Genomic DNA, 446,746 nt, shown 5'->3' on the forward strand with positions numbered 1-446,746 from the left:
GGGGGTGGGGGCAGGAAGGTCAAAGTCCAGGAAGGCCAATAAGTCTCATCCGTGGCTTGGTATAATAAAGGTGTCTATTGTTCTGTGTTTAAAAAGTAAAAAGCACTTAGCAGAGGAAAAACTCAGACATCTTTAACAATTACAAATATTCTCATAGTTTTTTTCCATAAATTATGGAAAAATAAGTGAGCCTCTTATGGAAATGTTTAAAATTAGAGTAATAGGTATGGCCAGAAGATGCTAAGTCCATGGATATGAAGTAACTTGAGGCAGGGATAATCAAAAGCTCTAAGATTTGGGACTGGAGAGATGGCTCCTCTGTTAAGAACATTTGTTCTTGCAGAGGACCCAGGTTCAGTTCCCAGCTCCCTCCTAGTAACTCACAATGACCCAAAACTCCAGTTCCTGGAGGTCCAACACCCTCTTCCGACCTCCATAGGCTCAAAGTGCACATGGTACATGACACTTGCAGGCAAAACACTCATCACATAAAATAAACCTAACTTTAAAAAGTTATAAAATGCCATTGCAAAGCCAAGGGTAGGACAATTTAAAAAATATAAAAGTGCTGGGCAGTGGTGGCACACTCCTTTAATCCCAGCACTAAGGAAGCAAAGGCGGGTTAATCTCTGTGAGTTCGAGGCCAACCTGCTCTACAGAGCGAGTTCTAGGGCAGCTAAAACTCTCTCTCTCTCTCTCTCTCTCTCTCTCTCTCTCTCTCTCACACACACACACACACACACACACACATACACACACAGAGAGAGAGAGAGAGACACAGACACACACAAGAATTCAAGAGCAGCCAGGGTTACATAGTGGAACCCTGAGACCACCATCCAAAAAAGCCACCTAAATCATTGGCATGTGCTGGGTAAATTTACTACATCATTGGACTATACTTTACAGAGGTGTTTTATGGTATGTAAATTATACTTCCTTAAAGTTGTCTTAATTAGGAATGCTTTTTCTATGCATGTGTACTAACTATATTTTTGAGATATTGTAAAAATGGCATCATATTGTATTGATACCATATCTCCATGTTTGTATTATTTATAACCAAAGTTTGGCTTTCCTGAACTTTAATTTGGGGTGTGTGTGTGTGTGTGTGTGTGTGTGTATGCCGCATATGTGTGGGTGCCCACAGAGACCAGAACCGGGTTCTCTGGAAGAAGCGCTAATGTTCCTAACCACTGAGCCATCCCCCCAGCCCCTTTCCTGAATTTTTAGAACTTTAAAAGTCAGTTTTAACTAGTGACATGTATTCACTCAATACATGGTGGGGCCCTATTTACACAAAAGGCAGCTTCATCAAAGACACACATGTGGTGCTCCCTTCACAGCTTCCCTAGCACCTCCCTCTAATAAGAGCAGCTAAAAATAGATGCTTAGGACAGGAAAAATGTGGCAGTCAAATGACTCGTGGTGACGGTCTGCTGTACTCAGATCTCATGCAGCCATCACCAGAGACGCTTCCTCCTGCAGCAGATGGGAACACAAACAGGGACTCACACTCAGACGTTCTGCAGAGAATGACACCTTGGAGCACTCAGCCCTAAAGGTGATGCCTCCATTGAATCCCTCAGGTAACCCAGTGGAAGAGGAGTCAGAAGAGTGTTAAGAGCTGGAGAGGGGCTGAAGGACACCAAGGAGTCAAGGCCTTCTAGACAGTGGGAATGGCACACACGAACTCGCAGAGACTGAGCCTCGCGTACAGAGCCTCCAGGGGCTGCGCCAGCTGGGGTCCTAGAGCTGAGAGGAGAAGTAGACACAGCCCCCATCTCTAAACCAGAAGCACTCTCCAGTTGACAACCACATGCAAATGAAAATGTAGTTTCTTCCAAAGGAGTCTGACTGGGGACAAACTACCCTTAGGGGTAGGCTGCATGCCCAGCAGTAGGTGGCCAAGAGAAATTGACCCCAAGGGAATCTTTGAAGGTTCCCTATCCCATAATGTGGGTTGGTGCTCTGTTTTTTGTTTTGTTTTGGAGGTTATTTTATCTTATTCCTTTCAATTTCTTTTATTTTATTTGTATTTTTTCCTCCTCTCTTTTTACCCTACAGGACCTGTGTGCACCTATGATGCCTTCCGGTTTAGTGTTTTTGTGGGATTCCTGAGTGTGCGGATGACTGAGTCTCTGTTACTTGTGCCTTCTTGCACTCTTTTTCTTCTGTTTGTTTTGTCCAATTCTGGTGTGTTAGTTTCTGTCTTGTCTTATTATATCTTATTATTATCTCATAGAAGGCTGTTTATTTTCAAATGAGAAACAGAGAGGGAAATTAATTCAGACGGGAGGGTAGCATGGAGGAACTGGAAAGAATAGGGGAAGAAAAAGAAAATCACAATCATAATATATTTTGTGAGAAAAAAATATTTTCAATAAAAATAAAAAATAAAAATAAATTTTAAAATAAGCGTAGCATATTGTGAGCGCTCACTGCACAGCAGGCCCTAAGAAGTTTGTGACATCATTTTTGAATGATGGCATTAGTCAGTCTCTCTAACCCTTTTCAGCAGCTGGCTAGAGTCCCACTGTGTACTTAGGTCCTAATGGACTGGAGCACTTCTTTGTTGCAAGCATTCAGGTGGTTTCCAGTGTTTTGTCATGAACGCTACCACAGTAAGTATGCAGATAAAAGTATCTTTGTGTGATTGTCTAATTGTGTTCCCTTAAGGTACAAGCCAAGAAGTAGATTTGATAAGACAAACTGTATTAAAAGTTTTTGCCTATGCTGTCAAACTAGCTTCAAAAAGTATGACCTATTCCACTTCATATTCTAGCAACAATCTATGAGCGGGCCAACTGCACTACACCCTCCACAGTACACCAAGGTCCCAGGCATCCTTCCTTTGATCTTTGCCAGGCTGACAGCCCCAAAATAGCCTCTTATTTAATTCACAATTCTCAGATCATTGATGAGATTATACCTTTTCAGTTGCATTTTGGCCATTTTTATTTCCAGTTTTAGAAATGATCTCTTATGAATGAAGAATACCAAATGACTTTGTTAGAATTCCATTAATGAGATTATAAAGTTTGGCATACTTTATATGTGGTATGTTCCTAGAGTTAACTAATAGTTCATACATTTCCACCTTGAAGTTGTGAGACGTCATTTAAAGTGATTTAGATTTTCTATTACTAACTATTCTAGCTACATGTTTGTGTTATTTATAATCAAAGTTTGACTTTCCTGAAATTTTGGAAATTTAAAAGTAAATTTAGCCAAAGAGCATGTATTCATCTAATATACAATTTTTGGCTCCGTTCTAACCTCACTGGAGAGCTTAGTAATTTACTGGTGGCTCTCTCTCTCTCTCTCTCTCTTTTTCTCTCTCTCTCTCTCTCTGATAATAGGGATATCATTAAGAACAGATACTTAGCATACAGTGCTTACTACACAGCTGGCAATTGCTAAGTGGTTTGTGGATGTCACCTCATTTTCACCTCCTACCAAAGCTGAGAGATGCTGTGATAATCCCAGCATGAAGGACAGGAAAACTGAAGCAGAGAGCTCGGTTCCTTGCTTATGGCCTCATGGATAAGAATGGCAATCCACATTCAAATAGAGATCTTTGCAAACCTAATTATCTAATACTTAACAACTCCACAAAGATATGCCCTTTGACCTCACTAAGCTTTTATAGTAACTTTCTCTGGTTATTCTTATAGCTTGCTCTCTCCTCCCTTTCTTAACTTATAAAAACATGCTCCACTCACTACCTACCTCCACGTTATCAGCACCCAAGCATGGAAGCTTGTGAGTGTGTATATACATAGTTACTTATGTTTTATGTGCTTACATGCACATACGTATATGTAAAAGTGCCTATGTTTATTGATATGTGTGTGGATGTATTGTATGAGCATGTGTTTATGTGTGAATACAGCTGTGCATGTGTGTGTGCACAGGAGCTTTGTGTGTCTGTGCACACATGTGAGGGTATACATATGTTTGTGTTCAGGCTGGAAGTGCTTTGAGAGTAGGGACCAGGTCGCCACTCTCATCCTGGTACTCCTAAATCTAGCCCAGTGTCTTCCTACTCCGTAAACTTTTGTTCATTGAATATATTAAAGTGAAAAATATATACCTATATAGTAAAAGAAAGTACACATGTGTTCCTTTCTGTGTCCACGATTCTAGTTTAGACAGTAAGCTTCCTAATTGGTTCTCTAGCTGCTGCTGTGTACATTAGGTAGAAGTAGCGAATTCTTTTGATGGACTTGGTAGTATAAATACATTTTTCTATCTTTGGGTATTGTATTTTTAGAAAGGAATTTTACACGTATTTTAAGAAAGATACCTGCAGTTGTGGCAATTATTCTCCTGAAATAGTGTGTGTGTCACTTGGAATATTCCAGGTGGGAAATCTGGTCGTGTTCCCCATTTCACAAGTGAAAGAAAAGTAAACAATCACCTGCTTTCAGCTCCCTTTTGTTTTAAAAAAGGATTCTAAAAATATCCTCAGTTCCGATTCATCTCCCTGCGTCACAGGGAATTGTTACACTCCCACCCACTTCTCATTCCTAGTTACTTCTGCTAGAATGAATCATGAACATTTGGCAGTGTAACGAGAGGCTTACCATATTAAAACCTCGGGAAAATAGAAAAGGAAAGCAATATGGACCAGAGTGCTTTATAAGTAACTTTCAAATTATGTTAAAAAACCTAGATCCACTGTCTTAGCTAGGGTTTCTATTGCTGCACTATGACCAAAAAGCGAGTTGGAGAGGAAAGGATTTATTTGGCTTACCCTTCAGCATTGCTATTCATCACTGAAGAAGTCAGGACAGTGCTCCAATGTAGGTCTCCGTCTCTATCTCCATCCATCGTCGGATGAAGGCCCCCTCTGATTTTGCTTTCCTTGCTAATGATCTCCCTCCCTCTGCTTCTCATTTGGACCTTGGGAGTTAAGTCCAGTGTTTCAACATGTGTCTCTGTCTCTATCTCCATCCATCGCCATATGAAGGTTCTGTGGTGATATGCAAAATATTCGTCAGTATGGTTATGGGCCAAGGCCAGTTCAGGCACCCTCTCCTCTGCTGCCCATAGTACAATCTGGGGACCTCTCCTTGGGCCTGGGAACCCCTCCAGAATCAAGTCTCTTGCAAACCCTAAAATGGCGATGGATGGAGATAGAGACGGAGACCCACATTGGAGCACTGGAGGTCAGGACCGCGAAGGGTGCGTTCACCCACTGATACAAGGGGACTGATTGAATGGGAGCTCACCAAGGCCAGCTGTACTGGGACTGAATGAGCATTTGATCGGACCGGATTCTCTGAACGTGGCTGACATGGGGGCTGACTGAGCCCCCGAGGTCCAAGTGAGGACTGAGAAGCCACTGACAATGGCACTGGGTCTTGTTTCGTCTGCATGGACTGGCTTTTTGGGATCCTGGCCTGTTTGGATGCTCACCTTCCTGGACCCGGAGGGAGAGGGGAGGAACTTGGATTCCCCACAGGACAGGAAACCCTGACTGCTCTTGGGAATGGTGAGGGAGGAGGAGAGGGAGTGGGGGGAGCGGGAGGGTACTGGGAGGAGGGGAGGAAGTGGAAAGAGTGTTTTCGGATACTTGAATAAACAAACAAAAAACAAAAAACAAAAACAAAAAAAAAAGTAAAAGAAACCCAGATTGCTTGAGGAGAAAGGATGGCTTGGTCTTATTACTGCCCCAGGCAAGTTCACTGCCTTGTGGGATTCTGTACCTTTTCCACTCACACCAGAGGGATGTGGTTGGAACTGAGGCAGCTTTCCTGCCTAATGCTCTGAGTTCACTGTGGTTGCATTATCAGTAATTTCAAAATACATTCCAATTCTAGAACACCTGTATATGGGAATGAGAAAGACTAGGGAGTACTTGGGGGTGTTGAAGAGAGGAAAGGGGGTATGATGTAATCCATTTCAATGAAAAATAAAAATACACTGCTGTGTACAAAAAAAAAAAACAAGTGGCAAGAAAACCAGCCCACAAATCACAATCCCAGAGAACTTAGACAGCAATAAAAAATAAATAAATAAATAAATAAAGAAAGAAAGAAAGAAAGAAAGAAAGAAAGAAAGGAAGAAAGAAAGAAAGAAGTCAGGACAGGAACTCAAACAGGGCAGGATCCCAGAGGCAGGACTGATGAAGGGGAGCTGCTTACTGGTACACCCACCCCATCCTGAACAACTTCTGAACTTAAATATGGATATTCAATATTGAGTTTTCTTTATTCTGACACAGGCTACGTGGGAGTAACCCAGGAGCAGAAACACGAGCAACCAGTTCTTACAGGGCTGACAAACGTGGCTGTGAAGCTGGGTGTGTGACTCAGTGGCAGAGCACTTGCCTGGTACAGTGAGGTTCAGGATCAACTTAACATGCACAAAAGGAGAAGGAGGGAGGAAGGAGGAAAGGGAGGGTGCTCGTGTCAGTTCTCCCTTCAGACTTATTTATTTTATTTTAGGTGTGCAGTTGTTTTACCTGCACACATATGTGTGCACCACATGTGTTCCGTGTCTGGCCTCTGCAGAGGTCAGAAGAGGGCATCTGGTGTGGGAGAATTGTCTGTATTCTGTCAATCATATTTTAATAAAACACTGATTGCCCAGGCAGGCAGTATAGGCAGGAAAGCCAGACAGGAAGTAGGGGTGGAACAAAGAGACTGGGAGTTTTCTGGGACACAGGAAGCTCTCTCGCCACTCCTGCACAAACCACCGAAGAGGCAGCATGTAACTTGTCCAGCTGAGAAAGGTACAGAGCCATGTGGCTAATGTAGATAAGGATAATGGGGTAACATAAGTTATAAGAGTTAACAAGAAGCCTGACCTAATGGGCCAATCAGTTTTATAATCTTATGGAGTCCTGTGTGTGATTTTTCCTTGGGAATTGCCGGCTGTGGGGTGCTGGGCAGGACAGAAACCCCAACAAGCTGGCCCCTCGTGTTACAGGCATCTGATGCCCTGGAGCTGGAGTTGTGGATGGTTGTGAGCCATCTTAAGTGGTCACATATACAGATAAGACCACCTCCTAGGGCTTGCTGCCCCAAAAGTCATTGGCTAAATGAATCCAAGTCCCATAACACTAGGGCTACACAGTAAGGACCTGCCTCCAAAATACATTTTAAAATTAATTCTTTGAGCATTTCATACAATGTATTTTGATCATTTTTATATCAAACCTCCCCCAATTCCTCCTAGGCTCACTCCTTCCTCTTTATCTTTGAGGACAAATAATTTTGAAATGATGATTGAACAGTCACATCTAAGATACAGCTTACAGAACACAGAACAAATATACTACATACAAATGAGAGTGACATGGGCTGGAGAGGTGGCTGAGCAGTTAAGAGCACTTGTTGCTCTTCCAGAAGAACTGGGTTCAGATACCGGCACCCATGTGAGGCACAAACCCATGACCTAAGATTTAGAGTCTTCTAGTCTACTGAGAAAAGGGGAAATGATGTGGGATGTCCTTTTGTATGCTGAGAATATGTGTTATTTTTATCGATAGATGAATAAAGCTCATTTAGCTTATGGCAGGGCAGAATATAGCTAGCTGGAAAGCCAAACTGAAGACAGGGCGAAAGAAGGCAGAGTTGAGAGAGATGCCAGCAGCCACCAGGGAAGCAAGATGTGAGGTAACAAGCCATGAGCCTTGTTGTAAAATATAGACTAATAGGAATGGGTTAATTTAAATGTAAAAGATAAGCCTGAGCCATAGGCCAAACAATTATAATTAATATTAAGCTTCTGGGTGGTTACTCAGGAACTGACAGGTTGTGGTGAAACATCCGGTTATACCCTGGCTAGCCTGAAACTCACTATAGACCAGGCAGGCCTCAAACTCATAGAGATACTCCTGCCTCTGCCTCCCAAGTCCAGAGATTAAAGGAACACATCAAAACAAAGCAAATGTAATGGCATACACCACCATGGCTGCCTAACAAAAACAGTTTTTATAGTACTTGTCCTGTCACTAAGCAAAGTTGGGCCCCTCCTCCCTCAAGGCTTGCACATTTAGCTCGCATGGCTTCAAGGAGCTGAAACAATGACAGAACAGGATCGCTTTTAAGGTCAGATCTTTGCAGCAGACACCACATTAAATGACCACATGATCTCCAAGGGCTTTTGCGGTTATACAATTCTATTTACATCTTGCCCCGATGTTTGATTGCTTTGTGCATTAGGAAGGCAATCGTGTCCGTTTTCCTGACAGACTTATAGCTGGTCAGTGAATAAAAACGTGTGACTTTCAAAAGGGACAGCTGTCAAAACTTACAGAGTATCCCATCCCCCACCCAGAAAAGTATTTGGGGGTAACCATTAATAAATTTGCATAGTGAAATGTCCAAACCTGTTTTGGACACTGGGGAAAGAGGAGATTTTTCAAAGAAATATCAGTGGTTATCTTCTAAAAGGGGAGCTTTGAATTTCTACAGGTTGTATAAGTCTCCTCCTGGCTTGAAACAGTCCATCCTTCCAGGAAGCTCCTTAAGCAAAAAGGCAAATAGCTCAAAATAGCTTTAGGAAGTCCCTAAAACTGACTAGATTCAGTAGAACCTCCTCACCAGAGTAAACAATAAAAGCAGAGATACTCCCTCAGACAGTGAAGTTGAGGTAGAAAGAAGACTCCAAGCCAGGCGATGGGGGCACAGGCCTTTAATCCCAGTACTTGGGAGGGAGAGGCAGGTGAATCTCTGTGAGTTCGAGGCCAGCTTGGTCTACAAAGTGAGTTCCAGGACAGTCAGAACTGTGGACTGTTACACAGAGAAACCCTGTCTCTAAAAATCCCCCCCCACCCAAAAAAAAAAAAAGATGAAAAAGACTCTGAGGTAAGACTAGCTGGCTGGTAGAGGTTTAGACAAACTGGGGCACCTGGAAAGGACACTCTCCAACCTGTTGAGCTGCCCGCAGGCCTGACAGTGTGCTCCAGGTCCCCAGCTTTGTGAGCTGTCACCCATGCTGGGGTGGGCTTTGGTGAGGCCGCTGTCACCCATACTGGAGTGGACTTTGGTGAGGCCGCTGTCTTTCAGTCATTTCTGACCCTATAAGGAATCCCTCACCCAAATTTCTGTAAATGATGCCAGTAAAACTCATGGGGTTCACCAAGTTAGCTTTGGTGATGTCTTGTACTGTGGTCTGTGGGATCCCTATCTGGGCTGAGGAGTCATGGGTTGTGTCTTCCTGGGAAGAGCTTTGTCACACAGCACCGTTGTCGAGAAAGAGCTTCCTAAATCTTTCCTGCCACAGCCCTCTTCCCCTCCCCTCCTCTGGCCTAGGATCCAGCACCTTCTATACAGTCCTGTTTTACTAACTGCCACGGCAGAGTCGAGCCGCAGTTTGAGCCGGGTAGCACTAGGTGATCAGCAGTCACGAGACAGTGGCTTTGTGTGGGGGAAATCACAATCTTCTCTGTCTCCACCACACATATTCCATGTTGCTACATGAAAAGATGACTTCCTGTCAGAGGCAAATGTATTTTACGTCAATGCGAACTCCATAAAATGGACATCGCTAATTATAACGAGTCAAATGGTTTGAGATTAAGGATGCGGATGACAAAAAACTACAGATTTGAGTTGGCTATTTCAAATTGCTACCAATTTATTCATTCATTCATCAGACAGGTAGTCATCAACTTTTCATGGTATGCCAGTGTCCTAGGAGTCATTCAAAATCAAAAAATAGACAAAAAAAAAAAAGTTCTTACATTCACATGAAACACATCCCGGCTGATTACGTGGGGTTTTACCGAGCTCGTCCGGGCGGGGGTGATTTCACTCGCTTTCCTCAGCCCTTGAACATCTGGTAATTTCCGGAGACAGTTTTGTTGTCACAGCTGGGAGGCAGGGCACTAGTGGCATCTGCCAGGTACAGGCCAAGGACACTGCTAACCCTTCTACAAGTGTAGAAAGGAATTCTTTCAGAAGAATTCCTTGTAATAGAGTTTGAAGATGACAGTTACCCCTGAGGGAGCAGGGCCTGGAGGAGGTCCTAGGAGAGTGCCTGGGTGCCAACAGAAGGTGTGAGTTTAATATACAAAAACTTGCTAAACTCTGCACTTTGTTGTCTATGTGTTTTAGTGTATAGTCACCTCATTCTTTAAGAGTCCTCCCAGCAAAAAGAAGGATCTATGTGCCCTCCTCTTGCGTCTGGGAACTAGACTATTTAACCAACAGAACGCAGCAGCAGCAATGTTGTGCCGGTTTCCAGAGTCAGGAGTTAAGCAACTAGCAGTTCTGAGCCAGTAAACTGGCCCAGGGGTTAAAGAGGTTTGCTGCCAAGCCTGACAACCTGATTTCAATCCCTTGAACCCACAAGGTGGGAGAAGAGGACTGACTCCCACGAATTATCATCCGACCTCCACACTCACGCTGAGGCACGCACATGAATGAACACACTCACAGTCACAGACAGTAAATAAATGCTTTCTTTAAAAAAAAAATTAGCTGTCCCCACTCCTGGTACCTAAGTGGGACACTCACTTTTGAAACCCACCAGCATGTCTGGTGAACCTTAAACAGCCCTTAGGGAAATCCACAGAGGACTGTGTCCATAGTTACAACCGAACCTCCAACAGACAGCTCTCTTTACCGTGCCAGCCGGGTGGATGAGCAATTCTGAAAAGGATCTTCTAACTCCTAGTCAAACTTCCCCTGTTGATCCCCTGTGCAGAAAAGACAAGTCCCTGCTGAGCCTTGCCCAGACTACAGGTTGAAGAGCTGCAGAGACTTCTGCTGCGAAGTAAAGCTACTAGATTTCAGGAAGTTAGGCAGGCGGCAGTCTATAATTGGAATCATGTTGAGTTAAAAACATTTCTAAAAGGAATCCTAGGTGCTAGAGAAAGGGCTCATCAGTTAAAAGCACTTGCTGCTCTTCTAGATGACCTGAGTTCAGTTCCCAGAACCCACATCAGGTGGCTCATGACTCCCTGAATACATATTAATGCAGGGTGCTCTCTTTTTCTGGGTTAGATCCCCAGACCTGGGGTGCTGGGAAAAGGGTACACACACACACACACACACACACACACACACACACACATATACATACACACACATATATATATACATATATATATATATATGTATCCCTGCTCAAAGAACTTTTGAAACTTCCACCCATCTTTAACGAATGAATGATCCCTTCTTCAGACTCATAACTCTAGATTACCTTCACAATGATCACAGATTCCTTCAACAGATTACTTATCAAATCCTCTTCATTAAAAACTCAGCGAAAGGGAGCTGAAGAGGTGGCTCAGTTGGTAAAAGTTCTTCAGTAGACCGCTTGCCATGCAAGCGTGAGGGCCTGACTCTGGATTTCCGTCCTCATCTGAAAAGCTGGGTAGGGAGGCCCATACATGTAACCCCAGAGCTGGGGAAGCAGTGATGGATGCTGTTTGGTAGACAACTCGTGTAGCTGAATTGGTGAACTCAGGTTCCATTGGAGATCTTGTCTTAAAGAAATGGCAGAGGGTGATTGACCAAGACACCTGAAGTCCCCCTGGCTTCCACATTCCTGTGTGCACACGCACACACACAAAACAAAAAGTCAACAAAAGGAAACATGTGAGTACTATAGTATCAGAGTTATTTTAGGCTGTCTATTCTTGTTATTATCCAAAATCAGTTGAAAGATTGGTTTCACTTTTCCTGCCAAAGGCTAATGCCCAGCCCCTTACATACCTCCAGTCCAGTTCCCTTATATTTCCCTTCAAATACATCCATTTCCCCATTTCTATGAGGATATGGACAGCACAAATAGGAATCGGTGAATTCTAAAAGAACTTGAAGTTGGGAGAAGATGGAGTAGAGGTAAAGGCAGGTCTGGGAGGAGTTAGAGGAAAGAGCAGGAGGTGACTATAACCAGCAGACACTATATGAACTATGAAATTCTCAAAAAAAACCAAAGTATTATATTTAAAAGACATGTTCATTCAGCATGGCAGGGTTTTCAGATGGAACCCGCAAGGTTCAAGCACAGCTTTGTGAAGGCTGAGGCACAGTGTCACCCCCGGGTGCCTCCTTATCAATGCGTGTCAGACTCTCAGACCGTCTTGCTAGAACCTCCCTTCAAAATGTCCCTCTCCGTTCAATTCTCCTTTTGCTTTGTTTTCCTTCTGAGATGGTTTCAAGTAACACAGATTGGCCTCAAACTTGCTTTGTAGCCAAGGAGGACCTGGAACTCCCATCCTCCTTTTAGCTCTGGAGAACGAGGATTCTAGATTAACCACACTCCCCTCTCACTTGGTCTCCTCTCCTCCACTTTTCCCTGGGGCCTTCTAGGCCCTGACTACCCCCGGGCGACTCCTCGGTGACCTGTGCCTCATAACTGGGTGAGGCCCTCTGTTCTCTTTGAACCTTTGTGTCCAAAGTATGCTGATTCTAATCTCCCTCCCCAACCAGCTAGGTTAGGAATTCTGGTTTCTAGCGTTCTCTCCAGCTCGTGGAATAAGCCTTTGTTTGGCTTCCGTGTGCCTTGCAAAAACACACAGTGAAGGGGGCCCACACGGATTGAAATCCTGCCTAGACTTCATATGTCAACACTGAAAGCCTGTGAGTCTGCTTTGACTCTGAGTGTCACCTTTTTCTGACTTTCACAGCGTTGTATTAGTCCTGGCCGAGACTTCACAGACCATCTAGCATGTTCCATTCCCGTCGTATCTGTTCACAAGGTGCTGTCCTGCTCCATGACTTTTCAGATGGTCCTTAATTAAGGGCTGTTTGACTGAGTGCCTTGCAAGTCCCTTCTCCATTCTCAAGCTTGAATTGATGTGTTATTCTTACCTCCCTTTTTCTTAGGGACCTGGTGCTTATCCTGTGACTTCAAAGCCAATCATCACCTCACCTGCTGTGGTGGAAGTCTCATTTCATTCTGTCCCACGTGGACATGATAACCTTTTGCTAGCAGTCAGTTAGATATGCCCAAACACCAAACTGAATTTTAAACCCTGTTGCTCTCTAGTACAACTTTTAAATTATTTTTTAAAAATATATGGATGCTTTTGTTGTTACTCTTTTCTGAAAGACAGATTAGCCTGAGAACTTGCTCTGTGTCCAAGTACGACACTGAATTCTGACCCTCCTGCCTCCACCCCTCAAGTGCTGCATGCTGTAGTGATATTTTGTTTGTAATCTAACAACTAATCTAAGGTTGCCTGAAGATCAGAGTGCAGAGCTAAGCCACTAGTTAGCCATAGAGGCCAGGCAGTGGTGGCACACACCTTTAATCCCAGGACTCGGAAGACAGAGGAAGATGGATCTGTTAGTACAAAGCCACCCTGGGCTACATGAAATTGACCCAGTCTATAAGAGAAACAGAGCTCACACAAAGGTGATCCCACCACTTAGGATCACAGGCAAGTGAATCTCTGAGTTCAAGGTCAACCTGGTCTACAGAGTAAGCGAGTTGTAGCACATCCAGGGCTACATAGTGAGACTCTGTCTTGAAACCCCTTCCCCCCCAAAAAAAGAAAAAAGAAAGGAAATCATGGTGTGCTCATAAGAAGGAACCGTGCACAACAATGCAAAGGAACGAGCTACAGATACATACAATGGTATAGATGAACCACGAAAGAATTATAGTGAATGGAAAAGGACAGACCCTTCTCCCTGAGAGTCAAGTGCGTTTCTACAGTGAATAGAGACTAAAAGCGGAGACTGGGTGGACTAGAGGAGAGTGTGGGAAGAGCGAGAGATTGTACTGAGGAGCCTGGGAACCCCGGTGATAAGTCTGTTTGATGGCTGTGGTGACAGAGCCACAGGTGTCACGACGTTAAACAGCGCATCTTAACTCTGGAGTGACTTTCCATCTCAATTATACCCCAATGAAACCGAAAAGCACTTTCTAACACCGTGTCTCATCAGCCAATAAATGTAACCATTATAATCTTCTATCTGGTCGATAGGCAACTGACAGGTTTGACCTGAATAGTTGCTACCACCCTGGCATCACCAGCAACCACCACCAGTCTTTTTGTTGCTGGGGGCATTTTGTTTGTTTGTTTGTTTGTTTGTTTCGAGACAGCATCTGTCTTTGTAGTTCAAGCTGGCCTTGAATTCATAATACTCCTATCTCAACTTCCTGAATTCTGGGCTTACAGTTATGAACGCACCACCATACTCAGCTTGGCAATCACTATTCTCTGAAATGGACAAATAAAAGCGATGTGTTTTCCTTGGTATGAGATAAAACACTGTGAAACAGCTTAAAGAGAAGACTCCTGCTTCCGGGTCTGACAGACGCAGCCCCCCCCCCGCTCCCCCCACCTCCCCATCCCCCCCACCCCGTCCACCAGGCCTTCCTCCTACTGTGATTCTTCCTATACAATATGAATGCCACTTCGTTAGTTATGATAACTTTCATTAACATTGACATTTCACTGATTCGTGGACATTTCACTTCGGATCAGAATTCACCAACTTTCACAAAACGCGAGTTAATGAGTCTCTTATTTGAGCATTCCTGCTTTACTCAAGGGACCATCCTAATTCTAACCTTCATATGTGCGTTTCAAATGCTTGCTGGCTCACATAACAACAGGGATTAGAGAATTATTAGGGGATAAAGACTGCTTTGAAACCAAGTATTACTGCCACCTAGCACCAGAACCAATCCTGCAAAACCAACAACCTTGGAAGCCCTTATTCCCTTTCCTTTGCCTTCCTCTCAAGCTGTGTGATTTGGTTTCCCCGAGGGAGACTGTGTTCCATTCTGTTTTGATAGTATCCAGATCCCCCAGATAAACTCATTTACAATGTGGGACGCTCCTGCAAAGCCACCCAGCTGTGTTATTTTCAAATCACGCACCCCTTTATTGAGCTGGCAAAGCAAGCTATCTCAATTATTAATATCAAAGCACTATAAGATGGCATGCTCGTTTCAGTTAGACAGCAGTTTTTATTAAAGACTGAGGGTTTCTGTGAGGAATCATTCAATACCCCCTTAATTCCCAAGAGCTTGAGGTAAATTAACCCCATTATCAAGAATTTTTAACGATAAATGGAAGCAGGGTTTAAAAACAGAACACACACACACACACACACACACACACACACACAATAATGGGAACAAAACAAAACACAATGAAGCTTCTGATATAGGTGGCATTGTTGTCTTTTAAAATTGTTTTAACACAAATTAAGCTCACGAAAAGACCTACAGATTGTTGTGTTGGAGTGGTAGTCTTCTGTTGGTACAAGGGATTGAACCCAGGACCTCACCCATGCCAGGAAAGTGCTCTCCTACTGAGCTACACTTCCTAACTCAAGGACAGCAATTCAATAACGTTGATCAATACTTTAGTATGGACAGCCAAGGCCAAGCAAGGGCAAGGCCCAAACCCAGTGCTGTTTTTATTTATTTATTTATTCATTTTAATGTATATTAGTGTTTTTGCCTTGGGTTTCAGGTTCCCTGGAGCTGGAGTTATAGGCAGTTGTGAGGTGCCATGTGGAAATTGAACCCAGGTCCTCTGAAAGAGCAGCCAGCACTCTTAACCACTGAGCCATCTTTCCAGTCCCAACCCATCGCTGTTCTTAGCTGTTTTCAGTGGTTCTGTGATGTATGCTGTGAATATGAATATGGTTTTTTTGTGAATATGTTTTATTACCATTGGTTATTAAAGAAGCTGTTTCTGGCCAATGGCTTAGTAGAGTAAAGCCAGGCAAGAAATGCGAACAGAGATATCTAGAGAAAGTAGGCGGAGTCAAAGAGATGCCTTGTAGCTACTAAAGGAGGAAGATGCCAGCTGCCAGTTAGAACCTTACTGGTAGGCCACAGCCTCGTGGTGATCACAGATTAATAGATATGGGTTCATTTAAGATGCAAGAGTTAGCTAGATATATGCATAAGCTATTGGTTGAACAGTGTTGTAATTAATATAGTTTTTGTGTGATTATTCGTCTGGGCAGCCGGGGAAACAAACGAACAGTCCCTGCTTACAGTTCTGAAAGCTGCAAGAAGGTTTATGACAAATTAAAGTTGTCACTGACCAAAACAAATAAACAAACAAAAACCAGACTTGTTATAAAAGTGGGTTTTATGTGCTATGCCTCTCCCACTTCAGAACTCTTCAGAATGATCCCAAATGAGAATTCTCTTTCCAGGCTACACCTACTTCCTCACCCGTTGGCTGAATGATGTCTATCAAGGGCCTCTTAACTTGAAACAGCTCCCAAGGGCCCTCCTAGATCTGGAGATCTCAGTGGGGTTTGCTGAGGCCTGCCTGTGTTAAGACTATTATTCCACAGTCCCTGCCCAATCCTGCTCTCTCCTTCCCCTTTGACACACTATTTCACCCTGTAGCACTCCTAACGCCCTATAGCCCATTCCTGTCCCAGAGCTGTCCTCCCCACACTTTTAGTGAGTGGTCAGAATCCTGCTCCCCTGGGACTGTTTCCCAGAGGAAATCATTGCTTACGGTGCCTGAATTATCTTCCAGAAACAGCCTATAAATCTGCATCTACAGAAACAGTTACACATTTCTTCTTTTCTCCCTTCCCACTGTGAGCTTCCTCTCTGCCTATGTATTACTTTGTATGTTTGTTTGTTTGTTTTTCCAGACAGGGTTTCTCTGTGTAGCCCTGGCTGTCCTGGAACTCACTCTGTAGACCTGGCTGGCCTTGAACTCAGAGATCCGCCTGCCTCTGCCTCCCAAGTGCTGGGATGAAAGGCATGCACCCCACATCCGGAGCATTACTTTTTTTTTATAAGCAAGAGTTGTATTACTTTATCGCTGTGACCAAATACCTTACATGAGCTGGCTTGAGGGAGGAAGGGTTCTTGTCACTTGTGATTTGAGGAGAGATGATCATCAGCTTATGCAAGGCATGGCCATATGAGTTCCCTCGCTCCAGTCTCAGCAGATCAGGAAGTGTAAGTGGGAGGAGCCGGCACTTATTTCACTTTCTCCTTTCTCCTTGCTGTTCAGTCCAAGACAGCCTATGGGATGATACCTCCCACATTCAAGGTAGTGGTGTCCCCATTCCCAATGGAAACACCTTCATTGATGCCCTAAGAGTTTTTTTAACCCAATCAACTTGATCCAAATTAACTATTATAAGAGCATTAATAGATAAGTTGCCCTACTATTGGATTGGTTTCATCTGAATATATTCTATATATGTAGTTTTTGCTGTTAGTATATGCAGATACTCCATGCAACTGCAAATCATTCCACTTTACCATAATTACACTATAATTTTAACCAATATTTTCTACATGAATGCATCAGTAGTATTTTAATTTTCCCCTTTCATAAATACAAATTTCAGAGAACTAGAGAGTCCAAAATGGCATCATTCACATATCTGGTAGCTGGAGGTGGATGTCCATGGCGTTTATGCTATCTCTAATGTAAATTAGCCTTCCCCACTGCATGAAGCATCTCGGAGTTGTAAGACAGTGAACACTTTAGCTGCAAGGGTCTTTTAAAGTCCACATAGCGTTCATGCCTGCCTTGTGAGTCAAAGATTGTCTCCTGGACAGCCCAGAGCCAACAGATGGGAAATCAGATGAGATTTATTCACATCAGAACAGCTAGGTCACATTGCAAAGGACTAGAGAGATGGGATGCATTAGGGACTCTGTCCATTTCATTAATACTGTTCCTCCTGCTTATACCTTCTGCAGTCCAGTAAGTGTGAACTGACTACAGTGTTAAAGGAGACAAATGTATCGTCTTATAAAGGGAAGAAAATGTAGAAATACTGTCAAAGCAAAGGGGAAAAAGTAGCACTCACCATAAATCCCAGCCCCTGCATATGACCAGTGTGGGCTAGGTGCGTATCCATCCAGTCCTGGTTCTAAAATATTGATAGCAGTGTGTGTCTACAAGACTATGCACCCTTTCTTACCAGGCACTGGGTTGCATACTTTACATAGATTATCTCATTCAGTATCGTAATGCTATGATATATATGTATCATTATATTTTTATATTACTTTCCACTTACTGAAGGTGAAGTTGAAGCTTAGAGACCTTAACGAACCTGTTTAGAGTTCAGTATGAATGCACCTCTCCTCAACAGTTTTGAAACGCCCTTGTCTTGTATAGTCTTATATCACACACATTTCTTTATTTGATTGCTTCTGAGCAGGCTGAATCAATACAGAAAGTCAACAATGACTTTACAGTATTTGGGATTATGGTTCCTGGCTGTGTTTGCCTCTTAGGCCTGTCAGGTGATGCAGATAAGAACAAAATAATGATGTATGCCCTTCACTGCAAAGTACTGGCTTTGACATTTTAATCTTTTACAAGAGCCTCAAAGCTTGATTTTGGCAAAGCTAGTCAGTGGAGAATATAGCATCTGATTTTTTTTTTCTTGCTGTAACACATTTCCTAAAAGCTTAGCAGCGTGAGTGCAGAGCTGGAATGTATCCACCTCCCAGGATCCAGAGCGGGAATGTGTCCACCTCCTAGGATCCAGAGCGGGGATGACAGGCATCTGTCCCCAGAAAGACCGAGAGTCTTTTGGATAGGAGATGTTTGTGGCTTGCTGCACAATTCTAAGTTTTCTTGATCACCTGGTTTTCAAAAAAGGAACATGTCCTTGCAGTGACACAGGGCTTGCCTTTCTATCTTTAATCTCTGAGTTGTGTATTCTAGGGCAAGAATTGGCGGAGGTTTGTGCCAAGTCGGGGGGAGGGAGGGGAGTGGCAGCCTGAAGTGTTTGGAAAGACACGCATCAAAGTGCGTCTGTGCGTGGAATTATAGGCTGATAGCATGGAAAGATGTGAAAATGGCATGTATAATGTGAAAAGCAACATGATGTCCCAAATCGCACGGTGTGGTCTTTTTTCCCTGTTGCTTCATGGATCCAGCGCTCATTTCTTCTTATTTGTGCCTCACCTCCACGTCTAGATTTCAGAAATACAGGGCTCAGCAGACTTCCCTGGGAGAAGTTTTGGAAATAAAGCCCTTTAATCCACTTACTGAAATCAGGCTAGCGTTCTCATTTCCAGCCAGTCACATAGTAAGAAAGACACACTCCTGAACAATGCACTTTACTAAGAGAGAAAAGGCATTTGTGTAGGCCTGGTTCTGCTTTTTACTTAGATATCAGTCTTTTCAACTTACAAAGGACAAGCCATTAGATTGAGCTGCACTGTGGCTATCCTGGGTGCATTTACCTTCGGAAGAATGAAACCCTTGATTCCTAAATTTCTGTCTCATAACAATGCCATGTGCCAAAGCACCTAGAGATTAAATGCTATGAAATTTTAACCAAGCCTACAGTAACTTAGTGAATAAGTCATTGTTTCTATGCTAATTGCAATAGATTGAAAACAGTTGCCTAGAACACGTACAGGAAATGGATTCTGAGCTTGACAACGGAACCGCAGAAACAGAGTTCTGAGACAATACAGCAACTTTTGCAGTGCCTGTTAGTGAACAGGCAATGCAGGGAATATCCTTATGCATACCTTAGTGTCGTTATCACTGTTAGGATATGAGAAAATATTACACTACATGAAATATTCTTTAATATTAATTATTTCTTAATGACCATCTAGTATTTATTTGTTGCACACCACTGTCTTCCAGAAAATATGGTAGGTTCTGGGAGCACAACAGTAAACAAACGCACAAACATGCATGCCCACGTGTCAGCTAACATTTGAATCAAGTAAGATCTTTCCTGCATGGCATCTCATTTAAACTTCATAACAGTCTAACAAAGGAAATGAAATGGGTGCCAGTATCTGCGTATTACAGATGAGGACCTGAATATTCTTTCTTTGCTTAAATACAGCTATTAACAACCTAGAATAAAATTAAGTAGCCTAAAACCATTGAGCAGGAAATATACTTAAAAACATTTTTCAAGTCAAGAATAAGATTCACCACTTTTGCTGGACAGTGGTGGCACACACCTTTAATCCCAGCCCTCAGGAAGCAGAGGCAGGTGGATCTCTGTGAGTTCGAAACCAGCCTGATCTACAGAGTGAGTTCCAGGACAGGCTCCAAAACTACACAGAAGAACCCTTTCTCGAAAAATAAAAATTCCCCACTTTCATGCAGTATATAGAATGGATAGAAGGAGCAAAAATTTAAAAAGGAAACTCCAAATATTGCTTGCTTTTACTTAGGGTACAGATGATCTACAAATCCGAAGAGTTTCATAGACATAATCAATAAGGGTATAACCATATTTCTAGACACAAAATCAATACTCATGAACATCACTGATATGAACATGTAATAGCAATAAACATTCATTCACGACTGCGATAACAAGAGATGCAAATGCAAATCAATTGTCTGTGGAACTTAGCAAGTCCAACATCAAGTGGAAGTACAGAGAAAGTCAGTGTTGATAAATGTTAAGACTTACAGACATGCTAAGACTTACAGACATGCTAAGACTTACAGACATGCTAAGACTTACAGACATGCTAAGACTTACAGACGTGCTAAGACTTACAGACGTGCTAAGACTTACAGACATGCTAAGACTTACAGCAGCTGGACCACCATGGCGCACACCTTTAATCCCAGCACTCTGGAAGCAGAAGCAGGCAGACCTCTGTGAGTTCAAGGCCAGCTTGGCCTACAGAGTTTAGTTTCAGGATAATCAGTGTTATGCAAAGAAATCCAGTCTTGAAAAATAAAATAAAATTAAAAAAACACTTAGAGCAAATAAGGCAGGTGGGGCAGGCAACTAACCCAATGAAACATATGAGAGATTGTAGAGAAATGGTTCTCTACTTATGGGTTGAGATTCCTTTGGGGCCAAACAACCCTTTCACAAGGATCATATATCAGATATCCTGCATATTAGATATTTACGTTACAATTTCTAACAGGAGCAAAATTATGGCTATTAAGTAGCAAAAAATTAATTTTGGGTTTGGGGACTAACCACAACATAAGGAACTGTGTTAAAGGTCACAGCACCGGGAGGTTGAGAGCCCTTCTGTAAAGCTCCACATGAAGGGAACAAAGGACCGAGTAACAATTTTCTCTAGTTCATGGGGGGAATCTTACCCACCCCCAGGCTAGGTGAAGTAAAAACTTCAAAACATGCAAAAGGAAATACAAGAGAATACCTTTATGACCTGGACATGTAGAATTCTTACACAGAAGATGACACAAAGTTGGTCAGCTTAAACTTCTGCTAAACAAAGACAATTTAAACTAAGTGGAAACATAAACCACTACTTGAAGAAAGTATCTACAGCTTTTGGTTTCCAAAGAACCCCCAAGACCCCTCAAAACACCAGGCTAAGGCTGGGAGTGAAGCTCAGTGGTCGAATGCATGCTTAGCAAGCTTCACTGTCTTCCTTCTTTTGGGGGTGAGGGAGCATGACTGAAACAAGGCCTCGTGCTGCCCAGGCTAACCTTGAATTTGCTTATCTATGTAGCTGAAGGTGGACTTGAACTCACCTCCCCGACTCTAACTCCCAAGTCCTGAAATTACAGATGCGTGCCACTGTGCCTGACTCCTCATTGTCTTTATGTGTTGACAGTGTAATAACAAGCAATAAAATTGAAAATAAAACCTGGGGTAACAAATTCTTACCGAGACCTCCACGGGCAGTGGACACAAACAAGCTGTGCTGGTCACAACTTTCCACATCTGTGGCAAAAGACTCGAGAGGAACAATTTTCTGAAATAAACTGTTTTGTACTGAGTAAGTCACAAATGAGAACATCACACAGCTGGTTTATGAAAGCCATTCAAACCCTCGCCCAGTCCCAGCTTGCACGTCTCAGTGAATGTCTATCCAGGGTGGCCGAACTGAAGCAAGGGAGCTTCATTTAGGGTTTTATATTTCCACAACCAGTTATATCTTTATCTACTTTACCCACCAGGAGAAAAGAGCAGTTGAAACTAGAAGAAACAAGCTTTCTGCCCTTGTATGATCATGAGTCCATTACCTGCATTCCATCCTTCGTTATTTAATCCTACCTCCCTTGACCTCGCTCGTAAGTCTTGTGTTATACACACGCTCACAGCTGCTTACATACATACATACAGGCTAGTGCCCGCATATGGAGGAGAATAGGAGAGTTTGTTCTGGGCTTGGGTTGCCTTGCTTAACATCATACTTTCCCCGTTTATTTATTTTCCTGTCAATTTCATTATTTTCTTTTTATTTATGGCTGACTAGTATTCCCTTGGGGACACGTACCAAATTCTATTCCTCTATTGGTTGGGGAACCTTTGCTGATTCCATTTCCTTGCTGTGATAAATAGCACAGCAGCAATGACCGTGCAAATAAACAGTTCTGCGCTAGGATATGGAGTTTAGGGGTCTATGCCCAGGAGTGGAATCGCTAGATTATATGCTGGTTCTATTTTTAACTGTTTGAGGACTCTTCAAACCGATTTCCATGATAACGGCATTAAATTTCACTCCCACCAGCAATGAATGAGGGCTTTGCTGTCCCAGGTTTGTGTCAGATTTCTTAATGATTGCCTCAGATGGCTAGATGATGTCTCAGGGTAGTTTTAATTTGCATTTCCCTGGTAACTAGGAATGTTGAACAATTTTCCAAACAGCTATTGGCCATTTGTGTTCTTTTTGAGACTTGTCTGTTCACATCAGCAATTTTAGAGGATAAAGTAGTCTAGAGGTTCAGTCCGAACTCTCTGGCTCCATTGATTTCGAACCTAATGAGGCAAAGGCAAAATACCGTGGCAGGGAATGCATGGTGGGAGGCAGCTGCTCTCTTCACAGCGGACGGGAAGAAGCCACACATGGGGCATCCACTTTTATAGAGCAGCTCCTCCAAGAAAAACCAAAAAGCTCCGAATATTTGAATGGATCTGTCCGTTCACTAGGCCAGAGCCCTCCAGATCCATCACCTCCCAAAGGCCCACTTCTGAACACTGCTGTAAGTCGTCAACACAGGAGTTCGGGGGCACGTTTCAGACTAAACCATAGCACGGGCACTTACTAGGGTGAAGAACACAAATCACAGACAAGCATTTGAAAAGATCCCAGAAGGCCAACTGCATCGAAGCTAAAACAGTGGTTTACACACCACCGTTCTCAGCAAGGCCTGTTAAAAGAAGGCAAAACTCAAAGCACAGCAAGGGAAATCCCCAAACAATGAGCCATACAACCATCAGGCACTCAAGGATACAGAAGCTAATAGGGGCTCCAGGGTCTTTGGGCTTTGCTATTTCAAAATATGGTTTCCAAGATCTATGCAGCAGGGAAGGGTAATAAGAATAACTCAGCCATCTTAACCCTGTAAAGAAGATACCACGCTGTTTATGGCCTATTGGTGGAACTTGTGCCATGGTGCCAATCTCACCAAAAAGAGGCTGAAAAGTTCAGGTTTTTAGTGTGCCCAGAAAAGGAAAAGATAATAGGATTTTCTGACATACTTAACAAAATATCAAATTAACAGAAAGCTAGGTGGAAGATAAGTGCTGATTCTATTAATCTTTATATTAGCCGGAATGTTTAAATTTCTCATATTTTTTTGAGACAGTATCCTTTGTAGCTAAGGAAAGCCTTGAATTGACCCTGTAACTGAGAATGGCCTTGAACTCTTGATCTTCGGGTTTCCATCTGCCAAGTCTTAAAATGCCTGGATTCCTTATGCTTTTCCAAAAGGCAAGGAAATGAAAAGAGATTAAATCCCTAGCCTAAGTTATGATCTAATTGAGAAACCGAGCTGTCCCTGTGAACTGTTCCTGGAAGAGTTAAACCCACAGCAAAGGGGCTCCATTGGGGAAAAAAATCCTTTTGTGGAAAACCCTTCACTTAAGTCGCTAGTCCTGGTAACATACAATCTTGGTTTCCACTGTCAAAACATGATTATTCTTGAGACTAAAGGATTCTTTTTTGTTTCATTTTTGTTTCTCCAGATAGGATTCTTGTGTGCCCTGTGTCCTGGAGCTCGCTCAGTAGCCCAGGCTAGCCTCGGACTCAGAGATACGAACTCAGAGATCCGCCTGTTTTTGCCTCAGGAGTGCTTGGATTAAAGGCTTGCACCACCATCACCCAGTGAGACTAAAGGATTTCTCAAAGGGATCTCGCCTGTTTCTGAATGGGAAGCTATTTGTTTTCCTTGGAACTTTTGCAGAATATGTACATGTGGTGGTTTGAATCAGAAACATCCCTGTTATACTCGAGTATTTGAATTCTTGGTCCCCAGTTGGTGACACCATCTGGGAGGTCATGGAAGTTTTAGGATGGCGAGCCTTGCTAGAGAAGGTCCATCACAGGGGACAGGTTATGAGAGCTGATGGCCTCAGCCCACATCCACGTAGGTCTCTCTTCCTCCTGTGTGTGGATGGAGATGAGACCTCTCAGCTTCCAGCTCCTGTTGCTCATGGCCTTGCCTCCCGCCATGATGGACTCTTATCCCCCTGGGACTGTAAGTCAAAATAAACTCTTCTGTCTCTATGTTGCTTTGTTCATGGTATTTTATCACAGCAGTAGAAAAGTACGTAGCACAAATGGGGAAAAATAAAATTTATTTTGAAATTTAAAGAGGAAACAGGCAGGTCAAAATGTCTCAGTGAATAAAAGTGCTTGCCACCAAACCTGGTGACCTCTGTCTTCACTACCTGGAACCTTACATGGCAGGAGAGGAAATTGTTCTCTCACCTACATACACACATGCACACACACACACACACACACACACACATACACACACATACACATGCATACATACACACATACACATATGCATACACACACATGCACACACATACACATGCATGCACACACACATAAATATTTTTAAAAAGAAACAGTCGAACCCAGGTACTGGATCCAGGTCATCTCAGATATATCAACTGATTTTATGTTATATTCCTGCCAATGAGGAGGGACAGATGAGTAGTAAAATAGACATGTAAGTAAATTATTCTAATACTGTGGAACATGAATCAAACCGTGTACAGAATGCGCCTGTAAAACCAGGTAACATAAATCACTGAACATTTCTGCTTGGGGGGTTATGGTTCTCAGAAAGCTGCAAAATGCACACTAGGACCCTGCCTACAGCATCACTGTCAGCTTCCGTTGTGAGAGCTGAACTTCTGTGGAATTATTTCAGGAAATGCCTGAAGTTAAACTTTGCCGTGAACTCCACCTGGGTCAGGCTCAGCCTGTGCAGGCTTGCTCCAGGGAGGAGCATCTAAAATAATAGTCTTTGACCTCATGGCTTTAAATAGGCGCTCTTTCCTTCTACAGCAAGAGAGAGCCAAGTTCCCTATGGAGAAGAGAACTGGTCAGCTTGTGTCTCGTCAACAGAGCATGCAGGCTGACGATTCTCAACACGTCAAATTTATGAATACAGTAGCCAAAAACAAACAACAACAAACACCAAAAAACTACCATATTTTCTAGACTCTTTGGCCAAGAACACAATTGTTTCTAATAGTTTCTCTACTCATAATCCCATCAGTATAAATGTGTAAATACCACTATATACACATCTATGTTTCATCAATGAGCCCCATAATTTTATTCATTCAATCACTCAACAAAAAAATTCTGAGGTGAAGATACAGTGATCCTATAACAGACTTATTCTCTGCCCCCATGAGCTAATAGTCCCGTTTGGGAAGCAAGCGTTAATCAAAAAAGAATATCAGTGAATATCTGGCATATGGATAGTCATCATGAAGAAAGACAAAATGGGCCATGAAAGCAAATAGAAGCTATTACAGACTCTACCTTAGAGCTGGAGGGACTAGAGAATGCCAATCTGGTGGTGAGAGCAGAGCTCAGGGAAGAGGGAGAAGGAAGACTGTCTATTGGTGGCTAAGTTCGGAGGACTTGGGATGGGAAAGAGGCTCAGTGATAGAGGATTTGCCTAGCAAGACGCTGGGTTTGGTCCCCAGCACTAGGATAAAAAGAAGAGAAAAGGAAGAAAAGGAAGAGGATGAGAAGGAAGGGGAGTGAGAGAGGGGAGGAAAGGGGAGGAAAGGAAGTGGGAAGAGTGACATGAAGAACAAAAAGAAAAAGGAAAGTATGCACACAGGTTAGTATACATACATACATACCGACATGCATGCATACATGCATGCATGAATCATGTATTTCTTAGCCCTGTCCATCAAGGGTCCCAGAAGTAGCAAAATCCCAGTAGCAGCCAACACATCTGTGCCCAGATCTTGAATTCCGTGTCTGTTTTTCCAATGAAAGGAACCAGGAGTTCCCAAGAACCTGGCTAACAAACCTGAGATTTCTTGCAGTGCCAGAAGGTAAGGAAAGGTACAAAGATGAAGACAACAGAGTATAACAGAGGGACGCCAGGAACCAAGTGAGAAGACTTTCAATGAAGGAACAGGAGTATAACTCTGGGCCTGGGTTCTCTAGCCAGCAGCACCTACACACAGCTTCCAGTGGTCAGATCTGAAAAGACTAGAAATATCCATGAGTTTGTGCAGATATAAATAACAATTAAGTAAATGAGTTAGTGGCAATGAGAGATGAACTCCCCATACAGAACTCATGAAGCTCTTCTGTAGTTGGGTGTGATGGACCCAGGAGAGGTCAGCCTGTACACTGACATGGCATGTGTGACCTGAAATTTTCAGTCATGTAGAGCAGAGACCCAACAATTGTCTTATCAAGCCCCCCCACAGACTTTCTTAAATTGTGTACCTTGGGAGCTTATCAGTGTTATTGCTGATATAGTGAGCTGATTCTGGTGATGTTTTATCCCGTTTCCAAGAGCTATCCTGGCAGTGTGGTGGCACCATCTCCTGGGATCCTTGACAAGCTGAATGCTTATAGCTTGGAAGAATGTTCTCTGTCACTAAATTATTACTTAGTCAATTTTATATTCTGCGTCCTTCGGTGTGCATTTTTAATATCCATATTTACAAATGCTTCTCGATTCACCATGGGGTTACTCCAGATAAACCCATCTGTAGTAGTCTAAATGAAAATGACCCCCATCGGCTCATAGGAAGCAGCCCTATTAGGAGGTGTGTCCTTATAGGAGTAGATGTGACTTTGTTGGAGAAAGTGGGTCACTGGGGGTAAGCTTTGACGTTTCAAATGTTCAAGTCAAGCCCAGTGTCACTCTCTCTTCCTGCTGCCTGTGGATCCAGATGTGGAACTCACAACTACCTCTCTGGCACCATGTTTACCTGCCTGCCACCATGCTTCCCACTGTTATTCCTTATGTTCTCTCTGGTCCCTTTAAGGGCTAACCACTCCCACTTCCAGCCACTTCTGACCTTGTCGCCGTCTCTTGCCGTGTGCACATGTGTTTCTGTCTCTCTCTCTGTTTGTCTCCATGTCTTTATGTCTCCCTTTCTTTAAGTAATAAATGTTTACCTTTATATCTAGTCTTATGTCTGTTTACTATTTTCCGCCGCATCTGCCTGCCTGACTCTCCCCTGCTGCCTGACAGGACCAGCTCTGCCGCTGCCGGTAACCTGTACTGCTCTGGCGGCAGTTTCTGCCTGGATTGCAGGCCGCTCGGGGCATCCCAACATATATTCTTTTTAAAGGACAATACCCACCACACTGATAATGGACTAAACCTCTGAACTGTAAGCCAGCCTCAAATAAATGTTTTCCTTTATAAGAGTTGCCATGGCCATGGGATCTCTTCACAGCGATAAATATCCTAAAACACCATAGTCGATTGAACTATCCTAAGTTGAAAAGCATTTACTGCTCCTAACCTAGCCAGAACCACAGCCTAGCAGCACAGAACACTGTAGCATTGTTCATTGTAACAACTGCATGGCTACCTAGGGGCTTCAGCTCCTTGAAGCTGCTGCCCCATCTGAAGCACCAACATGCCACATGTCACTAGCCTGGAAAAAAAGATCAAAATTCAAAGTAGAAGCCAGAAATGGTGGCAAACTTCTGTGATCCTAGCTGTTGGGAGGTAGAGTCAGGGGGACGGGAGATCGAGGCCAGCCTCAACCACAAAAAAGAAAAATTCTACTTTTGCACCATCATAAAGTTTAAAGACGCCATTAAATCACGTCTTCCTAAGTCAAGGACCACATTCCCCCTTCCAGCGTCTACTAGCACAAGTTGTCTCGGCCCTGTAGCTTCCTTTTCCCTTTGGTGAGTCCTTGCATTTCAAGGCAAAAGTCTCCATCTGTCTACTCCGAAAGTAAAGAGCACCGACCTTGAGTACGCTGGAGGAAGAGGCCCCTTCTGTAGGCTGGGAGGGACTGGAGGAAGTCTGGGGAGTCTAGGTTCAGAAGGTATCAGTGCCTGCGTCCTTGTCTTGGATCTCAGGATTGCACTCCTTCCCTTAGAACTGTGGGTAAGGTTTCCGTTCCCCCTGCCCTTTGGTGCTTTGTTATCTCAGATCTGGATCTCATCTTCAGAAATCTGAACTTTGGCTGAGAAGTGGCCAAAGGGATCTTTGGCTTCTCTCCTCAGCCTTAAATTTTGGTGATTCACCACCATGAATCCTTTCGGTCTCTTGGTCTCTCTCCTAAGCATTGCTTGCTCAGTGACTGCTGTTCCATTTCACTGTCCTTAAAGGTGACATATCCAAGGTATTGCCCTCATCCCATCACATTCCCTTCCTCCAACGCTTATCTTGTCTACCAGCTTTAGGGCGGGTTCCTTTGGATTCTCCGACACTGAGATTGGCCCAGAAGGAAACGGGGGTATGTTTTCAAGAACCCCCACTGCACGGGAGTGGAGGAAGCACAAAGAGGCAAAAGGAGAAGCTAAACTGAGGAGCCGCTGAAACACGGGCAGAGAGCAGGGCACTGGCCACCCTGGGAATGTCACAGACTGGGACGACAGTACCTGGTTACTGCCATCAAACACAGGGTATAGCTACAGGTGAAGCAATTCCCCAGAGGAGGTCTCAAACACTAGCTATGGAAATCGGTGTTTTGGCTCTGAACGGATAACATGTCATGGCATCTGCCACAATGTACTGGGTGGTTTCCTGTGTCAACTTAACACAGCTGGAGTCATCAGAGGAAGGAGCCTCAGCTGAGGAAATGCCTCCTTGACATCTAGCCGTAAGGCATTTTCTCATTTAGTGATCAGTGTGATAGGGCCCAGCCCATGGTGGGTGGCGCCATCTCTGGCCTGCTGGTCCTGAGTTCTATAAGAGAGCAGGCTGAGCAAACCACCGGAAACAAGCCAGTAAGCAGTTCCCCTCCTCTGTGCTTCCCTGCCCCTCTGCTCCCTTCCCCTTCCCTCCCCTCCACTCCCCTCCATAAGCTCCTGCTTCCAGGATCTTGCCCTGCTTGAGTTCCTGTCCTGACTTCCTTCAGTGATGTAAGCCTAATAAACCCTTTCCTCCCCAACTTGATCTTTGATCATGGTGTTTCGTTGTAGCAAGAGAAACCCTAACTAAGAGACACAGCTAAGGTGGTTAGGGGCATCCAGGACTGAGACCTAGCTTTGGACACGAAAATACCAAGCCAACAATGAAACTGTCCTCAGTACAATGGGCTGTTCAGCCACTCTGGAAATCAAACCTTAAAATATTGATGTGTGCTACAAGTTTCCCAATGAAGTTCCTGGTGACAGTGAATACGTATCAGTAGATGCTGTGTGAGTGGTGATGATTCTGGGACATCGGGTGAACAGTGAGATGTAGTGTCACTACAAAAGGCTATTAGGATATCTGTGACTTTATCTGACATGTCATCGTCAATGAGTCACCCGACAGAAATAGCCACACCTCTTAAGTCAGGTCCCCGGCATAAGAAGAGTAGAAACTGCCCAAATAAGTCAAGTTATGAGCAGTTAAAAGACCAAATTAAGCAAACTAGAAACAAGCTGGGTGGTGGCGCATGCCTTTAATTCCAGATCTCGGGAGGCAGAGGTAGGCAGATCTCTGTGAGTTCGAGGCCAGCCTGGTCTACAGAGGGAGTTCCAAGACAGCCTAAGGCTACACAGTAAAACCTTGTCTCAAGGAGGAAGGAGAGAAGGAAGGAGAGAAGGAAGAAAGGAAACAGGAGAAAAATATTTATCTCCCAATGATGTCATGGCTATCTTAGTTTATGTACTGATAGTTGTGACCTTTATATGGAAGAAGCATAAAATACACAATGCATTTCTCATTATATATCCTTTTTGCTGTTAAGCAATGACTGTAAGACTGTTACAAAGTATATAAGTAAATTAAATAGGTATTAACATTATAAGTATTAACACTATGAGCATAATAAAACACATGTAAATTATGAAAGAGATTTTTGTTGGTAGTGGTTAGAATCTTAAGTTGAACTGAGCATTCTGCATTTTTAATATTTTATTTTCATGTGTATGGGTGTTTTGCCTGCATGTATGTCTGTGCGCAACATGTGTGCAGCACCTAAGAAAGACAGAAGAGAGCCTTGTATGCCATACCAGGTTCCCTGGAACTGGAGTTACACCACTGTGACCCACTGCTGGGGACTAGGAATCAAGCCTGTGTCCTCTGGAAGAGCAGTCAGTGCTCTTAACTGGCCAAGCCCTCACTTTAGCTGCTCATCCCGAATTTTTTTTCTTAGCCTGGCTATCCTGCAGTCAAGGGAATTTTCAAAACATTGAAAAGAAGAAAGGACACTAGAATAGATCTTCACATAATTACACTGCTCTTTGGACAGCTTATTAAAAAATATTTATTAACTTATGTGTATTATGTGCCTCCATGCGTCCATGTGCACCTGTGTGTGCAAGTGCTTATGGAGGCCAGAATGCATTGGATCCTCTGGAACTGGAGTTACAAGTGGTTGTCAGCCTCCTGATGTGGGTACTGGGAACCAAACCTGGGTCCTTTACAAGAGCAGTGAGCTCTCTTAACCACTGAGCCATCTCTCCAGCCCCGAACAATGATTTTTTTAAAAAAATATTTATTTATTTATTTTTTATGTATACAATATTCTGTCTGTGTGTCTGCCTGCAGGCCAGAAGAGGGCATCAGATCTCATTTCAGATGGTTGTGAGCCACCATGTGGTTGCTGGGAATTGAACTCAGGACCTCTGGAAGAGCAGGCAATGCTCTTAACCGCTGAGCCATCTCACCAGTCCTGATTTTTTTTTAAAAAATTAATATTTGTTCTATTATCCCTCATGCTGTTAGAATATAGAACAAAAATTATGTCTTTACATAACTTGTCATGGAGTTCGGGGGACCAGATCCACATCTGTAGCGTAAGTACACAGAGAGTGAGCACTGAGCGTGAGATGTTGTCAGCAGAGATACTATGGGAAGAGGTATCACCCAGCATCAGCTGGAAAGGTCTAACTGGGAGCCAGGCTTGGTTTGGGCTTGGGAAAAAAAAATCTATACATGAAAAGAAATACAGAGAAGATGAGTGCAGTCTCTAGGTTGGGGGCAAGCTAATTAGTTGTCTTCCCTTTGGTTCTGCAAGGTCTCCTGCTTTTGACGGCACTCCCCGCCCCACCCCTTCCTAGTTTAATCACCAGGGCCAGAGCAGCTGTTCTCCATCAGTCTAATATAACACTAAACGCTACCACAAATACTATCACTCCAACTAATCTGCTCTTAAAGGAGTCAGCGTAATAGCAGTTCAATCTTTGCTGAGTGCGTTGTTAATTAGGCTCTGGAATGTGTTGTCTTTAACACCATTTGGGAATCATTTTTTTTTTTCTTTGACTGAAAGCAGTCCTTGGGAGAATTATAAAGTGATAAAAATACAAAATTCTATTCAGTTGTCCAGTGGGATGCTGAGGTGTACGGCGTCAACAACTGTCCGAGCCCACGGCACCTGTCAAACAGTAAAGGTAAGTATTGCACAGAGCTATGTCTCTTCTCTTGGATTATTGCCGTGAAAACAATATACTCTGCTAAGTGACAGTAACACAAAACGTCGGTCTTACACATGTAATACGTTCACTTTTTATTTTCTCTCATCTTAAAATGCAACTTCAGGGCCTAGAGAGATGGTTCAGCAGTCAAGAACCAGGACTATTCCAGAGGACCAGAGTTCAAGTCCCAGCACCCACATCTGGTGGCTAACAACCTCCCAGGTCCAAGGGGATCCTAGGCTTCTGACCTCCCTGTGAACTGTACTCAGGTGCGCATCCGTACACAAAGGCAAACACATATATACATCATGAAAATAACAAAGATAAATTAAAAATTCAACTTCAAATACTAAGAATGTAAGTTGAAAAATATTTTTTTTTGAAATGAAATACATTGCTAGGCTTAGCAGGGAAAGGCTGTTGCTGTTAAGCCTGGCCACCTAAGTTAAGTCTCTAGACCTGCATGGTAAAGGAGACCACTGACTCCTGTAGGTTACACCTGTGCAGAATTTCTTTGGCCAAAATCGCAAGCCTTTTGTCATTGCCTTGCCTGAAAAGTTAAGTTCTGATTTCTTTTTTGACGTTTTCCTTTATCTCTTTATTCTGGCTCGTCATCATGATTATTTATCCAATGTTTTCAAAGCCTAGTGTTTACCCAGCTCCAAATGCTTTCTAATATGTGTGGCGACATAGTAAGATAAATATAAGAAGAATCAGGTGACTCCTGACTGGTGAATTCACTATAGCTGGTAACCTTTAGGGCAGTGGTAGTGTTGCCAGCCCTGGCACAGGAGCCCTCTTTGACTTTACCAGGAGAGGGGGTGTTCGTGGAACCCACTCACAAACTGCCAGTAACAATGGGATCCTTTTACCCTTGGCGAAATGCAGTGGAGCCTCAATGGATCAGGCATAATGTAGAACACAGGTGATCATCAGGTAAGTTCACACATGTCTTAGTGTGGGTTTCTATTGCTTTGAAGAGACCTCATAACCACGGCAACTCTTATAAAAGAAACATTTAATTGGGGAGGCTTGCTTACAGTTTCAGGGGCTCAGTCCATTATCATGATGGGGAGCATGGTGGCATGCAGGCAGACATGGTGCTGGACCCGAGAGTCCTACATCTTGCAAGCGACAGGAAGTCAACTGACTGTCACACTGAGAGAAGCTTGAGAAATAGGCTTCAAAGCCCACCCCCACAGTGACACACTTTCTCCAACAAGGCTACACCTCCTAATAGTAACGTTCCCTTTGGGGGGTCATTTTTTTCAAACTACCACAACCCACCAACAAGCCATGTTCAGCATTGTCCTGGGATGTACTGCTTAAAAATCTCTTCTTGGCTGGGCAGTGGTGGTGCACACCTTTAATCCCATCACTCAGGAGGCAGAGGCAGGTATTATCTATGAGTTAGAGGCCAGCCTCAGCTACAGAGCAAGTTCTAGGACAGGCTCCAAAGTTACACAGAGAAACCCTATCTTGAAAAACAAAAAGCAACAACAACAAAACTCTGTTTTTGTTAAAAAAAAAAAAACTGCCCAGGTTATTAGTCCTCAGCTTAGAAATGTCACTGCAGATGAAGTCATCGCCTGCCTCAGGTCCCTCCACCCTGGGCCTTTGCGGTCATCCCACTCACCACCCACCAACCCCGCCTTCTTTATCCTGGTCTTGCCTCTTTGCAGTGTTTTCTAAACTCTTTCTCTTTTTATAGAACCATGTCTTGCAAGTCTGTGTTTGGGCTTATTTTTCTTGGCATAATTCAAGAAAGCCTAAACCCTGCCAAAGCCGATTATCTCGCCACAACCAACGTGGGTTCTGAATCCACACACAGAGATGACACCTGGTATTTCGGTTGGTCTCTTCCAGAGTCCTGTCCTATGGACTGTTGATGCCCCAGGTTGAAGGACAGCAGTAACTACGTCTTTCCTCTGAAGTCGGCATCAGGTTGCTGGTCTAGACAATCACCACAGCATTCATGATGAAGGTGAATCCTCAAACAGCCAAGGAGGAAAAAACAAACAAACAAACAAAAAATTCCTGTTTTTTTTTTTTATCCTTGATGTTCTTTCCAACGTGTAAAACTGTGGAAAACCATGCAGAAGATAAAATGTTACAGGCACATGCATTTTTATGGGTGCCAGGGATTCAAACTCGGGTCCTCACACTTGTACATCTAGCAGTCTTACCCTCTAAAGGCCATCTCTCTATCCCCCAAAATGAACTTGAGGATAAGTCATCTCATTAGAGACAAAGTGGGGGAGCATTTCATACTGCTAAGGGTTAATATATCAAGAAGATAGGATGGGTTTATGCGCAGAACAGCTAAGCTCAAACTATGGGAGGAGAAAATGAGGCACACTTTGGTGACAGGCCAGGTGAAGAAGCGAGGGCAGAGTTACTGATCCTATAATCCAGGTCTCCATCCCGTGCTGCCAAGATACACTTCATTCGACGCACAGTGATCAGGTGTTCATGAGCTTGGCTCAGCAGAGCCTTTCTACGCTTGCTATATGCCAAGCATATAACAGGTTTGGCTTTACCCCCTGTATCCCCTGTACATGTAGAACAGTTATTTTTAGAACTCATATGTGATTGACATCTCAGACGGAAGGGGAGGGGCAAAAGGCAGCTTGATCTATTCCAGAAAGTGTATGTTCCAAATGCCTTCAGTGTGTTTCCCCAGTTTAACCCAGTGGCACTCAAACTCTACCCACTCTGCTCCTCTCTCAGATGTTCCCAGTGGGCGCTGAGTTTGGAGTCCACTCCTCAGACCAGCATGTGGAGATGCTAGCTGCAGTGTGGCATAGCCATGGGGCTCTGTGGGAGACGGGTCTAGAGAAGGACGTCCTGATCAGGCTGGGAGAGACTGGCATGAAATGCGGACAATGAGAAACGTCGGCCATCCACATAAAGCCACTGAGAGATTTTAGACAAGGAACTAACCTCGTCTAACCTGCATTTTATGAAGAGCATCTGTGGTATAACACAGACAATGGAAGGGAGGCAGGAAAGGCTGGAGGTACAGGAGCTAGTCCGATGGGGATGCCAGCATTCATATGATCACTGAACAGAAGAGAGCTAAGGTGGAGAGCATGCAAGCAGAATTGATAGGTCTGTGATGAATTGCATCTCAGAGTGACAGAGGGTGAGGTGCCTGCCCTTGAAGTCTTCCTGGTTTCTTACTTACCAAATTGGCAGATGAGGCTGGCATTCACCTTGGTAGGAAGGATAGAAACAGAGTGGGGTAGGAAGCAGTTGCAGGGCAAGGCTGGGGTTGAGGTACCAGGAGAGTTCACTGAAGTCGACATGACACGCCAGGAAGAGCTGGGTGTAAGGGCAGAGTCACTGGAGTACCGGCGACACCGTCGAGTTCTAGATCTGAATGAGGCGTCTCAGTGTGCACAGCATGCTGCAAAGATCAACAGGCGAGCAGCATGCTGCAAAGATCAACAGAAGACGAGAATAAAGCAAAGCGACAAGGAGATCCAAGGGAAATCAGAAAAGGACGCACCCAGGAAGTCAAAGGGTTAGGAGAGAATTCAACATCCAATGCTAGAAAAAAAAACAAAAAACCACAGCTACAATGGGAATGATGAGAGGACCCTTTGCATTTGAGAATTTGAATAAGTTGCTAACCTTCTTCTTTTGTTTGTTTGTTTTTTATGATTGCTAACCTTAGGAGAGCAGTTTCAGTGCAGTGGTGGGCTGGACCAGGTCTGTTTGAGCTTAGTGAGCCAGATCATTGTGGGTTGGAATAGACAGCCACCATCAGGAAGTGCTATAGGGAGTGCCCAGAATTCCTTCAAGGAGCTTAGCTCTGAATGAAGGCTGTGAGTCACAGGGAAGAAATTAAAGGGGTGAAGGTCTTCAGAGAAGCCTTTTCTCAAAGTGGATATAAGCTAGAAAGGGAGGGTGGAGGGAGAGAGGGGTGGTGAGAGAAGGAAGAAAAGAGAGGGGGAAGAGTGAGAAAAGAGAGGGGGAAGAGGGAGAAAAGAGAGGAGGAGGGAGGGAGAGAAAAAGAGAAAGGGGAGAGAGAAGGAAAGAGAGGGGAAGAGAAGGGGGAGAGGGATAAGGAGGGAGGGAAGGAGAGAGGGAGAGAGGAAGAAGGAAGGTATAACATGAGGGGGTGCTGGGCAGGGACAGAAAACCCCACAAACAAGCCAGCCCCCCATGAGTGACAGAATACAGACAATTCTCCCGCACCAGGAAGGGAAGGGAAGGAGAGAGGGAGGTACAGAGGAAGAGGAGGAGAAAGGGAAAGAGAAAGAAGGAGAGGGGGAGGGAGAGGGAAAGCTCAGAACTCACAGGGCAAAATGATATGGGGGGGGGGTAGAATAGGTGATGTAGATGAGACCACTGAAATAGGCCCCAGTATCTTAGTTTAGCTCCTTCACCATCAATTGGTGGGTAGCCCTAAGATACAAATGTCAGGATTAATTCAGTGCATTGGGTAAAGAACACTTGGTACATACATATTTTTGTAGTGTGCTGAATGTGGCAGGTGGTCCTAATGTTTTTGTTTTGTTTTACATTTATTTATTTAGGAGAGGGTGGGGTATGTGTGCGTGTGAGTCAAATGTCAGCTTCTGGCTGGGTCCTGGAGATTGAACTCAAGTTGTCAGGCAAGCACCCTTACCTGCTGAGCTCTCAATGGCCCTGGTATTTTAACTTGTTAGGTCATCCCCCTAATCAAAAGCAACATCATTGAATCATTTACAGGAAGTAAAGCTAGAAGTTTATCCAAGCTTCCAGAACCTGGCTCTACCCTTGGCCTCCCTGCCCTCTCCAGCCAGCCCCGCTGTTATGTCAATTGCCCACAAACCTGCATTGCCCCCGAGCTACCCACCAGCTCCTCTGGACCCTGCTTTCTGCCTGCCTCCAATGGAGCAGCTGCCACACTCCCTCACTCTTGCCTGTTCATAGAACAAGGAAGTCCTTTGCAGCCCTGCCCCTCCCTGACTAAGGCCCCTGAAAGCTCTTAGTACTTGATACTACTGACCCCTTATCCTGCAGGTCCTGGCCCCAGACCCCAGTCATCTTATCTGATGCAAATAGACTGTATACGTGAGGCACAAACACAGCACTTCTATGTCCTCCTAAGCAGTGACCACCGTACTTACTTTATTCATATTCCTTTGCCCATTGTCTTTTCTCTGTTCTCTTCTGAAACAGAAGCTCCACAAGGGCTTGTCTTATTCCCCCCCACCCTGTCTCCTTCCTTCCCTGTGTCTAGTAGTTGATAGACCCTTTAGAAATAGGTTTCATAAATAAAGCAACAAACAGCTACTCCATTTTAAAAAGCCCGGTTTGCATGCTGCCTCCACCGTGAACACAAATAACGGTTTGTATGCTTTGTGCTTGCTTTCTTCTGTCACTATACCGCATTGTCTCATTGAATGAACCTCCTCCACTAGCCTCCCAAGACTCATAGAGCAGTTATAACCCAGGCCACACACTCCGCGAAGCCACAGGTTGACTTCTTGTTTGTTTTTCTTGTTGTTTGGGGGGGGGTTGTTTTTGTCTTCCGGTGCTGCCGACTGAACCCAGGACGTTGGGCATGCTAGAGGAACGTGCTACCACTGGGTACACCCCAGCCCTTGCTTTAGTTACTCTCTCATGCATCACTCCGTTTGCTCCAGTGACATGCTTGCTTAGTATTCCTCCACATCCAGCACCAAAGCATCCAGAGAGAGATCCAGGGATGCTGAGAAACTGAAGACGCCCTCAGGGTAAGTCATCTTTATTGTAGCAAAGATAAACATGGTGTGACATTAGTGCAAACAGTGAAAGCAGAATGTATTCAGTAACCACTGACAGGAAGAAAAAGTGGGGTTCATTCAGACCTGTGTGTGTGTGCTGTTGTTGTTTTGTTTAGAGAACATGAGGGAGTAGGGACTGAGGAAAGGAACCCAGGCTTCAGCAGTGAAATTTTAACCAAGTGTGAAGTGTGAAGGGAGTGTAGCCCACATGAAACTAATCAGAACTGTTGCCTGTGGTATTCAGGCTCCTGCCCTCCCACAGAGGCTGGGAGATGGCTCCCTGGAGTTGTGTCAGCTAGAACAAACAATTCTTCTGCAGTCTGGATTTTCTCAGGCATTTTAAGGGGAACTGGGCACTAGAATGCCGCCTTGGGGTGTTGTGAATCTTGCTAGCATCTGTTCAGATCTTTATAGGCCAAGGTTGAGGCCTAGCTGAGAGGAGTCTGATTAGGGTTTGATCAAGAAGAAAAATCTTGATCCACTATGAACTTCAAAGAGAAATTACGGGCAAGCAGGAAACCCTGCTCTACTTGAGAATCACAGTTAAAACAGGCTAGTGTGATCTTTCAGGCTTTTGACACAGACAGTTCAAACTCACTATTTTCAAGAATCTGCTAGAATCTTCTTCACTTTCAGGAGAGAATGAAATGATCTTTCAAAACAATGTCTATAAAACTCAAGTTATTTCACACCAAGAAGTCAAAAGAAAGGGTCCCTAGCACTGACTTTTTAAATGTCTGCTTTGAGTGTTGTGGGGTGCTGGGGCCTGCAAGGCTGATGATTCCCGGTGCACCCATTGATGATTTCTGGTAGCCTGGGATCTTTACAAAGCTTCCCTAAATCCCTCACTGTGGTTCTGCAATGGGAAATCCCACTTCACATCCCACCGTCAGCTTCTTTACCACTCAGTACTCTGAAGGTTTGGGGCTCAGATCAGGAGGTGCACTCCCCTCCAAAGAGTTCTTCCATCTCTGTAAAAGATGACAGCAGGGGAATCTGCTTCTATTTCTACCACTGGGTGTGGCCCTCCCTGAGGTTGGCAGTAAACCCAGTCCCCAACAGCTCTTACCCAGCACTCTGTCCCTGAGAGCCCTAAGAGTCATTCCTGAAAACACCTCGGGTTCTGAGCACATCTAAGAGCCCTTTTCTTCTCGGGTCCCACCCTAGAGCAGACATGTGCTGTCTGGAGAATGTCACCCAACCTGTCTGTCTCTACCTGACAGGTAAAACAGAGTCTTAGTCCTACCGACTGTGTTTCCTTGGGGGAGAGCCTCTTCTAATAGAGAGGGTTTTGACTCAAATAGATTTTAAACTTCACAGACCCAGCTATTTAGTGCCATAGACTCTGGGAGCTGCTGTGTTTTCCAACTCCTTCTGTGGCCAGGGTGGTAACTGGATGCTGTGGCTCTAATGTCACACAGTTTCCATTCCAACCCATGAAGTTCTTTCTCTGAGAGTTTAGCAATGATCTCTTTGGCCACCTGCCTCTTTTGCCATTGGAGTGAGTGACCTGCCCTCCCCCTGCCGTGTCAGAGTCCCCAGGAGTTAGGAAGAACTCTCACCATTTCCTGCGTTGTGGTGACACAGCTTCTTTATTTATAGGAGCAAAACCGCTGTGGACAGGGCTCCATCAAGGTGGTCACGGTTTGCAAAAACGCCAGGCTCTCAAGAGTTCTTAAATGTACAACATCCCGGATTGTACCTTAAGGAAGTGGAAAGGAGACAAACCCTAATTCTGTCTTGTAGGAATGGTTTCCGTTAGAGACAAGCCCTCACATCCACTCTGGTCTCAAGTTTAAATCCTAACATCTGCAAGCGAGGACACCCAACGGCGTGTCAGTGGATCATTTACCAGCTATGAAAAAACAAGTAAAATGCTCCATTGCTTCATTTTGTTGTTTGTTGGCTTAATAAGTCAGGGCAACCCCCGCTCTAATTAAAAAAATAATAATAATAAGGTTTGATCCCGTCCCAATTCCTAGGAACTGTCATAGGAAATCGGAGTGACAAATGTTGACATGAAAGGCGGGATTTGAGTTGCAGGAATTCCTGGGCTGTCTCCAGAATCTCCCGGATTAGTCAGTCCTGAAGCCAGCGCCAAGGCCCCAAGGGAGCCTGGGCTGGGCTCCGACCTGAAAGACTGGGTGGGCGGAGCCTATGCGCAGTGGTGGGCGTGGTCGCTCAGCAGACGTCGGGGGCGTGGCCTCAGCGGAGGGGCTGGCGGTGGCTCGGCGCCGGTGGCGGGAAGGAAATGCGCCGGCTGCTCTGTGCTACGTCCGCCCTTCGTTCCTTTTCGTAACCGGAACTGTGGCGACAATCTTGTCCAACTGCTCCTACTCCGGGAAGGGCTACAAACTGCTCGGATTTTGTTACCTTTTCATTTCGTCCGCTCTTCCCGGAAGGTGAAAGGTCGAAGCGTAAATAGACCCACCTCCAGGACCCCAAATCCCCGGCCACACGGGCGCCATTACTCTCCGGACTCATTTGTTAAAGCTCTTTTTGGGGTACGCCTGTGTGGATGATTATCCCCGAAGTGAAGAGTGAGTGTTTAGCTTCTGGGGTTGTAGCTCGCTTGTAGAGGGCACTTGCCTAGCGTGCACTAAACCCTGCGTTCAATCCCCAGCACTGCAGAAAGCAGGCGAGTCTGTGCACGCCTGTACTCCCAGTACTGGAGGAGGAAGCCAGAGGATCAGTAGTTCAAGGTTATCCTCAACTACACAGCTAGATTAAGGCCAGCCTGGGCTAGCCGAGGCTTTCGATGAAAAGAACTTTGGTGTTTGACTGGTTCTGAGTTGGTATTTCGTGGGAATGAGCCTCACACAAGGTCTCTTTTTTCACCCGCAAGGCATAGAGCTTGACGGGGTGCCAAAGCCCTGTTTTACCTTCCTAAAACTTTTGGATAATCCTCACCCACGTTGAACACCCTGAAAACTTATTTTTATGTCTCTTATAGAGCCTTGGCTCTGAAGCGTGCTTCTCAGGGTTTGGGGATGCCGCAACCCAGCCTCTTGATGCAGTGTGAATCCAGTTCACGGGAAGAGGAGATCCCGTCCCTCTTTTGGGGTTTGGATCCTGTGTTTCTAGCCTTTGCAAAACTCTACATCAGAGATATCCTGGAGATGAAGGAATCCCAGCAAGTGCCAGGTATGTGGCCGTTCAGACTAACGGATGCCTTGTGCTGCCCCCACCAGCTCAACTTCCCCAAAGATACAGAAAACTGGGGCCTTAAGGCATCTGGAAGAGCCTTGCTCAGGTTTGAAAGATATCAAGACTCAACCTTGAAGGAGTTCATTTCTGTGCTTTTTCTGCAAATTAAAGAACAATCTAAATTTTTTAAGTTAAATAAAAGTTTGGGGTCTCAACCTTTGCACTGAGGTCCCTCTGTTTCAAGCCCGATGTGAGTAATTCCAACACTTGGTAGGTGGAAGTAGCTCTGATCAGGGGTTCAAATCCAACACAGGTTACATAAGATCTTTTCTCAATAAAAAATAAAGTATTCCATACTTTAAAATACTTAGGCTCTTTTCTTTGGACCTGCTCTTGAGTGGACAGATGACTGAACTAGTCAGGCGTAGCTTGCTACAGTTCTTACCTCTCTGGGGATGTGACCCACTTTCTGCAGAGCTTGGGTGTCCATAGAATGTGGGGGTTGGTTTTGGCTTGAGTTCATCTCAGTCAGTATAATGGAAACTCCTGGGCAGAAGGACATCATCTGGCTTGTCCAAGTGCAGCAACAGCGTCTGCCTGCAGTAGGTAGGCCCTTGCGAACACCAGCGAAAGGAGTAAAGCATTGTGTGTGCAAATGTGTGCTGTGTGTGTAAACACATGTTCATGGAAGCCACCTGGGTGTGCCTCCAGGTGTCTGCCTGGATTTTTTTACTTTTTTATTTTTATTTATTTTTTATTGAGCTATACATTCTTTCCTCACTTACCTTCCTTCCTCCCCTCTCCCCTTCTACCTTACCTACCCCTCATGATCCCAATTTACTCAGGAGATCTTGTCTTTTTCTCCTTCCTAGGTGGATCCATGTATGTCTCTCTTAGGGTCCTCTTTGTTGTCCATGTTCTCTGGGGTTGTGGACTGTAGGCTGTCCATCTTTTGTTTTATGTCTAATATCTACTTATGAGAGAGTATGTAGTGATAGTTCTTCAGTATTTTAATAAATAAAGCTTGCCTGAAGATCAGAACACAAAACGGCCATACTAGTCAGTCATACAGGCCAGGCGATGGTGGTTCCTGCCTTTAATCCCAGCAGCCACACTAGTTAGCCACAGAGGCCAGGAGGTGGTGGTGCACTCCTTTAATCCCAGCACTAGAGTAGAATATAAGGTAGGATAAAACAGGAATTCGCTCTCTTTCAGTCTGAAGATTTCATAGAGGTAAGGGCTCTCTAGTGGCTTGGCTGCTTTTCTTTTCTGATCTTCAGGCATATTATATTTGTCTTTCTGGGTCTCAATTATCTCACTGTGATTTTTTTCTAGTTCTGTCCATTTGCCTGCAAATTTCAAGATGTTATTTTTTTTTTTACCACTGAGTAGTACTCCATTACGTAAATGTGCCACATTTTCTTTATCCATTCTTCAATTGAGGAGCATCTAGGTTGTTTCCAGATTTTTACTATTATGAATAATACTGCTATGAACATAGTTGAGCAAATGTCCTTGTGGTATAGTTGAGCATCCTTTTGGTATATTCCCAAAAGTGGTATTGCTGGATCTTGAGGTAAATTGATTTCTAACTTTCTGAGAAATCGCCATACTGATATCCAAAGGGGCTGTACAAGTTTGCATTCCCACCAGCAATGCAGGAGTGTTCCCCTTACTCCGTATCCTCTCCAGCATAAGCTGTCATCAATATTTTTGATCTTGGCCATTATGACAGGTATAAGATGGTATCTCAGAGTTGTTTTGATTTGCATTTCTCTGATGGCTAAGGAACTTGAACATTCCCTTAAGTGTCTTTCAGCTATTTGAGATTTCTCTGTTGAGAGTTCTCTGCTTAGGTCTGTACTCCATTTTTTTATTCAATTATTTGTTCTTTTGATGTCTAGTTTCTTGAGTTTTTTTGTATAATTTGGATATCAGTCTTCTGTGTGGTTGGTGAAGATCTTTTCCCATTCTGTAGGCTGCCATTTTGTCTTGTTGACCATGTCCTTGCTTTATAGAATTTTCTCAGTTTTAGGAGTTCCATTTATTAATTGTTGTTCTCAGTGTCTGCTACTGGGGTTATATTTAAGAAGTGGTCTCCTGTGCCAATGCATTCATGTGTACTTCCCACTTTCTCTTCTGTGAGGTTCAGTGTGGCTGGCTTTATGTTGAGGTCTTTGATCCATTTGGGCTTGAGTTTTATGCATGGCAACAGATATAGATCTATTTTCATTCTTCTACATGTCGTCATCCAGTTATGCCAACACTATTTGTTGAATATACTTTCTTTTCTTCATTTTATAATTTTAACTTCTTTGTCAAAAATCAGGTGTTTGTAGGTGTGTGAATTGCTATCCAGGTCTTCGATTCTATTCCATTGGTCCCCCTGTCTTTTTTTTTTTTTTTTAAGATTTATTTATTTATACGGTATCCTGCCTGTAGGCCAGAAGAGGGCACCAGATCTCATTATAGGTGGTTGTGAGCCACCATTTGGTTGCTGGGAATTGAACTCAGGACCTCTGGAAGAGCAGTCAGTGCTCTTAACCACTGAGCCATCTCTCCAGCCCCTCCTGTCTGTTTTTATGCCAATACCAAGCTATTTTCATAACTGTAGCTCCATAGTAGAATTTGAAGTCAGGGATGGTGATGCCTCCAGAAATTCCTTTATTGCACAGGATTGTTTTGGTTATCCTGGATTTTTTGTTTTTCCATATGAAATTGAGTATTGTCCTTTTGAGGTCTGTGAAGAATTTTGCTGGGATTTTGATGGGTATTGCATTGAATCTATAGATTGTTTTAAGTAAGATTGTAATTTTTACTATGTTAATCCTACCTATGTAAGAGCATGGGAGATCTTTCCATTTTCTAATGTTTTCTTCTTGTCATACAGGTTTTTCACTTGTTTAGTTAGAGTTACCCCAAGATATTTCATAATATTTGTGGCTATTGTAAAGGGTGATGTGTTGACTGAGGTTTCTGTCCCACCTGGCCCTGCAGCCATTCAGTCCTAAATAAACACACAAGAGGCCTACATTAATTATAAACTGGTTGGTCTATTAGCTCAGGCTTTTTATTAACTAATTCTTACATCTTACATTAACCCATTATTCTTGTCTATGTTAGCCACGTGGCTTGGTATCTTTGTCAGCAAGGGATTCTCATCTTGGTTCTTCTGTGACTGGGTCACAACTGCAGACTGACTCTTTCCTCTTCTCAGAATTCTCCTGTTCTCGACACCCAGCCTCTACTTCCTGCCTAGTTGCCCCGCCTATACTTCCTGCCTGGCTACTGGCCAATCAGCATTTATTAAAATACAAGTAACAAATCTTTACAAAGTACAAGACCATTGTTCCACAACAGTGATGTTTCTCTGATTTCTTTCTCAGCCCATTTATCATCTGTATGTAGGAGGGCTACAGATTATTTTTTTTTAGTTAATTATTATTGAAGGTGTTTATCAGTTGTAGGAGTTCCCTGGTTGAATTTTTGGGGTTACTTATATATACTATCATATCATCAGCAAATAGTGAAAGTTTAACTTATCTTCTTTCCCAGTTTGTATCCTCTTGATCTTCTTTTGTGATCTTTTTGGTCTAGCTAGAACTCCAAGTACTATATTGAATAGATCTAGAGAGAGTGGACATCTTGTTCCTGATTTCAATGAGATTGTTTTGTGTTTCTCTCCATTTAGTTTGATGTTGGCTATTGGCTTGCTGTATATTGTCTATTTTATGTTTAGATAAGTTCCTTGTATCCCTGTTTTCTCCAAGGTCTTTATCATGAAGGGATGTTGTATTTTGTCACAGGTCTTTTCAGCATCTGATGAGATGATCATGTGTTTTTTTTTTTTTCTTTCAGTTTGCTTATATGGTGGATTACATTGACAGATTTTCATGTATTGAACTATCCCTGCATCTCTGGGATGAAGCTTACTTGATCATGGTGGATGATTTTTCTGCTGTGTTCTTGGATTCGGTTTGCCAGTATTTTATTGAGTATTTTGCATCAATGTTCTTGAGGGTAATTCTCTTTCTTAATTGCATCTTCGTTTGGTTTGAGTATCAGTTCAGCAATATTCTTTCTGTTTCTATTATTTGGAACAATTTGAGAAGTATCAGTATTCTTTGAAATTCTGGTAGAATTCTGCACTGAAACCACCTGGCCCTGGACTTTTTGGTTGGGAGACTTTTGATGACTGTTTCTATTTCCTTGGCAGTTATAGGTTTATTTAATTAGCTTATCTGGTCTTGATTTAATTTTGGTATGTGGTACTTATTCAGAAAATTGTCCATTTCTTTTACATTTTCCAATAAAATGGAGTGCAGATTTTTTAAAGTATGACCTGATGATTCCCTAAATTTCTTCAGTGTTCCCCTTTTCATTTCTGATTTTGTTAATTTGGATGTTCTCTCTCTCTGCCTTTTGGTTAGTTTGGATAAAGATTTGTCTATCTTGTTGATTTTTCTCAAAGAACCAATTCTTTGTCTCATTGATTCTTTGGATTGTCCTCATTGTCCTCTTTGTTTCTATTTTATTGATTTCATCCCTCAATTTGATTATTTCCAGCCATCTATTCCTCCTGGGTGAGTTTGCTTCTTTTTGTTCTAGGGCTTTCAAGTGTTCTGTTAACTCGCTAGTGTGGGATTTCTCCAGCTTCTTTCTGTGGGCACTTAGCGCTATGAACTTTCCCCTGAACACTGCTTTCATAGTGTCCCATAGGTTTGGGCATGTTGTGCGGTCATTTTCATTGAATTTTAGGACATCTTTAATTTCCTTCTTTCTTTCTTTCTTGACCTAGTGGTGATTCAGTTGAACATTGTTCAGTTTCCATGAGTTTGTGGGTTTTCTGCAATTAGTGGTATTGAATTCTAATTTTAAGCCATGGTGATCTGTTAAGATACAGGGTTAGGGGATGTTGAGGTTTGCTTTGTTACCAAGTATCTGATCAACTTTTTAGAGAAGGTTCCATGAGGTAATGAGAAGAAGGTGTATTCTTTTGTGTTTGGGTGGCATGTTCTATAGATATCTATTAAGCCCATTTGAGTCATAACATCTGTTAGTGCCTTTATTTCCCTGTTAAGTTTCTGTCTGGCAGACCTGTCCAGTGGTGAAAGCGGGTGTTAAAGTCTCCCACTATTAGTGGTTGGGCTTGAAGTGTGATTTAAGCTTAAGTAATGTTTCTTTTACAAATGTGGATGCCCTTGTATTTGGGGCATAGATGTTCAGAATTGAGACTTCATCTTAATGGATTTTTCCTGCAACAAATATGAGCTGTCCTCCATTTCTTTTGATTTCTTTTAGTTTAAAGTTTATTTTGTTAGATATTAGGATAGCTGCACCAGCTTGTTTCTTAGATTGGAAAACCTTTTCCCAACCCTCTACACTAAGGTAATATGTCTTTGGAGTTGAGGTGTGTTTTTTGTATGCAGTAGAAGGTCAAATTCTTTTTTCGTATCCATTCTGTTAGCCTGTCTTTTTATAGGTGAATTGAGTCAGTTGATATTAAGGGATATTAATGATCAATGATGCTAGTTCCTGTTAACTCAAAGATCTGCCTGCCTCTGCCTCCCAAAGTGCTGGAATTAAAGGTGTGCAGCATCATTGCCTGGCCACCTTTATTTTTGAAGACAGAGACTTTTGCTGAACCTGGAACATATCAATTAAGGTAGGCTGGCTGACCAATAAACCTGAAAGATCATTTTGAATCTCTGCTTGGTCCCCTACAGGGTTACAAGTATATGCAGACAAGCCTGGCTTCTCTGTGGGTGCCGGTGGTCAGAATTCAGACCATTGCACCGGGTGGCAGGCACTTTGCTACCGTACCATCTCCCCAGCCACAGCTTTTAAAATTAGAGTACTGGTTCCTAGAGAGATAATTGTCATACCTAAACTTTTAACAAACACATAGATTAAAATAATTTAAGTGGCTGTGGGTAGTTTCGGGAGTTTACAACTGTGCTGGCTGAGGAGTTTGGTTAAACTTGCTATTTTGTAACACTTTCCAGTCAAGGATCTTCTGAATGACAAGGTTTGAGTTTAAAAAAAAAAAAGTCAAGATTCATATTCACAGTTTGAATGAGATGAGTAGTTTTATGCGGTTTGTTCTGTGTGCATGGCCTTCTAAAGCCTTTTGTACAAAGTTTTTTTCCACCACATCTTCACTTCCTACTTTTTGTTGAACTTGCTCTGTGGATTTTCCCCCACTTGGAAGGCAGCCAGCCTCCTCCAGAGTTTTCCAGAATTATCCGGTGTTCTTTATAGCTCATCCTCTTGGGAAGAAATTAATTCACACCAAATGCCAGCCTTGCTTAAAAGATCTGTGAGTGAGCAAGCATGTGGCAGGGCATCCCAGGGGGTTAACTCTTGCTGTGGGCAGAGGGTATGTTGTGGGTTAAAGGAAACCCAGGGAGTGCCAGCCTTAGGACTCCACCCTCTCTGGTGAGACTGCTTCAGATGTCCATTTGTAAGAGGGAATCTCATGGATGAAGCAGGCATCATGGTTTTAGAATGGTTTTCATTAGATTATGCTGTTGTTGGATAATCTTTTTGATCACTCTGATTGGTTTAGTAAAAAGCTGAACAGCCAATAACTAGGCAGGATTTCCAGGCACAGATGATGCCTGGAGGAAGGGTGGAGTCTCTTCATGACCCCGCCCTTCTTCCTTCAGAGGAACTTTCACAGGTAGGAGATGAGACAGCCACATGGTAGCATGTAAGTTAATAGAAATGGGTTAATTTAAGTTATGAAAGCTAGTTAGAAACAAGCCTAAGCTGTCGGCCAAGATTTCATAATTAAAAATAAGTCTCCATGTCATGATTTGGGAGCTGGCTGGAGGGATAGAGAAAATCTAACTACGCTATGCTGTTGGTTTCCACAAGAGTAGGAAACCCCACACCACTCTAGGTCTGGACTTGACTTGGTTTATCGTAAAGAGAATACTGTGAGCCAGGTGTGACACACAGTTGTAATTCCGGCCCTCAGGAGGTGGAGGCAGGAAGATCAAGAGTTCAGGGCCATCACTTCTCAACTATGTTCAAAGCTAGTTTGGTCTACTACAGAAGACACTGGTTCTAAAACCAGGACAAGAGGGGTGTGGTGATGTATGCCTCTATCCCAGCACTTGAGAGGTTGCAGAGGCAGGCAGATCAATGTGGGTTCAAGGCCAAAAAATAAAAATAAATATTTAAAACAAGCAAACAAAACGCCTGTGACTCCATAAAATTTAGAAATATTTGATGACAAAGAATATCTGCAACAAAATAGCGAAGGTTAACAACAGCAATAACAAAAACAAAACGGGAAACAAAAGTGTTCTGTATTAATGAATTTGCTTGCCCTTTGTCTTTGGTCCTGGCACAGAACCTCAGTCTTTGGAATTTCCTGTGTGTAGGAGTGTCTTTGTTATTGGAGGTGGGGGCCACACCTTAGTTTATTCCGATGAAAGTGTTATCTTGGGCTGCTAGCTGAACCTATCATCTGTTCCCAACCTTCTGAATGGAGGGTTGGAAATCAAAGAAGTAAGACCCTATCAGCCTGACCCCCAGGAGGTTGAGGTCATTCCATTCATGTGACCAGTGAATCAATCGTACCCAGACAATGAAAACCCACTATAACCTGATGTTTAGACTTGAATGAGCGTCCCTGGTTAGTTAAGTATACTGTGTCAGAGGGTGATGTGTCCTGGGAGTCTCTGAACCCTCCACACCTTCCTCTGTTCTCTCTTTATTTGGCTGTCTCTGATTTGTGGCCTTTGCTATAAAATTGTGATCATGAAGTATGACACCCTCCTGAGTTTTAGCTAATTATCAAAGCTGAAGGAGTCACAGAAGCAGCTTTGTAACAAGCCAGACAGATTCCCACAAATCTTGAGGCTAGGAGAGAGTGCCCTAAACTGGTGAAACCAAACTGGTACTGTTGGTTTGCCTTGTAAGATACCATCTCCATAAATCTGAGCTTCGGGTTTGGCTGGTGGAACTGTGTTATTTAGGTGGGTGGTTTATTTGTTTGCTCGTTTGTTCTATGCATTAAAAACTTTGCTTGTGCCAGGTGGTAGTGATGCACGCCTTTAATTCCAGCACTCGGGAGGCAGAGGCAGGCAGATCTCTGTGAGTTTGAGGCCAGCCTGGTCTGCAGAGCGAGTTCCAGGACAGACTCTAAAACTACACAGACAAACCCTGTCTCAAAACCACAAACAAGCAAACAAAACCCTCTTTGCTTGGGTGTGCAGGATACCCTCCCTGTAAGATAGGATTTCACTATGTAATCCTGCCTGAGCTGGTTGATACTCATCATGTAGACCAGCCTGGCTTTGAACATTTCTGATTTTGTTTCTTGAGTACTTTTGGGGGAGGGGTGGAGACAGGGTTTCTCTGTGTAGCTTTAGAGTCTGTCCTGGACTCACTCTATAAACCAGGCTGGCCTTGAAACTCATAGACCCACCTGCTTCTACCTCCCAAGTGCTGGAATTAAAGGCGTGGGCCACCACCAACTGACTTATGAAAATACTTTTTAAAGAGAGAAAACTGGCAATATCTTCCTGGGGTTGTGGATGTTTGTGGACAGTGGCTTAAAATCTAAGCCAAATTTGCCAGTGACCTTGGCACTCTAAACCCTCACAGTTTGGCTTCCTCTTCTTGAGAATCCGAGCATACAGACGCTCTTGGATGTAGCACAGATACCTGGATCGCCTAGGCCTCTGGGCTACGTGAAAAGGCTGGAACGTGAGGTTGGGGTAAGCCAGCGCATCTCTGTTTGATCATTTTCTTCGCTTAGTTCATTGGGTTTTTGTTGCTTTCTTCCTCAGTGGACAGCGCAGCCGCCTAGAGCCCATTAGCTGCAGAAGAGAGCTCACTGGTGGAAGGAAGTGGGTCTCTCCTCCTTTCTCATGTCGTAAGCCATCTTGTAGAGGTCTGACGTCTTACTCTGTGGCTCATGTCTTAATATGCTTTGAGAAGTTTCTTCTGTTTTTAAGCAGTGTGTTTCGTCCTTGGCGAGTTTCCTCACCCGCAATGCAAACCATCTGTACTTTGTTTGTTTTTGGAGTCCTCTATTGTTCTGTCGTGCTTTCAAGAGTTCTTCTGAGTCCTTTGGGACTAGAAGGGTTTTTTCAGCCTCAAGTGACTGCTCTTGAAAGTGAGCCATTGTTAGTCCCCAAGGTAGACGGTTATGAGGTCCATATTTATCCTTTTTCAAGGAGGTGTAGTGTATTCTCAAGTGAAAACCTGTTTAGATTTTTACTGTTGCCAGATGTCGTTTGTCGCATGAGGGTTGGCGACCTGGGGACACTGCTTGTGCACTAGTCTAGGCTTCTTACTGCCTTGGAAACAGAGACTTCTGTCCAGCCTCTCTCCCCATCAGAATATTCCAGGTGTTGACGTAGATCCATGTTATGCCCGTCAGCCCAGGCGTTTTTTTGAATAGGAGCAGCTCTCTTTCAGGGGTGACGCTGTCACCTGGGCTCCTTCCTTCATGGGGTCTTGCCAACATCAGCTTCTGCCCTTCTAGGTTTTCCTAAGGATAGATTCCCATTCACCAATTCCTCTTTACAAGTACACCCCCCCCCCCCCACGAAAAAAAGAGGTGCCAGCTCTGGGTTGAGTTTGCTGTGCTTCTCTCTCTAAGCCACACCCACTTTCCTAGTGATCCTCTGGCAGACAGGCTCAAGAGTGGCTGGTCCAGTCAGCCCATTCCCATGAGCCTGTCTTCAAGGGAATCCAGAGAACCGCTCGTCAGTAGTGGTCAGTGAAAAGGTCAAGCCATAGTCTCCTAACATATTGAAATCCAGAGGTTCTGACCTGCTGTGATGGGAAGAAGGAGTGGTCAGACTGTGAACTCCTCACTTTTAGAAGCTAGGTCCTACCCCTCAAAGCTGGAGAGTAGACCCCACCCTACAGGGAAAAAAACCCTAGATCAAGCCACAGAATCCCACCAGTCCCTCCTGAGCTTGCCCAAGATCAGGCCACCCTGGAAAGCTCCACCCTCTCCCCCCCCCCCCCATTAGTTCTCTGCTGCTTCTCATCAGAGCAGAGGCAGCTACCCTCCTGGTTTTTCCCTCCCAATGCATCTTTTGTGTGAGGTTTGCTGTGCAGTGTGACTTTGTAGTATTCCTTGGCTCCCAGCTCTGGAGCCTTTCTCCTCTTAGCTGTAACACACAAATACTTGAAGCAATCGTGTCTTCTTTGTTTACAACCCATATATTTATTTACAAAGGAAAGGCCATTTGAAAACGCAGATGTGGAGTGTAGAGAGGTGGGCTGGTGTTTAAGAGTTCTTGCTGCTCTTTCAGAGAATTCAGATTTGGTCCCTAGCACCCAGTTGCTCACTGCCTCTAACTTCACCTCCGAGGAATGTGACACCCTCTTCTATGGGGACCCTCATCTGCATCTACACATATAAATAACAACAACAATAATAATTCTTTAAAAATAATGTTTTACCTTCAAAAATGGAATAAATAAAAATGAGCATGTATATGTCGTTTGCATCTGAAAGTGAAGAATGCAGGCACTATGGGAGGTTGAAAGCAGAGGGGCTACTACTTGGGAGCCAGCACGTGTGACAGGTTTGTGCCGAGCTCCACACAGGAAGCGTGAGTAGGTTATGGAGGCTTTGAAGTGGCCAGGAAGCCCTGGCAATGAAAGCTGGAATTAGGAGCTTGTGACTTCTAAAAGGCCCCAGGTCTGTGTTTCTAGGCCTGGGGAGAAAAGCTGCTGGGTGTCGGTGGCATTTCCCCTCTCAGGTCTCTGCCCTGGCGGAAGCTTGCCTCCCCGCATCTGGATAGCCTGGGTTTTGCAAACAGTGTTTTAAGAAGTTCCCGAGCTGTGGTCAGCTAGCCCCAGTGCTTGTATCTTCTTCTTACTGGTTCATAGAAGCGATGACTCGTTTCTTAGAAAAGTTCTGGTTAAAACCATGGGGCTGGAGAGGGGCCTCAGAGGTTAAAAGCCATTCCTCTTGCAGAGATCCCTGGTTTGAGTCCCAGCACCCACATAGTGGCTTACAACCATCCATACCCCAGTCCCTGGGGATCCAACAGTGTACTACATACATGCAGGCAAAACATTCATACATGTAAAGTAAAATAAATAAATCTAAAAAACTTTTTTGAAAAAAAACCATAGCTTCCTTTGTAGTCACTCAGATGTAGTGGTGTGCTGATGCTGTCGGGTGATAGCTGTGCTCCGGCCCTGTGAGCCTTAGTCAGCGAGGCACAATTCCTATTCACAGTGGAAAGGGAATTAACCAGCAGGTGACCCTGCGTTTCTCTGTTGCTCTAGTTCAGGCTCTCAAGAGCCTAGTGTTCTGCTTCTGCTCCTTGGAAAGACCACTTAACTTCTTGGAGCCTGTCATGTGCCCAGGACTGACTCTTCAGGCTGGAATTAGGACACACAGCTCGCCACTGACTTGTGACACTCCATGCCCAAGAGACATTTACTGCAAAGAAATGTGATTGTGTTATCTGAACTGCTTACTCTTGACTTTTAGGTATATATATTTACAACGGCCATCCAATAAGACGGGTGGATATCATGGGAACTGTCGTTGGCGTGAGAGAAAGGGATGCTTTCTACAGCTATGCAGGTAAGAGCAATCGCCTCTGACACTGAGTTTATAGTTAGTCCCCACTCAGCTGAAGGTTGAAGTTTGAGCAGTCCTCACGTTTGCAAGCAGCCGGGGGCCTCACAAAACCGGGCGCTCTGTTGAGAGGCTCTTAGAGTCCCTGTCTGGGCGAAGTAAATGAGGCCACTGGTAAGAAGGATACTGGTAAAGCTGCCAGGTGGCCGCTGCTGGGGAGAGAGGAGGCGGAAGAGTTGAATGCAGCAGTGTAGGGTCACTGATGGTCGGAGAAGACACCTGACACCTGGAACACAGCTGTGCAGAGCCAAGGGCAGGACTGCGTTTAGAGCAAGTGATCCCTTTGAAATGAGGCCCAGTAAATGTAAAAATACACCTATTTAGAAGAGGATAAAAATCATTTTTAAAAGATTTATATTCAGAACAGTCAGGGAAGTTAGAAAAAAAAAATCCTGTTTTTCGCTCAAGGTGTGATTATCTGTTCTCAGACTTGACCTGTTTCTCATGATGAAAGCTAAAACAGGGGCTCTGGATTTTGGACACCAAAGAATTGCTAGCACCTGCTTTAGTGTAGTGTGTCTTACAGCGGGGGTGGGGGGCACAAAAGTGTTAATGTAAATACCTTTTTCTAAAAGATTTTATTTTTAATTATTTGTATATGTGTGTGAGTGTGTGTGTGTGGTTGTGTACATGTGAGTCCAGGTGCCTGAGGAGGGAAGAAGAGGGTGTCAGATTTCTGCCCCCAACAATAAGTTGGGGTTAGAAACTGTGAGCCACCCAGTGTGGGTGCTGGGAGCAGGGACCCAGTTCTGCTCCCCTGGAGAGCAGGAAGGTCTTGGAACTCCTGAGCCATCTCTTCAACTCCAATGCAAGCATCACATTCGCTGAGCAACTCAAACATGCTCAGACCTAAGAGACCGTGGTAGATGTTTGGAGGGAAGCGTGATTTGATTTGCAGACCTTTGCTCTGATTAACACCATTACCTTTTGTGGCATTGCCTGTGGATTGTTTTCTTGCTGTACATGTTGAACTTTGTGTCCAAGAATGTTTGATTGACATTGTCAGTATCTTTGCACCTCTCCAACATCTACCTATCTCCAACACTCACAAGGTCCTTGTGCTTATAAAAGAACATGTTTGAGATGAAATCTCTCTCTCTCTCTCTCTCTCTCTCTCTCTCTCTCTCTCTCTCTCTCTGTGTGTGTGTGTGTGTGTGTGTGTGTGTGTGTGTGTTTTAAATCTTGCTAGGCATCCGTCTCCTGACTCTCTCCAAGACCACTCACAAGCAGGTGCTACTACGCTCCTGCAGTATACCCAGCTGTGGGCAAGCGCGTTGTGCGTTGTCGGTAGTACAATACAGTACTTCTCTCCAAGTCCCAGGGATGACATCATCACATCTTTCCGTTACAAAGCACTTTTTACATTCATCATTTCTTATTATTCTCCCGGTTTTGTTTAGAAATAGGAAGAACAAATATTCCCATTTTGTGGCTGAGAAAGCCATGACTCACTTAACTCTCTTAGGTTCTGTTTGGAGAGGCTCGTGAGCCCTTTCGACGGCTAACTGGCCCCAGTGTGCACTGTTGTCTGTGTAGAGCTCACATAGCTTTTCTCGCCCACATTGCCGCATTTCTCCAGGCTCCCCTGACCCCAGTCATCTGGGGTTGATATTTTCAGATCGGATATAGGAAACTGGTGGGGATTTCAGTTCTGACTTGAGAACTGGGTCTGCTTTAGGCTCGTGACATAAAGGGATTCACTTAACCCCTGCACCACAGAGACATGTAAGGTGCTAGGTTTGGCTCTTGGCTCTTCCCTAGGCAGCCTTTCCCTCAAGTGGGTGTTGTGAGAGTGTGACACATCTGTGGGCTGCAGGAAAACAGCAATGTGGAAGTAATTAAGAGCAGAAGGCCTTGGCGCTTCAGTTCTTGGGTGGCCAGTGGAAGCCGAGAGCCGCTTTTCTCCCTGCTGTCCCCAGGCCCAGCATGGCTCTCCTTGTGCGCTCTGACTCGCTGCAGACATGTCCTGTGGTGTCTCTACCCACACTGACTCATCCTGCAGCTGGGGAAGGATGTGGTGTAGCTTTGCAAAGCTTCTCCTTTTCTAGGTCACTCAGCAGCAGGCCTCAGGAGCCATGCTACATGAGAAGTTACAAGCCAGAGAAGTCGGGGTTTGGTGGCAGTACCCGTAGAACACAGAGCCCCTGGCAGCAATTTAAGCTCTGATGTGGCTCTCGAGAGGCTCAGGGTAGGCCAGTATAACCTCACATCCTCTAGAACAAATGTTCACTCACTTGTTATTGGTCTTGCTTCCAATATAAATAAACATTTTCAGCCAGCTGCCGTGGTTCCTGCCTGTAATCCCGGCACTCATGCAGCTGAGGCAAAGGATTGCTGTAAATCTGAGACCAGCTGGGGCTATGTAGCAAGTCCAAGCCAGCTACAGAGTAAAATCCTGCCTCTTTTTGTTTTTGAAATTTATCTAACAGTTAATGTGGGAAGGAGGCCATTAGTTGGTTCCTGTCTACTTAGCCCGGAAATAATCACACAGAAACTATGTTATTTAAAGCACTGCTTGGTCCTTTAGCTCTAACTTCTTATTGGCTAACTCTTACATCTGAATTTAACCCATCTCCATTAATCTGTGTATCGTCACATAGCTGTGGTTTACCAGCAAAATTTCAGCATGTCTGTCTCCAGCAGAGGCTCCGTGGCTTCTCTCTGACTCTGCCTCCTTTCTCCCAGCATTCAGTTTTCCCCACCTACCTCTGTTCTGCCCTGCTCTGCTATAGGCTCAAAGCAGTTTTTTATTAACCAATGGTATTCACAGCATACAGAGGGGAATCCCACATCAAGTTAATGTTCACACTGATTATAGGTGTCTTTCTCCATACTTCAAAAGATTCTGCTACTTACATTTAATATCTTAAAATTATTTCTCTTGAAATATACTGTTTAATTTATATATATATATATATATAATATGTAAAAGATTTATAAGGTATATAAAAGGCTTTGTGTTTTACAGTGAAGCATGTGTATCTTTCAACAGTGAGGACCTAGGTCTTCATTAGTCTCACATGCTATGTTGTTGCAGTTTATTTAGCCGACTACACATTTGTAAATATTATGTTGCTCCTATTTCCAATGCTACAAGCACTGCTTTAGTGAGCAATGCCATTCAAGATGTAGATACCTGTGCACCTGTTCTTTCTCTGCAGAATAATTTACCAGAAGTCATTGCCAAGTCAAAGGGTGTGTGCTCTTAAGAATCTGATGCATGTTTCCAGTCTTGCTGTTTCAAAATGGGCTGCTGATTTATAACCTCACTCACAGCCCATGAGGGTACTGGTATTTTCTTATTTGTGTTTGTATTGGGGATTGAACCCAGGGCCTCATGCAAACGAGGTACGTGATATATGACTGAGCCATATCCTTACCCTGGTTATCAGTGTTTTTAACTGTCAATCTAGCAGTTGAGAAATTATTTAAACATGATTTTTCCATGGCAGTTATGGATTTAGCATATTGGCATTTGTTTATTTGCCTTGCACATTTCCCATGCATTGCACATCCCTTTTTTTTTTTGGTTCTACTACTCTTATGGTCTTGGTAGTTTTCTCACTAGCTGGTAGGAAATCTAGATATTAAATCAGTAACCATATATTGGAAAAGTTGCTATCTGTTATTGGTTTTAGGTCAGCAAATATATCAAGCTTTGTTTAATGAGTTACAATTTTCAGATTTTGCTTTAGAAAGTCTTTTTTCTCCAGTTCTAAATCCAGGGCGTAAAGACAGTCCCCATATCCACTTCTCACACCGCTCACCTATTTTATGTTAGCAGAACGAACTTATTCACTGTATGGATAGCCTAATCTTCTTTCTACATTGATTTAAGCCGACAAGAAGGCATTTCCCCCTCCTATTCTATGTTGTGTAGGCCTGTACAACCATCTGCTTTTTTCTGTTTGCTTTGATTATGAGGCCCACTTCTCTGTGCTTAGCAACCTATGTTTGGAGTTTGTCAGAATTCAGGCATGGAGAAGATCCTGCCTTCCCTCAGCAAAGATCTCCAAGTTCCTTTGCAGTCACAAATCCAAGTCTCATGGAAATTGTTTGATTCTTTTTTTCCTTTTGGCATTATAAATAAAATAAACCAGACCAGTTCTATTTTTATGGCCAGGGTATAATTATTTTCTGTTATAAAAATAAAGTTGGGTCCTTCTGGGACGAGCTTGATAATCCTCATACCCCTGTAGAGGTCAGGGCCGGGCAGAAGCCGTTCCACAGAGAAGCCTCTGGACCAGATAATGTGAACCACTTTACCTGGGCCATGAGCAAGCTAGTAAAAGCAGAGGTGACAGAAGGCTGAGCCAGAGTGCCGGTGCCTCCGACCACAGAGCACCGGTACTTTTTAGAAGAAAGGCAGTTATGGATGTGGGCACTTGCTAACTTCCTGAGAATGCACCTCTACCAGACTAGATAAGATTCAGCACTGCCAATGAGGTAGGCTGAGGGAAACGCAGACACAGGGAAGCAGTTCAGACTAGTGTGCAGTGAAAGATTGCTCCTGAGGACAGAGGGAGAGTTTTTGCTTTGTTTTTTTTTATTATTATTAATTACATTTTTTCAGTTCCCTTCCCTCCCCTCCTTCCATTTGTCCCTCTCCACTCCCCCCCACCTCTCTCCTCCCCTCCATCCACTCAGAGGCAGAGTTCTTTAAGAGAGTTGCTCTTCAGCTATTGCAGCTGTCATCCTTTAGGACATGTGGATCGACCAGCAGGCCCAAGCCTCTCAACTACCGCTGATGCTTCTCTTTCAGTGGATGACGCCACTGGAGTTATAAACTGCACCTGCTGGAAAAGGTTGAGCAATACCGAGTCTTCATCAGGTAATTACACTCACCACATTCCTTTGGTTGTCCGATAAACAAACGATTTTGCTCAAGGGAACTCATCAAACAACTGCCAGTGTTTTCACACTAAGTCTCTGATGGGTTATTGGTGGCCCTGAGGTACTGTCCCTAGAGCTCTGACTGGTGGTTATGATGGTGGCCCTGACACTCTGTCCCCAGAGCTTGGCTGGTGGTTGTGATGGTGGCCCTGGCACACTGTCCCCAGAGCTTGGCTGGTGGTTGTGATGGTGGCCCTGGCACACTGTCCCCAGAGTGTTGGCTGTGGTTATGATGGTGGCCCTGACACACGGTCCCCAGAGTGTTGGCTGTGGTTATGATGGTGGCCCCGACACACTGTCCCCAGAGCTTGGCTGGTGGTTGTGATGGTGGCCCTGGCACACTGTCCCCAGAGTGTTGGCTGTGGTTGCGATGGTGGCCCTGAGGCATGGTCCCCAGAGCTCTGGCTGGTGGTTACATTGGTGGCCCTGACACACTGTCCCCAGAACTCTGCTTCTCTGGAACCTGGTGCTATAGAGGGAAAGGGCAATTGCTTCTCTCCTACCTGTTTGGCCATAACTTTCTCCTAAGCATAGAGACAGGATCCCTGGAATTTCTACAATACAGTTCTTACCTCAATGAATAATTTGCAAGTCAAGATATTATAGTCTAATGACCCATCAGTTCAAAATTCTTGACCAAAGATTTTGAAGAGTGCTTCTCCAACATGGTTGCCATGACACACATTTTCTGAAAACTCTATCATGTTCAAACAAGCAGGAATCCAAAGCTTGTGAGGATGAGGATGAGGATAGGATTTCTTTGCAAGTTAATATAAATCTTAAAATTGTATTTTGAACACATTGACTAACCAGAGCATTTGGAATTAGATGAATATATTTTTATGATGCTTGGTGTGTGTGTGTGTGTGTGTGTGTGTTTCCAGGGTTAAAATCTAGGGCCTTTAAACATGCTGGGCAAATATTCTTGCCATGAATTTCTAGACCTGAGCCCTCTTGGGTAATTTTTTTAGGTTTATTTATCTTATGTGTATGGGTGTTTTACCTGTGTATATCTCTGTAGCACATACATGCAGTGCCTACAGAGGCCAGAAGAGGGTGTTGTGTCCTCTGGAACTAGAGTTACAAAGGACTGTGAGCCACCATGTTGGTGCTTGGAACTCAACCTGGGTCCTCTGCAAGAGCAGAAAGTTCTCTTAACCACTGAGCCATCTCTCCGGCCCCTTAAGTAACTTTTAAAGTTCTCCTTCAGAGAACTCATGTTCAGCTCCCAGCACCCATGTGCTGACTCGCAGCCATTCATAACTCCAGTTCCAGGGGATCCAAAGCCCTCTTCTGTTCTCTCCAGGCACCAGGCATGTATGTAATACATACAGTTTCATTCAGGCATTCGTACACATAAGAAAATTAATTTTTTTTTATATTAGGTTTTTCGAGGCAAGGCCTGTATCGCCCTGGCTGTCCTGGAACTCATTATGCAGACCAGGCTGGCCTTGATCCTGGAGATCCGCCTGCCTCTGTCTCCCAGGTGCTGGGATTAAAGGTATGCACCACCACCTAGCATAAGATTAATTTTTAAAAAATTAAGTTCATAATAATTGAAAGGGCTTTAGGCAATGTTAGCAGTCATTTTAGTCTCTGAGGAGTTGCAGGTACTGGCAGTCTTTGTTCTGTTTTGTAACGTACAGGAATAGTGGTGTTCATGTGGGTTTGTCAAGTTTCACACTCCAGTATCTAATCTCCCGTGTCTGTTGATCCGTGCTGTATGTTGCAGGACTGTCCAAGCTTATGAGGTTTCCTCTTTGCTTTTGCTGTCCTCTGTCCGAATCCCAGCATGCCTTCGACTGTGCTGGCCAATGGCTTGCTCGTTTGTTTAGTTTCCCAGTGTATATTTAGGAATGAACTGGTTTTGTATGACTTTAGCATTCCTCCCTCTCCTGGTCTGGGAACATCTAAGTCCGTGGCTCTGCTTTGCTTGGGAGACATTATAGGTAGACTTAAGGCAAGAGATAAACCTGTAAGACAATCAGATACTGGGCTTCTTGAACAGTTTAGATGACTTATCTTAGTCTGTGGTTATGCCATCTACTTTTCTAACTGCAGTGACTACGTGCCTGACAAGGGGAACATCTGGGGATGGCATGTTCTCACTATGTAGCCCTGGCTGGCCTGAACTCACTGTATAGGCTGGCTTTAAACTCATGGAGATCCTCTTGCCTCTGCCTTCTCATTGTTAGGATTAAATGCAAGTGCCACCACGCACAGTCTAAAGGAACTGTTGTGTTTCAGCACAGTTTGTCAGGGAAGGCGGGGAGGTGGGTGAATGATGTCCACAGTAGTATTGACCTGTCCACACTGGCCTTCTGCTCCGAATAGCCCCCATTCAGTCCCACCCCTGACAATATTGTACTGTTGCTGTGGTCTGAATGAGTGTCTCTCAAAGGTCCATGGAAACGCTTAGTCCCCAGGGGTGGCAAAAATGGACAATAGTGTAGACATATAAGAGATGGGAACTAATGTGAGGTCCTAGGTTATTAGGGACATGGCATCAAAAAGCATTATGGTGCCCCGCCCCAGTCTCTTCTTGCTTCCTGGCTCAGTGTGTGACTTTCACTGTGACCCACTCTCCTGCCATGACATGCTGCTCTCATCACAAACCATGGAGATGACCCAGCGTTTGAACACCTACAACTATGAGCCAAATACAGCTCTTTATTCCGTCAGTGGTCTGAACCAGTGTCTCATTACCATGATGGAATGCTGACCAGTACAGTTTGGGACGTAGTTTCTGGCACCGGAGACTCTAGGGTAGCAAACCATTCAAACCGCTAGAGCGTTAGCAGTCATTTGCACGTTTACAGCTCTGCTCGCAGTCTTTAATCAGAAGTTGAATTATCCAGCCACACCTGAGCCTCACGGAGCACCTGAGCAGACATGCCGTAAAGGGGCAGATGGTAACTATTTCCTGTTTTGTAGGTATGATCTGCCTCAGCTACTCGACACTGCCATTTTAGCACAAAGTGGCCATGGATGATACATGGGCAATCAGGCATGGCTCTGTCCCAGTAAAACCCTAAACAGGCTATAGATTGATTTGGTTTGTACTTTAGATATTGTTTTTGTTTTCTAAATTAACTTTTGGGGGGGGTGGATAGGGTCTCACTATGTAGCTGGCCTTAAACTCTCACTGAACCCTTTGCCTCCCCAGTGCTGGGATCAAAGGTGTATGCTACCACATCCAGGTTAATTGACTCTTTTTAAAGAAGTGACGTAATCAGGAACACCATGTAAGTCCTACACTTAATAATAGTGATGTTTTGGATCAACAGAGTGGCTGTTAGTACTGAACACACAAGAGGAGGATGCTTTAAAGTTGGGAAGCAGATGAACCAATGAGCAATTCCAGAATCATCTTCATTCAAAAGCAAGCATAAAGAAAATGATACCTGGGCGGTGGTGGCACATGCCTTTAATCCCAGCATTTGGGAGACAGAAGCAGGCGGGTCTCTGTGAGTCTGTGAGTTCAAGGTCAGCCTGGTCTATAGAGCGAGTTCTAGGACAGTCAGGGTAAGCATGTCAGGTAGGAGGTAGCCTAGAAAGGGTTCATGTCATGCCATACGTAAAGTAGTATTTTTAAATTGCTCCCAACTCACTCATTCTCTCCTTTCATTTAATTGCCCCAAGTTTAAAAGCTTTCCATTGGAAGGTAGCCAAAAAAGACAATTTTTAAAAACAAAATTTATTTGAGTCAAAATTATGTTTCAGTCAATTAATAAAGACTATAACGTGAGCTTCTGTGGATGTTACATTGAATGTACCGTTTGCACTTAACTTATGAGCAAAGTAAGAAAGCTTGGTCCTCACTATTAGAAAGTTATCTTCAGGATGGAATAGATTACTAAATGAAGTTCTGTCAGACTCCAGCCGTCTCATTACAGTCATTAAATTACACGCTGGAGCCTTCTTCTTTCATCAGTTTGACTCACTCTCTAAATGAAAGCTGGGCCTCTCAGATCAACCGTCAGCCTGATAATGTCAGTGGTGCCGCATGGGCTCCTTATAATCCCGGGTGATGTCTGCATAGTGGCAGTGAGGTTTATACATACCCTTAAACGTCAGGGTGAGTAGAAAAGGGCCTGGGGATAGGAACATGGCAAGAGCAGCCTTTTAAAAAAGCGATTCTTGTTTATTTTCAGAAGAAACCCAGTGAGCTAAGCAGCCACATTGCTTTGCCTCTAGTTTCCGAGGTATCGGTTGCCGCATGCGCACAGGTCTTTGTGCTCGCTGTGATGCTATGGGCCTTGGTCCAGCAAGTGTGTTCTAGGGCTGCTACACATTACAGAACCATCACTGCCGAAGCTGTAGTTGGTCAGAAAGCAGAAAATTCCATCAAAAGATCGAATGAGAGATCGCTGCTCTATTGAAACCTTACCAAGACAAACCAGAGCGCGGGAATGAACCAGCATTTAACAGATATCTTTTCAGGTAGGGAGTAATATCTGGAAAGAGTTGGCCATGATTCCCATCCTGCAGCTCACACAGAGGAACCTGAAGAAGACATATTGTATTTTTATACCAATGAACATGCTATGTTCTCGTAAGTCCCAGCTGCTGGGTCTCTGGAAACAGTCGGCAGCAACAAGAGGAGTGGATTCAAAAATCAAGATTTTTTAAACTCTTACGCAACAGAATGAACTCAAATAAATGTTTGAATCCATGGACAGTATGTGTGATGGGCATCATGCACACAGTCTACTTCAAGTTTAATGAAACCAACAGCACAGGCTTATCAGCAACAAAACATACACGAAGTCTATCATCTCATATAAAAACAGCCAGCTCAGTGTCTGGGACAAACCAGTAACCCCAGCATTTGGGAGACAGAGGCAGGAGGATCAGAAGTTCAAACTCACCCTTGCCATGTATTGAGTTCCAGACAAGGGTACATAAGACCCCAATAAAGAAAATATCAAAAACGGTACATGGTTTCCTTTGCTGTTTGTTTTAATTTACTTCTTAGTGGTTTTGTTTTGTTTTGTTTTTAGACAGGGTCTCTTGAAATCCAGCTAGTCTTGAATTCACAGCATAGCTGAGCCTGGCCTTGAACTCCTGATCCTCCGCAGCCTGCAGCCTCCGAAGTGCTGGGATCACATGAGACACCACCACTCCCAGTTCTTGACAGAATTGGGCTTCGCTTGGGCTTTCCAAGTTGCTATGGCAGGTTCCCAAGGGAGCTGAGAGCACACGTGCTTTGCCAATGACATGTGTGAATGCAGGGTGAGGTTGTTCTGGCAAACACTGTAAAAAGTGACAGGTTGCAAACTCAGTGGAAGTCCCCAAAGAAAATAATTGTCTAGAGAGCTCAGTCATCTGTTGTCACAAATAGCACAGGCGTCACTTCCTCTGTCCATGGTATGCAAAGTTGAGCCATGCACGACAGCCGTGTGTGTGTGTGTGTGTGTGTGTGTGTGTGTGTGTGTGTGTGTGTGTGCGCGCATGCTCATGCAGGCGAGCACATATGTGGATGCGTGTGTGCAGCAGTAGACTGCCATTACCCTCATTTTTTGATTGATTTCGTGAGGAGAGGGGACATCAGAGGGGAGAAGCAGCCTGCCCAGGGAGGAGTCACAGCAGCTAAGAGCCCAGCGGAGATACAAGTCAGGCTTCTCTGCCGACAGTGCTGCCCTCCATGCTGTGCCTGCCCCAGGCAGATGATACAAATCAAAGTGAAAAGCCTCCAAAAGGGAAGAAACATGCAGCTATATAATGCCAGATCATGGCGGGGCTTCTATTGTATGGAAGACTGAGTAATTCTCTGCACTAAAGCTGGGGTAGAGGGTTCAAGACCATCCGGGGTTGCATAGCAAGGCCATATTTCAAGAACCAAAGCTACAACAAAATGCTGAGTTGGGTAGCTTCTGTGGACACATGGCTGTATTTGGAATTACAGTAGACAAAACAGAACACTGGGTCTCTACTTAGCCAGCTCTATTACCCTCTGAGGCAGGCAGCAGGCTATATATAGTGTGACCACAGTCTCCACAGCCACACACTGCAGCTCAACCTGCAGCCTTCCCTGTTAGCTGACTGTTTATTTCAGACAAGTTGCTTGATGTCTCTGTGGCACAAGTTTCTCGTCTCTGAAATGGAGCTAGCAGAAGGGAGCAGGTGTACAACTTGGATGTGCTGGTGTATTGTACAGTCTGTAGAAGAGAACCTGTACACCCTCACGTTCAGGTGTGCTGGTGTATTGTACAGTCTGTAGAAGAACACCTATACATCTTCACGTTCAGGTGTGCTGGTGTATTGTACAGTCTGTAAAGAACATCTGTACACCCTCATGTTCAGGTGTGCTGGTGTACTATACAGTCTGTAGAAGAGAACCTGTACACCCTCACGTTCAGGTGTGCTGGTGTATTGTACAGTCCGTAGAAGATTACAGCACCTCACCAGGAAACTAAACATACTGAGATGCTGTGTCCGCAGCATGGAGGGACACTTGCTAACACCTTTCTTCTCTTTTCCTGGCCCCGACAGACCCAGCTGCTCCAAGCACTGCAAGAGAGCTAAGCATGACCTCACAGCTTAAGAAACTGCAGGAGACCATCAAGCAGAAAACCAAGATCGAAATCGGGGACGTTATCCATGTCAGAGGTTCTGTGCGCATGTTCAGAGAACAGCGAGAAATCAGTGCCACCCTTTACTGTAAGCACGGGGAGTTTCTGCCAAGTGAGCTGCTCTTCTGGGTGTGTGCTCAGTTAGTGCTTGCTTAGTTCCAAGTCAGACTTGCAAAAGATTTAAGTCTAGTGGGGAAGTTGTGTTTAGCTTGCTGTTTTTAGGAAAGCAGCCTTTTTAAATTTTATTTTAAAGAATGTTAATTAGAAGTAAATTGGGAAAGAATGAATTATGGACTCTATAGAGATGGCAAGTTTGTCTGGACAGCACCGCCGTTTCTGAAGTACTTTGAAATTCTAAATGTCAGTCCATTAGGGCAGAGTGTTCCAGTTCTTCAAAAGGATGGAAATGTCTTGAACACCATTAAGCCCATTAACTTTAATGAAAATAGCTAATTAGAAATAGTCCCGAATCACCCCCTTTGCACTGTGCTGGCTGGTTTTCAGCGGGAAAATCTCAAAAGCAGTCAGGCATGAGCGACACACACCTTTAACTCCAGCACCCAGGAGACAGAGGCAGGCGGATCTCCATGCATTTGAGGCCAGCCTAGTCTACATAATGAGTTACAGACTAGCCAGCGCTACATACGACTATAGCCGTATGTAAATATAATATAATTTCAAGGACTGGCCATGTAGTACATCAGCATAACACACAACTCGCTGATGACAGTCCTGTCTCCACCCCAGATGTGCCTGTCACACCGTAGGCACTGCCTTCTCTCTCCAGGGATGGCTGGGTCCTGTCCTGCGACTCCAGACTACTGTCCTATGGGTGATTTGGACGTGAAAGGAAGTGCTCTCAGTGTTCCTTCTGTGGCATCTTGTTCTTGGGTTGGTAGATAAGGTGGACGATCCAGTGTGGAATATTCAAACTGCGAGAATGCTCGAGCTGCCAGTGCTCTACAGGAGAGTGTACGACCAGCCCTTCCGCAGCCCAGCCCTAACGGAGGAAGAGCCACCTGAGTAAGTCCCCCTGTCCCCGCTTGAGAACATGACGGCTGCAGGGAAGTCTAGCAGTAGGAGCCAGAGACTGGGGTGACGGCAGATACCCACCCGAGTACGGGGTGGGGGGCTCCAGTCCTCTCTGCTCCAGCTTCCTCTCCTGCAAACTAGAGCAACTATAGCATAGAGGCTGTAGGGTGTGAAGGGCACAAGTGTGTTATAATTAGACTTACTATAGGAATGGGGGGGCATGGATGAATCCTGCATGGCAGCTGGAACTTCTCCAAATCAGAGGAAAGCTCTAAACTCACAGATCCAAGAAGCTTAGCAAACCCTGAGGTGAGAACCATGGAGCAAACTGCACCAAGGCTTTTCACAGTCAAAATACTGTGCCACGGGGACCACGACCCTGGTCCTGCAGCTCCCACCATAAAACAACAACATGCCACGGAAAATCCCTTCTCAGTGGCCTCCCAGCACCTTCAGCTGGGAGGAGAGAATGAGGAGGTGTCTTACTTAGGGTTACTTTTCTCTGATGAAACACCATGAGGAAAGTACTTGGGGAGGAAAGGGTTTATTTAGCTCACACTTCCACATCACTGTTCCTCATCAGAGGGAGTCAGGACAGGAACTCTAGGAACAGGTCAGGAACCTGGAGGCAGAAACTGATGCAGAGGCCGTGGAGGAGTGCTGCTTACTGGCTTGCTCTCCATAGCTTGCTCATTCTCCTTTCTTATAGAGCCCAGGATCACCATCCCAGGAGTGGCCCCACCCACAGTGAGTGGGCCCTCCTCCATCAGTCACTAATTAAGAAAATACTCTACAGGGTTGTCTGCGGCACTCTTCTGGAGGCATTTTCTCAATTGAAGTGTTCTCCTTAAATGGCTACAGCTTGTGTCAAGTTGATGTAAAACTAGCCAGCACAGGAAGATACTTTTTGTTGGGTTGGGGGCAGAGGCGCTAGAGAAGCAGCTCAGTGGGTAAATTGTGTGAGGACTTGAGCTCAGATCTCAGCCCTATATTAAAATCTGGGCAGGCTGGTGCGCAGACCTGTAACCCCAGCAGTGTAGGCGGTGGAGACAGGAGGATCACTGGGACTTGCTGCCCATTTCTTTACCTCTAAATCTGAGATCTACCTCTAGATCTGCTCTCAAGGGAGTAATAAAGCAGGGCACCCGATGTCTTCCTATGACCTCTGCATGCACACACACACACACACACACACACACCACACACGCATGCACCCACACGTCCATCACACACATTCTTTTTTTGCCATGCTAGAGAATGAACCAGGACCAAACTCATGCTAAGCTGTACCCCCTGCCCTCCCTTTAATTTTTTAAACATATAAATATATTACTTCTTCAGTAAGCCGTACTTTCAAACAACACAAATAGTAGATGTTTATCACACAGAAAGTGGGAGTTGCCTCCAAGCACGACTACCCAGAGGTCACCAGTGTTCCTAGGTTGCCATGGTTCCCTTATGTGCCTTTATTCCATGCTCCACAACATGAACATCACTTAGATATTTAGTGGGATTTCTTTTCCCTCTCACAAAAATGGTCGCCCCTCCGTGCTCTTCTTGACCTGTCTTTATAATGTGTCGTGAATGTCTGTCAATGCACACAGTTCCATCGTAGCCGCCTGATGGCCACTGTAAGACTTTCCCTTTTTGTAAACAAGCAAACAGATACCCCCCCCCCCAAAACAACAACAACGAAAGATAAGTACCAGTGTAGAATGGGGTCTCCTACTAGCTTCTGGTTTTATACACACCAAAAGGAGCCTGAGGTGATGATGGTTTCTACAAGGCATTTTAAATTTTGCCCCCGCAGCAAGACAGGCACTTTGGATCTCGCCGGCCTCACGTCTTTGTTGAGTGAGAAAATCAAAGAATTTCTCCAGGAGAAGAAAGTGCACACCTTCTACCAGCAGGACGTGGAAATGGTGGAGTCCCTGCAGTCCCTGGCCAGCCAGCCCGTGGCCAGCCAGCCCGTGGCTCACGGCACCTGCTCGGACAAAGTAAGTGCAGCGTGCTCATGAGGTCCTCAGTCCCCACGCCTGCAGCTGAAGGTGAGCGCATGCGTGACTGGTGGAAGACTCGCGGGGTGGGCTTCCAGAGCAGATGTCACGGTTCTAGCATGTGCCTTTCTATTCTAGAAAGGTCACTGAGCACTAGGAATTCACGTTGCCCTGGATGTCTGAGTAGAGAATAATGGCAGGCTTGGGCCACGGCACCTAGTGGCCAGTGCTCGCTGAGATGGGCGTTTAATCTCTGAGCAAGTACATGAGGGTAACGAGGTAAGAGGAGAGAATCACCCTCCCTCCAAGGTGACGATTGGCCAGCAAGATGGTACCCGAATCACGGTTTTTAATGGCGTGGTCTTTTCCATGAAAAGGTCAATCTGTCCTGTTGTAGGAAATCAGATAAAGGCCAAGCTGTAGTCACGTTTACAACTGAAAAGTTCAAAGAATTTTCCTGTTGCTCTTGGTGAAGCCTCCGTCCAGTCTTGTGTTCCTTGTATTCCAGGCTGGTTTGTTGTTCGGTTTTCTATGTTCTATGAAATCAAGACTTACTAGGAATTGCAGGTTTAGGCTTTTCCTTGCCCTACTGTTCTTGGGTTTGATGCTGTCGTGCTCTCTGGCTGCCACGCGCCCCTCTCTGCCTTCACGGAGCTGTCTGATCCTTGCCCTACTGTTCTTGGGTTTGATGCTGTCGTGCTCTCTGGCTGCCACACGCCCCTCTCTGCCTTCACGGAGCTGTCTGATCCTTGCCCTACTGTTCTTGGGTTTGATGCTGTCGTGCTCTCTGGCTGCCACACGCCCCTCTCTGCCTTCACGGAGCTGTCTGATCCTTGCCCTACTGTTCTTGGGTTTGATACTGTCGTGCTCTCTGGCTGCCACGCGCCCCTCTCTGTCTTCACTTGTTCTTCAGTGTTCTGGCCCCGTTGTGTGTGGTGTCGCTGGTACTCGTCCTCCCTGCCCTCCATCAGGTCCATTATGTCTGTGATGTCACTGACCCATAGTGTTTGCCCCCGTTTGTCTACCAGAATGTAAGGCCTGTGAGAGCAGAGGTCGTCTGTCTTATATTTGCTGTCTACACGACCCCCAACAGGATGGAGAGGGCAGACTCTAGTTAGGGGATGGTGGTTATTTTAAATCCAGATGGTCCCAGAAAGCGACAAGTGTGTTTCCCTCCCATCCTCTCTCCTGCCCTGTTCCTGGCCCCCAGGACAAGCACTGTCTTAGTCTCCTGAGCATGTCCCTGGCCTTATGATGAGCTTATATTGACAGTGGTGATTGCGTCCCTTCTTTTTACCCAAATGGGAACACACTTTGGTCTTCTTCAGGAGACCGAGGTTTCAGTGATCAATGCATCTTTCTGTACTTTCCTGGTAGGACATAGACTTTGCCACCGTCTGAAAGCTCTCATTACCTGTACCCAAGTATGAGTTCACACACGTACCCTCTATTCTGCAACTGTCCTGACATTTTCCAGGCCTCCCCCATCACCAGCCAGGCTGCTCTGAGTGTCCTAACTTAGTCTGCATGCTGCCGGTGGAGCAGGTACCCTCCCAGCTCCTTCCTGACCCTTGCTTCTTGGATTTGTTTACACACCTAATTACCTCTTCCTGGCAACAGTCTGTGTGCCCAGTGACCCAGGATTTCATACAGAGACATGAGGGGTAGTGTTTCAGAAAGCACTCAGGTGGAGAAGGTCATGGCTGGAGCTTTGTTCTTGGCCAGGGTTGCCCCAGCTCTCCAGCTGTCCACTCTCCGTTGGCCGTCTTTCCATTTCATCGTTTGGAAGACCCTCCTAGGGCTTCTGGTGGCTCTCTGTATTTGCCAGTAGTTCTCTCTGTCCCTGTCTTCTCTCCCCTTTTCCTTTTAAAACATCTTTTGGGGGGCTGGAGAGGAGACTCAGAGGCTAAGAGCACTGGCTGCTCTTCCAGAGGTCCCAAGTTCAATTCCCAGCAACCACATGGTGGCCCACAACCTCCTTGCCAGCAGTTCATTGTATGCTTAATAAATAAATCTTTTTAAAAAATCTTTAAATTGTGTGTGTGTGTGTGTGTGTGTGTGTGTGTGTGTGTGTGTCTGCACTTGTGCACATGCCACAGTGAGAGTGTGGAGGCCTGAGGACAGCCTGCAAGACTCCATTCTGTCCTCTGCCCTTTGGGGCTCAAGGATCGAGCTCCTCACAGCAGGTGCTTTCACCTTTTCCAGCTCAGCACCTCATAGGCCCTCCGTTTTCTTTTGTTCTGTAGTCTAGGCTGACCTGGAACGTGCTGTGTAACTCAGGCTAGCCTCAAATTCATGGTCCTTCTGCGTGAGCCTCTTATGTGCTAGGACCATGTGTGTGCTCCCATGCCCACTCTGAGGAAGCATGAGGAAGCAGTGAAGTCCACCCTCGTGTGGAGCGACAGTGGCCACAGTGAACTAGAACAGCCTGCGGACTCCCCCACTCGGAATGTTTTATGGGGAAATCTTGGTGTAGCATCTTTTTGAAGAAGCTCAGAGAAGAAATTTGTACCGGCCCAATGCTGTATATGTAAAAAGAAACGAACACGGTGCTGTATTTGTTTTTCTCTGCAAACGATTTCTTCCATCAATAATGAATCAGTCGGTCAGATTGCACTGCTTGGGAGGTCAGTGTCACTCAGCTGAATTCCATCTAATAGCTCCCTGGGAGACTGCGGGTGCTCACAGTGCTGCAGAAACCCGAGAGCCTTGGGCACTCTCGTTATCACTCACCAAAGCTCAATTCCCTTTCTTTCTCTTTCTTTCTTCTGATGTTTTTTTTTTCTAACATCGCCCTTCTTAGCAAATCCAGAAACATGATAAGCAGATCTTACAAAGCCATTGTGTCTCCGACAGCTGGATGGATGCAGAGTTTGTTTGGGAGCGCAGACTATATATATTTCAGGAAGCCGCCCGGTTCCTGCAGGGCAGGGCAGCCCCAACTCACTGCTTCAGTCTGTGAGCAATTTTGGTTTCCTGAGTCATGGCTGTCTGTCATTGTTCTTTTTAAAATGACAAGCAAAACGCAGACCTCAATCCAGGAAGCTGCTGGCGTTTCAGAGGAGACCCCCCACTCCCCCTATCCCCCTCACCTTCCCACCCCACCCACCCCAGGCCCTGCTCTCAGGACTGTGGTCTTTAAGCACATCCTGAGGTCACGTGAGGCAAATGTCTTGGAAAGGATGTTTCCCATATTGTTTGCAGTGACTGAAGCCGAGTCTGCTCCGTCCTCCCTGTCAGAGCTGCGACTGCCTTTGCTCTCCCAGGCCCGGGTGCCCTCTCCCCCTCACCTAGCCTTCCAGAGGAGGGAGCTGGTGCACATGGGAAAGATTGCCCAGCAGTGTGCAGACAAAGCTATGACTAAGTCAAAGCCAAAACACAGAACAGTTCTCAAGTGGGCCCCTCCAGAATAGACTTCCGGCTGTGCCTAAACGCGGGCCTGCTCAGCTGAAACAGGCCTCGAGTGTGCTGACTCAGCACAAGACAAGCCTGTTGGGTGAATTCATAAACCAGTCAGTCTGGGGAGTTAGTCGTAGGTGATGAAAGATGAAACTTATTTCTCTTTCTTCCCTGTGCAGGTGGAGTCAAAGACCAGCACCACTTCCGGTACAGTCCACAGTGTGTTTAAGAATGCTATACAGATGCTGTGGGACAAGGGATTCGTGTTCCAGAGAGATGGTGGCTCTCATAAGCCATACTACGTAAGAGACTTGCAGCCTATGTCCCCTCTGTAGCTTGCATTATGAACACTTGTTTCTAAAATAATCTTCAGGAGTGTGTCAGTCAGAAGCACAGGTTAGCTCTTACCTTCTCGCAATCTAACTCTTCTCATCACTGGTTTTGTGAAACAGGCTTGCTCTGTAGCCCAGGCTGGCCCAGGTTGGCCTTGAACTAATAGCGTTCTACCTCTACTTCTCCAGTGCTGAGATAGTAGGCATGTGCCACTACACCTGATCCATGCAGCCTCTTGAAACCTAATACTCTTCTAAGTATTCATTTGTATATTGACAGGTTATAATTTATAAGTATGTTCCTATGGCTTTTTTTTTTTTAAATAGCAATCTTCTTCCATGTCAGAAATCCTCATCCTCAGCGTCACTGGACCAGATGAGAGTCAGGGACTCTCCTGCGCAATGTAGACTGCTTGCCAGCATCCCTGGCCTCACCCACTGAGCACCACAGCATCTCCCGTGTTGGGACAAAGGCATTACAAATCTCCCACTGCTGGAAATAACACTCTGTGCTTTTGGGACCCATGCTCCGTCCCCATCACCTTTGCTTGTCAGGACCTGTGAGTCTGTCTCACTCTTCCTGACTGTTCTATGAGTATTTACCAGAACTTTCTAGTCATTCTTTTGTGTCAAACACTACGGTGTCGTGTGACTTTTGTGGTCACAAATAGGGTTACCCGCTCTATCTACATGGCTATCTCTGTGGATTCATGTCAGTATTTCCAAGACCTACACAGGAAGGAGTGTTTTGGGAGTAAAGAACATTTAGTCAAGCTTTCGGGTGGCCCTGCCAGTCAGCCCCCTGCAGGCCTTGCCACTCCCCACAGAATACTGGTGTGGTCGCTGTTGGCCTCGTTCTTTTCAAGTTAAAAGTCTGCCTCTTGCTGCCTGTCTCTGATATTGGAGGCATGAGCTGAGATGAGGCCTCCTGAAGCCACCCGTGTCCCCTGCAGAGGTGGCTGAAGGGGACCGTGAATCTCCTGGAGACAGGCTGGTGGTGGGCCTCACGACTTTCAGACTCACCAGTGGGTTCCTCAGTGGGACATTTCCTCTTTGGAGAGGTTTTCCACGGTGTTGAGTAACTTGTGGGAGAGACACGCGGGCTGTCCACCCGTCCAGGGATGGGAGAGCACAGTAAGACATGACAGCCATTGTCAAGCCAAGCTGGGCCACCCAGCTGGAGTCCTCCTGGACACTTGTTCCTCCCCACTCTCTGGGTTGGCCTCCCCAAGGGTCTGTAGGCTTAACCGTCCATGTGAAGCAGCGACAGCCGCTGCAGTCAGCTGCCCAGGGCGAGGTGTGGCAGGGCCGGGCAGTTCCTCCTCTGACTCACCGTGAGCTGGAAGGGGTAGTCAAACAAGAATACATGCCATGCCCCCTTCTGTGGCTAACCCCTCCCCTTCCACTCACTCCTGATTTGTGGGTTTCCTTTCTCCTGAGGCCCTGCTGGACATAGTTATCATAGCAATACCAACCCTTCTGTTTGCATTGTAAGTTAAAAGTCATCGAGTGCCCTGCTCTGGAAGTCAGGTCTCAGGCGTTTGTGGGCTGTCTCTACTGCCCAGTTCTTCAGTGATTACAGGCTTAGACTCTTCCTTCTTCCTCTCCCTTTTATCTGCTTTGTTTCTTTCCTTCCTTTCCGCTCCCCGTTATTTCTCCTTTCCCTCCCCTCTCTCTTTCCCTTCCCTTTTTTTCTTGTCCTTTTCCTCCCCTTCTTTCTCTGTCCTCCCCCTCTCTCCCCCTTTTTTCCTGTGTCCCATCCTCCCTCCCTCCTCTCTTCCCCTCTTTCCTTTCTTCCCTACTGTCCTCCTCTTTCCTCCCCTGGCTCTGCTGTTACTGTATTTATTGCTGGACCTGAGCAAGGCACCTGCTGCTCGTTGAGAAGGAAGCATCTTGTGTCTGCCTGTGAGGGCGGAGGGTATTTCAGTAGATAAACTAGGTTCTCTACCTTGCTAGCTTTCCCATGCCCATTTCTTCTTTAAGTCTTCCTTGTGCTAAACTAAAGAAATACAAGACAGGCGTGGGGGTGGAGAGGAAGGAGTGGGAGGATGAAGGCCAGAGGCTTGGAGCACTTGGGCACCTTCAGGCATACGAGAGCGAAAAGAGAAATGTTGTGAGTGGGTTCAAGTGTGGAAGAAGCAAACCACCCCTTCAAGGCACAGAGCGCTAGTTTGCCTTCTGGCCCCGGTGAAGCAGCTCCTGGGAGTGAACCAGATGCTTAGGGACAGAGCTGAACCACCCAGGTCCAACATCCGAGTCATACCCCTGGGGAAGGGCAGGTGGTTTCCATGGAATCTACAGAACTGCCCCACGTGCTGGTTTGAATTCGGAGGGACATACTGCTGTGTTCTCAAACCGCATTTTCTCTCTGGACTCTAGGTAACCAGCAAGGACAAAGACCTGCACCAAAGGATCTACCAGATCATTAAGGAAGAGTGCCGGAAACCAAATCGTAAGTGGCACGAGGTCCAGGTGATGATGAGATGCATCCGGGGTTCCCTCCCCAGAACAGGACCGGATCAGGAAGTTCCCATTCCTGACTCAGGAAGGAGACAGCCAGGGTTCCTGTCCTCTCTGAGCTCAGTTGCCTCTTCTTTAACACACACGCTCTAATAGTTCCTTGGACTTTGGTTGGATGGAGAAGTCAGCATTGGAGCTCCCACCATTAAACACCCCTGGGGCTCCTGGTCCTGTAGGGGACAAGCTGGAGGCTGATAGATGAGCCCCCCGCCCCAGGATTTCCGACACACTGAAGTGCACCACCATGCTCAGCTCTGAGATGCACTCCTAGTCCCCTTCTTCAGTTGCACTGTTTGGGACCCGTGCTTACCACTGCCTTTGAATGTAAACATGACATTTCCCCTCATTTCAATATCAAGGCCTTCTAGTGTAAGGTAGACTGGTTCTAGACGTCCTGCCTCATGAATAATGAAATTCAGTCGTCTTGGAAACTGACGAGTTGTAATTGAACCGGGTTGGAAAGTGGTCTGCTTTTGTGGGGTAAGGTCAGCCTCTAGTGGCCAGACACTCACACTGCAGTTACTGTGGCAACACAGGTTCCATTTCAGGCTAGTTACAAAGAAAACTTCTGTCTGCACTTGTCAGTCTTCAAGGTGACCTTTCAGAGCCTACCCTGCAAACGTGTGCCAATAACAAATACTTCTGTCCACAGGATCCTGAAGCAGGAAGGGCTATTAGCCCAAGGTCGCCCGTCACTCCCTTCAGGCCCAGACAGGTTGAGTCACCAGGTAGAGTGGGGCCAGGTCATCCGCCCTGCTGTTTAGGACCCAGTGAGATCAGAACCCAGTGTGGTGTGACAACCAGTCTTTAAAAAAAAAAACAAACAAACAGGAAAAGTGGTGCTGGAGAGAAGTCTCAGCTTGTAAGAACACTGGCTGCTCTTCCAGAGGTCCCAGGTTCAATTCCCGCACGGCAGCTCACAACTGTGTAACTCCAGTTCCAGGGGACCTGACTCACACAGACATATATGCATGCAGGCAAAACATCAATGCACTTAAAATATAAATATTTAAAACAACAACAAAAAAAAGCTCAACACAACCTCTTATTTTAGTAAATGAATGTAGTTTGGTTTATTCAGAATAATAATAAAAGCGCTTTAAGCAGGCATGATAATATGGACCTGTAACCCCAGCACTGAGAAGGCTGAGGCAGGAGGATAAGTGCTTGAGGTCAGCTATGGATAATATGGAGACACACATTCTCTCCTTTCCCTCTCCTTCTTCCTCCCTCCCCCTTCTGTGTGTGTGTGTGTGCATGCATGTGTGTTTGCATGGAAGCCAAGGAAAGACGTTAGGTGCCCCCACTCTCCCCACACACACAGTGCTGGGTTATGGTCTCCTGTCCCCATCCCCACTCTCCGTGCACACACAGTGCTGGATTTACAGGCTCACGTGCAGCCGCACATGGCTGATCTACCCGGTGTTGGAGAGTTGAAAACATAGGTCCTTGTGCTTCCCAAGCAAGCTATCTCTCCAGCCCACTGGAGAAAGGATTTAAGGAGATGCTGTGGTCCCAAGATGTCATTCCTTTACTCTGAATCGAGGCCCCTCAGCCTTAGGTTGATGTGCATTGGGACTGAAGAGTTTATAGCTTGGCACCCGTAAAGCAAATTAGAGAACCTGTAGCCTGGGGAGCAGAGGTGCAGTAAGAACAACAAGTTTGCCTGGAAAGACAGCTCAGTGGGTAGAAGTGCTCACTGCGGAAGCCTGACAGCCAGAGTTCAGATCCTGGAACCTATAAAATTCCCTGATTTTTGAGTGGAAAAACAAATTTTGTCTTTCTCATTGGATAGGCAATCCTGCATACTTAACATTTCTGGTTTTCCTGGAGATCTGTGACCTCAAGGACATTCATGATATGCTCCCAGCACACGAGGGCCTCTAAGAGCCGTGGGCCAGTCACCTAGCTCAGATAAGTCCCAGGTACTGGATTTAGGTTACAAAGTACTGGTGCAAGACCTCACAGGAACTCTCTTAGCTTGGGCTGTGACCACTTGTCTTCCTGTTGTCATAACCTATGACACTAAAGAGGATTGTTCCTAAATAGTAATGTATACAGAGTCTAGAAATCCAAACAGTGCAAAACTGCACAGAGAAGTCAGATACCATACCTTCTCCTCACCAGGCCAGCACTGGTCCAGGGATGCTCCATACACTTGTATCAAGCAGCATCCGTCCAGGGATGCTCCATACACTTGCAAACACAAAGTCCATCTTTTTAGAAACTCAAGGTTAGCCTGTAAACTATATTGTCTCCACCTTGCATTTTCTGCCCAGCATTGACTTCTCGAGATCATTGTCAATAGCACTGTACATCGAAAAGGGCCTCAACTTCTGAATAGCTGTGTGGTGTTCCACAGTTGTCCAGAGAGATTAGTTGGCCATTTATTTCACCATTCCTACTGGACCTTTAGTTCATCTCTTACCTGTCATATAAAATAAGCACTGGGCTGGTGTTTAGAAGAACTGGAGCTCCTTGTTCATTTCTGGTGTCTGAACAAAGGCTGGGAACACAGCAAGGAAAGTGTCTACACTAAGCCTGTTTTAGGTCCCCCTGAGAGGGCTTGTCTGAAAAGTGGGCGGCATGTGGCGTCAGGAAAAGCCTGGCTACAGAACAGGTGACAGTGGTGTTCACAAAGCTGTTGAGAGAGTCCTCATTTAACATAGAAAGGGGTGAAAAGGTGAGGTTCCCTTTGCCCACGGGACAGGGACTGATGGCCTTGCCTCTAGAATGGTCCTGAAGGCTCATTCTGGCTCTCTGCCCCTCAGCTGAATATTGAAATGGGAACTAGCAATTTCAAATTGAATCTTTTTGTGGATTTTTCTCTATTATAGGTGGCTTATAGGTCAAAATTCCTGGATTTCAGCTTTATGTATGGTGTAACAATGGTAAATTATCCTAAAAAGAGTTCTGCTTTGGAAATGTCTTTTTACTCTGAGAGTGTTCTCACGAGTAGAAGAGCTAAGCACAAAGCATGCACGTGAGGGTCTCATCTAGACTCACCGGCAGTCTTCAGCCCTCAGGACAGGGACACCCTTGGACACACCACGTCGGTTAGTGCAGCTGCTGGTCAATCTAAAACGACCGCACTTTGAGAGTAATGAGTGGGCACGGCCACTAGAGGTCGCAATCTAGTTTATGTTAGCCCAGCCTTAGACCATGGGAGAACCACAGATTGTCCCTGTCCCACAGCCTTTAACTTGCAAAAGAACTGATTCTTGTGGGGTGCTGTGACTTGCTCGAGGCTGTGAAGCACATGAGGGTCAAAATGCTTCGCCAAGTGCCACCCTGGGACCTGAAGCCTTTGTTACCGTGTGAATGCCCTTTAGCTGTTTCGTGCCAGGGTTGGGCTCCAAGGGGAGGCTTTCCTTCAGAGATGAGTCTCTACTTTGACTCAGGATAATGTCAGAAGATGTCTATATGAAGTAAATTGACAAAACATACTGTTATATATTCTAATTTTTTGTTCTAGTCTATTTTACTCTGCTTGGTAGAAAGAATTAAAAAAAAAGAATGCTGACCATGAACATAGAATTAATGGTCCCTATGGCTACAGCCCTCAGGAGGAAACCTGAGGAAGGGGGATTTTTAGTCCTCAATTCTCATCACTGGGTACCTAGTGGTCTTAGTTTTGGGTCAAAGGTAAAAGTTTACTAAACTACAGTTGTCACGGATATGACCCAATGGAAGCTAGGGGAGGAAGCATGGGGCAGGCTGAAGGTAGGAATCCCTTAGCCATGGGACTCTGTCAAGTAGGACATCTAAGAAAGGCCAGCTGTGCTGTGCATGTCCAGAGGTGTCCTCCTGAGCAGTCAGGGGGTCAGTGCTGTGTACCAGAGGAAAGGGTTTGTCAACAGTGTACAGCCATTAGGTCATGGATGTGTAGTTACTGACTGGAGTTCTGTACAGTCGTTAGGTCATGGATGTGCAGTTACTGACTGGAATACTATACAGCCATTAGGTCATGGATGTGCAGTTACTGACTGGAATATTGTACAGCCATTAGGTCATAGATGTGCAGTTACTGATTGGAATACTGCACAGCCATTAGGTCATGGATGTGCAGTTTCTGACGGGAGTCCTTGAATGTTGAAGATCAGAGCGTTGAGAAGTGGACTGTGTCACTATAGAGACATGCATGTGGAGCCCAGACCTGGTTTTGGCTGTGTGATTATACTGATTGGTGCGCCTCAGATCTTGATGCGAGAAGAATCATCCTGGATCTCGCCGTGACGCCATTGTTGGCTCAGGAGGCCTGGAGAGGGATAGCGGAGGGCCTGGCCGTCACAATCATGCTGTGTCTTCCCTTACCCGTAGACGTGGAGAAGGGCTGCCATCTGATGCATGTCCTGAACTGTGTGCGCCTGAACCTGCGCTGGGACCTGAGCAAGGCTGTGCTGCAGCAGGTGCTGGAGCTCCTGGAGGACCAGAGTGACATCGTGAGCACAGGCGCTCACTACTATACGGCCTTCTGAGCAGAGCTGCGGAGCAACGATGGTGGCCTTACCCCAGGCTCTCTCACAGGCATTGTACAGGGTTTACATATATTTACTCTCATAATAAATTCCAATATAGTCACTAGAAAAATGGGATTTGACTTCCTTCTGCTTGCTGTGTCCCTGAGATAGATGGCATTGGTATCAGCCACGACACACACAAACCATCCTTGTCACTTCCTGGCTGGACTGAGTGTCACTCAGAACAGAATGGGAGTAAACAGTGCTGCTGGCTCACTCACTGTGTCTGAACTCAGGGACCCTATCTTGCTGGAGGGACGTCCAGGGTAGAGGCTCCTGCACACTTGGAACTGGAGAGGCAATGGCCAGACAGCATTGTTGGAAAGATTTTTCAGGCTCCAGGCTACCAGATACATTTCCACCTGGATCTTCTGGTGTGTTAAAAGCGGACATAGGGGGCATAGTCTCCTGGAGTGATTGACACTTGCCTCTGGTTCCCAAGGTTCCACACTGGCAGTGAGGCCTAAGACCTGGGCTGCTGAGGTTTTCAGATCTGCCTTGAACAGGAAAAGCATCTGGGGCATGGCGTGGCCTTTTAATTCTTTCCCTTATGACTTGAAAGTTGTCTCAGAACATTTGCCTGCACCCTAAGAGATGCACAGCTAAATGTGTGGTCCCTTGGTGCCCCTGAAGATGGCAGAGGCTGTCAGCTAGCTGTCTGGCTGGTGGTGTTATTTTCAGGATTGCCGCTGAGTGTGCAGGACTTGCCATGCAGATGGAGGCTCAGGATGTGCCCAGACAGGTGACGGAGTCGTGCTTAGGCTCAGAATGACAAGGTGGAGAAAACATCTGAGTTATGTAGTAGGCTTGTTCTAACAGCAAATGGTAGATCCAGCCAGCAGAAATAAAGGATGGGGAAAGAGTTGGAGTTAATTACAGTCATTTCGCAGAGGGCACATCTGCCCGAGTCTGCTGTGTTGGCTTTTGACGTAACAACGTCAGGATGGCTCAGCTGGAAACCCTTCAGGCCCAGGAGCTGCTCCACCCGCTGTGGGTGAGTGGTTCTACATCCACAAGCCCGAGTTCACACTGGAGATGCTTTCCTGTCCTGGACCCTTCTGCCCTCTGTGACTCCTTCTTCTCGGGGATGGCATAGACAGCTACTGTGTTCCCTATGCATGGAAGGGTCTCAGCTACATAGGATCTGCGTGGAGCTCTTCCTCCCAGTCAGCAGCTGTTTCATGCTCAATTCATCTTGATTAGTGGCCTTTCTCAGGCGGGAACCCAGAACTGGGAAGTAAAAGGGGTACGGGCCGGATCGAGCAATCCCATGAGAATTCCTCTCCAGGGAAGAGGCACGCCAAGTATGAAAGAAAGCAAGATGCCCATCACTGCCTACAATAATTTATATGTGGAGAAGTTAAGTATGGACACGTGATGAAATACTACATAGCCACTCCAATGATGGCGCAGATGGCTGCCGTTGCTATGGCGCAGGGAAGAAAATCAAATCACAGGGCTGTTTGTGTGGTACAATGCCATTGATACAGAATTCCTTGTGCCTTCACGGAATCACTAAATGTGTATAGCGCAGATCTACGCAGACACAGCTCATCAATTCCTCCTTCTAGAACAGTGACTCTCAACCTGTGGGCCCGACCCCTCTGGCAAACCTGTCTCCAAAAATTTTTACATTATGATTCATAGCAGTAGCAAAATTACAGTTATGAAGTAGCAACTAAAATAATTTATGGTTGGGGGTCACCACAACATGAGGAACTGTAGTAAAGGCTGACAGCATTAGGAAGGGTGAGACCCACTGCTCTAGAAGCATTTGCTGCATTTGCCTTCCAGGACACCAAAGGTCCCGACTGCACCTTCTCCTTCCCTTAGTTATCCATCTCCCCAGTTCCCGAGACTCAGCCGCAGACCTCAGTTCTAGCTGTCTTGCTCTCCAGGAATCCTAACCTCATGGGCTATGCCATTTGCATACTGCCAGACTTCCCAGTTGGCATGGGGTTGGGCCTGTCTGCCATCCTCACCCCTGTATCTAGCCTCATACTGGCATCTGCTTAGGTGTCCTGGAGACCTCACTAACTTCATGTGTTCAGAGCCAGTCCCTGGATCACACAGCCCCTGTCCTGCTCCTCAGAGCCCCTGACGCAGCAGAAGCCAGCTCTACTCCCAAACGCTCAGGCCGAGCCATCAACATCTTTCTCACAGCCCACACCCAAGCTGTACAGTCACAAATTGTTTTGACTCCTCCAAAGTGTTTCTAGAATATACTTCTCACACCCCCTTTCCTCCTTCCTGAGGTATTGCTGTCACCTCCTCTCTGGCCTCTGTCACCGGCTTCATCACCTTCTCGGCACGGCAGCCACAGGGATCCTGGGCTGCTTCCACTCTCCATGGCTTCAGATCTCATTAGACAGGAGCTTGAGGCATCCCGATGGCCAGCAAGGCTCTGCCATGCCACACCTCACTGCACCACGCTCAGCCATTATTAGTCTTGCTGGGCCCCACGCACCAGGTGTGTCCTTGCCTGGGGACAGGCCTCTGCTCTTCTTCAGGTCTTTGTCTGACTCACCTCAGTGAGGCCTGCCCCAGCCCTCTTGGCTGATTGTAACCAATTTCTGTTCCCCAGCTTTGTTCTGCCCATAGTACTAGTGAATGCCTAACACACTCCAGATGTTTGCCTTCTTTCCCTGTTTATCATCTGTCTCCCCGGCAGAATGCTTTCGGAGACTAGAATTCTCTCGTTTCCTGTGTCCCCGTACCCAGGGCAGTGCCTGGTGCATCTTTACTAAATCCCACTTTTGTTCGTGGCTGGCTGGTTTCCAGCTCCTCGTACCAGACTCTCCTGAGGGTTTCCCAGTGTTCGGAAATCTCCTCAGCTGGGAGCACTTGGCATTAACATCCCCCAGAAACAAACTCCGCCAGGGCACCTGGGGTTTGAGACTCAGGCTCCCTGGTCCTTCTGAGGAGATGTGGCAGTGGCGTGTGCTGTCAGAGTGTCTTTACACAATGCCACCCACCCCTCCCAGCTGCCAGCTTGATATCTACCAGCATCCCTTGCTCCTCTTCTCCCCTCCTCATCCCTGTTCTCCGCATCCCCCATGTGAAAGTTTTTGCTTTCTTGAAGTCTTTGCTTCGGCTTCAGCTTCAGCTTCTGGACAATCCGTATTAATATCACGCTCCTGAGCCCTTGTAAAAGTGGGAGGAGAGACCTACCTTACAGAGTTGTCCTCCATGTGTGAAGGGTGGAGTGCACAACTCTGGGCACGCATACACACACACAATAATAATACACTGAACGTAAGCTGGAGAAATGGCTCAGTGTGTAAGAGCGTATACTGCTATCCCAGAGTTCCATTTCCTGCAACTGCGTAAGGAAGTTCACAACTACCTGCTAACCAGTTCCAGAGGACCCAACACCCCTCATCCTCCTGTGTGTTCATGCCCCCCACACACAAATTAAAAATACTGTTATTTCCCATCCCCACCCACCAGAAGCACAAGTAGACAAGACTGAGAGTCCTTTCCCCGTACGGATTAAAGTCCTCAGCTCTGGGGTATGCTTGTTTAGAGAAGTGTGGGCACACACGTAGCTTATGGAGGCGAGAAGACAAGTGGTACTACTGTCTGGTCGTGGGTTTGTTTGAAGGGCCATGATTGTCCCCATCTGGTCAACTACCAATGCTCCTCGTTCCTCTAAGACACTTCTTTGTAATTATTTTCCTCTCTGATGGTGTGCCAGGACACTGGCCAAAAAAACCAAGTGGGATAAAGTCCATTCAACTGTGAGGGACTCAAGACTCAGTGCCAATGATTGAAACCAAGCGAACTTCTAATTTTCCATTGGCAAAGCATCTACACTTTCTCATTCATGTGGTTTCTCTTCCACAGGCGGCTTCTACCAGGCTACCCAAAAACATCTCTTTGTTCCCTTCCTCAGTCCATGTGAAACCTATGGGAAACTCCAGCAGCGGCTCTGGGAGAAGGGTGTGCATGACCATCCTGAAGGGTGCTGTTGCAGGACAAAGCTTTGTGGCTGAGCCTTGGATGCCTGCTGTTCTCCTGGCAGAGGGCTAAATGTGAGCCTATGTTCGATCAGTGGGATTTCATGTAATGCTGAATTTTATCAGTCTATTTCTATTGAAATTTGACAACCTGTCTATTGCTTGCTAACCTTGACTGTAGTTATTAAGACAAAACGGGCAAATCCAGGAATAACACCAGGTTCTACTCACAAGAATTCCAAATCAAACCCTAAAGTTCCGTTATGTCAAAGTAAAATGCTGTGTTTTCACTTGGAATCAGGAAGGAAATGCAAAGGTGACCTGATGGCTTTGGTTTGCGGGGTTTTGTTTTGTTTTGTTTGTTTTTTTGCATCTATTGTGTGTGTATATACACCTGGGCACACATGTATCAGAGGACACCTTATGTGAGTTGGTTCTCTCCTTCCACCTTGCATTCAGGACATCAGACTTGATGTAGAGTGTCTTTACCTACTGAGCTGTCTCACGGGCAGGCAAAGTAACACAGATTTACAGAGTTAAACAAATGCAACTTAAAAGGATGCAACACATCTTTGCATCATTAAACAAATGTTCCTAGGCATAAACAAATGTAACACTTCTTAAACTAATATTATATAGCATGTCTCCTTTTTTGTCTAAATAAAAGGAAAGGCTTTAACTTCACCATAGTAAAACTATGTGCAACAGCAACAGTTATCAAGTAAGAATTACATTTACAATATTCAGTCCATTTGTATTAACAAATTCAGAGAAAATACTCCATTACCTGTCTTATCTTAGTGATTCCAAAGTTTTATACCTAATTTACTTTCTATCATAACTAAGGAAAACTACAACTCTATTTAGTCTTTAACTCCATCCAAGACCTCAGAAAGATGTAATATTACCTAACAACAGAGACATCTAGCTACCTGGAAGTCACCTAAAGTTCCTCTGCAACATTGGGACATCCATCTTCAGCCTACAGGCCTAGAACATCTAGTAGACTTTTCAGTGAAGCAGGAATTTGAAGGACTGTCCCACCTTGTATTGGCAAAGTTCAACAGTCTTTTTCTTTGTGTTCTTATTGTCCAGTCTATATAATATACTGTCAGCAGTCAAAGCAAGAGCAGTTTCTTGCCCAAATGGCTAGCCTTGCCACATTGAAATCAAATTCCATATGGAGTTTCTTCAGTGACCATCATCCTTGTTTGAAGTAAATTGGTGGTGCCAGAAGCAGATGTGTCTCATCATCCCAGAAAGTCCTATAACAAAACATTTTAAATGCCATATTCTGTAGCTGTTTGAAGTGTTGAAAATCATCTCATCTATCTGTCTAAAATATACTCGTTTGACCTTGAAAACACTTAAATATACCAAAATTTATGCCAATGCAAAGTATCTGAGATTAATAGTTGTCTTTTTAATCTTATTTTCCTGTATTTCCCTAAATGATAGCAAACACCCATGACCCACCAAATAACCAAAAACCATCCACACACCATCTCTTGGGAATTGGGCATTTATTTCTCTAGACGTTGTCCTGTTTTCTGTGAATTAAGGCATCTTTAGGGGTTCCTGGGAAAATTGAGAGAATGGCCAAGTCCTGGGAAGACTAGCTGTGTGTAACTTTTGCTGGTATGGTGCGGGAGAATTATCTGTATTCTGTCAATCATATTTTAATAAAACGCTGATTGGCCAGGCAGGCAGTATAGGCGGGAAAGCCAGACAGGAAGTAGGGGTGGAGCAAAGAGACTGGGAGTATTCTGGAAGCAGAAGCTCTCTCTCAGCCACTCCTGCACAGACCACCGAAGAGGCAACATGTAAGCTGTCACACTGAGAAAGGTACTGAGCCCATGTGGCTAAAATAGATAAGGATAATGGGGTAATATATGTTATAAGAGCTAATAAGTAGCCTGACCAAATGGGCCAATCAGTTTATAACCTTATGGAGTCCTGTGTGTAATTTCTCTTTGGGATTTGCCGGCTGTTGGGGTACCGGGCGGGACGGAAACCCCAACAAGCCGGCCCTCATGTTACATATGGCGCCCAGACGTGGATAAATGAATCCACAGAAAGCCTGAGAAAGTTTGGGAAAGAATAGAGTAAAGTATGTTTTCTTGGTAGCAGCAATTTTTCGGTTCTGCTCTGCTTGCTAGAGGCAAGCAAATGCTCTCATCTAGGAGAGGCTTCTTGACTCAGCCTTAGCTGCAAAACCTTGCAGCTCATTAAGAGGTCCTGCCACGAAACACTTAAATGCTGTTGGTGAAAAGCTGAACGCATGCTTTTCGGTTTTCAGTCGTAGCAGGAAAAAAGCTGTGCTGTTTTAAAATGCCGGCTTTCTGGGCTGTCCTGCCAGGACAAACTCTGACTCTTGCAGGCAGGCAGTCCGACTGAGTGTGGTCTGTGAGCAGAATGCTGCAGCTTGCTTGCTGGCAAGGACCTTGAAATGCCATAGAGTTGTGGCAGTGAACACAGCTCTGGCTGGTACCTCAGCCTTGAGGCTGAAAAGCTAAGGAATGAGCTGGATCTAGCCGTCAAAGCCACGGCTCTCCATATATAATGGCTCATGTGGTCAGAAAAAGAAAAATATACAGTAAAGAGAGATTCAAAGAGGAAGAAAACCTCTAAATGGTTTACAGTGTGTATATGCAGGCTAAAAGTTAAAGTTCTTAAAGTTAAAAGGAAAGAAAGAGAGTAGTTGGGTGTGGTGGTACACACCTTTAATCCCAATGCCTGGGAGGCAGAGGCATATTGACCTCTGTGACTTCAAGGGGTAGAGGTAGATTGACCTCTGTGACCTCAAGGTGTGGTAGTACACGCCTTTAATCCCAATGCCTGGGAGGCAGAGACAGATCTCTGTGAGTTCAAGGTGTGGTAGCATACACCTTTAATCCCAGCACTGAGGAGGCAGAGACAGGAGGATCTCTGTGAGTTCAAAGACAGCCTGGTCTACAGTGTTATTCCAGGACAAAGATATACAAAGATCCTGTCTCAAAAAGTAAAAGTAAAAATAAAAGAAATAGAGGTTAAAATAAAGCCACATAAAGATGGAAAATGCACAGAGAATCTTCATACTGTATGCTTTTATGCTCTCTTTAAATTGTTTGAATGCTGAGGAAGGAGCAACAGCTGCTAAAAGACTTTTGTTTATAAATGCTGCTGAATTAATCCAAGATAGGTATTTTGAAAATACCTTGGCTTCAAAACTGAAGTCAAAAGGTATGCTACTTTGGAGAAGAGATTTTGCTTTTGTTTCCACAGAAAACGAGAGGCTCTGGATTTATTCAGAGTTAAGAAAAATCACCTTTGACCAAGGGAGGCCACCTGAAAAATCTCCGACAGGAATAGATGGCCCAGATGTCTGAGTTCTTCATCCAGAACAGGTTCAAGACTGCTGCCTGAGATGATCAAAACTCACAGGATACTCCAGTCAGGACTTGATGATAATTCTAAATTTTCTTTAGGTCCCCTTAAGACTATCAGCACCCCCAACCAGCAGGAAGTAGCCTGAAATACTACGCCCACATTCCCAACAAATGGATTATGGGTATTTTCCTTTGTTTTAAAAAAAAAATAGGGAAATGGTGCGGGAGAATTATCTGTATTCTGTCAATCATATTTTAATAAAACGCTGATTGGCCAGGCAGGCAGTATAGGCGGGAAAGCCAGACAGGAAGTAGGGGTGGAGCAAAGAGACTGGGAGTATTCTGGAAGCAGAAGCTCTCTCTCAGCCACTCCTGCACAGACCACCGAAGAGGCAACATGTAAGCTGTCACACTGAGAAAGGTACTGAACCCATGTGGCTAAAATAGATAAGGATAATGGGGTAATATATGTTATAAGAGCTAATAAGTAGCCTGACCAAATGGGCCAATCAGTTTATAACCTTATGGAGTCCTGTGTGTAATTTCTCTTTGGGATTTGCCGGCTGTTGGGGTACCGGGCGGGACGGAAACCCCAACAAGCCGGCCCTCATGTTACACTGGTATATATCACCTGTCAAGATTCTGGAGATCTTTCCTGATCAAACCTGGTCTGTATTAATCCTGAAGGAATCCACAGCCTCTCATTTCCTGTGGAAACAAAAACAAAACCTCTTCTCCAATGCAACATATTTTTTACTTCTTCTTTTTTAAAGTTAAGATAGCCCTAGAATTCCACTTAGCAGTCTTGTTCACAATCCCATGTCTGTTAGCAGATGTTGATGCTTATCAGCAATCAAAAAATTCAAAATCAACACAATACTGTATAGGATCCAGACTCCCTGTGTATTTCCCATCACTACGTAGCTTTTTCTTTTTGTATTACTTTTACTCTATTTAAAAATTCCCATTCTTTTAAAAAAAACTATTTCTATGACTGTCTATACCCTTTCTCTTTCCTTTCTTAAACTTGTGCACATTCTAAAACACACTGAAACCTGTTCAGAGGTATTTTTTCTGTCTAAAGCTATTTTACTGTGTATTTCTACCCTTTTCTGACCTCATGAACCTTTACACTGCTAAGCAATATGTCTAGAACCTCCTCCAAGGCTTTGGTGACTGATTCGCCAAACTACAGCTTGCAGCGTGGAAGGAGGTAGATGACCAAGAACTGTACTCAGCCCCCAGGTCTGGAATGCCAGTGCCCTGCACTGTGGCAGGCATTTGTTACTTAGTTCTTTGTTTCTCTTACTGTGAAAAAGGCCCCTTAAGTGCTCTGCTGTGCTGCAGAACTTCTTCAAGGAGCCCTGTCTGGGTTTGTTTGTTTGTTTGTTTGTTTATGCTTTCTCATGCCCTATGGAAATTCAAGTCTCATGTTGAAATGTCAAAATGTAGTTTGTTTGTTTGTTTTTTAACTCTTTGGGGGGTCCACCACCCAGCTCCCTAATAAATACACAGAGTCTTATTTTTACTTATGAATGCCCAGCCTTTGCTTGGCTTGTTTCTAGCCAGCTGCTTACTGGCTTACTCCTCATAGCTTGCCCACCCTGCTTTCTTATAGAGCCTAGGACTACCAGGCCAGGGATGGCCCCACCCACCATGGGCTGGGTCCTCCCCCATCCATCATTAATTAAGAAAATGCCCTACAGACAGACCTGTGTATAGCTACTTTTATGGAGACAATCTCTCCTTTGGGGTTCCCTCCTCTTCTCTGACTCTAGCTAGTGTCAAGCTGGTGCAAAAACTAGCAGCACCATATGTTACTAATAACCTAAAGTGGAAACAGCCCGATGTCCATCCACTCATGAACAGAGCAGTCTTCTTGAAGATTTCAGACCAGGTGCAAGAACCCAGGTGTAAAAGAAAAAACCACGTAGAGCAGTGGTTCTCAAGCGGTGGGTTTTGACCCCTTTGGGGTCGCATGTATGGTATCCTGAATATTAGATATTAGCATTACAATTCATAATAGTAGCAGAATTACAGTTATGAAGTAACAACGGAATGATTTTATGGTTGGGATCACCACAACATGAGGAACTGTATTAAAGGGTTGCAGCATTAGGAAGGGTGAGAAATACTGAAAAACATATAAATTCTTTTTATATGAAAAAGCCATAGAACAAGCAGGTCTTTAATGATACAAAACAGAGGAATGGTTGCCAGGCATAAGGAAAGGAGGTCATGTGGCTCAGAGTTCGTTTGGGGACATTGGGGTTTCTGGAAGTATGTCGTTGTGATAGGCTGTGGGCTAGGTTGGGTGTCCCATGTTCTCCATGTCCCCATGGCTAGGTTTCCTGGGCAGGCACCCTGAGAAAGCGTGAGTCAGGTGGAGGCTTCGTGACCATTTGTCCACAGCTCAGAATGCACAGTCTCGTTTTCACACATTGTAATTGCTGAGACTGTCAAAAGGTACACCCCTACCTCAAGAGAAGGGGTGAATGTGAACACTACCTCCTGATGGTGAGGACCGAGGTTCCAGGACACACAGGACTGTTACTGGACTACTCTGGGAAATTGTCTGTAGCCAGCATCTTTCTACTTATAAATGCAGACATGCTCATTCTGTTAAAAGATGGGGGAGAGGAAAGGGTGCTGAGATGGGATCTCACTTTGTAGCTCAGACTCACCTAGAGCTTGCTATATAGACAATATTGATCTTGCAATTACAGCAATCCTCCTGTCTCAGTCCCATAGATGTGGTAATAAAAGTACAACCCACTACATTCTGCTAAAAGGTGGTTTTGCCCTGAAGAGTCCCATAGTGAAGAAATGTGCAACTTACTGAATATTGCATACTTTAAGGTTATATACATATCAGGGGCCGGGGAGATGGTTCAGTTGTTAAAGCCCTCGCCATGCGGGTGTGAGGACTGGAGTTTGGGGTCCTAGAACCTATGTAAAATCCATGCAGACATGAGGGCTGTAATCCCAGCACCTGAGGCAGATGCTGCAGGGCACACTGATTAGCCAGATTAGCGAGCACTGGTGAGCCCTTGTCGCAAGGCATGAAGGGAAGAGTGAGTAAGGAAGACACTGACATCAACTTTGTGCCCCGTGTGTGCCACACTTATGTCCCAAATGATTATGTGCATACTGGAAAGCAATCATGTTGATATTTCGTGTATCCTTCCACAGTTAAAAAGAATTTTATTTGGGAGGAAGGGGTGGGAAGAGGGGGTTGGTGGCAGGGTCTCACTTCTGTACCCTGATCTGGCTTTGAAGTCACAAGCCTCCTGCCTTATCCCCCCGGTGGTGGGACTACCGGTGTAACAGTGTCTGGCTATATGTCAGTGTTTTAGATGCACCTTGTTTTTTAATTTTGTAAAGATTTATTTATCATTATTTTATGTATATGTTTTGCCTGCATGTGTGTCTGTGCGCCATGTGTGTGCTAGAGGTTAGAAGACGGCATTGGATCATCTGCAACTAGAGTGTCCAGGTGGATGGGGGGAGTGGAACTGGGGTCTTCTGCAAGAGCAAGTGCTCCTAACTGCTGAACCATTTCTGCAGCAGCCCTCCACCGAACCCCACTGCCCCCCCACGTGCACACACACACACACACACACACAAACACGTATGTGTGCACACACGCACGCACACACACACACATGCACACACACACCTTGCTTTTTCATTTACCATTCGTCTTGGGAGTCTTCTCTCTTTTCTGTGGGAACTAGCCATATTCTTCTAAATGGTGACATAGTTCCATTGTGTGCCTGGGTTCCAAACTCAGCCTCCTGTTGAGTACCACTTAGTTGGTTTCTAGTTTATAACGGTTGCAGTCAAGGCTGCATGGACACCGTCATAGGTTCAACTGTTGCAACCAAGGCTGCAGGGACATCATTATAGGTTCAACTGTTGCAGCCAAGGCTGCAGGGACACTGTCATAGATTTTTCCAGGAGAAAAGTACATGACCATCTGAACTGATCCTGATCTGGTACCAGGCATTGGTCATCCCAGAACACAGAAAGTTGAGGCTGACTGTGAGTTCAAGGCCACCCTAAGCCCTGTAGAGAGACTAAAAACATATACTAAAAACAAATAAGTGAACAGACATTGACAAATGATCAACTGCAAAGGCTGATTTGCTGTTAGCTGCCATCAGTGATGGACAAGTCTGCTGCCCGGAGCTCCCCAACACTGATGAGCCTGTAGCTTTCATCACCGTCCTTCTGACAGGGACGAATAATTGCTGGGATTTTGTTTGCATTTGTTTCATGAATTACCGTCTAGATGCTCATCATGGACACCTTAGACAAGGTGCTGTTCTGGACAGCGGCCATCTCTTCCAGCGGGAGCTGAGACTGGCCAGTCACCATTCACAACAACAGCAGCCTCAAAACTAGCCCAGAACCCAGTCAGTAAGGGTGGGGTTGGCGCACAGCTGGAATAAACATCCCGCTTACAAAGTCCCAACTTGCTTCCTCAAGTACTCAGTCATGTGCCCACCGCAACATTAATACATTGAAACAGTGGGGTGTGTGTGTGTGTTTATTCATGTGTGTGAACATGGGTGTATTGCATGCCATGCATGCATGTGGAGGTCATAGGACAGTCCTAAGCATCAAACCTAACCTTTCACCTTCTCTGAGACAGGATCTCTTTCACTCTTTTTTAAAAAATATTTATTTATTTATTATGTATACAATATTCTGTCTACATGTGTGCCTGCAGGCCAGAAGAGGGCACCAGACCCCATTACAGATGGTTGTGAACCACCATGTGGTTGCTGGGAATTGAACTCAGGACCTTTGGAAGAGCAAGCAATACTCTTAACCACTGAGCCATCTCTCCAGCCCCATCTCTTTCACCCTTGTTTATGCCAGGGTAGCTGGCCTTCCAGGGAGTCTCCTGTCACCCCCATTTTGCCGCAGATGCACTGGGATTGCAGAAGTACACGATCGTGCCCATCTTTGTGTGAGTTAAGTGTAGCAAATGCAGGTTCTCACGCTTACATGGCAAGTGCTTTCCCCACTAAACCATCTCCCTAGCCTGACTGATATTTCTTTAAAGATGGGCTCTCACTGTGTAGCTCAAGCCAGCATTGAATTCCCGATCCTCCTGCGTCAGCCTCCCAAGTGAGGGATTACAGCTGTGCACCACCATGCCTGGGTTTGGTGATCTCTTTAAAAACCAGTCGCGGCACTACCAACCCAGACCTCTCGTAGACAAGACACCTGTCAGACACCTTCATCGGTGTGATACATGTGGAAAACCCAGGATGTCGGTGGAAAATAGCTAGCAGAGTGGAGACGGTGGCTTTAGTTCTAATGGAGGCAGACTTCCCAGAGCTGCCGTCCGTATCACGGAGCCCAAGCATCCAAACAGTCTGGGGTTTTCATTTTCTTTATTTAACCGGATTGGTGCAGCTAACTGGGGCATTGGGCAGTGCCCGTTTTGATTGTCTCTGCTAGAAACTGTACCGTTGGGGCTGAGGGTCTTTGTTTTCCGTTTTGAAGACAAGGCATGAGTAAGGACACGAGGGAGGGGAAGGGGAGAACAGAGCATGCTCACATTGCGTTTTTAGCTCCGCTTTTCAGAACAGTGACAGACAATGGTAGAAGAATGAGCTCCGTGACAGCTGCTGGCTTTTGTGCCACACTGAAGTCAGTGGACAATGGATTTACTACAAGATGAATACCACGCCACCATACTGAGCTGCTAGCGAAGCTATTGTTTCCCATACTCCTTTGAAAGTAGCAAGCAAACTTTTCCTCAGGGAAGTTTTATGTGGAGCTGAACTGGGGAGTCGCTTGTGTAGACAGCTTACGGGATGTTTTCTGGGAAGCCTGGAGCCTGGGGAGGATTTCCAGATGAATAGAACCCAGGTACTGCAGACTGGAAAGTCCTTTCTGATAGTTCCATGGCAGAGGCCAGGATGGCAGAGGCCAGGATGGCAGAGGTCAGGATGGCCGAGGTCAGGATGGCAGAGGCCAGGATGGCAGAGGCCAGGATGGCAGAGGCCAGGATGGCAGAGGTCAGGATGGCCGAGGTCAGGATGGCAGACTTCTGTGCAGAGGCTCACTCTGTGGTGTCTCTGAGAAGGGTGGGGTCTCAGCCTGAATCCTAGCTGCAGCTGAAATTCCAGGCCTAACTTTGCAAAGGAAGGACCCACAAACCCTCTGTTCTGAAGGGACGTTCAGGTGGGAACCCTGGCTATCAGCATAGGCTTTGGTCTCAGGAGGAGCACAGCCCTGTGCTATTTCCCAGCTATGGAATTCTGGCTTCCCATCAATCTCTAGGGCAGGGTGAACTTGCCTTGCTCACCCTCCCACTACCAGGATGGTTTGCCTGCCAGCCTAGAGGGTAAAGGCTCACCCAAGATGACTTGAAAGGAAAGAACAGGAAAGTGACAAGTTTCGCCCACTTGAGTTTTGAAAGTTCCATAGTAGGCCAGTTGGGAGAAACTGAAGATGAATCTCAGAACGAGGTCCTTCCTGCCCGCTTGGATTTCAGAATGCTGTTTTGAGTGAAAAGCAAAGAGATAATGTCATGGTGTGGTCCTGGAGACATTGCTTGTTATTCTCCCAAGGAAAAGACACCTGTCCTGTGTCACTGCAGAGAACAACTGGAAACCATTCTTTAGAGACAGTGGAAGAGAGACCGCCAAGATGGCTCAGCAGGTAAAGGCAGTGGCCACCAGGTCTGATGACTTGGGCTCAGTCTCCAGAACCTACATGGTGAAAGGAAAAACCTAATCCCTGAAAACTGTCCTCTGACCTCTGTCCAAGTGTCATGGTGTGTGTGTGTGTGTGTGTGTGTGTGTGTGTGTGTGTGTACAGCTTCCCCACAGGGTCCATCTTTTCATGATCTGCCCTGTCCCACAGCCCTTGTACATGCCAACCCGTAAGGAAAGCGACCCATGAATATGAATGACCCTGTTTGCACCTGGCTGGGCAGGAACAGGAGTATGCAGAGGAGTGAGCCACCCAGTCCAAACTCAGAAGATCCCAAAAGCCCCTGAGTCATGAGTCTTCTCTCAACGTGAAGAAGCACGAAGGCTTACACATCGCAGAAGCAGCAGCTAGCAGCCCAGCCCAGCCCAGCCCAGCCCAGCCCAGCCCAGCCCAGGCCTAGCCCAGCCCAGTTCAAAAGCTTCAGTGGTGTCAGCAAGCTCTGTGTGCCTGTGGGGTCTGCTTGTGCCTGGGCTTGCTTGCCCTTGCTGAAGGACAAGACAGGGAAACTGCTCTCTGGGAGCTGACAGCTGGCTTGGGAACGCTGGTCTCAGCACTCCACCGGGGACTGGGCCACCAGCACAGGCAGACTGAGGATTTTCTTTCCTTCAAGTGGGTCACAAGGCACATGATTTAGTACTTTCGGTGCAAAAGAATTTTGTTTGATCCCAGACTTTTAAAGTTTTAACAGTAACATTTAAAAATTGGTTACCATCTGTATATTAAAAAAAAGTGTGTGTGTGTGTGTGTGTGTGTGTGTGTGTGTGTGTGTGTGTGTGTGTGTGTGTGTCTGGCAGTAGAACTCAGAAACAATGAAGGAAAGCAAGCCCAGGCAGGGGCAGGTAGACAGGAGAGCTCATGTCTACTGCCGTCGTCCAGAGGAGCCAGCACCATGGCAGAGAGATGGAGATCAGACATTAACAGAACAGAACCTGAGGTAGGGAGACAAGAGTAAGTTAACTTGGAGGTCCTGCCGGGTAGACCACAGCAAATGCCTGGGGACTGTCAGACTGAGGGTAGGAGGCTCAGGTGTGCTCTGGAGACCTGAATTGGTGACAGAAGAAACGCCAGAAGAGGTTCCATGTGGAAAATGGACGCCGAAGGCTGGAGAGATGGCTCCACCATTAGGAGCACTTCCTGCTACCAACACAAGAAACACAACTGTTACCCCAAAGGGGATCAGAAATAATTTATTTTGAAGCCAAATATGAGTGACCATGGCCTGGCAATACAGATTTAGGTTACTTCAAATTCTCCATTCCAGTGTGGAAGGAGTTTCATGAAGTTTTTATGGGAACAGAACAAAGAAAGTCATAAATCAAGACACTTACAAATACCTTGGTGGGTACATTGGGTGGTCAGGTTATAGCACACTGGGGAGAACCTGTCCCTGTCTAGGCCTTAGATGCTGAGAGCATGCTGACTCCTTAGTGGGTGAAACAAGGGTTTGCTAATACATTCCAAGGTTCTTATCTACCAGTCACAGGATCTTGAGTTTGACTTTGTCTGTTAGTCATGGGATATTAGGTCTGACACAGAGGTGGACAAAGAATGACAATTTAAGGGGCTAAGCATAGCCCAAATTCATTGTAATTAGGCTATGGATCTGTAGCATCCCAATCTCTTTACCTTTCTGAAGTTCTAACCAGCCAGTTGGCCTTTGTAGACAGAGTTCCTTTCCAGGAGTTCTCGTCCACACTGCTCTTCCACAGGACCTAAGTTTCATTCCCAGTACCTATGTTGGGGGGCTCACAACCACCTGTAGCTTCTTCTAGGCACAGACCTTTAATCCTAGTACCCAGGAGGTAGATGCAGGCAGATTTTGGTGAGTTCAGGGCAAGCCTGATCTAACTACATAGAGTTCCAGGCCAGCCAGGCTGTGAGACCTCTGTCTCAAAAACAAAGACGACAAAAACTACACAAACTACTTCTTAAACTGGTTTACAGTTCACCTGAAAGTGCATGTGAAGAGACACATGGGGACACATGGACACACACACACACACACGTTGTAAATGGAGGTTTCTCTCCTGTCAACCAGTTTCCGAGAAACCATTCAGAGGCTTATATTAATTATGAATGTTTGGCCAGTGTCTCAGGCTTATTACTAGATAGCTCTGACATTAAAATTAACCCATATTTCTTATCTATGCTTTGCAAAGTGGTTTGTGGCCTGTTACCTCATTTTCTACATGTCTTGCTTCCTCTGCAGCTGGCTGGAGTCTCCCAGACTCTAACCTTCTTCTCCTGTATCACTGCTTGGATTTTCCACCTGGCTCTATCCTGTTTTGTCATAGGCCAAAGCAGCTTTATTTATCAACCAACACATATGCACAGTGTTCAGAGAGACATCCCATAGCACAAAGTAACAATAGTAAAAGGTTTCTGAACAAAGAGTAACCAAAAACTAACTCAAAATCAGACATAATGAAGTTTTTAAAAAATCAGATGTGACGAATCAGAGGCATTCATGGCAGCGTTTGACCGTGTTGCATGGTGGGTTTCACTGTTCTGAATACACTGTGTCACACTGCTATTTAGCACAGACACCAGTGGACACCGAAGAATCTCAGCACAGATTTGACACATTGTTCTCTTAAGAATTGCAGTGCTTTTTTTTGTACAAAGACCTTTCTTATAAAAGCATAATGGCTTAATTATAGAAAGCAAAGACTGCATTTTCCTACTATTGTTCTTCCATGTGTAAGTATCAAATAGGTAGATTTTTAATTATATTGTGTCCAAATGCTTGATTTTTTTTACATTTATTTGTCTCTCTCCCACCCCTCCCTACCCTGTGTGTGTGTGTGTGTGTGTGTGTGTGTGTGTGTGTGTGTGTGTATGCACCAATGTGGTCAGAAGGTAACTTACAGGTACTGACTTTTCTCTCGCTGTGTGAGTTCTGGGGTTTAAACTCAGGTTGTCAGTCCTGATGGCAAAGATCTTTACTCAATGAACAATCTCAGCAGCCCAAGAGTGATTATAATAACTTCTGTTTGAGTGGCTGACTTGGGTTTCATAAGAAAGCCATTAAATATTTCAGTTTTGGATTAGGACAGAATTCTCAAGAATTTCTGAAATGACTCAAAATATATTCCTACCATTATGTACTCTGTATTGATGCAAGACAGCCTTCTGAGCATGCGTGCCTTCTTTGTGAGTTTGTGTGGGAGTCTGAGGCTATCTATGTCTGTGCGCCACATGCATTCAGGAGCCTGAGGAGGCCAGCAGAGGGCACCAGGTCTCCTGAGCCACCATGTGGGTGCTGGGAACTGATCCCAGGGTCTTTGCAGTGATCTTAAATGCTGAGCCATCACTCTAACCCTCAGCGTTGATAATCATAAAACCAAAAAATAATATGTCAAATCTGAGAAATGTTGGAGAAGCTCTAGATCCTGCCATATCAAACATTCAGCCAAGTTTTATTTTGATATGTAAAAGTATTATTGGATTAGTATAGAAATTTCCCTTTATCTTTATTAAATAGTAAAATTACATAAATATTAAAAATTGTCTTAAAATAAATCTTTTTTTATTTTTTGAAATAGGGACTTATATAACTCTGGCTAGTCTCAAACTCACAATGTAGCTGAAGCTAGATTTGAACTCCTGACCCTCCTGCCTCTACTTCCCAAATGCTAGGATTACAGGTTGGTGTCACCACATCTGGCTTAAAATAAATTTATTTTTGATTTATTATTAGTAAACCTTTCTTTTGTATACCTATATAACCAGGCATAGAATTTTCTCAGTTAAAAAGGGGATATGAATGAAGAGAATGTAGGAAGTGTTAGTTTAAAAAACAAAGTAAGGCTGAGGTTGTAGCTCAGTTGTTAGAGTTCTTGTCTAGCATGTACAAAACCCTGGGTTCGGTCCCTGACACTACAGGAATTTGGCAGAGGGATCACACCTGTGACGACCCTCAGTGGGAGGGGCAACAGGACAGGAAGTTCAAGGTCATCCTTGACTACTAGTAAGTTCTTGGATGCCAGTCGAGGATATATGGTACTTTGTCTCAAAAATATGTATTTTTTAAATTTAAAAGACAAAGAAAGACCTTCCGAAAAGCAGTTGAAATCCCGTGCCCTTGGGGAGTGTGTTTTCTGGAATCTGTGCTCCTCCTTTTTACAGCTTTGTTAAGTCATGGTTAAAACCACCGGCCACCAGGGGGCGCTGCTCCCAGGCAGTTACCTGACGCATCTCATACCACATGGCAACTCTTGTCAACAAACTGGCTGCCTGGTAACCCGGGGCCAAAGGGAAAAGTAGGGGCCTAGACCCAGGGTCTCCTTCCCCAGCTGCTGCCTGTCTCCCTTCCTAGGTTTGACCCAGCGCTTGCAGGTCTTTCTAAAGCCAGAAGTAGACCGTTCCTTGCAGGTTGGAAGCTAATTTCAAATGTCTCAGCAGGTTTGTATTTGGGTTTTGTTTGTTGGTTGGTTTTTTGAGACAGGATTTCTCTGCAGCCTTGACTGTCCTGGAACTCGCTCTGTAGACCAGGCTAGCCTTGAATTCAGATCTACCTCCCTCTGTCTCCTGGGTGTTGGGATTAAAGATTTACGCCACCATGGCCGGCTATGTCTCAACTCTTTTGACATTTAATCACCTTGGCTACTTAAATCAGAGTTGAAAATATTTTCTTCTGGAGGCTTACAGGTCAGATATTAATGTGACCACCCTCATTGTTGTCTCAGATTTAATCCATCATGTAAAAAAGATATTCTAAGTAAAATCAATTAGTAAAAACTGCTTGGTCATAACCAATGGTTATTGGAGCTGTGCTTCAGCCCCGCAGCATACCCAAGTCTTCAGGTAGCCCAGATAGGTTAACTATGATCACTCCTGTTTGCCAGACCAGAAAACTAGAGACCAATCTGCCTCACTATTCAGTGAATTTAGCTACAAGAATATACTGCTTTCAGGTCCAGAAAGAGAACCTGTTCCCCAGCGATCCTGAACCGTAGAGCCAGCATAATGTCTCAAATTAGGGACGACACATCAACTTCCCTAGACTGCCGCTGAGTTGCACCACGAAGGCCGCGTGGGGTGCTGGACTGAACAGGGAAGGTGACCTCGGGACACACCCGTGCCACAGAGGGAGCAGGTGTTTACTGAAGATGACAGCAATGCATCTCCCCAAACAGCGTCACAGTCAAGAGGGAGCCAAGAGCTTGGCTCAGTGGCCTCCCAGGGGTGGGGTGGGTTCATGTCTTCACAGGTATTTCTAAATTTAATATTACAATGTTTAAGGTGGGTGTGGTTGCACACGCCTTTAACCCCAACACTTGGGAGGCAGAGGTAGGTAGATCTCTGTGAATTAAAGGACAGCCAAGGCAATTACACAGAGAAACTCTAAAAAAAAACAAACAAACAACAAAAGAAAACCAAAAATAAACAAAACAAGATTACAATGTTTAACATGATGTATTTCCAAACATAGAGACATTAACGAAGGGGCCACCTCAATCCCATGAGAGTGGATCAGCTGTTGACACCCCCAGCCGCCCCCATCCCCCACTTTTCCCCCATGTGCTCCACCTTACACTTTTGTTTCATTTGTTTTTATTTACTTATTTTAATTATATCTATTTGGGGACGTGCACCCGTGCCTCAGCATGTGTAAGGAGTCAGAGAACAGCTTCCAGGAGACACTTCTCCCCTTCAGCTTGATTGAGGCAGGGTCCCTCGGTGTGATGCGGCGCTTTCCAGACTAGCTGGCCTGCGAGCTTCTAGACAATTCTGTTTCTGTCGCCTTTCTTGCTGCAGGGGTGATGAGATTACAGACGTGGGCCCCAACAGCCAGTGTTTTTATGTGGGTTCCAGGCATAGGGTCAAACTCAGGCCATCAGTCCTGAGTGCCTGGTGCCTTTACCCACTGAGCTGTCTACCCAGCCTATCTGGTTTTTGAGGCATGGTCTTATTATGTGGCCATCTGGCCTCAAATTCACAGTTCTCCTGTCTCGGCTTGCTGAATGCTGGGAGTCTGTGTGCCTCTATGCTCCATTCACTCTCTACCTCTCTAGGAAGGCAAATATTAGAAACAAAGATAAGGTCCACCTATCCCTTCCCTGCCTTGTCCCCAAAGTCAAGAATGCCCATGTTTCATACCTAGGCAGATGTTTGGGTATTTTGATTTTTTTAATTGGCATGATGTGAAAGACATTAATTGTACAAATCTTAATCATATGGACTGATGAATTTTTACATAAATAAAAATTTGTATATGTTTATACATATATATCTCCAAAATAAAATACATAACATGTCTAGCCCATTCAAGGGCTCCTTTGTCTCACAACTTTTTAAAAATAAGCAGATGAAGTTGCCAATGTTTTGAAGGTTTTAAAAAATCTAAGCTTTAGTGTAAACATCCAACTTTCTGATTTATTGTGAAGTTTTAGGAAATACGGCCACATGGTCTGTTGCGCTCCACTCCTGCCGTCTCCCTATGGTCTGGAGAGCCCGCTCCTCTCGGCTGTGGAAGCTGAGGGATGCTACCGTACTTCAATCCTTAGAAAGCACGACAGATATGAAAAGATAGTCTGAGAAAAAATGTCCTCTTTCCAGCCAGCTAGGTGGCTTAGAACTGCTGGCCAGGCCACACCGTGACCACATTCTCCAGGTCCCTGACGTTCAGTCCCTGACATTCAGTGTGCTGTGCCCACACCAGCAGCATCAGCAGCCTCCACAGCCTGTTAGGAACGCAGTTCAGCCCCTCCCGGTCTCTCTACAGCCTTGAAGTCTTAGACTCTGGGAATCTCACAAGTCCAGAAACGGAGAGTCCCCTCTGAGGCTTTTCCTTGAGAGCACGCCACTCAGGTTATAAATAGCTAGCCTCTTTCCGACCTTCTCATGTGATCATCCTTCCTCTGAATCTCTCTCTCCCCACTTTTTTCCCTTTCATTTAAGAAACATTTATAAATTTTTTGAAGGACTCATGGACATGTCCCATGTGTACGTGGAGGTCAGAGGAGAACTTGTGGACGTCGGTCCTCTCCTTCCACACCGTGGGTCTTGGGTGTCGAACTCAGGTGGGCCTTACCCACTGAGCAGCTGCTTCACTGGCCTGCTTTTTCTTTTCTTTTTATTATTACTTTATAGATCTATTTTTGTATGCTGTTTTGCCTGGATGTATGTCTGTATGAGGGCCCCAGATTCCCAGGAACTGGAGTTACAGGCAGTTGTGAGCTGTCATGTGGATGCTGGGAATTGAACCCAGGTCCCCTGGGAGAGCAGTCAGTGCTCCTAATTGCTGAGCCATCTCACCAGCCTCTCTTTTTATTATTTTTTTAAAGGGGATGTCTGGGTAATAACCGTGATGTTCTATAGGTATAGACAGCTATACCAAGTTCCCAGTCCTCTTAAAAGGATACAAACCTTATTGGATTAGATCCATGCACATATGACCCCTTTTAACCTTAATTGCTGCTTTACAGACCCTGATTCAGGCTGGAGGTGTAGCTTAGTTGGTAGAGTGCTTACCTAGCATGAAAGAAGCTATGTGTTTGATTCCTAAGCAGGGTGGCAAATGCCGTCCTAGCACTCTGGAGATGGAGATAGGAGGATCCGGGGTTCAGGGACTTCTTCAGTTATATGGTGAGTTTGAAACTAGCCTAGGATACAAAAGGCACACGCGCGCGCGCGCACACACACACACACACACACACACACACACACACACACACAAAGAAAATGACTATATTTCCAAACTAGTCACATTCTGAGGTACTGGAGGCTAGATTTTTTGACTTCTGAATTTTGGTGAAATCCGGTTTGGCCAATGACACCTACTAAATTAGGATTTAACTCTAACGAAATCACCAAAGCACTTTTGTGTACATTAATGTTGGGAAGTGAGGACTGGACAGACCTTCTCCATGTGGTAGACTGGCTTCCTTTGGGGGAGGTTGGAAAGAAAAATAAGGCAGTGATTATTCTATATGTTTTCTCCCTGCCTGAAGTGGATCTGGTAGAGTGGAATGCTATGGAACCGAGGTCAGTGTCCTTTAAAGGGGAGTCCCTGGCCAGGTGCCCTTGAAGGTGAGTCCTTGGCTCTTACTGAGGAGCAGGGTCACTGCACTTTGGGGAGTGTTAGCATTGGCAGGGATGGAGAACAAGCTGATTGTAAGCATCTGGTCCCTCTTCTGAAGATGAGCTGGCCCTGGGGTGTGGTTGCTCTTAGCAACCAGGTCCTTATACCTGCTCACTGCCTGCAGGCTGTCTCTAGACAGATGCAAGGTAAGGTTCTGGGGATTCCTAGAAGAGAGACCAGGAAGACACCACACTGCATACTCTCTCTGTACAATCTCATTAAGCACCTCTGATATGGTGATGGTTGCCATAGAGATACACCTATGCATGGATGAAGCCAATCCCCAAACTATGGCATACCCGTCATATGGCTTAAACTACTTAGTCGTCGTCCCTTCCCTTCCCTTCCCTTCCCTTCCCTTCCCTTCCCTTCCCTTCCCTTCCCTTCCCTTCCCTGCCCTTCCCTGCCCTTCCCTGCCCTTCCCTGCCCTTCCCTGCCCTTCCCTGCCCTTTCCTTTCCTATTTCCAAGATAGGGTCTGAAACAACTCAACCCAAGTGAGCCTTGAACTTGCTGCATAGTCATGGATGACTTTGAACTTCTGATTCTCTTGACTCTACCTCTCCAGTGCTGGCATTACAAGCACATCCCACATCTGGTTTATGTTGTGGTGGATATGGAACACAGGGCTCAGCCTCCTTTAAAAGCAATGGCTACTCTTAGAGAGGACCCAGGTTCAATTCTGAACACCCACATAGTGGTTCACAACTATTTGTGACTCCAGTTCCAGGGGATCCAGCACCCTCTTCTGGGCTCCTCAGGTACCAGGAACACATGTGGTACATACATATATTTATGTAAGCAAACACTTAGACACATAAAAATAAAAATAAATCTTTTTTTTAAAGTGAATTCTGGTCTTACAGGGCACAGTGATTTACAGGTTAATTCTTCCCACAAATAATAATTGTGGAATCTGAGGAGGCCAGACACATCGGCTTGATGCCAGAGATGCTTCCAGGAAAGGAAGGTGTCCTATTTAGGGTTTCTATTGCTGTGAAGAGACACCTTGAGCATAGCAACTCTTCTAAAGGAAAACATTTAATGGGATAGCTTGCTTACAGTTCCGAGGTTCAGTCTATTGTCCATCATGGTGGGACATGGCAGACATGTGCAGGCAGACATGCTGCTGGAGCTAAAAATTCTACATCTTGATTGGCAGGCAACAGGAAGTGAACTAAAACACTGGGTGTGGCTTGAGCATATATGAGACCTCAAAGCCCCCCTCTACAGGGACGCACTTCCTCCAATTAGGCTACATCTACTCCAATAAAGCCACACCTCCTAATAGTGCCACTCACTTTGGGGACCATTTTCTTTCAAATCACAACATTCCACTCCCTGGGCTCCAAAGGCTTGTAGCCATATCATAATAAAAAATGTATCCAGTCCAACTTCAAAAGTTCCCATAGTCGATCACAGTCTCAATAATGTTTAAAAGTACAATGTTCAAAGTCTCTTCTGAGATTCATGCAATCTCTTAACTATAATCCCCTATAAAATCAAAAAGCATATCACATACTTCCAACATATAATGGCATAGCATATACATTATTCTGTTCCAGAATATAAGGAAGGGAGCATAGTGAGGAAATACTGGACCAAAGCAAGACCAAAAACCAGCTAGGCAGACTCCAGGCTCTGCATCTCTGCATCTCTGTCTCTGATGTTAAAATGCTCTTCGGCTCGCCAGGTCCTTTCAGCTCTGTTGACTACAACACTCTTCTTTCTCTTGGGCTGGTTCCACTCCCTATTGGCATCTCTCTTTGGCGGGTATCCCACAACTCTGGCATCTCTAACATCTTTGGGTTACCAAGGCAATCCAGGCCTCTCCTTCATAACTTCACACAGTGGCCTCAATGGGCCTCCATTCAGGGACACCCCTGACACGTGCCTGGCCTCAGAGGCTTTTCTTAGTTGCTGAGGAATTTTCCATAGCCCATTTCTCCTATCCTTAAAGCCAGAACCACTTGGCTGAAGCTGTCAAGTTTTGTGGCTTGCTGGGGCTGGATAATGGTCCCTTGTTTAATTACATCTCCATCAGCTTTCTGTTTCCATGGTTTCCTTCACTGGAATTTTCTCTGTAGACCAGGTTGGCCTCAAACTCAGAGATCCACCAGCCTCTGCCTTCCAAGTGTTGTGTTAAAAGCCATGCACCACCACATACAGTTGTGCTTCTTTAATTCCTTTTTCACAAGTTGGAGATTTAGCTGGGTGTGATCCTGCCCTGAGCACCACTCCCTTTATTCCATTTCCTAAACTGTCTGTCTCCTTGAACACAGAATTGAGCTCCATTCCACTTCCTGGTGCTCCTTTTCTCCTCAAATTTTACATTTTAGAATTTATCCTGCTCACCTTGCTCCTTTTCGTTATATATTTTCATTAGAGTTACCACTAAAACCACATGACAGAGTCTATCCTAGGCAGTTTCGAGATTTCCCCTGCCAATGGAATTAATCCAAAACTCTTCACTTTTGCCTCAGGCAGATTCTTTGGACAAGGGAAAAAGACTGCCAATTTCTTTACCAAAATATCACAAGAACAATCCCTGGAGGCAACATACTCAAGTTCTTCTCCTCTGAAACCTCTTGAGCCAGCCTCCCACATACACCACTGTCTTCCATGCTCCTACTGGTATGGCCCATTAATCAGTGCTTAATGCATTCCACTGCTTTCCTAACCCAAAGTACCAAAGTCCAGATTCCTCCAAACAAAAACATGGTCAGGCCTATCACACCAATACCCCAGTCCCTGGTACCAACTTCTATCTTAGTTAGGGTTTCTGTTAATGTGAAGAGACCATGATAACTCTTATAAAGGAAACATTTAATTGAGGGCTTGCTTAGTTTCAGATCTGGGTTTACATGCACAAAACTCAAGTCCAAATGAATCAAAGTCTTCAACATAAAGCCAGCCACACTGAACCTCACAGAAGAGAAAGTGGGAAGTACACTTGAGCACATTGGCACAGGGAACCACTTCCTAAATATAACCCCAGCAGCATAGACACTGAGAGAAGCAATTAATAAATGGCACCTCCTGAAACTGAAAAGCTTCTGTAAAGCAAAGGACACGGTCAATAAGATAAAATGACGGCCTACAGAATAGGAAAAGATCTTCACCAACCCCACATCAGACAGAGGTCTGATCTCCAAAATATACAAAGAACTCAAGAAATTGGTCATCAAAAGAACAAATAATCCAATAAAAAAAAATGGAGGGGCTGGAGAGATGGCTCAGAGGTTAAAAGCACTGACTGCTCTTCCAGAGGTCCTGAGTTCAATTCCCAGAAACCACATGGTGGTTCACAACCATCTATAATGAGATCTGGTGCCCTCTTCTGGCATACAGGCAGACATGGAAGGAATGTTGTATACATAATAAATAAATAAATCTTAAAAAAAAAAAAGAAAAAAGAAAAAAAAATGGAGTACAGACCTAAACAGAGAACTCTCAACAGAGGAATCTAAAATGGCTGACAGACACTTAGGAAATGTTCAACATCCTTAGTCATCAGAGAAATGCAAATCAAAACAACTCTGAGATTCCATCTTATACCTGCAAGAATGGCCAAGATCAAAAACATTGATGACAGTTTATGCTGGAAAGGATGTGGGGAAAAGGGAACACTTCTGCATTGCTGGTGGGAATGCAAGCTGGTACAACCGCTTGCATTGGATGTCAGTGTGGCGATTTCTCAGAAAATTAGAAAACAACCTTCCTCAAGACCCAGTAATACCACTTTTGGGTATATATCTAAAGGATGCTCAATCATGCCACAAGGACATGTGCTCAACTATGTTCACAGCAGCATTGTTTGTCATAGCCAGAACCTGGAAACAATCTAAATGCCCTTCATCTGAAGAATGGATAAAGAAAATGTGGTCTAGTTACACAATGGAGTACTACATAGCAGAAAAAATAATGACATCATGAATTTTGCAGGCAAATGGATGGAGCTAGACCACATCAATTTGAGTGAGGTAACCCAGAGCCAGAAAGACAATTATCACATATACTCACTCATAAGTGGTTTTTAAACATAAAGCAAAGAAAACCAGCCCACAAATCACAATCCCAGAGAACTTAGACAACAATGAGGACACCAAGAGAGATATACATAGATATAATCTACATGGGAAGTAGAAAAAGACAAGATCTCCTGAGTAAATTGGGAACTTGGGGACCTTGGGAGAGGGTTAAGGGGGGGAGGGGAGAGGCAGGGAGGGGAGCAGAGAAAAATGTAGAGCTCAATAAAAATCAATTAAAAAAAAGATTTAAAAGCTAGCTAGAAATATACACAAGCTAATAGGCCAAGCAGCATTTTAAAATACAGTTTCTGTGTGGTTATTTGATGACAGAAGTTACAAAATAATCCCACACTAGTTCAGAATTACGTATAACTATTTATTTGGGGAAGACTTGCAGATCACTGTCCTAGATCACAGTCCTCTGCATGAACGGGGAACAGGAACTGAGTCTAGGAGCTGGAAGCGAGAGTCGGAAGCAAGAGACGGAGCGCACGATTTATAGTATAAGAGACCACGCACAGTGGCCTGGTATCTTAAAGGCTACTGGCCAAAGGAGCTCCCACAGCAATTATTTCGGGTCTGGGTGGCCAGAAATGAGCAAGCAGCCTCCTTCAACAAACTGTCTCACTGGGTATATTTTGAAACTTCAAAGCCCAGCTCCACAGTGACACACTTCCTCCATCAAGGCCACACCTACTTCAACAAAGCCACACCTCCTAATGGAGCCACTCCCTTTGGAGACCATTTTCTTTCAAATGGCAGAAGGTTCATGCTTGTGTGCCTTTTCTTCTAAGGAACTCATCCTGAAATTTGAATATGCTAGACTTTGGGGGAGCTTGTGCAAACACAGATTTTGGGTAAGGAAGATGGCTCAGCAGGTAAAGATGCTTGTCACCAAGCCTGATGACCCGAGTTTCATACCCAGAGCCCGCATGATAAAAAGAGATAATGGTCCCCTCTGCATTGTCATCTGCCCCCCCCCCCCACACACACACAAATAAGGAAAGAAAACCATAGACTTAGTGGTTCCACCACAAGCTCTGTTTTAGACAGGTTGGGCCGCGGTGCTGCTGGTGCTGCTGGTCTAAGACCACACTTAGAGAGCCTTGGCCCAGCTTGCACGGGAGAGCGGCTCCCAGGGACTCACGCAGCGCAGAGAGCATCTGCAACAGCTACAAATGAAGGGGAAATGTCAAGGAGGGTGAAAGTCCCCAGGCTGGAAACCCCCAAATATGTGTATAAATTCTCCTCAAATCCTTGACCAACCCTGAACAATACATTTGTGAGATTCACAGAAGTCTAACCAAAAACCAAGACAAAAAAATCAGAATAAGCAGAAATTTCAGTGTTGACTACTACAGGGAAGAGAAGTTGGAAGTTGGAGGTCTTACCAAGGACTTTTTGCTGGAAACAGGCAAGGACTACCCTTTAAGAGAAAAGACAACCAGGACTGGAGAGGTGGCTTAGTGGTTAAGAGCCTTAACAGTTCTTCCTAAGGAGCCAGGTTTAATTCCCAGCATCCACATAGCAGCTCACAACCATCTGTAACTCTAGTCTTGTCTGGGGAGACAAGTTAGCTGTGTCTGCCCGTTTTGTTTCCGCCCGTCAGGCCCCAGCTCCTAAAGTTCCCACCTGTTTTCTATAACTCATTCAAATACAAAGAAACCAGAGTTGGTGAGATAGGGAGCCATGATCCAATTTTTCCCCAGAGACCCCCTCACACTGCTGCATCCAGGACCAAGTCTTCAACATTTGAGTTTTTGGGGGCGCGTGATGTTTCAAGGCAGCATTTCTCTGTGTAACCCTGGCTGTCCTGCAACTCGCTCTGTAGACCAGGCTGGCCTCGAACTCAGAGATCTGCCTGTCTCTGCCTCCCGAGTGCTGGGATTAAAGATGTGCGCCACTGCCGCCTGGCAGGACGACTTGGAAAAGATTGTAGTGGTGATGGTCAAATGGCGAGGATTACATGATGCCTGGTTCTTGCAGGGCTGTGCTGACTTGTGACCACATAGCAAGTGTCAGCCCCCGACTCAGCTGTGGGGTCAGCACATCAGAGTTGAGGTCCAGTCTTCACACTGCAGTTTCCAGTTCTAGGACTATCGTCAGACTCTGAGCACTGAGATCCAGAATTAGTGTCCAGCTCTTCGGGCCAACGGAAATCCTGCTCCGACCATTTCACCAGAGAAAAGAAATGCTGCAAGAAGGTATTCTCAGCCTTAGTGTTTCTTTTCCTTAAGTGAATTCAATGTAAAATTGAATGTTTCCACTATTTTTGTTGTTGTTGTTTTTTGTTTTTTGAGACAGGGTTTCTCTGTAGTTTTGGAGCCTGCCCTGAACCTCAATTTGAAGACCAGGCTGGCCTCGAATTCACAGAGATCCACCTGCCTCTGCCTCCCAAGTACTGCTGGGATTAAAGGCGTGCACCACCACCACCTGGCTCCACTAAAATTTTTGTAAACCTGAACAGGCTGAAATCATACTTCAGAACTGACATTCAGTTATAATAACTTAATTTACTAAAGCTCTGGAACAAAATCCAGACCTAAGTCTGGACTCTCTGTAATAAAGTAGTGATTGGACCCGGTTGTGGTGGTACATTACTTTTAATCCCAGCACTCAGAAGGCAGAGGCAGGTGGGTCTCTGTTTGTTGCCAACCTGTTGACATAGCAAGTTCTTGGACATTCAGGGTTACATCGAATCAAAAACACTAAACAAACGTAAATAAATAAATAATAATTAGGGCTCAGAAGATGTCTGAGTAGGTAGAAGAGCTTGCCACCCTAGTTAAACCCCCAGAACTCATAAAGCAAGAGGAGGACTGACTCCTGTCAGCTATCCTCTGACCGCCACGCATCCTCATATTCGCATAGACATGATACATAAATAAAAATTGAAATTATACTAAAATTCAAATGCATAATATATGATACATTAAGACTAAAATGTCTGGGATTTAACTCAGTGGTAGATCACTTGCATAGCATATGCAAGACTCCTAACCACACTCGTGTGCACATGTGTACACACTCACATGCGTGCTCATTTGCACATACACAGAGACAGACTTCCTGTTTTGTTTTCTTGTTGTTTGTTTTCTTTCTTTGAGGTCCCAGCCTGATCTCAAACTCTTTGATCCTCCTGCCTCAGCCCCAAAATGAGGGTGGGATTATAGGCTTGCAACACCACACCTGGAAGAGACCTGAGTCTTTCTCTCAAATGGCATCATAGAATATCTCATAAGGCTCTAAGGTGTCTGAGGCTGTACTTTGCTAGACAAAGGAAGTCAGTGAGGCCAAGAAGCCCTTCCCTGACCTCACACAGTGGAACAGACTTAGAAGGGGGGTAGTTGCTAGATACAACTTCAGGGAGAAAAGTCTGCTTTTTCAAACTTCTGGGAAAGTTTCATTGCCAAGTTTCAGAGGACTGCAAAGCAATTCACTCGTAGATTTATTTGCAAGGACTTTGTGGCAAGCAAGTTGTGAGATGTGGGACACTTGGAGAAAAATATGCTGATGGATTACAGACAGTGATGTGAGCAGAACTGCCCTCTGCAGCCACCAGCTCTGGTTTCTGTGCTCATTAAGGCTCACTCATTGGCCCCCACTGGCTTTCTGTTTCCACTTATGATAAATGATTTAAAACCATGAATATTTCAAACACTTCACAGTACAAAGAACAGTACAGGAGAGTAACCCTGTAATGCATGCATGCATACATACATGCAAAAAACTTAAAACCCAGTTTTAACAGATGTTAGCAGTTTATCTCATTCAATTATTATTTTCTCTTTTTGAAACAAAATATTGCTATGTATCCCAGGCTAGCCCTGAAGACCTAAATTCACTACATAGCTCTGGTAGCCATGAACTTGCAGTCATCCTTCTGCCTCAGCCTCACAAGTGCTGCAGTTACAATTATGTGCACCACCCCCAATTTCAATGACTTTTGGAAAGGCATATAATACTACAATTACAGAATCTTGGCAGGTAGTTCAGTTGGAGGGTGCATGTCTCACATGCATGAAACCCTGGTACCCCACAGACCGCATGACATGGCATGGTGTATAGGCCTGTAATCCTACTCATGAAGTAGAGACAGGAGGCGCAGAGGTCCATGGTCATCTTGACTATAGAGAGAGTTTGACACCAGCCTGGAATGCATGAGACCTTCTCTCAAAATACAAAAATGAACAAAACAGAAGTCCTACAATTACAGAATTCCCGTGTTCTTGTTCTCATGAAGAATAATCACTAATTTTGTATATGGTTGGGTGTGCCAGTGCACACTTGTGATCCTAGTACTGGATGGCTGAGGAGAAAGGTCACAAATTTAAGGCCATCCTGAAGTCAGAATCCAAAAAGGTTTTATTGTAGATGTACAGAGCTCTAAACAAATGTATATCACATGTAGTATTGTTTTTATATTTAACATCTGCATAAAGTGTAAACTATATTTCTTTTTCTACTTCAGCTTTTATTGCTTTTTAATGTGTGTGTGTGCGTGCATGCACACTCTCAGAGGCCAGAGGACACTGGCTGTCCAGTTCTGTCGATTTCTTTCTTTCTTTCTCTCTTTCTTTCTTTCTTTCTTTCTTTCTTTCTTTCTTTCTTTCTTTCTTCCTTCCTTCCTTCCTTCCTTCCTTCCTTCCTTCCTTCCTTTCTTTCTTTCTTTCTTTTTTTGGTTTTTCAAGGCAGGGTTGCCTTGTGTAGCCCTAGCTGTCCTGTAAACCACTTTGTAGACCAGTCTGGCCTTGAACTCACTGAGATCTGCCTGTCTCTGCCTCCCAAGTGCTGGGATTAAAGGCGTGTGTGCACCATCACTGCTAGGCAACTCTTTGAGCAGACTTTCCCACTGATCCTGCAGCCAGGCTGGCAGCCAGGAAGCCCCAGAGATCCTCCTGTTTCCACTCTCCACAGCTCTGGGGTTACAGGTTACATGCATAGCCACATGCCAGCCTGGGATGTGGGTGTTGGAACCCAATCTCAGGTCCTCGTGCTAGGGCAGCAAGCTCTCTTACCCGCTGAGCCATGTCTTCAGCCTCTTCATACACTGCCTTTACTTAATAGAATCTCACAGGGCCTCATCCAGGCTGATTTAGTCTCTTTTTGCTGAGGTGGGCTAGAGAGATGCCTCCGCGATTAAGGACATTGCCTGCTCTTTCAAAAGTCTTGAGTTCAATTCCCAGCAACCCCGTGGTGGCTCACAACCATCTGTAATGAGATCTGGCGCCCTCTTGAGGAAAAGACCTGGTCAGCCGTCCTCATCAATTTAGACCATGAAACCCAATATGGACAAGATCAACAGAAGTGCTATATATGGGCTGCCCGTGCATGCTTCAGCATTGCCAGGACATACATTTCATTCATTCAAGGTCTACACATTCAACCCACAGCTCTGGTAAACAGCTCGGGAGCCCCTGCAGAGCGAGAGTAAGAATGGTGGGAATGCTCCCTGTCACCCAGTCCCCTCCCCGTGCATCCTCTCAGAGGTGACCTCTGGTGCCATAAATCAATTTTCTCTATTTTAAACTTAGTGTTTACTTATTTAGAGACAGGATCTTAAGTATCTTCAGTTGCATCAAACTTCTGATCTTCCTGCTTCCACCTCCAGAGGGCCAGGGCAGTTAACCACTGTCATGGTGCAGTTTAACCGGTGCTGGAAAAGGAACCTAGGGCTTCCTGCATGCTAAGCAAGCACTCTACCACTGAGCTATATCCTCAGCCCATTTCCCCCTCGGTATCCTAGCTGTGAGTTTCATCTGTGTCACGAAAGCTGTGGATCTTCCTTTAAGGATGATATACAGTCCTCTGTTGGATCACTGCAACATTAGTTACTAATGTCCTCAGCACTGATGGATAGTAGCACATTTTCAGTTTGGGCTTATTATGAGTAATGCTGACATAAGCCCACGCCCCGCCTGAGCATCCATGAGCACCGGAAAACTATACCCAGAAGCCAGCTGAGACGTTTAATGAGAACATATTAAGAACCATATCTAGCGACCACTCAGGGCCGCTGTGCGGGAATCTTATACCCAAATTAATGGCATGGAGCCTGCCAGCAGCTGGCTAGAGCCATTGGAGACCTGAGCTCCACGAATCAGGCGCCAACTGTAGAAGCTAACTCGATTTGGGAAATAACCAAGCTAGCTTAAAGATAAACAATTGCACTTTTATTTATTATAAGGGGAAAACTCATGAAACCAGAATGAGAAGTCCATGTTCAGCTGTGCAGGGACGGAACCACAGAGAGGAGAGAGAGAGAGACAGAGAGAGAGAGAGAGAGAGAGAGAGAGAGAGAGAGAGAGACCACCTGGGAATGTGCCCATTTTTTTCTCTGGGTTCCAGAAAGCCACACCCTAACTTGGTCCCACCTCTTAAAGATAATTGGTTACCAAGGCTTCCCCATCACACCTGCATGCTCTTGGGTCTATCCCTAGGTGTGAACTTGTTGCTAGTTAGTTCCTGGCTGCTTAGCCCTGAAATAATCACACAGAAACTGTGTTGATTAAAACACTGCTTGGCTCATTAGCTCTAGCTTCTTATTGGCTAGCTCTTACATATTAATTTAACTCATTTCTATTTATCTGTGTATCACCACGAAGTCATGGCCTACCAGCAAAGTTTCAGCGCATCTATCTCCAGCAGCGGATCATGGCGTCTCCTGACTCCACCCTTCTTCTTCCCAGCATTCAGTCCAGTCCTCCCCGCCTACCTAAGTTCTGCCCTATCAACAGGCCAAGACAGTTTCTTTATTTTAATGGTAACCACAGCACACAGAGGGGACTCCCACATCATGGAACTTACTGGTCCTCCATGGCAGAGGCATATGATGGGGAAAGAGTGCACTTCCACAAAGCCCAGGACGAGGCCCACGCTTTTCCTCGTGTCTCCCACCTCTTCCACGTTACCCTCCCTCCGCAGTTCACAGACGCTCTAGTGAACTTCTCTCTGCCTCTCTCAAGCCTGTTCTCCGTGTCCTAGTTCCTCTGCCAGCCCTCATTTGACCCGCCCTCTTTCCAGAAGTCTGTCCCTGTTCCTCCTCCACACTACTGCTCAAGTGGTCACTAGGCAGTTCTCCCGTCCTTTGACTACGGTGGACCCTTTCATTTTCTCTGGGGTAGAATTCGTCAGAGCTGAACAAAGCTAGGTCAGCTGCAAGAGTGAACTGGAAGGACAGGAGCAGGTGGCCCGGCTCTCCACACGTGCACCTGTATGTCACAGGGGACATGTGTTTCCGGCTCTCCACATATGCACCTGTATGTCACAGGGGACATGTGTTTCTGGCTCTGTTGGGAGCCACCTGGAGGCACAGGTGGTCCTGCAGTTTGGAGGTAGCCATGTGGGGCTGAGCACCCTTGCCTGCACCCTTGCCTGCACATGCTCAGACCAGCAGAATGGCATTAACCAATCAGGACAGCGTTCTAGCCTCTCCACCGCTTAAAAGCAGCTGCCTCGGGGCCCAACGCTCTCTCTCTAAGCTTTCTCTCGTCCCTGCTCTATCTTCCCTTCCCCCAATTTTCCTCAAGGGAATGCTCCAAATAAAGATGTGACCAGGGAAGGAATTCTCGTTTTTGGTGGCGTTCATTCCTGCTGGTCAGGATGGCCCCCCGCATGGCTCTCCACATGTGCACCTGTATGTCACAGGGGACATGTGTTTCAAATGCACCTGTATGTCACAGGGGACATGTGTTTCTGGCTCTCCACATGTGCACCTGTATGTCACAGGGGACATGTGTTTCAAATGCACCTGTATGTCACAGGGGACATGTGTTTCCGGCTCTCCACATATACACCTGTATGTCACAGGGGACATGTGTTTCCGGCTCTCCACATGTGCACCTGTATGTCACAAGGCACATGTGTTTCTGGCTCTCCACGTATGCAATGCATGTCACAAGGCACATGTGTTTCCGGCTCTCCACATATGCACCTGTATGTCACAGGGGACATGTGTTTCCGGCTCTCCACATGTGCACCTGTATGTCATGTCACAAGGGACATGTGTTTCTGGCTCTCCACATGTGCACCTGTATGTCACAAGGCACATGTGTTTCCGGCTCTCCACATATGGACCTGTATGTCACAGGGGACATGTGTTTCCAGCTCTCCACATATGCACCTGTATGTCACAGGGGACATGTGTTTCCTTCCAGCACAGCAAAGCTACTCATTGACTCTTTAATAAGCCAGAGAGAAAATCGGAACCCTGGAAGCTAGATTCCAATTGACAAAGTTTTCTTCAACTACTTATAAGATATTCTCCTTAAGAGTCACTCAGTCATGGGACAAATGTTTAGTTCAGACTGGCTGTGTGTCAGCCATTAGTCTCAGCTCTGGTGCTGTTTGCGCCGGAAGCAAACCAGGCCATCTCCCGGGCACTTAGAAAGTTTGCACTCCGGTGTTTTGGCAACATCACTACTTCTTTTGTTGTGATGGTGATGGCGGTAGTTTTGTTTTTTTCCGGACAGGGTTTCTCTGCGTAACAAAGTGAGTTCCAGAACTTACTTTGTTGTCCAGGTTGGCCTCGAACTCACAGAGATCTGTCTGCCTCTACCTCCTGAGTGCTGGGATTGAAGGTGTGGGCCACCACACCTGGCTTAATATCACTACTTCTTATTCAGAGATGTCTACAAGATTTCTTGGATGTCCATGGCGAAAATTTTCCATTTTGCTTCTAAACAGGTCGCTTCAGTTGTACTAGACAAAACAGACAAATGGCCAAGAGTCTTGGCCTAAAAGAATGGAGCTTTCCAAGGACCTGTGGGTGTTAAGTGGTCCAGTTCTCACCACAATAAACAACATCCTCAAGTGGGTGGAAAGAAGGAGGCGCACACTTAACAGAAAACTGATTTCATTAAATAAATACTGAACAGATATTAAGAGTAGCAAGTTGAAAATCAAATGTAACGGTTTTCCATTGCTTAATTTATTTATTGCCTGCTAGACAGAGCTCCACAAAGCCCTGGGCCTCTGTTTGTGAGACAAAAGACACAAGTATAGCACTTTCCTGTTACAATTGGGACTTAGCAAGCAGCAAGGATGCCCCTCTCACCACCCCACATCTTCAGGGAGCATGGCTGAGTGCACACGCAGGTTGCTGGGTACTTGCACAATGTGCTAGGCTAAAAGCCCTGGCCCTGCCCACACCTGCCCTATAGTCAGCAGCATCGCCCTGGCTACAAGGACAGTGTGCAGAAGAGCTCAACCTGGTGCTGCCTTTCTGGAAAGACTAATTTATTTAAAGAACCTTCACAGATTGATATGCCTCCCAAGAAGTTAATGGACCAAAAACTGATTACTCTCAGAGACAGATACATGCAGAGAGACAGAGTTCCAAAAATGTAGGAAACGTCTGATTTCTAGAAAAGTAAAAATAACAAACTGGAAACTAAAGTAAGAATAAAACACCTTAAAATATGTTTTCCAAAGCTGGGTGGTGATGGCGCACGCCTTTAATCCCAGCCCTTGGGAAGCAGAGGCAGGCAGATCTCTGTGAGTTTGAGGCCAGCCTGGTCTATAGGGCAAGTTTCAGGACAGGCACCAAAGCTACATAGAGAACCCCTGTCTTGAAAAAACAGAAAACAAACCAAAAAAACCATGTTTTCAGGACTTTTCATATGAGTTTTGGAGCCACGAAATGCAGGCTGACTCAGAACTTACAGTTTACACTAAATGCTTCTTTACTCCACCTGCAGAGAATAAGACATCTTCCTTTCTGCCCTCACCAGATAAATGCTGGTCAATATTTAAAGAAACAGGATTTGAAAGGGTCCAAAGTTTGTAGTTTTGCCACATATAATTGTCAAGTAGACTAAGTTCTACAGTCTGATTTGTGACTAAATTCCTGGTTATGGAATAGAGGGGTGTGCGTGCGTGCGTGCGTGTGTGTGTGTGTGTTGCTCAGCACAGTTCTTGGAACACAATACTATATGAGCTTAATAAAGAATTGTGAGTATTGTTACTCTTCTTCCCATTTTTGCTAAAACCAGAAGGACTATTGAGATGGACTAGATGAGCCACCTAACTTCACAGAAAAGGAAATTAGAAAATCGAATAGCTTCGCATCCCTCCATGATGCAGATAGAGAGCTACAGCTGTCCTATCACCGGGACCCGGCAGTCCCACCAAACAGAGGCCACTCTGCAGCTCCAGGTCCCTGCAGTCCCTCAAGTCCACCTTCAAAGCCCAAGCTGGGTCAGCTACAAAACCTGAGGCTCCGCCCCTTGCCCGACCCCTGTGCAGAACAGTCAAATCCATCTGTCTGTCACGTCTACAAAGGTTCAAGTGCATCATGGAATTTGTTGAGGTGGGGTTTATTGTACATTTTTCTTTTAAGTTTTGGACTTTGATCTTAGACATTCTTTTTAAAATTTATTTATTATGTATGCAATATTCTGTCTGTGTGTATGTCTGCAGGCCAGAAGAGGGCACCAGACCTCATTACAGATGGTTGTGAGCCACCATGTGGTTGCTGGGAATTGAACTCAGGACCTTTGGAAGAGCAGGCAATGCTCTTAATCACTGAGCCATCTCTCCAGCCCCTATTGTACATTTTTAAATCTTTAAGATGTAAACTTTTCCATTCTCACCCTTAGAATTTATACTTTGAGATATGTTTGCCCCACTTAAATAACATTCACTGCTATTATAAGTTTATATTTATTTTTTATGGCTGTTTAATGTTTATATGAATGTCTTGCTTTCATTGGTTCTCATAGATGCTAGAAAAGGGCTTTGGGATCCCCTGGGACTGGAGATGGATGTGAGCCACCATATGGGTGCTGGGAATTGAACTGGGGTTCTCGGGAGAGTAGCCTGTGTTCTTAACCACAGAGTCATCTCTCCAGTTTCCTTCTTATGACTTTTAAAACCATGCTTATCTTTAAAAAAAAGCTATACAATTCTTAAATGGTAATTTTTCTTCTACTGTTGCCCCAGTTCTTCATTGAGTGGGACTCTTATGTTGGTAACTTTACAAAATTTTTAATGAATAAATAAATTCCCAGGCTGGTGAGATGGCTCAGTAAATAAAGGTGCTTAACGCTCACTGCTCTGACTCCTATCCCAAGACCTACATAGTGGGAGAGAACTGACTCCCTGTAGTTGTGTCCTGACCTCCACACACTCATCCCCAATAAATAAATGTTAAAAAAAATTACTTGATTAATGAAGTCCTCTAAAAAGCAAACAAAAAAATTTAGTAGCTGTATTTGGGATATATAACTTACTGTACCAGCCCTCTTTCCTAGAATTCCCTTATTAGTTTGCTTATGATCATGTTTCTTCTACAGAACTACACCAGATGATTCTTGCTCTTGGCCGGATGGACACATGACCAACCTGAGCCAATCAGATTCTTTCTTTCTAGCAAACTTGGAGCTGAACTCCAGAGGCAAGCAACGCGCCTCAGATGTATCTGAATTGAGAGGTTGGTGGACCCTTGTGTAAAGGAGACTTTCTACCCACGAGTAAAGAAGCAGGGGGGGGGGGGAACTTCAATCAGAAGGTAAAACAAAAAGTCTGGTGTAATGGCGCAGTTTCTAATGTTAGCACTCGGGAGGCAGAACCAGGTTTACATACGCACATGCACACGAAAGAAAAGGAGAAGTAACACAGCCACACTAACACAGTACTAAGCAGAGAGAAGAAATATGGAAAATCAACGCTTCCATTCTCAAAGATTTGTTACTTCCTGATTCTACTCATTCAGGATGTCCAGACGTCTGTGACTCCACGAGAAACTGCTGCTATGAGTTGTAATTGAGCCCCGCCCCATCCCCTTTCAGACAGCTCCGTCAGTGCCTAGGACTTATAAACCTGAGTCCTAAGGAAGACAAGTGCTCTGCAGTTTCGGAAAGGAAGATGAACCGGGACTGCTCACCCTTGGCAGATTATTTACCCACGGCAGCCCCGCTCTGTGGTAGCTCAGGTCAACAGTCTGGGTGCCAAGGCTTTTTCTGCCTTTATTACTGATTGGCTAAGAAACGAGCCAGATGTGGGGACGTTCCCCTTTATAAGGGGTAAGGCTTGTGCTGAAACCGCGCTTGACCTTGAGTCCTCAAGTGCCTCAGATCATAGAAAATGAATAAACTTCTAGGTTCAAACAGGACACAAAACAGTGATTTCAAAGATATTTCTGAATAGAGAAATGAAAGAAAATGGAAGGGGTGGAGTCAAACGGAGCCTTTAAGAAAATTGTGGCCTCTGGCTATATATATATATATATATATATATATATATATATATATATATATATATATATATATAAAAGGGAAAAGGAAAAACTTGCTTTTGAATTCCCCAACGGATTTTTCTCTCCCTCCTCTTCTATTTGTCATTCAGTGGCCACGTCAGAGTTTTCTGGCTTCTGGAAAATCTAGGGGAATTTGAAAAAGAAAATCTAGGACTGTTTGTGGTTAAAACTGAAGCATACAGAGTGATCTTTTATACCAGGAGGATGCTGGGAATTCACCTGTGTTAGTTAGGGTCACTGTTGCTGTGGTGAACACCGTGACCAAAAGCAGATTGGGGAAGAAAGGGTTTATTTGGCTCACACGTCCACGTCATAAGTTATAGTCACATTCTTCTTTGGGCTGCCAGCTCACTCCCAAATAATGACACCGAGATTTCTTATTAATTATGAAAGCGCGGGCTATTGCTTAGACTTGTTCCTAACTAGCTCTTATATTAATCCATGTCCTAGCACATGGCATTACCTCTCTTTTATCTTGTGTCTCGTGTTTTCTCTCGGTGTCTCCCACACATCTAGATTCCTCCTCATCTTCCTTTTCCTCCCCGGAAACCCACCCTATGCTTCCCGCCTAGCTATGGACCATTCAGCTTATTATTAAACCAATCACAGCAATATATCTTCAGACAGTGCACAAATGTCTCACAACAGTAGTCCGTCACTGAAGGAAGTCAGTGTGGGACCCTAAAATGAGCAGGAACCTGGAGGCAGGAGCTGATGCAGAGGCCATGGACGGGTGCTGCTTAGTTCTGGCTGTTACTCACGGCTCGCTTTCTTATAGAACCTAGGATCATCAGCCCAGGAATGAACTGAGCCCTCCTCCATCAATCACCAGTAGAGAAAACACCCTACAGCCAGATCTCATGAAGGCATTTTCCCAATTGAGGGTCCTTCCCTTCAGACAACTCTGTGTCGAGTTGGCATAAAACTCACCAGCACACACCTGTTGAGTAGCTGCAATCAGACTGTGTGAAACCTTCCACATCTTCATTTCAGAAGGCCTTAAGACACAATATGCTAGTCTGGGGACCAGATGTCTGGCAGGACTCGGGATGCTGCCTAGAGTCAAAGAATAAAACTTCTCCCCACTATGAATCTAATTGTGTCCTTGTCTTCTTTGGTTGTTCAAACTACCAGATTTCCTTCTGGAATTCTGTGGGCCTGGTCATTTTCTAAGACTAGAATTCTAGGTGGTTCTATAAAAAAAAATCCGCACAATAACTTTTACCAGCATGCAGCAGGAGGCCAAGACCCTACCTCCACGGCCCCGTAGGGGAAGCAGGCAGACACCTGCCCGATGAGAACCCTAGGTGGGCACAGGGAGGGGTGGCTTTCACCAGCTGATGGCTTGGCAAGGAGCCACACCTTGTTATTATGACTGCAATTAGCAGGGGGCTGTGTAGACAGGGCAGCCCTGGTGCCCATCCGCCCACACGTCCTGCAACCAAGAGAGAAGGCACCTGCGAAAGGCAGCCTATACACTGCTGGTGGAATGCCAATAGTGCCACCACTCTGGAAGTCAGCACGGAGGCTCTTCAAAAACCTAAAAGTAGGCTGCAACTTGCAACTTGGCTATCTCATATTCCTGGGTTTTCACCCAGACGATGCCAATTCAGCCTTCCAGACAAACAGATCAGCGCTTGCTGTAGCACTTTTCACAACAGCTAACTTATTGAAGCAGCCTACATGTCCAGAATCAGAGGAATGAGTCAAAAAGCATGTTGCATACGTAGTGGATTCATCCAGAAAGAAGACTATGCAATTTGTAGGAAGATGGACGCAACTGCAGATCTTTTTGTTAGATGAATTGAGCCAGTTTCAGGAAGACAAGTATTATCTGCTTTCTCTCATATGAGACTCCTAGAATTTTTAAAGGATTTATTTATTTATTACATACACAGCATTCTGCCTGCGTGTATGCCACTTGCCAGAAGAGAGCACCAGATCTCATTATGAATGACTGTGAGCTACCATGTGGTTGCTGGGAATTGAACTCAGGACCTCTGGAAGAGCAGCCAGTGCTCTTAACCTCTGAGCCATCTCTCCATCCTGAGATTCCTAGATTTTAATAGATATGTAAAATCACATATATATGCATGTTTATATGACATGTGAGCAGAAGTAAAACTGTCAGCAATTCTCAACCTGTGAATCACGACCCCATAGGGGTTGCATGTCAGACCCTGCTTATCAGATATTGTATTACAGTACAATCCCCCCCTTTTTTTTGGCAGTACAGTCCCCCCCCTTTTTTTTGGTATTTTGAGATAGGGTTTCTCTGTAGCTTTGGAGCCTGTCCTGGAACTAGCTCTTGTTGACCAGTGAACTCACAGAGATTCACCTGCCTCTGCCTTCTATGTCCTGGGATTAAAGGCGTGCGCCACCATTGCCTGGCTACATTGCAATTCCTAAAAGTGGCAAAATTACAGTTATGAAGTTGCAATGAAAATAATTTTATGGTTGGGGTTCACTACAACATGAGGTATTAAAGGGTGCATCATCAGGAAGGCTGAGAACCACTAGTCTAGGGAACAAAGGTTATGGGGGAACACATTCAACGTCTAATACATATTTGCATGAGAATGTCCTTATGTAACACAGGACCATGTACAATGAAAAATTTATAATTAAAAATTGTGTTTGTGCATACATACATACATGTGTGTGGTGGTTTGAGAGAAAATGACCCCCAAAGGGAGTGGCACTATTAGTAGTGTGTTCTTATTGGAGTAGGTGTGGTCTTGGAGAAAGTATGTCACTGCGGAGGTGGGCTTTGAAGTCTTATATATGCTCAAGTCACACCCAGTGTCTCAGACCACTTCCTGTTTCCTGTGGGTCAAGATATGGAAGAGCTCTCACCTCCTTCTCCAGCACCATGTCTGCCTGCATACTGCCTTGATTCCCGCCATTATGATAATGAATTAAACCTCTGAACTCTAAGAAAGTCACTCCAGTTAAACCCTTTCCTTTATAAGAGTTGTCATGGTCATGGTGCCTCTTTACAGCAATAGAAACCCTAGCTAAGACTGTGTGTGTGTGTGTGTGTGTGTGTGTGTGTGTGTGTGTGTCTCACATAGCTCAGACTGGCCTTGAACTCTTGACCTTCCTGTCTCCACCTCTCAAGTGCTAGTAAGTACGGCACCATTACACTAGCCAGGTATGGTAGTGCACACCTTTAATTCCATCATGGGATCACGGGGAGGCTGGGGTAGGTGGATCTCTGTGAATTTGAGGTCAGTCTGGTCTATAAGGTGAGTTCTAGGAGAGCCAGGGCTGCATAGTGAGACCCTGTCTTAAAAAAGAAAGAAAGAAAGAAAGAAAGAAGGAAGGAAGGAAGGAAGGAAGGAAGGAAGGAAGGAAGGAAAGAAGGAAAAGATTAAAAGCTAGCAAATGACTTTCCTGGGAAGTTGATCTTACTTTCTACTCCAAACCCGAAAGTGGGGTCAGGGGCATCCTAAACACAAGTTAATAGTTAGGACCAGGCTAAAAGGAACTTGTAGGAAGATGAGGAGAAGAAACTGAGCAAGAAGTATGACCCTGGTTCCTTTTTCTTGCCAGGCCTCGCATGTCCCTGCCAGAGGTCAGCCAGGGTCTGATCACTATCACCTTGGCCAGGAGGGAGCCCCAAATTTCACTCGATTTTCCACATCTCTAGGCACATCTCACTCTCTGGTGAGACCTTATTCTATAGAACGGTTATCCATCATCTAGCATATCTAGAAGGTGACTGATGAGAAAGATCCCCAGAGTGCTCTAAGGGCACAAGGCTGGCTTGTGGTGAAGATGGGACGGGAGCCCAGGTTGTATAAGAACTTCTCCGATACCATTCTCCAATGCCTCTACATAGCACTTAGCAGCAGCCATGTCTACAACTGTCTACTGTGACCTCATATTCAAAAAGACAACCATTTGGCGGAATGCCCAGCGCATACACAGCCCTGCTCTGGGTGGAGTGCAGGGCAGGTGGCAGGAGGTAGAAATGCTTCAGTTGAGGGTAAGGAGAAAATGGGTGGGGTCAAAGTCCATGTTTGTTTGTTTTCAGACCAGGTTTCTCTGTGTAGTCTTGCCTGTCCCGGAACTCATTCTGTAAACCAGGCTGGCCTTGAACCTGGAGATCTGTCTGCCTCTGCTTTCTGAGTGCTGGGATTAAAGGTGTACACCATCACTACCAGGCTTGTTCGTTTTTAAGGGCTTTGTGGACTTCATATCAGATTAGTTGGGCCAACCTAAGCCCAGGAACAAGATGTAAATGAGGTTCTGTATAGTAAAGACTGAGTAAGCAGGATACAAGACACGGTTAGAGACGGGTAATTTGAATGTAATTGGCCTCCATAATCTCATAGGGAGTGGCACTAGGAGAAGGTGTGGCGTTGCTGGAGTGGGTATGGCCTTGTTGGAGGAAGTGTGTCCCTCTGGGGGTGGGCTTTGAGCTTTCCTATGCACAAGATACTGCCCAGTGTCTCAGTCAACTTCCTGTTGCCTGCAGGATGTAGGACTCTCAGTACTCTAGCGCCACATCTGCCTGCGTGCTGCCATGCTCCCTGGCCATGATGATAATGGACTGAACCTCTGAACTGTAAGGGAGCCACCCCAGTTACATGTTTTCATTTATAAGAGCTGCCGTGGTCATGGTGTGTCTTCACAGCAACAGAAGCCCATAGACAGATCAAGAGTGACATTAGGAACTACCGTGACATTCCTAAGTGTGAAGAAGGGATAATACTGTGCCTTTACTTAGGGCTTAAAAGTTTTCTGCGCTTTCCTGGATGTTGTCTCTTTTTAGGCAGCCTGAAGAGCCTCCTGCGGGGAGGAGGTGGGGTGGACCTTGCACGGAGGATCACGCAGCACGCACAGTCTGTCACTATCCAGTCTTCACTGGGGAGTCCAGGCAAGTTTTGGTGCTCATATGCGTGGATAATCTGAACTAAAGGACTCTCTAGGTGTTAGGGCGAGTGCCAGTGTGCTCTGCAGACAGGCTCACCCTGCCTGTGTGCTCTGCAGACAGACTCACCCTGCCTGTGACTAGGCACCTGGAGCAGGGAGACAGCTGGCCTAGGGATAACTAGATCTTAGCATTAGGGGACTTTCTTAGTTTCTCTTGACCTCAGTTTGCCTCTCTGAAATTAGATGAATGATCCCTTCCAGGTAGAAAATTCTTTGATTATAAGCATTAGAACCAAATCATATAATTTTCTGTTTTTGAAAAATCAGATTTTGAGATACCAGTTTACTTCTTTATTTTGGGCATTATTTATCCTCAACATTTTTTTATTTTCATTTTTACATCTGTAGTTTCTCATTTGATCTCACACAGTATTCTTGGGTTAGGCTCACATCTACTAGTTTATAAGCAGAGGTGACAAAATTGGGGTTTATCTCACCTGCGGCGCTGCCTTTGAGCTGACATTTCCAACACTGGCCACCCTGTGTACCTGCCCTGTCACAAGTTGATTTCTGCCAAATTTTATTCTTTTAGAGCAGTGTCAGTTATTCAGGAGGCACTGAATCAACCCTAGGTCAGCAGAAAGGAATTCTGGAAATACTGGCGGAAAGAAGTAGGAAGTACAGCCGGTCCTACTTCATACTTAAAGATCTTTTCTCCTGCGGGTGTAAATAGCCTCCGTCTGTCTTGACGTCATTATGGTGGCAATGAGAGGTGGTGTACAGGTTTTTTTCCTAGTTTGTTTCTCGAGATAATTCAGAAACAAAAAGAGAAACCTAGCATATGCCTAAGTTGTTCTTAAATACCCCAGTTTGAGAGATGTCAGGTTGTTTGGAGCTTCTTAGGCAGGCTGCCGACAGGCAGGTGAGCACCAAGTTGCTATGACCGTGGCCGCATTGAGCCATCTCTCCCAGGACTTCTTGTGGTTGGTGTTCTCTTCAGTGCAGTTGAGGCCCAGGAACAGCAGTCTGGGAACAAACTGGTGCTGTTTTGGTGAACTAACCGCTCTGATTCTCAAGGGGGCCCACAGCAAACTGAGCCTGCTCCCCCATTTCCCCTTCCCCCACCAGGGGCTTATCAGGATTAATTAGCACACCCAGAGGCTTGGCCAGCCACAGAGGAGGAGCGCTGAGTGCTTCTGTGGAGCAGCTTCTCCTGAAGGGTTGGCTGCTGAAAGAGGACTTGGGGAGGGGCGGGCATCCTCCCACTTTCCACAGCTCAGGGCTGAGCATGTGTTCTGGTTGAAGTTATTCAAGAAGACAGACTCAGCTTTGACGTTCCCCACTAACCATTCTCCCGGTTGAGGGAGCGCCTTCTTCTAGCCTTCCCACCAGTGTCGCTGAGACAGAGAAGTCTGTGCCTGGTGTCTGTGTCTCCTACAGCCGCCATGTGTTCTGTAAGTGTATGTATAGTCTGTATACCCTTACATGGGTGTGCCTGTGTGCAACACACTCATAGGCCAGAGGAAGATGACTGATACCCACTTTCCTCCTTATTCTCTTGAGACAGGATCCTCTCACGGAACCTGAAGCTTACTGTTTCTGTGGCCAGGCTGGCTGGCCAGCAAGGCCCTGCAATCCTTTCTCTGTCCTGACCCTAGCGCGTGTGCCAGGCTCTCAGGTCATGCCCGCTCCGGCTTTTACCTTAGCACTGCGGCTCTGAGCTCTGGGAGTCCTGCTCGCTCAGCCAGCACTCTTTTAGAATTTTTTTTTAAGTTTTTTATTAAAGTTTTTATATGTGTAAGTGTTTTGCCTGCATGTATGTATGTGTACCACGTTGGGTGCCGGAGGAGGTCAGAAGAGGGCGCTTGATCCCCTGGAACCAGAGTTATAGATGGTTGTGAGCCATTGAGTGGATGCTGGGAACGAAACCAAGGTCCTCCATAAATGCAACAAGTGTTCTTACCAATGAATCACCTTCCCGGCTCCGTCCTGAATCTGTAGTCAGGTCTTTTATGTGCACTGGCTCAGTTTCTTTATGTCCCTTCTCAGGCTAGATTATGAGGGATATTTTGTGCCAAGCAAATGCAGAAGAAAGTCTCAGAATGGCCCAGGGCTTCTGACAAGGCAAATTTAAAAAAAAGTCACAAAATCCTTCGCCCTCATTTCGGATGCTTCCCATTGGTCTCCAGACACAAAACATTACTGTATTGTGACACAATTGGATTCGTTATGAAAACACCTACTCCTTTAAATATTTGAAAGTAGAATGAAAAAAAAATGATGAAACCGATGTTGGGAGGGATATGTTGAATTAAGTAAAATTGTGCCCAAAGACCAGAGATGGGCAAGCGACTTGGGAAGCGGCTTTCTGGTACAGAGCGAGGGATAGTGGGGAAGCCAGAGCCTGGAGCTAATGAAGATCTGGCCCCCAACACAGTGGATTTTTCCCACCATTGTGTGCGCCCTTCCCGGTTGCCAGCCCTGGGAGAGTCCCAGGAGAGTCCGGGCTTAAGGCTAAAGTGGTGTTTGTAACCTTGTCATTGGGAAATGATGTCGCAGGTTAGTTACACAGGCCCTGATCGATGATGGAGGCAGCAGCAGATCAATAGATTCCATTTCCGGGGAGAATTCACCCGTGGTGACCTGCAGGGGGGCAGGTGGTCCATCAAAAGAAAGCTGACTTGAAAGATTTAATGCCGGTTTCTTCTACCTCCCGGTCTCCTCTTGGAACTGTAGACTGTAACAGGCTAGTAATAAACTACTTTTCCTTAAAGAGATCTAGAGAGATGGCAGTAGTACGAGGGACAGAAAGGTGACCACAGATCCTCTAGGAGACGGAAAGCCAGGATTGGGGCGCACTGGGCTTACTCGCTCCGAGCCGTCTCCTTCCAAAGCTACCTTGAGTTTGGGTGCTGAGCACAGTAGCCCTTCCAGGCCTCGCAGGACTGCAGCCCCTCGCCGTCCGCCCGAGCCCCTCCCCCGGCCGGGAGCCCCTCCCCTCGCTTCCCCTTGCCGCGCTCCCCTCCCTTCCTCTCCCTCCCCTTCCCTGCCCGCCCCGCCTCCGCCTTCTGCGCCCACAGCCTCCGCCAGCGCCGAGCCCCCAAGAGCCCGAGCGCGGCCCAGGGGCGCCACCGGCCCCTCCCCGGCGCGCTGACAGCAGGCCCGGCCCCCGCCCCGTGCCCTCGCCGGCGGGGCACACCCCCAGCCCTCCTCTGCGCCGCCAGTTCCCGCCGGCCCCACCGGGCGGCAGAGAGATCGAGCAGGCGAGTGGAGCAGCGAGCGCGGCGGCGCGGGAGGGAAGGGGCGCGCGGCAGGCCCACGGGAGCCGCCTGGGGCGCACGGAGCCCTCGTGCCCTCCAGGACAGTCGCATGCCCGGGAGCCGCAGCTGTGGGCGCCGGGAGCCGGGGCGGCGAACGGCGCGTGGGCCAGGGGTGGCGCGGAGCCGCGGGGACCCGGGCAACCAGAGAAGAAACTGGAACCCGGCCGGGATGAGAAGGTGACGCCGCCGGGGGGCGCCACTCGCTTTGTGGGGAAGATGCTCTCCTACTGCGTGCAAGATGCCACCGTGGTGGACGTGGAGAAGCGGCGGAGCCCCTCCAAGCACTATGTGAGTACTGCTCCCACCAACCCCGGTGTGGGGCTAGCCAGATCAGGGGATGGCCCCTCGCCTCTTCTTACTGTTAAGTCCCAGAGAGTTGTGACCCCAGGGGCTGCCCTTGGCGCCAGTGTCTGTTCGCAGGGCTGCGATCTCTAGGGAAACCTTTTCTGTCCTTCCTCCACTCCTGTGTCCCGGGTTTCTTTTTTTGGCATTGCAATTGGCAAGTGGCTGCCCTTGTCTGTTACAACGGTGAAGTCATGTGTCCGCCCGTAGCTTGGATGGATGGCAGGGGAAGCTTTCGTCAGCCTCTTACGGAGCAGTTCCTTTGGGAAAGAGCGTTTTCGCCGCGCTCCCTAGGGGCGCGGGACGCTCACGCTCACTCGGCCCGGGATGCTTTTAGTTGCTTTGACCGGAGACCCATGCTTCGCTTTCTGCCTTCCACGTTTGTTGGTCTGCCTGCACCGGCTGGGGTCTGGGGACAGAGGAAGCGCTTTGCCCCCTGCCCCCTCCACTCTTCGCTTCGAGCTTTGATTTCCTTCTTAAAGCCATTGTATCCCGCGGTGTTAGGAGAACTATGGCTTTTCCTTTTATCCCTCCTCTGGACGTGACCCTTCGCCGGGGTCATTTCCTCGTAAGTGATGCTCTGTCTCCAGACACGAGTAGGCAAATGTGGTCTGTGGTCTTCGAGGCACGGTTGACTGCCCTGCCGCCCCTCCCCCTCCCTCACCCAAACTTAATGAGAAGAGGCTACGGTTGACCTGCTGGGTTTCAGGGTGTGTGACAGTCCCCTTTCATCTCAGCCGATCCTGTCTTCCAATCCTTCACACCTTTGGAAGTAAATATTGTGTCCTTGCTGCCTGAGGATGGCTTGCTGAGTTCTGCTCCTGCACTTGAGATAGAAGAGACTCACAGTACAGTACCCAGGGCACAGAAGATGTGGGGACAGTAGGACAGCCTCCTATTTGCAAATTAGGCATTTAAAGGAGCATTTAGAACGCTCAAAGCATTCATTTTAACAATTAAAACAGGCTGTCGGTTGCTGCCCTAGATTGCACGTTGGCTTCTGAAGTGCCTTTTATTTCCTTTTTGGAAGGAGGCTGGGTTTGTGGTGCATTTTACTAGCCCGTGGCTACTCTTTCTGCCTGGATCACAGCAGACCTGAAGACAGGGTTCTCTGTAATTGACTAGTAGGGCTGGACTCGGATCCTTTCCAATCTTGTCATCTGGTGTTGAAAGCTTCTATTGCCATTACAAAAACCAAACCAAACCAAAAGTTCCTTTAAGGGCTGAGGAGGTTGCTCAGTATGAGAGCCCTTGACTCGCAAGTTTGAGGCACTTCTACCTACAAAAAAAGAAAACTTTGGATTTTCAGGGTTAAGAATAGTGTCAACCTCATTTTGGGGGGCACTGTATGCTGTTTTAAGGGTTCTTTTTTCCAGCTCTCAGTTGAGGTCCTCGCTGCTCTCAGCAACAGCAGTCTGCTCTGAGACCCCAACAGGTGTTTTCCCAGCTTTGGATTTTACACTAAACAATTAGATTTTAGCTCTAAGCAACTCTGCCTGAGATTACAACATAAGACACACTGACAAACTAGCAGCTAACAGGACCAAGACCTGCTATTGGCAGTATTGAAAGGCAGTCCAGGCTACTGTTTGGTCTCTTTAGAGGACTGGCTTACCCATTAGCTAGCTTGCAGCATTGTGCCCATTCTTTAAAACTCCATGCACCTTAGTTTCCCTGTTTGGAAAAAAAATTTTAATTATTTCATATATATGAGTGTTTTGTTTGCACGCATGTTGGCGCAGCCCTTGCATGAAGTACCTGCAGAAAGCCAGGATCCCTGGATCTGGAGTTCAGACAGTTGTGAGCTGCCATGTGGGGGCTGGAAGTTGAATCTGGGTCCCCTGGAAGACCTGCCAGCGCTTGTAACTGCCGCGCCATCTCTCCGGCCCTAATTTCCTCACTTTTAAAGTGAGGATAATAATAGTATTACTTCATAGGGGAGAATTAAATGACATCATCCTTGTGAAGTACTTAGCTCAGTTCTGGGAGTAAGCCCTCGTCAGAGAGCAGCTAACTGTTGATGAGAGTCTGCCTAAGAAAGTTTGAAAAATAGCTATTAATGGTCTGACTGAGAGGAAGGGGCCTTGGCGCTTTAAGATTGATAATAAAGCGTACTGTGTGGAAAATACAAAAGAAGTCCTGTCCACTTCCCCTGAAATGGTCATTCCCTCCCTTTCTACAGACAGAGTGTTTCCGGGGTCATCTCCACTTCCGTGGAAGAACGGATGATGTGATTCTTGGGGCAGAGAGTGATGTCACCTGCAGATGGGATCACACAGAGTTCTAGAAAACAATGAGAGGAGTGTGTTGGATGGCGGGGCATTGTGGAGCTGGCTGGGTCAGACAGCTCATCCGGCAACCCTTTCCTTACAGATGAGGGACAGGGAGTCAGGTGGGTCACTTACAAGGTCGCTAGTCACAGCACTGCGGATCACTGGCCCCAAGCTGGTGATGTGAACTGTTCCCTGAACATACCCAGAGTCTGGTTGAGGCTGACAAGGAAGACAGAGACATCACTACCCATTTGGGGCACAGATGCCTGACGCAAGGATGCCCAGTAATAGAAGGAGTTCAGTAGGGCGCTGTGGCGATCACTTCCCTTTTTGACCCCTGTATAGTAGATACCCCACACTGGAAGGACAGATGTTCTGGGTAAGGCTGCTCTGGCGTGGTTAGCTGACAGGATAATCTGCACTCAAGTCACGTATGTCCTGGTAAATTCTACACTGGAGAAGCATGTCCTCTTCCAGCCTCCCTCCACCTAGAGTGAGTGCTCAGCCTGTGCTTTGGTGAATGGCAGCGCCGAGGTTTTATGGGTGAACTAGTTAGCCAGAGCTTGAGGATGAGGGAGGCTTGGGGCTGGTGCAGGAGGAGCGGCTCTGGCTCCAAGACACTGGGAACACATGCAAAGGTTCCTTCAGGACACCCAGCAGAGGGTGTGCACATCTCCACAAGGAGGGGGAGCTACAGAGGTGGGGGGTCTGGTGCTTTAGGTCTGTTTATGAAAGGCAGACAAGTAGCCTCCATCTTCCGTCGTGTGCATAGTGAAGCCAGCCTTGGCTTCCTTCCTCTCTGCCAGCCCCTGCCTGGGGTGGGGCTGGGAAGGGTGAGCAGCTTCTGCTGATGTCAGCCTCCCTGTCTGGTAGCTGGGCTCCTGTCATGCCCTTCATGAGCTCCTCCTCAGGAGACCTTAGGGAAACTGGCTTTGGCCTCAGACCCTGTCTTTAAGATGGCCCTGCAGATGTCAGATGCAAGGCGCAGCCGCCTCCCCCCCCCCCCAGGGTCTTCTGACAGGGAGGCGTGTTCAGAAGCACGGAACTCTTTGCACTGACAGGTGTGTATAGGTGTGTGTAGGGCCATATGGTGGTGGAGAGAGACTTGTTTATCCAAAGCAAAGGAGGCATTATGTCTGTTTAGGTTTGGGAGGTGTCCTGCTTCCACAGTTGTTTCCTTTCCTGAGTGTTTATTTCAGACAAATACCAGTCGTGAACGCCCTGATCCTCCACAGGACTCCAGGGAATGCAAATACAGCCAGTGTCAGCAGCTACCTTCCATGGTGCCCAGCGCTAGCAGGCCTGCTCCCCTGGGAGCCTGATGGTTCATTTACTGTACCGTGTGTGTGTGTGTGTGTGTGTGTGTGTGTGTCTTTGATCCTTATTACACAGATGGATCGTGGTGAAATTAGCTAGCTGCTTGGAATTCCCACTTAGCTTCAGTCAGATCTAGGTTAGTTACCTCCCAAAGGAGAAGCCCTGGCTCTTCTAGTCGGAGGCTGTTAGTGAGTTCAGGCTCAGGCCCAGATGGTACTGAGAGAGTGACACCGGGGGGCATTGAGGCCGCCTTTCTAGGAAGCTTGGTCATCATGAAACTGGGTTTGACTGGTCGCGGAGGGAGAGCTTCCTGGGAGAACAGTGCCCGTCTCCACTGACTCCTGGAAAGCTGGATGAGAGGTGAGCCTATGAAAATAGTACATTCTCCCTGCATTTAGATCATCAGAGAGTTTGGTTTTGGTCCCGGAGTTGTGTTTTTAGGAACTGGCACCAAACTCATTCATTTCTCTGCTCTTCATTTTTATTCTCGAAGCTCTGAGATTATGGCTTCAGCCCCACAGGAGCAAGAAGTGCAAGAGCCCCTTTTTAGGGCCTTGCATTATGAAAGACGCAATACGGGACAGATTGGGGTTCAAATACGGCCTCCGGTACTTCCTAACTGTCCAACCCGTGTCTCTGGGCTCAGTGTCCTCACCTGTAACCTCACAGAAGCTTCTCATCGCCAGAGCACTCAAGGACATCTAGGACCCATGGGTGACGCTGAGGGAAAAGGCAAGACTGGACCGAAAGGAAGGCCCAGCTGTTCAGACTCTATTGGGCTGCTTGCCCCATGGAAAGCACCCAGCGTACACGACACCCAGTAAACAGGGAGCAGCTGTTCGGACCTGGAGGGGATCCTGGCTGAGCACTGGGGCCTAGTGGCAGAGTCCTAATAAGTGGAGAGGAAAAGAATGTGGATTGGGAGAGAAGAGGTTGCTCCAGGTAAAGATAGGACAAGAAGGATCCTAGCCAGATGAGCCCCAGAGGTCAGCGCTGCCCATTCCCCATCTTCCTGATTCTGGGAGTGTGAGTGTACACACACACACACACACACACACACACACACACACACACGTACGTACGTATAAATGGGAACCATTTCTTCTCTGTAGAGGGAAGTGACCTAGGGGTGAATCACAGGGCTGATGAGACTCCCTGTTCATGGAACAACCAACCACATCCTTCAAGACCGTTGGAGAGGGAGCAGAGCCAGTTTCTCATGACTTTGTCCAGAGTTGAGCATGAGGGATTTTTGAGGGGGGCAAACCAGGATTGGAGTCACTGTGTGTGGTGGCAGGCAGAGGGGAAGGGCAGGGAAGGGAAAAATAAACCTATTTGATGTCAAGTGAGCCTGGGTCCAGCTTCAGAAATATGAGCACCAGCTATTGCTTTTTCCAAAGAGCTATTCTGGGGCCAGCTGAGTTAATGGGCTGTGGGGGCTGCGAATTAGCCGAGTGCTGGGGGAACTTCTGACTTAGGATTTGCCTAGCCATCCCTGGAAATTGCCTTCTGATTTCCTCGGCCTGAGTCACTGACCAGTTTCTTGGCCAGAAAAGTCTAATGGGCAATGCTGTCCTCTTTTTGCCTCCTAATTAAAGAAAATAAAGCAAAGAATAGAGTTATGCATACGGTAGTCACACTTATTCATCTTGACTGCTGAGAATTCAGGAAAGGTATAATGGCTTGGGGCAGAAGCCTCGGGGACAGGAAGGACAAGGGGTGTGTCTGGGAAATGAGGTGGGGATTCTGGCTTTGGAAGTAGGTTCTGAGTGAGGGCCAATGATGTTCTCTGCCCTGACAATTGCCAAAAATAATGGAAGCTTCCAACTGAGTGGTCAGTGTTTGGACAGGCTGATCCCCAGAGTGCAAGCTGCCTCCTGCCTGGTCCGGCTGCTGTTGTCTGCAGGGACTGGAGCTGTAGGCAGGCAGATGAATGGAGAGGGTCGGGGCCTGGGCTAGTGGGCAGGCCACTGAGAGGCCTCAGATAACCTCAGGCAAGTTGCCATAGTAGCATCAGGGTCTAAGCCCTGCTATATACACAGGGATGACCAGAGTCCAGCCAGGACCTTGGGAAGCACAGTAAGCAGGGTGGGAGCTGACCTGAGGAGCCGTTAGGGCGAGGTATGGCAGCAATGGCGTGGCTGAGGGCATCTTGTCCGGGCGTTACACCAGTGTGGGGCAGGGGGTGGTTTTGTTCCTATTTTATAGATGTGGAAATGGAAGTTATATCCTCTTAGGACTTTTACTCAGACTATTCTGTATCACAGCTGTGATTCTCATCTTGCCCCCTAACAAGTTGGTCGGTTGCCTCTCGATTCCCCGTCAAAGCTGAGTCAGGGAGAAATGACAAGCAAATCCAGGCAGACTGTCCTGAGGGATAAGAGACACTCAAGTGCTGGGACACCCAGACCTACCGCCAGGCACGGCCACACCATATGGAACAGGTTACTAGTGTCCCTGTGCCTCAGTTTCCACATCTGCTAATAATGAGACAGCGTAGGTGGAGTTTCCAAGGGAGCCAGGTGAGTGGAGGAGGTGGGACTCGGGAGTGATGAGGATTGGTTGGGAAAGACAGGGCCAGAGATGGAGCTGCTGGGAAGACACTCCAGGGAGCGGGGAAAGTGATGCCTTGTGGGTGGAAGATGCAGGGGAGATTTGTACAGAGCCTCAGATACTTGTGGTGAGGAGAGAAGAGTGTGTGATGAAGGTCAGGGCCAAGTGCCAGGGTCCTCAGTTGGCAGCCGAGGGGATTCAGAAATCAACAGGCAGACACTTCTCCCAAGGGATGGGGACAGAGTAAGCAGATGGTCGTGGGGGTGGAGGTGGAGGTGGGGGCTCAGGACTGGTTGCAGGGGATCAGGGAGATAGTCAGGAAAGTGTAAGCACCAAGACCTGAGTTCAACCCCCAGAACCAACATGTTTAAAAAAATAGTAGGATGCACCAAGTGCTGGGGAGGTGGAGACACAGGGTCCTTGGGGTTTGCTAGTCAACTAGTCTAGCCAACTTGGGGATTACTTTGAGGACAATGATAAACTCTGTCGTAGGCAGGTGGGCTCAGCTGGTCAAGATGCCTGTTGCAAACTCTGATAGCCTAATTTTGATCTCTGGGACCCACATGGTGGAAGGAAAAAAACTGATTTTCTACCAGTTGTCTCTGACTTATTGATTATACCTGAGTGTGGGTGCGCGCGCGCACACACACACACAGATGTGTATAAACACACACACGTTAAATGTAATGATTTAAAAAGTTGATGGATATCTAAGAAACAACACTGGAGGCTGACCCGCCTTCCACATTCAAGTGTGTGAACATGTCTGTACAAGCACATGTGAAGAAAGAGAGAGGGAGGGAGGGGAAGAGAAGGCCAACTGGCTGTAGGGTTGCTCCTGCTGGGTACATGGTCAGCACTAAATCCCTTTTCTAGGTCTTCTTTGGAGATTTTGAGTTTGTTGGACCCTAGCCCCTCTTGTTTATAGCCTTTACTCCTAGTGATCAGACCCCCATAAAAGTTTATTATACCCATGCTCTTGGGGAAACGGAGGGGGGGCATGCAGGAGTGAGGCTGTCAGGTCTCTACAGTTGGGGTGACAGGTCAGAGACAGCAGCATTTCAGAGTAAGAATCTCCCCCCACATTGTCGGTGGCAAGAAGAAGGCAAGGCCTGCCTTCTACTTGTCTGGGGCCCAATTGTGAAGAACTCATGGGGAACCCAGATGGATTGTCTCTGGAGTCCCAGTGTCGTGTGGGTCAGAACTGTCCACCCTTGGGAACTCAAAGTTTCATAGACAGCGTTTTATATGACCTCGTCGTTTGTTTGATCCCCTGCCGTAAACCTATGCATTCCTGCAGCCTGACCCCTTGGGGGCGGATCGTCCTAATAGAAATAACAGCTAATGATCAGAAAGACTTGCTTTTTAAAAGACATTTCAAATGGCTTCTTTGGCAGCTTCATACATGTAGACTGTACTAGGATCAATCCCCTTCCTTTCTCCGTCCTCCCCACTCCCTGTCCATGTGCCCCTCTTTTGTGTCCCCCCCCTTGTTTCCTCCATAACTCATTGAGTCTAATTAGTCCTGCTCACTAGCGTGTGGATGTGGCACCGCCCACTGGTGCTTGGGCAACCTACCAAGGGCCACACCTGTGAAAACTGACTCGGCTTCCCCAGCAGGTGTTGGTAGTCAATAGCATCTCAGCTGGGGGTGAGATCTCAGGAGCCCCCTCCCCATCCGTGTTGGAATGCTCACTGGTTTGATATTGATCAGGCCGCCCCAACAGCGTTTCCCAGCACACCTCATCTCTTGGTGACATTCTTTCTGCCCTGTCTTTCTTGTTTCCTGAACCTTGGTAGTGATGGTGGTGTTTCTAATACTTCTGTGTGCTAAGGGACAGTCTCCAAACAGTCTCACGGTGGAAAGCTGCTGCCAGCGGCCACACTGTCTAGGTGAGGGGCGATGTGCAGACTCAGGGAGTCCGCAGGAATCCCTGGACACCACAGAGAACATAAACTGCCCAGCTGAAGCACTGAGCTAGGTCTCAGGGCTCCAAAACCTACCTCGCCCCATGGAGATTGCCTAGTCTCCAGATGATGACGTTTCACCCCCAGAAAGGCTGGATGGCCCCAAGGACATTCACCCTGAGGCCTGGCCACTTGCCTCTCCAGCTGTGAGACTTTGCCTGCCTCATGGTCTTCCCCTTCCAAAAGTCCATTTGCCTCTCTAAAAATGGCTGCCACCTTTTGGGCCTGCCTCGCAGAGGGTAGGGGCAGGTATGAGAGATGAGCTCCTCAGAATGTGTGAGGGGCACCCTGATTCTCCACGCTGTATCTTAATAATTTGGCACAGTCAATAAGATGACCAAAAGCTCTTCTGGATGCCTGGGGACTTCCTCAGCAAGGCTCACCTGACTGACCAGCTCTTTCCGGAGAAGATTCATACCAGAACTGTCCTGGGGACACTTTGGGTCCTCAGAGAAGATGTCTTCTAGGCCACAACCTGTGGGACTGCTTTCTTCTCTGCACTCCTGCTGTTACCTGAGGGAGGAAGTGACACCTAGGTGGCTGAGTTAGCAAAGAGGAAACAGCTGTGCTTTCTGCCCCTCCACTGGGCTTTCTTTGGCCTTTTGCTGTCACTTCCCTTTGTCCAGTAAGGAAACCACCCTCCCCAAGCCTGGGCGGAGGTGCACATGGGATGAGGCCCCGGCCTTTCCTCTGTGTGCGTTGCAGGCTGCGTGCACTAGGCAAGTGAGGGCATCTGATCCGTGGCTGGGATCCCTAAAACACGGGTGACCTTCAGCCCTGGCGGAAATTGATCGCTCTTATCAGATCTGACCACAGCTCCTGGGAGGAAGGGGTGGTGGCAGTGAACTTGTATCCTAGATGGGGTAGGGAGCAGAGGGGCTGGGCTGTGGAGTGGTTTGAACCTTTGTCCTCATTGTACGGTGCCCAGTAGAGCACCGTCCACTCTCCAGTGGTCTGCTCCCTCAGTCGAAGCAGATTTGGACTTGTGCTGTGCTGCCGCCGTTCCCTGTATAGCTACCACGTCTTTTGTGCTAGGCACCTCTAGGCCTCTGGTTTATAATCGGTGCCTCAGGTCAGCCCTCAGAGTTGCCTTTCTGATGCCATTGGCCTTAGGACTGCCGTTTAGAGAGTGCTGTTGCGTAGTTTGTCCCTTTTCCCAGTGCCTGGTCCCACATGGTCACCGTGTTTCACACACTTGGACCCTCTCCAGGGCTGCTACAGAGGTCATCGGGACTTACGCTGGCCAACATGTGGTCCTTCAATGGGCCGTGCCCCTTGTTGGGAGCCCTGCCTCACAGTTTTGCCTACCTAGGGGTTCTGTGTGAATAGGGGTTGTCCTGTCCTTTGAAGTAGCTCCTTTGTAAACTTTCAGGGTAGGCCCAATCCTGATCCAGCTTTATTCTGTTTCCTGGTGGCTGAAACCCAAAAAGCTATTTTAAGGGACTCGCCTGTGTGGGAGAATTTCTCTGTGTGACAGCAAAGGAGGAGGCCTAACTGCCTGGCACAGGCTGGCTGTGAGGCGCAGCGAGGGAGCTCTCCTGAGTTCCACCTCCCAGCAGGGCTCCTGATGTGTCTTCAACACCCAGACTGGCTCTTGCTGCTGAGGCTAGGGCATGCCGAGATGGCTGCCCCGAGGTTTCTGCTAGTTTGACCTCAGTGGGTTGGCCTACCCGTCCTTCTCACACACAGTTAAAGCCTACTCTAGAACCGAGTCTGAGCTTTGCTTCCAAGCCGGGATTAATTATTTACGTTAGTCATCTCATTGGCAACCGTGCAAACAAGCTTCACTTCCCACTGTGGTGTTTGAGGGTGGTAGCTCCCAGGCCTGGGAAGTGGGTGCACCCAGTCAAGAGAAAACGTCCAGGGGAACCAACCCCTACCAAGTGCAGCCGGCGAACTAGGAGACCCTGGCTGTTGTTGCGACATTGGGCATCTTGCTTCTTTCTGTCCCTGCTAGTTACGTGGTGGCAATCCAGGTTTAAACCCAGATCTCTGCAGTGATAGAGAAGGGACCTTTCTGCTGTGCCCCCAGAGAGCTGGCGGAGTGCCCTGGACAATGGGTCGCTATGGAGCGTGTGTCAGCCCCTCCCTCTCACCCCCCAGGTCCCCGCCACTAGGCTGGAAGCATCTACAGCATGGTCAGAACCAGCAGTGTGTGGCCTTCCTCGTCTCTCTGCGCTCTCTCTGTTCTGGTCCTTATGGCTGTTCCTGGGATGTTCCCAAGGGCATCTCCTCCCTACTGTGTGGCCCTGGTGGGTCCAGAACAGAGGTGTCCTGGTCTCATAAAGAGAGGAGTGACGAGAAAGGAATGTCCTGCTGTGGGTGTCCCGTGGCTTTGAAGATCCCCCATCTGGTAGCTTCCTAGGATGCCGGAGCCGGAGTAACTCATCACATGGGTCCCAGACAGAATTTTTGGGGTCATGGTGACACTGCAGCTCACCTGCCCCCTCCGACCACCTCCGAGCCCCTCCACTAACCCAGTGTGGTTGCAGCTGGTAGTTGAGATAAACTTTAAAAACAGTTCAGGTCCTGTTTATTGTCCAGAGCCACTTGTGAGTCCAGCTGCCAGGGCCTCTTTGTCCTCTCCTGAGAGATGACAGCTATCATGGCGTTGCAGTTGGGATCAGGGAACGTTGGGTAGTTTGCTTGCTCAGGTAGATCCAGGCACTTTGCTTGCTCAGGTAGATCAAGGCTGTGGGAATAGAGTAACCTCCAGAGTCTGGGGTGGCAGTGGGGAGAAGGGGAAGGCAAGGGAACGAGTGCAGGTGGGGCCATGGTAACCTCTGCCTCGTGGGCTCGGGCTCGGCCTCGGAAATATGAGCGGTGGGACTGGACTTCCGCTTGTCTCACTTGGTTGCCTTTCTTCACCTCCATGGGTCTCAGTTTCTGTCAAAAATTATAAAAATCATCATACCTACTTCATACGGTTGTGACTGTATATGTCAGGCTCTCCACCTTCCTAATGCCGTACGTAACCTTTTGCTACAGTTCCTCAGGTTGTGCTGACCCCCAACCATAACATTATTTTTGTTGCTGCTTCATAACTGTAATTTTGCTCCTGTTATGAATCATAATGTAAATATCTGGCATGCAGGACATCTTATATGTGACCAATATGAAAGGTCCTTTGTCCTCATGGGGTAGTGACCCACAGGTTGAGAAGCACTGGTCGGGGTGGTGCTCAGATGTCCAATAACTGTGCTGTTGTTATTTCCATCATTAGCATCCCTCATGATTTTCTTCAGTTTTTGTTACTTCTGGAAGCTTCCCTGACCTCACGTCTTAAAATATTTCCTGTGAGGTTTTAGTTTTTTTGAATTACTTTAGGTTGTTTGGCTTTGAGCAAGCAGCTCACTTACTCAGTCACTCATTCTCTTGGTCAGAATTTGGATATTTCCTTTACTACACTGTGGGCACAGCAGGGTGAGTCAGAAGCCTTGCCCTGAGGCTGGAGAGATGACCCAGGGCTTAAGAGCACTGACTGTCCTTTCAGAGGACCCAGGTTCAAGTCCCAGGGCCCACTTGGCAGCTCACAACTGTCTGTAATTCCAGTTCCAGGGTACCAGACACCCTCATACAGACAATGCATGCAGGCAAAACACCAATGCACATTTAAAAAAAAAAAAAAAGAAGAAGAAGCCTTGCCCTGTGCATTGATGTTCTGATGGGAGAAGGCAAACAGTATACAAATGAAGTAGGTAAAAATATGTTATACGGTAGGTGGGAATAAATACTGCAGAAAAAACTAGAGCAGGGTGAGACATGGAGGTGAGTCGGGCATTGGGGAGGTCGCTGTGGGATGGTCCTCTGTGGGGGTGACCTTAGGGAAGGGGGCAGGGATGGCCCTCTGTGAGGGTGACCTTAGGGAGGGGGCATGGATGGCCCTCTGTGGGGGTGACCTTAGGGAGGGGGCAGGGATGGCCCTCTGTGGGGGTGACCTTAGGGAGGGGGCAGGGATGGCCCTCTGTGGGGGTGACCTTAGGGAGGGGGACATGGATAACCCTCTTTGGGGGTGACCTTAGGGAAGGGGGCAGGGATGGCCCTCTGTGGGGGTGACCTTAGGGAGGGGGACATGGATAACCCTCTTTGGGGGTGACCTTAGGGAAGGGGGCAGGGATGGCCCTCTGTGGGGGTGACCTTAGGGGAGGGGGCAAGGAAGGCCCTCTGTGGGGGTGACCTTAGGGGAGGGGGACATGGATAACCCTCTATGGGAGTGACCTTAGAGAAGGGGGCAAGGATGACCCTCTGTGAGGGTGGTCTTAGGGAAGGGGGCAGGGATGGCCCTTTATGAGGGTGGCCTTAGGGAAGGGGGCAAGGATGGCCCTCTGTGAGGGTGGTCTTAGGGAAGGGGGCAGGGATGGCCCTCTGTGGGGATGACTTTACCCGTGGAGACATGGATGGCCCTCTGTGGAGGTGACCTTAGGGAGGGGGGCAGGGGTGGCCCTAAGGAGAGGTGATTTTTGAAGACTTGAAAGTTGCAGCAATGAGTCTTGTGGATACTTGAGAGAGAGTAGTTGAGGGGGAGGGACCAGCAAGTGCTACAGCCCTGAGGTAGAACTGTAGCTGCCCTTTCCAAAGAAGAGAAGGTTGGGGTGTTCAGAGTGGGGTGTCTGAGAGAACACGATGGAGCCTCAGCCCCTCCCATCTTGAGGGTGGCGGGCTCTGCTCTGCGGTGGGGGCTTTCTGATGGCTTGCTGAGGACTCAATCTGACGAAACACTGGTTGGGGTTTGATCCTGACCCCCTAGAAAGACCCTCTGGGCAGACACAGTCTCCCTCAGCAGTGATGCGGATAGGGCCCCAGAAGCTTTGCACTCCCTAGGAGAGATTTATCTGCTGAGAGTTGATCTTAAACTTCCTGTGTGTGAGGTGCTGTAATGAAGGCTGGAGCAGGGGGTTTGTTGAGCTCTGTGACCACAGCAGTCTGGCGACTTTCACACTCCTCTCAACCCGGTGGAGACTCAGGTCACGATGGGCCCCGGATCAGTGTGGTGAACCTATGGACGAAGGCTTCACCCTCTGGAACCCGTTCCTCTCACCCCTCTTATTTTACCACAGTTGTGGAAGCTGCTTATTTGGATGCAAAACACACAGCCCTCCCAGTGTAGTTGTGATGTGACGGTGAACCCAGAGAACATCCGTTCTCCTCAGAGCAGATAGAATTATCACCCGAGAACCATGTCTCTCTGTTAACCCCACCATGGACTTACCTGAGAACCCACATACTACTGTGATGACCAGGGAAACTGTCTTCCGGTAATAACTGTCAAGTAATAAACATGACAATGCTGACGACGGTTGTTTGGTGTGCCGCCATTTTCCTATTGAGTTCTTTTCACAGACCTGTGAGAAAGACCAGCTTGGTCCTTGCTGTGCTGCCAAGGGACCAGAGGCAGGGACCGGTTGATGAGTGGGCACTAAAGCCGGGCAGAGACACCGGAGTCCTCTGGGGGACCCTTGCTCCCTAGCTTCCCAGAGACTCTTCCCGGTCAGCGGTGCCATGCTGCAACCTCAGTCCCAGTCAGCTGCTGTGTAGATCTCTACTGGAAAGAGGGGCCTCCCAAGCTTCAGGAGAAGAGGACAAAAGCCACAGGAGGCCAGCCCCTCCTTCCCGAGACAGGAAAGACCATTTGTTATGGGAACTCCACACTGCAGGGGGTGGCTTTGTTGTGTGAGGTTGGTGGAGGCCCATTTAGGGTGTCTAGCAAGACACTTTTGACACCAAGGCCTAAGGAGGAAGGCCAGCAGGTGGCTGGGGCAGTGCTCTCCTGAGCAGCTGACGTCCTACCCTGCTCAGTTTATCTTTGGAACTAAGCAGGTCTTAACTAGTCCCTGGGCCCCAAAATAAACAGCAGCTGTTGGCCCCGCCAGTGCTACTGCCAATCTGTCAACAGCCTAGGCTCTTGCCTCGCCTTTCCTTTGGGCTCAGTAGTGTTGGGCTCAGAACAGTTAGCCTTGCCTACAAAGCCTGCTTCTCTGGTGTGCACTGACTGGCCTGCCCTCTCCCAGGCCAGACCACCACTCACTGGCACCACCGCTTTCTGTCCTAGGACGAGGCCGGTGCCCATAGGGTCCAGAGTCCAATGTCGGTTCAGCTCTTGTCTTTGCCACTTACTTACCTGGGGACCTTGAGCAGGTAGTGTAATTCTGAACCTCAGCTTCCTTTGTAAAAGCAGCTAATGAAATCTCTGCCGCAGGATATTATGTTATAGTGCATGGGTTGTGCGCGGACACACACACACACACACACACACACACACACACACACCAGCTTTTGTCAGGTTTTGCTCTAGAAGAGAAGGCGGCACCCACGCTTGCTGCTCCATGCTAGGCAGGGGGACAGAATTGTGCTGTGTTCCAGAGAGAAATGGAGCCTAGGCGTTTATGGCTTTGGACCCAGACTGCCAGTTTATAGTTCAGCTCGGTCATTTCTGCTGTGTGTTCTTGGGGAGTTCCTTTGTCACTCCGTGCTTCCCTTTCCTCTTCCGAAGGGGACAGGACAGAGCCCTGGCACGGCACTGTTGGGAAGATGAGATAAGAATAGGAAGAAAATGTGACGTGTGGTCCCACCATCTCTGAGGAGGTGCAGCAGGTTTGGAAGTTGGGGCCCCCTGGTCCTGATGGGGATATTCTTAGAACACTTGAGGGTCACATGGTGTCTGTGACAAAGGCATCTTGGATGGGACCTGTGGCATGTTCTGCTGAGAGGGTTACCTGCAGGTGAGGAAATGCCAGCCCTTTTTTTCTAGCTGGCTGTCTGTCAGTCAGTGCTCTACCCTGTCCGCTCTGTTTCCTCAGATAAATGATGGCCCTGGCCTTCCCTGTAGGGATGCTCTGAGAATCACCGACCGCGTGAAAGCATGCCGGAGGTTCTTTGTGATAGCCAGTAGCCAGCTGTGAGGCATGTGGAGGGCTCTACCTGGACCAGGGAAGCTTACTCTGAACCTGGGAATGGCCATCCCTGTGGGGTATACTTGTAGGTGATAGGGAAGGGGAGTTAGCAGGCCTTTGAGTCTGTGGCCCAACTAAGGCAGCAAACGTCTCCTATTGCAAGCGGTGGAGCTCGGACTGAAAACCTTTGAGCCTCAGGCCAGACTGTCTTGTATGGAGTCTGGCCTTCTAGCTTGTCCCCGAGGGGAAGAACATGATTTATGCAGGTCTTTTGCTGTAAGGGAAGGCAGCTTCTGGTGTGAGGCAGAACGCACTACGTGGACAAGATTCGGTGCAGCATTTCCAGGGGCTCATCAGGGATGGGTGTAGCCAAGGCAGGCAGGAGCGGTAGACGTGGGGCCTCCGAAATGAGGCACTCTGGTTGTCTACAGACTCACTCCAGGAAAGACATCACCACCACCACCACCAACAACCAGAATGCCCACGGAGACGGTAGATGTCCAGTCTGTGCACTATAGTCGGGCTGGGAGGCACAGTGGAAGAAAGGCAGTGATGGTCCTGGCTGCAGCCCTCCTTGCCCATGAGGGGACATACATGAGGGATACACTGTGTGTTGGTTGTGAAATTCCTGTCTGCAAAAGCAGGGAGTAAGTTAGATGTCATGAACATTAAAGCTTCCTGGGATAGTGTTTGACCTGATAGGGCAAACGTGTTCTTAAGATGGCAAAAGTGTCTTTGAGAAAATAAAAAAAGGAGTATGTACGTGTGTGTGTGTGTGTGTGTGTGTGTGTGTGTGCGCACATGTGCGTGCGTGTGTTTGTGTGTGTGCATGCATAGTTTGAGTGTAAAGTGGTGTGTATGTGTGCTGGGTGTGTATCCATGTTTATGTCCATGTGTGTAGATGTGTGATTGAAAGCCCTTGGGTCACACTGTCTACAGGAACTCCCTGTAGTAGGGCTAAGGGTCCAACAGTCCCTTCTCTACAGCTCCTCTTCGTGCAAGGCAGAGTAACACGGACCTCTCTTAACTGCTCTGTGCAGGTCAGAAAGCAGAGGATCGGGATGCTAACGTCAGTCATCGAGGTAACGCAATTAGTAGGTAGAAGAGGGGGACTGGACCAGCCTTCACTCCTGCGTGCTCCCTTGCCCAGAAGAGGGTCCCTCTTCTTCTGCCCAAGGCACCAGACCTGGAAGCATGTTTTCTAGCTGAATCAGGGAAGCAGTATGACCCGAGACCTGTGAGGAAGTGAGTAGAGGAGCCTGTGAAACCCTGGTTAGTAAGGAACTTTATGCAGTAGGCCCTGGGAGTAAGTATCACCTCCTTCCTGCTGTTTGTCACCTACTGTGTGGTGGACAGAGGCACAGCCTGTATCAGTAGGGATTCTTGGAGGGACTGGAAGATGATATTTGGTTAGTGTGAGTTCTGGGCAGGCGGTAGTGGGGCCTCTGAGGTGGCCTCACTGTTCTCCCTGTGAGAGCTCTTGATGGAGTAGCCAAGAAGCCCACGAAAGCCAGGGTGAGACTCAGCCAGGGCATTCTGGCCTTTAGTCCGTGCTTAGGTGTCTGTCTGACGACTCCAGACGACTCCTTGGAAGAAGCAGACAGTCCATGCTTGTCCCCAAGACTTCTCAAAGGTTACTTCTGTTCTCCTTTACCCCACTATGCATTCAGCATGAGCCAAGGCTAGCCCTAGAAAGCAGGGGACTAACCCATGACAGTGCACATTTTCAAAAAGTCAACCTGTGATAACAGACCAGTCTGGGTACTATGAGAGTATGTGACGAGACCTGTTGGGCCTTGTGTTGAGTCAGTTTAGATTGGGACATGGTGACATAGTGCCCTGGTCCTGAGTAGCAGGACTTCTGAGGTGAGAGATCGTAATCAGCCATGGGATTTAGGACAGATCGTTTAACACCCACCGCCCCTGAATCTCAGTTTCTTCCTCCATAAAATGGGGCTAAAATCACAGGTCCCATCAGGCAGAGGTGGCGCACACCTTTAATCCCAGCTCTCAGGAGGAGAGGCAGGCAGATCCCTGAGTTCGAGGCCAACCTGGTCTACAGAGTGAGTTCCAGGACAGTCAGTGCTACACAGAGAAACCCTGTCTTGAAAAACCAAAACAAGAACAACAACCACCACAGGCCTATAAGATGGAGTTGGCAGGTGGCCTCGAAATATATCAGTGGCACCTTGGTGGGTATGAAGGTACATGGCACATGCCTGTGATCTCAGTACCTGGGTGGCAGAGCAAACAGGATCAGGAGTTCACGGCCAGCTTTAGCTGCCTGTAGCATGTGAGACTTTGTACTTGTTATTGTAGTTGTCAACTTGACACAGCAACAGCCACCGGGAAGAGGGACTCTCAATTGGAAAAGTACTTCCTCCCTCAGATTGGCCTGTAGGCAAGTCTGTGGGAGCGTTTTCTTGATTAATGTTTGATGTGGAAGGGCCCAGCCCTCTATGGGTGGTTCTAATCCTGGGCAGGTAGTTCCAAATTGTCTAAAGCAAGTTAGCCACGGCGGGTGCTGCTCGCTTTTAATCCCAGCACTTGGGAGGCAGAGACCACCTTGGTCTACAGAGCAAGTTCCAGTACAGCCAGGGCAACACAGAGAAACCCTGCCTCAAAAAAACCAAACAAACAAATAAAATAAATTAAAACTATAAAAGCAAGTTGAAGAAGCCATGGGGAGCAAGCCAGTAAGCAGTGGTCCTCCATGGCCTCTGCCTCGGTTTCTGCATTTAGGGTCTTACGTTAAATTAAGTGCAAAAGCCTTCCCTTCGTGATGGGCAGGAAGCTGTAAGATGAAATAAGCCTTTTCCTCCCCACTTTGTTTTTGATCATGGTGTTTATCAGAGCGATAGAAAGCCAACTCATATACCCTGTCTCTAAAACATGAGGGAAGGAGGGAGAAAGGGATGGTGAGCGGGGAGAGATGGGGAAAGGAAGGAGAGAACGAAGGGAAGGAGGGAGAAAGGGAGGGTGAGCGGGGAGAGATGGGGAAAGGAAGGAGAGAACAATCAATGGCCGAACACAGTAGACAGCAGGTGCCCGTGTCCTCTCTGAGCTGTGAGCCATGACGAAGGCGAGCCCATGTCAGTGTTAGCCATCCCCAGCCTAGCCCAGCTTTGAGACTAGCTTGCTTGAGATATAATTGCTCTAATGCACAACCGGCCCATGAAGTCTGTACAGCTCAGTAATTTATAATAGTCTCAGTGTCACATAACTGCACTGTGATAATCAGTTGCAGAATATGTCATGATATCCACCCCGCCCCCCATCGGTCCCCAGCCTCCGGCAACTGTTAACACACTTTCTGTCTTTGGACGGGTGTCTTCTAGACATCACATATACACACAGCCATCTGTCACATAGTCTTTTATGGCTGGCTTTCATTAGGAGATACTTTCATCCCTGTCACCTCATTGGATGGCTTGCTGGGGGTGCCTGATCCGTTCCTTGGGGGCACAGATCATAGTGGTGACTCTAACCGGCCCAGTCCTTGGTTAGAGCGCAGGCCACCCCAGAGCTAGCGCTTCCTACCCTGCAAAGCATTGCCCCTTCCTCAGCCACTGAAGCCACACCAAAGCTAGCTTGGGTCCTTCCTGACGTTCAGGGCCTGCTTTGCAGCTATTTTATTCCCAGTACTTCCTCTGGCCTAGTCAGAGTTGGTGGAGGATGGGGGGGATGGTGAGGGTGGAGGGAAGAACCGCACACAAAGCCTCCACTGATCTGTTCCCCCCAGGGACCTTCTTTCCGGTAGGGTGTGGGGAAAGAGACAGAAACGCATCTTTATTTGTTTTTAATATTGCCCAGCTCTCCAGACCCCTTTGCTAAGCTCTGGTCAAAATCCCCATGTTTTCTCTTCCCTTGAGACGCAGTTATGGGACATGGGACTTCTCTCTTGGGGCAGCTGACGGGGAAATCCACAAGTGCTTTGGATTTCTCCAGTGTGAAGTTGGGCTGTTTGTTTTCCCTCTAGCTGGAGCGGGGCCAGCACAGAGCTGGCCTACCCTTTAGGAGGCATTCAGCTGCACGTAACAGAGCCCTGTCAGGACCCCCTTCAGCATATGGAAGCGCGTCATCACGCCTGCCTCGCAGTTCATAAGTGGTCCCCGGATCTCTGTGGGGAGCTGGGAAGAAGTATTGCATTGGGGCTTGTCTGCGCCAACCCTGGGCCAGCTTAGCGCCTGGCTTGGGAGTAGAACCTAGCGTTGAAGTTCTGATCACGGTTGCCAGGAGACTGTGCCCCGCCTTCTACACCCTAAACTCTCTGCTCCCATTTCATACCCTTCTCCCCTCTTTTCAGGTGATGTGGCGGCCTAGTTTCTTCAGGACATGCCTGCAGATCAGAGCAAGCAATTTCAATTATATACCCCATCCCCCCCCCCCCCGCCCCGTCCCCATCGCCAGCCTGCACTTCCCTTTAAGACACCATTTGACCGTCTCTTCCAGAGTCCTCTGAGGTATGCGGGCTTGCTTCCTCCACAGTGTGAGGCCTTTGTCCTGGGCACCATATAAAGAAAGGACGGACAGGGTCCTACACTTAAGTCCCGGCTAATGACACAAAGTTCTTCTAGGACAAGGGCTTTGCTAACCCTTGAGCAGAACATTTGTCAATATTTGCTGACCCTGCCTGACTCGTGGCCCTGCCTGATGTGTTTGTTGGTCACATGCTGGGTTTCCCAACTTCAGGTGCAGCTAGATAAATTAATCTTGTTTTACAGGGTTTTTTTCCTGCATATTATGGTCATTACAGAACCCTCATCCTTTATATTATTTCTTTTAACTTGGCCCTTCCTCCTCCCTCCTTCCTCTTCAGTGTCTACACTAATTTGTTTAATCTAAACCCGTGTATCCCTAGAAAACAGGCTGTGTGGTTTCTGTAGATGGTATTGTGGGGTGGATTCTGTTTGGTCACTTCCTTTTTTAGCTGATGCGCTATCCGTAAGATCTTTTTTTGCAGTTTCTTGCAGCTGCTTCGTCGCTTTTGACGGCTTCATTGCATCCTGCACCCGTATGCACCACGTTTCACGTGCTCTCCTCTTGATGGACACTTGGGTTGCCTCCAAGGCTCGCACACTGTGCAAGCTGCCCAGATTTCTCCAGAATGTAGACCTGGGGTAAGATTGCTGCCAAATGAGTGAGTGTAACACTGCTGTGGTTCCTTATGGATGGCGGCCCCAGGTGTGTGGAAGGCTTCCCTCCTTCCTGTATGCTCACCCTTCTTAGTAACCGCCCAAAGGCCCAGCAGATGGTTGGCGGTCCTCCCCGCAAACCAACCCACCCTCTGGATGAGATAGTAAACCCTCATCTCTTCCTCTCATTCCTTCCCAGCCCATCTCCCTTGGCTGCAATGAAAGTCCTTTTTATAATTTTCCACCCAGGTCTCACTAATGGGACCAGAAACCTAAAACCTTCCATTATCGGAAGAACACAGCCAGCTTTTCAAAACTAAACCTCCTTTGTTTTCTCCCTTAATCTGAACTAAGCCCTTCTTATCTCCCTTTCTCCGCTGCCATGGCTGGGGGCCTCTCTGGCTGTTTCTTCTGACTGTCCCAGGAAAGGGTCTGAGAGGTGCTGCTCCACCTGTCTTTGCAGTGGTAAGCGTGGGACTCCAGCCCTCCCTGAGAGCACCATCGCCTCAGGAGCCGGGTTTGGCATTTAACCCTGTTTGAATTGTGACCTTGCTTAGGTGGAAATCAACTGGGTTTACTTGCTGGGGTAATTACGGGAAAAAGAATGCTACTGATGAATGCAGCTTCTGGCCTGAACCAGATTCTCAGTCTTAACTGTTCTGTGTGACATCTGATGTCATTCAAATTGACTATTATTGGTCTTGGTTTTTGTGTCCTTGCTTTTATTTTTTTAAATTATTTTAAATAATAAAATAAATTTAAATTAAATTTAAAACATGAGTATTCTGCCTGCATATATGTTTGTGTACTGTGTGCATGCCTGTTGACCCAGAAGAGCAGAAGAAGGTATCGGATCCTCTGGAACTGGGATTAGAGATGGCTGTGAGCCACCCATGTGGGTGCTGGAACCGAATCTGGGTCCTCTGCTACAAAAGCAGCAAGCAGCCTTACCCCCTGAGCCATCTCCCCAGCCCTTTGATGGACTGACATTATATGTGTGTGTCTGTGTGAATGTGTGCTGCGTATTTTGAGGCGAGGACGGAGAGGGCATTGTATCTTCTAGGGCTGGAGTTACAGGTGGTTGTGAGCCAAGGACATGGGTGCTGGGTACCTTGCTCGGGTCCTCTGGAAGAGCAGCAAGTGTTCTTAACCACTGGGCCACCTCTCTGGCTCCTGTCCTCGGTTTTATTTTGCTGTGTTTCAACAAGGCTTAAACATGGTGTTAGTGCTGGTGTTATGTGCCTATTATGTGTTTGTCTGAGTTCTCCAATTACGCCGCGAGCTGTGGACAGGCAGCATTAGAGCCTCCTCCCGGCTTGCCCCCATCTACCCCCCACCCCCACCTTGCTCCACAGAACTTTTCACTTAGCAGACGCTCAGTAAATACTTGCTGGGTGGTTGACACAGATTACATGTTATCCATCATCTTCAAAGGCTAGAACCAGACCGTTAAAAAAAAAATAAACAAAATCTTTCTTTTAAAAAGAGGCATTACCTCCTGCCCTTCTCTTACAAGTGTTCGTTTTAGTCTCATTTATTGCTTTTTGGGGTAGGGAGTCTTAGGAGAGTGACTCAGAAAGCCCTTTAGTTTAAGAGAGACGTCATAAATCACACCCATTAAGAGGGGATCAGATGCCTGCGTGTGTCCTGTAAGTGGGTTAGGAGCACACTGGAGATGGCTCGTCTGTTTGTCCCCCACCCATCTGCAGGGCTGGCCTTCTCTGGCAGTGTGTGGTATCTTACTGATCGCCTCTCAATAAACAGTCCCTTGAAAACCTACATGAAAAAAAAAAGTGCTGTCTATGTATTGTATCAGGAAAACTAAATATTATGGCAAAGGCCAAATATTTCCACCGTGTTAAGAAAATAAGAGTCGGGCTGCATGGAACTTTCTTCTCAGTGGGCAAGAGACCCATGGAGACTTCAAAGAGGGAAAAGCTGTTAGGACTGCCCGGGCAGTGGCTCCATTGAAGAAGAGGTGTGTGTGTGTGTGTGTGGGTGTGTGTGTGTGTGTGTGTGTGCGTGCGCGCGCACGCCTGCGTTCATGCATCCCACATGTGACTGCAGAAGCTGCGACGTTATTTCTCACCTGCAAAATTCTACATCTCAACTTGCTCATGCAGTGGTCTGCTTGTGACTCAGACTGTCTTTAGGAGGAGGGGACAGGAAGCCCAGAACAGAAGTGATCTTTTTCTGCCAACACCCAGAAGGCAGATTAACATACAGAAGAGTCCCATATCTCCCTCTGAGAGGAAGATGGACCCTTGCTGGAGCTGATGGCTCTAGAAGAACCCTAACATGTGGGGTGGAAGGGCCCTGCCGTTGAAGTGGACTGTCTGAGAGGTCCCTCTGCCCTTCCAACCACCTCATCATTGTATTGGAGGTGACCTGCCTTTCACTGGAGAGAGACCTAAAATCATTTTGCTTTTACTAAAAACTCAGGCTGGGTTGTCTGAGGGCCATCTCCGGGGAAGGGATGCTTCAGAGTTCTGGGCTGCTGGCCTGCCTGTTTTAATGGGCTGGGGGAAGCTGTTTGAGGAGCAGCCGTAAAATCGCTCACCAGACCTGAAATGTGAGACCATTGTCCTGAGTCCTAGAGAAGAGCTCCCAGGTAGAGAGAATAGGCACTTGTTCTGCAGGGCGGTTGAGGGCCTGGCACTTGCTTGCTAGTTTTCTCCTAAGCAAGATCATTCCCTCCTGCCAGCCCTGGCTAGGTGTGCATCAGCTCCTCTACCCAGAATGCACAAGTGAAGGACCATTGCATTGCATCGCATTACTTCTCATTACAAGGACTTCCCTCATCCTCACTCCCAGAGGATGTGCCAGTGCCCTGTGATGCCCTGTGATGCCAGCCCTATAGGAATGACGGCCATGGTCTTCATCTCTGAGCAAATGGACACCTATACCTTTACGGAGCCTCCCATGAGCCGTGACTGTTACTGCCCGTAGGGATAGTCCCCATAGTCAGATAGATGAGAAGCGGCCGAGCAAGAATTCAGGCCTAGGTCCTGTGATATTTTAGCATTCTGTGCAAGATCCAGTCAGCCATCCTGCCCTGCCTTCGGCACCATCTCCCGCACCTCCTCTGCTTCTTCTCCCTCCTCTTTATGAAAATATATACTTATTTTTATTTTATGTGCATGGGTGTTTGGCTGGCATGTATATCTGTGCATAACATGCATACAGTGTCCAAATGGGCCAGAAGAGGGCATAAGAACCCCTGGAACTGATGTTATAGATGGTTGTGAGTTGTCATGTAGGTGCTGGGAATCAAACCTGGGTCCTCTGATGAGCAGCCTGTGCTCTTAACTCCTGAACCATCTCTCCAGCACTGCCTTCTTATACCCCAGTCTTAGCTCTAAAGAGAAGACCACCTTCCAGGGACAGATAATTTACTGGGCCCAGGAGAACTAAGTTCTGGAGAGGGCCGGCGTAAGTGGGCGTGCACCGAGCATGCCGTGCACCCACTGTCCAGCTGTAAGCGTTATGCCTTGGGTGTGTCACCCGCTCATTCTCTCAGCGCTCCATGAGATTTGTTTTATAAATACAGGACCAAGACTACGAGGTTATGTCATTTTCTCAGCCCTATACAGCTCAGGGGCGGTGGAGCTGGGCCTTCCCAGTGCCAAAACGCATTCTCTTGGTGTGAGACCATGACAGATTATCTTACCAGAGTGGTCAGGGAGGGAAGGCCCTGAGGAGTGGTGGGAAGGGAGATTAGAAGGAGCCAGCCTTTCCGGCTGGGGGAAGAAGTGAGGGTCCAGGGAAGAGCAGGAACTCTGTCAGAATGGGATCAGCCTGTCGCTATCCCAGACACAGGGCCTTGGTGCCACAACTGATGACTTGGATGAAGTTTTCTTGGCTCCGAGGAGGTGACATCACCCGCCTGCTCAGCCCCATGCTGACTCCTTGGCTAACTAATTAGCTGTGGTCATGGTGATGGGTATGACCCTGTCAGGATGACACATTAACCACAGGATATCCTGCCGTGGACGGCTAGATTTACCCCTTGACCGTCTATCCCTCTGTTCTCTGCGTCTTTCTGCTCGTACTGAACATGCTCTTTTACAGGCCCATAGGCCCCTCTAGGCGGTGCTTCGTCTCCCCTCGCGGACCTTGTAGAGGCACGCCACCTGCAGTATCACATCTGAGCTCCTTTCAGTCATTGGCAAGCATTTGGGAAGCATCTGCCGTGTGCCAGTAGATGCTGTAGACACACGGGGAACTGGAGCAGTCATTTTTCAGAGAAGAGGGAGCCCACAGACTGACTGGTCGGACCAGCTTGAGCCAGAGCATGTCAGAAGGGGAGCTGTGTCCTAAGCAGAGCAAGAATTAGCCAGAAGGAAGGACGTGATCTCTAAACAGGCAGAGGCAGCTCTGCACACTTGTAATGCTGAAGTAGGCAGATGTTCAGGGTGAGGGGACATCTGGCAAAGGCCAGTGGTGAGAGAGAGAAGGGGGAGAGGTGGCCCAGTTTCCCATTACTGTTGCCATAATTTTGTACATAGTTAGGGTAAAGTATAGAATGTTCTCTGCTCCTGAATATAGGCAGGGCTTGCTTTGCTGCTAGTCCAGTACAGAAGGAGGTCTGGGCTGTTAGGTCCCGAAGAGTGCTCAGGTGACCTGAAGGAATTGGGCTAGGGAGCTGGCTCTGCTCACATCCCTAACTATCTTGCAGGTCCATCATGGTCTTCATGGTCTCTTGGATTGCAGATAAGAATTGGGGAGCATGCTTGAGCCCTGGGTTGGGAGTCTTGGCTCAGATGAGGCTGTAAAACAGCTGGAACCTTCTTTTAAGGATGCTGAGAGGCAGCCTGGCCTGGTGGGAAGGACAGGGTTGGAGTCCACAGACCAGGCTGTGTACCCAACTCTGTGTCTGTGTCTGGGACCTTAGGCAAGCAGTGGAGCTTCTCTTAGTGAAAGTAGTTTCGCTTGCAAAGTGATTCAGGGGCATATCTTGGGCTCGAAATGCCCTGCAGGAAGCCCTGCCTATGGCTGGCTGCCTTGAGCAAATGTGGGCACCCTCATAATCCGAATTTATAAATATAAAAGTCTAGGTGTGCAAAGCAAGTCCGTGAGGGATTTGTTACGCTTCCAAGAGCTCCCCTTCTCTCCTGATTCTTTTATATAGGAATTTCGTTTATGGGTTGGAAAGATAGTTTGTTATATGCACCTGTGTTTTACCCAAGAACAGCCTGCTCTCGGCTCCATTGAGAACTAGGTGAAGTGTATCCCTGTGAACTAAAGGATAGTCTCTAGGTGTGTGCCCTGCGCCTGTGCGCTCTGCCTCTGCCTCCAAGTGTTTGACAGTGATTGACATGGGCTTCCATGTTATCCTGTTCACATTCATAAGTGACACAGGGAGTCTCCACAGAGCCCAGGTCTTATGTTCGAGTGGCCAATGCTGCCTGTTTGTGGTTGGCACTTGAAAGGTCTGGTCCTTGGATCCCTCCAAAGAGTCCAGTATGTGCACAGCAGTGTGACTGGGTCTAGACTCAAGGACGGCGTGGACAATTGTCCTCCGTGTTTACCAGCCTGCTCTTAGGCTTGCCCAGGATTTGTTTACCATGTGTCCACAGTCTCAGACCTTGGGATGGAGTTGGTGGTGAACCTTAATCTCTGACTCCAAGCTGTCTTCTCTCATTCGCTTGTCCCAGCCTCTGAGTTGGGGTGAGTTGCCTGGAACAGAGGCTCTGGCCTATTATAACTTCCTGTAAGAGTCCTTCCCCCACATACAGAAAATCTCAAAGAGCAGAGGACGTTAGGAGCTGGGGACACCCTGATAGTCACTTCCCAGCTCTGCTCTCATTTTAAGTGGAGCCCCAAAGCCATGGACAGAACAGACTCCATTCCTGAGGTCCTTTCCGACTGGCTGCTTCTCCATCTTCTGGAGGATTCTCTGGAAACAAGGCAGCTGGTTGTGAAGCGTCAGAAGGAAAGAAGTCATCAGGGAGTGCCCTGTAGGGCACACGCCATCATCAGGGAGTGCCGTTGTAGGGCACATGTCATCGGGCATCAAGCGTCCAGAATAGCTCTGCAAACCCATTTGCTTCCTTCTGGAGGAAGGGAGTGGCCACCAGCTGGTGGGGCCCAGCCTGAGGGAGTACTCTGGGGTGGGGCTTGGGGTGTGGATCCCAAGGTGACTGGCTTGGCGTGGCGGAGATGTGGCCCTGCCCACTGCCTGTCCTTTCCCTCAGCTCAGCACACCTGTCATTGCTCCTTCCCCCACTTTGGGATACCACCAAGTTCCCACAATGGCTCCTGTAAGGTTTTACTACAAAGTGGAGAAGGACAGTTTCATTAGGGCTGTAATCCAAGCTGGGCGGTTTCAATCCTGTGACCTTAGCAAAGCTTCGAACGGTGTTTGGAAGGTCGGTAAGCATCCATGGAGATCTGTGTATGGTACAGGAGCTTAGTGGCTCAGGGGAGCCCCCCACAGAGAGCCAGGGACAAGGAGCTGCTTGGGTGGTTTCTAGTCCTTCCTCAAGCGTCACAGAATGCTCCATGACTGAATACCCTTAACTGTGTAAGACAGCACTTAGGGCCAGACCTCGTAAAGGTCATTTTATGGTTGAAGGTTTGTCCAGATCCCTCAGCTGTGTACAAACTGTGGTTGGAAAGGTGAAGACCAAACCTCCCTTAGCACCGCCTCAGGCACAGCAGAGAACTCCGGGGAAATAATGGGAAGGACCCCACAGTGTGTTTCTTATGGACTAGGCATAAAATAGATGCTTTGTGGGCATTTTCTCATTTAATCTTCACTTACGAATCTTCAAGCAGATAAAGGTGCTTGCTAAGTAAGCCTAATGACTTGCGTGTGAGCCCCATAGAGGCAGGAGAGACCCAACTCCAGAGTTGTCCTCTGACCTCTGCGCGCATACTGTGGCACACGCACAGATGCACAGACACACACGTGGTAACTTCATGCAATATAATATGTTCTCTAGAAATAGATTTGCAGCCAGGTGGTGGAGGTGCACCTTTAATCCTAGCACTCAGGAGGCAGAGGCAGGTGGATCTCTGTGAGTTCCAGGACAGCCTGGCCTACAGAGCGGGTTCCAGGACAGCCACAGCTACACAGAAAATGCTGTCTTGGAAAACCAATACATATACATATTTGTAATCCTCAAACCATTCAAGTTATATCCTCTCGCTATTCTGGTTTTATAGGTGTGGAAGGCTCAGAGGAATTGGATACTTCATCCAGGACCCTATACTGATTAAGAGACAAAGCTGGGTTCAGCCTGTGTAATTTGTATTGCCCATTGGGTATTCCCATCTTTTCTCCCCTGCCCTGACCCCTGTGATAATGCTGGAGAGAGGTTGCATTTAGCAGTTTATATTTTGGCTGAGTGCTTCGTCCCCAGTGCCCATTGCAGCCCAGCTGGCATCTCTACAGCGAGGACTGGAAAAAGGGATTTCTTCTCTGGGACCTTAACTGCAGCCTGGGAGGGCTAAAGTGTATAGTTCAGGCCTTTGCCGGCAAGAGCCTGGGAGTGAGTGAGGGGGTGGGCTCTGGCCAAGTGAAGCAGGCTGAGGTCAGAGGGAGGGACCCACCTTCGCCCACCCTTGCCCACCCTCCCCCAGGGAAGGCTTGCACGACGTGGCTTTGTGTAGCGCTGGTGGAAGAAAGCTGGCCACGCGCCCTCTTACCTCCAGCCTCTGTCTGACGAGGAACTAGGATCCAGGGGGGAGGCCTAACCAGATGCAACGCCTGGCAGACTGCCCTGGCCCCAGCACAGGGCTCTCCTCCAGCTAACTTGGCAGCCTTCTACCCCAGGGGGACCTGGGAGCAAATGACGTCCTAGCCCTAAAGTTGGCAGGGACAGCCAAGTAGGTCCCTCGTGGGTGCAGGTTAGGAAGGGACAGAGAGGTGAAGGTTGGGGGCTACAAAGATGTGTCCCAGCATTATTTTGTTCTGTTACTCTGTATTTTAAGACAAGTTCTCCTCTCTCTCTCTCTCTCTCTCTCTCTCTCTCTCTCTCTCTCTCTCTGTGTGTGTGTGTGTGTGTGTGTGTGTGTGAGAGAGAGAGAGAGAGAGAGAGACCGACCGACCGACCGACCGACTGACTTATATGACTTAGACTTTCCTAAACGCTTATGCCTGGGAGTTAACTAAACATAAGACAAAAAACATTGGCTTTTAACGTTTTGTTCCCTTCGCTGTTTAACGCTGCTCTGCTCTCTACATCAAATGCCCCAAGGTCCTAGCCAGTGACTGTCCCCAAATAAGTGTTTGAGGTTCCCGTGCACTGCCAGGATGGAGTTCCTCAATCCCGTTTCAACCCGGGCTTCTTTGAGTCAGCCGACGGCAACCCAGGTGGTCCGGAGTCTCCGGAGCCTTTGGTGTGGAGTTTCTCCACCTTCAAACAGCCCTTTCCAGCTTCCATATCTCCTTTCGTTTCTAGGGACCCTCTCCAACATTTTGCTTCCCCAATTTTCTTCCTACTAGGCCCAGCTAGCTTGGAGTTCCCTCACTTCCTTGTTTCTTACCGCATCTGTTTCTGCGTCCATCTTCAGGGCTCCCGACCCCTGACCTTTCCTCCTTCCCACTCCCAAACCATGGCATGTTCTCTACCTAAGAAATCCCAGCTGGCTCTTGGCCTCTCTGACTCTGTGGACTGCCCTGTTCTCTTTTGTCTCCATCTTTCCCTCATCCTCACAACTGGGACCTGGCATTCTCTTCCTTGCTTCCTTGGGCCTCCTGCCATCCAGCTCAGCCTGTTTCACGGCACCCTAGCTTTAGTCTCGTCTCTTAGGTTGCTGCTCTGCTTGGGTGTCGTCTTGCTACTGTAACCCTCTCCTCCCCTCCAGTGTCATGACTTCTGGAAAGCCTCTTATGATGTAAGTATAACTTGCTCCCCCAGAAACTCATTTTAAAAGCTGGTGCCACTTTGGTGGCATTGAGGCCCGGGGCCCCTTGAAGGCGATGAGGTCGTAAAGGGGTATTAACACCTGTCTCATGGGAGCAGGTTGGTTGCCAGATGACGGGTTGTCCTAAAGTAAGGCAGTCCTCATCTGCGCATGGCACTTCCCCACTACAGAAGTACTCACCAGAAGCTGGGGTTGTGCCGTCAGGCTTCCCAGCCCCCAGAATCTGGAACCAAAATAAACTTCATTTATTTGTTGATTTATTTTTATTCTTTGAGACAGGGTCTCACGTTGTCCAGGCTGAATTGATTCTCTTGCCTTTACCGCTCCTGTGCTGGGATGCCAGGCGTATGCCACCATGCCTGGCAGCTTCTTTTCTTTATAACTTACCCAGTCTCAGGGATTCTCTTAGAGAGCAGAAAATGGACCAAACTCCTCCCCAGCTCAGCACTTTTCCTCGAGTCCCCCAAATCTGTGCGGAGCTCTCTGTCGGGTCTCCTAGCAGTCTGCCATTTGGAGTATTATTTCTCTTCGTTCTGGAGATCCCAGGGACCAGAGCTGCACACTGTCTTGTTTGGCTATGTCTGACTAAGTGTCCAAGGAAGAGCCTAGCACACAGTAGGTGCTATGTGCTTCCTTTCTGGATGGAACTGATGAGCAACATAGCTTTCCTGAAACCCTACCACGTTCCCGATGTCACTCAAGATTACAGACTAACGAGGGATGTTGGGGAGTGGATGTTCATAGAGAGCGGATCAGGAAGTGGGTTGGGGGACTGACTGAACATCTCTGAAGTTGGCACTAAAGCTCTCAGGGCTGTGGTAGGAGCTGTGCTTCTCGGCACCTTGAGTGGTTGGGAAAGGGACGGTAGGTTCAAGTGAAAGGAGGCTGGGCCATGCTTCAGAGGTAGAGACCGACAGTTTCCCCCCAGGGCAGCTGTGCAGTGTGGGAACAGGCTGTGGATTCTCAGTGCGGTTTGCCTGTGCTGGACACACAGGAGCTGACGGCCTTCCCTGCCGCTGTAGCTGATGACTTTTCTTATGCACCAGGGTGTGCTGAGGCCAGCAAACGGTCTGGGCAGAGAGTGGAGTATTATGGACAGTGGCTCCTTCCTGCCTTGGTGTTGAAGCACCTGGATTCCTCTTTACCCAACCTGGGAAAGCAGGTGCATCTCCTCCTAGAGCCGGGTTCCTCCTTGCTCTGATGGCCACACCTGCTGTGAGCTAGTGCTGATTAGGCCTCACATGGGTTTTCTCCAAGCTTGGTGTGTATCATGTGGTCCCTGATCACGCCAAATGAGGGACAGGGGGACCATCTGGGACTAGCTCAGGGAGGTTTCTGGGACACAGTGGATCTTGCTTGGAATTTGGAAGAATTAGCCTGAGAGGATGTTGTAATGGGGCTAGGGAGATGGCTCAGTGGGCAAAGTGCCTGCTGTGCAAGCATGGGGACCGGGGTTTAAAAAGCCGGTGTGGTGGCGTGTGCCTGCAATTCCCGTACTATAGGGCAGAGATAGGCAGATCCTTAGGGCTTAGTGGACAGCCAGTCTAACCAAAACTGTAGGCGCTAAGTTCAGTGAGAGACCTTGTCTAAAACACAAGGTGAAGAATGTGGGAGGAAGATACCCCAAATCTGTCTCTGGCCTGCATATACACTCAGGTGAGCACACCTGTACACATACAGATGCATCACACACGCGCACACACACTCATACAAAGTGCTGTTTCTCCTCTTCTACTGTTGAATAATTGCTTTATTGAGATATGAATCTTATACCATTCATGGTCTGAGTAGATTCACAGGGTTATGAGCTACTACCACAGTGAATTTTTAGGACATATAATCATCTTTTAAAAATAATTTGTTTAAGTTTATTTTATGTGCATTGGTGTGAAGGTATCAGGTCCCCTGGAACTGGAGTTACAGGCACTTGTGAACTGCCATGTGGATGCTGGGAATTGAACGCAGGTCCCCAGGAAGCGCAAGCAGTCAGTGCTCTTAGCTGCTGAGTTATCTTTCCAGCCCGACATATCATTTTCTAGGGAAACAAAAACCCGCAGGGGCCACCCCTACCCCCTCAGTTGTAAGCCAGCTGTTGTGCACTTTCTGACTCGTAGATTGCTTAATGCTTGTGACGGTTTCATGCACAGGCAGTGCATGGGTTTCATGCATAGCTGGGGGTCAGTTTCTCTTATTTGACTGTGCAGGGACCCAAACACACATCACAGTTTCAAAGGTCATTTGTTCTGGGTACGAGTCCTTTAGCAGACACGTCGCTGTTATAATTTTCTCCCGCACCATGGGCTGTCTTTCTCGCTGGTACTCATTGGAGCATTATGATTTGGTTGAATTCTGCTTTGTCTGTTTTCCTCTCATGCCTGTCCTTTTGGTGCCCTACCTTTGATTACCGTCTGAAGTCACGAGGACCTTCTTGCCGTTTCGCATACGGTGGGAGGCATCTTTTCCACTTTTGAATCGGATCTCACTGACCGTCCCCTGTGTCCCTGCTTGGTGTCTCAGGTCAGACACCCCCGTCCCAGGCAGGTGTTCCCTGACCTTCAGTCCAGCATGGTGTCTCCCCTGTGGTCGTTTGTGTCTGCACTCAGTCTCAGGGACTCAGCGTGATCCCGTGTGTTTTCTGTTGACACTCCTAACAACTGTGTCTGGCTCACTGCCTGGACTTCGACCTAGCTCAGTGCCTGGCCTCCGCGGGACCCAGGCTGGATCTGGTGAAAGCAGGACATTTCTTTTTGTTAGGAAGCTGCTTTCCCGAGGACTTTGATTAAAAACTCTGAGTGATTCTGGCCTCAGGGTGTTGGAAGTTGCGCGAGAAGGTGTCATCAAGCAACATTGCATTTGGGGGATTTCTTGTCCCCCCCCCCACTAGCAATCCCGCTACTTCGCATGGCATCTGTTTCCATCTTTGGTTGGCTCTGGTGATTGACAGTAGACAGAGACCTGCTTTCCTGCAATTACGCTCATTACATACTGCCTGCTGGACCAGACCTGCGCACTGTGAGAGTCCTCTGAGCATTTGAAAACGCGTATCACTGCAGTCTCTTCCCTGGGCAGGCACCGCTGGTTCTTTCAGCCTTTGCTCCTGAGCCATGAAGACTGATCCTGACCCCTCGGTCACCTATGGGGGCCCAGGGCTGGTGGGTGGCACAGGCTGCCAAAGGAAGCCTGGGCACAGTCACAGCCCAGAGTAGAGGGATCTGATTCTGGTTTCCCCTTCTCCATTAGAGCTGATGAGTCGCAAGCCTGAGTCCAGACTCCCTGTTGTAGACATCATGAAGGCAAAGCTAAACTCTGTAGGATAAATTCTTCCATAAGAAGGCTCTCCTGTTAAAGAGATGGCTCAGCTAGTTAGTGAGTGGTCTTTGAGGGTTTGGTTGGCTTTAACATGAACCCACCTGGGAGCTCTTAAACCCCCAAACCATTCCCATTTTCCAAGGCTCTGGTGTAACTGGTGTGCGGGGCCCAGGTGGAGTGGTTTAAAGGACCCCCCTGGTGACTGTGTAGCCATGGTTGCGAACTTTAGCTTCAGGACCTCAGCGTTGAACCTGAAACTCTCCTCTGTCCCACAGGAACGAGCAAAGGCTGCTGTCAACGCAGCATTCAGGAGCTAGAGCCGGGGACAGGTTAAGGGGACACAAGTGTTTTCCAAGATAGGAATCTCATGTTAAATTATGTAACCGTATACTGTCAAACAAGAGGATATAAATACAGAAATGTACGAAGTAGAAAGTGAAACTGTTCCTGTCTCTCTCCTTGGATCTCTTTTTCCAAATATCCATTTACAGCTGTCATTTCTTTCTTTTTAACGCATGTATACACGAAGGAGCACAACCCCATGCATGCATACACCCCCAATAAATGTGGCTCCGTGGTGTAGATACAGCTTTGTAATCTTGGCTTTCTTCTTTCTCAGCATGTTGTAAAGGAGGCTGTCTTACCATCAACAGGCAGATGAGCCATAATTATATAACTTTTAAAGTCAGTGAACATTCAGTAGTCTTTGTTTTTTGCCGCAGAGAGTCTTTTTTGCATACACATTTACCCCCCAAACAGCTTGTTCCAGGCCACGCCAGACACTAGTCTCCTAATGACAGCTACTGGCCTTGTGTCACCAGTGAGGTTTTGCTGAGCTCAGCAGAGAGGAAGGTGCGAGCGTGTCAGCTGGGGAGGAAGTGGAGAGGTCACTTCCCTGAAGGCTGTGTGTGAAGGAGCAGCTCACTGTTGGCTTTCCCTGTCTGCAGCATTGCCCAGGAAGCGGAACCAAGCTGTGTGTGCTAACCTTTGCCTGGCTCTGCTGTGTGACAAAGGCACAGGCATGTTGGCAGGATGTGTATGTTGAGGGCCGTGCGCCAGGTCGGGCGTTGATTAGGGAGTGTGTGGAGCCGGAAGTCCCCTTCCTAACCCCCCCCCCCCCCCCCCCCCCCGCTAGAGCTGCGGAGTGGTGGCCAAGCCCATTGGGACCCAGGCACAAATGCTTTGATGTTTCCGGAGCTCCGGCTCGTCCACGTCACAGTGCATCTAGCAGACGTGTCCGACGTGATAGCTATGAACGTGGCCCAATACAAAATTTCATTGTTACTTTATTTGTGCATTTATTGTAAGCTTGTTTAAAACAAGATTTGTATGTGTGTGTTCGTGTGTTTTATGACTAGATTGCATGGATCTTGTGTGTGGTTTTTGTTGATGACAGTCATGTTTTAATGTCAAAGGTCAGATGCACCAAATAAAGTTTTTTCACCTCATACCCATCATAAAGTGAGCCTTGTCCTCCCAACTGGGCACAATGTCAGTCACTCTCTGCGGATGCCTGGACACTACCCACTGACCATTTCTGGGTTCTTCCTTGGGCAGCTGCTGGTTGAGAGCAGCTCCAGTGCTGTGCTTTGCCAGGCTGCTTTGGCTGAGCAGTGGTAGGGTTGGTGGAAGGGCGCACAAAGGCCAACCACGTACTCCCAGGTGCTCTGGAAGCGTCCTGTGGGAGTCCCGCTCAGAGCAAGTCCAAAGTGGGTCCTTTCCAGGAGCTGCGCCTTTGGGTGCCCTTAGGATGTTCTAGAGGAAGAGAAAAAAAAATTCTTCAGAGTTCAAAAGACTGTGTCAGGCAGTTTATATCAAAGCATGGAAAGGAAGTCATAAAAGTGAGAGTTCACTGTGTCCCTCACACTGAGTTCTTCAGACTCCCCACGGTCTTCACAGCAGGGCCGGAGTTAGTTCCCTTTTTAAATTTAATTAAAAAAAAAAACAGGGCTTTTCTGTATAATAGCCCTGAAACTCACTCTGTAGACCAGACTCAAACTCACAGAGATCCGCCTGCCTCTGCCTCCTTAAAGGTGTGCGCCACCACACCCAACCCATTGCTGTCATTTTGTAGAAAGGGGACTCAGGGAGAGTATTCACTTTTCATGGGGCTGATCCAAGGCACGGAGGTCCCAGTGCTGGGCTCCCAGGGGTCCAGTAACAGAGGAGTGGATACAGAAAACGTGGTTTAGATGCACAGTGGAACATTTAGAACCTGGAAGAAGAGCCGAGTTGATATCGACGATCATATGAATCAAATTGAAGCAGCCTCAGAAAGACAAATGGCGCATTTTCGCTGGTCCTTTGTGGCCCCTGCATTTTATATACATACAACAAAAATCATGCATATATGTATGACGTGAAAGTAGAAGTGAGTCCGGGAAGAGGTGGCTCACACCTTTAATCCAGCACTGGGGAGGCAGAGGCGGGTGGATCTCTGTGAGTTCTAGGCCAGCCTGGTCTACAGAGCGAGTTTTAGGACAGGCAGGGCTACACAGAGAAACCCTGTCTCGAAAAATAGGGGGAAAAACAAACCAAAAAACAACAATAAAAAAACCCAACCAAACAAACAAACAAAAAAAGAAAGAAAGTAGAAGTGGACCTGGGGTAAGAAAGGACCAATGAGATGGAGGGGTCAGAAGGGAGGGTAGAGGATGTGGGGGCACACACCTAATGAATACTGTCTTTAAAATGTCTTTATGAAATACAATACCATGTACACATGAATATACACAATAAAACTTTAAAATAATAGCAACTGAACAATTATAAAAGAGGGCTGGCAAGCTGACTCAGTAGGTGAAGGCATTTGCACCAAGTCTGATGACCTGAGTTCAGTCCCTGGGTCCTGGGAGGAGAGACCTGACTCTCTCGTTTGTTCTCCGATTTCCACGTGTGCATTCTGGCATGCAAGCTTCGGCATGCGCACATCTACCCAACCCCCTGCATCAAACAAACGAACAGTTGCTTAAAGAATATAGCTAAACCTGAGAAAGAGGACAGAGCGTTCCTCTAGAGGGATTGGCCTATTTAAACTCCGTCACTGGCTGTGGGTCCGACCTCAGCAAATCATACCTTTTTGATACCCATCTTTGGGAGCTGGGGGTGTTAACACTGTCCGTGGAGGATATTGTAAAGATAGACCAATAATCAGAATAAAGTCCCTAGCAGTGTCTGGAGCTCAGTAGGCACTCAGCAAACAGGAGTGGCTGTTGTTCTCCAGACAAGAGCAGTGTTTGCAGAGTGGCTGCCGTGTCTCTGGCTCTGGGGGACTTGAAGGCTAGAGCTTTGCTGGGGGATGCTCCCTTTCATGTTCCTCAGGGTTTGTGGACCCAGGGAGTGCCCAGCTTCTGTGTGCATTTCCCTTCCAGGAAACATGGAGAAAAGAGCAAGAACAAAGCCTCTAGCCTCGTAGCGTCTCTCAGCAGCCAGCACTACACTTGTCCCTGTGCAATGAAGTCAAGTTTTGCCCTTCTCATTTTCAGGACGTAAAATCATTATGTTTATACACAAAATTTGTGTGTGTGTGTGTGTGTGTGTGTGTGACTTGAAAATAGAAGTAACTGCCTAGGAGAAGAGGGACTTAAGAGGAGGATGGGAAGACTTGGGAGCGGGAGTATATTCAGTATACGGGTGTGAAAAGTTTTTCAAGTAAATATATATTTTTAAAGTCTTTATTCAGAACTGGAGATGTAACTCAGTGATTGAAGTTGCATGTGCAAGGGTCAATTCACAGCACTGCCAGAGTAAATAATGAATGACTGAATGATTGAAAAGCTCTCTTTTTCCCCCAGAAATGGGTTCAGTTCCCTGTTCTGCAGTGGTCCTGTGGGCTGTGGAGCAGCAGGTAGATGTGGGGTTCTGCAGGATTCACTGGGACACTTCTGTCGAGAACATGGACCAGGGTGCTAGGGGCTGGGAAGGGGCTATCAGCTGGTCACTCAAATCGTCACTGTCACCTAGAACGAATACCCCCACCCGGAGGAGGCATTGGGATTTTATCAGGGCCACCTGTGCGGGTGCTCAGTGTTTTTAGACTAAGCTGAAAACTTTAAGGCCAGGGCTATGGCTCACTTGATAGTATGCTCATATAACATGCAGGAAGCCCTGAGTTTGATTCCCACAGTTACTTAAACTGAGTGTCACTGCACTAAGACTTGTAGTCTTAGCACCCAGGAAGTGGAGGCAAGAGGCTCGGAAACTTAAAGTCATCTTTGCCTCTTGTGAGTTTGAGGCCATATGGATTACCAGACCCCATTCCCATCCCATCCAGCGCCCCTTCCCCAAAATTGAACCAAGGGATCATGAGCTGTTAAATATGATTTTACTGGCAAGGCTTTGGATTGGCAGAGACCCTCGTACTGAGTCAGAAGGATTTGTGTTCTGTCCCCTGCCCATTAAGAGTTTGGGTCTGGGGCTGGAGAGCTTTCTCCAGTGGCCTCTGACCACTCCTTGTTGTTTGGAATTTTTCTTTCCTTGAATGAACCAGCCATTATCTCAGGACCTGGAGAGGGCAAGGCAGCTTGTGCTAATGGGGATCCTGGGGAGGGGGTGGACTCGCCCATGTTAAACAGATTACCGCAACATGTGCCAGGCTCTGGATTGTACTGTGCCAACATTAGCAAACAAGGGTGGATATGATAGCCTGCTGAGGGTGGACCTCAGGCTTTGAGCACTCCAAGATATGACAGGCTCGTGGGGCTAATGGGTCCTGGGTCTCTGGAACAGTGTGAATAAGGGCCTCTAACATCAGGACCATCGCTGCCACCTGAGAGCCACGGAAGACAATTATCAGCCCATTGTTTGGCAGAGCCACTTAACAGTAGCCCTGAGGCCCTCTACCCATGGGTGGCTTGAATCTAGCTGACCTGGAGATTTACATGCCACTCTCTTCCCAACCCCCGAGTCAGATCTAAGTATGTGGGGGCATTTAGAATGGAAAGGAAGGGCTTAATGTTATTTTAGATGGGCAACAGCTTCTTGACAAAGAGCTTGGTGTGGGACCTTCTTCAACAAGAAGTTAGTACAATAACTATGGGCCAAATGGGGACCCTTTTATTGGTTTCTGGATTGTGTTCATTCCGGCTTCTAGGGCCATAATCTTGAACCCAATTAACCAAAAATGATAGGCCTCTCTCCATCCACAGACTATAGAAGATTTGAAGTGATCCCGTGACTTCCCAGGCCCTAGAAATCAGCCCACTCTGAGAGCAAAGTACCCCTTTGTTGTGTGGCTACAGCCCCAAGGCAGAACTTACAATTTAAGGACTATAGTGTAGATTAGATGTCTCCCTAGTTGGCCCCTTGACTGGGCAACCTTTGGGTGGTGAATACAGCTTGCCCAACGATGTGCCCAATGAAGTGCCCAACAATGTGCCTATTCCTAGCCATCTGATTCCAGAGCCATATGTGAACAGGTGGGGAAATGTTCAGTGGGGTTTCCATCTGGCCTGGGTCCAGGTTGGCTGGGCAGGGGGCCAGGGAAAATAAGGCCTTCCTCAGTAAATTGCAGCCACGGTGTGTACCACATAGGGGATGGCTCCCTCCACAATCCCTAACTCCTTGCTTCTTGTCCTTCTTTCTGTGACAAAGGCAGCAACAGCATTACTGACTAACCCCGAGCCAGTCTAGGGCCTTGGAGGAATGGTTGGGCCACATCTTTCCAGTCGCTCATTGAGTTCAACCCAAATCCCATCCTGGATGCCCCTCCTTGGGCTGAGCTTCATTCTTGGTTCTCTGGAGCTGACCCAAAAGTGATTTGCATCAGGGTCATGCAAGTTTACTGACCCACGGGGAAGTTCAGAGGATCTTGGTTCATAGCGGACAGCAGAGCCCACCGGACAGCCAAGGTCAGAAGGCTGGGATATGGTCAGGCCATGTGGTGTCTTGATTAAGCAGATAGCTTGACCTCAGAATGGGAAGTTGAGCGATGAGGTGCTGTGTCCCTGCCACAGGCTCTCTCCTTTAATGTGAGCTGCAGGGGAAAATGATACTCTGGCTAGTTCACAGGGAGCCAGGCATGGTCACTGGTCTCTAAGGAGGTTTCCTGGTTGCCTGCCATCTGCCTGAAGCGACTAGAGCCCTTGAAATGGAATCCGTGCATTTTTAAAATCCAGAAGGAAGGGATACGCCACACAGGAAACGTAAGGCCACGTAACTGTGTTTGGAAGCACGGTGTTTAATTGCCAACCCTTTCTTGAAGTCCAGCTACTGGGTAATGTTATCTGGCAGCTTCTGAAACCAGAGGGGCTTTATCTGTGCGGGTAAACAGAGCTGGCTTTCTCCAGTGACCTCTGCCCTCTCCCCCTCTGACACCTGCTCTTTCCCTGTCGTTTATCTCTAAAGCAGGACCAGCCCGGAGGTCTTCAAGAAGCTCTGGTGTTGGGATGAGTGGCTAGGGTGAGGCTGGAATGCTGCACCTCTGTCGCTCATCTGGAGTGATAATCTAGGCTACGGCAGGGAAGAAATCCAGGCAGATAGCAAGCATCTTGTCAAGAAGAGAGGACGTGTCTGGAGTTCGTCTTCAGATCTCTGGTCGCATCTATCGGAGGGTGGTGACTAATTCCAAGGCTGGGGACCTCTGGCCTGTCGCAGCATTTGGGAAATACCTGGGGGTGGGAGTGTCGGGAGTCTCCCAGCTAATGTAGTGGGTACTATGAGTGAGATCCAGCCGGTGCTGACTCCAGAATTCTCTTCTTACTTGCCAAGCCACTACCTTGAGATAAATGCGGCCTCTTAACATGTGCAATTCAGGCACCAACTACCAGGCCTGCCTGCATCTTCCAGCAGCCAGGCCTCAGTGTATCCTTCCAGCTGCCAAGCCCGAGTCTATGATTTATTCTCCCTGGGAGGTGAAAGGGAAGCCACTAATTACCACACAGGAAGGAGCACAGGTGTTAAGCCCCAGTTAAGTCCTTCCTCAGCTCTGCTTCACAGGCCCAGGAGAATGGTGGACTTTAATGACTTGGAGACAGGCTCACCTGGTTCTGTCTCCTCTGGTGGGCGTGGCTACATCTTCTCCCTGTCTAGGGACCTGCAGCAAGGAGATGTTCAGGTGAAAGAGGGGAGGGAGCAGTAGGGTGCCTTTGACCCTCCTGAAACCCCAACTCCTCTTGCACAGTAGCCGGGAGTTGCAAGGCCTGAGGGTTGGCCCGCTTTTGCTGCCTCCCTGAACCCTGATGTGTCTGATTCCCCAAGTTCTGTCTCTGGTTGGTCCTGGGCTCTCAGTGTGCCTTTGACTCTTCCTTGTTCCTCTAGGGCAGTGGTTCTCAACCTTCCCAGTGCTGTGGTGACCCCCCCAACCATAAAATTATTTTGTTGCTACTTCCTAACTGAAATTTTGCTGCTGTTATGAATTGTAATGTAAATATCTTTTGGGGTCATGAGCCACAGGCTGAGAACCACTGCTTTAGGCCCACCCCTTCCCTCCACAAAGGTGTCTAGACTTTTCCAGTCATTTGAATGAAGCTTTCAAAGATTGTTTTGTTTTGTTGTTGTTTGTTTTTTGTAGGTTTTGTGTGTGTATGTGTGTGTGTGTGTGTGTGTGTGTGTGTGTATGGTTTTTCAAGACAGGGTTTCTTTGTAGCTTTGGAGCCTGTCTTGGAACTCGCTCTTGTAAACCAGGCTGGCCTCGAACTCAACTGCCTCTGCCTCCCGAGTGCTGTGATTAAAGGCCTGTGCCACCACTGCCCGGCAAAGATGTTTAATTCTTACCAAGTTATTTGTTTTAAATGCCCACAGACCTAAATTTACCTATAGAGAAATAGGCCTGTGACTGCTGAATGAATGTTCTCTCCGAGATTAAAATTTAATTACCGTTGTAGCAATAGAAAGAGGAGGGACCTTTAGATAGGCCACAGCCTTCCGGAATGGATTTATGCCCTTGTCATGGAGCTGGGTTCATGGTAAAAAGGATGAGTTTAGTTGCATTTCCTCTCTCACCCCTCCCTCTCATGCCTAGAACTACTCTCCACAGCTGCCAGCACCATGCTCTTGGACTTCCCAGCCTTGAGAACCAAATCAATGTCTAGCGTTTATAATCTGCCCTGCCTTGATTTCTCAGAAAATTAGGAAACAACCTTCCTCAAGACCCAGTAATACCACTTTTGGGTATATATCCAAAGGATGCTCAATCGTGCCACAAGGACATGTGCTCAACTATGTTCATAGCAACTTTGTTTGTCATAGCCAGAACCTAGAAACAACCTAAATGCCCTTACCGAAGAATGGATAAGGAGAATGTGGTACATTTACACAGTGGAGTACTACACAGCAGAAAAAAAATGACATCTTGAATTTTGCAGGCAAATGGATGGAGCTAGAAAACATTATTTTGAATGAGGTAACCCAGACACAGAAAGACAATTATCATATGTACTCACTCATAAGTGGTTTTTAAACATAAAACAAAGAAAGCCAGCCCACAAATCACAATCCCAGAGAAGTTAGACAACAATGAGGACCCTAAGAGAGACATACACAGATCTAATCTACATGGAAAGTAGAAAAAGACAAGATCTACTGAGTAAATTGGGAGCATGGGGACCTTGGGAGAGGGTTGAAGGAAGGAGGGGAGCAGAGAAAAATGTAGAGCTCAATAAAAATCAATAAAAAAATAATTTGCCCTGCTTCAGGCAACAGCAGAAAACTAAATCTCCGGTGTGCTGAAGAGATGGGGAAAGGACTCAGACTTGGTCCAAGCCTTCTGCTGTGAATTTTATTAGCTGTGTGCCTTTACTATTAGCATCCCTGAGCCTCGCCCTCCTCCTACACCATATAGGGATAATCACTGAGAAGAATAAGTGAGCCGATACGTGTAAATTCTTTATGTCATATTGACATATAGTAACTTAGTTACCTAAACACAAGCTATCATTTAGTTGTCTAAAGATTTTGTAATAATTATTGTATAAGATACGTGTTTGCATACAGAATAAACCGAAGCATATGCACATACACCTGTCTGCCTATGTGTCGGTCCGTATATTTATTTATGTTTATTTTTCCCTCAGACAGGGTCTTATGTAGCTCAGGCTGACCTTGAACTCTTGATTACCCTTCCTCCACCTCTCAAATACTAGAATTATCAGTACCCACCATTGTGCCTGGCTTTAAAAAGAATTACTATTTTCACTGCTGAGACCGGAGCCCAAGGCCTCAAATATGCTGGACAAATGTGTAGCCACTGTACCCAACTCATATTTAGTACAATAAGCCAGTAGTTTATTCTGAGCTCATATGGGCAGGGCTGGCCTTTTATTTAATGTTTTTCCTTACTAGGACTTCTGCTCATCAATGCTCCATCTCTGGGTGGTGACATTTCTCCTAATTTCTGACTTTATGCGCTCTCCTTGGTTATCTTTCATGACCAAGACACCTTAGAAAAGAAAACATTTAATTGGGCATATGATTTCAGAGAGTTAAGAGTCTGCGATGGTAGAACAGAGCACTGGGAAGGCAGCCGGAGCAGCTGCTGAGAGATCACATCTCGATCCACAACCACAAGGCAGCAAGTGAGACCCACAACTGAGAATAGAGTGATCTGAACCCTCAAAGACTGCCTCAGTGACGCACCCCCTCCACCCCTCCAGCCGGGATCATGCCTCCTCATCTTCCCAAACAGTTCTGCCAACTGAGGACCAAAGCAATCAAATATATGAGCCTATGGGGGCCATCCTCATTCATACCAGCACACTGACTGCCATAGCACGGAACGGGTGAGAAACAGGATTCAGAGAGTGTAGCCTTGACTGAGTTACCAAGCACCAGGCCTCCTCTGCATGGCTGTGTGCAAGTTCTGGTATCCCCAGCTGTGGAGTTGGACCAGTCTGACTGCTTCTCTCTGTTGAAGTTCCTGCTCCATTTAGTCCAGGCCCTGGCTTCTCTGACAGGGAGATTTCCACTAGGAGAGCCCCACAGACCTATGGTGTCTGAGTCGTACACCAGTGGCCTCAAACCTGAATGTCTACAGCTCTGGAGTGATTCTGATGGATATTCAGATGTGGGAGCCCTTGTGCCTCTCCAGAGGTCATTCCCTTGTGTCCCCCGTGCCAGGGGAGGTCAGCAGAATAGCCCCATGGTATGTGTGTGCAGTCTCTGGGCCTCTGGCCGGGTGTGGAACTGGAACAAGCCACACTGAGTGGACAAAGCGCTTTCTCCTCTCCCCCAGAAACCTCCTGAACCAGGTAGCCTTTCGTGGTGGCCTGAAGCTGCAGCCCTGTGTAGCTTCCCAGGCATCAGCCTGAACTTGGTGTGCTTGCTCTGTGAGGCGCCCAAGGAGAAACTTCCGTGTGCTCCATTCTACCTCCTCTGTGAAGTCAATACTTGTGCCAAACTCGTCGGCTTTCTTGGTCAGTGTCTGTGTACTTTCTCTGCGGAGGGCGGTAAGCCTCTTGTCAGGAGGCTGAGTAGAGTCACACATCTCTGAAATGTTAATCTTCTCCAGAAGCTTCCAGGGGGAGTGCTGGACTGTGTGGAGTAGCCTGGCTAAGTCTGCCCTTGGGGGGTTTTGAAATATGAGGATCATGGACCTGCAATTTGGGAAGAGCCCTCTTAAAAATTTCATTCACTCTGAAGTTTGAGGACCAGTGGAAATCAGCTATTTAAAAAAAAAGGGGGTGGTGGTGGTGACGCACGCCTTTAATTCGAACACTTGGGAGGCAGAGGCAGGTGGATCTCTGTGAGTTCGAGGCCAACCTGGTCTACAGAGCAAATTCCAGGACAGACTCTAAACCTACAGAGAAACCCTATCTCAAAAAACCAAACCAAACAAACAAACACATAAATAATTTTTAAAAATGTAATGGCCTTAATTTTATGTTTATTACCTACGACACATATTAACAAAATGATACTTAAACCTTCTACAAAGAGAATCTTGATTTTCATTTTTGTGAATGCTTCTTCAGGTATTTGGAGAGAGAGAGAGAGAGTATTAACATACATTGTAGCTATCGTCCACATGGTCCTTGACAGTGAGCCAGGCTCTGGTGACAGATGAGATAAAGAATGGTCTTGGCTGTGGCCCTCCTACTGCAACATTAAACAACGCCTGACCCCCCTTAGACCCCAGTCTCGCTCACCCGCTCACCCACTCTTCCTTCTCCTGCAGGTATACATTATCAACGTGACCTGGTCCGACTCCACCTCCCAGACTATCTACCGGAGGTACAGCAAGTTCTTTGACCTGCAGGTGAGTTGACCAGAGCCAAATGCTGGCCCGAGCCCCTAATGGGATCCTGTCTTTCATGTCCACATTCCCCTGGAGAGCCCTGAGAAGAGCTAAGGGTCAGAATCCAACCTGGCACCGAGGAGCAGATGAGGGAATCTCCACAGAGCCGCCAGACTTGTTGCTGTCCTGACTGCTGCATGCAGACATTCAGTCTTTGTCCTTTTCCATGATGGTCCTTCACAGTCATGCTCTGTCATTCTCCCTTGGCCCTGGGGTGGAAACCATGGGGAGGCCAGAAGGCTGTTGTGGGTCCTCTGGCCGAGCAGACTTCTCTGTAAACATCCATGAAGAGACACAAACCACTGATCATTGCTAGTAAAGAAAAACAAACACACAGAGGAGACCAAAACAAAATAAGCAATTTATAGAACTGCACGCTGGGCATACCACCGGGTCTGCCTGGTTACCCAAACAAGGTACTTGCCACCCAGTTCGTTCGTGTGGATGGTGTGTGTCTCTAATCCATACAGGCATGTTCCTTCAGCAAGAGAGTAATACATAGTCAAGTCACACACTATAATAAAACACAGCCCTCTGATGTGGGCTGATTCGTTTTAGGGTCTTTGGGTGACAAGTGACTATTTTATGGTCACACTGGCTTAGACAAGAATATACGAGAAGCTCATGCAATTGACCAGATGGCGAGGAGGACACAGGGGCAATGAGGCTTCCGCAAAGCCCAGACTAGGCTCAGCTCTTTCTGTTTTGTCTCTGCTGAAGAACTTAGCTGTCAATAGCTCTTGAATTTCATATCATATCAACACCATAGACACTGACTGTCTCCCTGTTCCAAATTGATAAATCCCAAGAAAGACTTTGATTGACTTTTATTGTATCTTCTCTGGTACCAATCAGAATGCCCAGAGGTAGAGCGTATTAGAGCATAGACATGAACCCTAGCAGGGTGGGAGTGGAATGTCACCGTTGTGTGTCACTGTGAACGGGCAGCTCCCTTCCTCTGTCTGGAAGGGACACCTGAGATGCTCAGATTCTTCCTTAGGATGTGAGCGTAATTTAGACCCACACGTGAAGAAGAGAAATTTGTGCCTAGCCTTCGCAGCCAGCAGCCGGTACTTCCCTTTGGACCCTTAGCAGTAGACCATCTTGGAGAGGTGGATGCAGGCTTATCTGTTTGTGCATTGATACCTGCTTTTATCTCATGATCCTTATCTCTCCATTTATGAGACAAACTTTTAAAAAAAAAACCACATTCCCAGGTTATGGGTCCTTAGGGTTCAACGGTATGGGATTGGCTGTGTCACTGTGTGTGGGAGTGGGCGCCCTCACGACTCCTGCCGTCTGCCTCATCTCCTCTCAATCCTGTTCAGTCTCCTTGGTCTCTCCAGGATAAACTGGTGGGATTTACCCACACCCCATCAATGGGTGCAGTGTGTGGGGACAGGAAATGATAATGCAGTTGGGCCGAGTGTGGACCCTGAAAGAGCCCATTGATGAATTGGAAGGAGTCTAGAAGCCTGGGGAAACTTCCAAATCAGAATTTCTATTCTGGTCTTACCCCCTCCCAAGTTATAGTCTCTCACAAGAAAGGAATGCCGCCCCCCACCCACCCCCACCCTGCTCGAGGACTCTCTTCCTCCTATCACTATGAGAAGGGATGCAAGCTTGGAGTAGCTCTGTGATGTGCTGGCCCTGGTCCTGGAATGACTGTCCTTGCGGCCAGGCTTGTCTGTGCGGCTCATCCTCTAGCCCCGTGTGTACATCCATACGCTCAGTTAGTTTCAGATCAAAGGTATTTATTTATTTGTGGTGGGCATGTGTCTGCCACATGTAGAGGGTAGAGGACATCTTGAGGGAGTTAGTTTTCTCTGTCCGTTATGTGGGTCCCAGGGATTGAGCTCCAGTCCTCGGGCTCAGCAGCAAGCATCTTCACCTGCTGAGCCATCCCTCTGACCCCACAGACACTTTCGAGCCAGGCATGGTAGCACATATCTCTAATCTCAGCCCTTGGAAGATAATGCAGGGGGATAAGGAATTTAAGGCCATCCTCAGCTACGTGGCTAGAGGGCAGCCTGGGCCACTTGAGACTGTGTCTTTAGAAAAAAAGGAAAACATTAATTTTTGGTTTCCACCCTGAACATGCACAGATTCTTTCCTTTGTCAGTATTCCCTAATCAGTACAGTGTAGCAGTTACTTGCATAGGATGAGCTCTGAGGCATTCTTTTTCATCTTTGTGCCATTAATTCCTTCCCTTGTTTTCATGACTTTCACATTTATTGGGGTTGCTGGTCTGACAAGATGACTTCGCAGGTAAAGGCTTGCTACTATGCCCAGCAACTGTCAACTGAGCATGCCCATTGGAACAGCTGCCCCAACGCTCCTCCGAAAGCCAGGTTAGACTCCAGGGACGAAGTCAAGAGCATCTTAGATGTTGAGGTGGAAACGGGAAAGGCAAGGGCGTTTTCTTCTAAGGATAACTTCCTGCTCAACTCTCCGTGAGCTGGAGAGGAACCCACAGGGAGCTGAGCAGGGTATGGACTCAATGGCCACGTTTGTATGCTTGGTTATAAAGGGTGAGCTTGAAGATGTAGTCAAGTTAGGCAGGAGGCAGGCGAGGGACCACAAATGCCCCTTTAAAGTCATCTTTTCATTTGACATGTCTCCCCTAGTGCCACCAAAGGACAGGAAGGCTCCCAGGCCCTGGCTCCATTGGGGGCTGTTTCACAACCTGGCCTGCCAGGCACTGGGGTGCTGTAATTTCTCTGCAAACATTGGCTCATGTGCTGTTGGCCCCTGAGAGGGACCCCTGGCAGTGAGTGCAACTGGGTCAATATTTGGTCAGAGCCAGGAAGAGCCCTTGAGCTTTCCCCGCACCCTTGGAAGACAGTCAAGAGAGCTGCCTGGGTCTACTTATTTGCTCTAAGAGCTAAAACAGTTTCGAAGAGCTTTTATCCCTCTTCCTTATTCATCTGTCCTGCCTTTTCCACCCGCACACCCGGCACAGAGCTGCTCTCAGTTTCCAGCTCTTGAATAGCCTGGTTAGTGATGGGTGCACAAAGTTATAACCCCCAAATCATTAATATTCAGCTATGGAATAATGTGCTGGGGGCTGTTGTGATATTATTTATGGAGATTCATGAATCATTGCGTTTTTAGAGTTAGAGTCCTTTCTCTTCTGTGTGTGTATATGTGTGTGTGCGTGCATGCATGCGTGTGTGTATGTGTGTGCATGTGTAGTGTATGCAGGTGCATGCACCTGTGTTCAGGTATGCAGAGGAAGACATTGGGTGTAAGATGTCCTGTCCTATCACTTTCTACATTATTCCTCCGAGATGAATCTTTCACTTAGCCTAGAGCTGGGTTGATAGCCTGTCTCTGCTCCTCCTGCCCCAGCTCTGGGGTGGCAGATGCGCGCAGCCATGCTCAACTTTTTCCACGAGTTTTTGGATTCAAACTTAGGTCCTCACACTTGTTCAATAAACACTGTTGCCCACTGGGCCATTTCTGCACTGCAACCTCTAGAACTATAGGAATTTTTATTCTAAGGCTTTTACTTTTTAGGTTAAAAAAAAACCTGTTAATTTTTCTATTTATGAGAAATTTTGTGTGTTGTGTTTTGTATGTATGTATGTATGAATGCCCATGTGTGTGCAGGCCAGATGTTGACATTGAGTGTCTTCTTCAATCCCTTTTCACCTTATTTATTGTGAGGCAAGGTCTCTAACTGAATCTTGATCTTAACAATTCTGCTAGATTGGTTGGCCAGTGAGCCCTAGGAGAACTCCGAGCTTAGGTGAGAGACAGCAGGGTAAAAGCCTGGGGAGATGGTTGCTGAGGGGCGTGTGTAGTGTGTGTATGATGTGTGTGGTATGGTTTTTGTTTATGGTGTGTGTGATATGGGTGGTGTTTATGTGTGTAGTGTGTGGATGTGTGTTGTGTCTATGGTGTATGTGATATGTGTGTTGTATGTATGTGTGTGGTGTGTGTATGTGTGTGGTGTGTGTGATATGTGTGGTGTGTGGACGTGTTGTATGTGGATGTTGGTGTGTGTGATATGTGTGGTGTGCGTGTGTATGTGTGTGGTGTGTATGGTATGTGCAATATGTGTGGTGTGTGTGTCCCGCGCTACCATCTCGCCCGCAAGAACGACGCAGGACACTTAGGATCCTTCTGCAGAAAAGCTTTAATGCATCTTGAGAGAGAGAGCATAAGCTTACAAAGCGGAGACCCAGAATGAGGGGAACCCAGCCCTTATAAAGGAAACAGTCCTTGCTTCTGACGTGTCAGTCTTGGATTGGTCCGCTGCCCCTTATCCCAGATGATGCCTCGGAAGTAGGCAGGGACGCAGCAGTAGAAAGTTACCAAGCACGTGCGCTGGGATTAAAGGCGTGTGCTACAACACCTTGAACTCACAGAGATCTGCCTGTCTCTGCCTCCCAGGCATTGGGACCAAAGGCGTGTACTACCACACCTTGAGGTCACAGAGGTCAATCTGCCTCTGCCTCCCAGGCATCGGGACTAAAGGCGTGTACCACCACACCTTGAGGTCACAGAGGTCAATCTCTACCTTTGTCCCTTGAAGCAATGGAGAATGTGGTTGCGGCCCTCCACAGTGTGTGTATGTGTGTGGTGTGTATAGTATGTGTGATATGTGGGGGGTGTGTGATGTGTGGTGTGTATGTGTGTGGTGTGTATGGTGTGTATGATATGTGAGGTGTGAGTGTGTGGTGTGTGTAGATGGTATATGTGGTGTATGTATGGTGTGTGTGGTATATGTGGTGTGTGTATGTGTGTGTGTGTGTGTGTGTGTGTGTGTGTGTGTGTGTGTGTGTGTAGGTCAGAGGACAACATGTGGAGGTCAGTTCTCCCCTACTGTGGATTCCAAGTTCTAACTCTGATTAGGCTGGGCCTGGTGTCTGTTGAGACATCTCACCCACTGATATATAACTACTTTTGAAAGATCTAGAAGGATGTACTCCAGATTGGCAACGATTATCTCTGGGTGGGTTTTAGGGGCATTAATGGAAGAGAGGCTTAGTCAAAGGGGGGACTTTAAGCAGAGTAGTAATTAAGGAGAAATCTGGGGAGAGGTGGGAAATAAAAAAAAATGTCCCTTGTAGTTGTTACAATAACAGAAAACAACAGGTTTGAGAAAATATATCAAGACTGCATCTAGTACGAGTAAGAAAATGAAAATAATAATTTAAGTTGCATTACCTCATTTTTCCTGGACCATCATTCTATATCATTCCTGTGGAATGTAACTACTTAGATCTCATTATAACTAACCTCAGGGGCCTATCAAAATTACCTTGTCAAACTGGAATCTTATATTCAGATATTACTTAAAACCGTGAGCCGAGCATTGGAAGAGGAAGCCTGTTGGCAACGGTGCTCTGGTCCTGATGAAGTGGTAGTGAGTCGGTAGGGGGTACAGTGGTTAGGGTGAGCGGCATCCAGGACTGAGATGGCTCGGTTCCAAAAGCCAAGCTCAGAAAGCCTTTCTGATTATTTACCCTCTGATGAGTTCTTGTAACCTCTCTGGGCCCTATTTTCTTCTCCTAAAATGAAGTCATTATAAAGACCTGTTTCCTAGGATAATAGAAAAAATGAAATGACAGACTCCATGTAGAGGAAGTCTTTAGAAGAGCCAGTGTAAAGGTCTAGAGAGGGAGGCAGAAATATCTCTTGAGTTCGGCCTTCGAAAACTTAACTCCGGGAGGAAATTGCCAGGGATCCCCAACCCAGCTGGGGATGCGGGCTTCTTCCTGTGCCTTTAAGATGGCTTTCACTTTTGCCAGATAATGTGGTCTGCTCTTATGCTGGAGAGGCACTGCGTGTGTGCGTGTGTATGGAAAGGATTTCCTAGAGAAATACTCTCATCTCCAAAGTCTTAATTACAAACCCACTTCCTCCCAGCCACACTGTTAGGAAAATACTGTTGTTGTTGTTGTTGTTGTTTTAAAGTAGTTATTGGTCCACAGCTTTCCCTTACTCTTGGAGAGAGGCATCTTGTTCGCAGTGGAGCATGGGGACTGGGAGAGGCTCTCCAAAGACTTCACTGGTTCCTGACAATTCCCTTCCACTGGGAATTGGCTGCAGTTTCCTGTGCCTCTGGAGCCCTAAGTGAACTCTAGCCTATCTCTTTCCTCTGGCAAGTCCTACCTGAGGGACAGTGTGTCAGGGCAGAGGGATGGCTGTGGAGGGGTGGGAGGAGAGGTCCCTGGAGGTTGGCTCAGCGGGGAGAGCTTGCCACTCAGTTTTCCCCTTTGAGTTACTTGTGGTCTGCTGGAGGTTATGAAAAAAAGCTGAGTGCCCCAGCCCCACCCCAGGCACATGAGGTTTGTAGCTCTCTGTGTCTGTAGGAACACCCTTATACAGGTGGGGCTTCTCCGGTCTGGGGGGCTCAGAACCTGACTTGGAACACACGGAAAGGGTGTGGCCAGAGAGGACAGTGTCAGAGCGGATTCTTACGCATCTGTGAGAAAGGGAAACAGGACTAGAAGCTGGCTGAGGCCTGAGAGCCACGTTTAGAATGCTGTTCTCGGGAGAATTTTCTAGCTAAGCCGAGTCTCTGGGTGTTTAGAACCTGTTGGAGCCTCTGAGGCAGCCCAGAGTTGTGCGGCTGTCCCTGTACCTAGGTGTCTCCATAGCAACCAGTGCTCTCCTCTTTGAGGGACTGTGCACACTGGATCCAGGTACCCACCTCTCATGTGCAGGAGTTCAACCATCTCCTGTTCCTATCAGATGTCAGGTCCAATTGGATCGCCCCTCCAGAGTGCCCTGGGAAATCCAAACCCATTTCTGCCCTTTGTTGCTTCCTTGGCTCTTCCTTGGGGTCAGGGTGGAATTATTACCTCATGCTCAGGAAGTTCTTTCTGAGACAGAAAAATCATAACAGAAATTACAGTGTCTTTCATTTTCCAATATCAGCATGGACTGCTCATTGCTTTTAAATGTCTAGGGAAAGTGTGAGTGAGGACACTCGGGGAGGGGTGCTATCTACACCCCAAATCCTTCAGGACTGCTGAGACCATATCCCAGTTGGAGAAATTATCTGCGTGTGACTGCCATGCTATAAAAGTTACATACTTTTCATAAAACTGGTATTAACCATGGTCACTAAGGAACGGGTAGAATGTGTTTTGTAGTTAGAAGCCTTTAGAGGTGAAGGGAGGGTGATATGTAGCTGGCGCTCGAGTTACCTTGTTCTAACATGCCCACAATAGACAACATTCATTGATCACACAATCTCTCCCACCAGGTCTGTGACAGACATTGTTAATTGATCAGGTGCCATATGCATCTCAGAATCTCTAAAAGAACAAAATGAGGTCTCTTCAGGGTGACAGAGGACCTTTGAGGTGAAACTAATAGCCACCTCTGATCCTTCTCCTTATCCTTATTTGATAAATAAGGAAAGTGGAGCCCATGGCTAATTTTGGACTTGTCATCTGGAACCTGGGAGGGTGGATCAGTCTTTAAGAGCTTGCCCTGCAAGCATAGGGGCCAATGTTCTGGTACCTGGAAGTCCACATAAATACCAGTTAGTGTAGCTGCTCGCCTGCAGTTCCAGCCTTGAAAAGCAGAGAAAGGATCTCCAGAGCAAGCTGGCTAGCAGGAGTAGCCGTATCAGCAAGCTCTGAGTTTGAGAGACCCTGCCTCATTAGATAAGATGGAAAAGCTATTAGGGGCAATTACCAACATCAACCGCAAGGGTCCACGGGTACACTTATCCACACATATCTGTGCCTACCCGTGATGTATACACACATGGGAAAAATAATAAAGGAAACAGATAAGCCTCCTCCAAATCATGGCACCAATAAGACTTGTGGTGCCCCAGCTTGTGGTTCATTCCAGTTGGGGTGGTTCTAATTTTGGGGGAGGAGGGCAGGAGCCCCGATGCCTCACCGTCACTGCTGAGGTGGCTGCCAGCAGACAGTGGGAGCCCATTCCCTTGACTGTGCCGAGAGCAGGACTCTTGCTAGCTTCTAGAAAGGTCTGAAGCAGTCTCTCTCAGGCTCCACTGCTGCCTGGCGCTCGGCCTGTATCACCTCCCTCTTATTGAATAACAAACCCAGCTCCACCAGCAACCATGTCTGTCTGAGTCAGCGCACACCACCTGTGCCTGCCTGGAGCTGCACACCTTGTTTTTTTGGTGTAAGGTATCATGCTGGGGTGTGTTTGGGTGTCCTGTCAGGGAGTCCTTGGAATGCAGTTGCCGCCCCGTGCACCTCCCTCCTCGGTTCCAGTCTGAAAGGCTTGGCCTAGAAAATTCAGTTTGTCTTCACCCAGCCCCATCCACCTTGTTTGGAGGAAGTGGGTGAAGAAATACATAAGTTGGCCGTGCACCCCTCCAAGCTGGAGGATGAAGGGAAGGAAGCTCTTTGGTGGTGGTCAGGTGAGTGCGTGCGTGCGTGTGTGTGTGTGTGTGTGTGTGTGTGTGTGTGTGTGTGTGTGTATGAGTGCACGTACATGAATTCTTAAGTTTCATCTGTGATCACTTCACTCCTTTCCTGCCAGAGGGCATTTCATATTTCCCCTGGTACCTCCTGAGGAGTGCCAGTTAAGTGCCTGGCACTCTGATACTGAGGGCTCCGGGGGAAGAGGCGGGCTGACGGCACTGGCTTGAATGGGAACCGTCTGCTAGTGGCAGGATCCAAAAATGGCAGAGGAGTGTTACCCTGGTGGGGCTCCTCTGTAGACCTCCTACACGGGCATGTGTGCTGGGGTGTCTCAGCTGTGCAGGCTGCTCCCTATTGAAGGCCCAGAGGTCTCAACATTCTGTGCTTCCCAGCATGATGGCAACAGTTGGCTCGACGTTCCTGGAACTATGCATATGGGACAGCTAGGGTATGGGATGGCAGCTTGAGTTGTGGGCCTTGCTAGGGGACAAAAGATTGACTTGTCTTTCTGGGAGAGGTGAACCTTATCACCTCCATCCCTCATCGACCAGCCATGGGGCCGAGCCTCAGCAGCTAGGTGATTTTAATTTCTGCAGTCCCTGGATCCAAGGGATGCTTGTTCAAGTGGGACCGTAAAGGAGTAACTGAAGAACTGAGCTGCTTCTGTTAGAGCTCGCATTGAGCTGGGGAAAGGAAAAGGGATTTCAGCCCCCCAGAGACCCCCTACTGTTGGATGACATCTCAATGTCCAAGGGCATGTGCAATTCCTGATGCCACATCCCTGATGTCCATAGTGGGGTGATAGAAACCCAGACAGTGTCAGGCAGATTTCCCTGTGTTTGGGCCTCTTCCCCGTTTCTTACTGATGACTGACTGTAGGCCGTCACCCAACCCCTAGAGCTCCCCACAGCTGTAGCTGCATTGGTGTAGCTGCATTGGTTGTAGCTGCATTGGTTGCAGAACCTGCCTCTGTGGCTATGAAGTGTTTGAAGGGACAAAGCACAGGAGACTCTCCCCACCAAGCCGGGAGCAGTCAGCGAGCAGAGCTGTTAGGGGACTGTGGATGTAGATTCTCTGGGGGGAATGAAGGCGCTTCAGGTCTCCAGGTTTCTGCAAGTGCCAGACCGGCTGGACTTGGGGAACAGTCTCCAGCTACAAAAGGGCCTTGGGCATCTCTGGATCTTCGCTGAGTGCGTGTTCCTGGCTTGGCCAGGGGACAACTTTCAAAGCAGCCAGGCCTTGGCTCTGTCTGCTAATTAGGGAGCCTTCATCTGTTGCCTGGCAGAACAGAGTGGCCAGTTCAGCCTTGTTGGAATGCTGGAGGACGGGGGAAGTGGCTAGGCAGTGGGAAGGGGGGCCCTGAGGCTAAATGGATGACATTCAGTTATACAAAATAAAATTGAAAAAAGAAAAACTCAAACAGGAAGCATGCGGCTGGTGTCTGGGCTGGTGGGGAGATGCTTGCAGAGGTGGCTGTGTGTGTGACAAGCTGGCCATTCTTCCCACTGTGTCTCCCAGGGGCGCCTCTGAAGGCCAGCCTGTCTCCCTCCCCAGTGAGACAGGCTCCTTTTGTCTTGGGTTTCCCAGTGCCTCACTTCTCAGCTTGGAGCCATAGGAAGAGAACTCCCCAGTGGAAGGGTGGCGAGAACCCTGTGTGTTCAGTGGATGCTGGCTGTACCCACTCTTTCTCCATCGGGCCGGTCAGTGGAGGTGCAGCCAAAGCAGAAGGGCTGGGCCAGAAGGCCATAGTTCTAAGAAACTCATGTAGGAGGGCTCAAATCTATAGACCTCCATCTATTGCATCACACTGTTGTGGCCGCCAGGAGCCCACACAGGCCTGAAGGCAGGTGCCGGAGACCTCACTGCAGCCATCTGGATATCCCTTGTACTTCTGCCTCCTCCCACACCTCTCCCTCGGTGGACAGCCAGTCCTAGCCCTGGGACAGCCGCAAGGCAGAGCAACATCTGGAGGGGTGACCTCTAGCCGGCCTGCAGAGTAGACTAGAAGGCACTCAGATGTTTAGGGACATTTTCCCTGCAGCATGTCCCGATTCCCCGGCAGATGCAGTTTTTCCTACAGGAAAGCCTGTGAGCATCGCCCAGATGGGAAGGCCAGTGGTCATGGCTCTTTGTGTGGGCACGGCTCTCTGCGTGGGCACCACACTCTGCGGGGACATGGCTCTCTGCAAAGGCATGACTGTCTGTGGGAACACGGCTCTCTGCAAAGGCATGGCTGTCTGTGGGAACACGGCTCTCTGCGTGGGCTGCTTTACAAGGCTTCCCCGGGCAACCCCACTCAACTTTTATTTTCTCTCTGGGATTTCTGTTTTTCCATCTGGGTTCCACTTCCTCCCTACTTCCCCCAATGTGGAGAGACTGCTAGAAGCTCTTGTCTGAAAGAGATTCCTGGGGACAATGACAGAAGACAACTCTGGCCTGGAAAGCAGCCTTAGGAACCTGGGAGGAAGTCATCAAAGCCAGAGTCAGCACAGCCTTGAAGCCGGCAGGCCAGCGAGTCCAGTTCAGTTGGGACCACATAAACCTGGCTGGATATCATGGGTCCAACACAGACAGAACTGGTTCTTCCTCTCAGACCTCCCTCAGAACAGCCCTGCAGCCTCCTGAGAGCCGCTGCCTTAGTTTTCCTCTCTGCCTCGTGTTTTAGTCCCCAGGCTTCCTGCCAATCAGGGTGCGCCTTTTCAGACAGAAGCCATGTCATCCCATGGCCCTGTGCATAAGCATGAAAGATCTGCCGTCTTTCCTGAATGAACTCCGAACTCCAGCCCTGGACCCCGTGTGGTCAGTTCACGGGCCCTTTCAGACTGACCCTACTTCCCTCGCTGCCACCTCAGAGCCTTCCTCCTGTCCCTGCTGTCCCTTCTCCAGGACTCCCTTCCCCACATCTTTAAGAGTGGATCCCTGAGCATCGGGCCTTTAGTCACGAAGCAAGACCTCCCTCCTTGGCCACGTCAAGGCCTCCTTTGACCACGTCATCTGCCTACCTTGTTTTCGAGTCTCTTCTCTTAGTTTGTCATCTTATCAGCCGTTTGTTTGCTCTCACCTTCCCCACAAAAAAACTTGAGCTTTAGGAGAAGAAATAGCTCAATGGCTTCTGTCTTCCCAGTCACTGGAGCAATGCTTGTTTACCAGGCCAGCAGGGAAATCGTTGTGAGTGAATTCTAGGGAGCACCGGTTGTGGGAGGTGGTGAGGGGCCACATGCTTCTCCACTGCAAAGGCAGGTGTGCTCAGCTTCCACTGCTTTGGGCAGTTCTGGTCTTCGCCTACGGACTGGTCTGCCGTCATTTGCTGAAGATCTTATTGAACCCTTGGGGGGCAAAGAACACTGGGGCTTCGTGTGTTCTAGCTGTGCCTGAGCCACGCTGTGCCCTTGTTCAGATACAGTTTAGGTGTAGCCAGCGGGCAGGGTGATGTTGCTTTTCCACCAGACTCTTAGCTGATGTCTCTACTGTTGGTCTCGGAATTGCACCTTAGAGTTGCAGAGTGAAGGCCACTGAGGGACCCATCGGGAGTCCCTCTTCTCCATTCTCTGTGTTGTTTCTTCTTTCTGTTCAAGTATGATCTCTGAGCAGAACCATTTGGTCCTAGCCCGAGGTGACCAGGAAGGAATTGAACCTGAGTTTGGGCTCTGTGTGAGGAACATGTTTGGGCACCTCCAGAAACTGCCTAGGGATGGTGTGGACTGCCTCGGAGAAACAGCAAGCTTGAAGTCACACATCAGGAGTGGTGGTGGCTGGCTGAGGAGGAGGCAGCCCCTCCCTGCACTTTGTGTCTCTGTACTTGCTGCAGACTTGTAGAACCAGGCTCTCCAGCGGTGGTTCATTCACTTTGGGAGGCAGGGCTGGGGAAGGATGGCTCACCTTGTGCTGAAGCCCCATGCAGGGACTGTGCTGCCTGAGCTGTGTGGCCCCAGATCATTCCTAGGCAGACTCTACATTTTACAGTCTTCCCTCTTTCAGTTTAGTTCAGGAGACCTTGACTAAACTCCCTGTATTAGGATAATCCAGCCACTGTCTAACAAGCTCTCAGTGACTGAACATAAGAAGCTTTCTTCATGTCCCAGACCAAAATAAGTCAGTGGCAGGTGGCAGGTTCAGCTCCAGGAAGCCATTCAGGAGTTGGGACTCACCCATCTGCAGACCCCATCTCCCGCTCCCGCGGATTTGTATCCAGCTGGAAGTGACTGAGGCCACTGGAGGAGTGCAGGGAGCGTTTCATAGGTTGTGCCTGTGAGGTGAGGGTGGAGCCTGCTCAAGTTCCACCAATCAGGATGCGGTCATGTGACTATACTGCCAGCAAGAGAGGATAGGAAGTATGGGTTAGATGTGTCCAGTGTGTTTCTGCCACTGTGGTGAACAGTGGGACTTTCAATGCCCAGGTTCACTTCTAGATGCTTACAGGCATCGACAGGTCATGTGAACAGGTCATGTGACAAAAGTGTGGAAACATGGCCAATCTGCAGAGGAAGAAGCTGCAGGACAGTGTGCTGTGCTGGTGAGACCACAGGCAGCTGTGCAGTGTGTGGGGATGCATGTGAGGCAGCAGGACACAAGACTACATGTACCAATGATGCAGAGGTCCTGAGCATGCTGGTCCCATGCGGATGGCAGAGAGCCAGTAGCAGGTATGAAGCCCGAGGCAGCAGCATTTAGAGCTGGTGTTTACTTGGCACTGTGATTACTGGGACATTAGTGACATTCATGTGGTTGTGAAATTTGTAATGGGACAAAGAGGAGCATTGGGGAGGTGACCTCCCCAAGTTCCTGGTTCAGACAGTAACCCGAGCCAGAACTCAGAAGGCCTGCGTGTCCTTTGCTGGACTCTCTTGTCTTTGCAGACAATAATAGTAGCTTTGTGGAGGTGCCTGAGCCCTGTACTACAACCCTAGTGCGTTTGCTGCCTGGAAAGGTTTGACTGGGTCTGACCTGCACTCTCTGCGGTCATAGCTGCTCTCTGGCCCCAGACAAGCAGAGGCGAGCTCCTGGGTAGCTAAGCCTCAAGGGGAAGGCTGGTAAAAGAGCTGGGATCCGCCCATTCCATCCTTGTCTTCTCTTCAGTCTCTTCTTTTGTTTTTCCATTTGTACAAAACATTTGTTGGGAAAGAACTTTAAGGCCTGGAAAGACCCTGACCCATTTAGAACAGAGTAAACAGCTGGACATGGTGGTGCACACGTTTAATCCCAGCACTCGGAAGGCAAAAGTAGTTGATCTCTGTGAGTTCAAGGCCAGCCTGGTCTACAGAGTGAGTTCCAGGACAGCTAGGGCTACATAGTGAGACCTTGCCTCAACATACACACACAAACACACACACACACAGAGGGAGAGGAGGGAAAGAAGGAGAAGGAGGGGGAGGAAGAGGAGGAGGAGGAGGAGAAGGAGAAGAAGAAGAAGAAGAAGAAGAAGAAGAAGAAGCAGCAGCAGCAGCAGCAGCAGCAGCAGCAGCAGCAGCAACAGCAGCAGCAGCAACAGCAGCAGCAGCAGCAAGAACTGAGGAAACAACAGAACAAAGCCTCTTGAGTTACAGAAAGAAGGAAGGCATTAGCATGCCATCATACACATCCTGACATCCTGCTTGGCCGCTCTTCCCATCAAGAGGGCACGTGAGAGACTAGACCAGAATCTCATTGTCTTGGACAGCAGTTTGGCCCTAAAGGTCTGCCTAGGCCTCATCTCTGTTCTCTGTCCCAAACTTTGGGCAGAGTTTGATCTCAGGGTACCCAGGGCAGTTTGGGAACCACAATCTTAGCCATACAGAAGGTAAGAATAAAAACCTGAGACTGGGGGGGGGGGGGGGAGGTTCCGTTCTGTTTTCTTCCCCTCTCCTCACATCTTCAGGGCCTCTTCCCTCTTTTTTATCCTTGGATGTTCTGGAAGGATGTTCTTGGAGAGGGAAGTGTTTACAACTTTGGGGATAGTTTAGAATCCTTAGGAGGGGTCTCTGGCAAGGCTAAGAGACCACAGATCTCTAGGAGGAAGCTGGGTGATCGTAGCCAGGCTTCACTCTCTGTGTGGTTGTTACCACCCTGCCCTGACCGGGCATCAGTAGCACTCTGGCCAACTGCTCCCCCCACCCCCAGATGTTTCTTTTACCCAGCCTGTGTAGGAGCCAGATGTGTCTCTCTAGAATTCACTTTGCATGTGTTCCTCCTCTGCTCAGCATCCTCCAGGGACTCCCTGTTGACTCTAGCAGGAAGTCCAGTTTCCTCCTCTCAGATTCAGCCCCGCCCTCCTTAGGAGTGAAGGAGGAAGAGCCAGAGAGTACCATCACTGGGCATTGAAGCCTCGTGAGTAGGCTGAGGGTGCCCTGTTTCCTAGGGGAAACTACATCTCATGGCATGCGTGGCCTGCTCCCTTCTCCCAAAGCCAGGCTGGAAGCTAGCTAAGCCCACACCTCTGCCCTAGCATGGTTGCCCCTGGCTTTCCCGGTGGTTGGCTCCTCTGGTATTACGCCTACCCTTTCCTCTTGGCCAGAGAGAGCTGAAGGGCATGGGGACTAACATGGGTTGAAGCTAAGAGTTTTAGGATGCAAAAGGCTGTCAAGTCACCGAGGACAGACCCTAAAGGCCTTCCAGCCATTAACAGTGAGGGGTGGCAGGGCTTAGCAGATGCTGCCCAGCTTTCCTGGAAGCTAGAAGGCTTCAGGACCACATCAGAGATGGAATGGCACCAGGAGTCTGGAGTCACTGTCTTAAGTCAGCCCGGGTATCACAGACTGACAGTAAGCTAAACCTACCCTTACCTGTGCCATCCCACTCACCCACACCCCACTCCACGGCCCTGTTCTTACTCAGAGATGATGGTCTAGCTTTGTGTCAACTTGAAACAAGCCAGAGTCATCAGAGAAAGGAGAAAATGCCTCCATAAAATCAGGCTGTGGGCAAGCCAGTAGAGAATTTTCTTAATCAGTGATTGATGGGAGAGGACCCAGCCCATGGCAGGTGGTACCATCCCTCTCTTGGGTTGGTGGTCCTGGTTCTATAAGAAAGCAGGCTGAACCAGCCCTGAGAAGCAAACCAGTAAGCAGCGCCCCTCTGTGGCCTCTGCATCAGCTCCTGCCTCCAGCTCCCTCCCTCACCGCTTTGGATAATGATCTACTATATGGAACTCTTGAGTGAAATAAACTTGGTTTTGCCCAAGTTGTTTCTGGCTTTGTGTTTCATCATGGCAGATGAGAAGGCAGGACATAGGCTAAGTGACCTTGCCGCTGTCACACAGGAAAGGAACAGGCTGGAATTGCGACTTCCGTGTGCCTCGAGTGTCCTGTAACTGAGTTCCACTGCGGCACTGCGTCTGATGGTTTCCTGCATTCTCCACAGTTCTAACCATGTTGCGTGTTTCCCCTCTTCCACCTAACGTCAGTCCCCAGGGAAGGGGCAGGGGTAATGGACCTGCCTTTCAGCAGCCCTTTCTTGAATGTTTTTGCTATGCCCATGGATACGAACACAACAGCTATTTCCTCAATGGGGTTACTGTGGCCCAGAGAGGGTTTCCCAATTCACCAAGTCTTTGGCAGGCTGGAACTGGAACCCTCCACTTGACTCCAGTCCAGTGCTCTTTCTCTTCCATGTATGTGGCGTGAGCCCATGGGTGTAGATACGGGAAAGACTGGGGTAGCCAGCCTGCTTGGGCACCTTCCAGGCACCGGAGAGGGCTCACAGTCTGGAAATAGCACTGATAGTACCACCCGCATGTCACTGATTTCCTCCCTCTCTGTGAGTCCCTCAGCAGGTGGTAGGCAATTGGCCCAGCCTCCACCATGTTAAATGTAACACATATCCTGGCCGAACTTCCTCCCCCAACACACAAACACCCGCTGAACTGCTGGGAAAATCTGAGGCCTCCACTCTGAGACTGGCCCACGCACACCAGCTGGGCAGCTCCCTGGGGCCCCTGGATACTCACAGCTAGGTCGGGCCTGGCCAAAACAGCTTCCCTCATCTGCTTCCCAGTGTCCCCACTAGCTCCTTGACCTCAGAATAGAGCATACTGGTTAGACTGTGCTACTGTCCCCGCCTAGCAGACAAGGGAACAGATCTGTATAGAGCTGCCCGGCTCAGCCCTGTTTATTCTTCTTGTTTACTAAATTGCTGTGCCAAGCCACTGTGACTCCAGCAAGACTTCTGGGAGGAGGAGGGCAGCAAGTTCCCTTTAGTGGTTATATGTTGACTTAAGGTGTATGTGTCCACACGCATGGCATGCGTGCCTCCTCTGTGTGTGTGTATGTGTGTGTGTGTGTGTGTGTGCAATACACATATACATATGCATGTTTGTGCGTGTGTGCATGTGTAGTAAAGAATAATGCTCTCCCAGTCCATCTATTGACAACTAAACCCCAGTCCTCAGGAAGTGGCCTTATCTTTGAGATGAAGTCTGTTCTGGAGTAGGCCAGGTCTCCTGTGCAGCGTGACTGATAACCTACTCAAAGGGGACATTGGGTCACAGGGAGAGAGGCATGTGCAGACAAAGGTGATGCTTCATCAGCCATGGAGTGTCCTGTGTGGCCATCATGATCAGAAACTAGGGCGAAGCGAGCAGCGAAGTCTCCCTTGCAGCCCCGAGAAGGAGCCAAGGCTCCCGACACTTTGGGTTTGGGATTCTGGACTCAGGATTATGAGACAATAGGCCCATATCATTTATGCCGCCTAATTTACAATACTGTGTCTTGATGGCCCTGACAAAATAATCCAGTCAGAAAGCACATGACCTGGGGCTGTGACTCAGTTAGTGGAGCCATTGCTTAGCGTTCACTGTGTCCCGGGTTCAGTCTCCCACAGCACAGCGTATACTGGCCGAGGTGGCCCTTGCTTGCATTAGAGGTGGAGGCAGGCAGAGCAGAAGTTCAGAGTCCTTCATCCTCAGCTGCACCCCATGTTCTAAACAAAGCCCAGCCTGGGCTATGTGAGACTCTGTCGCAGCATACACACACACACACACACACACACACACACACACACACACACACACACAGAGGGTGGGAAAGCTATATGCCAAGAAGTGAGGGCAACCTCTGGAAGCTGATGGAGGCGTGGGGAACCTGTCTCCTGGAGCTTCAGAAAGAGACATCGCTTTGACCACCAGACCGGATGGAGATGGCCGTTCAGTGAGCATTGGTGCCTCAGCAGGCTCTGCAGTGTTTCTCCTGCCCCTCCCGCCTAGAGCCCACAGCTATGAGTGGCAATGTCCTCCAGCTGACTTCCGGCAGTGGCTCCATCCTTTGCATTTCTGGGGCCGCGCCAGCATGTCTGGCGCACTGTGGAGATGCACGTTGGGCACCTACCCTTACCAACACTGGTGCCAACTGTGTCCTCACTCCCAAGCCTCCACCCTGGATCTCACCACTTTCCCTGACACATGGCGGCATTTCATGGGATTCGGGAGCAAGGCTACTCAGTCCGCTCTGCCTGCCTCCCGTAGCAGCACCGACCCTCACACTCACAAGCCTCTGCTCTTGTCCTCCGGCTGAGCGCCTGTCTTCCTTTTGCTCCCACTGTGTTAATTCAAAGCCTAGCTCCCTGGTCCTCTTGGGAAAGTCTGCTTTGCCTGCTCCGTCGTTCATCTTGGCCCTTCCCTAACTTTTATTATGTGTAAGCAACATGACCCTCATCCAAAGCCACCCATTCCTGTGCGGGTATCCCAGCTCACTCAGAGTCTGGGCCATGATTCACACCGTGGATACTGTTAATGCAGCATGTAGATCGCCATGGTAAAGGAAAGGGGCTTGGATCAGTGACAGCTGCGTGCTTTCCAGAACACGCTCAAGGAGGAGACTTCTTGTTGCAGACTTTGTAAGCTACAGTGGACCCCTTTAGGCAGTGGAGAATGTTCTAGTGCCCTGTATTTTGGCATTAGCGTGTTGTGGTTCTATGACCCAACAACCAAGTCATCCTTGCCAGGGTGGAAGAGTCCTCTCTGTTGCTGTCTTCTTTCTCTGGTTTCCTTAATGTCTGCGTGAGTGTAAGGTCAGCTGTGAGGGCTGTAGTGTTGTGTCAGCTGTGAGGGACTGTAGTGTTGTGTCAGCTGTGTGAGGGCTGTAGTGTTGGGTCAGCTGTGAGGGGTGGAGTGTTGGGTCAGCTGTGAGGGCTGTAGTGTTGGGTCAGCTGTGAGGGGCTGTAGTGTTGTGTCAGCTGTGAGGGGTGTAGTGTTGTGTCAGCTGTGTGAGGGCTGTAGTGTTGTGTCAGCTGTGAGGGGCTGTAGTGTTGTGTCAGCTGTGAGGGGCTGTAGTGTTGTGTCAGCTGTGAGGGCTGTAGTGTTGTGTCAGCTGTGTGAGGGCTGTAGTGTTGTGTCAGCTGTGTGAGGGCTGTAGTGTTGTGTCAGCTGTGTGAGGGACTGTAGTGTTGTGTCAGCTGTGAGGGGCTGTAGTGTTGTGTCAGCTGTGAGGGGCTGTAGTGTTGTGTCAGCTGTGAGGGGCTGTAGTGTTGTGTCAGCTGTGTGAGGACTGTAGTGTTGTGTCAGCTGTGTGAGGGTCTGTAGTGTTGTGTCAGCTGTGTGAGGGCTGTAGTGTTGGGTCAGCTGTGTGAGGGGTGTAGTGTTGGGTCATCTGTGAGGGGCTGTAGTGTTGTGTCAGCTGTGAGGGTCTGTAGTGTTGTGTCAGCTGTGAGGGGCTGTAGTGTTGGGTCAGCTGTGTGAGGGGTGTAGTGTTGGGTCAGCTGTGTGAAGGGCTGTAGTGTTGTGTCAGCTGTGTGAGGGGCTGTAGTGTTATGTCAGCTGTGAGGGTCTGTAGTGTTGTGTCAGCTGTGTGAGGGCTGTAGTGTTGGGTCAGCTGTGAGGGCTGTAGTGTTGGGTCAGCTGTGAGGGCTGTAGTGTTGGGTCAGCTGTGAGGGCTGTAGTGATTTTTATGGGGGAACTTGCATCCATCCTACCATCCAACATCAGTTTCAGCATCTGGGATCTCTAATGACTGCCCCATTCTAGGCGGCCCCCTTCTGTCCTACAGTGAACCATAGCCCCATCCCCCATCCTCTTTTTCTCCAGTCTTTTTTTTTTTTAATGAGTTGTGGTATCTTGCCCATTGCTCGGTCCTGCAGAGGGTAACCAGATTAGCTGGTATGGTTTTGGAGCCCACTGTCCACACTGGTTTGCTCTGCTTTATGTGTATGTAGGTCATAAATAATGGGGGAGAATGTTTATGAATGTATCTCAGGGAGAGACCGTGTTAACAAGAGTGCCCTCCACTCCAAGCCCTGCTCTGCTGGACCCTCATTCTACTCAGTATTGAGGACCCCCCCGTCCTTCCCTCCCGTCCTTCCTCTCCTGTCCTTCCCTCCCATCCTTCCCTCCCTCCCCCTTCCTCATCTGTCCCTTGCTTGCCTATGTCTTTTTCCTCTCTCCATTTTTACTGAATTGTGGTCAGATACACTAAGCACAATGTTTACCACTTGAGCCTTTGTGAACTGAATAGTTCAGGGATGCTAATGTGTTCCCTTGTTGAACGCCCACATTTTCTTCTCCAGGTCTTTTCTTGTTTTCTCTTCAAGGACTTCCTGTCTTATACCATCCAGGGATTAAATAGTTTTTAATGAGAACCTCTTGAGAAATCTCTGAGTTTGTGTGTAACTTCTTATTGGTTGTGGATGGCAATGGTTTCATTTCCTCCCGGCACTAGAGCTTGACTCAGGGCCTTGAACGTGCTGGGCATGTTCTCTTTTTACACTTGTTTTGAGACTCCATCTTTCTGAGTTGCCTAGCCTGGCCTTGAACTCACTCTGTTGCACAGGAGGGCCTTGAACTTTCCATCCTTTTGCCTCAGCCTCCCGATTAGCTGGTATTACAGGTCTGTACCACGAGACCTAGGTTCCTTTCTAGACTGAATGCCTCTCAGCAAACACTGTGTGTGTGTGTCTGATGTGTGTGTGTGTGTGTGTGTGTATGTGTGTGTTTGCACGCGTGCGCATACATGCATTTGTTGTTCATTCTTTTTTTTGTTGTTTTTTGTTTTTCGAGACAGGGTTTCTCTGTAGCTTTGGAGCCAATCCTGGAACTAGCTCTTGAAGACCAAGCTGGCCTTGAACTCACAGAGATCCTGCTCTGCCTCCCAAGTGCTGGGATTAAAGGCATGCGCCACCACTGCCCAGTTGTGTGTTCATTCTTAATTAGAACAAATAACAAATGTAAATGAAAAATGTGTAAAGTCTTCACACATGCTGAACAACAAATCACAGAGTTTGGTTTCACGGGGGTCACCTAAGACCATGGGAAAATACAGATATTCACATCACAACTCATAACTGTGGTAAAATTAAAGTTATGACGTAGCAATGAAATAGTTTTATGGTCGGGAGGGGTCACCACAACATGAGGAACTGTATTAAAAGGGTTGCAGCATTAAGAAGGTTGAGAACCACTGTTTTATAATCGACCTAAAAATTGTTTTTTAATTGTAAAGGGTCTAAACCACTAATTTTGAAAAAGAAAAATTTTAAGACTTAACAAAATCCTCTATAGATGGAGAGGATGGTATTGGGGGGGGGGTGTCACCAGACAGCATGAAGTCCTGAAACAGACTGGAGTTCGTTGACTTTTTGACAAGAACGTAAGCTAATTTGGAAGGCAGAGGAGCCTTCTCAGCAGGCTAGCAGACTGCTCCGATAATGGGGTATCCACCCCTGAAATCTATGCTGACATTCGATATCAGGTTTAATTTGAACAGAGAATTCTGCCAAACTCCTAAATAATTGCCTTAGAGGTAGCACCTAGTCCCCCCCCCATCTATTATTTATGTACCATCTTGTTTCATTGATCCAACAGGATGCCTCACTGTTAAGGGGCAAAGAGTCCTCTTCAGTACTTAAATAAACAAGAGTAAATCACTGGGCTGTGGCTGTCCCACAGTTAGCTGGTAGAGTATTTGTCTCACATGCCCGAAGCCCTGAGTTGGTTTTATTTGTTTTACCACATAAAACAGACGTGGTGGTGCGTGCTGGTAATCCCAGCAGGTGGACAGGAAGATTAGAAGTTCAAGGTTATCCTCAGCCTCGAAGTGGGTTCCAGGCCAGCTTGGCCTCCATAAAACCCTGTCTCAAGGAGGGTGGGAATGGCTGGTGTAAATCACAAAAGGCTGTGTCAGTTTGTCAACTAGGATTAACAAATTTGAAGTTCTGTTGGGATTCAAAGAAGGAACGTGGTGCCCTTTGGCTGGGACTTTCCTAAAGGACTCTTAGAGCAGGTCTCACTCGGAGGGCCATCTAGGAGCGCAGGAGACTGGGAGGAGTGGATTACGAGTGGGAGCTGCCGAGCTACCTTGCATTTACTGTCACTGCCTCTGTGATACACGGCGACCCCAGCATCTAAAATAGGAGCTGCCTAGGCCACAGGACAAACGGGTTCTTGAGGTTTCCTTGATCACTTGTGGTCCTACAAACTGGGCGCTGGGCACTTCTCTTTTTTAAGGGAAATTTGTAAGGCTTCTCTGAAAAATCCTGCCACACACTCTGACTGTAAAGGATTAAGGTGGAAACACTGGATGGAGCCCAATGGTAGAGTCCCTGGGAGCTCCTCCCTCTCAGCAGGCCAGCAGTTGGATCTCTTGGGTTACAGATGTGCCCTGGTTGGGTGGGCCCACCTCCTTTCTCCCCAGAGTTTATTACTGCGGAGCCTTGCCCTGGGAGAGGGTGGAATCAGCTTTCCCTGGCCGAGCCAGCTCCTGGAACCGAACTGTCCATTGTCTCTCTCACGACCCACCCCTTAGCTAAACAGTCCACGCTGAAGGGTTGCGCTGTGCTTTAAAGGCTGCTGTGGCGAGGCACTTCTCCCTCCAGGACCGACCCTGGCGAGGAGACATGCTTTTCTTCTGTCCTGACTCAGGGCCTCCAAGGGTGACAGGAGACTCTACTTGCCTGAAAAAGTGGTCATAGCAGAACTCCACGATGGGCGAGACCCTGCTCATTGCCCAAGCGCCTAGGCTTCCTCCTTGGGAAGCCTGGCCAGGTCTTCAGCTTATGCTTCTCTCTGTGGGACTCAGCCTTACCCATCGGGCACTGTGCGGCTTGCCCGCCTCTGAAGGACTTACACTGGCACTGGATATCCAGTGTGGACATGCTGCCCACCATCCAGCCATCTTAGGCCCTTAACTGTGCAGCCCTCCGAGACCAAGGGCTGCTACCTTCACACACTGCGGGCTCAGCTCCATTACGTCACCTTTGGTTTCTGCTCTGGAGTCCCGTCCAGGGTTTTTGATTTCTTTGGAAGGCGACCTGTCGCTAGATGAAGTATCACTGGCAGCTGCTTAGCCTGGCTTTGTGTTCCACGGCTGTGGGTCGTAGGACTCATGACTGGGAGGGCTCCACTCCAACCAAGGCTCTGCTAGTTTAGCTGTGGTGCATTCGGTGATGGGGCCTGGGCACCGGACCTGAGGGCTACCAGTATGGAATGAGCCAGCCCGGGACTCACAGCTCTGGGAAAGCCCTGTTGACCCAGGACTCAGCAGATGGCCTCTCACCATATTGGCTGGGGTAGAGAGTGGGATGCTAGTTAAGCAGAAGAATGCCAAGAGGAAGCCGTGCTCTCTAGGGAGAGGGAGGCAGCGGGCCCTTGTGCTGTGCCCTCACCCCCAGGAGCCGCCTAGAGAAAACTGTCCCCGCACTTGCCAGGCTATCAGATGACCCTGCATCCCCAGGAGGCACAAAGACCCACTGTGGGAATTCAGGTTGTGCTTCCACTGGGAAGGCAGCAGGAATGTGACGTCATTGTCAAGCCCGAGTCGAGTCGTTTGACTCTTTACCCAGAAGCCTCCTCCTCAGCCACTGTGGAGCTCTTTACCCCAGCCACCTCCCCCGCAGAGCACACAGGAGGACCCCTGCGCCCTGACCTGTGCTATTCCACAGACACACAGTGTGAGCTCCATAATCAAAGCAGTTTCTGGGAGCCACTTTCAAATGTGAAAGGAAGCAGGCAAAGTTAAATTTTAAAATATTTTTGTTTGGGGACTGGAAAGGTGCTCGGTGGTTAAGAGCCCTTTGTGGTCTTGCAGAGGATCTGGGTTCATGTAGCACCATATGGAGGGTGACAGCCACCTGCAACTCCAGCTCCAGGGGTTCTGATGCCTCTGGCCTCTGTTGGCACTTGTGTTCATGTGCACAAATACTCACACACACACACACACACACACACACAGAGAGAGAGAGAGAGAAAGAGAGAGAGAAATACATAAAATAAAAGTAAATGTTTCATTTATAAGTTGCTCCAGAGTATTCTCAACATATCATCAATACCAAATTCTTTTTTCCCATTTTTTAATTTTATGTTATGTTTTGCCTGCATGTTTGCCTATGTATCACATGTGTGCAGTGCTTGAGGAGGCCGGGAGGAGGTGTTGGATCCTCTGGAACTAGAGTTACAGATGGCTGTGAGCTGTGTTGCCGGATTCAGACTGGGGTCCTCTGGAGGAACAGACAGAGCTCTTAACTACAGAGCTATCTTTCCAGCCCCTAGTACAGAATTCTTAATGAAACACTTTTCCTTCCCTTTCCCCCCTCCCCTCCCCTCCCTTCTCTTCTCCTTTCCCATCCTTCCCTTCTCTCCTCTCCCCTCTCCTTTCCATTCCTCTCCCTCTTTTCTCTTGCATACTCCTTATCCGGCATGTTTTTCCTGCACAGCCTACCTCGACCTGGACTGGTTGCATTGCAAGGGACCCTTGTCCTGTGCAGACAGAGGTTACCCTGTGGGTAATGCAGCCATACAACTTTGCTATAGACAGTCTGCATACCCGCAGTTTTCATAGCAACTCTGAAGTGGAGAAGTGAAGGCACCTGGGCCCCGACCCAGGTTCTCAGAACCAGAACTATGTTCTCATCGCTCACAGTTGCCTCGTATGCTGGGTGAAGGTTGTGAAAGCCCAGCATGGGAGCTCTTTGATGGGGATGTCGCCATCTGACTTATTTCTAACGTGTAGCAGAGAGACTTCATCTGGAAGGCATACTGTGTCTTAGCGGAAAGGAATGAATGCAGGAATAGCCCGAGTCCCTCCCTGCCCACTCCTCCCAGCGCCCCGTTCCCTATGCTCAGTGCGAGTCAGAATCTGAGGCCCAAAGGAAAATGTTGGAGTCAGAGATGGTGTGAGTGGCAGAGCTGGAGGGTGCTGTAAGGTTGTTACCTGACGAGAAACTAGAAATTACAAAGTCAGGGCATGGAGGAGGAGGGCAGTCAGAAGGTGAAGAAGGCCAGCACGGCGGTGCACACCTTTAACCTCAGCACGTGGAAGGCTGAGCATGAGGATCAGGAGTTCACGGCTATCTGGGCTGTATAACGGCCAGTGTCGCCCTATACAAGACTCGCTCGAGTTCCTCACAGCCTTGTAGGTGAGGTCTCACAGCTTGCTGTGGCCCAGGTACACCCTGATTCCAGAGAAAGTTAATTCAGAAAAGCATAGCACTCCATATCTGGGTGTCTCCTTTGTCCTCAGATATCTCAAAGCTGTCCCTTCAGACCCCTTACGGAGCCATTACTTGGGGGCCCCAGGCCTGGCTTACACATGGTACTATATATCTTCAATATTTTGGAAAAGATTCATTTATAAATATGCATAGGATAAAATTGAAAAGGATGTTATTAAGGAAGCATCGAGAGACGCGTGGCATGAAGATGTTTACTAAATGATGTATATAGCAGTGACAGGTCGGAGACAGGGTGGCGGGAAAACCAGCTGTGGGCATGTGGACACTGAAATTCTATGCCATAACTAAAAATGGCACTATGGCCAGGCATGGTGGCACACACTTGTAATCCTAGCACTTGGAAGACTGGGTAGCCTAGACTACATAGTGAGACTACATGATCCTAGCATTAGGCAGGCTGGGTAACCTGGGCTACATTGTGAGACCATGTCTTTAAAAAAAAAAAAAAGAATGTTGATATTGACCATAGGGCTAGGACTGTAGCTCAGCGGTAAAGCCTGAGAGGATTGATGAGGTCACTTTATTTATATACACAGAAGAGTCTTAGAAAGCATATATGTCCCCGACAGTATTAGTGTTGGCTTTTAGGGGAACTGAATGTAAGTGATTCTTCTGTCTTTTTAAAAGCTTTCTATTTTTGGTTGTTCATTTGTGTTTTCCTGAGACACCGTCTTGTTATAGAGAAGATTGGCCATTACATGGCCCAGACTGGCCTCGAACTCTTGATCCCCTGTCTCAGCCTCCCGTGTGCTGAGATTACAAGTGTGCGCTGCTGCCGCCACATCTAGCTCCCTTTGCCTTTTCTGATCTCCCTACCCCCGTTGCTTTTGTAATTTCTAGTTTCTCCCCACTAAGCAAGAATTACTGATGTAGTACAAAAATAAAATGTACAAAAATAGAACACAGGTGAGGGGAGCAGGGTTCTAGCTGGCAGTGTTATTTCAGAATGTGTTACAGAACTCCCAGGTACAAATTTATAACGTTCTGGCCCAACAGTTGTATTTAAATGTAGCGGCAAGGAATTATTAAACGTTTGAGAGTTGAAGTTAGCACATTTAAAACTCATGAGCCAGCTTTTGCTAAATATCTATTTGGGGAAGTGAAAGTTGATTATGGTACAATCTTGTTTTAAATGGAATCCACCTAACCCTTCCTATGTGGGTTCTAAATGCTATATAGAGATTGAGTAATGATTACGTGAGAGACAAATCTAAAACCATGTATTAGAGCTGGGTAGATGAATGGACACATGTGCACGCACACATGTGCATGCACACACGCACACACATGCATGTACACAGGCACACAGTCTAGCACAAGACCTCTTTCCATCATCACCAGCCATGCTGACCCCTTGACCCCAGCCATGCTGACCCTGTGACTCATTCACTACCCTCTCGTGGAACCATTGTCTCAAAGCACGATCAGGTCACATTCCTCCTCTTCATAAAACCCTTTGGTGCCTCGGGATGCCCCTGAGTCCTCACAACTGTCTCTTTCCATGATATGGCCCATCCTGCCTCTCTCCTCTGCCCTGACTCACACATGCCAGCCACGCAGCCTTTTCCAATGGTTTGCACTTCCAGGTCCCCTCTCTGGAATAGGTCTTACCCATAGTGCCCTGCTTCCTCACCTTCTTGGGGTTTTTGCCTCTGAGTTGGTGACATCTTCCTCAGCACCCCACACAAAAGATCCCACATCTTACTTATACACCTCAGCTGGCTTCATTCTTCTCTGTAACACTTGACCTTCCCTGACAGACAACCAATTTGTTTATTGTTTGTCTCACTTCACCAGAATATAAACACCCTGAGGCCAAAGACTTTTTTCTTTAGTGTCCAGTGCCTTAATCCAAGATCAGTGAGTGTCAGCATCCTTGGGAGGAAGAAGTGGACGTTAGGTACCATGTAACAGATCCTCATCCGGTCAGGGAGGTGCTCGAGGAAGGCTCCTTGCCTTGCCCAAGGTCACAGCTGGGACACCCAGCAGACATCCTGTCTGAAGCCATACGGCACCAACCGCTCACAGGGACCCTGGCCTTGTTCATCCTGCTTCCCGTGTGTTTGTCCAGTTCACACAGAATTTCAGCCTGGAATAGCAAAAGAAGAAACAGCTGTTGAGGGTTCTTCCCTGGAAAAACAGTAGTGAGCTCAGGGTGGGAAGAAAGAAGGGAGGAAAGGGTCCCCAGCCATGGGGACAGTGCAATAGATTTGATTTTATGATTAAAATAACATCTGTGCCTGGTTTTGCAGCACAGTTCTGGAAGGTGGGTGGTCTGTCTGAAGTATCAGGTGGGGCCTCCCTCCGTTCCTGGCCTGGGATGCAGGTGGCTGAGGGATTCACTCAACAGACAGATGACGTAAGAAGGAGCTAGGCCCAAAGGAGCATCTGGGAAACCCAGTCTGGCCTACAGGCCTGTTGGTCCGTGGCCCTCTAGACCCACCCCCTTCCTGAGCTGGTTCAGACGCCCCCTTTGATGCGTGGAGAGCTTTGCCCTTCTCCCTCTCAAGCCCCATGTGGTTTGTTAATTGGCTGTGAAATGAGGGATTTTGGGCGTCACTCATCCGTGTGAGCACAGTGGGGCCGCGGTGGGATGCTGATCCTGTTCGGTGTTCTCAAGCCTGTCTGTTTGTCTGGCTCCTCAGATGCAGCTTCTGGATAAATTTCCTATTGAAGGCGGCCAGAAGGATCCCAAGCAGAGGATCATCCCCTTTCTCCCAGGTAAGCGCCAATGGCTCTATGAAGGGCTGGGGAGACTCGGAGAAGTCCTCCCGCTCCAAGCCAAAGGAGGCTAGGGATGCATTAACCACTCTCCCAAAGGACTTACAAGCCTTCGCTTTTGAAGGCCACTGTCCTCCAACTGGCTTCAGAATCATCCTTGCCAGCCTTTGGCCTGTAACTTCTGAGGAGTTTCTGAGGCTCTCGGACTTGGTATCTTCTTCACAAAAGACTCTGAGAGGGTGGAATGTGTGTAACCCTGTAATCCCAGGCCTCGAAAGGCAGGCAGAGGTGGGCATCAAGAGTTGGAGGCTAAGCTGAACTTCATTACCGTTTTGAGGCCAGACTGAGCTACACAGGAAGACACAAGGGTTAGTAGTTCAAGGTTGTCTGGTCCAGCAAGGTAACTTTGATAAAGACCCTTGGCACCAAGTCTGACAGCCGGAGTTTGATTCCCAGAGGGACCCACATGGTGGAAGGAACCAACTTCACGCTGTGCTCTGACCTCCATATGTGACCTCACCCTCAGGCACACAAGATCAAAATGTAATAGTTTACGGTCACCCTCAGCTCCATAGTGAGTTCAAGCCCAGCCTGATCTACTGGAGACTCTATCTCAGATGGTTGAGAGCACTGGCTGTTTTTCTAGGGGTCCCAGATTCTATTCCCAGCACCCAAATGGCTGCTCACAACCATCTGTAATAACCAGGGGGTGCAAAGCCTTCTTCCAGCCCCTCAGGCATGAGGCGGCCGTGTGGTACACAGATGTCCATGCAGACAAAACATTCATACATATTTTTTTTGAGACAGGGTTTCCCTGTGTTCTGGAACTCACTTTGTAGAGCAGACCGTCTTGAACTCAGAGACCTGCCTGCCTCTGCCTCCCCAGTGCTGGGATTAAAGGTGCGTGCAGACACTACTATGAGGCTTTTTGTTGTAAAATCCTTTTTTTTTTTTTTTAGTTAAAAAGTATCATAAACTAAACAACCAGAGCCGCTGAGGGTTTTAATTTCTCCTGGGAAAGGATTGCTAATCACAAGCACAACTGTTTCACCACCTCCCTTATAGTGCGCACACTCCCCGAGTCTTGCCCTCCCGTGGGTCTTATGCTACTGTGAGTACTCCTTAGCACACCCGTAAGCTAGCAGGTTTGGATCTAGCTCCGTCTAGCCGGTCGCTGCAGCACCATTTGGAACCTGTTTCATGCAATCAATCATGTGTAATTTAGAGAAAGATGTCTCAGGTCAGCCATGACCCCCTATTACTGGGGTGTCTAAAGTTTGAGTGAGGCCTGTAATGTAATTATAGCCTGCTCCTTATCATTATCGTGTCCAGCTCTTCCTGCTGAGAACTGTGTTATCATTTCTCATGAGGGCTTCGGAGAGGTCAATTAACTGCCCATGAGAGTGGCAGAACTAAGGTGTGAACTCAGGGCTCTGCCCCGAACCGTGAGGGCCACACTGCCCCCTGGTTTTCCGGGTCCAGCCAGCTCTCAGGACAGTTGCTTCACAGTGGTCTTCCCTCTAGGTTAATGCTGGCCCTGGATGCTCACAGGCCAGCAGCCTCCGGGATTACAGCTGCCGGTTAGACACGAGTAGCCTGTGGTCAGGACGTGCTGTGGATTGAACAGGTGGAGAGTGCCACCCCTCCGAAGGGTGTTCCTTACCCAACCTTCAAAGTCAGCAAAAGACTGTGTATCTTCAGCGTCTTTGCTAGACTTGGAGAGAAGTAGCCAGCTCCCAGGTAGAATAACCAGACTACAGTTTGGGCAGGACGAGAACTAGCCATGGAGAGTAGGTGTGGCACCCCTGCTTCCTGCAGTGGAAGCAGAGCACGGCTTCTCCGCTGTTGGCCTCTGAGCTATGAGTCTGGGACATCTGGGGTGCTCAGCATCTGGGTTTGCAGGAACCGTAGATTCTTCCAACGGTCTGGGTGCTGCACCCACCTAGGGCATGGCTGTTGAGCTGGGAGGCTGTGGGCAAAAATGTCCGAAAGGAACACAAGGTCATCAGTGTCACGCGAATACTGGATTTGGCCTTGAGACCTGAAGCTACCTGTTTGCTCAAGAAGAACGGGGCTGCTTCTTCCCCTCTGTCCCCGGCCAGTGCTACAAGGACAGAGTTTGTCATCCCATTGGCCAGGCTGAGGGGACAGGGTGAGGGTGTCCCAGCCACCTAAGGAGCCCTTCAAATAGTGAGAGACAAGACCATTTCTACCATCAGAATGACTTAAAGCTGGGTGGTGGTGGCTCATGCCTTTAATCCTAGCACTTAGAAGGCAGAGACAGGCTGATTTCTGTGAGTTTGAGGCCAGCCTGGTCTACAGAATGAGTTCCAGGACAACCAGGACTGTTTCACAGAGAAACCCTGTCTCAAAAAACAAACAAGAATGACATGAAGCAGGATGTGCCCCTCTTGCTGTATGATGCTGTCTGTATGTTAGTGTATGATGCCCACGCATGACTCCTCGAGGAACTCAGAGAGCAGAGAACCCGTGCACTGAGGAAGTCAGCAGAGGCCCCTTGAGGAAGGGGCCTTAGACCTGATGCTTTGGGGAAGGTAGGGTTGGAGGTGGCGCTGGAGGGCATGGCTTTGGGTACCACTGCCTCCTGGTCTCGTATCTCACAGTCAGACTGTCTCTATTCATCCCTGGAAACCTGAGCTCTGTCAGCAACCAGCTGTAGTAAGTGTGCCTCAGGTTTCTCATCTGGAAAATGGGGTGATAACGGCATCTACCCTGTAAGCTGTGGTAAAGAGAAAAGTGAATTGTTGGCAGCCAGCTGCTTTGAACCGTGGCTGACCCCTGCCGAGGGTCACTAAGTGTTAGTCCTTATTATTGCCATGTTTCCACATATGCTTAGGATTTTCACCACACAGTCTCGTGAACAATTTGACATGACCTGACGTTATTGTCCCCATTTTACTGACTAGGAAATTGAGGCTAAAGGATGTTGACAGATTTGTCTCCCAAAATAAATTCATAATAAAAACAACTTTTAGAAGGAGGTGGGAGTTGGAGAGATGGCCTTGCAGGGGACCCAAGTCCGGTTCCCAGAACCAACATAGAGCAGATAGATCAGTACCTCCAGTTCCGGGGAGGGAGGATTCAAAGCCTCCAACCTCTGTACAAAGGCACCCCTGCCCCATGTACATAATTAAAAATAAAATAAATCTTTAAAGAAAGTTACTGATTTCTGTGAGGAGGTGGACGCACACCCTGGCTTGCGTTTGGAATCGGAGAAAAGCATGAGCTGGGCATCTCCTTCCAGCATGTATGTCCTGGGCAGTGGGCTCAGCATGTATGTCCTAGGCGGTGGGCTCAGCATGTATGTCCTAGGCGGTAAGCTGAGCATGTATGTCCTGGACAGTGGGCTCAGCATGTATGTCCTAGGCGGTGGGCTCAGCATGTATGTCCTGGGCAGTGGGCTCAGCATGTATGTCCTGGGCAGTGGGCTCAGCACGTATGTCCTAGGCGGTGGGCTCAGCATGTATGTCCTGGGCAGTGGGCTCAGCATGTATGTCCTGGGCAGTGGGCTCAGCATGTATGTCCTGGGCAGTGGGCTCAGCATGTATGTCCTAGGCGGTAAGCTCAGAATGTATGTCCTGGGCAGTGGGCTCAGCATGTATGTCCTGGGCAGTGGGCTTAGCATGTATGTCCTGGGCAGTGGGCTCAGCATGTATGTCCTAGGCGGTAAGCTCAGCATGTATGTCCTGGGCAGTGGGCTCAGCATGTATGTCCTAGGCAGTGGACTCAGCATGTATGTCCTGGGCAGTGGGCTCAGCATGTAGGTCCTGGGCAGTGAGCTCAGCATGTATGTCCTAGACAGTGGGCTCAGAATGTATGTCCTGGGCAGTGGGCTCAGCATGTATGTCCTGGGCAGTGGGCTCAGTCTTGGCAGCAGGTGCCTCCGCCTCACTGAGCCACCTCACCAACCTCTGAAGCTCTTGATGGGGTTAACTGACCCCACCTGCTGGGAAAAGTGAGCCACAGGACACCTTCACACCCCTATATCAATGTAACCATAGGAAATGTCATTGAGAGAAAAGGGGTTGACTAATTCCCCAAAAGGAAACTCTCCCTTTTCTTAGCCCTGTTCCGTCTTAGCCCTCTGTAGTGTGGATTCTAATTGGTCTTAATAATAAAAACCGAGAGTCAGATATGGGGGTAAATACTGAAAGATCAGAAAAGTAAAGAAGCAGCCACTAGAGACACTTTTAGCTCTACCGAATCCTCAGACTAAAGGGGGCAAGATCCTGTCTCCAGGAACCCTCAGAATGAATGCCCTGAGCTCCTGTCTCCTCCTGTTTTATATTCCTCTCTCAGCCCAGCCGTATCCTTTCCTATCTCCACTTCCCTAGTGCTGGGATTAAAGGCACGTGACTCCCAAATACTGGGATTAATCGTGTCAGCCACCCCTGCCTGACTCTGTTTCTCTTTTAAAATGGATCAATTTTGTGTCACCCACAGTGGCCCCAAACTCACAGAGATCTACCAGCCTCTGCCTCCTGAGTGCTGGGATTAAAGGCGTGTGCCACCACTGCCTGGCATCTGTGGCTAACTAGTGGCTTAGCTCCACACTCTGATCCTCAGGCAAGCTTTGTTTGTTATAGCACAAACAAGTTATCACCACAGTGATAGAGGCTTCCTACGCTGAACCCCTCGTCTTTGATTACTCTCTCTACGGCTCCATGCTGGCCTAGCCTTTGGAGCACACGCCAGTCCCTGTCCCTGTCCTCCTGCAGCTTGCTGGAAGCCACCATAGATCCTTCATTCTTTCTCCTCAGAAGGCCTAAGGTTTCTTACCCCAGCCAGCATACCCTTGGGTCCCAGGGGCCCCCAGGGCAGCCGGCATTGGAGCCGGGCCTGCATTAGCAGCTGAATCCCCAGTTTAGCTTGCGATGTGGATTCAGCTGCGAGAGACTGAGGATGCTGTGGTGCCTTCTGTGAATTTCCCGCTGCAGCGGGTCATTTTAATATAGATCTTGTGTCACTGGACACGGACACCACCTTGTTTCTGCCTCCTTACCTTTAGAGATGGGGGTCGGAGACCACCTGCTGATCCTCCCAGGGTCACCCTAACAGCAGAGACTTAACAAAACCCCAAGAGTGCACACACTCCAGCTAGCTCGGCCAGCCAGCCCCAGGCACAGCAGTTTTGTCTCTCCTAGGGTTCCATGGGAGGGGAAGTTCCAGGGGGGAAGAGGGCCTGCTGTATCTCTAGAGGGGCTCGGTTTTAGCTCCAGAGGTGCTGGGGCGTGGCAAGCATTTCTGCTGCCCAGGAGGGGTTTGGGGTGTATTCCAGGTGTCAGTCCACCTGGCCGCAGGCTCATGGCCGGGGACGTGAAGTGTCTGGCTGGTACCAGTAACAGAGAAAGCAGAGGCACTCAGAGAACCGAGGGAACCCGACTCGAGGCTTGTCACTGTTCACTCATCTGCCAGGCAAACCCTGCGCAGGGGCAATGCATCTTAGGATATGTCCAGGCAGGTCAGGTCCACCGAGAGTCCGGGCCAGCCTGTGGGCTAGAAAGGGGCTAAGCACTTAGTGTTCCGGTGGCCAAAGATAGAATCTTCATCCCAGAGAAGCTTGTATAGTGCTTTGTATAGTGGCACTGGGGCCAGGGATAGGGTTTAGCTGAGGTCTGTGAGCAGGACCAGTGAAGTCCTAGAGGCAGGGGTTGGCCAATTATTGATGTTCAAGTATCAATTAATTTTATAAAGGCGGTGGGTGGCCTGCCCTTAAGAAGGTCTCCTAAGTTGTTTTCACCTGTTTCCGGGATTCTTGGAATGAAGAGCCACTGTACAGAATGGCCAGCTTCCACACGGCCTGAGAAGCCCATGGAAGGAGCTAGAAGGTGTGGAGCCCACACACAAGAGGCAGCTCTCCAGTAGGGGTTCCAGGGCAGAAGATATGCATGGCTTAGGCCAAGAAACGGCAGTGTTATTCAAGAGCTTGGGCATCTTGGGAAAAGGGGGTTGAGGGTAGACTTCCCCAGACTGTACCCCCAAACCCCGGACTGTGTGAAAGTGAGGTAGATACACCCATCTCTTTGGCTGACGTCTGTGGCTCTTTGAAACCAGGCCTTCATCCTCCTTGGTCTTCACTCATGTTTCTGCTGTGGGCTGGACACGTGGTGTGTGCTGTGTTAAGACTTGTTGATCAGTTTCCTTATTGACACACGTTTTACCGAGCTACTAGTGTATGCCTGTACTAGTACCAGCCACTCCTCATTCCTTCATTCCTTCCCTCCAGGCTCACTGAGGGTCAGTAATCCCCAGTTTAGAGAAAAGTCAACTTGGAGGTAGCAGATGGCTCAGTGGTACTTGCCGCCAAAATGAGTTTAATTCCTGGAACTCACATGGTAGAAGGAAAGAACTGACTGTTCAAGTTGTCCTCTGACCTACACACACACACACACACACACACACACACACACACACGTTCTTTGGATGTACTGTCTTTCCCTGGCCAAGGAGGAACTGGCACAGCCAGCCTCAGCAAGGCTTTGCTTTTTGTTTTGTTTTGTTTGTTTTGTTTGTTTTTCGAGTCAGAGTTTCTCTGTAGCTTTGGAGCCTGCCCTGGAACTAGCTCTTGTAGATGAGGCTGGCCTCGAACTCACAGAGATCTGCCTGCCTCTGCCTCCCGAGTACTGGAGTTAAAGACATGCACCATCACCAATGGGCTGCAAGGCTCTGCTTTTGCCTTCCTCTGCTGCCTCTGTACCCACCAAGTTAGGGCTGAGACCAAGCACAAGTTCCTTTGGTCCCTCCCTCAACTGTCACTGTTCTCTTGAGCATCAGGAGCATCCTGTTTGGGGTCAGATAGCCTTGAACCTCTCGGGAATCGGGAATCAGATAGCCTGGAAGGCTCCCCCAATTGCGTTGAGTGACTGAGCTCATTGACACTGAGTAATTGTTTTGTGCCTGAGTATTTTCATTTTAAACAATTGCACACATTCTGTGGGTCTAAGACTTTTAGAGCCCCTCATTCATTTAATTGCCAAGCTGTTGCATTTCTCTTAAATATCTTCCCACTCTGCCTTCTTTTTGAGGTAGGGTCTTGTTTTAGGGTTTCTGTAAAGTGACCAAAAACAACTAGGGGAGGAAAGGGTTGTTTCTGTTTACAACTCTCAGGTCACCTCCTTCGCTGAGGAAGTCAGGACAGGAACTCAAGCAGGACAGGAACCTGGAAGCAGGAACTGAAACAGAGGCCATGGAGGACCCAGGACCCCCTGCCCAGGCACCACCTACGACTGACGATGCCCTCCCACATTGGTTACTAATTAGGAAAATGTCCTGTAGACTTGTCTAAAGGCCAGTCTTCTGTTTTATTTTTGCTTATTTTTGTTTGTTCGTTTTGAGACAGGGTTTCTCTGTGTAGCCTTGGCTGTCCTGGAACTCACTTGTGGAGATCTGCCTGCCTCTACCTCCCTGGGATTAAAGGTATATGCCACTACCAGCCAATAAAAACGTCTAGCCAAGGCTGGCCTTGCCCTTGGACTTGTGATCCTCCTGTCTCTACCTCCTTCAGGAAATCCTACAGCATTTTCTCAACTGTGGTTTCCTCTACTCAGATACCTCTAGTTTGTGTCGTTAATAAAACAAAACCGACCAGGACAGGTCTAATGGGGTCTGTGCTGGTCTTGAACTTGCTATGTAGCTGAGGATGCCCTTGAACTGTTGATCTTCCTGCCTCTGCCTCCCAGGTGCTGGGGTTACAGGAATGCACCACTACGTCTGGCTTTACCTTTTAATTCTGACATAATTACAGACTTGGAGATGCTGCAGAAATAACTGCCACCACACCTTCCTCTCCTGCAGTTCTGCTGGTGGCTTTATCCCAGGCCACCCCAGCTGTTTGCCACCATCAAATTACTTCCCCCAATTGAATATCTTATTTCCTCTTCAGATTTTGTTATTTCAAAATTATGTACATGTGTGTGTCTGAGTATAGGTGTGTGCACACAAAGGCCAGAAGATGGCATCAGATTTCCCCTGGAACTGGAGTTGAAGACAGCTGTGAGTGGCCCAGGATGGGTGTTGGGAACGGAACTCAGGTGATCTAAAAGAGTATTATGTGCCCTGAACTCTCCAGTTCAAAAACATCTTGAAAACTAGCACAGTATGTTATCAAAATCAGGAAATTGATGTTGGCACCTTCAATTAGCCAGCACATTGGCCAGAGTGATTGCTTTCTACATTAAGCATGTGGAGACTGCTACTGAGTAATCATGCCCCAACAGGTAAGGACAGTAGCCTGTGACAAACTTCTCTGTATTCAGAGTGCTCAGCATTCTTGCTTCCAAAAGAAAAAAACAAAAAACAAAACAAAACAGAACCAAAAAAAAAAAAACACCCAAAACTGAGTAGAACTTGATTTGCAGAAGGGATTCTTCCAAAGGCCCCTGAACAAACTCCTTAGAAATCGCCACTAGCTTTCGGTTGTCCTCAATGGTTCTTTTTGTTTCATTATTGTTATTTTGTTTGTTTGTTTTCTGAGACAGGGTCCCTCTGTGTAGTCCTCACTGTCCTGGAACTCAGTGTGTAGACCAAGCTGACTCTGAACTCACAGAGAGATTCTCCTGCTTCTGCCTTCCTGGTGATGGGATTAACATCACACGCCACATATTTTATTAAAAAGAAGTGTGTGGTAAATTCTGTTGCAAAGTGAAGTGCCACTCAAAGAAGTGTCTTTGGGAGCTTGCCTGTGACCCTGGCACTGAGGAGGCTGAGGCAGGAGGCTAGTTCAAGGTTAGAATGAACTTCAGAGTGAGTTCAAGGCCAGCCTGAGTTGTGTATTGATATCCCACCAATAATAACAATAATAATACCAATGGCAGTAATAATAGAATCTGTGTCTTCTGAGTGGCTGGACACGGAGCAGACCTGGGACTGAGAAACTAGGCAGTCAGTTACCTTGCCCTCAGACTGTAGGTGTAAGAACAGCTTTGTCAAGAACTGTGAATGGATCAAGGTGTGGTGCCACAAGCCTGCCCCAGCACTTGCAAGATGGAAGCAAGAGGATCAAGAGTTCAAGACCAACCTGGGCTATGAAGTGAGATCAAGACCAGCCTGGGCTACATGTGGCATGCTTTCAAAAAGTCCAAAACCAAATACACAAAAACAACAAAACAAAACAAAACAAAACAAAAAAACCATGTGCATGGTATCTGACTCCACCCTACTTGTGAGCCAGTTAAGTTAGCTTAATGATTTCATGGCTAACCATACAAGATATAACACGCTTGAGCCAGAGATGTTAGACTTTATTACAGCCCAGTAACAGGCGTGAGCAGTGGCACACCTCCATCTGTTCTCATTCCCGTTAAGTTCCCTCGAGGCGACATCACCTGTGTGTGCAGTGGGTGCAATACAGGAAGGGAGCCCAGATGTCAGGGAGTCCACATCCTTTATTGGCCACAGGTAGGAGGTCAACCTGCTTCTTCAGCACAGAGAGATGCACCCAGGCTGTTACCTTTGGGAAGATAACCCAAAGCAAAGAAGCCCGGCTGTTTGGGAGGCCTCCCCCTGTGGCAATATCAGAGTGCTAGGGGCAGTGGTCTCCCAAGTGTTTCTGGAGCCTTCTTGGAGGGGCAGGCAGAGTGCTCTGGGTACTGGACCCATCATGATTGCGTCTGCAGCCTCTCGGTGCAGCCTACTGTTTATACAGAACCCTCTGCCTTGTTTTAAAAGACTATTGTGGAAAATCCATCTCCTGTTGCCCATCCTGGGATTGGAGTCCATTTCCTGTGTATCCCGAGTTGCTGGCCCGAGGAGCCTCCTTGGGAGGAAATGGTCATTGCAGAGCTGAGCAGAGTTTAGATAGCTGCTGATGTAAAAAGCAAACAACTGTGATGGGGGCCCGGGAACCTCAGAAGCCGGACAGTGGAGCAGAAAAAAGCTGTGCTTCTTCTGCCAAGGCTGTGCAGCTCGCCTTCCACGTAAGCTCTCTGTGCTCCTGTGCTGGCCTCAGTTTACCTCTCTGTGCTTCCACAAAGCCCGCAGTGCTAATAACTGAGTGGGCCTACCCATAGCCCTGTGTATCCCCTGGCAGATGAGGTATGGAGCTATGAGATGATTTGGGCCACAGAGTGACCCTGTGTCCATATTCAAGACAGGGGCTGGCAGCCTGGAGACCTGCTGACCTCGCCCCTCTCAGGACCGTGGTTTTAGACAGCAGGCTGCTTACTTCTTTTGTGCTGGGACCATAGACATACCAGTCCCTTAGTGAAGAGGCAGTGTGGAGCCTGGCGAACCAAAGACACCAGGCTTTCCTCTCCCTGACCACGGAGCCCTGTGCAGAAGATCCGGTGTTTGTTCAGCACCAGAGGAAGCAGGGGGAAGGGATGGTTTTTAGCTCGCTCAGGGAGAGCTGGCCTCTTGCTCAGCCATAGGTGTTTCTCTCCATTGCCACCAGGCACCAGGCTAGGAAGCCTTTCTCCAAAGGATCTGGGAACTGGGGCACGTGATGACTGAGCTCTGGCAGGGACTGCAGTCTCTGAGGGCGAGGGCCTGGGAAGTTTCTGGACCCCAGTGGTAACCTCAAATGGCAAAAAGACAAACCTCTCTGATGTTGCTATGACAGACAGTGTCTTCTGGGAATGCTGGGGTATAAAAAAACATCAACAAAATTACAGGCCTGCACCGCTCACCTCCATCCTTCTGGGAATGCTGGGTCTCCCCTTGTAATCATAGCTCCCACTCTGTAATCTGGGGCCAGCGGCTCCCAAGGCCTGCTGTGAGCGTAGTGCTCTGAACGCTGCGTGGAAGAGCTGTGCTCACTCATTCCTTTCCTGCCACAGGTATTTATCAAGCCCCACTGTGTGCCGGGACCAGCCGTAGGCACTGAAAATATAGCTGAGAACAAGAGGCCAGGCCGCTGTTGACAGGAAGCTTATCTTTCAGTTGGGAAGGGGTGGCAGACAAAGGAACAATTTCCAATAGTGACAGGAACCAGAAAGGAAAAGGAGTGTGAGTGAGGAGGCCCAAGATGTCTGAGGTTTGCTAGCCAAGGAGGGCCTCTGCAGAGATGACATCTGAACTAAGCCAGGCATGGGAAGATCAAGGTCCAGGGACTATAGGCTAAGAGGACAGCGAGAACGGTGACCTGAGGGGCTAAGGATTCCATGTGCATAGTAGCATGGACCAGTGGAGAAGGGGTCAGGCCAGCTGACCTCAAAGAGGCTGGCCGGACAGGAGATAGGACCAAGAAGGTTGCCCCTGAAGCGTGTGTGAGCTGTCAATGTCAGTAGATCTGGCGGCTTCCAGCCCCAGGTCTCTCTGTGGGTGGTAGCCTCACAGGGCCCCCTCTGTTCCTCTAAGCGAATGTGGGTCAGGCCCCAAGCCCTTTCTCTACCATAGCTCCACATTTTAGAGCCAGGAAAAACCAACTACTTTGTCAGAATTTTCTTTCTTTTGTCCCTAGCTTAGAGACCTCTTCAGAAAGGAGTTGACCTCTTGAGCACCCGCCCCAAGTCCGTAGTTCTGGAGTGTCTCTGCTGACACTTCTCCAGTAACCTTTGGTTAAAGTGACGTCCACACTTCTGCAGCCTCAGGCAGCCTGGGTCATTTGACCTTCAGGAAAGTGCTCTGGCCTGCAAGCAGCCCTGGGTTCCAGTCCAGGCCCCACCCACGTCTGTAACACAATATTGAAGTTAACAAAGTGAGGGCTGTTACTTCAGGCCTGTGTAACACTCATGACCTTCCCCACCCTGTGCCCTTCACCTTGGAAATAAAGACTTTCCTTCCGGAAGCCCAGGCGTCAAATCTTTTTACCAGGTCAAATCTTTTCACTCTGTGTCCCTGGATGCCGCTGTGTCAGCAAACTCACGTTCAAGTGGCAAATGGGTCTGTTACTCAGCCCAGATTTGGCAGTGGTGAAGAGGCAAGAGGGGAACTAAGGCAGGAGAAAGAGGCTAGGCTTCATGGGGTGCATGAGGGCAGACGTGTGCTAATATGAGCCTGCAGTATTGGGTCACACGAAGTACAGGGTAGGGAAGATGGCTGGTGACCTTCACTGGGTGGGCAGAACAAGTTCTCAGAGGTCACACCAAGGACCAAGGATTTATCCCCTTGGTGAGGTGTTCTGGGCTGACAGGACAGATTTCTGTCTTGAAAGGATTTTTTAGGCTGGCATATGCCTGCCATACAAGAGGTGGGAAGACTTGAGGTGACCAAGGCAGGCAAAGACTGAGGGCTTGGTCGAAATGAGGGAAGAGGACAGTTCTCAGGTGTTGTCTGTGAGGGGAGGATCAGTGAAGGGGCTGTGGGCTGCAAGTGGGGGTCGGGTGGGGGTCAAGAATGATGATGTCATTGTTCTGTCTGTCAAAGTCAGCCCAGGTCTTGGGTCTACCCTGTGTTCACCATAAAGGGGAGAGAAGATGGCTTCCTCCCGTCTCCCTCAGGCGGTCACTGCCTTTGGTACATTAAAGAGATGCTTTGTGGAGATGCTGCTCAGCTGGCAGAGCGCTTTCCTAGCAGGCCCAGAGCCCTGGGTTTGATCGGTTACACTGCATACACTGGGTGTGGTGGTCCGTGCCCGTGGTTCCATCTTATCTTCAGTTATGCAGCAAGTTTGAAGCTAGCCTGAGTCACCTTGACTAGACCCAGTCCCCAAAACATAGCCCCTGCCTTTGCTCCCTTTTGACAGGGTCTGAGCTGGCTCTTCAAGGCCCATCCTACCGTATAAACTGACATATCGTTCAGTCCCTGATGCCCGACATCAAGCACTATCAGACCTGGAAACGCTCCCCAGCAAGTTTACAGCTCTCCTTCTCCACAGATCCCAGCACTGACATCCACTAAAAAGCCTTAGGCTGTTTGGCTGCAGGACCTAAAGATGGAGTCTGCTCACCTAACTGTGCCTCCAGAAGACAGGGGAGGAGCCCGGGAGAGGACTGGGCCAGGCTGTTATACTTAGTTTGTCTCTATCAAAGGAAAAAGAAGCCATAGTGTTTCTCTGTAGCATGATAGCCGGCTTGTTGGGGTATCTGTCCTGCCCAGTACCCCACAGCTGGCATACCCCAAAGAAAATCACACACGGGACTCCATAAGATTATAAACTGATTGGCCCATTAGCTCAGGCTTCTTGTTAACTAATTCTTACATCTTACAGTAACCCATAATTCTTGTCTGTGTTAGCCATGTGGCTCAGTACCTTTTCCAGCTGTCAGCTCACATATTGCTTCTTCGGTGGTCTGGGCAGGAGTGGTGGTGGGAGCTTCCTCCTTCCTAGCCTTCTCCTGTTCTCATTGCCCCACCTCTACTTCCTATCTGGTTGACCCGCCTATACTTCTTGCCTGGCCAATCAGCATTTATTAAAATACATGATTGACAGAATACAGATAATTCTCCCGCACCATTTCTCACTGGGCCAAAGCATAAAGAACCAGATTTCACCTTAGTGAGAAAGAACTTTATAGATGGAAGTTTCTGTCCCGCCTAGTCCCGCAGCCCATTCAGTCCCAACTAAACACACAGAAGTTTATATTAATTATAAACTGTTTGGCATATTGCTCAGGCTTATTACTAACTAGCTCTTACAACTTAAAATAACCCATAATTCTTATTTATGTTTAGCCACATGACTTGGTACCTTTTCTCAGTGAGGCATTCTTATCTTGCTTCCTCTGCATCTGGTTGGTGACTGACCCTTTACTTTTCCTCTTCTCAGAATTCTCTTAGTCTGGTTGCCCCACCTATACTCTTGCCTGGCTACTGACCAGTCAGTGTTTTATTAAACTACTATGAGTGACAAATCTTTACAGTGTACAAGAACATTATCCCACAGCATTTCCCCTTTTTTTCTTTTCAGAACAAGAACTGAGTCTAATCTCCTTTGTTTAGCTTTTTCCCTAACCATTATCCATAACAGAACTTGAAAGGGCCTCAAAGAAACAAGCAGGCTTTGGGCTCAGATCTGCCCTGACACCTGGGCTCCTACTCCACACAGCTGGTCTGATGAAAAAGATCACTTTGTTGGGGAGGATGAGCAGAAATAGACAAGCATTGTGTGGTCTTTCAGCAAGGGGTGGGGGAGGCTGAAAGTCAACACACTTGGGTTCAAAGCTCAGCTCAGCCTCTTTCTAGCTTTGTGACCCTGGTCAGCCCCCCTTGCCATCTCTGCACCTTCAGTGTGGCTCAGCATCGGCAGGAAGTCATCAGTGAGGCACAGTGAACACCATAATGCCATGGTGAGTGTGGTGAGCCTGCTCTCTGACTGTGTGAATGGAGCCTTCTAGAATCTTCTCCGGGAGTCAGGGTTCTTAGGCGTTTGAGGATTTGCTGCTCAGAACATGGTCAGCAGCTTGGGGCATCATATAGGAGCTCGTTAGAAATGTGGTCTCCGCCCTGACCTGCTGAATCAGGACTGGATCTTACCAGGAGCTCAGGAAGGAATGAGAGATACTGGTTCAAGGCCCACAGAGCCTCTTGATGGAGTGCCTGCTTTATCTTTAACAGACTCTTGGTGTCTAGCTATTAGTCTATTCATGTAGTATACACTACTGAGCCAGCAAAGACAAATCCATCCCTGAGTCAAAACAGGGGTGCATGGGGCAGGAGTCGGGGCCTCAGGTGGCAACTTGACAAGGACTATGTCCTCACGCATCCCAGAGATGCCTGCCTGCTTATGGGATCTACATCCAGTGCGGTGGGGTCATGAATAACAGCACGGTCACCTGTTCCTCATCACTAGCCTAAGCAGGAGAATGCTGAGGTCCCGCCACACTCTTCCATCAGCAGTGAGTCAGAACTCTCTCCCTCCCATCCAAGGCAGGGGGAAATGTAGAACCAGGAATATTGCTGAAGTATTAGAAGCAATTCTAAATTGTTTTAGAAGTTTCTCCTACTAGCCAGATATTGTAGCGCACGCCTGTAATCTTAGCACATGAGAGGTTGAGGCAGGAAGATTATAGATCAGACTCAGTGTCATTTCTTATCTTTATAAGACCTTGGCTCCCCCACCCCCCTGAAGAGGGGAGAGACCAGTCCCCAAGTCCCCAGGCCCTCTGTAGGGGACGCGCGGAAATCAGAGAACAGCTTGAAGGGGTCATATCTTCCCACCGTGCGGATCCCAAGGATAGAACTTGGATTATCTGACCTTCAGGCAAGTGTATTCACCCGCTGAGCCATCTTGCCATCAGCAGCATGGCGTGAGAGTGACTCAGACCTAAGCATTCGCTCAGGCACTGCTGAAAGGGAGAGGAGGCTACTGTGGGGGTCTTGGGCAGTAACACTTAGACAGAAAAATAGACTGAAATTTTTTTTAAATATTTATTTATTATGTATACAATATTCTGCAGGCCAGAAGAATGCACCTCATTACAGATGGTTGTGAGCCACCATGTGGTTGCCGGGAATTGAACCCAGGACCCTTGGAAGAGCAGGCAATGCTCTTAACCACTGAGCCATCTCTCCAGCCCCCTAGACTGAAATTTTAAAGGAATCTCTTTTGCTCTATTAGGGACATGATAGTGCATACTTGTAACCACAAGACTCTGTCTTAAACAAATAAACAAATAGGTAGTAATACTACTTGCAAACAGAGCAACAAAATAAAGAAGGCCCGGAAGACATCTGTGACAAGGGAGTAACTGTCAGTGTGGTGGCCTGGCCCACACAATTGACCTTGTACTTCTGGTCTGAGAGCTGAATTTGCAAGGTTAATAGTTGGATGAGAATGGCTTCAGTGGACCTAGTGGGTAGTGGGACGTTCTTGCCTACTGGACAGGGACGTTCTGTAAGATGGAGGGTAGCTGCTGTCTAAAACATGTGACTGTTGTTTTGTTTTGTTTTTTAAATTGAATTGACTGTATGGAAAATTGACTATATCAGAAATCCTTCTGAGAAGCTATAGATGGGGCCTGTAGATTAAAAAACAATTAAGCAGCCGGGCAGTGGTGGTGCACTGCCCAACCAGCACTCGGGAGACAGAGGCAGGTGGATCTCAGTGAGTTCAAGAACAGCCTGGTCTACAAGAGCTAGTTCCAGGACAAGCTCCAACCAAAGCTTGCCTCGAAACCTTGTCTCAAAAAATCAAAAGAAAAAAAGTAATTAATCAATTGTAAATAAGAGAAAATTAATGTCAAAGGCTTATAGTTACTATTCAGTAAGTGTGTATTTTCCCCAGATGATGTACAGAGGGGTTCAGCCAATTATATATCCAATTTAATGACCATAAATTTATAGATAAAGACTCACATGCTATGAAGGGCATATGCCTTCCCATGACCACTCCCTAGTGGGAGGCAGAGGGGGCTCCAAACCTAGGCCACTTTACTACCTACAGTAAAGGTTTTGTCTAGAGTGCATTTTTGTTAAAGGTTGCTCAACCTAACCTACTTTCATTCGCCACCTAGTGGCAGATTCTCAAATTGCAGGTATAGTGCTCCACAGGAAATACTTAACTTCCTGTAGATGGATTTTGGAAACCTGTGCCTGTAAAGAAACTATGTAATAACACCACAAATACTGCTTCTAAACAACGATTTAGTGTGGTATGACCTTTGTTTTTCTGCCTAATGACAAATCCCCCAAATTTCCATTCGGGGCACCGAACAGAAGCTTAGGAAATATTCAATTCTTGATTTACTTGTTCGTTCCTAGACCTCAAAGAGAAAGGTTGTGGGCCCCTTGTTTCTGTATTAATACCAGCATGGTCTCTTGTGCTTTGTGATTCCCGTTCATCCAGACATAAGGCAGACCCAGCCTGGGTTCCCGTTTCTGTGAAATACAAGGGTTGGACTTGTAGTTGACTTTCCTCCAAAAGCCATGGAGACCAAAGGAGAAAGTGCCTAGTGATGGAATCGTATGCAAAAGGAAGAACATTTCAAGAAAATGGGGGTCTTCTAACCTCGCCTCGAATCTGACCATCCTGGCAGAATGTGGCTGCCTCCGCATAAGGCCAGCTTTGTGCCTCCCTCATGCCCTGTCCCCAGTTACTCCCATTTCCTTTGAAAGGTGCAGAAAGCCCCCTTGTCTTGAGTGTTTTCCTGCAAAAGGCTCCTACTGAAAGACAGCACACACAGCTAAGGCTCTGACCTTAACCTTTGCCCCTGACTTACTTCTGACAAAGAGTTCTTCTCTTCCATTCCTCTGTGTCTTTTGGGAGAAAGCAGCTAAGGCTAGCAAGAATTGACTGAAGATAGAAATAGAAATGTAGTGTGTAAGTAATGGTGCCCCCCAAATATCTGGAGCCATGAGTACCGGTCAAACAGCAGGCGACCACAAACTATGCAAGCGTGGTTGTGAGTGTGGGTTATCGGTCAGTTCAGTGGCTGCTGGGTGCTTCCAGTGTCAGTGGGGCCTGGTGAAGCTCTCTCTCCCTGATCTAGTACATCCTCCTTGTCTTCTGCCCTGGCACCCGTCAGCCATGTGAGCAGGCGCATACACTTGAGCCCCACTGCCTGGACCCAGATTTGGCAATTGTCCGGTCAAGCTGAATGTGTGACTTAGGGACACCCAGAAGCTAGCTCTGAGCTTTAGTCTCTTCAACTTTGGTCATGAGGTTTCTAGAAACTCGGGTTTGTAGAGAGCAGGAGCTGTGCCTCATTTCATGCTGTGAATGAAGTCGGTGGGGACCTAGGGTCGATGGCCTGGGTCAGACGGGGTCCTTGGCTCTCTGAAGTAGTGCCCCTGGATGCTGGGTGAGGATCAGGATCGATTTTGACATAGGAAAGATGGCCACGTTGGAGTGCCTGGGCAGTGTAACCTCTAAGTCCAGTGAGAGCCAGGTCTCTCGCTGGCTTTGTGAGGCTGGCCAAGCCACGAACTTCTCTGAGCTCAGCTTTGACCTAAGAATGCGAGCGATTATGTAGGATGGCTTCTGGGGTCTCTTAGGGGTTTTGTTTGATTATGTTTTTTGAGACAGGGCTTCCTCTGTGTGGCTCGGGCTGTCCTAAAACTCACTCTGTAGACCAGGCTGGCCTCAAACTCAGACATGTGCTTGCCTCTGCCTCACAAGTGCTGGGATTAAGGACATACTCCACCACCCCCTGGCTTGACCTCTTAGTTTTTACCCCCATGATCCATGGGGCCCCTGTTGACAATGGCAAGACCACAGATTGAGCTCATGTAGTGTCAGCCAGCTAATGACAGGGCTGAGCCTATTCCCTCAGGCCCTGACCTCAGGCTTCAGATGAGAAAAAGAACTCAGAATGTACCTTTGTCTTCTTAGGTAAAAACTGATTCTGCAGGCATGATGTTCATGATTGTAATCTCAGAGCTCAGAAGGCAGAGGCAGGAGGATAGAGGCCAACTTGGAGCAAGACCTACCTCAAAACAAACAAAACAAAACAAAACTTTTTTAATGTGTTGAGACAATGGCTCAGCACAGTGCCTTTTTAGCATGTGTGTGTGATCCTAAGTTCTGTCTGCAGTGTGTAGTAAATAAATGATTCTCAGTCTTCAAGCCCAGGAATTCGGTGTCTCTGAAGTGTACTTCAGTGACATCACTTTGCTCTGTGTGGCGCCTGTGATCAAGCTGCTACCCATTCAGCTTCTTCTTACCCTATCCATGACCCACAACTTGGGGGCTATCCTAGCGCCCCCTTCCTCAACATAAATGTACCCCACTCTGCAGCCACCTTGGACTTCTCTCAGCTTCTCAGACGGGTCTGGTCCCTCTCATCATTGGGCTGCTGATGGGTTCCTGTCTCTAGCTGGGACATTCTTCCTATTTCTGCTCCTAGCTCCCTCCCATGTGATCCCACCGAGGCTAGTGTCTCACACACACACACACACACACACACACACACAGACACCCACACACACACTTCTTCTGTGAGGGTAGGGGCTATGTTGGACACTGTCACATCCCAGCCTTCAGTGCAATGGCCATCCAAGCAGACACACAGCCCCTGGTCCAGGAAGAGACATGATAAAGGAACTAAAAGCACAGGCCCTCTCAGTCCAGAGATGAGCGGATGGACTACAAATCCCAACTCCACCGTTGCTAGGATGTGACCTGCGGCAGGCCACTCAACTATTAGAACCTCAGTATACCCACCTGTAAAATGGAAATAATTACAGTCCCTCTACCTAAGTTGTAGTTTGCTGTAAAGCTCAAATAACAGTCAGTGGAAAGCCTGATCCACAGCACTTAGCCCCGTCCACGCCCCTGGCCTGTCTTCTCCGCACCTTCACATCCTTGCAGAATGGGGTGGTATCCATGGGTTTGGAGGTTGTGAACAGTTGGCTGTCAGGGCTCAGTCTGTCCTCTGAGTTGGACCTCGGAGAAGCAGCCTTTTGGGAGGATGCCCCATCTCAGAAGAGCCAAGTGAACTCCCCTCTGACTGACCAGCCCTCGCTGTGGTCCTGAGGTTTCCTTGCATAAGGGAACTCAGACAGAACCTCCCGATGCTCAGCGGTTCAGTAGTGAACAGAGGCCTTTCAGGTCACTGCTGAGCAAGGGTTGCCATCCGCTGCACCAGAAGGTTGTGCCTTTCTGTTGTGGCCCTCAGTGTCCTTGCAGCCTGGTTCCTGGCCCAGCTACCCCACACACTGTGGGCCATGCCTCAAGGAGAGGCAGCCAGCAAGCCTTGGCCAGCATCCCTCCACCCCCCTCCTGAGGATAGCTCCCCACAGGGGCGGAGTTGAGGCAGCCAAGCTGAATGGGGCCCTTTATCCCCAGCTCCCACTGGGAGGCCAAGCCACTGCCCACCACACCCACCACACCCCAGCCCAGGAAGAGTTGAACAGGGACACTTGGCCTCAGTACCAGCCTGTCAATTAACCAGGCTCTCTGGCCCCACTCTGTCTGGGTCCTGGAGGATGAGTCTGGCCCTTGCCTCAGAGGTGGCAGCCCAGTATGTGAGGAGAGAGTGTGTGTGTACATACACAAGTGTGTATAAATGAGAGAGATGCCCGGACCAAGACTGTGTGAACACACACCCACTAGTACATTGATTGCAGCATTTAGTGCAAGCCAGTTGCCTGCTGTATGTAAGGCCTTGTGTTGAACCCTAAGCACACATCTGTGAGCATTGTGCTTGTACCCTTCTGCAGGAATCCTAGGAGGGGGGCCAGTCGGAGAAGTGGTGCACTCTGGGAGGGAGCCGACATCCTCAAGATGTCCTCTGGTTTATACACACGTATGTGCACACACTTGCGCATACACACACAGTGAATAAATGTGGATTGACTCCTGCAAGCTGTCCCCCCCCACACACACGTGCATGCACAATGAATAAACGTAGAAAATTTAAAATAGAATAGTATTATTCTGAAGCTGAGCATGGTGGCATAGACTTGTATGTAATCCAGCACCTGTGAAGCTAAGACAAGAGGATTACCATCAAGATCAGACTAGCCTAGGCTACATAGTGAGTTCCAACCTGGGCTCCAGAGTGAGACGCTGTCTCAGCAGCAGCAACCACCACAACATAGGATTGTTCCGGATGCTAGGAAGTGGAAACACACGTGGACAGAGCGTGCAGATCCAGCTGCTACTGGGGAGGCTGAGAGGGGAAGATCACATGAGCCCAGGGGTTTGAGGACGGCCCAGCTCAAAACCATACAGGGGAACAGGGAGCGAGCGATGAAGGGAAGGAAGGAGACGGATTCGAAGGTTGGCTCTGTAGGACTCATCTAGCCCACCGAAAAGTGACTTAGCCTCGCCTAGTTTGATGGCGCTGCTTCTAATCCGTTTTCCAGACAGTGGTCCGTCCCCCTGGGTGGATGAGAAGGCTTACATACAGAAAGCATGCGTGTCCAGAGCATAGTGGTGTCATAGCTGACCTCCAGCTTGCTGGTCCTAAATTGTTTTTTTGGTGGGGTGGGGTGGGATGGGGTGTCAAGACAGGGTTTCTCTGTGTAACCTTGGCTGTCCTGGAACTCGCTCAATAGACCAAGCTGGCCTTGAACTCCGAGATCTGCCAGCCTCCGCCTCTGAGTGGTGGAATTAAAAAGGTGTGCCCCACCACCCAACGGTGATCCTAAATTTTAAAACTTTTTTCCTCTTAAGCCTGGCTTTGGGTGCTAAAATCATCATACACACACACACACACACACACACACACACACACACACACACACACACACACGCCCATGATGCCACAGCCCTTCCTCTCTAGCTGTGTGAGCTGTGGCAATACTGGGGTCGCAGGCGCGCACCATCGCACCCAGTCTTATGGTTTCAGTCCACGGTGAAACGGTGGGCTTTTGCATGTTTGTATCTGAGCATAGAAGCCAGGAAGCTGGACAAAGTGCTCATCTAGCGTGCGCAAAGCCCCGGTTTAAGGCCCAGCTGTCCAGAAACTGGCTGTAGGGACACAAACCTGTAACCCCAACATTTGAGAGCTGCTCTCCTGTAACTCCCTAGAGTGGGTTCGCTCTATCCACCCCCCCCCCCCAAGATATGTGTTCAAGTCCTGAGCTCTGGACCCTGCGGATACAGCCCTCATTTGGAAAGGGTCTTGCCTGTGTGAGTAAGTGAAGGGTCTCAAGAGGAGACCAGGGTGGTTGAGATGGCTCAGTGGATAAAGGTGCTTGCCACTAAGCCCGACTTCAGCTTCTGAGGGTTGTCCTTGGATCTCACCTGACCTCTGTGTGTGCATGTGCAATGTCAGACTCGTGTGCATGCGTGTGTGTGTGTGTGTGTGTGTGTGTGTGTGTGAATGTGCAGCACATACCTCCCACATAGACCTCTGCATACACATAATTTTTAAATGTTTTAAATCTTAAATACTTGCTTCCAGGTTGTTGCAAGGATTGGTCAAGTAAGCCCAGCAACCCTGCAGCTGCCGGTACTCCCACCATCCCTCCCCTTTGCCTCCTTTGGGTTCCCAACCCCACTAAGGCTCCATATCAAGAGTTTGTCGAGCTTAGGTTCCAGTGGACAGTGCAGAGGTCCCAGCATGGAGGTCACATAGCTGCCTGGGAGCCAGGACTCTTGTTTGAGGCCCCACCTCCTCAATGCAGCCCCGAATAGCAGGGGTCACAGGCAGGGACCATCACACACTCAGTTCCCAGACAGTGCTGCGTGCACAGTGCCTCCAGCTTCTTACTGACTTCCAGGAGCGAGTTAAGTCTTGCTGGGTTGGGTCTGTTTCAGGTCGGAGTGTAGTCTACCCTATGACGCTTATCACATTTCTGGGGCGCCTTCCCATAGCTTTGAAGAGTGGCAGCAGCCAAGGCTGCCATAAAGGGGCGGCAGGACATTTACAAGCAGCCTTTAATGCCCTGCGGTCTCGGCTTCCTTAATGGGGATTTCCCTCCCCCTCCTTTTCCTCTTTGCCTTTAATATGGTCCCGGGTTTGGCTTTCCCAGTGTGGTTTGGATTCCTCACGGAAAAGTCAAAACCATTGAATCTCTTCCAGGCCTCCCCTCCCTCATCCCTGTGGGCTGACTGCGCCAAAGCCCTGAGTCTAAAAAAGAGGCATTGCTCAAGAGAGCCACCCTGCTGGGGTTCAGAGGAGCTAACTTCAAACTGTTCTGCCTCAGAGGAGCTGACCCCTGGGCCTCGCGAGGGGATATGAGCCATCACCCATGGCGGGGTGACCATGCTTCTGGAACCAGAAGTGCTTTCCTCAGATGGAGTCTTTCTTCCCCTCACCTCATCCTTCTCCGAGCCTCTACACTTCCTGGAGGCCTGAAATGCGTCTTCATCCATCACTAGTTCTGTCTACAGCCCTGCAGGACAAGGCTTCGTCCGGGGTGCAACTGTGATGAGGGCTGGGCAGGGAAACCAAATGACCCCCACATCTCCTTCCTTCCCTCTCTCTGTCCGGATGGGAAGGAGTAGTGGTGCCACTTGTGGAGGGTGATGCCTCTCCAGGTTGCCCCCAGCTTCTTCTATTTCTCATGGGCCTTCAGGGTTCTGCTGGGCACCTCTAGGCTGCTGGTATCATAGAGTCTGGCTGGTCTTACAAGCACCTAGCTCCAGTGGGGAGCCCCAAACTCCAGCCCTGGGACACCCATCTTTTTATCAGTCCTGAGAGCAGTCTCCCTGTACCAAGCATCAGCTTAATGACAAAGGCTACTTTACACAACATTAGCCAGACACACACATATAAATCTGTGACAGACAACCAAAAAGGATAAGAAGCCAAAGGCAGGGACATGGAGGACATTTTCCCCTATGAGGAAGTATCACTCTTTCATAATGAATCACCTTTTGGCTTCTTAGCAAGGGAACCCCATGCTGGAGTTCTTATCTGCAAGTGGCCAGACATTTGACTCAAGAGCATGGGGGAAGGGAAGCTTGGGGCGGATGCTCAGGTAGGGATGGGGAGTGAGTGTGCCCAGGAGGTTCTTACTGGAGCACCTACTGGGTGACAGCCCATGCTAGGTGGGTCCTGGGAGCAGGTTGGGGATGAGCTGTGCCCCACCAGATGTGGAGCAAGACTCCCAGTGTGAACCAGTGAGCTGTGTGAATGTGAAGCCGGCCACACTGGCTCAGGGTTCTGGCGGTCCTGTCCCACCTATGCAGAGTGACCTGCACTGTGGTGACCGGGAGGTCAGAGGCCTCTGCAGCCTCTTCTTGCAGGTCCCAAGGTCCCCTACATTCCCTGTTCCTTGCCAAAGGCTGCTTGAGGAAACAGCTGGACTCTACCTGAAGGAGGCCTCTTAGCCAGAAGTGGCACAGTGGGTGCCCAGGTGCAGCTTCGGTGATAGGAGGCAGGGAGGTCGGCTACCCAAGCCTCTCTGGAAGCACTGTGAATCACTGAAGTAGCAAAGGGATCAGCCCCCTCACCAGTGGTCTCGTGGCTGTCTGTCACTTCAGAAGCATTTATTGAGCTCATACTGTGCCAGGCTGTTTCTCTTCTTCCATTTTCTTCTCAAGCGATAATAAAGTTGGCCACTAGGGGCGCCAGGCTTTCATCTAGCCAAATGAATCACTGTGGGAAAGAGAAGGCTCAAGGCTGAACCTCATTGGCTCAAACTGGGTCCCGCCCATGCTTCAGCCAATCACCGTGCCACGTGCTAACTAACCTCTTGCCAGGGGGTGTGGTTAGCCTTTTTGGCATTAAGGCCTAACATGGAGGAGGCTGTCTCGAAAGGACAGTGGGGCAGTAGAAGGTGTCACAGCTCTAGGTGCCCTTGTCAACTACTGGCTCCGCAGGTCCCTTGGTGTGTCTTGTCACCTATCCTATCACCGGCAGAAGGGTGAGCCAGGTGCCCTAGGAATGGGTCATGCGTTGTGGATATTTCAGAACGAGAAAGATAATTCCTAGCTCACGTCATATTCAAGCAAGGCCTTCTGAAAAGGGGGTGGACACTGACCCCACATGCTGACCCTTACTGGGACCCAGAAGTGTCCATGTGTAAGGCCTTGAGCATCAGACTAGTGAGTTCAGATTCTAAGTTTGACAGTCTGGGCCTGGGGTGCAGCTCAGTAATGGAGCATTTGTTATTCCTTTGGGTCTGGTTCCTTTAAGAGCAAGCCACGCCCACTCCAGCCACTTCTGACTTCCTGGTCGCCATCTTAACGCTTTCTCTTCTGTCCCTCTCTCTTGGCGTGTGCACACAAGTTTTCCTCTCTCTGTCCTCTTTTCTATTTCTGCCTTTCTCTCTCTCCTTCTTCTTTAAGTAATAAATGTTTACCCTTATGTTTAGCCTTCCGTCTATTTATTATGTCCTGTAAGTCTTTTATCTGCCGCACCCGTCCGCCTGCTCTCTGGGCCGCATGGCGGGACCAGCTCTGCCGCTCGCCGTGGGAAACCTGCACCCCTTTGGCGGCAGCCTCTGCCTGGCTTGCAGGCCGCTGGGGGACCCCAACATCATATCATTAAAGAACAAAAGCATTTACCTAGTATATGTGAGGTCCTGGGTTCAGTCCCCAGCATGGGGACTGTGGGGGTAGAACCGGCTGCATTTACTAGGCCGGAAAAGAGCCATGTGTTGACGTCTTTATGGTTGAACAGGACCGTATGTTGGCATTTGTTATGACTGAACACACCGAATTGTTCATCATGACTGAGCGAGACCTGAGGGACCGGGACTTCCTGTCAGTCTTGCCCATACCTGTTGTGGAATGTCCCAGTCTGAATGACTGAAGGGTTTGTGTTCAGAGAGGCCAGGGGACTGTCCGACTGGAACAGCCATGGTTCCTAGCTGCTTGTCTCACCCTGGAAATAGCCACCCACCTAAGCTAAGAATAGGAACCCTTGCCGGGCTAGCAGAAAGGAATGCTGATCTTTAAAGGCGGGGCCAGAAGACAAAACATAGCACATGGGTTGGCCTCTTCTCAAATGTACGTGTGAGGTCACTAGAAAACCACACCCTAACATTGGGCATTGATCCTGCCACAGACCCAGACAAGGTGAGGTGACCAGGTTGTTCATAGATGCCCAAGATGGCAGCCTCCAGGGAGAGGCCATGGGCCCTCAGCCTTGGGCGCCTCCTGCCCCCCAGTAGAGGTGAGAGCTTCTCTCTTGCTTTGTTGACAGTGGGCTGAGGTGGTGTAGGTGGGGACCAGTTGGAAATCCAAGAGGTGTGGAGATGAGAGGATCTTTACAGTCACCTCAGCCAGAACTGCTCTGCTCACTAGACTCTCTCTTTTCCAGGCAAGATCCTCTTCCGGAGGAGCCACATCCGGGACGTGGCGGTGAAGAGGCTGAAGCCCATCGATGAGTACTGCAGGGTAAGGCTGGGGGTCAAGGAAGGGAGGGATGGGCCTGGCCTCAGGCCTCGTCCACCTTTGAAGGAAGATGTACAAAACTCACCTGCGGCCTAGTGTTTCCTGGCTGGGCGTGGGTGGTGTGGCATGACTGTCACTTGGGAGGGATCACTCCTGAGATTGGACCACTGTCTGGAGCAGTCGGCCTAGGAGTCACAGCGAAGGCTCGGCTCCTTTCGGAAGGCATCCATGTTTATAAAATACTTGGTCAAACCCCTTCTACCAGCTTAGGAGTTAAGTGCCGGAGGGACCGGAAGGTGGTATTTGCTGGCGGTAGAAGGATTATTTCTTTGCATTTCTTTGGAGTATGGCTTGAATCAATTCTGAGCACAGTGGCATCTGGAATACACATTTGTTTATTCGCACAAGTTTTAGTAGATGTCAATATACTCTCTTGTTCTCTGGTTGGTGCCTCTCTCTCTCTCTCTCTCTCTCTCTCTCTCTCTCTCTCTGTCTCTGTATGTGAGTGTGCACAGCGTCTAAATAACCAATGTCAAAGAGCAGGCAGAACCAACATATGTCATAAAGCCGAGCCTGTTTGTCTTTCTGCTTGTGTTTTTGTTTTGTTTGGAGGTCATGGTGCTAATTCTGAACTCAAAGCCTCAAATCCTGTCTTTTATACTGATTATAGTCTAAGACCTCCAGAAAATGCTCATTAGTGTTGTTGGTACCCAGACGTCCAGACAGATTGTGTGCAAAGCCCTGTCTAGCTGTATGAACTTAGTTCACGGCCGTGAGCCTCTGTTTCCAAGTCTCTTCAATAGAAAAGAGGGCAGTCCCTCTATGGTGGAGGCAGAGTGACCTGAAGTGAATTAGGTATGTGTGGTATGTGGTTCAGAGGAAACGTTCAGTGGGCGTCTTCTGTTACTGTCACAGGGCACAGACACTTGCATTAAATAAATAAGTAAAAGAAAATTAAATGTATTTAAAAGTGTGCTAGAGAGACGGCTCAGCAGTTAAGAGCATCCGTTGCTCTTGTAGAGGACCTGGGTTTGGTTCCGAGGGCCCACATAGCAGCTCACAACCTTCTGTACTTCCAGTGCCAGAGATCCAGCGCCCTCTTCTGGTCTCCAGAGACACTGCATTCATGTAGTACAAACGTATATGTAGGCAAAAACACCCAAACACGTATAATAAATCCTTTCTTTAAAAAAAAGTATTAAAAACAATAAAGGGCTAGGAGTATCTTAGTGGGTAGAGCACTTGCCTAGTGTGTTTGATACCTAGTGGTAAAAAATAAAATATGCAGGACACCTTTAATTCCAGCACTTGGGACACAGAGGCAGGGGAATCTCTGTGAGTTCCAGGCCAGTCTGGTGTACAAAGAGAGTTCCAGGACAGGACATCTAGGGCTACACAGAGAAAGCCTGTTTCAACAAACAAACAAACATAGAGATAAATAAAAATAAAAAGTACAAAAATAAAGAATAAAAATAAACAAAAAGCAGTAGATAATATACTGTTATTCTTGATACCACTAACTTTAGTAAAAATAGAATTCATTGTTAATCTGGGCATAGAAGTGCATGCTTATAATCCTAGTAGACAGGTAGGGAGGTAATGAGCTGAAGACCAGGCTGGAATACATAACAAGATCATGTCTCAAAACAAAACCAAAAACCCAACAGTTAAAGAACCAGTGTAATGGTAGAGTATGTCCCGAGCCCTGGGTCTGATGCCCAGATCTCTAAGAAGTAAAAAACAAACCAATAGCTCAGTGATCCCTACTGTGGATGTGACTCGGGAATTCCAGGGGAGGAGCTGGCAAGTAAAGGCATATGCTACTGAGTGAGGTAATTCAACACCGCTGTGGCAGGAGAGAACCAACTTCTGCATGTTGTTCTCTGACCTCCACACATGTGCCATGGTACATGCAAAACACACAGAAAGGAGGGTAGGAAGAGAGAAAGTATTTTAAATTTGTTTTTATTTCATTTTGTGTGTATTAGTGTTTTGTCTGATTGTATTGCCCCTGGAGGCCAGAAGAGGGCGTTGGGTCCTCTGGAACAGATGTTTGTGAGCCACCATGTAGGTGCTGGAAATTGAAATTCGGTCCTCTGGTAGAGGAGCTCTTAATTGATGAGCCTTCTCTAAAGCGCCCCCCCCATTATATATATTAACAATCCCAGGGGGGAAGTGGGATGATAGCTCAGTGGGTACAAGCGTGAGAACTTGAGTTTAGATCCCTAGCATCCATGCACAAAGCCAGATGTGGCTTCATGCACCTGTAACCTCAATACTAAGGAGAGAAGAGACAGGAAAATGCATGGGAGCTGGGCATTGGTAGTACAAGCCTTTCATCCCAGCTCTCCAGAGGCAGAGGCAGGCAGATCTTTGTGAGTTCAAGGCTAGTCAGTCTGGTCTACAAAGTGAGTTTCAGGACAGCAGCCAGGGCTACACAGAGAAACCCGGTCTCGAAAAACTTTAACAGAAAAGAAAAGAAAAAGGAAGAAAGAAAATCCATGGGGCTGGCTGGCTAGGAAAAGAAAAATAGGGAGTTCCAGATTCAGTGAGAAACTCCTACTCAAGGGAGTAAGACAAAGAATGACGAATAGGACACCTTCTATAGGTGATGTCCTTTTCTCATCCCTGCACACACACAGAAGTGCACACATGTATGCACACATGCGCGCACACACACAATCCCAAGGAGGCTGGGCATGGTGACACCTGTAGTTCTGATGCTCAGGAGACAGAGGCAGGAAGATGGAAGAGGCCGTCCTGGGGGGGATAAATAATTCTAGGGAGGGAAGGATGGCAGGTTTTATCCAAAACTTATGAGTGGGAGTCTAGTCAGAGAACCTCACTAGCTCTGTGACCTTGAAGACTGGGAGTGAAAACCACGGTCCACTGACAGGGCTTGAGTGGGAATGTGCAGCACTGTTGAGTGACTCACGAAATGCTGTTCCCATGGTGAGCTCCTCCAGGGCCCTTTCTGTGATGGTTTAAATGAGAATTCTCCTCCCACCCCATAGGCACATATATTTGAATACTTTGACCCTAGTTGGTGGAACTGTTTGGGAAGGGTTAGGAGGTGTGACCTTGTTGGAGGAGGTGTGTCATGGAGGGTGGGCTTTGAGGTTTCAAAAAACCCACACCATTTTTAGATAGCTCTCTTTCTCTGCCTCACGGTGGTTTTCTCAGCTACTGCTCCAGCACCATGCCTGCCTGCCTGCTCCCTGCTGCCATGCTCCCAGTCACGATGGTCTCAGACTAACCCTCTAGAACAGTGAACCTCAAATTAAATGCTTTCTTTTATAAATTTTCTTGGTCATAATTTCAATTTAAAAGTAAACAAGACACTTTATGTTCGAATATTTTATTAACAACTCATTCTTGGCAGCACAAATGTTTAAGTCAGGCCTGGCATGGTGGCACATGCCTGTAACTCAAGCACTTAGGAGGTGGAGGCAGGTGACCAGAGTTTAAGGTCAGCCTCAACTGCATTGTGAGCTATGAGGCCCTCTCTGTAGACGAGTAAATAATCAATCCTTCAGATTTGAAAATGACAACTGAGTCCTGAACTGCCAGTCCTTAGCTTCCAGGAAGACTCCCATTGAAGCCAGGTTTGAGTTTTGTCCAGATTGGCCTGGGTCACATGTTCTTCCTCATTAAAAACATGAATGAATGGCCCTGAGCTAGAGGTCACTCTTCTTCAAATCAATATCCTCTCTTCTCTTTAAAGGGCATTTTCCATTCTAAACTGCTTACTGCAGTCAAGCTTTTTATTGCTTTAAGCTGAATAAATGAGCAGGGCTGGTGGAGGTGGGGTAGAGGAAGGAGGAAGCCTTCCAGTGTGATTTATGGCTCAGATCAGCCTGCTCTGAACTGTGGAGCCCGAGGTATCCGCAGCTGATAGTGGATCAGCCAGAGGAGGAAGCCCACAGCATCTTCCCCCCTGATGGGAGAAGCCCAGAGTCGGGCTGGAGGCTAGATCAGGGTTTCCATATGACACCTCTCAAGCAGGACTTTACAAATGTGTCAGAGGGCCATGGTGGCTGGCCTTTAATCCTGCTGAACTAGAAAATTGAGGTCTGCCCCACATGGTGACATATACCCTTAATCCTAGCACTCAGGAGGCAGAGTCAGGTGGATGGATCTCTTGACTTTGAGGCTCACTTTGTTTACCTGGCAAATTCCAGGACAGCCAGAGCTACACCGAGAAACTCTGTCTCAAAAAAAGCAAAGCAAAAATAAGCAAACAAACCCACAAACAACAGAAGAAATCAAGCTCAGGTCTGTAATATGGCTGTCTGAGAAGCCCTCTGATCTTTCCAGAGGAACTGAGATATGCCCACCCAGACCAGCGCTCCCAACACCCTGTGCTTTCCATAGCTCTGCCATCAGGCAGTACGACTTGTAACTACTTAGTGTCACCACCAACAGCGACATCATGGCCAGCACCATGTGCATGTCATTCCACACCTAGGCTTCGTCTACAGCTGTCCTTCGGTTTCTCCACCATTTGATGCAGGGCCTCAGTGTGTGACCATGTCTGCCTCAAACTCACAAGCAACCTCCTGTCTCAGTGTCATGTGACACTGTCCTTTGGGAGATGTGAACAAATGCCCACTCCCCCCAGAAAGGGAACTGATGACAGACCAAAATATGGACAGCACCGAAGTCCAAGTTGGTGGACCAATGAGTTTTAGTGGGGTTACTTGTAGGAACACGAGCAGAAATGACTTAAGACATCACCAAAGCCCATTCCAGCATGGTGACAGTTCACAAAAGCTACAAGTGGATAGCCTACAGGAAGCTTAACAAGTTGAAGAATGTCTTTTCCAGATAGCTCAGTTGATCCGAGCCTCTTTCAGGCAGCTTGGCTGGTCCACCTCTTCTTCCAGGAAGTGCTGTCCTTACCGCTTATATATGCTTGGGGAAGGGAGGAGCCTAGTGGAGCTGATCAGTTTCAGGGACTTCCTGAAGTCTTTGGCTTGTTTACTTCCTGTGTTCAAAGCTCCACCCAGGATGGAGTGTTTCACCTCCCCTTAGTGCAAATGGTTCTCAGCCTTCCTACCGCTGTGACCCTTTAATACAGTTCCTCATGTTATGATGACCCCCAACTATAAAATTATTTTCGTTGCTACTTCATAACTGTAATTTTGCTCCTGTTATAAGTTGTAAGGTAAATATCTGTGTTTTCTGATGGTCTTAGGCGACCCCTGTGAAAGACTTGTTTGACCCCCACGAAGGGGTCTCAACTCACAGGTTGAGAACTGTCTGTTATTTCACCCCCTTTCTAAGATCTAGATCTTAACCGGCTTCCCTCCAAGATGAAAGGTTTACATTAAGAGGATTCTGCTACATAACACAACTTTCTGAGTGCGGGGAAATCAGTTAGCCTCTCTCTGCCCGCCTCCTCCACCTCCTTTCTCCTCTCCCATGCCACTGCTGTCAGTATGACCCATCTGCTCGGGCACTGAATGCTATGGAAACCATCAAGGGGTGAGTCAAGAATCAGAGCCTCTGGGATGGGTAGGATGCTGGGCACTGGGCCGTCAAACCAGAGCAGCTTCAGCCCCCATCCCAGGTGCCCTGTGCCCTGACCCTTCTCCATTTTCAGTGGCTGCACCAACCAGTCACTGACAGGCAAGGCTGGAAGGACAAGAGTCACTCAGCAGCGAGTGTCTGGGCCGCCCAAGGGCAGAAATTCCCAATTCCCCTCTCCCTCTGCACACCCATACTGGTTCCCTCCAGTCTGGATACAAAGGTGTGAGACTCATTGTCTTGGCCAGTGCCTGAGGTCAACCCTCTGAGGTCACCCGGGTCACACCGTATAGAAAGACTGTCCCAGGCACGGGTCAGACAGATGATCTCACCAAGGACTGTGCCCTGGCCCTACAATTAGAAGGAACTTCAGGACATTTCACAGATACCATTGAGGAATACCAGAAGCAGAAAGCCCAGATCTGGATGCAGGCTCCTGACACGGAGGCCTGGCCCTAACTGACCAGCTGCTTGTCCCCTGTTTTCCTCAGGGACTTGCTTAACTTCTCTGTGCTTCAGTTTCTTCTATAGAATTAATATCGTGGTCACATCCTTTCTTTCTGAGTTGGTCGAGCACATGAGCATTCTTATTGCTGGTAGATCGGCCTTGGCAACATTCCTGCTGGGCTACTCAGAGATTTTGCTGTGCTAACCAGCATGGCCATGGTCAAGGCCAGGAAGGCAGGGCCTTCAAGGCACCATCTCATATGGTCCCATGGAAGTCATTTTAATCTGGATCCCAGGACTAGACGTTTTCTGAATCCTGGAAGAACTGACAACCACAGAGATGTCGTGAACTGCCCAGGGCCACATAACAAAACACACAGCTGCAGTGCTGAGCTAGTCAGGGACTCCCGACACATTCTGGAGCCCTTGCTAGCACATCGCTGCTTTGACCTGAAGAGAGGCAATGATGGAACAGCTAAGAGGTACCCACAGTTTGCTCAGTGCCAGCCTAGACACTGTGCTGGGCTCCCCAGATTCATCACCTAATTACTGGTGACAGTTGCATCACCAAATCTAATGTGCTGAGCTCAGAGAGGGCCAGTGCAGCCTGTGAGCAGCAGGGCCAGGGCTGCTCAGTTAACTTCCCACACGACATGTATGGTAAATGTTCAGTGACAGAACCCATACCCTGAGCTGGGACCCCGGCCTCACCCTACCTCGCTCAGCGTGGCCAAGCTTGGGTTCAGACTCTGAAGTGTAAATGCTGGTATGGCCTGGGAACAGACCACTCAGTACCAGCCACTTGTGCCGAGTGGTTTTGGCTAGACCTGGGCAGGCTGGATGCCTCTGTCCTCTGCCTACAATCATGGCGAACCCTTGACAAGCTCCATGCAGGCTCCCTCTTCAGTCAAGATGCCACTGTCATTCTACCAAAAGACTTCTTTGTCTGTGGCCCACGTGTTCCCTGCCCCAAACAGCACTCACTGTCTTCTGGCATGAAGAGCCCCTCTGTTCAAAGGGTATCTGGTAGGGTTCAGGGGCCTGCTCAGCCAGCTGAAACTTGCTTTCCGTGGCCCTGTCTCTCTGAGGTCATCGTGGTAGCTACTGTGCACACGCCCCGACCTAGTGACAGCTGTTCTGGTGCCTGCCTAGCTTGAACCCTTAAAGCTCAGGGAACTACTGCCTACCCCCACACTCCTTCCTTCTTCTCTCCTGTCTCCCTCCCTGTCTCTTTTAATCACATTTTCCCCGTTCAGCCTTGGGGAAAACACGGAATGTGTCTCATAGGTTAGGTAAGAACCTGGTGACCTCTGGGGCTGGATTCACCTGTCATACACATTTTGAGCTCTGGGACATGAATGTCAGCTCCTTCCTCACAACAGCTGTGACGTCCCCGCTATAGACAGAGGCATCTCCAGAGGGTATGCCATGTCCTCCTCTTCCAGTCTCTCTCTCTCTCTCTCTCTCTCTCTCTCTCTCTCTCTCTCTCTCTCACACACACACACACACACACACACACACACACACACACACCGAGAAGCCTTCTGCTGTCAGGGGGCTGGAGGAATTGACATCTTGGACGGTGCCCAGCACTGAGTTGTTGCTCATTAAAATTCATTTTTCTTTGCCGCTTCCCAGTTGATGGTGGGAGCTTGGAGACCTCCACAAATCCACAGGCTCCAGAAAGAAATGGCTGGGAGTTAACTGCAAAAGGGTGATGGCAGAATGCTGTCATATGCGAAAGTCTGGTCTTGTCGAATCTCGCCCCATCTTGCCTGGGCATGGATCTGGCGTGGAGAAGAGCCTCTTGGAATGCCTGGTGCTAGACAATAGGCGTGGGTTGTCTGACCAGCTCAGAAAATGAAACCACGGTTCTCTTTCCCCAAATGTAACCCGGTTGTGGCCACCCACGGCCGAGTGTGCTTTCTTGGGATTGCTCTTGTCTCTCTGAACTTGGGCGTTGGCTTATGGACAACAGTCCTGTTTTTTTTTTTTTTTTCCTCACCTTCCGTTCATCTGTTCATTCATTCAACTGCCAGCTGAGTTTCTGCTCTGAGTCACTATCAGCAGAACAGGCTAAAGCCCCCGTCTGCGCAAGGCTTCTATTCGGATAGTTTCCCCAGCCCCCACGGGGGCCCGGGGCAGTGTTCCTACTGAAACCTTCCTTCCTCGTCCATAGTGTGGGGGTCGGACCAGCCTGAGGATTTCCAGGGCCGCTCAGGAAGGTAATTGGGCTAGCAGGGAGCCGGCTGGATGGACCATCTGAAGTAGCTCCCAGCATGGATTAGGGGTCACACCACCATGTGACAGTGTCTCCATGTTGGCCAGGGCCTCCTTATCATGTGCCGACTTTCTCTGTGTATCCATGGATGCCCCCAACCTGGGCTTCTCTCTTTCCTGGCGCCAGACCTTCGTTCCCTTGGCCTTGTCCCCCATTCTACTTTGACTGTGTCCTGTCTGCTTAATCCAAGGGTCTTTACTTATTCTAGTATTTCTCCCATTCTGAGGGAGGCCCTGCCTCCCTCCCCACCTTTAGATAGGGTGAGGCCTGGGCTCCCACGCATGCTGGCTGTGGAGTACCAGCTCTGCTATATTCTTATTCTAGCTCTTGTTTCAGCAGGAGACTCACTGTCTCTGGACAGCAGGCCTCTTGGCCTGACTCAGTCATCATGGGAGTCCCTTTCTCCTCACCCTTCAAACACAGCCTCCTAAGTCTCCATGAACCATGAGCCTTCCAGTCTCCCATGAACCCTACTCTGACAAGGCCTGTCTAGCCTCTCCCAATTCCTTTGCGCCCCTGCACTCGGACCACACTGCCCTCACGCAGCTTCCTCACAATTTAGCTTCTGGGCCCTTCAATGGGATACAATGGGAGATAATGTATCTCCATTATTGCAGTTGTCCTCTATGGCCGTTCTCAGCTTGTCACCAAGAACTCGTTCCGCAGTCAGTGTCTAGACATATGACACGGTGGCACAGGTAGTGTCACTAGGGGTGCTGAGGCTTGTAAGGTGGATGCTTTATTGTGAGGGCAAGGGTCTGGGCCTGTCTGTGGGCTGCTGAGGGTGAACCTTGCCTTGTTAGGTTAGGAGCCCCATACACTCTGGGTAGGATGAGATTCCTTCAGGCCTGGGGAGGAATGACCAGCCCTGTCAACCTGAAACCTGAACTCAGTGCTCTTTGGGTTTTTGTTTGTTTTGTTTTGTTTTGTTTTGTTTTTTGCCTGGTTAACTGCTTTTTTAATTTACTAATTGTTTTCATGGTGTATTAATTACTTTCCCATTGCTGTGATAAAACACCATGATCAAGGCAGCTTATAGAAGGAAGGGTTTACTGGGGATTTACAGTTCCAGAGGAATAAGAGTTCATTGTGACCATGAGCAGGAGCCGTGATGGCTGGAGTAGCAAGCTGAGAGCTCACATCCTGAACCACAGGCAGGAAGAGAGAGAAAACTGATAATGTCTTCAGGCTTTGAAGTCTCAAAACTGGCTCCCAGTGATGCACTTCCTTCAGCAAGGCCATACCTCCTAAGCCTCCTCAAACCATACCACTGACTGGGGACCGAGTATTCAAACGCCAAAACCCATGGGGACATTGTCATTCACACCACCACACATGGTTACTGAAATTATCGGCTGGATGATTGGTTCGTTAACTGATCGTCAACAGATTAGGTTTGTTATTGTTTTTGGTCTGTGTGTGTGATGTGCATTTGCGTGTATATGTATGTGTGTACATGTTTGTGTGTGTAAATGGGGGCTCATGCATGTCACAGTATGTGTGTAGAGGTCAGGATAATTTCAGGTGTCAGTCCTTGCCTTACACTCTCTCCTGTGGCGGCATGCACCAGGCTAGCTGGTCCATAAGCTTTTGGGGACTCTCTTGTCTCTACCTGCCACTCAACATAGGTGTGCTAAGATTGCAGAATCCAGCTTCATGGGGGTTCTGGGGTTTTGAACTCAGGTCTTCACACCCGCATGGCGTAATGGAATTTAAGTTTCATTATGTAACCCTGGCAGGCCTCAGACTTCCAGAGATCCTCCTGCCTCTGCCTCCTAAATGCTAGGATTAGAGACACGCACCACCACACCTTGATGTCAGTTGATTGTTGTTGGTTTTGATTATTGGTTTTTGTTCCCTTGTTGTTTTTGTTCTGTTTGTTTGTTTTTGAGACAGGGTTTCTCTGTGTAGCTCTGGCTGTCCTGGAACTAGCTTTGTAGACCAGGCTGGCCTTGAACTCACAGAGATTCTCCTGCCTCTGCCACCGGAGTGCTGGAATTAAAGGTGTGCACCACTACCACGCCTGACTATTGTTTGTTTTTTGTTTTGTTTGACAAAGTCTCACTAATCTAGGTTGACCTGGAAAGTACACAGCCAAGGATAACCTTGAAGTTCTCTTCCTCCTGCCTCTACCTCCAAAGTATTGAAATTATAGGCGGATCCCAGTTTATAAAACGCTGAGGATAGAACCAAGGGCTACTTGCACACTAGGCCCCATTCTCCTGAGTTATATCCTTAACCCTAGATCAGTGGTTCTCAATCTGTGGGTCACGACCCTTTTTGCATACCTCTTTCTCCAAAAATATTTACATTATAATTCCTAAGTAAGAAAGTTATAGTTATGAAGTAGCAATAAAAGTAATTTTAGTGTTGAGGGTCACCACAGCGTGAGGAACTGTGTTGAAGGGTGTCACCATTGAGAAGGTTGAGAACCTCTGCTCTGGATATTATCTTTGTTTTGTTGTTGGGTTTTGTTTTTTTTTAATGGATGAATAGGCTGATGGATTGTTTCATTTCAGCTCCCCGTTGCCTGGCTGGCTGTGTTTCCCTTGGTAGTGTTTGAGACCCTCTTCGCGCTTAGCCGAGCTGACCCTGTCTGGGTCACCATATCTAATGACCTCTGACCTCGTCTCTCACAGGCACTTGTCCGGCTGCCTCCCCACATCTCACAGTGTGATGAAGTCTTTCGATTCTTTGAGGCCCGGCCTGAGGATGTCAACCCCCCCAAAGAGTGAGTAGTGACTGTCCCCGCTTCTGCATGATTGGGAAGTGTGGGCCAAATTGGGCCAATGGGGAGGCTGAGGATGTGCGAACTTAGTAGAGGGAGAGCTAATGCTACCTAAGAAATGCAGAGGATTGCTGTGGATAAGCTCCCTACGAAGGTCCACCTGTCATCGCAGGCATACATGTGAGCCCAGTTTATCCAACTTCCAAAATCAGGGAACTTTTTGTCCTTATTATTTTGCTGCAGTGAACATTTTTACATACACCACACACATTTTTACATACACCACACACATTTTTACATACACCACACACATTTTTACATACACCACACACATTTTTACATACACCACACACATTTTTACATACACCACACACATTTTTACATACACCACACACATTTTTACATACACCACACACATTTTTACATACACCACACACATTTTTACATACACCACACACATTTTTACATACACCACACACATTTTACATACACCACACACATTTTTACATACACCACACACATTTTTACATACACCACACACATTTTTACATACACCACATACATTTTTGCATACACCACACACAAAATGCACACATACATTTACATACATAATTTTTTTAAAGAGGTGAAAGCCAGTCATGGTGGCACACGCCTTTCATCCCAGCACTCAGGAGGCAGAAGCAGACAGCATCTTTGTAAGTTCAAGGTTAACCAGGCCTGCACAGTTAGATCCTGTCTAGAAAGGGGGGAGGGACTCTACCCAGATAATATAGACTCCCCCGCATATGATGGATGGGGAAGCAGTCTACAATGGCATCCCCAGGTTTCAAATGAGCCCACACTGTCTACCTCCCCAGGTTGCCTACCTTCTGGGGACTCTGTGATCCTGGTTCTTCTGTCTTCTGGGTCCTCCCCACCCTCCCCACCCTGTTCTTGATCCTTCTTCACTTTCTAGGATGACCTGGGCCCTGGGTCCCAACCTGCTATTGCTTGTTCCCACATGGTGGCCTTTCCTCCCCCATCCCCACCCCCATAATGGTAGGGAGAGCGCTGCTCCTGGGTGGTGGAACGTCACGATCAGGGCAAGAGGGGAGGCAAGTTGGGATCAGTGAACCCCACCTTTATCCCAGCCCCTGCTGCACAATAGACCAGCCTTGGGCCCACCTCCAGCACTCCCTCCCAGGAGGGGTAGCTCCCACACAGCAGTCTTGGTAATGAGTAATGACTGTTCTGGGTCACACTCTGGAGTCAGGCATTGTCGCCTAAGGCGCTTTGATCATTTGTGCGGCTTCTAGAATTCTGTTTTCTGATCCCTAGCAATCTAAGGCTGAGTCCATGGTGATGGGCAAAAGCCCCCCCCCCCCGAGATAACCCAGTAAGTGCCACTAGCATGCAGTAAATGCCCACCCTATGTCTGCAAAAGCCTGGGGACCGCGTGGACTGTGAGTCAGGTCGTGTTCTGCCTCGCAGAGCACAGCACGGCAGGCACAGGGTGAAAAGCATGAGGCCTTCTATGTCACCATGGAGACAGGAGCTATCTGCCTCCGCCTCGAAGCAGTACCAGATAGACCTGCGGCTCAAGAAGTAGGCAGATGAGAGTTCAGAGGGGTCGCCCAGCCCTGACCCATGTCCGCACTGCCGCTGGATCCCTCCTCCCTCCCCAGGGAGAGACTGTGCCCCACTTAGTCTGCTCCTTGTGAAAGAACCCAGGCCTTTACGTGACCCTGGGCCCGACTGCCTGATGATATATTAGCCAAGGGCCTCCCCTCCCTCTAAGGGCTGCTTACCTTTCTGGGTCACTGTTCGTGCTCCCGCCCCCTGCCCTGAAACCTAAATACGGGTCAGGTAACAGAATATTTTGACTTGTGGCGACTCTGAAGAGAGTTATCGAATTATCAAAGCTTGTGCATTGCGTTGGAATTTTGCAGGCAATTTGGTCTCTCTGACCCCTCACAAGCATGCTCCTGCGGGGGGCTCTTCCATTTTTGTGGGGTCAGGTGATCTTTGCCATTCCGTAGGGAAGACAAGATTTGGACAGGCCAGTCTCGGGGGGCGGTGGGCAGTGCTCTAGGCTTTGATCCCCTCACTTTGATCCCACTTTGGTGGCCGACTCCTGCTCTTGAAGACCAGTGGTCTGACACAGAAAGGACTGTCCTCGAGACTCCTTTCGTGGGCCTGGCACAGAGCAGGCCTGTTGCGGCATCGTCCTGCAGCCACCCCAGGATGGTGGTTCTGGGGCTGTGGTTCCCCTCTGACTGTGAGCACACTGGCCCGTGCACATTTCTGACGATAGGGAACAGAGTGCTCTTTTAGAAGCCCCTTGCTTACACCTCCACTCCAGGCTTTCTTTGCTGTGTCTTCGTGTCGTCTCCAGCTGCCCCTCAGCAAATCCTGCAGGTGTTTCCTCAGCCTGTCGGTGTTTGGTCTGAATCTAGCCATTTCCGTAACTGCCCTGGGGCCAGCCCATCACTATCTGTTCTGTGGATCCTCGGCCTACTGTTTGGCCTCCCAGGTCTCCTCAGCTCCCCGAGATTAGATCATGTGACCCCCCCCCCCGCCCCAAGTTAAGTCTTTCTGTCACTTAGAGTCCAACCTCTCACCCTCTGATCACGCCTATTCCTTGCCGCTCGCTTCCAGCTCTGTATTCTCCTCTCAGACCTGCTGGCTGTGCACACTTTGGGCCTTTGTGGGACGCTCAGCTCCCAAGAGAACCTTGTATCACCTTCTCTGTGAGAACAGCCTTGCCTTCCTTCTCTGACTCCCAGCATCTGCTCACCCCGACTGCTCCCCCTTTCTTTATAGAACTTAGCGCCATGTCAGTTGTAGCCTACTTACAGACTTGTTAGCAGACTGTGAGCGGCCCCGGCCCGCATGTACTGGAGATTGTATAACAGCAGTATTAGGTGGTCCTGAGATGTGGGGCCTTGGGATGTAGGCAAAGATGGGCGTACTTCCTGCTTCGTAGGCAGCCATCTTGATTCCATATCAAGCTCTCTCTGTGCTTTCCCTCTCTCTTTTCTTGTTTTATTTATTTTTATTTTATGTGCACTGTTTTGTTTTGCCTGCATAATTGTCTCTGTGAAGATGTCAGATCCCAGAGGATCTGGAGTTTTAGGTGGCTCTGAGCTGCCATATGGGTGCTGGGCATTGAAATGGGGTCCTCTGGAAGACTGAACCATGTCTCCAGCTCCCTCTCTGGACTCTCTTACAAGACACTGATCCCACCCATTTAGGTTCCTCACCTCCTAAGGCCCTGCCACCTAATGCTGTCATAGTGAATTTGACTAACGTTCCCCCTGTAGCTATGTGTTCTTGGAATGCTAGCATATAAAAAGGTGTGTGTGTGTGTGTACGTGTGCACGTATGTGCATGCTCTTGTGTGAGCCTCCTGATGGGAAAGAAGAGCAGCAGAAAGAGTGTCCATGTACCCCACACAATATTATGTTATTTATGTCTTGGGCCACCTGAGGAAGATTCGTTCATTCTGCTTAGCAAATGGTGAACCCAAAGCTCTACACAGCCAGGAAGCAGGGAGGCACATCTTAAAACGCGTGTATGTCCTGTCCTTAGATACCTGAGAGCAGGCCACCCTCAGACCTCCACCCGGGCCAGGCCCCCTGCCTTGTAGTCACAAGGGGTTAGTGGGCAAGCAAGACTCATGATGGGCCTTCTTAATCTGTCTGTGTGGACTCTGGGGAGCCATGAGACACATGGGTTGAGGAGAGAGATGTAAACGCCATCCTTTGGCACTAGGGATGTAACCCTGTGCTTGCCAAGCAGGTGTGAAGCCGTGGGTCTGCTCCCACTAACATTATATCCAACTGTACAGAGCCGCCCCCCTCCCCGCTATAGTATAAGTTTAAGGACATCCTACATGACACCTTGTCTTCAGAAGAATAAAAAGGGATGGATCAGCAAGGCGGCTTGGTGGGTAAAATCCCGGTGACCTGAGTTTAGTCGGGGGACCCATACGGTGGAAGGAGAGATCTGATTCCTACAGGTTGTCTTCTGACCTCCACATACGCCATGGCACATTGCCTGCATACACATAAGATTTTAAAATTGAAAATCTAAAGGCCACACTTAAAACTAGACGGAATTCAGTTTAGACACACTCTCGGAAGGTTGAATTTGTTCTAACAACCGAGATGAACCTGGACAAATGTGGGGTGTCCCATCCCACCCCTCACAAACACACCCCACTTGTCCAGGTCGCTGCCCTCGGGCCCCTCGTGCTGACTCTGCACCCCTTGTTTGCTTGGCCTCTGTGGGGACGCCTTCAGGCAGTGAGCTCTGGCCTCAGGGCTGTCCAATCATTCATTCCTCACGCTGCCCAGCCTGCCAGGGCTCCAATGAAATTCTTGAAATTTCATGGGACAGGCAGAGCCCTGCTAAACTAGTTTTTGTTCTTCAGCCTCAGGGCCACAGAGCCCTCTGTTGAGGCCCCAAACAATGTCCCAGTGTTCACAGAGATTCGAGGTGGGAGGCAATGGGGCCTAGGCAGATGAGAATCATCTTGCCCCCGCCGGCCTCGAGGGCCAACTTCTCTCTGACTCGGGGTTTCAGTATTGCTGGAAAGTCCCTATCCCAACCCACTTTGCTCTCTGTGAAGCCAAGTCCACCTCCAGCACCCTGTCGCCATCGCCAGTCGTGGCACCCTTGGCATGCACCTCATCCCTGTGGTGGCTCTGCCCTTGGACACAGGATCAGGCATACAGGGCGTGGTCTTAGGCTGAAGTCCAGTTGTCCAGAGCACTGGATGTGAGGACAGGGACAGGCTGTCTCAGGGGACAAGCTGGCATACAAGGATGAGGCCTTCCAGGGAAGGGGGTACAGAGCAGGTGGGGGGTTAGGAGCAGATGGAGGATATACAGAGCAGGTGGGGAGGGGGTACCAGAGCAGGGGGGATGCTGTAGGAAATCCTACAGTCAATAGCCTTTAAGTTAACCACCCACTGGGGCGTGGCCTCTTACACTATTTATGTCGATGTAAAGCATGGGTCCAGCCAATATAGACGGAACTGTCTTTAAAATTTCCCGATTTATGGATAGGTCTACTGGATACTATGGACCTGTAGGCTGAAGATGGATACCCCAACGGTACAAAAAACTTTGGGTGACTGTCCAGGCAGCGAGATGTCTCTGTCAATTCTAGAGTTTTGAAAGTTGCTTACAGTGTACTTCCTGTTTGCTTACGTAATAATAGTATGTCCTTCTGGAGTCTTCGATGGAGTGTCCAGGCTGCATTGTGACTGGCAGCAGGACCTTGGTGGCAGTGGTTTCACAACATGCCCTTCCTTTTCCTATAAGTCTCACACATAACATGGGCTGGTTAGAGCTATCGAGGCTGAGTGTGGAGCGTGTTGCCTCTCCTCTTCCCTACCTCCCCCTGGCAGGGAAATGGAAGGGAGTAGAAAGCCATGAGAGTCTCTCCTGCAGACTTCCTTTACTCCTAGGTATTTATTGAGCATCTGCTGTGTGCCAGGAGCTGCATGGGCCAATGAACTCAAGGCTACCCGTATGTTGGAGTCTTACCTTAAGTTAATTATAGAATCGGAACGGCCAGCTCTGCTGTGACCTTCAATGCTTCTCAAGCCTCAGATTCTCATTTTGTACCGAGATTCAAAGGTACCTCCCACCATGCTGTACAGATGGGAACTAATGATGCAAATGGAGCTGGGTCTAGCTGTAGGTGAGTGTTTGGGGACATCTCACAGAGGCCTCTGCTCTAGAATCTTCCCTGGAGTGGTTAGGAACCCAGCTGGCCTCTGGCTTGGGAACGGAGGGTAGAGAAGCAGCTCTGCCCATCTGGCAGCATTCACCTAGCCGGGGCCATGGGCCACACTGGCCTTCCAGCTCCCATCCGCTGCCACTGGCTAATGCACAGAAAGCCTTTTCATCAAAGTGGACAAGAGAGCCAGCTGGTCCTAGGGACTGCGGGTCCAAAGAGGCGTCTTCAGCTGGACAGGTGAGGGCCCCCAGGCATCTCCAGCTAAATAGGTGAGCCCTGCCCCCAGGTATCTCCATTTGGGCAAGTGAGTTGGTCCCCCACCCCCAGGCTTCTCCAGCTATATTGATGAGCCCCCCCCCCCCCCAGCATCTCTAGCTGAACTAGTGAGCTTCCCACCCTCCAGTAGGCATCCCCAGCTGGATAAGTGAGCCCCCACTCAGGCATCGCCAGATGGATAGGTGAACTCTCCCCCCACCCCAGCATCTCCAGATGGATAGGTGAGCTCTCCCCTCCAGGCATCTCCAGATGGATAGGCGAGCTCCCCCCTCCAGGCATGTCCAGATGGACAGGTGAGCCCCGCCCCCAGGCATATCTACCTGGACAGGTGAGCCCTCTCCCCTCAGAGCCCAAAGCTTCATTCTTCCCATTGCTGGCTGCTCCGTCTGTAACTCCCCGATGGTGTCAGAGCTGAATGTAGAACTGGGCCTTAGGTTCCCTGTGGCAGGCAGGAGGCTCTCTGACCGTTTACAGTGGAGGCTCAGGGGCCGGAGTCTGTTGCACAGCTTAGTCCCTGCCGGAGGAGAGCACTTGCAGGGGAGGGGCTCACACTGTGAAAAGCATTCGGACCAACACGGTGCCAGCAGAACCCAGCTCCTCCTCCACCCGTGCGGTACCTAAGAACTGTTAAGTTCCGAGGCCCCTGTCACAGTGACAGTTGCTGACCCAGTGAGGCAGGGAGAAGTGGTTGTGTAGGCCCAGGGCTACCCACAATGACAGGCCAGCCTGGTCAGGTAGCCAGAGACTTCCATCAGGAGAGAGCGTTCAAGCTGAGGCTGTGGTAGAGCAAGCTACTCAAGTCAGGTAGCAGGTGGGGGCACCCAGGCCAAAGGGAGTTGCAGCAAACCTCAGGACAGAGTCTGTCTCTGAAGGAGCCTTAGGAAGAAGCACTCTGAGAGGAAGTGGGTGCGAGGCAGTGGCTAGCTGCATGGACACTGGCCTCAGGATGGGGACAGAATCTGAGATCTCCGGTCAAAACTAGGTGGCTATTTCTGTGATCCAAGTGTGAAACAGCTCAGATCTAATGGCTGTAAGAACGGGGAAACTAATAGGCACAACCCCAGAGCAAGGGATAAGCTCTGTGAAAACCCCACGATCCTTTCCCCTTGTAGTCTGTAAGCTGCGTGAGCATCAGCCTAACTTTGGGATGCTTGGAATCGGTGCCTGACTTCAGAGCTGTGTGTATCTTTCGCCACCTGGTGGTAAAGTGGAGTATTACAGCCACCTACAATGGTACTGTTTAACTATTGTATTCTCCTGTGACGCCAGTGATCCCTTCTTCAGATGAGGCAACTCGCTGTACTCCCCACCGCAAAGGCATGCGCCTATAGAGACCCCAAGAGTGCTTCTGGAGACCTTACTTCTGGCCTCCAGAGCCCCTGGGTCTTACTCCGAGATGAAACTCTAAGAAAGGGCGCCACCTGGTGGATACAGGATGCTCTGCACTATCAAACCTAGGGATCCTGTTCCTAGAAGCAGCCAGAAAAATCTAGTCCTCCCCCCACCATCCATGATCACCATAATCAATCCCGTCCTGCTCCCTAGCAGGTGGCCAGCTCACTTGTCACTGAGAATGGTGACAAGGAGTGTACAGGTGACTTCAGGGTCTACCGAGCCTAGACTTTTCACGGACAGGCTGGTGTTAGCCTGAAGAGCCTAGCTCAGTGAAGAGCGAAGGGCAGCAGTTCTCCCAGTTGGCCTTAATAATGTGTAATTTACATGTTATAAAATTCATTTGTTTTCTTCTGGTGTGGAACCCGGGACCTTGCGTGTGCTCGGCGAGTGTTCTGCCACTCCGCTACATCCAGCCTTTCAGATTGCTTTATTAGTGCACAGCTGATTTGATGATTAGGGGCACAGTTTCGGTTGTGCAAGCATCACTGCAATCCAGTTTCGGAGCATTTTTACCACTCTTTTTGAAAACTGTATTATTCTTATTTTACGGGTATTTTGCGTGTGTGCCATCAGGTCCAGGCCTGGGGATTCCCAGGAACTTACCATGCATACACCTTGAAACAAAGTCACCCCAGAGATGGGTGTCTTGGCTTGTCATCTGTCACAGCCAGTTCTTGCTGTGGGAAATGACGTAAAGGGAAGGGGAGAGAGAGAGAGAGAGAGAGAGAGAGAGAGAGAGAGAGAGAGAGAGGTAATGGCCCTGCAGGAAGCAGTAGCTCCAGCTGCAGGCTGGCCCGCCCAACTACAGGGGTGCACAGCCCCCTTCAGCCAGCAGATAGCCCACTGGCACACAGCCAGGGAAGGGTGTTCCAAAGGTCTAAGTAAGACATGTGTAACTTTCCACTGCACTAAGGGTAACTCTCTGAGCCCCACCAGTGACCTCTTTTTGGGGAGCCTACCTCCCCAGCTCACCCTACTGTCCTCTCTGCTCAGCCCCTCTCCCTGATTTACTGCTCACTCTTTTCTTCCCTTCTTTGTTACGGCCACCCCTCCCCCACCATGACATCTTCCTCCCAGCTGTCACCCCCAGGCCCTCCACTCCCCAGAGGCAAGGAGTGAGTGTGTCCCTTGAGCCTGACCTGCCAGGCACTCAGCAGATACTGTAGGCCAAATAACAGTATGGAGTGGAGCAAATAGTTCATCTACCAAGAAGACTGACCCCTACCTAGTGGAGACTATTATCTCAAGGCTGGAGGTCAGTGCGCCTGGAAGAGGTCAAGACGCCCAGGAGGGCTTTACTGCTGGTGCCCCGGGCACAGTGACTGGGTGTGAAGAGCCCTAACAGATCCAGAGATGCCCAGTCCAGGAGGGCAGGAACCTTTAAGAACCCCTGGGACCCATCCACAGGGACGGCTGGGTAGGGAGCAGCCTCTTGGTGGGCCTGTACAAAACGGGGTGGAGCACCCCTACCACACAGGCTTGTCCTGAGCCAAGCACAGTCAAGGACATGGTTTGGAAGCTACATGGTGGGGGTGCTTGACAAATACGAGGTTCTTGCCAGTGATGGGCTTAGTAATGGCGACGCTAATGAGGGATTATTCACCTGTCTCCCCACCTTTGGGAAAACAGTGTTTACTGGGGATGGGGTGGATGGCTCGCTAGTGACTGCCACCATTTCTGCCCGTATCTGGGCAGAGCCAGAGGGAGTCAGGTCTGTATGAGACCTAGAGTTAATGGAACCCACTCTAATCCTGGAAACTGAGGCACAGAAAAGGCTGGTGTTGCCTGTTCAGGCAAAGCCAGACCTAAAACCTAGGTCTTATGACCCCAATGCTGGACTGGCCATTGAGATCCATTCAGCAAGCCTTTTCCACTTGGGCACGCTCAGAAATGTAGCACACACAGTTGTTGGCCATTGGGAAGCCCCCAAGCTGCCCTGAGGAGACTCTCCCCAAGTTTCCTCAGCAACACAGGCCCTTGGCTGTGAGCCCCTGGCCTGCAGTCTGAGCCCACTGTGTGGAATGTGGCAGCCGCCTGCCCCTTTGTGAAGCTGTCTCATTAAGCCCTCCTCGTGGCCTGCCACAGTGAAGACATCTCTCTAGACTTGGCAGTCATTCCTGTTGCCTGGGCTCCAGGAGTTCCCCCCACCCCAAGAGACCTGCCAGCGTCATGGCAGAGGAGCTCCTGGGGATAGATATGACAGTGGGTATGGGCAGCCACATCCCAAGGGTCTTGGGGGCCCAACTCTGCGACCTGGCAGTCCTGTGGTCCCGGCAAAGTGGCTTTACACAGAGCCTGAATCTCTTGCTGTCTATGAAGACAGTCCGCCCATCACTTCAGCCTCATCGCCTCTCAGTGCCCACCTTTGGCCGCCTGTCCCAGATGCTGCTAACAGCTTGCCTATGGATCTTGGCTCCACTGAAAACGTCTCTATCCAGCAAACCACTGGGCCAATGCAGAATGGCCAGCAGGGGAGATGGAGGGAAGGAGGATCAGTTGAACTGAGCCTGAAGCTAACTCAGTTCTTTATTACGCTCATTCAGTTACTGTTCCTCCCTCCCTCCAGGGAGGTGTGACCTCTGAGCCTCATCACTGGAAATAATGACATTCAGAGCTGTGTGTGACAGATTTTGTCCCCTGGGGAGACCGAACACATTCACCCCAGACAGGGAGCCCATGTCAGACCAAAGTATGGACACCGCCATAGTCCAACTTGGGGAACCAATGAGTTTTATTGGGGTTACTTACGAGGAGTATGGGTGAACGGTTGTTGACAGGGGGAGAAATGACTCAAAGACAGCAGCGTCACCAGAGCCCACCCAGCATGGGTGACAGTTCACAAAGCTGGGCGCACACAGCACACTGCACAGCCTGCGGGCAGCTTAGCAGGTTGGAGAGTGCCCCTTCAGGTGGCCCCAGGCTGCTTGCCCAATCTGTTTCTTGTTTGTGGTTTGACTTGCTGGAGAGGGGCTCTCTTTACTGTTTACTGGGGAGGGGAAGAACCCAGCAAGTCTGGTCAGTTTCAGGAACTTCCTGAAGCTCTTTGAGTTCCGTACTTTCTGTCTCAAGGAGTATCTTTGCGAGTATCTGTTCCACTTGAGCTGCAGGAAAGAGCTGGGCTCAGTAAAGAAGTCTCTCTGGTCCTCCTTTCAGTTAGAGTCCCAGATGAAATTAAAATTCTTAAAATTCTCCAGGCTTCCTTTTTCAGTTTTGACATTGTGAATTGAACTAGAGTAAGCACCCTCTGTACCATGTGTGCGTGCGTGCGTGTGTGCATGTGTGTGTGCATGTATGAGATTGATTCTGTAGCCTGGGCTGGCCTTCAGCTTGCAGGGATTCTCCTGTCTAAGCATCTCAAGAGCTCTGACTAGGGATGTGTGCCACTGTGCCCAGCTCTTGTCACATTTTCTGGGGTAGGTAGTCACATGTGGGAATCCTTAGTGGCCTTCATAGCTCATGGTCACTGGATAGTGTCAGTAGTGCCAATCATTGCCCTCTTTTTAGAGAAAGCCCCTGGATAGCTCTAGCTAAAGTGCCACTGGGCACTGGGGGCAGGATTGGGACGCACCGTGTCCCTCTGGAAGAGGGTCTCTTTTGGACTGAGAGAAATGGCGGGTGTGGGCAGGTAGATCTGCCATGGCCATGGGCACAGAGAGTGCTTAGTTTGCAGTCTTGCTTCCTTGTTACAAGCTGTGTGACTCCAGGAGAGTAGCCTAACCTCTCTGAGCCTCATCAGTAAAATGAGACTAAAGAATCTGTATGGAAGACACTGTAAAGTGGGTAACACGGGGCCTGGATGTCTGCATAGTTGGTGCTTCTGTCTTTGTGATATTGGGTCTACCACCTGGGAGATGACTCTGTGACCTCCAGGGCCCTGGCCCTGCCCCTGCCAGAGCAGTGAGGTGACCTAAGTGCCTAACATGCCCACAGACTGCCTTTCTCCCACCCTTTGACATGGCAGCTGAGGCACCAGATTGGGTCAGGACTGGGAGGTTAGGAGCTAACAACCAGGGATCCTTGACAGGCCTATCCGTGGCCGTGGGACCGTATGTCTGTCTCGTGCACCACACAGACCAGAACATCTGTAGATACGCCTGGGGCAGCCAGAGAGAGGCAAGGCATCCTCCACCTCCTACTCTGTCACCTAAGCAGAGAAACCAGACTGAGCTGAGACCCAGACATGCTGTCCACATCCCTTCCTGCCTCTCCCCAACCCCTGCGGTCATGCACCATCCAACCCCAAGTCTCCTCGCATTTCCTTGACAGCCCCCAAGTGCCTGCCTCTTCTAAGCAGCCCTCCCGACCGTCCCAGGCCACTCTGACCTCCCTGCCCTGGGAGTTCCTGTCAGTAAACTCTCGACACAGCTCTGTGGTAGCCAGTTGCAAACTGAGTTCTTCGTTTTCTTTCCTTGGCTGTTTGTCTTCACTTGGTAATGAGATGGTGTGCACTTTAAGGCAGGACAGTGTTTCTCCGGCCACACTCCTGCGTCAGGCATGGGAATCAGCCTGTAACAACTCCTCAGTTAAGGTGGAGATGCAGAGTGGTGCTGGACAGATCATGGATGTGCAGTAGATGAAGGATGGAAGCTGGAAGATTGATGGGGGTTGATAGATGGACACGGAGGGGTGATTGGCCGATAATTCTTTTGGACAAGGTGTGGGAGGAAGAACTACAAAGCTGAGTTCCAAGGAAACGGGATGTGAGGCAGGCCCATTGACGTAGAGCGGCACAAGCTCCCCCTTGGGGTCCCTGACATCCTGTGGCCAACTTTGCCGGCTGCCTCTTGGCCATAGATGATTCATGGATTTCTGAAGGATATAGAAGAGTCAGCATTTATATAGCGATGGGGTTTAGCTATGGAATCCATAGAGAATGTCAAAGAGGCCCTTCCATGTTTGGAGGCTTGTTCTGTCCATTGTTCTGTACCCGCACCCACCCGTCCGTTCGTCCGTCCGTCCGTCCATCCATCCATCCATCCTCCAGCCGTCACCCATCTTCTGTCCTCCACCCCGTTCACACATTGCTTGTCAGAGTCCCCGCTGGGTGGGACTCCTTGGAAGGTACAAAGGGAGAATCAAGGTCTGTTTGTGCTCATGACCTTAAGTTGGCATCGTGTGTGACGGGACCATGGTCTTACAGCTCCGTTCCCATCAGGGAGGGCCGCCATCCCCTCTGCAGATCTAGCCCCTCTTGTGAGCCTGCACTTCTAGTTAGGATCCTTTCCATGCTTGGTCTTTTCCACCATAGCCATACCGAGAGCTTTGCATGTTGTCTTACTTGACTCCCACAAGTTTGCAAAGCAAGGATTGTTTTAGCTCTTTTATAACTGAAGGTTCGGGGAGCTCCTCAGTGTCAGGCAGGTAGCTGGACCAGACTTTGAACCCATCCGCTATCTCTTCGCACTAGGGCTCTGAGGCCCAGGCACTGTGGAGCCATCCTTGAGCTTCAGACACACCCAGGGCCTGTGTCCACCATAGTGGGACAAGCCAGAGGGAGCAGACAGACATACAGACAGCGCTTTGACTTTTCTCTGTGGAAACAGCAGCAGAGACTCTTTGGGACGCTAAAGAGACAAAGCAAAATCTGTGTGTGTGTGTGTGTGTGTGTGTGTGTGTGTGTGTGTGTGTGGTGTCTTCTGAGGTCTATGATGATCATAGCATCCGGCCCTCTAGGACACAGGCTGGAGGACCCAAGACCCCTTTCTTCCCCCCAAGGAATTCAGCTTTTCACCCAAAGCAGGAATCTGGCCTCTCTGGGCAATCCACATGGTCACAATGGGGCCCATTCTCAGAACCCTGGAAGATGCAGGCCCTGTAGAGAAAGGCCAGATTCTTGTTGGACACAAGAGCCTTCAGTGCAGCAATTTAGATCAGGGCACAAATGGGGGCATAGAATGGCATCCATGCTCCCCCTGTATTGCCTGGAGGTCTCTGCCTCTTGAGACCATGCTGTGCAAAGGCTTTCAAAAGCCAGAGCAGAAACCCAGCTCCAGGCTATGGGGGGCAGAAAGCTCCCAGAGCTTGCAGACCTCAGCTGACCCAGGGCCCCCTTAGCTCAGACACTCTCACTTGGCTTCCAGAAGAACAAGTTCCTTCTCTCTATTGGAGTCTCGCAGCAGCACTGTCTGCTCCTCGGAGTAGCCTCCTAGAAATGGAGAAATGGAAGCCCAGAGAATTGGTCGCTGTTTTTTAAAATGCCCCTGCTGATTAAAAATACATCTCGGCTGGGCAGTGGTAGTGCATACCTTTAATCCCAGTACTCATAAGGCAGAGGCAGGCAGATCTCTGTGAGTTCAAGGCCAGCCTGGTCTACAGAGTGAGTTCCAGGACAGCCAGGACTACACGAGAAACCCTGTCTTGAAAAACAAAACAAAGGAGGAGGAGAAGAGGAGAAACAACTTACATCACAACCCAACACAGGGAGACAGACAGACAGACAGACAGACAGAGAGGTAGATAGATTACTGAAATGGACATTTCACAAAACACTCTTAACCGTAAACAACTCTAATGGGTTCTAGCCAATTCTACCCTTCAGAAGCGCTTGTTGATCTGCTGCAGCAAGTTCAGAGCTCACTAACAGACAGAGGCTTGTCATTTGAACAGAGTTAGATTGGCTGGGGATGGTAGGGTCCTGGGAATGATAGGGTCCTGGGATGGTAAGGTGCTGGGATGGTAGGGTGTTGGGGATGGTAGGGTGCTGGGGTGCTTGGGATGGTAGAGTGCTGGGATGGTAGGGTGTTGGGGATGATAGGGTGCTGGAAATGATAGGGTCCTGGGATGGTAGGGTGCTGGGGTGCTTGGGATGGTAGAGTGCTGGGACAGTGGGGTGTTGGGGTGGTAAGGTGCTGGGATGGTAGGGTGTTGGGACAGTAGGGTGCTGGGACGGTAGGATATTGGGATGGTAGGGTGCTGGGAATGGTAGGGTGTTGGGATGGTAGGGTGTTAGAACGGTAGGGTGCCCCATAATCTCAGCTTCTTAAAAACACAGATAGGAGGATCAGGACTTCAAAGTCATCCTTAGCTACATAGTGAGTTTAAGGCCAGCCTGGTCTACATGAGACTGCCTCCCCAAAACACTCAACATTCTTTAATTAATTAAAAAAGTTTTTTGATCCCAGTTCTCCTGCCCCTATCTTCCAAGTAGTATATACAGGTGTGCCCTACAACACTCAGCTGAAGAAGAAGCGCCACCAGGCGTGATGGCACAGCAGAGCCCAGAACTAGGTTAAGTGAGTTAGTGCCACAGTTGTCACAGCCTCTGTCTCCTTCCTTTCCTGTCCCAAAGCTTTCCCTCCAGCTGAACTCAGAACATGTCCCCTTTGCACCTGATCCCTCCTGGGTTTCACAGAAGGACCCTCAAACTCCATCCATCCATCCATCCTTCACCACCCCACCTCCGCCCACATGATCAGTCTTACCTCTGTGGGAAGCCGCTTGTCCCTGCTTCTAGAGCCTCCCCCCCTCACCTTGTTCCTGTCCTGTCCTTGGATTAAAAGGGCCTTGTCCCCGAGGATGCCCTCCTTCAGTCCCAGGATCTCTGTCACCACCCGTTTTACTCTTGGGCTCAGTTGTCTGGAAACGTTAGCTCCCACAATGTACTGTGTAGCATTGGTACCCTGCATCACAGACCTGCGAGCTGGGTTCTCTTGTGCCTGCCTGTAAGGCCCTAAGGTCTCACAGCAGCAGCTTCCAGAGCCTACAGGATGATAAGTAGTCGAGATCATCAGTCTCTCCTGGCCTAGACTGAGCCCTCCGCCAAGGTTACATGCAGTGCATTCTCCCCCCCCCCCAGTTCACATATTCTAAGGAGTGCCTGTGTCCTAGCTCTCAAAGTCACCCCAAGTCAGCCATCTGGCACCAAGTCTGCTTCTCCCAAGCAAGTCTTAGCAGAAGCAGCAGACCTGCAGATGGGCACCCCAGGCCATGCAGCCAAAGTCAGCCAGCAGACAGCAGGGCGAGGACACTAGGATGGAAGTGCAGGCCTATACTCCTGTGCCAAGGCGCTCGCTGATGGGAGGGAGGGAGGGAGGAAAGGAGGCTGCAGGCTGCTGCCAAGTTCCACCTGCCAAGGATACAGCAGCCTTCCTCATGGTCACCCCGAACTTTAACATCCCTGAGTCTTTTCTCACCTGTCTCAGCTGCTTTTCCTGGCTTCCCTTTCACGTTGGTAACCTTGATGGATAGGGTGACCACCTCCTTTCCTCAGCAAATTGGTGGTCCTCACTAGCCATCACAGGAGAGAGGTGCAGAGGCAGGCAGCTAACACAAAGAGGCAAAACTTTTCCCAGCCCTCGCTCCAGCCTCTTTCTCCTTGCTGCCACTATTAGCAGATGCTTTGCTGGGATGGCCAAGGAAGAGCACAGCCCTCGCCTAGAGAAGTGAACGGGGAGACAGGGAGAAGCTGAAGCTACACATAGTGGTGCAGACTCATAATCCCAGAACTTGGAAGTCCAAGGCAGGAGGATTTCCAGTTCAAAACCAGCCTGGGCTATGTAAGGACCATCTTATAAAAAAGGCCTTGGTCTGGGAGATACAGCTTAATGGTGATGTATATACTTGAATTCAGGAGCTCATCAGCACCCAAGTTTTAAAAACTTATTACAAACGTTATTTACTGCATTTTAGTGCTTTCTCTCTCTCTCTCTCTCTCTCTCTCTCTCTCTCTCTCTCTCTCACTTTCTCTCTCTCTCTCTTTCTCTCTCTCTGTGTGTGTGTGCACGCTACAGCGTATGTATGAAGTCAGGACAACTTTTGGTAGCCATTTCTCTCCTTCTACCACGTGGTACCCTAGAATCACACTTGGACCTTCAGGATTGGCAGCCAGCCCTTTTGCCTGCTGATCTATCTTCCTGAGCCAAGCACCCCAGCTTAAAGGAGTTTTTGCCATCTGGCTAGCAGGTGATCTCCCGGGCAATCTAGTCTGTCAAGTCAGCAGTTAACACTATCACAAGGCCATTTCTTTTCCAGCACGCCTGTTGCTGAAGTTCCTCCTCGGGCTGACCTAAGCCCTGTCTACCCTGACCCTTAAGGGTCAGCTGGCAAATCAAGTCAAGATTCCACCAGCGTTCACTCTAGAGAGCCAATGCATTTATTGGGCTTACTTACAAAGCATAGGTTAGGGGTTACTTTCTGGAATGCAGGGGCCCCCTGCAAAAGGCCACACCAGAACATCTTTACCCACCAGGGATGATGGTGCTCCCGTAGCCACATAGATGAAGACCCTTCCCCTAGCCTTCATGGGCCTATATACTCAAGCCCCTCCCTCAGGCCGTGTGCAGTTAGGGCAGAGTTGTACACAGCAGACGATACGAACAGCCAGATACCCAGAGGAGGGTCTCATGACCCTGTCCACGCCTGTAGGAGGGATGTAAACAGCCAACAGCTGAGCTCCCAAAGATGGCTGTCCTTTGGCTTCCAGAATAGTTAGTCCTGTACAGCAATGCTGTATACTCCACCCTCCCCAAAGTCTATGACTGTCTGTGACTGTGGCTGCCCTCATTCTGTGGGTGGAGAAGTTCAGGACTGAAGTAGTTCAGGGTCACCACCACAGCAGTCAGCCTAGCTTTGAACCAGAGGCTTCGGTCTCACATGAACTCAATTGCATCTCCGCAAGAAGGACCCAGAGATAAACAGTGTGACTCCGTTTACAGACCCAGATAGGAAGCTGAAGGGGGACCTCGGTCTTCTCTGCTGCAGGCCAGCCTGTGGGCCACAGGGAAATACTCGTCCCAGTTTCCTCCCCACAAGTCCCATGTTCCAGTTTGCTTAGCACGATTGATGCCTGTTGTCCTAGTCACTCTGGCTGGCTAAAAGGCTGAACAGCCTGATGGAGCCTGGGAGGCCTTTGCAATTACATTAGCTTCTGGCATCATGAAAGGGAGATGCTAGCCTCACCCTCCCTCCTCCACTCCTTCCTCTGGCTCCCTGGGACTTCGTGATTCAGCAGCCAGTCAGAGGCAGGCTAGACTGTGACTTCCAGGGAGTGGAGCATTGACCCGGCAGTGACTGTCATCACCATCTTAGGACTGCCACTGAGTGAGGAGGGAATCTGACTTGTTGGGCCCCCAACAGAGCGAGCCCCCGCCCCCCCCCGTCCTGTCTGGCCAGAACTGATTGAAGGGCAGTGAGAGGTGGGTGTGCCTGAGGTGGGGGAGCCCTGCCTTTTCATAGCCTGCAATGTCAGGGATGGGGGGAGTCCCAGATGCCTAAGCTGCTTCTCAGCACGCTCAGCCGTTAAAAATATCAAATGGTTTTGCTGAAAGGGGCCCACCGGAAACCTCTGAGAATTTCCTATTAGGGCAGTGCCTTCCTGGGCTGGAGGCCAGGCACCTTATGGATTCCTCTCTGCCAGTCAGTTGTGACCCAGCTGCCCCCACCGTCAAGAGCCGCTCTCCCCTTTCTCCCGCATGTCAGGCCCCAGGGTTGCCTTCTACCCCTGCACCCACAGCTCCAGGAGGGTGGGGCTTGAGAGTTTGTGTGTAGCCTCAGAACTAAACCAGGGTTCCCTGTTTGTGGCCCAACCCAACAACAGCCACTCATTGACTGATGTTGGACAAGGAAGTGTCTATAAGCCTTCCCCTTCTCACCTGAAAGGGGGAGAACATAGCATTGCTAGGGAGAGAGATCCAGGAATCCTGGGTGGAGGGCTACAGACCCTGATGGCAGGACAAGCCCGGAGGTTCTGTCTGGAAGCCTTTTGGGAAGTTTGAGCACTTTGCTTCATATGAATGCCCCCCTAAGGTGTGGCTGGCGCTGGTGCTTATGCAACCCTGGCCCAACCTCAGAATCCCAAAGAAGCATTTTGGGAACACAGACAACCAAGTAGGTGTGGGTGGCTCCACCCTGGGTTTCTAGCCAGATTTCTAGATGGTTCTGTTGAATGGTCAGCCTGAGCTTCAGTGTGGTGCTTGATGACATGTGCCTCATTCCTCTGTCCCCCTGTCCCTTGGGGACAGCTAGCCTGTGGGGCTGCTATCCTAGACAGCCTGCAGCGTGGAGGAGGCCGCTGAAGGGAGAGCGCCACTCCTGCCTGGCCACTGGCAGCCTTGAGAATGGCCAGTGTACTATGGAGTTCTAGAACTCAGCAAGTCCATGGGGAAATGGCGGCTCTCAGCTGCCAGCCGTGGCCTGCCCTTCCCTTTGGCCAGCCTCGGTGGAAAATCTCGGAAAAGGAATTTCCTCTCTGGGTGGGAAACAGCCACCACATACCAATCCTTTCCCTACTGGGAGCTCTCCCCACATCTGAACACCAAGGGGGCACTGGAGGTGGAAGCAGGCTGGGGCTCATGAAATACCATGAGTGAATTGGGGAGGAAAGGGTTTAATTGACTCACCCTTCCATATCACTGTTCATAATTGAAGGAAGTAAGGACAGAAACTCAAGCAGGGCAGGGACCTGGAGGCAGGAGCTGACACAGAGGCCATGGAGGGGTGCTGCTGACTGGCTTGCTCCTCTTGCCTTGCTCAGCCTGCTTTGTTATAGAACCCTGGACCATCACCCCTGAGATGGCCCCACCCACAATGGCTGGGCCCTCCCACATCAGTCACTTACTAAGAACATTCCCTACAGGCTTGCCTGCAGCCTGATCTTCTGGAGGCATTTTCTCTGTTGAGTCTCCCTCCTCTCTGATGATGATTCTGTGTCAAGTTGACATAAAACTAGCTAGCAAATCAAGGGGGCAGGATGAGAGCCCGCCCTCTTTCTAGTGATGGGATACAGATTTGTGTCACCAAGCCCTACTCTCCACCCTTCCTAACAGTGCAACCTCTGCCCCACAGGCCCTGCAGATTTTAGTCGCCCCAGGGACTCATTCTAGCACTCAAGAGGCAGAGGCAAGGGAAAGTTCAAGGCCAGCCTGGACTAGGTAGTGAGGCTGTCTCAATACCTCACAAGAAGTGCGGCTTCCTAGACCCTGCCCAAAAGCTGGGGAGCTGGAATGGGGGCTGTCCCTGCCTCTCTGCCTCTGTAGGCCAATCATCTTTCCTGTTGCCTAAGGCCACGCCCTCAGAACCTCAAGGCTCTGAGTCTGATGGCTGCCCGCCCTTCTCCGCTGAGACCCTCCTCCAGGGAGCAGATCCAGCTAGCTAGTTTGCTTGGCCAAAAATAGGTAGCAAGTGGCATTTTCTTTGGTCCCCAGGGACCAGGAGGGCAGTACCTCTTGTCTCCAGATAGGTCCCAAACTGGCTCCTGAGCGTTAACAGAATTCAGATTTTCGGAATTCCATGGGACTGGGGAAGGGAAGTTGGGGAAATGGAGGGTACTGGCAGAGCAGCCAGCTTTGGGGTGTCTGCCTCTGCCTGTTACTGACCCTAGGTCGACCTGCGCCCCGAGGGCAGAACTGGGCAGCCTCCAAGCAAGGCAGCTGGAAGAGGGGAGGGACTATATGCTTATGGTTCAACAGTTATTTTAAGTGACAGGATGAGAACCTAGTGCTCACTTTAGAAGCTCAGTCTCCACTCCTGCCACTCCCAGCTTCCTAGGTACCCCTGCGGAGTGTTCTGGGAGAAGGCCCAGTGTCAGCCTTAGCCTTTCAAGAAAAAGAACTATAGATGCTAAATATTGTTCCTGCAGGCGATGTTTGCCCACCACTTGCGCCAGTCCCAAAGATGGAGTGGGTTAAAGCAGCTTCTGTGTGCCTTAAGGAGCTTTGGGTGGATGGGGGAGGACACCATGGAATCAAAGGGTCGAACAAACTAACTGAAGGAATGAAAGCTTGCTGAGGAAGTCGCTACTGGTCTAGTGAAGCAAAGTATTGGGAGGTGGAGTGTTCCAGCGGTGGGGAGTGGGTCCGCCAATGGTCAGAGCCTGGGTTCTAGCGATTGCCCACCCTCCGGTAGCCTCAGTTTCCCTGTTTTGCAAGCGCACTGGGAATCTGATAGCCCTCTCGGATCTATTGAGGATTGGGGGAAGGTGAGCCCCTTTGGGCAAGCCGGGGCGCGGTCCGGTGCGGGTTGCGGAGCGACAGGGCGGGGCGAGGAGGCCGATCGCGCCGTTGGGAGGCCGGGCTGCCGGGCGGCGGGCGGGTATCGCAACGCGCTGTGCGTGCAACTGCGGAGCGCGCGACTCGCCGAACCGCGGCATCACATGAGCAGAGGCGCCGGGAGCTGCCACAGCGCGGCGGTGGGCGCCCCAAAGCTGCAGCTCCGTGCCCCACGCCCACCCTAACCATGTCTATTTGTTGTTGTTTCTTTTTCAGAGATTATGGCAGTTCTAAAAGGAAATCAGGTAAGAGAATCTCAGCGTATATCTTTCTCACCTTTCAGCTGCATGCACTTGTCCCTCTGATCCTGCGCAGGACTTTCGCGGGCGGCGGGGTGGGGGTGGGGGGGATGCCTTTCTGGCCTGCGGCACTATCGTCCTGCCTGCCCCGGGGTGAGGGTGCACATCTATTTCCCCCTCCCTGTCCCTTGCCCTCTAAGTTCTCTGCCCCGCACACCTTCATTCTCCTCTGTAGTCCCTCTGACTCCTGGATGGAAGTAGGGGTGCATGGGGTAGGAGGTGTCCCTGGAACGGCCTGAGCCCCTGCAGCATCTGCAGCCGGATCCTGCATCTCAGCTGCAGGAGCCACTGCTGGCTACCGCTGTGGCTTTCCCATTCGTCCTTCGCACTGCGTTGGAAGAGTTTGTGGATATGCCGGTTCTTCGGCGTGGGAAAGTGAGAGGGAACTGAAAAGGGGTTGCTCTTGAGAGACTCGGGATTGCTGCACCTCACCACTGACCCGAACCCTCCCCCAGATCTTAGGGCGGGAGGTGGAGGGGAGAGCAGGTGTAGGTGCTTCCCAAGCATGAGCGAGGTTATCTTCCAACACTATCCCCGGAGGGCCAAAGAAAATTCTTTCTAGGTCTAGGTGGGGGAGGCTCTCCCAAATGGCACACCGCCTGGGCGTGGGTGGGGTGTAGTTAGTTGGGGGAGGGTGATCTTTTGTTAGTGCGATGAGTTGATGAGTTTGGGGGTGCGGGGCTGGGGCAGACAGAGCGAGCTATATTGGCAAACAGCTATGTCTGTTTGCTGTATGTGCCATGGTGGGGCAGCGTTGTCTCCTGAAGAGTCTCCTGAAGAGTCTGACCTTTGGGGCTGTGTTCAAGGCCCCCATATCTCAATGCTGGGGGACTGTGGACCAAGTAGAGGCTTGCGTGCTGCCGCCATGGGTGGGAGTTGAGGTGGAAGTAATTGTATTCTGTGTCCTTGTAAACATAGGTTTGGATGTGTTGGGTGTACACATGCTATCTTGTGTCTGTGGGGGAGACCACGGGTTGGGTTGTGCGGACATGGGTGGTCCTGCTGATAACTATGCATAGGCTGGGTGTCCTCCGTGGGCTATAGGCTGAAGCCTGTTGAAGCATGCTTGTGTACTTAGTTGTGGGGTAGGATGTGTGTGTGCAGGTGACTGACAGCCGGGCCAGGGTAGCTCAGGTGTGCTCTGCAGCAGCGAGACTTTTTCTTCTGTGACAGAAGCCTGAAAAGTTTGCTCATCAGCACTGCCAGCCAGAACCCCAAGGGAGAACCAGGCTGGAGGGGCAAAACTGGGGCTGGGATAACCAAGACACTTGTTAATGCTGAACCCCAGCTTCCTGTTTGGCCTTGGGAAGTTTCTTGTTGCCCTTATGCTTAAAACAATAAATAATGAGGATGCCTGTCTCATGTGATATAGAATAGCTCTTAGCACCTAATAAAACCATAACCCTATGAAATATTATGTGTATAATACTATATATAGTACTGTGTGATACTGTAGCGGTAGCGTTAGTATGTATAGCATTATTCTTGTGGTCCTCCAGTTTAAGTTGAGGAGCCTGCCCACTCGTCCATGCCCCACCCAGGCTACCTCTTCAGTTTCTCTGCCTTCCATCTTCATCCAGGCAAAGGACGGATGAGGAAATTTAATTTACATTGGTATGCTTATGGTAATGGCCACTTAGTGTCATGGTTAAAATGGCAGGCTGGAACCAGGCATCAGGCATTCGGAACCAGGCTCCTCTTCCCTGTGACTCATGGGAGATTTCTCCCTCCCAGGGCCTATTCTGTCTTCGTAAATTAGGGATGTTTACGTGCACTTTGTGGTGGTTAGCTGTTTTTCTTTAGATCGTTATCTTTGTATGTCCTCAGGTGGGCCATGGTGCTTGGTCAGCCCTTCATTTGTGTGTTTCTAGGCTGTTGTTGTTTAATGAAATTAACATTTAAATCAGTGAACCCTGAATAAATCCAATTGCCCTCTCTAATGTGGGTGGGCCTCATCCAGTCAATTGAAGGCCTTAATGGAACACACACACACAACTTGTGCATGCGCGCACACACACTCACGCATACACACACGCATACACACACACCAACCAGGAGCTCTGTTGTAGCTTGCCTTTGGACTTGACCGCAGCTGGTTCCCAGACTCACACCTGGCCTCCCTCATCACAGACTTGGTACTCAACAAGCTTCCACAGTCACGTGTGCCAACTTCAAAAATAGTTTTTTTTTCTATATGCACATCGTCTTGGCCCATTTCTCTGGAGAGCCCTAACACATGTAGGTGGCAGTGATGAAGACTGGATTAGTTGATACTGTGGGTGCGCTTAGATCACTGCCCACAGCAGCACTGTTACTCAGTGAGCGCCCGCGCCCAGAACTTTACAGGTGTTCCTCATGGTCCGCTCAGCCACAGTGCGTGGTGGCTTTGGCAAGGAGAAACCTAAAACTCCAATCTGGTGATGGTCTTTGACTCTAGGTACATGCAGAATCAGAATCCAGGTTTAGGGTTTACCCCAGAGCTGCGGTGAAGTCTGTCAGGATTGCTCACATGGAAATGGGATGCCTTTTCTTATCCCATCTTGCTTTCCAGCCTAGTTCCAAAGCTTGACTCCTTGGAAGACCCTTGCTGATGGCAGAACCACTTGTCTAGAGACACGGTCTGGCCAGGTTGGGGCCAGGTTGTCTCATGATCAGGGAGCAGGTGCATGTCACTTAGGACTTCTAAGGGAAGGCTGGGGTCAGGATGCTCACTTAGTCTGTGCAAAACCTTAGGTTTAGTCCCCGCACCAAATACACCCAGTCTGGTGTGTGCCTGCATCCTCACCACTCAGGAAGTCGAACAGGAGGGTCAGAAAGTTCAGAGGGCTGCCTGGCTTCTATGATAGAGCCAAGGATGCTTGGCTCTGTGATAAGCTCCAGGCCAGCCTTGGTTACATGAGACTATGAATGATTTCTAGAATTCCTAGAAAGAAGCTACGTCAGCAAAAACTGACTGACTGACGAGAACTTCGGTGGTGTGGAGAGGTTGCGGTGTCGCAAGTTGAGAGCCTAACTGCCCGTGCATCTTCAGCCTCATCAGCAGCCCTTTGTCGTATGAATGGAGTCCTACTTCCTGCCAGCCAAAGACTAAGGGTACTGTCAGATATTTCTGAAGCCTATAGCGGAGCCCTCCCCCCACTCCCCATGCAGCTGTTGCCTGGCAACCTGATGCATCCAGTGTGTTTGAAAAGCGTACTTTACTTTAGGACTTTCTTTGCTCCAGTTACTGTAGATAGTTCCCAAGATTGCTGCCTCTCTGGAACCCGTTATTTGGGGAAACCTGAATCGGTGTTCTTGGTTGTGGTTACTCACATACTCATATTCCGCTCTGAAGTGAACCATCCTCACTGAGGCGACAGCTGTTGCTTTGGTTGACAAGATCCTGCTCCCACCCCTTCCCTCACCCCCCACCCTCCCCCCAAAAAAAAATCAGAAGCAAGGCTTGGGCAGATCTGGGGAGGACGTGGTCTGACCTTCATCTGCATCTCTCCCAGCAAACCTCTTTCTACATCTTTCTTTACCAGGACTCGGTAGGATCTACTATCACTAGAAGTCATCTTTAGGCCCTCCCTCCCTCTCCTATGGACTTCACCTCCAGGTCCACTCCCTCTCCAGGAAGACTCCAGCTCTCCCAGGGGCCCTCCTTGGCTTCCACCTTTACCCCTCAGTTGCCGTTCCCTGTAGCGCCGCTAGGGGGCACTCTTAAAGTTACATTCCAACCCTGCTGAAATTCCCCCGGGGACTTCCACACGGTGAAGAACTCCTTTCTTCTGACTTACAGAGTCTTGCATAATTGACCCCTACTGCCTTTCTGACCTGGGCTCTGCCCCAACACACTCCCCACCCAGTCAAACCTGTTCAACCACGTGGTCATCCTCCGTTCTCAGACGTCAAACTCATTCCTTTGCGTGGCGTTTGTACTTGCTGCACCCTTGACCTGGAGTAATCTTCCTCCATTTTCCCCATGGCTGGCTCCCTTTTGAGATTTTTTGCTCTGTTGCATACCATCTCAGAGAAACCACCCCAACCTCGCCCTCTCTGACCTGTCTCCTTCCCTGTTGCTGACCCCTCGAGCTGTCTTGTGCATGTTCTTGCTTCCTGTCCATCTCCCACCACCCTGAAAACCTTGGCTGTAGGGTTCGCACCGGTACAAGCTCCACCCACTTGTTGAGAGGTTTGGAGACTATGAATGCCCGCATCACCCTGTGAGAGTCTGGAGAGGGTGGCCTCTCTCTGGGCAAGCAAGATTAGCCATGGCTTAGCTGGCCTTCTTGAGCCCCTGCTGTGTTCAGGGTACTGCCCAGGTGTCCAAGTTACGGGAAAATGCCTGCCGTTTGGGAGCGGACAGCTATGAACTAAGGGGCTGTGTGATAGGGGGAAGTGATGGGCTGGCGAGGTTAGTTGACCAAGAGCACAGCAAATGGGAAGGCCCAAGGCCCATGAGAGCCAGGCAGCTCCTACAGCAGAAGGGCTGTGGCAGGGTGGAGATCGAACAGGATGAGGGGCAGGGTGTAAGAAGGGATGTGTTACAGCTGGGAGAGGAGGTGGGGTGGCGTAGCACAGATTACATGGGGCTTCCCAGGCCATTTTAGGGCGCCGTGCCCATTTCTCTGATTGAAATGAGGGACACTAAAGGGATGTGGTGGGGCTAGGGTGATGCGACTTGGATTGGTTTTCTAGCTGGTGATTGGAGATCCATAGCATGGACAGAGTCGAGATGGCGGACCCCAGAATCAGGGGCAGCATTGGGTGGGTTTGATGGTTGCGGCTGGGCCTCAGGAAAGTGTGGGCAGAGCTAGTCAGATTGCCTGATGTTCTAGTTTGTATTTGATTGCTGAGACAAAACCTTCTAAAAAGCTACTCGGGGAGGAAAGGGTTTGTATGGCTTACACATTCAGGTCACAGTCCACCCTTGAGGGAGGTCCGCGCAGGAACTCCAGACAGGAGCGGAGGCAGAGGCCATGGAGTAAGGCTGCTTTCTGCCTTGCCCCATGGCTCTCCCAGCTTGTTTATACGACCCCATATCACCTGCTCAGAGGTGGCCCTGTGCACGTCAATTATTAATCAAGAAAATGCACCACAAATTTGCCCACAGGCCAGTCTGAGAGAGGGGCCCCTTCTCAATTAAGGTCCCTTCTTCCGTGGACTTGTTTGTGTCAGGTTGACAAAACTGACTAGCTCGCTTGAGTTTCCTAGCTTGTGTGCACAGGTTGTCAGTCGTATGACCTTGGACACATTCCTTCAGCTGGAAAAACAGAAGCGGCAGAAGACAGACGGTGTGAGATTTATTGTAATTGGGCATGATGTAATCCTGGCACTCAAAAGGCCAAGTTCAAGGCCAGCCTGGACCACCTAGGAAGGGAAAGAACCAGGGTGTGTAGGGGGCGGCAATATTGTAAAGAACTGGTTTACACACCAGCAGGGCTGTCTAGGCCAGCCTGCAGCCATAGGGCAGACCTCAAGAAAACAGGTTGGACCCAAGCACAAGTTAGAACTGCTGTCCACGTAGTAGATCTTCAGGGCATCTCGGCTCTGCCCAGTAAACAACTTCTTTGCTCTGGTCTCCCTCACCACCCCAGTGCTGGGCAAGTCTTCTTACCTGACATCCACTAAGGATGGGCTGTAGCCGCCACCCCCACAAAAATGCCTTACAAAACTGACTGCATGGGGGTGGGGGGACTGGCCTCTCCAGCTGGTTCGCTGAGCATCACACCTGGCTAGCAGAGGCAAAAGCACTCTCTGGAGGGATGGCATGAACCATTCTGAGGGCCTTCTGCCAGGCAGCAGCAGGAAAGGCCAGTAGTCGCTGTGGTAACCCTCCGTGATGGGCAGGCATTCCTCCAAGAGTCCCAGAGAACAGCGAAGCCCCCCAGCAGGGCTTCCCTTCCAGTTCCCGCAGCCCCAGGATGATGCTTGAGAAATTCTGAGATTCGCCACTAGGCGGCGCAGTGGCCCTAGAAGCTCTGAGATCATGGCTTCCTTGTAGTGTCTCTTGCCAGGCCCAGGGGCCTGGTGCTCCTTGTCAGCGTTGAGCTGTTTCAAATGAGGTTGCTCAAGAGTGTTGCAAGATGGTTCTGTTGGGCAAGTGTTGATGTTCCTGGTGAAGCCCTGTTTACTCAGCCTGCCTTCCATCTCTGATCCTGAAACGGTCTTCCTGGGCCCCGTTGATGAAATCAGTGCTGTTGTGGTTCCATTGTTGGAGCTGAGAGTTGAGGTTCTGGCATCGGACACACTAGGTAGGTTTAAACCCCAGCTCAGCCTTTGGTCGGCTTTGCTATTGGCTTACATGTTTATTGTTTATTATAGGCTTTGAAAGGAGGGGAGAAGTTGATGTTACCTTCAATTCTAAAGTAAAAAGTATAAAGATTCAATCATAGTACTTGCTTCCATCTTGTGAGCCCCAAAGGAGTGAGGATTCTGACCCCGAATGCCCGTTTTATGCCCCACTTCTGCCAGCTATTTGTTCTTCAGCAAGTCTTGGTTTCCTTGTGCCTCAGTTTCATCCGTAAAATGGGGGTGCAAGAGGCCGCAGAGATGTACCCGTGCTTCTGTAGGAGAAGGTGCTGATGTTGGCTCCTCCCCACTCCGGGCAGTAAGTAAATGCCATGGGGGAGGACTCCAGAGGCCAGAGGGGTGCATGAGACCCCTTGAAGCTGTAGTTATAGGTGACTATGAACTGCTCAGCATGGATGCTGAGGAACTCAGGTTCTTTGGAAGAGCAGCAAGTGTTCTTAACTGCTGAGCCGTCTCTCTAGCCCTGTGCGTCAGCCTCTTGACTAGCACAGTCAAGCCTGCCTCTCTAGGCCTAGCCTTTAAGCTTGGGCGGGTTCTGATTGTTTTTGCTTGTTTTTAATGTTCTTACTTAATTTTTTAAAATTTTATAAACTAATATAAAACCCTTGGAAGTAAATAAAAATATCACACATTTAAATGATTTATGTGTTTGGGGCATGTATGACATATGTAGAGGACAGGGGACAGCAGGTAGGAGTCGGTTCTCTCTGTCCACTGTGTAAGTTCCAGGGATTAAGCCCGGGACTTTGTGGCAAGTACCTTGCCCACCAAGCCTTACCTCCCAGGCCCCCTGCATTGTATTTTTGAGACAATCTCACTCCGTAACTCAGGCTGGCCTTGAACTGATGGCAGCCTTTCTCCCTCGGCCTCTCCAGACCTGGGTTAGAGGCATGAGCCGCTGTGCCTAGCTAAGTTTAGTCTTTATTTATTTTTTGAGTTTTTATGTTTTTAAATTATTTTATATTTGTGAATGTTTTGCCTGCATGTATGTCTGGGCACTACATATATGTCTACTGCCTGAGAGATCAGAAAAAGTATCAGATCCCCTGGAACTTGGGTTACAGATAGCTGTGAGCCACAATGTGGATGCTAGAAATTGGACCCAGGTCCTCTGAAAGAGCAGCCAGGGCTCTTGACTACTGAGCCATCTCTCCAAACCTCCAAGTTCAGTTTTGAATAAAGTATATTTTTCTGATAGTAGGACTTACCTATAAGTCCTTGCCTATAAGTACTGGCTGCTATAAAAAGCTGACTACCCAGAAAAGCTGGGCCATCTTTTAAAAAGCTGTATATTTTATATTTATTTGCGTGTGTGTGCATGCACCGCAGCATGTATATGAATGATAGAGGACAACTTACCAAGTCAGTTTTCTCCTTCCACTGTGGGGTCCTCAGGGATCAAATTCAGGTCGTCAGTCTTGGTGACAAGCTCCTTCTCCCCCCAAGCTATCTCTTCAGTCCCCGCCTGCCTTTTATAGATGAGACAGCTCAGAGTGTCCGCTTGCCCCAGGTGAAGGCCGGGCAGAATTTGGTCTCCTGTCCAGCAGCTCTTGGAGCCCAGTGAGGTGTGGGAGGGCTACAATGCAGCGGAGCCACAGAAAAAGATTCGCTTTTTCTAGGGTTAGTGCCCCAGCAGCCTTCTTCCGGCCGAGAACTGACTTCTGATTCTTTAAAGCATTGGTTGGCTCCTGGCCCAGGGAGTGCTCAGCTCCACAGACAGGGAACGACGCTGTCATGGGTACAGGGAGGCAGACCAGCGAGAACAGGAGAGGTGGCACCCACAGGGAGGCTGGAGAAAAGCGCTCTGAAGCTGGGGTGAGCTGCTGGGTGTTGGGAGCGAGAGACCTGACTGAGGGCCTGGGGTTGATAAGAGTGAGGGGTCGAGGGACGAGAGGAGACAGGGCTGGAGAGGAAGCCTTGGAAGATGTAGTATTGCCCCCACCAAAGCAGTTTCCAGGCCTCCCTGGTCCACTGAAACCTCTCATCTCCAGTGAAAGAGCCAGGCTGCTTCGTGACCATGATCAAACTCCCCTTGGCGCCTTCCTTCGGCCTGGCCTTGGGTGAGCTTGCCCTGTCAGGCGTCAGCGTCTGGCATATCTCGCCCAGGCTTGTGTTTTTAAACAGTTTCAATTTTCATGGCCCCGGCTCCTCAGCCTCATATCACCCCTGAAGTACAGAGCCCATCTAGTTGGAAACGAGGCTGATTGGTTGTGTTCCACAGCCAGCCCATGTGGCAATGATGTGATGGAGTGTCGGTACGGCTCACGTGGTGTGTGCTTGCGCATAGTGGGCACACGCCTCAGCCCGCCGCCAGGGCAGCACCCACTGCACAGCTGGCCTGGACACTCGATGCTGGGCAGGAAGGAAGAGCACTTCCCAGATTCTGGGATCTCAGGAAGGAAGTCCAGGGAGCCTGGAGGCCCTGGGTCCTGTTCTCTTAGCAGCCTCTGCAGCTCCTATCACCCGCTTTCTCCTGCTGGGGAAGTAGGAAGTTGGGCTGGAAGAGAGCAGCCTGGGCAAGGGCCCAGTCAGAATTCTGAGTCTGCTTGCTAAAGTGCAGCTTCTCAGGCCCTGTCCAGACCCACTACCTCAGCGTGCGCGCCCAGGGACTGTTTTATTTCAAGGCAGGGCTCCTGTAGTCCAAGCTGACATTAAATTCTCTTGGTGATGGAAGCTAACCTTGAACTCCTGATCCTCCTGGCTTCACCTCCCTTGTGCTGGGATCATAGGCATGAAGACTCTGCTATACTGCCTAAGAACTCTTAAACTTAACCAGGGCTGATGGCCACATTCGGGTTTGATAGACAATGAAGGTAGCAAAAGGGATGTCGCTGGATCCCCATGTGCCTGGGCCAGCTTTTTGAAGATGTTTTTAGTTAGGAACTGTCAAGACACAGGGTTCTAAACCTACTCTTCCCCCAAACACTGGCCTAACACTTCGAGATCAGTCGCCTAAACCTCCACCCCCATCTGGCCTCATCTTGGGCAGTGAGGAGACTCTGCCGTAGGCTTTGTTCCTGGGCGAAGGAGGCACCCAGTTGTGGTCCAGCAGAGAAATGCATCCCACCGCAGCCCTCAGCCAGGACACAGCTTGTGGCTCACTTCGGCTTTCTGGCTTGCAGACATGTGACATAGGGCAGCATTTCCAGTAATGATGAAGCCGATGGAAAAACCGAGACCCACGGGAAATACGCCTTGCTCATTGTGTTAGCACCTTTTTCTGATCTAAAGTTGCTTAGTTTAGAAACAGAAATGTGCCGTGTGGAACTTGGTTGGCTCGCAGCCTTCCTAGAATTGGTCAGTTTCGAAATGTGAAGGCAGAGAGTTTTTCCAAAGTTTCAGGACATTTAGAAGGAAAAACGTGCTTTTCCCTGACTTTTTCTTTGCCCTCCTTGAATCTGGTTGTCACCATGTGACCCAAGTAGCTGGCATAATTATGGAAGGACCGGTAACACTGGGACAGGAGTGAGGCCATGTTGGGATCTCTTCACATTCCCGGCTGGGGGGAGCATGGGCTCCCCGTCACTGCCCTTCTCCTCAGCTCTGCTTCTGACTTGCATGTGTGGTGTCTTAGGGGTGGCATCTGTGTCTCAGGGACAGCTTTTTCTTATCTGGGTCTCCCTGGGTCTCCCTGGGTCACCCTGGGACCCTGTAGGTTCCCTGAGTGTTAAATAGGTTCCAAGTGAGTTATATAACCATTCCCTCAGGAGGGTGACAAGCCACCAACACAGGCCACATTAAGACTGCCTTTGTACATTGGCAATGGCCCCATGGAGACCCTGCATATATGTAGGTCTGTCAGGGAAGGACATACACTCTGTTCCCTACCTGCCCCACCCATTTAGTGGCTCATTTACATTTGATTTTAGGGTTCTGATTTCAGGGCCCATTCCCATACTCCCATGACTTGGGCCACCTCTTCTCAAGGCCAGTGACCTTGTGGATAGCAGTGGCAGTCTGGGAGAGGGGGAGGGTCCTTGAAGGCTGAATGACTAAGAAGCAACTTTCCCAAAAAGTGCTAGTTCTGAACCTTCCTTCCAGGACTGTGTGGCTCTTGCTGGACCTAGAACTGACCTCCTAGACTATGGCTTGGCTGTTTTATAGATTTGTTTACTAAGCAAACAAATTTATTTTTCTGGTGCTAGAATATGTCACAGAACACCATGTTCTAGGCAACCTCTAGCAGAAAGAGTTTAATTTGGCTTAAGTTCCATAGGGTTAGAGTCTTTGATGGTGGAATGTAGGCATGGCAACAGGAGGCTGGAGCAGCCAACTGAGAGCTAATGTCTTGGTCCATAAGCAGGAGACAGAGAACATACTGGGGATGATGGGAGTCTTTGAAGACTTCAGAGCCCATCCCCAGAGACACAGCTCCTTCAACAAGGCTACACCTCCTAATCCCTCCCAAACAGTTCCACCGATTAGGAACCAAGCGTTCAAACATGTGAGTTTATGGGGGACATTCTCATTCGAACCATCACATAGGGATTCAACCTCATGCATGCTAAGCAAGTGAGTTGTCTACCACTGAGCTATATAGCTCCAACCCCCAGCCCCCCCCCCTTTTAGATGAAATCTGGCTAAGTTGTCCAGTGTCCCAGTTAGGGTTTCTATTGCTGATAAAACATCATGATGCTAAGCCACTTGGGAGGAAAGGGTTTATTTCATCTGACAGTTCTCAGAACACACTCCATCACTAGAGGAAGTCAGGGCAGGAACCTGGAAGCAGAAACTGAAGCAGGGGGTGTGGGGGAACACTGTTTACTGGCTTTCCTATCCCATCCAGGACTGCTGCATAGTGGTAGTGCCGCCCACAGTGGGCTGGACCTCCCACATCAGTCATCAGACAAGTGTTTTCTTGATTAAGATGCTTTCCCAGATGACCCTAGCTTATGCCAAGTTGACATAAAGACTAGCCAGCACACCCATACTGGCTGTGGATGTGTGCATTTCCTGTGTCAGCTACCTGTGTGCCAGGCAAAGAGAGGGAGCGGCTGTGCAGAAGGTGTCTGGCCAGTCACAGCCCTTGGTGACCCAGTGTGCAGGCCTCCTCTAAACTGGGCATCTCGGGTAGCTATGGTGACACATGCCTGCAATCCCAACGGAGGAAGCAGGCATCATACTCAGCTACATAGCAATTTTCAGGCCAGTCTGGGTTACACTGACACACTGTCTCTAAACTTCGGGTGTGAGGCGCCGAAAAACTTCCCATTGCCTGGGAGACTGCGGCACGTGGGCCATGAGTTTGAGGCCAGCCTGGGCTACACGCTATCTCAGTAAGAAAACATGTAAAGTAAACCGAGCACACAGCTCCTCCACATTCTCCAAGTACCAACCTTGAGGTGCTGTTCAGAGGCCTAGCACAGATCACCTCTGCTAATAGGAACTGGTGCACCTGACTGGGAGAGCGCTTGCCCCAGGGGCCTCCTAGAGCAGTCTCCCAGAGAGGCTTGTTCACACCCATAAAAGGAGTGCAATCATTCTAGCTGATTTTCTGGCCGTGGCCCCCACCTAGGCGGCTGCCATAGGACATGCTCCCTGGGGCTCTGCCTGTGGCCTCCCTTGGAGACAAGTCTCCATCAGGCCAGACTCCCCAGCGTTATTATTGATGGACTGACATCCACAGAACAAAGAACAATCTTTTTTCTAGAGCAGGGCAGGGCTTAGAGACATTGAACAGGGAACACAGCTAGAATCTGCACTGGACTTAGTCCGTCCTCTTGGTGGGAAGCTCAGCCTGGACTGTGTGGAGGGGTTAACCCCATCCCCAGCCCTCCCTTGTCCTGCAGGCATTCTCTCAACTGCTGCTTTCTGGGAAAAGCTTGGTCACCTGAGAGCCAGCTGTGGGATTTCCCCAGCAGTGAGGCATGCATGCTTCTGTGTGCGCGTGCATACACAGCTGTTTACGTGGCGTCATTAAGCTCAGGGAACCTGGCCAATCCCTTGCAGAGCAGAGGCTGGCCAAGGCAGGAGAGGCCCAGGGGCTTCAGGCAGACACTATGGAGGAGGGAGTCGCGGAGCCTGGATTTCACTAGTCATAGATAAGGACGTTGCCCGCAGACGCCGCCCGTTTCCAGTAACATCCATCTTGTCACACAACTGTATTGGCTATGGGTGTGTGTGTGTATGTGTGTGTGTGTGTGTGTGTGTGTGTGTGTTTAAAGCCCTTGGAACACCTTGAAGCAAATGTTGTCAGTCAGCAGCCTTCTAGGATGTTTGTTGGGCCTGAGGGTCAGTGTACCATGCTGTCCAGGAGATTGAGGGCATCCCTCAGCGTCAGAAGGCCTGCATGTGGCTCAGGAGGATAACTTTGGACTAGATTAATATCAGGGCCGCAGGCATCAGCAGGCCTGGGTTCCTATGAAACCAGTAAAGCAAGGACCAAAAAAAGTTCACGCTTCCGTCATCCGCTGAGGGTTAACTGGACAGACACTTAGAGGTATGGCAGAGTTCAAAGGATTGTCGGGTCTAACTGGAGAGACACAACTCTTTCGGTGTATGTGCTAGGAATGGAACATGCTAAGCACATGCTCTCACCCCGGGATATATGCCTAGCCTAGCCCAGTGTGCTTTTATTAAACTCCTGCTATGTGCCAAACACTTGCTAACACAGCCCCTCGCAAGCATTCTGGAGCTGCATGAAACAGTGAACGGGACAGGGAAAGATGAGTGGGATAGACCAACCTTAAAAACCTTAAAAACGGGTATTCCCAACTTCAGTTCGGAAAAGAGCCCTTACCTGTTACACCGGTAAGGGGACTCACCCTGATTCATCTCTCAGTCCACTCCAGTGAGCAGAAGGATGCCCTTTGAAGGTGCCTGGACAGGGTCAAGCAGGTAGCCAAGGGTGCCAGGCTGCTTCAAGACAGGGCAGACAAGATCACTGGGAAAGAGGGGGAGGCGTTGTCCCTCCTCCTATGCTGAAGATGCCCCGTAGAACTGGTACATCAGCAGGGCCCAGCAGGGCCTGTGGACAGTGCTCACTCAACAGCCGCAGTTGAGAGTCCAGACTGCCCAAGATGGGAAGGTCCATCCTGATGTGCTGCCCTTGACCCCCTCCCTGCAGTCCTGCCCTCCCTTTTGGCTCCTGAAGGAGCTTGCCAAGAGAGGGGTAGATACAGGACTAAGTCTATAGGCCTGAAGTGTCTGTCTGTCTGTCTGTCTTATTGAGTCACTGGCCCATTTCTATGCTGCCCGTGTGTGAGTGTGTGTGTGTGTGTGTGTGTGTGTGTGTGTGTGTGTGCGCACGCACGTGTATACACAATGCCCTAAGTGGGGCTTCTCAGGGGATGGTGGGTGGAGCAGCTTCAGGGAGACATCTCAGGAAGCAGGGAGGACCACCAAGGCAGACCACCCTGTGTAGGGAGTGGCTGGGGTGCTGGAATTTTCGGTCTTGTGTTTGTTTCTTCTCTGTTGCACACAAGCAGCAGAGCTGCAGGAGAGGTAAGGACCTGAGAACTGAGGGGGAGGCCACACCCAAGGGGGCTGTGCAGGGTCAAGCCCAGCTGCTAGAAGCAGATGCTCGGCCCCGCCCACCCATTTCCCCACTCAGTGCCCCTTTGTCTGCCCACACATCTCCCAACTAACTAATGTGGCCACCTGTCTTTAAACAGAAGCTTCTGGTCTCAGCACTGCGCAGGCCTGCCTGCTGCCCCTCCCCCAGACAGCCGAGCGTTTCTGAAGGTGGCTTTCCCTGCATCCACTGGGCTGCACTGGCCTGGTCCCAGCCCCAGCTCAGAAAGGCATCCTTTTCTTGGTCCTTTAGAAGCTATGGGCTACCCCCCACTTCCCCACCTGAGCAGACAGTCTCCTTGTTTTCCTCCGGCAGCTCAGTGCATTCCTACCCTAGGCTGGGCTGTCCCATGTGTACATGGATTCTGGGAAGGGCAACACTCTGGGGAAAGGAGACCTTTGTAGCTGCAGACAAACTGTGGGAACACGGCTGCGTTTAACAAAGAGGAGCAGAGCAGAAATACATAAGGCCAGAGGGGAAGACCAGAAAGTGAGGTCTCCCCTGAGGGCCCCTTTGTTCCCGATTACGGGCCCACTTGCCTGGGCTCCACTCTGACGCCACCTCTTCTTGCTGTGGGGCCTTGGGGTAGGACATAAACTCTCCTGAGCCTCAGTTTCCTCATCTTCAGAAGGCAGATTATTGTAAGGGTTAAGTAAGAAAACATGTCAGATATTCAGAGCCGTGCCCCACCCTCCTCAGGTTGTGTGAGATGTGATGCTGTCTGCCTGGATCTTAAGCAGGTGGCGCTCTCTCTCTCTCTCTCTCTCTCTCTCTCTCTCTCTCTCTCTGTGTGTGTGTGTCTGTCTGTCTGTCTGTCCGTGAGAGGACCAGGAAGCCGAAGAGTTCCGACAGTGGCAGGGCAGGTGGGTGTGTGCAGAAGGGACAAAAGGAGGCCCAAGACCCACAGTAGTAACCAAGCTGCTCCTGGGAGAAAGGCCTTCCCCTTCCTGGTGGTTAGTTACATCCACGTGACCCAAACACCTCCTGTGAGGCCTTGTCTCCCAGCACTGCCCATGAGAAATTACTCCTCATCCCACGCCCCCCACCCCAGACAGGGTTTCTCTGTGTAACAGTGCTGGCTGTCCTGGAACTCAGTTTGTAGACCAGGCTGACTTCAAACTCACTGAAATCCTCCTGCCTCTGCCTCCTGAGTGCTGGCATTAAAGGCGCACACCACCGCTGCCCGGCCTCAAAATCACACTTAAACCTGACCTTCAACCAGGATAAGAAGTTTGACTGAAACATAGTAATGAGTTGGGGAAACTGGCCTTTGACCTCTTTCTTTCTTCTTCACCGTCTTTTTTTTTTTTAAGATTTATTTATTTATTATGTGTACATCATTCCTTCCATGTGTGCCCGCATGCCAGAAGGGGGCGCCAGGTCTACATTATAGATGGCTGTGAGCCACCATGTGGTTGCTGGGAATTGAACTCAGGGACTCTTGAAGAGCAGTCAGTGCTCTTAACCTCTAAGCCATCTCTCCAGCCCCTTCACCGTCTTCTTTTGTGCCATGCTCGCCCAGATGGCAGTAGTCTCTCTCACGGTTGTGCCCACTCCCTCTCCCTGTAGACAATTACTCTGTAAGACACGGATGAGCCCGGTGGGGCTGTTGGAACAAGTGTCCATGTCAGTGGGGAGACAGGGACATGCTCCTCTCATGAAAACAGCTCCATTAAATACGGGGCTGGCGGCTACAGGCTGAAAGCAGTGACCAGGTTTCCTGGTGGCATAGTCAGAGCGGGAAAGAAGCACACGGAGTCTCGGAAACTTAAGAAATTGGCCCTGTGCAGAGTCGAGTTGTAGCAAAAGAAGGAGGGGAGGGTTAGGATGCAGCTGGTTGCTTAGAAGCTGCTCACGGGTATGAACAATAGAATTCCCAAAGAGGGAGAGGCCTCTCCTGAGATCCTGACGGAGGGAAGGGCCGGGGAGGCCAGAGATTCTCATTCCATCGGGCCTGGCAGAATCCCTGAGCTGTGAAAACTGGTCCCCCACGCCTTTGGCTCACTGTCATTCTCCATGGAGTCTGAGCAGTTGGCGGCCCACCCCTTCTTGTCCCTCCACCCAGGCCTGCAGCCCACCATAGGTTTATTAGTTGAGAATGTGGAACTTGTTCTCCTCCAAGGAAGTGTCCTGCACACACAGTTTAAGGCTGCGCTGGGTGTGTGGAGCTCGGTTCCCACAGCTCTGCAGTTGCTCACGGTTAGGGGCTTAGGGAAGCAGGGGAGGACGGGTTCTTTCCTCACTTAGAGTAGCCAGGACAGCCAGATCTTGGGGGAGCTTCTGGAAATCCAGGAGTACCTGCCTGCCTGTTGTTCTTGGCTTCTTCCTCATCACTCAGACCCGGCAGGAGCCAGGGTCAGCCACCTAGTGTGCACCAAGCCCGGTGTTTGGCCATACCTGCGGACTATGGATCTTTCTCTGGGCCTAGAGTCTTGGTGGGCAGCGGGTGACGCCACTGTGCAAACTCCTGAAGAAGGTGGGGGTGACAAGAGGTCAGATCGCCAGATGCCACTTTACACTTCAGCCACTGTAAAGGGCAAAGTGGGCACAAGGCCCAGGCCCTTGTTACTCTTGCTCTGTGTCTCTGCCCCCGCCCGATGCCTTGCTCAGTCCTTCATTGGCTCTAGCAAATACCTGAGGGAAAATTCAAAGGGAGGACGGGTCTATTTTGACTCAGTGCCACAGAGGTCATAGTCATTGTCACGGAGCAGATCTGCACCTGTGATCTGAATGCTTCTCCAGCTCACGGGTGCTCTTTTGGGAGGCTGTGGAGCCCTTAGGAGGCGAGGCCTAGATGCCGGGAGCAGCTCACCAGGAACCAGCCTTTGAAAGTTATCCCTGCCTGTATTCTAGCCGACCTCCCTGTTTCTTGATCCACCATGCTGTGAACGGCTGCTATTATTCACACTCCTGCTGGCGTGAAATGAGCTTCCCTTCCATGGTAGATGGAACCATGGACCCAGATGAAGCTTCTTCAGTTGTCCCTGCCAGGTCACAGCAGTGCAAACCTAACTAACCAATTCAGCCTCATTGCCGTGGGCTGTGGTAAATAAGACAGCAAAGCAAAGCTGTTGACCTCACTGTAGCTGGGAAGCAGACAGAGAAGGAAGGGGAGGGGTCCAGAAGCATCTTTGAGGTCATGCAGCTAGTGACCCGCTTCCTTCCAGGTGGGCTCCACTCCCTATGTCTTCCCACCTCCCACTCCATTTCTTAGGTTCAAAGCCCCAAGATTCAGTCACTTCCCTGAATCCCATCAGCTAGCGACAAGACCTGTAATCCAGAGGCTTGTGGGAGATTTTCATATTCAAACATAAGGCATCTTTCAGAACGATCTCCTTTTGGGGGTTAGTTTTTCCAGAAATTGAACCTGTGTTCAAGTGGTTCGTTTTCTCTGGAAAGATGGTCTTCCAGGGCTCATTTGCTCACACGTGTTATGGCAAGTACCAGCTTTCTGCCAGGAAAGTCCAGAATGTCAGACAACCACCTGAGAGACCAGCAGGCCTGAGCGCTCTCCTTGGCAGGTGTTGAATATTGAGGCCCTTTGCCCAGGGCCACAGAGCTAGCTCTCAGCAAGGCCAGGCATGCGGATTGCCAGTCCCACGCCTCCCATCTTGTGGATCTTGTGGGAAACTACGTCCCTGTTCTGCGGGACCCTGGCTCTTTGGTCAGTGGAGGACAGGGAAATAAAGCGCCAGTTGGTTTGTGTTGGTCACAGCTGTTTCTTGGCTGTGCCTGCCTCTTGCCCCTGAGCCAGCAGCCCTGTCTGCCTGCTGGCCGGAGGGCCCGGTTGTGTGAGCCAAAGGCTCTCCTCTGCTCATTAGAACTAGGTGGAAGGGGTCCTACCCACCCCAGGAGAGAGCTTGCCAGAGCAGGCTGGGAGCAGCAGGGTTGGATTTGCTCTGCACATCCAGGGATTGAGAAATGATCTGCTCTTAAAAAGACAGGCTTGTTTCTAGTCTGTTCTATTTTCCTCTGAGGATGGGCATGTGCTCAGGTCTCTGACCTCTGGCCACTTCCAGCCTACCTTGTGCTGCTGTGAATAAGGTTTTATTGGAAGATGAATGGCCCAGTTACTGTTTTTAGTATTATCACTGGGTAACATCTATTTATTTGTCTGGAAACGGACCCTAGGTCCTCAAATATGTTAGACACGCACTTTGCTATTGAGCTACAATCTCAGCCTTCTCTAGATTTTGAGACAAAATCTAAGTGGCCCAGGCAGGTTTTGAACTTCTGGTCATCCTGCCACCACCTCCTAAGTTCTGGGACTAGTGGTTTCCCCATGCCCAGCCCACTTTTGCAGAATCATGGTAGAACTGAGTGGTCTTCCCAGAGACCGTCTGGCCCCTGGCCCTAAGGTAAACTTTCCCTGGCCCCTGGCTGGCAGAATAACCCTTCCTGGACTGTCTATACCAGGCAGAATGCCTTTTGTGGTTCACTGGAGGAGATTCACCTTCCTCAAAACACTTTCTCCTGAAGGAACCCAGAGGGAACCACAAATAAAGAGGGGGTGCAAGATGTGGGCACAGGCAGGTAAGCTCCCCATCCCACCCCACTCTGCACTGGGCCCTCCTTGTCTGCAGCGACTTAGAACCTTGGTGGTCCTCAGCATGTCTGCCCTTCCCATCTCCACGAGGGCAGTCCTGCCAGCCGCCAGTCTTGGTGAGAGGCTCTGTCCTCAGCCCCAGCCCTGTTTGTCCCTTATTCTAGCTGACCCAGTCTGAAGGTGATGGTGGGAAGTATCTCAGACTAAATGCAAGGGTTTTCTTGGTGTATCTAGCGTAGTGTATCATTCCGTTACCACCCTTGCATCCTGGGACCATGACTTCCCTGGTTCCCCCAGAGCTGAGTGAAGCTGAGAGCCAGGCTCGTGCTAGCTACATCATGGGAAGTGTTACCCGCCATGGTGGCTAGCCTTCAGTAAGCACTGGTAATTACCAGGCGTTATGGTGGCTACTGGTATCACCTCATTTAGTCATTACAGCAGCCAAGAAGGCAAGCATGTCACTTTATCCTGAGTTTTAGAAGCTCAAGAATAGACTTTGAGGGAATGGAGAGATGACTCAGTGGTTAAGAGCACTGGCTGCTCTTCCCGGGGGTCCCAGGTTTGCCTCCTAGCACCCGCATGGCAGCTCCCAACCATCTGTAACTCCGACAGCTCTTCTCTCCTCCTTGGGTACCAGGGACGCAAGCAATGCACAGACATACATGTAAGCAAATCACTCCAAAAAGGGACTGAAATAAAAATCAACTATGAAGAAGAGGTTTATTTAAGAAAGAAAGACTAGGCTCCAAAAGATTAAGTAACTTCGTTAAAGGGGAGGATCCTGGGTTTGTACCCAGGCCTCAGACCCCAGAGACCACTCTAGAACTCGCTCTTGAGTTACAGTAAAATTTGAAACAGCAGCTTCCCAGCTCTCCGGGTCGGGGCCTGGGGAGGGGAGGCAGGTTTATGAACAAGTGTGTAATGTGCTTGAAACGGTGGCATCGAGCTCTGGTTGCCTGATCAGTGTCCTTGCGAGAGATGGGCATTGTCCTAGCTGTGTAGCCTGAGGGACGCCGCCTCTCAGTTTGTGTGTAAGATGGAGTACGAACAATACTGCTGTTGGAGAACGAAGTAGCGCTTATGTGAGGTGTGTGGCTCAAAGCTCGGCAGCCCACAAACGCTGGACCAGTGTTGACTGTGTTGTCTGCAATGGAGAGGTCTGCAGCTCCCCCTGGCCAGCAGTAGCAGCCCTGCAAGGATTTGCCTCTCATGTGTGCAGCCCAGCACTAGCCTGTGACTGTCTCCTGCAACCAGTACCCTGTCCTTGGGGTCATCTCCAGGAGTGGTTCCATTCTGTCTCATGGAAACCCGGGCTGATTACTTCCCATATGAAAAATGCCTCTTGGACAGCTTGAGGCCAGGGGCGTGAGCCCCCCTCCTGACTCCATCGTGGGAGTAAATGCTCCACTGTGGGCAGATCGTGCCTGTGGTGACCTCCGGTGTTCACGGTGACTTTTGATATTCCAGAAATGTTTGAACCAGGACTGGCCCCGTAACTTAGCCAGGAAAGGTGCTCACTGCATATGCCTGGCAATCTAGGTTCAACCCCTGGAACACGTGTAAAGGTGGAAAGCGGGAATTGATTCCCTAAAGTTGTCCTCCTGTGGTGTGCTAACTAACACACGTGCATGCGCGCACACACACTAGAAATGTTCACATCGGTGAGCAGGTGAAGAGCTCGTCTCCCATCATAGTACTTAGGGCACCCTAGCCCTTAATGACCAGTTCCTCTGTGACACTGTGGTTTTATCCTCCCTCTTGGCAGGAGACAACAGAACCCTGTTTTATTGGTGAGAAAACTGAGGCCCAGATGGGGAACTAGTGTCTGAGCCCGGAATACAGCCCTCGTCTCCCCACCACTAAAAGTCCCTCTCCTGGGTGCAGTGTGAAACGAAGGGCTTTGTAGGACAGTGGTTCTCAACCTGTGGGGTGCTACCCTTTGGAGTCTAATGACCCTTTCACAGGGGTCACCTAAGACCATCAGAAAACATGAGCGTTTCCATTACGATTAATAACAGTAGCAAAATTACAGTTACGAAGTAGCAACGAACATAACATTATGGTTAGGGGTCAGCATGAGGAACTGTATTAAAGGGTTGCAGCAGGGCTGGAGAGATGGCTCAGTGGTTAAGAGCACTGGCTGCTCTTCCAAAGGTCCTGAGTTCAATTCCCAGCAACCACATGGTGGCTCACAACCATCTGTAATGAGATCTGGCGCCCTCCTCTGGCGTGTGGGCATACATGGAGGCAGAATGTTGTATGCATAATAAATAAATCTTTAAAAAAAAATGAAGGGTTGCAGCGTTAGGAAGGTTGAGAACCACTAGGAGTCTTCTGCTCCTACGTCATCATCTATGGGGGGGCAGCGGTGGCAGCAAGAGCTGAACTCAACTTCAATGCATGGTGGTATCATAAAACTTGAAAACAACCCTGACATTTGAGGTCCTGGGTTTGGTCTGCTGAGCCCGCTTTTGACGGGCCTTTGACGATCCTTGGAGCCACCAGGCCCCGTAGGACCAGCCTCCCACATGGCTACGGAGGCAGAGCAGAGGCCTTCTCCAGCCCACACTAAAGCCGAATCCCATTGCAGGGAGGGCCTGGGTCAGGAGTCTGCTTCAGAGATTCCTGTGTTTCAACAGACACCTCATTATCCCAGCCAGCCTCTGTAATCATACAGGCCCACGCCCAGCAGTCATCCTAGGCCAGGAAATCACTCCCTCCCCTCCCCCGCCTTCCGCCCAGGGCGCCCTGAACCTCGGTGTCTGCAGCCACTCTTCAGTGGCCCTCTTGCCTGCCTAACGGTTTTCTCTCCTGCTTCTCCTTGCTCTCTCGGGGACTCGGAAGTGTGGCTCACCAGCTGGACTGAGTCTCCCAAGAAGGACGTGACAGGTACTGCCTTGCGTGCATGCGTGTGAACATGTGTCCCAGCGTGTGTGCCGAGGAGGCAGGCTTCTGTGCGCATGCTTCCCTTGGTCTGCATGCGGGGCTTTTCCACTCCCGGGCCTTCTGCCTGCTGGGAGAAGGCCCCTTTGTCGTCCCCAGATGAGCCATGGAGCCTTGGAGCGTGGTGAGAGTGAGAACGTGCTGGCCCAGTGCCTGTGGCTTCGAATCCCAGCTCGGCCATGCCCTGCCTGTGCTCCCCTGGGTGTGTGTGTGGGGGGGGGGGGTTGCATAACCTTCCCAAGGGCATGTGATGCCATCTCAGGACGTTTCTGTTCCAGGATGATGGCGGGCTGCTGTCATTTTGGGCCTTATCACGTTGATCATCCCAGGGGAATAGCCAAAAATGAGCCATCTCTCATCTGAGGCAGAGAGTCCCTGACACCTTCCAGAGATCTCTCAGGGGAGTTAGAGATCTGGAGAGCAGGAGGTTCCTTGCTGTGCATGTGATAAGGTGGATCATAGCTCTAGATCCTAGTAGTTGAGAGCGTGGGATCACCCCAAGGCTTTTAGCTGCCCACGAGGTACCCTTCAGGGCCTGGGGACTTAGCCTTTATCTGGTTCATCTGGGTAGAGGGTCAGGGTCTTGGTTTTTAGCCTTGTTGCAAAAGCCATGAACAGCAGGACTATAGTGCTTAGAGTAAGTGGTGGGAGAGCGGTGGTATTTCCAGAAGAGTCTTCCAAGGGGTCCCTTCTTTCTTAGAGCAAACATTAAAGCTGAAGGGGTGGGGCGACACCACAGGCAGGGCTGCAGGGAGAAGAGGTCTTGGGCCAGTTGCAGGGTTACAGCCCAAGCTCTATTCCCCTGCCTCCCGCCACTGCTGTTGGCAGGGAAGGGGATATTGAGCATCCTGGGAGAGAGGCCAGGCGAGAAGGCAGTGGGGGAGGTCCCCCTTCCCTCCTGGTCATCCTTATGGTGTTCCCTATGATGCCGGCCTGTGCCTGAGCTAATCATTGGGCTCCTGTCCCTTTTTCCCCTCTGCTCACGCCAGGGAGCCCGAGCCCACTTGGCCCACAGCAATGCATTCTATTCACCAAACGTATAGCTGAGAGGCCAATAGGCCCAGTGCAGCCTGGGAAGAACCGGCTGCAAGCGGCCGTTGGGCCTTGGTGGGATGCCCAGGGTTGGGAGGGTTATGGGGAACCTGGGGCTGAGCTCCCACGGGGCCTGGCCAACTGAGAGTCCAAGGCTAGGGTCTCTCACAACCTTGGTTTCCCTTCTGGAATGCTGGGGGAATTCTGTCAAACAGGAAACACAGGGGTGATGGCCTGATGCCAGAGATTCTAATAGATTGGGGTCCTGGGGCTGCTTAACCTGGCAGCCAACCCAGAGTGACCTGGGGGGTTCTGAGCTGGCTCTCTCCTGCTGGTAAGCCCCTGCCTGCCTGGAGGCGGGTCTAGGAGAGGTATATTGCAGGGATGTAGCTTTAGGCTTTCCTCTGCACCCTCCCAGGGCAGTGGCTTTTGCCATGAGCTGCCCCTGGTAGTGAGGTCTTTGGTTCCTCCGTCTCCCATGCTCTGCTCTCTAAGCAGCTGTTTGTACTTTGCTCAGGACTTTAGGCCCTGTGACTTCAGTACAGATGCAGAACAGCCCCTGAGATACTGTTCCTGTTCACAGATGAGGAGGCCAAAGTCGGGAAGGTTAAGTGTCCTCCCCAAGGTCACAGAGCAAGCAAGGGCAAGACTGGACTGGACCCTGACTCTAAGCTTTTGCCTTTTGAGTGCCAGGCAATGGTTGGGTCTAGGCCGTGTCTTGTGGCACCCGTATCAGGTCTGAAGTACGTGGTCTGGTTGGGAAACCATTCCCAACCAAAAGCCCAGGAGAGAACAAGACGCTCTGTGATAGGATTGCTAAGGGAGTCTCCTAGAGAGGCAGAAGGGCTTGGGTAGAATTGAGAGCAATAAAAGAGAAGGGAATGCATGTGGACAGGGGGTAGGGGGAAGGGCCTAAAGGAGCTGCTGAAGAAGAATGTACACAGGGCCATCATGGGTGCTTAATATTCCGTGGAATGATGGAGGAGTAGCAGGGGAGCACCAACCACAGGAAAAGGCTGGGCTCAGATCTGCCTATTATCCTATAAGTAATGAGGAGCCATTGAAGGTATGGGAGCTGGGCAATGACTTGGCAGAGGCCTAGTTTAGAAGCTTAAGTTGACAAAGGAAATCCCAAAGTTCTATGCAGATGGTAATGGGAGGAACAGGCAAGGCAGGAGCAGGGCAGCAGTCCTCAGGACCCTAGCAGGCCCAACCAGGGACTCCTCTCCTGTAAAGGCCCATTCTAACCCAGGAAACAGTGCTCTCTAGAAGGATCCACCCCTCTCACTCTGCCAAGTACAAGGAGGCTCCCCCTCCTCCCGCAGACTCCTCCAGACCCCAATTTTCCAGGCCTTGCCTGCCTTGGAGGGGATCCAGAGCTGCCTCTCCAGATGACATCACCAAACAGTTTCTCATCTGGATACCTGTTCCTAGTGCCTGCAGCCATGCCGACACCCGCAAGAGGCAGATGCCAGAGGGAGGAACCGGGAGAGAAGGGGGAGAGAGAATCCCACAGCTGTCTCCAGGAAGAGTGGCAGCCTGCCTGCACTGTGAGACCCTGGAGAAGGGTCCCTTCACTTTGCCTTCCCAAGTCCCAGAATGCTAGCCATTAGAGGCTCCAGCCAACTTTCCAGGCAGACTTCAGATGAGGGCTGTGGGTGTGTAGATTTTCTCCGCTTTGAAATCTTGCCTCGGGTTTTTCTTGGCCTGGAAATGAGTTGATATCTGTCGTCTGACGGGCACCTCATCTTTGTCCTCACTACTTTGTCATCTGGCCACAGACCTGGAGGAACTTGCTCCTTATTGCCTCAGCTTCACGTCACCTTTGCCCCACTTCCAGTTCAGTCATTTAGTGTCCCCCTCTTGGGGAGGTAAGCCCCTTCCACATAACAGCCACACCATCCGTCTGGAAGTACTTTGACTTCACACTCAGTGCTACCACTAAAGGACATACGCGCTAGAGATGACCGTTTGAATCTATAAAATCCCAAACTCCAGTGTGACCGGGTGTGCCGTGGTCCAGGGGTGCCGTGAGGCAGGGTCCTTCCTAGACACTAAGTAAGCATCAATGGCACCTGTAGGCTGTGTGTGATGCAGGGGTTAGTATGTGCTTGGTGGCATGGGACAGCTAAGTGACCTTAGGGAATCTGCTTCTTCTTGAGACATTCAGTTTACTGTGTGTAACATGGGGCTCTGTGGAGCCCTCGGTGGAGGTTTCTGTGAGGACCAAGCATGACGCTGCTTCGCTTCTGACTGAGAAGGGTCCTGATGGAGGCTTGCATGTAATTGTTGTTCTCAGGACTTAACTCCCACCCGTGTCCCCCATTTTGGTCTTGTATTCTCTCCTGTTTTTCACATCTAAGGTCCCCTTGGTGGCTGGTCCTTTTCTGGTTTGTGCTGCAGAGGCACTGATAACCCCCCAGGGCACAGTGGGAGGCCATCTGTCGCCCAGTGCCCAGTCTGTCTAGCTGGTGCAGAAGCTGGTAACATCTGCATACAGATGCTGGGCTTCCCAGCTGTTGGTTGTGTTTCTGCCTGAAATGCAATTCTGACTTTTCAGGGGTTCCCTGGGGGCTTGCATGTGTGAGCTCATGGGGCACACCTCAGCTTCTGAGTCTCCCGAAGGTTCTGTCTGGGGCTGCAAAGCCCACATTATGTGGGAGAAAAGTTTCTTTCTCTTTCCAGGAGAATAAACTTCTTTGACTCCCCCAGAGTTCTCTGGCCACAGACCCTGACAGCGCCTTCTTCACACAGGACCCAGAGGTCTAAGCATTGCGTCTCACTTTTGGCTGCATATCTGAACCGTGGGACAGGATGGGGTATGCAAAATGAGTCATGCCGAGGCCCCACCCACTAAAGCTGGCCCTCTGAAGCCTGGGCATCAGAGTGAAGGGGTTTAAAAGCTGCTGGGATAAGTCTCCATTCCTAAGTGGAGGGTCGTTGTGTCGGAAGGACAGTGTGTGTGGAAATAAACGAGTGTTCTGTAATTAGCAGAGAGGTGGACTTGCACCATTGAAACAACCGTAAGTGGTTTGACTTTCTCTGTATGAGCTGTGGGAACTGCATGCGTCTCCTGTCCTCTCTAAGCCTCTCATTAATCTGGGAATTAAAGGGGAAGGGAGAGGGGGTGAATCGAGCCGTACCTGCCCAGCTTGTGAGTCAGACCCCGTCATATTGAGGGAATGTGTCTGGGGCTGAGGCACACCACAGCAGACAGGAAACGCTGGATTAGCTCTTTGGCCACACAATTGTGTGGTACCTTGCTAGGGTTTTGCATTTGTTTTAGTTTTGGAACAGGGGTCTTGACCAGCAACCCAGGCTGACCTTGAACTCCTGCTTCAGCCACTGGTGTGGGAAGGACAAGCTGACTGACCAGCGTGGTATAAGAAATGTTCTAGAATTCTCTTGTGGGTGGAGAGGTCTGGGAAGTCTTCCTGAAAGAGGTGGTTAGTCATTTTCTGCCTGTGGAATCGTTGAAGGCTAGCAGGGCATCCTGTCTTTGAGTGTATCCACGGTGACAGCCGAAGGGCAGAGATTTGACAACCATATCATGATATCCAGCCATATACCATTTAAGCTGCGATGGACACCCTGTCTGTCCACTTTCTCGCCCCGTGCTTGTTTCATGAACGTCACGCTGGTTCAGTAGCCAAATAGGACAAAGAACTGACTTGCTTCTGGAAGCGGGGCTCACCTACCCTCTCTCGGATATACCCCCACCTTTGACTCTGAGGCTCTTGAAACTGTCCAGAGCCTCAAGGCAAGGGGAACCAGTCACCCTCTGCTGGTTGAGATGGCGGCGAGGCCCAGGAAAGCTCCTCCGGAGAGCCTAACACTGCTGTCTGCCTGGCCCTCTGAGAGCCAGGAGGACAGGAATGGAGCCGAACTTGAGGAAAAGTTGGCGGGGGTGGGAGGATGGGGGGATGGGGGGTGGGCTCAGCTCGCCAGCACTGGCTCTGGGACTTTCTTCTTGGGTTTCAAGTAAACAGTCTGGGCCCTCCTCCCATCCCCTGCCTCCACCCCCAGCTCCTCATTCGACGGGTCTCATGTGTTTCTATTTAAGGGTTGCAAGTAAGCCCTAGTGATTGGCGGCCTCAAACCCTCTTGACTCTTTGCTGGACCTAGGCTGTGGAGAAGTTCTCTCCCTCTCCCTCCTGAGGGGATCCCTACTGCCTTTTCTCTCTGGGTTTACAGGCTGGGGTAGAGGCAGCAGGCCTCCTGGGCCTCCCCTTCGCCTCCCTTCTTTCTCTCTTCTGTGCTCTGGCCTCAGCCTTCATGGGCCGCCCACTGTGCTCTTGGGGCCCTCCTCTCACACCCCAGCCAGCACAAGAGTCTGGAGAGAGGGGAGGCCCCAGGCCTCTCTGCAGACTCCCCCATGCCGGGCTGTGACTAACTTCACAGGCAGCAGCAGGCTTTTCCCTCAATTTCCTTGTCTTCCATCTCTGCCTGCCTCTGCCTCTCTCCACCCCCTTCTCCTCCCCCGTCCCCCGGCTCCCCATGTCCCCCGGTCCCCGCGGTGCAGCGGGCCGGTGTGGGGCCTTGCTATATGGCCTGTCCTTGGGGTCCAGCAAGCTGCGAGCCCTGGCTACGGGCTGCTCCTCGGTGCAACGCTGGCAACCGAGCAGCCTCCCTCGAGGGCGATGGACAGAGGGCGCCCCGGACGCGGGGCCACGGCCGGCCGCTGGCTCACCGCATGCTTTCTGCCCTCGCCAGGTGCCGACACCAACGCCGAGCCCATGATCCTGGAACAGTACGTGGTGGTGTCCAACTATAAGAAACAAGAGAACTCGGAGCTGAGTCTCCAGGCCGGGGAGGTGGTAGATGTCATCGAGAAGAACGAAAGTGGTGAGTGCCTGGCCTTCGGCTGTCCACTCCTGGTTCCAGCCTGGCTCCTGGGCCCTGCTGGGTTTTTGTTCCTTTCCTCCTCCCCCACCTCTGCAGCTATACGTTATTTCCATCTGGCAGGGAGAGGGCCGAGAAGTCTGAAGTTTCCCTGTTGGTTTGGGCTGCAGGCCAGCAGTTTGCCTGGTGGTGGAAGAATGTCTCCCTGGCTTGAGGCTAATTAGCCAGCTTGTGCTAACGCAAGGCCAAGGTGGCAGCTGAAGCATCCATGCTCTATTCAGGGACCCTGTGCCATCTGAGGCCCAGAGGAGATGGTAGTTCTAGTTCCCAATGACAGCTTCCCCAGTTGAGCTGTCTGCCAGGATCCAGACAGAAGTGGGAGGACCCAGTCTGCTGGTGGAGAAGACAAGCCATGACAATGGGTTCCAGGGTCCCCAGACCTCTGGCAAGATGTCTGAGGAAGGGCCGGGCCTGCGGGAGGTTGGCTCGTGTCTGGGCAGTGAGTGGGTAGTGAGCTGGCTGCCCCCTGCTGAGCTGGAAGCTACCAGGACCAAGGAAGAGGGCCCAAGCACTGGATAAAGCCAGGTCCTGGAGCCAGGAGAGGTCCTGCAGCAGCCACTGTGTCGTTAGGAACTGACATGGGGAACAAGCCATGGCTTCCCAGGGTTCCGGAGTTCTTGCAGAGTGGACCAAAGTCCCTTGGTATCCTTGGCAAGAAAAGATACAGCAGATGGAGGAGAGAAGGCTCAAGTCTGTCAGTCCCGTTGCAGTTCCTGTGGCCCCTGAAGGGCTGAAAGGTCCTTGGAACTACGGCATCCCCTGCAGATTGAAAGCCCCTGCCAGGGCTTAAGAGGATTCAGGATCTTGTTTTGGTTTCAGTTTCGGTTTGCTGGGGGCAGGCCTTGGGCGTAGGTGTACCCCTGGGTCGCATTTGTGGGCCCTTCAAAAGGGAAGCCCGATCGTCTTCTCTGTTCCTTCTGACATTTTAAAAGGAAAGCAGTTCAGCGGCTCACTGTGCCCATTCCGTAGATAGGATGACTGAGACAGAGAGAGCTGGGTGAAAACAAGTATCCTGAGGTCAAAAAAACGGTGCTCCCAAACTTCTGAATGATGATGCCTCTAGGTGGCTGCAGAGAAGCTAAAAGAAATCTCATTGGACGTTCTAGGGGACCCAACTCCCGAGCACAGGGCTGTGATGTGAATATAGATTGGACTCCCCAACCTGAGTCTGCTCTTCCTGATCATTTACCCTCCCTGAGAACTCAGGCTCTGTCCTTGTGCATGGGTGGTTGGCACGGACATGGCACGCATGACAGAACATGACCTGGTATCAGACCTGGATTCCAGGTGACCACCGCCCTGGTTCCCTTCCTGTGCAACTTTGCCATGTCATGCTATTGTCTTGCGGGGATGGCTCTGGGAACCCCAAGGCCGCGAGGCCCCATGAGGGGTCTGTCAGATCTCTCACCATAGAATGGGAGGCAACAGGGGGAGGAAAGTTTGTTCTCTTAGTAGCCTGCTCCTCGTAAAGGCAGGAGATCGCTTTTGAATGCAAGGTCAGTTCTTTCAAGAAGGGCTTCCCTGGGGACTGCCCGCTGCCACATGTACCTGCCACACCACCACCTCTGTGTGACCCAGAGTAGCAGGAGGTCGTGAGCCTCCGCGCCTGGGGTCAGTCAGCCATTGGCCAGCAAGAGTCCTGGTACATGATTCCAGGCTGAGCGTGGTGGCACATGTCTTTAATCCTAGCACTCAAGGGGCAGATGTGGACACTGTCTGGAATTTGAGGCCACCCAAGGCTAAATAGTCTCAAAAAAATAATAAAATAAATAAAAATTAGAAAGGACTCTGGGGACTCACTTACCTTTCCTCTTTCCTTCACGTATCTGTAACCTTTAGAGTACATGGACTCTTACCAAAGGGTGAAGGAAGGAGAACTCGGAGATGTGCGTCTGTGTTAGGCTTAGAAACCTGCTTTCCTGCATAGTTCCTTTGGCTGTAAAGGGGCCTCAGCTTGCCCCTGCCACTTATCTCTGAGCGGCCCTGTCTATCCCAGGGACCCCATAAGAGCGCTGGGTAACTTCAGGTCCCGTTACTTCGCCAGGCCTTACCTATTCCTTCTGTAACATGGCATAGTCTTGTGGGTGCTTGGAGTGGATGCTGCCTTGTGTCTAAATGTCTGTTATTTGTGGCTGTTCTCATGGTTTGTGGAGAGAGCTGCGTAGCTGCACGTGTGTCTGAACAAGGGTCTGGAGTACTGTGGCTACCTGTCTGTCTGTCCATCCATCTGAAGTCAGGATGGCTGGGATGGACAGGGTAAAGAGGAGGAAACTAGATGGGCAGACTTCAGCTCCTGGGAGGCTGGACCGTGGGGGCACTGTAGGTGAGCCGTGTGCATCCTGGGAGGTGGTTTTGGAAGGAGTGGTGAGTGAGGCTTCAGAACTCTGGAACAAAGACCCAATTGTGGTGCTTTTGACCTGGGACACGGTGAGCGTGTTGCAACATTTCACTGGCGTTGTTGGGCTGCAGCCCCAGGGAGTACCATCCCCCAGGCCTGCCGGTGTGTCCTTTCACTTAGCTGGGAGCCATTCAGGTGGAGGGTCCATGGAGAGACCTAGAAACCTCTGGCTCTGCCTGATTGTCAAAGACCCCCTGTGACCTGGACCACAGCCACAAGCTAATGTGGGGTGTGGACATGCCAGCAGCCCTCTGTGACTGTCACCCCTCTAAGGAGATGTGCCCAGAAAGTCACCAAGTCCATAGACAGTAAGCGCCAGGCCCCAAACCCCACACTGAATAGGATAATTGTGCCAGCTTCATGGAATAATCCTACATGATAAAAGGCACTTTACCATTTGGTAGCTAATGTGACAGACGAAGAGTTTAGGTGATTCTTAGAATACAAAAGCTGAGGGCTCTCCCTCCGAAAAGGCCCCAGGGGAGGCTGAGATGCGCTGATCTTAAGTGTGGAGTGGGTAAAAGTGTGTGTCGGTGACAGTTGGATCAGAGTCTTGGGCTGATCAAGATGATCATCCGTGCTGAAAGATTTCCCTGGGATCCTGCTGGCACGTCGTTCATAGGTAGTGCGGTGTTGGTGATTAAATCGATCACTTGAACTTGGAGGCAAGTACCAGTTGAGACGATCTCAAGACGGTAATGGTTAAGGATAGCCCATCTCGAGGAGCACATATCTGGGCAGAAGTCCCAAGCACCTTTTTGATCAAACAGAAAGAACCCGTGTAGGAAGGCTCACCGTCCACTGGTCAATAGGACACATAGAGCAGAAAGATACGACATCCAGTAAGCCACTCCAGGGCCTATAACAGCCACTGTTTCTTAATGGAAACTCCTTGACCCTTGACCCCTTATAGGACATTCTTGTGTCTCAAAGACCCATACCGGCTGCCCCTTCTGGCAGGCATGGCTGGCGTGACGTCCGCAGGCAGGTGACGTCAGGGTCCTGGTTGCTGGTTTCTGTGTTGTCGAAGCTGCCTGCAGCTTTTCAGGATTGTTTTCTTCCGAGACTGCAGCCAGGGCAGGGAGTGCGGAGATGAGTCAACAGAATTTCTCCTGCCTCAGCTTTCGTCCTCTGAGTCGGTTATCTCCTGGTATTGCCGTGATACTCTGAGGGTTCTGATGCTTCCCTGGAAACAAGGGGTTTTGAGCTCCCTTGTCCACCCAACTCGCTCTCCCCATGAGAAAGCTAAGCTTGGGATGCTTTACCCTCCAAGCCAGTGCTTTAGTCCAGTTGATCTGTGACTAAACGCTGGAAAGTCCTCTAGCTTTTTCCGGAGATGATTGAAAGACTATGGGAAAATCTCATGGAAGCTGAGAGAGACACATGAATCCCAGCCTTCGGGAGGCTGGGACTGGGAAACCTCGCTCTTCCCTTTTTTTGGCTGTCTCTGCCGTACCCCCCTCAGAGTGTGTGTGTGGAGGGTCACATGGCATTCATGTGGGGGTCGGAGCATCAGTTTCCCCAAACAAAACTGGTTTGTTTTCTGCTTCCACTGGGAATTCTGGGAATCAGGTGTCAGACTCAGGTGGTCCAGCCTATAGAACAGAGACTTTAACTTATTCTTGCCAGCTAGAAGGCAGGTTTTAAAGAAGAGAGGTGTTAGGGTAAGGGGTACTGCACAACATGGTATCTGTAACCATTTTACTTGGGAGGCTGTGTATGGAAGCAGAGAGGGCCAAGAATCTAGAATTCAAGTACTGGGTTTCAGATGTTGCTCTGTGGTGGAGTACTTCCTTGGCATGCTCAAAGCCTGAATTTTACCCCAGCACTGTAGAAAGGGAGGGAGGGAGGCAGGGAGGCAGGGAGGAAGGAAGGAAGGAAGGAAGGAAGGAAGGAAGGAAGGAAGGAAAGAACGAACGAACGAACGAACGAACCCAGTGCTACCCTGACATTAGAAATAAACAATTTGCTAAAAAATTTTTTTTGAAACTTACTTATTTTATTTTGTGTATCTCAGTGTTCGCCTGCACATATGTATGAGCATCACACACATGCCTGGTACCTGCAGAGGTCAGACGAGAACATCGAATCCCCTAGAGCTTGAGTTACAGATGGTATATGGGTGCTGGGAACTGAACCCAGGTCTTCTGTAAGAGCAACTTGTGCCGTTACCTGCTGAGCCGTCTCTCTAGCCCTTCAGTTTTCTTTTTCCAGAATAAAAGGTGGCAGTGGTATGTACCACACAGACTTTATAAAGGTGGAACATACTGTACAGGGTGCTCATTAATTACTCCCTGTTATTTCATGACGTTATAGTACTTCCTTTGTCCCAGGCACTGTGATAATTGTTTATACACCCATAATGTCTCTGTCTAATGGGTGTGGAAATTCTAGCACTTAAGATGAGGGCTGTATTGAGAAGATGGGGTGGCTTTAATTTTTTGACTTACATTTATTTCTTAGGGTTGCAGGGGCGTTCATGCCACAGCATGCATGCAGAGACTGGAGGACAACACACGGGAGTTGGTTCTCTCCTACTGTGTGGGCCCTGGAGATGACACTCTTGTGGCTATCCTCAGTGGCACCCCACCCCCTGCTCCATCTCCCCCACTTGGCATAGCTTTCTTTATGACTCTCCGCTATCTTAAGTTGACTCTGTTTAGCTTCTGAGTTGTGTGCTTAGACTACGCTTGACTAAGGAACGGCCTGAATGTCGCCCCAGACTTCCAGCCTTAGGAAGTGGACATCCCAGAACAGACAGGCGAGGCCGTTTCTGGAGAGGATAGTTTGTTGCCAGATACCAGATGCACCGCCGAGTAATGAACTACTCCAAACAGCCTTGTCGGAGTAAAGCTCCCTGATTCCGTCTGCACTGGAGGTATGTCTGGCCTTCACACAGTCCTGTAGGAGCATCTGAAAGCCTTGCTCTCTGAAGGTTCGTCCCTTCCTAAATGCATGTGTGTATCTCTGCTGTATTTGCCTAATCAGCAGTTCCTAAGTCCATCCTGGTCCAAGGCCGTCTCTGGTATGCAGCGTGTTCACTTCCCGAAGAGAGGGCCAGAGAGCGTAAATCCCTGAGCAAGTGAGCCTGGGGCCCTTCGGCCCAGCCTGTTCACTGTGGGACAGAGGTTATCTTGCCGCTGCGGTTGCAAAATAGTCTCCTAACGAAAACATCAGACTTCAGGTCGGGTGAACCTGGCTGTGATTTTGAGTTGGTTGCTTTGTGGCCCTCGGAAAGTTTCTTGGGTCCTCCAAGTACTGTCTCCTTACCTATAAAACAGGAACAACTGCACAGCCCCTGCCACAGCTGGAATATTGGAATATTAGAGTTGGAACCTTGTGGTTCAAAGGGCTACATGTTGAGGCCCAGAGCCACAGCGGGTGCCCAGTGTGTAACAGTGCAGAGAGGACTCTAAACTGGGAACCTGGGTTGTAGCTTAGAGAGCAGTGTTGGCCTAGCATGCACAAAGCCCTGGTTTGACCCCTAGCACCACAGAATATGATGGTACCTATCTGTAATCCCAGCCCTTGGGAGGTAGAGACAGGGGAATCGGAAGTTCAAGGTCATCCTTGGCTGCATAGCAATTTTGAGGCCGATCGAGATCCTGTCTCAAACACAACCACGCCAGGCTAGTACACCAGTGACACAGTTTACCCTCTTGGGCCAGTTTCCTGGCCAGACAGTGGGTTACTCTGGTTCTGTCTCAGCTCGGAGGGTCTGTGAGGCAGAGGGCAGCAGAGGGATCATTGCCCGTGAAGTTAGGGCAGCACCTGCCAGAGCTGCCTTCTTTGGAGTTATTACTTTCACACCTGTTCTTGTCCCCAGCCTGTGACATAAAAGAAGGGCTTGTGACAGAAGCCCGACTCCTGCTGGCGACCCAAGAGCAGATGCCTCCCGTCAGAATGCCTGGTGCCAGGCTGGCAGAGAGGAGCCCCCCCTTGGATACCACCGCACTGACCACCACGGTTCTGTCACATGGGGCAGAGCAGAGGTGCCCGGGGCCGTGTTCCAAGCGGGCAGAAGGGGGCATGTAGTGGTGGGGGAAGGGCAGCCAAGCAAGGAATAGGCACCCAGAGCGGAAGAAATGTGGAAGTTAGGCAGCCCTGTGTAAGTTAGCCATAGGCTGTGGTAAGCAGGGGGCCTGCCTGATGAAGGAGCTTGGAGTCCATCTTCCTGACTCTCGAGGAGGGCAGCTAGGCAGGTGGGGGCGGGGGGCAGACAAGGAAATAGTTCTTTCCTCAAGCTACATGTGCCATGGCTGTTGTTAGGCATCCAAGAGCTTGTCAGCACCAAGCGCTGCCAGCCACATGCCAGGAAGCAGCTGTGGTTCCCAACAGGGCAGGGCAAGGGTGCTGGACTTTCCTTCTACCCTGCTCAGGTTGGACAGGTAGAGCAGTCGGTCACCCTCACCTGGTGCTGTCTCTGTAGACAGAGGTGGCCTGACTCTTGCCAGTGAGTGGGCAGTCCTGGAGACCCTGCCCACCTCCCCATGTACACACACGCATGTACATACTGCCTTTGTCCCCAGTGAAGTGGCAGGTCTCATTCTCCCTGCTGAAGTCTAGGGAGAAGCCCTTCCCACATGCTCTCTGCTCTTATGTAATGGGCTTTAGCTAAGTGCAGGGCACATGTTTTCTGGGGAGTATAATTTGTCAGAACCTCAGGGAATTGGGGTTGAGAAATTGCCACTTTCCCCGGCTTACCCTGGGGATGCTGGATATTACACACTTCAGCACTTGGGTTTTCGGTAATCACTGTGGTGGTAACTGAGGGTAGCCCACGGTAACCACCTTCGTTCCTATCTGCATCTTTCTGGATTCCATAACCTCATCCTCTGGTGTCCAGTGCTGACCAAGAATCCTAGTCTTAAGGTGGGGAACAGCTGGGGTGACCCAGTTAGCTTATATGCCCTGAAAAGTCTTTGTGAGAGTCAGTGTTTTGTGAAGTTCCCCATCTTAGATCCTGTTGAATCCCCCCAAATGGAGGGAAACTTCTGGTTCCTGTAGCTCCAGTTCATGAAGCTATTGTTTGGGTTTCTTTGTCTCAGCGCAAGCTCTGTAACTCCCTTCTGAGCTGGGCATCTCTCAGGCCCCTGCTAAAATTCATTTGTTTCTCTCAAGCTTTTTATTGGACTGGATTGTGGGGAAGTGGCCCAGGAGCACCACGGGGGGTAAGAGAAAGCCAAACTCCAAGTCAGTCTGCCAGAGACTAGCAGTAAAGCGAGCAAACCGTGCCGGGTCCGAAGCTGATTCACGATGGCCATGTCTCTCTCTCCCGTGATCTGGTCTACCCGCACTGCAACGGCCACCATTGGCTTTCCATGTATCGAAACCCAAGTGGTCAGAAGTCTGTATGTCTGTTCTCTCAGATGCCTGCTGGGAATCATCATCAGAGAGGTCAAGGCCACCTGGGGAAGTGTCTGTTCCTGCCAGCTAGCTGGGGATTTTGAGCTTTTTCCAAGGTGCTCTTTCTGAATCATAATATTTTAAGTTTCACAGGATAGGAAACCAGCCGATTTTTAAAACCCCTTGGTAACAGGCAGGGTGGAGCTTGGTGTTCTCTCTAAGGACGAAACTGACGTCCAGAAAAGTGAGGTAACGTGGCCCAATGTTGCACAGCAAGGAAGGCAGAGGTGAGCTTCATGGGCCATCGTCTGCCCAGGGTTGGGAGCCCGAGTGCTGGCAGCATGGATTGTGCTTCTTTGAAAGGCCAAACCCCAGAGGACTTGGCTGTGTAAGCTCCCCACACCACAGAGAGCGAAGAAGCAGAGACCTGTAGAGCAGAGACTCTAGGAGAATGGAGAAAGGGTGGGTTCCCCATCTTGACTCCCCAGGTCCTTCTGGAGGGGCTGGGCTGTATACGTGGTGGATCTGGAGGGGTTTGGGTGGGGTCTGAGCTGGGCCCCCCCGGCACTAGTCCAGGTACCTCCAGTCCATGTTGCCTTTTACTGCTTGTAACCAAACAGAATCATCCCAGCCCTTCTCTTATAGCCCCATACCACGTGGAGTAGGTCGTCCATCCTCTCCTCTCCTGCCCTCAGTACACAGGGAAATCCTGCTTCCATAGCAGGCGGGCAGTTTAGTCAGCAGGCATGGAGACCAGCAGCATGCATAGGGCTGGAGTAGAGTGGTGGACAGGTGTGGAAAAGAACCTACTATGTGACTCACGGCATGCATAGGACTGGAGTAGAGTGGTGGAGAACCTACTGTGTGACCCACGGCATGCATAGGGCTGGAGTAGAGCCGTAGACGAGAAACTGTGCCCTTGTCTTGCTTGCCCTTGTTGACAGTGACATCCTGGGGCTCTCTGTCTATATCCCAGATACTGTAAGCTGGTTACACCCCCCATGTAAGGCCCAAAGCAAGGTGATGCCAACCCCAGGAGGCTAGGGTTCAGATGGCCCATGACCTGGGTGCTGTGGGTTTCGTGGAGGCACAGTGTGGATTGGGTAGAGGAACGGCATCTGAAGATGGTACATCTTGAACAAGGAGAGGCAGACAACTTGTAAGGAGAAGAAGTGTGGTGTTGCCTCCAGACTGAATAGGTGGAACCAGGGCTAAAAGGAGGAGGTTGCCCACGAGTAGCTGAGTTTAGCTGTGGTAAGTAGGCGGGGGGTGGGGGGGGGGGACTGTTGTGTGATAGCAAATAGGAAAAGTTGCTCCCTGCTGTGCAGAGGGAAGGAGGCAGGCAGGGCTGTCTTGTGGCTCTGGGACTTGGGTACTGAGAGGCCAGTTCTAAAGCCCCAGAAGTAATGTAACGGCTGTCAGGGGACGGGAACAGGGTTCCTGGGCCACTCTTCCTGCTAGATTTTAGACTCACCTCCCAGCCTTGTGCTTTCAGTCTTGTTCCTCTCTCAGGTCTGCACACGTAACCTGAAAATGCAGGCTTTCCTGTCTAGCTTAGGCTCTGGAGTTAAGCTCAAGAAGATGTGATGGTGCTGACCATGGCTGCCCGAGTTGTTGAAGGAGGCCCCTTATTGGTTCCCAGCTGCTCAGCCCTGAAATAATCACACAGAAACCTTATTCTTTAAATCACTGCTTGGCCCATTAGCTCTAGCTTCTTATTGACTGACTCTTACATTTTAATTTAACCCATTTCCATTAATCTGTGTATCGCCACATGGCTGTGGCTTACCGGTTCCGGCGTCTGTCTCCAGCGGGCTACATGGCTTCTCTCTGACTTCGCCCTTCTTTCTCCCAGCATTCAGTTTAGTTTTCCCAACCTTCCTAAGTTCTGCCCTATCTCGGGCTCAAAACCGTTTTCTTTCTTCATTAATGGTAATCCCAGCATACAGAGGGGAATCCCACATCACTGAGTCCCCCTCAGACTTGGCCCCTGCAGCCTCTTCCTTTTCAAGAAGGTCTCTGTTGCAGTTGGCTAGATACCCTGTCCTGGCTCTCCTGGACACTCTGTCTTTCTCATTTGTTTCCTATTCTCATAGGGCCCTGGACTGCCCATGGCTTGCGTGCTCACAGGCTTGGGCTGTTGACTAACTGGTTTGTGCTGCTTTAATGGGAGGAGACAGATAGCAAGCGCGTGTGGCAAGAACACAGGGCCTTAGGTTCCTGTACCAGCCAGCTCCTACAACATCAACTATAGGCTACTACATGGCTGGCTTGACCAGCTAACCTCTCTCCAGCCTGGTGCCACTTGTGTGCCAGCTCCAGACACCCACTTCTTGCCCGAGGCATTGGGCCAAGGGATTGCCACTTGGCACGGTGCTCAGGGTGTCCTGTTAATGGGTGGAGTTGTGGAGCCATTCAGGAAGGATCACCAGGCTTTGCATAAGACGATTTTGGTCAGTGTGGGTTCTCAGCTTAGCTCCCAGTCACTCACCTCAAGTCACTTTGTCCCTTAGAAACACCAGCTGCCCTTCTCTGAAGGCCCCAGAGCTCCCCAATTCCCTGACCATTGTACTCTTAATCAACTGAACTAGAAGTAGTCTTTTTGTCCCCATGGTGTGGAGACCCGCAGAGTTAAGATGCCTCTCCACCCCCAAGCCTGGGTAAACATGCAACCTCCTCACAGAAAGCAAAGCACAGGGAGGGGAAAGTGGCCATGTTGACCAGCCCCCAGCTAGCTCTCCCCAGCTGCCAACTGGGTCAACGACTGCGAGTGTCCCTGGGTTTGTAACAAGGATCACTGGGATCGCAGGCTCCTGGACATCTCTGGAATTGCCTTCGTGAGGCCAAATGCTTTGCCGATTAAATTTCCGGAGAGCGAACAGCTGAGCTTCCCTGAGCCACTCTTACTGTGGCAGCCAAGGGGCTCCCATGTATGCGAGCATTGTTCTCCTTGATGAAAGGAAGAGGGTGGACAGAGGGTGAGGGTGGTCCAGTGCCCACTCTCCCCTGTACACGACATCAGCCGCTGGGGCAGCTGGTGCTGCTTGGATTTTCTGGGACGTGCCTGGAACAGAAAGAATTTCATGATAGGGTTTCAGGGTAGCTTTTCCCCCTCTTTAACTAATGTTTTTGAAGAGTTGCCATGGAGAACTGTTGGAAGCAGAGGGGCTGATGAATGTCTTTAGTCAGATGAGGACAAGATTACCCAAGTGAGGGAGAGTGTCCCTCCCGTCAGCAAAACTGTGGGGTTCCAGGGCTGCCTTGCCAGAAAGCCGGGGCCATAATCACAAACAGACTGCGATCACTTACAGCCAGAAGTATTACTTTAGACTCTTGGCTTTGATGGGGAAGAATGCAGTTTTCCTTGGCCCCTCCCCCACCCTCTCAAGTTAAACAAGATCTGTGAAAGCCTTAGCTCTAGGCCCTAAAGAGGCCAGAATTCAAGTCACAGGCCCAGCTTTGGAGTGCTCCCCTGAGTTTCCTGAGTCCTTTGCTGTCCCCATTCCTCCTTGAGGTGAATTGGGGAATCCCACTTCCCCAGAGGCATTCCTGTCACCCTGGGGCTTCCTCAGCATGGACACATTCACCATCCGAATGTCCCAGCATTTTTCTGCATGTGTGCCCTAGCTCACAGGACGTGATGGCTGTCTCAAAGACTATGGCATAGCACACTGGGATATTGGAGTCTAGCCTAGCCCTAGGGGTGGGAGCTCTTTCTCACCCTTTCTCCCCACCTCCACTGGTATTTCCCAGGAAAGTCTCAGATAGACTGCCCCACTTCTAGGCATCAGTATGGCGGAGCCATGGCTTTGTGTGACTTGCTACCCAGGCTCTCAGAGCAGATCTTGGAAGCATTGTGGACCTGGTTGCCAATAGAGTGGAATTGTAACCATCTGTCATTGGAGAGGAGGGAGGGAGTTTAGCTCGTCAGCTGGGCTTTGCATAGGGAGAATTAGCGCCCATGGGTCCTGCCTCACTGGCTCCCTTATAAATATTTGCGTTCTCTTGCTTCCGGGCCTCATTACATAAGCAAACACAGACTTACCTTCTTGGATCCGGAGGGTCTGCACTTACAGTGGGGTCAAAGCCTCTTGACATGGACACAGTAACAAGGAACATTCTGGACCTCAGGTCAATCTGCCCTCAGTGACCCCACCTCTGCAACCCCATGAGGACAGCCCACCACCTTACCTTGTAGATGCGGTTTCCAGGTTGGAAACAGGTTAAGATCGAAGCCAACAGGGCAGGTTCTGGTCCAGAGGCCAAGGCAGGAGGAAGGGAATAGAGGCAGTGCGTTCCAGTGTAAGGGGCAGGCTAAGCAGACAATGTGATGTTATCAATATTGCTTTTTTTCCCTGTGAAATCAAATTGTAGCATGCCATGGCTGAGGGCTAGGAACTTAGACAGGAGTGTCTTGGGCCTGTCGTTGCCAAAACACATCTGGCGGAAAGAGATGTTCAGAGCCCATCTCTGTCCCCCACTTTCTGCTGTTAGACTCTAGCTACACCTTCTCACTCAACTCAATGAAGTTGCTCCCCCAAGAATCCAGAATTGGTAGGACAGCTTGGCAGCTGAGAGAGGAGAATACGGAAGGCAGTCTGGGTCAGTTACCTTCCCAGCATCCTCCCTCGTTTCTGCCTGAAGAGAAGGTATTGGTCATGGAGAAATCCAGAGCCAAGCAGACAGGCAACCATGTAGTCCCCAGCCATTAGACCCCTTTCTTCAGTCACTCGCTCCTGGCCCTTTATCTCCTGCTGTGTGTGCCAGGACTGAGGTGTGTTAGAAAGACCTTCGTGGAGAATTAAGAGGAAAGAGAGCTATCCACCATCCCTCAGCCGAGGGACCCTTCTGCTGCCCCTCCTTTCTAGTGTTGGTAGTGTGGAAGAGCCACCCATCTCATTGCTAACTCTATGTGCCTATCATCCCTGCCTGGCCAATCACTGTAGAGAGTCTATAGTGAGCTGAGCATCATTGGTAATCCTATGTGCCTATCATCCCTGCCTGGCCAATCACTGTGGAGAGTCTTTAGTAAGCTGGGCGTGAACTAGGGGCATATCTGGTTTGAGGTGATCTTTCCCTGTATTAGACACATTCTCAGGAGCCTGAGTTGGTGCCTGTCCATGGAGACATGGAAGTGAAGTGGAACCGTAAGTTCAGAGAGCCTCACTGGATCGGCACCACCCCCTCCGGAGCTCCAAGGACAAGGGGATTTAGAGGCCAGGTTAAGTTCCTGGGGCTTTCAGGAGACTGGGTATGAGAAGCCTATGTGTAAGGCAGGCTAGTGGCCCTAGAATCATCTTCTCCATGCTAGTCATGGAGCGGAATGCCTTTTCCTGTGGTCTCTAGCCCCACAACCCTGCACAGGGTGCTACTCTGACCTCTGACCTCTGTTGTACAGTATGGACAAGCCAGAGAATTCATGTCATGTGCTAGGTCATCATGTATGCTCGGCAGAGCCCTGGTAACCCCTCTATGGTAGTTTAGGCACTGAGTAAGACACCACAGCAAGGAAGCTGATTTGGATGCAGCTGTCTCCCCTCTGTCCTCAGGGGTAAGGGAAGCAGGTCTCTGGGCCACCCTCCCAATAGTTGTACCTGTTAAGGGGGCTTCTTTGTGTGTCCTGGTATGTGACAGTGTGCACATGGTCCCAGTGGAGGCTGTGACCAGGACTGCATGGCTTCCTCGGATGGGCACCCCCTAGCATTCTTCCAGGGGCCTTAGCCTTGTTCCTGGTGAGTGGCCTCCAGGCCTCCCTGAACTTTGCATCTCCATTCCTGTAAGGGGAGAGCCCCAAGTAGAAATGTTCCAGCTGGGTTCACCGGCAGGTTGCAGGGGCTTCAGCTCTAGAGGATGGGAGTGTCTGCCTCCGTCATGTCCTAGGGCCAGTTAGACAGCCAACAATAATAGTCTGCACTTCAGTTCCCTATGGCAGATCCCCAGGGAGAGAGGGGGTGCTGTCCGTTACTCTCCAGCATTGGGGGATTAGAGGAGAATTGCCAAAGAATACCTGCCCTCCGTTCTAGCCAGACAGGAGGCACTGGCCTAGAGTGATGGGGGCTGAGGACAGCCAGCCCAGCACCAGCTTACCTGGACCCCAGGAGCTGTGCTTGAGAGAGGGAAGGGGGCTGTAGAGATCAGAGATGGGAGAAGCCTATGCCGGTCTCTCATTGCGCTGTGTTCTCAACAACCACATACTAAGCCCCTTCTCCGTCCAAGCCAGGCTGGGGCACCAACAAGATGCCCAGCCAAGCAGCAGGAGACTGTCCTCAGAGATCCTTTGCTCTAGCTGGGGGCGCGCTCAACTCAAACATCAGGTCAGAGTGCTGCCGGAAAGAAGCCAGGGTGCCAGCTGGTGGGGAGTCACAGAACTTCATGGAGAGGTGGCTTGAAGTTCAGGGCCCGAACACAGTGACGAACCAGGGAAACTAACGCAAGTGGGGACTCTGAGACCCACAGGGTCAAAAAGAACAAGATAGAAAGCCTTTCCCCAAGGGCCCATGAAATTCGAGTGCTCAGCTCCCACGCTACTGAGTAGCTAGCCGGGGACCAGCAAGCGTGGGACCAGCGTGCAGCCAGCTGGCTGCTCCAGTCTCCCTATCTGTAACATTGGGATGATATTTAAATCCCGTATGGCTATAGAGAAAGAAAGTCACCAAGTGGCAGTTACTCCCCGTTCTTTTTCTCTGACAGTCTGGGGTAGGCAATATTTGAGCCCCTGGCAGTATATAACATGGGGGCGTCTACTGGATTCCTGAACTTGACCCCGTCCCCCAGCAACCTAGACACTTTCTGAAGCAAGGTTCCCATCTGTTACCTTAGCACAGCCTTTGAGGAAGGAGGGCAGGTGGTCTGTTCATATTCAGAAGAGGGTAGTTTCGAGGCCCCTGGAGTGTCAGCACCTTGGCTGAGCCTTTGAACTTGAAGGCATTGCTGGATGCGTTTCCCAGTTATCACCTATTTGGGATGAGGTTTTCCATTCGGTGTATGGCGCAGGAAAACGTCTTTCTGAAAAGCATATTTACTTTTTTTTAAGTTGTCAGCTTAAGCAAATACTAGTACAGGTGTTGCTCAGATAGCTTGGTGGGCTGTTTGAGGACTTGGGGAACTGCAGAGTTTCAAGGACCCAAGTGGGACACTTTCTCCTGGGCCCTCCCTGCCCCTCGGTATACTAGGGTGGCACCAGTGGCTCCCATTTCCAACTGGGAAAGGAGCCTGGAAAAGCATGGGCATTGGTGGCGGCTGCTCCCCGCACCACGCAGAGGAATCCACGCTGTCAGAAAACTGTTGACGTCAGGTGGTGCAGAATTTTTGCAAGCCCTCTATTTAAAATTCCCCAGAAATTAAGTAAGGAGGGTTTGAAGGGAGGAATGCCCTCAACAAATTGTAGAGTGGGTTTGTTTTGTTTATGGAGACAGTCTTTAAAGTTACAATTGCCCCCGTTTTATTTTTGCCCAATTGAAGAGAGGCTGGCCTCAGTTGTGAGGGAGGTTACAACTCTTAGAAACCTATGCGGCTCTAAGGCCAGGAAACTTCTGTGTTTAGCAAAGGAGCGAAGGGAATTCATTTGCATCCGTGTGTCCTTCTTGGGTACTGGAAAGAGCACCTGCTGTTCTTCCAAGGGACCCAAGCCCACATTCCACTCCCAGCACCTATACCAGATGACTCGCAACCACTTGAGACTCCAGTTTCAGGGGATCTGACACCCTCTTCAGGCCTTCAAAGGCAACTGCATGCCCAAAACACACACCTACACAGACTCATGCTCAGAAAATCTTAAAAAACAAACAAAAAACTGAAATTAACCAGACCATCTGGGGACCAGATCAGTAGCAGATTGCTTAATGAAATTATAGGTCCAGTTCCTAGCAATGCCCACTTACCCCCCGAAAATTAACAAGCACGGGGTAGTCCCTCAACCTCAGTTCCACACTGCCAAAACAAAGTCCGTCGTATTGTTAGGCATTTTGTTTTCTTCTCCCCCCCCCCCCCCGCCTCCCACAACCTGGGCAGGTCATGGATTTCAAATTTCTATCCCGACTCATAAGTGTCAACCTCTTCCTCCAGCGACGTTGGCAAGCAGGTATCACCCCTAATATGCTGTGTCCCTGGAAACAGCATCTACCCTGTAGCATGGTCCTTGCAGTGACCTTGGCAGTACAGGGAAGCTATATGCGGTATTTCTGTTTCACACAGTGGCCGTGGTGGCCCCTTTCTGCTCTGTGGTTCGATGTGCTACAATGACTGACTCTCTCCAAGTCTCCCCTGTAGTGGAGTGAACAGGATGCCGCCAGCCTCCTCGGCTGTAGCAGAGTTTTAGTTCTCTCAGCCTCCATTCCCCCTGGTTGGGGCTGGTGACCCGAGCTGCTTATTCAAATGGAGGTAGGTTTCTTCCTTGAAGTTGGGAATAAAAGGAAGAATTACTTTAAATCCAGCCACACAGCCCCTAGTGCTCAGTTACTAATGAAGCGTGCGTGCTGTGGTGGCCCTGTCAGGTTAGGACAGAATTGAAAAGTTCCTGCCTCCTCGTGATGCCAGAGCTGCTGTGTTGTCATAGTGTAAAACCAATGTAGCTCTTGTTTGCTGACGTGAACAAACCTGCGCTGCTCTGATCCCCACATTTAGGAAGCAGCGGCAGAGACAGGAGGGTCACAAATTCAATGACAGCCTGAGCCACATACTGAGATTATGTCTTAGAGAAACAAAAAACAGTTTTATTATTTATTTAGAACGGGATCTCACTATGAAGCCCCAACTGGCCTTGAACTCACAGAGATCTGCCTGCCTCAGCCCTCCTAATACAGCCATAAAAGCAATTGTCACCATGCCTGGCTCAACAATTTAAGCTTCAGTGTCTATCATATAATATCATACAGTTATGCCCAGTATGTGCTATGTAACAATGATGAATGACCATGTTACTAACATATTTACTATACTGTAGTTTTTAACATTGTTTTAGTATGTACTCCTATTTATATAGTTTTTTAAAAAGCCTAGCACAATCTGCTCTGTTATGCTGTTAGTGGCCTCTACTTGACATTTGTAGCACCTCCTGATTATGTCACAAGACGCCTTCAGGTAGCTGAGCTAGACCACCTCGGTGTATGTTTTGAGTACATTCTACACTGTTCATCCAGTGAAGTCTTAATACATTTTTTTCCAGAATTTGTCCCCATTGTTAGGTGGCACACGTCTTGGTATTTATTCTACCAGCTACAGAATACATCGTTATGGGATATGGCAAAGATGCGGTGTGGCGTTGGGACATCTGAAGTTTGAGGAATGCTCGTCCTAGGTCACTGCAACCTGACAAAGCTCTTGCGTGCGGATCTGTCCTGGAAATCCTCTTTGGTCTGGGTGTCCCTGCCTCACCCTGTCACATGGCTTAGATGTGACTTGGGGGTGGGGCTGATGGGACAAAAATCACACCTTTGACTATTTTGAGACTAGGTTGCTTAAAGGCATCAGTGGAACGGAGAAGAGTCAGAAAATGATTGGTTTTATCCGTGAGTTAGAGTTTGGGGGGTAGGACACAGAAACATCAGGGCTGCTGAGATGCGCCTTCTCAGCAGGTAAAGGTGCTTGCCTCAGAAGCCTGGGAACCAGAGTTCTTGTCGATCTCCGCTGTAAAGGAGCGGATGGCTGGAGAGTCGGAAGGAGAGCTGGATGAAAGTCCATCGAGTCAGACCCGGGTGCCAGTTCTGCCGCAGCCCACGTAGCTGTGCACTGTACATGCCGCTCATTCCCAAGGCAGCCTGGGACTTCAGACTGGGAGGCAGGGCTTTCCCTCCTGTTGCCAGTCCTGCTTGTTGCCAGCGCCCTCATTTGCCCTGAATAGTCCCCAGTTTTCTCCTAAGGTTTTGTTGTATTTTCGTTTTTTGAGATGGAGTTCCTTAGATCCTAGAGTGAATGCAAACTCTCTTTGTAGCCAAGGATGAGCTTGAACTTCCGAACCTTTCCACCTCCAGGTGCTGGGGTCCCCTGTGTGTTCCTCTGTGCCTGGTTTCATAGTGCTGGGGATTAAACATAGAACTTTCTGGATGCTAGGCAAGCATTCTACCAATTTGGTTGTACCCTTATCCCTTGGTATAACAAAGTATTTATTTTTACTGTTTTTAATTATGGGGGGGGTCTTATATGGGTATGCACACTTGTGTGCAGGTACCCACAGGGGCTGCACGCATCAGATATCCTGGAACTGAAGTTACCGACGGTTCTGAGCTGCCCATCTGGGGGGCTACAAATCACATCTTCTACAAGAGCAGTATATACTCCCAGCTGCTGAGCCATGTCCCCAAACTAGCATCCTTCCCCCTCCACCAGGTCCAAAGAGCAAATGGCCCCTGTATGAGGCTGTGCGTTTTCATCCCTGCATTTGATACCTAACATCTTGTGAGATTCTGACCTGTCACTGCCATCTGTTTAGACCCCTCCCCCTGGCTTCTGGTCCTGGCACAGCTTCTTCTAAATTAGGTGGTGCCACCAACACAGCATGCATGTCCTCACCCTGTGATAATTGAAACATTCAGCAGGACAGGCTCCTATTGGCCCTCTGTAAATGTGCCAGCCGGCAACTGGGACTCCCTGCAGTCCTGCAGCCCCAGAAGCTGGGGGAATCACCCAGACTCAAGGGCCCAGAAGCCTGGGCTTTGGCACATCCCAACCAACAGGTTAGCAGGTTGCTTGGCTCTCAGAACCCCCCTACCTTCATTTGCTCTGTCCCTCTGTCCAGCATAGTTTGCTTAGTCTGTAGAACTCCTTCGTGTGCCTAGTGAGCATCCCCTGGGGAACCTGTGTTGTCGATTCCACGACCATCATTGAAATCACCACTTTCTACTCTGAGATTTACCTCCTTCTTCCTTGGAAGCTGAGGCCTTCACATTTTATGTCCCCCGGCCTTGCTACTGTTTCGGCATCTTGAGACTCCCGATGGTGGTGGATAAAGCCAAGGTTCACAGGACCTTCCCTGAAACCAGACCTGGACAGCATTTGTAGGTGCCCAGCAGTCCAGCACCCATTCCTGGGAGTGGACAGAAGGGCCATAGGTCCCTGTCCTCTGCCCAGAAAGAAAATGACATCTCTCCTTGTCAGGAACTGTAGGAAACATGTCCTTTTTGGTACCCTCATCATTTTTTTTTAAAAAGGTCTGCTACTGTAATGTAACCATCCAACCCTGAGTCTAAGCAGCCCACACCTGTCTCTTTATACTTTGTGCTCCTTCGTCATCTTCAAATGTCTCCTTCCTCCATCCACTTCTGTCCTGCTGCTCATATTCTTTACCACTTTATTAAACATTACCTCGCTGGATCATAGGCTTCCCTGAGCTACCTCCTGTTTGGGAGATAAAGAGGTGGACAGGAGGCAGTGTCTGTCTGTCTCCTCCCCCCATCCTGGGCGTCACCAGGATGAACACTGCCTCCTCCACTCTGCTCTTGCTCCTGCTCCCCCAGGGTGCCCTTCCCCCACAGACTGTCTCCTCCACCCCCAGCCTCATCTGCTCACCAGCTCCTGTGTGAGTTCTCCCTTCACCCCGGACCTGATCACTGGGTAGCTTTGGTTTCTTGCATCAGCACATGCAGGGCTAGGTCTCTGGTACTCTGCTACCCTGCGGCTCCTACCCAAGCCTAGTACCATCTTTTACTCCCTGATGTCCACGTCCACCTCCGCCTGGCCATAAATATGGTGCCAGATCTACATAGTTTTTTCTCTTCCCTCTCTTCCTTTCTCCCTTTCTTCTTTCTTCCTCCCCCGGGTCTCATGCAGCCCAGGCTGGCCTCAGACTCACTATGCAGCAGAGGATGACCTTTAACTTCTGATTCTCAGGCCTCTGCCCGCTAGTGCTAGGGTTGCAGGCATGTGCCGCCATGCCCAGTTTATCAGACCTGCGTGTTTTCGATGGAGACCTTCCCAGATCAAAGCCAAATAGCAGTGTTACCAGGACTAAATCTCAGGTGTGCACACACACATACACACACACATGCATGTCACTAAGATCCTTTTGCCCAGCCCTGAAAGTCTTGGTCCTTCTCTGTGGTTTGCACTTAAAAAAATGGGAAGCTAGCTCTTGGAAAATCGTTAGAAATCCGGTATTATTTCGAATCCTTTTTATCTAGTATATAATTAGATATTATTATTATATGTATATTCTATTACTAGAATACTTAGGAGTATCTAATCCTTATGTGTACACTATGCTACCTAGGGCTACATTTCGTTAGTTAGGAAGTAGCAGGGCTGGGATTTGATCCCAGACAGTATATAGTTCGAGCGCCCTTGATTAAGCCCATCTCTACCTGCTCTTCTGTCTTGTATCCTTCTCTGCCTGCAAATGTTTGATAGATGAACCACCGTCTCAGTACCCCGCCTAGAACACTGACTTGCCCAGCTCCACCAGAGCCCTGCGGGCTTCACAGACCCCAGCCTCACTCTTGGGTTCATCTAGGGAGGTGGGCAACCCAAGCTAGGAGGGGCGGCAGCAGCCCAGCTCCTGTCTCCTTGCCATGGGCTCCAGGGAGCCTTCCAAATGGTGATGCAGGCAGTCTGTGCTCATAGTCTTGGAATCCAAACACCCTGGGAAGGTTCTGGGCCCCTATGACCTCAAGGTCCCATATGGGGGAAGGGAAAGGACCTTAGACACCAAAATAGGGTGAGTGCCAAGGTTAGGACTAGGTGAGTGGGTCAGAAGGGCAGCGGCTGTGTGGGTGTGCACAGGAGGGACTGGGGAGCCTTTGACCGGCTCCAGAGCCTCTCTGTTTGCTTTGGACAGTGGAGGGCACATGCTGAGAACTGGAGTGTGTCTTGGCAAGAGGATGTAGTGACAGAGCCTTCTGACCAGGGGAGGCCTGGCCCAGGGAGGCTGGCCTTTTGCTGCTCTTAAAGGCACAGCGTGTATGAGTGGGCTGCATTTCCTGTCCCTCTGTCCCTCTGGAGAGAAGCCCTGGATCTGCTGTGATAATATACTATATGTAATAATAATATCTAATAGGAAGGAAACGAAGCTGAGGTCAGGGCCTTGGAGCCCAGCTGCGACCAGGTGGTGGATGCTGGTGATGTATGCCTGGACGGTCCTTCCCTCCTCGCTGCATCTCCCACCTTCTCCAAGGAAAAAAACAAGGGTGTGCCTGGGCACATCACAGTTCTAAAGAGGAGGAGGGGCAGAATGGAGGCATTTCTGGGTGCTGCTTGAGGATCCTGGTAGGGATGGGCATCTGGTCCCCAAAAATCCAAACCATCAAAATCGAAAATGTCTGCAACTTCTTCACTACCTGGCTTCACGACACACCTTTGTCACCTGGGTATGGGAGCCTTAGAAGGCCTGTGTGAGGTGGGCAGTGTTAGCTCAGGTGGGAAAGAGTTGGGACACTGTGTTGGATGTAAAAGTAAGACCTAGAGCTCACTTAAAGGTTGCTATGTCTCTCAAATCCCCAAATCAGAGTTGCAGCTGGTCTCAGAATCCCAGGTTTGGGCCAAGAGGCTGACACCAAGGCAGGAGCTGGGAGGCCAGGCCTCTCCTGCTGGCCACACAGCTGTGTGCCCGGCCTGGGGTGATGGCAAAGGAGAACCTGCAAGAGTGTTCTTGGGGAGTGGTTTTCCCGACTCTAGAACAGTGCCTGGCTCTTACCAGGAACTCAGTAAACATCCCAGGTGATTGACAATACTGGGTCCCTGACTGAGGGCCCCCCATTGATAATTGTTATTATCCTGGTATGCCAGTGAGGCCTGGTCTTCTGGTGAAACCAGGAGAGTGGGGAGACTCAGGGTCCCCAGGAGGACACATGGCAGCATCTGGGAGGATTGGGAGGATTCCAGAAGGGGAGGAAGGACTAGGTCCTCCCCTCCCCCGCCACTGCTTTGTCCTGGGCTGAGCAGTGACCTCACAGGACTTTATGAACATCCTAATTGTATACAGCTGGCCTCACTCTGGCCCTAATGAGCTCATTATCCTCCCTACTTAAGGAGGCTATTGTAGCCTGGTCACCCTGGGGACAGCAGTGGCCTGGGAGTGCCCATCACTTCCTGCCACCCCCCAGGCAGGCTCAGTCCCCTTCTGGAGAGGCTCAGCCTCAGCTGCTCTCCCATGGTCCTCTTTCTGTGCCTCTCTCTTTCCTTTTGGTCTTTTCTCTCTCTTTTTCTCTGCCTAACCCCACCTCCAAATGCCGACACTGGGGAGACTCAATTAAAAGTCAGTCTCAGAAACTGGCCGGACAGACAGCCCCTGAGTTAACAGCTGGTCACCAAAGAGTACCTGTGAAGCTGGTGGTGGTGGCGCACGCCTTTAAAACCAGCACTCTGGAGGCAGAGGCAGGAGGATCTCTGTGAGTTCAAGGCCACCCTGGCCTATAGAGTGAGTCCAGGACAGGCTCCAAAGCTACAGAGAAACCCTGTCTCAAAATATATATTGACCTGAAATGGGACATCTGGCTCAAGAGCCTGGTTCCTTTCTGTGGTTGATTGGACCTGGTTTTTGCCATCCACATTCCTAGCCTTAACTGAACATGTTGGGCACACCTCTTGGTCCCCCACCCCGTGTCTGTCTGTCTGTCTCTGTCTCTCTCTTTCTCCCCCCTTCTCCCCTCTCTCTCTTTCTCTCTCTCTCTCTCCCCACCCCCTTCTCTCCCTCTCCCCTCTCTTTCTCCTTTGTACTTGGACCAAGATACAGGAGGCAAGCTACCTCCTTGAGAGCTACCAAGCATCTCTGCCTGTGACTGACCTCAGTGCTCCTTCAGGCCTTTGATTCCTGGGGCAGGAGGAGGAGCAGAAGCACTGCAGGACTTTGCTCCTGTAGGTGACTCCCCAGCCTGGGGCTCTGCCCAGAAGACCAGGCTTATCTTGCATGTCACATCCCCACGAGCTGCTCTGTCGGTTCTCTCTGAAACTAGACCCTCTGCAGTTCTCCATCAACAGCATGGGAGTCCCTCACCTTTCCCCAGGGCCCTCTAGGTGGAGTGGCTCTCCTGCTTGTGTGGAAAGCACACTACCCATATGCATGACTGGGGTACAGAAGCTTAGTGATCCACAACCCTCACCACCCTGGGACCAGCTCAGACAACCCCTGATGTTTTCTTTGATTCTCCTGTCAACTTTGGGAGGTGGGCCCCATTGGTTATCAATATCAGAAGGGAGATTAAGACTCAGAAAGGTTTATCAGCTTGCCCCAGGTTACACAGCTAGGAGATACTAATCCAGGATAATATCAGTATGTAGGGACCCAGTGTGTCAAGGAGTCCCCTGTACCCTTGAGCATGAAGCAAGCACTCTTTATTTAGTGGCAAAGACTTGAAGCTCTAGCTGAACGCCCTACGTTTTAAGCCCCCTCATCTCTAAAGTGGGAAGCTAAATGACAATGACATTATTCTTCAATATCGTGAAGAGTAAACAAAGTGACCTCTGCCAGGAGTTGAGCATACTTACTGTGTGTTTGGCTTTAATTGTGTAATGCATACACATGCGGATCTAGCTCCGTTCCCATATGTACATGGGCTTCCCCACACATAGATGGATACACATGCATAACTCACCCTCCCCCATGCCTCATTCCATTCACCCGTGCACACACGGACATTGCAGGAAAGGTGCACACATTGCAGTTGCACCTGGAAACCCCACAGGTGCCCTGGTTCATCCCATTGGCCATCCTCAGAGGTTTGGGTCCTGTTTGCTCCTCATAGGACAGTGGTGACTTTAGTCAAGAGTCCTATTGATGTCTGAGTCAGTGGCATCTAGGAGAGCCCTGACAGTAGCCATGGGTAGGAGGGACAGGTGGACACGTCTGCCCATGTTCACCCATGCCCACCTAGGCAATGTGTTCAGCCTGCCCATCGTGGCTTGTTGGAGATGCCTATGGCTGAACCAGGGTTAGGCTTCTTTCTAGAACTATCATCTTACCTTGCGCCAGTGGAGCCTGGAGCTACCCAGCCTAGTCCTACACGTGTTGGGACTGGGGTAGAAGCCTGGGCTAGTGTTCCTGGACAGTGCTGGCCACTAGGTCTATGCTCTAAGGATGACGGCAGTCTTAGCCCAAGGTCCTGGGGCTGCCGCAAGAGAATGAAGTCCTAAGTTGGTGTCTAGAGAAGTAGATATGCATGGGTGTGGCCAGACACGAGAAGTTTCTGTCATGTTGCATTTTAAAGAGGACACCTAGAGACAGTGTGAGGAACACAGGAACCTAGTGGTGCTCTGCCCACTGTCAACCATTCAGCCTCTCAGCACGTCTTTTTCCAGCTTCCTACCTAGTACAGAGCCTGTGCAGCAGAGGTAGGCCAGAGAGCCAGGCCTGCCCCGTCCCTAGGAGCCTCCTGAGGAAGGGGGGCAGCAACGTGGACAAGGAAACGTGCCATAAGGGAAGTTAGGAGAGAGGACAGACAGCCTCCAGGAAGAAGAGCCTGATTCATGGGGTCAAAGCCCCTTGAGACGAGGATAGGGTCACGCGGGAAGGAGAAGGTAGGGACGAGAATCTGGTAGACTTAGGGAGTTGCCTCCTGGGAGCTCAGATACGGACTGATCAGATGGGACTGGTAAGAAAATCCCCCTAGGAAAGTAGGGGTTCTAGGCCTCGCATTGAGAAAAACATTACCCTCAGCATCCCCCACAAGCCCTCAGCCTAGAGAAGGGGCATGCATCTTTAGTGCCTGGCCAGGATGACTTAGAAGGGGGAAGATAGTCACCCAGCCTCCCTGAGACCTGTCACCTGCCTCCCTGGGGCCTCGAGAAGTTGCTTTAGCAGATGCCATTGGCAATAGGGACACTTTGGCATAGAAAAGGTGGATCCTGAAAGGACCTTGGTAAAGCCTCGCTTAGACACCTGCTTCTGAGCGGTTTCCTCAAAGCACATCTTGTTTAGTCCGATGACAATATATGCCCTGGTCCCAGCCCATAGAAATTCACTCCTGGAAGGGTTCTCACGAAGGCCTGCGGGACGCTGACTTAGCATAGAGGAGTAGACCTTTGGAGGGTGGCAGAAGGATCTGTGAGGCTGAGATGTGGGTGTCACCACTGTGTCCGCAGCATTAGAGCCTGGGGCTGCAAATACAGGTGTGAGCTTTGGCTTTCAAGAACCTCTTTTTTTCTTCTTTTTTTAAAAAGATTTGTTTATTATGTATATAGTATTCTGCCTACATTAGTAGAGGGTACCAGATCTCATTACAAATGGTGGTGAACCACCATGTGGTTGCTGGGAATTGAACTCAGGATCTCTGGAAGAGCAGTCAGTGCTCTTAACCTCTGAGCCACCTCTCCAGCCCCTTTTAAGAACCTCTTGAAAAGTGATCCCAAGTTGGGTACTGTGGTTAGCTATCCCTTGCATTCTTGGGGGTCAACCTGGCAAGCAGGATTGGTACTCAAGCCTGCATAGTGTCTCACCCACCTGAATCCAGCAGAGGAAGGAAGGGTTCCACTTTCAGCCTAAGATCAGGGAGCAGCTGGTACGCTTGCTGCCCCATGACTGCCTCCCCGCTCCTCTCCATGAATGGGCAGCCAGGGCCCTCTGACACCTGTTAACCACCTCTGCAAAGAGTAGACAGAGGAACCTTCTTGAACATGAAATGAAGACAGAGCCTGCCTAACACTTCTTGACTAGCTTGTGATGCTCAGGGGGACTTCCTGGCTCAGGAGAGGTGGCCAGTGAGAGCCCTCACTTCATATCTGTGATTGCTGACTCTATCACTGATAGCATAAGAAACAGCCCCCCTACCCAAATGTCAGAGCATCCAAGGTAAAGCAGAGGAGGAGTGAGGACCCCACAAACAGCACCGTCAGCCTGAGCTTGGCCTCTAAGCACCCATCTCCCCATCGCTAGTCCTGCATAGTGCTGAAAGCACATCCTGTTGGTCAATCCCAGGATGAGCCACCAGAAGCTGGTGAGTCCCGTTGTCTGGTCCTGACAGCCACCTCCAGCCCCAGAGGAGAAGCATTACTAGCCTCTGGCCTGCCTGCGTCTACCACCCTGTCCGGAATTGCTCACTGGCCTCGACTCTTCTCATAAGAAGTCAAGTCTCACTTCTGCCTTTAACACAGTGGTCCATCATCTTGTAGATCACACCCAGCTGCCTCTTCTGGCCCAAGGGATGGGCCTGACGCAGAAGTCCTTTGGACCTCTGAGAAGGTTTGAATGAGAAGTCCCCCAGAGGTTGCCTGTGTGGCCTGGTCTGCCATCACAGCACAATGTGGAGGGCAGGCCCAGTCCTCGGGTCCTAGTCAAGGCTCTGTAGTTGCTCTGTGCCATGGGGGAGGAGCCTCCTGATGCCCTGAAAGAAATAACACTGGCCTATGCCAGGCAGCCAGCAAGGACCCTGGGTCATGCGATTTGATCTAGAGAATTGGCCAAACTCTGTCAGCGAGAGAGGATACAGAGACCTCAGAACCTCAATCGTCAATGACCCAACTAAAACCTCTGAAGCAAACAAGCCATGGCCTCAGTGGGCTTTGCAGAGTGTCAAGCAGAGGACCGTGGGACCCTCTAGAAGGATGGGGATGGCTAGTCCCAGACCGTTTGGAAACCAAGCCTGTCATAAGGAACAGTAGAGCTGACTTAGGACCTGAGAAATGAACTGTGTCCCCAGGTTTGCCCCGCTGTTGGTTCGGTTTCCCCTTCTGTCTTCTCATCACCAGTCTCCACCTTCCCAGGCCAAACCCAGCTTAGGGTGCCTAGGAGGACACCCGCTGTGTCTTCTCGGGCTGCCCCTTGCTGCTGCCCAAACCCCAAGGCTCTGTACGGGACCCAGAGAGTCTGCCTTGAACAGAAGGGAGCCTTAGCACCAGATTACGTGGAGGACAAAGGAGAGAAGGGAAGGGCAGTGGGGGCAAGGACCCCTGGAGAGGGGCTGAAGACAGCCAGGAGAACATGACCAGGGGGTTCAGATACTTTATTCCACAGCTGGGTTTTTTGAATGAATGAACAAGTGAGTGTCCAAACACCATGAACGAACAGGAGATAGGAATGAGCCTTTGTCATGTGACCCTGCTTGTCAGAGGTCATGTGAGGATGCAGTGCCCACTACTGTGATTGCGTTGCCAATACGCTTCCAGGGCAGCTGTGGGCAGCAGAAGTGGAAGCACCGCCATTGACCCGTGCTGGGGGGTGGGGGAAACCATGAGACAGATGGACGGACGGACAGCTGACTGTCAGTCTCTGTGAAAGTCAGGCCTTTCAGAACCAGAAGCCGTCTGGCTCCGGTGTACCAGTGGGGCTAATGGGAAGAAAGATCAGGAAGATCCCAGGGGGCCGGTGCCCAGACAGAACCCACCTCGCATTTCCTCCACAGTGCATCCCGTGTGGGAGACAAGCCATTGTTTCTGCTTCACTTTTTAATGCTTCCCTCAAATGCTCATGACACTGGGTGTGGGTCTCAGGCCCTCTGCTCAGGGGCAGAATTTGTCCTTCCTGCTGTAATCAGTCAGTCAAGGCATTTCCCAGGTGCCCAGGTTGTCTGGCTCAGTGCCTTGCTGGCATGCCTTGCCCTCTGGCCATGCCTGCCCTCCTTGGCCTAGCCCCAGCCTGTCACTCCCATCCTGCAGGCTTTCACAACCTGTCCTCTCTTGTCCCCTTTGCAGGCTGGTGGTTTGTGAGCACGTCTGAAGAGCAGGGTTGGGTCCCTGCCACCTACTTGGAGGCCCAGAATGGCACACGAGATGACTCAGACATCAACACCTCCAAGACTGGAGAAGGTGAGGGCCTGTGGGTTCTTAGGTGGGTAATAAAGCTGGGTGGAGAGGTTTCCCAGGGGCCAGCCCCTCCGGGGAGAACTCCCCAGCTCTTCTCCCTAAGCCACCTGAACTCCTACAATAGGCTGGATTTTACCCAAGGCCCTTCCGTTGGGATTCATTCGTTGACACCGACCCACATGGCCACCTCACACGCTGGCCGGTCTTTGTCATCCCCCATGTAGGACTCTGACAAGGAAATTTCTCCTGGGTTGTGGACTTCAGACTTTGTCAGCTTTGGGTAGAGAACAGGCTTAGGGGTAGGAACTACCAGAAAGTTCTTCCCACGAAGCTTTGAGTTTCTCTCGAGAACTCCACAGAGACCTGTCTCTACTCCCAGCTCTACACTAGGCCCCTGAGGCAAAGACTTGGAGCAGTCATGTGAACACGATTCCTGCTGTGCCTTGTCTTTCCCTCTGTGGACACTGACAGCTGCCCAGGCTGGCCTGTGAGCCACCTCTCAACGTCTGAGAGACTGGGGTGTTTCTCCATGCATTTCAGAGACTGCCTCTGCCCTCTAAGCCAGCAACAGCCCAATGAGTCTGAGCCTCCCATGTCCCAACTCCCTGCTCCTAATGCCTTCCAAATCTCCTGTGGCCTGGCAGCAGGAATCCTTTCCCTAACGGTCAGTCAGTAGGAATGGTCCAGCTGGCCGTGGGTCTGAAGGCCAGAGAGATATAGACCTGCCACCCACAGCTCAGGCCGGCCCCTCCGTCCCTTTCCTCCCTGCAGCCCAAGCCAAAATAAGCAGCTCATAAAGGGCCGAATCCTTATTCATCGTTCCCCAAGATGTTAGTTACTCTGTTGGTGGTTGGGGCCCCACCCTTCTTGAGTTGGTGCCTCATTTCAGCCCTGTGATTAGAGAAAAGACTCCGAACACATCCCTGTAACAGGACTCCAGAGCCCAGGCCCCTTGGGAAAAACTGAGGCATTCAGACTGAGCTGTTCCCACCCTGAGTCCTTGAGCCTGTATCTGACTCTGGTTCTTTTGGACCTCTGAACTGAGTTCCATCCAGACTAGCTGTAAGCCCCAGACCTTGCCCCTACCTAGTGCCCTGCTCTTCAAGGCCTGCTGGGCCTCTCAGGAACAGCAGATCTCTGGGCGTGGCAATCCCAATACTTGAGAGGTGGTGGCAGAGAGTCAAGAGTTCAAGACTAACCTGGGCTACAGTGAGACCCTTTTTTAAGAGCTCTCAAAAGGCCCAATGTCAGGCTAGGAGCAAACCATTATTCCCTCCCCTGAGCGATGACGTGTTATAGATGTCGTATTTCTGATTGCAAAGCTGTCCAGTCACATGGCTGTCCTCATCAGGTTTGGGTGCAGGCACTCTCACTACTGTGTTATGACAGCTGCTTGGGAGGGGGGAAGGCCACTCTGGGCTTGTCAAGGAGAGCGTTGGACAGAAAAGCTACAGCAGGAAGAACAGGGCAGAAGTATTGGGTAGCAGCGAAGGCTCCAGACAGAGCCAGACAGGGTAGAAAGGCGCTCAGCAGGCTTGGGCACTTAGCGGGGAATAAGTGGTAACAGACTGTTCAATGGCTGTGATAAATGCCATGACCAGTAGCAAGTTGAGGGGCAAAGTGAAGGTTTGTCTCACTTCCAGGTTATAGTCCATCCTCAAGGGTAAGCCAAGGCAGGAGCTTGAAGCAGAAACTCAGAGGAACACTGCTTACTGGTGCAGTTTCTAGCTTCTGCTCTGTTAAGAAAGGTAGCTTTCTTAAGCTTTTTGTTGTTGTTGGGGGTGGGGGGAGGGTTCTAGATAGGGTTTCTCTGTAGCTTTGGAGCCTGTCCTGGAACTAGCTCTTGTAGACCAGGCCGGCCTCGAACTCACAGAGATCTACCTGCCTCTGCCTCCCGAGTGCTGGGATTAAAGACATGCGCCACCATCACCGAGCCTAGGGATGATACTGCCCACGGTGGGCTGAGCCCTCCTCCATCAGTCACCAGTCAGGAAAATGCCCACGATGACTGCAGTCCCGTCTGGCAGAAGCGATCCCCTAATTGAGATTGGCTCAGATGACTCTGAGTGGTGTAGAGCTGACAGATTGTGGAAAACATTGACCCTGATGGATTAGGAGTTAGAGGGCAGCCAAGGTAGCTTCCAGGCTCACAGGTGTGTGTGTTTGCATGTGTGCACCAAGGACACTGCTGCTCTGCGTGCTTCTGGGAGGACCTGTGTGCCAGCACCTGTGACCACATCTTAATAGTCTCCTGCCCAGGTCTACAGAGCCTTCACAGGGCCGTGGAAGAACCTGGAGTGTGTCCGGGCTGGAGCCCACACTCCTAGCCTGTTGCCTAGGCCTCTGTAAGAAGTAGGCTGCAGAGTTGGAGAAGTGCCTCAATGGTTAAGAGCACCTGGGTTCAATTCCCAGGACCAACAGGGTAGCTCACAACCATCTCAAACTCCAGTTTCAGGGAATCCAGTGCCCTCTTCTGCCATTGGTGGACATACATGCATGCACATAAAATAAAACTCTTAAAAAAAGAAAAGGAAGAGAGAGAAGGTTGCACGGGCCACTCTCCTCACAGGGCAAGCAGATATTCTTAGGAGGTTTCACAGAATTTTGGCCCAGGTGTGTGTGAACAATGTTACTTTTGTTCTTTCTACCCGCTCGTCACCCTCCCCGGAACTAGGCAGCCTGGTAGCTTCCTTTGGTGCAGGCAAGCTGGCACCCTGGGACCCTGGTCCAGGGCGGAGGGTGCAGGAGAGCTCAGTGCTCACCTGCGAGGGAATGGCAGGGAGAGGGGTGTAATCCAGGCGAAGGGATCTGGTCGCGAGCAGGGAGACACTAGGAGCTGTGGTCATTGTCATCAGAAACAGAAGGGCCTTGTCTGTAGCATCCACCCAGTGCGGGCTCAAGCAGCAAACCTTTCCCAGGCCCCGGGGACACACAGGTACAAGGCCAAGTCCTCACCCTCAACAGACCCCACCCAAGGGAAACAAACAAGGAAGCAAAGATATAAGTCAACTTGCATCAACAGAGACAGCTCTGACCCAGCAGGGAAGAGCTCCCCTCACCCCTATTTCCCCTGGCACCCTTCTTCCCTCACATAGTACCTGGCCATGGTGACAAGTTGACAGTCATGCTTGGTGACTGGATAGCAACACTGTCCAGAACTCAGGGAGCAATGATTCCTCCATTTCCGGGGGCTGTTGTTAGGGATCTTCCCATCTCTAAGGGAGCAGAACCCTAAATCCTTTAGTCTACACCTAGATTTGGGGGTAGTGGCTGAGGGACTTGGTTGAAAGTGTCTGTGTATGCTGACAGGACCACCCGTCAGCTCCTTCCTCATCCAGCGAGGGGGTGCCCCTTGGTTCAATCACCCGGCAGTGAGACACATCTCCCTCTCTCCTCCCCTCCGCCATCCTCTCTCATCCGCATCTCCATTCTCTCCACCGGTTTGGTTCGTGTGGGCCGTGGGCACCATCACCATCTCTCACACCAGTGTCCAAGAGACGTAAAGCCCACCTGCGGCGCCTGGATCGCCGGTGGACCCTGGGCGGGATGGTCAACAGGCAGCACAGCCGAGGTGACCACAGGCGCCTGCCTCTCCTCCCTGCAGCCGCTCCTCTCACTAACACCCCTCCTTTGCCTGCTCTGCTCTCTGCCTGTGGGCTCCTGACTCACCCGGAACTGGCCAGGCCTTTTTTCTCATTCACTTGCAGCTCAGACTGGGGACAGGGCCTTACTTGGGAATTGATCCCAGTGGCAGAAGGGGCGGCTCTGGCTTGCTAGTGCCCTGGGTATTGGGGTTTGGGGCCCGATGGTGAGTTTAGATGTTCCTTGAAAGGGAAGAGAGGCATGAGGGAGGCCCCCGGGTCTCAGAGGAAGGCCATCCCTGTCCTGGGTACCGCGTATTAAAGAGATTAGAGCTTTCTGTTCCTGTCAGGACTTCCTCTGCTGTCCTTTATTCCTACCTTCTGCTAAGAAAGACTCCCTCAGCCTATAGCCCTTCTCCATTTGAACCTAGAAGGGCACAGAAGCCAAAACCATCATAGCATCAGAGCATTCCCCAACCAACACTGACAAGGGGCCATCCCTCAGCAGGAGCACTGGCCTCCAGGATCTCAAGAGGAGGGAGCTCAGTCAAGGCGACAGGAAGGCCCTGAGCTGACTCCCTAGCTGACATCTGCTGATTCAGGGCTGTGTGGCCCAGACCCTTCCCAACATCCAGGAATTTGTGGGAAGGGTGAGGAACAGGAGGGATGTCCTCTGGATGCACCCCTAAACATCTGCAGCCCTTCTTGCTGGTGGGTGGTCAGCCTCTCCTGTCCCCCAGAGAGCAGAGCAGAGCAGCTGGGAGCTGAGATGCATATATAGTGAACACAGGCCTCTCTGGAAAACGGGGATACCCCATGACTCAACCTCAAAGCCCGTCCCCAAGTGACAGTGTATTGCAGTGTCTTTCCCAAGACGCAGGCTACAGAACGTAGCCTGGACTTCAGGCTATCCTGAAGATGGACTTCAGGGTGACCACTGCCAATGACTGACTCAGAGCGCTGGCCGTAAAGAACCCAGCTTATTCTGAGGCAGGGCTTACCGTGGACCCTGGGGGCTGATGCAGGCGGCCTGTGTTGGAGAAGCAGCAACAGGCCGCATTTAAAGCAGAAGCCACCTTAAAGCCAGGAGGGAGGGGACAGCTCTGCCAAGATGCTAGGGCGGAACACGGCCTCCAGCTCTAGCGGCAAAGACAAATAGGATGTGGGCCCAGAATCACACAAGAGAGACAAAGGTTTGGCCTGTTTGCGTACCATCACTTGCTGAGTCCCAAACATGCCTTTGCCTGCATGATCACACAGATGCACCGAGGCCAGAGACAGGCCCACATAAGGGCCCAAAGGCCATAGGTGTGGCTAGCTAGTACTGTCATAGCCGACCGCCACCCCAGCTGCGCATCCACAGTCTTGTATACACAGCCACTCATAGACAGTAATTCCAGGAGTGCCACCACACCTAGGCCCGGCTACATGTCGCTGGTTTATGTAGTCACAGGTGGATTTGGCATACACCTAAATGGCTCCCTGTCACCTCAGCATGTAACTGCAGCAATACCCACAACTAACACGTATTCATAAGGAATCACACTTCTGCAGTCACCTGTACACAAGCAAAGACAAGCCATAACTTCATGTTCATTATCACACACTTCCCAGCCCTAGTCCTGTGAATCAGGCGGCCAAGGAGGGCTTGCAGAGAGCTGGCTGGTGGGTCCCACACTGCAAGTAGTGGAGCTGGAGAAAAAGCCAGCAGTGGGTCACCGAGTAACTAGATCAGAAAAGTCAGTGTTTCCCAGAACCTCTATCCCCCGTCCCTCAGCTGGCCAGGCCTTCGGAATCAGAGGCCTCTCTAGTGGAGGAGTTGAAGGGGCCAGGAGGGGAGCAGAGAGACTGCTGACAGAGGGGAAAGTGCTTGGAAAGAGGAGGATTTTGCGGTTTGGAAACTACAGGGATTCCAGCCCCTGCCTCCCAAACTGGGGCAGACTGTCCACCTCCCCCAGCCTACCCACCCACCGGCTTCCTGGCCGGCCGTCATTCACCAGGGCAGGAGTGCCGTCATCTCTGCATGTTCTGATCATAGAACCCAGGAGCCCTGACCAGCCCCCAGCCACCTCAGTCTTCCTTCAACCCTATCTCTTAAAGGGGACTCTCTTCCAGAGACCACCTGCAGACTCACTACCTATAGAGACCATTTTCCATCTGTCTGAGTGTTCTCTTGTCTAGACATTGACCATGGGGGTCTATGGCCAGGTCCCAAAGAGGGGACCGGTCTCTGCTTATCGCAGCTCACCTGTAAGATGGATGGCCCAAGACCCAAGTCACCTACGTCAGCCGAAGGTGGCTTACATCTCTGTCTCCCTGGCTGAACAGAGCTGAAAACCACCTGTCCAAAGAGGCAGGCGGGGAGAGATGGTCAGGAACCAGGGTTTGAACTCCCCTCTGGAGTCCCGCACTGAACAGACAGAACAAACCTCTGTGCTGTTTAGAATTTTAACTGAGAGAGCATGACATCCCCCCAGTGTCCCCAAGCACAGGGTCTTTTGCGGATGCAGCTAGCTTCACTGGCCAGAAACAATTATCCGTGGCTGTGCCCCCTGCCCCAAGTGGCTAGCCATGGACTCCGCCCACCACACATACTTAAAAGGCTGCTGTGGCCAGCCTTGGCATCCGAGAGGCTGGACACATGGTCAAGGCCCTGTTCTCAGCCATGGGGCAGGGCAGGCTCCTCTGATCTTCCCCTAAGAAGGACTGTCATTTTTCTCTTCAAAAGCAACCTTGCCTAGGAAAACTTTCCTGATAGTTTCCTGCTTGAACCACAGGCTTTTAAAAATAGCCCGGCCAAACAAAGGCAAAATGTGGAGTCCAGGCCACGCCTCCCTGGACCTCAGGCCCTGCGTTTCCAGACCTGGCGCTGTCCCTTAGCCACTGCCTAGGCCAGGGTTTACCGTGCCCCACTGGAAAACGGAGCAGGGTTGGCCTCGAGCCTGTGGAACTTCTCCAGGGCCCTAGTCAGAATCTGGCTGGGCAGGTTCTCAGGCAGTGTTGGCAGCACTCCTGGGCAGAGCTCGGATGGAATCTGCAGGCCCTGAGCAGAGCCCTCCTCAGCTGGTGCCGAGAAAGGCCTGTGGTAAAAGGGAGCCCAAGGAAGAGCTGTGCAGCCGCCTGTGGCCATCACCCACCTTTTGCTTTTGGGCAGCCTTTCAAGTATGGCCTGTGATCTGTCAGCTCCAGCCTGCAACCTGGCAAGTCAGTTGCCTCTCCCAGAGGAAAACGCTGTCGGCCCCACACAGGGCTACAGACAGCACCCTGATAATCCAGGGGAGAATGAGCAGATGGCCCTCCCACAGCAAGACGTTGATGTGGCAGCTCTCTCCTAATCCCCAGAGCCACCCAGGGGCTGAGGCAGGCTGCCCAGCAAGGTCCAGCGAAGGAGTCCAGGGAGTGGGTATCGCAGCTGGGAGCCAGGAGCAGCAGGCGGCTCCCAGGCCAGGCTCCTGCTATTTTGAGCTCCCAAGCAAGCCTCCCACTCAGTCCCTACTCATCCTCTCATTCCTCCTCACTGATAGAGTCCCAGCCTCTACTGTAATAGCCTCTAGTGTTGTGTGCTGGGTACCATGGCGACCTCCATAGCGCACAGCACAGCAGGATTCAGGGCGATCCTCCTAAGGGTCTTCTTCCAGTGAGGGAGGGTGCAGCATGTTCCTCCCTGGGCCCCACACCATCCTGTAGTCAGTCTTATAAGAGGCAGATGGCCTCAGCCAGTCAGTTACAGCTTCACCAGGAGGGCTCTCCTAAGATAGGCGTGGACCTCAGCAGACATGGACGTCTGAGCAGAGGTCCTTAGGGATGTCCAGGGAGGTGCCTGCTGCTCAGCCTTCCCACCGAGCTCTCTGCAGGATTCCAGTGCTGTGGGAAAACTTAGAGGTGACCCCGAAGGGGAAGATATACAAGGAAAAGAGTATGGGGTTCTCCTGGAGGGACCGGTGGGGGCCGGGGCACAGTCACGGGACCTTAACAAAACTCGTAGGCACTCCTGTTGAGCTTCCTTCCTGGACCATTCTAGAGTAGATGCTGTGGTCTGCTGTGTCTAGGGTAGGGCTGAGGTGCTCACGGAGGGCACCCTTGAAAAAATCTAAGTCAGACTGAGGGAGAAATTAAGAGGTTTACAGGGCTGGAATCTCGAGTTCAGGTGGGACGTGGCATGTTTTGAGGTGAGAGGTGCTAGGTTCCCCAGGTATCCAGGAGACATCTAGCAGTGGCCCCGAGCTATTGTCTTAGAGCCTAGGAGAAGCAGATTCCTCCAAACTCTGGGCCCCAATACCCTGGCTAGGAGACCTGCTTTCATGCTGCCTAAGGCTTTGCTAGACACCCCGGGATCCTGCCTGGCTTTAGCTCATCCTAGGACCAGCAGTGACCCCCTAACCCAGTGACTCTTCCTCTGCTCTCTGAGTCCTGCTCCTCCTTCTTCTCTGGAAAAGCCAGTGCTGGCCCATGAGCAAGACTAGGCTGGGGCGGAGGGAATGGGAGGGGAGGCAGGGATCTGCACCACAGCCTCAAATAACTGTGTTTTCTTGCTCCCCAACCCACTCACAGAAGAGAAGTATGTCACCGTGCAGCCCTACACTAGCCAAAGCAAGGACGAGATTGGCTTCGAGAAGGGTGTCACCGTGGAGGTGATTCGGAAGAACTTGGAAGGCTGGTGGTACATCAGGTAGGAGCCTGCCTCCCGGGCAACGGAGCTCAGTGCAAAGTGGCCAATGCCAGGATCCTAAAGACAGCTGTGTGCCGGCTCTGCTCGATCCGCTGATTGTCTCCTGGGACCTGAAAACACAAGCTGAGCCCCAGCCAGGAGGGCATAGGGGCCAGCTCAACCTACAGGTAGCGGTGCGGTCTCTCACCATGCACCTACCAAGAGTTCAGCCATCTGAATGTTGTTTTTTGCGGCTCCCTTGGCTGCCTGACAGGCTCCTCAGCTGAGACACCCTGAAGCACCAGCCTCCACAGGCCCTGCTAAGCCCCAGCAAGCTCCCTCTGTTGCTCACAGTTCAACACTCAAGGCCCCAGACATAGGCCTCTGGCATCCACGTTCCTGGTGGGTGCAGGCCATTGCACTCCGCCTTCTCCCCCTCCCTTGCCTCAGAGCCTAATGAGGTTCATTTGGGTGTATGTCTGGAGAATAAGCTAAACTCCGTGGGGCTCCTTCTGTCACCAACCCTAGACCTGCCTTAAGCATGTTTGTGTCTGGAAGGTTTCTTTGGAGCAGTTCAGCTGTGGGGAATTTGCTCAGCTTCTTTCTTTCTTCTGCTTGCAACCCAGCTAACAATCCCCCATGTAAGCTATGGGGACAGCTGCCTCAGTTCCCCACACCCCCAGACTTTCTGTGGTCCATCTGTGTGTGTATACTCAGCAGCACTGGCTCAGAACACAGCAGAGCTTGAGATCTTAAAGCTACATCCCTGATGCAGAGAGGACACAGGTAACAGTCTAGTGTGAGCTGAGGGGACAGTACTGCCCCCTCACCTTTGCCCTAAGTGCTTGTCAGTCTGAAGAACTGAGATTTACCTTCCCATCCTGTTAGGTGGCGTGGGACTGTGTGTTTCCACATGGCTTATCCAAAGCAGCCACCCGTGGTCCTTTTATGTTCTCTAAGCAATGGAAGCTGGAGCCAAGTGCAAATCCATCAGCCACAAGCTGGACATGGACAGGCTAACTAACTAGCCCATCTGGCTGGTGACTGACGTGTGTTTGCCTATAAGTGATCCCCACAGCTCTGCTTTTTACATTTTGGGTTTTCTGTCTGTCTGTCTGTCTGTCTGTTGTTTTGTGTTTTTAAGATAACAAATAGCATCACTCTGGGCTACTTCCAGTCAGCTACTGTCCCTGTAGCTTGATTCTTCCTAGCCAGTTAGGACTTGAATTGAGAAGGACCCTAATGATCCCATTCTACCTTAAGAAGGTTGCCAGATACCCCCTTAAACATGATATTTCCCAACATTCCAAGCCGAGTGTTGATCCCTATTTCCTGTCTTTCTTTTCCTCCCCCAGCCTTACACACACACACACACACACACACACACACACACACACACACACACACATTCCCATTCCCTCTGCAGCCTGCATCTCTGGAGTCAGTCCTGCTACAGAGTGGAAAACAGCTGTGCGGAAGTTGGGCCCAGACACACAGCCACCCCTGATGCCGCGCACGCGCATCGCTCAGCCTGCTGGATCCTGTAACACAAAGCCTGGAGCATAGCTTCATCCGTCCAGCGTGTGGAACACGAAGGGCTGTGAAATGGGACACTGCAGGCATGACTCTTACCTCCCCGCAACCCCTGTCCTTATTCCTCTGCTGCTGTCGCATAACAAGATACCAGCAAGATGTCTTCAGCTTCTTCCGAGCTTCAAAAACCCCAGGCTCTGGAAACTGTTACACACCTTCCCTCAGGCCCCTCCGCTACATCTGCCTTGCCCTTCTAAGCCTTGGCTATAGCCATAGAAAGGTCAGGCACATTCACTCACTGTTCCCCTCCATCCTGGACATTCTCTGCTTCTGTTTGTTCAGTAATGTCTGCCCTTGAAGCAACACATAAGTTGGGGGCAACCTGCATGTACCTCCCAGTGAAATGGATGTGAGGAGCCACCTCCTGTCTGAACTTCTGTGTTCCTTTTCTCCTACCTAACACAATCTGAAGATCAAGGTCACATCAGGGAGCGCAGTAGGGGGTTGTCAGACATCTGGCCTGTCAGTGCTCCTCTTGAGAGCCAGCTGTGTCCCAGGGAGCAGATGGGGACATTGCAACCCAGAGTTGGAAGCACTGACCAGTTAGTGTTGGGCCCGGAAGCAGGCTCCCTGTGGATTTGGGTAAAGGCTCAACACCATGTGGGGAAGAGGGAGAAGTTGTTTTTAAAAAGTCAACGAATCACCAAAAATTAAGTCAGCCCTGTCATTTGCCTTTAGCCTTTGTTTATGAGCTTTTGGTTTGGTTGGATTAGGTTTGGTTTCACCATAACAATGGTTTGAATTTTATCCAGCTTTATGCTTTCATCTGCATTTATGTTCTGTATTTGCAGCCTCAGTTAGGAAGGTTTCCCAACCCCCAAGATTACAGAAATTTGACTTTAAGAAAAAACACACACACAAAGTCTTGTATATAGTCCTGGTTGGCCTGGTACTCCCTGTCTAACCTAAACTGGTCTGGTCTAAGGCAGTCCTCCTGCCTCAGCCTCGGTGCCTGGCTCTTCTCTTCCTCCTTACCGTATGATAAGAACCCAGATCTCACTCCTTTGTTTCTCCTCATTGTCCTCAACTTACCCATTGCGTGGTTTGTGTTTGCCCACAGCGTTGAAAGGTTACATTTGTGGACTTCCTCTGTCCCTCCAGCAGGACTTGAACCCTCCTCCACCCGGTGGTGCTCATCACCCCCCCCACCCCACTTCTTGGTTTCTGTTGTTTGGTCACAAGGTCTCTTGTAGCCAAGCTGCCCTGTGTAACCTGAGATGGCCTTGAACTTCTGCCAAGCCCCCTCTGCCTCCAGAGTGCTGGGCTTACAGGTGTGTGCCTCCAAGCTTGTCCACAGAGTGCTAAGGCTTAAAGTCTTTCCTTTAGTGAGTCTTAGTCTCTAGCCCAGCCTGAACTAGAGCTTAAAAATAAAAATGGAATTGTCTTTCTCTTTTTAATCTTTGAGACTTTTGTACATGGAAACATGTATGTTGATGTATTTTGACCAGCTCCCCCTTTCTGCTCCCCGCAGGCACCCCCAGCACACCCCATTCCCCCCACATATCCTCTCTCTTCGTGTGTGTGTGTGTGTGTGTGTGTGTGTGTGTGTGTGTATGTGTGTATGCGTGTAATCCACTGGGTCCCATCAGTGCTGTCGTGTTGATCTGTCTCGGACAGGTAACTGTAGCTACTGTGACTTCATAGGTACGGTAGCCTTGTCGAGTCCAGAAAACAGCATTTCCCAGCATTCCTCCTCACCCTCCGGCTCAATATTTTTTCCACCCCTCTTCCGTGATGTCCCCTGAGAAGGAAGGTGGGAGGGGATGTACGGATATCCCATTGAGGGTAGAATATTCAGTAGTCAGTTATTCTTAGCATTAAAATGGTTGAAACTGGTTGTGAGTCTGCACTAACTGCTGACCACTGCAGAGAGAAACGCTTCTCCAGCCAAGGTTGAGGTGTGGCGCAGGCCTTAAATCCAATCCCCAAATGGTTACTTTCCCTGATTCATCCTAGAACCTCCGATCCTCCTGCCTCGTCCTTCTGACTGTTGGGCATGCGTCACCACCCCCAACAGTCGTCTTTATAGAGCGCCTTCTTTGATCTCAAGGTATCCATCCTTCTAGATCTGCTCGACAAGCTGCTGCATCCCTTTGTCTTACAGAAAAAGTTGAACTCTTAGAGAAACAAGTTAACTGGGCGAGAAGCATCCTTTGCGCTTGCCGCTTTCCTCTCTAGTCCGCTCCCTTCCTGTGGGAATGAAATTGTCCGTGCTCCATCCACTTTCACTTTTTCTCTCGGGAATTACCCTCAGCCTCTTGGGTCACAGTAGTAGGCCACTGTGAAGTCTACCTTTTGGGCAGAATGATGTTGAAGAACCCTAATTTTAACGGCCCATATTTGCCTGAGGGCAGTACCTCAGTGTCCAGTATCTTTCCCATGGACCCCAGCTCTGGTTTCCTCTGGATTAGCGGAACTGCGAAGCCTCTAGCAGATCATGGGAGAAAAGGCCCTGCTAGGAGGTCAAACCGAGACTAAGACCCGGGAGCAGAAGGGGAAGACAGATACAAGGGCTTTAATGATGGTGTGGTCCTTCCTCTCACAGATATCTAGGCAAAGAGGGCTGGGCGCCAGCATCCTATCTGAAGAAGGCCAAGGATGAGCTGCCAAGCCGGAAGAAGAACCTGGCGGGTCCTGTGGAGATTATCGGAAACATCATGGAGATCAGCAACCTTCTCAACAAGAAGGCGTCTGGGGACAAGGAAGTTCCGGCTGACGGCGAGGGACTGGAAGCCCCCATCACCAAGAAGGAGATCAGCCTGCCCATCCTTTGCAACGCCTCTAATGGCAGTGCCTTGGGCATCCCCGAGAGGACCACATCAAAGCTGGCCCAGGGCTCCCCAGCCGTGGCCAGAATCGCCCCTCAGAGGGCTCAGATCAGTAAGCAGCTGAAGGCCCCAGGTCCTCCCAAAAAGCTCCTACAGAGTGGGGGTCGGGGGAGCATGGGTGCAGCGGGGTCCAGGCGCTACCCGGGACCTCCGAGTCATTTTCACCCGGAGCTACAGTCTGGCCTCTGATTGTCAGCGGCCCTGTGCTGGTCACAGGAGTGGAAAGGGCCGTGTGTGTGTGTGTGTGTGTGTGTGTGTGTGTGTGTGTGTGTGTGACTGGCTGTGTTCCTGCAAGCTGCTGCAGGTGCATGGCAGGAGAAAACAGGCTGCTGCCTCCCTCTGCCTAGGGATGAATCAGGGGTGGCTCTTTAGTAGTGGAACAGACCCCAAGGCTTTAGAGAGCTAGATGATCGGTATAGAGCCGATTTAAGAAGCCCACGGCCCCTGAGTTTGTGGTCCTCTGTGTGGGTCTGCTTTGTGGGGCAAAAGATGTGGAAGAGGGCTGGCACGATGGCTCAGATCCCTGGGCAGGCATGGGGAGAAGGAGAGAACTGACTCCCTAAGGCTGTGGCACACATGCCCATCCCCTGGTGCATTCACAATAAATTACTAAAGCCTGTCTGTCCTCACCCGCTACCTCACCTTCACCTCTGGTCCAGAAACGCCTTTGGTGTTATGGGGGTTGGGGGTGACACAATTTCTGTTTGCGTCCAGCCCAGTAATCTGGAGGAAAGCTGGTTTGAGTTTGGGTTATATTGTTTTGTTTTGTTTCTTTGTTTAATACATAGCTTTTGATTATCAGCACTCTGGTATACTAGGCAGGACTTTGGTCTGGCCTTGTGCTTTCTTCAGGGGACTTAGGACTAGTGAACAAAACATAGATGTAATTCCTACTTATACTGAAAAAAATCTCATAAATCCATGCAGCCTTTTACCTTGAAAACTGCCTGCCTGCGGCATCTGTAGATTGGTGTACCTATCATTTGGGGGGTGGGGGGGTGGGTCTTTCTGAAGAACAGGCAAAGAAGCCCAAAGGTCCCTTCATTCCTACAGTGACTTAGAATACAGGGTCTTTAATAACTGACGTTTCAAGGATCCAGAGCGGATCCCATCAGGGAAGGCAGCAGGTGTAGGCACTGTTGTCCATTGGGGTTCTTACAGCTGTGGCTTTTCTTCCAGGCTCCCCAAACCTGAGGACAAGGCCGCCCCCGCGCAGAGAGTCCAGCCTGGTATGTGGACTGTCTCTTCATGCCTTCTCTGGGGTGACCTGCACCCTTACTTAGTTGATACCTTTTGAAGCAGAGCCTGTCACCCAGGGGCCTGGGGGACCCTGTTGGGTTTCTGTCATTGCAGGGCTGGGGACAGGGGCAGAAGCCTGCAGATCCCAAGCCTCCCTGGAGCATAGCCAGACAGTTTATAATCGGAAATGCACTGCACTCCAAAGCTAAATAAATCCATCCCAGCCACTGCACTGGCAGACATAAACATTTAGACTGGCCAGCAGGAGTGTCCAGTAGGGCATTGCCAGGGGCTGGAAATGGGACTGCTGGCCTTACAGCTCTCTCAGGACTGCCCAGTGAAGGTAGTGGGCTCGACAGCCTAGAGGGCAAGGGGTGGACCAGTGCTCTCCTCCAGGAAGGAGCATGAACTGCGAGACCTGGCTCATGGAAGATTGACACTGTGAGGTCCCTGGCTCTTGAGTGGGTGGAGTTTCCCGGTGACTGCCGTCTGAGGCAGGGAGATGTGCAAGCGGGAGCTTGGGAAGCAGTAACATTGGTGACAGGTTGAGAGTCCTAAACAAAGGCCTGTTATGGGGTGAGGAAGAGGGGCAGGGGGCAGCTGGATGCAGTTGGAAGCAAGTTGTGGGTCTAGGGTGTAGCTCGATAGCAGTGTTTGCTTAGCATGCACGAGACTTTGGAGGGACCGTCTCTAGCGTACCTGGAAGGGGAAATTGGAGCCTGGCATAGATTCCATTTCTGACACAGGAACAAAGACTCTCTGCAGATCACCTACCCTCCGAAGTCCTCAGTTTGCTTTTCCTAGAGAGAAGAACAGTACTGGCCACCTCCTAGGTCTGTCACGAGGACGGGATGCAATGGTGGATTTTAGGACTGGCAGCCAGGTTTCCCTTTCCTGTGTGGTTGTTGGGTGGCACTATCTGGTTACTCTACAGGGGACAGATCCCTAAATCACAACAGGCTGCATGTTACTCCAGTGGCATCTGCCTATCCGTGGGCATTGGAGGCCCTTCCTACATGTGAGGATGTGCCCTCTGGCCATGAGTATTTTGTGACCTAGCCATGAGTCCCTCTGAAATTTCTCTTTTTTTTTTTTTTTTAATCCTGGGTTTTTTGCAACTGCACAATGGAGTCTCCATTTCTCCCTTTTATTTGAGCCCCAGCTAATTATTTTCAGGCAGCCTTGACTTTGGCAAGGACAGACTCATTCCTTCAACACGTACAAATGCAAGCTTGCTGAGGGAGGGATGCTGGTGCCAGTTAGCTGAGCTGAATCCCACCTTATCCGGGTCCAGGAGGGCTGAGGCACGGCTAACCGAGCCAGCTTCCATGTGTGGCTGTACATCCAGGCACAGGGGCAGAGAAAGTTGGCTGATTCTCTTCCCCCATAAACCATCTTTCTCCCATCCCTCCCTCCGAGTGACAGCTCAGCTTAGACCAGACGACAGAGGTAGCTGAGCCTTGAAGGGTAAAGAAAGAAACAGGGTTCCAGAGGTGCTGACCTCCAGCTTTGTTTAGCTATTCCTGCACCCCACCTCCCTGGACCGAAGTTACTGCATTATCTCAGTAATCTTCAGAATCCCATTCTTAGTTCTGTTTTTACAGAAGAGGAAACTGAGGCTCGGAGTAGTTGCATCTTCTGGGTCTGCCTTCTGCACCACGGCTGCCCTCCCCCCCCCCCCAGCCTCTTCAGCTGCTTTCTGTTTACCCTTTAGTATAAGGAAGAACAAAAATAAGAAGACAAAGCCGGACAGAGTACATCCTTTTGTGGTTAGCATCTGCCAAGCTGGCTTTCCATGCGGCTTATGCTGGCTGCCTAAGAGCAGCACCCATTAGGTGCACAGAAAATGATGGTTAAGGAAAAAAGAAAAAAAGAATGTGGGCCAAGTGTTCTAAGTGTCCTTAAATGCCACTATGAGAAAAGTTGTGTGCCAGCATCGAAAAAGCATATAGGAGTTCTGGGATAATCTGCCTGCCTACTGAGACAGGCTACCACCCCCCCCCCCGAAAGCTCCTCCCCCAACCAGCTGTCCCCTGTACTACTTCACTATCCTGGGGATGGTTGGCTCCCTCACACTCTTCTCCATCAACGGCCCTCTTGGCTTAGGAGCCACCCTTAGACATATAAAATGATGGTTTCCCTGCTTTTCTAGAGTGATTCTTCTGCTCTTCCTCTCCACCTTGGGGCCCAACTATTGAGGCCTAATAGTGAGCATCCCAAGAGATCAAACACCTCCTGGGGGAGGGGGGTCCTGAAGCCTAAGTGACAGCTGCCTTCAAAGCCAGCTGCTCTCCAGCTGACAGTGCTGGCCACAAGCACCTGGAGCCATGGGCACCAGCCCTGACCCTGGTACTCACTGCTCTGGTTAACTCACTGCATTTGCTCACCAATTGTTCTACTTTAGGGGTTCCAGCTGCCAAAGCCACCAGAGCCCCCTTCTGTTGAGGTAGAATACTACACCATTGCTGAATTCCAGTCTTGCATTTCTGACGGGATCAGCTTTCGCGGTGGACAGAAAGCTGAGGTGAGCCTCCTTTTGACCAAGGGACCTGTTTTACATTTTATAGTATGTCTTATTGGCAAGGTTTCTGAGGGTCAGGCAGGACAGATACAGAAATGAGCCTCCTGGCCATGAGTACTTGCCTAGTCAGGGCCACAACCAAGGCTAGAACCCCTCACTTGCTTATAGAGCTTGCCCCACAATGGCACGTCCTTAAACATGCGCAGGGCTGATCACGAAGAGCCTCGAGATGAAGTGCTGCTGAAGGCGTGTGAGCTTCAGGGACAGACAGTTTGCTTCATTGGGAATGTTTTATTTGGGGGGATGGACGCACATATGCACGCACGCCACACATGCACTTGGAGATCAGAGGACAATATTGTATACCAACCCATGAGCTCCTAATGAGATTTTGTTGATTTTTATATGGATACTGAGAGGATACTCTGCAGGGAGGATCTGGTCTCGGGCCTATACCTCCCAGTTTGATTCATGCCTGTCCCCAAGAGGCCCTTTCAAGGGATATTGGGTGTGGGTGGAGGATGGGAACAATGGAACACTAATTCTTTATACATATGGGTTCTTCTCAGGTTGGTTTTTATAGGTCTAGGAACAATGTAGTAGATTAGGGGGTGTCATGGAGGTCTATAGCTCCAGAAGTTACTGGCACAGACTTAGGGAGCCTCACAACCAGGACCAGGGTTTGAATCTAGCCTGCCATTGACTGCCATAGGTCGTGAGCCACATATTCAAGGACTGTGTCTATAAAATAGGCTGAGAGGGACATTGTAGGGACGCAGAGACCCCTGCAACTCACCGGCCTGTCTCTCTTCCCTCAGGTCATCGATAAAAACTCAGGTGGCTGGTGGTACGTGCAAATTGGGGAGAAGGAGGGCTGGGCCCCCGCCTCATACATTGATAAACGCAAGAAGCCTAACCTGAGCCGCCGAACCAGTACTCTGACCCGGCCCAAGGTGCCCCCACCCGCACCCCCAAGCAAACCTAAGGAGACCGAGGAGAATCCTGTGGGTGCCTGTGAGAGCCAGGACTCCCCACTGAAGCTTAAGTATGAGGAACCTGAGTATGACATCCCGGCCTTTGGTTCTGACTCGGAGCCCGAGCTGAGTGAAGAGCCCACAGGGGACAGGCGTCCTGCCCAGCCCCGAAGGCCCTCGCCTGCCTCCTCCCTGCAGCGGGCCCGCTTCAAGGTGGGCGAGTCTTCTGAGGATGTGGCCCTAGAAGAAGAGACGATCTATGAGAATGAGGGCTTCAGGCCCTACACAGAAGACACCCTGTCTGCCAGAGGCTCCTCTGGGGACAGTGACTCCCCCGGAAGCTCCTCACTGTCTCTTGCCATGAAAAATTCCCCCAAATCAGGTTCTCCCAAATCATCATCACTCCTAAAGCTCAAGGCAGAGAAGAATGCCCAGGCAGAACTGGGTAAAAACCAGTCCAACGTCTCCTTCTCCTCCTCCATCACCATCAACACCACCTGCTCCTCTTCCTCTTCCTCCTCTTCCTCGTTGTCCAAGAACAGTGGTGACACGAAGCCACGCTCTGCCTCAGATGCAGGCATCCGTGGCACCCCCAAGGTCGGGACCAAGAAAGATGCTGATGTGAAGGTCGGGCTGGCCTCCTGTGCCCGAGCCAAGCCATCGGTCCGACCAAAGCCAGTCCTGAACCGAGCCGAGTCTCAAAGCCAGGAAAAGATGGACATTCGCTCCTTACGGCGCCAGCTGAGGCCCACAGGCCAGCTCCGGGGAGGCCTCAAGGGCTCTAGGAGTGAGGACTCAGAGCTGCCCCCCGAGTCAGCCTCCGAGTCCAGGAGAAGCTCTGCTGATGTGATTCCGCTCCCAGCCACCACTCCCCCATGTGTTCCCAAGAAGGAATGGGAAGGACAAGGTACTGCCTACGTGACCTGCAGTGCCTATCAGAAGGTCCAGGACTCCGAGATCAGCTTCCCGGCAGGCGCTGAGGTGCACGTGTTAGAAAAGGCAGAGAGCGGATGGTGGTATGTAAGGTTTGGGGAGCTAGAGGGCTGGGCTCCTTCCCACTATTTGGTGCTGGAGGAGAACCAGCAATCTGACGTCGCTGGCAAAGAGCCTGACACAGTCAAGAGCACTCAGAGCGAGGGCAAGTCGGACAGTCTGGAAAAGATCGAGAAGCGGGTGCAAGCGCTGAACACTGTGAACCAGAGCAAGAGGGTCACCCCACCCATCCCCTCTAAGCCTCCCGGTGGGTTCGGCAAGACCTCGGGCACTGTAGCGGTGAAGATGCGGAACGGTGTGCGGCAGGTGGCAGTCAGGCCCCAGTCTGTGTTTGTGTCTCCACCACCCAAGGACAACAACCTGTCCTGTGCCCTGCGGAGGAACGAGTCGCTAACGGCCACTGACAGCCTCAGAGGTGTCCGCAGGAACTCCTCCTTTAGTACTGCACGGTCAGCAACTGCTGAGGCCAAGGGCCGCTTGGCAGAGCGGGCTGCCAGCCAGGGCTCAGAATCACCCCTCCTGCCTACCCAACGTAACGGCATCCCCGTCTCCCCTGTGCATCCTAAGCCTATTGAGAAGTCTCAGTTCATCCACAATAACCTCAAAGATGTGTACATCTCTATTGCAGACTATGAGGGGGATGAGGAGACAGCTGGCTTCCAAGAGGGGGTATCCATGGAGGTGCTGGAGAGGAACCCCAATGGTTGGTGGTACTGCCAGATCCTGGATGAGGTGAAGCCCTTCAAGGGCTGGGTGCCCTCCAACTACCTTGAGAAGAAGAACTAGCAGCACCGGGTCCTTGCAGACTCCGTGCTGCTCTGGCTGCCACTGGAAAAGTGGTGGCCTGCAGACAAGGGAAGGACAATGGGAGGGGGGAGGGGATGACGACATTGAACCCTGCAGAATAATGTGACCCCCCCCAAGACACTCTCCAGCTGGAAGGGAGGGTGTGACGGGTACACACACTTAGTAGGAGAAAGGGAATAGCAGGGTCGTCCTGGGCCCGGAACCCCTGCACACACACTGGTGACTTTGCTGATGGACCGTATGCCATTTAGGACAGGCCGAATGGGAAAGCCCAATCGTGCCTTTGCTGCAGATCTGGAAAAGATGTCATGAGGTGTGTCCAGGGGTCTGCCCCTGCTCAGCCACCTCAGTGGCTGGCTTCTCGCCTCTGGAAGCCACCCTTGTGATATCATAGATGTGTTTAGCATTGTGTTGGTTTCTAGTCCACCAGCCGCTGGTGGGTGTCTGGAAGACCACCAGCTCTGGGGCTTAGCGGTGTCTCCTCAGAGCTCAGTCCTTTCTGGGGCCAGGCCACAGCCTGTTTGGTAGTTACGAGTTCCCAGATGCCAACAAGGACTGCCTGCCTTTGTTGGCTGACCTGGCCTTGCAAAGAGAGCCTGCCCTCCTTGGGGCACTTGGAGGACACTGTGGGAGTTGACCTAGAGAATGGGTTTTGCCAGGCTCCTCATAACCTAGAATTGCTTGAGGATTTCCGGGTAGGCGATTCCTTGTGCATGTTTGGGAAGGGGTTATTGGTTTGGAGGTTATAAATCAGCGTTTGGTTTGGGGTTTATTTTAGAAGTTGTTTTGGGGCCCAAAGGGCTCTGCATCACATAGGAGAAGGGAGTAGGGGTGGGTGGAGTTTTCTGTTGAATTCCATGGAGGGATGTTTAATTTAGATTTTGGTTTAACGTTTTTGTCTTTCCATATGCCAAGTTGTTTGTTTAGGTTTCCACTGTGTGCACAGTGCCCTAGCATGGCACCTCACCAGGGAATTTGAGACTGGGTAAAGCCAGGTCCTGGGCTCGGTGAAACAGTGTTCAGGTTGCTGCCCAAGAAGGAAGGGGGCATCATTAGAAACCAGGCTGCTGGGTGACTACTCTGCCTGCTTCTGCACACTTTCCCCAACCTGGGAAGGGCCCACAAAAAGCCTTACTGTGGAGAAGTCACCACCAACCCTGGGCAGAAAGGACCCTGGCTGGGTCAGCCTGGAGCAGACACCCCTCACCCCCGCCATCGTGCCCCTTTGCCTGCTGGCAATGCTACAGGTGCCCAAGAAGATGGAAGACTTTAAAGCCAGGAACCAACCCTGTCTTCCCAAGGGGCAGTGCCCCAGGGAACAGAGAAGCAAAAGAATGGAGTTTGCTGCGGTCCTCTGTCAGCTTTGGGTTGTGATTTAACGATTGACATTTCAGGGGGGACCCTCCAGAGAGAAGCCCAGTGGGCTTCTTCCAAGAACTCCCCTCATGCTGGGAGCGGATTCCACATGTGCCTTTGATTTGGGACAGATCCTGCCTCACAGATTCTGGCTGAGCTGCCAGCATCTTCCTGACCAAGGGCTGCTGGTTCCGACAGACATGGGAGGAAGAACGCCCCACACCCCTCCTCCCTGGCAGGTCTGCCTTCAGCTCCCAACCCTAACCTCCTGGATTCCCAAGTCCATGTCCCTCCCATATGCGGATGCAAACCGCTAGCCTCCTTTGTCAGAAGCCCATGGTGACATTGTTCTATTTCCTTTTCTGTGTTCATGAGTTTGTTTAAAATTGAAATTAGTTATTTTCTTCTGCTGGACAGTATTAAATAGAGCGGGATGATGAGTTAATCTGCTAGGTTGCAGTACTAATGGTAGTGGTTAGTGTCTTCATGATATATTGTTTGTACTTTTTGAACAATAATGATAAAGAAGTGGTTCATTATTTCTTAATTAATGCACTTTAAATGAGGTAGAATGGAAAGAAAACCCGGAGAGCAAAGTGCATTACTTAAAGATGCAGTATATACTCTTCTCATTTTAAAACAGCACATATTTATTAAAAGAAGAAAAAGTAATTTATGACTATTTAAAATAAAATTTTAAAGTAAAGTGACTGTCAGGTGAAAGGACCTTCCACACAGCTGTCTGCAGGGGGATGGCCCACAGCCTCGCTCCTCGGATGTCTGCATTGAGCCAGCTCCATGGTTAGTGCACCAGCCAGGCACAGAGCATCTCAGTTGGGCTGGACCACCGAGATCCCCAGAGCCTGCCTTTCCCACCCTCCCTGCCCGACTCTGCACTTGCATCCTTCTTCTGCACCCCAGAGACCCTCTCCCAAATCCCAGTGTTCTGAAATCATAGACTCTTTCAAAGCAGGACTGGAAGGGACCTTAGAGGTCAGTCCATCCCACTCCTTCTTGTTTCTCCAGCTCGAGGACAGGAAATGACTTTCCCCAAATCACCCAATTAATGTCAGGTTTTTCCCGCTGCATTTAATCCCGCGTTCCTCTCCTGTCCTTTTAGCTCATTGTGTGGTCATTGTGTTTACATTGTAACATCCAGCCCCAGGGATGGCTGGGAGTTGCTCAGGCATCTGGGAAAAGTAGGGAATGTTGCCACCTAGTGTCAGTACGTAGTCTTGGTCAACAAATAGTGATAGCCAAGGTCCCTCACCACCAACCCATTAGGGCACAGCACAAACCCTGCAAGCCCAAAGAATACTTGAAACAAGAAGGGTGCATGCCAGGCCTTCTCAGACATGGCCAGGGGATGCCAGGCCTTGTGTCCCTGGATCCTAGCCCTGCCCAGACAAGAAGGCCTTTCCCTAGCGCTAACGAGCTGCTTTGTGACATCGGACGGACCGTGGCAGCAGTGGAGGAGGGAAGGGCCTGGGGCTCTGTCCCATTAGGAGCAAAACCAGATGGGACGAAAGGCAAAAAAGAAAAAAAGAAAAAAAAAAGATTAAAAAAAAAGTGGAATCTCAGCAATGTCCAAAGCTAGTTTTCCATTAGTTAGAACTGAAAATGTGAGATGACATCGGATCGCTGTATACTGCAACTTTAATCTTAATGAGCCCTTCTGAGGTCATTATTGAGGTTTATATAATGCCCGAAGATGCGTCGTCTGGTGCTTTGTTTTCCTTTCAGTCTAAAGACCCTTTTCTATGACGAGGGTGGAGGAAAAGCCTTCTAACCTTACCCTTCTTTGTCACTAGTTGGCCTGGCTACACTGCCTGGCTCCTCTGTGTTCTCACAGGGGAGCAACAAGAGAGAGCAGGGGGAGGGGGTTCCATCAGCAATCGGTTCCTGTCTACCCTGGGGCCCCCTTCACAGCCCGGGTTCTCTTTGCAAGGCCTCAACCCTTCCACCCCCAGCCTGGTCCCAAGGGTCCCTCTTTCTCACTCCTAAATGGACGAAGGCATTATATAGAATCATTGTAGTCACTTTGAGATGTTAGAGCTGCGTATTTTACTGGCATTTATACCCATTGCTTTCCTCAACGAGGCATGTTACTACTTTTATCGTCTAAGAGAAAAAGAGAAGGGAATCTCAGCCAAACATTGTTTTCATATGACTAGTGCTTGCAGAGTAGGCGTAGCGCTGTTTAAGTTGCAGTGTCTGTTTTTAGGAGGGGGAGCAGGTGAAGTCACCCCTGCTTTCCCTGTGTTTGACTAATATATAATTTCTTTAAGGTTACTCACTTCCCCTATTCCCTCCAAATACTTTGCATTCTCAATGGAAAATGAAAACAATCTGAGACAGAAAAAAGTGCAATATTATCAAGAGGGATATGGGACAGAGTGGGGGGGAGACCCTGTTGCATCTGCGGAAAATGGGACAGTCTATTGGGGAGAGTCGTTACTGTGGAGCACATGGGCGGACCGTGGATTTGATTGGCAGGCCAACTGTCTATCTCCTCCCCACGTCCCTGGCATGAAGAGAGGGGTAGCCACCAGAGGACACTAGAAGAAAGGGATCTGGGGAAGTGGCATGGTGCTCTTGACCTCTTGAGCCCAGTCCCCAGAGCAGAGTGAGGCTAGCCAAGACCCACTCCTGTTTCCATTCCCCGTTTGCAGCCAGCTGCTCAGAGAGACCCATCCTAGAAGCGATTCCCAGCAGCCCTCTCGCCCCAGCCTCCTGATATGTGGGCTACGATTCTTTGGATGTGTGTTTGAGTCTTTCTAAAATTATGACCTCAGTTCAGCTTATGGACAGGAGCCCTGGCTGTAAGCAAACTCATTTGGAGGATGGGTGCTTTAAGCCCTTCATACCCAGTAAGACCCAATTCCTTCAGGCCTGCAGTAGGCCTGGTCCCGGCCACCCATTCATCTCAGTGACTTGGGCAAAAGGCATGAGCCCTGCCTCTGACAACAGAAACCCCCATGACAGGTACACACCAGCCCCCCCTTTCCCATGCAGTGAGGAAAATGGCAGGGTGTTTTCTGGGGGGTGAGGAACAAGTCCCAGGACTCAGCCCCCTCCCCCAGGATAGCAAGCACAGCCTTGCTGGTGTGTCCTTTCTATGTAGTACTGTAGGCCTGCTGCTCCGACCCACCTTTGTGTGAATTTCTCCACAGACAGGGAGAGGGACCAGGCCCCTTCTGGGGTTCTCCCTTGGAATAGATACGGTTGCACAGCTGATCATGAGACTGTGCAGCTCTCTGGAAAGACAGCAGTTCACATCACTAACCAATTAAAATTCCCTCACTTTTTTGAGGGCTGAGAGAGCAATGTTTGTGTGCATGTGTGTGTATGTGTGTGTGCCGGTGGTGGTAATTTCCACATGCATGGATATTACATGAGTGCATGTGTGTGTGTGTGTGTGAGAGAGAGAGAGAGAGAGAGAGAGAGAGAGAGAGAGAGAGAGAGAGAGAGAGACTGGTGGTAATTTCCCACTTGAACTAAATAGCATGGGGTTAGAGAAAATAAATGCAGGGCAGGTGGTCTCCATTGAACTAGTCCTTGGCATTGGGCAGGTCCCAAGGGACTCACAGCTTCTGGCAGCAAGTATGTGTGTCATTCACACGATTCTGGCTGGAGAGTGCAATGTATCTTTTAAATTTGTTTTTTGTAATTATTTTATTATTTAGTTGGAAACTTCACACTGGCATTAGCAGATCTAACAGAAGCAGCCCTGGTCAGCATCCGGGCACCAAGATGAGCATGTGGAATAGATAGAGTGTGGGGTGCTGAGGTGGTTACATTAGTGCACCCATGTACTTGGGATGAGATTCTCCAGGGGATCCAAGGGCTGCTGGCCTTGGCCTGGTTCTGAAGGAGAGGCGGGCCGGGCCGGGCAAGAACTACTCATGGTATGACTGTAGGACCCGTAGGTGTCCACACAGCAGCGCCCGCCAGCCCCTCTGCAGGCCCAGAGTGCTTCCTGGGGGTGTGTAGGGCTCCTCGGGACCTTTGGAGTTTGTCTAAATCCCACCTGGGACAGTCTCATGGCCTTGTGTTTCGTAAACTCTATGATCAGAGCCAGTCATAGGACACGGTTAGTGACCTTTGGCCTTAGCACTGCCTTTAACTACTGCTTTGTTCTGTGCATCTGGGCCCCCAGGCCACAAAGTGGGCACACTGGTGCTTGTAGATTGACTAGAAGGGTTTCTTTTCCAGAAACCTTGACCCCCTACCTGGCTGTAAGGGACTAGCATGTGACACCCCCTCTTCCCCTAGCCTGTCTAAATCTCAAGTGACCTTGACAGTCAGTACCCCTCCACCATTGCAGTCTAGGACTTAGTGGCCGTAGAGTAGGGTCCCCAACGCTGAAGGTCCCTACCTCACTCCAGGTCTCATGCTGGACAATGGGCTGTGTCTTTGGAAGCGTGAGAGGATTGTGTTAGTGTTAAAGGATGGACCTAGCATGTTGGCAAGCTAGTAGGAGGCATGTTGGCAAATGATTAGCCATGTTTGAGGTGACTGGAGCTTACCGTCCCTGCGCTGGGAGGAGGCTCCAGAAGATGTCTTTTAGGCAGAGAAGGTGTGGGAAGGCTGAACAAGGGTTTGAGGTTGTGTTGTCTTTATTTATTGAAGAAGGAAGGAGTCAGTTCTTCATGTTTGGAAACGAAGAGATCAGGTTTACAGGGATTTTTGTCACTCGGCAGCCAAAAGTCCAGCCAGAGAAAACTCACTCACCGGGCCACAGCCGGGCTTCCATTTTCATTGATTGTCTTAAGGGAGAGGCACTGTGAGCCGTAAGCCAATGTTTGGGTTTGGAGGCCCTTTTCCAGAAGACAGATCCATCTCCCAGATTCCCAGTAGTTTTTGCCCAATGTATTTTGTCCAATTCAGAGTTGGCCAGCCTGTCAGACTGTACAAATCAGAGGCCATTGACCATAATAGGCTACATAGTAGGGACCCAACATCCCCATACTAGAACTTAAGAGCCCAGGCCTATCCAAGAAGCAAGTGACCTCATTTCTTGGTGACACAGGACATTATTTCCAAGGCTCTAACAGAACCTATGGCTCTAACTGCGGAGTTGGCCTCCTGCTGCCAATCGGACCAGAGGAGCACACCACATCCCCGCATATGCTTGTTTTCTAGTGGCTTCTACTGAGGTACACTAAGTTTACTTCAAAGGGTATATATAGTTACCATTCTTAAATTCACAACTTGTCCCCTCCAACGGAGGACATGGGTGTCCCTCCCAGTTACTGAGAGGTCTGGAAGGCAGATGTTCGTGGCCCCTCTTGCAGCATAGTTATGTGAACTGTACAGTGGGGGAAGCAGATAATGTCACTGGGACGCCCGAATCATAGGGACTTCTCCTAGTGTCCACTCATGCCCAGCCAGCTTAGTGGGGTCCGCAGGAGCCCTTCCTCCCCACCTCAGCAGAGAAACTGAGACAGGGACATTGAATGGCGTCGGCGTCGGTGTGTGTGCTGACACATCTCCAGGACCCTCGGTGGTGCTAATCTATCTCCATGTTTCTCACAGTTCTAACAGTGGGTTGTTTGTATAGCCTCATCGCAAACACGCAGTGTCCTTGGGGGAGGGACGCAGCCCCCCTGACCTGCCACTTTCCGGGTGTCCTTTACCGCTTCGAAGGAATTCTTTGGTCTGTAGGGATGACCTGTCTTGGGATGCTTCTAGACTTTAAAAATCTGGGTTGTTTTGTTTAATATTTTGTGTATGTTTACATGCATCTTGTATTTCCCTGAAAACTAAATAAAGTTTTTGGCCTTTTTAACTGAACAGAATCATGATTCTCTCTGGCTTCAGAGGGCCCATTCAGTTGACTAGCCAAAGGCCCACGAGCCCAAACAGCAGCTGACTCCAGAAACTACCGACTCAAGGGGACGGGGTAAGGGAGGGGAGATCAGCTCCCACAAGCTCCTCCAGTCCCCTCCCACCTGCAAGTACCTTTCTGGGAGTAGCCAAAGGGGACCCCTGGTCCTTACCTAGTTGTGTTGGTCTCTAGTAAGCAGGAAAGAAATGGACCTGAGGTCAGTTCAAAGGCAGGCTACTAGGTGGCGAGAGCACCCTCCAGGGAAAGGGTGTAGGCAGGCATCCCACAAGTCTCTGGGGTCTGTCACTGCTAATGTGTTCTAACACTGTCTAGCCCCAGGACCCATACCTCTTCCCCATCCCAGCCACAGGGTTGACCTGTCGTAACCCTGTTAGTCTCTAGGTGGCGATACCTCACAGGATCTCTGGCTTGAGAGGAAACTGTATTGCGTGCCTATGACTTCCCTTGGTGTTCGACCTAACTCTCTTTCCCCTGCTCAAAGTCCTGAGGCCACCAGAAGAGCAGCAGCGTCTCTCAAAAGGCTTGCCTAGTATATGGACCCCACTGCCTGAACCCCAGGCCACGTTCCAAAGCCTGGCTCTAAGGAGGCGTCTCTGTCATAGGCCCTTTGGACTACCGTTATGGAGGGGTCTACTGTTACGGAGAGGCTGGGGCTGTCCCTGATAGCCCCTAACCACTCAGGTGTGCTCACACACTGGTCCCCCTCCCCACCTCCAGATGCACAGCACAGCCCCCAGGCTGGTACAAAATCACCTTTATTCACAGACACAGTGACCCAGTTCACAAAGGAGGCAGTGCTACCTCTGTACTAGCAGAATGGACGATGGCTTCTTTTCCCACCTCCAGCCAGACAGCCCAGTGCTTGGACTTTCTCCATCTCTCAGATGACCCCCAGCTGGATGGGGGCAACTTACCAGCTCCAGTCTGCTTTCACAGAAAGGGTCTACCAGGTCGAGTGACTGAAGAGACGAGACCCAGGGTGGCACAGCTTCCCCAGGTCCCTGCAAGGGCAGTGCAGGCAGATGTCCTCCCTGGCATCCCCCTCGCAATGCCTCCCCAGTACGTTTCCCCCTGAGACACCCCAGAAGAACTCCCAGGAACCGCATGAAGAGTGTTCCACCCCCAAACCACTTTACACAGGGGAAGCTGTGGTTTGGAGGGTAACCTCTGGCCGGGGCCATAGAATTGGCCAGTGGCCAGCACAGAGCTCCAGACCCTGCCTGTCAAAGGCAGAAGCCATCTCTGAGGGTATAAAACCAGCCATCATCTAAGGGCCAAGGGCTGGACGAGCCTAGGCTAAGGCTCCACAGAAACCCTGAGCAGGGAGAGCAGCAGTGGTGGACACTCGCTTAGCAGGGCTAGGAGCCCAGCCTTCGGGATCCACCCTTCTAACAAAGATCTCCATTCTGGTCCCTGGCCCACATGTCAATAACCTTCGCCAACCTTCCAGAACTTTTGATGTCTTTACAGAGTAAACTCCTGGAGTGCCGATGCCCTTGAACCAACTACATTAACTTAGCTCCTACCCAGGGAGGAAGGGCATGGGTGGATGCCAATGTCCGCCATCTAAGAGAGGCTTATCCACCTCTTGGGAGGCCTCAGTTTGGAGTTCCACCTAAGAGTTAGCAGGACTGCCCATGAGCCTTGTGTGAGGGCCTGGGGGATTCTAGGTGACCGCTTTCTGCCGCCCTTCACCCGGGAACCCCCCCAACAGTAGCATTTTTAAGAGCCCCCAGGTTGGAATCAACCCACAAACAAAACTCACAAACCAAATAAATAAATAAATAAAAATAAGGAAAAGGGCTGTCCATAGCCCAGGAAACCCCCACCCCACTGAGGGCTCCTGTCCCTCCTGGGCACACGATGACAGAATCAGGCCAGGGCGGGCACTGAGATGAGGGAGGACAGGCCTTAGGGGTGGCTGTGGACCTGTTCTTTGAGACCCTGACAACAGTAAGGTCCACCTCAGCCTATACTTAAGGGCACCCTAGGCAACGGCACCAGTGAGATGATTGGTGCAAGTTATGGCAAGGAGAGATCCTGAACACGGCAGGTTGGCACAAGGTCAAGGACCTAGGACCTAGGACCTGGAATCTTCTGCAGCCTGTCTGTTTACCCACTCTGGGTAAGGAAAAAGAGACAGCACATGCAGTTTGCATCTGCCCAGGGTGAGAGGAGTCCACGGGCCTCTTCCCGAGCTGCCCCGGGGGAAGCTACATGTTCGCTCTCTCCAAGGTGCCACATGGGCAGCACAGCTTGGAAATCTGCCTAGATCGTGAGGGATGGCAACAGGCTGAGACTCGGCTTCAGCCCCTCACCATGCAGAAACCTGGGTAAAGAGGGAGGTTGTGGGGTAGCCTTCTCTCCTCCCCTACACTCATTATGTGCTGCTTGTGCCCCCCTGCACCCCGCTCCTTGCCTCAGACCCTCTCAGCCCAAACCTCCAGGGACCTTGGTTTCCCATGTTTAATGGAAAAGGAGGAAGAATTTTGAAAACGTAGAAGGGACCCTGTTGGCTTTGCCCTTCGCTGTTGCTGGGCTGAAGTCTGCGGAAGTGGGCGTGCGGGTGGGCTCTGCGGTGGGCCATGGGCTAGGAGCTGCGGTAGGTCTTGATGATGTCCTTGATGGGGCGGCGGCAGATGGGGCAGCAGGCGTGCAGGGCCTTCTTGAGGCGCAGGCCACAGGCGTAGCAGAGGCACATGTGGCCACACGTGTAGATGACTGTGTCCACTGCGTGTTCATAGCAAATGGTGCACTCGTCACTCCACTGGCCCAAACCTGGGGTCACTGGTGACTCGGGCAGGCTCACAGGTGAGTTGGGGGCCGTCCCTGAGAGCAAAAGCACTAGTCACAATGGGATGTGACCCAGCCCAGCACAGGGCCTATGAGAAAGGGGATGCTGGGCTCATGTCTTCCTCCAGGATGGAAAGCCAGCTGTTCACACTGGCATCCCACCTTCCTGCCCAAATGTTGGGACCAATTGGGTTCCTGGCCTTCAGCTGCTCTTCCCTGCTAGAGCCTTCTAACTGAAGTTACTAGAAGCTGTGTCTAGAGGATCAGAGGATGGGGTTTTCACCTGTTGGCCATTGACTGCAGGGTATTTAAACCTCCATGGTGCTATTAAAGAGGGGCTATGAATACCAGTGATTGAAGGTCCGTGTGTCGGTCTGTCTCTGCGTGAGTATTCTCAACCTCCAGCCCCTTTCCCGAAGCTCGCGAACTGGGGTCCAGTGCATAGAGCACAGACCGGGGCCGCGGTGCACGCCACCCAAAGGAAGAAGCTGAGCTCCAGTAGCTCGGCTCCGGCCACACGGCCCCAGACCAGGGCCGGAGGAGCAGCGACAGGAAAGGAGGAAAGGAAGAAAAGGACTTCCCAAGTCTTCTCAGGCATGGGCCTCGGCACTAACCCTGGGGGCACCCTCTGGGCTCCATGGCACCTATACTCATGTATCCACACACTGCACACACACACACCACACACAACAAATTTAAAATAAATCTTAAAAAAAGATTACTTTTTAAAAAGCGACAGCTATGCATCCATGGTGGTTTGAGCAGGTATGGCCCCCATAACCTCATGTATAAATGCTTGGCCCATAGGGAATGGCACTATTAGGGGGTGTGGCCTTGTTAGAGGAAGTGTGTCACTGTGGAGGGGGGCTTTGAGGTCTTAGAAGCTCAAGTCTGGCCACTGTGACAATTTTTCCTTCCACTTCTTACAGATCAAGATGTAGGTAGAACTCTCGGCTCCTTTTCCAGCACCATGTCTGCCTGCACACTGCCATGTCCTGCCATAGCGCTAATGGACTTGAAAACTGTAAGCCCGCTCCAATTAAGGGTTTTCCCTTATAAGAGTGGCTGTGATCGTGGTTGTCTCTTTACCACCGCAGAAACCCTAACTGAGACATCTGAAGAGCTGTGTCAACAGATAGGAGGGCTGCCCTTCCAGAGGACCTGAGTTTGACTCCTGCGCCACATCAGGTAGCTTGCAATCGCCTGCTACCTGTAACCCCAGCTCCTGTCTCTAACCTCATCAGGCACCTCACGCATTCATGCATGCACACACACACTCAAAAAATAAGTAAAATTAATTATTCAAAGAGTAAAAGTCCCCTGGTGAGAGCTGCCAGCCCCAGCCCTAACAAAGGCTGCACCGGCGGTCCCTCTCTGAAGAATATACGGATGAGAAGGGAAGCATGGCCCCAACCCCAGGGCCTTGGTACTCACCGCCAGTAGAGCCACCCAGAGGCCCGGAACTGCAGGTGCTGAGCAGGGGATCAGAGAGGCGGCTGCCCAGGGCATTGGGAGAGGTTGGAGTGGAAGCAGGTGAGCAGGGGAGAGATGGGCCGCCCCTTTCAGCCGTGATGGTGGAGCCTGGGGGGGTGGGGTGGGCCACAGTTAGCCTAATAGAGAAAACTTCAGTCCTACCCTCCCCGAGGGCCCCACGCCTGCTTGTAGTACAGCGCAGGCTGCGAGGCTTCTGGCTCCCAGCAAGCTCACGGTTCTGCTTTCTCTACACGGGCACCATGGTCCCTATATTCTGGTCCTCCAACCTCTCCTTCCCTTGTTCCCTCCCTCCCTCCCTCTTCCCTGCCTAGTCCTTCCCAGGGGCACACTGTCCACAGGTGAGGCTGGGGACTGAGCCTTTGCCCCCCTGAGACTGTCCTCAAACCTCAGTCCTTGGGCAGCCATGGCTCCCCCTAAACACTGTCATGGCCACTGACTAGCCAGACCCAGCCACACAGCCTGAAGAGAATCCAGCTCTGTGCTCTAGCAGAACCACGAGCTTGCTGCAAGCAAGAAGCCTCGCTGCCCGTGTTTTCCTACAGGCCCTAATGCTCTGTTACAACTGCTAGTTGTAACTCATTTAATGGTGTCATCATTTCTAAGATCAGTGAATGTTCACAGCCTGGGTCTCTTTCTCCTTCTTCCCTTTTCTCTCCTCCACACTAGAGACTGAACCTAGGGCTTCACTCGTGTTAGGGAAGCACTCTGTCCCCTACCCAGTACCCTTTTAGCTTTTTAGTTTAAGATAGGACCTCACTAAGTGAACTAGGCTGGCCTCAAACTTGCTCTGCAGCCCAGGCAAACCTTGAACATCTGGTCCTCCTGCTTCAGCCTCCCAAACAGCTGGGATTACAAGCCCAGCTCATACAGTTTCTCTTACTACACTAATACTTTAAATAAACTATCATCTCTTTTCAGAAATGCATACCTATTTGCTTTTCTCACTTTGCCACATGGATTAGCATTTTCAAACCTGTCTAGAAAGGAACCCTGATATAGTTGTCTGTAGTAAAAACAGTTTTGATTTACCAGTGAACACAAAGGAAGCTGTAGGTTGTGTACACATGGATAAAGGAAATAGCCCTGAGTTATCAGTGTACGGAGACTTTCACAAAGCCAGGCATTTTCTGTACAGGGAACAGTGAATCTTTCTATGCTGCTCCTGGCTTTGGTTTTCCTTAGGAGCCGGTCAGGACTCCCCAGCACCACTTTGCTGGCTGACACGCCCAATTCTCCAAACAGCTAGGAGGTGTTAACAGTGAGTTCTGGGTGGCATTCCTTGACATCCACCTTGAACACTTGCCACCTGGGACAGACAAGCAATCCTGTGTTCTCTTTTCGTTCCCTTTCACTCCCTCTCATGAACCCCTTCGGATGACAGCCTTACTGGAGAGCCACTCCGCTGTTAACGAGGTGGGGCTGATGCAAGAGCATGCCTTGCCTCTGTGTGGCTTCTGTTCCCTGAGAAGCAGTTAGTGGAGTCCGCTATCTCTCACCTCAGCTCAGATTTTGTGTGTACGTGCTTCCCAGCCCGATTTCATTTGAATGAATGTATTCTCACCCCGGACTGATTCATCTCCCTTCCTGTTTGATTTTGTTTCCTCTAATCTGATTTCATCTCCTTCCTTCCTGGTTTATCTTTCAGCTCTAACTCCTTGGTACTCTGGCCTCACTTTTGGGCATAGCTTTTCTTCTTGCGGTTCACCCATCCCTTCATCTGGTCTCTCCGGAACTGGATGTCGGCACTGATTACTATCCCATTTCACAATCTCTCCACACTCACAGTCTCAACAGCACCACCTACACAGACACAAGCACCGGGCTGCATGGGCCCCTGACAGCAGGCGGAGCTCTGAGAGCAGCTCAGGCTAGCTCATCTGCACACACTACCAACCCTACCAAGATGCCTGGGTTGAGCCATGGGGTTGAGAGGCCCAGGGTTCCCTAACCTTACCTAAAGGTTTAAATAAAAATATAAAGCAGCTGGGCATGGTGGTGCACTCCTTTAACCCCAGCACGCAGGAGGCAGCCTTGGGTCTCTGTGAGTCTGAAGCCAGCCTGGTCTACATAATGAGTTCCAGGACAGGCAGGGCTATTCAGAGACCCTGTCTCAGAAACAACGGCAACAAAATCAGAAGTCCAGAATCTACCCTACAGCTACGGCATTAGGATCTCTGCAGGCAGGATTCAGAGGTCTGCCGTTTACAGCAAGGCTAGTGAGAGACAGCCAGCAGGGTAAGGCCACCCTGGTGTGGGTGTAAAGCCACCCTGGCGTGGATGGCACCAACCAGGGTTGGCTTCTCATGCTGAATAAAAAGAAAAATGAGAAATGGAGCTGAGCGCAGGCACTCATCTCTCTGACAGCAGGTGGGTGCCATGTGACTCCCTCCCGTTCCTGCCACCCCCCCTCCACTCGGTCCTCCACTAGGATGGACTGTTCTCTCAAACCGTGAGCCAAATCAGACCCATCTTCCCTTCAGTCGCCTTGTCAGACATCTGGTCACAGTAAGGGACACTTATGCCATAGAACCAGCAGAGCATGTGGCTTACACAAGCCCACACCCTCCAGTCCTTTCAAAGGGCCTCCTCTGAGAAGGGTTTGCAGCACTGCAATCTCGTGCCTGAAGGCCACCTACTTAGGCATTCCCCTACTCTGACACAGGTATCAACCCAAGAAGACTGCAACTTTTCTGTTACCATTTTTCTGTTTTTGAGACAGCTTGCTAAGAAGTTCTGACTGAATAAAAAAAAAATGCAGACCAGGTTAGCGGTGAACTTGCAGAGATCCTCCTGCCTCTGCCTCTTAAATGCTGGGATTACAAGCATGGACCACCACAACCAGGCAACCTGATTTTCAGTAAGGCTCACAAGAACCCTGAGGAAACTGAGTCTCAGTTCCCTTTCCCTTATTTTTACACTGGAGCATACAGATCTTGTCAGGCTGTGTGTATCTGCTGGGATGTGAGTTGATCTCTCCCAGCCATCAGTGAGCCAGAAGTTTCCACCCCACCCAGAACTCACCTAGGGTGACAGGCTAGCTGCTAGGCCCCAGCAGGATCACCCCCGCACTCACCGAGGATGCGGACCTGCGTGATGGCGCCATGCAGGCTGAAGAGCATCCAGAGGGACTGTGAGGCGTCCACGCACAGTTGCATGCCGGTCGCCGCGCCGTTGTGACTCAGGTGCAGCTCACCGTCGGCGTTGACCACCAGGCCCAGGATGTCGCCACTGTGCAGAGGCCCGGGCACTCGGCACACCGCCCAGAACTCCTTGCGGTCCACTAGGGCCTCGGGGCTGAAGGGCAAGTCGGCCGGCCGCAGCGTGCCAGGGTCGCACGTAGTGACGCCGAAGAACAGCGCTCCAGCTCGCGCACCGCCCGAGCGCGTGACCTTGATGAAAATGGTCTCGGCCACGCGCACCGGCCGGCTGGTGAAGACGAGTGCGCGCTCGTCGCGCCCGTGCTCCAGGCGCGCCACCGTCTGCTCGTCCAGGATGCGGACGTGCGAGCCGGCGCGCAGCGCGTGGAAGCGCAGGTCGCCGTCGAGCTGCGCCGGCAGCGCGCGGCTGTGCTGCGAGTTGAGCGAGTTCTGTGGGATCGGGCAGCCGGATGGCGGTGCGCCATCGTCGCCGTCAGTTCCCGGCACGTTGAGGTCGCACAGGCTCACGGACAGGCGCGCATCGTCCGCCTCGCACCGCAGGGACGGCCGCCGGAGCGCGGTGAAGGAGCGCGGCCGCAGGCAGTCGGGCAGCACCAGCTCGCTGTCTGCAGCGGGGAGGGCAAGAGACAGGGCGGCCGTCACCGTCCCACAGCGGTCGGTCGCGCAGTCTGCCTGCGCCACCGACACTAAAGATGCTCATTCGTTCGGGGTGCAAAGTTGGAAAGCGAAGGGGGCGCGGGAATGTTCTTTTTAAACAATGCATGCCGCTGGAAGACACCAACTTCAAGGCCATCGAGTTGCTTCTAAATGCTTTCCAGCCAGCAATGCTTTCTCCTTACTGTCTTCAGTAACCCTGCAGAACTTGTAGTGTGCTGATTCTTAAACTGTATTAGGAGGACCTTTTCTTTTTCTGAGAGTCTCATGTCCCAGCCTAGCCTCGAACTCTGTGCGTGCCATAGTGCCGCTAAGAGTTACAGTTTCAGTGAATTGATGTCCTGTACCCTCAGCCCCTCCATGGGAGAAAAAGGTTTCTTAAATTCTAATCCCTAGGACTTCCCTACTTTATGTTTAACATCTAGGATTTGGCCAGAAGTCAGTCTTAGGTGCTGTCTCTCAGGCACCGGCCACGATTGTTTGTTTAGAGAACAACAAACTCTCTCCCCCTCCCTCCCTCCCACTCCCTCTTTGTCTGGAAATAGCCAAGTAGACTGCGCTGACTAGCTAGCAAGTCCCAGGTATCCCCCAGTCCCCAGCAGTGGGATTATGAACACACTACTACATCCTGCCTTTAAAAGACAGGTAACGCAGATCCTCGTGGTTTTTGCCCACTGAGCTATCTCCCCAGTCCTCAGAGTGACTTTTACACAAACAATAACCAGACTGGCCTCAAACTCACAGAAATCCGCTTGCCTCTGCCTCTGGAGTGCTGGGATTATAGGTGTGCACCACCAACACCCAGAATCACACTTGTTTCAGATAGAACCCCTTCTGCAAAGTTGGCATTCCCAAATCTGACTGGCACCACTGTAAGCCACACCATGACCTATGCCTCCCTGTGCCGAGGTGACTGGGGTGCCTGAGTCCTCTGGCAAAGCCTAGAAGATTAAGCCAGCAAGAAGAGCCATCATTGACTTTCCACTGAAGGTGGAGGAGTCATCAAAGCCCCTCTCTTTACCTCTCCCCGATGATGCTATCTGGACTCAGGAAGGTTAGGCGCTGCCCTTCCTAAGTCTCAGGCTGCTCCGAAAGCCTTCTGGGGCCTGACGGGTTGGGGTTTCCCAGTATTGCCTTGGCAAGGAGTAGGGAACCAACCGGAAAACTCGATTATTCCAGGGAATTAACTCTGACAACGACAGCAATGGCTTGGAGGCTGGGGATGTTCAGAGACAGAGGTGAGGGGAAATGGGGTGGAGGGGACAGGAAGGAAGAGGTCAAGGGAGGGAAATAGGTGGGGAAAGCTTGGGCCCTGGAGAACCAGTTTCTGCTCCCTGACCCCTCAGAGATTGCAGTGCTGGGCCTTAGTTGGGGGACAAAAGGAGACGGAAATATCAAGAAGAGGAGTCGATGGTTCAGAGAGGTCCACCCACCACCTCTCGGAAAGATCTCACACGGGCTCCCCCACACTCTGGGACAGGCTGTTCTGCGTCCTGGAGCTGAGCATGCCATGGTGTATGTAGTTCACAGCAGTGCAGGTCAAAGTTGTGGACACTAATTGAGGAAGTAATTCAATAAGCAAGAAAGAGCTTTGACCTCTGAGGGGTCAGGTTCTCTGAAACTGAATTCTTCATCTCTGTATCTAAAGCACCACACCGCTTGAGCTCTGAGCCTGTAGGAGGACACATCTCCTCACCTCTCCCTCCATACTGAAGATTGCAGACACACCTTCCCACCACTTAGAGAGGGAATAGACCCAGACAGTACTCCGGGTGTGCCGTGAGAAGCTCAAGGCTCAGAGTGGCTATCTACTCCGAATAACACAACTTAAGAATACTTTGAGTATCAGTATTGCCTAGCCTACCGGTAGGCAATATATTGGTAGGAACATAGTTGAGTGTAGCGAATTTGAAGTAATCAGTCTGGGTTCAAATCCTGACCTGACCTTGGACAAGTGGTTTACCCTCATGGGACCTTTCTTCTTCGGCTGTGAGAGATGTATCTGACTTCTGTAAAGCCTGTATTCTGAGGTTCCCCTTGGAAGGACGCTTCAGGGGTGTGACGGAGGAAGGCCCACTGGACACTTGGTGAAGTACCTGGCACATGTGATCACATGTCAGTACGGGCCACTCTTCCCATGTCACCGTGGGCTCTAGGGCGTCCCAGACCAGGCAGCAGATGTTCTACCTGGTACTGAGCTGGTGGCCTGTGTGCAAGCAACTTCCCCAGGGCATTAGAGAATGGAGCCAGATGCCTGTCTTGACAAGTTCTGGCAGGTCAGGGGTGGGCAGACGCCCCGTTGCCCAGACAATTTCAGATATTAGCATTTTGGGGTGGGGGCATGGCCAGTGGTAAAGCGTATGCCTAGCATGCACAAGGCTCTGGGTTCAAACCCCAGCACCAGACACCCACACAAATAGGCTGGTCATGCTCTCTATGGACAGGAAAGTCACAGTGGGCACCCAGGAAATGCTCTTTGGATGAAATCACTGACTAAAATCCCAGGAGAAGCAGCTCCATGTGGAGATTAAAGGAGAAGGAATGCGAGGGTGGACGGAGAGGGGCCGGCAGACAGACAGGCTGGGAAACGGACTTATTGGAAATGCTGCTGAGCTAGGAGCCGAGGCTCGGGAACAGCTGGAAATGGCTAGACCCAGCCCAAGAATGTCTTCTCCCCTTCCTCTCCAGCACTCAGCAGGAGCAGCTGCGGGCAGCCAGCAGGCTCCAAATAGCTGTCCTAGCAGCGGGTCAGCTGCGCGAGGCCCTGAAATAGCTGCAACTTGAGACATAGAGCATCCAGCACATGGCAGAGGCAAAGGGCCTCTGCGTGAGCTAACATGGAGACGGGGCACAGCCATGTCCAGCCCCCAAATCAAGAGAACACCTTGGAACTCTCCCAGGATGAGGGCAACCTGGAGCCACAAGCCATGGACGGCCCCACACATTTGGAAGCAACAAGTTATGTAATCAGCTGCCCACTTGGGAGGGGTTAGTGATGGAGGCAGAGGTGGCACAAGATCTTCAGAGGAGCTGCTCGGCCAGGTGGTGGTGGCACTCCCCTTTAATCCCAGCATTTGGGAGGCAGAGGCAGATGGATCTCTGTGAATTTGAGGCCAACCTGGTCTACAGAACAAGGTCCAGGACAGGTTCCAAAAGCTACACAGAGAAACCTTGTCTCATGGAGAAAAAAGGAAAAAAAGCTGTTCAACCACTGCACTTCATGTCTCTTGCTGCCTGCCAATTCTGGGTCATACCAGTGGCTCTGGACCAGAGCAGAAGGGCGGAGCTGTTACTACCCTTGTGTACTGAGCCATAGGCAGAAGAAGGGGCCTGGACCTGGGTTCTGGCAATCAGCAGGCAGCTAGTTTAGGCTTAGAGGCAGAACGAATACAAATTAGACTCAGTTGCAATAGTCTTAGCATCTCCAATTGGATAGGAGCTCAAAGAAAGTGAAGGAGTAGGCAACCCATCTTCTCACCCAGCCTTGCCTAAAATGCCCCCGAGGAAAGCTCACCACCTCAAAACCCTCCTAGCCCCTGTGTCTGTAGAACTCCAACTGTTGAAACTCTTCTTGGGTGGGGCACATAGCTCACTTGGTAGGGTGCTTGCCTAGAATACACAAAGACCTGGGTTTGATATTCAACACCTAACCAGCCACACGCCTATGGTATACATCTGGAATCCCAGAGCTTTGGAGGCAGGGGCAGATGCATCAGAAGTTCAAAGTCACCCATCTTCAACCACATAGTGAATCTGAAGCCAGCCTGGGCTCCGTGAAACCTTGTCTTGAAAACAAAACCCTTTTCTGGCTTGGATTCTTATGTGGTAGACTTCCCCCAGGCCCTCTGAATTTCTTTGGGATAAATGTCACCTTGAGGGTAAAGCTCTCCCACCCAAGCTGAGAAGGACTTGCCCAGGCAGCAGGACGGGCAGCTGGTGAAAGGCACATCCAGTGTCATATTGCTGGCAAGTTCGTGGAAATCCACCTGAACTAGGCCATGGGTAACGGTGGCTGGTGATGAGCGCTAAGGGCCAGCTTAGCCTGGCTAGCGGCATACAGTGGCCAAGGCAGGGTCTTGGCACTGGCTTAGGGGCCTCTTTTGAAGCTGGGCCACCACCAGCTCAGACTCTTGTTTGTTTGGATTCTCACATCCGCAGAGCTGGGTGATCTTTGAGCATGGGGTTACAGCAGCCAGCCCCCGTTTGGAAGGTGCTGCCAGCACATTTACTGTCTCCATAAACATCCTCCTGCTGGTCTGCTTCTGACCCTGATGGGAGAAGGAGCCGTGGAGGCAGTACACAGCTCAGATGAGCCAACCCTCCGGGCAGTACCCTGGAAACCACACTGGCCTCCACCCTTTCCCTTTGAACTCAGCTATGGGCAGCCCAGAAGAAACAAACATGTTCCTGAGGCCTCTGAGGGAAGTGTAGACTGGCCCCGCATGACTTGAAGTCAGACTTCTTGGTTGAATCATGGAGTCAGAGGTTCCGAGAATCATTTGATGTAGTGGCTGTCAAACTTTTGTTTCGTTTGTTTGGTTTTGGTTGGTTATTAACTTCGGATATGTGTTATTAGTTTTTGAGACAGGATTTTGTATCTCGGGCTGGCCTGGAACTCACAGTGATCCTCCTACCTCAACCTTCCAATGGCTAGAATGACAGGTGTGAGCCACCACACCCACCCCAAGTGTTCATCTTTAACGTAGGGGTACCTCTGTTTCAGTACCACCAGACATTGTAGCTGGGCAGGGGCACAGCGCCCATCTCCCTATGTATCTGCACTTTGCTGTCTCAGAGATGTCCTATGGAGCCCGAGGGTTCCAAAGAACCCAGCTGGAGAACCGCAGGTCTCATCCCAGATCTTAGACTGCATGGTTGTCCTTCATGACAGAAGACATACATGAAGTTTTCTATTTGGTGATGGTGACTACAGCAAATATGGCAAACTGGGTATTCTTTTTTAACCTAAAGATAAGACCAGTTCTCACATTGTAGACTCTTTCCTATATCTGGGAGCCTCTGCAGATACTGGTGAGCTAAGTGGGGCATGGATAATTATGCCCAAGTAATCCAGAGGCCAAGGCAAGAGACACTGAGAACTGCCCACAACTTGCAAGCTGCTGGGTCAGGTCTCAACTTGTTGTCTCTCTCCTGCTTCTGAAATGAGGGCCTGGTCCCCAGGTCTGCAGGACCCAGCTCCTCCCTCCCCTCAGATCCCACTATGACCCTCTCACCCCTGCAGGTCTTACCAAGGCCCCTAGAACCACAACTGGAGCCAATAAGACACTAGGTGGCAATGTAGCATTGCCTTTTCTGTAGGTGACAGACAGTCCAGGTGTGGTAATCCATGGACATGATCTCATGCTGCCCAAGGTAGTCTGCTCTAGGACAGGAGAGCCAGATGAAGCTCTTGAGAATCTGGGGACATTGGGCAGTCAGACTTTCCCTCTATACTGAACCAGATACCCTGAGACCCATTACCTCTTTCTTGGTCCAACATTGCAGTAACTCTTGGTCACATCTACCCAACATGAGTAGATGATCCTTCCTGCCTTGAGCTCTCAAACGTCCTGTTCTAGACAAGACAGGCCCTGGGTGATTACCTAGAAGTAGACATTCGGACTTAAGCGGGACTTACAGCTAGAGAAGCTGGGAGACAATACAGCCCAGGCTCCAGGTTCAAACAAGCCACTACCCCGCTGCACAATAAGCTGCAAGTCATTAGACCTCTCTGCAAATACATGTAACCCTTTCCTGTGCACAAAAGGTGCACAGCACCTTAGAAAACAGGACAATGAACCACGCAACCCACTGAAACCTGCATGGGCCCCAGGCATCCAGGGGAGGGTGTATCATCCAGTGGAAGGGAAGGCGGGAAAGAAGCTAAGATGAAGCAGTGGAGGGTTTCGTGCCTGGGCCTTGTCACAGTTGGCAAGACCTGAAGTGAGAAGAAAAAGGGAATGCCTGGAAGAGTCTCTGCAGGAGGAACAGTAAGATTCGGGGAGAGAGGGAGTGTTGGACATAGCCCAGGTTGGCTTCATGTAGCCCAGGCTGGAATCAGACTCAGTATGTATCTGAGCATGACTTCATCCTCCTGCCGCTGCTTCCCATGCCTGTGCACCACCATATCTGGTCAAATTATTCTTTTTAAGGAAAACTGTCAAAGTGGGGGAAACTCTCATCAGCATAGCATCCCCATTGGTCTACCCTGTCCCAGGACTGGTACAGGTTTCTTAAACTACAGTTGCCTCTGGATCCCAGCCGCTAAGGCTGAGCATAAACATTGGTTAAGCCAGGGAAGCAGCAAGGTCACCCAGGTGGCAGCAGAGCTCTCAGCCGTGGACGGCACACACTCAGTACACCTGGGACAGTTACAGCCCCAGGGCCTTGTCTCGGGGACTGAGGAGTCTCGGCGCAGGGCTGCAAAGCTGGACCACTGCCCTGGATAAGTAGCCCCCTAATCTGGATCTGGCCCAAAGCCATCTGAATCTCATGAATAACACCCCCAGCAGGTAGGTGAGGCTTTCCACCCAGACCTAGAAGTATGCTTTAGAAAGAGGGAGAAGAGGGTAAGAACCATTGCAAGCCCCCACTTCCAGCCCTTAGAGACTGCCACTACCACTCCGATGCGGTACCAGGTCTGGTCACACTGACCTCATGTCCAGAATGACTGGGGGTTCCAAATTCCAGACCCTCCTCACCCCACCTTGGGCCTGGCATGCCCCTGCTGTCAGCCATGCTTTCTCCTATTAAATACCCAGACAGCACCAGAGCCACCGGAGCATTTAACTCGAAGCTCTCTCTCTCTCTCTCTCTCTCTCTCTCTCTCTCTCTGTGTGTGTGTGTGTGTGTGTGTGTGTGTGTGTGTGTGTGTGTGTGCCTAATCGTGCATAACCCTCATGACCACAAGCTGTCTGCTGCCCTTCTTCTTCATGCTCCCTTCCAGAACGGGATTTCCCTCTTGGCTCATTCTCCACTCTGTGCCAGTGCGCACCCATTTATGGCTAAATTGTTCTTCAGCCACTCCATTCTCTTCACCAACTTGGATTTCATTCCCCACAGAAGTCCTCCAGGATTGTTCTCAGCGGCACCCTGCAGTGAACACTTCGGGCCACACTTAATTGCAGAAATCAGATTTGGGCCACTTCATAGCTGTGATATGGCATGTCCCACTTCATAGCTGTGTTATGGCATGTCCCACTTCATAGCTGTAATATGGCATGTCTCACTTCATAGCTGTGCTATGGCATGTCCCACTTCATAGCTGTGATATGGCATGTCCCACTTCATAGCTGTGTTATGGCATGTCCCACATCATAGCTGTGTTATGGCATGTCCCACTTCATAGCTGTGTTATGGCATGTCCCACTTCATAGCTGTGTTATGGAATGTACCTTGGCACAAAACTCACCAAGGTTGAGGAGCTGAGTTTTCAATTCTCCCATTACTCTCCTTTCTCTTCACAGAGCCCAGGCCATGCAGGCACTGCATGAGGTCCAGAACACCTTGTGAGTAGAGTCTGGGCTCACCAGCCTTTTGCAAGATCATGGCTGCTCTTTCCAACTTTTTCTTGTTGGGACACAGTCTCATGTAGTCCAGACTAGCCTTGAACTCACAATACTCTTGCTCAACCTCCTAAATGCTGAAGTTAGAGGCCTGTGTTCCACACCAAGTTGAGAAGCAAGGAGACCACGAGAAACTGGGATAGAAGTTTATCTGTTCTAGTATTAATCACCCCATAAAAGTTGTGTTTATTTGGTTGCTGGCAGGCCTTTCTTCCTGGAGGTACGAAGCTGTTATTCTTGGAGATACCATCCCAAGTCTGGGCCAGGGCACCCGCAGGAAAGAGGGTGAGCTACTGAGCTCTGGCACATGGGGACCCGGCCTGGAAGGCCCAGAGTCAGCCTGCTGACTGTATCTGGACTACAGCGAAGGAGAGTTAAGTCCCCAGCCTCTAAACTGTCTACTTCTTCAGGGACACAGCCCACCGACCTATGGGCAGGCCTACCAACTACACACGGTGAACCAAGAACCTGAGTACGCCTGTGCTCTGAACACCAGACAGGACAGGTGTGGGGCTTTGGCTCCACACACCAAGCTGGAGGGGCCAGGGAAACTTGGAGGAGTTTCTAATGGTCAAATAATCACTCCAAGAGAGACAGACTGACCCCAAGAAAGGGGACAACTTTGGTAGAAGAGCGAGCGAGCTGCTAGGAGGGGACAACCGAAGATTCAGATACGCTGGGCGTGGTGGCGCAGGCCTGGAACCTGACACGCGGATCCATGCCTTTGCCCCGTCCTCTCTGTCTCTCAATCCATCCTCTTCCCTACCTTCCTCCCCATCTCTACCCCCAGCCCCCATCTCTCTTGTTTTCTGCACACACACAAATCAATTTAGGAGACGCAAAATGGAGAGCTATTTTAATCTGCTGATTGACTTCAGGGGCCATAATCCCTGTTTGAAAACACCAGGGACTGCAGTGATTTACGCCGAGGCCTCAGCCTCACAGAGAAGGCAGAGAAGCCTGCAGCAGCTCCAAGGGCAACTGAACTACTCTGGACAAACCCATGTATAGTCACAGAAGGGGTGGGGGTCAGGCTGGCTGGACAGCCTGGGCTCCTGTGCCAGCACGAGGCCCTGCTGATTCTCCTCCAGCCTCCACCCTACCTACCCTCAGTACCCTGAAGGTCGGAGGCCCCATGACACTAGGCACACCCCCTTGCCCCACCTGCCCAGTCTCCTAGAATGGGTAAGGCCTAGCTTGAGCCTCTTTCAAGAAACCTCTTGAGATTCTACCACTGCAGACCTGAGCCTCCTTTGCCTTCCTGCCTCCTTCTATGAGGAAACCTGCTGGAAACTCGCTGGAGGGCCGTGGGAAAGACTCTGCTTTTATCGTGGAACTCTGTGTTCAGACCCAGCTCAGCCACATCCCTACATGGGCAGGTCAGGCTTTCCACAGACCTCAGTCTTCTCCCTGCCAAATGGGGATGGAAAACACCCTTCTAGGTTAAGTGTGCTAACGATGGACGCTTCCCAGCAGATGAAATGGGATTCTATGACCACAGAGGTCAGCAATTTACATCCAGGTTGTAAGCTGATTGAGTCCTGGTGTCTCCTTTGCCTCCCTAACTGCCCAGAGAGCCTGGGGCTGTCTGAACATAGGGCTGGTCTCCTTCAGCCCCACCCACCTGTTCTTTTCTTCAACTAACATTTCCCAGCGGTCCCTTGCAGCCAGCCTCCACTCTCCCCTCTCTGGCTACAACCTAAACCCAGCGACACCAGCAGGGTTAGATAAGATAGTCTCCTCTAGAGCAGTGGTTTTCAGTGTTCCTTTAACACAGTTGCTGTGTTGTGGGGACCCCCGACTATAAGATTATTTTCACTGCCACTGTATAACTGTAAATTTGCTGTTATGAATTGTAGTGAAAACATCTACATGTGCTGACCATCTTAAGTGACCCCGTGAAAGGGTCTTTCGTTACCCCCAAAGGGTAGAGAACTACTCTCTAAAGGCCGCTGGCAGGGTAGGACCTGGGTTCCTCCCACCAAGAAACTCCTGTCCTATGGAAAGCAGACACAAGGATGGACTGAGGCTCCCAGAGACCACAGAGCTGTAGTGAGAACAGGATAGAGAAATTCTACCCAGGTCTCTCGGGGAGGAGGCAGCCTCCAAACTGGGCCTTTAGGCAAGAGTGGGAACTGTCCAGGAAGTCACTCTTGGCCAGACCTGGTGGCGCAGGCTTGTAATCTCAGCTACTTGGGAGGCCGAGGCAGGAAAATGCCAAGCTCACAGCCAGCCTGGGAGACCCAGTGAGACCCTGTCTCAAAATGAAAAGTTCGAAGCTCCCATTCAGTGGTAGAGCACTCGCCTTACATGCTGGAGGCCCTGGGTCCAGCTCTCAGTCCTGGGGGGCAGGCGGAGGTGTGTTCTTAGCATTGCTTAGGGAGGACAGAGTGTTGCTCGCACTCCCCATACAAGATGGTGACTTTCTCAGGAGCAGTAAGTCACTCACTCTCTGCCCTCCACCAGGCGGCAGGGTCCTGGGTAGACACTTCAGAGTCGATGGTTGAGGCTGGACTAGATGAGTGGCCTGGGGCTCAGCTTTAAGCTCCAGAATTCTACTGCCTTACAGTGTGAGGCCCAGGGGACACCAGAGCAGCAGGAAGGTGCTCGTGTGCACCGTGGGTTAAGCAATTGTCCTCCGCATGATAGGCAGGGATAACTGGCGGCCACTAGCCACTACCATGCATCCACCAATCCTCACATGGACATCCTTTGAGACTTCCAAAGTCTGCACACAGTCATTATTGCCCACCCCCCGTTACACATGGGTCAACTACCTGGTGCAGGCACCCTTGCGCTGGACCGGGATTCGGCCCAGATCTGTCTTGCTAGCTAAGGCACATAATTTCCGGCAGGTGGAAGCCCTCAGGTGCAGCCAGTACATAGAGGAAGCGGAGGAGGCCGGCCAGCCAGCCTGCCCGGATGCCCTTCTTCGGTAGCTGCCACCAGGAATAGCCTGTTGGGGCTCTCAACGTGTCAGCATGAATGCGGGAACACTTTTATTGACTTGAAAAACAGAAAGTTCCCAAACTGCTAGTTAACAAAAACAGCCTCCTGATGTTTGGAGCTGAACCCGGGCTCCCGGCGGTTATTCACATAGCGCTCCTCTCGACTTTCCCAGCTTGTTTGTTTGTTTTTTTAAACTCAAGTCAAAGTGCTCTGAAAACATCCACAATTTCTAGGCTTAGAAGGCAGAAAGGAAAACAGAAACGGGTTTTAAACCCCCTCTGTGGCATTCCTCTCTGCAAGAGAAAGGGAGTAGAGATGGGGACAGAAGTGGCAAGTGTTGGCTAGATGTGTCTCCGCTACCCAGGACAGTGGGGTGATCAGCCACTTTAACTCTTCCCAGGACCTGTCTTCCAGATGAGGAAGCTGTTTGATCAGGCTCTGTTTGGATGTAGAGTTCACACGTCTGCAAGCACACACTTGAAGATACATGTATGCATATATCGATCAAGCTAGGAAGACGGGCAGGGCTATATTCCCCTCCATCACCAGCTCCTTGGGTGACCCTATGCAGTCTGAGGCCTCTGGCAGTCTTGACAGATGCCATGACCAGGAAGCCTATCCTTTGGTGACCCAGCTCATCTTCTGATGTTCCCCTAGTAGCTCCTATGGGCTGTTTGGCCTTCCCCTCCCCATGCAAGGCCTAAGATAAGCTGAGGGGTCTGAGCCCCCCGCTAGTGCCTCCTGCTCCCCTCTCCCATCCACTTAGCATCTTTGCAGAAAGGCCCTAGTAAGGATGGAGCCCAGGTGTTAGGACAGCTGTAGGCCAGGGCCAGGACATGGTTTGGGGCTGGGCAGACCCAGTGTGAAGAACTGGTTGCACCACCCATCCGTGAAGGACTTAACATCCCTGAATGTGAATCTCCTCAAAGAAAGTCCCAGGGTGGCTGTGCTTCGTACCTAGGCCTCCACTGACAATGGTTACTGAAAGCAACATTAACCTCACCAGGGCAGGGACAGGGCTGCCATTTCTGGTGGTGAAAGTTGTGTATAACTCAGAAAGCACTCTGAGGGCGGAGTTCATGGGTCATAATCTCACTAAGCTTCACTTGCCAAAGCTGTGGCCAGGAGGGGGACACCACACACAGTTCGCAGAAAGCCCTGGAGTTGTTCTGGGCCACTTAGGCTCTGTGCAGCCCCCCGTGACTCACGGGAACGAAGGTCAGTTCCAGCACCTGAACTCTGAAGGGTATGTCCTGCAACTAATGAAGCAGAGGGGTGTCACTCACCAAGCAGCTGGACACCCCGCGTGAGGCCGTAGACATCCACCAGGGCCCAGAGCGGGTCAGCAGTTCGGACCCCATTGAAGAAAAGCATGGCGGCTGAGTCGTTGATGCGGTAGAAGACGCGGCCCTTCTTGTCTACCCAGAAGGCAATGATGTTGCCCTCGTTGGCAAACTCTTCGGGCAAAGCTTTGGCCCAGAAGCCACTCTGAGACACCAGGTCAGGACAGGCGTACTTGGGCAGCGAGTCGGGGTGGATGCGGGAAGGGTCCTTGCTGGTGAAGCCAAGTCGCAGGGCCCCGCTCCAGCAACATTGCTTCTTGGTGATCTGGCCACAGGGAGTGGGGACCCTCAGCCTAGCCTCTCCCCCGTGGTCAGATGACCACGGGGAGGAGGGGTGGGCTCACTATAGACCACCCTCAGCCAACTCTTAGGAGTGTCCAACAGCCAGAAAACACACTATGTAGCTTATTCCCACCCGACCCCCACCCCAGGGGGCCTTCCTGCAGCTTCATGAAAGCTACTCCCATGGAGTCTTCTCACCCAGGAAGGGTAGGAAAGAAGTGAGGATGAGAGAAGAATAAAAAGGAGAGGGGGCAGGCTGCTGGTAGTGGAACAGCAAGCAGGCCAAAGAGGTCAAAGGCAGGGGTCAGGGGTGCCCACCTTCAGCCTGACTTGCTCGTAGATAAGCACTGGGCGGTTACTGAAGGTGATGGCATTGCAGAAGCTGGCTTGTCTCTTGACGGCCTTGTGGCTGAGGTCCATGAGGATCTGGGAGCCCTTAGTGTGGGGGTGGAAGAGCAGCGGCGTGGCCGGGAGCCCCCCAGCTGACAGCACAGGTGGACAGTGCTTCTGCTTGTGATGGCATCGGTGAGAGGTGACCGGGAAGGAGCCCCCGATGGAGTCTGCAAAGGAATAGGCCACAGCCTCAGAGAACTTAGTAGGACCAAGAGCCTTGCCAGGGTCTCGTTGCGGAGGGCCGAGGAAGAGCGATCGCCCACTGGCCAGCATGTCCGCCTCCTCCAGCACAGCCAGCTGTAACCACCATCCTTCCCGCCACCATCCACTGCGTTTTCCCGGTCACCACCTTCTGCTGCAGTGGTTCTCAGCCTGTGGGCCATGACCCCTTTGGGGTCACATATCAGATATTTACAGTATGATTCATGACAGTAGCAAAACTACAGTTATGAAGTAGCAACAAAAATAATTTCATGGTTGGGGGTCAGCACAGCATGAGGAACTATACTCAGGGGTCTCAGCATTAGGAAGGTCGAGAACCCACTGGGATACTGGGTTCTTGGCCATTCACCATTTCCATCCTCTCCTCCCCTCCAGCAGTTACCTCCTCCCCCATCAGCTGCGATGGCCAGTCACCCTGTCCAGCACAACTGGCTGTCACTCCTCACATTATACGTGACACCCATCACCTACGAAATACCAAGTTCTGTCCTTGGCACTGAACAAACATAACACACACGTGGCCTTGTCCTGAAGTCAACAGTCCTTCCCAGGACATGGACATGGGTGGAAATCACCATACAAAATGACACACAGTGGTCACTGCCCAGAGAACCACCAGGAAACTTGCCCCTCAGGGGCTCAGCTGGTGAGGTGGGGCTGTGGCGGAGTTGTTGAGCACGGAGCCAGTGTCAGCCTCAGTGTCGAGGACGCAACGTTCCTCCCTCAAGGCCTTCCCTGTGTGCCTCAGGCCTCACTCCTGCTTAGCATCGCCCATGCCAGTAGCACTGGGGGCACCAGATAAAAGCGTGGTACTTTCTTCCTTCCTGGTAAACAACTCAGTGGGACAGAGGGCAGGACAGGCTTGGGGGCAGAGCAAGCGCTTTACAGATGTGTGGCTAGCAGCCAGGAGACAAATAGGAACAGTCAGTACTGCAGGAAAAGGCACCTGGCGGCTTCTCTGGCGCTCACTGGCTGAGCGATACTCCCCCTCTGGGATACCTGTGCCTCAGGGTCAGCAGCCGGGCGGCATCTTTACACAGCACCCTTTCTTCTCCAGCTCCCCGTGCCCCACCAGTCTTACAGGAAATGAAATCTGCCCATCTGGTCATCTTAAGCAAAGAGCCATGACAACAGAAGAAGGAGGAGGAATGCATCCACCTATGACAGGGTTTCTGGGGTCTCAGATTTTAGTCCTTGTAGCATAGCAACTTCATAATGCAGCAAGGCGCAGTTAGCACGGACCCCTCCACTCTCTCAGCAGGGGAGGAAGAAGAGGGAAACAGGGAGGGGAGAGGAATGGGCAGCCCTACAGGCCCTGGAGGCCAAGCCTGTCAGGACACTTTGGTTTGTGTCACTTCACATCTCGGCTTGCTTCTCTTGAGGGCCCCAGACGCCGAGGTCCATGGCCTAGCACCAGCTGTGACCATGCACTTTTCTAGAGCACATTCTAGTGTGCCAGGCCCGAGGGGTGGAGCAGCATGAGAAAGGCTGGCTCTGCTCTCTCCAGGAAAACAGGACGTTCTAGAACTGGTCAGAGGTGCAAGGGTTCTGGCAGCCATCAGGCCACAAGGGCTGGAATAGCTCAGGAGTCCCAGAGTTGGGTGGGCTCCCTAAGTGGCCTCTGGGTAGTGTGAAGGGTGAGCGGTCATCTCAGGAAGGGAACTCTGGGTAGTGCAGAGGGTGTGAGGTCATTCCAGGAAGGGAACTCTGGGTAGTGTGGAAGGCAGAAGGTCATCTCAGGAAGGGAACTCTGGGTAGTGTGAAGGGCGGAGGTCATCCTAGGAAGGGAACTGGAGAGTGTGGAGGGTGGGAGGTCAGCCCAGGTAAAGAGTAGAGGAAGCAGTAGTTTTAGGCACCCTGGCTGGAAGGGGCACCCAGCTGGTCTCAGACACATCTTGCTTGAATCTTAGTTTCCTGCTACTGGAGCTGGAGAAACAGCTCAGTAGCTAAGAGCGCTCACTATGCAAGCACGAGAACACAGGTTCAAATCCCTAGTGAGCACATAGAAAGCCAGGCATGGCGGCCCTAGTGTCTGTAACCCCAGTGCTGTGTGGGATGGAGACGGAATAAGGCAGAGAGTGACAGGCAGAACACGCATCCTCCGGCCTCCAGCTACGTGCAACCCGCGCGCACGCGCGCGCACGCATACACACACACACACGCACACACGCACACACATGCGCATGCACACGCGCGCACAGGTGTATCCCTCATTCGATGCTGGGACACAAGCAGTCCCATGTGAAAACAGGTTGGCAGCGGCCTGAGGGGACAGCTTCTGTACAACGGTACAGTTACACGTCAGGGTGTTCCCCCAAGAGAAACGAGAACACGCTATAGTTCGCACATGGTATAAAGCAGCTTGATGGTTCATGGCCCTCCCAAAACCACTCAAGTAGCCTCTGCTGGAGAAGGGGCAAGGGCAGTGGGTGTGCCCGTGCAGTGATGGCTGCTCTGAGGGAAAGTGGAAGAACTCACTTACTACGTGACTGTATCTCAGTGACAGGAGAGAGGCTGAGGTTTGTGTGGTCAGAGTTTGGGGTGAGGGAAGAGACTATATAGAAGTCTGAAGGAAGTGCTTATGGTTGACAGAAACATTCTCTGTCTTAACAGCAACTGTGGTCCAAGGATGATTTTTATTGAACAGACATTAGACTTCATCAAGGGGCTGAGGCTGGGGAGATATCCCTCAGGTAAAAGCAAGAAGACTTGAGATCAGCACCCACATAACAAGCTAAGCATAGTTGTGAAGGCGCCTGTAACTCCAGCACTCAGGAGAGGAGTAGAGACAGAAGGATAGCTGGGACTTGCTAGCTGCCAGCCTTACTCCACATGCAGGGAGAGACCCTGTCTCAGGAGAGCAAAACATTTTATGTCCTTCTCTGGTCTCGAATAAAACTATGTGCATAGACTACACACATATACACCACACACACACACACACCACATATATACCACACACACACCACAGACACACCACATACATACATACATACCACACACACACAACAACACACACCACATACACCACACACACACCACACACACACTACACACACACACACATCACACTCACCACATACACACCACACATACACACTACATACACATGACATACACATACCACACACATCACACACACACACATGAAATAGAGTGGAGGAAAATACCAGCGCACACATCACACACACACACATGAAATAGAGTGGAGGAAAATACCAGCGAGGTCTTCTGATGGTGGCAATAGTGGGAAAGTAGAATTTCCGGCCACTGAAGTCCCCCATTACTTGGTCCCAGGAAGGGCTCATAAGGATTTAGACTACCTCACAGGAGGTCCCCACGCCAAGGTGGGCTGCCGCTCTAACCTTAACCATAAGTCCCATTCAACTGTGAAGTGAAATGGGTGCTGCTCTGCCCTGGTAGGTGGAGACAAGGTACTCAGGCAGCTTCCGTGCTGGGCGTGTGAAGCCTTTGGGTCCTCCTCTCCTGTCCACACTGTGGTTCCAGGGCTCTCGGGACAGTCACTGAGCGACCACCAGACGCTCTTCTCAAGGTGGCTGTGTGATCACCACACAAAGCCACCTCTTGACCATCTTCTCCCCGTAAACCACCAGCTGCTTGGCAGCCCCAGCTAATACCTGACCCACACCCTTCTCAACTCCTCCCACAGTCTGAGGGGGAGTCCTTGAGCTCCCCACACCCCGGCTATTAATCCCACCATCCACACTAGCATTCCTGGATTCAGCCTCCTCCTGTCTGCCCTCCTGTCTCAGGCATTGTCACGTCTCTTCTGAGAGGGCCAGGACCACCACTCAAAGGCACCTGAACTGTGTCCTGTACACTGCTAGTGTGTAAAGTCCTCATACAGTGCCAGGGCCACCATATAGAGGCACCTGTGGGCCACACTGTGAATGGGACCCTTGCGGTGGCTAATGTGGCAAGGCTGATCAGAGCGACTGCCACCCAGAGGCCCTGCTTCTGCTCTCTTCCTGCTATGTCTGACCTGAAAATGCCCTGGGCTGTGGGGAGAGAAAGTGTGGTGAGAATTATTGTATGCACGGCTCTGGCACCAAGGACCAGATGGGGCGGCTGGAGGCAGACTCCCTTCCGTCACTTGGAGGGTCGCTATGAGGTTAGTATTGTACTAAGAGCAAAACTAGGATTTGACTGTACCCTTCCAACAGGTGTCCAGGATGTATGTACCCGACTCTGTATTCAATAGCAGAGCTCATCTCCCCGTGGTTCTGGGGCGGTAGGTGGAGGGAGGTGCTGACCAGGCACCTGCACCCCAGCAAAGGTACAATAGCGAGTCTGAGGACTTTGCAGTTATTCACGCAGAACCCCCATCCTGCCACCAGCTCCCAGCCGAGGCCCAAGGCAGCCCTTTGGGGACAAGTTTACAAGCTCATGGAGCCTCCATGCGGGCCCCTGCTGATGCTGACGAGGAGTGAGACTCCCCCTGGGCCTTGTCTTCCTTGCACATGTAAGCTGCCAACACAGGCCTGACCCTCCTCTGGAGTAAAGACCCGATGGCCCCCAGCAAGCTCTGAGTTATGGTAGAGTCTGACGGCAGAGCTGCCAAGGATCAGGGAGGGTGTGCAAGGCCGCACTAACCCTGAGGCAGGGCCCACCAGACACAGACCCGCAGATGTTAGCTTACACGTGTGGTCTCTCGGCCAGAGTGCACAGAGCCCAGATCTGAGCTCAATCCTGGCCATCTCCAAGCCCAGTCAGTCTCCCCGTGTGTGGATACCACGTGGAGCCTCAGCTTTCCTATCTGTGAAACGGGGTCACCACAGCCTTCATGGGATCAATTGAGACAATGTAGGGACAGCTCAGAAAGCAGCCACTGCTGTACGGTCATTGTGAGGTACACCACTCCATGCCCTTCGCACTTCCATGACCTCTGCCCTGGATGGTCCCACTGACCACACCCTTTCTTTCCCAACCCCACCTGAGCTTCAGCAAACCTCTCCAGTCTTTCAAGGCCCAGACGAACCCCATGGCTCTTGAGACACCTTGTTCTGACCCTTGGCTCTGGATACAAGTGCCGGGCTCATCTTCACCTTCTGCACAGTCTGGCTCACTTTCAGGGAAGGGAGTGGGGAGGGGGATGCGGATGGAAGGGGTGGGAGGGGATGGCAGAGCAAAACCCATGAATATTGGAAGCAAGAGGCCTTCAGTTCACACCCCAGCCAGGCTGCAAAATCACTGTGACTTCAGGCAAGTTACTTTCTCACTCCGGACCTTGAGTTCTTTATAAAAAGAGGCTCTTGGGGCTGGAGAGATGGGTTGAGAATATTTACTGTTTTTTCAGAGGACCTGAGTTCTGCCTCAACACCCACTTTAGGTGACTCACAGTCACCATAACTCTAGCCTCAGCAGGCATCTGCATTTGTGTGCGCATAGCCCCCAACACACACACACACAGAGAGAGAGAGAGAGAGAGAGAGAGAGAGAGAGAGAGAGAGAGAGAGGGAGGGAGGGAGGGAGGGAGGGAGGGAGAGAGAGAGAGAGAGAGAGAGAGAGAGAGAGAGAGAGAGAGAAGTTTAAAATAAAAAAAATCAACTTTTTTTAAATGGAGGCTCCTAGCTGCCTTGCTAATTTCTCCAAGCTATGGTGGGTACGTGGGAAGCACATTGATTCAAAACAATTTCCCAAATTTTAACACCTGAGTCTAACATAAAGTTTCGTTTTGTTCTAAATAAAAGTGACAACTATGGAAGGAAGTGTCCATTTATTTGATCTGCAAGGAGTCGGGCTCTACAGCCTCGCCTTCTCTCGGACGTAGCTCTGGTCTCACCGCACTGCGTGCTGGGCCTGACTCGGACAGGCTAGTGTGCATTCTCTGACTGGGGCTCCTTCTGCAAGAGCAAGGAGCCAGAAGGTAGGAGACAGGAGATGGAGATGCTGTCCAGCTGGGCATAAGCAGAAATGCTTCCCTGAAGGTCTCCTTTTCCCCAGTGACCCCACCTCTAGGCATGGCTCCACCCATTTCTCAGCTTCGAACCCTTCCCTCCCCTGCCCACCATGGACCGGCCCTTTTCTTGCTCATCCTACAGACTTTAAGGTCTTTCAGGAGTCTCTCTGGGACCCTGTTACAGACTTCTGGGGACCTATCTACCCAAGCAGAGTGTCCCTCACCACACAGAACTTTGAAACCCTGGGTCCCCCCTAAGGCACGCATGTTCCAGGGTGCTTTCCCTCGGCAATTCTGCATCCGCTGGTTCTGGGCATCCATGTATCTTTGCAAGAGCTGAACAAAGTATCTCAGACGACTCTCTGCCTTCCGGTCTGCATCTACCCTTTCCCATGATGGACAGGGAGGATCCCTGGGGGAAGGGCTGCCATCTTGTTCATTGATATTTTCCAAGGTTCTGCTCTGAGCACAGAATAGGTGCTCAAGCGGAATGATGAACTGTGTGGGCAGTGGTTCTCAGCCTTCCTACTGCTGCGACCCTTTACACAGTACCTCGTGCTATGCTGACCCCAACCATAAAATAATTTTCGATGCTGCTTCATAACTGTAATTCTGCTACTGTTATGAATCTTAATGGAAATATTGTGTTTTCCAATGGTCTTATGTGAGCCCTATGAAAGGGTCATTTGGTCCCAAAGGGGTCGTGACCCACAGGTTGAGAACCACAGTGCTCGTGTGTGGTTTTTGTTTTGTTTTGTTTTGTTTTTTCATCTGAACATCTGCTTTGTGCTGTGCACTTTCTAGTGGCCAGTGGAGACACCAGAAAATGAAGGGAGACACTTCCTTTCTTCCCGAGACCCCACACTCCATACTGACTACATCAGCTCGGCATTGCTGACAAGAAAGGAGGCGATTCCTAAGGGATGGGTCTCCTGTACCACTCTTTGCATCCTCTGTGATTCTTACCCAGCCTGTCTCACCTTCCCAAACCCTGTGAGGTGAGTGTCCGTGGGAAGCTCCACTATTGAACTTAGCCCAGGAGGGCCATCTTGGCCCTTGGGCCCTCTCGTTCCTGGATGGCCCCTTCCCCTTCGGTGTAGGCTTCTAAAGTAGATTACGGCTGAAGTAATGAAATGCCACTCCCTTTGGGTTGTAGAAGGACTGTCACTTCTGTCTTGGCTGTTACTGTCCTCTGTGGAATTATTCCCTCAGGGGAGGCCGGATGCCATGCCTCTAGGGAGATGTGGGGAGGATCAAGGACTGCCAGTAACTGTGAGTAATCTTGGTGATGGCTCCTCTCCAGGTGAGCCTTGGGATGAGACAGCACTCCCAGTGAACTGACTTCATCCTGGGGAAAGAGAACCCAGGGGCCCCGGGACTCCAGGAAACCACGTAATTCCAGGGCGCAAAAGCAGTGAGTGAGCTGGTTAAGCACTTACAGCTTCAGGCTGTGGGTTTGGGGGTAATAGATTGTGCAGCAAAAGACAATACCATATTGATGGTCCTGGTTCATAGCTTTTAGGACAGTCCCTGAAAAACCAAGGTCACAGAGATGAACTCTGAGCTCTGAACCTGTCATATTGCACGTGGGCTCCTCGCTGCCCCCACAAGTCAGCTGACCCACTCAGCCTGTCCCCTGCCTTCTGCCCTCCCTGAGCCCCTCTGGAGACCTCTCAGTCTTGTGTGCTCTTGCTATCGTGACCCAGCATGAAGAGCCATGCTAACACCCCCGTTATCCATCCCCACCCCGCCCCCAAAAACCTGACAATGCATATAGCATGGCCTGAAACTGCCTGCCCCACCAAAGGGGTACATGATGATGTGGGAGGGGAAGGACGGCAGAATGGCCACCCCATGGACAAATTCATCTCTAAGCTGAGCGTCCCACCCGCTCTCGCTTGGCTCGCTCTCTCATTGGCTCACGGTGACGTCCCAATCTGATGTTCCCAGCAGCCGACAGTTGCACATCTGATATCATCACCTGGGAGGGAGACCTTCTTCCTGCTCTACCTTAATGTTCCACAAGGGGATTTCCAGATGACTCAGCCTGCTGTCCTGTCCCTATGTTCCCAGGACTATCCCAAAACCAGGTCTAAGACAAGGGAAGGCATGGCTCACATGGATCCCTGCCCCACACTATGTCACCATCAGCTCCCCTTACATAGATCCACACCCACTTTGCACACACAGATGGTTACTGGAGAAAGAGAGAGAATTTCATGAGGGTCGGTGCGCTCTCTCTCTCTCTCTCTCTCTCTCTCTCTCTCTCTCTCTCTCTCTCTCTCCCTCCCTCACCAGTCTCTGCATCTGAGATCCTTCACACCCAGCCTCTCTCATGCTCCCACCCTACAACATGGGTGTCTACAGGAAGCACCTCTACCTAGTCCCTGGTAACCTCCCTACCTCCTAGACTTCATGCCTTTTCTGGGCTCTTCCCCTCCAGTATGGGCTGGGCCCAACTATTCACTTCTAGATAGCTGGTGGGCATGCAAAATAGTGGACAGGAGCACCTAAGGAGCATTGTCCTGGGGGCCCAGCAGGACTGAAGGCGGAGGGGCAGCAGGGTCTATGCCTATGTACATTCTAGCAAGCACATGTGGACAGAGACCCTCCATAAAACCTTCATGGATGCTCAACCCATGCCAAGTATGCTGCTTGACAACCTCCGGATCAGCCAACTTGGTCCTTCTGCCCACTCTGCCGACAGACCTTCCCGCCCCAATTCAGGGGCTAGCTTAGGTACTAGTCAGCAAAAACAGAGCTTTGAGCTTTCGGCTAGGACATGCCCCTGCTCCCCTTCTGCCTACAGCTTTCCTGGCCTCATCACCCAGGTGCCCAGTTCAACCTCACCATTTCTTAGCTCCCTGACACTTCTGTACCCATTTCAGCTCCAAACCAGGCCTGGACTCCACACTCCTGTCCCTCTCCCTACAGACCACGGCCTCTGGTGCCCACTAAGGCCAAGTCCCGGGCTAAATTATGTTGGGACAGCCTGTTGCTTACCCCCCCCCCGCCGAGCTGGAAGGCTCAGTGGCTCCACAGCCGTGGGCTATAAGCGGCTAAGTTCCCCCCTCCCACAGCAGCTCCGTGCTAATCTCAGGGCCCATAAGACCATGGGAGGCTGCTGCCCCTGTTGCAGCTCTCAGGATTAAGAAACTCAAGAAGGGAAAGTAAAGACTCAATCCAGTGAGACAAGGCCACATGTCTCGTCTGAGGCCCCAGCTGTGTGCCCTCAGCCAGCCATTTCCCTTTGGGGCGATGTTGTCTCCCTCTGTGACGGGTGTGGTTCTATCTCTCAGATCACTGAACCTTCATATCTTCTGATACTTGGGCACGCGAAGTCTGGAGACCAGGCTGAAGGTGAACCACCTGGATGTCACTGATACTCCTCAGACAAGGAGTCCATTCCCTGACTGGCTGAACACTACAGGGAGATAAAGCAGGACGTGAGAAGAAGGGGGAGGAAGGGAGAGGGGAGGCCTCTCGTCTCCTGCTGCCTCCCTGTGGGACTTGCCACCCTGTCCACCCCAGCAACCTGCCCTTCAGACTGAGAGCAGGCACAGTCCTGGAAACCTGCCTAGGGAAAGAGCCTAAGCACTCAACCGCAGAAATCATTTTCCAAATGGGAATTCATCCGGTCCATCAGTTCCCTGCCAGGCTACACCCAGAGCTGGATTACACTTTACCAACCCAACACGCACACACACACACACACACCACCACCATCACAGGATACACAATAAGCATGGCTGCTTATAGTAAGAACAATATACTTAAGTCTCTTCAATATACAAAAAACATCATAACCACGCCGACACATAAACAGGGACTCAAAACCCAGCTATACCATCTGTGGACACCAAGCACACAGACACACAAAACATGACATCATGTACACACACAACAGATTAAACGCAACACGGAGGGCAAGGTCAGTGTTTGCCACCGCCCTCCATTCATTGTCACGCAGCAATCCAAAATATTTGGGCTTGAAACAAACCCAAGGCTTTTCAAAATGCCACTAAGGGCCATGGGACTGTTTGGGGGGCCCAAGTGAGCCATGCAGAGTAGGAACACCCGTAGGAAGCGCACAGAGTCTGTGTGTCCCCCTAATTCCTGTTCACCTTCTAAAACGGGGCAGAACCAGAGCCACAAAGCAGTCGGTATGCAGAATAGGAAGGCATACGTGGGTACGAACGCGTGAGGGCAGATGGGCAGGGTTGACCGGATACCGCTAGGCACAGGCACGCCCTTCCACACACCCACTACTCACGGGATGGCAGCTGAGGCAACAACCAGGGCAAGCCGAGGACAGGGGCCTGACTTGACAGGGATGGGAAATGGGCAAATACGACACTTGATTAATCCGCACCTATGGCCACCCAGCCTTGATGCCCACCCAATTACGTTCCTGTCTCTTGTGACATGGGACACCTGAAGGAGAGGGACTCCGTCTAACCCTGGACCCAGATTGCTCCTCAAGCCCTTCTGACTTCCTCCACTTCACATTCACCGCCATCCATGCAGACATCCCAGGAGCCTTGTGTGAGCGCCTTAACCTGCGGACAGATGAGAGCCCCGAGAGGTGCCCAGCCCCGTGCCCATCACGGCGATGCTGTCTACTCCAGAGCGTGAGCTAGACAGCTCTTGGGGCTCCAAGGCAGCCAGAGGACAGTGGCCACGTGTCTCAAGGGCCTTTCTGTCCTTCCCAGCCCCCAGCCTGCCCAGGTCTGACCCCAGTGGAAAATGTCAGCTGGCTTCAGACCCTCTGCCAACAGTGAGCCTGGGCCATAGGCGGGCAGGCCAGGCCTCAGTCAGTCCATTCCAAGTCTCGGGCCAAAGCCCAGGTTCCTGACACTGCCCCAGCAGGCTCCAGGTTATCTATCTTCTAGGGCTTTCTACCTGCCATTTGGCCCTCCCGACCCAGGACAAAATACAGTTCCTTTTCCGAGACTCAATAACCTGTTTTTCCTACCTCTTTATTTTTAAGTTAGTAATGACTATCCCAATGTCCAGAGCCTGGAAGAGGGCAGTCACCTGGCATCAGCCACCCCCATGGTTTCTAAGTGGCTCCTTCTCTCCTTCCTGCCTGGGCCTCTCCCAGGCTCTTGATGTCCAATAGACTCAGCAGATGGGTGCACACTTTCCAGCACCCTGCCTTATAGGGAGGGTCACAGGGCATTGAGGTAGGGGATCTGACTCCAGACGGTCTGTCAAGGAGCCCAGTTCCAGTTCCAAGGAAGGGTCCCCCTCTGGGTCTGCTGCCACTTTAACCATGTTGCTTCCAAGACCACGGCACAAGAGCTGGGAAGTCCAGAAGTCGGGAGTGGAAGCAAGCAGGAGCCCAGCAAATAGGATGCCAAGCAGTCTGCTTCCTTCCCCTTCTTCATCCCCCTGCGTGTGAGTCTGCCAGAAATCCATTCACCTCTCCTGGAAAACCAGGTCAGGCTCGGGCTGTCACTACACACCTGTGTCACTAGCACACTTGTGTGCTTAGGCGCAAGGTGGCACAGGTACACACCCACAGATAGCTCTAGCACGATTCACAAGCACAGGCACATGTGCACACACACACGGTGCCCACACATCTCTCCCCGACAGCTCCAAGACACAGAAGCTGTCTTCCCAGTTGTCTAAGTGCGGTTTGCCTCAGAGTCTCCGTAAGGAGTCCTACTGGGGCACCTAGGACCTCACGTTCCACTCAAGGGCTGTTCCACACCCTGGTAAGAGAACAAGGCCACTTTGCAGGGAAACTCAGATGCCCGACCTTCCAGTTTTCTCTAGATACCCTTATTTCTCCAACAACAGTGCCACCCACCCAAACACCTCCCCGCACACACAGCCCCAGAGCCCACCAAAGATTGACAGGCAGGGACATGAGTAAAGCCCCTATCCCAGTGCCTCTCCACTTCAACCTCCCAAGTGGTCCCCAGGATCGGGGTGGGTTGAACCCCAGACACCAACTGGGGCCTTACCGTGGAAAGTGTTCCGTGTGATCTGTCCCCCCATCTCAGGCCGCGGGCAGCTTGGCCACCTCCGTTCGGCCGGCTGGCCTCGTCACGGAGCAGCCCTGGCCGCCAGCTCCCCTCCTCCTTCCCCCTGTCCTCCCCCGCGGCCAGCCGGCATGGCAGGGCCAAGCGGCCCCTTTTGCACCCCCACGCTCCCTCTCCCGCCTGCATGCACACGCCTGCCCGCCAGCCAGCCGGCCACACACGCACACCCCCTGGTTGTGCTTGCTGCCTCCCAGCTCCCACCCACTAGGAGCCTCCCCCACCTCCGTGCTGGTTCAGGCAAGGGATCTGTCATGTTTATTTACATAAGGAGGAGGAGACTGGAGGCTTCCTGAAATAGCCAAGCTCCAGAAAAGCGCTGGAGATGCCCCAGCAGAGCACACACCATACACAGACATACACACAGAAACATACACACACACACACACACACTATCCCATGGATATGGAGATATGCACAACATCCCCCCTGTCACCCAGGCCAACAGCCAACAGCCATTCAGTATTCAGGGGACATCACATGCCACTTACATGCAGATTAGGGGTAAAGCCAAGGGTGGGATCAGAGCAATATTGACTTTGCCCTGCACAGAATTCCCATCATTTCTATCTTCTTCTTCCAGACTCTCTTGCAAAGATTAATTTCTTCAGTCCTCGCAGGCTGACCTATGAGGTCAACATCAGTACTATTACCAACAGGTACCACGAGCCTCTCCCAAAGGCCAGAAGACCAATGGAAAGAGCTAGAGGACAGCAGGGCTGGGGTGAACACCCAGGGAGTTTGGTGCCGGAACCCGAGCTTTTACTCCCCTGCCAAGTTGTCTTTTTAATCACACACATTCACACCCTTGCGCAGCCACACGGACTCGTACAGTATGTCTGCATCATGCCACGTGTCTATGAACAGACACGTGAGCATGTATGCACAAATACAAGTGTAGTGCAATTTCTAACTGGTCTTAATAGTAAAAACCCAGAGTCAGATATCAGGATAAATGCTGGAAGATCAGAAAAGTACAGGAGCCACTAAAGAGACTTCTTACCTCTACCAAATCCTCAGACCAATGAGGGCAAGATCCTGTCTCCAGGAATCCTCAGACTGAATGCAATGAGCGCCTGTCTCCTCCCATCTTATATTCCTTTCTCTGCCCAGCCATATCACTTCCTGTCTCCATCTCCCTAGTGCTGGGCTTAAAGGTGTGAGCCACCACCACCTGGCTCAGTTTCTCTTTTAGACAGATTTGATCTCATGTAGCTCAGGGTGGCTTTGAACTCACAGAGATCCATCTGCCTCTGTCTCCTGAGTGCTGGGATTAAGAGTGTGGGCCACCACTTTCTGACCTCTATGGCTAGCTAATGTGGCTAGCTCTACACTCTGATCTTCATGCAAGCTTTGTTACAGCACAAACAAAATATCACCACACACTCATGCACACACACACACTCCTAAGTGCCGCCATGGTGCCCACTTACCCACCTCCTGCCCTACACACTACATGCATTCTCCCACAGACGCACACAGCTTCTGGAGGAATCTTAGGGTGCAGAATCTGGCACCATCCTGCACCTAAGGAAGAAGAAAGCACAGACAGAGGGGGCAAGTGAGGCTGGAAGGGAAATCCTAGCCCTAAAAGCAGCAGGCCCATCAAAATGGGCAAGCCATGCCCTAAGAACTTACAGTGCACCGAACAGTGCATGAGCTGTTTTTATACCCATTTTACAGAAAAGTGGGTGAGTGTTCTGAGAAACTAAGCATTTGCCTGAGGATCCCAGCATGTCACAGCAAGCCAGGACTCCAGTCTAAGTAGTCTGGGAAACACTCTCTATCCATCACACTCTGTCCAGGATAAACACCTCTCCCAGGACAGGGGAGAGTTCCCACCTCCCAGGCCCTGTATTTACGGTTAAGGATCTAAATTCCCAGAGAAAGATACACATGGGGAATCAGGGGCTGGAGAAAAAGCTGAGGGAAACATGGGAGGGAAATGTAGGGGCTGCCCTGCATCCAATGGAACTCAAGTATGAGCATCTGTGAGGTGCTCAAGACACTGCTGTTGCCCACACGTGGCACACACACATACCAATCAGACAGAAGGACAGAGAATACAGACGGGCATTGAGACCTAATTGGGCTCAGCAGTTAGAAAGCTGGGCAGGCCCTGGGTGTGAGTGCCCTCAGCCTGCATGGTGGTTCCCTCTGCCAGGGACTTCATCTGGAAGAAACTATGGCTCTAAATTCTATGCAAGGCAGCTCCCTTAATGCTGGCACATATTCACTTGTGGTTGTGTACACACACACACACACACACACACACACACACACACACACACTTTCCTAGTCTCTTCCTATGATGGGAAGTGGCTGAGACATCTGACCATCCCATTCATGGGATCACACTCATAAAGGCAAAACCTTGCACTCCTCTAAGCAGGTTACACATACAGGGTCTCATTCCAGCACCCCCCCTTTTAAGCACATGTGTATGGGTGCACGGTGAGTATGCATGTGTGACTATGTGTTCACATGTGCATGGGGAGTGCACATGACTGCATGTGTGACACTGGCATCTTCCTCGATCGTTCCCCGCTTTATTTGTCGAGACAAGATCTCACTTGAACCCAGAACTCGCCAATCCACTAGTCCAGTTAGCCAGTTTGCTAGTCTCTGCCTCCCAACCTCTGGGATTCTGGGCAGCCAACAAGCCTGCCAAGCTTTTACATAGTTTCGGGGGGGGGGGAACCCTGGCCCTCACATTTGGACAACAAGCAAAGCACTTTATGCACTGAGACCCCTAGCTCCCGCCTGCCTTTTAATAGACCTAGCTGGGCCTTGGGCCACTGACCAGTTTCTCCAATAGGGTAACCTAGTCTTCTCATGGCTCAGCAGCCCACAGACCATCTAGCCTTGCTACCCTCTGGCTCCTGCTTTCTTCCCCTGGAAATGCTCTCTCTGCCTGTGCCCCCGTGCTGGGAAAACCTCTTCAGGAAGCCTCCTTCAGGCTGCAGGTAGTTGGTTAAGTCCCCGGTTCTGGAACTTGGAACTTGTCTCTCCTCTGAACTTTGCAGCTATGGCCTTCCTAATCCTGGTCTTATTCTTTCCAACACAGAGACAGCAGGGCCTAGTGAGGGCCTAGTCTATGTGTCCCAGCTTCTTCTGAGTGGAGATCAACAACCTAAGGCACCTAAACCCCCAAACATTGAGCATCTGCTACCTGCCAAACACTGACCTGCACAGTAAGCGTGAGGCAGCCCCTAGCTCTCAGGGGCCGGAGAGAAACAGATGTTTCTCAATTAGCCACCATGCAGAATATATGATCACTTTTCTTAAAAAGCAGTTCTGAAGCCAGGAATTCAGGTCCTAGCAAGCTTGAGGCAGGTTTTCCTGAAAAGTACCCAGAACGGGGCAAGATACATAGATTCGTGTCCATGTACTGTGGAGGTGGGCCAGGGAAAGGCATGCTGTGGAGAGTCAGCACACGTGCAAAGGCCCGCGGGCTGTAAGGAGCCCAGCATACTCAAGAAGCAAGGCTGGTATGGGCAGAGCAGCTTCAGCGGGACAGCTCTAGTGAAATGTTCTGTTGGCAAGACTATATGGGCCAGGGAAACAGCACAAGGGCCTGGAGAAGCAGAACGAAGAGCAGGCTATTTCCCTGACAGCCTTCAGTGGGGGAGGCAGCAAGACCAGATACACGTGTCTAAAAGGTCACTCTGCCATCTGGTGTGGGGCACGCGTGGGAAGAGACAAGAGGTGCCAGGGCAGAGAGCAGCGGCATCCGGAAGGATGGAGCCAGCACCTGGCTTGCCCTCACTCCCCCTCGGGCCTCGCATCATGCCTTGTAGAGGGGATACTCAGAAAATAGCTCACAGTAGAATGGGATCCTTCACAGGATGGGGGCGCATAACTGAGAAGTCATGTGGCAAGGATGGGGCAGGTATGGCCAGGGGGCCCAAGAGTCCTTCAGGTGGGCAGTGGCAAAAGTGAAACAGAAGCCAGGTATGGTGACATACACCTGTAATTACAACTCAGGAAATGGAGGCAGGAGAATTGAGCTTGAGACCAGCCTGGGCTACATCCCTAGAAACCTGTTTGGTAGGATAAGAAAAATTGAGAACTAGGGGTTACCTTGGTGTCTCCAGGACTTTTAGAACAGTACCACAGAACAAATGGTTTTTCCTACCTGGTCCACTGCCCTTTTCTCAGAAGGAAGTAGCAATGTACCCTGCCCCAGAGCAGTGTCCACGGTTCTGTAGAGGCCGCAGCATCCCTTCCTCGGGGTGAAAACTGAGATGCATCCCTATGAGGTTTTATTACTGGGTACCACATAAACTTCCACTTAATCAAAAGATTCTAATTACTAAAAGAAATAAAGATAGCAACACTCACTCACTCAGCAAGCTCCTCTGTGCACCTGTGGACCAAGGGGCAAGCAAGACTCAACCCTCAGCAACCAACAGGCGGGTGGATCAAGCCTGGGATCGGGAAATAATTACAGGTCACGGAGTGAGCCCTGCTGGTGTCAGGGAAGGGGCTTCTGTGGCTGTAGGTAAACAGCTCAGTGTTTCTTTCCACAGCCTCACTGAGTAGAGGCTGGGAAAGGGGTGAGCCACGCTGTGGCTGGAGTAAAGAGGGCCTTCCGTAGGCTCATTTGTCTGAGCATCTGGCCCTCCTTGGGCTGCTGCTCTGAAGGTGGAGAAATCTTTAAGGAAGTGACACCTCACTGGAGGAAGCAAGTGAGTCTGGTCTTGTTGTCTTGACATCAGTCCAACAGAGTCAGCTAACAGTGCCTCTACTGGGTCAAGGTGCCCCTATGCTAAGTAGGTGGCTGAGGAGTTTGCATACAAAATCTCAGCCTATTCCGCAGCACCCCTTCCCTCACTCTGCAGGGAATAAAACTGAGGCGCCAAGAGGTGACACTAAAGACAGGACTTGTCTTCCTCCTTCCCCAGGGAGTGGCAACCGCCCTCTGGTCGCATTGGGGGAACTTCAGTCCCCTGGGTTCTTGGACCTGTGTAGCTGTCAAAACCCTCTTCCTTTTCTTTCAAGGAGATGGCCATGATAAGGTTGTCCATGAGCTAGTGGACAGCCCCACAACTATGCCTGTGGGCAACACTAACTGGACGTAGGGGGTTAGATAGGAAAGTAGGAGGGGGTTTTTTAGGGGGTGCCCGGGATATATACATATATGAAATTGTCAAAGAATAATTTAAGACTATGATAGGGGGCTGGAGAGATGGCTCAGCAGTTAAGAGCAGTGGCTGCTCTTCCAGAAGATCTGGGCTCAATTTCCACCATCCACATGGCAGTTCAAAACCACCTGTAACTCCAGTTCCAGGGGAACCTATACTCCTTTACTGGCTTCTGTGGGAACCAGGCATGAACATGGTACAGACATACAAGCAAAATACTCATACACATAAAAAAAATAATAATAGTAGCTGGGTGGTGGTGGCACACACCTTTACTCCCAGCACTCAGGAGGCAGAGGCAGGTGAATCTCTGTGAGTTCGAGGGCAGCCTGGTCTACAAACTGAGTTCCAGGAGAGGCAGGACCAAACAAACAAACAATAAATAATAAACAAAAATATTCTAGGAGTGGTGACTATGGCTCAGTAGTTAAGGGCTGACCAGCTGCGTTCCAGGAACCCACATGGCAGAAAAAGCCACCATGCTACAGATTATCTTCTGGCTTTCATATGCATGCGCCACAGTGCGCCTATCTGAGCACATACACATTCAAACATAAATGTGAAATTTTAAAAAATTTAAATATACTCAATAAAAGAGAAGAATTAATTTAGCTAAAAAGCATATAAATAAAACAAATAAACGAGGCCCTCCTCACAAGCCCTGCCCATGTCATCCTGCTTACAGCTCCCCTTCCTTAGGGGCTTCCACAGTGGGCTGGACAACTCAACTTTTCTTCACTCCATCCTTTCTCATCCTTGTTCCCCATGAATGAGAACTCCCCTCTCCCTTTCTAAAGCCGCCCTTGCAGAGCTGAGAGCCAAAGGCAGAGCCAGTGACTTGCAGAATGAAGCAACAAGTTCACCCCCAGAAGCACTGGCTAGGGCTAGGAAAAGTGCCTCCAGAGGAAGGAGGGTCCAACCCCTGCCCTGAGGCTGCCAGAGGAGTCCCCCCTTACAGAGGTAGCAAAGGGGGCTCCGAAAACTGTGGGCTTTCTCAAGGCTGCACGGCGGGTGCGGACTTGAACTCAGAACGGACGTCCTCTGTGGTTGTACTTATGTCTCAAATAGGCAAATACAGAATAGAGATAACACGAAACTGGCTGAAGGAAGGGCGGAGATGTTCTCATTAATTAGACACGGGAAATGGCTGGCATGTGGAGCGGCCAGAGAGGGAAGTGGTCTGCTGAGGTGGAGCTGGAAAGCAGCTCCAGATGGTTACAGTGTTTGAGGTTTTGTTTTGTTTTGCTATCAGGGACAAAGGATAATTTGATTGAAATGGTGAGTCACCAGGTGCTTAGGGCTTAACAGCGACCTGCCAGGGCCACCCTCCCTCCCCCGACCTATTAGGCTGGGGCTGGAACTGAAGAATCAGGAGGAGGGAAGCCCACCCCCAAACTCCTTCTTTATCCAGACCCAAGAAAAACACTGGTTGCTACCTGGAGTCTGAAAGAGAGCGGCAGAGCTGAAGACAAAGAGGGGGAAGAAGGGCAGAGACTACAAAAGCCACAGTGTAGAGAAGCGGGAGCCATGGAGACCAGAGGGTGTTCTCTGGGGCTGGGACAGGTGCCCTAAGCGGTGACAGCTGCCAGCTGCCCCTGATGATGGGAACACAACAGGTGCAGACGCGCGGGGGTGGAAACTGAAAGGGAATCTGAGCAAACAACCTGGAGTTGGGTGCCTGTCCTAGCTCCTCCCAGCCTCAGGCTCATTGCCAACAGCACTTTCTGAGACCCTCCAGGACACACACACCCCCACTCACACTCCCCAGTTCCAAGTCTTGCAGGCAGCCTAGCTACCCTGTACTACACAGAGGGTTCACCATCCATGCCAAGCAGAAAGGACCCAAACAAGGAGGTGCCCAAAATCCTATGCCCAGGACAGTGTGTGCCAACTGGAATCCACACCCACAGAACCCCCAACTGGAAGCAAACATTTGACTGGGATAAGGGTAGATGGCTGTACACACCCCAACCACGTGGAGACTGGGAGCTTTGGCCTTGGAGCCACACAGTTGGCTCTGCCATCACATAGACAGGGCACACCACTGGACTTCTCTGAGGTTCTGTGGTCACTTCTCTAGTGGGGACATGAGAGAAGTACTCATGAGGAGCAAGGATACCTCTGCAAGGCAAGCACCTGGCCACTGTCAACTCAGGAATGCAGGGGAAGTGAAGAGGGATGGTCCCTGCTCCACCCAGGGAAAGGAGTGACTTGGGATGCTGTGTGTGAGCGGACCGTGTGTGAGCGGACCGTGTGTGAGCGGACCGTGTGTGAGCGGACCGTGTGTGAGCGGACCGTGTGTGAGCAGACTGTTACTCCAGGCAGAAGAAACAGAGGACCTGCTTCAGCAAGTGCCACCGCCTGTCACCAACCTTTACTCAGCCCTACACATCCTTCACCAAGCAGAGCACTCAGCTTTACACGTTACTGACACACGTGTACTCTATATACAAATACCATGTCAGAGGACTGGCCAGCAGCCAGTTTGGCTAAGAAAGGAGATTAAGCTTTGTCCCTTGTCACCTGGTTAGTGCTTTGGTTTTGGTCAGTGTGGAAAGCAGCCCTTGACCCAGTCACAAATGATAAATTGTCATCTAGAGTCTGTAAGGTTTGTCTCTAGAACATAATCTTTTGGGGAAAGGTAAGGAAAGGCAGACAATATGTTCAGGGGGAGGAAAAGTAGTGAGGACACCAGAGTGATGTAGGAGATAAGACATATGTCAGGGAATAAAACTCGTGCATCTGTAATGCGGAAATTCACCGGACTGATCCCTCCTGGATCAGAAGAAAAGCTGGCAGCTGATGTCGGGAGAATAAAACACATTCTACAGGGAGGAACCTTCTCCTGTCCCTCTCCCCGTGACACTCACACGCATACACTTGGCTGTCGTAGCTTAGCCAAGGCTCCCAAGACCCACCCCTTCTGGTGCCAGCCTTCTACACAGCTGAAACCACCCCAAATCTGGGAATACCCCCATGGGCCTCCTGCAGTCTGTATGCCTTCCTGTGTCTCTGGCTTCGTCCTTTTTCCTGTCCTTCCAAGGTTTGCAGAGGACAGCAGAGCTCACAGCCACTGAGCCAGGCCTCCCCTTGCTCCTGTATTCTACAGGGTCTCTTTCCAACTTTCTCCCTCAGACAATGGACATCAGCAGCACAACAGAGTGATGGCCCAGGACCCACAAGGGCCCTGACTCTAGGATCAGACACTCCCAGGAAAGCCAGTGATAGCCAAACGCTAGCGGTCTTGTGACTCCAACACTTGCTGCTACCATTGCGGTCTCTGCTTGGGGTCCTCACTGAAAAGGAGTCCCTTGGGTGACAAACCCCAGGTGTCCATTTTCTCTTCCGAAAAAGGACTGAGAAGGGCAGTGCCTACCTGCTACAAAGACAGGAGGAAGAAACAAGGTCCTTAAGGCAGTGTATCCAGAACAACCTAGAAGTCCCAGGAAGTGTGGTCTAGATGGAGCCTCAGTCATGAATGAGACATGAAGGCCCCATCATGTCCCCATCTTGCTGTAAACAGCAGAGTCAGATTTAAACTCATTTCCTTCTACCCAGTTGAGACATTTTAGCCTTCCACCTGCCCATCCCATGGAGGCTTCCCTGGAGAGTTTGCATGCCCTCAAGAACCTTCTCTCATGTAAAAATAAAGACAAGTGAACGCTGCAATGGCTAACTTTTGTTGTCATTTTTGCTGGATTTAGAGTCACCATGGAAACAAATCTCTGGGCCTGTCTGTGAAAGATTTTCTAGATTAGATTAATTAAGGTGGGAAGGCCCATCCTAAATGGGGTGGTACCTCTCAACTGTCTTAGGTCTCAGACTAAATAAAACTCAGAAAGCGAGCTGAGTACAAGATTCATCTCTGCTTCCTGACTGTGGATACAATGTGATCAGCCATTTTTTTTTTTGCTTCCTGACTATGGATACAATGTGACCAGTCACTTTCTATTTCCTGGCTATGAATGTGACCAATCACTTTCTGCTTCCTGACTGTGGATACAATGTGACCAACCACTTTTTGCTTCCTGACTGTGAATACAATGTAACCAGCCACTTTCTGCTTCCTGACTGTGGATACAATGTGAACAGACTTTTTTTTTTGCTCCAGTCACCATAACTTGCTAGGCATGAGAGACAGCATCCCTTGGAACAGTTACAACTTAGAGTCGTAATCCAAAATAAATTGTTTCTTCCTTGGGTTTCTTTTGTCATAGCAATAAGACAAGTAACTGATATACAAATCAACAAAGAAAATTACATCTGCTGTTGTCATCTTGAGATATTTGCCCTGGGCTCCAGAAGAAGAGGCCATCACTGGGAATTTGGCACCCTCAATGATGACACTGAGTCTTGGGGACACTAACTATTTGGTGTAGATCTCACAATTACAAAGCAGCTAAACTAAGATTAAAATACACATCTGAACTAGTGGTGGTGGTGCATACCTTTAATCCCAGCACTCGAGAGGCAGTGGCAGGAGGATCTCTCTGAGTTCGAGGCTAACCTGGTCTACAAAGTGATTCCCAGAACAGCCAAGTTACACAGAGAAATCCTGTCTTAAAAAAAAAGACATGTATCTGCTGACATCATTACCCAAACACTTGCCCCTCTGCGTGGCTACAAGTCAACTCCTTCTGTCTTCCAGCTCCTCCCAGGGTTCAAGTCACCAACATCATCCTGACTGGGACTTACTCTCACTGTTGCTACCTCCACAGGGCTGACAGGTTGGTCTTTCTGTCTGAAATTCCTGAGCACCTCAGGATAAATTTAATCTCTCTGGGAAGCATTAGGTACTCTCTGAATTGGCCCCATCCAACCCATGGATCTGGCCTCATCAACCATGAAATCTACCCTCCCCCCAAAGTATTCCACGCATACAAGTCATGAGTCCTAGAATACAGCCACATCTCAAAGTCCTGTGACTCTGAACATTGTTTCCCCAACCCAGCACATCCTTCCCACACTACTTACCACTGCCTGAGATCATCCCAAAGCCCCAAGGCAGAGTATCCTATCCAAGGCAGGTCAGCCATGCAGGGACTTTTTCATTCTTGGGACAACATGGATGCCTAGAACTTAACATGGTGGCATCCTATAGCTCTGCCAAGAGTATTTTACACAGGCAAGGAGAAAATAAAGAATAAAGCAGAGGGGAGACAGGAACTGGTGGTATACAGTCCTGGCTTTGACTCATCTCTCTACTTTCCAGCATTCAGTCTGTAGCCTAGAGATTAACTCTCCTAACCTCCATGTCCATTGTGGCCCCTGTGGGCCCAGTAGGACCCCAAAGTGATAGACCACCAGCCTTTTACCACATGACCCAAGGGGTGGCCCTCCTCATTCCCTTACATGTAAGCCTGCCAACATGTAAGCTAAGCCAAGAAGCTAAGCACTGGATGTGTCCTGTACACTGAGGAGGCTGAATACCCAGCTTTATCTGACCATCTTTACTGCAGGCTGCAGAGGCACAGCCCCCTCCACCCACTGAAGGACCCCAAAGGAAGAGACGATAAATGCCCTACACCTAGCATCTCCCAGGCTCTCCTGACTCAGGTGGCAGTGGGAAGAGCACCCCCAGCCGTCTGCAGGAACCAATTATGGCATCTTGTTCAAGCCCACACCTTCCAAGAAGAAAAAAGTCTGCTGTGATTGCCTGTCCCTTCTCAGTCTGTTGGTTTCTTCCCCTTCTCTTTCTCATTTAATGACAGGAAGCTGAGATCAAGAGAAATCTCTCCCCTGGCTATTCCTGGCAGGAGGGAAGTTCTGAAAGAGGGGCTAAGCAGCCACCCCCTCAGGTGACAGTGGGCACCAAGCCTGCCAAATCCCATGGGTTTGTTCAGCCTTCACAGGAACTATTAAATAGGGCTGGTCCCATTGAACAGATGAGGAAAGTGAGGTTTTAGGAGATTAGATGATTTGTTTAAGCCACTTGTTTTCAACAAGACCATCACGGACATGGTGGCAGACTCTCCAACATCTGTCCTGGTCCACGATGACACAATGCTCAACCCTGGTTCCACATCTGCATTGCCTCTGGAAGCCAGAAAATGACTAATATCCACATTCCAGCCAGACTAATGAACAAAGACTCTCTATGGAAAAGCCCAAGCAAAGCAGTTTGGAATTTTGTTTGTCTCTGTGGGGTTGGGGGTTGAAGTCAGGACCTGGCATAAGTTAGACAAGAACTCTACCACTGGTCCACATTCCTAGCCTTTGGCTTTGGGAGGCAGGGTCTCAGTATGTTTCTCAGGCTGGCAGTGAACCCACTGCGCAGTCCAGGATAGACTTAAACTCAAGGTCCTCTTACCTCAGCCCAAGCCCCACCCCCACCCCACCCCTACCCTGAGTGCTGGGATTAAAAGCACAAGCCTCCATACCTGAGGACAGGTGTGGTTTCTAAGCTCTCCAGATGGCTCACGTGCCGTTTCCACTAGTTCATGCCAGTCATGTGGCCCTATCCCTCTTGCCAGTGACTAGAGAATGACCGTGTGACCCACATCTAGCCAATGAGGCATGGTGGGAGGACTGCTGGGTGATATCTTACACACACACACACACACACACACACACACACACTAAATAGTTTCCTTGCTCTTCAGGAAAAAGTGCCAGAGAAGCCATTCTCTTTCCTCCAGAGGCTGTATGTCTGGTTAGGATTCTGATGTGGGATGTCCTTCTGTAAATGTGCTGCTTTTTATTGGTTAATGAATGAAGCTGTTTTGGCCAATGACTTAGCAGAGTAAAGTCAGGCAAGAAATCTGAAGAAAGATATAGAGAAAGTGGGCAGAGTCAGGGAGACACCATGTTATGCCAAAGAAGAAAGATGTCGGCACTTACCTGTAGGCCACAGATCATGGTGATACACAGATTAATAGAAATGGTTAATTTATGATATAAGAGTTAGCTAGAAATATGCCTAAACTATTGGCCAAGCAGTGTTGTAATTAATATAGTTTCTGTGTAATTATTTGTCTAGGTGGCTAGGAAACAAACGAGCAATCTCCTTCTACAAAATAGCACTTAAAAAAAAAGAACTTTTAGACCCACAAAACTAGAGTCAATTGGAACTTCTTGGTAGTTGCATTTTTTTTTCAAATAGGCTCTATTTTATGACCACAAGAAGAAGCAGCTCCTTTAAGAAATGGCTTTCTGGTTCATGCTGGTGACATGGAATGGCTCTGACTATTTCAGGTGGTTCTGTTATGGGAAACTTGAATGGGGTTTGTGGGCAGTGTGCTGTGAGTTACTTGGTGGTGGCCAACTGCTTCCCAGAATTGGGGTGGTGAGCATGGCCCCCCACCCAGCAGTCCCAGAGCTGGCAGTGAACTACACCCACCATGTTAAAAGGCCAAGAGAGGTGGACACAGTGTCCAGGGCTGCTGCGACCAAGCTGCCTATCATTTTAAAAGTGTTCCTGATCAGAAAATCATTACAGATATGCAATAAAGACAGACTCAAACAGAAATAAAACTCTGAATGGGTCATAGTGTGTTTTAAAAATGAACGTAGGATTGGGAGAGAGAAGAAAAAGAGCATAGACAGTTATAATATAAATAGACACATAAATATTAAAAACAGAATAAATAAGCCATGTAAAGGTGGAAAATACAGAGAGTATGGATTGTGTATATTATTGTGTTTTCTTTGAATTTTTTGATTGCAGAGAGACATTTGTTTCTGGGAACTGCTATGTTAAACTAACATATATATTTTAAAGACATCTTAACTTCAAAATTTGAGTCTAAGGATATGTTACTTTGGAAAAGAGGTTCTGCCTTTGTTTCCACAGAAGATGAGAACCTATGGATTCCTTCCAGGCTAATGTGGTTTTGATGGAACAAGAACTCCCCAGGAAGGTGTCTATTGTTGACTGAGGTTTCTGTCCTTCCCGGTTCCTGCAGCCATTAAGTCCCAAAGAAATCACAGAGAGGCCTACATTAATCATAAACTGATTGGCCCATTAGCTCAGGCTTCTTATTAACTAATTCTTAGAACTTACATTAGCCCATAATTCTTGTCTGAGTTAGCCACGTGGCTTGGTACCTTTTTTGACGAAGGAGTCACATCTTGCTTCCTCTGAGGCTGGGTCACAACTCCAAACTGAGCTTTCCTCTCCCAGAATTCTCCTGTTCTCATTGACCCACCTCTATTTCCTGCCTAGTTGCCACACCTATACTTCCTGCCTGGCTACTATCCAGTCAGCATTTTATTAAACAAGTACAAGAAACAAATCTCTACAGGGTAAAACCATTGTCCCACAGCACTCCATGAACCCTAAGCATGTTTTGCCCAACAAACAGCAGGAAGCAGTTTGGAGAAAACTATGCCCAAATTCCTAAAATGCTTGTTTGTAAATGTTTGTTTTCATTTTTAAAGGGTTGGTTATAATTGATTAATGGTCACAGCCAATTTCTTAAAAATAATAAGGGGATATGATATAGAATTAAATACCTTGCACTGGTATGGATCTTGGTCTATTGATACAAATTTAAGGTTGATTTTGTTACATTGTGTATATGTATTTCTGTTTCTGTTTAAGATTATGTTTATATAGTACATTTAAAAATTAAAGGTTAATAGATAGTCTAGAATAGTCAAATTTAGTCATGTTAGTTAGGTTTTCTAGATAAACATATATTTCAGTTAGATAGATAATCTTCAACTCTTCAAAGACCTACAGAATATAGCATTTAAAATGTTTTAAGAACTTAAAATTTTCTCAACAGTGAGACATATCTACTTCTAGAAACACCAGTTACTTCAGAGAGGTAAATGGGCATTGAAACTCATTATGGAATTTGCCTTCAATGTGACAAGGCTAGCCATTTGAGCAAAAAACTATTCTAGTCTGGACTGCTGCTGTTTTTTGTTTTTTGCTTTTTTTTTTTGATACAGGGTTTTGCTGTAGTTTTAGAGCCTGACCTGGAACTAACTCTTGTAGACCAGGCTAGCCTTGAACTCACAGAGATCTACCTGCCTCTACCTCTTGAGTGCTGGGATTAAAGGCGTGTGCCATCACTGCCCGTCTTTTGTCTGGACTACTTTATGGTATGTTGTATTAACTGGACATGTAGGACCCACAGAAAAGTGACTGCTGAACTTGTCAAAAGACAGGATGGTCCTTTGGGGTTCCTGCTTTCACAGAAGAAACTGCCAGACATTCTGCAGGACACAAAGGAAAGTGACAAACTGCCAGTAGAGGTGAAACACTCTTTCAAATTCCCTGCTTCATGAAAAAGTCTGAGGGGTACTATGGGCCTGTATACTGAAGATGGATGCCCCAATGGTACAGAAGAACTTTGGGTGGCTGTCCAGGCAGCGAGATGTCTCTGTCAATTCTAGAACTTTGGAAGCTGTTTACAATGAATTTCCTGTTTACTTAGGTAATATTATATCCTTCTGGGGTCTTTGAAGAGTTGAAGACAGAGAGTTATAGTTTTCCTAGTTATGATAAAAGATTAATTAGATATAAAACTTTAGACTCACAAAGATAAGATAGATGCTAGAATTTTTTCCTTGATTTTCCAAATGTAAATGGACTAAATATTATAACTATAATTCTTTCTTGATAACTGGTTTGTATATATAATTTTTCTATGTTAAAGTTAAAACCTTCCTTTTATTTAGACAGAAAAGGGGAGATGATCTGGGATGTTCTTCTGTATATTGCTTCTGTATATGTTGCTTTTATTGGTTAATGAATAACGCTGTTCTGGTCAATGATTTAGCACAGTGAAGTCAGGTAGGAAATCTGAACAGAGAAATAGAAAGAGAGCAGGAGGAGTCAGGGAGAGGCCATGTAACTGCTGAAGGAGAAAGAAAGATGCCAGAACCATACCGGGTAAGCCACAGCCTCATGGTGATATGGAGAATAATAGAAATGGGTTAATTTAAGATGTAAGAGCTAACTAGAAATATACCTGAGTCATTGGCCAAACAATGCTGGAATTGATATAGCTTCTTTGTGATTATTCAGGTCTGTGCAGCCAGGAAATAAACATGCAGTCTCCTTCCACAGGATTCCTCTGATGGCCTTGACATATCACTAGACTAGAAAAAAACCCTACCAAAAGTGGCGGAGCTGCCCTGGCCCACTTAAAATCCACCTATCCCAAAAGTTCTATTTGTATCAGGAATTCTCACTCCTCACTGATAAAGTCAGTCCAGGGTAAGGTTTGTTATTTGCAATAGAGGCCTGAGGTGGCTGCTGCAAATCCTTTTTATATAAAGAACTTTCAAATTTCAACAGTAAGAAAATAACTCAATAAAATATAGTGAACATAGAATTAAACAGACATTTTCATTTTTTAGAAGTAAAATATATTTGGCTAAGGGCTTGCCCAGCATGCAAATACCAGGGTTCTGTTCCTGGCTCAGCAAAAACTAGCCACAGTGGTACAACCTGCCATCCTGGGGTTACACCTAGAAGGTAGAAACAGGAGGACCAGAAGTTCAAGGTCTGGGGCCTGTGGGTAAAAGTCCTCGCTGAGCAAACCTGGGCCTGGAACCCATGCAAAGGTGGAAGAACCAACTCCATAGAGCTGTCCTCTGACCTCCACACATGCTCTGAGACATACATCATGCACACAAATACAGTAATATTAAATGAGAATTTTAAACAAAGTTCAAGGTCATTCTCAGCTACATGGCAAGTTTGAGGCCAGCCTGGGATATACGAGGCTGTCATCCAAAAAAAAAAAAAAATCAGATGTGTCTGGACCAAGTGTGAGACATTCCATCATCAAAGAAGCAGACAAGCATGTCTGTGCACAGGCTTGAAAGGCAAACCCTCTTTTAGGAGCTTCATATTGGCTCCACACTGAAAGCAACCCACAAGCCCATCAGCGGATGAGCAGGTAGATTCAGCTACATCCATACCATGAAATACCACTCAGCAAGGAAAGGCACCAGGCTATGGTCGACAGCCCAGCATTTTGGATGAATTCAAAGACAGCTGTACTGAGTGGAAGAAGTTGGAGGGAGAAAGAGAGCATCATCCTATAAGATTCCATTTATAGCTAACTCTAAAATGCCAACCAAACACAGCAAAAGGAAGGAAATCCTTGAGTATGAGGTGTGGAACAGGAAAGATAAGAGCAACAGCAGTAGCGGGGAAAACCCCTAAATGCACAAGGACATGTCTGGGAGTGACAGAGGTGCCCCCTGACTTGATAGTGCTGAACACTTCACTGATATATACACGTGTGTCAAGACACATCAAATTGCACACATATGTGTTGTACATGATATGTTAGACTTCAGTAAAGCTGTATTAATAAAAAAAAGCCTCAAAGCATTTGAGTTTGAGAAGATGGGATAAGGAAAGAAAATTTCTATTTCTATACAAACTAAGTTGAATCACTTCCTCAAAAAAAAATTAAAAATAGAGTTGTCATATGAGCTGACACTTCCACTTTGGGGAATAAACACAAAAGGACTGAAAGCAGGGATCCTGTCAGCTATGTGTGCACCCATGCTCACACAGCATCCTTCCCAACAGGCCAAACGTAGAATAAACTGCAGTGCTTGTGAGCAGACTGTGCGGAGTGAGCGTGTCCTCGTGTGGATGAGCATTCATGCCCTGGACACGGCCATATCCAGACCTGGAGGGCTCAGACCCATGGGGATCGCAAGGCCTCTCTGGGTGAGGCCAAAGGGCCTTCCCCTGATGGAGCCTCCTCCTCCTGATGACAGCATCCTGAGACTGTTCTCCCACATGAGCCTCTGCCGACATCAGCTAGCCCACCTCGTCATCCAGCTGTCTGTAATAAAAGCACGGAGTTTCCAGACTGCTGGCGCTTCTCCATCAGAGCACACGACCCACCCGATCACGGTTTTCTGCACGTGTGCCTGTAGTTTCTCTATTCCCTGCCCTAGTCAGGTCACTCCCAAAGCCATGCAGGTTACAGGAGCATATGAATGGATAGGCAAAATATGGTGTATAAATACAAGACAATATCATCTCATCTTACAAAGGAAAGAACTTTCTGTCAAGCAGGATGGTGCATGCATTTCATCCCAGCACTTGGGAATGGGCAGCAGGTGGGACTCTGTGAGTTCAAGGCCAGCCTGGTCTCTGTAGTGAGTTGCACCCATCCAGGGTGACATAGTAAGACCCAGGAAATAAATAAATAAATAAATAAAATAAAAAGGGAAAAAGTTATGATGTAAATTACATCACAAATAAACCTGGAAGACACAGTGCTAAATGAAACATACCATTTACAAAGGACAAATACTATACAGCTTCAGTTATCTAAGACAATAGAGTAATCAAGTTGGTAGAGACTGAAAATAGAATGTGGTCACCAGGGACTGGGGGCCATGGGAACCAGGCAGCCACTGATCCAGACTTTCAGTTTGGGAAAATGAGAAACTGGAGATGGAGGTAATGACATTTACAAAACAGCACACATATTTAACACCACCAGACTTTACACTTCAAAAAGTGATTGAGAGGCCGGGAATAGTGGTGCATGTCTTTAATCCCAGCACTCAGGAGGCAGAAGCCGGCTGATCTCAGTGAGAGTCAGGTGAGACCCTATCTCAAAATTAAAACAATAAAATAAAATAAATAAATAAAGATGATACATGCCTGGAATTTCAGGCTCAGGAGGCAAAGGCAAGAATATCAAGAGTTCAAGGTTATCCTCAGCAACACCATAAGTTTAAGATCAACAGGGCTTCCTGACAGCTTGCTACAAAAGAACAACAAAATAACAAGAAGGCGGCTGAGCCCGGGGCTGAGTCCTGGCCCGACAGGTGTACGTGCACCACAAGCCTTCACATGAAAGCATAGGAGCCATGTAAAAGCTGGGTGCACTTTGTCCTCTGATCTCACATACAAACATGTGTATACACATATGTATACACACGTACACAGAAACAAATATTTAAATAAAGTACAAAAGAAGCTGAATATTTTAAAAGACCCCAGTCCCTTAAAAAGTGCTGTTAAAGGGCAGCAGACGTGTCTCAGCGGTTAAGAGCACTGATTGCTCTGGCAGAGGACCCAGCACTCGCATGGGGCTAACAACCATCTGTCACTCCAAGTGCCTAGACATATATGCAGGCAAAATCCCAAATAAAAATAAATAAATCTCAAAAAATATGTAAGTGTTCTTAAGAATCAAGTGTAATGGTGCACGCCTATAAAACAAGCCCACGGAAGTAGAAGCAGGAGGATCAGAACTAGTTCGAAGTCATCCTTGGCTATACAGAGCATTTGAGGTTAGCCTGGGCTACAAGAGACCCTGTGTTCAAAAAAGGGGAAAAGGTGCCATTAAGTTATGGACGGACAGGTGTGACGGTTAGTATCAGTTGTCAACTTGACAGAATTTAGAATTGCCTAGGAGACAAACCTCTGGGCATGTCTGAGTTGCTAGGATATGCTAACAGAGCTGAGAAGACTACCTCATACCTCAATTTGGCCAGCACCATTCCACCGGCTGGGGGTTCAGACTAAATAAAAAAGAGGAAGTGAGTTGAGCAACGACATCTATCTCTCCGCTGCCTTGACTGCGGATGCCCTGTGACTAGAGCTTCTGCCTCGATGGACCGTACTCTGACTGCAAGCCAGAATGTGCTGGGAATTTGGCATCTGTATCTCCAGTTCCGGAGATCGAGTGGTCTTCAGGTCTCCTGGGGCACCTGAACTCACACACACACACGCCCTGAGGACAATAATAATATACTTTCTAATGCCCTCCTTGTTCCGGGGAGGAGCGTCAGACTCAACCATCCCTCAGAGACGTGAGGGTCTTGGCACAGACTTGAAGATTTCCTCTCTGAAACACCAAGCCCTGGCCCGAGCACTCGGGACAATAAGAGAAGGGAAAGCAGCGGGTGCCGTGGTATGTGCCTGCAATGCCAGCACTCGGGAGGCCGAGGGGTGCCGTGGTGTGTGCCTGCAATGCCAGCACTCGGGAGGCCGAGGGGAGCCATGATACGCCTGCAATGCCAACACTCGGGAGGCCAAGGCAGAAAGATCGCTGCAAGGTCTAAGTCAATCCAGTCTGCAAAGTGAGTTCAAGGCCAACCAGAGCTAACAGAACCCTGTCTCAGGGTGCGTGGAGGCGATACCACGAAAGTGACCTTTATAAAGTTATAAATGCCGCCCCTGGACCCCCAGAGCCGTATTCACTCCTGAGCACAGTTGGTAGAAGCTCGGTGCTCCCTTTGCGGACCATGGCCACTGTGGGGAGTGGGCAAGGCTATAAAATATAAAAGCTCATCTTGTAAAAATTAAATTCCGTAAGTTTTGTTGTTTATTTTTGTTTTATTTTGTTTTGCTTTTTTAGTTTTTTGAGACAGTGTTTCTCTGTATAGCCTTGCTGCTGTCCTGAAACTTGCTCTGTAGACCAGGCTGGCCTTGAACTCACAGAGATCTACCTGCCTCTGCTTTCCAAGTGTTGGGATTAAAGGTGTGCACCACCACCACCCAGCTTTTTTTTTTCTTTTCTTTTTCTTTTTTTTTTTTTTTTTTTTAAGCAACAGGCAGGGATATGGAGAACCCACATAAAAACTGCTAACATAACAGCACAGACATGTGTCACCACTGGGAAGGAGACGAGTGGATCCCTGGGGCTCTCTGACCAGCTAGCCTCATCTATTGGACAAGCTCCCAGCTGGTGAGAGACCCTGAGGTTGTCCTCTGGCCTGCACATGTACTAACGTGCACACACACACACACACACACACACACACACACACACACACAAATAATAATAATAATAATAATAATAATAATAATAATAAGCTGAAAATGATGTTGACTTGTAAGGAAAAAGCACCCATTCTCCATACTGCCATTCAGACTGCTCTCCAGCGGGAGGCCTGCTAATGCCCTAGGGTGCGCATACATACACTCAGATCCAGCCTGTGTGTGTTCGCACAGGGCGGCGGGATCCTGAGTGCGCTGCACAGCAGCAAGCAGGACGAGGAGCCAGAGCTCTCCATCTCTGCACCATCCCCTCCATCGCTGCCTTCTAATGCCCTCAAGCCTCCTCCGCCAGCCGGATTGAAAGCATAGCCCCCCCACCCATAATCCCTAGCGGCGCCCCTCATGACTTCTCTCCCCACTGTTCACCATCTGACATCCCATATGGCACCTCCTCTGCCCCTCCCAACCTGCTTTTCCTCCGAAGAAGATAGCTATGACACAGGGAATTTGCCCAAAGCTCTACCCAAGTACCTAGAACAGTGCCTGTTACAGTCGGCCTGGAATAAATGTTGGTTGAGAGAAAGGAATGAAGCAAAAGATAGAGGGAAAAGGATAAGACAGAAGGAGAAACACAGCACTCGACATCCAAACGGCTCGTGCCGTGTGTGCTGCTACAGATGGCTTTTTAGAAAAAGATTATTCGTTTTTATTTCAAGTGTATAAATGTTTTGCCTACACATATGCATGTCCACCATGTGTGTGCCCAGTATCTATGGAGGCCAGAGAGGGTGTCATATCCCCTGGAACTGAAGTTTACTGACAGTTTTGAGCCACCACGTGGGTGCCGGGAACACACACTTGTGTCCCCTGCAAGAGCAGCCAGTGGTCTTGCCCGTGTCTCCGGCCCTCGCGTTGCTTTTATTCTCTCAACAATATAAGGGCCGTTCTCAACTCACTGTCAAGAACTGTGAGTCATCCTGAGTGTGGAAAAGTTGGTAGAACGCTCGCCTAGCATGACTTAATCCCAGTGCTGCATAAAACCTAAGCGGGGAGACACAGAACCCCAGCCCTCGGGATGAAGGCAAAAGGAGCCGAAGTTCAAGGTCATCTGTGGCTGTGTGAGGCTAGCCTAAGTTACGTGGGACTTTGTCTGACAAGAACGAAAACCAAGGAAAAGAAAAGGGGAAAAGAGAAAAGAAAGATGCCAGGGCCCTAATGGGGTTTCACTCAGAGACCAGCGAGACAGCTCACAGGTAAGGGCGCTTGCTGCCAAGCCTACGACTCGAGTTCAATTCCAGGCACCTACATGATGGAGAGAACCAACTCCTACAGTGGTCCTCCCCCAAATAAATAAATTTATTGTGGTAAAATATGCATGACGTAATACTTACCATCTTAGCCATATTATTGGGGTATTAAGTATCCAGTGTCATTCCACAAAACCAGCACGCCGCCCCATCACACGCTAACTCCCCACTCCCTCCCCTCCCCATCTCCTGGTGGCCACCACTCATTTTCAGTCTCTATATACTGACCACTCTAAGAACCTCACAGAAGTGCAATGAATCAGAATTTGAGGGTCTGGGAAGTGACCAGCGGTAGAGCCCGCACCTTAGCTCATGCAAGGTCAATATTTGGGTAGCTGTGGCTGCTAGGGGCAATGCATGCGTGTGATTGGTTGGTTTTTTTGTATTTTGTACTTAGTCAAGGCTCACCTGGATTGTATGTTAGATCAGAAATTCCTCCCTTTTTAAACTGGATAATACAGACCATAAGCATTGTAGTGATTTGAATAACAGTGCCCCCCATAGGCTCACAGATTTGAATGCTTGGTCACCAGGGAGTGGCACTATTTGAAAGGATTAGGAGGTGTGGCCTCGGAGGAACCGTGTCACTGTCGGGGTGGACTCTACGGTTTCAAACGTCCACGCCAGCCTTTGGACCAGGATGGAGCTCTCAGCTACTGCTCCATCACCGTGTCTGCCTGTGTGCTGCTATGTTCCCCACTACGCTTACAGTGGACTGAGCCTCTGAAACTGTAAACCAGCCCCCAGTAACCGCTCTGCTTCATAAGAGCTGCCGTGGTCGTGGTGTCTCTTCACACTAGGACATGCATACAGCACACCTTGCTTACATGCCTGTCTGTTGTTGCACACTTGAGTAGTTTCCATGTTTTAGATCTGAGGACAATGCTGTCATGAACAGAGTGCCAGGGTTTCTTCAAGCCCCTGCTTTTAGTCCCCTTTCACATTCCCAGAAGTGACTCTGCTGGATCGCATAGCGCTTTGATTATTAATTCTCCAGTGATTGGTCAGGCTATCTTATACAGTGGCCATCCCATTACATACTCGCACAGTCTTCCGGTCTGTCTACATCCTGCCCACACCTTGCTAATTTCTGTTTTCTTGATAGGAGTCATCCCAGTAGCTAGAAGCGATACCCCATGCTTTGGGGCTGCATTTCCCTAAAGACCAGCAGTACTTAAACATCATCTTACTTGCTTCCCAGAGGTTCATATATCTTATTTGATTAGAGGTTATCATGATCCACTTTACCTGTTTTTCAAAGGTAGTTATTTTGTTTTCAGCTTTAGGAGCGCTCTATAAATTCCAGATATGCATCCTTTAGCAGACATGTGACTTGCAAATATTCTTCTCTCATCCGATGATTTGCCTTTTCACTCTGTTGATACCGGTTCTTGCGTTCATTTGGAGTTTTGTTTGTTTGCTTTGGGTTTTTTTTTTTTGAAATAGGGTCCCCCTCCCCATGTTATTTATGTTAGTTTTAAACTAGTGGGCACAAGTGATCCTCATGTCCCAGCCTCCTAAGTGGCTGGGCCTACAGAGGTTTTACACCGTTGTCCGAGGTATGAATTTTAAACTGTCTATGAAATCCAGGTTCTCTGTTTTCTTTTTGTCAGAACAGAACACAATCCAAGAATGGAGTCGTGACAATTCTGATTGCTTGTGAGAAAACTCTAAGAAAACAAAGCAAGAGTCTTGTGACCTCAGTTTCTTCAAAACACAGGATTGCTCTGGGAATGTGTTTTTGTCCCATGCAGCTTGTCCTTGTGATTGTAAACTTTACTCGGGGGACTCTTCCTAACCCTCAGAGGATAAACTATATAAACGGATTCTCTGAATAAAAAGTTGGTACCACAAGAGACTTTAACCCACCTCATTTTGGGGTCCCGCTCTCCCCTTCTGGATGCCAATGAGAGTAGCGACCTTTCTGTCACCTGTGCTTTGGTGTAACACCCAGGAAGCTGTCACCAAATCCAGGGTCATGGCATTCGTCCCTGTGCTTTGTTCCCAACATTTTCATAGTCTTAGGAGTTACCAATAGAGTTATGGATCCATTTTTAAATGTTAACCCACCCCCTAATTGTTCCCACCACATTTGTTGAAAAGACTGTCCACCATCAAACAGGCTTCCTCTCCCTGGAAAACACCGACCACACAGCAGAAGGCTTCCTTTGATTCTGTTCGGTACCATCCATCGACACGGCTGTCTTTCAGGGCCACCTGCTGTGGCTACTGCTTGGTTATAGCAAGTGTGAACATCAGCAAGTGTCAGTCCTCCACCTCCGTTCTTTTACAGAATTTGCTACGTGTGGTCTTTGGAGAGTCTGCTGCCCGCCCCCACACCCCTTGCCAAATGAAGACCCACTAACCTCTGAGAGCCCCTGCGCTGTGCCAGCCACACTGCTCCCAGGCCTCTCTCCCTTCTGGACCTCCGTCCTTCTCTGCTTCCCTTACTGCACTTCTCCAACGACTCTGCAAGGTTCCACACTGTCCACCCTGTCACACTCTGTCCACACAGTTTCAGGCGACACCATAGCTGACATGTTCCAGCCATGACCTCTCCCCTAAGCTTCAAGCTCACACTGGGGAACCGTGGACCCAACATTTCCCCAGGTTATACCCTGACCAGAACTCCACCCCTATCCTTCCTTGTAATTCTCCTCTCTGCCTGAGCTCCTGAGGGAGCACTGTCCTCTTGGTCACCTCTCCCTCACCACTCATGCCATTTATGCACCATGGCAGCCAAGCTCACCTCTTTGGACTTCAGATTCATCCCTTGAACAGCTCCCATCTCATCGCTCCTAAATTCATCAGCCACAGACAATGATCCACAGCGAAAGTGATTCTGAGACGCTTTAGAGAAACCCTCTTTCTGTGGGGTACAGGAGTTGGGCACAGAGCACTCTGTAAATGCACTGCTAATGATACACCTTTATCAGAAGCACCTCTTGTGATGTTTATTGTTCCTTTCAATTAGGGAAGATGTTGGGGCCCAGGATAACTGACTCTCTAATTGAGAGCTGGCAGATCCTTTTCTGGTGCCTGGGTCACCTTAAGAAAAGGACTGTCACCCAAATAGTTTGCCAGAACTTGTTCCCACAACCGTTTGCTGGTGAAGGCTCTGTCCCAGCCATAATGGAGACAGAGTTTGTCACCACAATTCCCCACAGTCCTGTGACCCTGCGGCCATTCTTGTCCTTTAAGAGAGGAAGCTATTCCCTTCACTCCTGGCTCAGCAGAAGGCCAGTGGGTGATGCAAATACACTCTTTCAGGTACATACATGGTGGGGCTGCTGTGATTGGTGCAAGTGTGCCCTTCATTTGCATGAATGACTGACCGTGCTGTGATTGGCTGATACAGACAATACATTTCATTTGTGTGATGAACTGCTGTAATTGGTGCCAGGTGGCTCTGATGCTTATCCTCCTGTCCACATGAGAAGGCTATTCACCTCAGGGTGTGTGTGTGTGTGTGTGTGTGCGCGCGCGCGTGCCAATGGAAGAGACTGTCTCACTCCACCTTCAGATGTTGAGACATTAGAATGAAAGACTTTTCTTACATATCTATCTGTTTGTTTGTTGCTATTGTTGTGTCTGCTTTTGGTCCTTGTCATTAATAGAGTGGATCGATACCAAGAGTCTGATAACAGACAGAAGAAACTGGAAGCAGCAATGAAGCCATACTAAGAAGGCAGTTAAAGAGCTAGAGAGTGGGACTGGGAGACTGCTCAGTGGGTAAAGTACTTGTCAAGCAAATGCAGGAATGCGAGTTCAAATCCCCAGAACCATATAAAGCCAAATGCGGTGCATGTGTCTGCCATCCTGATGCTCCTATGGCAAGATGAAAGAAGAGAAAAGAACTCCCATGGACCAGCCTGGCATACACTACATCGAACAACAGAGAACTGCTCTTGTCTCTCAGGGTGGAAGGTGAGGACCAACTGGGTGAGAGGGGGTGGGAGAGGAGGGGGGCGGGGACGCTGTCTCCTGGCTTCCACACATACGCCTTAGTGTGCATGCACCCTTACTCCCACACACCAGTGTGTACACATCTACACCAAGAGTTCCAGAGAATGGTGAGGACAGAAATGACAGGGAGTGGAGAAGAGAATGACAAAGATGGCCAAAGAGCTGAGGATAAGAAATTACGGTCCCTGTTGACTGAAAGAGTTCCAAGGACCAGCCGAGCCTCAGGAGCCAAGGGTGTCAGATACCTTGTACCTAAGAGCTTCGATACTCGCTACTGTTGAAGACTGAGGAGCCCAAGGTGCTGAACCTGAGAGCTGTAACATTTATCACGGTTTACAGCATTTGAAGGCTCCAGAAACTGCGGCCTGTACGGGAGTTCTAAAACTAGGTGTCACTTGCCGCCACCGCTGCCGGCTGCTGCCCACTGTTGCTAAAAGCTGAGGATTACAGTAGCTGCCAAGCTCCAGGACCCCGGTTAATGCCCACAGCAATAAGCCTCTAACAGCAAAAACACAGAGCCATAATCCTCTGGCTTCTAAAGCCCGGAGTAGTGAGCCCCTAGTTCTCGGGGTTCAGAGCTCTAACTGCCTGGGTCGGCCAACCCAGCCCTGAGATGAGTTAGTTTTAAATGTCAACTTGCCTTAGCCTAGCATCACCTGGGAAGATTGGCTCAGAGAGGAATTATCTAGATCAGATTGGCATGTGGCCATGTATCCTTGTCTGCTTTCTGTGGCTGTGCCAAAACACTGAGACCAGAAGCAACTTACGGAAGAAAGAGCTGATTTGGGTTTACGGTTCCAGAGAGTCCCTAATGTCACATGGACTATAGCAAAGGCAGTGGAGGCGGGGCCGCGAGCAGCCTAGAGCAGGAAGTGGAAAGATCACATCTTCGACAACAAACAGGAAGCAGAGAGTGAACTGGAAGTGGGGTGAGGCTCAAGCCCACCCACAGTAAGGTACTTCCTCCAGCACGGCTCCACCTCCGAAAGATTCCACCACAAACTGGGGACCGAGAGTTCAAATACCTGAGCCTATTGGGGGATGTTCCTTACTTAAACAACCACAATATGTCTGCGGGAGAATGGCTTTGACTGTTACCACCCCCGACCTGGGCCCTGACCTGTGTAAGGGAGCGAAGCTAGCTGAGCAAATACATATGGACGCCTTTGTCTCTCTGCTCCTGGCTGGGATGTGAGAACAGCTGCCTGCGTTCCTGCCTTGACTTCCTCAGAATGATGGACTATATCTTGGACTTGGACTTGTAATCTAAATAGGCCCTTTCTTCCCCTAAATTGCTTATTGTTGGCTGTGTTATCACAGCAAGAGAAATCGAATGGGAACAAATCCCCAGGCCTGGGGCAGGTTTCACACCACCAGTACCGCAAGGGCTTTTCCTTACCTACCCAGAGTTCCTACCCGGGTGAGGCAAAACGCCCTGTGCCAACCACTTGGTAACATTTCTAAAACGTAAAAACTTCATCAGTCCCCCATGCCCAGGAACACCGAGGGCCCAGAGACACCCAGGGACACATCATCTCCAGCTGCCTTTCTTGAGTGAACGGCTCCCTAGGCGGTGTTTTGCTCCTGGCTACAAGGCAATCTTTCCTAAATGAGCGTCTCACTGACTGCATAGAAGTGAAAGTTTACTGTAACTTTATAAACGGCTTTGCATTACAGTACGGCTGTTACTGCCGACGAGCGATGAATGGAATTTTCATAGTAAACATGCAACGTCTCCTGCCCTAATTTCCCCACGCCAGGGCCCTTAGGTAAGGGTGTCTGAGGCCTACACTGTCTTAGACGGCTGTTTTGCTAGTCCTACACTGTTAGTTACAGTTAGTTACAGCCCTTCTGCAACTGAGTGAGTATTCTTGGTGGAAACAGTAAGTACAGAGATGAAAAGTTGTTTGAAAGACGTGAAAGGGTGTGTCTTCCAGAAAGACTGTCCAAACACAGGCTTTCCCATGTTGTTAACTGAGACGACGCTAAAGATGCAGGCAGAAATAACTCACCCTGCCCTGGGGACCCTGGCTTGGAGGATGGCAGTCACCATGCTGGCCAGTTTCTTCCCTACCTCCCCACCCTAATCAGGGGGGATTTAGGGGGGGCTGGTCATTTGTGACTGTGAGCTCATTCATATCAGCTTTGTAAACCCGGATGAAGCATTTGCTCTGTTCTTTAGGGCTGAGGAATAAAGCATCTGCCCTGCACTTGCTGAGACGGGAAGCCAGGGTCTGCCTTGAAAACTCAAGTCCTAGTTGTGATGCTGCAGGTGCGGTCTCTGCTCCCACCAGCCCCGTCTTCTTGTGGGTCTGAGCAAGACTGTCCCCAGACAAACTTCCAGGTCTAAGGGACCTGACCCCAGAGATGCAGGATTCTGGAAGAGGGGACACCCGGGTAATAGATGACCCAAATCGAGACAGCAGAGGCTTAACCTCAGTCAGAAGTCAGCAGAAGCCTCAGAGAGAATCCCAGCCATTTAGCAGAACCTAGACATGAGGTCGGTGGCCAGCCTAGTAAGCTGACCCACACAGCATGCCCCTGCTGAGAAATTTTCTCTCTACTTCAGTTCATCTAAGACACGTCCAGGAAGATACTCAAGAAAACACTGACCCCTTCAGAAGAGATGAGGGTCACACAGCTCCCCTAGACTCTCAGCCACTTCTCCATTCCCTTGCACGGCCTCTTCTCTCTTGCCCCTCCCCAGCTCCCTGCCCTAGGCCTCCGTGATCAGTTTCCTGGAAGCCTGGGAGAATTCCCACACCACAGGCTACTTCCAACCAGATGAATCGGCACCCTCACCCTCTACTCACATCCGGACAGAGGCCACTGGCCCAAAGCACAGAAACCTGAGGACCGGAAGACCGGAAGCCCTGGCTTCTAGACCCCTATCTACTGCGGCTTGGCCTGCAGGTCTGGACAGGTCTCTTCTCTCCAGGCTTCAGTTTCTCCTATGGGAAGGGGCAAGGTTAGAAGACACGAGCCCAGTCATTCCCATTCCCAAGGCACTGGGTACGGCTCAACACTGGGCAGTGTGTGAACCTGAAGGAGAGGGGTCCCGGGGCCAGCTTTTACAGCACAGACACTCAGCGATCTTCGAAAGGGCCACACAAACTACACAGTGGGGTGAGGCCAGCGAGACCTCCTCAAAGTTCCCAGTGCCTCCCAATGTGAAGGGGGGGAAAAACAATGAATTTCATTCCAAATAAGGGAACTTACAGCAGAGTTCCCTGCCATGGCCCAGTTCCGGCTGGTTTATGTTAGCCGAATAAGACTAAACAGACCTTCATGTTCCCAGTATTAAGCACTCAAAATGAAAAAGCGCCTGTTTGTCTCCTGCATGGGAGAAGCTAGCTCTCCCCTGAGGCCCCAAGGCAGCTTGGGGACCCGGACGCTTGCTGAAGGCAGCAGGACAGAAAGTTAACCTCAGAGTGGACAAAGCCTGAGGCAGGTGGGGGATGGAGAGGGCCATGTGGCACCCTTGTCAGAGCAGAGGTGGAGAGGTGAGGGGGGCAGGGCAATGAGAGGGGAAGAGAGACTGTGCAGAAAGAGAGGTCGGCAGAGAACCATTAAAAACCCCGAGAAGCCACTACCATCACGGTTGCCACCACGTGACAACCACCAGCACCACCAGAGCCACCATCAGCGCCGCCAGCACCACCACCACCACTACTGTTACCAGCGAAACCAGAGCCGCCGCCACCACTACTGCCACCAATGCCGCCACCACCACCACTACCATTGCCACCACATGACAACCACCACCACCAGCACCACCGCTACCAGATTTAGCCCAGACACCAGGAGGCAGGCGAAGGAAAGAGAAGGGCCTAGACACTTTGCAGGCCAGCACACACCAAGTTCCCAGCCACTGCAGCTGCCTCCCTCAGTGTGGTTATAACCTGCGATGTGCATTTAATTACTTACCAAACAGAGAAGCTTAAAGCAAGATGGCCCTTCTGCTCTCCCAGCAAGTCACCCCTCCATACCAGCTGCCCTCTGGCCTGCCCTCCTTTCCTTCAAGGCCTTTGCCACTGTGTCTCACAGCGTGAAGGCAGGTAGGCATCACTGTTTCTATCCTTGGGGGGAACACACCAACACTAGGGAGGACTGTGACCTGCCCAGGGCCACCTACGTACAGATGGGAGAGCAAGGACCAGTGCTTCCTACAGCTTTGGAATCCTCCGATTCAGGCCCCGCTCTGTGGCTAGACTCGCCTTGTCACAGAGGCAGCTCCATCCCGAGGCAAACCCCTTCTGTGTCTACCAAACTTCACCACTGTTCAAACAAACCCTTCCTTTGGGCCTACTGGCATGTCCCCGCAACAACCAGCATTCAGGAGACAGAGGCAGGAGGACCACTGCAAGTCAGAGACCAGACTGGTGCACATAGTAAGTTTCGGGTCAGCCAGGCTCTCCCAAAAGACCAAACAAGGGGCTGAGGATGCTGCTCAGCTGATGATAGAATGTTTCCTGGCACACACAGAGCCCTGGGCTCATCCTCAACACTCCACAAACTGGGTGTGAGGACATGTGTCTCTACTTCTAGCACTTAGAGGCAAAGGCAGGAAGATCAGAAGTTCAAGGTCATTCTCAGCTACATGCAAGAATAAGGCCAGCCTGGGCTATATAACATAGTCTCAAATAAACAAAACACACTTTTATTCCAGAGAGCCCTCCCTCCCTTCACTTGGCCTGTCTACACTCTCCTCTTCTCCAACCTTTGACCTCCACCCCAGTGGTCTATAGCAACCAGTTCTATGAGGGCAGGACCATGAGCCTGGTGCCCAGAGCCTGGCACACAGTCTGGCACCAGAAAGAACCTGTGCTGTCAGTAACTCAGTCCCAGGGTCTGGCACTGAGGACTGTCATTGCAATAAAGTGGGGACCCAAGGGTACAACCCAAAGATAGCTCTCTGGCCTAGCATACAGAGGACCCTAGGTTCCAGATAAAGAAGGAGGACGGGGAAGACGAGGGGGGAAAGAGGAAGGGAGAGAGGAGGAGGGAGAGTAGAAGAGCAGCAAAACACTGGCAGTCCTGAGCCTGAATTTCCCCAGGGCAACCCATTTTTTTGCATTCATTTCAAAACACATTAAATGCCCTTTGTGAGTGCCAGGCACTGGGGATGGTGGCCAGTAAGAGGCAACAGAAGTGGCAAAAGTCACCAACAAGCAAACAGGTACTGACCATGTGATCATCACTCAGACAGGTAATCAGGGACACAGCGCAATAACGAGGAGGACACCAAGACCATCTGACCCAGCCCGCTGGTCAGGGAAAGCTCCCTAAAGGAAGAGATCTGAGAGGAGGCCCGAGGTGAGTCCAAGAATGACAGTAGCCAGGATTTGTTGGGCTTTTGTTACTAACCAAGCATTATCTCAAACAGAAGCAGGACACGGAACAGTTCAGCCTGTTATTAAGGTCCTCTGATCCTGTGGTCCACGAGGGCTGATGCTCACCAACGCCTTCCCTTCTCACACTTCTGGCTTGCATGGTCGCCTAACCCAGCCTTGCCTACCATGTTTTCGAGGAGCTCCAGAGGCCCATTGGGCTTTCCCAGAGGTCGGCATCTGAATCAGATTCCCACAGCCTCCTTGGTCAGGCCCAGAGAGCTGAGCTAGAGGTGGTGTCCTTGCAGACCCAGATGAAGCCACCCGCATCCCAGACAGAATTATTAGCAGAGCCCACCCTTCACCTCGGACGTCATGAGTCTCCCAGCTACAGGGAAGTGACTCCATACTGCAACAGTCTCAAGATGGGAAAGAAAGCATCACAAAGCTAAAATCTGCTTCCCCCACTTACCGCTCTCAGCGTTGAAAAAGAGAAGGGATCTTTAAGTCGGGTAGGTCCCTCTGCAGAAAGGATGTGAGAGCTGGGAGGCAATGAGGACCCTCCCCCAACTCAAAATCCACTGGACAAGTGGGGACAGGGAGCTAGGAGGGCCCAGGGAGGAAACCGGGAAATAAAGCCCAAGACCACATCGCTCTCACAGGCGTGTCACATGGTGACTCAAAATTGTCACTACAGAGTTCTGTGTAGATGTGTGACAAAAAAAAAATCTCATAAAGTTTATATAATTTACAGTTCTGTGTTGGGCCACATTTTCCATGATCCTCAGTGCAGTCCATGGGTCACATAGCAGACCCGCCTGTGGGAAGCTTGAGAAGACCCAGAAAGGAAAAAGAGGCTTCGCGAAGCTGACAGCCCAGGACACATGGAACAGAATGTCTTCTTTGCAACAGCTTTCTCTGGGAGAGGGACCCACACTGGAGGCCGTGGGGCAGAGGATGAGGACGAGGCCCTTGGTGGACACGGCTGTTCTCTCCCAGGTGCCAGGCCAGCCAAAGCAGAAAGCCAATCCCTCTGCATCCCAGCCACTAAGACAGCCAGGTCCCTCCAACCATGGCCTAAAACATCTCATCCGCCATCTGGGCCGAGTAACTGACCACTCGGAAGCAAAGCTATCGGCCTAACTAGCCTGGCGTGGCTCTGGATGGCCCTCCTGAGCAATGCCGTACCAAGCCCTCAAGACCCAGGCTTAACATATCCTGCATACTGAGCACTCCTTCTCCCCAGGGGCCACTCAGCACAAGTTAAAATCCAATTGGCATTAATTGGACCAAGCTGGCAGTGCCTGGGGCAACCTCAGTACTGTCACTGCGGATCTGACTCAGAGTAATGGCTGTCCATGTCTATAGAGCATACCATTAGTGTCGTTTTGGAAGGCTCAGGTGGGTGTAGATGGAACTGAGTGAGACAGCCTTATGGCTGGCCAAAGCTAACACCCAGAGACCTAGTGCCGAAAGTGACTTAGATCTGAGCAAAGAGCGGAGAAGCCAGGAGGATCATTTCTGGAGACCCTACTGGCCCCTTCATCTGCTCACGGTCCCAGGAAGTCTCTTCACCACAAGGCCTGCTAACCAAACTCTAAGCCCCGAAAGGAAGCCTCACCCCAATGCTAAAATCCTGAGCTCAAATGGATGCCTGGCCATAGAACTCTAAGGTCAAGTGCAGTCAAGATCCTGAACACTGATGAGGACAGCTGCCCTTCAGGAGTGGGTCCTCACCCAGCATGGGACCTAGTCCCCAGCACCGACAACCCCAGCATCAACCTGCAATCTTGCCTAAAAAAAACAAATGGTAGCTTCACCCCAGAACAGAACCTGGGACCTCAGGAACTGAGTTTTGCCACCTCTCCTTCAGGATAAGCCCCTGAGCTTTTAGGAGCAAACAAAACCCAACCCAGCCAATTATTCTTGTTTTCTTCTTTTGGTTTTGTTCTATTTTTATTTAGCTTAGGATTTTGGGTTTTTGTTTCATTGTGTCTTTGAGAGAGGGGAGAGGTGGGGGGGTAAGTGTGTGTGTTGCTGTGTAGCCCCAGGCTAGCCTTATACACATGATCCTCCTGCATGTAAGTATGTGACACCATACCTGACTATATTTTCTCTTTTTCCTTTTCTTTCTTCCTTTCTTTCTTTACTTACTTCCTTCTTTCTTCCTTTTTTTTCTTTTCTTTTCTTTTCTTTTTGAGAAGGAACTTGGTATACCCCTGACTCTCCTGGAATTTGCTCTGTAGACCAGGATAGCCTCGAACCCAAGAAACCTGCCTGCCTCTGCCTCTCAAGTGCAGGGATTAAATGTTGCACCCTCACGCCTGGCTTTGTTTAATACACCTCAGCTCTGGTGAAGAGGCCCAATCTCCCTCAGCCAGGTCTCCTCTCACTTTTCAGTTAAGGATACAGGATCCTCTTGTGAAGGCTGAGCCCTAGCTTCTAGGTGGGCTGCCCTCTGCTGAGAAAGCGCTCATGCCAATGACACTGGTGGCTGTGTTATCATGACTGTCTCTTCAGATCCACACTGGAACCAGGTACCTGGCTGGGTCCTCAGCCCCAGCCCCTGCACCTCATGAGGTTTTGTGCATAGAATCTCTCACCGTTTTGAGACGAAACGTCCTCCGTGGTCCACATGGTAAAGGTCTGGTCCTCAGCTGGAGGCACTACTGAGGTGACCAGACCTGAGACACAAGCTTTGTCAGTGAATCAAGCCATCGACACTGGATGGAACCTTCTGACATTCTCTGCTTCCCGCCCACTGCAGGTGAACTGCTCTGTTCTGTACCTCACGCTCCTGCCGTGCTGCCCTGCTTCACCTCAGCCGAGTCACTCTGGACTGGAACCTCAGAAAGGACGCTGAAATAAATCTTTCCCCCATCAGGAAACTTTCGTAGGGCATTTTACATAGCTAAGGACTCCTTATGGCTTCACTCAGTCACAGGAACGCTGCTGACCACTCCCCTTTAGAATGGATCTCCTAGGGGACATGAGTTGCCTCTCAACAGATGCCAGGCAGGCCCTGGCCAGGCCCTTCCCCTTTTTTGTCCTTACTTTGACCTCTGGAGTAGTCAGATGGCATCTAGGGGAAAAAGGGCTTTTAAAAAATACATCATCCAAGTCAATAACCATCTTCCCTCACTTCCTCCAGCCCAGGAAGAAGCGGCTCCTGCACCCCCAGCTTGCTCTCCACACATAGCCAGCGACTCCTGCCCCCCTAGCTTGCTCTCCACACATAGCCAGGGAGTTACTTGCCAGGACAGACAGACAGACAGACAATGGGACAGCTGAGACAAGGAAGTGGATGTTGAATGGTTTTCTATGCAAAGTTCCCTGGCCAGGAGCACTGGAGGCCTCTGGTCTGACTCAGTCCCTCTGCAGTCAACAGCATCTCCCAATGGCCTCAAGTTGGGTCCTCTGCTCAGTGCCTGCCTCCCCCACTCCCGCACGCCTCTCTGTGCCCACCCACCCACCTTCCTTCACTTCTTTTTTGTTTGGTTGGTTTTTTGAGAAAGGGTTTCTCTGTATTACAGCTCTAGCTGTCCTGAAACTAGCTCTTGTAAACCAGGTTGGCCTCGAACTCACAGAGATCCGCCTGCCTCTGTCCCCCGAGTGCTGGGATTAAAGGCGTGCATCACCACCGCCCAGCCTTTCTTTGCTTCTTACTAGTGAACTTGTCCCATTGCTGCAGCTGCGGCCTCCACCCTTTGTGAACATCAGAGTCCAACTTCTTTGACCTTCCTAAAGAGACCAAGACCAGCAGCTCTCCAGGAAGAGTCCAGCCTTCAGCACGAGTTGGGGACTGCTGAGGTATCCAGATTCACAGCCTAAGAAGCTACCAGGCTCTCAGCTTCGTCAACATGCAGACCACTGCTGGACTCCCCAGCCCAATCCTGCGAGTCAAGCCAATAAGCGTCCTTCATAATATATAATGGTTCCGTCAGTTCTTTTCCTCGAGGGAATTCTGATAGAGACAGAGTCCATTCGTAACCGAGCTCAACACACATACCCCATCTCTGTCTCCACCTCTCTCTGTGTCTGTGTGTCTTTCTCTCTCTCTCTCTCTCTCTCTAGTAACAAAATTTGATTTTAAATTACTAATTGTGGGGAGGTGGAGAGACAGCTTAGAGGTTAAGAGCACTTGTTGCTCTTGCATAGGACTGGAATTTGGTTCCCAGGACCTACATAAGCCTGCTCACAACCACCTGTAACTCCAACTCTAAAGGGACCTAGTTACCTATTCTGGCCTCTGCCAGTACCCACAACCACTTACACACACACACACATACACACACACACTAATAAAATCAAAATAAAGTTTTCACGACTAATTTTGAAGGTCATGAGAAAGAGTGACGCACATTATAAACGGACCCTCAAGCGTGGCTGCTGGGCTGTGACAACAGTTGCCCTGGTTGCTATGTATGAACGTGAGGTCACTGAAACAGTCGCCTCACCATTGGAGCCAGCATGCATAGCTGCTGAATGGGGAGAATGGAACAAAAGGCAACATCTCTGACTTCATAGTCTGTCTGTCCCTCTGCCGTCTTAAGCCTGGGCCAGTCTCTACTCAGTTCTGCTTATGGACCTGGTGGCCATTTTAAAATGTGTTGCCCAAGATCACAAGTCAGCATTTATTTGGTTAATTGCCCACTGGGATTGGTAAGTGTTTCTTCTCCTGAGCCCTGGGGCTTTCTTAGCAACTCCAGTGTCTATAGTCTTTCTGTCTTGTGAAGACACAAACCAAACTATGAGGACAGATTATGCCCCGGAACTCGGCAACTCCTGGGTTAAGTCGACCATCCATTACCCTGAAAACCTCAAGGGAATGTACTGTGCAGAAGAGGGAGGGCACCTTTGTAAACCTTGCCGTGACCAGTGGACAGTTCCTGAATGTTGGCACACCCCGGAACAATCAATAAAAGCCCGCTGCTGTCTTCTGTTCAGCAAGCGGCAACGCGGTCCCTCCCCATGCCCACCTGGTGTCTGCTTTGTTTTGCTGGCTTTTTTGTGGGGCTAAAGATCAAACCCAGGTCTCCACAAATGCTCAGCAAGCACTCTACCACTGAGACACACCCTCAGACTTTTATTTTTTTTGCTGGCCCAGAACCAGTTCTGTAAGCCAGGCTAACCTCACATTTGCATGGACCCCTCCTGAACATGGCCGTGTTCCTCTGCCTTGGGCTCAAAGTCCAGAGAAGGAACCTCGCTCATGTAGGTCTTGTTTCTACGGTTTTGATGCCATAAAACCCTGCCATCCAGAGTCAGGTATAACATGGTTAAAATGACACTTGACATTTTAGAGCCTTTCTCTCCAAGACTACAGCCACTTTCTAATCATGAGGGGGACATTGGACAAATTCCAGTAAGTCTCCAAATGTCCAACCAGTATATATACAATGTGTTAACAACAAATATAATGTGTTATCCTAAGTGAGGATCCTGATACCAAGAAAAGACACTAGGGTATACTGAGGAAGATCTAAATTACTCCAGACATTAATAACACGGGGTCAGAACTGTCATTGTCACAAATATCCCACATTAATGGAAGATGCTAATACCAGAGTAACTGGGGATAGGGGCGTAGCTGAATAGTATCGCACTTGCCTGGCATGCACAAAGACCTTGATTCAACTACCGGCACCATGAGGAAAAGAATTAGGAAAATTGAGTGTATGGCCTTTATAATATCTGGGGAAGAGGAACCGCCTCCAGAAGACAGGCCTGTGTGCATGTTTGGGGGACATTCTCTTGATTCTTCATTGATGTTGGACAGTCCAATCCACTGAAAGGGATACCATTCATAGGCAGAATGGCCTGAGCTGTATGTAATAAAGGTAGCTGAAGGCCAGTCTGGAGAGGCCAGTAAGATCGTTCCTCTGTGGTTTCTGCATCAAGTTCCTGCCTTGACTGCCCTTGAGTGGACTGTAAGATGAAATAAACCCTTTCCTCCCCAAGTTGCTTTTGGCCATGATGTTTACTATAGCTGCAGAAAATCAAACTTGAATAGAATTAGAGACATTCCCTATACCTTTTTCTATCAATTTTATAAATCTAAAACTATCTTGAAATTTAAAAAATTGTTTTCAAAATGTATGTCAAAAAAGACGTTTACTCTCAAGCTACAACTTGCAAGGCAGTGGCTGGGGTGGGGAGAGCTGTAGCATGAGGGCCGGCTTGTTGGGGTTACTGTCCCTCCCAGTACCCCAACAGCCAGCAAGCAACAAAGAAAATAACACAGAGTCTACATCAGGTTATAAACTGATTGGCCCATTTGGTCAGGCTACTTATTAGCTCTTATAACATATATTACCCCATTATCCTTATCTATTTTAGCCACATGGGCTCAGTACCTTTCTCAGTGTGACAGCTTACATGTTGCCTCTTCGGTGGTCTGTGCAGGAGTGGCTGAGAGAGAGCTTCTGCTTCCAGAATACTCCCAGTCTCTTTGCTCCACCCCTACTTCCTGTCTGGCTTTCCAGCCTATACTGCCTGCCTGGCCAATCAGCGTTTTATTAAAATATGATTGACAGAATACAGATAATTCTCCCGCACCATTTCCCTCTTTTTTTTTTTAAACAAAGGAAAATACCCATAATCCATTTGTTGGGAATGTGGGCGTAGTATTTCAGGCTACTTCCTGCTGGTTGGGGGCGCTGATAGTCTTAAGGGGACCTAAAGAAAATTTAGAATTATCATCAAGTCCTGACTGGAGTATCCTGTGAGTCTTGATCAGAGTAGTTGGGTGTGGTGGTACACACCTTTAATCCCAATGCCTGGGAGGCAGAGGCATATTGACCTCTGTGACTTCAAGGGGTAGAGGTAGATTGACCTCTGTGACCTCAAGGTGTGGTAGTACACGCCTTTAATCCCAATGCCTGGGAGGCAGAGACAGATCTCTGTGAGTTCAAGGTGTGGTAGCATACACCTTTAATCCCAGCACTGGGGAGGCAGAGACAGGAGGATCTCTGTGAGTTCAAAGACAGCCTGGTCTACAGAGTTATTCCAGGACAAAGATATACAGAGAACCTGTCTCAAAAAGTAAAAGTAAAAATAAAAGAAATAGAAGTTAAAATAAAGATGGAAAATACACAGAGAATCTTGATACCGTATGTTATTATGCTCTCTTTGAATTGTTTGAATGCTGAGGAAGGAGCAACAGCTGCTAAAAGACTGTTGTTTATAAATGCTGCTGAATTAATCCAATATAGATATTTTGAAAATACCTTGGCTTCAAAACTGAAGTCAAAAGGTATGTTACTTTGGAGAAGAGATTTTGTTTTTGTTTCCACAGAAAACGAGAGGCTTTGGATTTATTCTGAGTTAAGAAAAATCCAGTATGATCAAGGAAGGCCACCTGAGAAATCTCCAACAGGAACAGATGGCCCAGATGTCTGAGTTCTTCATCCAGAACAGGTTCAAGACTGCTGCCTGAGATGATCAAGACTCACAGGATACTCCAGTCAGGACTTGATGATAATTCTAAATTTTCTTTAGGTCCCCTTAAGACTATCAGCGCCCCCAACCAGCAGGAAGTAGCCTGAAATACTACGCCCACATTCCCAACAAATGGATTATGGGTATTTTCCTTTGTTTAAAAAAAAAAAAAGAGGGAAATGGTGCGGGAGAATTATCTGTATTCTGTCAATCATATTTTAATAAAACGCTGATTGGCCAGGCAGGCAGTATAGGCTGGAAAGCCAGACAGGAAGTAGGGGTGGAGCAAAGAGACTGGGAGTATTCTGGAAGCAGAAGCTCTCTCTCAGCCACTCCTGCACAGACCACCGAAGAGGCAACATGTAAGCTGTCACACTGAGAAAGGTACTGAGCCCATGTGGCTAAAATAGATAAGGATAATGGGGTAATATATGTTATAAGAGCTAATAAGTAGCCTGACCAAATGGGCCAATCAGTTTATAACCTGATGTAGACTCCGTGTGATTTTCCTTGGGACTTGCTGGCTTGTTGGGGTACTGGGCGGGACAGAAACCCCAACAAGCTGGCCCTCATGTTACAGAGAGCCAAACAGGCATATTTGGGAGTCTGCCCTTTCTGTCCGTGTCCTCTTGGACTTGGGTACATCTTGGCACTCCTCTGACTGCCGGTAGAAAGAGCCACCATGGATTTATACTTCACTTTATGTAGGTGTTCATAGTTGTTCTGGACCTTCCCAGGCTGAGCTTGGAGATGCTGTAAATCTGTTGGACCTCCCAGAGGTTGGGGCTAGAGAGACCGGAAGCAGTCACACACTGGTGGCTGGTGCATCCCTCGGCATCAGCAGCTGCCTGTACCGGGGCTGCCGTCCATCTGCACGCCCGCCCATCATGAGGATTTGAACCAGGTATGTGGCCACAGTGGGCAATCCACCTCAGGGACCAGGTGGGGCTTTCAGCCTATGGGCCAAGCACTAGGAGCTCTGTAGATCAAAAGTCAAGATTTTAAAATTTTTTGTTTCAACAAATGTCTTCCATTTTGTTTTGTTTTGTTTTGTTGGTTGTTCTCTTGCCTTTTTGTTTTGTTTTGTTTTGTTTTGTTTTTTAGCAGAGTGTGTTTGTATCCTGGGATACCCTCAAGCTCTTTCTGTCTCGGTCTCCCAAGCAATAGGATGACAAGCGGACATCACCGTTCTAGACCAGTTTTTTATTATTGTCTTGTTCTTTCTGTGTCTGTTTGTTGACACAGGGTCTCATGTATCCCAGGCTGGCCTGGAGTTCACTATGTAGCCGAGAATAACCTTGAATCCTCCGACCTCTGTCATCTGAGTGCTTGTATTACGAACAAACACCAGCACATTAGCCCAAGGCTCTGAGCACTTTCAACTGAGTTATACTCCTTTGAAAGTGATAGCTTAAAGTCAAACACATCTTAAGAGTCCTCCTCGGCTCTGTCTAGTATCAACCATGTGACTTTACCCATTTACCCATCTGTAAAGGGCCAAAAGCGCTCCTATAGCGCATGTCAATCCTCATTCCAAGCGTTAAAATAGTGGGCGGGTGAGATGGCTTCGCAGGTCGAGGCCCTGGCTACCAAATTTAACAACCCACGTTCAACCCCCAAGAGATAGGGCAGAGGGAAAGGACTCTCCCCTAAATTGTGGCCTGAACCCCACATGTGCCTGTGTTCCTGTCTGCAGACACGCTACAAGTAGTACCATTTTTTGTTTGGTTTGATTTGGTTTTTTGAGACAAGGTTTCTCTGCGTAACAGCCTTAGCTGTCCTGGAACTAGCTCTTGTAGACCAGGCTGGCCTTGAACTTACAGAGATCCATCTACCTCTGCCTCCCAAGTGCTGGGACTAAAGGTGTGACCACCGCCCAGCTGTAATACCATTTTTAAAGTTCAGACAGTTCAACTGGATGACGGTTTAAGAGGCCATGCCACACAGACTCTTAGAATATTAGCAATTATCATACTCTGACTCATTTTTATCTGTTCATTTATCATTGTGGTTTCTGTTTGCTTCCCACTAGCTCCATGGTGGCCAGCCCCCATCTATTTTTGTATTCTGTGTCCTAGAGAAACGCTGGCTACTGCTAGGGCTTAGTATGTGATTGTTAAATGGACCCACACCCCAATCAGAGCATCCCAGGAAACCATGCCTGACCTAAACCCTGTGCCAAAGCCCAGAGTGCCATCACCCCCAAACTGTGGCTAGAACAAAGACAACCAGACCACCTACCTGCCTAAAAGATGCCTATGGGAGCTTTTCTTCTTAAAGTGCCCTGCCTCACACCACAAGTATCAGTACCTGCTTATTTCTGAACCAGCAGGATTTGGGTAACGACTCCTGGTAAGCCAGGCCCACAGGACATGGCCTCTGGACTCTGACTGGATGAGAAATGGCCAGGAGACAGCCCAGCTTATCCCCAAAGCCCCACCCTTCTCACAGGCCTACCCATCTCTATGGTCTGGCCCAGCTCTGTCTGCACCACCAGGCCTGACAGTTGGCTAGTTCATGTCCCTCTGTCCCTGAAGTAGGTTTCCCAGATGTTACCAAGGAGACTTGCATCCTGCCCAGGGTTGCCAAAGCAACCAGCTCTGTGAGAAGCAGCCCCTCAGCCTCTAGCCTGTGGGTGTGCGGGTCTAGGAATGAGATAATCGCAGATTAACAGGAAGCAGTTCCAGCCAGCTGCACACCAGGGCAAAGACAATCCTGGCATCCACTATGCAGTGCCCAATTCCTGGTCCCCTCCCCCCTTCCTCCATCTGTTCCTGCCTTAGCCTGTCTAGCCTCGATCTTGGACTCCGGAAAGCCAATGGCTGGTCTTGAAGCATGAACTGTGAGAGTTGCGCCACCCACTGTGGGTCAGTGGCCTTATAAGATGTGTGTACACACTGAGGAAGGGTCAGTTGAGGACCCAACGAGAAGGAGGCATGTACAAGGCAAGAAACGGGCTGGTGTAGGCTGCCGCCAGCTTTCAGCCGTGTGAGAGACATGTTGCTGCTGTCTAAAGCCTTCAGCCAGCGGTGTTCTGTTATGTACTGGCATTGGTTGCCTGGGCAGGCCAAGATATCATTCCAGAAACAGTAAAAAGCCCCAGTAAGGAGAAATGTCTGTAAGGCCAGGTCTGTAATGTCTGTAAGGCTCCCTTGTGGCCTTCCATGTCCTGGGGCAGAAACTCAGAGAAGCAAATACCGGCCTTACACTGACTGGGAGATCGAGTGATTTCATCTTTATTGATGGCACCATGAGAAACGGGGCTTCGTTTTTTCAAGCATCTTTCATTTTGTTTTTTATTTATGTGTGTCTGTTTGAGTACATGCTGCCTGTTAAGGCAAGGCAACCATCAGAAAGAACTCTTGGAGCTGAAGTTGTAGGTGGTTGTGAGCTGCCCACAAGGCTGCTGGGAACCAAAGTCACTGGGGAAGTTGTGACGGCTGGAGGCTGAGGATTCTGAACTAGCCAGGTCATCTGAAACATCCTTTGGCTACGAAGGGAGCATCAGGAGCTCCATTATACTTTCTTTCTTTCCTCCCTCTGGGGCTTGCCTTGTCTCTTTCCTACGACTGAAGAGAAAACCAACCCAAGACACGCTAGTAGGTACGGCAGTGCGGTGGCTTAAACAGGGATGGCTCCCATGGGCTCATGTATTTGAGTGCTTGGTCACCATGGTGTAGCACTATTTGAGATGGATTAGAAGATGTGACCTCATTGGAGTAGTGTGGCCTTGTTGGAGGTTTGTCCCTGGGGGTGAGCTTTGAGGCTTCAATGCCTGACCTAGTCTCAGTCTCCCCCGGTCCCCCACCAGCTGCTGATCAGGATGCGGTTCTCAGCTACTGTTCCAATACCTGTCTGCATGCCACCAGGCTCCCCACCATGATGATCATGGACTAAACCTCTGACACTGTAAGCAATCCCCCAATTAAATGCTCTCTTTTTATAAGAGTTGCCTTGGTGATGGGTCTCTTCACAGCAATAGAACAGCCACTAAGACAAGTAGCAAACTCTAAAATCTAAGGATCCTGGGTTTGAATTCCAGCTTTAGCCATTTCTTCCCCAACCACCCTCAACCCCAAGATAGGTTCTCACTATGCAGCACTGGATGGCCTCAAACTCACAGATCCGCCTGCTTCTGCCTCCTGGGTGCTGGGATTAAAGGTGCATCACTGTGCCCGTCATCTTTTCTATTATTATTACATGTATTCATGCATGGGAAGGTGTGACACAGCATGTATGATGATCAAAAAACAGTATACAGGGGTCACGTTCTGGAGACCGAATTCAAGTTATCAGGCTTGACCGCAAACACCCCATCTGCCCTTCCCATCCTAACAGATCTAGGATAGGTTAGTCAACTTCTCTCGGCCTCTTTCCACATCTATAAAATGCGTTGGTATATGGTCAGCAGCGTATTGATGGAAAAATCAACATAGAACATATGTGGCACACAGTAACCACCCAACACAGGACTGCTACTGTAAATATTACTATGGCAATTAGCAAACAGAGTTCAAAGGTGAAGCTGAACTGAAACTTGACAGGAGAGGTAGGTGACTGTTCATCCCAGCGTCTCTGACATCTAGGGTGAGGCTCACATAGTCTGCCAACATCATGGCAACTAAGGAAGGAGCCTGGACAGCCATGGAAATGTCTGAGTTCGCCGAAGAATGGAAGCTTTGATTATCTGATTACGGCCATGGGCAGCCGCTGTGGATGGGGAAGAACCAGCGATAACAGGCAAGGCTGAAGACAGCAGCTAAACCAGGTGTGAGGGTGCACACCTAGACTCCCAGGATTCACGAGGCCGAGGCATGGAAACTGTCATGAGTTTGAGGGCAGCCTAGGCGTCATAGTGAATTTCTGGCCAATCTGGGCTATCGAGTGGTCTCTCTCTCTCTCTCTCTCTCTCTCTCTCTCTCTCTCCCTTTTTGTTTTGTTTTTGCATTTTTTGTTTTTATTGAGCTATATATTTTTTCACCACTACCCTCCCTTCCTCCCCCTCCCCTTCTATCCTCTCCCATGATCCCACACTCCCAATTTACTCAGGAGATCTTGTAGGACCTTCTCTTAAAATACACAAGGCTCACCAATCCTGACTGTCTGAGTAGGACCCATATGATAGAATAAAACTAAAACGCAGACTCTGTCTCTCATTTTCCCTCCCTTCCCCTCCCCCGCTCACAAATAGATATGAAAAACAAGCAAGCAAAACACAGCGAGGCAGGAGGATCAGAAGTTCATGGCCTCAATTACATAACAGGGTGAAAGCCAGCCTCAGCTACATAACAAGGGGGAAGCCAGTCTCAGCTACATGAGACCCTGTCTCAAACAAACAAACCAAAAAGCAGCTATCTCAGTATCTGGCATGAGGACCCAGATCAGAGAAACAGCAACAGGGATGTAAGGCTCAAAGCTGGCTAGGACCTGGTCCAGAGAGACCCATCCTCCATCCTATACCCAAAAGTAGGGAGAAAGTTGAAGACCCTCAAGGAAGTTCTCCGCTCTGACCCAGAATCAAGAGTCCTTAACAGGGCCTCTCTCATGCCCCAGAAGATCCAGTCATAATGAGAAAGACAGAGAAACACTAGGTGTCTAGCTAGCATTAGAGCTTGGGGGAGGGGAGTTAGCTCCCTGCCACCATCATAACCAGTACTTAGCGAGGTGACCAATTCAGAAAGTATATTTTTAAAGCCGGCCAGTCCTGTTGACCATGTCCTTTGCTTTACAGAAGCTTCTCTGTTTCAGGAGGTCCCATTTATTAATCGTTGCTCTCAGTGTCTGTGCTATTGGGGTTATATTTAGGAAGTGGTCTCCTGTGCCAATGTGTTCAAGTGTATTCCCCACTTTCTCTTCTATGAGGTTTAGTGTGGTTGGTTTTATGTTGAGGTCTTTGATCCATTTGGACTTGAGTTTTGTGCATGGATCTATTTTCATTCTTCTATATGTTAATATTCAGCTGTGCCAGCACCATTTGTTGAATATGCTTTTTTTCATTTTATATTTTTTGCTTCTTTGCCAAAAATCAGGTATGTGTAGGTGTGTGGATTGATATCCGGGTCTTTGATTCAATTCCAATGGTCTTCCTTTCTGTTTTTATGCCAATACCAGGCTGTTTTCATTACTGTAGCTCTGTAGTAGAGTTTGAAGTCAGGGATTATAATGCCTCCAGAAGTTCCTAGACAAAACGGCAGCCTACAGATTGGGAAAAGATCTTCACCAACCCCACATTGGACAGAGGACTGATCTCCAAAATATATAAAGAACTCAAGAAAGTGGTCATCAAAAGAACAAATAATCCAATAAAAAAAATGGGGTACAGACCTAAACAGAGAACTTTCAACAGACAAATCTCAAATGACTGAAAGACACTTAAGGAAATGTTCAACATCCTTAGTCATCAGAGAAATGCAAATCAAAATAACACTGAGATTCCATTTTACACATTTCAAAATGGCCAAGACTAAAAACACTGATGACAGCTTATGTTGGAAAGGATGTAGGATAAAGGGAACACTCTTCCATTGCTGGTGGAAGTGCAAACTGGTACAGCCACTTTGGAAATCAGTATGACAGTTTCTCAGAAAATTAGGAAACAATCTACCTTAAGACCCAGCAATACCATTTTTAGGTATATACTCAAAAGATGCTCAATCATACCACAAGGATGTGTGCTCAATTACGTTCATAGCAGCATTGTTTGTCTTAGCCAGAACCTGGAAACAACCTAAATGCCTCTCGACCAAAGAATGAATAAAGAAAATGTGGTACATTTACACAATGAAGGACTACACAGTGGGGAAAAATGACATCTTGAAATTTGCATGCAAATGGATAGATTTAGAAAACATATTGAGTGAGGTAACCCAGACCCAGAAAGACAAATATAATATATACTCACTCATAAGTGGCTTTTAAACACAAAGCAAAGAAAAGCCACCCTATAATTCACAACCCCAGAGAACCTAGACAATAAAGAGGATCCTAAGAGAGACATACATGGATCTAATTTACATGGAAAGGAGAAAAAGACAAGATCTCTTGAGTAAATTGGGAGCATGGGGACAATGGGAGAGGGCAGAAGGAGAGAGGGAGGAAGGGAGGAGAGCAGAGAAAAATGTATAGCTCAATAAAAACAATTTTTTAAAAGTTAGCCATTCCTTACATCCCAAAGAACTGAAAACAAAAATTCAAACAAAAAAAAAAAACTATACTCAGAGACTGGAGAGATGCTCAGTGGTTACGAGCACTGTCTACTCTTGCAGAGGACACAGGTTTAGTTCCCAGCACACACAGTGTGGCTCACAACTGCAACTCCAGCTCCCGGAGCTCTGACACCCTCCTCTGGCCTCCTCAGGCACTTGGCATGCACAAGGTACATATACATACATGTAGTCAAATAGTCATATATATGTATATATATCAATCATATATGTATATATATATCATATATGTATATGTATGTGTGTATAATATATTACATATAATACAAAATTAGTATTTTTTAAAAACCAATATGGAAATGTTCATAGTACCACTACTCATAATAATCAAATGCTGGAAACAACTCATGTCAAGTCAAAGAAGCCTAACAGAAAGGAGCAGGTATCATGATGTCATTTATATGAAATGTCCATGATAGGCAGGTTCATAGAGACAGGAAATGGACCAGCAGTTGCCAGGGAGTCAGGAGCAACAAGAGTAGCTATTTAAGGGGTTTTCTTTTGAAGCAATGAAAATATTCTGGAATTGGATAGAAGCAATCATTGTACAATACTGCAAATGAAGTAAATGCCACTAAATTGCATACTTTAAAATGGTAAATTTCACATCATGTAAATTTTATTGCAATGAATTTTTTAGAAGGGAGGAGGTGGCCCACCCACTCTCCATTCACAGGTGACCACTGGGCTGAGTAACTTCTCCCCAGTGCCTCATAGCTTTCTCAAGGGTCTGTTCCTCTACACTCAGTGGAGAATGAGGAAGCACTCAGCAAGAGTTAGAAAAGGAGGGAGATCTTATTCCCTGTGTTTCTCAGTACAAAGCACAAATCCCCTCCCCAGTCACCCTGCACCTCTCACTGAGAACACACCACACACACACACACACACACACACACACACACACGTATTCTCTTTCTCCAGGCCTTGTCCCTCCCCTGCCATATACCTTAGAATCCCACTATATCCCTTGGCACTCACTTCCTGAAGTGCCCCATGTCCAGTCCAATCTCTCCCTGACATCCCTGTCATCTCTGACCTCGGCACACAGACCTGGACTTGCAACAATCCAACTGTGCAAGCACGTGTCTCCATGACTCCCTTCACCTTGCCTCTCCAGAACCGTCAGCACATGACATCCAGCAATACCAAGAGTATTAATCCAGCACACAATTCCTCAGGCACTGTCAGTTGGTTCTAAGCCCAGAACTACACCTGGCTTCCCCTGATGCTCCAAGATCCATGTTCTTCAGGCCCAAAGGGGATTATCAGTAGTGTGTCTCCAGGAAAGACCAAACTCTACCCCTGAGAGAGAAAAGTGGTACCCACTTCATATCAGCCTGACAGGCAGAACAATCTGACATCTCCCTATTATGACAGATCCTAGCAGCTGTTTTAATTAAAGCAGTGAGGACCAATGAGCTGCAACAGGAAGGGAAGAAAAGGAGTCGGTTCCTCTACCTCCAGTGAATTTCTAACGGGCACTGCTAAAATCACAGCTGGATACTGGCTGAGTGCAGAACACTGGATGGGCAGCTGAAATCGTGGTCCTGGACCAACATCAACACAATTAGAATAAATGCTGGGTGAGCACTAATCTACCAAAAGGGATGCCCATGCCAGTGTTGAAAGGGTAAGAGGGAATTTATAGTGAGTGCTAAGTAATTACAGAATAAATATGATGGCTTTAATTCTGGTCTGTGTTGGGGGGGGTGTGCGTGTGTGTTCACACGTGTGGGAGTGCCCACTAGGCCAAAAGATTGTATCATATCCCCAGAGCTGAAGTTACAGGTGGTTGTGAGCTGTCCAACATGGGAGCTACTAACCAAACTCTAGTCCTCTGAGAAAGCAACAAGTGATCTTAACCATGGGACCATCTTTCCACCCCACTAGGTGGGTGATCACTTTCTTAGAGAAGGAAAATGGGAACAAGTACCTAGAAGTCAGGCTAAGGAGGAAGACTGGCAGACCAGAGAGCGAGCATTTAGAGACATTCTCATTCTCATCCCTCTCCCTCCCTCTCTCCTTCCCTCCCCCTCTCCCTCTCCTTCCCTCCCTTTCTTCCTTTCTCCTCCCTTTTTTCTCCTCCCTTTCCTCCTTCTTTGACAATATCTCTCCAGTCCAGGCTTCAAACCCACACTCATCCAGCCTCAGCCTCCCAGGTGCTGGGATACGAGGTGTGTATTACCACATCCATGAATGACTAAAGGAAAGCGGGGACCCCTCTCCTATCTTCTCCTGCCTCCGGACAGAGACACAGAGTTCTCACATCCCCCCTACAAACTTAAATGTTAGGTAAAAGGGTGCACAGTTCCTGGGGACTCCTCTAGGCGTCCATGGAGCCAGGAAAAGAACAGTGTCTCTTTTAGGGGGACAGGCTGTGAGCACTGAACAACAAGGTCCCACTGCCTGCCCCCAGTAAGCCCCTACCTATCAAGGACAGAGCTCAGTTTTGCCCCTCAAACTGATCTGCTAAGTAATTTGGACAAATAAGCGCTCTTTTTTCTTTTTCTTCTCATTTGTAAGGGAAGAAATTTATCCAAATGATGCCTGCAGATTCCTTCCTCATTAACAGTCTCTTTTTGGTGCTTAGAAGCAGTCTACACATGCTGACACCAGGAGTCTATTTATTCATCTATTTAGCAGCGCTGGGGAGTGAAGCCAGACCTTCACTCATCTTAAACAAGCACTCTGCCACTGTTACAGCCCCAGCCCATGGCAGCTCATTTGTAATGATAAAATAATACTTCTGTAGATAAATAGACGAAACTGGGAAAAAGTATATGGTGGCAACCCAGCTACAGTTTCCCTTCCCATGTGGGTCACAACCGATTATCTCTAACTGAGTGTGCTCAGCTTAGAGTTGATGTGGAGGCCAGAAGCCTAGAGAGAGGCCACTGGGAGGGGTTCCTTAAGAAAGCATGGCTAGTAGATCTAACTAATATGAAAGTGAGAAGGGAATGCCCAAGGTGAATACGCATAAGTAGGAAAGGGGGAGGTGCATGTGGAGAGGGGCAGCGGGAAAAATCAGCTAAAACAGCGGGAATATGATAAAGCCACTGGAAACCTACAATCTTATAGCCAAACTTTTTTAAGTTGGAAGGTAGCTACCCTACATGGCTGGGACAAACGGGCAAAACTGGTGCCAAGTATGGGATAACTCCTTGTAAGTTGCTCAGAGAAGTCCTAGAAATCCCCAAAACAATACAAGCTCTTGCAATTCCTCTTGAATGCCCACCAGAACTAGATGGTAAGACCCTGTTTCTGAAGCTACCACACACCTTGACTGCATGAACTAAAGAGATCAAGCCGGAACTGAAATGGAATCCTCCTGGATGGCAAGCTTTCATAGTGCTGAATGTACGACACAAGATACTGGGGGAGATGGGGTGTCAGTGGTCTTGGCACACTGTGAATGCTCCAAACTAACTGCTAGGCAAGATGTGGCCACTTGTGCAATAATGGCACAACTGTTATAGATGTAACCAACCACTTTGTGCTTGGATTTGAGGCCCACTCCACAGGAGGGAGTCCATATTCAGTATTGTTGGACACCTTCTAAAACCCATTGTGGGAGAGACATAGAACCTAGGGGTCCTGCTGTTTAGCTAACGTGACAGAGTGTCGAACTATCTTCTAAATATATACATTGATACCCATAGACAATTACCACACTCAGCCTTTATCAGGGGAGCCTCTCTTTTGGGTGAAATGTGATGGACACAGAGATGTGTGGCTCCACAAGGTGCTGAGAATACGTGACAGCTGAATGTTCAGCCCCAAATAAGACATTTGTATCATTCCCTCCAAGGCTTAGGGAGCATGAAGGAAGAGAAGCAGAAAGACGCTAAGAGGCTCACTATGAGAAGGACTGTAGAAACATCTTCTGGGATGTTCATAGCCTCTGCAGTCATGAACTCTCTCAACAACCACAGAGAACTGCACTGGGTCTGTGCAAAAATGGACCATCAGCAGCCAGCCAAGGACAGAGGAAGGACTCAGAGGACTCCATTCCTCACTGCTTAACTATTTCCTACAGACAGATCCAGGGAAAGCGGGAGCCAATGCCTTCAGTGGTGCATCCACAGACCTCAGTGCATAGTCCCAACCCACAGGTTACACAGATGGCCCTGAATTTAAAAAAGAAAAATGGGCCACACAACAAAATAAAAAATCATGAACCTAGAAAAGAAACAGGTAGGGAAGAGGGAGGGTTCATAAAGGTGGGCAGAAGGTAAAAGGGGCTGAGGAGAGAGAGTAAGCAGGGTGCGTGAAACTAACTTAAAAAGAATAATACATGTTTACTGCACACATTTTAGAAAAGAAAATATAAATAAAGTAATATAAAAATATAAATAATAAGGAAGTAAAATCCCATATGCTACACTACCTAGAGCCTTTAAGAAATGTTCCTTTTTGACTCTTGCTTTGTGAGTGTTGGTTTTTCCTTTTTCTTCACATAACTGCCTTTTAACAAAACGGGGATCACAACGGGGATGGGATCACAGTCTTTATAGTGTTGTATACTGTTCTTATGCCATGAGCACTTTCCAAGTGATCAGAGTCTTTGAAAATGCAATCTTACCGACTACACATGCTCCCCCCACAAGAGGCAATTCCATGACTCCTAGGCATCTGCTTGTTTTCCTAGTCTAGATGATACTGTCAGGAGCATCCTAACCTAAAGATGTTAGTACCACAGCATCTCCGTCTCCTCAGGTCTTCTATGAGGATTTACAAGGTCAGTAAACACGGCTCCAAAAGGACCTGTGCCTGTATCACCATATTAATTCCCATCAATCCACCAGGACCCACTGACCTTCCTGAGCAGAGTGGGGTGAAGTTCTGAAAGACAGAATCAGAATGCAGGACAGTGCTTTGCCCATCATCCCTTCTCCATCTTGAAGTTAACTGCCTAGCGAGACAGAGTTCCGAGCCCTTAGGGCCCGAAGCCTGACTCTGTTTCTGACTCTTACTGGCTCTGGAAACTGAAACAAGCCTCAGGTCCCCTCATCTATGAAATGGAGATGATTACTCCTGCTGACTAACCAGAGAAGCCTCTACACTTCCTGAGAAGACGTGAACAGCCTTTGTAAACACCAAGGCTGTGGGCTAGAGGACACTACAGCTACCCTAGTCACATCCCAGGAGACTGAGAAGGGGTTGTTTGGCTTCATGTTGTGTGTTTTAATTGCTGTTGTTGTTTGGAAAGCCCTGGGGCTTTAGCTATCACTGTACTCCTGAAACTATGTACAACTGGCTCTAATAATGACGAGAAAGCGGTTTTCCGGGGGGGGGGGGGGATTAGCTGAGTTCAAGTGCCCGGGAGAACCTAGCAGCATTTTCCAAAGGTCAAAGATGTGCTGGAAGCTGCAAGGCCTGGGGTTGAGCCTAGGACCTCCCCAAAGGATGCTGGATGGATTGAAGGACATAGCAAACCTTCCTGGTGAAGGTACATCCATTTTCAAAGCTCCTTACCCCTCTTTCTAGGGTTCAGACCAGATATTTTGTCTTTGGGTGAACTGAAAAACCAAGCTGATTCAGTTGGTGCAAAAGATCACCCGTGGCAGAAGACCCTGGGAGCGTGCCCTTTTAGTCCTGGATCTCTAAGACCCTCTGCTTGGAAATGCAACTAGTGCTTCCAGCCGGATCTCCTCAACCCAAGGTAGATACAAAGAAGACCACGATGACTCTCTTGGGAAGCTCAGCTGGAAAACCTGGGTTTCCCTCCACACTGCTCCATCCACCCCGCAAATGCCTATCCTACCTCTTCATGTCTAGCATCACAGGAGGGGGATTCCAGTGAGGCTGCCGGGGCAGATAGGGACAGAACTGCGCAGACCCCCACCGACCGCCATCCTCCCTCATTTCCATCATCAGCACCCATCAGCTGCTGCCCCAGCCCACCTCCACTGCCAGAAGCGCCTCTCCCGCTGTCCAAATGCAAACAACAGGTGGCACCTGCCGGTCCTCCCCAACCGCACCTCTGCCCACCCCTCCACCTGCGCTGCAGCCCTCCAGCTGCGCCCCGGCCGGGAGAAGCCTACCTTTGAGGTTCTGGGGATGGCCCCGCGACGCGCGGCTCTGGTTTCCTCGTTGCAGAGAGGCGACACTGGAGAAGTTGTTACCCATGGCATCGGGCCCCCAGGGGTGCTTCAACGGGGGCCAGGCGAGGCTGGGCAGGAGCGCAGGAAAGGTGTGCAAGTGTGTGCGCGCGCGAGTGCGCGCCGCCGGGGGAGGGCCCTGGCGGGGCTGCGGCCGGGGGCGGGCGGTTCGCTGTCTCCGGCTCTCCCTGGGCTTGGCGATCTTCGCTCGGCGGGTCCTGCCCGCCGCGGGGATCCTTGCGCCACCCGGCTACCGGGCTCCCATGCCCCGCGCCCGGGGCGGCCCGGCCCCTGGGCCCCGGCCCGCGGCTCGCGCCGCTGCGCTCTGCCTGGTTCTGGAGCTCGGGTTCCGGCTGCGGGTGGGCGGCGCAGCGGCGGCGCGCTCCCCGCGGGCCATAGAGTCGGGGCTCGGCGCGCGACTGCTCAGAGGCTCGGCAGCCAGCTCGGTCCCCGCCCGCGGGGACGGCCGCGGCGACGTGCGTGGCGCCCTCCCGCCCGCGGGTGAGCTTGCAGCTCCCGGCTCGTGTGGACCGCCCCCACTCCCGCCGGGTCCCTCCCGAGGCCGCCGCCCCCAACCCCCGCCCCAGCGTCGCCAGGACTCCCGGGCTCCGGTTGTTATGGCGACAGCTGCGCCGGTGAATGAGCGTCTTAGTGACACGCGCGCACCCGCGCTGCCAGATGTGGCCCCGGGGCGCGCCGCGTTCCCGCTGGCCACAAGTTCTGGACGACACCGGGTGGGGAGGGGGGTAGGGAGCCGACGCAGCACCACTCGGGACGTGACATCAGGAATAGATGCGGGTTCCAGAGGTTGAGCGTTTTCCTGCCCTGGGACATAGAACCTGAAAACAAGCGGAACAGGACCTCCATAACGCTGGGTGTACGATGCCAGGGAGTGGCGAAGTAGCACTAATAGAGGCTCCCTAGCGCCGGGTCCAGGGCCTGGCACAGGTTAGTTAAGTCGCTCAGAAGAGAGTGGATGATAGAACAAGACAATTGAAATTAAGAATACAGGTACTTCCCCCTCGCTCATTAAGAGGTCCCAACCAGAACCTCAGTCAGACCCAGTTCCTGACTTTGGGATTTGCATGCTCAAGACCAGAGAACCACAAGACCAGAACCAAACTTAGGTACAAACTATGAGAGAGCTATTGGTTCCAAGTTGACCGATTCTGTCAGCTGGAAAACTGAGAGGCTGGGGGAGGAGGAGTAAGGCCTATGGTAGTCCAGGTGGCTTCCTGGAAGAAGGGAGCTTCTGTAAATGTCCTCTTCATGTGACTCTTCCATCAGTGTAGCTCAGCGCTGCAACCTGCAGGAGGGAACCAGGAAGTCATTCTCCCACTCGGATCTGGGGCATTTCTTTCCCCAAGTTTGTGGGGGGGGGGGGATGGTCCATCCTACCCCACCTCCACCAGCCTTCTTGCTTCTTTAAGTCATCCCTCACTCTCTAATCTGACTCCAGCCACTCTGACCCAGAGTCCTGAAAGGCATAAATAGAGGCAGACGCATCTCATCCATGCTCTTCTGGAAGTTTCTTCCTACAAGTCTCCATAGAATCCGTCCTCACTATGTAAGCATAGCTCGTGCCCTGCTTTTCCCTGACCGTCCCGACTAAGCATCCCCTGACATTTTCCATGTGGTGATCCCATTCCTTTCATGGCTTTTAAAAGTCGCCTTTTCTGCTTGGTTAGATTCTCGCTCTCCCATGATAGCATAAGCTTGCTGAGGGGAGAGTTCCTCAGCCATGTCCCCCGTGGGGTCATAGCCCCTAGCAGGTACATGACGGAGTCTCCAGAGTATCTGTACAATGCTTGGAGCTCTCTGCCTGTCAGCAGGAAGACCCTACTGTGAACCTTGGAGATAAAGTCTCTGAGTCACCCTGTAGTCCCCTGTCCTGCCGTTTGCTTCTGTCTCATTCCAGGCATTACATCCTTAGATTTCAGAGACTCCAAGCAAGTTAGAAATACCTGTGAGAGGTACATCCTGGTGTTAGAGGAGAAAGACAATCAGAGCCTTAGTCCCAGCCACCAGCCTTGGGGATGCCTGGCGCCATGTGCTTGCCAGCTGCAGATTGGTCAGGGACTGGTGTCTGATTTATGGGTAGTGTCTTCCCGACATTTACCCCCAACTGCTGACTCATGCATCAGAAATCTAGGGCTCTTTTTTTTCTTTCTTTCTTTCTTTTTGTTTGTTTTTTGTTTTGTTTTGTTTTTGGTTTTTTTTTTTTTGGTTTTACAAGACAGGGTTTTTCTGTGTAGCTTTGAAGCCTGTCCTGGAACTCACTCTGTAGACCAGGCTGGCCTCAAACTCACAGAGATCAGAGCCTGCCTCTGCCTCCCGAGTTCTGGGTTTAAAGGTGTGCACCTCCATCACCTGATTTGGGCTCTTAACAGCTACACACATTAACATACATGCCTCTGCGCTACACAAATGAACTTACCATGCAGTGTGCGGTATGTACTCGGTTCTGTACACACACACACACACACACACACACAGAGAGAGAGAGAGAGAGAGAGAGAGAGAGAGAGAGAGAGAGAGAGAGAGAGAAAGCAGCTGGGGAGATCGGGCGTTTTACGAGTCAGAGTAAATATGTGGACTCTGTATAGAGGAGACTCATTCCCCTGGAGTGTGTGGAGGATCCTGGCTGGGGTTTGTAACAGTGGCTGCAGAGGCTCTGGGTCCTTCTGGGATTGAGCCCACTCTGTCTCCTGGGAAGCCTGGGAAGGGGAATGGGGGTGGAAGACCTAAGACCCCAGAGGTAGATGACAGCTGGACATCACAGGCCCCACACAGGTCTAAACTTGGGCTATGGGCAAAGCAAAAGAGAAATGCAGGACAAAAGGGAAGGAGGGAGGGAGGGAAGGAGGGAGGGAGGGAGGGAAGGCTAGAGGCTTTCCTAGTAGTCCAGAGACTGTGGAGGCTCCGTCTCTCAGAGTAGCTTGAGCTCCAAGGAAGAGTGGAAAGTTGTTTTTGAACTTGGGAGTCACAACCTGCTTAGATGTGCATTTCCTTGGCCCTCTGTTCAAACTTCAATATCCCTTGGGACCCCAGAAGAAGGACTTGTATGGGTTGTTGCTGGATCTGTTTGTCCCTCTTTCCAATGTGACCACACTGGCTAAATCTTTTTCTGCTTTCCAGTTTTAATTGAGGACTGGTTGCCGGATGTGGCTTGGGGCATAGGTTGTGAGCCCCTGCTCAGTACTGTATTGTGGACAAAGGCAGAGAGCTGAGTACAGTACCAAAACTGTCCCTGATTCAAGAAATCAATCAATCATGGGAGGATGGCAGGGCTAGATGGGGCAGAGACAAGGAACCCACCCAAAGTGTGAATGTGAAGGGCCATGTAGGAGCCATGCTGAGTGGCAACACCCTGCACAAGGTTCAGTAAGTCCCCTTAGTGGCCCCTTGAGCCCTCCTTACTTTGGTCTTTCTGGGGAGTTCAGATAAATGTCAACTGTATATAGTAAGGTCTTTAGTCACCTAAAGAAGGAGGGTGTGGTTGAAATGTGACCGAGTGAAGGTTACCCCTCCAAGTCACCCTAGGTTGTAAGGTGGTGCTCTCCGTGGCAACCCCTCTCCCAGCAATTCAGATCTGTGTGTGTGTGTGTGTGTGTGAGAGAGAGAGAGAGAGAGAGAGAGAGAGAGAGAGAGAGAGAGAGAGAGAGGGAGAGAGAGAGAGAGAGAGAGAGAGAGAGAGAGAGAGAGAGAGAGAGAAATGAGGGCTTATACCAGCTAGTAGGACAAAGGAGAGAGGACCCCAGACAGAGCCAAGGGGAAAGAAGGATTTCATCAATAGCAGCTCTGGGAAACTTCTTCCCCATCCCATTCCTCTTCACCCCATTACTCTCCCTTCTGGTCCCTCCCTCCCCGCCCCTTGCCCCTTCCCCATCCCCATCCCTCTGTGTGGCTCACTCTCCTCCCTTCTGTCTTACTCTTCACTGTGCCCACTTGGCTGAATTCAAAGACTGAAGCCCTTTCTCAGCCATGTTGATAAACTAGCGGCATTTCAGCCGAGAGTCTGTTTTCTTCCTTTCCTGCTCCCTGAGATGCTGAGCACAGAGCTAGCCCAGAACAGTCCACCAGGCAAGTGAATGGGGTTCACTCAAGCTGGGCTGGACTTCCTCTGAACTGGAGAACACCATGCTTTACTCCCAGGAACTGAACTTCACCCACTGCCCACCACCCATTTAGTGGAGCTGGAGAGATGGCTCAGTCAGTAAAGTGCTTGCCATGTAAGCATGAGGAACCGAGTTCGTGTAAATAAATAAATGAATGAATGAATGAATGAATAAAAATCTGGGCATGAGGAAGAAACAGGAAGATCCCTGGGGCTTTGCTGGCCTACTAGTCTAGCCAATTCTTTTATTTAATTTTTTAATTTAAAAATATTTTTCATACAATGTATTTTGATCATATCCCCTCCCACAACTCCTATCAGATCATCCCTACATCTGTACCCACTGAACTTCATGCTCTGTGTCTCAAAACAAAATGGAAATCAATGCAAATTGTATATATCAGACAAAAAATACTAAAATGAAACAAAACCACACACAAAACCATGAACTCCATTTGCTGTTGGTCATTTACTCCTGGGCCTGGGACCTGGCCTGGAGTGTGGCTGATATACCCAGTGACTGTCCCCTCCCCTCCTTCCTCCTCCCCCCTCTTTAGGCTGAAGGACCCTATTCAGAAGAAGAGGCAGAATAATTATGAGAGATGGAGGTGGGGGTGACTCCAGGGAAACAGCATGTTCCAGACACAACGGGACTGACACACGTACCACCTCACGGAATTGTGAGTCTGTGACAACAAGGACAAGACCTTCACAGGCTCACGCTAGACCAAATTCTGACAGAAGGAAGGGGAAGTGTACTTACGGCCCTCACTCCTAACCACAAAGCTCTTTGCAACTGATACCAGCTGGGTAAGGGAGTCAGTTTCTCCAAAGGAGACTTACTAGGTGAGGTCTCGCCAAAAGTTTAAGTCTGAAACTCTGTGAGAGACCCTGTCCACTGATCTCTGCATACACACACACATGTATCCCTGCATGCACACGAGCATGTAACACACAGTAACTGCACTGAACCGAACTATAGGCCTGGCACTAAGCCAGATAGCGATCCCTTGCAAGCAGTGGTTTGAAGCTCACGTGTGCATCAGGATCATCCACTCAGCGGAATATGATGCACAGGTCACATCCTGTCACACCTTAGGGAACAGCTGCCTTTAGCTACATGTCTGGTGGGGAAGATGACATTGGAAGCAGGCCTGCAGGCTTCCCTGGGGACACTGAGCACCACATGACAAATCTGGTCCGTGCAGGCTGCCACCTTAGCAAGGCCCCCTGGGAAGGAAGGACCACAATCGCTCCTGGGCCTTGACCTCTCCAGGCAGCACTGAGTCAAAACTCAATAGTAGGAGTATTCGTGGATCCCCATTCTCTCATCTTTGGGTCCACGTTTATCCGTTCAGATGTCTAAAATACACCATTCTCAGGGACTGGAGAGATGGCTCAGTGAGTGCTCACTTGCTCTCTCAGAGGACCAAAGGAGCTCGGTACCCAGTACCCACATCAGGCAGCTCACAATGGACTGTAACTTAATTCCAGAGGACCCTTTTCTGACCATTTCAGGCACCTATATTATACACATGCACATACAAACACGCAGACACACACAAGTAAAATGAAATCTTTTTGTTATTTTTATTTTATTTTTTTTATTTTTGAGATAGGATTCTCTGTGTCGCCCTGGCTGTCCTGAAACACGCTCTGTAGACCAGGCTGGTCTTAAATTCAGAGACCCATCAGCCTTTGCCTCCCAGGATTAAAGGCTTATACCACTAACCCCTGGCAAATAATTTTTTTTAAGAATAAAATATACCACACCTCACAGGAAGTGGCGTTTACCACCCTACACATTTTGAAAGGAACTTTACAAACGTGGCTTTTGAACTCAAACGACTACAGGGAAGTCACGGAATGTACAACTGATTTGATTTCTGAGCAATCATGTGTGTGTTGGATTGATCTCTTGCCAACTGAGGGTTTTAGAAAAAAACATGGTCTTCAAGAATAATGAAATATTTATGAGCACTACGTTTAATGATTAGTGAAGTTGACATAATATCAAGTTTTGGAAGTTTTGGAAGCAAGTATGCCAACATTCCTTCATTTTTATTTTGATTTTTTTTTTGAGTCATCAATCCTCCCCAAGTCTTAAGCAGACCCTAAAAGTACCACTGCCTCAGTACTGGGTCTAGGGTGCCCGTAGATAAAATCCAGCCTTGACTCCAGCCTCCACATTGCAGCTCAGTGCATACGCGAAGTCTCCTCCAAGCAACAGGAGGGAAAACAAATGCCATCTAGGAAACTTGTGTAATGATCCCAAGCCCAAGCCCCCATTGGCCCTCCCCAGGTCACTGGCTCAGATAATTACAGAAAGTGGGATTCTTTTCATTTTAAAAAATGTTATGTGTGTGGGTGTTCTGCTTACATGTGTGCTGATGTACTGGGTGTATTCAACACTTGTAGAAGCCAGAAGAGGGCATCAGATCCCCTAGAACTGGAGTGACGGAGGGCTGTGGGCCACCACTGTGGGTGCTGGGAATCTAGTCCTACGCACCGATCCATTGCTTCAGTGAAAGTGGCCTTTGTAGAGCATGTCTTCTATGCGCCAAGTCCTGTTCTGCGTGGGTTAGTTCACCGGGATCCATCGTGTGAGCTGCGCGTTGTTGGTGGTGTTTATCAGTTCCCTGGGCTCCGTCGTGTGATCTGCACGCTGTTGTCGGTGTTTGTCAGTTCCCTGGGCTCCGTTGTGTGAGTCGCGCATTGGTGTCTGTGTTTCTGTTCTTCCCGCTGACAGAGGAGAACCTCGAGGCTTAGGGATGTTGCCTGGGAGCTGGTTAAGTGAAGTGCTGAGCTGCAACTCTCGGAGGTCTGAGTTCAGATCTCTGCAGTACGGTACCTGTGCCAAACTAAAATCCCTGTATACCTCCAGCATGCAGGAGATGCCTACTGCAAGAACAGTGCCTTCGCTGGGTTCAGGAGCCAGCCTCTTCCATTTTGAGAGACCCTCGCTCCCCAGGTTCTTTAGCCAGGGAGCAGTCAGCTGCTAATGAACACAGAATAGAGACCGAGAACACTGAAACCTAAGAAAGGTGGTTGAAATGAGTACAACGCCCAAGCATCCTGTTCGCTCATAGATAATTTAAATGGCCTGTACTTGGCAAGAAAGCCTCCCGAGAATGTTACAAAGGCCAGGGACTCGTAAAGGGGAAGCATGATAAATATGACTGCGTGCGCTGTAAAACCCTTTCATGGCAAACATCGGAAGACAAATGGGAGTCTGGTGGCGCCTCTCCGGACAAGCCGAGTGCTAAATCACACCAAATGCGCTTCGTCCTAACACCCAGTGGGGATGAGTTGCAGCTTAAGAGGGGTCCCACAGACACACCAAAGGCGATCCAAGGGCCCTCCCACCTCCCCTTTCATTTCAAATTGTCTCCATCTACCACTAGGGAGCAGTAGAGCATCATGGGAACCTCCTCGTGCCTTGCTAACTTTTGAGGGAGAGATCCTTGGGCCAATCGAAACACCTTAAAGCATTGGTTCTCAGCCTTCCTAATGCTGTGACCCTTTAATGCTATTCCTCATGTTGTGGTGACCCCCAACCGTAGAGTTATTTCGCTGCTACTTCGGGACTGTAATTTTGCTACTTTTATAAATTGTAAATATCAAATATGTGACTCCAAGGGGGTTGTGACCCACAGGTTGAGAACCACTGCTTAAAGGATGTATATAGCCTGGGCTTCTCTCAAAAGGCAAAGATCTTTTTGGAAGGATGATGTACATCCCGCGGCTTGTATTAACTACCTTCTTATGAAGAAAATGTCACTGAAGAAACGGGCCCTGCTATAGCCACCGAGATGGTCACCCTCCCACCATGTTTGCGTCACGGAGGCCTCTTTCTCATCTTTCCTTCTGACAGGGTTCCTCCCCACTGTGGTGATTGACCAAAGAAGGACAAAGGACCACAGGCACTCCTCACCTCAGCAAAGCCAAGGTCCTCGGCAGAGCACAGGCAGGCATTCTCCTTGTGCTTCCAGTTATCCAAGGTGGACGTCTGTGTGTGCCCAACATGGCCATGCTCCTCGACTTGGCTCTCTGAGCAGACTAGTTATCCGTAGAGCTGGGACTCCTCCCTCTCGGTCCAATCACTCCACAAATACTCACTTCCCACTGGGTCAGCTGCGGGTGTCTGTCATCTGGTGAGCTTGTAAGTATCGGCAAGAGGAGAAAAGGAAGCCTGGCATGGTGGCCATGTGGCCTTTAACCTCAGGAGGCAGAGGCAGGTGGATCTCTGAGTTTGAGGCCAGCCTGGTCTACAGAGAGAGCTCCAGGCCAGCCAGGGTTACATAGTTAGATCCTGCCTCAAAGAAAAGGGGAGGGGGTAAAAGAAAGCCTGAAGTCACCTTGGCTTTGGTGGACTTGGGGAATAGGCATGACAATGTGGGAGTCTATCCTGGTACCCCTCTCTCCATGACCATCGGTCCACCTGCTTTGTCCTGAAATCTCCACATGAAGCCCCAGGGGTAGTAGGCAAAGATCTCAGAAGCCAGGAAACCAGTCCCTTCAGCCAGATGGACACGATTAGTCACTGTAATTCACTTCTATAGCTTCTTACTCAAAGCAAAAAAGAAAGAGAACATAATTTTATAAAGCTCATGCCCATCCGTCTCTTTTTCTGAGAAGAACTTTAGAATGTATAGCGCCTGGGGACACAGCTCAGTGGCAGAGACTTGCCTGCCAGGCACAAGGCCCTGCAAGTGCCCAGTACTGCAAATTAACAATAAAAGAAAATGTTCCTTGTTCTGTATCCTGTAGAATAGGAAGAATATTAGGGCTGGAATCTACATCTTTTATTTGTTTTGTTGCTGTTGTTTCTTTCTGTTGTTGCTTGGTTTTTTTGTTTGTTTGTTTGTTTCTTGGGCTTTTTTTTTTCAAGACAGGGTTTCACTGTGTAGCCCTGGCTGGCCTGGAACTCACTCTGTAGACCAGACTGGCCTCAAACTCAGAGATCCACCAATCTACCTCCCTCTGCCTCCCAAGTGCTGGAATTAAAGGTTGCACCACCACTTCCCAGGCCTTTTTTTTTTCAATAATTTATTTAACTTTATTTCATGTGCGTTGGTGTGAAGGTGTCAGATCACCTGGGACTGGGGTTACAGACAGTTGTGAGCTGCCATGTGGTGCTGGAATTTGAACCCGGATCCTCTGGAAGAGGAGCCAGTGCTCTTAACCTCTGAGCCATCTCTCCAGCCCCTTGTAATTTTTTTTGTTTGTTTGCTTGGTTTTTTTGAGACAGAGTTTCTCTGTAGCTTGGTGCCTGTCCCAGAACTAGCTCTTGTAGACCAGGCTGGCCTTGAACTCACAGAGATCCGCTTGCCTCTGCCTCCTGAGTGCTGGCATTAAAGGCGTGTGCCACCACTGCCCTACTTCCTAGGTCTTTTGTGTGTCAGGCATAACATTTCAAGTCTGATTTGTTGTTGTTGTCTAGATTTATTTTCTGCGCATGTGTGTGGGCCTGAGTGTATGTGTCCCATGTGCCCATGGAGACCAGAAGAGGAAATCAGAACCCCTGAAACCAGAGTTACAGGTCGCCAGTGAGCTGTCTGATGTGGGTGTGGGAACCAAACCTAGGTCCTCTGCAAGATCAGCAAGTTCTCTTAACAACTGAGCCATCTCTCCAGCGCCTTCAACCCTGTTTTTAAAGACATTTGTGGGTGTTTTATTTAGGGTTCTGTTGCTGTGAAGAGACACCGTACCCACAGCAACTCTTAAAAAGAAAACGTTTAATTGGGGCTGGTTTACAGTTTCAGAGCTTTAATTCTTTATCATCAGGGTGGAGCATGAGATCTTAGGGATCAACAAGAAAAGAAAGGCTATGGTTTAATAGCTTGTCAGTTTGACATGGGTTCAGTTGTGCTGGTGAGTTTCTGCCAACTTGACACAAATAGAGCCACTTCAGGGGAGGGAACCTGAGTTGAGGAATTGGCCTCAGTCAGATTGGCCTGGTCTGCATGTGTTTGGGGCATTGTCTTGATTAGCGATTGATGTGGGAGGGCCAGTCCTCCTGTGGTTGATGCCGCTCTGGACAGGGAGCAGGTGGCCCTGGGTTGTAGAGAAAGCAGACTGTGCAAGCCATGGAGAGTCAGCCAGTAGACAGCATTCTTCCATGATCCCTGGTTCAGTTTCTGCCCCCAGGTTCCTGCTTTGAGCTCTTGCTTTAGCTTCCCTAGATGACAGACTGCAGCCCTTAAATCAAATAAGCCCTTTCTTGTTGGAGCTGCTTTTGGTCCAATTGTTTTTATCACAACAGCAGAGATGCAAAGTAGTAAACCAGCTCCTACAAACCCTCCCCAGCCCTCCATCCTCTGCATGCTAGGGATGCACTTGGGTAGACACACACACACACCCTAAATAAATAAAAGGTTTAAGAATAGCATTCATCTGATGGGAACATACTTAAAAATCCAAGTCAGGCATGTAATTCCTAGTTCATGTCTATGATCTCAGCATGCAGGAGGTTGAGGCAAGAGGGATGCTGACAGGCTGAAGACCAGGCTTGGTTACATAAACAACTAAATATTCCATAGGTGCTCCCCCTCCTAAATAACCTCTACTGATATTTTCAAAATAAAAGTCACAAGAGCATAATTTTTTAAAGTCCAACAGGAAAGGTTTAAAAGAGAAAGTAAAAGTCTCCTCATACTTCTGTCCACCTGTAGTAATAACTGTGCAAAAACAATATATATAATGGTAAAGTCGTGTGTGTGTTGGTGGATGAGCTGAGAAGTGACGGTGCTCCACTGAGCACACGAAGAAAGCCTTTGGAGATTATCGAAGACCACTAAAGCTTTTCCAATTTGCATGTGCACAGGTCTGCTTCATTCTCTCAGCGGCTTCACAGACCCCGCTTCACCGATGTGTTGCTTTTCATTTAAACAATCCCCTTGCAGATGACGTTTAAGTTGTTTCCAGCTTTGCTGCCACTAGAGCAATGCTAAAACGAGCATCCCTGTTTGTTCATGGCCACATCTGCACATCTGCAAACTAAGAGCTAAGTAATTGCTTTGCTGGTAGGGCATCTGTATTTAAATATACTGCCAAGCTCTCCGACGGAGCCCTCCATTTTACTCTCTGATGTTTGTGTATGAAAGTGACTATTTCTGGAAGCCTTGCTGACACTGTATTGTCAACTAGCTCATTTCTAACTACTTGGCAAATCTTCAAAGGCACGAGCTTCGTTGTGAATGAGGACTCACAAGTTTTGGGCACTTGCCTTTCAGTTTCTGGGAACAGCCAGTCCAGATCCTTGGTCCTGTTTGCATTTGTTCACTTGTTTGAATTTGAGACAGGGAGTCAGATAGCCCAGGCTGGACTCCAGGTCTCTATTTATTGAAGGTTAACCTTGAACATCTCATCCTCTTGCCTTCATTTTCATTTCTCAAGTGCTAAGATTACAGGTGTGTGCCAATACACCCAGGTTCTGTGGCCCTAGGAATCAAACACAGGGCTTTGTGTCCTAAGCAAGCACTCTGGCACCTGAGCTACACCCCAGCTCACTTTGTCTGTTTTTCTGAAGGGCTATTCACGTCTTCTGTAACAACTCAGATGAACCTGCTGCCAGTTAATGCACACAAGCCTTTGTGTGGTGTGTGCTCACATAATCCTCACGCTGTTTATTTTGACTCTTCATTTTTTTTTTGTTTTTTTTAACATTTACTGGAGACACTGTCTCACTGTGTGGCCCAGGTTATCCTGAAACTGGTTCTTCAACCTGGCTGACCTTGAATGGATAATCCTCCTGCCTCTGTCTCCCAAATACTGGAAGTACAGGCATTCACGTCCGTCCACACCCGACCACAAGTTCTAGTTTACAAGTCTTTCTCTGAAGATCCTGAGGGCTGTTCACAGAGGCCTAGGCTCTGATTCGGACACTGACCTACATCTTCTTGTCTGATGTTATCATTTTAATTTCATGTTTAGAACTTCGAGACATTGAATTTATTTTGGTATGAAGAATGGAGTTTGGGTATAGGGACAAATGCCTATAATCTCGCACTTGAGAGGCTGCAGGAAGTGCACAGTGAGTTCCAGGCTGGCCTGGACTCTAGAGTGGGCTCCTATAAAAAAGAATGGAATAAGGTTTATCTCAAGTTGTTCCCGACCGGTCAGCCAGCTGGTCCTGTGCTACTGGTTAGGTAACCCCTTTCATTGATATCCATTCGCTCTTGGCACCACTCGGCTCTGAATAGCCTCTGACCCAGAGGTGGCAGAGAACCAGGTAACCTGGTGACAGTGAGCCTGCTCCTCTGCTAGACATGAGAAGGAAACAGTAGCCCTCCAAACCGTCAATGCCTTTCCTCTGAAAGAAAGATTATAAAGAAGCCTCGGGAGAGTGTGATTGTTCTCACCAGGAGTCACCAGTGATCCTGTCACCAGTAGTGACACAATCACACAGACACTTCTGAATAGACACTATGAACACATGTACACTGAGTTGTTTCTGCTTTGTTTTGGTTTAGGTTTTGGTTGAGACAAAGTATCAAACTTGGGCCTGCAACTTGCTCTACAGTCCAGACCCATCTCCAAGTTGTGACAATCCTCCCCCGCTTGCTCCCCAAGTGTCAGGATTGTAGGAGTTTGCCACCATACCTGGATCAGATGGAGACAACCATTTCCTAACAGGCCCTCAGTAATAACTCCAGGACTGGCAGGATGGTGTGTGCCCATAATCCCAGCACTCAGGAGGTTGAGGCAGAAGGATCACAACCTAACAGACAAGCAAGGCTGAGAGGTATAGGGAGTTCCCAGTTCCCTCCCTGGGTCCATCCCACCAGGCTGTGACCTTAAGCATGACATATAGGCTCCCTGAGGTTACTCTCCACTGGAAAACATGACAAATGTCGGGTCAACAAGATAGCTAAGTGTATAAAAGTGTTTGCAGTGTAAGTCTGACAACTTGAGTTCAGCCCCCAGAACCCACAGCTGAAGGTGAGAATCAACTGCCAAACATCCTCTCACTTCCACATGCATGGCACAGCAGGAGCTTTTAAATAAATAATTAAACAATCATTGTGTTTAGGTGAGTACTTATGCACATGCATATGTGTGGGCATGTGTGTCCATCTTTTTAATGTCACAGAAGTTGCTCTAGGTTACATTAGAAGGCATGCTCCTCTGATCTGACCCCTTTGTTTATTGTCACTCTTGCTGGCCTCCAAGGCCTCACCTGGCCTTTTCGTAACCGCGAATTCTATCTCAGAGAGGTAGGACTAATAAGCATCTTGTGCAAAATAATCATAACTAGGCATGGTAATAAACACCTGTGATCCCAGCACTCAAGAGGTGAAGGAAAGAGGTCTGCCATGGATTGCAGGCCATTTTGGGCCACCAGTGAGACACAGTGTCAGAAAATCAAAAGTGGAGCCTGGAGAGATGAGGCCTCAGCAGTTAAGAGCACTTACTGTTCTTACAGAGGACCGGGGTTTGGTTCCCAACGCACGCGCGCGCACACACACACACACACACACACACACACACACACACACACAGCAAACAATTCTGTTCCAAACTATCTTTTGGCATTTGCATAAATATACAAATGTGTATAGGCCAAACACCTAAAAACATTTTAAGAAAAAAAATAGCAACAGTTAATAAACAAGACCCAGATTTCGCTATTTAGTGTATGAATAGTTATTAATTTGCGGGACAATTTTGAGATGGTCTGTCTTAAACTATAGACTCAAATGACTCACACAAAATTCCTTTTGCAGATCTGTGAGTTCCCTCACACATGGCAGAGTGTCAAGGATGCTAGGAAGGAGCAATAGAAGGTGGCTTAGCACCCAGAGAGGGAGAGACACAGAGAGAAGCACAAGAGTCAGAGAGGCATATTCACCCACGGAACAGTTGGGAAGATGGAAAGAGAGAGTAAGAGACGAGAGAGGCAGAGATGGAGAGAAACCAAAATCACCTATAGCCTGCTCATTGCTTCCCGGGACCAGATGAGAGGTAAGTACCAGTCAAGTTTCAGGAGGAGCGAGGACAGAGTCAGGGACGAACTAAAGGAGATCAGAGCCTCAATGACAGAACAACACATCTAGGAAAGGCTACAAGCGTGTGGCTGCAGACACACAGAAACCAAGACACAAACGAAAAACCTCTAAAAGGGTACAATATACTTAAAAGGGTGCTTAGGTGCTAAAGAAAAAAAAGAAAATGGATATAGACAGTCATAAAAATAGTTTAAAAATATAAAGTCTTTAAAGAAAGAGTAAAGTAATATTCAAAATAAGTCATATAATGATTAAAACTATTATAACACAGAGAGTTTGAATCTTTTATGGTGCTTTGTGAATTTTTAATTTTTAAAACACTAATGACAGAAAATGGCAGCTTCCAGCCTGGTCTACAAGAGCTAGTTCCAGGACAGGCTACAAAGCTACAGAGAGACCCTGTCTCGAAAAACCAAAAAAAAAAAAAAAAAAAAAAGGCAGCTTCTGAGAGATTTTGGATTATAAAAGGGCCACAGAAATTAAGTCTGTATACTTTAGAGAGGTCTTGACTTCAACATGGAAGTCAGGAAATGTATTGCATTGGGGGCGAGGTGGTCCTTTTGTTTCCACAGAAAATGAAAAGCTATGGATTCCCTCAAACTTAATAACGTCAGATTTGACCAGAGGAGACCTCCTGAGGATCCTGGCTGCAGACATGAGGGAAGAAGCCAGGAAAGCCTGCAGGACAGGTGGTGTGTATGCTGATCCCTCTGCATGGGAACAGCTGTGAGACTGGATGAGGCATGATAGATCTTGTTGGCTACAGAGTCCTCATGACTTATTATTACATGCCATCCTTTCATGTGGCATGGATAGAGGTTTGGTTATGCAGTTCAAACAGACTTATAAAGTTGACATATGTCTTTTACCTGCTCAAACATAAAACAGAAAATCATCTTTAGCTGACTTATACACACTACACTTTCCTTACTTGTATAGATACAGATATATATGTTACCTTTAAAAGTCTGTGTAGCCAGGTGGTGGTGGCACACACCTTTAATCCCAGCACTCAGGAGGCAGAGGCAGGTGAATCTCTGTGAGTTCAAGGCCAGCCTGGTCTACAAGAGCTAGTTCCAGGACAGGCTCCAAAGCTACAGAGAAACCTGTCTTGAAAAAAACAAAACAACAAAAAAGGTGTATGTTTTGGGGATGGAGAGATAAATCAGTGGCTAAGAGTACTGATTGGTTTTTCAGAGGACATAGATTCAATTCCCATCACCCACATGGCAGCTCACAACTGTCTGTAACTCCAGTTTCAGGGGACTTGGCGCCCATGACAAAATACCAACACATATAAAATAAAAATAAGAGAATTAAAAAAAAAGTTTGTATGTTTTCAAAACAAAAGGATCAGACAACAATAAAGATAAGTTAGCCCAGCTGATCCAGCCTCTCAGAATGCTTCTGCTGCAGTTTTCCTCAAAATTCTGCACCAGGACAGCTTCAAAGCTGCTAGAGGAGCTGGTACAGCCTCACACACTCGTCTCACCAGGACTCCAGTTAAACCTGCACCTTCCCACTACACAAAGACTGAGCAATAAATGATACAGCTAGCTCTCCCAGGACTTGCCCATTTTCTTAATTTTCTCAGGATCCCCCAAGGATACCATCTTTCCCAGACATCAGGAAGTAATTTTAAGAATATGACACCCAAATTCCAAAAAGGTAGAGTGGTCGTTCAGTGGATTATGGGTGTTTATTATTGTTTGAGGGGTTGGTTACAAGTTTTTTGGTCATGGTCAGGGAGAAAACTAAGCAAAGGAAATTAGATTAGATCTCATTCTGAAAGGAAAAAAGGAAGATATAGAAATGATAAGATCAAAGAGTAGATTCTTGCATCTACTTTTAAACTAAAAAAAACCTACTAGTCTCAAATACTTTAGATTGGTAAGCATTTTTATATATTGATACCAATTTAAGGTTATTTCGTTGTATATATATATATATATATATATATGTATATATATATATACATATATATATACTTTTGTTTAAGGTATTGTATCTGTGCAGCTCATTTAAAAATGTAATATATAATTAAGAAATACATTAGTTGTTAGTCACTTATATGTTTTCAAGATCAAATAGAGATATATCCTAGATAGACAGATGATCTTTAAACACCTCAGAGACCTACAGAATATGACATTTAAGATGTTTTAATAACACAAGGCTTTACATGACAGAGAGACACATTTGCTCCTGACAGCACCAATTTACTTCAAAAAAAAAAGATGGTGAGCAGTAAAGAACCTCCATATGGATTTTATTTTCCTTGTGGCAATGCTAGCCATTTGGGCAAGAAACTGCCCTTGCCTCAACTGTTAACAGTATGCTGTCCAAATTGAACAGGCAGGACACAAAAGGCGGTGACTGCCAAGCTTTGCCAAGGCAGGGCATGACAGTCCTTTGAAGTTCCTGCTTCACAAAATGTCAGATATTCTAGGCCTGTAGGCTAAAGATGGAGATGAATGCCCCAACATTACAGAGAAACCTTGGGTGATTGTCCAGAAAGCCAGATGTCTGACATTTCTTAGTTTTGAAAGTTGCTTGTTCTGCACTTTCTGTTTAACCAGGTGATATTATATGCTTCTTGGGTCTTTAATGATGTTAAAGACTAGATAGTTATACAGTTTTCCTTGCTACCAAATTCAGAAAAAAAACTTACATAAAAGATATAAAGTTTATAATGTTGAGAAATATAAAAACTTAAGTTGTTTACCTAAGAGAACAATTTAAAGCCTAAAAAGATAGTTTGGGTTGATAATACAAGTTAGGATAGAAAGTAAATTAGGTAAAAACTTTTGGCTCACCAAGATATGATAAATAATAAAATAATTTCTCCAAATTTGCCAACACAAATGAACTGAACATTTTAAATATAATTCTTACTTATTAATTGTTCTTGCTATATATAATTTTACTGTATTAGAGTTAAAACCTTTTCTTTTTATTTAGACAAAAAGGGGGAAATGTTGTGGAATATTTGTACGCTGTGTGAATATATATTGCTGTGAATGATTTAATAAAGAGCTGACAGGAGATATAGGTGGGATTTCTGGGTAAACAGAGGAAGTAGGAGATGAATCGAGGTGCAAAGGAGATGCCAACTAGACATGGAGGGAGTCAGACATACAGAATGAAAGAAAGGTAAAAGGCTACATGGAAAAGCATAGATTAATAAAAGCAGGTTCACTTAAGTTATAAGAGCTAGTGGGACAAGCCTAAGCTAAGGCCGGGCTTTCATAATTAATAAGTCTCTGTGTTGTTATTTAGGAGCTGGCTGGTAGGACAGAGAAAGACTCATTACACTATCCAGATCAGACTGGTCTGTGAGCACATCTGTAGGAGATTGTTTTGCTTGTGAATTGATGTAAGAGTGCCCAGTCCACTGTGGGTGGCACCATTACCCACGCAGATGGTCCTGGGTTGTATAAGAAAGTTAGCTAAACATAAACCTCTGTGAGCCAGGGAGTAGTATTCCTCCGTGGTTTCTGCTGTGCTTCCTTGGCTATGAAGTGAGTTCCCTGGTCAGAAGAAATGCTGTGTGGAATAGCAAACGGGCCTGTCTTCAAGTTCTCTCTTGAGTTCCTACCCTGACTTTTCCTCAAGAATAGACTGTGACCTGTAAGCTGAAATAAACCCAGTCCTCCCCGAGCTGCCATTTGTCAGTGTTTACCACAGCGACAGAAAACAAGTTAGAAAACTGTGTGGTTCATCCTGGCTTTGCTTAAGTAGTACCCTCTCCTGGAAAGCCTTTGCCTGTCATAGCCCTTCTCAGAGAAAACCCTGAGGTGGGCCTCTATGTTCTTCCTCTTCTAGGAGGCCTCTGGGAAGGAGCTGATACCCCTCCAGTGTCCATCCACCCCAAAAGCACACAGGAAATGTCCCCAGGCTGGGCTGTCAGGTTGTGGCCTCATCAGACAATACAATTTTGCTCCATCTCTGCTTTGTCTCACCACACCCAGAATTTGCCTGTCCCCAGGGAGCCCCACCCACGTCTACCTGAATATACAAACCCCGAAGAGAGGCACAAGGGGTTGTGGAGGTAGTCAGGGGAAAACAGGGTCCATTTGCCTAGAGGTACTTCGGTCTGACTGGTCACAAATGACACACCCCACAGGAGGGGGGAGTGGCAATCACCTGGCAAGAGGCATAGATTTGGAGGCTGCAGGCAGCCTTTTCTTTTGTCCACTGTGGGCCTAAAAAGAGAAACATCCTCCTGTGGACCCCAGGCCCATCGCTGAGAGCCCAAGCCTCTGCATCCCTCCCGCTGCTGGGTCCACGCAGCCGCAGTCATGGATAGGTTCCGGATGCTCTTCCAGCACCTACAGTCCAGCTCGGAGTCCGTGATGAATGGCATCTGCCTTCTGCTGGCTGCCGTCACAGTCAAGATGTACTCCTCCTTCGACTTCAACTGCCCCTGCCTTGCGCGCTACAATGCCCTCTATGGCCTGGGCCTGCTGCTCACACCTCCTCTGGCCCTCTTTCTCTGTGGTCTCTTGGTCAACAGGCAATCCGTGGTGATGGTGGAGGAATGGCGCCGGCCAGCAGGACATCGGAAGAAGGACCTGGGCATCATCAGGTAGGGTCCCACACCCCTCTCTACTACCCAGGGCAGTTGATGCTCTCAGGAATACTCCCCCTTGCCCCAGATAGTGATTGACAGCTAAGGATGTTGTGCTCATTTTCAGTTTCCCTCTGGAAACATAGTGTGTGTGTGTGTGTGTGTGTGTGTGTGTGTGTGTAGGTCAGAGGACAGTATTCGGGAGTCTTCCTTCCACCATATGGGTTCTGGGGATTGAACTCAGATAGTCAACCTTAGCAAGGGGCCCTACCTGCTGACCCGTCTTGCAGATCCTGAAAATATGTATTTTTGTTCCTATCATTCTTCACCTTTCCATGGCCACTACTGTAACCATAAGAATGATTCAGGGTTTCCAAGAATTACCTGGGTCACATCTAACCCATCGCGTGCATTAAAAAATTTTGTTTGTTTGGTGCACGCAGCAAGAGGCAACTGTTTCTTTAAAGGCCGTATTTCCTTTCTGGGAAGCTTCTTGAGACAAGAACCTAACCTGTTGTCGCCATATGTCCTCAGGGTCTGGCACATGGATACAGATCAGCTGGTGAGGCTTAGCGGTTCCTAATGCCCCCCTCAACCCCCGGCTGGGGTCAGGGTCCACTGTGCTGAGTGCCTTGCAGGGGAGGCTTCTCTAAGTTCACTTTCCTCAGCCCTGGCTCTGTGCCTTCAGCAGCCCTGCTTCCCAGACGTTGAATCTTTGACACATAGACGCTGAGAACCTTGGCCAAGGGCTGACCATGGAGATCAGTTGACGGAGGGCTTGCCTAGAATGCACCAAGGCCTTGGTTGAATCCCAGCGCTGCATCCACCAGATGGGATGGCAAACTCCTGTAATCCCAGAATGCAGGAAGAGGGGCAGAAGGATCAGGAGCTAAAGGTCACCCTCATCTACTACACAGAGTTCAAGGCCAAATCAGGATCCATAAGGCCATGCTGAGAGAGGTAGGGTGGGGGGAGAATATGAGAGAGACAGAACATGAGTGAGAGACCCCAACCAAACTGTCACAGCTTGGAAGAGGCCACGCTGTGAGCCCAGTTCTCCCTGGCTCTAGCTGTGTGGTGTTTCTTGGCTTTCAGGTACATGTGTTCCTCCGTGCTGCAGCGAGCTCTAGCAGCACCCCTGGTCTGGATCCTGCTGGCCCTCCTCGACGGGAAGTGTTTCGTGTGTGCCTTCAGCAACTCCGTTGACCCAGAGAAGTTTCTGGATTTTGCCAACATGACCCCCAGCCAGGTACAGCTCTTCCTAGCCAAGGTGCCCTGTAAGGAGGATGAGATGGTTAAAGACAGCCCTGCACGCAAGGCTGTGTCCCGATACCTGCGGTGCCTGTCACAGGTAAGTGGGGTCCTGCCCAGACCTTGATTCCCTCATAGATACTGTCCTGGTTGGTTTTACATCAATTTGGCACAAGCTAGAGTCATCTGAGAGGAAGGAATCTCAATTAAAATACCTTCATAAGATGTGCTGTAGACAAGCCTGTATTTTTCTTAATTAATTATTGATGGAGGAGGGCCTAGCCCATTGTAGGTGGTTCTACCCTTGGCTTAGTGATCCTAGCTTCTATAAGAAAGGCTGAGCAAGCCATAGGGAGCAAGTCAGTAAGCAGCACCCCTCCATGGCGTCTGCATCAGCCCCTGCCTTCAGGATCCTTCTCTGTTTGAGTTTCTGTCCTGACTTCCTCAATGATGAACTACAATGTAGAAGTATAAAGCAAGTCCTTTCCTTCCCAAGTTACTTTGGCCATTATGTATCATCACGGCAATAGTTACCTTAAGACAGATGTCCTGTTTTGCTTAGGTTAGATCTGAGTCGGGTCTACATGGCTTCGGAGAATGCTCCTAACTGCTGGAGCCACAACCAAGAGCAGAAGGTGTAGGGGGGATGGGGACCACTCCCTTTGAGGGATGAGCATGGGGCCATCGATACCAACTTAGTTAGGGTTCCTATTACCATGAAGAGCCACCAGGAGCACGGCAACTCTTACAAATGAAACAAATGAAAACATTTAATTGGGGCAGCTGGCTTACACATCAGGGTTCAGTCCATTATCATCACGGCCAGGGAGCATGGCAGTGTGCAGGCAGACATGCTACTGGAGAAGCAACTGAGAGTCCTGCAGCTCTTTAAAATATATATATTATGTATACAGTGGTCTGGCTGCATGTATGCTTTCATGCCAGAAGAAAGCACCAAGTCTCATTATAGATGGTGGTGAGCCACCATATGATGGCTGGGAATTGAACTCAAGACCTCTGGAAGAACAGCCAGTGTTCTCAACCTCTGAGCCATCTCTCCAGCCTGAGAGTCCTACATCTTGCAGGCAACAGGAAGTGGTTGTCTGAGACACTGGGTGATATCTTGAGCATATATGAGACCTCAAAGCCCTCCCCCACAATACACACTTCCTCCAACAAGACCACACCTACTCCAACAAAGCCACACCTCCTGATAGTGCCACTCCCTGTGAGCTTGTAGGGGCCAATTCTATTCAAACGACCACACCAACTTGCCCAGAACATGTACCGGGTGCCGACCCCCCAGAAAGTTACAGGAGCTGGTCGGCAAAGGAGCACAGTGACGTCCCTGCCTCCCAGCCCAGAGATAACTAGTTGAAATCATATAGTTATAATCATATAATATTGGCTACTTCCACATGAGGTTCTGTGGTAAGTATTTCCTGTGCATCAGTTTGTTTAACTCTCAGAACAGCCCTTTGGGATGGAGGCAGTTGTTAGCATCCCACGTTTCAGATGAGGCGATGGAGGCGCTGAGGATTTTTAGTTTCCGAGGTTAAAGTCACGTAATTTATAAGAGGCAGGGCAAACTTATGGATATACACGTCATTGGTCCTTCTCTCTCCTTACAATGGAGATCTTTGCCAGCTGCTTAGATTGTTACTGGGAAGACTGTCTACTATGCTGAAGCATCCGCAGCCCCGCCTCCACCCAGGCTCCCAGTTCCACCACCATTACCAAAGCCCGTGTTAGCCCGTGTCTGTCACAGAGCATTTATGAGCCCATTACACATGGAGTATCTCCACGACTCCAGAGAGCCCTATGCTCTGGAGTAGAGGGAGCGTTTAGGCTCAGAGGAAATGCAGGCTTGCGGTATGGTGAAAGGACCAGCACTCAAGATGCTCATTATTCTAGGCTTTCCCAAGATCAGCAGAAAATGCATGGAGCTTGCAGTCAGACCCGTTTGCATCCTAAGTTTTAAGTTGGGAGCCTGGCGTATCAAGTTTTTTCATTTTTCTGATTCTCATACAGAAAATACTCAACTTGTTTGGTGGGGGAGCCTGTGTGTGACCAAATAAGGGAACCGTGTAAAGGGTGGGACTCACAAATACAAGTGAAAAGCATTTTCATGTTTGTGGATCTGGGAAAGACTGCAGTTTTGAAAGTGGAAAGGAGTCGGGCAGGCATGGGCTTCAGCATTAGAGAATGACTTCCAGTTTCCCTCACCGTTGGTTGTTTCAAGGAACCGCTTGTTTGTCCCAGCTGCCCAGCACCAAAATAATCACACAAACACTGTATTAATTAAATCACGGCTTGGCCCATTAGCTCTAGCTTCTTATTGGCTAACTCTTACATCTTAATTTAACCTATTTCTATTTATCTGTATATCACCACAAGGTTGTGGCCTACCAGCAAAGTTTCAGCAAGTCTATCTTTGGTAATAGCTCCATTGCGTCTCCCTGATGCTCTTCTTTCTCCCAGCATTCAGTCCAGTCCTCCCCGCCTACCTAAGTGCTGCCCTATCGACAGACCAAGGCAGTTTCTTTATTCATTAATGGTAATCACATCACATCAGTTGGTCTAGAATACGGCCCCCTTGTCCCTAATCCCTGCTTAATGCCTCACGAAATATAGCATAGTTGCAAGGCTGGATGGGAAATATACATGAGAACGGGTACAAAGACAAAGTGACTGATGTGCCGGTGAGTGGGCCACAAACAGAACAAAGAATAATATGGAGGCATAACGGACGGGAGGGTAGGTGAATGGCTAAGAGGAATGGATGACGAATGGAAGAATGGCTAGATGGAACAGTGATGGACATATAGCCGAAGGAGAGGAGGGGGTGGATGAGTGGGTGGAGAGATGTTAAATGGATGAATCCGGAGGATGGGTGACAGGACGGTGACTGAATGGGAAAACATATAGGTGTGATAAGGAATAGAGGGAAAGGGAGGGGTTTTGACGCGCACACAGTGTACCCCACTAGAGCCCCACTGCGACTCACTTTCCCATTCTCCAGGCCATCGGCTGGAGCATTACCTTGCTGTTGATAGTGGTGGCCTTCCTAGCCCGCTGCCTGAGACCCTGCTTCGACCAGACCGTCTTTCTACAGCGCAGATACTGGAGCAACTATGTGGACCTGGAACAGAAGCTTTTTGATGAGACGTGCTGTGAGCATGCGCGGGACTTCGCGCACCGCTGTGTGCTGCACTTCTTTTCGAGCATGCAGAGTGAGCTGAGAGCTTTTGGGTTACGTCGGGACCCAGCAGGTGGAATTCCAGAGTCACAGGAACCCCCAGAGCCTCCAGAGGACCTGGATGGTGGAAGCGGGAAGGCTCACCTGCGTGCTATCTCCAGTCGGGAACAGGTGGATCACCTCCTAAGTACCTGGTACTCCCGCAAGCCGCCACTTGACCTTACAGCATCCCCCAGGCTCTGGGGGCCTGGTCTCAATCACCGTGCCCCTGTAGCTGCTCCAGGTACCAAGCTGTGCCACCAGGTTGATGTGTAGGAATCTTGCTAGGCTCCAACAGAGGCAGTTTTCCCATGTCAAGTCCCCATATTGACATGGGTCTGGAAGCCAGCCTGCCCTGTTGATCTCCTTCCCAGAAAGCTCAGTATCTGCCTAGCTTCTGGGTATGTCCTCCTCTGTTGGACCAGTTCCTCTGGGCCCGATGAAGTTTAGATTCTGATTTAGCGCACTCAGGACCGAGTCCCTGAATTTTTCCGTCCTTCCTTCCTTCCTTCCTTCCTTCCTCCCTTTCTTTCTTCCTTCCTTCCTCTCCCTTTTCCTCCCTTTCTCCCTTCTCGTTTCCTTCTTTCCTTGCCCCCCCAATTTCTTTTTGAGGAAGAGTCGCACTTCCGCTGTCTAGCTGAAGAGCTTGAACTCCAGGCCTGGACTGCATGGCTATCCTCCTGCCTCAGGAGCCTTTAGTGGTAGGGTTACAGGTGCGAGCCATCATTCCCTGCTTTCTGGAATCTCATCTAACAAGCCCCAACGCCATGCCCTTCTTCTGGTCAGTGGACCAAACTTTGAGTAGTCACAGTTTGAATAAACCTGTTGTGGATACGGATCATGGACATCAATTCCAAACTTTAAAAAATGGTCGCCATAGTGTCACATGCCTGAGAAGGATTCGTTCGATCTTCATGTGACCTGATGAAGAAGTTATGATGATTAGCACCCCCTTAAATTAAAATTACACTTATTTGTTTGCTTATTGTGTGGTGTGCATGCGTGTGTGTGTGTGTGTGTGTGTGTGTGTGTGTGCGCGTGCGTGCGGAGATCAGAGGAGAGATTGTAGGAGCCAGCTCTCTCCCAATCATGTCTGTCTCAGAAATCACACTCGGGCTGTGAGCCTTGTCAACAAAAGCCTTTACCTACTGAGCCATCTCATTATTCTTTCTCCTTTTTTGAAAAATTTATTTTATTTTGTGGGGGGGGAGGGGAGGGGTATGTGCACGTGTGTGTTTGTACCCACAGAGGCCAGAGGTGTTGGATTCCCTGGAGCTGCAGTTACAGGCAGTTGTGAGCTGCCCGGTATGGGTGCTGGGAACCAAGCTTGGGTCCTCTGCAAGTACAGTGTGAACTTTTAACCACTGAGCCATCTCTCCCGCCCCACCCCACCCCATTTAAAGCCTTACTCTGTAGCCTTAGCTGGCCTGGAACTTGCAGGGATTGCAAGTGTGCCAGCACACCTCAGAGACAAAGGGTGTGTGTGTGTGTGTGTGTGTGTGTGTGTGTGTGTAATAGGGTCCCATGGAACTTAGCTGGTCTCCAACTTTCTGCCTAACTGAAGATGATATTGAACTCCTGACTTCCCTGCCTCCACTTCCTGAGTTCTGGAAGTGCAGATGTGCACCAAGGTGCCCGGCTTATGCTGTGCTGTGGGTGGCATTCAGATCTTGACGCATGCTACACAAACACCTTGTAAGCTAAGCTACATTATTAGATCACTGTTTGAAAAAGAAAACTGAACCAAAAAGGTGTTGAAGTTGCCCAAGGTCACCAGAGTAGGAGTTGGCATTGACTCCCAGGACACCTGGCTTTGGGGTCATCAGTTTACTCTCTAGGTCTGATTCATTGTCTTTCAATGCCCTTGTTGGGTTTCTTGCTGCTTCCACCAGGGTTCTCATAGCAGGTTCTAGCAAGCTCTGCTTGGTAAGTTCTTCATGAAAGCCCTACGCACTGACTCTTATTGGCCGCTCCAGAGAGTTTGCTTTCCAGACTGGGGATATAGTTCGGTTGGTGGAATATTGGCCCAGCACTGTGTAAACTGGGCATGACATGCACTCTTGCACCCAGCGCTCAGAACGTGGAGGTAGGAGCAGCAGATGTCTGAGGTCATCCTCAGATACAAAGTGAATTCAAGACCAGCCTGGGCTACAAAAGACCACGCCTCAAAAATAAATAAATAAATAAACAGACAAACAAACAAACATAGGGCTGTTGGTGGAGTTCGCTAGTTCATTTCCTGACTGCCCTGACTAGAAATAATCACACAGAAACTATATTATTTGCAATACTGTTTTGCCAATAGCTTAAGCGCTAACCCATTTCTATTAATCTATATATCGCCATGTGGCTGTGGCTTACTGGCAAGATTTTGGTGCATCTGTCTCCTGCTGACAGCTACGTGGCTTCTCTCTGACTCCACCTAGTCTCTCTCTATATATATGTCTCTCTTCCAGCCTGGCTATATTCTGTTAAGCCATTGGCCAAAAGCAGCTTCTTTATTACCCAATGGCAATAAAATATATTCCTAACACCCATCACCTCCCACATCACAGGGCTGGTGAATAGCTCTGAGAGTCCGGGTACCAGCTGCCACCCCTAAAGACCTGAATTCAGTTCCCAGAGCCCAGGAAATCGAAGCAGAGCAGCAACTCTTGCAAGTCGCCCTCTGACCTCCACACGCATTCATTCCTAAACAATGAATACGACAGCAGCTTTGCTTAAAAATAGTTTATATTTTCCTGTGGAGTGTGCTGTTCTGTGAAGTCAAGAAGAGGTGACCTTCATAGCTCTCAGGTCCCACCAGTTCTGTTTGTAGCTGGCCCAGCCTTCTGCCCTCTAACTGGCAGGGCTACCTCTCTCATCTGTCTGCCACCATTTCTGCTGCTCACCACATGAAGCAGGACTCAGCATCATTCCCTTCCCAGGCAACCCCTTCCCCAGGGTGCCCGAGAAGCATCCCCAGCCAGAGGTTGATGATCTGGTAAGGGTGTCTCCAGAATCAGGTGGGGTCTAGCTTAGGGACTGGTAGATCTGCCAGAAAAGTCACCACTTAGTCTCCGGCAGCCCAAACAGGAAGAGCTGGGGCAGCTCAAGCCTGTGAGCTCTGCTGAGCCTCAGCCTAACCCTGATGACTCACTTGTGCCCAAATGCAAAGCCGGGTGTATTCCCATTCTCTGCTGCTTCCTCAGGGCCCTGGACAGAGAGGTGAACCTGGATGACCCCTGGGAACCTGGATCCCTCCACTAAACCATTTCTACTCACCTAGGCTTTTGCTAAGGGACCTGGTGAGACCAGAAAATCCCTGCAGCTCAGCTTCCCCCGACTTCCTGACTGTGGTCAGGCCATGCAAATGTCTGCAGCAGCGTGGGGTGAGGGATATGATTTAGGCAAATTGTTAGCAGCGACTGTGAGAGAGAGGAGGAAAAGAACTCGATGAAAGCCCACATGTGTGGGTGAGCACCTACCCTGGGAAAGGAGACTGGGAGAGGGCTGCCTCGGGCTCTCGGAGGAAGCAACGTGGGTTATTAAAAAGCCATCAAGTGTAATTCTCACTTCTTCTTTCTTACACTGAGCGTTTATAGGGCACCTCCTGCATGTGACACGGTAACAGGAAACTCTTTATAGGTGACCTCAGAGAGATAACTGTTTGAGGTACAGAGATGTTGATGATCTGAAGCAAACGGGGCAGTATAACAGAGGCAGGCCATGTAGCTGGGATCCTTTCGGGGGACAATGACACTCTAGACTGAGGGACTGTGGCAATATTGTGTGACTGGGTCTTAAGAGAGAGGACTTTTTTGACATTTGGAAAGCAAAACGAAGAGAAGACAGCGGACACAAAAACGGAATTGGCAGAAGTTGGAACCGGTTGCCTTTTCTCATGAGTCAGCGCTCACGGGGCGCTGGGGACCCAGAGTACAAGTATGAGAGGGACACTGTCCTCCCTTCCTGGATGTTCTGACTGCAGTGGAACGTAGGGACGCGATGAGTGAACTCACAGCCCAGCAGAGGGGCCCCAGTGCAGCCTGATGAAGGACACTGGCGGGAGCCCGGAAGTCCACCTAGTGATGGTCCTTGAGCCTGAGCCCAACAACACCTCTGGCTCACCTGCCTTACCACGAGAGGTATCTCTCGCCCTCTTAGGCCCCAGGTAATACCGCTGCAGGCCCCAGACCTCTCTGCTATCATCCACCCATACCCCCTTTCGCTCACAGCCTTGCCAGTGTGAGATATCCCGAATGACAGGTACTACCCAGCTAAGAATGAGGGACACAGGTAACAGGCTCACCTGGCTCCTAAAGACTCTTTTAAAAAAGAGTAGTAGACAAAACAGACGCAGACCTTTAGCCTATGTGGTCCAAAGGGAGCCTCCGATTTTAAACAAACATCGTCTCAGCATAGCTAAGTTTGAAATAAGGGACTGAGGGGACAGCTCAGCACTTGTTCTGCAAGCATGAGAACCCGAGTTCAAATCACCAGCAGCCATGTAAGAGTCCAGCATATTTGCACGCTAGGAACCAAGGAAGGCAGAGACAGGCAGATCCTGAGAGCTCATCGGCCAGTCAGCCCAGCTTAGAAGCTGAGCTTCAGGGCTCAGCAAGAGAATCTGTCTCCCCGCAGCAAGGAGAGTGACAAAGAAGGACAGCCAGCAACATCCTGCTCTGACCTCTACCTCTGTATGTACATACATGGGTACATGCATGTACCCTGTCATTTTGTTGGTCTTCCCTGTCACCTGGGTACCCTGTCCCTTTAAGAGACAAGCTCCACTGACCTCTAATTATCCCCTCCCCACACAGGCAAGCTGATCTTCTCTCTCTCTCTCTCTCTCTCTCTCTCTCTCTCTCTCTCTCTCTTCCTCTCTTTCTCTCTTTGTCCCTCTTCTGAAGAGTAACTACTGCCTTTCTCCCTTCTCCCCTTCCCTTCTTTCTTCTCTCCCCTCTCTCTTTCCTCTTTCTCTGTTCCCCCTTCTCTGTCCCCCCTTCTCCCCTCCCCTCCATAACCCCTTACTCTTGTACCATTCCCAATACCCACTAAATCAACTCTATACCCAAGCTGTCTGCATGGCATATCTGTCTGTCTCCCACCCTCCAAGGTCTCACACCCAGGGACCTGCCAGGGCCGCGCCACCAAATATCTTTCAACTTGTGTATACTCTCTCTCTCTCTCTCTCTCTCTCTCTCACACACACACACACACACACACACACACACACACACACACACACACACGAGGGAGACATTCAGAGACACAGAGAGACAGAACAAAGAGAAAGGGACAGAAATACAGAGAGAGAAACAGAGAGACATGGAGCTAAGCTGAGAGCTCAAGAAGACCCCTCTAAAGAGGGACCATTATCAGGCAGGCCTGTCATCCCTGTAATCCCAGACTTAGGAGGCAAAAGGATGGTGAGTTCAAGACCAATAACACATTGTCAAATAAATAAATAAATAAGTAAATAAATAAATGAATGGGAGGGGATAACATTTAAGTGAATTTTGAAGGCCAGCAATGGTGGCATATGCCTTTAATTCCAGAACTTTGGAGGGTGAGGCAGATGGATCTCTGTGAGTTCAAGGCCAGCCTGGACTACATAGGGAGTTTAAGGACAGTCAGGGCTACATAGGAAGACCCTGTCTCAAAAGAGAAAAGTGGCTCTTAAAGATGAAAAGGAAGAAAACCAGGCAGTAGTGGCACATACCTTTGGTCTCAGCACTTGGGAAACAGAGGCAGGCAGATCTCTGAGTTTGAGGCCAGCCTGGTCTGCTACGTAGTGAGTTC

At 49.3% G+C, this 446,746-nt stretch overlaps 4 protein-coding genes across 15 annotated transcripts; 3 read left to right on the plus strand and 1 right to left on the minus strand.

The window, feature by feature from the left end:
- The first annotated feature begins 39,651 nt into the window (after window positions 1-39,651).
- Stn1 (STN1 subunit of CST complex) lies at window positions 39,652-83,394 on the plus strand. Of its 5 annotated transcripts, none has more exons than XM_048438987.3 (10): window positions 39,652-39,979; window positions 40,393-40,583; window positions 52,069-52,164; window positions 56,921-57,049; window positions 63,607-63,774; window positions 64,586-64,709; window positions 66,529-66,715; window positions 70,294-70,416; window positions 72,826-72,898; window positions 81,333-83,394. In XM_048438987.3, the coding sequence occupies exons 2-10, from the start codon at window positions 40,430-40,432 to the stop codon at window positions 81,479-81,481; spliced, it is 1,203 nt and encodes a 400-aa protein (XP_048294944.3). In that variant the 5' UTR covers window positions 39,652-39,979; window positions 40,393-40,429; the 3' UTR covers window positions 81,482-83,394. The 5 variants fall into 5 exon arrangements, with proteins under 5 accessions (XP_048294944.3, XP_048294942.3, XP_048294943.3 ...); XM_048438985.3 differs by lacking the exon at window positions 81,333-83,394 and adding an exon at window positions 77,287-77,556 and having other exon boundaries at window positions 39,653-39,979; XM_048438986.3 differs by lacking the exon at window positions 81,333-83,394 and adding an exon at window positions 77,287-77,556 and having other exon boundaries at window positions 39,653-39,943.
- Window positions 83,395-124,059: 40,665 nt separating this feature from the next.
- On the plus strand, window positions 124,060-333,714 carry Sh3pxd2a (SH3 and PX domains 2A). 7 transcript variants are annotated; one of them, XM_087907825.1, is made up of 15 exons: window positions 124,063-124,411; window positions 167,895-167,975; window positions 195,434-195,509; window positions 221,009-221,085; window positions 231,979-232,070; window positions 252,668-252,696; window positions 273,948-273,992; window positions 279,792-279,923; window positions 307,273-307,386; window positions 310,871-310,954; window positions 315,516-315,633; window positions 319,751-320,085; window positions 321,213-321,262; window positions 323,677-323,796; window positions 324,612-333,714. In XM_087907825.1, exons 1-15 carry the CDS (start codon window positions 124,340-124,342, stop codon window positions 326,544-326,546), a joined length of 3,360 nt encoding a protein of 1,119 aa, XP_087763951.1. In that variant the 5' UTR covers window positions 124,063-124,339; the 3' UTR covers window positions 326,547-333,714. The 7 variants fall into 7 exon arrangements, with proteins under 7 accessions (XP_087763953.1, XP_087763951.1, XP_087763955.1 ...); XM_087907827.1 differs by lacking the exon at window positions 310,871-310,954 and having other exon boundaries at window positions 124,060-124,411; XM_087907826.1 differs by lacking the exon at window positions 273,948-273,992 and having other exon boundaries at window positions 124,065-124,411.
- Window positions 333,715-334,511: 797 nt separating this feature from the next.
- Neurl1 (neuralized E3 ubiquitin protein ligase 1) lies at window positions 334,512-418,207 on the minus strand. 2 transcript variants are annotated; one of them, XM_085694076.2, is made up of 6 exons: window positions 417,720-418,207; window positions 354,331-354,572; window positions 353,674-353,995; window positions 341,135-341,824; window positions 338,002-338,148; window positions 334,512-336,603 (listed from the first exon to the last, which is right to left on the minus strand). In XM_085694076.2, exons 1-6 carry the CDS (start codon window positions 417,802-417,804, stop codon window positions 336,365-336,367), a joined length of 1,725 nt encoding a protein of 574 aa, XP_085550202.2. In that variant the 5' UTR covers window positions 417,805-418,207; the 3' UTR covers window positions 334,512-336,364. The 2 variants fall into 2 exon arrangements, with proteins under 2 accessions (XP_085550202.2, XP_085550203.2); XM_085694077.2 differs by lacking the exon at window positions 417,720-418,207 and adding an exon at window positions 366,523-366,656.
- A 17,051-nt stretch (window positions 418,208-435,258) lies between these two features.
- On the plus strand, window positions 435,259-441,941 carry Calhm3 (calcium homeostasis modulator 3). The gene is made up of 3 exons (XM_048438996.3): window positions 435,259-436,491; window positions 437,569-437,824; window positions 440,747-441,941. Exons 1-3 carry the CDS (start codon window positions 436,205-436,207, stop codon window positions 441,236-441,238), a joined length of 1,035 nt encoding a protein of 344 aa, XP_048294953.2. The 5' UTR covers window positions 435,259-436,204; the 3' UTR covers window positions 441,239-441,941.
- Window positions 441,942-446,746: the final 4,805 nt, after the last annotated feature.

This window comes from Myodes glareolus, chromosome 7 (genome assembly GCF_982192425.1).
Source record: "Myodes glareolus chromosome 7, mMyoGla1.1, whole genome shotgun sequence".
In the NCBI taxonomy this organism is placed as follows: Eukaryota; Metazoa; Chordata; class Mammalia; order Rodentia; family Cricetidae; genus Myodes; species Myodes glareolus.

Excerpts from the sequence above, each read along its gene's own strand:
- Stn1 (XM_048438985.3), top strand. The coding sequence starts at position 40,430 with ATGCCGCAACCCAGCCTCTTGATGCAGTGTGAATCCAGTTCACGGGAA. Across the intron at positions 63,775-64,585 it reads AATCAGTGCCACCCTTTACT|ATAAGGTGGACGATCCAGTG; the intron begins GTAAGCACGGGG and ends TTGGGTTGGTAG. Across the intron at positions 72,899-77,286 it reads AGAGTGCCGGAAACCAAATC|ACGTGGAGAAGGGCTGCCAT; the intron begins GTAAGTGGCACG and ends CCTTACCCGTAG.
- Sh3pxd2a (XM_087907825.1), top strand. The coding sequence starts at position 124,340 with ATGCTCTCCTACTGCGTGCAAGATGCCACCGTGGTGGACGTGGAGAAG. Across the intron at positions 307,387-310,870 it reads CACCTCCAAGACTGGAGAAG|TGTCCAAGAGACGTAAAGCC; the intron begins GTGAGGGCCTGT and ends CTCTCACACCAG. Across the intron at positions 320,086-321,212 it reads CCCTCAGAGGGCTCAGATCA|GCTCCCCAAACCTGAGGACA; the intron begins GTAAGCAGCTGA and ends CTTTTCTTCCAG.
- Neurl1 (XM_085694076.2), bottom strand. The coding sequence starts at position 417,804 with ATGGGTAACAACTTCTCCAGTGTCGCCTCTCTGCAACGAGGAAACCAG. Across the intron at positions 353,996-354,330 it reads ACGAGCAAGTCAGGCTGAAG|ATCACCAAGAAGCAATGTTG; the intron begins GTGGGCACCCCT and ends CCCTGTGGCCAG. Across the intron at positions 338,149-341,134 it reads CACGCAGGTCCGCATCCTCG|GCTCCACCATCACGGCTGAA; the intron begins GTGAGTGCGGGG and ends CCACCCCCCCAG.
- Calhm3 (XM_048438996.3), top strand. The coding sequence starts at position 436,205 with ATGGATAGGTTCCGGATGCTCTTCCAGCACCTACAGTCCAGCTCGGAG. Across the intron at positions 436,492-437,568 it reads AAGGACCTGGGCATCATCAG|GTACATGTGTTCCTCCGTGC; the intron begins GTAGGGTCCCAC and ends CTTGGCTTTCAG. Across the intron at positions 437,825-440,746 it reads ACCTGCGGTGCCTGTCACAG|GCCATCGGCTGGAGCATTAC; the intron begins GTAAGTGGGGTC and ends CCCATTCTCCAG.